The sequence below is a fragment of the Rhynchophorus ferrugineus genome, unplaced genomic scaffold, assembly GCF_030347505.1.
Source record: "Rhynchophorus ferrugineus isolate W39M unplaced genomic scaffold, kcgeb_rfMv2 rfM5, whole genome shotgun sequence".
In the NCBI taxonomy this organism is placed as follows: Eukaryota; Metazoa; Arthropoda; class Insecta; order Coleoptera; family Curculionidae; genus Rhynchophorus; species Rhynchophorus ferrugineus.
In genome coordinates, this window is record NW_027472584.1 from 21,536,057 (window position 1) to 22,097,407 (window position 561,351).

Below are 561,351 nucleotides of genomic sequence, written 5' to 3' on the forward strand. Positions count from 1 at the left end.
ATCTAGATTAAGATTTAATATCAAATATAATTATATAAAAACCTAAAAATATTTTTTACCTAAAAGATCATTTGGGTCATGTTTTATAACGTTCTGATAAAAAAAAATTAAAATCAATTGCCATCCGAGGCATTAATGTTGATATTTGATATAATGTGTTTTTTTCTTCTGACGTTCTTTCTGAGCGTCAGGAAAAACTTTAAATTAAATAATCTTTAGGGATAAAACCAAAACTGTCACTCCTTACTTTTTATGATAGAAAGTTTTCTTATTTTTCAAAGTTAACGCGTTAAACGCCTAAAGAACAGCCTATCAACATTTCCTACATATGTGTTGTAAATGAAAAAATAATAAAATCTCAAAAATATCTGTGTATTAAATCATATTTATTTTACAAATTAGTGTTGACAAAATGGCGAAGGTACTTTTATAAATTATAATCGTTTTATAAGTTTTATTGTTATATATTAATAATAAAACAAAAATAAACTATATACATTTTGTAACATCTTATCATAAAAGGTATTCATATCATTCATATAAAAAGTCTATATCATAGATCTATTTCTAAACAAAAGTTTTTTTGTATTTTTCTATTCAAGAAAACCCAATTATTTTAGAAAAACTTTTAATAACATTTCTTTTGTGTCGTAACTTCCAGTAAAGCTAATTCCAAGTTGTCATCATCGAGAAAACTTAAATTATCGATCTCTTTACTTTGTTTCCTATCCTTTCCAATCGTTGCGGTGCCAAAATTTCCAACTCAAAAGATTTATACCTAGAATGGTTATTTATTTTTGACATTGTTTTTGATTGTACTGTATTCTCATAATGAATATTTTAAAATTGAAAACGGAAACCTATGCCAACCATTTATGTATATTTATCAATGTCAAAAGTACGACACAAGCAAAATTATGTTTGTTTTAAAGTAATAATCTTGAAAAATGTGCTTAAACCCCCCTAGGATGATATTTGTACCCTGTTATTATTTTAGGACGTACATTTCTCAACTACAAAATATAAGACTTTAGGTAAACTTCATCGTTCACATATATTCCCATCCCTTTTTTGTAGTCCTTAAGATGAAAAATAAACAATCAAAATAATAGTTGCTGTTTTTTCTTACTTAAAAAAACTATTAGTCGCCAATAAAAAATAAAACAAAATGTGGAGTAATAAACTACTATATTTAATTATTTACCATAATTTTATTAATGCAAGTAATAGAAAAATGTAATTTTTAAATGCCAGGAAAACAGTATTAAATTGTACACATTGACAACAATGTATGCGCATGGAAAATGCATAAACTCTTCTCGAACGAAGAGGAGTATGCGCTACATATGCCTAAACTACAACGTTGTCAATTTTCTTAATTACAATTAAGATTATTGACCTCTTTTTAACAGGACATGTTTATTGCAATCAACATTTATAGTCGCAGAGGATAATATTAATATAATGAAGGTAATGCAAAAAGATTGAATCTTAGCGAGTTAAATAAATAAGTATCTGCATTACCCGTACATATTTATTGTATATATATAAATAATTTTTACAAATATACGTTTTTGCATATGTATGCAAATGAATGTACATAACTTTAAATAAAAAAAATTCTATGTACAATTACTCTATTAATCGACATTATAAAAGTTCGATTCTGAAATTCGATATTTCCCGCTCATTTCTAACTCGGACTATCGAAATCTGGCAGCACCGGTTTCGCTAAATTGACAATTTGCCCCGCGTTCCCCTTTCGCGGTTGTCGATGGGTGGTGCTCGGGAGAGAATAAGTTTGTGTTATTTTTTCTAGTTTCGCGAATTCTATTAGCTCATTTGTATTCAATCGCAAATCTCTAAACCAACAATGCCTTTTCGACGTAAAATATAACGATTATGAGTAAACCATTTTAAACTAACAGTTTTAGCTAGACTATTTGTCTAGGATGGGCAATGCTCTTGTTTATATTTTAGCCATTATTTGCGGTGTAGTATCAACACAGGAACATACTTTAAGTGAATTTACGACTATTGGGACAGAATATCTAGATTCTCGAAGGGACAATGACACACCTAATGTTGATATTTTAGCTCCAAGTAATCCTACAAATCTAAGAATTAACGATACTACCGACACTTCATTAACTTTACAATGGCACAGTCCCGAAAAGCCGAATGGAGAACTAATGGGATACCGAATATACTTTACACATGGTAATTTTACTGACATTAGAAAAGACACAACCAATCCAAAGGAATCTGTTAAGACTTATGTATTAAATGAACTAAGTAAGTTATTTTATATATATTCATTTAAATAATAGTGAGACAATCTGCCGTTTTCAGAACCAGATACCCAATATTCTATAACTGTAAAAGCATTCTCAGCAAAACATGAAGGAAATATCTCCGAGCCTATTGTAGGAAGAACTGATATCATGGGTCCAAGCCCACCTATAATACGGAATGTCTCATGTGAATACAACAACTCAATTACTGTTAAATTTGATAGACCTGAGAGAATTCCGGATACACTGGATATGTATTATATTGATACATATGAAAATGGCATAGCTTTAAACCAAACTGAAATGTCAGCGGAGAAACGTTATGAATCAATCACAGTAAGACATCATATAGTATTTTAAAATTTAAAATGTATTATTTATTGTAACTATTTTAGCATGTTATTAAAAATGTAACTCCTGATACCCATTATGATATTCAAGTTTATGCTGGTTCCAAAAGCAATAGAACCGGTCATTTAGTTATTGGTGAAAAGTCACAATTTGTACGTGTATTTGTGTCTGAAGGATGCTATGTGCCATCAGAACCACTAACAGAACTGTGGGCTGGAATTATCGCAGGCTTCATGTGTGCTATTGGTGTACTACTTTTGGGAGGTGGAGGATACTTAATATGGAAGTGAGTCAAATTGTTTGGGATATTTATTAATATATAGTCATAAATATTAAATATATTAGATAAAGATACAACTTTTCTATCTAGCTCATAATAGTAACAATCAAATGAGAGACCATAATTTTTTTAAAGTCAAGGTCTTAATTTTTCTTAGAAAACAATTATATATTTCATTTTAATGCAGGCTTCGTAATTCTTTGTGATCTTCAATTATCATAAATTATGCTGAAATATTAATATTCCTTATTTGTAGTAACCAATCAAGCAATACATTATTTATATTATGATATAGTAGTTTTATATTGTTATGATATTTATTAGTACAACTTATTTCCACTTTTAAACTGTTATCTTAAATGTTAACTTTATCAGACATCAAATGATACGACAAATGAGGATAATGTAAATAATAATAACTATATTTTTCAATCTTGAGTCTTATTTTTTCACCAAGTTGATATTAATATGTGTGATAATAGGTGAGTTATTAATATTATTTATGGTCTCTTGTTTTTATTGATAAATATCGAGTTTATTAAATGTTAAAGATGTTCAAGTTGACACAAATTTGATACGATATATATTTATTTTAATTGCGTTTTATGGTATATTTGTTATATTTATACAATTGTTTAAAAAGCGTCCTACTTGAACATTTTAACAACTTTTAATTCTTTAGCATTGTATATCAAGATTTTAATGAATTGCTAAAGAATTAATCTTTCTTAGGATAACCCATCTATAAATATAATAATCTATAACTATAAATTAATCTATACTAATTACTATAAACCACAAGATAAAACAGAATTAATCATAGAATGAGGTTTTTTAAACCTTTTGTTAAACTTTTTGTCAAGGATTTATTTCTATAATATAAACAACAGATTAATTATTTATCTACATTCAATTGTACTGTGTTTAATATCTTTCTTTTCTTTATCAAAATATAATTTTGGGAACATGATGCTAAGGTAATCTTTTACGTATTTTGAAATTATTAAGGAGTAATTCATATTTATTAATAAAATAACCTATTAATAATTGTATCCTAAGTGAATCACTTATATGAATACAAATTATCTTTCTATTCCAAGATGGGTTTACCTAACATGCTTTTATTTAAATATGATTTCGTTCAGACCTAACTCAGTTTTTTTCACACAGCAGGGCTTTCTGCAAATCCCGCCATAGAACTAGACAATATACAGGGTGTTCAATTAATGATAACACACACATTAATAATGTCGATCACTCATCGACTATTAATGAGGCTCAATTTAATAATGTGCATGCAAATCATGACCACATAACAGACATCCCTATCATAGTATAAGTCATCTAATTTGCCTGTGTGTATATATATATAAATCAGCTTTAAATAATATTGTTTAGCTTGATTAAATGATGTTTATCTTCGAATAATAATTTTTTGTGAATGTACAGTATACAAAAAAAACATATTTTGAAAGAAACTGAAAAGACTGATAAACAATTGAATTTATTTATGTAATTATATTTTTAAGTAGAATAAGAATACCCTGCATATTATTTAGGCTATAGGTTCGGGTAAGGAAAACACCCTGTTTATAAAAACGGGTAGGTACAAAACAACAATGGACAAACTCTATTATTCATGAACACATTTCACATAACTGTTACTTAGTTATTTTAGTTAATAGCTTCTCTAGATTCATAAAAGCAATAATATATTTTTAATTGCGCCATATTTTTTACATTAAACTATTTATCTATGAAGGAACACACACTGTAAACACGACCACACGTTTTACTTCATGTATTACTAAAATATATAACTTAGTTTTTCTATAATTCAGAAGTATGTAACAATATATAAACTGCCAAATATTAAAAAGTGATCCCATAGAGAAACATGGTTATATAAAACACTACTGGAGCAATCACTTTCCGTTTTTCAGTATATAAAGAATATAACGATGATATGCATATTACATTATTTATAAATTATTTCAATAAAATTGGAAAACCGAAAGTGGTATTTAAAACATCATCGGTTCTAAAAATTAATAATGTAAATTTTCATGTAATTCCTTCCAAAAATTTAATTCAAAATAAATTGAAATTCTTACGTTTTGGTTCGTACATTATTGTACTACACGTATAACGGTTTACCGTAGTAACCGTTAACAAGTTATTTCCAAACGCCATCTTTCCAGGAGATTCCTACAAGCACCATATTACTACCTGGATAATACACAGTGCACACCTGCGCCTTTAGACTGGAATAATAGACCGCCACTAAAAAATGAGCCTGATCCTGAAAATCCTGACGATGACAGAAGAAGAGATTACAGTGGTCCAATAGAAGTTGCCAGATTTCCGGAACATGTACAGAAACTGCATGCTGATGGTGATATCGGTTTTAGTAAAGAATATGATTCGATACAAAACGACCCTACTAACGAAGGAAATAGCTCTGAGAACTCTCAGCATCCAGAAAACAAACCTAAGAATCGATATCTCAACATTATTGCCTGTAAGTCCATTAACCTTAAGTTATCAAAAATAAATATCGTTTAGTATGACGAAACTAAAGACATACATATTCAGCGTTAGTTTCGAACATTATTAATATTCAACTAATGTTTCTATTTCTGCAGATGATCATTCTCGTGTACAGTTATTACCAATGCCAGGACAAAAGGTTTCCACTTACATAAATGCTAATTATATCGATGGATTTCAAGTAAATAGGGCATATATTGGCACTCAAGGGCCTTTACCATCGACATTTGATTGTTTTTGGCGAATGATATGGGAACAGAGAGTGACTATTATTGTTATGATTACCAATTTGGTTGAGAGAGGAAGGGTAAGGATCAGGTTATACTACATCACCTTTTATTAAGCAATCCCATTCTTTTGTTTTTAACAGGTTTCCAGAAATTTCAAAGCTCATTATTTCTAGGTAAATTTCGTAGGGCTTTTGTTTTTACTAATATGTTTATATATTTTTTTGTTTTCACTTTTTTGCACCTCTCTAACGACCCATCCTTCGTTCTTATTTAATTTTTGTTGAGTTTTCAGTTGTTAAACACTTACATTTTTTTTGGTGATTTTAGAGGAAATGTGATATGTACTGGCCAAAGGAAGGCTCTGAAATGTATGGCGTGATAGAAGTGAAACTAGTAAAGGAAGATGTCATGGCTACTTATACCATAAGGACCTTGGTGATCAGGCATACCAGGGTAAGCAAACCTGAAAATGTAAAATGCGATTGTTTCATATCGATTATTTTTCTCACTGGTTCTTATTGTAGGTTAAGAGGGTGAAAGATGCATCACTAATGGAAAAAACTGTTTACCAATATCATTACACTAACTGGCCAGATCATGGAACTCCAGATCATCCGTTACCGGTTATAAGTTTTGTTAAAAAGTCTTCGGCTGCTAATCCATCTGACAGTGGACCTATCGTAGTTCATTGCAGGTATGCTAATTGAAAATTTTTCTGTAGGAGGTATATTCAAAAAGTAATGGGAAATTTGAAATTTGGCGGGTTGTGTTCTTGTTGTGTTGGAAAACATTTTAATACTCTTGGTGTTTTTTTCATTTTTTGTTATGTTCCCGTTATTTTTTCGAGCCCACCTCTTACATAGTTGTTACAATGATAAACATATTTTTAGTGCTGGAGTGGGTAGAACTGGGACATATATTGTGTTGGATGCCATGTTAAAACAAATTAAAGCGCGTGGGGAAGTGAATATTTTCGGTTTCCTAAAACATATTAGGGCTCAAAGAAATTTCCTGGTTCAGACTGAAGAACAATATATATTTATCCATGATGCGTTGGTTGAAGCTATTGAGGGTGGTGAAACTGATATAGAGCGTGATCAATTTTCAAGATATGTTGAAGTTTTACAGAATCCAGATTGCCGAGCTGAAACTGAAAATGTTTGGAGACCTCTCATCGAACAATTCCAGGTTTGATATGACACCTTATTATTTATATATATCATATCAATGTTAATCAATTTGCAGCAAGTCGTAAAGTTTAAACCCCGAGACTTTAACTTGGTGTCTGCTAATAAACCAGTTAACCAAAAGAAAAATCGATGCGCTGTACTGGTCCCGATTGAGAGTTCGCGGGTACATTTAACACCTAGACCCGGTGAAGACGGTTCCGATTATATAAACGCCAGTTGGCTGCCCGGTTTCCATAGTTTACGGGAATTCATTGTTACCCAACATCCCTTGGTTCGCGAAGATTTCTGGAAAATGTGCTGGGACCATGCCTGTCAACTCATTGTAATGTTAAGTGTAATTGATGGTGAGGAATTTGATACTTTCTGGCCTGAAGGCGATGAGATTATTGAGACGGATGTCTATACGTGCAAGCAAATTAGCGTCACTAGATCTACATCCTTTACCGTGAGGGAATTCCTATTGAAATCGGTTCAAGACGATTATGAAATCAAAGTAAAGTTTGTTCAGAGTTTAAATTGGCCACATCAGGGAGTCTCGAGCATTAAAAATATGTATGATTTACCTAACTACATTTTTGGTTTACAAAGACAGGGACAAGGACCAATTTGTGTTATAGACAGGTAAATATACTGAAAGGTATTGCAAAAGAAAGTTTGTATTTAGCGGAACGCGAGGTTCTTTTAATCCAAGAACCTGTCACTTTAAATGAATTAAGTTATTTCTGATGTTTATATTTCGCATTCGTTGCACTCCAATGGCGGTAGTTTTTATTTGCGTCCATTAAGATAAAAATGAGCTTCATCCTATAAGCCACTATTCAAGTTTTCTACCATTTTTATTACTTAGATGGTACGAGCTTTCATTTTTTCAGTGACTCGTCAAATTTTTTGACCTAGCACGTGAGCTGAGAAGTCCCGGGCTTAACACATAGATGGCGGTAGTTTTATTGCATTTACCGCTTTTTCGCAATATTCTACTCATAAGTTTGTGAGTTAGTGCTAAAAATGACATCACTTTTATTATTTTCAAAACAATGAATCAATAATTTTACACTGCTTCTTAATGGGAAAAATTCCGTTCAAGCGAAACAATATCTTGAAAAGTGTTATAAAGGCTCCGCCCCATCAGAAACAAATCCACAAAATCGTATAGAATGATCGGAAAGTGAAGTTGCGAGAGTTAGCTAACGTCGTAAAGATATAAAAAGAACGTGCTGGCTTTATATTACATGACGATTTGACTATGAGAAAGCTCTGTTCAAAGTGGGTGCCGCATTCGTTCACTGTTGACCAAAAACATGAACGTGTTGATGATTCTGAGTAATGTTTGGTCATGTTTAACCGTAACAAATTTTTGAGACAGAGGATAAATCGTTCTACAAAAGTCGTATTGAAATATCACAGCGGCGCTCGAATCATTGTGTCGCTCTTGATGGAGATTATGTTGTTGAATAAAGTCAAGCTTTGTTATGCCCGGGACTTTTCAGCCCATGTGTTATTTTGAAAGAAGAGTATCATTTCAGTGGCAGGTCGCCTAGCTCACGCCTTTTGTAAAATTCGTGGTACGCTTTGTGGCAACTGGATTTAACAAAAACTAGGTTATCAATTGACATGCCCTCGTATTCATTGCGTTGACACAATAAAGTAAAGAAATATAAACTTTCTCTTTGTGCGCCTTAGATTTTTTTATTTATTTATCTTTATCTTTCGCAGATTTGGTGGTACTGAAGCAGCTACATTCTGTACTCTATTAACAGTGAAAAAACATTTGGCATATGAACACAAGGCTGACATATACATGTATGCTAAATTGTATCACAACAAAAGACCGGGTTTATGGCTATCAGTAGATGATTACATGAAGTTACATCTTTGCGTCGAGACGATTTGCTCTGAGGTGGAAACATATATGGATGACGTCCCTCCTGATATGTATACCATTAGCCTGCTAGCAAATGGTATATCGAAAAATCGTATTTCCGGCTCTAATTGTTCAGCGAAACTATCCAATTGTTCCGAATCACAACCGAGCTGCTCTAGATCACCAGACGGATTCCCTTGCGTCGAAGAACCCAACGCTGAAAGACCGACGGTATCAGAACCGGTACTTCCCATTCCGGCGCTACACGAAACGAAAAACGAGTTCGAGAGAGTCCCACCTGAAGGTATGGAATCTGAGGGTGCAGTTATATGAACTCTTTCATTAACATCACTATAATAATTTACACAAACTATTTTGCCTATCTAAAAGTAATATTTAGAGATATTAATTTAAACAATGGAAATCGAAGTAGCTTGTGTAAATTAAATGGATATGTCAATTTAAATCTATGTGTTTCTTGTACTGAATGATATGTGTAATGCCACCAACGGGCTTGATGTCATTTATGTGTAGCAAATATGTTTAATCTTTTATCTTTTTACGGGATCAGTTTGGCCTAAATATACGATTTTATGCATTTGAGGAAAATGCTTACTCACAACGAAATGTTTAGGTAATTAACATCGAATTGTTAGTATTGACGGTGAGTTCCTAAGAAAAGCCAAAAAATCGATTAATAATGAGTTTATTTAGTTCCTCGTGATACGGTCAAAGCGTTAAATCGTATATTGGTTTTTTGTCCCACATGTCTTACAACCTGCAAAATAACCAACGTTATTTACATTGATGAATTGTTAATGTTAAGCTGCCTGATGCTTGACAAAGAATGTATTGTCACTAAAAAAAGAGCAGCTTGATAACAGTTTGAATTATGTGTATTAACTTGTGCTATGTAAGATTTAACTCATTTAAGCTGGTGTTACACGGGCATGCAAATCGCATTGTTTTCATAAACTATAAATCAACCTTCCGAGTTTATGCACAGGCTTGTCATTTTCGGTGAATGGTGGAGAAATATATTTCTGTTTGCTTTTCTTTGTTTTGAAAGTGTTGTAAATACAATTTTATCATTGAGAATCTCCTGTTTGGTCTTAAGTTACGGACATATTGTTGATATAATCTCGAATAAATGGAAAAGGGCGTAACAAGAAATTTGCATCTGTGTACCATTTGCTTCAAGCGTGTATTTTAGATTTGATAATCGGAACTGCCCTCTATGTTGTTCTTTGCTCGTCAAATCTACAATCGCACGCCCCTTATAGCATTTAAAGAATAATTGTTACTGTAGAATAGATAGAAAGTATAATCTCCACTATTGGTTTACTATTTATTCGGTTTATTATGTCCCTTGTAGCTATTGAAACCTTTTTATTGTGTTTGGAAAATTATTTCATTGGGTTCTCTTACTAGCTTTTGCAATTATGATATTTTATTGGGTCACAATTTTTGTGTATATGTATGAGCTTGGAATTACTATAAAATCCTTTACTGTTATATTTTAATTTTATTTTTCAGCTGTACCATTATTAGAAAATCTGAGGGGTATATTATAAGTATTTTTGTGATTATCATTAATGTAGTAAATAATTCCACATTGGATTTCGACAGAAGACAGATGGTTGCTTATTAATCGTAATAATATCTTCATACAAAGCATATTTTAAATATGTCGTCCTTTGCCCAAGAAAATAACACGTTATATATATTCTTTTCTTTTTTTAACCAGTAGAGGTGCTATATTTATTATTATTTAATATATGGGTGCTTTTTGCATATTAACTTCTAATATTTAAAATATGCTTTGGACTTTCTTTTATTTCTTTTAGACTGCGTATTTTTAATAGTTTTAAACATATTTGTGTCAAATCATAGTGTTAACTTTTAGCTAGAATTTTAAAATATTCTGTAATCTGTTGTATCAACAGAAAATACGTTGCATTTAAACTGAGACGTTGCAACAAACAAGTGGTCTCGTACGGTGTATATTTTTAGTGTTGTGTATATATTTTCATTATCAAAACAAAATTGCTGCAAAATGCTAGTCATGGAAACATTACTTTGCCTTGAATTTTTGATCACCGCTTGCGGCATAGTTTAGTTTTATGCTTAGCATGGAACTTTCAGTAATAAACTGTAGACTCTATGCAGGGTGTTTAATTTAACGTTATTTTGGTCATTTATGATGAATACAGGGTACCACATACACTCTGATGTTGCTATTGTTTCTTAAAGCTTTTCGATTTCCCTTTTGCGTAAATTTATTTTAATGACATACATTGAATTAAAAATTAGTCTTTTAATACCAAAAGACACACACCAACAATTAACTCCTTTATTTTTCCAGTAGGTCTTAAGTACTTCACAGTAAACTTGACTGTATATAAACAAGGACAAGGCTTACTTTATGTAGCAATAGTAACTTAGATTGAATAAATACTAATATCATTTTTCGTATCATCAGTTCATTATACAATGGTATCGACTTTAAAGGTAATATAAGACAATCAGAGACCAAACTGATATTCAGAATTCATTCAAACATCTTAGGCCAATTTCGAAAAATGAATCATTAGTATTTATATGAAAGTATGCCGGAACATTAGAAATTATAAATGTTTAGATTAGACGAGTTTCAATGTTTAACTGAGGCCAATGCAGATATATATTACACTTTATAGAAACACTACACATTCGTAATATAACTGCGCCTCTTCACTAATAGAGTTAATTTCAGCATACCTTTATTTATACTAAGGTAACATCACAGACATTCGGTTAATTTTTTGCATTTTATTCACTGCTTTAAAAATCATGTCGTTTTTATACGGATTTTAAAGCGATATGACATATAGACACAGTAATGGTGTTATAGTTATAAATACCTAAACTCTTATATACAGGGCGATTGAAATAAACCTTTTTTAAGAGGGAATGTTGCAAAGTTTAATAGAAAATTTATATGATATTGTGTAGAGAGGTTTATTTATATGATGTTAATAAATTATGAAAGGTTGTTTTAAGAGTTCTGTATTATCACAGTTTAGCTAACCAACTTTTAGAAATTAGAATATTTGAAAAAATATATCTGTATAGTAATGTAAGACTTTCCGATAATTTATTTATATACTAAGTTAAAATTTACAATTGCAATTTTTATATATATAATTATAGATGTTATTCGGACCAAAAATTTAGTTTGCGTATGTATTTTGCTCACCATAATATTCCGGGCAAAATACTTAGATATTCGCTATAAGTAGTCCCACACTATAGTTTCAAATTCAGTGTCTCAAGCTATCGCGATTAAATTTATTTTACATCATCGATTTTAGATCCGTCCAGTGATTTTTAAAATATTCAGTATTCTGCCCGCAATAATATTTATCTGTTACGTTTCTTGTACTACTGGGACTTATTCTTTATCTTTATGTTCAAAAAATTTCAAATCAGTATGTTGAAATCGGATCGTATTTAAAAAGGCTGAAAGTTGAATCTCAAAAATCTTCTTCCCACCACCATTCAAGTAACATATTTGAGTGATTGCGAGAAACAGATTTTTTTATTTATTTTAGAACACAGGCAACTCATTGATTGATTTTTAACTTTTATGAAATTGTATGTGTATATATATAAATATATATGAATAGTTCTAATTGTATGAACTTGTGAAATTCAAATAAATGTATTCAAAATACAAATAAAGTGAATAAACAAATATATAAACAGTAATAATATAATTGGTTTTTATCTTAACCCCAAAAACATTTAAGGAACACACAACGTGCAAGTTTTGCAAATAAACCACAAATATTTTTGGAAACATGTTTATTTTTTCATCTTAATATAAAAAATTTCCTTCATGTTTGATTCCTTTGTTTTTATTGTTTTCAAAAATGCTGGTACATTTAGTAAACGTCGGCGATATTTCCTTGTGGTGAATGTATATAAAATAGGATTCAATGACGAATTTATAGGTAAAATAAACACAGCTAACCACCCATAGACATGGTCTATAATTTAAAACAACTAGAATGTAAAATGTGACTCCTATATATTATAAATACCTGTGATCTCCACTTCGAAATAAACAACTATTTTTGCAATTATTATTGGTAACCAACACATAATATTCGTCAAAATAATAAGAAAAAATCTAACTGCAAATTCAGAACTTTTTAGTGGCATTGATGTATTATTACGAGTAGTTTTAATACTCTTGAACATTATACAATAGCATATGATGATAATAATTAAACTAGGAGCGTTTATTCCAAAGAATATTATGGCCGAATATTCCCATCCTATGAAATAGGGGTCATCAATAAATAAGGGCAAACATAAACTATTTACACCATAAAACCGAGTCGTCGATAAAAGAGCTATAACTGTAGAAAAACATTAAAAACATCCCATTTATAAAAATGTGTAATTACCTGGTGTAGCAGAAAGGATTATTCCAAAACACCATATAGAGAAAATAACTTTCCATGTATCTTTCACATTCAATATTCTATCTTTCTTCAGGGAAGATGTTATAACAAATAGTCTATCAAGGGACATAAATACTAAAAGCAACACCGTAACTTCTTGAGATATCATCGCTAACATTCCTGTAAGAGTACATCTCCAAGAAGATACCCATTCCAAATGAATGGAATTATAATTATCACGAAATATCAAATCATGGTAACCAATTATTATAAGATAAATACCCATAAGACCATCACTAACTAAAAAAAAGTCCAAACTTACGTATATTAATTTTATGATAGTGATTTTACCTGCAAGATTTTTCAGAGCTATACTAAGAGTTTTATTTTTGTCTCTGAATAAATGTCTACTAAACAAAACTAATGTATTTCCTGTTAAAGAGAAAAAACACATAATCCAATTGGAGTATCTAAAAATTGGTTTGAAAAGTAGTCGATCGTTAGATGAAATACCTGCAAAATACCGGTTAATTAAATATTGTTAAATAATTAATTTCATGATGAAGAAATATCTGAAGTAGATATGAGAAAGTAGAAAACCCATAAATATTATCACATAAATCACCAATAACAAGGACGGAAATAAATATATTATAGGCAATATCATAGAAAAAGGCAATATTAATATTAAGAAATATATATATATATATATTTGTATATATATATATATGAATTTTTAAAATTATTGGTGAAGTTGATTGGTTCAAGAAGGCATAATCAGTACGCATGTACATTACACTTGACAGAAAAGCAGCTGTTTTAAGAATTTGTAGAATAGATAACCAAAAAGTTTAATGAGGTTATTTCTTGTAAAAATTTATAGTTTTTAAATATATTCTCATTTATCACTGATAAACACTATAAAATGGCAAAATAACGACAAACTGCATCATATTAAAGACAGTACATCTAATGGAAATTAGGAAAATTTCAGCAAGGTCTAGTAAGAATATAATTGTCAAAGAAAAACATATATGTGAATGTGTTAAATTAGTGCAATAAATAATAAGGAAATAAACGAGATATTCATGAAAATGATCGAGGGTAAGTGCTTATTATATCATTAACATATGTACCATCTGAAGGTGGTTTACATATTGTAACCCAAGGTATAAAACGGCAATATCTGTAATACATAAAATAAACTATCTCCAAATTTAACAAGTTTTCAAACATAGCATTGTTAATATTTGGGATTTCTACATCTTCCAAGTTCCTAAAAAAAATTATAAAAACATTAATATATATGTGGCATTTATAAAGACTTACAATATTTGTAACTGATGCATGTTCTTAAACAGAGAATTTTGTATATTTTCAAGCGGGTTTTTACCCAAGAACATATTTATTAAATGTCTCTGATTACTGAACAAATTGGCATCCAAAACTATTATCTGATTCCCATATAAATCACTAAAATTTGTAAACTTAATAACATATAATTACAAGTGAAGGCGATAACTTACAGCTGTCTTAATTTACCCAAATATGTGAATGATCCTTCTTCTATTTCTTTTATATTATTATATCTTAAATTTCTAAAAGTCAACAGTGTTAATTAATCAACAATTTTTTATTTACTCAAATAATTTAATAAATACTTACAATAAATTTAGATTCATAAGATTAGAAAATGTGTAATTCTTTATAATTGTAATTCTGTTGTTATTCAAAAACCTAAAATAAATAAATTATTTACAAGATATGTACATTTTATTATTTTACGAACAATTCCAACAGACTAGGTAGATAAGGAAATTTTCCTGTGCCATAATACTCAATGTCGTTATTAGATAAATCCCTAAAAATATAAATATATATAAACATATACGCGGTAATATTAAAATATTATACAGCCATTTAATTTCAATTAAAGTCGTGAATTCTGCCAAATTGATTCTGGATAAGCTGTTGTAATTTAAATGCAACCATCTTAAATTTCTTAACCCATTAAATACACCAGATTCCAGTGTTGTTAATCGATTTCTTAATAAGAACCTTTAAAAAAATATATTAATCATTTTTGCATTAGTAAACGTTGGACCAACATACAAGACTGACAAATATTCTTGTTGTTTGAAGGTATTAGGTTCTATGTGAGAAATTGTATTCATACCAAGAAATCTAAAAACAGAGAACATATTAATATGTTCTTAATATAATATTGATTCACCCACAGCATGTTTAAATTGTAGTTGCTTAATGATTGATTTGTTAATATGGATATGTTTTTATTTTGAAGACACCTAAAAATTTAAAAAGAGTAAATAAAAGTTAAATATTTCTTGGGAAAATACGTACAGTGACGTAACATTCCCAGGGATATTTTGTGGATTGTCAAAGAAAGTTCTGTCTTCACATGATTTGGTACAATATCCATAATAACAATCATGATCATTTTGCTGTATATCTACAAAACTTGATTAAAGAAAGAGCGATAGTAAATATCTATATCCATTTAGCTTACCACATTCAGTTTCATTTTTTTGAAGACTTGTTCCATTGTTTAAAATACCATCTATCAAATATTTGTTATTATATAAGTAAGCTAAAATCAATTATGTGATTTTGGAATTATATGACAAAAAATGTACTTACCGCATAAAACTACCCCATTTGTGTAGTATGATGAAATATTAACGTAACATGTATCTACTATAGTTGGGCAAATTTCATGGTAACAGCAATCCTTATTGCCTGTAATATCTTTAAAATATATTTAACTATTATATTCATGATATACAATAATATATATAACATTTTTATTGTTAATAATAGCAATGTTTAATATATCTCACAAAGCATGAACTATAGGAGTAATTTAGTATTTATATCAAATAATTTTACATAAGAACACCTGGTAATATTAGAAATATATGTAATTTATAAGCTCTTTATCCTGTCATTTGAACAACAAAGGTATTTTATGAACCTTTTTATTAAAATAGTAATAATTTATAAACAATAACCGTTATTTGTTTGTATGTGTCCAAGTCATAAATAAAAAATAATTCTTACCGATACTATAAATAAATACAATTGCGGAAAAAATAATAGCACTAACAATCACTATTACTATAACACCATTATCTTTCCATTTAGACATGTTCAGTCTTTTTCAGGCCCAATTTCAGATTAAATGTATTGTATATAACTACTCTACTATATATATAGCTGTGCGATATCTGATTTTATAGCATCATAAATGAAAATATATTTAGTTAGTTTTCTTTGATTTCACCCCTCTTAATTAGAATTAGAATATTGAAACATACACAGCATCCTTTCACACACTTTTTAGCGTGTAGTAGATTTTTAGTGTAGTAGCGCTTAATCGATCGTTTCGATTGAACTTTTATAGTTCATATGTATCATAATAGGCATGTCTTGTTAACAAAATGTGTTTTTAATATCTCTAAGATATTATTTTTAGGATAATAAAAACGTTCTTATAAGGAAATTTAATGTTTTATTTAAAAAGAGGTATATTAAAAAAAAGATATATATGTAATATTAATTTATCAATTTCTACTCGTTATTATTTAAAAAAAGTTGAAAAAGTGATTTAATTAAAAATTATTTTGATTTTAAAAGTTATAAAAACCGTTATTTTAAATTTTACATTATTATATTTAACTACAAATTAAATTATAATATAATACTACCCTTACAAATAAAGCAATTTTATTGGTCCGCAGAATTCCCGCGCCCTCGCTGCTTTGTAAAAGAGTGGGGAGACTATCAAACCCTATAAAAGCGAAACATGCGCAGTACGTCGTCCTATTTTCGCGTTTCGTGTGGGTGAGTTAATTAGCATACAAGTATGTATGTCCTTTTATTTTAAACCGCTTCTTTTTGTGTGATCACCATCTTGTTTTTTTTAGATAAATTTTCTGATAAAAATTATCTGTTACAACAGAATATTATCCAATACTTCAACAATGGAGAGAAAAGAAGAGCAGTGAGTATTTATTTTTCTTAAAAATTATTAAATAACAAATATATGTAAATTTAATTTAGGATCGAGAAAATGACCAAGATGGGGGCAGTTCCTAAAAGGGTAAGTAGGATATTTTTTCATTCTTTAAAACTTAACCTAACAATTTTATAAATATTTTTTATATTAATAACTTTTAAAAATTAGTAGCGAAATACATGATTACATTTTCGAAAATGTAATGACTAATTACCCAGATAAGTTTTTTAAATTACTATTTCAAAATATTGTATTCAAATTGATTTGGTTTCGGATGATTTTTTATTTTTATTTCAGAATTTGCGACAATTTATCAAAGAGAAGCGTGAAGCAAAAGCGTCAAAAACTGAACCCGATAAAATACAAGGGACTGCTTTAGAAGACCCGTATAAACCCACTTATGATTTTCAAATGGTTTTTAAGAAATCTACTGCTTATGGATATATTCCCAGCATGGAACATTTCTCTCCATGGGACCCAAACTTCCCAGAAAACTCTGTAAGAGCAGTGGCTATTCACGACGCGTAAGTTTTTTTAACAACATATATTTATTTGTATATTATTTTTTTCTATATATTTTCTATGTATCAGAATTCAACCAATAATAGGCAGATTGGATATTATCGATGAGTCCCACTTCATTGATATCGATGATGATGAATTGCTTTCTCTTGCTCATCATCGATATGGTATTGAGCTAGTTAGAAGACTATGTGCTAATGCTAATGAAAATGAAGCTCAAATGTATGATAGTATTTATTATAATGGAGAGGTAATATTCAGACTTGAAATACTGATATGTATCTCTAAAGCTTGAACTTATATTTCAGGAATCATTTGAATGTGCTGTTAACGCTGCCAAAATGGCGGTAACTATGTCCAAGTTCATTGCTGAAGGTGTATTCCAGAATGGTTTCGCCAATATCCGTCCTCCGGGCCACCACGCATTACCAGACAATCCAAATGGATATTGTCTATTTAACAATGTTGCAATTGCAGCTAATTATCTTCTGAAGTATAACTTAGCTGAGAAGATACTCATCGTTGACTATGATGTTCATCATGGACAGGGCACCCAACATATGTTTTATGAATCAGACCGGTAATAATACAAGGTAAATTTTTTTGATAATTTTTGTTATTAAATAATTTTTATTCCAGGGTATTGTACTTTTCTATCCATCGTTATGAGCATGGAACATTTTGGCCTAATTTAAAGGAAAGCAATTTTGATTGTATCGGTGATAATGAAGGAACAGGTTACAATGTTAATGTTCCGCTTAATGACGTAAGACTTCGTGACTATGATTATTTAGCTATTATTACCAACATACTATTACCTTTAGCGTATGAGGTGAGTTTTTATATTTTGTGTTAATAGTCTTTGTTAATATATGGTGTGTTGTCTATTTTAGTATAATCCATCCATTATTCTTGTATCTGCAGGATATGATGGCTGTATGGGCTGTCCAGAGGTAATAATTTTTGTCTTTTTTTTTCTAGTTCAATCCTGACATAATTTTGGTCTCTTCTGGCTTTGACAGCTGTATGGGGGACCAAAAGGTATGAAATATTTGAAATGAATTTATTCATTTGCATATAATTCATATCCATAGGTCATTTATTTCATCGTTTCATTCATTCATTCATTTGCTTTTTTATACCATATAATTATAAAAGTACATTGTAGGGTAACATGTACGTTACACCAGCTTTTTATGGACACGTCATCACTGCTTTAAGTGGTGTTGCCGGAGGAAAGATCTGTGTCATCTTAGAGGGTGGTTATTGCATAACCAGCTTGGCTGATGCTGGTCTGCGAACTGTGAGGGCCCTTTTAGGAGATCCTCCTCATCCACTAGAATATACAACTCATATCAATCCGGCTGTAATTTCAACCATAAATGACGTGAAATTTGTTTTACGTCCTTATTGGAAATGTTTCCAATTGGATCCTTTGCTCCCAATTGATAACATCCACGCATTCGATAGGTTGTATTTTAATTCTTACCTATTTTGGGTGTATAAGTCTAAAATATTTTGTTACAGATATAATCAGCATCTTGTCGTTAAAAGGTATATTGGTGTCCGAGAGCGACCGCCATTCCCGACAAAAGGATACTATTCATGTTTGAATTTCAGTCAGCAAAAGTTGGTTGATGCCTGCATCAGGTACTTTAAAGAAGGTTCGAAATAATTTGCTTTGTAGAAACGTTTTATTTGAACTTCGTTTTGTTACAGATCGTTACAATCTGAATGAAACTGTAATTGGTTACATGGTTAATGAAGAGTCGCCTCTTCATCAACCCATTGTAACTTGCCCCACGCAGGAAGTCCAAGGTCGTTTGGATGATATCTTGAAGAAATTCAGAGACTTCGACTTGCTTGATCGGATGTGTCATTTTGAGTTACCGGTAAGTGATGATATATACTTTAAAGATATTTATAGAGATAAAGACACTGATTTAATTTATTTTGAAACTATTATTATATTTTAACAGGAAAATGGGATATTATTCGATTTCTTACTCTAATTAAAACGAAAACCTTATAAACACGTCAGTCCTCACATGTTAAACCAGTCATTAATAATTTCTTTGATCCAGTGGACAGGCTGCTTTCAGTTTTAATAACATAATTTGTGAGTATCGGTTATACCTTAATCGGCTAAAATCTAGCCTTTGATGATTTTCTGAATTGCGATGTTTCTGCTAAAATTCAAGAATCGGAATATTTCAAGTAATTTTAATTCGTCTCTAGTAGTTTAATTTCCAAATTCGAATAGTTTCTGCACGATTTCCGATGAAACGTCAACATTTTTTTAAATTTGTTCGATTTCGATAAAAATACGTAGGGTACTTATTTTAAAAGTAGTGACTTGTTGAATCAACGGTATTATATAAACAAAATAGTAACACTAAGATAACAATAGTAACAAAATAATAAATAGCCAATGTACGTCATAGATAACCTCGAATACATTACCAATTGCAGTTTATAGAAAGGTAAAATTGCTTAAAAATTCGGAGGGCTCATTTTATCGTAGTTAAAAAGAGACAGAATGCTCTCTGATGCGTCGGAATATGTAGCCACACCAATCTATAAAATTCAATTTGTGATAGCACTGATTGGCCCTGTTGTCAAATGTCTACAAAACTCTTCACAACATTAGTGAATATGTTAATAATTAGTGATACAAACCGTTAAACGTTGTAAACCACAATTTTAAGTTAATGCTGCAATATTGAGAGGTCATAAATTTTTATGACATGCATTAGCTGTTTTATTGGATGGGACTGTATTTTATATTTGATTATTACCAAAGTTTAATTTATTTTAGTTAAAAAATAATCGCCCGACTATATGGTATGAGGTGGAAGGTCATATATTGCAAGTACATGATAGTAGTTACTTACTGGACATAGATTATGATAATTTACCAAAGAAACCTGATATCTATGTTTGCTTGAGTTCGAGAGATGTTTGCCGGTACTCTATTTGTACCATATGTTATTTAGCTCAAAAGATTAACTTAAATGAGATTACTCATGGCATCGCTATTATTAGACCTCCGGGTCACCACGCTAAAGAAGGTGAAGCTGGAGGATTTTGTTTGATAAATAATGTTGTAGTAGCAACTAGTTTCATAGCGAAGAACTGTCACTATAAAAAGTAGGTGTTATAAAACACAAATCGTAGTGGTCTCTAAAATATTTTACTTTTCAGGATCCTCATTGTAGATTTCGATGTCCACCATGGAGATGGTACCCAAGAACTAACTTACAAGAGTAAAAATGTAATGTATATATCTATGCATCGTTATGACGATGGTAAATATTTCCCAAAAGATAAAACAGGCAATTATACATACATTGGATCTGGTCCTGGTTACGGATACAATATTAACATACCTTTTAACAACGTAAGTTTTTGTTTTTAATTAATTTGCTTGGGTAAATAATTTTTGCTCTGTGTCAGTTTATTGAAGAACGTATAAAGTTTTCGCTTCTTTAAGATGGTGCCCAATTTTCATAACTTTACATATCATATCAAATCTAATCAATATATTGTAGAAATATTTTTTTATTTTCTTGATTACTCTGTGTGTGGTCCCGAGACTTTGACAGTGTTATGGTGGGTATAGATCTAAGATTTGGTTCGAGCTGAATGGGCACATTGATAAAAATAAAGGGAAAATGTAACCGAATTAGCCTGTCACCCATGGTTTTGGTGGATGCGCCGCGTCAACTTGAACCGAATACTGTAACGAATCTGTACCCGTCATTACGGTCTGATGTCTGTGAGCTTAAAGTATTTCAAGCACGACACGCGATGCAAGGTTTGCGTATTAATATGAAACAGGCAACTAGCAACTACAAATTAACTTACTAAAATTGTTTCAAAATTTAGGATAAGATGGGTAATTCTGACTACCTGTTTACGTGGATGAAGCTTGTTCTACCATTAAGCTATTCGTACAATCCTGAACTCATCATAGTTTCGGCTGGATTTGATGCCGGCATAAACGATCCATTAGGTATTATTTTAATGTTTTTTTTTTGTTATATCTATATTTACTTCAATTTTCCTAATAGGAAATTACAAGGTATCCCCTGAAACTTTCGGGCATATGGTCAACATGTTGAAACCCGTTGCGCCAATGATTCTTGCTTTAGAAGGAGGATACAATTTTGAAACCACCTCCTTGTCGATGGTGAATTGTGCACGGGCACTGTTAGGCCATCCCTTACCCATGCCTGTGTTAGAAGATGTGAGCGAAGAAACTAAAAAGACTATCCAGAACGTACTCAGCAGGGCTAAACCACTTTGGGGCATACTCGAAGTAAATAAATCCTGCGACCCAACTATGCGCGATATATCTGACCTAGAGGATATCGTCAAGAGTATTGATGATATGACTGTATAAATATTTTCAGTATTAATATAACTCGTTATGTTGTTCGTTACTGATAAAAATTAACCGTACTTAATTAATAGGCTAGTTGTTTCGTACAAATTATGTCTTAACTTCCTACTAAAGCTGTGATACTAGTTATCATTTGCTTAATACTAATACCAAAGACGATGTGAAGGCATTTTTTACTTTTATATTAAGGAATTATGTTTTTCCTAGTATGTTGCTGTTTTTTTTAAATAGTTTTATTTTATTACTTAAGGGCAGCTGTTCATAAAGTACTCATAGTATATTTCACTTCTAGTGATAATCTATTTTTTTAACGTAGACATTCCTTATTCAGTGATATTCTTTTATTAATAAAATGTTCTAAAAATGTGTGTTCTATCAAATATGTTTTATTTAACTATTATCAGAATCCCTTCAAAATCAATGTGTATGTCTGTACCTACCTCTATAGACCACTGGGGAGAATTATTTTGCGTGTTTGAGCGAATCATCGCGCCAAAGATCGAATTTTTCACGGGCAGATGTGGGATTCCCACTCAACAATCTGGGAAAGTTTCCAGGCTTGAAACATATAATTGACTGATCCGCTGGTAGCTAATACTACTCCTCATTCAACAAACTACTGTTTATTTTGACTCTGACACGTTCTTCGACTGTCTGTTAAATGCCACATTTTCATTTCTGCCATACTGCGTCGCTGTAGTTTACGGCGATTAAGTTTACTCAAAGTTGAGGAACTAGTTCTAATCATTTTGGTATAGTGGTCGCAAAAATGTAATGTGTATATTTAGGATCCCAATAGTGGTGAAAGTGGCAGATGTACATCAATCAACCCCAAATTTTAGATTTAATAGGAAATAACTTACAAACACAGCTTACTTTAAAATACATATTTTACTAATATAAAATTAAAACATGGTACAAAAAGGTAAAAAAAATGGAATGTAAATTGAAATACTGGTACTACATTACAAATAGTTAATGGTACTGAGATTCACAAATCTAGAAGAGTGTAAAGATATTGGTAATGGGCAGTATAATTTTTGTGTTAAAAATAGCTTACCAAACAAGTGAAATACAGAAAACTAAAATACCGGTCGAACTGACAACTCCATGTCTGGATAAAACTGTTCATACTGAAAATTAGAATAGATGTTGAAACTTAACATTTGTATTGAAGTACATTGTCCTTTAAAATTATTTAATATATCTACTAGATCTTCAAACTTTGGTCTTTCATCTGGTACTAACTGCCAACAGTCCAGCATTATTTGGTATAACTCATCATTAATGTATCTCAGCTGAGGCAATCGTATACCTTTGTTTAGTTGATCAGGTATTTCATTATTACTAGAAATATTTCCATAAGGTGTACCCCCTTAAAAAAAGCACTGGTTGAAATGAATTGATAAATGGAAGGGAGAAGAAATACCTAAAGCTATAATCTCCCAAAGCAAACAAGCAAATGACCAAGTATCGCTTTTTGGGATATGCTGATGACTTTTGAAGACCTCTAAAGCGGTCCATCTGGTATAATCTGGAATTTTGTTATGGCTAAAATGTTGGGCTAAGCCATAATTTGCTACTTTTGGTACAAAATCATTTGATATCAAAACGCTTCTAGCACAAAGCTGTTTATGCAAAATCTGAAATACGTACATGAAAAATGTAAGTAAAATGTGTTTGCAAAATATCTGAAACAAAATTACGTACATTTGCATTGTGTAAATGTGCAATTCCCCTACATATACCAATCGCAATTTCAAACGCCTGATACTCAGTCATGTTTTTTTTTAACGTAAACATTCCTTATTCAGTGATATTCTTTTATTAATAAAATGTTCTAAAAATGTGTGTTCTATAAAATATGTTTTATTTAACCATTATCAGAATCCCTTCAAAACCAATGTGTATGTCTGTACCTACCTCCATAGACCATTGGGGAGAATTACTTTGCGTGTTTGAGCGAATCATCGCGCCAAAGATCGAATTTTTCACGGGCAGATGTGGGATTCCCACTCAACAATCTGGGAAAGTTTCCAGACTTGAAACATATAATTGACCGATCCGCTGGTAGCTATTACTACTCCTCATTCAACAAACTACTGTTTATTTTGACTTTGACACGTTCTTCGACTGTCTGTTAAATGCCATATTTTAATTTCTGCCATACTGCGTCGCTGTAGTTTACGGCGATTAAGTTTACTCAAAGTTGAGGAACTAGTTCTAATCATTTTGGTATAGTGGTCGCAAAAATGTAATGTGTATATTTAGGATCCCAATAGTGGTGAAAGTGGCAGATGAACATCAATCAACCCCAAATTTTAGATTTAATAGGAAATAACTTACAAACACAGCTTACTTTAAAATATATATTTTACTAATATAAAATTAAAACATGGTACAAAAAGGTAAAAAAAATGGAATGTAAATTGAAATACTGGTACTACATTACAAATAGTTAATGGTACTGAGATTCACAAATCTAGAAGAGTGTAAAGATATTGGTAATGGGCAGTATAATTTTTGTGTTAAAAATAGCTTACCAAACAAGTAATATACAGAAAACTAAAATACCGGTCGAACTGATAACTCCATGTCTGGATAAAACTGTTCATACTGAAAATTAGAATAGATGTTGAAACTTAACATTTGTATTGAAGTACATTGTCCTTTAAAATTATTTAATATATCTACTAGATCTTCAAACTTTGGTCTTTCATCTGGTACTAACTGCCAACAGTCCAGCATTATTTGGTATAACTCATCATTAATGTATCTCAGCTGAGGCAATCGTATACCTTTGTTTAGTTGATCAGGTATTTCATTATTACTAGAAATATTTCCATAAGGTGTACCCCCTTAAAAAAGCACTGGTTGAAATAAATTGATAAATGGAAAAGAGAAGAAATACCTAAAGCTATAATCTCCCAAAGTAAACAAGCAAATGACCAAGTATCGCTTCTTGGGATATGCTGATGACCTTTGAAGACCTCTAAAGCGGTCCATCTGGTATAATCTGGAATTTTGTTATGGCTAAAATATTGTGCTAAGCCATAATTTGCTACTTTTGGTACAAAATCATTTGATATCAAAACGCTTCTAGCACAAAGCTGTTTATGCAAAATCTGAAATACGTACATGAAAAATGTAAGTAAAATGTGTATGCAAAATATCTGAAACAAAATTACGTACATTTGCATTGTGTAAATGTGCAATTCCCCTACATATACCAATCGCAATTTCAAACGCCTGATACTCAGTCATGTTTTTTTTTAACGTAAACATTCCTTATTCAGTGATATTCTTTTATTAATAAAATGTTCTAAAAATGTGTGTTCTATAAAATATGTTTTATTTAACCATTATCAGAATCCCTTCAAAACCAATGTGTATGTCTGTACCTACCTCCATAGACCATTGGGGAGAATTACTTTGCGTGTTTGAGCGAATCATCGCGCCAAAGATCGAATTTTTCACGGGCAGATGTGGGATTCCCACTCAACAATCTGGGAAAGTTTCCAGACTTGAAACATATAATTGACCGATCCGCTGGTAGCTATTACTACTCCTCATTCAACAAACTACTGTTTATTTTGACTTTGACACGTTCTTCGACTGTCTGTTAAATGCCATATTTTAATTTCTGCCATACTGCGTCGCTGTAGTTTACGGCGATTAAGTTTACTCAAAGTTGAGGAACTAGTTCTAATCATTTTGGTATAGTGGTCGCAAAAATGTAATGTGTATATTTAGGATCCCAATAGTGGTGAAAGTGGCAGATGAACATCAATCAACCCCAAATTTTAGATTTAATAGGAAATAACTTACAAACACAGCTTACTTTAAAATACATATTTTACTAATATAAAATTAAAACATGGTACAAAAAGGTAAAAAAAATGGAATGTAAATTGAAATACTGGTACTACATTACAAATAGTTAATGGTACTGAGATTCACAAATCTAGAAGAGTGTAAAGATATTGGTAATGGGCAGTATAATTTTTGTGTTAAAAATAGCTTACCAAACAAGTGAAATACAGAAAACTAAAATACCGGTCGAACTGACAACTCCATGTCTGGATAAAACTGTTCATACTGAAAATTAGAATAGATGTTGAAACTTAACATTTGTATTGAAGTACATTGTCCTTTAAAATTATTTAATATATCTACTAGATCTTCAAACGTTGGTCTTTCATCTGGTACTAACTGCCAACAGTCCAGCATTATTTGGTATAACTCATCATTAATGTATCTCAGCTGAGGCAATCGTATACCTTTGTTTAGTTGATCAGGTATTTCATTATTACTAGAAATATTTCCATAAGGTGTACCCCCTTAAAAAAAGCACTGGTTGAAATGAATTGATAAATGGAAGGGAGAAGAAATACCTAAAGCTATAATCTCCCAAAGCAAACAAGCAAATGACCAAGTATCGCTTTTTGGGATATGCTGATGACTTTTGAAGACCTCTAAAGCGGTCCATATGGTATAATCTGGAATTTTGTTATGGCTAAAATGTTGGGCTAAGCCATAATTTGCTACTTTTGGTACAAAATCATTTGATATCAAAACGCTTCTAGCACAAAGCTGTTTATGCAAAATCTGAAATACGTACATGAAAAATGTAAGTAAAATGTGTTTGCAAAATATCTGAAACAAAATTACGTACATTTGCATTGTGTAAATGTGCAATTCCCCTACATATACCAATCGCAATTTCAAACGCCTGATACTCAGTCATGTTTTTTTTTAACGTAAACATTCCTTATTCAGTGATATTCTTTTATTAATAAAATGTTCTAAAAATGTGTGTTCTATAAAATATGTTTTATTTAACCATTATCAGAATCCCTTCAAAACCAATGTGTATGTCTGTACCTACCTCCATAGACCATTGGGGAGAATTACTTTGCGTGTTTGAGCGAATCATCGCGCCAAAGATCGAATTTTTCACGGGCAGATGTGGGATTCCCACTCAACAATCTGGGAAAGTTTCCAGACATATAATTAACATATAATTGACCGATCCGCTGGTAGCTATTACTACTCCTCATTCAACAAACTACTGTTTATTTTGACTTTGACACGTTCTTCGACTGTCTGTTAAATGCCATATTTTAATTTCTGCCATACTGCGTCGCTGTAGTTTACGGCGATTAAGTTTACTCAAAGTTGAGGAACTAGTTCTAATCATTTTGGTATAGTGGTCGCAAAAATGTAATGTGTATATTTAGGATCCCAATAGTGGTGAAAGTGGCAGATGAACATCAATCAACCCCAAATTTTAGATTTAATAGGAAATAACTTACAAACACAGCTTACTTTAAAATATATATTTTACTAATATAAAATTAAAACATGGTACAAAAAGGTAAAAAAAATGGAATGTAAATTGAAATACTGGTACTACATTACAAATAGTTAATGGTACTGAGATTCACAAATCTAGAAGAGTGTAAAGATATTGGTAATGGGCAGTATAATTTTTGTGTTAAAAATAGCTTACTTAAAACAAGTAATATACAGAAAACTAAAATACCGGTCGAACTGATAACTCCATGTCTGGATAAAACTGTTCATACTGAAAATTAGAATAGATGTTGAAACTTAACATTTGTATTGAAGTACATTGTCCTTTAAAATTATTTAATATATCTACTAGATCTTCAAACTTTGGTCTTTCATCTGGTACAAACTGCCAACAGTCCAGCATTATTTGGTATAACTCATCATTAATGTATCTCAGCTGAGGCAATCGTATACCTTTGTTTAGTTGATCAGGTATTTCATTATTACTAGAAATATTTCCATAAGGTGTACCCCCTTAAAAAAGCACTGGTTGAAATAAATTGATAAATGGAAAAGAGAAGAAATACCTAAAGCTATAATCTCCCAAAGTAAACAAGCAAATGACCAAGTATCGCTTCTTGGGATATGCTGATGACCTTTGAAGACCTCTAAAGCGGTCCATCTGGTATAATCTGGAATTTTGTTATGGCTAAAATATTGTGCTAAGCCATAATTTGCTACTTTTGGTACAAAATCATTTGATATCAAAACGCTTCTAGCACAAAGCTGTTTATGCAAAATCTGAAATACGTACATGAAAAATGTAAGTAAAATGTGTATGCAAAATATCTGAAACAAAATTACGTACATTTGCATTGTGTAAATGTGCAATTCCCCTACATATACCAATCGCAATTTCAAACGCCTGATACTCAGTCATGTTTTTTTTTAACGTAAACATTCCTTATTCAGTGATATTCTTTTATTAATAAAATGTTCTAAAAATGTGTGTTCTATAAAATATGTTTTATTTAACCATTATCAGAATCCCTTCAAAACCAATGTGTATGTCTGTACCTACCTCCATAGACCATTGGGGAGAATTACTTTGCGTGTTTGAGCGAATCATCGCGCCAAAGATCGAATTTTTCACGGGCAGATGTGGGATTCCCACTCAACAATCTGGGAAAGTTTCCAGACTTGAAACATATAATTGACCGATCCGCTGGTAGCTATTACTACTCCTCATTCAACAAACTACTGTTTATTTTGACTTTGACACGTTCTTCGACTGTCTGTTAAATGCCATATTTTAATTTCTGCCATACTGCGTCGCTGTAGTTTACGGCGATTAAGTTTACTCAAAGTTGAGGAACTAGTTCTAATCATTTTGGTATAGTGGTCGCAAAAATGTAATGTGTATATTTAGGATCCCAATAGTGGTGAAAGTGGCAGATGAACATCAATCAACCCCAAATTTTAGATTTAATAGGAAATAACTTACAAACACAGCTTAGTTTAAAATACATATTTTACTAATATAAAATTAAAACATGGTACAAAAAGGTAAAAAAAATGGAATGTAAATTGAAATACTGGTACTACATTACAAATAGTTAATGGTACTGAGATTCACAAATCTAGAAGAGTGTAAAGATATTGGTAATGGGCAGTATAATTTTTGTGTTAAAAATAGCTTACCAAACAAGTGAAATACAGAAAACTAAAATACCGGTCGAACTGACAACTCCATGTCTGGATAAAACTGTTCATACTGAAAATTAGAATAGATGTTGAAACTTAACATTTGTATTGAAGTACATTGTCCTTTAAAATTATTTAATATATCTACTAGATCTTCAAACGTTGGTCTTTCATCTGGTACTAACTGCCAACAGTCCAGCATTATTTGGTATAACTCATCATTAATGTATCTCAGCTGAGGCAATCGTATACCTTTGTTTAGTTGATCAGGTATTTCATTATTACTAGAAATATTTCCATAAGGTGTACCCCCTTAAAAAAAGCACTGGTTGAAATGAATTGATAAATGGAAGGGAGAAGAAATACCTAAAGCTATAATCTCCCAAAGCAAACAAGCAAATGACCAAGTATCGCTTTTTGGGATATGCTGATGACTTTTGAAGACCTCTAAAGCGGTCCATATGGTATAATCTGGAATTTTGTTATGGCTAAAATGTTGGGCTAAGCCATAATTTGCTACTTTTGGTACAAAATCATTTGATATCAAAACGCTTCTAGCACAAAGCTGTTTATGCAAAATCTGAAATACGTACATGAAAAATGTAAGTAAAATGTGTTTGCAAAATATCTGAAACAAAATTACGTACATTTGCATTGTGTAAATGTGCAATTCCCCTACATATACCAATCGCAATTTCAAACGCCTGATACTCAGTCATGTTTTTTTTTAACGTAAACATTCCTTATTCAGTGATATTCTTTTATTAATAAAATGTTCTAAAAATGTGTGTTCTATAAAATATGTTTTATTTAACCATTATCAGAATCCCTTCAAAACCAATGTGTATGTCTGTACCTACCTCCATAGACCATTGGGGAGAATTACTTTGCGTGTTTGAGCGAATCATCGCGCCAAAGATCGAATTTTTCACGGGCAGATGTGGGATTCCCACTCAACAATCTGGGAAAGTTTCCAGACTTGAAACATATAATTGACCGATCCGCTGGTAGCTATTACTACTCCTCATTCAACAAACTACTGTTTATTTTGACTTTGACACGTTCTTCGACTGTCTGTTAAATGCCATATTTTAATTTCTGCCATACTGCGTCGCTGTAGTTTACGGCGATTAAGTTTACTCAAAGTTGAGGAACTAGTTCTAATCATTTTGGTATAGTGGTCGCAAAAATGTAATGTGTATATTTAGGATCCCAATAGTGGTGAAAGTGGCAGATGAACATCAATCAACCCCAAATTTTAGATTTAATAGGAAATAACTTACAAACACAGCTTACTTTAAAATATATATTTTACTAATATAAAATTAAAACATGGTACAAAAAGGTAAAAAAAATGGAATGTAAATTGAAATACTGGTACTACATTACAAATAGTTAATGGTACTGAGATTCACAAATCTAGAAGAGTGTAAAGATATTGGTAATGGGCAGTATAATTTTTGTGTTAAAAATAGCTTACCAAACAAGTAATATACAGAAAACTAAAATACCGGTCGAACTGATAACTCCATGTCTGGATAAAACTGTTCATACTGAAAATTAGAATAGATGTTGAAACTTAACATTTGTATTGAAGTACATTGTCCTTTAAAATTATTTAATATATCTACTAGATCTTCAAACTTTGGTCTTTCATCTGGTACTAACTGCCAACAGTCCAGCATTATTTGGTATAACTCATCATTAATGTATCTCAGCTGAGGCAATCGTATACCTTTGTTTAGTTGATCAGGTATTTCATTATTACTAGAAATATTTCCATAAGGTGTACCCCCTTAAAAAAGCACTGGTTGAAATAAATTGATAAATGGAAAAGAGAAGAAATACCTAAAGCTATAATCTCCCAAAGTAAACAAGCAAATGACCAAGTATCGCTTCTTGGGATATGCTGATGACCTTTGAAGACCTCTAAAGCGGTCCATCTGGTATAATCTGGAATTTTGTTATGGCTAAAATATTGTGCTAAGCCATAATTTGCTACTTTTGGTACAAAATCATTTGATATCAAAACGCTTCTAGCACAAAGCTGTTTATGCAAAATCTGAAATACGTACATGAAAAATGTAAGTAAAATGTGTATGCAAAATATCTGAAATAAAATTACGTACATTTGCATTGTGTAAATGTGCAATTCCCCTACATATACCAATCGCAATTTCAAACGCCTGATACTCAGTCATGTTTTTTTTTAACGTAAACATTCCTTATTCAGTGATATTCTTTTATTAATAAAATGTTCTAAAAATGTGTGTTCTATAAAATATGTTTTATTTAACCATTATCAGAATCCCTTCAAAACCAATGTGTATGTCTGTACCTACCTCCATAGACCATTGGGGAGAATTACTTTGCGTGTTTGAGCGAATCATCGCGCCAAAGATCGAATTTTTCACGGGCAGATGTGGGATTCCCACTCAACAATCTGGGAAAGTTTCCAGACTTGAAACATATAATTGACCGATCCGCTGGTAGCTATTACTACTCCTCATTCAACAAACTACTGTTTATTTTGACTTTGACACGTTCTTCGACTGTCTGTTAAATGCCATATTTTAATTTCTGCCATACTGCGTCGCTGTAGTTTACGGCGATTAAGTTTACTCAAAGTTGAGGAACTAGTTCTAATCATTTTGGTATAGTGGTCGCAAAAATGTAATGTGTATATTTAGGATCCCAATAGTGGTGAAAGTGGCAGATGAACATCAATCAACCCCAAATTTTAGATTTAATAGGAAATAACTTACAAACACAGCTTACTTTAAAATATATATTTTACTAATATAAAATTAAAACATGGTACAAAAAGGTAAAAAAAATGGAATGTAAATTGAAATACTGGTACTACATTACAAATAGTTAATGGTACTGAGATTCACAAATCTAGAAGAGTGTAAAGATATTGGTAATGGGCAGTATAATTTTTGTGTTAAAAATAGCTTACCAAACAAGTAATATACAGAAAACTAAAATACCGGTCGAACTGATAACTCCATGTCTGGATAAAACTGTTCATACTGAAAATTAGAATAGATGTTGAAACTTAACATTTGTATTGAAGTACATTGTCCTTTAAAATTATTTAATATATCTACTAGATCTTCAAACTTTGGTCTTTCATCTGGTACTAACTGCCAACAGTCCAGCATTATTTGGTATAACTCATCATTAATGTATCTCAGCTGAGGCAATCGTATACCTTTGTTTAGTTGATCAGGTATTTCATTATTACTAGAAATATTTCCATAAGGTGTACCCCCTTAAAAAAGCACTGGTTGAAATAAATTGATAAATGGAAAAGAGAAGAAATACCTAAAGCTATAATCTCCCAAAGTAAACAAGCAAATGACCAAGTATCGCTTCTTGGGATATGCTGATGACCTTTGAAGACCTCTAAAGCGGTCCATCTGGTATAATCTGGAATTTTGTTATGGCTAAAATATTGTGCTAAGCCATAATTTGCTACTTTTGGTACAAAATCATTTGATATCAAAACGCTTCTAGCACAAAGCTGTTTATGCAAAATCTGAAATACGTACATGAAAAATGTAAGTAAAATGTGTTTGCAAAATATCTGAAACAAAATTACGTACATTTGCATTGTGTAAATGTGCAATTCCCCTACATATACCAATCGCAATTTCAAACGCCTGATACTCAGTCATGTTTTTTTTTAACGTAAACATTCCTTATTCAGTGATATTCTTTTATTAATAAAATGTTCTAAAAATGTGTGTTCTATAAAATATGTTTTATTAACCATTATCAGAATCCCTTCAAAACCAATGTGTATGTCTGTACCTACCTCCATAGACCATTGGGGAGAATTACTTTGCGTGTTTGAGCGAATCATCGCGCCAAAGATCGAATTTTTCACGGGCAGATGTGGGATTCCCACTCAACAATCTGGGAAAGTTTCCAGACTTGAAACATATAATTGACCGATCCGCTGGTAGCTATTACTACTCCTCATTCAACAAACTACTGTTTATTTTGACTTTGACACGTTCTTCGACTGTCTGTTAAATGCCATATTTTAATTTCTGCCATACTGCGTCGCTGTAGTTTACGGCGATTAAGTTTACTCAAAGTTGAGGAACTAGTTCTAATCATTTTGGTATAGTGGTCGCAAAAATGTAATGTGTATATTTAGGATCCCAATAGTGGTGAAAGTGGCAGATGAACATCAATCAACCCCAAATTTTAGATTTAATAGGAAATAACTTACAAACACAGCTTACTTTAAAATATATATTTTACTAATATAAAATTAAAACATGGTACAAAAAGGTAAAAAAAATGGAATGTAAATTGAAATACTGGTACTACATTACAAATAGTTAATGGTACTGAGATTCACAAATCTAGAAGAGTGTAAAGATATTGGTAATGGGCAGTATAATTTTTGTGTTAAAAATAGCTTACCAAACAAGTAATATACAGAAAACTAAAATACCGGTCGAACTGATAACTCCATGTCTGGATAAAACTGTTCATACTGAAAATTAGAATAGATGTTGAAACTTAACATTTGTATTGAAGTACATTGTCCTTTAAAATTATTTAATATATCTACTAGATCTTCAAACTTTGGTCTTTCATCTGGTACTAACTGCCAACAGTCCAGCATTATTTGGTATAACTCATCATTAATGTATCTCAGCTGAGGCAATCGTATACCTTTGTTTAGTTGATCAGGTATTTCATTATTACTAGAAATATTTCCATAAGGTGTACCCCCTTAAAAAAAGCACTGGTTGAAATGAATTGATAAATGGAAGGGAGAAGAAATACCTAAAGCTATAATCTCCCAAAGTAAACAAGCAAATGACCAAGTATCGCTTTTTGGGATATGCTGATGACCTTTGAAGACCTCTAAAGCGGTCCATCTGGTATAATCTGGAATTTTGTTATGGCTAAAATATTGGGCTAAGCCATAATTTGCTACTTTTGGTACAAAATCATTTGATATCAAAACGCTTCTAGCACAAAGCTGTTTATGCAAAATCTGAAATACGTACATAAAAAATGTAAGTAAAATGTGTTAGCAAAATATCTGAAACAAAATTACGTACATTTGCATTGTGTAAATGTGCCATTCCCCTACATATACCAATCGCAATTTCAAACGCCTGATACTCAGTCATGTTACTGAATTTTCCATTCAAGTGATCTCGACTTCCTAAAAGAAAGTCTTTCAAATTCATGGAGGCATATTCCATGACTACAACAACCATCTCCCTTGTTTCTGAAGTACCGATCAAATTTAATATATTTTCGTTTTTCCCGGTTTTAATTAATAAATCTAACTCTTGCAACATACCTAAAAACAAATATTAATTCAGTTGAAGACGAGATTACATTTACATTACATACTCTTTTTTGTATCTTGATTCATTTTTTTATCATATATACTGTAACATGTTACAGTTGTAAGTGTATCATTTTCATGTAAAGTTCCACTATTTACTTTGCCAAATTTACCAACACCAAGTAAATTCGTTGGTTCAATTTTTAATTGATTAGATGACAATGTCCGTACTTTTTGCTTAAGGTTTCTGTAATGATTTACTGGAATATGGTCTTCTTCGTGGATGTATCCATTATTTTCCTAAATATTATTATATAAAGAAAACATTATAATGTAATTTATACAGAAAAGAATTACCACTTCAATCATGGGGCCCTGTAGGGTTAATTCTTGATTTTCAGAAAGCCTCTGCCTTCTGTTAACTATCCTACTCTTTAAAATCAGGAACCCAACAATTCCAGTTATGAACATAAATGTCAAAAGGCCTATGGCAATTGATAAGCCTATTATTACCCCTGGAGAATCTCCTAGGACAATATGAATATATTTTAATCCAAGCAGATACTTTATATGAAAGCACTAAAATTACCTTGATCACTATCATCATAAACATTTAATATAGAGATACCATTGTGATACCCACTTGCCTGGCTATATACTATTTTAGTTTCACCATTATAATAACTTACTAAGCCAAGTAAAATATTATAGTTTGTTTTTGGATCTAAACGAGCATTATAAAAAGGCCCATACCTTTTTCCATCGCCAACTGTAAATTCTTTATTGATATCCTGTAAATATATATTTTAAAAATTATAGATATTTATCTAAAACAAAAGCATACTTCTGGTTTAATCTCAGCTGCCACATAATAACTTAAACCATTTCTTTGTGCTTCAGTATATGACAAAACACTATCTTTTTGGAAAGCCTGATTATCATCAGATTTGACAACTATAATCCTATAAGCACTGACAGGCCCATTATTATTTGTTGTTGATGCAAGTTTTATTTTCATTTTATAACCATCACTACTTAATATAACTGGTTGCTGTGGTAAGGTATCCGGATCTAATATAAATATTTAATTATTTTTATGAGAAAATAAGAGCAAAAAGACAATACCTGCTAATTTAGTTGTTATTATTTGATAAACACTAGCTCCATTTCCCTCATTTGATATTGAATGTACACTTATATTGTACCTTGTAGCTGATAAAAGTGTAGAGATTTCATTTTGAAAAGTACTATTGCCAAATGTCCATTCCAATGTATTAGATGGATATGTAGAAAAAGTCTGTGTTGGTACTGCTCTGACAACATAACCAATTATATTAATATATGATTCTGGCTCTCTCCAATATACTCTACAGCTGCTACTTGTAATATTAGCAATACTTAAATTACGTGGTGGGCCAGGTACTATAAAAATAAATTGAAGCCATGTATTCAGTATTTAAAAAATAAAAAAAAATGTATTTATAATAATACCTAAGTTCCCAGTTGGATACACATTTGTAATTTGTGTGAGTCCATCACACTGGTTATCAAGACAATATGAATCACAAGTAGAATTGGTTACTTGTTCTCCAAGAAAGTTGCTACATGCACAATGCCCCTTATAAAAACTAAAGTATCTACAATATAATACAATTAAACATGTAAGTATGAATTGTACATAAAAATTATGAATGTTTAATATTATTCAATACCTGTAATAGATCCCATTACAACTTTTTATACAATGGTCATCCCCTTGAATATTTGCCAAATAAACACTACTATTTTTAGGCATATTCTTAAAGCATCCAATCAAATCACTTTCAAATCCATTAACATTACAAAAATAAAATATAACCATAAATAGCAGCATTTTCATTTTAAATTTAGAATATCATTAGTCAGTCTTCATAAAATAAGTAATAAATAATGATTCACCATAACATTTTCTCCGCAACCTCTATAGTTTTAATAGTGAAATATTTCACCATTAAATATACAAACTGCACTAAAATAATAAATATATTTTATTATGTTATTATTTTTGTTTAGTCGATTTTTATCGCTTACCTGCAAAATTGCATCGATGCATTAGTTTGTTTTCCTTAACGGCTTTTTAGGTTATGGTCTGACGCATGGCACACACCCACTATACAAATTTAAATAAAAGACTGACATCTATGGTTTTATGGTAGTCTATGAACTTGTTATTTAAAATAAACGTTATTATCTAAACCTTTTCCTAAATCTAAACCTTAACCTAAATTTATTTAATTTGTGATATATTAATTTATTTAATTTGTGATCACAAATTAAATAAATTAACTAATGCTCGTTATGAAAGTTTATTTTTATAGATACAGTAATTATTAAGATAATACTGGCATAAAGCAAATAATTAATTTTATAAGTATACTGTATAAAAATAGCAATATATTCATAATTAAAGCTATTTGATAAACTTAGCACCAATCATTATCTTTTTTTTTTCTACATTTAATTTATTTAAAATTATATTAACAATATTTTATTTAAGTATTATTAGTTGCCTATTTTCAAATAACTATTTCAGTGTATACTAGAAAAAATATAAATTTATTGTTTAAGAATTTGTTGTGAAGCTGTAACTCATTGTTAATTCTCGTAGAAGCGAATTGTTACAACGTGGATAATATACATTAGTATTTGAAAAAGTAGTGTTTATTTAAACTAAAATATTTTAGCAATTTTAAAAATGGGTATCAGTCAATAATACCATTAACACCTTTTTGTTTGTTTAAAATTTCTCCATGAAGATGAATAAATAATGAAATCCACATTTAGAAAAAAAAAACGACAAGCAAAGGCATTGGCATATACCAAGATGGTAAAATGTATTTCAGGTTATTCAAGGGCATTGCCTTTTTAATCCCATCTTCACCTCATAATTTTATAATTAGTTTAGACTTCTTTCATTTACTTCGATATTATCAGTTTTACTTAAAGTTATTAATAATACAGGTGGTCATCACTAACTTATATTTAAAATATAAATTGAACGTAACTAGTAAGTGAATGAACTATTTATTACGTCGAAAGTACCGTTAATGTTTTTCAAATAGCGCATTTCTCCGAATGAAATATAATTAATTTATAAAGAAAACTGTTATTCAGATATAATACTATAAATAAATTATATAGTTAAAAATTAAATTGCATTTTTTCTAATTATAAGATATTTTTGAAATTTAATTAAAACATCTATATAAATAAAAACTGCAGATATTGACTTAGTTTAACAGAACTTGTTAAATGTCCCAGATAATTTTGTTGCAAACTAAAGTTTGAAGTACCGGTATATTACCATATATAAACGAAGTATGAAGAAAGGAGCCTTAAAAATATAGAAACATGCGAGTGGTTTACATCTTTTTCTTCTTACCATGCTTGGTTGTATCTCAAATTCCAAGTTTCGGGTTTTGTCCTGATTATTTACCAATGTCAAACTTTGATCTAGAACAATTTTTAGGGAAATGGTATGAATCTGAACGATATTTTCAATTTTCCGAAGTAGCAGCAAGATGTGTCGTGACCGATTATGCTGTAGCTCCTAATGGAAAAATTTATGTTTCCAATGAAGTCACAAACAGATTGTAAGTATTTATTCTGGCATTAATGAAGAATATTTTATCAAAAGTATTTTAGTACAGGAGTTAAAAGAACCATAAGCGGAAATGTCGATGTACCTACTCACGTATCAGAAGGTAAAATGGTAGTGAAATATGACACAACTCCTTCTACAACATCAACCCTTACTATCTTGGATACCGATTATGATAATTTTGCCGTTATATGGAGTTGCAGCGGCTTGGGCCCTATTAATACACGTAAGATTTATTTCCATTTTACTAGAATCGGTATATTTTCATATTAACAAATACAGCTGGAGGTATTTTAAATAATTAACAGAAACAATCTCTTGTATTTTTTCGATTATACTAGTAATACTATTATGTATAACACAACAACTTTTTAGGCAACCAAATAAACATATTTTTTTTAAATAAAAGCTCCCTTAAATATTTTATTTTCTTTACAGAAAGTGCCTGGTTAATGACAAGAGAAAGAATTCCTGACGCCACAACGTTGCAAAAAGCTTATGGAGTTTTAGATCAATTTAAAATTAACAGGACATTCTTTGTAAAAACTGATCAGGAAGGATGTGCGATAGCTGCATCCGATTTGAACGCAGCTTTAGGAATTGCATCGACTTCAACACACGTAGAACAAAATGCAGGGGTATCCAAACGTACTGAAAATATGGAAAATTCACTGAAATCGGTGTTAAATGATGAAGAGATAAACATGGAAGAAAACACAACCCCAAATGAAAATTAACAATTATCTAGCAACTATTTATAAATTTATTATATATGCTCCTTCAGATTTGGATTATTTAGTTGTAATGATTAGTTTTTAAGATGTTTACATAATAAATTAGTTGAAAATATATAACAAAAAAGTTGTTTTTAAAATTGGTACTCTTAAGGTAATGCTAATGTACGATAAAAAATGAGCTCCATTCGGTTACCGTTCGTGAATGATCGGATATCATTTTGTTAGCGCACATGTAGATATGCGGGCGTTGTTTAGTTAGTTGCCTTGTCTACGAATATGTCTAACATCAACATAGCAAGCAATGACTATATTACATCCCAAAAGTGACGTTTTAAAACGGTTTTGATGTGTATATTATTAAATCTTTTGCAATGGGACATCCAAAAATATTATTCATAACCTTAGTTCAAGTGATATACTGTTTAAGATATTCTAGTGCCTCCTTTAATTTATATCTAAGCCCTCAGGAATTACAAAGACTTTTAGGTAATGTAAAGTTAATAAAACGGTTTCATTTAAATATATGTTTATAATCTACATATTATATACTGATTGGTCCAGATTTTTTAAATTTAAAATTGTGATAATTAACTGTAACTCTAGTGGTATTATTTTGTTTATTTATGTGTTGAATCCGACTTTACCTGTGTTGTCTGTTCCTAACACTACCGCCTTAAGACTACCACTTGAAAACTAATTTTAGCTATTTATCGTAGGATTACAAGCAGAACTTAACTATGTTCGAGATGGTCAAATTAACGACTATGCATTAAATTTTACTTTACCCTTGTCATCAAAATTAAATAAACTCTATTTTACATGGGAAAATACTGGCAGTCAAAAAGTAAGTTAGGTTTATTTGTAATTACATTTATGGTATCAATGTTTGGTTTATTTAATTATCTTGATTTAATTTTTGTATGTATTATGTTTTCAGTTGCCATATTCTATTAAGATAGATATATCTAATAAAATTGCTATTCCACATCCCAAATTGAATATATCTGCAACTGGTTTTGTCCCATCATCAACACAAATATTTGCTGTATCATTACCATGTAGTGAAACAGTTGATGCTGAAGTTAATATATCAATTAAAATTAGTATTACATTTAGTGACAAAAATATTACTACCCTTGATTTTAAAAGAAAAAAGACATGCATAAATGAAAGTATTAAAAATGATGTATCAAAGAATTCTTTAACATTTGCTGATTCCTCTAGTGTATTTTATATAGCAGTTTGCTGTGCGATCTTGTTAGTTTTAATATTGGGAATACTAATAACAATTTATTATGTTACTGATAAAAAAGGTAGAGGTACAAAAACAAATGGTAATGGGCCAGGTACAACTACAACTACCACATTTTTGGCTACTTTACCAAGAAACAGTGTGAATGTTTCATCCTATGCAAGCTTTAGAAGAATGCCTAGTTATTCTTTGTTAGATGAGAGGTCAAAGGATCTACAGGAAAGAATAACAGAGTTAAGTGTTCAAAGGTAATATAGTTAACGTTCTTGTACAGATGATTATATATGTTTTGATAATTTAGGTGTAGAGTTCGTTTAAGCAGTATTATATTGGAAGGAACCTTTGGAAGGGTTTATCAAGGATCTTATACTAATGAAGAAGGAAATGAAGAGACTGTTATAATAAAAACTGTTGCTGATCATGCAAGTCAAGTACAAATTTCACTGTTATTACAAGAAGGAATGGCAATGTGTTCATTAAATCACAAGAATATTCTAAGTATTCTGCGTGTATCAATAGAAGATCATAGCACACCATTTTTGTTATATCCTTTTAACAATTACAAAAATTTAAAAATATTTTTGCAGAAATGTAAATTATCGTCTGAAGGAGTACATCATACTTTAACTACTCAAGAAGTTGTACGTATGGCTTTACAGATTATTAAAGCCATGCAATATCTCCATAAAAGGCATTTACTGCATAAGGATTTAGCAGCTAGAAATTGTGTGTTAGTATTCTTTATCACATATGAATACTTTAATATTTAACATTTATTGTTCAGCTTCTTAATTAATTTATTGTCTTTTAGGGTTAATGATAAATTAAATATCCAAGTTGCAGATAATGCCTTATCTAGAGATTTGTTTCCATCAGATTATCATTGTTTAGGAGACAATGAAAATAGACCTGTGAAATGGTTAGCACTTGAAAGTTTATTACATAAAACATTTTCACCTGCGTCTGATGTCTGGTCATTTGGAGTACTTCTTTGGGAACTCACAACTCTAGCTCAACAACCTTATATTGAGATAGATCCTTTTGAAATGGCAGCGTATTTAAAGGATGGTTACAGACTGGCTCAACCTATAAATTGTCCAGATGAATTGTATGTAAAAAAATATGTATCAAATATTTTTTATAATTTAGCTTAATATGCTATATTAGGTTTTAATTGAATTCTGTTTTACATGAATGTTGATTCCCTAGTTACTATTTTTTTTTACAGATTTGCTGTTATGGCTTATTGTTGGGCTATGAGTGCCGAAGAAAGACCTACCTTTACACAACTCCATGTCTGTCTACAAGATTTTTTTACACAATTAACCAAATATGTTTGACACTCAATAACTTTGCAAAAGTTTTATTTTGCTATTTTTATGTTCCTTTGACTCTTAAGTGCCAAACTTAATAAAATGATTTTGCCAAATAAGTAAATTATTCAAAGAAAACCGTATTGTATATACAATATTTTATTTATGAAAAGTGTACTTAACTTTGTATTTTTAAACAATATATAGATCTGTATTTGTAACAAATAAATGTCTTAAACCTTTTTTTGGATGCATTATTTGTAATTAAACAGAAAATTTACATAATTTTAAGATTACATTTCAAATTTCCCTCAAAGTTGTCATATGTCCTTGTTTTTCACGTAGGTCTATCCTTGTTTTAAATGTCATTATCCAAACAGACAGATGAGAAGAAATGTCACTTTTGACAAATGACATTAAATATTTACAAATATACTTTCTGTAGAAATATTACATTAGATCTGTTTTAATTAAATTTGGACGTTAAAAATTATATAATTTATGACTTCATTAACCAAAAAAGTAATATGGCACAGCAACCAACTTCCCAACCATTTGAGAATCCAATGTTTAGAGAAATTCATAAAAATACATGGCTAAAGAAAATTTCACCCAGCAGCCCTAAAAAGGTAAGTGAATTAATTTTAACTTTATTTTATTTAATAGAAGTTATTACAGAAACGTGAAAAGCTTTGGGTTGTATTTTGTATTCACGATGATACTGATGCATACCTTGAAACTTACACAGATAATAAATTGGCTGTTTTTCATAAACCAGATTGGTTTGTATGTTTGAACAATATCCAACACATATCTCCCACAATATGTGCCCAAGATCAAGAATATGAATTTGTATTAACTTTAACTACAGAGGTAATCAGACTTGCTGCCCCTAGTTGGGAGCAAATGTTAGATTGGGTTGAAGGGCTTAAAACAAAATTATTTGAACTAAGAATATTAAGCCCAAAAGAAAATGTTTATACAAAACTCCCAGATAAACCTAATTTACCACTATTACCTACACGAGATCCAACTTCACCATTGCCTCCACCACCAGAATCTCCTCCAGAAGTTTTACCAGGCATAGAAAGTGAAGTGACTTCTCAAAGAGAAAGAGTAAACTTAATTTCATATGAAAGACAAAGATCTGAATCACAGAGTAGCATAATGCCTAGAAGAATGGATAGTGTTAATGAGCCTCAAAGTGCAGGTGCTAGTTGGCACCATGTTTTTAATTTTGATCAGTTAAATTATGTATTGGGAGCTGCTAATTCATTATCATCATCTAATGTACATTATGAACATCTGTTTCAAATTCAACCAGGTAATTTATGATTATAGTACAATCAATTTCATGCCTTTCTTTATGATTGTGAATTACATGTATGTACTATATTTAATCATCAAGAAATTGGAAACAATAATGTTGATTTCTACAGGTCCGTCCAATAGAAATGATGAATTTCGTCAACCAATAAGAGAACCATCTGTATCAAACAGAATACTGGAGAGATCAGCTAGTTGCTCTCCTAGAATATTACAATCTGCACCAAGACCTTATAAAACATTAAGGGAACAACAAGTCCTGATGCTAGAAAAAGAAATGAAACATCCCACTGGTGTTAGAGTGCAACTTAGAAAAAAAGACTGTATCAGTTCTATTGGCTTTGTTGATGCTTTTAATGCTGTGTGGTAAGATTGCCGAAAATGTTGGTATGATTTACGATTTCATTAATATAAATGTATTTCAGGATATGTGGCTGGAAGCAAAAGGAGCATCCAATGTTATACAATGCTCTCCATATTGGTGATCGTCTGTTAAATATTGAAGGAATTACTGTGAAGTCAGCAGCAGATGCTCAAAAAATATTGCAATCTCATTACTGTGGTTTATATGTAAGTCTAAGAGTGTGTGTATATTTTTATATCCATTAATTCATTAATATCTTTTGAAATAGGTTAATATAGTAATCAAAAGAGTTCCATATGGAAGAGTCTTTGTTATACACAAAGAAACAGAAGGGCAGCCTTTAGGTATCGTTCAAGAGAATAACACAGCTATCATTGAAACAGTACAGACAAATAGTTTGGCTGCTAGACACGGTTTAACAGCTAAAACAAAATCTTGTGATGGCACCAGTTTTACAAATTGGGTACTTACTGAAATTAATGGAAGGCCGCTAAACTTATTTTTTAAAAAGAACCAGGTACGAGACAGGCTTAATTCAGTTGGTAGAGACATATCAATTTTGGTGCAGCCTTTAGATTTAATAAAACAACTGAAAAAACAAATGAAATCTTTAAAAAACTATAAAGATTACATTTTACAGTAGGTTTTTTATTGAGAAATCAGTGATTTTATTAGTACTAGTCTCTGATGCGTACTTGTTATGCGTTTGAAATAGTGAAAAATATAATCATAGTAAATGTTTGGTATTGTTATATTTAAAAATGCGCTGATGGTTTGTTTGGAGATATATATTTTTTTAATGGACACCATAAATTATTCTCTCTACTTAATTATATATAATATGAACAAACCAGATGCTAGTGTTTCTCAATTATAATTCACACACAAAGTCCCAGTGAAACAAAGTGATAAAACTGCTAAAATAAATCTATTATTAAAAGTATTGATTAGAGAGCTTTAGTTTAACAAATGGCAGCTTTTTTAGGTAGTTTATACATTTCAGAGAAAACTTGATACATTTGTCTACTACAGTGAATGAGTTATCAATTTTGCAGTTAAAGGTAGATTTTTAAAAGATATTAGATTTATGTGAGAGTGTTTTGTGTGTGAATTGAATGTCCATTACAATTTAACTGTAAAATTTGATAGTGCTATGCAATACATTTTTAGTATAATCTCACACTAAAATTCCTAATTATATATGATATTTTGTATATATGATGTGTCCGAATTTTACTTTTGAAATTGTGCAATAATATACACCCTTTTTATACACTGTCTGATACATATTGATAAAACAAAACTGTGATTATTTTTATACAGTTTACCAATAAAATTGTGAAAATGTAGTAATCCCAATTTTATTTGAATACCTTTATTATTTTCTTGAATAATTAAGAATATTAGTGTCTTTTATTCCAGTTATTTATTGATATTTTTAATCTATTGAGGTCAATAATATTAGTTTTAAAAAGAACAGCGGAAAGCTATATCTAACTTAATTTAATAAATTGAGAGTTGATGTAAGGCCCGCATAAATAAATAAATTCGGAATGAAATGCTCTGCGGCTATTTAGAATTTTTTCTGTGAGTGCCCATTTCTGCGCATCGAACAGACCTTTTTTTGTCATAGTAGCACTTTATATTTGAATTGATATACAATTATTTATGCCTAATTACAGTTGACATTTCATCTCTTTTCTGTTTCCGTTATTCTGTTCATCCGGTGCGTCCAAATGACATATGCAGATTTTAAATAACAATACTCATATATAAATACAACAAATCATAGAGAAGAAATTTGAATGTATGCAATCTGTTTTCTAAAATTTTCATTAAAAATATTGATCGCACTATTTAATAATATTAATAGCGCTCTTCAAGCAAAAAAACTTATTGAATATTCTATGACGGTTTCTGAAATTTATAGTTTATTTATGTAACCTTCATTATAAAAATTAGTTTCACCCGAAAAGATGATTTTGCGTTAAAGTCAATGTCAAGCACGGTGTTTTTGTCAATGTCAAAATAACAGGCAACTTAAAAAATTAATTGATGCCTAACTTTATATTATACTGACAATTAAATAACGCGTCATGAAAAAAATGTTTATTAAAAGAACAAAAGGAACAAATACAATAACGTATTAAGAAATAATTAGGATGTATATCAAATTCCTATCTAAGAGTTTGTGGATTACTCACTCTGCCAGCGAATATTACGGTTCCGCTGGTTTTGTGAACAATGAAGTATAGGAAAGGTCTATTGGCTAAGAAGTTCGGTGGAGGTATTCTGTTCAATATAACGGCTCCTGTAACATTTTTACCAATTAGAATTTCATATTATAGCAAGATTGTGTCGTTTTACCTCCAGCTGCTGTCGCTACTGTCCCCTCTTCATCAACTTCAATTTCTGCTTTTTGAATAATCCTCGATACATATACGTAATGATTGAAAATTCCTAATAAATTCGCTCGTTGAGAATCGAACATATCTTTGATGCCCATCTGAACCAAATATTTTTATTTAATTTTGGTTTATTATATTGTTTTAATATTTATTTACCTCATATAAAGGCGTATCCATATTGAAATCAGATGTTATTTTAAACTTTGGTAAAGAAACATTGATGTTGTCATCAAACTTTTGATGATTTCTGTTAAGAAGGGCTAAAATATCCGTAATGGATTCCCCTTTTAATGCGTTCAATATATTTTGTGTTGTTTGAGCTCCTCTAGGTAGAAGAATCAGCATGGAAAATTGATCATCCTAGGAGAAAAAACGTTTAAAAAATCAAATATATTACTTCATAGATAACACTTACAAATCCGTAGGGAAGTTCTAAAGCGAATGCTTTTAGTTTATCAAGGCGGCCGTACGGATATGGATAAGATTGATACATCATATCAACTGTTCCTATTTTGTTTTTGTTTTCATTAAAGAAATCAGCAGGCCGTGTTGCAGTTTGATTAAATGGTACTTGCCACTGCCCTTTGAAATACATAGTTGTTGTTAAGAAAAGTTTGGCGTTCACAACATCATCTAAAAAAATATTCGTATGTAATTTTTGACATATTTTCGAATAAATTTGTTTCTTACGTGGGTTAATTAAATTTGGAATTCTATTTTTAGTAGCACTAGAAACATATTTGTTTATAGTACTAGCAGCAGAATTGGCATCATTGTAATTCATTGATTGTATGGAACTGTTATAGAACTGTTTGATAACACTCCGAAATTTTTCTTTTATTTTATATTCTTCGCTTGGGAAAATACCAGTCGATGTTTCAAATTCAGCTCCATCAGATTTCATCCCTAGAGAGGATCCTAATCGTTGGTACGTATCGCGAACAGAATTTTTATTTTGTGGCTGTCTTAATGCTTTGTTTAATTGGTCGGCTGTACTATCATAGGAACCTTCAGCAATAATGCTAAGTAAAGTCCAAATTGTGAACGGAGACAAAGCGATGTTGGTAACATCGTTAGCCTGACTCGCAGTAGCCTTAAATATGATTGACATAAAATTATTAATGATTATAACGAAACGATTTAAAATTTTATATTATATATTTTTCTTATCGAAAAAGTATACATATAACAAAAGCATATCAGGATTTATTTATTACTCATTTTTAATATTTATTACAGATTTTTTCCATAAAATTATTATATCATATAATGCACTCTCTAGACTTGCATATTTTAATGTGAATGCGCCAGAGAATACTCAGAAATCAATTACTACATTATGGAAAAAACCCTGTATTCACAACTATTCGTCAAGTTTGACTAGACGTCAATATTTTTCATAATTAAAATAGGAATTATCATTTTTCTGATACATCTTTTTGTTGAATATTTATATTTTATATCTCCGTTACTATTAATTATTAATTACCATGACATAGGAGTGAAGACTTATAATTTGTATAGTTATTATTATATATACTACTCCGTTGTTATTGGTATTTTATTAATAATTATATAACTATGTAAAATGCGTGTTTTTTTTAACGGAAAGTATTGTTGGACCTTATTTAGGAAATATTTATTAAAACTAATGATACTTACATGTAAAAGATCTATGGAAAATTTGTTAATGGATTCTGCAATATTGAATTTTTCTTGCGTATATATAATTCCAGCATAGAACAGTATTGTTCCCCATGGTATATCTGTGGAAACAATAACATTTATATCTAGCAAAGGAATGTTGACGTTTTATAACTTGTTATAATACAATATCGTTTGATTTACAGAAAAAAAGGGACAATAATAATTTTATAACGTCTTCAAACATATTTAAAAATAATTCAACTAATGTATAATTATTTGGTACTTACAAGGTTTTAATATCATTGTGATATATAAATAAATCGATTATTTGATAAATTTCACAAACAGTTCACAGCCAATGACACTTAAATATGGTCTACCAAAACCAGTTTACTTAATATAGTACACTGTATAACAACTACTTAAACAACAATAACAATATACATCACATACAACGTTATGAACTGTACACGGGAGACGTTTTGTTTCGAAAGCAACCCATGCGTTTCTACGTCGAATTAAGGAATGAAACCCGACTAAAAACGTTTTATAAATTTTTTTTTAAAGCAGCAGATTAATAATATATTCGTGACTAAACTGAAGTCATAAAAGATTACCGGAACAAAACTGACTTTAAAATTTAATGTTTTCAGAACCACGATGGAAAACCCAAGTCTGACCCCGAAGGTTGTTCGCCATTATAATAAATAACGATTCGATATCGAGTTAAGATTGTTTTTACTCCGCAAAATAAATCAACTATTACTTATAAAGTAAGGATAGATTAAAATTGTTGTTCTGTTCCTAAATTTCAGAGGCGTAGTTTAGTTGTATAATTAAAATATTCTAAGTGACCTAAATATTAATTGAGTACAATTTCTTTTTTTACGAGAATCAATTTTTACCATGTATAACTCCCTAAACGTAATTTGACAATTTTTTTATCCTACATAGACTTTGCAAAATTAAACAAAAATGACAACATAGTATGCTTTTATTTTATTATGTATTCATAGAAAGCTGTAAAATGCGGTGAAATGATTTCCTTCTGCAACTTTCGTTTTGCAATTAACCTACTTTTACAGATGCATTTAATTATTCAGTGTAACATGCAATTTCTTAAAATTAACCGCACTGTCCTACAAAATGTAAAACACTATTACGCATGAATGAATAATTATAAATAACCATATCAACTTGTGTATAATGTCATTCTTAATCATCGGTTAGCTATGTCTACCCGTAACATTTTTCACACAAGAGAAGAGAATAATCGTAATTCCCGATTAATAATCTAAAGTTCGCTGTATTCTTAGAATAAAAGAACAATATTTTTTAACCGCTCGTTAGTATTTACTTAATAAATATCCCATTTAGAGTTACTAATGTCAAATATTCCATTGACGACGTTTACAGCTAATAATATATATTGAAATATCGAACAGTCATTGCCAATATTAAATAATATATTTTGTCTGTTATTAAATTATGAAACTGGCTTTCTCGCAAGTAACAAATAAAATATCGAATACAAGTTCTCTTTTATTTTTATACTCGTTATTTAACAAATTAGATATTATTCCTAAATAAAATTAACTTTCTAAGAATTTATTGACCCGAGCAAATGAATATCATGATTAATGACTAGATTAAACATTAATAACCTCACTATTTGTTAAAATGGACAGTATAATTTTGTGACAGTTCTATATTCGTTTCTATACAAAAATGCTGCAATAGATTTTAAGATAAAAAACACTAATATTTCCTGAAATGGATTTTTATTTTGCCACTTATGGTTATATACAGCATTAACTGATATCGTTGATTGAATCACTAGATGATCCTTTTAATCTAATACAAAGATGGCATTAGAACACAAGTTTGCCTTTTCTCTAAAATACCATTAATATCAACCGCAATTCAATTAATATCTAATACTAAGTGTTATTATAAATCTTAAAAGGGTGCCAACTTCAATTTAAATTTGTAATAGTAATTACAAAATTGAAAATATGTGAAGTCCACATTCTCAGAAATTCATTATTTATAAAAGACAGTGTTTATCCCAAACCTTTGTTATGGCTTAAATATATGTGGTTATAATAAAATGTAACAACGATCACAAATCTCCAGATCAAAATAGTTAACTGACAATTTATAATAAAATAATCTTTATCTCGAGGGATTTATTATCTAAACTTTCACTTAAAAGCGGAAAATTTATAACCAGTAATTAACATTCAAATTATACTAAAAGCACAGATATATAAATGGAATTCCATTAATAAGTAATAATTAAGAAAATTGGATTATTATCATTATTTTTATAAGCAGTATGCAAATAAAACTTGAATAATATATTTTTAATAAAAAGAAACTACAGAGCAGAAAATCCAATGTCCTTAATTAATGTTTGTTTATTACCCCTATCCAATTGGCAAGAAGATATATTTTAAAAATTATAAATTCCCACCAAAATGATAAAATGCTGAAAACTATGAAAATACAAAATGGTACTTGTCCTTTTAAAATTATTATTACATATATGAACAAAAATTCTATTGGAAGAACATTTACCTAAATAACGAAATAAGAAAAAAATCTGTGTTAACCAAATCACAGTAACCATCATATATAGTAAAAAATAAGACTAAAACTAAACTAACAATAAATAAAATATATATCAATTAACAAGTCACAAAACATCATTGATAACTCAACGTAAATCAGGGTTATCATTGAGTTGTTTTTTAATTCTAAGTAAAATTGTGGTGTACCACTGATCTAGGCGAGAAATGGAATCATATTCCTTTACAGCATCAGTATAGCCATCTACATTCTGTTCCTCGATGTGTTCAATTAGGGTTTTAACAAGTTTATATTCTCGAGAGTCTTGGAAAGCAGGATATTGTTGAATATATCTTTCTAAAGCATGTTGTGCATTTAAAACATCAACACAAAGGTGACATAGTGCTGCTCTAAATAAGTATTCTTTTGCACTATATTTTAGTAAAGAACTTTCTAAAGCTGAAGTGGCAACCTCTTGATAAATTTGTATTGCTTTATCATAATTTTCTAACTGAGCAGCATACTGAGCTACTTTTAATAAGCATTTATTAGCAGATGCGTTACTTTCTTCTCCTCTAAAATAATCGGCAGCTTGCTCATAGTGTTGGACTGCTCTTTCTAAATCTGCTGATTCACTTTCATACATTTCTGCAATACTTTGATGATGCTTTGCAGCCATAGTAAATTTCCCCATATCTGTGTAAATTTCAATAGCCTTTAATAAACAATTAACAGCCTCTGTAATTAATAATACAATTATTAGAAACAATCCTGAAACCTAATTTGATAAGGTTGTTTTTAAGAAACTAACCGTTTATATCCGATTTTTTATAACAGTTGGCAGCATCAACATAGTTTGTAGCAGCTTCGTGTCTAGACCCACTCCTAAGATGCAAGTTAGCTGCCTCGCAGAAGGCACTACCAGCTGATGACCAATTTTTCGCCATTTTAAATAAATTTGCGGCGCGTTGATAACAATCCTCTGCATCTTCCAGGCGATTAGAGCTACTAATAAATAAAATATATAATAAAATTTATGTAGATTAACATTAACAATGAACACGTACCCGAAGAGGGATCCAAAAAATCCGCGTGGCCCTAATTTCTTTTCTGCTTCAGCAATTAATTGCTGAGCTTTTTGCTCGTTCGCTGACATCGTAAGAACTATATTACAAATTTATTTACAAAGACTATTTGCAACAAAATGTATTGACAAATTAGTGCAACGAATATTGATAGCTGGCGTTACTGCCTTCTTGACAGCTGTTAGTACCAACCGAATCTACCAATCAATACTAAAACAATAACTAAACAAAATTGTTTTAAACTCAAGATAAATATTTTGTGACTGATGCTATCTAGATCTGACGAAAACTATTTTAATATGCTATGATATATATAGGCATTCTGAATTCTTGGCTGCCTACACCCCAGGAACTTCAATACAAAACTACCTCTAAGTTTCTGGGTTTCTTGTGTAGACAATAATTCAAAGCTAGCCAGCTATTTTATATGTTGACTTCTATTTTTTGGCTAGATAAGCTTATTCACGAGGATTATGATTCGGATTTTATATTAAACAGTAAACCCAATAAAAAAAAAATTAAATAGAACGACTCTAAAATGTTACAAAAAATTTATTCTCTGATAACGTGAGGTGATTCAGAAAAATGTATTTGATATAGATCAACTGAAATAGGTATATCAACTACTGATACAGAAGGATCACTGTTTTGCCTTTGCTTTTCTTAGATAATTCCTGCCAAAAATTGTAGAAGCACTTTCCTAAATCTGAAATGTTAATTGCCTGAATGGATATTTTTTATCTTGATCTTCATAAGTCCGGTGGTCAAGACCAAGGACGAACACCAACAGCCAATAAAGAAACTAGTTTGTTTAGCCAAAGAAAATATAAATTAAAACAATTTTATTTACAACCATATAAAAATTCATAACTTCAATGAGTACAAAATGTAACAAAAATAATACTAAAATTAACTATTTTTGAACAACGTATATCTAAACTTTTTGGTATATTCTTTAATACATATTAAAATACTATCTGTAAGAAACGCAGATACAGACATACAGCTTATATATAATATTATAAAAACAAAAATAAGGAACAAAACAAACTTGACCTGTCACTATCACTATCACAATTTCCCATCGTATTTAAAGCGTGTAAGGCATCAAAAAGCTTTTCAGCATCAGATATTACTTATTCATTCATCTTCTTGGGGTACTTCTGTTTCGGTTTCTAAGTCAGTCTGAAGGTAATCAATAACTTTAATCCACTGCTTGACCTAAAAGGAAAATAATTCAATTAAAAAGAATTGAATAGGTTAACAAATGGAAGGACTAACTTTCTTCCCTAGCAATAACCTCCTATTTGATTTCCGTTCATGTTTTAGAAGAGGTAACAGGGATTGCACTGACTGGTGGAACATACTTAAAGCTTTCGTTTTATTTCCATGTCTTAAATACAGCTCTGCGTTGTATCCTATGTCGAAAGCTTCTAGCAATTTTGGAGTGGAGGCCAAGTAATTTCTAAATTGTTCAATGGTACAGTTTCTGGGGCAGGAATATCTTGAACTAAATTCAATAAAAGCCTGCTGAAGTTTTATTAGGTAAGGTTCACATTCTCTGAGTTTCTCTCTATATTCTTTTTGTCTATCTCCCATATCAGTGATGTTATGGAAAATTTTTAATTGATATACGCCTCTATAGGCTTCGGCCAGTGCTTCCCCAAGGTCGTCTTTTGTGAATGTCTCGAAAGACTTCTTTAGAATAGCATCGCCATCTAATAGAAACCTCTCCGAGCTTTCAACAACAGGTGTAAACCTCACGAAGGGATGCATCGGTAACTCAATACTCTTAATGCGCCTATTCATATCGAATTGCAAAAGGTACATTAGGAGATTTGAACATTCGTAAGAATATTTAACACAACCTGAGAACTAAAAATATCAAAATTAAGAAAGCATTATTTTTTTAAATATAAATACTTACATCTAATGGAGCACTATGTGTAATTAAGTGCATGAACTTCTGTTTTTGTCTGTCTGACACATCATAAATTTTTCTATTAAACATCAATTTATACATAACAACACCAGTTGACCATAAATCTGACCTGGTATCAACTAGCTGCCTTTTATGATTTTCTGGTGCCATATAAAAAAATGAACCTCCTCCGTATTTAATTAAGTTCTTTCCTTTTAATATTATATGGCTTAAACTAAAAATAATTTATGAAATATTTATGTTAATAAAACAATAATAATGTTACCCAAAATCACTGAGTTTAATGGTCGGGCCATAATTAGTTACAGCAAAGCATAAAATATTTGCAGGTTTGATGTCCCCATGTAAGATACCATATCCATGGATATAGCACAATGCGGAACAAAGCTGGGTCATGATGTATTTGACCTCAACCTCAGTCAATGGTCCCCTAACTTGGTCCTGATATCTTTTTAAAGAGTTGTAACGAGCAAATTCTGTTCCAATATATGTGAAACTAAAACTTAAAAATTCATACCGTGCTTATTAAAGTGTTTCTACTAATTTAATTAAATGCTCAGGTCTCTAGAGAAATCAATTTACCAATGAAATATAGTATTCACAAACATATTAGAGAATTAGTTACCTCTTATTAATTTCATAAAACTTTAACGTAAGAACATTAGGATGTCGAAGGACTTTTAAAACAGCAATCTCATTTGCAACCTCGTCACAATCACTAGCCGTCACTATAAAGTTCCTCATACATTTAACAGCTACATATTCGTTATTTTCCTTAAACAAAATAATGATAATAAACAACAGAGAAACTCATCAATTATGAATTAAAACATACAGTAAATTTAGCCTTGTAAACAGATGAAAAGGATCCGAACCCCAACGTTTCAAGTAAGCGTATTTTAAAACGAGGAGATATCATTTCCTGAAAAGTTACCATATTTTCGACATGGTATTGTCTGGATGTCATCTAAAAAAGTTTATTATAAAAATAGGAGAATCATAATTACCATCATTTAGATACCAACTAATATTTGATAATATAATTCTAAGAATAAGTTAGCTAATTATAGAATGATACTTATTTCAACCTAAACAAATATAAATGCAATTTCCTGTATAGTCATATTAAATATATTTTTTTAGACAATAAACAAAATTGAACTTATTTTTATAATCAAACCAGACTAGGTTACAGCATAATTGCGCTTGCGCGGATATTCTTCTTCCCTATATTTATTTTATATTAAAAAAAATGTATTCCGCTTTTAATAACATTGGCATAATATTACAAAAGTTTGAGTTTATTTGTAAATACGGAAATATAGATATATTCTGTTATTAAATTAAATAAAAACTTACCTTTACAGGTACATCAAATTATGTTATTAAATTAACAAATATATTTTAAATTACACAAAATATTTTGTCAAATATTTAAGATCAGATTAAAATTAACTTCAAAAATATTAAATTTACTACGACTATAATTAGAAATGAAATAAACCCTAATATACGGACTAAGGGAAGATGGATACAACCCAAAAAACGCTTAAAAATATTGGGTTATGTTATATATGCGCTTGCGTATTAGTTAAATTAAAATAATATAAAGGTATTAATTAATTGTAAGTTTTGTAGATAATATAATAAATATTTTTATTAACAAGCATTATTATAAATAATAATAAATTACCTTAGCTAAGATTCTCAAAATAACGTAACACAATAATTGAAGAACACTTAATGACTAAACAAGTGAAAAATGTTTCCTACAGCCCTAAGTAACTAGATCATCTCAATTTCTGTCCAATGAGAAACAACCTTTCAGACATCTTTCATTTATTTATGATTTTGATAAAAAAGATATCTGCTAATTCGTTAAAAAAATCGTTTACTATATTATTATTTTATATTTATTAGATTATATAAAATTAGCGCCTGGGATATGATTAAATATGTTTTCATTTGTATATATTAAATACAAATTTTAATAATCAATAGATTAATTAGAAATTAAAAAAATATATATGCAAATAAAGATTTAGAAACAACTGTACTACTATAATGTACATTGTAAATAAGTAATTAAATAAATAAAAATAAGCGATAGAAATATTAATTACGTTATACATACGTAGAAAATATAAAATTATTGTTTATGAGATTTAAAAAAGGAAATATATAATTATTTCTTTCTCTATGTAATAAAAGTTGATTTAATTGAATTACGTTAAACAAAAACCAATTTGCTAACAAAAGGCTATAATTAAAAGCAATAAATTGCAAGTTACAATGAACAACAATAAAAATGTATAAATTTATTTTATAAATTATTTATACTAAAGTAAATTAATAAGAAAAATATAATATGTATTTATTAAGGATGCAATGTTAAAAATTGTAACATATATAACAACACAGTAATAGTGCTGAATTTGAAAATGAAAATTAGAGATTTTTAGATTAATTTTTAAGAATTAATTTTCAATTTAGTATTTTACATTTTACGCCATACAAATGGAATTGGAATTGTCCCTAAACCACTTGTACAGTGAAACATGATTGGTTTTTCCCTATGGTGACGAGGCGGTTTAGTTGTCGGTCAGTCTTCTGCGTTCTTCCACAATATAACAGTCGTCACGGTAACATTGCAATCATTCACAACTTGTCTTTCCTATTGAACGGGCATAATTTGCATTACATTGTCATTTAAGTTTTTCATCAAACTTTTCAGTTTTTACAAATTATATTCCCCAAAAATGGTAAGTTTGTTAAACATGTTACACCTACATATATTAATATATTTTTTATTTATACAAAAAAATATTGCATATAAAAATCATTCAGTCCGAATCAAAATTAATAGTTAATCTTTTGACCTTTTCTTAATAAACAAGTTTATGTAATTGCAAATCATTTTTATTATGTTATGGCTTATATATCTTTCAAATTAAAAAAAATTTATTCCTAAAACTATCTGGGAAAAATAAAATATGTCATGTTAAAATAAAATCTATAACATATCTTTGACTGACCACATCTCTATTTTTACCAGTCTTATCAGTTGTTCAATTTCATTACATTGTAATAATATAAAACAGTTCAGTTATGTGTAAAGGTAAACATACTAGTTTATAAGATTGTTATTAATAATCCATGCACAAAATGCCTACAAATAATGCAACTGTGATGTCAATTAAATTATAATCGTTTCGACTGAAATTACAAAGCAAAAAATCCATTGTTCTATTCTTTTGATTCTGATTTTTATCGTGTTATTTATTTCATTACAGAGAGAATTAGTTATCGTGGCATCATTAATAGCAATAACAATGGCACAGCGGCCGTCATATGCCGGAAGTAGTCCAAAAGGTTACCCAGAATTAGCTAGTCGTTTCCGAGATGATGACACCGTAAACATTAATAACAGGGTTGGAGAGACCACTCCTGAAGTCAATCCGAATCTACCTACTGACGCCCGAGGTGATGCCGACTTAGTAAAACGTGTTAGTGAATGGCCACGAGAAAATCAGCCTTTTTGGTTTATTAACGCTCAACACATCGAACAACACCGAAGACCAAATGAAAATGTGATTGGACAGCGCGGTATTCAAAGCAGCACTACAAGCACTATTACCAATCAGCAAAATAGTGCTAGCGGGTTACAAGCAACTAACTTTCAATCCAGATTTGGAGGATCAGAAAATACTGAAACAAGAACAGTCAAACCCCTAAGTCAAAGAGGGTCGTTTGCCGGTAGCGGTAGGAGAAATTAATTAATCCAATCACACTACTTAATTTTATAATGTATTTCAAGTAATAATTTGTTCTAAAATTATTAAAAGACTGCTTCAAAATTTCTTTAAGAATAAACGCTCTCTATTTTGTATAAACGCTTGATTTTGTTAAGATTAACATGTCTGATAAAATAATTGGTGAATAATAAACATTAAAATGAGTATTTAAAAACAATCAGTTGTTTAATTAGGTTTCCATTGATTTATCATTTGGTTCAAACAAAAATTACGGAGAAGAAAAAGTAATTCCTTTTAGTAACAGACTAACGGTATCTCGTACCACCAGACCAAATAGTTTAACATTTAAAATAACATTAAACCCAGTATCAGTTATGTACAAAGTCTGAATATAACTATCGTTTCGACTTCGAAATATTTTTCTAAAAATTTCAGGAATAGATAAACTAATATTTATTGCTTTATATTCCACTATATAGATTGTATACCTATAATCTTAAGATTGTTAAAAAGCCATTATAATGTAATTTTCTAGACAGTAACAGGTAGCTAAACATTTATTAGAGGGTACTTAAAATCTTTTGAAATAAATATATCACACAGTCGAATCGTATGAAATTTAATAATTGGTGTTGGTATTTAATGAATATTATTTAGTGCGAGCTGAAATATGGTGATCAAAAAACACATTACACAGAATATAAAATTTTATTTTTATCAACACAACTATAATACTAATATATTAAAATGAATAAGAAATAATTAAATAGCAATTTGACAAATTGCCAAACAATACCAAAAAAAAAACATACATTATCACAGGAACTTAGAATTCCGCTTATTTCAAACAGTTAGTCCAAAACATATGACAGTATTATAATATTGAAACATATGCTCAGGTACTCTTATAATTGGAAAAAAATAACCTATCGTCGGAATTATTCACTCAATCACTGGGGTTTCTTAAGATTACTTTGAACATCTTTTGGAAGTACTGGACAATTTGGAGGGAGATTCAATTGTGCTCTAAGATAATTGCCTTCTTCTTTCCTCAATATAGCGAGCGCTTTCATGTGCTTGTATTTTTCATTTAAGTCGCATTCAGCCTGAAATCACGAAATGAATAAATATCAACAAACCGATGACCGGCATATTAAAAAAACTGACCTGAGTTTGCTTATCAGCAACACTAAGAGGAGATTTACGAATTTTGCATTGCAGCTCCGATATTTTCGTCCTCAGATCTCTTTCTATGCTTTCGTGTTTGTGACCGGATTGCAAAATATCGCATTCTAAATCAACGATCTTATCTTTACAGCCACTTATTATTTTTTCCTTCTTTAGTAATTCACTTTCTAATTCTAAAAAAATAGATATTAGTCTGATTCATCTTAACGAGGGTGTAACATTTCAATATATTAGATAGAACCTTGATTATTAAATAATTAAACTGGTAGAGTGAGTTTATGATTGCTTGTTGTCAAGGTGAAGAAGATATTTATAAAATATATAAAGGATGATTATTAGTATGAAGATTAGTTTTTTTTACCTTCTTTTTTTCGTAACAGGTCAGCTTGATTTGTTTTCTTTCCATCATCTGAACCTAAAAAGTGGTATAATAAAAAAAAGTACAAATAACAATAACCTTCAAAATTTTATACATAAATATTAATTAATAAAGATGGAATAATTAAATAATTACCTATATAACTTTGTAATTCCTCAAACAACTCATATTGTTTCAGTTCTAATTCTCTAATTACTTTCAACATATCTTCATTTTCCTCGTCTAAAGCAACATTTTTCTCCGTAACACTGTTTAATTCTTTAGATAGCATTTCTTTCTCCTCTCTAATTTTATCCACAAGACATTGAAGAGTCTTACAATAAACGCATTCTACAAAATATATTTATACAGTTTGATTTCAAACAAGAATATAAGATTCAACAAAGTTTAAAATCAAATAGTTTCAAATAAATTTAAAACATTTGCTTCAATACCTACACATATTATAATTTTTATACCTTTTGATTTACTTCGATCTCGATCTTGATCATTTACTGACGATGGTCTAACATCATCTTCCGAGAAGGCACAATCTAATTAAAAAAATATAATACTGATTAAGTTTTAATAATACATGATTAATCTTACCTGAATTAGCATATTCTAACGATTCTGATGATGAAAAATCTAAGCCTCTCCGTTGATCATGTAGTGATTGCCTCTTAATTCTTCTTATCTCATTTGGTGATAGTGGCCTACTTTCATCTGATAAACGAGCTATATGCTTCTCTTTAAGAACATTATCTGCAATATTCTTTCTCAAACTATCATCAGATCCGATATTTTTGGGCTTTTTATCAAAATCGTTTTCTAAATTCTTAGAACGATTCTCTTTTTCTTCCAAATTTTGTTCGAGCTTCTCAAACCCAGTTAACAAGCGATTTTGTTCGTCAACTTTTAATTCCAAAGCAGTTTCTTCATTTTGAATCTTTTTAAAATAATCTTGATTCTTTTTGCTCTTTTCTTGCAGGCTTGAATATTCCTTTAACAAGTGATTATATTGTGCTTCTAAATCTGTCTTTTCCTTTATAATCTTATCTACTTCTGCTTTCAAGTTCGCTATTGCAACATTTTTATCTATTAACTGTTTTGTATTTTTACCTAATAGTTTATTAAGCTGCTTCTGATCCGTTTCTAAACTTCTAATTTGATTTTGTAGATCGTGTATTAATTTTTCCTTTTTGCCACACTCTACACTTGTTGATGATTTTTCTGCTGCAGATAATCTTAACCATTCTTTATTCTTATACTCATAATCACTGTACTTTTTAAGTTCAGTGTTAAGACATAGAATTTCAAGATCCTTGTTTTGAATAAGGTTAGTGTAATCCTTATCTTGTAATGCAAGAGATTCCTCTAATTTGGAAATTATATTCTGCTTAGTTGAAATTATCTTATTTAACTCATTTGTCTTAGACTCATAATGATTTGTCAGGTTACTTGATTGTTCTGTTAGTTTTAAAACTTCTTTATTTTTAACGTCAATCAGTTCACTAAACTCTAGAGTTTTTAATCTTATTGCTTCTTCCAAATCATCAACTTTACATTGCAACATTAAGGCTTTATCATTTAAACTCTTTACTCTTGACTCATAGTCATCTGTTAAAGTCTTAATTTGTTGGGTCAGTTCCACTATTTGCATATCTTTAGAGTCGGATGACTGGAGGACATTATTAAGCTTCTCATTTTGTTCTCTTAACTTGAACATTTCTGTAGTTTCTACTTTGAGGCTTTTGTTAAGTTTAGAGATTTCCTCATTATATTTTATGATTTCACTATCTCTTTCATCGATATCGTTTTGTAATTTTAATAATCTTTCCAGCATTCCAGCCTTTTCTTCTTCCAGCTCCTTGTACGACTGTTCAAGTTTCAATTTCTCCTCTTCCATAGTTAATAAAGATTCCTTTAACATAGTGTTTTCTGTTGATTTCATATCAGATGCATCGGCAGCATTAACAAGTTCTGTTATTTCTGCCTTTAAAGAATTTACTTCATAATGTAAACTTGAATTCTGGTCTTTTAATTCCATATTTTCAACTTTTAAATCATTTGTTGTAGATACAACACTATTGAGCTCTTCAGTTTTGTTATTATAGTCATTATTAATAGCGTCATACTTTTGTGTTAATTCTATAAGTTCCAACTTTAGTTTGTCGTTGTCCTTGGATAAAATTTGCAGTTCATTACTTTGTTCTTCTAGTTTAGTAACTTTTTCAGTAATTTCCCCTTCTAAACATTTGTTCAATTCTTGTACAGCTTCCTTTTGTTCTTCTAAACTCTTAATTGATGCTTGTAAAGATTTATAATCATTATTAAGTTGTGTTAAATGATCTTTCGTTATTTTAAGTTCACTAGAATCACTTTTCATAATCGATATTTGAACTTGAAGTTCTGATAGTTGACCTCTTAGCTGCAAATTCTCTATAGACAGGATATTAAAATCTGCAGTAATTGAATCCAAACATTCTTTCAAGCTATTTTCCTTCTGCAAACAAGATTCTTTCCAGCTATTTTCCTTCTGCAAACGTAGAGTTTCATCATTGAGCTGTATATCAAACATATGTTGATCCTCTCTGGCCTTTTGATTTGTTGTTTCAATAATTTCTGTTAGCACTTTAAAATCTCTAAATAAATTGCATTCCTGTTGATCTAAGCTTAACTTCAAATCTTCAATTTTTTTTAATTTATCCTTCGCCAATGATATATTATTTAAGGCTTCATCTAACTCGACCTCCAAATTGTTAAGATTAAGATCACAGGTTTCATCAGTCATACTTGAAACCTTCAAATTGTTAATATCACAGGTTTCATCAGTCATACTTGAAACCTTACAAAGAAGTTGCGATACTTTGTCCAGATCTTTATTTAATTCTGAATATTCATCGCATTCATCATTTTTAGTTGCTAATATTTGGTCTAATTTTTTATTTTCTTCTAAAAGACCTAACTCTATTAATTTATCTTGAAATTGTTGAACATCATTAATTTCTTCATTTTCTTCAATTAATCGATAATTTTCTTTTTCAATATTATCTTTTTCCATGTTAATTTTTTCTAATTCTGCCTTTGATTCAGTTAAATCACTTGTCAAGTTCTGCAATTTATTGGTCAGTTCTGACAATTGATTTTGTAAATCTTTATTGGACTCAATATAAAATTTACAATCAGTATCAGCTTTAGAAAAATTATCCTTTACCATTTTAATTTCATCATAAAGATCCGTAATTTCGTTTTTGACTTTATCATACTCTTGTTTTCGGAGTTCAATATTTTTCTTTTCTTCCAAAATATTTCTGTTTTGGTCTTCCAGAGCAGTGTTCAACTCTTGGATTTCCTCAAGCTTTTCTCTTAACAAAATTATTGTAGATTTTGAGGTTTCCACTTCTTCTGTCATGGCTGCTATTTGCTGATTTAAATTAGAATTTTGCTCCTCTAAACCTTTGATTTTTTCATTCAGATTTATCAACCTTTGTTCGTTTAAGCTCTCAAGTGAGGACATTTTATTTTCTAACCTTATCACATTTTGTTTATAACATTTTTCTTTTTGCTCAAATTCAAGCGCAAATTCCTTCATGTTATTTAATTCCTGAAGAAGATTCAAGTTCTCTTGATTTTTATTATCCTTTAATGTCTTCATTTCAATAAAATCTTTATTGAGGTTTTCCTTTTCATTTTCCAGATTATGATATTTTTCTTGAATTTCCTGTTTTTCACTTAAAATGCTTTCTAGAGATTTAAGCAAATTGTCGTGTTCAATCGTTTTCTTATTTAAACATTCCTTAACATTTTTAAGCTCTATGGCATCTTCTTTCAAGTTAGTTATTTCGGTTACATATTCTGACATTTTAGCTTGTAACTCCAAATTTAAAGATTGCTGATTACAGAAGTTTGTTGTGGATACTGTTATGTTTTCTTTTAATTTATTCATTCCTTTATGCAGCTCGTCAATCATTATCTTATAATTATTGTTTTGAACTTTCATATCCTCGAAATCAGAAATAATGTTTTCGTGCAAGGCTAATTTTGACTGTAAAGTGCTATTTTCAGCTGCGGCTTCTTCTAATTGTTTTAACAATTCACTGTTCCTTTGATCTATAATATGTTGATTTTGTTGCATTTCCGAGTATTCAGATTTGAGTTTCAATAATTCATCTTCATAAGATACTGCAGCTTCAGCTTCTGTTTTTACAACCTGTTTTAGATCAGAAATTTCTTTTTTAGCTTCATCAAGCAACTCAGAATTAAGTTTTAATGTTTCGACTTGAATCTCTAAATCTTTGTGCATCTCTTGTATTTTATTAATTTGCATCAAATGAGATTGATTTAATTCCTGTAATATTTTATATTCTTTTTCTAAATCATTATGTTTCATTTGTAACTCAACATGTTGAAAGTTTATAAGATCATATTCTTTTTTATCAACACATTTTTCATTTTCTACTTGAATTTCGGACAGTTTTTTGTGCATTTCCTCTTTGTAGTCGCACAATTTTTTTAACCTATTATTAAGAATGTCTAATTCCACTTCTTTGGTATCTTTCTCTTGTTTAATAGATAATTTCAAGGACTCTATGCAAGAGTCTTTTTCCTGGATTTGTTTTTCAAGCGAAGACAATTTACTGTTAAGGTGAGCTTCAATGAGTTCTTTTTCATTTAATTTATTATGGATTGCTTCAATCTGACTTTTTAATTTTGCATTGTCTTCCATTATAGCTACACGTTCACCTTCATCTTTTATAACAATATCTTCAGTTCTTGAAATTATCTTATCTTCTGTTATTCCCCTTAACCAATCTTGAACTTCAGTAACTTCCGATGTATCACCAAATATATCTAACTGCTCTTCCTCTATAATTGTCTGTAATGATTTTCTAGGAGTGCCTTTGGGTGTATTTCCTTCAAGAACAGATTTAAGAAAAATTAAATTTTCATAAATATCACGATGACTTTCCATTGATTTAATTTTCATTTCTCGTTCTTTAATAATATGTTGATTGAGGCTGATGTTTTCTTCTCTTAAACGATTGGCCAAATCTCTTAATTCTTTAATTTCATCACACTCACTTAAGAATTGTTTTTCATAATTTGTAAAGCATTTTAAACTTTCATAAGATTCCTCCAATAATTCTTTTTGTACTCTAAGGGTCTTTGATGGTGTAGTTTCCTGTTTATGAGAATCATCTTCATCACTGCTTTCATCCAGTGTATATGAAACCCCACTTGAAACTTTAAGGGAACTGGATTTTAAGGGCCTATAATGTCCCATAGTATGCCTTCTAGGCAATGCTTTGTTGATTTTCAGATCTTTTTCCAAAGTAACAGCCGAAAATAGCTCAATATTATGTATTTTGTCTCTCAACGTATTAATAGTCTTTTCTTTTTCAAGCCGTTCTAGACTTAATTGATCAATCTGCAGTTTATAATCTTGGCAGAGACGAGCATACTGTTTCAATTGATCTTTATCAGTAACTTTTTCATTGATAACTGGACGATTTTTTACATATTTAGCTCTTTGAGCAAATTCCAATGTTGATTTCGTTTCGTCAAGAGCAGCTGGTGTAATAGTACAAATAATAAGTGTCCTGGAATTTCCCCCTAAGGAATGTTGCAAGAGTCTAGTCAATTTTGAATCTCTGTAGTTTATAAACTGTTCATTTTCACTAAGTTTCCGAATTACCAAACCAAGTGTTGTAAGCGATTTATTAATCAAAACACCTTCAGCCTGTCGTTCACCTTTGAGATTCATTTGACCAACTCGTTCTGAGCCAGCAAGATCAACTAAACTTAATGATGATTCTGTATAAGACCCTTCAGAATCCTTACTTTGTGCTTGAATTATCTAAGAAGTTATTTCTAGTTATATAAAACAACAAATTAAACAGAAACTTACCAATTTAAAGATGGTATGCGATCTGCTCGATCTTTCATTCATATCTGTGCAACCAATCTTTCTTATTTTCATACCCTTTTTCATTAAAATAAATAGTTCTTCCTTTTCTCTAATCACCTCTTCTTTCACAGCGACATGGACTCCTTGATAACAATCTTCCCTGATTTTTATATCTTTTGCATCAACGTCTAGCAAATCATTAATTTTTTCATTATATATTTCAAGATATGAGCACCTAAAATATATTTTCAATATTTTATTAAAGATACTATAAAATATGTTTATATACGATTCTACCTCAACAAAAAATTTTTTGTTAAATTTTCTTCAATATATTTAAATATATCTTCAATGGCATAATTAATAATTCCTGGATTATTTTTGCTACCTAAGATAGTATGCGTTTTCCCAGAAGATGTTTGACCATATGCAAAAATTGTCGAATTTATACCATGAAGGCAAGAAATCACTAGTGGATTTACTACATTGTCATAAACATCCTTATTGGTTTTATGTTGATCAAAAATATGATCTGCAATATGGTAATGATTAACATTTCCTTATTATACTATAACACACACTTACCAAAACTGTAACAATTTTGTACATAATCAACCTGAACAACGCTATTTTCCTGAATTTCCCACAAAGCTTCTGTTTTTTCCTTCAACTCTCTTTCAATTAGAGGTCGAATTTTAACAGCAATTTGAATATTTGTAGCACTCATATTTAAAACGCCCTTATTTAAATTTTATGCCGCCAAATCTATACTAATATCTACAAACTTTTAATCTGAAAAGTAACAGAAATAAAATTTCAACGAAGCACTTTAATAGTTCACCTAATCAGATATATCTGATACTATTACATACCCAAAAATACCACATTTATATACAAAAAACATTTGAATAACTTTTAAGGCATAACGATCACTACGATATTTTAACATTAAAAATGGTTTTCAAAAGTCGTCGATAACTCCCTAACCTCTAAACTATTTTAAAAAACACCAATCAGGAAGGAGTTTAACTGTCACATATATGGACTTGCGCGTTGAGTGCAAAATTATTATTAATAATTACTAATTTTGAACTAAAAATTAAAAGAAAAATTTAAAATCATTTAAGCTATATGTGAATATTTTAAAATTAAATTTATATGAATGGTTACCAAAATAACCTTTGGACTACAGAATAAAATTATCTCGAATATTTATTATTAACATCACTCCTACATATTTAATAAGCAAACTTTAGTAAACTGATTGAAAATAGAATAGATTCTCAAAAGTTATATTTATTTTCTAAATATTCTTTTTCGCTCAAATTATTCTACCTGTCATTTCTTTTCAATGCATTGAGAGAGAAAGATAGGAATATTCAATTCTAAAATTACAATAAATATAACTTAACAGTAGAGCTTCTAGTAGAAAATTAATGTGATTAATGTTGGAATAAATAGGGTTATGACTTGTATTTTGATTTTTCTTTCCTTAAAATTATGTTTTTTTGTAAATTATGACAATGGAAAGAAAAATTAAACTAAGAACATTAAATAGTTATATTACATGCAAAATTTGTAGGGGTTATTTAATTGATGCAACTACTGTAACAGAATGTTTACATACATGTAAGTAATACCTTCATATGTGTTATTTTGGACCTAATAAGTGTGTTTTAGTTTGTAAAAGTTGCTTAGTAAAGCATCTTGAAGAAAATAACACTTGTCCAACATGTGAAATAGTAATCCATCAGTCACATCCACTACAATATATTAGTTTTGATCGAACAATGCAAGATATTGTTTATAAACTAGTACCAAATTTACAGAAAGGTAAATACATATAGCTTCATTTATTTCAAATATTCTGTATAATCAAATTGTTGTAGCTGAAATTAATAGGGAAAAAGAATTTTATCAAATTAGGGGTCTTCCAAATCCTAAAGATATACCTCTAACTAATGGAGAAACAAATGGAGATCATGATGCAGATCCACATGCAGAGGCAGATTATCACAGACAAGATGAACAAGTTAATGTATGTTTAGAATGCATTAGCTCTAATCTCAAGACCCTTAAAAGAAGATTTATTAGATGTTCAGCACAAGCTACTATATTGCATCTGAAAAAATTTGTAGCAATGAAAGTGTTAAATGGTATGGAAAAGTATCGCGATATAGATATTCTTTGTAATGATGAATTGTTAGGAAAAGATCATACTTTAAAATTTGTTTATGTAACGAGATGGAGATTTCAAAATCCACCCTTAACTTTGCAGTATCGTCCAAAAATTGACATTTAATTAGATAATAAACTAATCCAAAATTAGATAATATTTGGGAAAAATGCCTTCAATAATTTAAAAAATATATATATTTTCGTACTATATTGAGAGGCAAAATACTTTAGCTTGTAATAATTTAACAAGACTACGAGTAATAGGATGGAATTTGAAATTTTTTGAATACTCAAAGTTAATGATATATTTTCGAAATATAATGGGGTTTGACAGGGTCCGACTGTAGAAATTGCTGTTCTTGTAGATAACTTACAAATCGATGTATATCAATTGAACTTTTGTTATGTATATTTAGATTAATTATTTTTAGTTGTATATAATGCTTAGCAGTTATTATACAGAACAAAACACAAGTTGAACATATAATTTATTAATTTAAGCTAATAAGAGAACAGCTAATTTATTTATCAACTATTCATAAAATGTTGGGTCCATCCAGGTATTTGCAATTAATATAATTGTTAAAAAAAAGAGAATTTATATTATATATAAAACATATTGCAATCTAAACATCCTTGTGATATAATTATTGAATAAATATCTAATTTTGTAAATTTTGAAAGATTATGTAAATATGCTCTTCAAATGTGTATAAAGTAATTCAAAGAACATTATCACTGAAAATATGTATATTTCTGTATTTTATACGAATATATACATGTGTATTTTATGTTATTTATGGTTCTTTTGTTTTCCTATAATTACCCATTTTGATTAATTCATTGATCTGTCCGAAAAGAAATAATATTCCTAACACGTAACAAATCATTTCATTGAAAATTAGGCCAGAGCGGTAAATTACGTTGTAGTCTGGCCTTCAATCAGGTCAGATATATCATTAATAACAACGTTTAGACAATTAATTATTTCCCATGTACTGAGAATAATTTTAACAAGGGTATTCTCCATGATATATTTTGCTTAATCATTAAAGTGTTCATTAATCCTTAAAACTTATATAATGTTTGAATATATTTATTTCATTATAGTTACAATTGTATATATATATTAATCATTAAATAACATTTTATAAATCATATGAAACAATTAAAAAAACTTAAAACAATATAGATTACTTGGTCACATTTATTTTACTTTTGGAATTGGTACATTTTCCTTTAAATATCATGTATTACTTTAAACTGGCACCAGATCAGTTTTAGAGTCTTTCGTAAGCAATTGCAGCAAACTGCCATTAGCTGGTTTTCCTTCTCCTTTGGTCCATTTTAGAAATAAACTACAACAATTATATATATTATAATTAGGACATATTCGCCAGATGGTGTAAAGTACCTACTCAGCTATAAAGTCTAAAGGTGTCCAAGTGGAATGATCCGCATCAGGCATCCACTTTCTATTCATTGGAGTATCTAAAGTTACCGGTAATATAGCAACAACTGTAGTATTTTGAGGTAATCCACTGTTATCAGAAGCTAGAGATTTTGTCAACTGATGCACAGCAGCTTTTGCTACTCCATACCCAAGCATGCCTGGTGTAGGGTCCAATGCTGCTTTAGCTCCTGTGAACTGAACTATAGCATTTTCCTTCAAATATTTAGTAGCTAATGTTGCAGCTACCAAAGAGCTGCATACACTTTGTTTCCACATTAGTTCACTATTTTTTGCTAAATCTATAACAAATATACTAAAAAATATAATTATAAAAATTAATTTATTGTACTCTTTTTAGCGTTTCCTCCAATCCATCCACCAGCAACACAGAAGATTCCATCCAGTTTCTCTCCTTTCAAACCTTCTTGCAATGCAGAAGCAATAAAAGCTTCCTGTAAATAATAATATTAATAATATGAATAATCAATAATAAATATTATGAGATAAATACCTGTTGCACAAAACTCTCATCTTTATTTACTATTATGCTATAATGAGCTTCAGAATTTTCAGACAAATCAACACTTCCAACCCACTGCAATTAAGTATTATTTAAAAACAGAAAATATGAATGAAAATTTTGTGTAGTTCCTCATAAAACTTACAAAGTTATTTGCCTTGAAATGCGAAATGCATTTTAGTCCCAATGCTCCACGGCCACCATATATGAGAACACGTCCAGCATAGGACATTATGGCAAAAATTCAAAAAATAACTTTTACCTATAATTAGTTTCTTTCAATAAAATTGCAATCTCCTATGTATAGTACAGCAACAAATAGTAGGGTTATCTTCAAGCAAGATAGGTATCATACCTCTGCGCATAAGTTATCGAAAAATTATTCTGTTATTAAGTTTTTGTATAATTGTTACTATTAATTAGCATTCAAAACAAATATCACAAATTCAGATATTACAACTATGAAACTAAAATTTTGACACTTCCTTTTATGACTATCGATACTTTGAAAAAATAAGTTTTTATCGATAGATCGAATATAATATGCATTGACATTCCTAGTGTTTATGTCATTTGTCTTACTTCAAAATTTATTATTTATCAACAATTTTTAATATTTGTATTTAATACGGTTTATTAAATAAAATAGAGATTTTACAGTGATAGATATCAATTTAAATGATATGGCTGCCCCACAACATCATTTCATGCAAAATTTAAATAGTAATACTCAAAGTGGTCTTCGAAATTGCTTCGGTCCAGGTATGAGCATAACACAATTTTATTATTTAATATGTGATATATATTTAATAAGGTCCCATGCAAAATACTATGGGAGCTGGAGCAATGCAGAATGCTATGCAAAATCCAATGGGAGGACAGTTACCTCAATTAGGTAATCCAATAATGAGCCAGATTAATAGCCCAATGAATGGAGCAATGAATTCTATGAATTCACAAATGAATGGTATTTTTTAAATATTTATAATATTTTTGATCTAAAGTCCTGTATATTTTAGGACCCATGCAAAATGCATTGGCAGCAAGCATGCAAAACTCTTTACCGAATCAAATGGGAGCTCAAATTCCTCAATTAGCTGCACCTATGATGGGTCAAATGAGCAATCCAATGAATGGTGCTATGAGTCCCATCAATGCGCAGATGAATGGTATGTATTTATTTTAAAATTCTGGTTTTTCTTTACCACTATTGACATTATTATAATATTGACCACTATTTATTTTAAAGAATTTAATCCTGGTTTAAATCATCATGAGATGCCTCAATCTCAAACACCAGGTGTGGCACCTACACCACCATCATCTCATACTCCTCAACAGCAACAACAATCTAAAGAATTTAACACAGCCTCATTATGCAGATTGGGTCAAGAAACTGTTCAAGATATTGTCAGTAGAACACAAGAAGTATTTCAAACATTAAAAACTATCCAGGTCTTTATTTTAGCTTAATGTTGCTATATTTTACTTATTACAGTTTTTTTTTATTTAGCCTCCAGCTGGTACTACTCAATCATCAACAGCGAGTAATGAAAAAAAGGCCAAAGTCCAAGAATTGCTACGCACAATAAGAGTTTTATTTAAAAGACTGAGATTAATTTACGAAAAGTGCAATGAAAATTGTCAGATACAAGGAATGGAGTATGCACACATTGAAAGCTTAATACCTTTTAAAGATGAATTGGATCCAAAACATGAAGAAAAAAAGAATTCTGAAGCTTACAGATTAGCTTGTGAAGAGAGTAAAGAAGTTATGGAGCAAGTTGTGCTTAAAAACAAACAGTTGAAAGAAATTATAGATCATTTAAGGCGAATTGTTTGGGAAATTAATACAATGTTAACAATGAGAAAGTCCTAGCATTTTTGATAGTCATTCATAAAATTGTATTTAAATTTGGTATTTAATTTAATAGTTGTTTTCTAAATAGTTATATAAATAACGTTTCAATTGATATTTTTATTTGTTAGTTAAGTTAGTTGTGTATTTGTAAATTAAATGTTAACAATTAGCAGTGTTTTATTTTAATGAAAATCAAATCAGAATGATTAGACGGATGCCATTCAATTCTGTGAATATAATCTGTAGTTATATTAAAAATTATATTATAAAACTTCTAAAAGCTATTTATAGTAATATTGTGTTACAAGGACAAATCATAGAAAACCGAGTTTACTTTATATTTTATGGCTTTAGTTTAAAATGATTTCATTATTGAAGTACGTTCTTAAAAATGATATTTCTGAACGTGCTATTTTTTAAATCAAGTTAGCCATATTTTAAATTTTGACATATTGGCCGTTGACATTAATATTTTATTTGAAAATTTTATTTAGCTTTCTTGGCCCTTATAATTTTTTGATTTTATAAGTTAAACTGTATTAAAAGATGTCCAGTGGAGAATCGTCTAAGCGTTTACAGCGTGCTAAATCAGCTGTAACTCACCGGAGAACGTCAGCCGATTCTATAAAAACTGATATTCGTAACGTGTGTATTTTAATGTTTCTTTATAATAATACAATTTTGAATTGAATGTATATTTCTGTTTAATGCTATTGATCGATATTATAAAAATCTATTCATTTACAGAAATTTATTGAACGTTTAAGAAAATCTCGAAGTAAAAGTGTCGATCGTGTTAGAGCTGCCTTAAAAGATGATAGAGAATATGAATCATTAGATGAAATCCGCAATGCACTCTTAGCTGATAAAGAAGCTGCAGATTTGATTAATTCTGAGGAAATAACCGATATAATGAGGCAACTTCATGAGGAAATGGAGCAGTTAAGGTATGTATTTTGTACAATGTAAACAATATAATTTATATATTATTATTTATTATATATATATATATATATATATATATATATATATATATAATTTTCATTAAAGTTTACAGAACGAAGCTGACAGCTATATGATGCATAATGAGTCGGAAGCAAATGAAACTGCAGAGAGACTTATGACTCAATGTCCAATATGTCAGGGATTATCTGTTCATGCTGTTTGTGAAAAATGTAATTTCCAGTTGAATTCTGAGTTCAGAGAGTAATTTATATAAATCAAATAATTCGTTACATTTTATTATATCAGATTTGATAGTTTTAAGTTATTGAAACTGGTATTTGTTTGTTTGAATATTTTGTAAATTTAAATGATGTATATTTTACAGTTTAATGTGTGGCATAGGGATGTTAATATGAATGCTATAATTCTGCATTAAAATAATAACTTAATATCTTTAACAATGACTATTGGGTTGAGAAACTCACTTAAGAAGAAATATAGCTTTCGTGTAAATTTTGTGATATTTGAATAAAGCCAAAGATTGAATGTTTTGTGGGCTCAAGCTCAGTAGTGAGCTTAAATACTGTATAATAAGGCTGAAATAGTAATAAAGGAAATAACAGTTAATATTTATAAGTGAAGTATTTATTTATATCTCATAAATTAAAAGATAGATATTTTATTATAGATATTAAAAATGTGATATCGTAACAAAAATATTCTTTAACATTAGGCTAATATACTAGATTACTAAGAGATTGCCACACATTTTTTATTATTAAGTTTCTTGTACTTAGTACCTGCAAAGGTATACAGGGTGTGAAAGTTTCCTATTAGAAAATTCTGACATTTGTTTATTTTTTTAAATAAAATTGTTATAAATATTGCTATTAGTCTTTTTAATTATCCATCAGTTATAGGTATTTATTATTTAGGAAATAAATATAACATGTATCTCTAGTAATTTTTGTTCCATTATAATATTAATATAACTTTATTTTTAGAGTTAAGATTTACGGCTTAGTAATATCTGTATTGTGCTCTTATTAAGAATTTTTCCTTATAAGGGAAGACGTTACAGATGCTTTATAGATCTTAGAAGATACCAACATATAGACAACATTCTATCAGTTAAAATCAAGATATTAGGCCCTTCACAAGGTTCTGTAAAATAGCTCCGATCTAGAAGCGAAGAAATTATTTTAATTTATTAAACAATAAAATTGGTGATTTTACAAATATTTGAACGATGAGAGTTGGAAAAGGAACGAAATAAAATGAAAAGTTATTATGACTTTGAATAATATTTATTGCAAAATTGGATATAATATTTAACTATATAACCCATATAAGGAATCAAAAGCAAATTCTAACATTCTTTATTAAGTTATTGAACAACAAATTCTATAGATGATCACTGCTTTAAACTATTTTAGGTAAAATAAGCATAGTACTTATATTTTGATTTATAAATATTATACAAGAACTATCACCACCTAAAAAATGACTAACTGCATACATATATTTTCCTTTTTACATTCTAAATAAATGGTTTACATTGGTTTAAGAGAAATAATACTTAATATTATATGAAAATTAATACACTTAAATGTGCTTTGAGACAATTATACAAAGAATTAACTTATAATTATTTCATACAGATAATTTGGAGAATGTAACACTGATGCAAATCAGAATAATATAAGTATGATTATTTCAGAGATAAAAGAATTTCACAGCCACACTAAAAATGATACATTCATACCAACAAGTAGTTCTGATCACAGTATTTTACTAATTGTATTACAAATAGCAAGGCAAATCTGGAAACTTCAATCTATTAATAATATATATATCCTTATCTTGCCCTTAAAATACTGAAGAATGCTTAGTCTATATCACATACACATGTGATGTTAAAATAATATTCTTCAGACTATCATATACAAAATATACATAGCATCAGTAACTCTTTCATTTGATGTTTTAATGCATAAACATATCACACTTATCAGAATATTTAAAATTAAAAAGCTGCTCTCTATCAAATCCATGACGTTAACAAAACTCCAGAATAACTGGATATGTATCACTCGCATGAATATTTTCCAGATTTGCCTACTTACCTGGATTTTAAACTCAATTTTATAATCTAAAAGGCACTGGCCGTCAGTTGGTCTCATAGCTAGTGAGCAGAGCAGCATCTACAGGCTCCATACAGCTAGGACAAGTGAGGCTGCGCATGAGCCAATCATCAATGCACGTCATGTGATAGGTATGCATACAGGGAAGATATCGCAGGGCATCTCCTATCTATATAAACACTTTCAACAATATAAGTATCTATCTATAAAAATATATTACCATAAACTCTCCCATGCATATTACACATTCTCTAATTTTTTTACATCCATCATAGTTTCCAGTTGGAAGATGTTGAATCAGTCCAATACGTTTAGCAATTTTAATTTGTTCTTCTTCAGTCAGCTGTGTTACAGATCTTGTAACACTAGGAGAAGGATGATATAGTGGCGGAGCAGCTTGTACAGAGAAAGCTTCCTTTATTGAAACAAATAGTTTTTAATCTTTTTTGTTCTGGTTAGCTATACATTTACCTGGTAACTTGGTGGTCCAACAGGATCTGAAGATGCCTCTCTAACACTGTCAGTTCCTCTTAAAAGGGATATATCATCTGTTGTAGATCTTTTTAAACAGTTACCCATCTTTTTTTGTTATATTTACTTTGTGTTTCTTCTGTTGCTTATCCTGCATTTATTTACAAATGATTTTAACTACCTCCATCATGATTTTGTAATGGTAAATCCCTTGAAACCCATTTTAGATATTATCTTAATAATTTTCGTATACTGATATATCATTTAGTTTTTAGCAGACAAACATTTGGCTAAACTTTCTAATAATATTAATTATCTCTAAGAACAAAAAATGACAATGAATGCTGCATTGACTGTTTTGACAGACCATATGACTTTGACAGCTATAGGAAAACAAAGGGAAACCCTTTCAATTGGAAGGCGGTTAAAATATTGGTGGTATTTTTCTCCTATGACGTCAGAAAACATCGGTTGCAATTTCCGGTTACTTTAGAGTATAAACAGGTCTTGTAATTATATAAGTTTTATCAAAAATATGCTCTTGCTACCTACAAAATACACATTGTATATTATAATGGTAGTAATTTTAAAGATAAAAAAATGAACGATTAGAATTAAACAAAATTTATTTTTTTGTTCTTAAAACGCTAATACTGTTTAAAAGTACAAAAAAACTATGGGAGAGTTTTCCGAAAAGTAAATTAAACTGAGTATTATACGTATATATAACAATTCATAGATATAAAACAATACATTTGATTATTTAACACAATAAACAATTAAAAATTATATAAACAAATATCAGTTCGGTGACTATCAAAACCAACAACCACTTGCAACTCTGATGGCGAATAAATTTTAAACAAAGAGAGGGAAATAGTGCGGAAATAATTCATACAAATACATTTACTAAAAGAAAAAAAACTTCAAAAATTTAAATCTACGAACACACTATAAGTTATAAAATCCAAAGTTATCATACAAATACAGTAATAATTAGTAATTCAATTTTACTTAGCTTAAAAATTTGAAATGTATTCTTCTTTAATTTGGTTCGTATTTTGTAGATCTTCAAGAACTACAAATTGAAACGCAAGGTATTCAGAAAAATGCGAAAATATAATGTTTTTTGTTTTATCAATCGAGAAGTGACTGACATAGTTTTTGCACTCTACAAACCCTGTATTTTGTTTAAAAAAAAATAATATAAAAAGTGTCGTAACTTATTGTCTATATATTACGATCGCCTAGTCAAGAATTAGAAAAATTGTTTTAACACCAATAGCACATTCTCCCAAAAATTACAATTTTTTCCCTATTATATGAGAACTATAATAAATAATAGAGAAAATAATATCATATTAAGTTACAAATTTTTACGTATATCATTATTATTTACAAGCTACGAGGAAATACACTTCATCAATCAATTCAATCCCATATCATCCAAATACCTTGAGTTTTATTGGTCAAATCACTATTTCCATCTCTCTTACATCCCAATATGAGATGTGTAATCGTTTTTAGTGCAAAGATATGTAGGACACATACGTCGGAGAGGACCAGGAATAGGGGAAAATATGTTCTTTTTTAAAGATCAAATGTTTATTTAAAATAATGACATTAATGAGCTGCAGCTATATGATGGGATCACACAGCCCTGGACATTACACTTGGAGATTAATAGTAAAAATTTCTGTCCGAACAAAACCATTTTCTTTCCTTACGACAAATTATTTATATTGAATGTATACATCAGATAATTTTTTTTTCGATACTAAGTTCTTTTCTCTTGCAGTACCTTATGCTCATAAAAAGCATATTTTAAAAGCACCATATATTAAGAACTTTTAGTGAGTATATACATACATTATATATATATAGTCACTTTGCTGCTATTCTACATTTAATGAGACTAGATTAAATGGACTAGATTTCGTCCAAATAAATAAATTAAATAAATAAATAAATAAACAAAAATAATTTTCTAATAAGCATTTAACGGTTATAAACAACTGGCCAATAAAAATACTAACAAACCTATATTAAATATATAATATACAAACTAAACATAGATGCCTTAATATATTGCAGCGCTCAAATAGATAAGAAGAAAACTAAAAAACAATGGATTTATTTTAGTTTCTTTGTGTGTTATGTAAAACTCACCAGGAGTTTCAAAAAAGCATCATATTGGAACTAAAACATGCCCTAAAGTAATGCAAATAAGGCTTGAGCTCTACCGTATATTAATGAACTACTTAAAATACAAATTTAGCTTGCAGTTGAAAAAAAAGCCACTAGTTTCTCATTCTACAAGCCAAACGGAACATTCATTATGTAAAAATCACAGTCAAAATTTGAACGTAACTTTTTCCTGAATTGCACGGCCCGATTTTCTTTATAATAATAATATAAATAAAATCGCTTGTTCTGATGTAAATATTCAATACACTCGTTTAAAGTGTGTATAAGTCCAGTGCCAAACATTCAAATAACACACATGCAATCGACTTGAGATCCGAATGTAGATTAATGCACAAACCCTCGGCCTAACTAACATCCAAAGTTTAGAGAAAATACTTATGACAAAAAAATATCACCATTTACCCTGTGCAAGTCTCTGGTTTCATAATGCAAGTGACCATCGTTTAATATGGGAAACTTTACATTGAAAGTAGAACATTTACAGAGAGAATATGTCTGAAAAGTGATGAAGCAAAAATTTTACGCATTACTTTCAAACGAGTTAACCAGGCAATACTTGATTAAGCAACAATGATATGTTAACAGAAACCGTTAGAAAATGCAATAAAATGGAAATAGTGAACCTGAGAAAAAAACAAATTAGCTTAAAACTACATTTCCTATCTACATTGTCTAAGTCTCCCATTTGTTTTTCTTGAAACAACTGAATAGAAATGATGTGCGTCGGAAAATACCTGCATGAATAACCAGTATTTAGAAAGAAACAAGACAAGCGACTTCAAGAAATACAAACAGCAAAATATGGGTTATTTAATACTTCTGCGTTAACGAAAATACAACGTGAATAATGTGAAACATTTCTGGAAATCACTTTTCACGCATAAAAAAGTCACTTAAATTTCCCATACTATGTACTGAAGCGGACAGACTTGCTAGGTACTAGCCGAACATATGTTACAGGTACACAACATGAAAACACAGCGACAGAAACCGATCAAAATCCTCCTAAGTAAGGAGGGTAGCCCGGAGGATGTGGTGGAGTGGGTTGAGGATAACTGTAATAAGGATAGTTAGGATTGGGTACGTGAATTCCCGGCCCGTAACTTTGGGCATACGGAATTTGTGGGTAACCTAGCGGCATAGGCTCGTAATGTCCACTCCAGGTTGGCGTTGGATACAACGGATATCCAGATGACGGTGGGTAGTTATATGATACTGGGCTAGCTCTCGAAGATGATACAGGGTAGCTGTTCATCTGACCGGAATACTGATCAGGTGTCTCACCTAATGGAGCTTCTCCGTCAGTTATACTTGGGATTTGATCTACAAGTGATTCTAAGCCAGACAAACTTTTCGATGTGATATCTTGACTTTTTTGATTTTGATACTGCGTTTCCTGTGCTGGCGGATCCATATTATACGATTGATAATGATAGTGATGAGGTTGTTCACCGTTGGTCGATGGAGCGGGACTCATGTGATAATGATGTGGATTTTCGCTGTTCGTTGATGGTGCCGGACTTAGACGACATTCAGCGTCTTCGGCCATACTGGTCGGCGGCTCGAAATCGGGTGGACCGATCGGTGATGCTGGCGAGCCTAGTTGCTCCGAACTGATGGCGGCACTGATTTCCGAGCTGAGATCTGAATGTGTGAATGGTTGAGAATGCGGTCGCGGAGACTGACTCCCGTATGGGGGGCGAGGAGAATTGCTATACTGGGGCCTGGGAGACTGATTGTAGGTCTGACGTGGTGATTGGCTGTATGCTGGCCTAGGAGATTGGCTGTAGGCAGGTCGTGGAGACTGACTGTAAGCGGGTCTTGGCGATTGGCTGTAGGCAGGTCGAGGGCTTTGACTATACGGGGGCCTTGGAGATTGATTATAACCCGGAGGTTGAGCTGGATACATGCTAACCGGATTATTTGGTGGAGTTATAGCAGAACCCATAGGATAAAAACTGTTAGGAGATTGTATGGGTGATGGATTCGAGAAACATGGCGTCATATTGGCAGGAGCATTATTTTCAATTCGGGGACCATCCACACTATCCATTTTCACTTTTTTAGGCCGACCTCTTTTTTTCTTAGGAAAATCACAATTGTTACCGTTTTGTGGAGGTGGCGGCTTCCTCACCACCGGTTTTGGCGGAGGCTCCTCCCCTTCTACTTTTATTTTCTTCGGTCTACCCCGTTTCTTTTTACAGGGTACAATTGTACCGTCTTCATTTTTAATCACAGCATTGCTAATATCGGTTAATTCCGTCGGATACAGGTCAGCTTTTGGTTCCGCTTCATAACACGATTTTACTTTTGGTTCGCTAAACACCATTTCGTTTTCATCGATCTCAGGAATGAGACCATTTAAGTAATCCCTAAATTTCTTCAACGCGGCGTAAAATGGAACCTTATCCGCTGCTCTGGGAAGTTGAGCGCATCTCGCACTAGATGACGGCATTACCCACATATGCTGAAAATATTGATTAACATAAGTACATTAAAAAGGTAAAAAATATCATATTATAATTTACTGTTTATAAACTATCACGTAACTACATTTACAATTGAATTAGATGAAGTTAACTGAAAATTCCCTCCTTCAGGAGGTATTTAGACAACCATTATTTTAACTTAATTATTAATTACTATCACATATTATAAAAGGTGTACTTGTTAATTTTTAAAAATATCGAAAGTTAATTAAACAATCCTAGAAATTAAAGAATATTTTTTCAGAATGCATAAAAAATAGTTTAGGCGTAATCTGTTGATACAGTACCACTATAGTGCATACTATATACTAAATATGTATTCAATTAACAGCAATAAATTTAAAATACCAGTCATTAGAAGATATTCCGATGAATATCTATAAAATTTAAATCTTAACTACTGAACTATGATATATTATATAAGGTATGCTTTCTTCTTTCAAAAACTTGTAGAAAGGTAAATAAAAAATAGGAGATAATTTTTTAACACTGCACAAAAAAGCATAATATGTTGATATTGTAACTATAAATAATATAAGAAACGGTTTAGTATATAACCTAAATTATGTAATAAGTACAATTTATCATAAATATTACATAAATTCTGAAGTTTTATGCTCATGACTTTTTATTAATAATAATAAAATTACCACTTAGAATTTAGTTTAATAGCATACAAAATAATTAAAACAAATTTGATATGAATCAACATAACCTAACAAGAGATAATGGCAAAAGTTCTTTTACTTGACTATACATTTTTATATTAAAAATATAGATGTAAAATTAGTACTTACTGTATTAGTTCCTTCAACCAAATCTGGTTGTCTACCAAATTTAAAGTCCTTTTTCCCAGAAAAAACTTCGTAAATTAACTTGCCATTAAACACAGCAATCTTAGGCCTAAATTTTCTTAATTTTTCTAAAAGAATTTGGCTACCCTCTTTAATTTCTTTTCGAGTCAAATCTGCACTACCTTTTGTGGCACGCTGAACCATATTTGTAAACCCAATGCCAACCTAAAAATTAAAATAATGTATACAAATAGACATGCATCAAAATACAACAATTTTAGTACCTGAAGTAACTTATAATCTTCATCAGCTGACATTTGTTGTGGTGTTAATCCAGATAAATATAAGCACTTCCAAAAATGATTTCCTGGGCCAGCATAATGATGACCTTTGTAAGCTGCAAACAAGCCTGGATTTATACCAATCTAAAATATTAAAAATAATCATACATATACATAACAGTAGGAGCATGCAATATTTTCGTACAATAATAATATCTAAATTTTCAGTAAGATGATCTGGTAGAGTTCGTTTTGAAACTTCTTCCTCAGGCATACCATTAAACCTATCATGTTTCTTTCGTTCTTTTATAGGCCTAGGAATACCCCCATTAAGATCTTGATTAAATTCCCCTGGTCTATAACAAATTATAAGGGTATGACATAACAGCTAATAACAAAAATAGCTGTATAGCTCACTCAGGCTTAATTTTCTTTTTTCTTCCTCTTTTCTTAGGTCCAGGTAAAATTTGATTATTAAGAGGTGGTAAAGGATGCATCATGTGTGGGGGTCCTTGAACTGATGGAAGCATTGGAATGGGATCATCATCAATAAAACTGTATGGGTCATCCATTTTCTCTCTTTTAACATCATGATTATGGTTTAAATTAGCCGGATTTAACAACATATCTGCACTTGTTTCATAACCATCATCATGAGGTTCTAATTTCATATTACTGAAAAAAAATTATAAAAATTTCAACTCAAAAACTAAAAAAACGAAGACTGTATAAAATACAAGTACTTCAAATGTGTTACAATTACAGTCCATATGATTATAAATATCCACATAGTATTTTAAAATGTATCATTATTAAAATTATATTTAACATTGTATTAAATATCACAATTATTGTATTAAAAAGGGAGGAAACAAAAAAATGTATTTATAGTTTAAAAACAACGTTGTATATTAAGAATAGTTTTCATATAAATAATTATTTTCAAAATTTACATTGGAAGACGTATGATATTGTAATGTTTACATGCCATTTTTATAAACCCAAAGTAGTTACAATTATGTTAAAATTGTACTCACAGTTTATATTTATTGGGAAAGTTCACCGGGTGGTTATAGTTGTCATAAGATAATGGTCCAGGACCCGTATCTGATGGTGCTCCTCCTCCACCCGATTCCATAGTCTCTCCCAGCAAGGTGGTAGACTCACGAAAAAGCGTAGCCACCTGCATCAGCCGATCCCGCGAGCTTTCGCTCGCTAAAGATATATACACAAACTATCACTTCACATTTAGACAATTTGCACTAGCTTAGAAAAACCAGACGACAACCTCACCCTTTAAAAATAGTTCAACTCTGATTGGTTCAACAAACGTTTTGAAAAATCAATATAATGTTATCAGCCTCGGCCTGTATTTTTGTGGAAGCCCTGCTCAGAAATCATTGGTGATGTCTCCACCAGCGTCGCTTCCTTCGACGCCTGACGTCGTTTTTTTTCGCAGCGCATTCTATCAAAAAATTTACCAAACTAAATTGGAAAAAAAGTTTGGCAACTTTAGAATACTGTGCTACTTTATGTTGAAGTATTAATACTTAAGATGGCGCTGCTAAGCCGAAATAATATATAAGTATATTTATGTTTAAAAACATAAATTGCTTATTTTAATATAAATTGCTATTAGAATTATCACAATTATAGATATTTAAAAAAAAATACATTTTAAATAGGAAGTGATTTGAAACTTAACGGTTGTTTTTGAATACTAGGCACAAAATAATACACGACTTACGTTCGAAATACAATATATATGTAGTTTAATCAGATTGAATTGTTTTTTTGCTAACATTTATTTGAATAATCATTTATTATTATAACTATCGTTGGCATAGTTATTTAAAATGAAATAAATAAAAAATACTGTTGTTACTGTGTTGTAACTGTTTATATTTCGAGCTCAGACATACGAGCCTTATTTTGAAAAATGAGCAAAATAGAAAAGGTTGTGACAACAGGTGTCAAGGTATATATTTGAATAATTTAAAAAAATTTAAAGTGTATTGAACCATAAAAATGATCATTCTTAAATAATTTAATAGTATTATACCATTTTGGAGTTTATATTCAACCAGAATTAAACAGTACTATTTTAAGTAACAGCAGTTACTATACCTGATGGAAAGGAATTTAATACAGTTAATCTTAGTAATATGAGCAATTAAAGTAGAGCATTTAAGAATGTGTAGGTAGTTGTAATTGAAAACATTTATTAATTGTATCTGAAGAATTACCATGGGCGTGACATAATTGTAATATAAAAATGACCGAAAATATAACCTCCACGGTCAATGGATGTTTCCCTAAAGTGACTGATACATGGAGAAGTTTTTTTGGGCCATTTAACAAGGTAAACCAAGTGTCTCCAGGTGACCCTTTACCTTCAAAAGAGTATAAGTTTATTGTTATTGATTCCAAAGTGAAAATAAGAGTGGTCCACTTAAATCCAGAAAAAGTTAGGCACTCTATGTACAATAATGATGAAATTTCATCTAAGAGAAGTTCACTAACAGGAGAATACTGGTTTGAAAAAAATAGACCAATGAGAAATACACATTGTAGTTGTTCATTCAGAAGATCCAGAATTTCTATTACATCTAGTTGTATAACATCACAAAGGGATATTAAGTCAAATATGTGAGTTTTAAAGTAAAGTGTATCTTATTCTATTTTCTCTCAAAATATAACTATAAATTGTCTTTTTAGTCCTGAACTAGTTCCACATTTATTTCACAGTGTTGAAACATTCATAGAAAATTTGATCAAAGAAACATTAACTGAAGCATTTCAAGAGTATTCAAAGAAACATAATCAAGAAGGTGGTGTGGATAACTATGCCTATGAAACTTCCGAAGATGATGTTGAATGTATAATGAGAAAAAAAGGAAAATGTGATGAAAGTTATAATAGGATATTTCTACAATCTAGTCTTAACATTTCTCATAAAAATTGTGTTCATAAAAAACATGTATATTATACTCTGTTAATATTGCTTTAATATTTAACTAATATTGATGCATTTTAGAAGCCTTTAATTATGTTTATTCATGGTCTAGGCTCATCTGCTGAAGTGTGGAGTATATTAATGCATAGTTTCTCGATGAAAGGCTTTGAGGTTGTTGCCCCTGATATTATAGGTCATGGATTTAGCTCAGCTCCTACAAAAGCTGGTTGTTATCAATTTAAAAACTTGTTACTTCAATTAATAACAGTTTTTGATTATTTTATGGAGAAAGAAGAAAAGAGAAAATGTGTTTTGATCGGCCATTCTTACGGGTATTTGAGTATCTCTATGAGTTTATTTTTTTTACATTTGTTTATTTATAGATGTAGTTTAATAACAGCATTATATCCTCATAAAGCAACCAAAATAGCACAGTTGGTGTTAATAAGTGGAGGAGGACCAACACCTTTAGCACCACCAGCAGATATTAACAATATATCACCATATGGTTGTGCTTCATTTTTTTGTTATCCATTTTTATATTGTGGAGTAAAGAGAAGTTTTTTTTATTCATCAAGAGGGAAACACTTGAGACCCTGTGAAGATGAAACCACAGTTCCACCTCAAATCATGGATTTTTTAATTCAGGGGCAATGTTGGCCTGAAGGTGATGCTGCATTCCACAGGAGAATCATGGCTCCAACATTACTTGTTCATGGTTTACAAGATAAAAATGTAACACTAGTCCAAGAATGTGAGATGGAGAGGGTATGTTACTTATATAACATTATGATTTTTTTTCATGTTAATTTCTTCATAGACAATTCCAAGGGCATATTTGGAGTTACTCCCTAATGCCAGTCATATGTCTATGATAGAAGCACCGGAACCTTTAATACATATGATCATGTGTTTTTTGGATATGTGGAGTTCAAATTAGAGTTACAGCAATTAATTTAATTATAATATTAACAAATTCAAAACCAGTGATATTTTATATTTTCAATCATATATTGTTACCTGCACTAAACTAGTACTATAGAGAAAATATATATTGTATTTTTATATTGACCTGTATTTTTTCACTTAGTATAATTATAAAATCATTTATGTAATTTTAAAAATAAGAGTGATATATTTCCGTCCATAGTCACAGTTGTTAAGGTTGTTGTAAGAAATAAATGGTTTAAAATGAAATACAATGAATTTTATTATAAAATAACCATAATTTGTGGACAAAATAAAAATGGCCCAGTTATTTATCTATATTTATTTATTAATTTTTTTACGTATACTTTAAAGTCTCCTTTTACCAACTAGGGATTTATCTGGACTGGACCTACAGTTTAACGTGGACTCCGAACCACCGTTTTTTTTTTTTTGGCCTGGAACCGGGTAGGGGAATCCTGTTACGGATACCTGGTCGGGAAGACCCGCAAGAATAAGCGAGTTGGACTGGTTATGTGGAGGCTGCCTCTGGGCTACCCACTAACTGATACTTCTTACTGTTGTAAGGAGGGTGCCCGTAACCGGTAACACCGTTAAGAGGCACAAGGGCCAGGCAAGGACGTGGCGTCGTTATCACACCACGCAGATTGCGGTACATGAGTTAATCGCTCGCCGGAGAAGGTCGAGACAATTAGGAGTTAGAGCACGACGGGGTAGTGTCGGCTATGATAGAATGAGGCTACGAAGAGCCGAATGAGTTATTGGCCTGAAATCCGAACCACCGTTCTCGGCATTAAGCTTACCGAATGGTGAATGACCAACTTTAGAAATCATCCCAGAAGACATCCGGTCTAACCGAGCCTGGTTAATGGCGTGACTGGGATCATTTTCCCTGTCGGATTTTACACTCTTGCCTAGGACAATCACAAACATAAATATACGACCATGCCTCAGTAGGATTCGAACTCGCGGCTATCGCAACAATAGGAGGTCGCCGTCCTGTCGCCTTTACCACTGCGTCATCAAGGCGGCTATATTTATTTTATTCTTTTTACAAATTTCATCGTTGACTGATAGATTACCGCGATTACCTTCAACTACTTTTTTGAATCTTCATGGTGTTAATCATCCGAAGTAATGGAAATTAAGTTATGTACATAAGACGATATCACGAGAAGATTCAGATGCCTTTGGGGGCATTCGCTACTGAAATTGTTTGGCGAGGTGGAAAGAGTTTGGAGTGGACATACTACGTCAATCAAAAAAAAAGTTCTACAAAATGTTGATTCAATCCATCATGAGAATGATACATTAGATAACAATTTAGTCCCAAGCATTTTTTCTGCATCAGAGCAAGTTGACTCGTAAACTTACTGAAACTATTATTTAAACATGATATAAAAAAAGACGAATGCTCAGACAGCGGTTTTAAAACTTCATAAACGTCAAACATGGCGCATTTTAAATTTCGACGTTTTTTTTATATATTATCGAAATACATTGCAGGCTGAACTGAATTTAAAATAGCCAGATTACATCAGTTAATGACTTGTTTACAAATCTTTTAGGCACAAACTCCTTAGGAGATTAAATCTGAAAGTGTACACAACGTAGATATACGAATTTAAATAAACAATTATTATAAATAAAATATTTTTATTGAAAATTTTATAACAGATATGTATATATATTACTTGTTACATAACAGATTATAACTTCTGAGTCATTTCTGGAACTGCTTTAAACAAATCTTCTACAAGACCATAATCAGCAACTTGGAAAATTGGTTCATCAGGATTATTATTAATTGCAACAATCAGCTTACTGTCTTTCATTCCAGCTAAATGTTGGATTGCACCAGAAATCCCAACAGCAATGTACAAATCCTGGAATTATCAAAATTATTTTTAACAGTCTGATCAGTAGAAGTGCTTGGAAAAAACTACTGGGCTACTTACTGGGCACACAATTTTGCCAGTCTGGCCCACTTGCAAATCATTTGGTACATATCCTGCATCAACAGCAGCTCTAGAGGCACCAACAGCTGCATTTAATTTATCAGCTAGATCATATAGCAACTTAAAGTTATCACCAGATTTTAAGCCTCTTCCTAAAATAATAGTTCCACCATTTTATGATGATTAAATATTCAATAACTGATAACTTACCTCCACTAACTACTACTTTTGCACTAGTTAGTTCTGGTCTGTCTGATTTACTTAATTCTTGACTAACAAAAGCAGTTAGTTTAGTATCAAAACCATCAGTAGGCACTTTTTCAATAGCAGCTGAACCTGATCCTAATGTTGCTGGTTCAAAACTGGTTCCTCTGACACTAAGAACTTTTATTGGGTCAATGGCTTGAATAGTTTGAATGGCATTGCCAGCATATACACTGCGAACAAAGGTATCTGCAGATTTAATTCCAATAACATCTGATATGGGGGACACATCTAACTTGGCTGCTAATCTTGGAATTAAGGACTTGCCCAAAGAAGAGGCACCAGCAACAATATGAGTGTATTTATTTTGATTTTGAGTGGCAACAATTAAGGCAGCTAAATTTTCACTTGTAAATCCTTTGAAAGCTTCACTTTCAGCTACCAGAACCTTAGAAAGACCTTCTGCTTTTGCCAATGCTTCTGCTGCCTAAAAATTGATATTATAATTTTTTCTAATTATTAAAGGCCAATGGTCATACTGGTCCACATTTTGTTCCTGCTACAAGAACTGTTAGTTCACCACCCAATTTTTTAGCTGCCGTTAATGTATTTTGAGTTATTGGCGACAAAGTTTCATTATTATGTTCTGCTATAACTAATGTACTTTGAAACCTTCTAAGTTGGCCAGAAAACTAAAAATGTTATTTTTTATAAACTTAACCCCAAATACTTATTTTTTTCTAACTTACCTGGCGTGTAAGGTGTCTTGGAAACATTATTATTAACAAATAAACCTCAGATTTGAAACCTACTTCGAATATCACCAGAATTCGAAGTTGACTGGAATTCTAGTCCAAAGTACAAAATATGCAGCCTTAATCAGATACAAATTACCGAATTAAAAATACTATCAACAAAAATGTTTCAACACATCTTACACATATTCTGTAATATTGGTTGTCTACTAAGGAACTATCAAATATATTAAATTGTAAAATTTAACAGCTTGTATACTGATCGAATTGATTTTTCGTTTATTTATATTAGCAGGAAATAGCATCATAATAACAATATACCAAGAGTGAAATTTAAAAAAGTTACAAGTGAAATAAAACAAAAAGTATGTGTGTAATATCTTTTTTTTATTTCCGTGATAAATGATTTATTCTAAATACGATGTACAAATACTACTAAAAGTGATTTATTTACAAACTATTTTAAATGTGCACTAATGAAGAGATCATGTAAAATGCTATAGCTGTAATAGCACACCGATTGGTAGCAAATATATAACAAATTAAAAACAAACATAACTTAAAAATAATTAGCAATTGATATAAACACAACCGTAAACGTATAAGAGGTATAATATTATGTTAAAAGCTCAAAAGTTAACAGTTTGACGTTTTTTTTTTCAATATTTCTAAAAGTTTGTTTTAACTAAAAATAAGCAAAAATTTAATATTAAAACAAGTTATTGCAGAAGAATATTGTTTATCACAAGCATTTTCAATATACACATGAACACTCTTACATAAAAGTAATATGTAACATTATTACGAATGGACAACATTTTGGCGTATTGTGCGTAATATAAGTTACACACATTCAGTTTTTTAAAAAATTACTTTGACATAAGAGCCTTCTAATAATTTGCAAGATGTGACACTATTATTGCACAATATGTTTGAATGATCTAATAAATTATATTAGACTACTGTCAGTGGCACAATTTTTATATTTCACTAAATTAGTTTAATAAACTAAGAGCACCGATAAATAAGAAGTAATACAGCTAAAAAACAGAATGAATGGTTATTTTACTTTATGCTTTAAAACAAACAGGAACGGAAATATATCTCCGAACGATGGTATTGCTTTTTCACAAAAAAAAAACAACAACAAAATAGCATTCAATTTTTTTTCGAACTAAATTATTAATAAATATTGCACGTTGTTTATGATAAAAACATATTTTAGTCATAATTTAAAAATATATAGTTTTTGTTAATTTGTTTTAAAGCTCTATCATTTTTCTTTTGTGTAAAAAAAATAATTATAAATAATTTCTAAATATAATCCACAAAAGAAGTTTTAATTTTCAAATTAAGTGTCAAAATAGTATTATTTTATTTATTTAATTCAGGGTTACAGGTACTTAAATTACCTCAATTACCAATATTTAGGTCCTAGGAGGCCTGTTAATACTATTAACTGATTAAGTTGCTATCACACCATCAAAACTACTTTAACAAAGGCAAATCAAATAGAAAATAATATATAACAAATATGATAATATTCCATAGTATCTTATAGAAATAATAGTTTGGATAATTTTTAATTGAATATTCAAGTTTTAGTTGATGCTGTATGAATAATTTTTAAGGCACTTTCAAACATAATCCATGAAATATTTAAAATTTAATGTCAGCACAGAAAATATTTCAAATATTCAAAATACTTAAATTTAAAATTTTAATTGAATATTTGGAAATATTCCGAAACTCAATTAATGTTGGTTTATGTACGTATATCAACATACATACGTTTATATATACATATATAAATATGTAAATTGTAATCATTAACGATTTTAATTACTTTTGAAAAATAAATTAGAATAAATTAAAATTACGTAAATATATATACGTAAAGGGAGAAGCAAGAAAATCTGCTCTTGATGGTGGGAGTACAACTTAAGGCGCTCTAAATACTAAAATGATTTTATCTACGCCTGTTGTATTCCTAAGAGATGTATCATAACCGCTATATATTACTTTCCACAAATTGCAAATACGTCATTTATTTAAACTGATCTAGCCCTAATGGGTAGTCAACATTTTGTAATAATTCAAAAAAGGGCTGGTGGAAAGAACCCGGAAAAGGAAGACATAATGCCCTCGTATGAGAAGGCCGGCTAGCTATTCGAAGACACCCGTAAAGGCTCTTGAGGACCAGCCGATGACGGTCCTTGAGTTGGACCTGTACCAGGCGTTCCAGGAGTTAGATTTGACTGAGCCATCATTTTTTGACGCACTTCTCGTATCTGAAAGGAAAATGTCACGAAATAAAATAAAATTGGGTATTATACCACCCGTTATTTCCAATACAATTATGTTAATACCAAAACTAATAATAGTCATATAAACATATAAACTCCTATAATGTCTTAAGTTATCTCGTAATGTAAATTATTAGACTCATAAAATTACAGTTAGTTAAAACATTTTCGATCAACTCTGCAATTTCAATTTGTAGCCAATACCTTATCAATATCATATAAATATATAAATATTAGATGCGTGCAAAAGTAACCCATATATTTTTTAAATTATACTTTGTTGGAATATATTTTTACACTCAAATCAATTTTTTGATATCTATTGATCTAATTGTAGTATGCCATGAAAAATAAATTGAAACTTTGATCGGAAATATTAAAAATTATTAATGTAAATTATTAGAATCATAAAATTTTCCATCAACTCTGCAATTTCAATTTATAGCCAATACCTTATCAATATCATATAAATATATAAATATTAGATGCGTGCAAAAGTAACCCATATATTTTTTAAATTATACTTTGTTGGAATACATTTCTACACTTAAATCAATTTTTTGATATCTATTGATCCAACTGTAGTATGCCATGAAAAATAACTTGAAACTTTGATCGGAAATATTAATAATTTTATGTGTAAATAAATTATAAATTGTTATAATTGAAAAAAATTGGGAGATCATTTCTCAAGTTTAAAGAAAATAAAAACATCCCGCAATTTGAATCATGGTTATCAGGTCTGAGGTGAAATGGTATTAAGGTTAAGGGAGCCGCAAACATTTAATTATGGTTTCTTTTAAGATTTTTTAGTAATATAAAAGTGATTAGAAGTGCTATAAAATCATTATAGTATATCAGTAAATCATTATTGATGTAATATTGATTAATTTTTTAGTACTTTGGTGGATGACCATTTCGAGTCTGATTCCAACAGTCTCAGATATCAATATTAATATGAAAAATACTTGATAAACTATGATTAAAAGTTGTTTCTATATAGAAGATAATTTATTTTGTTCTTCCCACTTAGGCACTAAACTGAATATTTCGATATTTTATTTTTGTTTTGTGTAACTTTTTGGCAAATTCATAAATAAAGATACACTTATCGTTATTATTTTGTTTGAAGAAATATTATGATATATAATATAAAAAATGAAATGAATAAAATGAAAGAAAAAACTTACTTTTAATTGCAAACTTGACCTGGTAGGGAACAGGTCAGAATGTTCATTCTGAAAGGTCGTAGTTGCTTGTGAGGTTGGGAAAAGTGAGTGTTCATTAAAAAGCTGTATAACAAGTTGTCGACGTTGTTCTAGCGTTCGCCGATGACCTTTGTCGGGATCTTTGGTACCGGGCGTGCGAGGAGTTCTTGGTGAAGGTGATTCTCCTTCTTCTGCTTCTTGCATTTCGCGTGCGGTTTCCAGCGAAAAATCAGGCCCGAAAAAATGTGTACCTGCTAGAGGACGAGCTGACGGCGTGGAAAGAGGAGCACCCGAGCTCGGTTCTGAACCATCTTGTGAACCCCTCGCTGTCAAGGGAGGGCGCCGGCGACAAGTGAAGAACGCAGGACCGGGCGATATTGCACTAGGCGATTGGCCTTCGTTAGGTTGAAATCGTGGAAGTGATGAAAATTTTTCTTCGAAGTTAACGGCATCTAACACTCTAAAGTGACATTATTTATTAGTGACAGTAAACGTTTATATTAATAACATACTTATCCATTCCATCCTCAATATTACGTTTGAAAAAACTCCTTTTAGTACATGGAGACTGTACTTCAGAGTTACCATCGGAAGAATTAGATGTCGTAACAGCCATGGATTGTCGCCTTTGTAGAGGGGCTCTTCCTAATTGCGCTGGAGTTGGTGCTAACTTAAATTCGTTCCCATTTTCTTCCCTACATCCATCTTCATCCGGTGAACTGACGTCCGACTTTTGTTTCGAGAAAGAAGGTGCTGAAAATAATACAGTATAATGAAATTATACTTTCATAATAAAGTCATACTTACTTTGATTATTCGGAGTTGTTGGTGGAGGATCTTCCGAAGATGGAATTCGTGGTTGCTGGCTAACAATTACAGAATGAGCGGAAGCGATGCTAGATTTTGGAAATAGCTGTAATGATAAACCTCGAGGCGAATCGTATGATTGTGGTACGTAGACACATTGAAGTGGCAATTCAGAAGCTGATGATGATACTTGAACCACGAATTGTTGTCTCTCTGGCGTAGTTTCAGCCAAACATAAAGCCGGAGTATTACTACCGATTAGTACAAGTGGTGAATGAAAATTTTCGGACGTTCCTTTGGCAGGGTTAGTTGATTTTAAAATTGTAAGTGCCGGTGCACTACCCACTGGAACAGAAAGATATACCTAGTATAATAACAACAATTTAATGCAAAGCTACAATACCCTATTTTAAATATTGTGAAATCATAATTGCTCACCTGTTGAGAATGCAGTTGTTGGCGTTGAAGGTGATGTTTTGGAACGGAATGAAATGTCAGAAGTTGGTGTACCTAATGGATCCTCCATTTTAGCGGGCTGCGGCGAAGGTGGTATATTCTTTACAGACATATTACGGAATGAATAACCTCCATGAAATGGAGCAGCGGCAGGACTAAAACCGGCCGATTGGAGTCCAACGTCAACATCGCAATGAGATTCTGAATCTGAATCAGTGACCTTCTCTTTACATTTTAAATCTATTTCCTGACTGTAATTATCTGCGATAACTAAATGATCATCGTCCTCATCTTCGGTAGGACGTTCCGTAGGGCCTGGACTAGCTGGAATGTCACCCTCACCCGTTGAGCTTAATTTACTTCGACCGGAACCCGTAGAAGATTTTCGTCGATCTTTATTACACCTACAAAATATATAATTCCTATAATATAATATTCTAGTTTATATAGAGCAAAATTAACCATTTCCATTCCGGATGTGCCTTAAAATGCGCTTCTTTAACTTCAGTTGCAAGTTCGTGATATTTCTTCTTTTCTGCTGGCCCTAAAGCATACCACCATTCTCCTAATATTTTCGAAACAGTACGGTTATCTTGATTTGGATGCCGTTGGTGTACTAAGCCGCGATGTCGTTTTGAAAATATCATAAAAGCATTCATAGGTCTTCTAATGCGATCTTTGTTATTCTGATCGAAATTTTAAACAAATAGAAACAATTATTTTGATAATTTTAATTACATGAATGTATTACCTTAGTTTCTTTAGTATGAAGCGCACTAAGTGATTGAGAACGTCGTTGAGGCGGACACGATATTCTTCCTGGTTCTGTATTATCTCCATTTTCTGGTTCAAATACATCATCGTCGTCTTCTGCTGGAGGCGGTAAGGCGTCTGTTTCGGGTGTTTCGTCATCGGCCATGTCAGTTGTGGGAGACGCCGAGCCAGTTCCACCACTCCCTAGCAATGGTATAACTGCATGCCATGGAACTGCAAACGCCGAAGCAGGACTTCCCACCTGTGGAACTTGAGCTGGAGGTTGTAAAATTGTATTTGGTTGAGCCATAGACTCTGCAGTTTGCTCTGGAGTCACGATAACTCCAGCAGGTGCTGCTCTAGGTTGTGCGGCAGGTAGTACCGGTAATAATTGAGTAGGACGTACTATTACTGCGGGTTGTGTGCGTAGGTGTTCACTTTGAATTACCTATGAATGTTATTGCGTGTAAATGGTTTATGCCTAGACATCACATTTTAACCAACCTGACGTTGAAATGGTTTTGGTTCTTCCATTTTATTATTCAGCACATCATTCTTGATTACTAATAAATTTTTATCCTGAGATTGTGGTAAAAGATACAGACCTTGACCTAAACAAAACCACTGCCAAAATGTCGTCAAAAAAACATTTAAATACTTTACCTGCAGAAAGGTTGGCTGACGTGCGATCATCATTCGACGGACCATGTTGTAAAACTACTTGCGATGTCTCTAATGGTCCCACTTGATGCCATTGTCTGGGTCTAGGAGATACTCTAATAACACTTGGGGCTGCTTGAACGGGGCGTACTAATTCTGGTCGAATGACAGGTTGGTGGAAAGGCGTAAAGGCGGGAGCACCACCTCCAATAGGATGAAACAGATTTTGTCGAGAACCGACTGTTACTGGTGATGGTGCTCCAAGACGCCCAACAGGAGATCCTGTAGCACCAGGGGAAAAAGCCGCCGGAGTTGCCGAACGAGAACTTCCCATTGAAACTAACAACAAAATTATTACTAATAATATACAAAAATTTCATGTTCAAGTTTAATAGTGACTCAAAGCAATATAAATATTTATAAATATGTAAGCGTTGTCTAATTAATTTGTTAAATTTACCTAACATATTTGCAACATCTGTTTCATCTTGATCAAATCGACCAGCTATACGACGATCTTGGGCACTGGGAGATGTCTCAGAATCTCTTGAAGTATCTTCACCTTCTTGTTTACTACCTGCCCTTGGAAATGGTGCTCCCCTAAGTCCATTACCTCCTTTAAGGCTAAGGTGACGGGAGCAATAACCTCTTCTCTGGCTTTCCTTATTGCAACCATCCTTTGAACATAAACGTCGCCACTGTTTACCATTAAACTTTTTCCTTATACCATTGGGATTAGAAACAACATCTCCTTTCTTATATTTGTGAGGTGTAGCTGGTTGAGTTACACTACTTGAAGAAGATCCTCTGCTATGTACACTACTCCTTTTACTACCACCAGATAATTTTGCTTCTTCTGTGAAAGCCTCTGGACGTAATTCATCTTCACTTTCACCATATTCATCATATGTACGTCCATTTGAGATTGGTGTACAAGTGCTAACAGGAGTATTTAGCATGGCTGGAGATGTTCTACAATATTCTGGAAATTGTGGATTTGCCAAGTCCATATGTTCTAACTCATCCCACCAAGGCGGTCTTAAAAGCCTAAGATCTGCTCTTTTTACTGTTAACTCATAAGTTTTTTCTCCTAGTAAGTTCAATTAGTATTAAAAACTTAAAGAATGGTCTATTTAGAGCGTTACTTACCAATAACTGCCACGACAAATCTAGCGGGCTGAACTTCCAGAATTCTACATACTACTCCTTCTACAAACATGTTCTGGTTGTCTCTCACACATACCCTAATACCCAAACTAATTTGATTAACTGATGGACTGGCATCACTAATAATATTATAACATTGGTTATCAAATACATTTTCATAAGTTATCTTTTCTAATTTTCCATCAAGTTCTACTGTAATCTATAAAAAAACACTACCTCATTTTCATTCTAAAACTAAGCATATTTATTTTGTTTTCTTTAAAAAAATTAGGTTAATTATATTTAATAATTACAACTTACTGTATTTAGCCCAGCTTCTTTTATTACTCCAGGATAATACCAATCCTCTTTCTTTGCAAGAACTCTATGATTACACCATTCACTTAAATCCACAGGTGGAGGAGGTGGCTGAGGTGGTGCTCTTGGTCCATAAGAATAATCAACAGCAGTAACAGGTGTAACTGCTGGAACAGTTTGTACAACAGAAACTGGAATACACGAGCCTGTTTGGCCACTTTCATCCAATTCAGATGGATCAAATTTTCTCTTTTTAGGTAATTTGCGGACCCCCATTTCCATTTTGTATCTTCGTACTGGGCAGTCAAAAAAAATTGGACTTTAAGAATATGTATGAATTGGATTCCTAATGGTATGAACCATCTTTACCATTCGATCTCTTAACACCAGCTTTTTGGATATCAAAATTAAATTAATTAACAATTTATATGCTATCACATTAAAAATTACATTTAATGTACTTGTTAATTCGAATAATTATAACAAATAAGCCAGTAAGAGTTTATGAATGAATTGTTGTTATAGTATTAAATAGTAAATAAACAGCTTCTGTTTCGCATTGGCTAATGGAGGTACTTGAGGTATACGGGATATCTGATGTAAATATGCAGTTCACTATTTCTACAAGGCTCGTTTGCTTGTGTAAAATCACTATTATTTAAAACTAACACGCTTTTTTAACACCCACAAAACAAGGATCGTATATTTTCCTTGAATTAACAATTGTCGATTGCAAATCGACATTGCCAAATTGTCACTTTAAGTCAAATGATAACATAATTCTTTGTTATTGGTGTTTTCTTTCTTCTAAATTTATTAAAGAGTTGAGGTATAGATAAAGATGAATATAACTATCAATATTACTCTCATTTTAGTTTATCCATTTCAAATTAATTTTCTTTTGACGAAATTGTAATGTATAAATATCAATTAAGCCAAAATATACAATTGTCATGTTTAACTTATTTTAAGTGAAAATATGGCAACGCTGGTCATCTCGGTAGTGAAAAAGCTTTCCAGTGGAATCATGAGTATTTTGGTCTTACTAAAAGTATATTAGTCATAAATTAAATAAAGAATTATGAAATAAATTATTACCAAAGCAACAGAGTAATAGATACTCTATCATATAATTAATAATATTATTTGTTAATTATGTTGATATCTCTTTACGTCAAAGCTAACCGAGAACTTTCAACCAGATATTCAATCGAAAGTGCCTAATAAATCTTATTAACAAACAACGACCTAGACATACGTCTCCAGAGTTTTACGTAGAATAAAAAGAAATAGTAATAAAAGTGGGACTAAGTCAATTTGTTTCTAAAATTTAATGGCGATGGCATGTTGTTTGATATGTTAATTTTTATATAAAATTAGGAATGTTTATCTTTCTAAAAAGTTTGTGTTTAGTTTCACGTTTCTCTATATCAAATCAGTGTTCTAGTCCAAGCCTATTCCTTTAAAGAAATATATCAGTCACATTACTAGATCAGGATAACCCATCTATTTCTGGTCAAGAAAAAAAAAGGACGTATAAATAATATAGAAAAATGGGTGATACAACAAATCGGCGACCAAATTTTTCCAATGTACCTCAAAATCTAATAAATAGAAATATAAATGTTCTAAGTATAAAACCCACAACTGCAAAGAAATTGGTGATTAAAAATCTTAAAAGTAAGAATTAAGTTTCTATTTTAAAGTGTCTGAAAAAAGTGTATCAGTTCAGCTTTCATTCATTTCATTAATTTACTTATAAATTGGAATATTTTAGGTGAACCTAAATTACCAGAAGATTATATAGAACAAACTTGGAAGAAACTCAAAAGTGCAGTACTGGCAATTCAGCAGTCGAAACCAAATCAGTATTCATTAGAAGAACTTTATCAGGCTGTTGAAAATTTGTGCAATCATAAAATGGCTCCATTACTGTACCAGAAATTACACAATTTAACTGAACAACACGTAGCTCATAATATTGAACAGTTTTTAGCTGAATCGATGGACAGATATTTATTTTTGAAAAAAATGAATGAAACTTGGTTAGCTCATTGCAATCAAATGATTATGGTTCGTAGTATATTTTTATATTTGGATCGCACTTACATTTTACAAAACCATGTCTCTTCTATTTGGGATGTTGGTTTGGAATTATTTGGAAAATATATTTTATTAAATGCATTAGTTCAAACAAGAGTTGTGGAAGGTTTGCTAATGCTTATAGAAAAAGAACGTCAAGGTGACCAGGTAAGTTTTAACTTTTCAAATTATTTTCTTTCAATTACTTGTTTGGGTGTATATTTCTTATTAAGAAATTAAATTTATATTGTGTGATCACCGATAAAAATTAATATTAGTAATAATAGTATCGGAAACTCGGAATGATAATAATATTGCATATATATTTTGTACTATATTATTTTCAATATTTTTAAAAGTTTAAAAAAAGCTATTTCTACATTAGGTTGATCGGTCTCTACTCAAATCGCTCTTGAGAATGCTAACAGATCTGCAAATTTATCGCAAAGCTTTTGAGGCGAAATTTTTGCAAGCTACAGAACGTTTATATGCAGCAGAGGGTCAAAGACTTATGCAAGAATTAGAAGTGCCTGATTATTTGACCCATGTTGATAAAAGAATTGCAGAAGAGAATGAGCGAATTTTACATTACTTAGATCCCGCAACTAAATATCAGCTTATACATACAGTTGAAAAACAATTATTGCGAGAGCATGTATCTCAAATCTTACAAAAAGGCTTAGACCAACTTCTAACTGAATTTAGGTTAAATGATTTGACTTTGCTTTATGACTTATTAAGTCGCGTAAAGAATGGTTTAGCCCAGCTATGTTCGTCATTTAATGCTTATATTAAGAAAAGAGGTAGAACTATAGTAATTGATCCAGAAAAGGATAAAACTATGGTGCAGGAATTGCTGGATTTTAAAGATGCCATGGATAATGTAGTTTCAACTTGCTTCCATAAAAATGAAAGATTTAGTAATTCCTTAAAAGAAGCATTCGAACATTTTATTAATCAACGAACTAATAAACCTGCTGAATTAATAGGTGAGTTTATTGCACTATTCTATTAAGAAACAATTGATGTTTAAAATTATTTTAGCGAAATTTGTTGATTCAAAGTTAAGAGCTGGCAATAAAGAAGCTACTGAAGAGGAACTTGAGAGATTACTTGATAAAATTATGGTGCTTTTCAGATTTATACATGGTAAAGATGTATTTGAAGCATTTTATAAAAAGGTATTTTGTGTTGTTTTAATGCTACTCTTGTTTACATAAGTATTGATTTTTTCATCAGGATTTGGCAAAAAGACTATTGGTGGGTAAATCGGCTAGTGTTGACGCTGAGAAAAGCATGCTTAGCAAATTGAAACAAGAATGTGGTGGTGGTTTCACATCTAAGTTGGAAGGGATGTTTAAAGACATGGAATTGAGTAAAGACATTAATCAGGCGTTTAAGCAACATGTTATTGTGTATAATCGAGATTTACCTCAAATAGAAATTACCGTTAGTATATTAACTATGGGTTATTGGCCTACTTATCAGCCAATGGAAGTAACCTTGCCAGATCAGATGGTTCGTCTTCAGGATGTTTTCAAGGTATAATTAATAACCATTATTTTCTGGATATTGTTGATGATATTCTGTTGTTATAGGACTTTTATCTAAGTAAACACAGCGGAAGAAAATTGCAATGGCAACCCACCCTAGGCCATTGCGTTCTTAAGGCATCTTTTAGAGCTGGCTTAAAGGAACTGGTTGTATCCTTATTTCAGACTTTAGTGTTACTGTTGTTTAATGACTCTAATGAATTAGCTTTTGATTATATCAAAGAAGTAAGGAATCTATTTCATATTTTAATTCGAGTTGAACTTATGATTTATTTAGGTAACTAATATAGAAGACGGTGAGTTAAGAAGAACTTTGCAGTCACTGGCATGTGGAAAAGTAACAATATTAAATTACTCTTTTAAACAATATTTAAAACTATCGTCTTATAGGCAAGAGTATTAGTTAAAATACCCAAAGGCAGAGATATTCAGGATGATGATCGGTTTCGTTTTAATGCTGATTTTACTAATAAGCTGTTCCGAATTAAAATTAACCAAATTCAGATGAAAGAAACAGTAAGATCTTTTTTTTTGATATATTGTACTAAGATATTTTATATCATATAAATTGAATGTTATAGACTGAAGAACAAAAGGCAACTGAAGAACGTGTGTTCCAAGATAGACAATACCAAATAGATGCAGCCATTGTGAGAATTATGAAAATGAGAAAAACACTTAGCCATAACCTTCTAATTAGTGAATTGTATAATCAGCTAAAGTTCCCCGTTAAGGTATTTATGATATTTCTTTGATTTTGGTACTTTGGGAATTGACATTATTTAAAATTGTAGCCTGCTGACTTGAAGAAGCGCATTGAGTCCTTAATTGATAGAGACTATATGGAAAGGGATAAGGATAATCCCAACCAGTACAATTATGTAGCATAATTTTGTTAAGAAGTTGGAATGAGGTGTATTAGAAATAATATGTTATACTTATACTTACACTCTATTTGATTTGAATTTGTTTTGTTCATTTTACTGTCTAGTTTCTATAAAAGCTACTTGAATATTTTGTAAATTGATCTATACATATTAGCAAAAATGTATTCTTGTAAATTTATCGTGATTACTCGTACACATAGAGTCCTAATTTAATTTATTGATTGGATTTTATTGTTCGTACAAGTTTTGTAATAAATAATACTTTTCTTTAAATTGTCTTTATAATTTTTCCTTGAAATTGAATATGTTTGATCGTTATGAGAAAAATAGATGTTGTAGCCTGTGCAATTTTCTTACGTGTGGTTGTGTGTTTTTGTCCCACACAAATGTCATATAAAGCAGCGTTACTCGACAGCTGTACAGAATAGTTCCATATTTTTAAAATGACTGAATAACACAAGGTTTAAAATGTTTAATATAGTCAGCTTAATATATAACTATGTATGTATAGTTGCATACAGTGTCATTATATTAGTTTACTGACTTGTAATTTAAAGGAATTCATAACGATGAAAACTTTATAAGTGTTATTGGAATTATAAATAGATAATATAGACCATTATGTTATAATGTTATTTCTACAGGATATGATATGGCTTGAAGTAAGATCCTAATAAAATATATACAAATTTGCGTACTTCAAAATTGACAGCTCGGTGCCAAGGGTAATTTGCTTGGTTTTGTAAAAAAGGGTAGTTGCTTATAATAGAAAATTGTTAATAGCTGGCTTTAACAATTGATGTACAAAATGTCCGACGATGACTTTATGTGTGATGATGAAGAAGATTATGGCTTAGTGAGTATATTATGCAAAATAAATCTTCATACCTAACCTCACTTTTATTGGCAGCAAAATATTTTATAAATAAAATTGAATGTAAGATTGTTTATTCAATGTTTCTTACAGGAATATTCTGAGGACAGTAATTCGGAACCAGATGTAGATTTGGAAAATCAGTACTATAATAGCAAAGCCCTTAAGGAAGAAGAGCCTAGATCAGCTCTATCTTCCTTTCAGAAGGTATTAGATTTGGAAGGAGGAGAGAAAGGAGAATGGGGATTTAAAGCTCTGAAACAGATGATTAAAATTAATTTTCGGTTATCTAATTATGAAGAAATGATGGTTAGATATAAGCAATTGCTGACATATATAAAAAGTGCCGTAACACGAAATCATAGTGAGAAATCCATTAATTCTATTTTAGATTACATTTCAACATCTCGGAATGTAAGTAAATATGACAATTGGGAGTATAAAATACTACAGAATTAAATTTTAGATGGAGTTATTGCAAAATTTTTATGAAACTACTCTTGAAGCTTTGAAGGATGCGAAAAATGATAGACTTTGGTTTAAGACTAATACAAAGCTAGGTAAACTTTACTATGACAGAGGGGATTTTAATAAATTAGCAAAAATACTTAAACAATTACATCAGTCTTGTCAAACAGATGATGGAGAGGATGATTTAAAAAAGGGGACACAACTTTTGGAAATTTACGCGTTGGAGATTCAGATGTACACAGCACAGAAAAATAACAAAAAATTAAAAACATTGTATGAGCAATCTCTACACATCAAGTCAGCTATACCGCATCCCTTAATTATGGGGGTTATTAGGGGTAAGTAGAGTAAGATATATTTTAATTTGATATAAATAGTGGTAAATTATTTTAGAATGTGGAGGTAAAATGCATCTCCGAGAAGGAGAATTCGAAAAGGCACACACAGATTTTTTTGAAGCTTTTAAAAATTATGATGAATCAGGAAGTCCTAGAAGAACCACTTGCTTAAAATATTTGGTATTGGCTAATATGTGAGTAAAGCCCTATCTATATTATTGTCAAGACATTGTTTTGTTATTGTTCAAGGCTTATGAAATCCGGTATAAATCCATTTGATTCTCAAGAAGCTAAACCATACAAGAATGACCCAGAAATATTAGCTATGACAAACTTGGTTAATGCTTACCAAAATAATGATATTAATGAATTTGAATACATTTTAAAGCAAAATAGACAAAATATAATGGATGATCCATTTATTAGGGAACATATTGAGGGTATGGGAGAATAAATATGAAAATATAATTAGATGTAAGTTGAATGATTTCTGTTGTATAAATAGATTTGCTGAGGAATATAAGAACCCAAGTGCTAATAAAACTTATTAAACCATATACCAGAATACAAATTCCCTTTATTTCTACGGAATTAAATATAGATGTTCAGGAAGTAGAAAGCTTACTGGTCGCTTGCATATTAGATAAGTATGTTAATTTTTATATATTTGCATCGAGTTTTATTATCACCAAATTCACTGTTTCAGTACTATTCAAGGTCGTATAGATCAAGTAAATCAAGTCCTATTTTTGGAAAGAACAACACTTAATACTGCGAGGTCAGTATAAAATTTAATCATGTATTCAATCTAAAGATTAATATAAAATTGATTTATTTCAGGTATAATGCTTTAGATAGATGGGCAAATCAACTTAGTACCCTTCACTCATCTATTGTGAATAAAATGGCTTGATATCCTGGACTAATAAAACAAAATCTGGATGAAGTGATAGCGCATAGCGCCTTTTTTGTTTTCTCATATACATAATTTTTCTAAATTTTGTTTTAAAACGGTATATTTGATTTCGGTCTTGTCTGATTTTTAATTATCAATAGATTTTTGAATCACCACTGCTTTAATGTGAACTTACCACTTCGACAACTGAATTAAAGCTAATAACAGTATGAATTAGTGTTCTGTGAAGACATATTTGGAATTATACTTTATTGTGTATTAATTAATCATTTTTGCATGTTTGTATATCAATATATGTCTCTTCTACTTGTTACAGGTTGCTGAATTGATCATTAATTTATTTTGTCTTTTTTAAGAAATGTCAGTGCTTTACTGATGTTTTCGTTTACTTTGTCTCATATTGTTAAGATTTTCTAATAAATAGAAATTTATTACTTCTATTAATTTTATTGCCTATGTTACTTCTGTTAATTCCCTCTGAATCTAATCTTTTTAAATAGTTAGATCTCTTGTCTTGAGGGTGTATTAGGAATATTAATCATACTGTTATTAATACGAATATTATATTTTTGATGTTTTTCGTCAAATACAAAATTTAGTTATGTTTATTGTTTATAAAATAGATACATATATAATAACCTCGACTTATTTTATTTAATTCTTTCAAATTAATCAATTATTTAATCAATAATTGTAGAATCTTTTGAAGTTGTCTATTTGAAAACTTATTGTTTAAATGGTATATATATTAGTAAGTTGTTTTATTGTACAGATGGCATGATATTTTAGGCAACTAAAAAAACCTATTGATAATTTACAGTTAACATCGATGGTAAAGATTACTGTACACTTATATTATATTATTAGGTAGTATTTAGGTATGTATGCGTTTATCAAAATATAAAGATATATTTTCTATATTTTGCGTTTAATATCACACCAAATTCTTGAATTTGAATTTTTCTGAGTAGTTAACTGTAATTTGTATCATATTGTCGCTAACAATACTGGTTTCTTTAATAGCCGGTAAAATGTTACAGTTATCTGTAATGATGTTAGTGGTTATAGGATTTTAGGAGACTGCATACAGATCACTGTACTGCTACCTGGGTTAGGTACGGTTTTACAGCTATAGATGGAGCGACCAGCTATAAATGTAAATTTATTTTAAATTGGAAATAAACTGTGGTATTGGATCGAAATTCCAATTATCTTAAATATTGTTTAGTAACTCCTTGACATAACAGAAGTACATTTTGGAATAAGAGTATACTTTTTTTATTTATTTCAGGAAGGTAGGAATAAATAATTACACACATATCTGTTTAACAAATCTTTACTATATTTTTTAAAACTCAGTGTCGTAGGAGACATTTAGAAAATAGCTTAAATAATTCTATGTACATATAAGGTGCATTGATTAAAGAAAATTATTTGTTGAAACACTGTAATTTTATATTTTAATATTACACATAAAATAGTATACTTATATAAATGGATTAATATATGTATATATTTACAAAGAGTACTCATTATTCTTTAATAGTCTACAGCATAATTTTCTTTTAAAATGCACCAAACATATTTTGGAAATAGATAGTAGAACCTGTCAACTTGAAATCTATTCTGTAAATGAATAAACATATAAGATATTTCAAGTTTTATCATCGAAAAATTTGCATAATCTACTTCATTTTCATGAAAGCCTTATATAATTTAGTAAGACTTTTAAGGATGGAAAGTGTTCTAATCGTGCACTTGTATCGTATCACTAAATTCTAATTACGCAGATTTTCCACGATAATGAAACTTTGTCCTCTCTATTTTACTTCACTCAGGCGTAGATACTGATAAAATTTACTAAATGGCCATATTCCTTTAGAATATTAGGGTGTTATGATGCGTGACATCTGCATGAAATGTTGCATACTTTCTGACACTTTCACAAACAAACGGGAGGAATATTTTATTTGAAAGTTCTTTTAGGTGTAATTATTTATTATTTAATAATAAAGTGTATTTCTTTTTTGACATTTGTATGTCTTTTTATTTGCAGCAAAAATATTAATAATAGAATATATTTGATGGGTACACTTGAAATATCGCTTTTCTCAATAATCTTAGAAGATTTACTACATTTCTATTTCCATAACAGAGCCAATGTCTCAAGATTAATGTTCTTTTAAACAATATATGAGGTTTAGTTGTTTGAAATGTTGTGTATTTGAGGTAGTGTCATGAAATATCCAACGTTCATATTAGGTACTTCTTAACATTTCCTCGTATACAATTTTTGCCAACTGCAAACTCACATTCAAATCCTTTATATCAATACATGACTAGAAAAACAATCTTTAAATACTTTTGGTCAATTATTTATGTTCAGCCAAAACTGTACAGCTTTATTTACAACAACTATAGTAATTTTGATTTAGCTAATAAATTAAAAACATGCTGGTACATCAACAGAAATCTATTAGTCTATAGTGTATAACAGGCAATAAGTAGGTTAATTATTTCGTATATTCTATTTTATATTATATATACATAATATAAATATGAAAATAAATGTAATAAGTTTAATTTATAAAAAATATTTATGTCTACAACAGTGAAAACGAAAACAACTAATAGAATATTCTTAATATAATTAAGGACTTAAAATTAGTATCCCTGTACAATATTTGAATCTTGGCACTAAGGAAATAATACGTAAAGTAAATTTACCTTATACTACACTAAATATAATGCACATATTAAAACAATATATATTCACTACATATTCCTGCTTCCCTGTTTATTGTTCCTTGTTTTAGTACACCTCGATTCTTTTAGAACTTAGAGATAACTTTAGTTAAATCATTTCAACACTTATAACTAATGTTATAAAACGAAATAATACTGTAATATTTTCGTATATACATTCAGTAAAAATAATAATCTATATTGAATCATTATCATGTGAATAAATTTGTTTATAATTATATTCTAATAGGAAACATTGGATATAAATACATCGGGGGAGTTTTAGCAAAAACAACGTTTGCGTTACGGTCAGGGTTATTTTAGGAAAAACTCCCCCATAATGAGAATATATTTTAGAATATTACATTTATCCATTTGATGGAAACGATCTTTAAATTGTGTTGGTAAAGATAACATATCTAAGCTATACCCATTTTAACAAAACAATATAGTATAATCATTTTATTAAGTGAACAATGTTATGTAAAAGATATATTTATGTTGTTAGCTACTTTTAAAAATGTTATTTAACCATTAACATTGTTAAAATTAGATTGTGTGTTATACGAAAAGAATGGTGGTACATTCAGGTTTTGATTTTTACATTTTTAAAAGTGAACTATAATCTTGTTAGTCTAACGCCTAATAATACACATATCATGTTTTTTTATTTACTTTTTTATACTATTACAGTCTTGTGTTTATATTTGGTCCATGCACATCATTTTTTTTTGATATGATATCACTTATATGGTGTCATAATCCACCAAGCACTCGACTACATTGTCTCTAACTAGAGCACCTCATTTAGCCACCTAACTTTTCACGTTCAAAACTCTAATCACCTTAACAGAGAACAGAAAGTAAATATCACTAGGAGAAGGGTGGAGTTGGATGACTTGAAATGTACCCCTGCTGTTTGGACTGCAGCCGGTAGTTCTCCTATATCAAAACAAGCGGTTATTAAAAATAAATTCCACAACGTATAAAAATTCTTTTAAAATTACAGAGATATGCTCGAGAAAATTTACGTTAGCGTAATTAAATAAGCTTCACGTTTTTTGTTGCTATTTTTGTCCACTTCAATATAATAGAAATTTAAGCTTACCATCATTCGAAACTAGACCGAAATGTTACAGTTTGAATATCAAGTTAAAATTTAAAAAAATTTCAACGTCATAAGATTTTTCAATATTTCATACCAATATGAAATCCATTTTTCAGAAAGTATTCGATTATTTTTAAATACCACGTCTTGTGTTGCTATTTCCTTACTGTAATATGATATAAATTTAAGCTTACCATTATTCCAAACTAGACAGAGATGTTACAACTTCGATATCAACTTATAAAGTAGCTTTTCAACGTCATAAGTTTCTTCGAATTATCTTTAATAATACAAAGTGACAAAATGTATAATTGACATTCCAAATAAATGACAAGTGTCAAAAAATGGCATGGGAAGGGCTTCAATAATGGATTAAGAAAATATCTTTTTAGATTACCAATATGAAATCCATTTTTCAGAAACTATTCGATTATTTTTAAATACCACGTCTTGTGTTGTTATTTTTTACTGTAATATAATATAAATTTAAGCTTACCATTTTTCCAAACTAGACAGAGATGTTACAACTTCGATATCAACTTATAAAGTAGCTTTCCAACGTCATAAGTTTCTTCGAATTATCTTTAATAATACAAAGTGACAAAATGTATAAATGACATTCCAAATGAATGACAAGTGTCAAAAAATGGCATGGGAAGGGCCTCAATAATGGATTAAGAAAATATCTTTTTAGATTACCAATATGAAATCCGTTTTTCAGAAACTATTGGATTATTTTTAAATACCACGTCTTGTGTTGTTATTTTTTACTGTAATATAATATAAATTTAAGCTTACCATTTTTCCAAACTAGACAGAGATGTTACAACTTCGATATCAACTTATAAAGTAGCTTTCCAACGTCATAAGTTTCTTCGAATTATCTTTAATAATACAAAGTGACAAAATGTATAAATGACATTCCAAATGAATGACAAGTGTCAAAAAATGGCATGGGAAGGGCCTCAATAATGGATTAAGAAAATATCTTTTTAGATTACCAATATGAAATCCGTTTTTCAGAAACTATTGGATTATTTTTAAATACCACGTCTTGTGTTGTTATTTTTTACTGTAATATAATATAAATTTAAGCTAACCATTATTCCAAACTAGACAGAGATGTTACAACTTCGATATCAACATATAAAGTAGTTTTCCAACGTCATAAGTTTCTTCGAATTTTCTTTAATAATACAAAGTGACAAAATGCATAATTGACATTCCAAATGAATGACAAGTGTCAAAAAATGACATGGGAAGGACCTCAATAATGGATTAAGAAAATATCTTTTTAGATTACCAATATGAAATCCGTTTTTCAGAAACTATTGGATTATTTTTAAATACCACGTCTTGTGTTGTTATTTTTTACTGTAATATAATATAAATTTAAGCTTACCATTATTCCAAACTAGAGAGAGATGTTACCACTTCGATATCAACTTATAAAATAACTTTCCAACGTCATAAGTTTCTTCGAATTATCTCTAATAATACAAAGTGACAAAATGTATAAATGACATTCCAAATTAATAACAAGTGTCAAAAAATGACGGGAAGAGCCCCAATGATGGATTAATAAAATACCTTTTTAAATTAACAATAATCCATTTTCAGAAAGTATTCGATGATTTTTAAATATAAATATATAACTAAATTTAACATATGTCTGACAGTTAACATAACTGTCGGTTAATAAGATTGAAATATTTCAATTCAAACTTACCTGCCCATATATCTGAACCAGCAAATATGACAGAAGCAACATTAAGTCAATCTAATGCAAATATCACTGTGCTGTATTTTTTAAAAGATATATTTTAATAAAAAATATTAGCTTTTAATTTATATAATGTTACCGAATGGTTTGATTAAATATAATATTAAGATATACAAACTCTACGATGATTGATTTCATTTTCGATCGAGTCAACGACATTGACAGAATCAAGAACGATATAAAGGCGAACTATCATTTTCTTTTGTTTCTGTTTGAACGCTTGAGAAAATATTACTAGTCATCTTTCGTCCTTTTCAGGATAACTTTATGTCAGGACATTGTTAATATTCTTATCACGCTGTAAACAATATGTAACCTGTTCCATTTTTTTATTGAGTATCTGTCAGCCGAACATATTTAATTGAGTCTTTTTTTTATTATAGCACTTTAAGCCATATCTGAATTATTCTCGACAAAATATTCTTATTATATATTCAGGTAAAAGTTCTGCAATATAACGTAAACTATTCTGCAGCAGGAAAAGCTAAATCATGCCAACAATGTGTGTCTAAAGAGGCGTAAAATTTGAAGAAGGTGCTTCTTTGTCGCGAATGTTTGTCCTTTATCTTTTATCGTTCTGCAGCTCTATTCATTTACTTAAATGGGACCTCTTTAATATGATATAAAAGAAAATACATGCAGACAATTTGCTGGAAAACCTACGAATATTCATTCTTATTTAAATACTGCTATGTCATAAAATGTTATACAAAAAGCAAATATCAATTTTGAAGATTATCTATAAGTATAAAGATATATATTTATTGTGAACTAATATTGAAAGATTTACCCTAGAAAATATATGTTTATTAACAATAAACTAAATAAAGCTTAAAGATGAAGTAAAAAAATGATCATCATTTATATATTAGTCTATCACTAATTTTTTTTCTGTCATTAAGTTGACATAACCCTCGCATACAGTAACAGGTCAATTGAAAAGTCCTGCCATTGTCGGCCTGACCATAGATCGCGCTACTAGAATTAAATCAATATGTTTTTTAGTTGAGCCCTAACCCTCAAAAGATGCGTGTATAAATTTGACAGCTGTGGGATCCTGACAATGGATGAAACATGGGTCCATCATTTCACTCCGAAGTCCGACAGTCATCCGAATGGACTGCACACGTTGAACTTCGCTCCAAAGCGTGGGAAAACGCAACAGTCGTCTGTCAAGGTTATGGCACCTGTATTTTGGGATACGCATGGAATAATTTTTAATGTTCCAACAATTCTTTCAGTCCAACAGTGACTATTACATAGCAGTATTGGACCGTTTCAAGGACGAAATCGGCGAAAAACGGCCGACATCATTATGGCATCTGTATTTTGGGATACGCATGGAATAATTTTTAATGTTCCAACAATTCTTTCAGTCCAACAGTGACTATTACATAGCAGTATTGGACCGTTTCAAGGACGAAATCGGCGAAAAACGGCCGACATCATTATGGCATCTGTATTTTGGGATACGCATGGAATAATTTTTAATGTTCCAACAATTCTTTCAGTCCAACAGTGACTATTACATAGCAGTATTGGACCGTTTCAATGACGAAATCGGCGAAAAACGGCCGACATCATTATGGCATCTGTATTTTGGGATGCGCATGGAATAATTTTCAATCTTCCAATAATTATTTCAGTCCAACAGTGACTATTACATAGCAGTATTGGACCGTTTCAATGACGAAATCGGCGAAAAACGGCCGACATCATTATGGCATCTGTATTTTGGGATACGCATGGAATAATTTTTAATGTTCCAACAATTCTTTCAGTCCAACAGTGACTATTACATAGCAGTATTGGACCGTTTCAATGACGAAATCGGCGAAAAACGGCCGACATCATTATGGCATCTGTATTTTGGGATGCGCATGGAATAATTTTCAATCTTCCAATAATTATTTCAGTCCAACAGTGACTATTACATAGCAGTATTGGACCGTTTCAATGACGAAATCGGCGAAAAACGGCCGACATCATTATGGCATCTGTATTTTGGGATACGCATGGAATAATTTTTAATGTTCCAACAATTCTTTTAGTCCAACAGTGACTATTACATAGCAGTATTGGACCGTTTCAATGACGAAATCGGCGAAAAACGGCCGACATCATTATGGCATCTGTATTTTGGGATGCGCATGGAATAATTTTCAATCTTCCAATAATTATTTCAGTCCAACAGTGACTATTACATAGCAGTATTGGACCGTTTCAATGACGAAATCGGCGAAAAACGGCCGACATCATTATGGCATCTGTATTTTGGGATGCGCATGGAATAATTTTCAATCTTCCAATAATTATTTCAGTCCAACAGTGACTATTACATAGCAGTATTGGACCGTTTCAATGACGAAATCGGCGAAAAACGGCCGACATCATTATGGCATCTGTATTTTGGGATGCGCATGGAATAATTTTCAATCTTCCAATAATTATTTCAGTCCAACAGTGACTATTACATAGCAGTATTGGACCGTTTCAATGACGAAATCGGCGAAAAACGGCCGACATCATTATGGCATCTGTATTTTGGGATACGCATGGAATAATTTTTAATGTTCCAACAATTCTTTCAGTCCAACAGTGACTATTACATAGCAGTATTGGACCGTTTCAATGACGAAATCGGCGAAAAACGGCCGACATCATTATGGCATCTGTATATTGGGATGCGCATGGAATAATTTTCAATCTTCCAATAATTATTTCAGTCCAACAGTGACTATTACATAGCAGTATTGGACCGTTTCAATGACGAAATCGGCGAAAAACGGCCGACATCATTATGGCATCTGTATATTGGGATGCGCATGGAATAATTTTCAATCTTCCAATAATTATTTCAGTCCAACAGTGACTATTACATAGCAGTATTGGACCGTTTCAATGACGAAATCGGCGAAAAACGGCCGACATCATTATGGCATCTGTATATTGGGATGCGCATGGAATAATTTTCAATCTTCCAATAATTATTTCAGTCCAACAGTGACTATTACATAGCAGTATTGGACCGTTTCAATGACGAAATCGGCGAAAAACGGCCGACATCATTATGGCATCTGTATATTGGGATGCGCATGGAATAATTTTCAATCTTCCAATAATTATTTCAGTCCAACAGTGACTATTACATAGCAGTATTGGACCGTTTCAATGACGAAATCGGCGAAAAACGGCCGACATCATTATGGCATCTGTATATTGGGATGCGCATGGAATAATTTTCAATCTTCCAATAATTATTTCAGTCCAACAGTGACTATTACATAGCAGTATTGGACCGTTTCAATGACGAAATCGGCGAAAAACGGCCGACATCATTATGGCATCTGTATATTGGGATGCGCATGGAATAATTTTCAATCTTCCAATAATTATTTCAGTCCAACAGTGACTATTACATAGCAGTATTGGACCGTTTCAATGACGAAATCGGCGAAAAACGGCCGACATCATTATGGCATCTGTATATTGGGATGCGCATGGAATAATTTTCAATCTTCCAATAATTATTTCAGTCCAACAGTGACTATTACATAGCAGTATTGGACCGTTTCAATGACGAAATCGGCGAAAAACGGACGACATCATTATGGCATCTGTATATTGGGATGCGCATGGAATAATTTTCAATCTTCCAATAATTATTTCAGTCCAACAGTGACTATTACATAGCAGTATTGGACCGTTTCAATGACGAAATCGGCGAAAAACGGCCGACATCATTATGGCATCTGTATATTGGGATGCGCATGGAATAATTTTCAATCTTCCAATAATTATTTCAGTCCAACAGTGACTATTACATAGCAGTATTGGACCGTTTCAATGACGAAATCGGCGAAAAACGGCCGACATCATTATGGCATCTGTATATTGGGATGCGCATGGAATAATTTTCAATCTTCCAATAATTATTTCAGTCCAACAGTGACTATTACATAGCAGTATTGGACCGTTTCAATGACGAAATCGGCGAAAAACGGCCGACATCATTATGGCATCTGTATTTTGGGATACGCATGGAATAATTTTTAATGTTCCAACAATTCTTTCAGTCCAACAGTGACTATTACATAGCAGTATTGGACCGTTTCAATGACGAAATCGGCGAAAAACGGCCGACATCATTATGGCATCTGTATATTGGGATGCGCATGGAATAATTTTCAATCTTCCAATAATTATTTCAGTCCAACAGTGACTATTACATAGCAGTATTGGACCGTTTCAATGACGAAATCGGCGAAAAACGGCCGACATCATTATGGCATCTGTATATTGGGATGCGCATGGAATAATTTTCAATCTTCCAATAATTATTTCAGTCCAACAGTGACTATTACATAGCAGTATTGGACCGTTTCAATGACGAAATCGGCGAAAAACGGCCGACATCATTATGGCATCTGTATATTGGGATGCGCATGGAATAATTTTCAATCTTCCAATAATTATTTCAGTCCAACAGTGACTATTACATAGCAGTATTGGACCGTTTCAATGACGAAATCGGCGAAAAACGGCCGACATCATTATGGCATCTGTATATTGGGATGCGCATGGAATAATTTTCAATCTTCCAATAATTATTTCAGTCCAACAGTGACTATTACATAGCAGTATTGGACCGTTTCAATGACGAAATCGGCGAAAAACGGCCGACATCATTATGGCATCTGTATATTGGGATGCGCATGGAATAATTTTCAATCTTCCAATAATTATTTCAGTCCAACAGTGACTATTACATAGCAGTATTGGACCGTTTCAATGACGAAATCGGCGAAAAACGGCCGACATCATTATGGCATCTGTATATTGGGATGCGCATGGAATAATTTTCAATCTTCCAATAATTATTTCAGTCCAACAGTGACTATTACATAGCAGTATTGGACCGTTTCAATGACGAAATCGGCGAAAAACGGCCGACATCATTATGGCATCTGTATATTGGGATGCGCATGGAATAATTTTCAATCTTCCAATAATTATTTCAGTCCAACAGTGACTATTACATAGCAGTATTGGACCGTTTCAATGACGAAATCGGCGAAAAACGGCCGACATCATTATGGCATCTGTATATTGGGATGCGCATGGAATAATTTTCAATCTTCCAATAATTATTTCAGTCCAACAGTGACTATTACATAGCAGTATTGGACCGTTTCAATGACGAAATCGGCGAAAAACGGCCGACATCATTATGGCATCTGTATATTGGGATGCGCATGGAATAATTTTCAATCTTCCAATAATTATTTCAGTCCAACAGTGACTATTACATAGCAGTATTGGACCGTTTCAATGACGAAATCGGCGAAAAACGGCCGACATCATTATGGCATCTGTATATTGGGATGCGCATGGAATAATTTTCAATCTTCCAATAATTATTTCAGTCCAACAGTGACTATTACATAGCAGTATTGGACCGTTTCAATGACGAAATCGGCGAAAAACGGCCGACATCATTATGGCATCTGTATATTGGGATGCGCATGGAATAATTTTCAATCTTCCAATAATTATTTCAGTCCAACAGTGACTATTACATAGCAGTATTGGACCGTTTCAATGACGAAATCGGCGAAAAACGGCCGACATCATTATGGCATCTGTATATTGGGATGCGCATGGAATAATTTTCAATCTTCCAATAATTATTTCAGTCCAACAGTGACTATTACATAGCAGTATTGGACCGTTTCAATGACGAAATCGGCGAAAAACGGCCGACATCATTATGGCATCTGTATATTGGGATGCGCATGGAATAATTTTCAATCTTCCAATAATTATTTCAGTCCAACAGTGACTATTACATAGCAGTATTGGACCGTTTCAATGACGAAATCGGCGAAAAACGGCCGACATCATTATGGCATCTGTATTTTGGGATGCGCATGGAATAATTTTCAATCTTCCAATAATTATTTCAGTCCAACAGTGACTATTACATAGAATTATTGGACCGTTTGAAGGACGAAATCGCCGAAAAACGGCCGTATTTCAAGAAATAGAAAGTGCTGCTTCACCAAGACAATGCACCGTGTCACAAGTTAGTGAAAACGGTGGCAAAAATCCATGAATTGGCCTTCGAATTGCTTCCTCATCTACCGTATTTTCCATATCTGGCCGCCAGCGACTATTTCCTGTTCTCAGATCTCAAAAGAATACTCGCTGGGGAGAAATTTTCGTCGAATGAAGAAGTGATCGCCGAAACTGAGGCCTATTTCGAAGCAAAGGACAAATCATACTACCAAAATGGTGTCGAAAAGTTGGAGGGTCGCTATAATCCGTGTGTCACCCTTGAACGGAATTATGCTGAATTTTTTTATTCAACTAATTTTGCCAAAGAAATGTGTTTTACTATGGTAGGCCGGGGACTTTTCAAATGACCTGTTAATTTTGAAATGTCATCTACCATTTAGTTTATTTATAGTTAAAATTTGACTTTTTGATAGATACATTATATCATAATGGAAATGGGAAATCCTACCCCATCGGTCATATTCACCAGATTTTGCTCTCATTATTATTTATTTAGATTAATTACAAATATTCTGATTGGACAGTAAGGGAAAACAGTAATAATAATTTACACAATTTTTCATAGTTGAAATCTGGATTTACAAAAAAACATTGACAAAATTAATTGGCCAATAGATACGTGTGCCAAAATTTAGTTGGACACTTGTAGTTAGTCCATTAACAATGCCCATTCGTTAAATATCGAACCAACATGTCACTCATTTGTTCGAATTTAAAAATTCGTTTTAACAAAACTGGAATTTTAGTTCTTGCACTATTTTCATTTTCCAGCTTGTCAAATCAAATTTATTCAAAATAATAAAAACTTTTCTGCTTTAGTTCATTTTCCTTTTACGATGTTGTAATATCATGGAATGAACGAGGACAAAAAAACCTTGTTATCAACATGGTGGGAAGGGAATTTATCGTCTACAAATTTCAAACAGTGCTGGAAACATTATTACAAGCACTCTGAACGTTAAAGTATCAAGCTTTTAACTGTAAAACTTTGTATTCTCCTGTGTACTGCAGTTAAAAGTAATTCACGTGTACAAGAATGAGAAGGATCTATAATCATAAAAAGGTTTATTGATATAAATATGCACCTTTAGTGTTTTTGATGAAAAGAAAAACAAAATTTACTTGAAAATTCGATATTCTCCTTGTCTGATGACTCATCAGTCATAAGTTAATAATGGTTTAGATTTTATCTGTCTTAAGCTTGCACCCCATAAATCAGTAAGGGTGCTTTAATAAGATTACGTTTTCAGTTGAATTCTAAGAGTTAACACAAACATACTCGATTTTATTTACGTTATATAATTCGGAAAACAATAGAAAACTTTAATTAATCCTGAACATCCAGTCGGTTTAAGTCAAAACAATTTTCTGGTAATGTCAGATATCTCTTATATAAAAAGGATACTATTTAAGGATAGTTCTTTTGTTTTAAAGGTACAGAATCGAACCTTCTATCTGATTGTGTTCGAGAAAACACATTTATCAATAGATTGCGTGTCAGACCTTTGATACACATTTTTCAATTTAAACACTTATATATTTTTTCTATCGGCATTCTTTTAGTCTTAACCCAAGTCAAATGGATTTTGGCTTCATCTTATTTTATGTTTTCTACATTTTTATTTACAATACTATTTTTAAATAATAGTTACTAGTGGTCGTCCTTATATCGACCACAAATTGTTGAGTTAATCATGTTTCCCCCATAATATAGTAAAGAGAATAATTTAAAAATGATACGTTACTAAAATTTGTTTTCACGGTATTTTCAATATAAATTCAGAAATGTATGGGATATATAACACTAATTAAAATAATAAATATCTGTATATTAAAACAATATATCAAAATATATAAATAAAAGTAAATAAAATCTAAATCTAAATTCCATTAAAATCCAAAAATCAACAAAGTATTGACAAGTATAACAACTTTCAGTATCAAATGTATGAATATCCGATCTTTCTTAAAATTTATGTTATTAACGTAAATATAGAAAAATAAATGAAGTAATACATGTGTGTACATGAATTAGGTAATTTATTTTTACAATTTAGAAACGTACTTTAATGGAATATACTTATCATAATTAAATAACTAGTGAATATTCAAAACTTAGGCCTATAAAGTAAATAATCAAAATAATTGATACAAAGTTCAAACAATCAAATATCATATAGTCATGTATCTATCTATAATATAATCTATAATATAAAATATATCTATAATATATTTATCAATGCCTCAAAATGTTCACAAATTTATTGTTAATAATTCATAATTTTTTTATTAGTCTTGTATTCCATCTATGCAAATTATGTAATTAGTTTCATTTTAACTGTTTATATTTCTAACTGTTTATATATGCATATTTTCATGACTTCATTTATGTATTCATATAGTCTTTATGTTTTATCCATTCACTTCTCCTATATTGTATGAAATACTCTTCAAACCTTTTCCACTTTTGAAGTATTTTTTAACATACTTTTTAACATAATCTTCTAAATCGGCTCTGTCACTGAATATTACATAATTTAGTCTATGCTGTCTAGGAAAAACTTGCAATATTCTTTTTGTGTAGATTTTTCTTGAAACAAAATCATAGTCTTTTAAACCTAATATGCTTTGATTTAGCAAATACATTTGACAACTGAAGTCACACGTCGGTTACGAATATTCCTACTGGATACCCTGTAAGTTACGATACTGTATACAACATATCTGTATACGATATGACTGTATACGTGTTCAAAATCATATATTCGTATATATATTCTCTTGTGATATTATGATATATTCTCTTGTGAGTTGTTAAAATTTGGTAACGCTATGTCAGTTGGTATTTATAAACAACAATCCATGAATCGAAAGCGTTAAAATATTAGGTAATTTATTGGATATGATAAGTTAATTTTTGTTCTCGAGTGACAATAAATTCATTACAACTTTTAAAATAGAAATCAAAACCAGTTCATATATTCAATTGAACCTAATAATCTGTGATGTTGAATATGCGTCATATATGCGATAATAATAGAGCACGTTTCTAATAACAAATGGGGCCAAATGAACGATTTACGACCGTTGAACATGCACCAAAACTTTTAATTACGTTTAATTAAAGTACCTGTACTTAATATTTAAAATTCAATTAGCCAGTTCTACGTTTGGAAGATATAACGTACACTTTTGAACTGTATTATTTTGTATGAGAACATGTACACCAAAATTCGTTTAAAAATGATAATTATATTAGCATCACTCTAAGCTGATTTAATATTTTAAGCAAGGAACATGACTTGGGTTTTAATAAGGCTTGTTTCAATTTTGAAAAATATGCAGGGTAGGTAGCAGAAATGCTTGTAATTTAATTTATTTTATAAATTGCTTTCCTGTATAGGGTTGTTCCGAAAGTAACGAAAGAAAATACGAATCATATTTTCACATGCATATACAATGAAACTCTTTCCACTATTATTTTATGCTTCATTTTTATAAAACGGGATTCTTCGCCCTTGCTTAAGTTCAAATTTAATTATACGGGAGGTTTAGTTTATTAAATTCCTTTAAAAATAACATTTTCTTGTTTATAAATATAATGCGTTCTTATTTCAGTTCAAACTCATTATACATTCATTTTTTTAATTAACTTCAACATACAATCTGATGAGTTTTGTTTCTGAGACATTGATAGCCTCGATCTTCATATGGATCAGCAATCTTTATTCATTGCTTTGTTTTGGAAATGCTGGATCACTTGTGATGTTCTTACTGGTACAACCCCAGAGTTGAATGCCGTAAGTCTAAATAGATTTCACCAACCTCCTAGATCCTTGCTGAGTTAGCAAAAATTATCAGGGTATCCTTTTTTCTAAATGGTAAGTACTGTCTCTGTTATGTCTTACTTTCGATTGATTTCTGCCAAGTTTTAGTCTATATCTATTAATGGAGGTTTGCAATTTCTAAGCTATCTCTTCCTGATTCTTTCTTATGGCTATAAAAGTAATATCGTCAGCAAAAATTGCGACTGTTTCATATTCGTGTTTTGAGATATCTTTGGTATATATTCGATGGAGTATCGGCCCTAGTACACTGCCTTGTGGTACCCCTTCTCTGATATCTTTAATTTCAAAACAAATATGTCCTTGCTTAATTCTAAAATATATTTCTGATAAACAGGATTGTAAAATTTGGGCATACTATTGTGGAAAACTTAGGTTCCCTTAGGTTAAAGACAACACAGTGGAGCAGATTTATCTTTCATTTGGTGATTTTTCATTATGTTAATTCCATTTTATCAAATTCGTTATATGATATTTTACAGCTGCCTTTAGTATCTAGTGATACAATATAATCACAGGGTACCAAATCTGGCGAATTTGATGGATGTGGGAACAATATGCATTTTGAACCTTAACATTTTGGCGTGGTGAATTTCAAGATTTTTTAATTTTTAAACCATAGTTTGTTAAAAAAAATTAGTTCCATAGCTATTATCTGATAAATTTGAGAAACATCTGCCGATGAGATTAAAATTAATTGTAGAGGGGAAACATAATGCCTGCATAACAATTTGGTTTTATAAATAAACATTCAACAACTGAGTAAGTTCGTAGAAGCCCAAATTGCAAATTTACATAGACATCATTTAAAAACCACCTGTGCAGCTAAATCATTAGATATTGCTTAAGCCTTGACAAGGTTTGACAAGATAAGTTCATCCAAAGGCTCCAGAAAATGTTATCGAAGCAATACATTGAACTCTATGAATACATGAGTTTTATATGATGGCATATACAAGTAAACGCGCTTTAAACGATTTTTATGTAAATGCGGGCTTATAATAAGACTGGATTTTGATAGTAATTCAAGAAATTAATAAGAAGATCATGAGGAGTGACTCAACTCTCATGCTAATTGATCAGTTGTCATAATAGTAAACAGTTGATTAGGACACATTCTATAAGAAAATCCAATAATTTGATATTGATTAATTTTTTGTTAAATATAGAGAATGAAAAAAAAACTATTAAAAATCATTAATTGTCATACCTAGTACTTACGAAAAGCATTTAAAATTAACCATAATATATAACAATGCTTCGACAATGTAAAATGTTATAATGTAGTTAGAGTAGAATTGGTTTTTAATAGTAAACTATATTTTAAAATGTTTGAAAAGATACTTACCATTGATTACATGAACTGCCACTGTTCTTGCCGCTAGATTACCAACGTTGCAGGTATAATTTCCTGAATGGCGTTTTTCTAATGGGGTAATGGTCAAAACGGAGACAGCAGAGTCGGAATCCTTTGTTACATTTAAACTGGAAAACAGATAAAAAAGAAGGCGAACGTAAACAAAAATGATTTATAATGTTTAAAACATGAAATTTTTCAGTCACAAAGTTACAAAATAAGCGCGCGCCTGCTTCTATATTATAAAAAGATAATTTGATAGAAGTGTTGTCGCTAGCAAGTTAAATTCCGCGTAGAATAAAGTTTTTTACTTCTTATTAAAAATATTCGCCGGCTTTTATTATTTATAGATCGAGCGTAATTTAAAAATATGAGCGCGTAAAAGCAAGGGAAATTTAAGTAAAAAAATCCCTGCTAAAAAAAGATCATATTGGAGATGTGTTAAGAAGATTCCAGAAGAAAAAGGGAAAAAAATTGAAAACCAACATTTTGCCCTTTTAGACGCACCAAGATGTATTATTCTTTTTACCAGAAACATCAGGACAAAAAAATAACGCTTTACACATAAGGGAAACCTCAAACAAGAAATTAGATAAACAGAAAAGGAAAAGGACTAACCGTATTTGCACGCAAGAAACTTTTGTTAAGCTTGAATTTTAGGCTTACATACGATACTAATGTGTCGGTTGGTTAGTAATGGTTTGGTAGAAGAAAAAACAAAGTTTTTATGCAATAAAGGGTTGACTAGTTTAAGGTTATTTGCTAACATGTCCACAGTTAAGATAATTGAACTTTAAACCAATTTATAGAAAATCCTTTCTGGATTATATAACTAAGTAACATCTTATTGACAAGGAACTATTTTTCACATAATTAACATAATTAATAGTTATATGATTGTCATTTCATATTTTAATTTTATTTTGACAATAAATAATCATTCTGTTAGAAAATTTGTTTGATATAATGTTTCAAAAGCGTTAAAACCTATCAGCCAACTACGTAAAAACCCTACATTTTTTAAAATGATTTTGAATAATTAATGGTTAAATGATTGTTATTTAATTTTTCAATTATACTATTATAGAAAATAATAGATTTATTTGATTGAATAAATGGATTTGATATAATATGTTAAAATTATTAACATCGATTTTATCATCAGCCAATGATGTAAATTTTTTAAAAATATTTTGCATAATTAACATTTTTACATTTTTACATTAACAATTTACATTTTTTAAAAATATTTTGCATAATTAACATTTATATGATTGTCACTTCATTTTAAAATTATATTGTAACAGTAAATAATAAATCTATTATTTTGCATAAATAAATTTTGATATTATATATATATATATATATATATATATATATATATATATATATATATATATATATATATATATATATATATATATAAATTTGATATAATATTTTAAAAGTATTAACACATATTTTATCATAATTAGATAGAGTAATATGTAGAGACAATTTCAAATTAGTTTTTAAAATTTAAGTCGTCTTTAACTTTATCCTGAATAAGTACCGCCATCTGTATAAATTGTAATCGCTTTTATGGTTTCAAACTTGTATAAGCTTAAACGTACTTAAAATGAATAATTGTTTAATTCCTTTTTATAGCCTTTTCAAAATGGTATAAAACTTTAAAAAACATTAACATTTAATTAGTAGTCCCGATTAGCACTACTTCTAAAATGTTTGTCCCAAGATGGAATTGCTAAATTAGAATTTTTTTCGAACTGCTGTAGGAAGTTTCGGGATAGCAACAGAAGAGATCTATTTTTTTCATATACGGTTTATATTTGCTATATTGATACAAACTTCTTGAACTCAAAAGACGTAAAGTTTCTGAAACTTTTTACCAGTAGGGATTTTTTTCAATACACTCCAATGGCTGGAACTTAAAATGACTTTTTTCTTTCATATAATTTTAGTTAGATGGGATATCCTTATTACGTTTGACGTATCCGGATGAGAATGTTATTGATATTATAAATTTAAAGATTTTTTAAACACTATAACATAATATCGTTTTTATTATACATACAATTAAATATATAACTAATATTTTGTGGTATATACTACGAGGTACATTATATTTTTCTCACAAATTTTAATGTTTTTTTCACTTCTTACCAACTTCGAGTTTAGAAGAACGAATATGATATCGACATTTTTTTATTAACTTTACAAATAATAATTACATATATAAAACAATAGTATTGCGAAAGCAGGTTGAAATACCAAACAAAAGTGATCATTTTAGAGCCATGATTATCATTCCAGGCTCGTACGTATCGTTGCTTGTAAAGGGAAGTTAATTATACAAAATATTATTGTGGAAAATAGAGGCGTATTGTGATGCAGATAAAATTGATATATAGCTATTGTATTTTAGGAGAAATCAATGTATTTTAATTGCATTCTGTATATATTATTAACGGATGTCAAATTAAAAGGAATACATTTTCATGATAACGTTAACAGTATGGGAAAATATAGAATACATTACACGTACTTGCTTCATACATATTCATAAATAATATATTTATTATTACTTTACAACGTAAAAAAAAACTTTCAAAGCTCTATTAATAGTTGACATTTTTCTCAGCAATTACTAAAAAAACATATTACAGTTGATATGAAATATATTCATTGTTTTATTTATGGAACAAACAATGTTTGTTGTTGCTTATTTGGGTTAAAGTATCTCCCAGAAGAAGTCATTTTATTGCTGATTTATATTGTCAAAGATGTTTACCCGTTGTTTATACGTGAAAGATAATTATACAAAGTATTACATTCCAGGAAAATGGGGTCGTATTCTCATACAAATAAATTAAAATTGGAATATAACCTCGATATAAATCAATATATTTTAATTATATCTTTTACTGTGTATTTAATTTGATTGTTGAGCAACCAAATAAAGAATACAAAATAAATAATTGAACGTGAAATTATTTTCTTTGTTTAGATAAAAAATGGGTTTCATTTCGTAGGTTATAATGCTGATTCTATACTTTTTTTGATTTTATCCTAGTGATAATTACTCCTAGTAACTATTATCACTATTATGAAAATATTGTATTGAATGAAGTTGATATTTCCCATTAATAAGTAATAGTTAATAAGTTCCATGATATCAAAGATATAAAATAATATAGAACGGCAATATATCATAATATGTTATCATTGTATATGTTTTCAATAGCACCAAAACTTCATAATTGTGAGTTAAGGCGTGGATATAAAATTTACGATGTGGAAGACGTAAGATATTATTCTACGTTTTAATGTGTCTTTTGTTAGGTGTCGACGAAACATTGTAGTCAAACGGATAATCGTAGATGTGTGTTTGTATTTCATAGCAGTGATATTTTATCGGAACTGTAAATTGTCGACGGGAAAATTAAATTATAGCGACGCTACAATAAAGACGTCCTTCAGATTTTAGAACGGAAGTTGCTACGAAAACAAGGGGAAATCTTACAATTCTCACACATGCAATAAGGATGTTATTTTTACAACTTTGTCTTTATAAGTCCGCATGTGTCTTGAGAAAGCCGCACACAAATACCGAACTTTTGTGCATACACGAAAAATCGAAATCGTTTTGTTTTATTAGACATTCAATAAATATGACAAATTATCTTAAATTTAATTACTACAAAATTGCAATAGAAATAATGTAAATATAACACCTAGATTCATTTTACTTACTTTTTAGACTGATTTATGAAATGTATTTCTCATAATTTTATAAACTACTAAACTTTCAACTAAAAATTAGCATATTGTAGTTTTTAAAAAATGCAATGCAAAGATAATACCTAGATTCATTTTACTTACTTTTTAAGATTTATTTACGAAAGATAATTGTCATAATTTTATAAATTCAGATGTACATTTTATCATTGAAATAAAATTATCATATATCATGTAGTTTCTTAAAAAATATTAGTTTAAATTAAATTGCTACAGAACTGTAATAGAAATAGTGCAAATATAATACCCGGGTTCATTTTATTTGTCATTTTTTTAGAATTATTTATGAATAATATTTTGTCATAATTTTATAAACTATTATCCACCTTTTATCTTTTAACTAGAATTAAACATATTAGAGTTTCCTTAAAAAATTACAAACAATGTTTCATCATATGGACATGTTATGTAGTACCATCGGTCCTAGGTAATATTCTCAAGTATGTCTCATTTAATTTAATAAAATATTTTTTTAAGCTCTGTATTGATGCTTGATATAAAATTGGTACTCATATAACATTACTTTGTAAACAGTTACTTATTTTACTTAATTGCAGTTAAACTCTAATTAATTTAATTAAAAAATATTGAAATTACAATTTATAATAATTATATATTCTTAATATATTGCTATAATTTATTGTTATTTAGTGTTATAACGTTATAATCTTTATATCCAAACAAAATAACGATTTACTGTTGTTTGATTGGCACATTTCACTTATATTTTCTAATTTCCTTGGGGAAAAACTTTCCATAATGTTGTTTATAACGTGTATGATTAAGGAAAAGTAAATTAAAGCAATTGTATCAAGTTTGGTGATGACAACGCCGCCTACGTTAATGTCGCGAAAACTAAATCTGATTGCATTGCATGAAGTTTCAGACAAGAAGTATATGTATAGATTTTATGAAACTGACAGAATTCACTAAAGATTAATGATGTTGCTATTTAATGGAATTTGTTACTTCCGCTCGGTATTAGAATGACGCGAGTTTCCTGGTTTCTTATATAGTTTGATTGAAGTTGCTTTTATTGATTTTATTATGTAAAATCAAAGGTTTAAAATTATGTTTGATATTGTATGTCCAAGTATTATGCATTCCAGTCCATTTTTAGGATGAAAAAATGCTGCTTACACTTTACCTAAGTGACACATTATTAAATTAAAAATGATAAATATAGTTTCCTTGGGGAGAATTAATAGTTAAATATGATTAGTAAATAATGAATGGTTAGTTAAGTGTGAACCAATTCATATATAGTTTATCCAAAGTAGCAGTGAACTAATGTTATCTCAATTTTTGACGTCAAAATCGTGCAACGTTGACGCATTTTAGTTTATTTTAGCTTGCATATAAAACAACATTTTAGTATAAATAAAATAATGAAACAAAAATGTTATAAAATATAATTTTTATAACGTTGTGCTACATCTAATACATTATCGAAGAACTCAAACTAAATTCTAAATAAAAACTAAGTAATCTATAAAAACTAAATCTAATCAAAACTACGGTCATGTATATATATAAAAGAATATTTCAACATGATTTGTTAACCTATTTTACATATAAAAGGTTGTTTTAATTACAAACGGACACACGACTGAGACATTTAATTAAAATTGACAAATCCATAAGCCCTGAAGGAGGAATTTAAAGTTTAATACTATCTGTGTATATGCTAAGTTTCAGCTTATTTAAAACTTGCACTGCACTCTAATGCGATAAAATCTTGTCTTAGTGGTATTAACATGAGGGTATATATCGTAAACTTTCATTAATTAAATTAGTATTATTTATGTCTGACATCTCAACTTCTGTTATCAATAGATTAACCCCGAAATGTGTAACAATTTACTGTAAGTTTTTATAATTACTTCACTAAATCATATAGAGTGGTGTATTTGGCAAGGAATTGCTCATGTTTTATCCAAGTTTTTGTTGAACTTATCTACGAGATAAGAAAACGTAAATATTTCCACTAGATTTCAAGCACGTACTTTGGGATACAGTTTTACTAGGTTTATGATCCACAATATTTTACTAAAAGCTTGTATCGTATATTCTTCCAAAAATCTTTTTGTGAAAGCATTCACTCGATTACCATGATAATTTATAAACAAGATTTTAAAATGTCTGAGAAGATTTGTCTTGAATATGGAAGTGGATTTGTTTATATTACGGGTAATATATATATGTAATCTCATCAAAATAACCTTAATATATAATGCGTCTTTTATTGCATGTTGCTAGGAATATTTGATATAATCCAGTTACGAAGTATGTCAATATATCTGCAATAAGATACTCTTTTTCCATAGTATTTTTTATATAACGAGTTGTATATAAAGTATATACTATTTAATCAATGAACGGAAACATTCTTATCAATTTATTTATTAATATATTTACAAGCAGTCTTTGCCAAATGTATTTAAAAAGACCATCTTTATCTGGTAAAATTATCTTTCCTTAAATGTACTTTTTGCATTTTGATCGACGTTTGACATGGAAAAAAAATAATGACGAAACGCAAACAGCTTGGGCTTAAACAAACCCAAATGAATGGCTAATAGGGCGTAAATTTAAATTATCATTAGATAATAAGGTTTTGCTGCATAAGTCAATACTCGGGCCCATTTGGACCTATGATATTGAACTGTGGGGTACAACTAGCAAATCTATCATAGCCATCCTCCAGAGGTTCCAAAATAAAGTGTTGCGAGTCATCGTCGATGCCATCGTTACTCGTCGTTATTATTACGTCTCCAACAAATTGATTCAGCGCGATATCCCCTTAGAACCCATAACGAGTGTGATTCGAAGTAATAGTGCGAGGTACTCTGAAAGACTATTAGTGGATCCCAATACACTCGCCAAATAGTTAAATGTGCGCGATGACAGTGAAGTGCGTAGGTTCAAATGCAAACTACCATACGAACTGATTAATAGACACATACAGTGATATTTAATAATCTCTAGAATAAGTTTTTATAATAAGTTTAGTAAATAGTTTATAATAAGTTATAATAAGTTTATAATATTTATAATAAGTTTAAATAGTTTTTAGAATAAGTTAGGATATACTTTAATAGTATCTAGAATGAGATTTTGATTATAAGTTGTACAGCAGATCACATACTGAAGCGGCTTTTTGTGAGGATAGTTATATTATATAATGGAATTCATATGAGAATACTTATTGTTGATTAGACGATTGTCGAAGTTGTAAAAGATTAATAAAAAGTTACTTAAGCTGTATATTAAGCTATATTTAATTGTGTCAGTCCAAATATATTCTAGTAGGTAATGAGAAGAATTAAAGTATGTTAGAAAATGAAAAATCTTCACAGAATGCCGTTGCCTCGGAAGAGCATTCTACTTAAAAGAATAGAAAACTGAAAAATCATGTACATAAATCAAAAACTGTGACCGTATATTCAAATAAAACTAGTTAAGGGAGAACGAATTTTAGAAAGTGAAATATTTCATACAATTTGGCCGCCTTATTACGACATCTTTTGGAAAATTTAAGAAGGAGAATGCGAACGAGAGTAATGTAATTTTAATGTATTCGAAAGAAATATGCATGTGTTCCACATAAATATTAGAACTAGAACGTTTTCCACCATCTAAATGCGAATTTACTATCTTATAAATTGCAGCAAACAGTTTTTATTAGAAAATTACGCCTTGTTGTAAGTATAAAATTAGTTCACGGTAGAATTTGGCGAACTCAACAGCGAAATACGAAAATAAATGGAAAAATAATTTCTGGGCATTTTCATTGCATTCAAGTTAAAAATATTCTAAATATTTTACTAATTTATTTACTAATTACTTACCGAAGTATTCGGTAATACTTCTATTCGATTTTATTATTTCTTGACCTTTGGAAAATTGTTTTTTATATATCCAATTGAAAAAAGTGTGTAACAAATGAGCTGAAAAGTTCCAGGCGTAACATATAGATGGCATGATATTCTACTTATAAGATTGTGAATTACTGTGCGATGAGTGACACTATTTTTATTATTTTCAAGACAATGGATCAAAAACAATTTCGTGTTTTAATTTCACACCGCTTCTTGACAGAAAAAAACACCGTTCAAGCGAAGGAATGGCTTGAAAAGTATTATAAGGACTCCGCTTCATCAGAAAAAAATTTGGTTTGCTGACTTCAAACGTGGTCGTAGATGCATGACGCAGAGCGCAGTGGACATTCAAACGAGATGGTAAAAACATAAAAAATCACCAAAATCATTTTGAATGATCGAAAAGTGAAGTTTCGTGAGTTATCTAACATCGTAATGATATTAAAAGGACGTGTTCGCTTTATATTGCATGAGCATTAACTATAAGAAAGTTCTTTTCAAAGTGGGTGCCGTATTTGCCCACTGTTGACCAAAAAGAAGAACGTGTTAATGATTTTGGTAGAGTTTGGCCGTGTTTAAACGTAACAGAGTGGAATTTTTGCATCGATATGAGACAATGGACAAAACGAGCGTCATCTGAGTAGACAGCAACTGATAACAAACCCATTTCAAGGCAAGAGATTTTCTGGGGGGTCGCTGGAATGATTATGTCATTATGTCATTATGTCGTGAAGTTTATATAAATAAATTATTTCTAGATATCACTTAACTATCAGATCAAATTTGGTATTAATGTTTTGTTTTAAGAAGGTTCTTCATTACCTTAAAGGAAACATAGTTGAAGACGAGTTCAGTAGGCTTATAATTGAGCTAGATGAACTGATATCAATGGGTTTCTTACGAAAATAAAAATAATAAAACCGTTGAAACTTATGTGGTCAGATTATAGAGAATCGATAAGAGAAAATATAGTAGAAAACCGTTATGATAAAAGATATTAAAACTAAATAATGTATTAAAATTGTTATATTTCTAAAGCTATAAAATATTATAATGTGTTACGATACTATAATCTGTGCTTTACTGGAGCTATGAGACTTAAATAAAGTTTATGTTTATGACTGAAATACTAAATAAATTCATTTCGTAAGAAAATCTACTATATATTGTAAACACATTTACGTCCTTGGGGTGGCCATTAAAATGCTTTTAAATATCAATTTCGATCTAAAATTCCTTTCAATAAAACTTTCTTGGGTCATTGGAGGGAATCTTTGATATTACTATTCGGTTTTGCATCGTATGCATAAATGACAATCTCAGAGTAGCACTCTTATTCTTCAAGACATATTCTGGAAAAATTCATATTTCAAACCATATCGTCTTTAATGAAATATGCATGTAACAGAGTTACATTTTATGTATTGTGACACTATATTTTCCACATTAACGTTCGTATCACCATCAATATCAGTAAAATAGTTCATCTGTTTTTATATATCGATCGATTCTTACAGTGCCTATGTTTTATTTAATATAAACGTATATTTCTGGTTATCTGCCATACTTTTATTTATATAATTACAGCTTATATTATATCTAACTAGCGTTGAGAACTATCGACTGAAAACGACTATCGATTGTTTAGTAATTGACTACTTTTTACTATCAACTGTTTCAGTCGCTATTTTAGGTTCGACTGATTTTACTACTTTTTACCAGTGACTGTTTCAATCGCTAATTTCGGTCCGACTGATTTTGTTACTATTTACTATCGACTATTTCAGTCGTACTTTTAGTTACTATTTTTGGTTCTACTAGTTTCATTCGAATGATTTTTAACGTTCTGGTTCTGTCGTCGTAGCCGCGACCTTGACAAAAATGTATCCAATTTATGCGTACATCAATTTATATATAATATAACTAATATATATATATATATATATATATATATATATATATATATATATATATATATATATATATATATATATATATATATATATATATATATATATATATATATATATATATATATAGTTTTATGATCTTTTTGGTAGTTTGCTTGTAAATAACAATATATTGTATATTAATATAACAACATTTTGGAACGATATTTTTCAAGATTGTTAATGTAATAGGGCAAAAAGATGTTTTTATCGCAATAATAGGTAATATTTCGATTATTCTCTCGATTTTTGTTTAAAATATTCCTGTTCTATAATAAATAAGGCACTTACTTTATTTAAAAAACTCTAGTAGTTATTGTGCGATCATTTTTAAATATGTCATGGATTAGTTTTTTTTCTATGATTAGGCATACGTTTAATTTTTATTTAGTATTTATGGTTATTGTACATCTTTCGTTTTAATTAGTATTATTATTTAGTATTTAGATTAGAAGTTCTATTGTATTGTCTATATTTATTATAGTATACTATTTAAAAATACCAATTATCATTTAAAAAAACGATAAAACATTTGTGGGGTATTATTCAATTCCATAGAACAATTCCATTCCTTTTTACAGATCCACGGAACATACAAATATAAAAGTTATTCTACTTCGTTTAAAATGAAATTATTAATTGCATGTTAATAGTATTCAATAATTTTTTTTTCTTTTTTAAAGTTAGTACGTGAAGGAATATGTACATCTTCGTCACGCTTATATTTGGAAAATATAAGTACATCTAAAATTCACTGCTCCAAGCAATTATTTCCTTCCTTTTCTCTCTCACAATTTATACAGGTAAGGGTTCGTACATCTTCGTCTGACATCGCGAATTGAAAAAACAGCCGAAGTGTACATTTGACTAAAAATAGTAATTACTATTTTCAGTCGCTAGATTTTTGACTATCAACTGTTTTGTGACTATCGACCGTTTCGACTATTTTCAGGCGATAGTTTCCAATACTACATATAACATATTTTTAAATGTCTAGCTTATAGCTTAATGTTAATTCGAATTATTTCTATGAGACATCTTAATTATTAATTAAATACTTGACATTAATATAAAAAACGTATCATAAACAAATAAATTATGATTACCTATTGATATAAAATATTATGTTTGATGGTTAGAAATTTTGGGTCAAGTATATCTGGCATCGTATAAATTCCTTGTTGAAATTTCAACAGAGACAGCTGAGATAAATTTTGCATATTAAATGGTAAACAACGAGATCCTTATAAGAGCAAGTTGTGGAAGCTTCTAGTTCATAATTACAAAGGCACGTCTGAATAGTCTTTCCGTGCATATACTACACAGAGAACTGAAAACAGTCAAAACAAATAAGATAAAAATACATATGTAGTAATGAAATTTTGTTTTAGAATTTCCAGTGGAGTTTTATATTAAGTTAGCAACTAATAATTGATGCAATACGAGTTTTAGCTGTATTAATATACATATCGGATTTAATACAGCATGAATATTCCAAGATATGGCCTTATGTATGATTTATATTGTTTTAGTAAATACAGTTAGAATGTTTTTTAAATTACATATTGTGATTAGTGAATTAGTGATAAAATAATATTGTTAATTTTAATAATTCATAAAACGGGAGTATATTTTTATAATTTACATGAAAAAACCATGATATTTATTTTCGTGTTATTTTGCGTTATGGTACTTGTCCATGTCTTGTTAATTCCATTAAAGATTCATTCAAAATGCTAATAGAGTAACAGCGGTTCTTGAAAAGGCATTCGAAGAAAAGAAATATTGCTCTGCAATATTCCTGGCCGTCTCACGAGATTTTGACCGGCTATGACATTTGGGATTAATCTACAAAATGAGCAAATTTTTCCCGTGGAATTACTGTCGACAACTGGAATCATATCCTTTCGAAAGAAAATTGGGAGGTTCGCATGAAGGAGTATTCTTAACACTTAAATCTATTTCGGCTGGAGTTCCATAGGGTAGTGTCTTGGGACCATCTGCTGTATACTGCTGATATTGCAACAATAAAAGAAACAGTACTTGGAACATTTACCGACGACACAGTTATCATGACAAAAGATGTATCTCTGTCTATGGAAAGAAAGACTGTAGAAGAAGTACAAGTAGCAGTTAACAGGATCTTCAAATGCACTAGAGACTGGAAAATAGTGCTAAATAGTTCCAAATCTGTCCATGTTAATTTTGTGTTGCAACGAAATGACAGAAATCTAATAATATCACTTGACGGATGCCCTATTTCTCAAGCAGAATCAGCTAAATACCTTGGAATACATCTCGATGGTACGGTAAATTGGAAACATCATGTTAGATAAAAAGCAGAGCAGATTAGACTCAAAGTCAAACAACTATACTGGTTAGTCGGAAGATATTTGGACCCATGGTGTGCAAATATGGGGTTGCACTAAAACATCAAACCAACTAGTAGTCCAACGCACCCAAAACAAAATTTTATGATTAATTACCAATGCTTATGGCCACGTAACCAACGAAGAGCGGCATTATGATCTCGAAATCAAATGGATATACGAAGTCATCCAAGATTTTGCCTTAAAACATGAAATAAGGTTGCTAAATCACAGCAACGTGAAAGCAATACAACCACTTCACAACATGTAGGAAATTAGAGGCGAACCAAACCACATGAACTTGTGTTGAATATTTGTTGATAGTAAAACAGACTTAATTTAGTAGAAAATAATATATAAAGGAGTAATAATATAATTATAAGCCGGCTTGGTGGAGCAGTAGTAAAGGCGATGGAACGGTCCTCCTACTGTTGCGATAGCCACGGGTTCGAATCCTGCTGGGGCATGGTCGTAAATTTATGTTTGTGATTGTTTAAAATTTGCGAATATTCTAGGCAAGAGTGTAAAATCCGACAACGAAAATGATCCCAGTCACGCCAGTAACCAGGCTGGGTAAGACCGGATGTCTTCTGGGATGATTTCTAAAGTTGGTCACTCGCCGCTCGGTAGGCTTAATGCTGAGGATCGTGGTTCGGAGCCCACGTTAAACTTTAGGCCCAGTAGAGATAAACCGATAGTTGGTAAAAGAAGACTTTAAAATATATTTAAAAAATATATATAATTATATTTTAAATATAATTTGTTAATGATTGATTGATTCATATTTTGACCTAATTTACAATAGATTTTTTGTGGTTAGCTTGAAGAAATAAAAAATCGTATAAAAATAAACTTACCAACGATGTCATTACTTTAACACGAAAAAAAAAACATATTTTACAAAAATTACCAACTCATTAATCGTTATTTAACTGACATCCATTGTAACTCCAATATTAAGAAATACATTAGAAATAAAAAAAATGTATGGAAAGGAAGTATATATCAACCGAATTCAATGCCTTTGGTATACCTTTGGTATACAAATTAAATTCTGTTTGTGAAAAATGGGAAAAAAGTAAGTGAAACGTCACCGTAAATGAAATATTCTGTCATGCATAAAGAAAAATGGAATATAAAATATGTGGAAATGAATAGATTAAGTAATAAATACAGTTAGTTAGGATATACAGTATGATTGTTAACAAAAAGATATTGAAACACAATACTGAATAAAAAGTACACAAAAAGATAAATAAATATTGATATATTAAAAGTAAATTCAATATATTGTCGTAAGAAAAAGTAGTATCGACCCAATATATCTTCAACAGGTACAGAAAAAACCTTTTATGATCTACTAGAGTGGTTAACCTTATATACTCGAATTAAATACATTTCTATGTATCTTCAGATATTTTTATATACCTATACCTACCGCAAAGGGAGCACCCTTTTTATATTTCAGATATTCAGACCTTTAATCCCACACTAATTTCCAACCGAAAACCTTCACCCAACTCTTTAAATGATTCTGTAGTAACGTTTTCTTTTAGTTATATTTAAAAAAAGTAGTAAATATCACTTTCATTTTGCTATGTTATTATTATAACATTATAAAAATCGGATAAATGAAAACAGAGGTAATTCAAAGTTTCGAGGCAGATATTGTAAATCTAGAAGACACATTTTATGTTATTAACAAAGTAGCAGATGTTAGTAGTTGAACACAGGACAGAGTAATTATATTATAAAGAGTATTTATCAGCGTAGCATAATATAGAGCGTTTTGATATCAATATTTTATGTTCATTGAATAAAAATGTTAAAACATAATAGCTGTCATATATGTAAAATAATAGTTAGCTTATTTCAACAATGTTAAATGTAATTTTGGAAATATACACTTTGAAATTTATTGATAGCATTCTTGTCTTTATTCTGATATTAAAGAGAAAAAAACATAATACCAACACTCCAGTTTGAGTTTATTAACAAGCACTCAACAATTGACCAGGTTCACAGAATAACAGATGTTATTGAAAAAGCCTACGAAAGTCAAAAAGTATGCTCAGCTATATTCTTAGATGTAGCACAAGCCTTCGATAAGGTTTGGCATGAAGGCCTTGTTCATAAATTAGAGAAAATGCTACAAAAACAACACACCGAACTATTAAAATCATACATTACAACCAGAATGTTTAGAGTCAAACAAGAAAAAGCTTACTCTACCATAAAAGAAGCTAAAGCAGGTGTACCACAAATGGAAAATATCACGATGGCTACATTTGCTGATGATACTGCGATTATATCTGTGGGAGACTACAGTGAAGAAGCCTCACGAAAATTACAACAGGCAAGTGACAATATAAATAATTGGACACAAGCTTGGAAAATAAGAATTAATGAAAGTAAATCTGTAAATGTGCAGTTCATCTATAAACAGACCGTACAAGCACCAATAACATTAAATAATACTATCATTCCATATAGCAACAACGCTAAATATCTCGGAATTAATCTCGATGCAAAACTTCGCATAAAGAAGAAAAGAAAAGAATTAGAATTATAATATATATAGGAAAATGTACTGGCTAATTGGAAGAAAATCACAATTATCAGTACATAATAAATTGCTATTATATAAGCAAATATTGAAACCTATATGAACATACGGAGTTCAATTATGGGGCTGTTTTGCAAAGAATACAACATAAACAAAATAAATTTTTTTCAGAACAAAGTCCTGAGAGGTATTGTGACCTTCAGATACCCATAGTCAGTCAAGAAATTAAGAAAATTGCAAGGGGTTATGAGGAAAGACTCCATTCTCATACAAATATTGAAATATTGCAACTTTTGGATACCACCAGAACAGGACACAGACTCAAAAGAATCAAACCCTCTGATCTCGTGTAGTGTTGTGTAGTGAGGTGCATATATTAAAAAATTCAGCAGTGATATGTATAAACATTATTTCACCAGACTGAGCTGGGCCGATGGGTTTTCCTAGTTATATAACCTATAAGACAAATTGTAGGTTAGACGGAAAGGACTAATAAGAATCTAATAATTAAATAATGAAAAAAAATTCTGATATTGATATTAATTTTAAAAAATTAGCAAAGACAAAAACAAAAACAGAAGGCTTGCCTAATTATGGATTAATGGAACAGACGAAAATAATTCTGTTTTGTTTTAAAAGAAAAATAAGATGAAAGAAAGCGATATCATAAAAAGGGCAAAATATTGTCGGAAGTTATGAGGGGATTAGGTGAAACAGTATCAAGACAAGGCATTAGGGGAGATAAAGAGCTCTGTTTATGAACTTTCACTGGTTGGGCCTTATGTGACAAAATTAAACAGATTTTTAAAAATTCTTACGTACCTGTTTCTTTCCTTGAATTTTTTATATATTTAAAAAAATTAAACTCTGCATATGGTAAAACTGATTTTTTTTGGCTTAGTATAAGTACAAGATAAATTTTATCACGAACAGCAATTTTATTGTTGTAGGAAAACTTTATAACTTGAACAAAAGACAAAAGAATAAATAATGTTGTCGTTTACATAGTACAAACTTCGGTAGAACTTTGAAATCTCCTGAGAATATTCCTGACTAACCTTAACTGCATGAAAAGTTCCTTATAAAATTTTAATTATTTTTTATCCGAAAGCTATTATACATATACAAATAATCAATAACACTGCTCTACACAAAAATGTTTCGGTATTCTTAAGTGTTTTGGTGGTTTATAAGTTGGGATTGATGAAGCAATTTTTAAATCAATTTTCCAAAGATGGAGATTACTTTAAATATATAGTTTCAATTTTAATAAATATATATTATTCTTAACTGCATGAAAAGTTATCAGGCCTTTCAGAAGCGAAGATTTTTTTTGATGACATCTAATCAATCATGACAAATTAATTTATTGCTACTTTTCATTTGTACTTGGATTAATTCATAAGCAAGACGAGTGAGAGATAAATATATCAATATGTATTCCTCAATTATAAAATTATAATAATTTAAGCTATAGTTTACACTAAAGGTATACACTTTAAATAACTTCGTATGGTTTGGTTCGCTTCAGTCTTCTGATATCCTGCGCGTTGTCCATTAGTTGTATTGCTTCCACGTTAGTATAATTTAGTAATCTTCTTTCGTGTTTTAAGGATAATCTTGGACAACTTCGCAGATCTATATTATTTCCAGGTCATCCTGCAGTTATTTGTCGGTTAAGTAGAGATAGGCATTGGTAATTAATCAAAGAATTTTGTTTTGACAGTGTTGGATGACTGGAACAGCGAAATAGGCTTGTAAGAATCGACTTGTTCTGCAGGTTAGTCAGGCTGTTTGAGAATAATTATTTGTGCCACCTTAAAGCATTCCGGAACATGCTTCAGGCTTACAAAGACATTAAATATATATGTCAACATGATGCTTTTCGTGACAGATCTTTCAATAATCCAGGTGAAATGTCATCTATTCCAGGTGCCTTTTTAGGATTGAGGTTATCAATTTCAGTAGCAACTTCCAATGGAGAAATTAAATTTAGATCTACATCGGGTTGATAAACAGGAGATGTATCCCTTACAGATTCTATATCATTAGGTTGAAATATGTGATTCAGCTTTTTAATCGTTGCGTCGAACCCATTCATTTTGATAATTTTTAATTAGTGGTACTTGAATTATTGGTCTTTTAAGTCTTATTATATATATTATATGTTTTTGAAAGCAATTCTGTTTATATTATTTGATCTTTTGATTCGTCTGATTACTGATTCTATTAAAAGTAGTTTTGTCTGCAGTATTTCTGGTTCTGTGCCATACTCTTCTAGCTTTTCGCCTTTTCTAAATAATTTCTCTAATTTCGAGGGGGTAAATTACTTCATATTCTGATTTATTTCTTGTTATTAGATATGATAAGCATCTTTTGCAGCTGACCGAATTTGTTCAATTATATTTTTGGTTTGTTATTCAAGATCATCTATACTTTCAAGTGTTACTTTTAAACTGATTTGTTCCTACAGTATTAATCTGCTTTTTTCCCAGTCAGTATATTTGTTGGTAAGATTAGGTTTAGTTGCTTTTCTTAGGATTGTCGCCCCCAGTGTTAACAATAGTGGAGTGTAATCATATGTTAGATCACACAAGCTTTCTGTACTAATTTGATTTAATGAGATGCCTTTTGAAATGTATAAATCCAGCAGGTCTGGGACTTTATGAGACCCTAATTATAAAAAAATCGTTAAGAGAATGCTAAAAAAATTGAAGCCTCAGGTTGATGAGCCTAATGAGCCTGAAAGTGCATTTTGTTCATTTCTATTTCGATAATTTTCAGGAAAATTGGGAGATATGAGTAAGGTGGGGCAAGGTGACTGATTTCCTATTATTAAAAACATTGTCTAGATATAGTTGTTTAACACGTTACGTTCCCTAGTAATAGTGCGAATACTATTTACGCTTAAAAGCTGTAATACTCCAAAGTAGCAATCGATACCCTTCTATACCTATTGAATATTCAGTAATTAAAAAAAAAACGTATAAAAACACGAAACTAATTTTAGACTTTATCAAATATAAAGAAGACAACTGGAATATTTGTACTGATCTAAAAGCTGTTAATATATTGCGTGGACTACAGGAAGATATCACAAAAAATTCTTGTTTTACATATAAAACTGTGTCAAGGCCATAGATAAAAATAGTAAAGAATTTTTGTATTTGAAAATTATTTTCTCTTAATTAAGCGATGCTAAATTAAAAGAAGGTATTTGTTGGTTCATAAATAAGAAAACTTATAAAAAACAATGAATTCGATCAAAAACTTGCAGTAAAACTTGCAGTGGTTTGGTTAACTTTAAAGAAAGTAACTAAGTGATTTTTAGGCAATCTTAAAGCTGAAAATGGTGAGTTTTTTGTGAAAGATTTGTTACAAAAATGTAAAACGATGGGGTGCAGAATTCTTTTAAAATACATTTCTTGCATTCTCATTTCGATTTTTCCCCATTAATTGTGAATACTGAACAAGGTGAATGCTTTCACCAGGATATAAAACACACTGATGGTTTGTAATGAAAGATTATTTTACCTTTTACAAGAGGAAAAGTTAATATTTCGTAGTTTATGTGAATATATGGCTCATTTTTTCTATTGACCACTTAAATCTGAGGTATTTTGATTTATTGTCTATTTGTAAATATATATTACTATTTTATTATAAATCTAATAATGTATACAAATATTATGTATATTATATTATATATATGTTTAAAATTTATGTATGTTTTTATTGATAAAAATTTTATTTAATTTAATATTTCAGATATGATGTAGAATGAAATCCCCAAGATTTACGATATTTCTTTTTATTTAGCTTGTTTCCAACTCCCTGTTTATTATATATTACTTAGGAATTATATTTTCATATGTATAAGAAATTTACAATATATGAAATTGAAAATGTAATTGAAATATGTTCCTTTTCCGCTTTCTTTTTCCGATTATATAAACATTTAATCAAAAAACTTTAGTTTGTTCGCGGAACTTTTCAAATTTCGTCTCAAATATTTTTGAAACCATCGGTTTTGGTTAGGCCATGTTTGCCAAGGTATAAATTTACATTTTTTGTGTCTCAAAGAGAAATGGATTAAGAAATTCGAGACGGTTTTTTGGTTTTGCCAGCGTCAACTTTAATTATATTTTCAACGTTCGTCCTTTTCGACCTGAGGGGCTTTAGACCGTCTTTCTACTAATTAGAATAGAAAACAAGGGTTGAAATATTATTTGAAATTCATCGATTTATCGTTATCGTCAAGCTGTCAAGCATACGTTTCCATGGAATTATTGTTAGGCGAGGATAAATATACTTTGATCTGGCTACTTTCATAATTCTACTACAAGTGAATACATAAAATACCTCGAAATAGTCTCTAGAATCTATTAAATTCTTGTACATATTTCTTCTCCTTATATGAAAAATAGCACTGTGTGACAATTTTATTTTGTTTTATTGTTAATATTAAATATAACGGCTTTTTTATGAAATTGTATCCGCTGAACACAAAAACTTAAACGGATTTTTTACAACACGTACCATTTTAAGGATATGGTAAATTAAAATACTATAAATAAATAAAGACACTATGAAAATTTTAAATAGTATTTATTTATTTACATTATTAATTTAATGTAAAAAAAATGTAATATATATTTACAAATAGACAATGAATCAAACTAGCTCAGGTTTAAGTAGTCAATAGAAAACATGAGCCATATATTCTGAAAGAAATTGAAGAACTATTAACTTTTTCTCTTGTGAATAGTTGAATCCTCTTTCATTATAAACCAGTAGTAATCTGCTAATATTTTAGTATTTTATCTATCTTGATAACGTTATTCTATCTGTTTTATTTTCTGGTGAATGTATTCATCTTGTTCGTCACCCACCATTCCAAGATTAGGGGGGAAAACAGAAATGGGTGTGCAAGAAATGTATTTTTAAAGACAATCTACACCACATCATTTTAACAAGTTTTTGCAAATACTATAGGACTGATTACCTACATCGAGACCTTCAGACACCCACAGTCAGTCAAGAAACTAAGAGAATTGCAAGGGGGCATGAGGAAATACTCCATTCTCATGAGAATATTGAAGTATGGTAGCTTTTGGATACCACCAGAATAGGATACAGACTCAAATCATCTGATCTTGTGTTACTACTTTACAATACTTTGTGTAGTGAGGTGATAAACATTATTTCACCAGAGACTAAGCTGGGGCCGATAGGTCCTCCTAGTTATATACCTAGATTTAAGTCATCATAAAGACAAATCGTAGGTTAGTCGGAAACGACTAGTAACAATTTAATAATTAAATAATAAAAAATATTTTCATACGTTTCTTTTAAAATCACATTTAAGCATAAATAGTGTTCACACTTTTACTAGGGAACGCGACGTGTTTGATAATCATATAAGTAAACAGTATTTTTAACAATGGAACAAGGAATTCAAAACACGTAATCTTGTATATGCTAGAGAAATTGTTTCACACAGTGTGTGAGGTGATAAACATTATTTCACCAGAGACTAAGCTGGGGCCGATAGATCCTCGTAGTTACATACCTAGATGTAAGTCATCATAAAGACAAATTGTAGGTTAGTCGGAAACGACTAGTAACAATTTAATAATTAAATAATAAAAAATATTTTCATACGTTTCTTTTAAAATCACATTTAAGCGTAAATAGTGTTCACAATATTACTAGGGAACGCGACGTGTTTGATAATCATATCAGTAAACAATATTTTTAACAATGGAACAAGGAATTCAAAACACGTATTCTTGTATATGCTAGAGAAATTGTGTCACACAGTGTAATGAAATCATATTTCTTATCACTAAATGCGAGTTTGGTTTGACACCTACTATTTCAGAAAAGTCAGTATTAAAAAAAACATTAATAAACATGTAATGTAATTATTTTGTTTATATTCTAAACACGAAATAAATATAAAAACATTAATTCTTAAAATAAATTAATCAACTTATTTACGAAAATATTCGCCTCCGTTAAGATTTCGTGTGTTCCGTATTAAAAACAAGGGTGGCTTTGTTTTTATGCGTCAAAATGGTAAGTTCCTCCTGTTTGACTTTCACAGGCGTTTTAAGCTCATTACTACAAACAAACTTGGGAACTGACTATCGCATTTAGGTTTCGGGTCATGTCTCCTTATTGAAATTGCATTTAAATCAATAGCGGAGAAACATCAAAGTAATCGAGCAAAGTTATTTCGGGCATTCGTATTTCTCTCTTGAACAAAATCATTGAAATAAAAGACAATAGCAAGGTAATGATTTTGTACAGAAAAAATAAACATTAACTTTATCTCTGTACTAAAAGCCATTTTCATTGAAATTCAAATTGTTATGTTTGAATTTGGTCGTGTTGTAACATCAAAGATAAAACGAATATACTAAAAGAAAACAGTTTAAAATAGTTATTCCAAGAAAATATTAATACAAAAAACAACACTTTTTGTTGCTTTAGTTTTTCTGTTTAATTTAAAATAATTTGTTACTGAAGTTTTTCGAATAGTGTTGATATTAGTCCTATGGGGTTTAGTTTAAACGCTTTAAACTGAAATAAATCACTCAAAATTATTCATTCATCAAGTTAGCTATGTAGTAATTTTAATCTAATATTCAAAGAATATATGAGATTAAAAAAGCAGAAACAACACAAAGTTATTTTACAACATGCAATACCAATATATGTCTAAAGTTGTGTTATATATAGTCTGTTCAAAACAGTAATGACGCACGCCATCAATATATGTCTGTCGAAAGTTATAAATTCGTTTTATAGTCAGACAATATTTTCCTTCTCATTTTATTCTAATTAAAAGAGATAGAATGCTGTTTGAGACGTTCGAACATGTCACCGAATGAGCCTGCAAAAGTTCTCCTTTTGTCAAACGTCTGCAATAGTCTTTAAAATATTATAATTACAGGTTATAAACCGGCAAACATTGTTTTAATAAATTTGAAATCGCCGCGGTTTTTATTGAAAATATTTTTTGGGCATTACAGCTGCACTGAATATTAGTACGGTCTCTAAAAGTATCTCAAATAATAAAAAACAATATAACCTTAAATTCATGAAAAGGAAGTCGTATTTATGAGCAACAGGTGACGAATCAAGATCAGCTTGATGTTAGCTGTATCAGTGTTCAGATATACGAAATGTATAAAAACAGTATTATTTAATTATTTCAGAGAAAATGGTTAGCATGGAAAGTATCCATAAAAAGCTGAAAGATATGCATCTATTTGAGGGTTGTAGAACATTGATTGAAGCGGTGTAAAGATAATCCACAAAGGGGTTTATTGGAACTTCCAGATATTGCTTTTAAAATAATACAATTTTTAAAAACATACAACAAAATCAAGGAAGAATTATTATATCAATTTGTATATTTAGATGAGACATGCATATCTCAGAATGGCACATTGGGTCACTCATGGCAAGATATATTTATATATTTATATATTATATTTAGACATCAAAAGTTGATGGAAAAATGTAAAGATTGGAATAGCCATCGACTAGATTTTGTTAGTCAGAACATTTATTAATAATTCATTGCATACATATAGTTCTTCATGCTGGAAACAGGAATGGTTTAATTTTTGGTGTAGAATTGGTGTTTTCCTCTAAGTTCAAGAGTGACTATCATGGAGAAATGAACCATAACTTGTTTTTGCAGTGGCTCGAAAATAAGCTTTTAAAGAACTTGGAGGAACCATCAGTTATTGTTATGGATAATGCACCATATACATAGTACACTAGTGGAGCAGATGCCAACAAGTGCACCAACAAAAGCTGCAATTAAGTAATTTCATTAATCATTTTATGTAATTTATTTTTTTAGAAATAAGCTTGAGAAAAGATACATGGTAGATCAGATTGCTGAACGTTACAGCCACAGAGTATTACGTCTTCCTCTCTATCACTGCATATTTAATCCAATTGAGTTTATATGGGGTATTGCAAAGAATTATTACAATAGATATTCAGGTAGAGGAGGATATTCAAACCAGAACTGTCTGGATTTATGGAAAGAGACATTGTCGAAAATAATACCTTTGGTTTAGATGAGCTCAATTAGACGCATTGAAGAAGAAATTGACAAGTAGTAGAATCGTGAGCAACTTTTTGATAGATTTGAAATAAACAGCTTAGTTATTTACTTGATTAGTGTTTCTGAAAGTGATAGTGATTGAATAAAACTTTATGAATGTTGGTTTATGATTCAATGCTGATAATTATCAAGATAGGGTGATGAAAGTGGAAAGAACTAAAGGTCAGTATATAATTAATATACATTAACTCTAGGATATTGTATTATAGAGCGTGAAAATTTTTGAGCATGTGTATTATTGCTCAGAATATACATGAACGTTACAATTATGAGAAGAGAAATAATACTAACTGTTTTGCAGATATGACAAATGCATTAAGGAGAATGCAGTGATTAAATGTAGTTTTATCAAGAAAAATGTGTACAGGTAGTAACATAACAAACTAAGGAGAAATATAGTAATATCAAAATGAGTTTTCAAGAAAATATTGGATTGAAGGAGACAAGAACTATACGTAAATGGTAAATATTCTCTTTAATGAATATAGTAAAATACATTACTCAGATATCAATTGTTAATCAGGTGGATTAGGTCTTCGGGGGATACTACATAAGAAACGTGTGGAAAAAAGTTCTATGTAAATATAATAAAACAACTGTAACCTATAAATTAATGTTGCTGTATAATTAATTATAGTTAAATTATATTAGTTTAATTATTTTATTTAGTAATTATTTATTATTTTATTTAGTGTTTTTTTTAATTATTCAATTTTTTTATTTTTTTTATGTCAAACTGAAAATGTTCACTGCTGTTTGGATTGATTATATTTTACTGTATGCACATTATATTGAAATAAACTTTCTTCTTTATGTAAAGTAAAGTTTGTTGTTGTTTCTGTAGTTGAAACCGGTCTAAAATCTGTTTATTTGTCTCTAACCGACATTTTAAGCTTATTACTAAGAACAAACAGGGAACTGGATATTGCATTTCACTTGCAGTCCGTATATTCTTATTGGAATCGACTTTAAATCAATAACATCCGAAGAAAACTATTTGCAGGTATCCGGATTCCCGTTAAAAACAATAGCAATATAATGAACCGAGCTCAATTTAGCTTAAAACAGCTTCGTCAAGTCTTTTTTCCGTCTTTATTGTTAGTCCACTTGATCAATAATCACGTTTTAATTAAGATTTTTAAAATGTTCTCAGTCTGTAAGTGAAACTCGAGAAGATCGCTAGTACCTCTCGCTCTCTTACTGTCTGTATCCTCGCTCTTTTTCTATTTTAGAGCGAACGTTTTATATAGATAATTAAAAAAGTTTTATTATCTAGATTATCTTTACGTCATAAAAGCTGGATAAAGGAAAACAAGGCAACTAACTTGGCAAGAGTTACGACGTTTTAACAAAATTAACTAATTCAGTTAAGTCATTCTGTTAAATTCTCATGCGAAAAGTTAAATTTTCTATATTGATCAATAAAATCGTCATGTTTGACATTTATGTTCAAAACAAACTGCTTTCTTATACAGGGCGATCCATCTAATTATGGTACGTGTTATTTCCGTATATTGATGACATTGCTTCCGGTGGCTTCTCTTGCGAGTCTGTCCGCGGTTACCATTTCCTTCGTTGTTATTCTCCGGCACCATATTAGCGATATTTCACTGCCGCTTTTCTGCAAATCTAGCAAGGTTGTTTTGAATTGCATTATGTCTTTGTTTCGTGTGTTTGTGTACTCGGCCCACCATATGGACATCCTACTGTCCGTTCGAATGGTAATTGGTCCCGGGAGGCATCTGTCCCGTACCAGCTCTATGGCTTTCTGTACCGCCACGAATTCTGCCGCTCTGGAGCTCGATTCGTCTTTTATTCTAAGACTTATCTCTTCCTGGGCGTCTGTTCCTGTCTGTATCACTATTCCTATGCCTGCTTTTCCTTCTTTGGCACTAGCGTCTGTCCATATCTTGGTGTTTTCGACGCTGTTTGTCCGATTTTCCCACGGTTCCTCCCACTGTCATGGCATTTTCTTCGGTTCTAATCCTTTTTGCCCATTGGGGTATCTGTATTTTTCCGCAGCCCACCGCTGGATCCTACAAACTATTGTGGCTGTTTAGTTAACGGTAATACAAATTGCATTGACACACATTGGGCTGTTAATAATAAGTTAATAAGTTAATAAGTTAAGTCAGCCATACCAAGAATTTAAAGCTAAGGTACGATATTATTTTGTAAATATTAATACTGAAATAGACTGGTTTATATGTATATGTTTTATGTAAAAAAAATGTTCCACATAACGATTTTTCTACTGGAATACAATATTTTTATGAAGATACCAATTAATTAAATATTTTATTATACTGTGAATTAATTTCGAGGGTTTACGAACAACACTGTTTCGGCTAAAGAAATGGTCTGAAATGTATGTGATGATGAATAACAATATTTTATCTCATTTGCCATGCAAACATTTAATTAAAATTGTTTTTTTTATAAATAATTGACAATCATACTACCATGGATTACATTAATTTAAAATATTTTCGGGATATAATATCAAGGTGAAATCAACAAATTAACCATTCTATAGCACGTTTAATGTTTAAGTATCAAAGATGACATTTTATCAAAATTATTAGGATTTAATTTATATGCCCTTTCCTTTTACATACCTAGAAAATCCTAAAGATTTACAGCCTTTTTATATAACGTTTTCCTTTTTTCTCTTACATAGCTTGGTCCTGATATCGTAATAAATTTCGACCAAGGCCTTTAACATGCAATATATCCAAGACAGGATTTTGTCGCTGAAATTTTTTCTGCATGTGTTTTTTTATTGTATACTTGACGTATGCTCTTTATAACTTAATTTGCATGAAATTTCTTTTTTGTTGGTTTTCTCAGATTTGAAACGATTAAAATGTGGCTTTTACAGCTTAATATTGAAAATATTTTTTATACTGCATGTATTTTTCTTAAATAAATATACAGGCTTTATTATGAATTAAATAATTTTTTTTTCTTTATTAAAAATAACCATTTTCTAATATCGGATTGTGATTTTTATTCATTTATCACTTTTCTGACTCTTCTTTTTATATTTTTTACAGTATCCAACGAGGATTTATCTGGACTGTATCTACTTGTTTTAGCGTAGGCTCCGACCACGATCCTCGGCTTTAAGCCTACCGACTGGCGAGTGACCAGCTTAGACATCAACTCAGAAGATATTCGGTCTTACCCAGCCTGATTACTGGCGTCAGTGGGATCATTTTTCTTGCCTAGGTCGATCATATATACTAAACAATCACAAACATACATTTATGACCATACCCCAGCAGGATTCGAACCCGCGACTATCGCAGCAGTAGATGGACCGTCCTGTCGCTTTTATTACTACACCAAGAAATGGTCTGAAATGTATGTGATGATGAATCACAATATTTTATCTCATTTGCCATGCAAACATTTAATTAAAATTGTTTTTTTTATAAATAATTGACAATCATACTACCATGGATTACATTAATTTAAAATATTTTCGGGATATAATATCAAGGTGAAATCAACAAATTAACCATTCTATAGCACGTTTAATGTTTAAGTATCAAAGTTGACATTTTATCAAAATTATTAGGATTTAATTTATATGCCCTTTCCTTTTACATACCTAGAAAATCCTAAAGATTTACAGCCTTTTCATATAACGTTTTCCTTTTTTCTCTTACATAGCTTGGTCCTAATATCGTAATAAATTTCGACCAAGGCCTTTAACATGCAATATATCCAAGACAGGATTTTGTCGCTGAAATTTTTTCTGCATGTGTTTTTTTATTGTATACTTGACGTATGCTCTTTATAACTTAATTTGCATGAGATTTCTTTTTTGTTGGTTTTCTCAGATTTGAAACGATTAAAATGTGGCTTTTACAGCTTAATATTGAAAATATTTTTTATACTGCATGTATTTTTCTTAAATAAATATACAGGCTTTATTATGAATTAAATAATTTTTTTTTCTTTATTAAAAATAACCATTTTCTAATATCGGATTGTGATTTTTATTCATTTATCATTTTTCTGACTCTTCTTTTTATATTTTTTAAAGAAAGTCTCCAACGAGGATTTATCTGGACTGTACCTACTTGTTTTAGCGTGGGCTCTGACCACGATCCTCGGCTTTAAGCCTACCGACTGGCGAGTGACCAGCTTAGACATCAACTCAGAAGATATTCGGTCTTACCCAGCCTGATTACTGGCGTCAGTGGGATCATTTTTCTTGCCTAGGTCGATCATATATACTAAACAATCACAAACATAAATTTATAACCATACCACAGCAGGATTCGTTTTTTTTTGTTCTGGCCTAAAAACCAGGCGGTGGAATGCATGACGCATACCTGGTCGCGGAGACTTGCCCTGGAGTGACAAGTTGGACCGGGTTATGTGGGACTGCCTCTGGGCTTACCAATACACTAAACCGAAACCGCCTCACAGTTGACCCCTGTGGATCACTACTGCTACTGCATTAAATTTGGGATATGGCACCCGCTGATCGGGCAGCCGTTATTGGGCACGAGGGCCCGGCAAAAAAAAACAGATTCTATTGATTCGCGAACCTGAGTTAACACACAACTGGGTACTGTTGTATGGGGGCAAAAGTTATGACTGTAGCGACGGATGAGGTCGTTTCAGCCTGGAAAAGGGGGAGAGCTTAGCGGTGACGCGGTGCTAAGCTCCCAGCATGTCGACCAGCTCGCGAACAAGCGCGTTTTCAGAAGAACTTGAGCTGAGTTGTTGTTTGTGGAATGATTGAGATATGAAGTGCTTGATTTCTGGAGTGTCAGTTTCCCTATGAATTTGATTATTTCTGACAAACCATGGAGCGTTTAATATTCTCCTGAGGAGCTTATTTTGGAAAACTTGAAGCCGTTTGACCTGGTTGGGTGTAACAAACTTGAAGTGGACATTAGATCCATAGAGGAGTACGGACCGAATTAACATCTTGTAAAATAAGCATTTGATGGAGATGGGAAGTCTGCGAGAAGAAGATAGCAGGTTTGCTATCCCCTAACCTTTTTGGATTGCTTTCTGGATTTGGGAATGCCAGCCGAACCGCCGGTCGAAGTGAAGACCTAGGTACGTGACGTTATCCAGTCATGGAATTATTGCGGTGTCGATTTTAAGTTGCGAGACGCGCAGTGCGTAACGCTTCTTGTGGAAAATGATGGCCTGGGTTTTCAGGGGGTTGAATTGCAACCTCCAGAATTTGAACCACTTGACCGCATGATCGAGCTGCTTCTGTAAACGTTCATGAATTGTAACTTCGAACCTGGCGGCCGTGAAGAAAGCAGTGTCGTCAGCGTAAAAGGCGACGTCAATATGCTCTTTTCTCGGCATATCTGAAATAAAGAGATTAAATAAGGCTGGGGCCAGCGGGGAACCTTGAGGTACGCCAGCATCGATTTGTTTACGACTGGAAAGTGACGCCCTGATCTTGACCTGGAAAGATCTGTCCGAGAGATAGGACTTGATGAGAGCGGTTAGGTCTTCTGGGAGGCCTAGCCGCACGCACTTTGCGAACAATCCGTCGTGCCAGACCTTGTCGAAGGCTTTGGTTAGGTCCAGAAGAACTGCTCCAAGCTTTTTACGTTGGTCAAGAGCATGATGGATGTGTGCAGCCAGACGGGAAGCTTGATGGACGGATGAGTGGTGAGCGCGAAAGCCGAATTGTTCATCTGGAATGATGTTGTTTTCCTTTGTGAAAGAGTTGAGAGCGTAGAGTATTGCCCTCTCGGCAAGCTTCGAAATGGCGCTGAGAAGGATGATAGGCCTGTAATCAGATGGAGATGATTTTGCTCCTTTCTTGGGTATAACCGCTATATGTGCGTGTTTCCAAGACGCCGGGAAGTGTTGCAGTCTCATGATGGAGTTAATGATGTTTGCCAGTTCTGCGAGCTGCTTATTTGGAAGCTTTTTAGCAGGATTCGAACCCGCGACTATCGCAGCAGTAGATGGACCGTCCTGTCGCCTTTATTACTACACCAACCAAGCCGGCTTCTCTGACTCTTATTTAACAATTTTCTTATGATTTAATATTTTATTTAAATTATTCTGTGAGAATATAGTTGAGAGTCCAGTAACATCAATATCTCTACAACGTATTCTCACGAAAGATTTTCACTTTTGTGGTTATAAAGCTTGGTTAACTAATGCACTGAAACTTGGGTACTATGATATAGAGTCCCTTAAATGGTTTATAAAGCGTCAATGCAGTTGTGGATTTAATGAAAAGAAAAAAGAAAAGAAAGAAAACTGTGATATCTACATTAGTTGAATGTTCAGATATTTATTTTTTTGTTATTTGACATTTTGACGAATGATATTGAGCTGTATATTAAAGAAATTCAGTTATATTTTGTAATGATCATTGAAAATTATAACAAAAATGTGTATATTTATAATTAGAGCTCTGGAGGCTACTCTTTTGGTAACGTATACATAACCTAACACTATACTGACTATTTTATGTACAAAAGAACAAGAGAAAATATGAAAAAAACAAAGAAATTTATTTATTAGCTGTTTTAATACTTTAAACATGCCAGTATAGTGACGTTATGTTAAATTATGCTGTATTATATATATTATACTGTATAGATTCTTAGTTAGTTTTGAGATAAATTAACGGAAATCTAAAATAATTTAAGTTTAAATGAAATATCGTGTAAAGTGAAGCCAAAACATCGACTTCGTTGTTACATAGTTTTCCAAAACTTCATTTTTTCCCTTTCGTAAACCGTTAAGCATGATAATAAATTAATTTAATCGACAAAAATAAATAGTTCCCGGGAAGCATCTCAAATATTTGGTTTAAGCTGGGAGCGAGCTTTTATCTATGAGACTTCATCCACTTATGGCGCCATGATGGCGGATCTGCGAGAAACTCAAAGGGGGAGTGGAGATCAGATTAAAATAAGAATTCTTGTAATTTATAGACTTTCAGCTTATTATATGAGAGAATGTGATATCTTTGATTTGCTTTGTAGGCGGAGCGAAAGGGATCCTTTATTTTCGATTTTTTTTATTGATATTGGTCATGTTATTTAGTGATAAATTAGTGTACGGACATTTTATTTTATAGCCATTGGTAGGTACTGGTCAGATGTAAAAAAGAATGTAGTTTTTCTTGTAAAAATAATATCAAAATTTGGAGAAACTACTAGAAGAATATTTTCACATATTTTTTGTACTGATGTTTTATTGATAGTTCCATATTGTATCTACATGTCTGTGAAAAATGTATGTCAGAGTGAAATAAAATCATATCAACACAAGGTTCAATATTTCATACCTTTTTTTATAAACTAATTGAAACATAACTCCACTCTTGTAGTTATAGCAAGATATTGTATTGAATAAATGTCTATCGGTAGCTTTTAAAACGGAAATAAGTTACACGAGGTCACAAATCAGGTGAGTATTGCATTTTTGTTTCTTGCACGTCTTAACGAAGCCGAAACATTTATAAATAAAATATGTGTTAATCCTTTGAGTCAAGTTATTTAGTATTCATATAGATATTCTCCACTAGCAGATTCATATTTTTGTCATATGTAATCATACACTTCCAATATAACACTTCTAGGATATCTATGGATACTTTATATCAACAGTGTCTCTTGCCTTGTACTCTATACCTTTCAGTAAATCATCACATTGTCTTTTGAAATATTTTATTGTCATACCTTTGTAATAGAGAAGAGTGTTTGAAGCACAATATTTAATCTCAATCTTTAATAATATATACTTTGTAAACAGAACTGTTTTTACTATGATATATTATTGATATATCAATTTTAGATTATTTGCTTAAAACATTTTTCAAATGTTTTTTCATAAACGCCTGTTAAAAAGGTTAAGACCAATTATCGATAGAAAAAATCTAGTGCATTCACATCAGTTTGGTTTAATGAGCCAGCATTCCTGGTCAATTGTAACCAGGTATATAGAATCACAGAAATTATTGATAAAGTCTATGCGGAGAGACGTTTACTTATAATCACAGAAATTATTGATAAAATCTATGCGGAGAGACGTTTACTTAGTTATTTTCTTGGACGTAGTGCAAGATTTCGATAAAGTCTGACATAAGGGACTTATGTATAAGTTCCATAATATGTTACTGAAGCACTATGTCGAACTCTTAAACCCCCACATCTCAGTCAGGATGTTTAGAGTTAATAACTGACTCAACAATGAAATAACAAAAGCAGGTGTACCACAGGCAGTGTTCTGGGTTCTATTATCCACTCTACATATGTGATACCCCAGAGACAATATTACAATGGCTATATTATCTGGTGATTTTGTGACCAACAATGTTCTGACTACAAAATATGTTTTTACATATATTTTGGCAATAGGTTGATAAGGTATTTTGACTTTTTGAAGTATTTTCATGAATTATTTGGTATACAATACTAGGATATTAACCTTGAATTAGTTCTCGTTGTTTTTGAATGCAATGCAGATTTATACCAAGTAATGCATTTTCTGTGGTGTTACTACACTTATTACCAAAATAGTAATCATAAAACTGCAACACGCAAATAATAATATAAATAAGTAGACTCAGATATGGAAAATACAACAAGAGTAAATCAGTGCATATTGAATTTACCTATAACCAAACAATATTAAGTACCTTGGGATAAAACTTGACGTAAAACTATAAATACGGAAAAAAAAGAAAAGTACTCAGTTTTATGTTACTGTACATATAATATATTAATAAATAATAATAAAAAATTGTTTTTTTCATTTTAACATTCTCATCTTGATTCTAACTCAATAACTATACACATAAAATATGTGTATTTTCCGTTAAAAATTGGTTTTTAACCTGTAACTTGTGTTCGATATTTCAAGATGATAAACAAGCCACTTTAATCGTCTAGAGTAGAATCTTGAAGAGGCAACAAGACAAAAAAAAACAAATGTCATGCAAATTAAGTTATAAAGAACATCCGTCAACTACAAAATAAAAAAAAAATACACAAAAAAATATCAGCGACAAAATCCTGCCTTGAAAATATTACTTGTTAAAAGCTCTTGGTTCAAAATTTATTATAATATTTGGGATCTCGCGATGCAAAAGGGAAATAAGAGATATTACTTAAAATTGTAAATCTTTAAGAACATCGGTTCCATTTTGTTTTAAGCGTGTTTGTTTGGGCGTATAAATATTAGAATGGGTAAATGAAGCTTCAAGAGAACCTATATTTTATGTTAATACTTTATATGTATTTGGTTTTGTTATTAGAATAGTGTTTTTTAAAAAGTTTTGTTAAATAGATACGCTGTTGTGTCATTTCTGTTAAGAAAAAAGTAAAAAGTCCTATTCTGCCTTAGAAAACTATAAATTCTAGACTGAACGGTTTTTCTATAAACAAGTCCAATCCATTCGAAACTTACCTGCTGCCTTGGCTGAGAATTCTGGCGCCGTGTTTCCAGGAAATAATATTTTTATCCGGTTCGTTTTCCAAGAAGCCTACACTTGTGGCTAGGCAGGTCAAAAGCAGAGAACTGCCTTGTCGATAATGCCTCTCGTGCACCACACGTCCTGATTCGTCCACAATCTCAACTTCGGGAGCTGGAAAAGACGAAAGTCCATTTTAGAAATGCTAATTTTGCTACAATATTGAACACAATATGCTTAAAGTTATAATCATAAACTTATGTGCATTTAAAAGCCTATATTTCACCAAAAAGTTTCGGGAGTTGTTAACTAACTTCTTCTTTATATCAACACTTTATGAAACACACATCTCAGGAGTTTTGTCAGCTTTTTAATTACATTTTATATGTATTTCCCGGGTATAAGTTTCAATTTTCTTCACGAATGCTATCTTATAGCTTCAACTAAATTGAAAATGATGCTTCAGTGTGAAAAACATAATCTTCAAGGAAGGCACACGATGCTAGATCTGTCGAATATGATGACTGCGTTTTGTGGCACAGTGTTTAATACCAAAATTTTATAATAGAAATTATTGAAATTCTTGTAACTATAATATACTATAATAACTTATTGAATCAATAACTCTTTGTTTAATAATTTTATTTATATTATAAAAATCATTATTATTGCTTTTAAACTAATATATTTGAATGGATAGTAGTGGATTAAATCGTAAATTGACAAGTGTAATAGTTACTGCAATTAGACAAATTGAAGCAATTTATTTTCGAACTATTTATGAAATGTACAGTTTAAAATTAAGCAATTTCAGTTCGATATAAATTGCGGAAAAGGTTTAATAAAAATTTCCTGTTACTCTAGTTGATGTGTCGCACTAAAATTAAATATACCAATTAATGTTTATATGCAATTAAATATAAACGTCCATCACAATATTGCAAGTATAGTTATCCATTTTGTAATAACGCAATCAATATATTAATTATAATATTGACTTATAAAACCATTTAATTATATTTTTATAAATGTAGGTCATAATTCATTTAATTAAATTATCACGCAAGCTGAATACCGCTATCTTAAATACATATAGAATTGTATTAAATATATAATAAAAATTGGAAAATCATTTTTGTTTTATTCGTGAAATTTGGAGTTGAATATTTTCCGAATTTTAATTTGACATAAAAGAACAAATTGCTACAATATTTAAATAAAAATTACCGGTGTAATACTAGTTGTTACATTTTAATGTATCGCAGTAAAATTAAACATACCAATTAATGTTTATATGCAATTAGATATAAACGTCCATCACAATATTGCAAGTATAGTTATCCATTTTATATTAACACAATCAATATATTAATCATAATATTGACTTATAAAACCATTTAATTATACTTTTATGAATGTAGGTCATAATTTATTTAAATTATCACGCAAGCTGAATATCGCTATCTTAAATATATATAGAATTGTATTAAATATATAATAAAAATTGGAAAATCATTTTTGTTTTATTCGTGAAATTTGGAGTTGAATATTTTCCGAATTTTAATTTGACATAAAAGAACAAATTGCGGCAATATTTAAATAAAAATTACCGGTGTAATACTAGTTGTTACATTTTAATGTATCGCAGTAAAATTAAACATACCAATTAATGTTTATTAGCAATTAAATATAAATGCATATCGTTGTATTATTAGTTGCACTATTTGAACTGATACATTAATGTAATTACTATATTTAAAATATTAAAACTATATCAGTATATATTCGTCGATGTAATTTAATATACTTATAATGAAATTGCTTTAGTTTAGTTTTAAAATGCAATAAAACCAATTAACCAGGATAGTCTTAAGAGTATCTTTTACGCAGATGTTTCTCTTTGATCTCAAGGAATAATAGAACGTAGTTACTTAAAGGCCTTTGTAGTCATGTGCAGTTTATTGTTTTTTTCACCAACGTTTCGGTATAATGTCTTGTGCTTGTGTATTTTTTGTTAATAACGATACAGGGGGTACTATTTGTATTTGAAATTGTTTCAGAACGAAATGATGTTAATTTTATTACAAAAAGGGAAAGAATTATTTCTACCTTTTATTATAAACTCTCATTATTTGCCACTGCACATAAAAACTGATAAAGCAAGATCGATATTTAACATATTGTCAGATTGACACAGCCACTGTGGATTGGATTATTTAATGAGAAAACACGTATAAATTTAACGCAATATTATAAAACCTTGATGGTATTTAATAATTAAAATTCTAAAATAATAAAGTAATATTGATTAGTAAAATATTTTCTCTAGGAATTCTGTCACAACTTTCTAGGAAATTCCTAGAATTTAATATGACAGTTTACTGTTTCATAGCGCATATTTCCATTAGAATAATGCGAATGGTTAATTGAAATTTGATAATTAATGTTTTCTAAAAGCTTCAGCGATGCATTAATATAAAGCAAATGTAGTTTGCTTAATTTTACGGCGGTCTTTTGTTGTAATATTTGTTTTAACGGTTTTCTATAGGAACGTTCGTTGAAACTAAAATACCAGGTTTGACTTAAGGTAAATGTTTCCATTTTAATATTCTAAGTGGCGCTTATAAATTATATCGTATTGCGCCCCTTCCTCTAACTTTTCGTATAAACAAAAATATATCGTAAAGATGCGATTGCTACAAATTAATATTCATAAGGTAATTGTGTCTCATTTAGCTATATGTATCAATTAGTTACGTTTGACACTATTGATAACCTGAGTAGGGTGTTACATAACAATAATCGGACAAATATTAATTATATATTTTGTAATCAATGCAGAAGAGCACTTAAAAATTACACGTGTGAGTTTAATTGATCTATAATTACGATCTTCCTAATAATTGTTGGTCTTTATTAAATTGAAACTGCAATAAAATATTGTCCATCTTTAAAAACCTTTACTAATATTAGAAATTTGATTTTATATAACAACTAAATAGATAAATGAGTAATTATAAGTATGAATTTCAATATTACAGTGACTAAAAACTAACTCTTGATTGACGCCACTTTGTATTATCAATATTTACTTCTCAGGAAGACACTTAGACGGCATTTTAGTTTTTCCCAGTTTGGTTATGGACACGACTAAGTGGCAATATCTTGTTTGACTCGAATTTCGTATCTAGTGACCTCTGGTGGCCTTTTTGATGTCACTGCCAGCAATAACAAAAAACAAATTCCTCTCATACTAGCTACTCTTTGATCCCTATCTGTCGTAGCCCACTTATTTAGTTTTTTGTAGATCTAGTAATAAAATATATATATACGAATAGTTCCAATTAATTAATAAAATACGTTTTTGATGAGCTATTTTGGTTAATAAGAAAACGTGTATCATAATTTATAAAATTATGACAATTTTTTTCATAGATATTTTATATATACCGAAATTTAAAAATAAGTAGTGCAAATTGAACTATTTAAATTAAATTGATTAGTCTGTTGTGACTTTAGAGGAAAAATTGCCAAGAGAAATTTATTTGTAAAATGGAAAAGTTATATTTTACCAGTTTCGCTCTTTTTACAAACCCGAAAAATTATTCGGTTTTAAATATCTCCGCTCTCAGAAGAAACGGACGGGAAATAATTATTTCCTTAACTTACAGTGGAAATTTGCATTTAAAAATTTCAACCGAATCATATTTAAATGAAATTTAATTCAGTCACAAAACATTCCGAATTATAATAGATGCTAAATGAATTCTGTTGTCAGTATAGGTCATTCTTAAATATACAGTTTATTTAACTTTATTATAACTAATGATTAAGCCTAATTAAGAATTGTTATAATTATATTTTTAGAAAAATTATTGCTTAAATTATCATTAATAATAATTAATTTGTAGTTAGTAATTATATTTTTATTGCATTAAAAAAAAATTAAATTCGAAGGAGCTAAATCAGCCAAATAGGCTGTAGAATGAAATAATTTGATTTTTTATGAAAATGTTCCGAAGAACGAATTCTGTTTAGGAATATATACGTCATGGTTCTTCAGATGAATAACTTGACCCAACAATTGTTTTCAAAATGTATGTTATATATATGCGTACATATATACAATATATAATCATAGTGGTATATATATTAAAATTCTACGTTTAAATTATTTTTGAAGGTATTTAAATAAACAGAATAAAAGTTAGGAGTTATATAAAATGTATATTTCCAACCATTCCGCTGTTTTTCTTGACTGTAATAAAGTGAACAGTAACTTTCTCTATAATTTGAGTAAACGTAAAGGGGCTTCAGCTAGTTTACTTATACATTTACATCCAGGATAATACAATTACGCTTGAGTAGCTTTAATTTTATTCTCTATGCTAGTAAACAGAAAAGTTTACTAGCTGAGATCAAGTCTGTTACATTATCTGAGCTCCTTGAAAATCCGGATATTCGATGTCGAAGGTTTTTCTATCTGAAGCAAATGCAGCGTAAAATCACTGCAACAGGTTTAATAGCTTTTACAGAAAAATAACTCTCATTTTCATTCCGTTTATATATAAATTTAAAACTGTTTCACGCCTTCGCCTTTTGTTTTTCACTATTAATTCGCAACTTAATATAAATTAAAGAACAACACGCCATATAATTAATGAAGTAGGGAAGTTTGAATTTGTAATATAATATAGCAAGTTTTTTTATATAGCTATTAATTTATTACGATACGAGGTTATTAAAATTGTTGGAATAAATTTAATAATATATGTCATAATAATAACGCCAACGTTGTTAATATATATTTTACAAAATACCAATTGTTAATATTTAGATTCTGCTAACACTGTTTATATATAAACAGATCGTTAAAATATAATCTTTATAACATCGTTGAACAATATTTGGCTTAAAACAATTGTGATATAATTTAAGTTGAATGTTTTAATATAAATGATTTTTTCACATTATACATACGTTTTTTTATCTATAGATAATGTGAAACTTAAAATAAATACGTTTCCTAATTTAGTTAATATTGTTTCCTATATGAATTAGAGACATTCGGTATTCAAGGTATTTATTAATTTAACTTCAGGGTATATAAGTATGAAGATTGACATTTTGAATTATAGATAAAGTTACGGTGGGTAGTGTGTAGAGCCTAGAGTAACAGATACTAAGTTATGCTAAATTAGGGCCTACAGTCTTCTAAAAATAGAATAAATAATAGTTGAGTAATATAAACTTCGAAGAATATATAGCTAATAATGAAGTATAATCATATATAACTAAATATTTAATAATATAATGGATGTTCTAATATGCGAATTATTAACGAGAAAATCATATTTAATTCAATTTTTTTTATATAAGAAATATACCACAAACTTTTCGACACAATTTACTAAAAACCACGATTTGAATTGAAAACGTTTTTATTTATTAAAATGGTATTTGTTCGAAACTCCATACGGGAGAAACATTTTTTCTCATAAGGACTTATTAAATTACCTGAATATCAGGTTGTTGAAAAAGAAAAGAAGTTAAATTTAAAGTGGCGTTTTAGCCTGTTTCGTTTCTTATATTTGAGCGTTTGTATATTTCGGGGCACATACCGTATTTTCCGTAACAAGACTGAATATTCTTTTGTGTGGCCGAAAATACCTTTTTTGGGTTACAAAAATCGTAATATAACTTCTTGTTTTTTTGCTTTGATGCGAATTTCCTTCTCAAAACTAGACATCTATTGGGTATTTTTTTATCTGTAACACTGGATGATTGCTGCTGATATTGATTTTAAATATATTTGTAGAATATTGTAGTTTTGGTTAAAACTGAAATAAATGACTATATTGCTAAATAGGTTTATTATTAGTTATTTTAGAAAATATGTTTCAACTGTTTTTTGTAGCTAATTATAAATTTATACCATGTCATTGTGACCAATGTGACAAGGCCAAATCGTTTTGGTAGTAAGGCAATCTTTTGTATTTGGTGGGACCAGAGCGGCGTAGTGTATAACGGATTTTGCTCATAAAGCAAAAACGGACAAAGAAGCGTTGAATACTTGGATGTGAGATTTTGTGGCAATCTTTGTACTCTCCAGAACTTATCTCGCCCGACTATCAACTTTTGTCATCAAATAGGATACGTGTTTGCAGAGCAGAACTTCGCCAATTTCGGTAGGAAATGAAAGGAAGAAATTATGAATGAATAATGAAATAATAAAAAATGAAGAAGAATGGAAATTTCGAAAGAAAATTGTCCGATAAATGGTTTTGCTCAAAAGACAAATAGTTTTTCTTGGATTGCTTCCACAAATTGCCTGAGAGATGTGTAAGATATATAGACACATACCGTATTTTCCGTAACAAGACTGAATATTCTTTTGTGTGGCCGAAAATACCTTTTTTGGGTTACAAAAATCGTAATATAACATCTTGTTTTTTGTTTTGATGCGAATTTCCTTCTCAAAACTAGACATCTATTGGGTATTTTTTATCTGTAAAACTGGATGATTGCTGTTGATATTGATTTTAAATATATTTGTAGAATATTTCAGTTTTGGTTAAAACTGAAATAAACGACTCTATTGCTAAATATGTTTATTATTAGTTATTAGAAAATATGTTTCAACTGTTTTTTGTAGCTAATTATAAATTTATACCATGTCATTGTGACTAATGTGACAAGGCCAAATCGTTTTGGTAGCAAGGCAATCTTTTGTATTTGGTGGGACCACAGACCTTAGTGTATAACGGACAATTAAAATATGGTGTAACAGTTAATACTGTTCGCTACCAACAACAGTGACCAATTCGAATCACGCATTGATCGAAAAACATTCAGAATGGGCCCGAAGACACAGTAAAGTTATTTTACAGCATAATTACGCGCCGTCTCATAAAGCAAAAACGGGCAAAGAAGCATTGAATACTTAGATGTGATATTTTGTGGCAATCTTTGTACTCTCCAGAACTTATTCCGTCCGACTATCAACTTTTGGCATTAAATAGGATACGTGCTTGCAGAGCAGAACTTCGCCAATTTCGGTAGGAAATGAAAGGAAGAAATTATGAATGAATAATGAAATAATAAAAAATGAAGAAGAATGGAAATTTCGGAAGAAAATTGCCCGATAAATGGTTTTGCTCAAAAGACAAATAGTTTTTCTTGGATTGCTTCCACAAATTGCCTAAGTGATGTGTAAGATATATAGAATTAAAAGGCCAATAGTTTGAATAAATAAATTTTACCATTTTCTTAAAAATCATATTTTTTTCCGAAAAAAACCGGCAATAACTCCGGTACACCTGCCATGTATATTATTATTTCCATTATATCAAATTTTAGAACATTTGATTCTATAACAAGTATTGGATTTATTATTCCAAATATTTTGAATGTTTTATGGTTAAATTTTGGCTACTGTAAAACCTTTTAGGTATGCGTATAATAAGGGAATGTAAAAAGTTCGAAAACAGGCCAATTATAGCTATTTTGAAAGTGATTGTTTGCTAACATGAAGCCCTTGTTTCTTTCGAGTTATTATTCCATGTCTGCGTTGCAGCGCTAGCGTAATTATTCTTTGTTAGAAAGTCTTGTTTCAAAAAGGTTACAGTATAATGAAACTTGTGAACTATAATACAAAGTCTCCATTGAAAAATGGAGACTTCGTACATTTTCGTGCTTCATGAGAAATCATCATTACTCACTGCAGCAACAAACACATAAAAGAATGATATCAAATACATATTTAACCAACAATTAATTATCATTGTAAAATAAATTATCATTATATTTTTCGAAAATATAGTTTAATTTAACTTATATAACAAAAAGTTGTGAGTGAGTTGTATATAGCCCTTAATTATTATCAATTTTTTTATACAAGTTTTTATGCATAAAATATGATATAGAATACAAATGAGGAATTCTTTTAATCGTGGTATAAGTCACAGTTGGCATTATGACGTGTTGTTATAAAACCGTTGGATTTTAGTTCGAAAATTATGTGATGTGGTTGCTTTTTTTAGGTTAGGTAAAATACTCTATACTACGAGGGTCACTATTTATATTTCGGGAATTTGTAACACTGTTGTTATATGAGTCCATCTGACGGTTCCATCGTAAAGTTTGACATTTTTGACGATATACGTACTCAGAATATTTTGTCGCACGGATGCTATTTGTTTATTTTATATTTAGTTGAATGTTTCGTATCGGCAACAAATGGAACTCAATCCGTGAATATTTTCGTGCGATGATTTTTTATGATTTTTAACGTGCATCATCGCAACAAGAGTGCATCAACAATCAACTTAATTTGACTTTTGGCAATGAAGCTCTATAAGCTCAAAAATCACCGTGTACTGCTGGTTTAGTGAATTCAATCGTGGTCGTAGTTCGCTGTCCGACGACTTTCGTGAAGATCGTCTAAAATCGGCTGTTGTGCCAGAAAACATTGATGATGCGTGCGAAATGATTAAGCGAGATCGTGATGTTACCTATTTTGAGTTTGAGGCATCCCTAAGCATTAGTTCTACCATTATATATGCGATTTTCCATGAACACTTAGCTGTGCGAAAGTTACGTTCGCGTTGGATCCCATAAAATTTGACAATCGCTCAAAAAAGGCTCGTGTCGATTGGTGCAAAGAAATGCTTGCGAAATTCAATCGCGGTACTTTGAAGGACGTTTATAAAATCGTGACGGGTGATGAATCATAGATATATTCGTATGAGGCCGAAAGTAAGCAGCAATCGACTGTATGGGTGTTCCAAGATGAACCAAACCCAACAAATGTTGTTCGCGCACGAAGCACTTCCAAGAAAATTGTGGCCTGCTTCTTCGGGAAAACCGGTCATATTGCAACAGTACCTCTAGAGGATCGTATAATAGTAAATTTTGATTAGTACACAACCATTTGTTTGATAGAAGTCTTCGGACAAACAAGAGACGCCGGATTATTATTCATCATGACAATGCGAGCTCTCACACCGTTCCACACAGCGTTCAAAAATCATGTTTTGAAGATACCTCATTCGGAATGGAATAAAAGCTTTGAAAATTGGTTTAAGCGTATGCAAAACTGTATCAATCGTCGTGGCGAGTATTTTGAAAAACAATAAAAATATATTCGTAGCTTAACTATTTGTTGCATTAATTTAAGAAAATGGATGCTCGACCACTAATATTACACAATAAAAGTCATAAATCATATTTGTATGTTAATCCCATTCGAAAAGCTTATAATGTTTAATGATTTTCTGGTTATGAGTCCATTTATTGTTAATGAGTATTAGAGATCCGCCAATGCTCATTAGTATATAACAATTCAATATAAAAGGATTATCCTGGCAAGATTAACATCGACAATGCAATATATCGAACATCAAAAACAGACAAACTAATTTAATATCAATTATATTCTCTATGATTTTAAACAATTATCTAAGGATTTTTCTATTATTAATTCTGCTTTATATTAGGAAACATCAAAAGTTAAAAAATTGTTGTTCGGAATGGGAAATGTAGTCAAGTAAAAGAACAGAAATTTAATATAGTTTCTTGTCAACTGAATATATACATCCACGGATATATTCGTATACTGTGAATATACAATATTTTACCGCAAATGCATTACTAATTTTTTGCTAGTGTGCCATATATAATATTGCAGGAGCAAAATTTTATTTTGTTTGTTTCTATATATTTCTAGTTGACTATTTGTAAAAGCTCTAACCCATCTACTATATAATTTATAACACTACGCTGGTTTCTCCGCGTTCTACATCAAATATTAAATCTTTCAATTGTAAAATGCTGTAAATATGAAAGAAACCACTGAGAACAATTTAATTTACATTCGATAATATTGCAGCTTTTTGGATAATAATAACACGATCGTTTTAATGTAAAACTTGCTACTTCTGTTCTCGAATAATGATTATGTTTCTATTTTACAACGTTTATGTAAAAGTTTTGTCATTAGACTTTTTTTTTAACCATTACAAGTAGCGTTGGGAACTATCGACTGAAAACAGATGAAACAGTCGATAGTCAAAAAACTAGCGACTGAAAATAGTAATTAGTATTTTTAGTCAAATCCACGGTTGGACTGTATTTTTAATTCGTGATATCAGACGAAGATGCACGAACCCTTTCCTGTATAAATTGTGAGAGTATAAAGGACGGAGATAATTTCTTGGAGCAGTTAGTTTTATATGTGTTCAAGTATTAACATTTAAAAAGAAAAGGAAAAAAAATACTGAATACTATTAACATGCAATTAATAATTTTATTTTAAACGAAGTAGAATTACTTTTATATTATCTTATGTGGATCTGTAAAAAGAAAAGAATTTTTGTGTGGAATATATTAATACCCCGCAAATGTTTTATCGAATTTTAATATGTTAATTCCTGTTGTTAAATAAAATACTATAATAAATATAGACAATACAATAGAGCTTAAAAATAACATAAAAACCCAAGATGCAATAGCCGTACTAAATAAAAATTAAACATATACCTAATCATAGAAAAAAAATCCATGACAATTAAGAATGATCGCACAATAACTACTAGAACTTTTTTAAATAAAGTAAATGATTTATTTAATATTGAACGGAAATATTTTTAAAAAAATCGAGAGAGTAATCTAAATATTACCTATTGCAGCCATAAAAACAGTCAAAAGTATTTTATTAACAATCTTGAAAAATATCGTTCCAATATGCTGTTATATTAATATACAATATGTTGTTATTTACAAGCAAACTACCAAAAAATCATAATAAAACTATATATATTACATACAAATCTATGTAAGCATAAATTGGGTACATTTCTGTCAAGGTCGCGGCTAGGACGACAGAGCTAGAATGTTAAAAATCAGTCGAATGAAGCTAGTAGAACCAAAAATATAAATAGTCGATAGTAAATAGTAACAAAATCAATCGGACCGAAAATAGTGACTGAAAATAGTGAACTGAAACAGTCACTGGTAAAAAGTAGTTAAATCTGTCGAACCAGAAATAGCGACTGAAATAGTTCATAGTAAAAAGTAGTGAATTACTAGACTAGAATTATTGATAGTCGATTTCAGTCGATAGTTCTCAACACTAATTACAATCAATTCTGGGGAACTACCAGGTGTACTGGAATGTAATCAGGCGTTTTTTAACAGATGTCAGTAGGATTCAGTAAATAATTTTTATGATTTGATACAAATGTTATTTTATTCTATTAACGTCAAGCTTCAAAGCTATACATATTATATTTTGCGAAAGTAACACAAACAAAATTTTGTGTCTGAAAACTTGCATTTGCGGCACTCATTACTTTTTTATTTAATCAAAAGAAAGAAGCCACTGAAAGACATCGTTTGCTGGTAGATACTTATTGTGAGCATGCTTTAACTTTCAAAATTTGATGTGATTTCGATCTGCAAAGCAAAGAACGTTCTGGTAGCCCGAAAAGGTTGAAGATAGGAAACTGCAAGAGATATTGTATGAAGCCCCAACTCACTCTCAAAAACAATTGGCAGAAGCGTAAAATGCGACTCAAGAAGGGATGGTAAGAAGGGTGCCACATCCAACAAATAATTAACTTGAACTATATATTTATTAAAAAACATCCAGATTGGCACAGATAAAGCGCAGTTTCATAAAGCAAAACCGGTTAAGGAAACGTGGAAATAACTTGGATGGGGTATATAATCGTACACGTCGTATTCTCCAGACCTTGTCCCGTCCGACCATCAACTTCCCGCATCAATGGGACATGCGCTTCCAGAGCAGCACTTCGTTAATTTTGAAAAAGTTAGAAATTGTTTCGATTAATTTTTTTGGGATGGCATCCATAAATTGCCCGAAGGATGGGCAAGATGTATAGAATCAAACGGCCAATAATTTGAATAAATAAATATTTTTATTTTATTGCAAATTGTGTAGTTTTTTTCCGAAAAAATCGGTAACGACTTTCCTGTATGCCTGGTATAAGTAACCTCAGTTTAGAAGATATTGGGCAAAATGCTTTTACAAAAAGTTGTTAAAAACAACGAAGGTCGGCAAGTACTTTTAGATACTCACAGTGGAAATTAAAATGGGAATCTATCACATTTATCATATTGACCAGATATAGCCACTTTTGATTATAATTTTTTCCAATATCTCGTATTATAACTACTGTTTATTAGTGAAGTTATCTAACTATTGAATTACCTTAATATATGTCATTTTGAGGACATAATATTTAAACTTATGATGATTAAAAATTGAAATAAAACCGAAATTAATTTCAACAGAAAAATATAAATGACTGATGTACTTACCAGTAATAGTTAAATGTATTCTTTTAACTTTGGGAGGATAAGTAGCTACTTGACAAGCGTACATGCCTTCATCTCTCTTAGTAACATATGAAATCTGAAGCCTGTAGTTGTTAGGATATCTGAACGCTAAATGTATGCGTTCGTCCTTGCTGTGGGTATTCTTACCAACCGTCAAGAGATTAATGTTTTGATTTTTGACCTGAGTCCAGGTTACCTGAAACAAATTAGAAATCATCACAAGGATAATCCTTCAAAATTTATTCGAACTATAAATATGAAATCACGAGTTCTCTTCGCACAAACAAAAACAAAACGAAAAATAAGATTTGTAAGCTAGGAATCGGATATTTAATCTAAGTATCGTTATAATGAAATATAGCCAGGTTTTTTCAAGTATAGAATAAAAGCCAATTTCTTGGCAGCCTTTTCTGGCTTTTTTCCCATGTCTTTATTCCAAAATGACAATGGGATTTCATGAAAATGTGGATTATTAATTATAGATAAGAAGTAAGATCATTTATATTTTTTATATAAAGAAAGTATTTTCTTTATGTTGGCACCAGCGTATAGGATAATTAATAATGCTTATGCAATTTTACTGACGAGATAAATGGTGATATGGTAAGGGTAACATCTTGTAGGAGTTATTATAGAAAAAATATTATTTAAAATATATTTAGTGAATAAATCATTTGTTTTATTACAATTTTCAACTTATTCTCATGTCTTGGACAGTCTATGAATATTATCCTAAAACGCTTCTCACTCTCTAGTCTAGGAATTTTTGATCCCTTAAAATGACGTAAAGCGCATTTCAAAAAAGGCATTCTGCTTCGTTGAAAATAGGTCGTATTCAGAGGGAACTAGATATGAACCATATAGCCGGAGGACTTAAAGTTTGAATTTACTATTTTCAAAAGAGCTTTTAGATGGTTGTGATATTTTAATGATATTGAAATATTTGATAATATTTTGCAATAGTTTTCTTTATAATAAAATAATAATGGAATAAAATTCAATTCTTCAAAACTTTTTATAATTCCACAACAACAAAAGAAATTACTTGAAACATTTACCGACGACACAGTTATCATGGCAAAAGATGTATTTCTGTCTAAGGCTGCTGAAAAAGTGCAAGTAGCGGTCAATAAGATCTACAAATGGACTAGAGACTGGAAAATACAGCTTAATAGCTCCAAAATCTATCTATGTTAATTTTGCGTTGCGATGAAATAATAAAAACCTAATTATATCACTTGACGGACTCTATTTCTCAATGTATTCCGAGGACCAAATATCTAGGAATATATCTAGATGGTAGAATACATTGGAAACATCATGTTAGATTAAAAGCAAAGCACTCATAGCCGACGCAACGTCAAAGCAATTGTACAGGTTGACCTAAAATTAAACAGATTGGTTTATTAGTCAATCATATCAAGCCAATTTGAACCTATGGGTGGAAATATGGGGTTGCACTAAAACATTAAACCGACTGGTAATCCAACTCACCTAAAAATCAAGTTCTATGGTTAATTACCAATGTTAATTGCTATGTAACCAACGAAGAACTGCACGATGACCTCAAAATCAAATGGTTGCTAAATCATAATAACATGGAAGCACCACAGCTACTGGACCACAGCCAGGAAATCAAAAGTTTGAAGCAAACCAAACTACACGAACTTGTGTAGTGTAAAAGTATATTCTTAGCTTTAGCTTAAATAGATTAATTTTATTTTATTTAGGGAACTTATTACTCGCCTTCCTTGTGTATTAATACAAGTACAACAGAACAGTAGTAATAAATTAATTTGTAAATTGAAATCATATTAAGATATTGAATACATATTGAATCATATCTAATGTAAGATAAAATTAATAAAAAAAACATTTTATAGCCAAACATTATCATTTTTGATGATATTGAAATAATCTTGGCTATATATTGTGAAAATTTTATTTAAAAAGATTAAATTATTATTAGGAACAACTTATTACAAATGATTTGTGGTCAAACATCGAGAACTTACTATGTTTTGTGATATAAAGTAGATAAACATAGACTAAAACTCGGTCGATATATTTGTATTGATAAAATGTCTCATGACCTAAAGCGATATAATAAATGTAAATGATATTTTGTAGAAAATATTACAGGCTCTGCCGCTTCTTTCTTCAACTTTAACATTCTTTTTTATTCGACCAAATAATTTAGGATAATAAAATTTTATATACCAACCATAATTTTTATCTTTACGATATTTTCTTTTGTAGTTGGTGCTGATTGTTCTGAGGGAATGTTGATAGAACATACAGTATTTTTAAAAACGGATGCTATATGGAGTTTGTCGAAACGAAACGTTAATTATAAAGCAGTGGTTAATTCGATTTTTAATTAACCAGCACTAGCAGTTGATTCAAAACCTTTTGGGAAATAACGATTTTTTAATCGAACAATCATTTTCGACGCAAAATATAAAAGATTTTAATGAATTGTGCGCATTGTTCGACAATAAAAATCCCATAAAAATTTATATATACTTGACCGACTGAGGACATAAACGGAATAGTGAAGGAAATTGAACCGTTTGGCTTTGATGCTTTTTCCCTTTTTTTTTATAAATCGATTTTCTATTTCATTCTATTCAAATAACTTAAAAAAAATTAGGTATCATCATATCTAAAATATTGCTTGTCAAGTTTTTGATATTCTTTTTGTTGCTATTGGTTGAGGAATTTCTTTGTAAATATGTTTTGAAAACTGCAGACATTATTATTAATAAATTTATTAAATAGGTAGCTATTAATAACATATATTTATAAATTCTGATCAACTTTTCTATTCAAACAGAGAGTCAGACATTATTTGGATCTTGTTTCTGTGCTGTGATTATGATTCGGAGCTGGTTTTTATGCAGATACAAAGTTGCAAAATCGATTCAAAGTGTTTTTTGTCACTTTTCTGGATGTTATATGCCCGATAAGCACAGAAAAATTATAACAAATACACTAAAGGATGTATATTTGCAGTACTTTAGTTTTGCTGTAGTAAATACTGACAATTCATGGGTAACATTTAAGGAAGCAGCAGATCGTTTCAAAGTGTTGTTCACAAATTTCACGGTAACCACAAATCATTGGATTACAAGAATGTAGTCGACAAAATATTGTGGTTGCAAAATACCACAACGTTGGAGCTCAAATGTCTCTCATTATACATTTTCCGCATTCAGATCTTGATTTTTTCCCATAAAAACAGATGCTAAGACTTGAGCTAAAGCAAGATTGAGCGAAAATTGAAAGGCGATATACCAAGGATTTTGAGACGAAGGAATGGGGGGCGATTACTGTTGGACCCTAACACGTGAAAAAGTTTCCAAGCAGTATAAAGTATTAAGTCCATTTTTCATTTATACCTTTTAATTCACTAAATAGCCATTAATGGTCAAAAATTGTAATATAATGAACTTATTGAATATTTCGAAAACTATAACCAAAAAAAAAAAAGGTTGCTGATTTGGATTGAATCGTCCAATTTACATTATAAACAGCTTTAGGTTGCTTAGGTCCGAAACTGTTTATACTTGTATAATTTGTTACTATTGCTCCATTTTCTCTCCGTATGAATAATTAACTTTCATTGTCAACAAACAGTCCTCAGCTTCCGTTTTCGATATTAAGCCTACCGACTGGAGAGTGTCCAACTTAGCAATCATCCCAGAAGGCATCCGGTCTTACCCAGCCTGGTTAGTAAGTCCACTTTCCTCTCGAGCAATCACAAATTTTAAACAATGACAAATATAAATTTACGACCGTGCCCCAACAGGATTCGAACCCGCGACTCTCGCTAGAGCAGGTGGACCGTCCTGTCGTCTTTACCACTGCGCCAACCAAGCCGGCGGTATTTGAATATGGTTCTTATATTAGTTGTATTAATATTAATAGTTAAATTAAAAGTATTAATATTATTAATAATTACACTTTTGTAAAGTTATTTTTGTTTTTAAATATACCGTGTTATATACTTTTGATATTATTAAACATGTTCACATATGTTCCAATAGAAGAGTACTTGAGGAAATATTTCGTTTAAAAATGATAGCTTTTGTTGAAGCTTATGGTGGCTATCAATAACAAATATTGGTAATCAATTGTAAAATATTACAATTTGGAAGTCTTCATAGTAAATGAAAAGGATTGGATGTGGTAATTGGTGAAGTTCGCCGAAGAAAAAGTAGTAGAATTTTCTAAAATATTTTAGTTATAATAGGTTATAATATTTTAGTTATAATACGTCTCAAAACCAAATATCTGAAATGAAATGCTTTGAATCAAATATCTAATCACATTTCATAATGATCCCGTCGTTTCAATTGCGATTGGTCATAGTTCGTTCTTTTATTTTACAAAAGCGAAGGTTTAGTTCGGTTCGTAGTTACATTTCAATGGCCTGACAACAAAAGACACTAAAAAAGTCCGCGTCTCAGCTTCCGTTTTCTTTCTACCAAATTTAAAGTTGGCGGATGTTTAATTTTATTTCATTCCCTAAATTAACTTTAAAAATTAGCCAGGCGGTTGTTGAGGAATTTTCAGTCTAAATTATTTTATTTCGTCCCTCTTTCGCTTGGGTTATACAATAATGTACAGAGGTCATGTTTAGCGTTAAAGCCTTGCTATAATTCCCTTTTTAATTAGAATTTTAATATTCCTTCATAACATGTGGGCGTATGATACCCACCTTCTTTAAAAACGTTGTAAACGTGCAAAAAAACCTATTTTAATAAAATTATAATTAAATAGACCGTATTTCGGTTTATTGCGCAATGATTTTCATTATTAATTTTATTTACGAATGGGGGATTTATTTTTCTTTCGTAAAGGATCACGATTCTTCGATAATCTATTTATATCAGTTTCAGTCAATTGAAACCCTTGTTAGGATAGTTGTATACTCTGATTTCGAAGAAATATAGTTTATAAAGCTAAGTTAATTTCTATATTGACGGGAAAACAGACTAGACTATTCTTAAATTCATTACAGAGGGAGAGGTAGGAATACAAATGTGCCACACTGAAACCTTAGAGCAAAATTGCATCGACCTAGAAAAGAATAAAGCGCTCGGTTTTTACCGTACTGAAATAAATTAAAATCGGTTTATCCCTGTATAGAAGAACCACCAATTTTGTACAGGTAATACATCTAGTTTAAAAATTTCAAAAAATAGATATTTTTTCACATTTTCAAAGCCTATATATTTACTTTTGAGAGGATTTTTCAAAATTTAAATTATTTTCAGAGATTAGTATCTATATTAGACTATATTTTAAACGCGTTTTTCACGAAACTAATTTTTTCGAGACATTTGACCTTATATCTCAAGTTCTACCAAGCTGATTTGCTTGGAATAATGTATGAACCTTTTCTATACATTCTTCTATAGTAATAAAGTAAAACTATAATAAAATTAGAGTTTCTAGTTCAAAATAACTTGGAAATGTGAAAAAATGGTAAATAAATTTCGTTGTTTTCGAAAAACCGTAGTTTGACAAAAATAGTTGTTTGGCTTTTGTACGATAGCAACACAAATTTTTCTTTTGGTTTCAGATTACTGGAAAAGTTGCAATCATGTTAAAAAGGGCGGGTTAGATTTTTGAGACCCTTGATCATTTTATAATTTTGTAATTTTTTGGAATTAAGGTTGTTTTAACTTTTTTGTTTTACTCGTACGTTGAATTTTTGCAGTATTTGATATTTAATAAATATTTACTAAAAATTGATAATAAAAATATTGTTTTATTAATTCCTTGAAAAAATATCTAAAATTCATACATATAGACTAGAATATTCCTTAAATATATTATTTTATGTAAATATTTTCCAAAAAACTCTAAATTATTGGATTTGAATATTTTTTTTACATATTTTAAAATTTCCTTTTTACCAAGGAGGGTTTTTCTGGACTGGATCTACTGCTTAATCTGGGCTCCGAACCACGGTCTTCGGCATTAAGCTTACCGACTGGAGAGTGTCCAACTTAGCAATCATCTCAGAAGGCATCCGGTCTTACCCAGCCTGGTTAGTAAGTCCACTTTTCTCTCGAGCAATCACAAATTTTAAACAATCACAAATATAAATTTACGACCGTGCTCCAGCAGGATTCGAACCCGCGACTATCGCTAGAGCAGGTGGACCGTCTTGTCGTCTTTACCACTGCGTCAACCAAGCCGGCGGTATTTGAATACGGTTGTTATATTAGTTGTATTAATATTAATAGTTAAATTAACAACATTAATATTATTAATAATTATACTTTTGTAAAGTTATTTTTGTTTTTAAATATACCGTGTTATATACTTTTTATATTATTACACATGTTCAAATATATTCCAAAAGAAGACCACTTGAGGAAATATTTCATTTAAAAATGACAGCTTTTATTGAAGCTTTTGGTGGCTATCAATAACCAATAACGGTAATCAATTGTAAAATATTACAATTTGGAAGTCTTCATAGTAAATGAAGAGGATTAGATGTGGTAATTGGTGAAGTTCGCCGAAGAAAAAGTAGTAGAAAATAATTTACAATATTTTAGTTATAATAGGTTATAGTTATAATACATATTAAGCTATAATATCTTAATAAGTATATGATGGAATTGTACTAAAATGATCTATAAGAACTGATAGCTCCTTAACTAGATTATGTTAAGTTTAATATAAAAAATACTGCTGGCATCACATATAATTTCTTTTGAAAATTATCAAAATTGTTCAGCCATTTTCGTTCAACCTAATTTTTCGGTGTAAGCAATAAACATTTGAATAAAAATAGATACGTATGTTCAGCATTTTACCGGATTTATTTAATATATTTCCATATTCCGCAAATAGTTTTCCGGATTTAGTTTTATAAAAATGTTCGGAAAGAATATCAGAAACAGGAATATCGGCTGCATTCAAAACCAAATGGAGGGTGAGAATGAAACCATCGAAATTAAAAACTTTTGTTTCCCGACCAAACTTTTCAAATGCGACTGCTAAAAGTTTATTCCATTTGCGTTTTTAATATTATCATGTCGTTCCCAAACTTTTATCTCTTCGTATGCAAACTTTTTCTCTTTCCTAACATAATCCTGCATTAATAGATAAAAACTATTGTGTTGCTCCATCGCTGGGAGTTTAAACAGAAATATTTGACTGGCTATAGGCTGAAATTGGTTTTTTTGTGCTTAATATTATGATTTTTGAATTTCCTGATGTTCGTTTATTAAAGAATTGTTATATTACATTCTGAATTCTACTTTATTGTAAAAGTATATTTCATTACAAAAAGAAAACAGTTTCATAAAATATATAGTGGAGACACTGTTTATTTTTCCATATTTGATTTTGCATTAGACTAATTTTGTACTAGAACTTTCACATAACCGTAAAATATGCCGAGAAAATATAGAAAATCGATTTCATCAAAAATAATAGAATAATATTGCGCGATTTTATTAGATCAAAAACATTATTTATACCATATAAAACCACTGATTATTAACCTTTAATATTAATTTAAATTTTGACGTACTAGTAAATGAAAATATTGTCAATTATTTTTCGCAAATTGGAGGTTATAATTAAAATTTGGTTTACAACTGGAAATCGTTATTGGTTACAGTATTTATTATTATTATTTTGTCGATTTTATTAACCTTTTTTATATATATGTCGAGCAGTTATAAATAAATAAGCGTATCGATGATGATGAAATAATTTAAAACCTAAGGATTCAATTAAAGAGGCTTTTTCTGTTGACCATTGTTTGGAAGCGAACGAAGAAATAAAATTGATACAGTAATTGGTTGACTGTTTCATGGTTTTTACGGTTCATTAACTTAGTGACAAGTAATTTAGCTGTTGGAGCTTTTTGTGTCGGAAAATAAAACTTATTACGAAGGCTACAGTTATCATTTAGTGCTCAATTAAAAGAAATCAATTTTAGATGGCTTTGTTGATATAAAATAATATATATTACAACAATTTTGCGACCTTAATAATTTTTTAATTTTGATAGTGTAACTATTTTCAAACATCTGTATTATTTTATCACCTAATTTGATTTAAACCTCCTTTGTTAAAAATGTCATAAATGTCACATATAATAAGCCAACGATGAAAAAAAAACTCGCTCTGGTTTCAAATAAAAAAATCATACAATGATAAACTGTTTCCAAATTTGACATTTAAGCCCTGGTATTATATTTCCTCGATTTTTTGCCACTGTTGTGATTAAAATTTCGAATTCATATTCAATAGGATATTAGCAAAATTTATTGAAGGATTTAATACGTAAATCTCTACCGTCAAATATATACGTGCAGATTGTTTTATTGCTTGTTATATTTTTAAGTAAATTACCATACAATTATTAAAAAGTATTTTTTATATTAATCTATATTTTATATACACGAACTGACTGATAGCTTATTGACTTTATGGATCATTAATTTAACGTCAATCCTGGACATCATTTAGAATACTACTCATATATATATATATATATATATATATATATATATATCTTTTTTCGGATATCATACTTCATATTTGTTTATTAAATGAAATGAACTGTATCTGTTGGGAGACTTTTATTTTCGCTTTTTTTTTGTCCCAAATAGACTTATGACTCTGAAATTATACGATGCTTTAACCATTTTAGGTCCTCTGGATTATATCTGACCCTAACGTCAAAAAATCCTGGCGTTTCATAGAATATTACTTTTTAAAATGATAAATTGGCCTGTCATTTTTCGGTGACCTAATTTGCGAAACAATGTGAAAGTCCTTAGATACTTTAAAATTCTCTGAATAAACCTATCGTCTTGAAACTGATATGTCAATGCTTCCCAATGTTATTTATACACAGACCCATTTGAAAAATAAAACACGAAGCCTTGCCATTAAGACCAGAATAAATTTAAAAGCTTTCAAAATAATCTAGGAAGTTAATCAAGTGTAAGGTAGATAAATCCGGGTAAAATTTATGGGTTTTTGGTGAATATGGATACTATTAGTGATTCTTGTGTAGTGGTCAGTTATTATGTATATTTATTATTATAAAGACTCCTGAAATAGTTATATTAAGACATAAAATTAGTTTTAATGCAGTTTAAGGTTTTTCATAATTTATGGGCTTCTGATGATCACTTATTTATTATATAGTGTAATTTTGTTCTTAAAGCCGTTTTATATTCTGGTACCTATATTTCAATAAATATTATTTACAGTTATTTTTTTTTAAATTAGGATTGTGCTACCTTACATAATGATGATTATTAATGTTATAAATAATGTAACTTAGCTTAATTGTGAAATATAGCGAAATTAGTGTCGTCAAAGTCAGAACATTTAAATAATTGAAATTGCTCTCAGGCTAAATGAAATACGCATTGGCGATGAACAAAACGGCAGGTAAAATAATCCATCAAATTTCGCATCGTGCTGCTATCAAAGTATTCGATAAAACAATGAAATAATGGAGTCAAAAAGCAACGTCTAAATGAAGTTAATAAAGGTGCTTTAGCTTCTTCAACTTTATCAAAAAATAACGTTGTTATGCTAACAATTTCGAATCTCAAGAGAAATATTTACGATTTAAATTAGTCTGTATTTCTGGCTATTGCTACTTTTCGTGATTAAATCATTTTTGTTAAGACGTTTATTATATTAAGTTTATGATCAAATTGTTTTAAAACAACCCTTTCACTCGAATTTATGGTCTTCAGTGTGCTATTTAATATTCATTCGAATGTATTTGTGAGAGTACAATGATCTTTGAACTCAGAAATTATACGGAATTTATATATTATCAATGGGAGGTATTTCTTGCAATAATGGACCGGTTGAAATTTAACTTTCCTTACTAATATATTCTGAGTCTTACTTCGTTATACTAAGCTTTATTATTATGCAATTGTTTATTTATATTATTTATAGATCGAAAAAAGTTGGAGAGTAAATCAATGTTTTTTAAAATAAAAAATTGATTTAATTAAAAAGAAATCATAATTTATAGGTGTATGATTGACACTTTAGGGTATGCACTTTAAATTTAGGGTATTTTGATAGATATTATTTTGTTATACTACGAGGTTTTTGAGTTAAACAGAGCATATTTTAAAAACGAGTAATAAAAAAATACTTTTGAAGTTTAAGACACTTAAAATGTTTCATAATTTGTAGATTCATTATGGTCACCTATTTGTTATGCAGTTTATAGAGTTTGAATTGATATTATTTTGTTATACGACAAAGTTTAGGAGCCAAATTTAATAATATTCCTTGCAACGAAAAAATCGGTTGAATGTTTTTCATAATTTAGGGGTTCATGAAGGTCACTTATTTATTATATAACTTAGGGTATTTTAATTGGTATTATTTTGTTATATGATAAGTTTAAGAGTTAAGTTGGGCATATTTTTAGAAACGAATTATGAAAAAATAGTGCTTATTTGTTATGCAGTTGATATTATTTTGTTATACGACAAAGTTTCTAAGTCATATTTAGTAATATTTTTTATTCATGGTGCATACATTTCCGTTATTTCAATGAAACTAGTTTTTCTATGAATATGAATTAGTTTAATAACTTCGCAATAAATTATGCCATCCTATACCCACGTAATATGTTAAAAGACTAGAGAGAAAGGATTTCTTCTGGTTTTTATTCAATACTCAGTGCGGTGAAACTAATTGATTATCAACATCAGCTGGACGAAATCTTCTAACCTGATAATCTTTCTATTTTCTATAATTTTCTCTCCTGTTTTTCTAATTTTTTTTCCAACGCCAACACTTTTCGGGTTTTAATTAAAAATTAAGACTGGGATCCGCTTCGATACGGTTGTGGTATTGATTGGGATCTACATTATTAGACTATAATAAAAATAAACCGATTCTCATTAACTTCAGAATGAATGTAAATTCTGGAAAAAAAATGAAATTCAACTTTCGATCAGTCGAACGTTATTTCGTTTAATTGCTTTTACCCTTTGCGGAGGATTGAGGAAATATTTGTGTTAGTTTCGAGGCAGAAATATATATAAATTATAAAGAATTTCATGTTAGAACATACATCATTAAAAAGCAAATTAGTTTATATCAAAAAGGTATATTAACGTTATCCCATTGGCGTGAGTAAATTGTAAATATTTGCTATAAATTTCAAGTTACTAAAGTATTCTAGGGTCAATTATGTTTTCTATTGTTAAATTTAACAAAGGCATGAATTTCATTTAATACGATATCCCTTATTTGCTTTGCTTGTATTTTATAATTTTATACTGGAGATTTTTATTATACGATAAAAAACAAATAAAATCTTCAATTTTATGTCATAAAATTTAAAATATTGAAGCAACATTTAAATATCTCTTAAATACGAGTTTCATTCGGACTGACCTTCGGGTAATTATTTTTGCGGAAATATTAGTGAAAAAAGAACCTTTAACGTTTGCTTTTCGATAAGGCAGTAACTCAATTACTATGTTCACGAAGGTGAGAGCGGGAAACTCGTTTAATTTGTTTATTTTGAAGGAATATTTTCTTTCTAGTGTTATGTTTGGTTAGAAAGGGCCATTAACGAAGTAAACATTCGAGCACAAATAAGATACCAAGCGATTAAAAAAACAATAAAAATATTTGTTTTACATAAGTACGACCTTAATTATTAATCTATTTCTGTTTTTTCGGTTCACTTTTTTTATTTATAATGGCTGAATTGATCTTATTTTATACCAAATAAAAAGGTAGTCAGCCCAACTTAACAAAAATCGTGTTGCTTTAAAAATAAAAATGAATTGGTAATATCAGTAAAATTTTTCTTTAATTTTATTTTTCATCTCACTATGTTATATAAATAGTTAGTTTACTTAACTTTATGTTTAATATTATTTTTATTCTATATGGTCTTATCGTAAATTCAATTATGTTGAATAAAATAGATGAAAAATGGACATGTCCATAATATTTGTGATAAAGTGGGCGATGAAAGGTAAGGTTTCATAAATAAATGTTTCATGGTGGACCAGAATATTGTATTACAAGATACAGATAAAAACACGACTTCGGATTTTACTACCTATAAAACTCGCAATAAAATGAGACAGTAGTGTATTTCTTTATTGGAAAATTAGTAAAGGCAGAAACCATAATTTTATAAAAAGAGGAAAAATATACTAGTTTCGCACAATCTAAATTCAATTAATTTAATTTGTTCAGTTGTTATCAACTGTTTTAACCTCTAGATATTTTTATCCAACCACTTTAACAAAGGTACGTGTAGATATCCCATTTTATTTGTTTGTTTAGTCGAAGATTTCTTCTATTTTGTTTGGGTAGGTAGAACCATTAGCAAAATAAATATACAAGTTCCAGTGGGGATATCAAGCAAATAAACAGAACTATAAAAAAGGAAACGTTTTTTCAATATAAACGTGATGTTAATTACAGCAGTCCTGCTGTTTCGTTCTTAATGTATGTTTGTGTTTCAGTCACTGGTATTCTTTTCTAGTATTACATTGCCATTCCGTGTGTCATAGGCAAAGAAATAACATTAGTTCTATTACATCTAAATTATATTTATTGAACCTTTATTGCTTTTTTTTATTCTATCGATTTTAATTTTTTTTTATACTGAGATAATTTTTGTCTGACTTGTTTTTACATTATCAAATATTACTCAACTTATGTTAGCCTTTCATAAATTCTATAAACTAGCAGTAGTCTCTTATATTTAATCGAATTTTTATCCGAGAGTACAATCATTTTTGAAGTCAGAAATTATTCAGAATTATATTATAAGAGGGAGATACTTGTTGCAATAATGGACTTGTTGAAATTCAACTTCTTTTATTAAATTTTAATCCTAACCTTTATTATTATGTAATTGTTTAGTTTTTGTTTATGCCTTGAAAATATTGTGAAGTAAATCAATATTTCGTATTGTAAAATAAACAGTCTTAAATTTCTCATAATTCAGAGATTCATGATGGTCACTTATTTATTATACAGTTTAGATTAACTTAATTGATATTATTTTGTTATACAACAAAGTTTCTAAGTCAAAATTAAGAATATTATGAATGAAAAATAATATTTCGTTGCGGTCAAGGCGATAGGACGGTGTTCCTACTGTTGTGGTAGTCGCGGGTTTGAATCTTGCTGGGACATATATGTACTTTATGTTTGAGATTGTAATTGTAAATATTTTTATAGGCAACATTAGAAAATATCACAAGGAATAACCATCCTGGTCACCCTAATAACCAGGGTGAGTAAGACCGGATATTTTCTGGAATAGTCTCTAAGTTGGTCACTGGTCAGTCGGTAGGCTTAATGCCGAAGATCGTGATTTGGAGTCCACGTTAAACAATAGGTCTACTCCAGATAAACTCTTGTTGGTAAAAGGAGACTTTAAGATATACAAAAAAAACAGTTCCTTCTATCGAAAAATACGGTTTTGACTTTTTCATAATTTATAACATCTTCTTGATGGATGGTCCTTATTTATTACACAATTTAAGGTGTTATTATTGTTATTCGTGTGTTTTATGACAAAGTATCTGAGACAAATTTGGTATTGCTTTTTCACAATGTATAGATTTATTGTACATATATTTCCATTTTGCACCTTCTTTGCCAAATATTGTTTATTTTATACCAGTCCAGTCATAATAAACTCTTTGTTACGCAGAAATTACCTTAATCAATTTAATTATTTACTGGGTGAGGTCTATTGGGTTACCGAAATTACCACTCGTATATAACCGCTTTATAAATATTTACAATAAATTCGAACTCTCCGAAATATTCTTACCACAATTATTTTAGCAGCTCGGAAAATTTGTTAAAAGCGCGAATTTGGTTTAAAATCATCTTTATTTCATTAATATTAATATACATTTCAATTATAAATATGGCTATTGATCGACAAAACCACATTATCAACATAACACATTATAATTTTATTTTAAATAGTATATATTGTTTTACGTTTTAGTATCGATTGTGTAGAATTATTGATATATGAATAAAATTAAATATAATATAATATTAACTAAAAAATTAAAAAGCCTCATCATATTTTGTCTATATGTGTGTGTGCAAATGTTTCTTTGATAATAATTAATTAATACCTAAAATTAACTGATAGCAAACATAAAATAATGGATTCACGAATTTAATCTGGTTCAATGGTAAAACTAATTCTAAATATATAAGGTATATTGGCATGGGGTTATATCAATATTTTCTATTTCTCTGTGTGTAGATGTTTCCTTATATATAATAAATATTCAATAAACGTTCTCTTAAAAACACTTATTCTGGAATATATTCATATAGATCAATCAATATGTACTTATACGACAATTTACATCATACGAAAAAATTCATATAAAAAGTTTTAGGTCGTTTTTTTCGAACTTTGAAGAAAAATGTCAAATGTAGACTTAAATTTTAAGCGGAAATAAGGGTCATGTATTAGTTACCTGCGGTAACAGTTTAGGAACTCATCAAATCAAAATATTTATTTTTATGTTGTTTTATGTTTAGATTACTTTTGTTGTCGTAAACATAGTGCTTTGGCATTGGTTTTTTTTAGTAGTGTCATCTGGCATGGTTCTTATAGGAACCTTTAATATCTCGACGACGTTTATTCACTATGATTAGTATCTTCAGCTCTTGCTTTCTTTCGCTTTACTTTTCGCTACACGAGTTGTACTAAATTGAATATATAATATGTATAAATGAATGAATGATGAAAACTGCAGCATCATATTTTAATAATATAGAACTTTTTTAACGATTTAAGACTATTAAAATTGATGTTATGATCATTTCGTGTACCATTTTATTAGTATGATCGTAGTAGTGTATAGTGTGTACCTTTAATTTACAGTTTAAATAATAAATATATTTGTCTACTTCTAAAGTTCAGTTCTTAAAAATATGTTTTCCTGAATTAAATATTACTAAAATGCGTTTTAGTCTTAAACCAGTTAATCTTAATATTTCCAATAATGGATTGTATAACTGAACAATTTAAGCATAAAAGACTAGAATTTAAGCTTTAAAATGGTTTAAAAAGTGACATATTATTCAAAGACCTCTATTATAAAATTTCTCTGATAGCATTCAAATAAATTATGCCTTTATGCAATTTGTTGGAAACAGAGTCAGGTGCAGGGCAATGCGAGGAAGGTTTAAAATTAAAAAAAAGTAAAGTAGGAACGTTTTCAGATTTACGTACGGTTTTGTCGCCAAGAAGTCCGATGCGACAGTCAAGATTTATGGTTGATCCGACTCGAGCTGTGACGTGAGTCAGTTCCGATCCTTCTTCAAAAAAAGGACCTTTTAGCCGGGAATTTGGCGAAGGCAGAATAGGCCTGTGTTTGTTTGGATTCTCATCACTAGAAAAAAGAAATAATGCAAAACAATTAATTTTATATGTTGTTTTTCTATGGAGACCAGAGAAGCTTGAAAACAGTTTAACGTTTCGAAATTCCGACTTAAATAGTTCTCCTTTTTTTTTCGGTTTGAATAATGCAAAAGCTATTTTGAATCTTCTCCATATATTTCATATGTTTGTTGTAATATTGTATATTTTATTGATTGAAATTGTTAATACATTAAGATTTGTAGATGTGGATATGTTAGTACGACACTGAGTATATGTTTCAAAATTATATTAAGGTCAGTGTAATAATGTCAACAATATGATGATAAATACTAGACAATGTAAAACATGATTCTCCCCACCTCTTTCACTCTAAACTGATATCTATCTGTATGTTAATTTCTAGAGTTTTATTTTAATGAAAATTTATGTAACATGTGGGGCAAAAGTCCCGCTACCCTTTTAATAGTGCTCCATCTCGGTTATGTGACGTTTAGCTCAGTTTTGCTTTAACCATTGTATTGTGTAGACGTCATGCAATGCAATCCTAAGGCTGTCTGGTGAAATTCAAATTTTTTTGTCTAACTTGATAATAAGCGATTAAGCCCATTTTCTACACAGTGACCACGCCAATAAAGAGAACAGTCGGTTTTGGGGACCACAAAGTCCTCAAATAATTCAAATGAAACATCATTGCATCCACTAAAAACAACTCTATGGTGTGGTATTCATGCTGGAAAGATCATTGGTCCCTATTTTTTTTTTAAATGACCAAGGTGTTGCAGTTACTCTTATTTCTGAACGGTACCAAGACATGATTCGAAATTTTCTTGTGGCTGAAATGGACAAACAAGCACTAGAAGACATGTGGTTTCAGTAAGATGAGGCCACAGCGCACACAGCTTGTCCAACAATTCAAATATTGAATGAGGATTTTCTACGAAGACTAATTTCGCGAGGTGGCTAATTAGCATGGCCAGCCAGATCTCCTTATTTAAGAGCACCAGACTTTTTCCTATGGATTTTTTTAAAATCAAAATTTTATGTGAATAAGTCCCAAACGAACAACACCTTAAAGACAATATTCGTCACGAAATTGAAGAAATTCAACATCATATCTTGCAGGATGTCATCAAAAATGCCTTAATAAGAGCCGAAAGTTGCATAGCGAATTGCTGTCACCATTTGGCCGATAAAATTTTTCAATCATAACGAAAAAAATGTAAAGACAAAGTAAACATTTTTAGAAAACCAAACTTACATATCTTTTCTTTGAGCAAGGTTATAGGCACTCAAAATGGTAGCGGGACTTTTGCCCCACGTTGTATATTGGTATATATTTCTTTGGTGGAACTGGATTTTTCTTCACATGAAATTTGGAAATCTTTACGAATTACTTTTATATATTAAATACTCGCGATTGTTGAAAAATTGCAATCTAATTTAAATGACTCTAAATCATGAACTAAACTAGTAAATTTTTTGACAGTGTGGCATTTCTGCTCTAAAAGGTTGTATTTAGGAAAAGTAACTATTTAAAACTTATTTCTATCTTAGATTAATTAGAACTAAAATCTAATAATAAAGCGCCTATTTATAGAAACCCAAAATAGCTTCTGCAACTACCATTGGATTTGTCGTTTTTCTTTTTGTTATCTATTTTCAAACTACAACCCTGACTGAATAAAGTTCACATTTCGTTTTTTTTGTCAAAGTATGACGTGTCACTGTGATTGATTACGTATATAAAAGCATTACCGTCATATTGGTCTGATATGAAATGTTCTGTCTAAAAGAATTTCCACTATTCCGGTATGTTGTTTGTAAAACGTATATTTAGATATCGCATTTGGTGTTTTGTTTTTGTTTAGATGCAAATTTATGTTGTTATTTTATGTGTATCAAAAAGTAATTCAAACTACAAATAACAACAAAGTCATTTTGTATCAACTATGATGTTTTACATCTAAACGATAAAAATAAGAATTTGATTTCTAGTATTATACAACTCTATTTGATTTTAAAACTTACTCATAATTTTGAGTTATATTGGTGGCTCCAAGTTCTATTTTGGTCTCATATTTTGGCGATGGTAAAACTGCTTCTATCTGTCTTGGTACTGGCATGGTAGAGGAAGGTACGGTTACAATTCCTTGAGCTTGTGTTGGTGGGATCTGAGCAACTGTCGGAACATGTATTGATTCTGAAATAACATAATAATATTTAATAGAGGTGACAAATGAACTATATAAGATAAAAAGTAATTTTGATCAATAATATTGATGATTAAACTAGTTAATTACATGTATAGTTCTCGTTTTATTACCGATCTCTTGATCTCATTTTCTTAATTATTATTTTCACTTCAAGTTGTAAAAATAATGTGTAAAAATTATTGATGATACAAATCAAATACTTAAGAAATCTATAATAAAATAATATTAAACTACATTAATATGAAGTGCGAATCATTCTTAGCAGTATTATGATGTGACTTAAATTTTTTGTGATTGAGGAAGATTTTAAGGAGAACCGTTATTACAGGTTATTTTATAATATAGAAATTGTATAATTTACATTAAGTTATTATTTGAATAATAAAATAACCCATAATTTATAATAAAATTAAATTAAGTAATATATTTATAATGTGCGAATCCTTATTAGGTATTATGATTTGACAATTAAAAAAAAATTCTTATATTTCTTACAATATAACGATATTTTATCGATAGATCGATGTTGGTTTTGTGGCTATAGTAATTCATTTTGCAGCGATGTTTCACAGAAAGTGCGAATTATAATTAATGTTATTACCAGTTAAACGAATTTTTAATAAAAATTTTGAAAGAAATTTTTCATTAAAATCGTAATGATCTAAAAATCCAATGATCTGAGCAACTGTCAGAACATGTATTTATTCTGAAATAACATAATAATATTGAGTAGAGGTGACAAATGAACTATATAAGATAAAAAGTAATTTTGGTTAATAATATTGATGATTAAACCAGTTAATTACATGTATAGTTCTCGTTTTATTACCGATCTCTTGATCTCATTTTCTTAATTATTATTTTCACTTCAAGTTGTAAAAATAATGTGTAAAAATTATTGATGATACAAATCAAATACTTAAGAAATCTATAATAAAATAAAATTAAACTATATTAATATGAAGTGTGAATTATTCTTAGCAGTATTATGACGTGACTTAAATTTTTTGTTATTGAGGAACGTTTTAAGGAGAACCGTTATTACAGGTTATTTTATAATATAGAAATTGCATAATTTACATTAAGTTATTGTTTGAATAATAAAATAATCAATAACTTATAATAAAATTAAATTAAGTAATATATTTATAATGTGCGAATCCTTCTTAGGTATGATGATTCGACAATTAAAAAAATTTCTTATATTTCTCACAATATAACGATATTTTATCGATAGATCGATGTTGGTTTTTGTGGCCATAGTAATTCATTTTGCAGCAATGTTTCACAGAAAGTGCGAATTATAATTAATGTTATTACCAATTAAACGAATTTTTAATAAACATTTTAAAAGTAATTTTTCATTAAAATCGTAATGATCTAAAAACTCAATGATCTGAGCAACTGTCGGAACATGTATTTATTCTGAAATAACATAATAATATTGAGTAGAGGTGACAAATGAACTATATAAGATAAAAAGTAATTTTGGTTAATAATATTGATGATTAAACCAGTTAATTACATATATAGTTCTCGTTTTATTACCAAGATTTCATAACTATCTCGTAGCGCCTTTTTATCGATAATTTAAATATCGTCGAAAATGAACTAATCGGTTAATAATTTCCAATTATCTCTTTATCTCATTTTCTTATATAATGGCTTAATTGCTGCTATTTTTATGTCATCTGGTAAAATTCCAAACCGAAATTAATTGCTTAATGGAAATTTCTCCCAGGGATCTTTTTATATATTAAAATTTTGGTCAATAGAATTCGTGTTTTTTTTTGGTCATTTTATTTTTGTTTTACTACAGACAAACCAGCAGCGTAATTAATTTTAATCTGCGGAATTATTTAAAGCGTTTTAATTATGGTTATTCAAAACAGTATACACATTACAGATTTTGTTTAATATCTTTTCAATTTAGAGCTTTATTAATTAAACTGATATTTAAAAATTGAATCAGTTATTGAATCTATATATAATTCTGATAAAATTACCGTGATTAATTTTGAGTTTATATTGAAATAAAAAATAATAACGAGAACTTCAGTTTGTTAAAATTTATATAGGAAAATTAATTTCGTTTCATTGCCTTGGAGGTATGGAACAAAGACTAAGAATAATTGATTAAAATGACAAGGTGTTAGGGAGGAATTGGAGTGAAAAGGATAAACAGACGTCCTCCTGAAATATTTTTCCAATAAATCTGAAAATCGGAGGGTTATTAAATTGATGTAAACTTTCGCAAGCATTTGCACTGTCAGCGCCATGTTAGAATGGCGTCAACGTGATTGATGTAGTGTACTACCAAAATAATGGAGTTGAACTAGGTACCCACAGCGATATGTACAAAACCGCATATATGATTTATGAATATAAGAGTAATTTCTGACGTGAGACTAAGAATATCCCAGTTTCGAAAATTTTTATTATCGCTGTTTGCGCACAGCTACACTTCTTCTATTCAAGTAATTTTAAGGATTGTTATAATATTAGATACGGTAATACAATTATTTCAATTCTTAATACTAAAAATGAAAAATAAGTTTGTTTTTTAAGAAAAAAAAAGTCAAATACATGTCAAAATAATTTGTCAAATCCTTAATTTTGTAGCGCCGAAATATAATTAAAAAAACTGCCTCGAAATTATCTCATTTTTATTCATGCAAATCATTTTGGTTGGAATATGAAATCAGGGCAAACTTGAGCCCACATCAGAGAAAACAGTATTTAAAAATTCACAGCCAGGCAACGAGGACAATTTATCTGGAACAAATATCTTGGATGTTTTTTATTCATTCAGTGGTAAATCCCCAAAAAAATATAACGTTTGAGTTAAAACCCGGATATCTAAAGGAAGACCGATCTCACCGCAATTTATAACATCCATAAATATTGAAAGAGTTGGCATGTACTATTTTATTTATATGTAACCATCAAAACTAAAACATTTATTTTTATATATTTTTTATATAGTAACCTTTTGGTTTTACATATTTGAAAAAAATGCTTTTTATTTTTACTAATAACATTGTTTCGTTTATTCCCAGTTGGAAATAAATTGTCGGTATATATACATGTTAAATATACTTCAATGTTTTAAAATATTTTGTAGCTATATTTTACGAAGTTGTTTAAAACAGGGAAATAACATAATTAATATAATTACTTTGCACCATAACAGCACTTCTCTAGATTAAGAATTTTCTTTTTACTTGGCTTCAGATTACAAAGAAGGTTGCAATCCTGTCAATGAGGGTGTGTTATTTTTTTGAGCATCGTACTTCATCAACCTGTAACTTTTTGGATCTTTAATTTTTTTCACTTTTTTTCTTAGTAAAAATATTTGTTGTTATTTTTATTTCATGTTGTAAAAATGTAAATTATTGATGTTAGAAATAAAACACTTAAGAAATCTGTAATAAAATAAAATTAAACTATATTAATATAAAGTGTGAATCATTCTTAGCAGTATTATGACTTAAGTTTTTTGTGATTGAGGAAGGTGTTAAATTGAGGTTGACTGAGGAGGAAGGCAATCTTGTCAATGAGGGTGCGTTATTTTTTTGAGTTCCCCACTTCATCAACCTGTAACTTCTTGGATCTTTAATTTTCTTAATAGAAATATTTTTTATTATTTTTATTTCAAGTTGTAAAAATGTAAATTATTGATGATACAAATCAAATACTTAAGAAATCTATAATAAAATAAAATTATACTATATTAATATAAAGTGCGAATCATTTTTAGCAGTATTATGATCTGATTTTTTTTTTGTGATTGAGAAAGATTTTAAGGAGAAACGTTATTACAGGTTATTTTATAATATAGAAATTGTATAATTTACATTAAGTTATGTTTGAAAAATAAAATAACCCATAACTTATAATAAAATTAAATTAAGTAATATATTTATAACGTGCGAATCCTTCTCAGAAGTATTATGATTCGATAATTTTTTTGCAATATTTCTTATATTTCTTACAATATAACGATATTTTATCGATAGATCGATGTGGATTTTGTGGCTACAGTAATTTATTTAGCAGCGATGTTTCACAGAAAGTGCGAATTATAATTAATGTTATTACCAAATAAAATAATTTTTAATAAAAATTTTAAAAGTTATTTTTCATAAAAATCGTATATGACTATTAGCGCATTCCAACGTATTAAAATTCAAAACATGGAGAAATTTAGGGTTATAACCATATTAGAATTAATTGAATCAAATAATTTTGCAACCTGCTTTATACGAGATATTTCGGTACGGCCATCCTATCTTCCACTGCTAATTATTTTTAGTTTAAATCCTGTTAAAATTCCGGAGCATTCAATTTGTAATAAAGTTATAAATTCCATTATTATGTCTTGCATTATATTTGTTCTCACCCCACAGAATTGTATTTCGCTTCACTTCCCCAGTAATCCTTGCTTTCCGCAAGATTTAATGCAGGAGCGGGAAAGGTCAATCTTGATTTTGCCTTGTGAAATGTTTCAAATGTTTAACGGTTTAAATATCTAGATTTTCCTATTTTTAACTATTGAGATGGTCTCACTAACCCAATTAGTTTTCTGGTTTAACAATACCTAAATCTCCATAAGTTATAACAAGATGTAATAAAACTTAAGAAACATAATTTTAAAAACTATAGTCTATTCAAAATAACACAGAGCTCACGTCATAAATATGTTTAATGTACTGTCTGCCGTAATTTGTAAATTCGTTTTATCAAGGTCGTAAAATCAAACAATATTTTCCTTCTTATCCTTCTTAAGTCCAAAAAAGTTGCCAAACGTCTATGTAACGTTGTTTTAAGGCTTTGCTTGTTTTGATATATTTCAAATCGATACTTATTATTACTCTCATTGAAAATGCCGAAGCCAGACAGAACAGATTGCGTCTCTAATCAGTTACTCTTTTTGTTAGTAAAATGCGTTAGAGAAGTAATCATTTTTACTATAAAATACTAAGTTTCTGCTAAGATTTTTATGGGATGAACATATTTTTGAATATATTTTTAGCGTGTTGCAGCAACACTGAATATTAGTGTGATGCGGGCACTAAAATATCTAAAAAAAATGAAAAATTACGAATCAAGAAAACGAAATTAAGATCAGGTTGATGTTAGCTTTATCAGAGATCAAATATATGAAATGTATAAAAACAGTGAATAGTTTTTTAAATATATACATAATTTAATATAAATATTTCAGTAGAAACTGACAGTCTGGAAAGAGTTCGTAGAAAGCTTAGAGATATGCAGCTCTTTGAGGGTTGTAGAAAATCCCACGGTATTCTGTATAGGATTTAAATGGTTTTAAGATGATCTACGAAGAGGTTTAATGAAACTTCCACATATTCCTTTTAAAATAATACAATTTTTAAAAGCATATAATAAAAATTGTCTCGATATGTAGGAAGAAACATTGTTCACAACAATATCTTCAGGTTAGATGATCTCACTTAGACATATTGAGGAAAAATGACAAATACTGCAATAGTAAACAAGTGTTAGATAGAATGGAAATTACTAGTTTATTTATTTACGTGAATAGTCATTCCGAAAGTAATAGTGATTGATGAATTAGGATTCAATGCTGACAATTAACAAGGCGAGATAATGAGAGTGGAAACAACTAAAGGTTAGTATATAATTAATATACGATAACTGTAGGAAATCATATTGTAGAGTGTGAAAGATTTCTGTGCATAGATATGTGTGTATTTACTTAGAATATACATAAGCATTAGGTTAAAATATATGAGGAGATAAATAATATTAACTGTTTTGCAGATGTGGTAAATGCATTAGGAACGAGGCAGTGACTAAATCTAATTTTATTAAAAAAGATGTATACAGGGAGTAACAGAACAAATTGATGAGAAATATAGTGATATCAAAATGACTTTACAATTAAACACTCAATAATATATGCATTAGATGTACCTATAATGTTAAAATAATTGATATTCGATAACATTTTTGTTTCATTATTTCATTTAGATTAGAATTTTGTTGTCAGAGCCAAAATAAACTAAAAATTAGGATTAATGGGTTAGTAGTTTATGTGGTTAACATTGCGACGTTTTGACATCATCAGCTTAGATGACGTGAGTCCACTGTTTTATTGAACGGACTATAGATAACATTTATATTATTTTAATTAATAGACTATTAGTGTAATTTGATATGTTTAAGTATAATTATTACACTTAGTAGTACAATGATAATTAATATTTTAATGAAGCTTTATTTTCGTTCTAGCAATACAAGTTAAAAGATTACAAGTTTTTCAGTTACATATCTCTTACACTTATAAAGCCCGAATTAGAATAATAACTATTCTAATTTTGGAGAAGAGGAAACTAACGTAAAATTAACGTGAAATATACAAACCTGCAGCTTGTGAGCAAACCATTATTTCATACAAAACCAGCAGCGTCGGGAAAGCTTTTTTAACACGATAAATCATTTTCATTATGATTCTCTAATTACTTGGGAAGTATCCCTTGATATCTATCCATCCTGAAACAATAAAATTTAATTAGTGCGGTACGTATACATAGCAATTTTACTTTTTAATTGAAATCGCCCTTAAAAGCTGTCGGAAATTTTCAAATGTTTTGTTTCCAACATCTGATGTAGTACCATTTAATACGAATCAAATATTTCTTTAATTTTTCCATTAATGAACGTCAATAGCGTAGGTAAAATGTTTCTATTGTAATAACAATGGAGCATCATTTGAAATTCTTGTACTATTTTATTTAATTATGTCGTAATTTAAATAAGTCCTGCCATATTTTTTGAAGAATCTATTAGTTGTGAATAGTGGTGATAGTTTTGGTGGTGAAGCACAATATTAAAATAATATAATGTCTGTATAAACTAATTATACTCAATCTTTTCAGAACTCTAAAGAAAAGAAATAAAGGATTAAAATATTTTTAAATGAAATGGCCTATCAATGCCTAATAGTTATATCATGACAAATTGTAAACACATATAGTCCTTTCAACTTCTTCTACAGACAAAATAAATTTTAAAAGGTTAAGAATTGCCAAACTGTATCTTAGACAAGAACATTCGAATTTAATCTATTACTAATAGGTACTCATTAATAGTTTTGTATACAAAATGCGTATCATGTTACACTAGGTTATGATTATCCAAAATGTTGCTCTAAAAATATATATATTTTTGATATAATATATAATCTTTTAAGTGAAAATTTCAAATAAGGGAAAACTATAAACTCTGTTGGTATATAAGATTTGTTACCTTTCAAAATATACAATTGGCTTTTGCTGTGTACTTCAGGAAATATAATTTATTCCTGACCATTTAACTAATATAAATATTGACTTGTACTTAGCTCCTTATAATATCAGTCCGAAGATATTTTTAGCATAGGTTGATGAACCTGTTAGGATAATAATAATAATAATAATAATAATAATAAAATACATTTCTATACCGTTATAAATAATAAATTAATTTAGAGTCTGTTATAAAGTAATTATACCGAACCTTCAGAACTGTAAAAAGGAATAAAAATATTAAAGTATTTAAAAATGGAACTGCCTATCAATGCGTAGTAATTATTTCATGACAAAGTCTAAACACAGAGAGTTTTTCCAAAGAATATTTTGAAGTTTTTTTGTAAAAGACACTTAAGCTTCTGCACTTCCTCTACAGATAAAATGATTTTTTAAAGGCTAAGAATTGCCAAACTGTATTTTAGACGAGAAAATTCGAATCTAATGAAGATAAATTTAAAATAAAAACGAAATAGGTTAGTGAAGGTAGTAAATCTTTTTGTACCTTGGCAGAGGCACGAGAATGTATTTAAAACCTAGATAAGGTTGGTGATATATTTCTACACTTTAAAAGAGACCGTGAATTTGATTTCGTCCTGTATGAATCATTTCGCTCTTTAGCAAATATATGTTTTAGTGTGAATATAAATGTACTTTATGTGTGTAATTTACGAAATGTCATTAATACCTAACTTAACTTTAACTTAATATTTAGGGGTAAATTAGAAATATTAATTTCTTATTATTTAACGTTGTTTTATTAAAGTTAATCAGATCAACTTCTTAATTAATGGCACCTCAAATCTTCGGATAAATGGCAACAATGAATAAAATTAAATTTTAATGTTAAAACCTGTAGGGAGTTAAAAATGTCTGACGAAAAGTTGTTCTTGGCGTTTGCGGTTCTCTCGCAACGCAATTTGTAAACATTTTAACAACATATACATTTTAATGGATGATACGACCTATGTTAAATAGGATATATACAGCTCACCGGTATTATATTACACTTATAAGTTGAATGTGTAAAATTGTCGTGTAAAAAATATTATAAAAAAGTGAACATGAGTTTAGCAAATATTTTTATGCTTAATAATACATAATTTTAAATATAAGACAGAAATGCTTTCCCATATATCAATTTGTGGACAACGAGTGGCAAAAAGTACTACTAAATTTTTTATTCAGTACAAAATATATACTACATAACCCCGATTATTCTTCAGTAATTGGTTTAAATGTATACATTTCAATCGAAAATAACACTCTCATTTTTAGCTTAAAATGTCTCATCTCAACATTTTTGATCAAACGTCAATTAATAGTACTTACTTATTAATAGGTTTAGCGAAAATTTTGTCTCTCTTTTTTGAGGAAAACGGGGACACCTGGAGAGGTCAAATTTAGTTGTACGTAAGAAATTACGGACGCATACTCCTTAAAATCAAAATCTGGCAACGTTGTACGGCAAAATGTAGGCAAGCAATTTTGAATGTAAAGATTACCGCCTAAATTTGATATTTTAAACCATAATAAAATGGAAAGTAAATGAGTGAAAATATTATTAAACAAATTTATTTAATTTTAAACAGTGTTGTTTTTGATTTTGTGTTAAAAACCATTAAATGTATTTTCATTGATTACGTAAAATTATTTATAATTTTTGTGGAAAGAACAAATTAATTATAATTAAAACTAAATTAATTAATCTAAAAAATTAAGATTAAATTAAACAGATTACATCTCTAATCAGCTACTTCGAACAAGAACGATATAATGGAGGCACCCTATCGCCAGTAAACTGCGTTAGAGAGGTAAGAACTTTTACTAGGATATTTTTTACGATATTTTATAATGGGAACTTGAATTACTCATGATATAATGACAACATGGTTAAAATAATGTTGATTTGTGACAACAAAAGTTGATGGAAGAGGGTAAACGTTGGAACCTTAACTGATTCTGCTTTGTTAGTCATAACATTTATTAATAATTCATTGCAAATATATTGTTCCTCATGTTGGAAATAGGAATGGAACTGATTTTCTTGATTTTAGACGTTAAAGTTGTAAAAATATTCTTACTTAAGATACTTTTTTATAATGTTCAGTAGTGTAGTAAATTAATCTTTACCAGAAATTTTCATTAAGTAAAATAAGAAAAACTTATGCTTTATGTATTGATTTTTCTAAAATGAATGCACAGACCTTATAAATAAAGTGAAAATTGTAATTGAAATAATATTTTCAGAATTGATTTATATATAAATAGCATATAGTCACCATATAGTAATGAATTGTATGTAAAATATTATAAAAGTACTAATTAATAGTTTTATAGACAAAATACATATGATATTACCTTGTTATAATTATCCAAAATGTTGCTCTAAAAATATATAGATTTTTGTTTTAATAATATATTTTTCAGTGGAAATAACAAATAAAAAAATGTGTTGATGTATAAGATTTTTTTACATTTAAATGTATACAATTGGCTTTTGTTGTGTACTTCAGGAAATATAATCTATTCTTGACTGTTAACTATTATTAATATTGAGTTGTACTTGGCTCCTATTAATATCAGCCTGAATATATTTTTAGCATAGATTGATGAACTTGTCAGAATGAAAATAACAATAAAATAAATGCATAGGAACACGCGATGTTATTGAAGTGAGATGACAGACCGAGAAATATGTCCAAAAGGGTCGGTGATCGCACTTGGGAGGTCTATATTACCAATTCAGGTAGTGGAAAACTTCGCTTCACCTTACCCTAAAAGATACTTACAGATAGGGGTCTTAGATTGGTCTGGGATTGCATTTTTTATTCAGTATGGGTCTTTTGATTCATGATCGATGTGAGCAACGATAAAAAATATACCCGAATAACAGATATATCTTAAGATACTTTTTTTCTACATGGAAATTTATATGGAGAGATTTTTTCACTTCTATTTCTTAAATACCTTTTTATACTTCAGCTAAAATTAAAAGAAGAAATATCTGTTGAGCATGTAAAACATTTTATTGGTAACTTAATATCGTTCTCGCAGAGGAACATTTAATATTGAAGCGAAAAAATTTTGATTTATCTTCTTGTAATCATTATACTAAACTCATTGAGGCAAGGGTACAGTTAGCACGTTTATCGCCCATTAAAACAAATACTAACCGTATAAAAAAACGGAAAATGCTTGAAAACCTTTTGTCTAACGTTTTAACCCTCTATATCCGAAAGCTGCGGTATTCAAAAACATTTTAAAATGTGGGTTGAAAGTAAAAAGTTATCTCTGCATACAACTAAAGTTAAATGGTCGTCAGAGTTTTTGCTATGCTCCGAACTTAACCATTATTTACAATGATCGATCAATATTTAAGACATCTAAACGATTTTCATATAGTTTTGTCGCGCTAAGGCGTATACGGTAGATTGAAATTCAGATAAGGTATTGGAAATGGGTAAATTTGTGTACTAATTTCTACATCTCTACGTTATCTCTACATTTCTACGTCTAGTCGATGTTACAATTGCCTCGTTACTGTCTCCACTCGACCAAGATTGCCACTGGGGCAATAAATGTTTAAGATGAGGTTACAATCGGACTTACAATAGTGTTTTCGTAGTTTTATTGGAATTTAAGTCAGCAACACCTAATATGTGTCAATATATGTTAATCGCTTAAGTAAGTTGGTGTATTTATATCCTTATGTTTTCGTATATAACCAAGAATCATTGTTAAATATTAATTGTAAATTCAACAGGATAATGTTAACTAAATTCATGTGGATTAAACTTTTAAATAATTATATTAGGGCTTAAAATTTCTCATGAAAAACGTGATTGTTAAGTCGATTTAAAGATTACGCATACTTAGAATTTGTTGCATCTACTAAAACGTCCTACAGCGTACTAAAATTAACGAAAATCTTCTATTATAATCCCGCTTTAAACTCTCTAAAATTTTATGTTATATCCGGTCTTCCTTCGTATATTTTACTCACCGTTAATCAGTTTATATCAAGTAGTTGTTGATGTTTAATTGTTAATTATAGCATTTAAGATATTATTAAAAAGTAATTGTTATTATATTAGTTGTAATTTATATATATATATATATATATATATATATATATATATATATATTGCGTAGTAGTAGAATATTGTGTGGTACTCCCAAACAAATAATTTATTTAATTAAAGCAATGTTTCTTTGAGAACAAGTTTCCTTACGCTTAATTAAGTTTGAACACAAGTAAAATATCAGATGAGCTAGAAATAAGGCGGAAAACGAAAAGGGGTTTGAATTTTGATCGTTTCCAGTTAATCTGAATGTAAAAATGATGTCATAATTTCGCCATTTAAATTCATTAACCATCATGCTTTATTGCCACCAAATGCAAGATAATCTGGTATTAATTCAAGTTGAGAAGAAATATTTAACGAAATTCCCGCATTGTATGTAATTGTATAGGTTCGGATGAAAGATTTATTTATATTCGCCAGCAAATCAAATAATTAACGATTAAAACTACCCCAAAGTTCCATTTTAAAGCAGCCGTGTTTCAGTTTGTTGTTTACATCCGCTAAAATGTGGAAAGCCAATTAATCTTTGCCGTTAGAACTTCTAAATCACACAGATAATTAAAAATGTCACAGAAATAAATAGATAAATTACAGTTTTATAATGCAGTTTGCTTGTAGCTAGCTTGTTATGTGTTTTCTGTTCGGTGATGATTCAATAAAATATTACATCTTTGTCTCTAAGAAGGATGTATAGGTGCTTTGATAGCATAGTGATAATACTCTTTGAATATACTAATAAATATTATTTTTCATTTTACACCATGAAGTACATTGTTATATTTTGAAGTATTTATATTCCGTGTTCGAAAACAGACATATATTTTTGGTAGTATTTATAAAAATGATTAACTAACCATATATTATATTAACCAGAACAAATGTCCATCTAAAAAACAATTTTTAGATACGGTGAATACCATTGGACTTTCCATTTTAACTCAGGCAGTTTGTGTATTAAAGTACAAAGCACTGGGTTATCTTTGAATTAAATAAAAAAATATGTACAAGCAAAATGATACATACAATATAGTATAAGTTATTCCAACATAATATTAAAATTAATTCATATTACAAAAAAACTATTAGTAGTTAAACACCATTTATTATTGTAATGGCCCCGTATTTAAAAGAAAGAATAATAGATTAATAATGGGCAAATAAACATTTGCATCATCCTTTACTATGAGCACCTTTTTTCTATGAAATCGTAAACATCTTAAATGTAAGCTATAATATATATATATATATATATATATATATATATATATATATATATCAATTTTAGACAAAGAATCGCAAAAGAACCAGTTTAAATTAATTATTTTCAATATATAACAACATTTTCATAATATCTTTATATTTATCGTCATTTTAATTACTCATCATTTTTGGTTAATTCACTTTTTTATTAATTAAAATGATATTAAACTTTTTTTACCCATATCTAAAAATACTATTGTATGATCTTCACCAGTTCTTCGATTAAGTTAAACAACAAAAGTTTATGCTGTTTCGTTGAATCGTAAGTTACTTAAAATTAATTCACAGTATTTATATTCAATGCAGTAAGTGAAAATTCTACTTAATTTTATTTCATTTGATTGATTTGATCTAAATGTAAATAGGATGTAGACAAAAACATGCACCATATAGGACCATATATGGACCGTATATAAAATGTCACAAAAAAATTAATGATTTCGTATATAAAGTGGGAATCATATTACGTTATGTTATGACTTTTCAAATTGTGGCTTTCAAAATGTAGATACATTTAACATAATGTATATTTTAAATGGAAATTACAGATTATAGAAAACTGTTGGTAGATAAGATTTTTATATTTCAAAATACAAAACTCTAATAGACATGTATCTAAAACAACAGCTAATATATTAGTTAGTAATTACAAATGCTACAACATATTGTATGAGGACCTTTTTCATTAAATTTTATTAAACTTTCACACAAATTATTATGATTTTTTCTCATAGGTTGTATTTGCCAGAATTACCACCGCTAAACTTACATCGCGTTCCAAATCATAATGTTATTATTTTAAAATTTTTATTAGAATTTCTGCATCATATAATTTTTTGACTTATATTTTCTACTTCATTAACTCATTGAATATGAAGCCATAATGAATTAATTAATTCATATTAGATATTATTAGTAGCGAGAATAAAGTATCTTTCAACACATTTAATAATTTAAATCGTTTAGTTCTAACCTAATAATGTTGCTGAACCAATCGAGACTAAAGAAAATTGAGAGATAAAGCCGACAAAGTACAGATATCTCATTAAATAGAATGTCTTAAAAGCTGCATTGTTTGCATAAAGACTTGGAGGAAATTTAAAATAGCTCAAGTCTTACTTGAACGGAGTGGCGGTAGAACGAATGTAATTCGAGAGAAACTGGAACCCACCAACTTTAAAAGTGGACTTCTCGTATATTATTTTTCGGGTTTTCCAGTTGGAAATTTTCATTTTGCTGAAATTGATGTTTACATTCTTCATGCCAACGCAATACTTTGACATTAAACGTAATTTTAAATTAGTATTTATGTCTCCAGAGGTGTATTACAATTATATAACATGTCGAATATATATTTTAATAGTTATTATTAATATTAATAATAGTGCAAATATTGCTAGGGAACGAAGGAAAATGAAACGTTTTTTTTTGGTATTATTTTTATTGTTATTGATTCTCTTAATAAACATTCTATTACCTATTACGTTCAAAATAATATAATGGAAATGTACAATTAAATACTGGATTTTTGATAAATCTTTTTCTAACTTGTTGACATCCATTCGGGCATATTGCTTTAATGCTTTTCCGAATGTTAATCATTAACTGGTATATATTATTAGATCCCGTATGTTCGAGATAACACAGAGGGAGATAGCAGGAAGAAGTTAAGAGCTGCTATATCGGCTGATCTTAATGGTTCGATCATGTCTCTAAATCGGGAAATTAACCTCTTGGAAATATTTCTCTCAAAATGTTTATTGCGTCTTGATCTCCGTGATAGGTTGGTCTTGAACTAAAGCAATTACTCCGTTACGGTCTATTTAAAACAAAACAATGTATTTTGCTCTGTTGACGTTAGGCAACCGCTTTTACATCCTACGTTATAAAATATTCAAACACTTATTTATAAGGATTTTTGGATATTCTGATATATTTCTTCATAATTCTGATTTGGTGTGAAAAGCGTGGATGAAAATCATGGAAATTTTATAGAAGTTTAAATCAATCAAGTGTTAAATTATGTAAGAGTATTATTGCTATTAGCTGAACGTTTTATATATAAATTTCAAAAACAATGGAAATGTTAACAAGACCATTATGAATAAAGGTTATTAAATTATTATATATATTTTTTTTATTGAAATAAGTTATCTAATATCTTATTACATAAACCTTAAAATAAATTCGAACCGTCAAATGATTTCTTGACCTCAAATTCGGTTCAGACTTTTATTTGGTTGAACGAATCCTCATTCGTTATGTGATAGGAGAAAACTCCGACATTTCAAATACTGTTTGTATTGAATTGGCGTCAAATGTTCAGAATAAGAAGTAGACGCTTGTTTTTCCTAGTTTTATAAGACAAAAGATGATTTACTTAGAGAAACGGGTGTTATACTGAAAAGTTTTCTCACTTCCTTTGTTTATTTTGTTAGAGCCTTTTTACCCCAAAGGCATCGTATCCGAAAAGCTTATATATGCTAAATAATGAAAAGCTCCCATTGTTCTTTTCGACAAAAATTATTTGTTTTCAATTGTTATATAGAAAATGTGAATCATAATTCTATATATTATGATTATTTGCAATCATAAAAACATATTTAAAATAATAAAGTGTTTTTAAATTTTTTATATGTATATAAGAAATATTAATTTTATATAAAATGAAACAATACGATTTTTAGAGTTATGTGAATATATTATTTGAAGTAATGTATCAAAATATATATACGAAAAACAGCCATATTGGTAATATTAAGAATAACTTTATTTATTATATAATATCGCAATATATTAAATGAATTTGACAAATAAAAGGCCTCTATTTAACCCGGGTAGAGCTTATTTAATGATAAATATACTTTTTAATCATGAAACTTACATGTATCTGTCTGCCTTAAAAAAGTTCTTACCGTAGAAAAATCTGAAAGCCCTATAAAATTTCTGCAGAAGTTATTATGGTAAAACTTTTACAGTGAACTCTCTCATAGCTATAACTGTTTACGATTTAAAATTCTTCCCACATGTCTACCTAAGACATTTCAAAGAAGAAAAAACAAGGGTTTATGGAAAATATTTACTCTAAAGATAAAATACACATTCTGTTTGTATAGTTAACGCGGGGGCATCTTATTTGACTAAGGTCTCCCAGAAAAAGTATTACTTTTTATTCACACGTTGTCAGTGACATTGCTGACGTTTATATTTGATTCTTAGAAAAAAATATTTAGTTATTTTTAGAAACAAACGATGAATATTTAAGATAGGGAAAGCAATTAACATTTTTCGGTTTCAATAAAATACATTGATATGTAGCTCGTAGCCATTTCTGCGGAGCAACTAAATTGATTTGTTGCACGCAAATGCCCGATGTTTCTTTTATTTGAAACAACAAATAATCCTACTGTCAGTATCAAGCAATAAATCGAACATTAATATTTGCAACCTGTTATATCGCAATGTTGGTCAGTTTAGAACTAACAATACATTGGCCGTCTAACAATACATCCATTATCTTGCATTGGAAAATATTTCTGTTGTACTTTTTGGTACTCAGTCTATTTTCTATTAAATGGTGAGATATAAGCTATTTATTTTAGTTATATGTAGCTATACATGGTCATAAAAGTTACGTAATATTTATTTTTCTACATTTCAATTTTCATAATTTATGCATATATGATATGCCATTGTTTAAATTAATAAAATATATCAATGGTACTATACAATATACAATGTATATTAATGTACAGGAATGGAAATATTTGTTTTTATTTTTGTTATATATAATTTTGTTAAATGTATTTGAAGCTTCTTTTGTTCTGCCCTAAAGCCAAGCGGTGGAATGCATGATGCATATTTGGTCGCGGAGACTTGCCCTGGAGATACAAGTTGGACCGGATTATGTGGGACAGCTTCTGGGCTTACCAATACACTAAACCGAAACCGCCTCACAGTTGACCCCTGTGGGTCGCTACTGCTACTGCATTAAATTTGAGGATATGGCACCAGTTAATCGGGCAGCCGTTGTTACAGACACAACAGATAGTGAAACTAACTATTGATTTGGGACCTTGAATTAACACATGACTGTATATTGTCGTGTGGGCAAAAGTTATGACTGCAGCGACGGATGAGGTCGTTTCAGCCTGAAAAAGGGGGAGGTTAGCGGTGACGCGGTGTTGAAGCTCCTATTAGATGAGCATGTCGACCAGTTCGCGAACAAGCGCGTTTTCAGAAGAACTTGAGCTGAGTTGTTGTTTTTGGAATGACTGAGATATGAAGTGCTTCATTTCTGGAGTGTCAGTTTGCTTATGGATTTGATTATCTCTGACAAACCATGGAACCTTTAAGATTCCCCTGAGGTGCTTATTTTGGAAAATTTATCCGGCCATGGAATTGTTGCAGTGTCGAAGTTAAGTTGCGAGACGCGCAATGCGTAACGGTTCTTATGGAAAATGATGGCCTTGGTTTTCAGGGGGTTGGTTTAACAATTTGAACCTCCAGAATTTGAACTACTGGACCGTATGATCGAGCTGCTTCTGTAAACGTTCTACAATTGTAACCTCGAACCTGGAGGTCAGGAAGAAAACAGCGTAAAACCCGACGTCAATGTGCTCTTTTATCGGCAGATCTGAAATAAAGAGGTAAATAAGGCCGGGGTCAGGGGGGAACCTTGAGGTAGGCCAGCGATTTGTTTTCGATTGGAAATTGTTTTCCTGATCTTGACCTGGAAAAATTTCTAGGGATGAAGGGCTTAAAGGTCTTCTGGGAGACCTAACCGTTCGCATTTTGCGATCAAACTGTTCTGCCATACCTTGTCGAACGCTCTGATTATGTCCAGAAGAACTGGTCCAAGCTTTTTATGTTGGTCAAAACCGTGATGGATGTGTGTGGCCAGACGGGTGACCTGATGGACGGATGAATGGTGAGCGCGAAAGCCGAATTGTGTGTCAGGAATGATGTAGTCTTCCTTTGCTCGGCAAGCTTCGCAATGGCACTGAGAAGACTGATGGTCCTGTAGTCAGATGGAGCTGATTTTGTGCGTTTTTCTAATACGCCGGAAAATGTTGCAGCCTCATGATGAAGTTAATCATGTTTGCCAGTTCCGCGAGCTGCTTATGTGGGAGCTTCTTTAATTGGATAATCGATATTCTGTCGAGTATTTGAAGCAATTATATTTTTAGCCATCGATATAATTAATTAATTGATTTAATTGAAATGATTTTATAATCATAATCGATAGTTGTACTTAATTTAAAAGTTAATTCAATTCAATGTTATATTTAAAATCAATTTAAAATCAATTTTATAAATGCGGATGTGTATGTGTGCAATGACTAATTTACGATAATTCGATTCAGAGATTATGCCGAATTTAGGAGACAGAAAATGCCAAATAAAGTTCCTTTTTTATGCGCATTTTAAACAACGCCTGTCTACATACGTGGTTATTTTGTGCAAAGCAAATAAAGTGATTTGCTGCATGAAATCGTATATACTTTCCATTGTTCGTCGTATGAAACAGTCTATTTGTCAAAATAGCGATAACGTCAGTGAAAAACCAAACAAAATACATTCAATATATGAAAGTCGTTTTAATTTATTATAGATTCTCAAAAAAGTGCTTAATAAAAATATAATGTTATAAAAAAACTCATTAAAAAGATTCTGAAAGGAAAAAAATCTGGAGCTTAACTAAATTACTGGATAAGGTATCGTGGTTGAGTTTTCCCAAAATTCTTTTAGACTAATAACTGTTAAATAATAAAAGTCTTTTGATGTATTTACTAAGTCGGGTATTATAAACAAATATAATATAAAGTTTTAATAAGTTTGGCTTAAAATGTTCGTCAGGTTTCTTTATTAAAAGAAGATATATAGGTAGAAATGTAAATAGTAACAAATTGTAAAGAAGGACAAAGTGAATTTACGTAAATTCACTATATATTTCGATGTAAAATAAAAATAAATTTCCATGTGCTACGAACAGATATTTGCAAAAGTTTCGTGATGCTGTGGATAGTGGTTTCTATAGTAACTCGCATTTCACACGGAAAATCTCCTACCCAGTTGCTGTTCTGGTGAAAACTATAGCAAAAACTTGAGTTAATGACTGATTTTGAGGCAGTGTTAGATTTTATCGCTTTTTATCGGGAAATGGCCAATACAAAATTGGATGTTTAATAAGTCGGTAGCAATAGTTATTTTAAATGTATGAGTACATTTAGAAGTCAAAATTTTTAAGTAATATATTAATAAGTAGGGCTTTTCATATTTTTATAAGCTATATATTAATCAGCTTAGCGATTTTATCTCATATGCGAAGATTTCATCCTAATATAGATTAACAAAATTCTAGAATAACAAGAATCGTCTATGTTCTGCTTCTTCAGTCGCTTTTTCAGATTCTTAATATAAATGCGAATTAATTAAGTTTTAAGAATTATTTTGATATCTGGTGAACTCAGAACAGTTAAGAAAAATTGTTCTTGCTTAAGAATTGGTAGTAATTGATAATGTTTGGTTCTGGAGATATAGCATATTATTGTATTAGAGGTAATTGTAAAATTTATTACGATATTTCTGTAAATTTTACTGCTATTAACTTGTAATCCATTTTAGGATTCATTAGTAAATGTATTTTGTAGCGAATCAGTAACCAAACATTGCAGGTCACATAAATACATTAATTTGTGCATTGAGAGTTAAAATGAATATTTCTATTTCTTATTTGTTGTTGAGTTTTTAGCCCTCATGTGGATAAAAGGCAAAGTACAAAGCAGTAAATTAACGAAAGCCATAGAAGACAATTCTATCGACGATCTATCTGTAATTGTGAGATTCCAGAATATTACATAAATAGTTAGCTTTAAAGATTGAATAATGGAATAAATACATAAAGAAAAAAGCAATTTTATTTTAAAATGTAGGTAAAGATATTGTTTATTGTTTTACAACAAATATTTTAAGTGAAAAAAACGTGTTAAAGTTAAAAATTATATTAATATATATATATATATATATATATATATATATACATAAAGTGAAATTAATTACATAATTTGCCTAGATGGAACACATGTGACAAATAGATAAAATTAACAGCAATTTGTTAATTATTTTAAACCGCTGATAAATATTAAATGTTTAACGATTAATGCTATAAAATTTGTAACTATATGACATTAATTCTTTGAACCTTTTATTAATTATTTTAATTATTTACTTTATAGACCTAAGTTTTGAGAATTCAATAGTTCATTTTATGATTATAAATATATCACTTTAATATACATTCTATATTGTAAAAAATATAGTGCCTAATTATATTCGTTATTGTTTTAATTAATATACAAATATGCATTACTTCATTTAAAATTCCATGTTAGTGATTATAACATATATACCATATATTTCTCATTTTATATTGAAAATATTGGCAAAACAAGTTTTAGTAATATTAAACTATAATTTTTAAGTAATTTGCTTTAGTCTATTATAAGAGAAAGATGATTAACTTTATAAATTGTGGTCGAATTTCGACCTCAGGGCGAGTACTAATATTGATTAAATGAAGGTGTACGTTTTTTTCATGTGCCCACTTTAATTTTTATAACAGTTAATACATGTATTTTAGTAAAACATTCTTAAATAATACTGTATAATACTGAAGCCATTCCTTTAATTTAACTCTGCAAATAATTCGCTTGTCAGCAGTGAGCAATAAATTGAATAGTATTATTTGCACTCCTTTATATCGCTATACTGGCCAGTTTAGAATTAACAATACATTTTCCAATACACAATGCGCCCATTATGGTATTTATTTGCATCGGTCTTTTTGATACTAAATGTATAAACATATCATCAGCGAATATGACCGATATGAAATTACCCTAAAAGGTTAAATTAAAACATGTTGCTGTCTATATACAAACTGATATGTTTTATGTTCGCATATTTAAAAAATGTTTATTAAAGTATTCGTTTGTTAAATACAAACATTTTTTTTTGCTTTTTTTCATGCAATATATTATAGTTGTTTAAACTTTACCTATTGAGCTTAATTTTGATATATTTTAGAATAAGATAAATATTGTGTTCTGTTAGTTTGGTTGATATGATTTTAAATTATCCTCTCACTTCTAATATTAAAATTTATACAATTTAAACTTTATTTTTTATATCATGTATCAGGACCAAAGCTGCTTAAATATTTGAATAGGCCTTGCTTCCTTATAACCCATATATAATAAAATATCAAAGAATCTATCAACTATCTTACTCTTACTATCTATCTAACAAATATTGTAGGAATTTTTAAAACTAATTCACGTAAGTTGGTAAAAATATTATGTTGATTTTATATTTACTGTTGATTGCCTTGTAGTCGAAATTCTACATTTTATTAAAATAATCATGTTTCACTCATAATAGAGTAAAGATAATAATTTAAAAATGATAAAGCACGAACCTAACGCCCTAAACATTCTTCCTTCGTATAAGTTTTAATCGTGTCAAATCTCAACTCTTTCGGTACTTCCGTTTTCTTAAAAAAGCGAGACAAAAATTTTCGCTAAGTCGATTAATATACAGATAACAGGTCAACTGAAAAGTCCCCGGCCTACATAGTAAAACACATTTTTTGGCAAAATTAGTTTTTTAATTAAACATAATTCCCTTCAAGGTTGATACATTGATTATAACGACCTTCGAACTTCTCGATACCATTTTTGTAGTACGATTTTTCCTTTGCTTCAAAATAGGCTTCAGTCTCGTCGATCACCTCTTCATTCGACGAAAATTTCTTCCCAGCGAGCATTCTTTTGAGATATGAGAACAGGAAATAGTCGCCGGGGGCCCGATCTGGGGAATACGGTAGATGAGGAAGCAATTCGAAGCCCAATTCATGGATTTTTGCCATCGTTTTCACTGACTTGTGAAACGGCGCATTGCACTTTCTTTTTCTTCAAATGCGGCCATTTTTCGGCGATTTCGTCCTTTAAATGGCCCAATAACGCTATTTAATAGTCGCTGTTGATAGTCCTTCCTTTATTCAAGGTAGTCAATGAAGATTATTCCATGCGCATTCTAAAATACAGACGCCATAACCTTGTCAGCCGACTGTTGCGTTTTCCCACGCTTTAGAGCGGGTTCATCGTGTACAGTCCACTCGGATGACTGTCGATTGGATTTCGGTGTGAAATTGTCATGCCAAATATTGACGCAAAAACTTGGGTTTATTACGCTTGATCATCTTCAAACACTGCTCCAATTCATCAAATTGTCGTTGTTTTTGGTCAAAAGTAAGCTCGCGCGGCACCCACTTTGTACAGAGCTTTCTCATACCCAAATATTCGTGAATGATATGATGTACACGTTCTGTTGATATCTTTAGAGTGTCTGCTATTTCATTCAGTTTCAATTTACAGCCATTCAAAATCATTTTGTGGATTTTTTAATGTTTTCGTCGGTAAAAACTTTTTTTGAGCGTCCGCTGCGTTCACCGTCTTTGGTGCTCATTTCACCACGTCTAAACTTAGCATACCAATCCTTGATGGTTGATTTTCCTGGGGCAGTGTTCAGAAACTCGGCATCAAGCCAAGTTTTTGCTTCAACTGTATTTTTCCATTCAAAAAGCAATATTTTATCAACACGCGAAATTCCTTTTTATCCATTTTTTTCACAATAACAAAAGTTGCTTCACTCAAACTGCTATAATTCACAAACTAATTATCCGATAGCTGTCAAATTTATATACGCATCTTTTGGGGGTTAGAGCTAACTAAATAACATATGGACGTAATTCTAGCAGCGCCATCTATGTATCAGGCCGGGGACTTTGCAAGTAATCTGTTATTTTGGTGATTATTGGTATACGTATTGTATTGCCAAAGTTGTTTATATTTATTTGATGTTCATAATCCATTGAATTTAGGTCTCAGAACACTATTTTTAGAAGTTACGATACTATTATATTCGAATTTTAGGGCGGGCATTGAGAAGTGAACAAGTTTGAGTGAGAGGAAATTGCAGAAGAATATTATCATAAAAAAAGTATACGGTTTCTAGAAATATTTTCTATTGTATGTCTATTTAGAGAATATCAAATATAAAATATTAGCAAAATTAATAATGGAAATCTGAAAGCATATAGCGTACTAAAGCATAAATATGTAAATATTTTTATTTCGGTGGTGGTTTATCCCATGGGAAAACAAAAAAAGGTCAAGGAAGCATCACCGTTTAGGCCTAAACTGATTGTCGGGAAGATGAATTATTTATAAATGAAATACAGTGAAATCTTCTAATAAGAACTATAGGATTTCCCGTGCTATAAATCTAACAACGGGAAATCGAACGTCTATGGCTGTTTTGGATTATTTGTTTATCTCCACAAAATAAAAGAAATATACCTCTACGATATAAAAAAATAAAAGTTCACGTCGAATACAAACCAAAAAAAAATCCAACTTGCCTTTTTTCCTAACCAGGGAAACGTTTTAAAGTTGGACTGTAGAGGAAAAGCGCAATTTTATTGAAAAGTTTCGGTGAACTCTTTTCTTGCTAACTTTCTGAATTTACTACTCGTTTATATTTTAAGGTAAAATTTCAGCTATTAATCAAGAGAGTGTTTAAGATGTGCTCGCTAATTAAAAATGATCATTCAAAATGTTTTGTAATTACTAGCATACTTCTTAATATCCATTAGATGGGAAAAACTACGGAAATAACTTTACTAATTTATAAATTCGTCTCAAATTTATGTAGTTAATTCTGACTCAGTTTATTTGTTACGTTATTTTTGTTACTGCTATTTCCATTTGATTAAAATTATTCTGGATAATTTGATTAGTGACTTTATACATGCAGCAAATAGAGGATGACCTTTTTGTAGACTTGATTTCGATTAATTTTATGTTTATTTGTTAACATTACTGTGTCTACAATACAGAAGACTGCCTCATTTAACTGGGCATTCAAATAAGCAATTGGTATTGATTTTAAGCTCGGTTATCTATCTGAAATAAACGTTATTACATCCCATTGCATAACGTAATGCCAGAAAACGTTTGTTCATATAATATTAATTAATAATTTCTAGTGAAAATGATTGCATTTTCGAAAAAAAAAAAATATAATTTTCCTGAAAGCTGCGAAATAATAAACCAATTTGAAATGGAACATTGACAAAGATGCCTACGTGACTGAATCCTAAAGAAGAATTCTGATAATTTCCAGTTATTTTTCGATATTCTCTTCCAAAAATGGCCGTTCAAAATAGTGTCGGTTAGAAGGTCCATAAGACTCTATATAAAAAAAATTGAAATTTTATTCATAGAAAAAATATTTTAGTTATTGATATTGTTATATTATTGAATATTTACTGCTAAATTATTTTATATACCTAGGTTGTGTTAAGAAGTAAATAGGTAGTTAATAGATTTATATTAATTTATTTATAATGCAAATAAAGTTTGAAAGTAGCCTGGCTATTAGCAATTATTTTACTAGGTGTATTGGAAAGCCATTACCGTTTTTTCGAAAAAAAAAACTATATAATTTTCAAAAAAATGGAAAATATGGTTTAGTCAAAGTATTGGCCGTTTGTTTCGATACATATTGCCTATGTTTGCCTATGTTTCAGACAATTTATGGATACCATTCCTAAAAAACTGTTTGTCCTTTGAGCAAAAATATTCATCGATTTATTATCTAACTTTTTCGTGTAAGTGCTGTTCTGTAAGCGCGTCTCTTATTGATGCCAAAAGTTGATAGTCGGACAGGAAAAGGTCGGGAGAATACGTGCGATAATATATCCCATCCAGCTGCTTTCAACACTTCCTTGATCGGTTTTGTTTTATGTGATGTCACATTATCCTGCTGCAAAATTACTTTACCGTGTCTTCCGTCCCATTATGGACTATTTTCGATCAATATATTGTTCAAATTTATTATTTGATATCCGTAGCGATAACTATTAATGGTTTCACCACACAGAGCTTTGTCTTGCGACCAAAACGATTTAGCCTTGGGGTCAATGGGCCGACCTCGCCAGGAGATAACTATGATTTTGTGTTCTTAGAGTTATTAAAATAAGTCCACTTTTCCTCATCCGTCACTATTCGATATAGAAATGACTTCCAATACCTTTGAAGCAGCATTTCATAGATGATATTTCAAATTTCCATTTGCCTGTCGTTCAATTAACGTGGTATATCCTTTCATCTTTTGGATTTTCCACAGTGTGCGTAATCGGTCGCTAATCATTTTTGAGTCACATTTAACGCTTCTGCTAATTGTTTTTAGTTTGGGTCGCGTCTTCATCTAATAACTCTGGTAATTTCGCATCTTCAAACTTGCACGGTCTACCAGAACTTTTTTTGTGTTGCACATCGAAATCACTACTTTTGGATTTTCGAAATCACGCCCCACATATTTTTAAGGTTAGAGTATGCTTACCGTAAGTGTCTACCAGCAAACGACAGCTTCAGTGGCTATTTCCTATAGATTAAATAATAAAAGTAATGCGTACTGAAAATGCACGTTTTCAGACATGAAACTAAAAAATTTCAAATAGGTATAAATATATAACGGTGTTACTTTCGCGAATTATAGCACGCATAACTTTGAAGCTCGATATCAGTAGATTAAAACAACATATGTCTCAAATCATCACATTGCATACTAAAACCTAGCAATATCTGTTCGAAAAACTTATAATAATTTTCCTCTAAACCAGATATATGAATAGTAACTTTAAAACCATAAATTATATTATCTTTTATTCCTAAGTATTTGAGATGTATGTGTTAAATTATCGAGAAACCTTTAATTATACCGTTGTAACAAATTCTAGTGATTTAAAGACAAGGGAGGATTTAAAATTGATGTTCATAGTACAGAGAACGAGGTCATTATTCTATTTGTACTATTTAACCCTTGTGGCCTCTCCGAAGAACCCTACCTGATCATGTCTTCGAAAACCGTAACACTGTTACGCTGCTTTACCCTAATCTTCTTGAAAGTTCATCGATTAATAATCCTGCTTCATGCATGCCTGCAATTCGGCCCCTTTCAAAAGACCCTAATTGGTCGAATGGCACGTTTTGTCGTATGCGAAGCATTAATAACTTTTAAATGAATGTGGTCCAGCCACTATATAAAATAAGAGTGCAACTGGACATTCGGTTACACGTTATTTGCGTTGTTTTTGATTTATTTTTTATGTCAAAGAGAGTAAGTTTTCAAAAGTATTTTCATATTTACATTATAGGCTAAAATAATTGGTTATTAACTTGATTTTTGGCAATCCTTGTCGATATATTGGTGTTTATGTATAATTATATTAATAAGAACTTTTCGTTCCTATAAATAATATTGGTTTGTAACATATACATATTTTTCTTTGTGTAAAAACATTTATTTTAAAATTAAATGTGGGATTAGTAAGATTTTACCAGAAATAAAAGCAAAATTTTTAAAATTCGCCATGTTAAATCAAACTTCAGTCAGAAGGGCTATGAAACATTGACGTCACTTACCGATTCTCAACCGTCATATCTGCATTCAAACGTTTGAACTAGGGAGTATCGATTTTATTCAAAGTTTTGAAAGAACCAAAATTTGTTTAAATTTTGTTACTCAAATAATAACAATCTGTATTGAAAAATTAAATTGAAAAATAAAATAAAATTAATGTTTAGTTAAGATATTTAAGCATTTTTGAAATCAGCCTGAATCAAACTAATTTTTGATACTTCAATATTTATTTTGTGTGAATAAGTTTAACATGAATATTAAATACTTTATATTGAGGTAGTAAAGTTTATTTTCGACAAACTGATAAGATTCAAGTAACTAATTCTTATTAAGAAACTGTTTAAACATTATATATAACGATTTATTGAAAAAAAATCTTTATAATATCATGAAAGTAACTCTTAAACACTTGTAAAACAAACCTAATAATATCCGGACCAATCCATAATATAGCAGGAACAGCTTTCAAATTGCCGTGGCACCAAAACTAGAGAAAAAAAAACCGTGTCATATGAAAAAACATTTCTCCTTCCCAGAGGGTATAAGCGTGAACTCGCAAAAAAAATCCCTTTCTAGTTTATTTTCAGTTTGGTCCCTGGCGGTTTTCAATCACATTTAATCCTTCGGGAATAAAAATGATAATTTTGGTCTTTGGGAAACACATAACTAAAGTAGGATTTTTACCTATTTTTTTCTACCTACGTTCAGTTCTGTAATTCTTCCAATAAAAATAACGTGAAATTATGGGACACGTTATTTCCTCTTCTTTCTTTATCTTTATAATGTTTATATATCTATAAGGAATGTGAATTAGTTTTGAGTGATAACTATACGTGACTGGTTTTATGTTCAGGCTCATATTTGTAGTTTGACTAGTATAATCGTAATTATGCCATCTAGTAATAAAGACTAAAATGAATTTGAACAATAATTTGTGAACTTTGTGGTTATCTGTATTTATGTTATATCTCTGAACTTTTACTAGAATCATTTATTTTGGCGATAAACCCTTCGTCATTTTTTATATTACAGCATTATATCATATTTTAAAACTTACTTTAAAGGGACATAATTAATATCAAACATATTATATACAGAGTTATTTAAATTTCAAACAAAACCTTGTTTGACTTTACCCTTTTCGTAAACAAAACTTCTTATTTATTTTCCATTGTTAAGCAGGATTAAAAAAGTTTTGGGTTGGTTTGGTTTTAGAGTCTGATACTTATCTGATGAAGAAACTACGCCGCGGTTACGTAAAATGTTTTGAAACGTGAAAGCTATGCCGAAAATTTGATAAAACCATCCATAATTTCTACGAAAACGGTTTACCAAAACACCAAAGCGCTTATATTTTCTTTTTTTCGCAACACAGCCTAGCGTGGCTAAATATTAAAGGAATATTTTTGATTATCATACGAAAACATCCTTTGATATCGAACGATATTTTTATGATGTCAAAGTATATACAAATGAAATTTTCATTGAGTCATTGAATGTTATATATTGAAAAAAACACCTTCTAGAATATGTAAACTTAGTAAGTGTACTGCATTATAAGATAAAATTGAAATAAAAAAAGAATATTGCAACATTCTTGCAATTATATTTAAAAAAATCTTAGTAAAATAATCCTAATAAGCAGTAAGCAGTTAAAAAGGCACAAAGAAGGAATACTTATAGTACGATTAAGCTTAATAAATGTCTTGTCTATATATAACATCTGGACTGACTTTATTATAGTGTAAAACAAGAAACATAAAAATATCTTCACGATAAGTCTAACTATATAGACAATATAAATGTTAACCAAAAATGAATCTAGATTTATTGCGGGGAAAAGTTTCCCAGATATAAAACACTACAGAACAACGCGCTGTTGCTAAAAGAAAATCCGTTTTGTGACGAAAAAAGACAATCTCCAAAAATTGCTGCAATACCGTCTCATACAGCGATATTGGGCACTTTATAAACCCAAACATAAAAAGCGAAGAAGACCTTCCAGAGATATGACGTGTTTTTAAAAGATCTCCTGGAAAGTTTCTAAAGAGGCGCCACAAAAAGTAGGAAAAAATACTTAAAAGCCAAAGGGAACTTCTATAAGCATAAGGAAAAAAGGTTCTTATCTTTTATACTGCAATATTCCGTCTTATATTTTTTTATTCATTATAAATGCATCCACATAACTACAAAGGCGACATTCAATAATAGGAAATCACTTTGTAAACTGTTTAAACATTTGCTCTCAGTTTTCATACAACAGGTAAATTAAGTACTGTGTATTATTTAGATATATTGTTCTTAAATTAAATCTTCTGCAATAAATAAGCTGTTTAAAAATGTAAATAAATAATTCCAATATCTAATACATATATTGATTTTAATTAAAGCATTTATAATGATGTCAGATATAGTTGTGTATCACTCTAAGAAATATTATTATGGTTTTAGTAAAAGGACAATCATACTAAGAAACATTATGACTGTTAGATTTTCTTCCCTGTTAATTATAATAAATTAAATGAGCATAAATCAATGATCTATAAGTTATATATATATATATATATATATATATATATATATATATATGTATATAGATAAAGTCATAATCAGTTTTTGGTGACGTACATTTAAGTCGTTTATTTGCAGATGAAAGTGCTATAGACACAATCCTGTAACACAGAAGTTGTAAGTTCGTGAATTCAGGATACGTAAACGTGATAAGTCGTAACCCTCGGAGTTTTGTAAAGAAGAGCCGATAAGCTAGATAAGTTATGGTTCTGGGCATCTATATCAAAGTTTGCCCATTGCAGAAGCGTTAGATTCAAGGGAAAAATGTCCTGCCGTATGCCTTTATGGATGTATTTAGGAAATCTATGGTGTAGTAAAATAATCGAATAAAGATTTTTATTAAAACTTTGCACATTAAATAGTAACGCCATCCTAATAAAACATACCAACAAAATAACATTATTTTGTTTTAAAACTTGTTTATATACGGGTAGGTTTTCCATTTCCATTTCGTTTCCTTTATATTTTCCTACATTTAATTTAACTTGTATAATACGAATAGTGAGCTGGATAATAATGTTCTCATGTTATAAATCTTTAAAGGCTGTACTAAAAGCATAAAAAAGCGTAACATGTAATGTCATAAAGTACATTCAGATTTAGTTATATGTCTCGTATTTGTACCTGTAACATAAATTGAATTTTGTTTCAAGTATTATATGACAAGATACTTCCTGGTTTATTTGATTTCAAATGTAATATATTACATAAATAAATAAATATTAGTTTTGTACCAACACTGACTAATTGCTGGTTAGAAAAATCATCAAAAAATATACTATGAGATGTTATAAGATAAAAGAGAGTTTGTTTTAACTATGATATAATGATTAGAGTTAAGTTGTATATGGTGTATATTTTGGGAGGAAATAAGCAACTACTTTCAATTTAATACTAATAAATACAAGTCTACGATATCCAGTTCTAAATATTAAAAAAAAGAATAGTGTGTTACTTATACATATTACAATATTTTTTAGATATATATTTATGAATTATTGATACTACAAGAGTATTTTTGTGATCTAAATTGGATGTTATTAATACTAAAAACAAGAACAGAGTTACGTAGGTTTTCTATAGGTTGAACTTTTAAAAATACCGTATGATCAGAAAATGGACAGATTTCTCACAAAAGTTTGTTAACTAAGATATATTTTATTTGTTTTTGAATATTGATATATTAAATTGTCACTTGTATAGAAAATAATAAATCTTTTCAATATGGAGCTTGTGTAGAAAAAATATAAACTACATATTACAATAAAATATAGATATATAGTCATGAATGATTGATACCAGAAGGGTATCGTACACAACGCATTCACCTCAAGTCAGACTGTAATTTGAGCTTAAAAATGGAAAAGAATCTCCGTGCCTAGAGTACTAAGCGATGTGCCAAAATAAGGTCTGAAAAAGTCTTTTGAAATTCTCATTACCCGACGGAATGTTGAAAGGGGAGCTTATGTCGATTAGAAAACCACGTTTAATGTTTTTGTTATTATTGCGTGGATTCTACGATTGAAGGGAAACATTGTCTGGAACACGATATGTTTATATATAATTCTCGTTGGAAATTTAAGATCACATATTCCCAAGCATTGTTACCATTTACTATGTAATAATATCGTATAACATTTGTGCTTTAATATAAATCTCATATAAATTGTTAATATATTAATAATATTATTTCGAACTTTATTTAATAAACTAAATAGATACTTTAAATATATTTAATATATTATTATATATTTTAAAGTCTCCTTTTTAGCAACGAGAATTTATCTGGACTGGACCTACTCTTTAGCTTAGGCTCCGAACCACAGTCCTCGGCATTAAGCCTACCGACTGGCTAGTGACGAACTTAGAAATCATCCCAGAAGACATCCGGTCTTACCCAGCTTTGTTACTGGAGTGAATGGGATAATTTCACCCTGTTAGATTTTACACACTTGCTTAGGATAATAACTAATATTAAACAATCACAAACCTAAATTTACGACCATGTCCTAGCAGGATTCGGACCCGCGACAATCACAATAGTAGGTGAACCGTGATGTAGCCTTTACCACTGCGCCAACCAAGCCGGTTTTTTTATTCAATATTGTCATTGAGTCAACTAAAATAAAAACCCATAGGATTTTCTCCATTAATGTCAATTAACAAACGTTATAGCCATTTTCATAATATGCCAACGAAAAATAAACAACGGTGCATCATGTTACCAAAAATTGTGTAATAATCGAAAAGGGTAGTGAAAAATGACTATTATGTCTCTATGGCGATGACTAACATATATTAATTATCATATCTAACAGTAACCGTATATAAATTCTGAAAAGATCAAAAAACTAATGATTTGGAATATATTTTAAGGCTCTTTTTTTAATCCATATTATTTGGTGACGCTACAAAATATTAATTTTATTAAAGTACTCTTAAATTGATAAAAACTGTATATCATAATATAATTTTGTCGTTATTAATCTCTTATAGGTTCGTAAATATTTGCATTGAGCTAAGACTAAAAAAATATTCCGCTATAATATCATAATTCTCAGTATTTTTATTTGGTTTGACAAATAAGGCACGACAAACGAACCGCTCAATATTACACTTTGGAAAAACCCATGTAGGAGTTATTCCCTGTCTTTTGTATCTTTTTTATGGTACATAAACATTTATAAAAGCTCATAGGAGTAACATTTAAGGTTTCGACAATTTTTTTCACCGTCTGAATGGAGTTTTCATAAAATAAGTCCACATAAGTACCCGCATGTGCTATTACGTTGCGTTTCATTGCTACACAAATTGTTTAATACTTTTAATATTTTAACATCACATATTTAATTTTTTTTATTTTTATATAATAATGTTTTTATGAAGAAAAGAGTTTATGAATATGTTTATTATATACGTTTAACGGTTTATTTTATGGAAAACTTTTAAGTTTTAAATGCGGCAACGTAGCGAAGGAAACTTTAAACAAAAGTAATTGTACAACAATATAGGGGGCTTTAATTACGGATGTCGTTAGGAAAAATAATCATACAGGAGCCTGAATAAAGGTCTCGAACGAATATTTAAACATTAATTTTCATGAATATGTGTCTGATATTCTGAAAAGATCGTTTCTTTTGTATAATAACATTTTTAATAGCATACAAACATCATTTTCTAAGCAATGAAACCCGGCAAAGTGTCAGGTTAACGTAATTTTCTGGATTAAGGAATGTGCGTGCCATATTTTGCGTTTACGCCCCATTCTATCCGGTATTATAAATTTACTTTCGGGACGTTTTTAATTTGCCAGTATCATCCACGTGAAAAACGTTTTCCCATTTCCCGTATATTATTTCAAAAAAAAGGCGCTATATCGCAAGAATAAACAGTCATATTTTAGAATTTACCACGGATAATACATATTCCTCTATATTCCTGTTTAAGTTTTTAGTACCTAATGAATACTATAACGGTTATTAATATCACGCTACTCATGACAATGTTTTACGAGCTATGTGGAGGGGTGGAAATGGCGTTCGTATTCTAATATATATTATGAAGGGGGGCGTGTCAAAATAAAATCGAGATAATATAGAGTAGACCGTTCGTAAGTTTCCTTTTGATAATCCTTAAAATATAATCCTACTTAAATATCTTAAAAGTTTTTAAATCAATCGGCTTAAATTTGGGGAAAAGTCCGACGGGGCTAAATCAGGCGAATATGGTGCTTACAGAAAATATTTTTGATGAAAACTGAAAAAAATTCGGTGTGTGAGAAGGCGTACTATCGGATAATGTAAGATGACAGAAACCAAGCTTTATAGGCCCGTACTATTCATAGTATGAAATAACTATCTTACCACAAATGACGTATGTATCCGAAGTGATATTCCGTTTCCATAGATTCTCAGAATAGATGGAATTCATAATTTGCAATACTACGATTCACACTTCCTTTCTTTCACACTTTTTCTTTAACATTTTATTTTATTCATGGTGGTGTTTAATTTACAAATACTTAGATTGATATTTTGTGGATTATTGAAATAATATATTTCCATAAAATTATTCAACAGCTCTAAATTTCATATCTAAAACGGTTAATGACAGTTAAGAGATCAGAGAAAAGAAAGTAAAATAACTAGCTTTCATTTCTTGTTCTCGAACACTTGTACTCTAAGTGAGTGTCGTTCAGACATGTAGCAAGGATTTATAGGCCCATAATAGTAATCAATAATCTTGAAATATTACTAATTAATAATATTCCTTATTACTAATTAATTAATTACTAACTAGATGGAAGTTCACACTTTTTTACCTTCTTTCAAAACTTGTATTAGTTAGAGTGATATTCTGTGGACTGTTGGAGATATATTGCTTTTTAATATACCTCTATAAAATTATTCAACAACTTCAAATTGCGTGTCTAAAGCGGTTAATGACAGCCAAAAGATCAAGGTAAAGAATGTGGCATGACTAGCCATTTAGCATGACTAGCATAGCATGAATTTATTGTTCTCTAACCTCTGTCTTTACTTTAATTGAATGTCGTTTAGGCTTGCAATTTTTAATACTTTTAATGCTTTTAATACTTTTTATTTGGATTTACAATCACTGCAATGTTTTTGCCTTATTTAATATCTATTATAATGATACTCTGTATAATATATAGTACATTTAGTACATAGTACCTAATAGGGTTGTTTAGACTGCAATAAGCTTTTCTACACTTAAATCAATTTGTCTTTTTAGATGCTTTTAGATGCTTGACCTAAGTTGTATTAAGTAGTAATCTATTAATAATTATTTTATAGCTGTACTTATTTGTAACTAAACATACCTACAATTGTATATGAAACATATACTTTTTATATTAAATATAAATTCAAGTTAAAACTAAATCATTATAAGTGTGGTAAGCACATATATATATATACGAATATTATATTTTGAATAACTAACCGTAAATGAAATGAAAAATATGAAATGGTTCAAGTTATTCAAGAGTAAATTATATCTTCCCAGTACCTCGCCCCATTAACAAACCTAAAAGGCTATCGTAAAATTTTCAAGAGGGTTTTCCCATTTAATAAAATATTTGGAACAAAGCAGCTGAAATATGACACGTTCTTAAAGGATATAACATATAAAATACTAAATATTTCAAACCTGACCAACCACCAGCATATAGTCATTAGAAGATCATGGAATAGGATTATGATGGTTCGCTAGATGTAGAAGGGTACCAGGAACGAAGTGCAGTGATATATATATGAAAATGGGTTCATGTTCGAAATCTATGTAATTCAAAGTTACGGTGCATTCTGTATTTATTTATTCTAATGCATAGAAAAGCTTATATAAACGCACAAAGAGTTCTACTATATTTAGCAGTAATTTTTCAATAGTGGAGGTTCCATACTGACATATCTTTCAACTCGAAGTGTATAAATAGCAAGTACTTTAAAGGTAAATATTGATATCTCTGTAAGTCATCTTATATAAGGATTGGTTTATATTAACTTTGTAAAAATGGTGAAAAATCTCAAAGAGAAAATGAAGTTCTTACTGTCGAGGAATAATATATTGAATTTGGATGACGGATAGTCAATTTTTTTATTATGTTTGCAATAATATACTTTATATAGGGGAATAATATTCGGTCATGACAGCGCCTAGAAAATAAATTTATTGTTCGTGTCAGAGGGTAACAAGGATCAAAACCAGAAATCTCATAATTCAAAAACTAGTTGTGAACGTCACATATGTTGCGGTTAAGGCTTTTTTTTTCATCACGGCTGTGGTAATTCCGGATATATTTATGGTCTTTTAGTTCGTCCTTTTCGATTAGATTTTTCATACCTAGTTGCTCTATAATATTACTCTTAATAACACTGATAATTATAATTACTAGTGATCGTCCTGTGGTCAAAATTTGAAAAAATAAAATAATACATGCTTGTATATTAAAACAGGCAATATATGAATAAACTAATATTTGGCTTCAGCATATATATATATTGAAATAATAACGAATACAATTGGGTCGTTTATTTTTTACGATTTATCAATGTATATTAAAGGAATATATTTACAATCAATAAATTAATTATTGATTTTTCAAAATACCATGAAAATATCTTATTTTATTAGCCCTTAAATACCTTTATATTTATTAATACTTTAAAATGTTTTGTTTGTTCTATGTGCTTTATCTATGAAAATTATGTGTTTCTTAAATGTTAAAACTATTTCACCTACATTTTTAAATAGAATTGCATTGTTCTTTGCTTATTTTTCAGCATATAAAATCTTCGTTTGAACTGTTTAACTGTTGTCTGTTGTCTTATTGTTGTTTAAAATAAAAGATATAATTTTTGTCTTGTATGTAAATTTATTCATTTCAAGCTATTATTTTATGTTTTTATGTTAATTTTTATTTTTAATTTGCCTTCTTTGGCTTTAGTTAGTCTACTACTTTCTGATTTGTCTTATGTACCACGTGTGAATTAACAACTCACCGATAAATATAGAATTCCAACTCATGAACCATATCAATTACTATTAGTATTTTAGCAAAAACAATTTCTCTTTATTGTTCTCTGTTTATTAGACATTTAAATAAAAAATTAAGGACAGTCGATTCTTGTTATTCTCGACTTTTATTAATCTATGTCCGGATAAAATTTTTGCATATGTCGGGTTTTTCTTTCACAGCTGTGAATATACCTTCCGATAAAGCAGACCCATCAATTTGTTTTCTCTGCTAAAAATGTAAGATATATAGAGCCATACCTTTCTTAATCGTTTTTTATCTAAACTTGTCATAACTCTTCAATACATTCAACAATACTAGAATAATCCAAAATAATAGAAAATTTGAAACTTAAATCTTAAATATTATTATGATTAATTAAATCTTAAAACTTAAATTTTGTGTCTCTAATATCATTTCAAATATTAAATTTAGGCATTTGGCTCCCGATTCAAAATTTCTGGCCGGTATTTTACGCTGCAACGTTGCCAGAATTTGATTTTAAAAATTACGCGTTCATAGTTAATTTACGCACAACAGAAACGAGGAATAATCTACCATATAAAAGTTTGAACTATAATATAGATTTATTTATTATATCTAAATTGAATGCTTAACTGTTACTTATAAATGCCCCACAATGACAAAATTTAAGTAATAAAATGTTTTAAATTATATAATATAGGGTTAAAACTAAATTGCCTATTTTAGAGAGCGTCAGATTGTGTTAATATAACATTTTCTGAGGAAGTTTGGACCTGTTTCCCCAAGATCTTTGATTTAGTTTTCTTCTGTCATAACAAATTGCTTTGTTTGTCATTTGCGTTCCCAAGAGGAAGGAGAGATTTGATTTATTTGTTAGGGAGTTGCGTTACAAATTGATTTTAGTTAATGGTGGGCTTTCATCACGTCACATTATATTCGAGGTCATTTTAAATGTATATATTATGAAAGGGCGTTTCCTTAATCTGTTTTCCACGAAATTCGTTTTTAATTTAGTATAAAATTAAGTAAAGAGTATTGTTAGTAACAAGATAGCGTTAAAAAATTCCAAAATATATTTTATTTTCTATAATAACTTGAAGTTTTTAGTAATTTCACTATAGTATTATTGTACTGAACATTTTCTAGAATACATTTTATATAGTATTGTGTGGTCCAGTAGTTTATTTTTTGTTAAGGTGGTGCCAACTATAATAGACCTCAAACATAAACAAATAAATTATTATTACTTCTAGAAATTAATAATAATTTGTGTTGTCTCAAAATTACTAACTGCCTCCAAAGCACTTTCATCCAGAATTTACAACAATTTGCAATATATTTTTTAAATTGGAGCTTAGAAATATTTGTGTAAAGCAAATCTAAATAATTTTGAAACAAATATTTGGCTTTAGCATATAACAAGACAATTGAAAAGTCCCCGGCCTACTATAATGAAACATATTTTTCTGGCAAAATTAGTTTTTTTTATTCAACATACTTTCCTTCAACGGTTATATACTGATTATATTTCAACTTTTCGATACTATTTTTGTAGTACGATTTGTGCTTTGCTTCAAAATAGGCCCCAGTTTCGGCGATCACCTCTTCATTCGACGATAATTTCTTCCCAGCGAGCATTCTTTTGAGATCTCTGAATAGGAAATAGTCGCTGGGGGCCAGATCTGGAGAATACGGTAGATGAGGAAGCAATTCGAAGCCTAATTCATGGATTTTTGATACGGTGCATTATCTTGGTGAAGCAGAACATTCTTTTTCTTCAAGTGCGGCCGTTTTTCGGCGATTTCGTCTTTCGGACGATCTAATAACGCTATGTAATAGTCGCTGTTGATGATCCTTCATTTTCAGCTTATACCATACGCATCCTAAAATACAGACGACATAATCTTGCCGACTGTTGCATTTTCCCACGCTTTGGAGTCGGTCCATCGTGGGCAGTCCACTCGGATGACTGTCGAGTGGACATCGGAATGAAATGATGGAGCCATGTTTAATCTATTGTCACATATCGATGCAAAAAACCTGGGTTTATTACCCTTGATCATCTTCAAACACTGCTCTGAATCATCAACTCTTCATTGTTTTTGATCACAAGAGAGCTCGCGCGGCACCTACTTTGCACAGAGCTTTCTCATACCCAAATATTCGTGAATGATATGATCTACACGTTCAGTTGGTATCTTTAGAGTGTCTGCTATCTCATTCAATTTCAATTTACGGTCATTCAAAATCATTTTGTTGATTTTTTAAATGTTTTCGTCAGTAACAACCTCTTTTGGTCGTCCACTGCGTTCACCGTCTTCGGTGCTCATTTCACCACGTCTAAACTTAGCATACCAATCCTTGATAGTTGATTTTGTTGGGGTAGTGTCCGGAAACTCGGTATCAAGCCAAGTTTTTGTTTCAACCGTATGTTTTCCTTTCAAAAAGCAATATTTTATCAACACGCGAAATTCCTTTTTATCAATTTTTTTTCACAATAACAAAAGTTGCTTAACTCAAAATATTATAATTTACAAACTAATAATCTGACAGCTGAAATTTATACAAGCATCTTTTGAGGGTTAGGGCTAACTAACAAAAATATGGATTTAATTCTACTAGCGCCATCAATATGTCAGGCCGGGAACTTTTGAATTGACGTGTTATATTAAAATAATAACGAATTCAATTTGGTCGTTTTACAATTTAGATTTTTTTTTACAATGTAGGAGTGTATATTAAAGGAATATATTTACAATCAAAATATCCTACTACCTTAACCGTTAAACACCTTAATATTTATTAAAGTTTTAAAATGTTTACAAATTACTCTTAATAATTCACAATGTTTTCTATTTGTTCTACGTGTTCCATCTATGCAACTTATGTATTTCTTAAATGTTAGAACTATTTCACCTACATTTTTAATTAAAATTGTATTGTTCTTTGCTTATTTATTCAGTAAACAAAATCTTCGTATGATTGGTTTAATTCTTGTCTTATTGTCGTTTAAAACAATAGATATAATTTTTGTCTTGCGAGTAGATTTATTTTTTAATAATTAGACCCCTAATATTGTAATTATTATCTGCCTCTAAAGAATTTGCATCCAGAGTTTAAGACAATGTGGAATACATTTTTTTAAATTGGAGCTAAGAAATATTTGGGCAAAGCAATTTTATCTAAATAAACCAAATGGCATACCCTGTGAAAATAACACATTCGAATATTTGTCAACCATCTATACGAAATAAACGTTGAATTCTTTATGTTGATAGTATTTACGAAAAAAAATTAAATTTGAAGGAAAAGATTGAGATTAATATGAAACAGGCGCCTTCAAATTAGCTTTCTGTGAATTTAAAATTCAGTTTATGAAAAATATCCAATCCGTATGAATTAATGTTTGAACGTATAAAATATGTATAGTTTTCTGTTTTACTCTCAGCATCCTTGGTGAATACCGTTTAGTAATTTATCAAACTCAATATCGTAGGTTCTGAAATTATCCATGCTGAAGCTTATGGGTTATTAGTTACATCTTAGAGTAAAAGGTCTTGTTACTTTGAGATGTTAAGAACTAATTAATATTATAATAACAAAAAAATGACTGGAGCTTTTTGTGATTTCCAATTCAACGCTATTTTAGGATATTTTCTGAGGTTAGAAATATTTTATATACGATTACTCGATCATCCTTCACTCAGTAATATATTAATTGGGTCCTATTAAACACCAATAATGCTCCATCATTAATTTTAAATTACTTTGACCACTAAAACTTACCTTTTAATCAAATCGATAAGAAAATCTCATTGTTACACCTGAAACAAATAATTGTTTTAATAAAAATCAAATATTGTCTTAGAAGTAAGTAAGTTTATTATAAAATTTGTTGAATCGTCGATATTTTTCGAATTATGATACTTGAAATTTGTCGATTTAAAAGAGTTAAATCAGGAGAAAATTTTAATCCTATATTTCAGCCAGAATTGCTCACTTCTTTATTGGAATTTTAGGATAACTGAAGATTTTTCCGACTTCAGATCTGAATTGAAATGTTCACTTTACTTCTAGGGGTTTTCAGTTTATTTAAATAGATTTTGAAGTCAAATGTGCTCAAAAAATATTTGTAAATTTGCCGTGTAATTATAGTCCAAGAAATTGGTCTGAGATTTTCTCACATGAATTATAACTAAATACTGCAAAAATGATGGGGCGAAATTATTAACCCTTAGTTAATACAACAATATATTAATTTAGATAAATAAGGCAATGATGGTGTGAATACGTGTTGTGATCACCATGCGGTACCTTCACAACAAAGATAATAAATAAAGGAATAAGGAATAGCTAGCGGAAGAGCAAAGCAAAAACGTCGAAAAAAGACGAATAAAACCACGAAATAGAGGATAAGAGTCAAGAATTTTGAAAATTGGATGTTAGGACACAAAAAATAGAGAGGAATGCAATAAATGTTTTAGGTTAATGTTAATAACTATAATAATAATAAAGTTAATATTAAGTTAAAATTTCAGGAATATTTTGACAAACAGACTAGAGCCATAAGAAAATAATTAATTTTAGATAAAATCTGATAGAAGGAAAGTGACATATAAATAAAGAAATAATAGTTGATAAAACTAATAGAAAATGTCGCAAATTGAATACAGTGATAGGATAAACAAGAAGAAAACAAGGAAGAATAAGAATAATATGATAGGAAATAAGTACCAAAAAACATAGAAAGTAAAGACGAAATAAAATATATTAAAATAATCAAAGCGAAAATTCGAAAAATATCGAATTGATTCAAAAGAAAAGTAATGAAAAGATAAAAGGATAAAAATTCATAGAAGAATAAAATGAGATTGCCAAAAATATGAAAATGGTGATAAAATCAAAACAAAAGGTAAAAGATTAATATGGAAGAAAAAAAGGCGACAGAAAGTACTGATATACTTTAAAGGAACTATAAGGAAAATGTACTTAAATGTAATATGCTATAAATTTTAAAAACTAATAACATATTCTGTAAATTTGAATAAATGAATAAAACTATTGAAAATTTGTGTAGTCACTTTCATTTTAACTGCTGCAAATTTTCATTACTTCATTTATATATTTATATAGTCTTTAGCATTTATCCATAATTCTCACCAATGTATATATATATATATATATATATATATATATATATATATATATATATATATTTTTTTTTTATTATTTTTTTATTTATATATTTATATATATTGAAAAAATAATAAATGATCCAGGCTAATTAAAATAATAATTTCTTTACGCATATTTTTAAATAAAATTGCATTGCCCTTTGCTTATTTATTCAACATACTCTCCGATGTCTCTCTCCTCTATACTCTATCCCAGTTAATAGATTTATTTATTTCAAACTCTTATTTTATATATTTTATATATCTGGAATTTTGCGTCTTTAATTTGCATTCTATAGATTTCGTTAATCTACTGTTTCCTACTTTGTCTTGATAACTAACAAATCAGGAACAAAACAGGAGTTCTTAATATTTGTTGCCAAATTTATTTTAACTGTTGATGTACAAATTAACGTATTTTCTGCTTGCAATATTTGGCTAGAGCTTTGATAAAAATGAAAAAATTATAAAATACTCTGTAAATTTAATAACAGTTTTATAATATTTTTTTAAATAATATTTTTACTGGGATTGAACAATCGATATCTTGCGTTAAATATAACAGGTAATTTTTGTTGATATGATGCAACCTGTAAATTTCTGGCGATCCTTGTTTTTATTTTATTCTTTTAAAATCAATACCAGTTAAATATCTTTAAAACTTGAAATTTAGCAGAATTTAGCTCGCATTTTTCAAGCTTCATGCGACTTTTGGCAAATGCGCCGAATAACCTGAATTCACCTATCTAGTTGTTTTGTTGACAGCCCAACGGATTGAGAAAATATATGTATGGGATTTGGATAGCGAAATGAATAGCAGATTATTTGATGTCTGTTACTGATAAGGCTTATCGTCGATTTTACTGGTGATATATTTGTATCGAGAATTAACATAATTGGTCATTTGGATGCTCTCGGCTTCTTTTTGCGCGCTTAATGGAATTCGCTTTTTTTTTCTTCAACGCTAAAACGAGTTCAGAATCGCTAGAATTTCTAAAAAACGTGACTGTTTTAGCAATTAATTTAAAGCTAATGTTGTGTTATACAGATTAAATTGAGCGAATAAACATATTCGATAAATTTATAGATCATTTTACATTTACATCTATTTAAACTTGTTTTGGTTATAAGATTATTTACTTTTCCTCCAGCAAATCGTATTGAAAATACATAGATTATCTGTGAGTTATCTGTGAGTTAAGATTATTTGTCTTCTCTCCACCAAGTCACATTTAAAATCAATAGATTATGCATGAGTTATGTGTTACTTTTTTTTCGTAAAGGCTAATTTTTATATTAATTGATCATTATTGTTGATAAATAATTTTGATAATATATAGAAATATTTTTTCCATATTTAAATAAATATATATAGGAAAAATAAATATCAAAAAATCTATTAGGTATAATTTGCATTCTTAACTATATTCAAGAAATGTATAGATCAGGTTATAGTTATAGTTATACAAAAATACTTTTTGAAAGAACAATTTATTGATATTTTCATATAGAACTTGTTATGATTATAGGATCATTTGTCTTCTCTCCTGCAAGACACATTGAAAATCCATAGATTATGCATGAGTTATGTGTTACTTTTTTTTGTAAAGGCTAATTTATATATTAATTGATCATTATTGTTGATAAAGAATTTTGATAATGTAATATAGAAATATTATTTCTATATTTAAATAAATATATTTAGGAAAAATTGATATAAAAAGATTGATTCGGTATAATTTGCATTCTTAACTATATTCTAGAAATGTATAGATTAGGTTATAGTTATGGTTATCTAATACTAGTACTATCTAGAACTCTTCTTAAAGACAATTTCTTGATATTTTTATATAGGACGTATAAAAAGCTAAAGTACAAAACGTGAAATATGACTATTCCTTTATTGAAAATTATAATCTTATAAAATCATAATTTATGGTAAGTTGAAAGCCAATGAGGCAAATTTCATAAAAAATTATATTGTAATATTTCATTCGGATTCTAAAATGGGACGAAGAAGTTCTCTGAAGCCTTTTTACGCTTTTTTTATTCCCGTATTTGCTTCAAGCTTAAAGCTATGACTTTTATGCATTATCCTGTGTGATTTATCACGCCTATATTTCAAAGCCAATATTAAGACTGTCCAAAGGTGTAGATATTTTTTGATAAGGATGTGGATATAATGAAGTGGGTTGTTATTTATGGCACGGTAATTTATAATAATTAGCACTTGAACATTATTTGGCTTTTAAAATTCGAAAGTTGCTAGGCGAGTTTGATATAAGGCGAGTTGTATGTGAATTAATAGTAACGACTGCTATTATTTAAGAAAATTGCTATTGTTAAGTGGAACTCTCTATAATTATATAAGTTCTCGGCCTAGATAACATAATTCCTTCCTGTAACAATTGACAATGCGAGCTTGATTGATTTATGGTAAATTTTCCTGAAACTCGCACCTTAATAATTCATTTGGAATGGTTTACTAAGGCTCTTGATTGATTACCATCACAAGAGATAATTTCCTTTCATATAGATTTAAACAATGCTGCATACATTTTAATATGAAACATTATTTTGTTTCCTAACGTATTCATTATGTGACCACTGACACTTGCCGATTTAACCGTATATATATATATATATATATATATATATATATATATATATATAGGAAAAATAAATTTAAAAATCTATTTGGTATAATTTGCATTCTTAAAATATATATAATAATTTAATATAGGTGTTGAGAATGGCTGGTTATTTTCTCTATATTTTTTCTAAGAACTCATACATACTTATATAATTTACAGGTTGGTTATTATTTTTTTCATATCTCGTTATTAGATACTAACTTTGAAGTCGTGAAAGTAAATTATAACAATATATCAACTCAGCAAACATTCGTATGTATTTATTTTATCTACAACTTGACAAGTAGGTAAATAACCGAAGCTTAAATGATTTAAACTTACATTACATCGGTTATTGTGTAAGTTTCGAAAATCTGAATTCCTTTAACCAATGTTCAGATATCATAGTAATTATTTAATAAGCTAATTTAACTTTTTTTTTTCACTTTATACTTGAGTTGTGGAAGTTTAATTACTTTTTTTAGTTAGTAATTTTGTTATATTTATATTTATTTAAGTTTGTATATCGTTGCTGGAATCTAAACAAGTAATTTAATGAAACTGGAAGCGTAGAGTAAAATTAATTATATATATTTTATTGTATTATTTTATAACAGTCATGAATCATATAAATTAGTGATAGTATTGAATATATATAATTGAATACAAATAGAATGCTTTATATACCACTTATAAATATATTCGGGTATTTTAAAAACACACATATCGGTTTTATTTTAATTTAAATTCGGTTATTCGACTAATAAACAGCACTTGGAAAAAGCAGTTAAAAATATTATTTATGCAATAATTAAAAGTTATTCATCATTTTAATGATGGTGTTTGTTACGTACGTAGGGAATTGATAAATAACTATATGTTATTTTAATTTTTCACGTTATTTAAGGGTTTTTATAATCCCACGATGCGAAAACACGTTGTACAACTGGCAGAAAAAATAATTTAGGAAATATTCCCTTATGAAAATTATTTTCTTTAAATTTACATAAAAATGTTTACGTTTTCTTTGCACCGTCTGATATATATTTGCTTTTTTTATATGCACGTTTTTACTGCAGGCTTTTTAAAACAAAGCGCCCTCTATTGTTTTTTTTTCTTTTTGTTTAGGGGCATTTTGAATAATGTCTGTATGTAACCCTTTCTAGATATTATACGTTTGGTAAAATAACGTTTTCATATTTTATTTTTTTCAAGTAGTGCTGTATTAGATACGTGAGTAATTCACATTTTTTTAAATTACGAATTAAATTACTATGAAAGAAAATTGAAAAATTGGTTATAGTATACATGCTTGTGAGCATCATTTTATATGTATCAGTTTAAATGAGGCAGAAGTAACATATCCCAGTATATTTTCAAAAGCTGAGGTATGGAGATTTGTTCTAGTATAGTTTTAGTTATTCGTCTAATTTTTCTAATAGATGTCGCTGGATTTAAGTATGTAATGTTATGATTTGACGCAGGACTTGATCCACACGAAATTGTACATGTTATGCTTTGCGAAAGTAATATCGCCATAATGCGAACCTGCAGGAGTTATTAGATGAAGACCGAACTCAAACTCAAAAACGATCGGCGCTCATTGTGACTCAAAAACGATTAGCGACCAATTATGAGCAATGGGACAAAGGCCAAAAGATAAGAAGATGGATTCCATTTCAATTGAATGACCGTCAAATGCTGCTTCAAAGGTGTGATCGGAAGTCATTTCTGCATTGAATAGTAACGGGCGATGAAAAGTGGATTATTTTGAAAACCTGGCGAAGCTGGCTGGTCGACTCCAAGGCCAAATCGTTTTGGTCGCAAGACAGTGCTTTGTGTTTGGTGGGACCAGAGTGGTGTGGTGTGTTTCGGACTGTCGAAACCGGGTGATGTAGTTAATAGCCAACACTACCGACAACAAATGTTTAATTTTAACCATTCATTGATCGAAAAACTTCCAGAATGGGCCCTAAAATACGGTAAAGTTATTTTGCAGCACGATAACTACCGTCTCATAAATTAAAACTAACCAAGGAAGCGTTAAAGGCATTTGGATGGGACATATTATCGTACTCGCCGTACTTTCCTGATCTTACCCCATCTGACTATCAACTTTTGGCATCAATAGGATACGCGCTTGAGGAGCAGCACTTCCACAATTTGGAAAATGTTAGAAAATGGCTCGAATAATAGTTTTGCTCAAATGACAAACATTTATTTTTAGACGGAATCATATGGCCAATACCTTGAATAAACTAATTTTTCCATTTTCTTGAATATTATGTAGTACTTAGCATTGCTTATGTAATATTTGAATATAAAGAAATATACATATTTGATTATTTTTAAAATTATTCATAAATAACCGAATATCCTTTGTATAGTGTAAAATATTAACGAATTATTTTAAAGCAACGTATAAAAGGGCAACAAAAATAAAGGTCAGAGCTGGGCTTAAAACGTCACACCTCAATCCATTCTAATTTATATAGATTTCTTTTTTGTGTGTTTATCCTCGGAAGGCATTTTTTTCTTCGTCTTGTCAAAAAAGTTTGTACAGATTTGCATTCGTCCTTTAATACTGTCATTTTGATTTATTTCGAGGCAATATTGTTAGTGTCTGCGTGAGATGTGATTCGAAAATATTTATAAGCTTTACAAAATATGTAAAAGTTAGCACAAGTGCATTTTATGGCATGCTTATGTATGTATTCAGGTGGGTGAAGGTCCTTTGCTGATATTGAGATATTGTCTCTATGCAAAACTTGAGAGAAGAGGAGAAGTGAATAAATTTGTTGAATAAGCGATAGGTCGAATATTAAGAAAAGGTAAATCGAAGACGCATCCATTATGAGAATCGCAGATTCCGTCATTTTAGATAGTAATCGTTGACTGGTATATACACAAAGAGTCAAAATAATGTATTCAGTATATATCTAGAGCGAAAGAAAGAAACGGTTAGTGGAAATCTTTTGTCAAATAGATATTTGGCCTAATATTTAAAATTGAATTCCTTTTCTGCCGATTTAATTTTACGGTCTAGGATTCAGAGAATACATTAGAATCTATAAAGAGAGCATTTTCTATCCATTGTAGCAAAGCTAAAGTAAGCCAATTTAATCAATTTCAAGGTTTAGAAAAATAGACGTTTTTTTTTGTTCTGTCATAAAATGTTACCGATCTGCTTTAAAAACAAACAAATTTATATGCGATTGTCTGTATTTATGTTGATTAAAATGTTGTTTTTTGGATAAGATATTTTTGACAAATCCCGAGATTTATTGCTGTTACTGTATCATTTATATATTCGCTTCTGAAACCATAATATATTTTATTTTAATAACATAATGTTTAAACGGTTCTATAATAAATTAATTTTCTTTTTGTTATGTTATACTTTATTTTTTATATATTAACAAATATACTCGAATTATTTATTTAATTGTTATTCCTCTTTATTATTTATCAATTACTTCCTTCAATAGATGCTTTTGTGTTATATTTTTAAGAGTTTCTTTTTTGTGGGCAATGGTTTATATGAGCTGAAACTACTGCTTAATATAGGTTCCAGAGCTAGTTTTAGCGAGTGACCAACTTAGAAATCATGCCAAAAGATATCCAGACTTTTCCTTAAAGATAGTGTTATGTAATATAAAGGAATGTGTTTTTTAAATTATACCGAGAATGTTTCTAATAATGAGATATGTCCTGAATTACTATGTTAATGGGAACTATCGATTGAATATAATAAAAACAGTCGATAGTCGCAAAACAGTCGAACTAGTCGATAGTAAATAAACTAGCGACTGAAAAAAGTAATTACTATTTCAGTTAAAAGCACATTTTCCGTATTTTTCTATTTGTGATAACAGACGGAGATATACAAATTTCTTCCCGTACTAATATTGAGAGAGGAAAGGATAGAGATAATTCTGTGATACTCTGTGCTGTACAGATCAGTTCATTTTAAATAACTTTAAATTGGCAAGTGTCAGTGTGATAAAAGGAATGGAATAATTATCCCAAATATATTTAATAATATTTTAATACTCGGAAAGTAACAATGATACCATATAAAAAAAGTAATTAGTTGATTTTTCTTTTATTCCAATATGTGCATTATTTGTTATGAACTTTCTTAGGAATAGATGTGGAAATAGATAATTGCGGTAATTTATTAACTTTAAAATACCACTAAATATTTATATCCTATTTTCTCAATCAATATTTATTAACCACTTAACCACCGCACTCTTTTTAAATAGAATAATAATTTTATATTTATCGTTCATGAGAAATATTTTATTATCAAGAATGTTATTATTATTTGAAACTTGAATGATTGATGTTTTAACATTCAAAGGACTTGAACAAACATCGAGAGACTTAGAAAATCGAAAATAAAAGTCAATAAAAAATACTCAATAGTTGCTAAGATAATGTAACAGCAGTCACAATTATTTTTATATTTATCACTCAAAATGTTGTTCTTTTTACCTTATTACATTAATAAATAATCTTGAAAAATAGAGTTCGAAAATCTACATGAATATACAATATATTGTTATTTACAATCATACTACAAACAAAACATAAAACCATATGTATTATATATAAATCTATGTAAGCATAACTCCAGCATACTATTTTCAAGGTCGCGACTAGAACGGTAAAGCCAGAACGTCAGTCTAAAATCAGTCGAATGTAACTAGTAGGTCCGAAAGTAGTAACTGAAAGTACATGACTGAAATAGTCGATAGTAAAATGTAGTCAATTACTAAATAGTCGATAATCGTTTTCAGTCGATAGTTTCCAACGCTAGATATAACTAAACTAATTATGAGTCTTTTTCATAAAATTAGCATAAACATATGTATTTTTATGTTTTAAATTTTTAAATGCAGAACATTGAACAATTACTTGTTAGGTTAGGCAACGTAAAGTACAGGAAAAAGATACTATTCTAAGATATTTGAATGAATGATGAATTAAACTAGTAGGTCCGAAAATAGTGACTGAAAGTACACGATTAAAACAGTCGACAGTAAAATGTAGTCAATTACTAAATAGTCGATAATCGTTTTCAGTCGATAGTTTCCAATGCTATATATAATTAAAGTAATTATGAGTCTTTTTTCATAAAATTAGCATAAAAATATGTATTTTTATGTTTTAAATATTTAAATGCAAAACAGTAAACAATTATTTGTTAGGTTGGGCAACGTAAGGTACAGGAAATGACACTATTCTAAGATATTTCTTATAGGAATAGAGTGTTTCCCAAGGGACAAACGTGTAAAATTTTCCCATACGATATGAAGGGGAAAAAGGTACGAGAAACAGGTCTTATCAGAAATAGATGTAATTTTTTTGTCACTTCTGCGTCTTGCCCAGCTTGAGGGTAACGGTTTCATGAGAGCTAAATCTATTTTTTCTTTCACTGACCGGATACTGTACTTTGTAAAACGCCCATATATTTTGCCACTCCCATTTTTTTCTAACGCAGTGGCAAATTATAATAAATCTTACCTTCTTTTTTTAATATGATAACCAAACATAACTATCGATTTATGGATCTTAATATTCCGAGTAGGTGTAATCTGGTTTGATGCTTTTATGCAAAAATGAATTTTTATCGAAGTGTACGGAATGAAATACAGTGAAAAAAAAAACTTGAATAGAATAATATAAATACATTGACAGCAATTTCGTAACAAATTGCTGTTGTTGTAGGAAAATCACTAGAAAAAGTAAATCAAATGTTCGACTTTAACAAAAGGCTTCTTTTCGTAAGGGGAGGATTCTTTGAATGTGCTTGTCTCGTAAGTAAAATGGCATTTTCTATAAACACTGACAAAAAATCTCTTTAAATAACTTTGAATAATTCAAACAGAAAAAAGCTGTGACACGTTTCTTCTTCCACCTTTACGTTTCCGGCTGGTAAATTTCAACGGATTTATTCATTGCTTTCATTTCTGTGGACTTTTTGTATTTTCCATTAGAAATCGAAATAACTTCCTGGGAACCTCTCTGTGCCGAGTTTTATCTGTTTTCTTTTGTTGACCACTTTCACACATCCCTTTCCAGTTTTATTGAGATGAGATTCTATTTTGTCGCCCCTTTTAGTTCTTCTATTCACTTCGGTTGTTTATAAAAATTTTAAAATGTTCAACTTTCTACTTTTTTCATTTTTTATTTCTCCTTCCTCTTGAAACTGATGTCAGGTATGGTACTCAATAATATATTATTTCTATTTTTATGTATTCCTTTTTAGTTTTGCAGTGTTAGATTTTAGTATTAGGTTATAGTTCATTCCTAGCGTATTTTTTAATATAAAAACTGATTTAAAATATTCATTAATGATATGGCAAGTATAGCCGTTCTGGCTTTATTTTATAATGTCTTCCTTACCATTGTGACTATAGGCAAATTCTGATATATTTTTTAATATATAAATTATCAGTATATTGTCCAGAACATTATTACTAATTAATATTAATGCCTAATAGCTATAGATATATACAAATTATTTATTATACATAATAAGTAAAATAACATCTTGTACCATTCTATAAAATACTTAAATTTTTTTTTTCAATATTTCCTATTATTTTAAATCTGAACTGTTAACATTACGTATGACAAAATTTTATGACCACTCTATTATTATGATCAATTATATTCCAAAGAAAAATGTGCTTTTTATGCAAAAAAAAAAACAAAAAATATCTTCTTTAATTACCGGACAAAATTATGTTATAAACATCATAATTACAATATGAAAAACCGCACTGTTATTTGATGATAAAGCGTTATTATATCGATAAAAATGAAAATGTCTTGGGTATCTTAAAATCGAATGGCAAAAAAACATCAAACTGAATACGACAGAAGTTAAAACTTTTTAAATTGTTAAACTTGTACGTTTTGGGCCTTTCAAGTTTTAAAGACGTTTATATGATACTTCGGCAAGATAGAGCAGTTAATGTGTTGTAATTGCCTATGAAGTTAATCAAAACGGATGCTACGGCGTAATTTTCACTGCTAAATTGCCATGATGTAAGCCTGTTTGCTTTCCTTCAAAGTTCGAGAAAAATAATTACTTTATCTAATTTAATTTAATTAGTGCTTTGATGGTTCCCTTAATTTGATTAATTTTGAAGCGGGTTAAATTGTTAAGTAAGCGACTTGCGCGTTTAAAAAATTCGTCCTCAAGTTTAAATCGTTTTACTATAGGGTGGCACATCTGTTAACTTGATTTAGCGGTATAGAAGTCCAGTAAATGTGAAATCTCCACTATATGAAATTAACAGAATTGAATTAAAAAATATATTAATTAATTTACATTTATTTAATTTTAATGTATTAGAATAGTATCTCCTTAATTTTCGATGTTATGATTAGATGAGGAGTTGTAAAACTGGACTAAAAGAATACAAAATCGCCTATATTTTCCATAAATAAATAATACCATTTTGTCCAAATAAAGAATCATATAACATTTTTTATGGTTGTATTTTTAATATTATTATCAAAAATAAGTTAATAGACAGCTTACTCTTTCTTATATTCATGCCGACTTGGTTGGCGTAGTGGCAAAGGGGAGAGGACGGTCAACCTACTGTAAAGATAGTCGCGGGTTCGAATTCTGTTGGGGCATGGTCGTAAATTTATGCTTGTGATTGTCCTAGGTAAGATTGTAAAATCCGATAAGGAAAATAATCCTAGTCACGCCGGTAACCAGGCTGGGGAAAACCGGATGTCTTCTGTCAGTCCGGAGTCCACGTTAAACAGTAGGTCCAGTCCAGTTAAATCCTCGTTGGAAATAATGATACTTTAATATGTATAATGGAATGATTATTTTCAATAAATATTGTCACTATTTCTGCTCTTTATTGTAGTGTATATATACTCATAATAAAATTTGAACTTCCACACAGCACAATGGCGAAAGCGAAACTGAGCTATACGTCACATAAGCGTAGCGGGATTTTTGCCTCATCCATTATACATTTCTTATATTCATCAAATTTTATAGAAAATATTATTTTATTGATTATAGTGTTTTGATATTTAATATTTTATTTTTGATGTTACCCAATATGAATATTCCAAAATTGAGCCCTAAATTTATTTAATTAATTACATTAAATAATTTAGATTATCTGAAGTAATAAAACCAGATATTTCTAGTTTTTAAATAAAATATGTATTATATATACAGTTTATAGATACTTTTTTGGCATGCTATTTAACTATTAGTAGTTATTGTAATATTTTGCACAAGCCTGAATACTCCATGAGTTATCCACACAATGCTTCGCAATTTAACAACAATAGGAATGTGATGTTCCAGAAACACAACGACAAATCGAAATCGAATTTTGGTTGAAGGTAGGTCACAGCAAGTGACGGCAATTTAACGTCGAATTTATTTTTTTTCTGCACAGTTCGTACAGGATGTTTATCACAATTACGTTTTTTTATAACAAACCAATAAAAACTCGTATAACATTAAATCTTTAATTAATATAATGTAAAGATATACGACTCGACAGATTAATTCTAACACTTTTCCAATTATTTTAAATCGCAGCAAGCTATTGTTCGGTTTATTGCTTGAAATCGAAGTGGTCATAAAATAAGTTTTTATTTTTCGAAGTATAAAAGAGCAATAATGCGATATATTTAGAATCCTTTTTAAATGAGGTTATAAAGATCACCGAGCTAAATGAGAATTAATGTTAATTATGTGAAGTAATTTAAATAATTAAAATAATAAGCACAAAATTTGTATTGTTTTATTATATATAGCATATAAGTCCATATATTTTTCATTGTGCTGAATATTTAGTATGGAGTTTATGCTTATAGACAATAATGAAAAAAATGTTTATGTTTTCCATGTACTGTTACTGTCGTGAAATAATAAAAATTCAAATTTTTAGATAAATCCTTGAGTGACAAATGGTTCTAATGTATTATAAAAATGAAGACGTTCAATCGTATGTTGCTAAATTCGTAATAATCTTAGAAATGTCAATACAGCGTCAATAATCTGCCCGTAGGCAGTAAGTATTATTATATGAAATTGGTTATATAATATATAGTTTTTCTTAGTCTCTTAATATATAATTTTTCGAATAGTTTAGAAATCACAAGATTTGTAGGTCTGTATAATATACAATATAGTGCGGTAGAATCTTTGTAAATATGTAAGTGTTCTGAAATATGTTACAAATTCTTTAGTAACGTAGTATTTTTAGATATATAAGTTTTTATAGGGGGAAAGAACCGAAGAAATATAAAACATGTCACTGTGAACTCCATCCTGCAAGATTATTATATATATATATTCCCAAATACACGTATGTTAAACGAGATTATAAAAATTCTCAACGTTTTTGTTTATATCACAAAAAATTCTTTTACGGCAAGTTGCATGATCTCCGTTAGAAGGCATACCTTAGATAATATACCGTGAAATTCTAAAAATGGTCGGAGATATTATTCCAGATAGGAAAAAAATCTTGAAAGGAATTCCCGTTAAAAGTTTTAATTGAAACAGCTGCATTCTTTTCGAATTATGCCTCGAGAACATTTTCATAATAGCTCTTGTCCTATTAATAATACTCTTTTTATTTTGTATAATTAATTTTTGTTAGCTAGGCATGGAATATTTTTAGTTAGTTAGTTTTTTACAAAAAAATTTAATAGAATATGTAATTAAATACAGAAGACTCCAAATTATTTGGCTTTTCCTTGAAAAATTTATTATACATAAAATACAGTATTTTCATTATCGGTAAAGTAAAAGTGACATTATAGCAAAATATCTGAAAATGGTCCAAAACCGCAATTTTTCCTGAGTTGCGATTTAGCTAAAATTTAGCTGTATTATGTATTTTATACTGAAAAAAATAAATATGTTATGCGTTTGCCAATTTTCTATCATGGTTTTGAAATAATACTTAAATTATGTAGAATATACAATTTTATAAAAAAAAACAATTTTCGATATATCTTTCTATAACTTCTGAAATATTAACAACATCTTAATGACTAAAACATATGCTGATTTAGCATTAAATTATGTATAAATATTGATATTTTCATATTATTACTGCTTGTATTAAAATTACTTTACCTTTTATAAATAATATTAACTATTTTGTTCAGGATAACTTTCGAGAAATTTAACAATCCTATCATAATTATTAAGAATATGTTAGAAATAACACTGTATTCACCATAAAATTATACATAAATTCCGATATTCTAATAGTATATTTAAAATTTTAAATGGGCACAACTGCAAAATAATAAAAAAATATCAACAATTTTTTTTTGACCAAATGAATTAAAATAAGATCTATTATTAACAGAAAAAATACTATAAAATCATATATTTTGAGATAAAATGTCAAAAAGCAGCGAAGTTAACGAAGACATAATGAAAGCTTAAAAAAAATAATGTAAAGAATATATTACAATAAAATTTCTTTTTATTAACACACATTACTTATATAAACTTGTTTTGGTTAAATAGTTACCATACACATCAGTATTCTGCCCAAAGACCACATACAATTGGTTGAAATTATTGTTCCAATTTTAGAAACGTAGAAGACGTGAACATAGCCAATGTCACATGTGCAATTATTTGTAACTAAGTAGAGGTTATTCTAACTAATTAAAGATAACTACAGGTTCGAAAAAATATTAGTTTGGACAAATATTTTGTTAGTATTAATTTTCTAGCTATGAAACTATTTTTAATGCTTTTAGAAAGCCGAAATTTAGTGTGTCTATTTGAAATAAATAATCAAGTTAAATCGATCTCGCTAGTAGAAATAAGTAAAAATTGAATGTTTACCCTGCTGGTCTAACTACTCTTTAGTGAGCCTGCATAATGTCGTCTGGTTTTTAATCGGTTTCCTGTTAGTCCGCGTATAAATAACCATTCTATCGTGAAAATTAAATGCTCTTGGATTCCAACAGCGAAAACAAATCAAATAAATCCTGGCTAATGTAACATTTAACTTTCCAAAACACCCATTCAAAGAATTACCTCATTCACTGAAAACTACCTTGATTCATTGAAAATAAATTAATGGTTTTACGCATGTAAACATTTCGTTTAACGATTATCTGTCCTAATCTGTCTGAATAGCATTCACTTCATTTGTTTTGCACCTTGTTTAGTTCAGTAAAACTGTCTATCGACAAATCGATTAAATAATTCCTTTAAATTGTCTTTTTCTGTTTAGAACAAAATGTATTGGTATTGTATTGGAACACTTTTGTTCTTTAGATTTTGCTATGTTAATCAAGTTATGTTAACCATTGTGAGTGATTGTCTATAGATATTATATTTGGTGACATATAACTGTATTTCAGTTTAATTTCATAGGTAATTGCTTACATGTACTATGTCATAGGGGCCGTCATGAAATCAGAATACAAATTGAGTGGAAAATAGTGCCTTGTGGTTAGATTGCCTATCTTGTTTTATGGTAGCAATTCTAATGATGCTTGATGTTTCTCAGTAATTCTGTCCTGCAACTTTGTATACGTTTATATTAGATTGGTAACATTTGTGTACATTATAACTATAAGGGTTCTAGGATTTTTAAAATTTTTAAACAATTTTAGATTATAAAAACATATCAGAACAAACAAAATGTTCAGACAGAACCTAACTATAATTTTTGAGAAAATACTCTATATTGTTTCTTGTTTATGAGACTGATAAGACTTTGCTTGAGCTACGGTAATTTTACGATTGAGATTTAAAATTTAAGAAAATAAAAAAAAATTATTGGGTTAAATTCTTCTCCTGATTAATGTTATTACGAAAACTTTAAATTTTACACAAGGTTCCAAATTAATAGAGCGTAGGTCATAATGATTTTCCAATATTAATTACGTTATGATAAAATATAATCATTAAAGACGATTTTCGAACAATTAAGATGTTGAGGAAACGCCGAAAGTCTGATTTGAGATAGGTCTTTGAAAGTCTAAATTTGATATAAACCGCCCCTTATCTGAAGCCCACAATTTATAATTTTCTGGCTTGTTTACTATAAGCCTTTCAAGCAATTTAGACCCAAAAAGTCGGTGATATAGCTGGTGGTGGTGTTGAAAGGGTTGTTTCCCTCTAAACGGAATAAAAAATCCGTATCCAACGCTGTGAAGTGAAAGCAATACATTTTTATTTATTTATAAGTGTAATATTTCCGCAAATTAAAAAATATGCCCTCTTTAGCTTTTCAGCCGCGGGCTGTATCATTTAATTTCAATTTTCCACGTAACAAATAACATCCTATACGAAAATTCAGAAGAAATATGAAGCGGCTTTTCGTAATTAAACAAATTGTGATACACTGTTTGTAATATTTATTTGGTTTAATTAGTAATTTCAATTTATACGTGTAATTGTTTGCAGAGATAAATAAATAAAAGTGATATTGATATTGTTATTTATATTGTTAATATGAATATTGGTTCCGAGGGGACCAATGTTTCTTATGGTATCCCAACTTCATGCTTTTTGATATAATATTCTCGCCTTGATATTAGATAATATTTAAATAATGTTATTTTAACTAATTATTTTATAACATTTATTATAATTTAGATGTACTTATTTATTAATGTAATATCTATAATACAAATAATAAATAAATAAAATATTTAATTTATTTGTACGGGTAATATATGACCACGTGTTCTAAAATTGCGTTGCATTACTCGTAAACTTTTAAATAATACTCTGTTACCGAGTTTTGACCGCTTAATAATATTTATAATAGAGTACTTGAAAATTATATTTCCGATTGCATTTCATTTAAATGCTTACTTTTATTTAAGTGGAAAAACAGCGAAAGGGAAATAATTCCAGTTAAATTAAGTTAAGTTAATTAAGTTTTAAACAATTCTCATTTTTCACTTTTTGTTCAGCTAGCATTAATAGGCAAATAATCTATACTTATAGGTATGTTCGCCCTCAAAACTTTGATCAGACATTGTTTAGTTCATATTTTTTTGAAGATACAAATATATAGCGGTTATCATATACTGATATATTATGAAAATTTGTCAAATTATTTCATTGTATATCAGAATAAAATTTAATAAATTTATTTTCATATCGTTATAATGTATGAGTATATGATAACAGTTATATATATATATATATATATATATATATATATATATATATATATATATATATATATATATATATATATTTATATATAAACCGTTTCTATTTAAAACAGAATTTTAAAATATTAGTACAATTTATATATTAATTATTAATAGATTGAGATTTTCGCTACTTTAATTTTGATATTGTTAAAGTGTAAAAGTTGCGAAAGAGAAATAATTGCGAAGTTTTGAGTCGGTATTTGGTTGTTCACTTTTTAGTTCAGGCGCTCGGTTTTGTTAGAGGTCACTTCATCATGAGTCTGCTAAGTAAATTTTCTCGCTATATAACTTAACTGAATTATGATTAATTATAAGGATATTAAGGTTGTAATATTAAAGTAAATTGATTACTGTCCAGGTAAAAAGCTTCTACAGCTTTGACAAAGACAACTTTTTCGTGCAGATAATTAATGACAGGAGAACGTATATTTTTAACCCCCAGGTTTACCTTTGGATTAATATTTCAAAGCTCAGAGTTTATTCAGATATTCGATCCGAAAGAGACAGCGAAAGCTTATTTCGGCGTTTTCTTTTGTTTGTTCCAATTATTTATTCATGAAACAGTCGTCTTTTAATTAGGGTCGAGATTTTCATCCAATTTAAATTGCAACAAATAAAATCTACTTTATTTGCTCTTTCTCTTTGAACAATTAATTTGTTATCACTGAATTTATTACTATTGAAGAAATATTCTGCACCGCTTTTATACCTACAGACACCTTTTAAGGTACTTTGAGCAAAACGGGGTGAGAAATACTATAATATTTAACAGATTTTTGTTAGTATCTAAACATCGTAGCAGTTAAGTTCACGGTCAGATGGTAGCATCCTCATTATTTTATTGTATACCTTGTAAAAATATAACTTAAGGATAAATTAAACTAATTCAATTAAACAACTAAAACAGTTCTATATAGTCTATTCAAAATAACAGTGAGTTCATATCAAGATGTTTAATGTATCGCCCGAAACAATTTATAAATTTGTTTTAGAATAAGACAATATTTTTTCTTCTCGTGTTATTCTAGTTAAAAAGATAAATAATGCTGTCTGTTATTTTAACGCTTTGCTTATTTTGATAAATTTGAAATCGCTACTTATTATTACTCTGATTGAAAATGCTGAAGGAGATAATGGGGGCTTCTGTCTTGCCAATAAAATTCGTTAGAAAGATAAGCATACTTACAGTTAAATATTAAGTTACTGCAGTTTTTATTGAACGGAATATTAGAATGGGCACTGTCACCGAAATATGTTGAAAAATTAATGTTAGATCAGCTTAATGTTAACTCTATCAGAGATCGAATATATAAAATGCATAAAAACAGTGGATAACTTTTTCAATATAAACATAATTCAATAAAAGTATTTCAGAGGAAACTGTTCAGAGTCTAGAAAGTATCCATAGAAAGCTTAGAGATAAGCAGCTCTTTGATGAATGAAGGTATCACTTCCCACACTATTGGTTAATATAGGAGTTAAGCGATGTAAAGATAACCTACGAAGAGGTCTAATGGAATTACCAGACACAGAATTAAAAATAATACAGTTTTTGAAAGCATATAATAAAATTAAGGAGGACTTATTATTTCAATTTGTGTATTTAGATGAGATATAGATATTTCAGAGTGGGACCAATATTACCAATCGTCACTCGTGACAGGATGATAATAAAAGTCATTACTTCACAAAAAGTTACTACTTTAGAAGTCTTAATAATTTAAGACAGCAAAAGTTGATGGAAAAAGCAAAGGTGGGAATAACAATTGATTAGATCTTATTAGTTATAACATTTATTAATAATTCATTGCAGATATATTGTTCTTCATACTGGAAACAGATGGATGAGATACATTGAAAAAGAAATTGACAAAAGATCGAATTGTTCAGAATATACATGAGCATTTGTTTAAAATGTGTGAGTAGAGAAATAATATTAACCGTTTTTCAGATATGACAAAAATGCATTGATTAAATCTAGTTTTATCAAGAAATACTTATACAGATAGTAGCAGAATATTCTAAGGGAAATAGGGTAAAATTAATTGTATTTTTAAATCGTTCGATAATATATGCATTAAATGAAAATTTTATTATAACGTTAAAATAAATTATATTTGATAATATTATTTTTGTTTAATTATTTTATTTAGATTACTTATTATTAATTTTGTTGTATGTCAAAACCGAAATGATGTCATCAATTCAGCTGGCGTGAGTTCACTGTTTTTGGACAGTGAACTCAACGGAATATAGCTATAAAGTCATGCACCTATACAAGATCAAGCTGAGGTCAGAAAAGCGAAATCTAAACTAAAGCTAACTTTCAATAAACCCACACACAACTGATTAGAAATTAGCATAATATAAATAAACTTTTATAACATGTATATATTTCTACAAACACATAAAACGCAGAGCTGTGTAGCTTCTGTATATACCAATTTCGATTCAGGATTATTTGGGGTGTTAAGGGAAATGGATTTCCAAATGATTAGGAATGTTAAGAATGGGAAACAATAAAGACGTATAAATAGTCAATGGTAGAACTGATTTCCACATAATAGCGAGAGGAGAATAATAAAATTGGCCTTAAATCGTAAAATGTACATAAAAGTGCTTGTTAAGATTTGAAATGCAGCACTAAATATTATTTCTATTTCAAATGTTATGTTTATATTGATTATTTTACGACTGAAATAAGAGTCTGCATTGAAATTACTTAAATTTAATGTTTATTTATCAGAATTATATTATACAGGGCTTTAAACCTGTTCTTTATTGATAGTATGTGAATTAATTTACTTAAAATGTATAATAGGTTGTATCAATTATTGCTAAGTTTCATTCTTCCAAGTAAAATGTTGCACCGCTTCTTTTTCATCAGTAAATAAAAAAAGCTTTTCTAATTATACATATATTCAAGGTGTGTCTAAACACAAAATCATTTCTCTAAATATGTGAAATTATATTTGTATAGATAATAGTGTGAGGACACAAAATAAAAATAATATTTTTGGATTAAATTAAATCGCATTGTAAGAGAAGTGGGCTAATAGAAATGTAACTAATGGTGTCTAGATGGAAAACAAAGTTAGTTAACAAGTGATTCAATATTTCATTTAGTTTGGAACAGTTGCAAACATATTACACATAAAATAACTGGCCATTCTAGTTGGTTTTAGTATTTTATTTATGTTTTTGCTGTCGCCGTGTTCTGTTTTTAGTTATAATGTATTTAGCAGATTACAATTTAACAGAAACTAATTCGATTCACAATATACAATGTAGTTTTTATGAAGAATCGGGCCAGGTTTGAGGTTTTTACGACACCAACTATCGATTTCCCACTAAGCGAACCGCCACAATAGGCAAAAAAAATATTTGACTTTTCCAAGCACATTTTATTACACTTAAATAAAAACGTTCGTTATGACTCGGTATAGAATGAGGTGAATAAGAGGAGGTACTGCTGAAGCTAGTGTAGAAGGAAGATATAAACTCCAAGATTTTACGAACAATAAAAGAATAATACTTTTAATAAACAGCGAAATTACTTTGTGTTATTTTTTCTTCTTGTTGTTTTTTATGTATACTATTTGCGACCATGTCTCCTTGAACAGATTCCCGAACTATTATGAAACTATTATATTATAATACTAAGCATGGAACATAAACTATACGACCAATTTTGTATTGAGAAAGTTTACAATTTTCTGAAATAAAAAGTAAAAAAAAAGTCATAAAACAGACTTGACCAATTCGATACAGTATAAATGCCTTTACAGTCAATGAAATCCAGACTAAAGAAAAAAGCAAAACTATTTGGAACCTTTCGTATTGATGTTCATCTTTTCTCTTAAGGGTCCATTGGCTCGAGCACCCATTACACAGAGCACAAAACGTAAAAATCGCTGGTAAGAGCTATAGCAAGGAAGTGCTATTAACTTTTCCACTGAAGTCAAAATTGGGACAAAAATAAATCTTATTTTAAGTAATTAATAAGATAATATTGAAACGTTCCGACTAAAATTTATAGTTTTTTTAATTAAATCACATTTAAAATGAATATCTAAAAGACGAATAATGAATATCAATTATTTTAAGTTAAATTCGTTATTATTTATGTCATTTATTGTGAATAAAGTTTCTATCTAACCGAAATTGCCCTCCCAAGAATAAACTTAAAACTTGAAATATAATTTTAAAAAGAAATTTAAATAATGTTTATCTTTCGTACCTAGGAAGTTTGTTAAAAACAGAGGACTTCCATGTTACATAAACTTTGGATTTATGAACTTTGAACGTCCAGATTTAAATTCTATGACGTTAAATAAACTAGTTACTAAAAAAATATAGAAATATTTTTGAAACAAATGTCCGACGAAATAAATAGTTACCTATTAAAAGTTTGGCAATAGATGAAGTTTTATAAAGTTAGGGAATATATCACGGAACTGTCATGGACTACGATTCTGTTTCTCTAGAGCGATGTTATTGAAAGATCGTGTATTTATTTATTTAGTTTTAAACATATTTACATAATACCATAGATTACAAATCAATGAGAATATACAGTAGATACAAATACAACTAAATTTATTACAACTATTATTACTTCAAATACATTATTTCTCATGTATTTCTTTTGACAATATTTATGATAGAATTTTAAAGATATCTTGAAAAATAGTGCTGTTTAGTTAAATTATGCAGTCTCAATCAGAGTACAGCTTCGTATTTGACAGTTTTTTGACATATTTTAGTGAATGAGTGTGTTATGATCAGTATTCAGCCCAAACTCAATTGCAATGGACTAGCCCTAGTACAGTTTCTACTGACTCTGACTGAGATCATTCGTCTTGTTATTTTAACTACTAGTTTATTTAAACTACTATTTTAAAATGGTCTTCATATAGCAATATATTATGACAATATACATTCTAATTATATTGTAATGTGAAATGAATTAATTTGACAAGTACTTATAACAAAAATAAAAATTATTATGTCAAATATTTCCAACAGAGTAATTGTAACTTGTACCACTTTCAGTTTATTTTTATTAAACTGTAAAAAATTGTTCAAATGTATTTCATTAATATTTACTTGATAAAGACCTATATTTAGGTGTTTTACCTTTATTTCTATTTTTGTGAAAAACATAATACTTTTGAAAACATAGTAGAACTTTTAGACCAAGGAATGCTCATTTCATATTTTATCGAAGACATAAATATAAAACGGATATAATGTACCATTATATTATGAGGGCATGAAAATATATATCTTAAACTGCATTCTGGTGTAAAATGAAGTGTTTTGACAAATATTTAACACAAAATCCAAACATATCAATACAATTTATATTGTTAAGGTCCTGCAGTATCAGGCTTTTTGGATCACAATTAGACATACTTTATTAGCCCCGGTTATTGATTCATGATGATGATGACCCCAGTAATATATGTAAGTCTGTATTTATAGTAAAAAATAAAGTTCTGTAGTAAAACTTATGGAGATTAATGTTGTTAGAGAAATATCTAACGCTGTAACAGTTATACCTTCAATTGTAAACCCATCAAAACTATTTCACATTACTGGCATAAAACAGTCTGCAATATAATGGAGAGAAACTCAACAGAAAACTGTAATAAGCATAAAAATAAAGCTTCGGTTAATTACTAAATGGGATATCAAAAAGGAAAATGACTAGAATGCATTATATCTCGAGGGATTTTGAATATTTGAAACCGTAATATTTTGAATGTTCCACTGAAAGTTTTTAAAATAGGATTAAACCTGAATATTTTAGAATATTGTTTTTGTTATTTTTATTTATTTTATTTTGTTTATTTCATGTATAACGAATTATGATTAGTAATTTTAAATGGAAGCTACAACTAATATATTTTTTAAGCGTTAATAATAATAAATGTGAATGAGTGTGGTTTGATCAGTATTCAGCCCAAACTCAATTGCAATGGACTAGCCCTAGTACAGTTTCTACTGACTCTGACTGAGATCATTCGTCTTGTTGGATTTTACATTCCTGCCTATATCCTGTTATTTTAACTACTAGTTTATTTAAACTACTATTTTAAAATGGTCTTCATATAGCAATATATTATGACAATATACATTCTAATTATATTGTAATGTGAAATGAATTAATTTGACAAGTACTTATAACAAAAATAAAAATTATTATGTCAAATATTTCCAACAGAGTAATTATAACTTGTACCACTTTCAGTTTATTTTTATTAAACTGTAAAAAATTGTTCAAATGTATTTCATTAATATTTACTTGATAAAGACCTATATGTAGGTGTTTTACCTTTATTTCTATTTTTGTGAAAAACATAATACTTTTGAAAACATAGTAGAACTTTTAGACCAAGGAATGCTCATTTCATATTTTATCGAAGACATAAATATAAAACGGATATAATGTACCATTATATTATGAGGGCATGAAAATATATATCTTAAACTGCATTCTGGTGTAAAATGAAGTGTTTTGACAAATATTTAACACAAAATCCAAACATATCAATACAATTTATATTGTTAAGGTCCTGCAGTATCAGGCTTTTTGGATCACAATTAGACATACTTTATTAGCCCCGGTTATTGATTCATGATGATGATGACCTGTAGTAAAACTTATGGAGATTAATGTTGTTAGAGAAATATCTAACGCTGTAACAGTTATACCTTCAATTGTAAACCCATCAAAACTATTTCACATTACTGGCATAAAACAGTCTGCAATATAATGGAGAGAAACTCAACAGAAAACTGTAATAAGCATAAAAATAAAGCTTCGGTTAATTACTAAATGGGATATCAAAAAGGAAAATGACTAGAATGCATTATATCTCGAGGGATTTTGAATATTTGAAACCGTAATATTTTGAATGTTCCACTGAAAGTTTTTAAAATAGGATTAAACCTGAATATTTTAGAATATTGTTTTTGTTATTTTTATTTATTTTATTTTGTTTATTTCATGTATAACGAATTATGATTAGTAATTTTAAATGAAAGCAACAACTAATATATTTTTTAGCGTTAATAATAATAAATGCAAAGAATGGATCACAAGTTTTCCTTTTTTACACAAACATACCTCTTTCACATTTATAGGTAATAAAACAAACTATATACAAAAATAATATGAAAAAAACCAGATAATTACATTTTGAAACAAACCTTAGTTAAATAAAATGTTATGTTTTACATTAATAAAATGTTATTATTAACGTTTTCTTTTTTTGTTCGTATTAACATAACCTCAAAATAACCCACGAAGAAAAATAATTGTGGTAATAACACTGTAAAATATCACAAAACCGCAGTAATACATAAACGATAATAGTCACCATATGTCAATAGAAATAAAGCACAAGAAAATATTTGATACTGCATGAAGTTCGAGGTTGCTGGAGTAAAAAGCAACAGCTCGGTTTTTGAGGAAACAAATGTCTCAGTTATAGAGGTCAAATCTGTAAAAGTCCTAATAAAATTCGTTCGATGTGCTCTTTAACGTTGGTAGATATTTGCTTGAATAATAGAAGATGCATGTTTTGTACACTCTTATTTAAATTTGCAAGTACTAATTTTATATTATTATTATTTAATTTATGATGTAGTTTAAGATATATATAATTTTATGTTACTAATAATTATTAAGTTAGAATAAAATAAAATTTGGGAAATAACGGAAATAATGTCTTGCTCAAAATATTACTACTACTTCTCTTTATATTTTAGGAGTATATTTTTCTCTTACTGACCTAATTTGAGATGCTTTTTAAAGAATTTATAGTAGTAGTAGTAGGCATTTACCAGTAATACATAATAATCCCAAATAACAAGATATAGTTAATTCAAAACAGCAGTGACGCAAGTGTCAATATGTGTCTGTATAAAGTTGTAAATTAATTTTACACTCAGACAATATTATCCTTATCATTTCATTCTATTTAAAAAGAGATAGAATGCTGTTAGAAAAGTTCGAACATGTAACAGAATGAACCAGCAAAAGTTGTCCGTTTGCCAAATGTCTGAAAATTCTTCAAAATATTATAATTATGGGTTATAAATCGACAAACGCTGTTTTAACTCTTTGTTTTAACACATTTGAAATCGCGGCAGTGTTTATTGAACATATTTTTTTGCGCCTTGCCGTTGCACTATATATCGATACGGACACAGTCACTAAAATGTCTCAAAAAATAAAAAACAAGATTCACAAGTTTCAGAAGATCAGCTTGATATTTCAGAGATAAAATATACGAAATGTATAAAACAATAAGTAGTTTTTTTCAATTGAAACATAACTTAATACAATTATTTGAGAGAAAATTGTTATAATAATAAAAATCCAAAATATATACAGCTATTTGAGAGATATAGAACATCCGTTCAAACATTTACCTTTGAAGGGGTTTAATGTAACTTCAATCTCTGTAACACTATAATACTTTTAAAAGAATACAATTTTAAAATTATTATTATATTTAAATTGTTATTGTTATGTACAATGCACCATATATATATATATATATATATATATATATATATTTATATATAGTACACTGGTGGAGAAAATACCAACAAGTTCATCAACAAAGGCTGCAATTAAGAAATGGCTTAAAGTACATAAAATAAGTTTCGAGGAAATCATGTGAAAGAATGAACTATTTAAATGGTTAATTGGTAAACATAAATGAAATATTTAATTGCATTTAATTGCATATTTTGTAATTAGCTTGTTTAGAAATAAGCTTGAAGATTACTGAATGTTATGGCTATAGAGTATTACATCTTCCTTCCTATCAATGCATTTTTAATCCAATTGAGTTGATATGGGGTATTGCAAAAAATTATTACAATAGATATTCAGGTCAAGGAGGATATTCAAACCATAACTGTCTTGATTTATGGAAAGAGGTATTGTTGAAAATAGCACCTTCAATTTGTGTGAGCTCGATCAGACACATTAAAGAAGAAATAGATAAATGGTAGAACTTTGATCAAATTTTTGATAGATTGGAAATAAACAACTTAGTTATTCACTTGATTAGTGTTTCTGAAAGTGACAGTGATTGAATAAAACCTTATGAATCTTGGTTTATGATTCAATGCTGACCAGTACCAAGACAGTTTGATCACTAAAGGTCAGTATACAATTAATATACTTTAGTTACAGGGAATTGTATTATAGAGTGTGACAGCTTTATGAGCATGTGTGTTATTGTTCAGAATATACATGATCGTTTGGTTAACATGTACGAGGAGAGAAATAACACTAACTGTTTTGCAGATATGGCAAATGCATTAAGGAGAATGCAGTGGTTAAATGTAGTTTTATCAAAAAGATGTATACATATAGTAATAGGACAAACTAAAGAGAAATATAGTAATATCATAATGACTTTACAAAGATACATTGCATCGAAAGAAACAAGAACTAAGGGTAAAACATAAATATGCTCTCTAATGAAAGTGAAATACATTACTCAGATACACAATTGTTAATTATGTGGATTAAGCCTTCGGGGGAAACCATTACATACAAAAACGTGCCTAGGACCCTACCAATACTAGTGTGGAAAAGAATCAATAAATATATAATAAAACAATTCTATCTTATAAATTATTGCGGCTGTAAAATTAATTGTAGTTTAAAGTTCTTCGATAATAAATGCATTTGATGTACTATAATGTTAAAATAAATTATATTTAATAGAAAATTATGTTTCTGTTATATGTCATAGCCAAAATGTACTAAAACACAGAGTTGCTGCGGCAACATTGCGACGTTTTGACAGTTCTCCCGTGTCACTGCTATTTTGAATTGACTATATATACTTTTGGATGTAATTGTAAAAATTGTAAAATCACTAATATTCTAAGGCCATGCTGTTGACAAATTGCTATAATATGATGGTGTTTTATAATAGACAATGTTAACACTTTCCTATACTTCTATGCGTGATATAATTAGTTCAGTTTCTATATTGATATATAGTGGGAATTTTAAGAAAGCCGTATTTATGGTAAATTTAATATTTTCCGTTATTCCCTCAAATTGGATTATTGCTTTCTTGACGCAACAAATTTAGTCTTTCAAACTTTGTTAATTAGTATGCGTGATGGTTGGTAACTTCATATTGTAACTACGTAACCTTCTTGTGGAGTTCCAAGTTGTTACTTAAAATTTTCTTAATATATGACAACGGTAGTGGAAAGACAAAACGTAATAACTAATAATACAGTTAGTGGTGTCTTTTGTGACAGTAGCTGTTTAATTAAATTTATAATCCTCTTTTGACGTCATTTGTTTCAGAAAGGAAATTTATACAGAACATTAATGCGCATCCTGAATAGTGACATATATCGGGCCACCAAGACACCTTATACGAATTACTGCTGATAAACCAAGAATTTTAAGTTTCAGGTTAGCCAGAAGCACATCTTAAACGGACATTATTATTCCATGTAGAATGTGCTTTTCCTTTTGGCGTTCCTTTAAGAAATTCACAAAGCCTTTTCAATTCTCCTTCTGATATAAGTCGGTATATATTTATTTCTCAATTCTAACGTTCTTTTATTATTTATGAAAGTTAAATATGGCGTAATAATGTTGAAAAATGTATGTATACTGGATATGAGGATAATATTGCATCTTTCAACTTTTATAAGATTAAATAAGAACATACATCTTGTTATTTATTTTAATTATAATTTTGACTATATAATAATATTTTTAAAATACCTTTATATTATTTCTTTAGGTGTATCAGATATTTTGTTTAATTTGAAACTAATATGTAAAGCGCGTCAGTCGTTAATTATACTTTTACATATCTTTAAAAAAACAATTAAGTTATTCGTAAAATAGCGACACAAAAAATTGATATACTTTTCCATAATTGATTTAGGAGAAATACATTTAGGAATTATTTGGTATACATTTAATTAAAATCATAAAACTCATTTTAAAATTATGTTTAATTGATTATACTTTTTGTTCTATTTCATAACTCTGTATCATATGATGCATTGGTTATTTTCTATGAAAATATTGAATATATTTGTTTGTTCTTTATTTTTATTTATTTCTTCACATTAAGTTTTGTATTTTTAACGTTGTTTTGTATTTTTTTGTCGTTAATTGAGTTATAAACTCTGGTTTGTATTTTTAAACAGTCTACAAAAATACCTAGTGGGTTTAGTTTTAGAGAAGATTAATTTTAGTTGAAGAATGTTTAATCCTTTTGAGTAAGGGCATAATTATTTAAAAATTGAAAAGATGATCCACCATATAGAGTTATAAGTCAACATACTGAAGAAAAAATTAACAGATTTTATAACTACTAGTTTTACTGTAATAAATTTGATTTTTTATTTTTGAATTGAATTATATTTACAATTTCAATATACTCCTGAAAATTGCCAATTCATTTATTGATTTTAATGAAATAATCGTTCATTATTGAATCCATTATTTTGTTTTATTGTTTTAACTTATATATTATTAATTTCATGCATTTTGTATTATTTTCAGTCAAGTAATTTACAGTCATTAATAATGTTTTTGTGATACAATTTACTCTTTTATACATATATGTTACGACTAATTTATTACTATACATTTACGATAATATTCAGTATAGTATGTTATGGTATTACACTTTTTTGGAATATTAATTTAACGTTGTTAGGCTCGAACATGTCTAGACTCTCGTCTTTAGATGCTATTCTTTACGATCAAATATAGTGTTATAGTGAGTATATTTGACAGTAATCATTAACATAAATGCTTGATTGTTTGATGTGGTTTGACGTCAACGTCTTTGTTTCTTATGTATTAATTGTGAATATTATTTTACTAACATAATCTAATATTTGGTAATGTAAATTTAATATTAGTTTATATGTAGATATTGAAAAAGTTTAAATTCGAATTTCAGTTGTAATTGCAATAACAGTATTAAATAGATAGCGCTTTTAGAATTTTGCACAAAATCATTTGCGTTTTTTTGATGGTATCAGCCTTTGTGTCGGTCTAACTAATTTTGTTGAATGCGTGTTTGATACCTATATATATTTTGCCGATTTTGGTAACAGATAGTTTATTGGCTATTTTCGTTTATTTTTTGCAATCAGATAATGAATTTACTTTGTGCCAGCCAGTATGTCATAGGGTTTAATCCAGATTAATCTTCTATTGTGGTTTCGATGTATTTATTCCATTGTTTTACGCGATGTTACCGAGAAGTATTTTCCGTTTATCCCAAATTGGTATTACAACATAAACAAAATAAAAATATTACATTATTATAATAAGAAAAATATATCAAATTAAATTTCGGGTCGAAAACAAAATAATACTGTCGGTAAATTCCTTACAGATTTTGTTTCCTGATATAAAGTTGCTTGAAGGCACAAAACACATAAGCCGCATTTAAAGTTAATAACTGAGTGAACCGTTACTTCTAAAGCTGCAAACAGAGAATAAAAAATTATCAAATGGTGTGACAGTGTTTTTTTTTCGTGTCTTTCCAATGCCAACCTAATTAGAATTTTCAGACCGAAAATTTGTTTCAAACAAAGTTTTAACTCAGATTTTTGGTAAAAGTGAAATAAGAGCTTATGAAAAAGCTGTTGGAAAGCTATTAATTACATAATTACAGATTCAGGATTAACGTATTTGTTAGCCTTCGTTAAAGTTCAAATAATAAATCAAAAATTTCGGTAAATAATTTTTTTTGAAGTTGGTGAATCTTCTAATATTGATGATTGGTTCTATATTAACACGAAAATTAAGTAAAAATATAACTTTGAATGATATGAGAATATTTTTTTACTCGTAATTCATAATGAATTCCTTCTAATTTTAAGACCATTAATGAAACTCAAGAGATCATATAGTTAATATATTATTATTATAGTTATATCAGCGTTTGTGAATTATTGCTATTGAAATTGTTGAATATATTTATTTATTTGTAATTTATTTTTATTTATTCTTTGTTAATTTTTTGGTTTCTATTGCATATATATATGTACAGAAACAGACATAGCAGGTTAATATATTATTAATAATTATAATAGTTAAAATATTAATTTAAGTTCAAGGTGAGAAAATGCCTTTCCATACCATTAAACAACACCAAGGTTTACCTAAATATAAAAATTATTCAGATAATATTTTTTAGGAAGGATTTATCTTATTGAGAAGAAAGTGGCAATCATACCCTACAGCATTATGGATAACATTACTATGTTTTAATACAATCCCGAAATATAAAAAACAACCGTTATGTCCTATAACTCCATGAAGACAATCATATGTATTTTATCTAATTACATTACAATTATCTATATACAATTTAGATTCTCAATTAAATTTTCGGTGACAATTTTATTAATAATGCTGTCAGTGGAAACATATAAATGGGCCATTTAATTAAATATTTTTACTTGATAAGAGTATAATGAAGTAATATCGATTATCTAGTCAAAATAATAATTATGATATCCTACATAAAGCGTCGCTAGTTTGATGTAAGTAATTAAATTTTAACGCCGAATAATGGTTCTTATTTGATGCTGACAATATTTATTCGGACATAAAATATTCATTTGCAAGATGAAAGAGACAATAATGAGACACGTGTAGAACCGCAGCGCTCATTTAAGTGAAAACACAAAACAAGTAGACTTTTATTGTTTCAGCTATTTAGATTGTTTCTTAATTATTCAAAATATGTATTACTTAATGAATATATAATGGAAGGGTGCTATCATGCACTGACTAATTAATTAATATTTAATTATAAACACCAATTATTAATGTTGGAGAAATGGTGGAGGATCCAAGATACTAATGGCGAAGGAGCCTTAGTTATGTTTGAGAAAGATCGATTGAAATGAAATTGATTAACTCAAGTAGATTAGATAAAAATAGAGGAATAAAATATACGGTCTACTGAAGTCTTAATTTGACTGTAAAAAAGCATACTAATTAATTTTGTGTTACAGAATCCACGCAAATTACCCCAATTACCTGGGCACAGTCAGGTTAATGCTGCTATTTTTAACGAGGAAAAAAATTAGGTCTAATATACCGAATAAGGTTACCACTAATTACATAGCATCACATTTTGGTAATAAAATTATAATGCAAACTAAGCATCGTGAGGATTTAAAATGGACCAATGGCTAAACCAATAAACATAAAACACTTTTATGATTTTATTTTGCGCCAAAAAATCTATATTAGGGATTATTAATATATACAAAAATTTTAAAAAATTAAAATGGTTTCGCTCTTTTAACAGTTTACCAAGAATTTTTTTGGGGCTTAAATAAAATATTCATTTACAAGTTCGACAAAAAAAACGGTATAATAAAAAGACACGTGTAGAATTTCCGCAAGCCATTCTAATTGAACGCTTTCGACAAAAAATTGTATTTATATTCCGGAGAAAGATCTGGATTTTTTGTAGCTATAAACCAAAAATGAAACATTTTTTATGTAGTTGGTAACCACAAATCAGTTATTATTGACGTGATAAATGAGAAAATTTAGTTTAAAACAAAATATTTCTAAACAAATATATGAGAAATCTACTTCTTTAAGAAAACGAGACGAGAATATTCTGTAAGAGAAAAATAATTAAACTGGGCTAAAATTCCTTGAATAAATCGTGTATTTTTAATTAAAATCTACCTAATAGACTCTGGTATTTGAATAGAAATACTGGTAGTTAAAAGTCAAGAGGGTTTTTCACCTTCATTACGTTTTATTTCAGATATTTATTAATTAAGTTTTTATTTAACTATGTTTTTGTGATATTCTTAGTGAAAACGGAGATAAGCTTGTGAGAAAATATACTTAAAACATTGGACATTAATTTTGTTGAAAAAGAAATATGTTTGAAGTTGTTCAAATAAATGCAAAGCCTAGTTAAAAAAGGAATACAAAATAGGAAAGAAATATTGTGTTTGGTACGCGGTATATTTTAACTAGGATACGCGGCATTACAGTACGAGTTGTGAATTTATATTCCTTACAAATTAGGGTGCTTTAGAATTAATTGTTCTATTTAAACGTAGAAGATCTTTTGAAAAATGTCGTAAAGCTATTAGCTGTTATCTACAAAAAGTTACGTTAAATATATTTCTGATTCTATCCAAGAAATTGATTAAATTACAACACGAAAACAATACTAAACTAGAAATCAGGATAAGTTCGTAAATCCTGTATATTTTTAATGAAAATCTAGTCTCTCGTAACGCAGTTTTTGAATAGGATAGCGAGGAAGTTATTAGTTAAAAGCTTCTTTTATCTCGATGCTTTTAAAAGATGTTTTACTGTAATTGTGTTCCGTAATTTAAAAATTATTATTTACAGAAACTTTCATGTTGCTAAATTATACGTTTCGTTACTTATATTGCGCTTAATAAACTTTAAGTTTGGGTAGTTTGTTTCAATCGCGCTTCTGATGTATGTCATTATAAAATTTCTAAAGCCTGTTACACAGTTAGGCTATTAACGTCGTAGCTTATTGGGGCGACAAAAAGTCATTTCTCTTATTCTGGAGCGTATACTATAAGCAGCCTTAATGCACTGTTAATGGTTGTACGCGATTTCTGTTAGGGGATAACTTAGTTTCAGAATTACACGTTTATATATGACATATTAATGTTACATAACAATATATGTTTAAAAATATTATCGTATTATATAACTTAACAGTGATATTTAAAATATAATAAATAAAACACCAATAAACATTAAGTTTGGTTTTATATGTACTTCGTTATTCTCTAAATGAGCATTACCTATATCATATTGCAATTTAATCAGACTAGAGAGGTTTTACTGATGTATTATGTTATAATTATGATTACAAACTCAATATAATGTTATTGTCGTAAAGCAATATCTATTATCTAAGTAAATATATTGAATATATGAGACTTGTTTCTAAAATTACTGATACCTTGAATAATTTTTCCGTAACTGTAAATAATTTTCAAAATCGGACTATTACAGAAATCCTACAATATTCAAAATCTTATTAATTGCGTGACAAAACTTATTATCAACAAATTTAATATCCAGTAACTATCAATATCCGAATAGTCTTTAGGAGATTTGAAAATTAACTCAAAATTAAAGGAAAGAAAAAGAGTTTCATGTCACGAATTATGAATATATATATATATATATATATATATATATATATATATATACATATATATATAAATATATATATATATATATACATATATATATATATATATATATATATATATATATATATATATATATATATATACATATATATATATATAAATATATATAAATGTGTAAGTTAGATGGAAGTAATTTGGGAACTAGCAAAATATTTGTAGCAGTATAGAATATTGCTTGAAGTTCTATTTTTAATCTTTTATCTATGACGAAAATGTCTCTTTTTCTACAAGTCCGTGTATAAAAAGGAGATGAAACTGTAAAAGGCACCTCAAAGAATAATTAATAATATGATAATGCCTGAATACCTCAATATATGTCAAGGTAAATGTTTTGAATGATCATATTCAATTACTAAATTGGTGTTACCGAACTGGCTAAATATACCTTGGAAAATTTTCTGAAATGACCTACTGTCATACTCACCTGATTTTATAAATAATGTTAAAAATAAATTATACTATAATAAAATAGTAATTTAGTAACATAAGACTAATGTTAAAAAGTAACTTTAATTATAAGTTTCACTTTTCCATCTCGACATCCCTACAAAAATGAGCAAAAACAACAGAAACAAACTTCTAACCTTTTATCGAAGTGGACGACATTTTTTACATCCAGGTAATTTATAATTTAAGACAGATATGTCACTGCAATCCTCAACGCTTTATCGGTCTTAAGGTTCTCGTCTTATTTGGATTGTTTCGAGTGACAATGTTAGGGGAAATTCATTTTATTCAGGGACGTTTTCAATGACCGACAGAAAACAGTCTCCCTCGTGATGATATTACACTATCTAGTTCTCGACGCAAATAGACACATTTGAGGTTGTTGGAGAAACAACTTTTATTTTTCTTTTATCTCACAAATAAATAAAATGTTCCGTGGGATATAGTTTATTGTAAATCATTATATTATTATTTTTAAGAACAATATAAAGCAAAGAACGTAATAAAATGACACGTTAATGACCTATTATAAACATATAGTTTATGACTTATAATAACTGAATTATTGACTTTATTGTTTAATATATTTTACGAACTGAAAATAGTTTTATGAAATGAAATGAATTTTCAAGTAATTTTATCAATTTTATAATAGTTACAAGTCACAATAACTGACAAATTGGGTTTGGATCGCTTAATTTGAAATAGTGAATTATTCCACCACTATTTTTAGTAAATATTTTTGCTGTTAATGATTAGAAACTTTAAAACAGATATATTTAGTGAACTCTAGTATAACAGATTATCCAGCCAAATCGTACTTATTGAGTTATTACTGTGAATTCCACGTTAGTGTTAGATACTCTTTTTTGAGATTAGTTAAGTTCTTAGCAGTTAGTTTACATGACATATACTGAAACAAGTGAATTGGACAGGTCATACATTTTTTTCAGTTTAAAGTTTAAAAGATCAAATTGTTGATATACAGTGTCAAGGGACTTTTAATATGGCATGGTAAATTAAGCTTTACTCTAAGCCTTCTTAAATAAGCTATTTGGTACCCCTCATAATTCTTTATCATATTATAGTTTCAATTAAATGTTATAGTTCATATTATAGTTTCAATTAAATTAAGAACAATTAAATGTTTTATTATGATAATATTAAATAAATAATAATTAATTATGATAAATGAACTTAGTAAAAAAAAGTTGTGAAAAGTTTTTATGTATTATATAAATACGAATTACGAATTTGTCTGGTGTATGAGTTATAGCACCTAGTAAACTAAACTCTTAAATATATATATATATATATATATATATATATATATATATATATATATATATATGATAGGAAACAAAAGATAAGATTTCGATCTAAGAATAAAAGATTTCTGAAATAACTTCATATGAGTTTATTTGGTTCGAAATAAAATTCTATAACGTCATCATGATGGAAACAACTTTGTGACGATCATTGAAAATGTCCCAAAACAAAAAGAATGTCTCCTGGAATTGCCACTCAAAGTGATCGAAATAAGACAAAGGCTTTTACAGCTGATAAAGCGTTGAAGATTGCACCGATATACCTTTTTTAAAATTATAAATTGAATAGGCCTTATAAAAAGTTCGTCCACTTTAGAAAATTGTTCGAGAATTGGTCCTGCCGACATTTCATCGAGGATTCGAATCAATAATAAGGTGAATAAATAGTTCAAGTGCTTGATCATGCACAATAAATAAATAATATTTCGTTCTTTACTTATTTTGTATTAATTTCCTTAAAAAATACGGAAAAATAAATTAAATTAATATTCACCTGCGTATTTTCTCTTCTTTTTTTTAGTGATCGTTTTTAAAAATTATTGTTTAACTGGGGAAACCTTTTTGTGGTCTGTCATTTCCGGTATTTGCCTTTTCGGGGTTAGTGCCTTTTTCCAGCCAAATGATATAATCTTTGCGGCTACTATCATATCTTGTTCCTTCCACTGAGCTACCCTCTACCCTTTCTACTTAGATTACCCCTTTTATGTTTATCTTTCTGCAATATATTCCCCTTCTGATTATTTTCTTGTTGATCCTTTATATCGTTTCACTATATGTTAAATCTATGATGTCCAATAAACGCTATATATGTATATTTCGGTTCTATGTTTACCCATTAACTTCAATACGAATACTCCTTTGTTAAATTTCGTGAATTACATTTATAGTTATGAGTTGGTTATATTGTATCTTAAAACGGAATAGTTTCCAATATTTTTAATGATCCAATTTACCTAAGTAAAAGTAAAAAGTAACAGTTTATTGATTGTACTAAAGATAATTCTAAAGTGTTTTCTTTTGATTAATTTCAGGTTTCTTTAGCAAGTGTTTTTTTTACAAAGGACCAACAAAATATAGCAAGTAACAAATATGTTAATTTGTGAATCAAGAGTTAAAATGAATTCTCTCGATTGTTTCCTGGAACAGAAGTTCAACCATCCTCTCGTTACCGACTCACTGTCAATCATCCGTACCCTCTATCTAAAGGGCTTCAGGACAAGTTTACTGTGGATCCCCCTTGGTATATCTGGAAGTGAACGCGCGGTAGTGCGACTAAATGCCCTCTCTCCCCCCATCACAAATATTTATATCCATACTGACCTTATCCCATTCGTTTCTTGTTTCACCAAGAACGAGGTACAATGTCGTTGGGCCTAGGAGGCCAATCACAACAGACTTTTTAAGACTGAAGTTGATTTTTTCTTCTCTCTTCGCGTTCCTTGTTTCCTTCAGCATGCCGTAGCTTTGGATCGACTGAGATTGGGTCACTGTCGTTTCTCTCACTGTCCCATTCCCGTATTTCATTCTGAATTATATACTGAAGGACTGTCCATGGCTCACCCAGATTAGAGCAAAATTTTAGAAATACCATAACATGAGAAAATACAGACATACTCCTCGGATTTCGACTAAAAATCTATTTTTCTCCATAGAATATAGGCTATGCTAAGTTAAGTGCTACTGACCAAATCAAAAGACCAAAAGTGAAATATCCACTTCGGCCATGGGTGCTAATGTGTGCTGTCTAGATAGAACCTCTACTTCGTTATGATTGTGTTTGTAGTCCTGTATTTAGTTAAAAGTTTTGTTAGATGAGTTAAAATGAATGTTGCAAAAATATGATCAATTATAAAATAGCTTCATATAATTTTAATTCTTCATTTATTGGTGAATTGTTAGTTCCCACATGGGATATAAGATGAGAGATTAAACGAAAGCCGTAGAAGGTAAATTAAAGATGAGCCACCTGCAAAGGTAAGATTGCAGGGTGGTATAAAAACGATGCAATTTTATTTAAAAATGTAGATAAAGATATTACTAAATAGTATATTTATTGTCTCTGCAATATATATATATATATATATATATATATATATATATATATATATATATATATATATATATATATATATATATATATATATATATATATATATATATATATATATATATATATATATATATATATTGTTCCAAACTATTTTGTTCCTTAAGTATCTATAAAATAGTTTAAAAGAAACTCTACACAATAAAAATTAAAAATGAAAATACTAAAACCATGATTGTCTTCATTTTATTATAAATTATGAGGCAGTCATATTAAACAGCTCGAATCTTGTCCCTAAATTAAAATGGCGCCTTAGAGTTTCCTCGTGAAAAATTTACGTAATAATTTTTAACTATCGGTTTCATCAACGTATCAGAAAAATCGATTATTATGAAGTCGTTTCTGTTTTATAGTTTCCACGAATTTTAATAAAACTCCCGCGAGTCTGTGTCTCGAAAGTGATATTTGGTTAAGGAGCCTGTGGAGATGGTTTATTGAGCCTTGATTACCCTTTAAAAGGACCTTTTTCTTCGAGAGAAGTCAGTCGGTTCGGTGTCCTCGATTTTTGTTGCATTTTTTTCGATAAAAGTATTTATATATATTTCCTTATTCCATTTTCCATATTGATAAAAACACTTGGGTTATTTTAAACCCATAAAGTTGCTGTAATAGATTATTCCTAATTTACTTAGAGACCGATATGTTTACGTGGTTAAATATGGTTAGCCATAATTCCAGTAATTATGATTCTCCTGTCTATTTGGTTGTATCAAAAGCAAACCAATCGAGTTATATATGTGATGCGTTTTATCAATAAGAGATATAGGCAACGCCCTATTCGTTATGATTCCAATCAAGGTTACAGTTTAAAGAGATAGAGCATATGTAATAATTATTCCTGTTGAGTAATGAAAATCGGTGTGGAGTTTAAACATCTACCTGTTTGAGACTAATAAGCATGTTGAATCGTTCAATCGTATTTCTTGCTTTCGACGTTATCGTTGCATCTGCAGGTGCTATGTTTGAATTGAAATGTGCTGTTTTGATCGCACGATATCCATAATTATATCCATTCGCCTAGAGATACTGTTACCGCAGAATCGCAACACAGTTTCAACGGGTTTAATTGATTTTCGTTGAATATATTTATTTTTGTACCATAATTTCTGGTCTGTTGCCGGATATTTTAGCTTATTTCCTTTTGCTGATGTCAAGTTTAATAAATAACGGACTCATACGGTAGAGGTTCGACATTTAAATTCAGACAATTTAATTTTTTTTATAACACCTTTATTAGATACGCTTAGTACAATATTAATTTACAATTAATTTATTACTACTTTTTCTATATACTTGGATTAATTAACAAGCAAGACGAGTGCGAGAAAATACATCAATATGTATTCCTCAATTATAATATTATAATAACTTATAGCTATATTTTACACTATGGTTTTGTTCGCTTCAATCTCCTGACATCCTGCGCGCTGTCCAGCAGTTTCATTGCTTCCACGTTAGTATGATTTGGTCACCTTCTTTCGCGTTTCAAGGCGAAATCTTGTATAACTTCACAAACCCCTTTGATTTCCAGGTCATTGTACAGTTCTTCGTTGGTTACATAGCGATAGGCATTGGTAATCAATCGAAGAACCTTGTTTTGACAGCGTTGTATAACTAGTTGATTTGAATTTTTAGTGCAATCCCATAATTGCACCCCATAGGTCCAAATTGGCTTTATAATTGTATTATAGATCAACCTCTTTGATTTTAGATCAAGTTCAGAGTATCTTCCAACTAACCAGTATAGTTGTTTTATTTTGGCTCTAATGTGTTTTGGTTTTTGTTTAACGTGATGTTTCCAATTTAATCTACCGTCAAGATGGATTCCAAGGTATTTAGCTGATTTTGCTAGAGGAATTGGGCATCCATTGAGTGATATAATTAAGTTTTTATTATTTCGCCGCAATGTAAATTTGAAAAAATAGAGTTAATTAGTTAACATTGTATTTTTTCCAGGTACTTTATATATAATTATATATATGGCTGCTATTTATATATTCTGTAAAAATTGCTATTAAACAAACTGTATGCCAAATTTAACTCTATGAATCAAAATTCAGACCAGCATTTTTCATTCAGTCAGTTTGGCATCCATAATGAGCTTTCTCGGTGATTTTTAGAATATGTGTAGAACTTCAAGATAGTAGCTTTAAACTTATAGTAGCTTCATCTTTGTTTTTAATGAAAAAGGGCTCGAATAAAACTCTAACAATATCGTTTCTCCATAAAAAGGAAGGTTTAATCAGTTTACTGTCATTTTTATATATTGTCTTGAAAGTAACACCATTTGTTTCATTCGAATTTGGTTTTACCACTACAATTTTTAAACTAAAGGTTAGATGACATTTTGACAGATTTCGTTTGAAAGTAAAAATGTTTCGTCATCTATACGTCAGACTCGAAACTCAAATTTTTGTGATGTATTGTCTAATTGTCATAAAGGCCATCAACTGAAAGCCAAATTAAGTTAGTGCAAACAATTACTACTAAATAGTTTATTATAATTCTTCTGTACTACAAGATTTACAAAACACCTCGAGAAAATATTTTAATCCCGTGGATGACGTTAAATCATTACCTTACACCATTGTGAAGGAAAATATGAAAATTCTATTTGTCACTTTGATCGAGGTTAAGAAAGAAATAAAAAATAGTATTTGCGGGGAAACGCGCTCCTGGTTTTGACCTTATTATCAGGAAAATAATAAACGAACTTAAAAGAAAATCAACTAATAACCTAACTAACCTAATAAATGCTTCATTCAAACTAGAATATGTACCAAAACTGCGGAAGGTGGCCGAACTAATTATGATTCCTAAACAGGAAATCATGAAGCTCATGAAAGACTCAATCATCATATCAGTCAATATCACTATTCCGGCAATATCAAAATTCTTTGAAAAGCTTCTTTTGAACAGGATAAAACCAATCATTGTGGAAAATGATATCTTGCCAGATTACCAGTTTGGTTTCAGGAAACAACATTCCAGGATTGATCAGGTTCACAGAATCACCAAAGTCATAAAACATCACTAGAAGAAAATTAACAACATAGAATCAACAATCAACACAAAGTTACAAACAACTATTGTCGAAATACATTGCTGGAGAGAAAAATGGCATTTCAAAATGAATCAAAATAAATAAACGTATATTGATTTCACCAACAACAAATCAAGTATAAGTCAATATATGTAAACCAGCAAGTAGTTCCCTATTGAAATACAGCCAAATGACTTCGCATAACCCCTGATGCTAAATTTAATCGAAATACAAAAAATGTACTGGTTATTGGGTAGATAGTCAGTCATGCCAGTATATAAAAACCTTTTGTGTTAGCAACAAGTCTTGAAAACAATTAAGATTGTCAAGTCTGAGGTTTAGCAGCCAAATCAATAGAAATATCACGCAAATATTCTTAATTAATAACAACAATCTGCATAACGATCTGAAGAGAGGCTCAATCAGAACTTCAATGTTGAGGTTCTCCAGCTTCTAGAGGATGATAGCTTAATCAGAAGATTAAAGACATTAAAACCATTTGATCTAATTCAGTGCAGTTATAAGTAAAATTCAGTGATTAACTGAGGTAAAACTATTACATTAAAAACAATGACATGTATGTTAAGTCCAAAGTATCTATCGTAGAATAGGTACTTCGTAATATTAATACCGTAGAAAATTAGGATAGAAACAAACAACTTATTAGAGTTAATTTACTAGATTGTTATAATAAATAATAATTAAAAGGAAACAATTTTTGTGAACAAAATATTTCTGCAATTTTTTTTGCGTAACAAAATCAATGCAAAAAAAGAAAAAAGTTTTCTAAAAATGTACCTTTAATGCCGTCAAATATTCAAGAAAATGATAAATCCAGCTTCAGAATTTGCTAATGATTAATATTCATAGAGATACGTATAATACGAGGTCTTCAGCAATAATAAATTATCTTTGAACAAAGTTACAATTTAAGTTGGACGTCATTGAGAACGGGCAAAGATGGAATGAACCGCGCAAGTTATTCAAAAAGGTTTAAGGCCCTCCAATAATAATGTTTCAAAATATACACTGCTAAACATATCTGCTTTTGAAATAATGTCAGTGTAAAGGGAAAGGGATTATCATACTATATCAGAGATGGTTGTTAAAATAAATTTAATTCCATTTTGTAGGCTTGCAAAATTTATCAACGGGTATTAGACAGGCCTTAAAATAAATACCAATTAATTTTAAAAAGCTTATTAATTAAGTACAATTAATTGGCTCCCAAAAAGCAATTAATTATATTGAGGTGAAGCTGTTAATAAGCAGTTTATGTTGATAATAATTATGTACATTGTTTGACGGCTATATATATATATATATATATATATATATATATATATATATATATTTATATATATATTGAAAAAATAATAACTAAACCAGACTAAAATAATTTCTTTACGTATATATTTAAATAAAATTGCATTGCTCTTTGCTTATTTATTCAACATACTCTCTGATGTTATATATAATATAAAGAAATTACTAAATAGTATATTTATTGTCCTTATAATATATATATATATATATATATATATATATATATATATATATATATATATATATTATAGGCGTAAAAAAGTAATCCGTGTTCTTTAATTTATATTTTATCGAAATTATTAATTAGGTTTTTACGTTAAAAATGTCATATTAAAAGTACAATATTTTCATACTTATTACCATTAGATCGATTTGAAAAAACATTAATGGACATATTTGACTGCTTTGTTTAATATTAACATATAAAAACATATTTTTCTCGATGCAGTTTTACTTTTATACATCTGGCTGCCATATATCTAACATATAACTTAAGATATTACTCAATATCTCTAGTATAACAACTGAGCAGGCAGAAACCTAGACCTAGAAAGTTCATAATTTAATTAAACTCAATTTGTTCAGTGAAAACAAATGTTGTCACTGTCCACATTGAATGAGGGTGTACAGGTAGATTAATAGTGGGGCTCGACAAGGTTACAATAATTGTTTAATTTGGAAGTTTTATGGTTATATAAGTTAAATAATTAGTGATTCTATTTTGCGCAAACCATATATAAAAACATGTTTTTGATATGGAATATTCATACCTGTACATAATACATGTACATAGTACATGTGTTAATATTTAATTGGATTTTAATTCCCTTGCACAGGCGTGCTTTATTCCCAATTTCTTGTATTATATAGGGTAGGTAATCTTTGATAATAAGTACTTTGTGATAATATTAGTCAAAATTATATGTGAAAATAATTTAAATGTTTGTAGAATTTAGTGCTGATGGTATCACGCTTTAAAAATCAACGCATGGACTACCCTATAATTTATCGGATGCTTTGTATCTGATTTTATTGTAGATCAAATGAAATACTTATATTTAGCCGCCTTGGTGGCGCAGTGGTAAAGGTGATAGGACCGTCCTCCTACTGTTGCGATAGCCGCGGGTTCGAATCCTGCTGGGGCATGGTCGTAAATGTATGTTTGTGATTGTTTATAATTTGTGAATGCCCTAGGCAAGATTGTAAAATCCGACAAGGAAAATGATCCCAGTCACGCCAGTAACCAGGCTGGGTAAGACCGGATGTTTTCTTGGATGATTTCTAAAGTTGGTCACTCGCCAGTCGGTAGGATTTAATGCTGAGGACCGTGGTTCGGAGCCCACGTTATATTGTTGGTTCAGTCCAGATAAACCCATAGTTGGTAAAAGGAGACTTTAATATATATACAAAAAAAATACATATATTTATATATTTATTTACAAATTTGAAGGAAAATGCTATCTACAAATTTGAAATCGAATAATGCTATAAATAAACAAAGAACAATGTAAGTTTATTTAAAAATGAATATAAATAAATTGCTTTTTTAAACAGCTTGATGTATTTGTTCTTTTTCACTATATATTTTAGGTAAGAAATTTAGATAAATCATAAATATTACGTGAATATATAAATGAAGTATGAAGATATGCAGGAGTTAAAATGAAACTAAGTACATAATTTCTATAGATTGCATACATAGGACAACTAGAATAAATTATGAATTATTAAGGGTAAATTTGTAAATATTTTAAAACTTTGATAAATATTAAGGTACTTTACGATTTATATTATACGATATGCGACTACATGACATTTTATTATTTGAACTTTTTTATCAATTATTTTGATTATTTACTTTATAGACCTAAGTTTTCAAAATCACTATTTAACTCAATGATTATAAATACATTCCTTTAATAAGAATTGCTAAATTGTATCAAATAAATTACCTAATTGTATTCATTATTGTTTTAATATACATGCCAAAGTCGAGTATCATTTTTGAAATTGTTTTATTCATATATTAGTTGTTTTAAAATATATTAAAATAATAAAAAATAATTTAAAAAATATTATAATATATTCCATATTTACGTTTATAAGATAAAAGTAAAGAATGACCATATATATATTGCTCCAAAGTTGTTAGAGTTCTGAAAATATTCTTACTTATGATACTTTGTTATAATGTTCAGTGGTCTAATATATTTAAATTTAACAATACTTCTATTGTCGATCACTGAAACTTAATGGATATTAGATAAAATAAAATGTCATTTAAAGTTTAGCATATGTTAATACAGACATTTATTATTTTAATTAATGTTATATATCAGGTTTTAGGAACATATATCATTTTTAAATTATCTCTTTATATTATATTTTTTTATAAACATGATTAACTTAATATATTGTTGTAGAATATTAACCACACGACGATTACGAGTTTAAAAAAAGCTAGGATTACTTAAAATAATTTTGTAATTATTTTGTGATACATAAATAAAAGTTGAGAACAACTACAATCAACAAATTATTTTAAAGTGTATAAATATCATATATAAGACATAATTTGACGATAAAGATTTAAAAGTTCAACCGGAAAACTTTGGCACTCTTTAACAGCAGAAAATCAAGTTTGTCGGCCCAACAAGGGTATCGATTTTGCGGTTATATTTCTTTAATGGTGCTATAGTTTTTTATCTACATTATATCCGGGAAAACGACCAAAACAAGAAAAGATAGTTGGAGATGATTTCGCTGTCAATATTCCTTTTTTATTTCAGTTTAGGCTGACAGGTCAAGTTACAGCCTCACTTTTATTTTCGAGAACTTTTTTTAACAAAAACAAGAAGTTTCCGAACAGTTTTTAAGCCTTTGCAATTGGTAAAACTTATGGGATTATTTGTCACGACAGTTATATGATCAATTATGTCCATTCAAACGCTTTACTAACCTTTAGACCTAAGAAAAAGCTCACACATCATATTTTTACTATAAATGTAAACGCAGAATGCTTAGATTTTAGTCTCGCTAAATCCTTGTATTGTAACGTAACAGTTGTTGTTAAAGTGTAAAGCTCTTCATTATTATTTTTGAAATAAAGTTTGTTTTTTAAGGACATTCCAAGTTTCAAACCTAATTCGATGGATTTTTTTTCCTCGAGATAGAGGGATTTTTTTTCTATCCTACCTGTAAACAGTATTGCTGGCTTTTTCATTTTCTGGAAAATATAAATCTTGCGCTGCTGACTTTCGATATGTGCAACAATAAAAAATAATCCTCCGCCTTTAAATATAAAAGTTTCACGATTTTTTCGTGCTGTGTGTTTTTTTTAGAGTTAGTACTAAACAGTAATAAATCTCCACCGTTTGCTTGAGTTTGTATTGAGCATCGTTTTATTTCCACTGTCATAAAAAGCACATGCATGCTTAAAAACCGTTTTATTTGTCTTGGTTTATATGTAATAACACGTTTACGGCCGATTGATCATTAAATTTTGTCAAATTTTACATTTTGCATAAACGAAACACATAAGTACACATAAAATATTATATTTTTATTTGTTTAAAATGTAAAATAACACATATTTTTATTTGTTTAATTTATGCTGGTATTTTTTTCATTATTTATTAGACATGATGTTTAATAACTTTTGATTTTGTTAACATGTGGCGCTAAAAACAAGTATTAGTTGACACTATTCAATTTAATGCAATTTTGTTGCTGTTACATATTATCTTCAACGCCATTGGTATTTAAATTATCACATTGAATGCAACTATCATAAGAAATAACTATAACTAAGTTAATAATGTCATAAAAGTAATTATATAAGTCAAGAACTACTAATTTGTAGTTTCATCATAACGATACAAAACCACAAGCTGCAAAATTCATAAAAACTACATAAACTTGGTTAAAAGGAAGTCATATTCACCAGATTTAGTTTCATATGACTTATTGATACTAATTTTGTATATGAGATATACATGAATAATTGGTAGATAGATAGAATATATTTCTTATAAATTAAGTTTTTTTTTATAAGAAATTACAAATTATTATTACAAGAAACCCAATAACTGTAATTAATAAACAAATATTTTTGTCTATATATGTAGCAAAGTAGTTTTTCGCGCTGTGTGTTTTTTCTTAGAGTTAGTACTAAACAGTAATAAATCTCCACCGTTTGCTTGAGTTTGCATTGAGCATCGTTTTATTTCCACTATCATAAAAAGCACATGCATGCTTAAAAACTGTTTTATTTGTATTTGGTTATATGTAATTATACGTTTACGGCTGATTGATCATTAAATTTTGTCAAATTTTACATTTAACATAAACGAAACACATAAGTACACATAAAATATTATATTTTTATTTGTTTAAAACATAAAATAACACATATTTTTATTTGTTTAATTTATGCTGGTATTTTTTTCATTATTTATTAGACATGATGTTTAATAACTTTTGATTTTGTTAACAGGTGGCGCTAAAAACAAGTATTAGTTGACAGTATTCAATTTAATGCAATTTTGTTGCTGTTACATATTATCTCCAACGCCATTGGTATTTAAATTATCACATTGAATGCAACTATCATAAGAAATAACTGTAACTAAGTTAATAAAGTCATAAAAAGTAATTATATAAGTCAGGAACTACCAATTTGTAGTTTCATCATAACGATATAAAACCATAAGCTGCAAAATATATAAAAACTACATGAACTTGGTTAAAAGGAAGTCATATTCACCAGATTTAGTTTCATGTGACTTATAGATACTACTTTTGTATATGAGATATACATCACGAATTGGTAGATAGATAGAATATATTTCTTATAAATTTAGTTGTTTTATAAGAAAGTACAAATTATTATTACAAGAAACTTAATAACTGTAATTAATAAACAAATGTTTTTGTCTATATATGTAGCAAACTGGAATTATTATCTGCTTTCAATATCGTTGTCATATAATTAAATAATCAGTTACAGTGGAGTTCGGATTTAATAGTGCGAAAACCATTCTCGAAAATTAAATAAATTTTCCCTGAAGTTTAGTAAATTAGGCTATATATTTTCATGTAATTTTTGCCTCTGAGTAAATGACTAATTGGGTTCAAGAAATTACCTTTTTTTTCCATTTTGAGATTCGTTTTTCTTTTTGCACATAAATCATGACAAGTGGGTTTTAGTAATCGTTCGGCTCATGGCGTTACGAATACCTAAATTTCGGTATACCCTGATGGAATTCGAAATGTGTATAACAGATTAGAAATGGAACACGTTTTACAACTGATGGACAAATGAAAATTGTTTTTGTTAGTTTTTATATATATCTGTTTATTATTTTAAAAGTTCAAATTCACCCAATAAGTGATTTTTATCGAAATCATAGATTTTTAGTAAGTTAGTTATACAGTGTGTGTATTGGGAAATCTCAAATTTAAAAGTGTCTTAATTTAAACTGTACTATGGAATATGGAATATTTTATCTTCGATGTCTCTAAATGAAAAAAGGGCTTTGTAATGAAGGACAAATATATTTATACTGAGAATATCAAAGCCCTATGGTCGGAGATGGAAAAGCTAGGGTAGTGTCTTAAAATATATTTTTCTGATAGACAAAACAGAATCAAAAACACTATCATAAACTTTATTGGCTCCTACTATCTCAATTTTTAACTGGAAAAAAATTAATAATAAAAATATTGATCTACAATACTCATATAAATGTATAAACATGAGTTTGTACCATAAACTCTATTATCCCAGAATATATAATGTACTATATTGTGTATAATAAAATCTAAAAAAAGCACCATATAAAATATAAATGATACTTATTATTCATAAAATTTTGTTTGATATATATTTAAATATAAATGAACTAAAGTCAAAATGTTTATTGATTGATTCTCCATCTTGTAAGATTATCCGATATATCAACCTCAGCTTGTGAGAAGCTCCCCAATCACTGAAAAATGAGACTGTCAATTTGTAGTTTCAGTAAAAAGTGGTATGTTTTTATATTATATTGTCGGAATAATATATATTGTTCGAAGCCAAACGTTCTAATGTATGAGTCTAGTCTAATGTCCATGGTATAAATCGATAACAGAATTACTTACTAGTTGTGTCCGGAGAATTATAAAGAAAAACTCTTTCTAAAAATACATAGTAAAGGCGGACTCTCACTAGTCGATTTACTTGATGTGTGTCATCGAATCAATGGCTCTGAAAAACAAATGGAAAGCGAAATGTTGTCGCATATTTCCTCGGAGTTGTCTTAATCGTCGCCAGTAAGTTATAATTTATCAATTCCAAACCATTTGTAGCTTTAAATCATATTTTTATAGAAGAAATCTGGGACATTTTTTTAATCAAGTTATGAAGTCTATAATATTAACCAGATCAATAATGTACAACGTCAGAACATGTGAATATCACAAGCTGTAATGTGCAAATTGGTGAATATTGCGGGTGGCGTAGCACATTGTCTTTAGACACGTTTTTTTCTAATTTATATTGATAATAGATCATTATATTTTTTAAAATATTCTATGGATTCTACATCACCATGTGGTTTACTGATACATTTCTTTATAAGTATATGTTTTGAAAATCCAGTCGGGCTTCAGTTTTGATGATGATGATCCACCGTATAGCCCGGGTCTTGTCTTATCTGACATTTGTTGTGGTTTCTGAATAATTCTCTTAATGGTGTAAATCTGACCTCAAACCTGAAGTTATGAAGTCAATTATAAACTAGACCAATAATGTACAACGTCAGAATATGCGAATATCACAAGCTGTAATGTGCAAATTGGCGAATATTGCGGGTGGCGTAGCACATTGTCTTTAGACACATTTTTATCTAATTTATATTGATAATAGGTCATTATATTTTCTAAAATATTCTATGGATTTTACATCACCATCTGGTATACTGATACATTTCTTTATAAATATATGTTTTGAAAATCCAGTCGGACTTCAGTTATGATGATGATGATCCACCGTATAGCCCGGGTCTTGTCCTATCTGACATTTGTTGTGGTTTCTGAATAATTCTCTTAATGATGTAAATCTGACCTCGAACCTGAAGTTATGAAGTCAATTATAAACTAGACCAATAATGTACAACGTCAGAATATGCGAATATCACAAGCTGTAATGTACAAATTGGCGAATATTGCGGGTGGCGTAGCACATTATCTTTAGACACATTTTTTTCTAATTTATATTGTTAATAGGTCATTATATTTTCTAAAATATTCTATGGATTTTACATCACCATCTGGTTTACTTATACATTTCTTTAAAAATATATATTTTGAAAATCCAGTCGGGCTTCAGTTATGATGATGATGGTCCACCGTATAGCCCGGGTCTTGTCCGATCTGACATTTCTTGTTGTTTCTGAATAATTCTCTTACTGGTGTAAATCTAATTTCAAACCTAAAGTTATGAAGTCAATTATAAACTAGACCAATAATGTACAACGTCAGAATATGCGAATATCACAAGCTGTAATGTGCAAATTGGTGAATATTGCGGGTGGCGTAGCACATTGTCTTTAGACACATTTTTTTCTAATTTATATTGTTAATAGGTCATTATATTTTCTAAAATATTATATGAATTTTACATCACCATCTGGTTTACTGATACATTTCTTTATAAATATATGTTTTGAAAATCCAGTCGGGCTTCAGTTTTGATGATGATGATCCACCGTATAGCCCGGGTCTTGTCCTATCTGACATTTGTTGTTGTTTCTGAATAATTCTCTTACTGGTGTAAATCTGACCTCAAACCTGAAGTTATGAAGTCAATTATAAACTAGACCAATAATGTACAACGTCAGAATATGCGAATATCACAAGCTGTAATGTGCAAATTGGCGAATATTGCGGGTGGCGTAGCACATTGTCTTTAGACACATTTTTTTCTAATTTATATTGATAATAGGTCATTATATTTTCTAAAATATTCTATGGATTTTACATCACCATCTGGTTTACTGATACATTTCTTTATAAATATATGTTTTGAAAATCCAGTCGGGCTTCAGTTATGATGATGATGGTCCACCGTATAGCCCGGGTCTTGTCCTATCTGACATTTGTTGTGGTTTCTGAATAATTCTCTTAATGATGTAAATCTGACCTCAAACCTGAAGTTATGAAGTCAATTATAAACTAGACCAATAATGTACAACGTCAGAATATGCGAATATCACAAGCTGTAATGTGTAAATTGGTGAATATTGCGGGTGGCGTAGCACATTGTCTTTAGACACATTTTTTTCTAATTTATATTGATAATAGGTCATTATATTTTCTAAAATATTCTATGGATTTTACATCACCATCTGGTTTACTGATACATTTCTTTATAAATATATGTTTTGAAAATCCACTCGGGCTTCAGTTATGATGATGATGGTCCACCGTATAGCCCGGGTCTTGTCCTATCTGACATTTGTTGTGGTTTCTGAATAATTCTCTTAATGGTGTAAATCTGACCTTAAACCTGAAGTTATGAAGTCAATTATAAACTAGACCAATAATGTACAACGTCAGACTATGCGAATATCACAAGGTATAATATTGGTGAATATTGTGCGTGGCACAGAATGTTTTCTTTACATACATTAGTTTTCTAATATATGGTAATAATTAAATTTTTCAATATATTTTATGGATTTTACATCACCATGTGACTGATACATTGCTTTATAAATATATGTTTTGAAAATATGTAATTTACACACCACTGAATATTATAATGAAGTACTATAAGTAAGATTATTTTCAGAACTGTAACAACTTCAGAGCGTCAAATATAAGTATACACGATCTTTCTTTACTTATTTATTTTATAAACTATAGAATAAATGTGGAATAATAAATGAATTAATACATCTTGGTATATGAAAACAGAGAATATATGAAAAAACAACTTTGAAATTGATATTTGAGACATTAAAATCATTAAATGTCGGAATTTTGCGTTAAAACAGTGACATATAGTATATTAATATTAAGTAACTTTGTTACAAATTGCAACTATTAATCTTGCATGTGCAACTAAAAATAAGCATTCATAATATGTTAGAGACCTTTTGTACTGAACCCATTTGTTACAAAGTTCAATGTATTAATTTTTTCCCCTTCTCCTCTATCTCTCTCTCCTCTCCCAGTTTCTACATACTTCATAACTGGTCGGCATCTCAATCTAAATTATTCGTCGTTTTTCTTTGGCTAGATTTATGATCAATCTTGTAAGGGCAGTTCTTATTTGCAGGAATATAAAAGTGTGGTGAGGCTTGTATTTACAAGAGGTTGAACTGCATAGAAATCGACTTGTTTAAATCAGAAAGCGTATGCCATCGAAAAGTTTTCGTTCTGTATTTTTACATCTCTTTGATTTTATTCGCAAAAATCTTTCGATTTATCATTGCGTCATATATACATAAATTGTGTTCCGTATGTCTCGCTTTTTATTATTTTATGTTTAAATAATATTGGAAATACGTCTAAAACAACTATGTTTAACATAATATACATTCAAGCACATATTTTCGAAATCAAACTATTTTAAAATGATAAAAACCCACGAATTATCGGTATAATGCCCCTGATGTATCTCAAAGCTAAAGCCAAATTCGTCAGATTTAGCTCCCGTTGACTTTTGCAGTGTTTTCTCGCAACTCATATACATAATAATTAATAGGCTAGATGACTATTTTTGGAAAATAGTAAGTAATGATAATTCTACGTATTTGCTTTACCTGGAATAAAAGTTATTTCTGCAAAAAAATCGATTCGAAAGAAATATTTTTGTTTGAAATGTTGAAATATTAAATGCGCGCTATAACACCCGGAATATACACGTGACGTAGTTGTTTTGGTCGAAATGAACGATTTGTATGCGCACAGGTCTTATTTGTACATTATTTTAATAATTTTGTTTATTAATTAGGCATTCTAACATATTTTGGTTCATCTGGTTTACTGATACATTTCTTTATAAATATATGTTTTGAAAATCCAGTCGGGCTTCAGTTTTGATGATGATGATCCACCGTATAGCCCGGGTCTTGTCCTATCTGACATTTGTTGTTGTTTCTGAATAATTCTCTTACTGGTGTAAATCTGACCTCAAACCTGAAGTTATGAAGTCAATTATAAACTAGACCAATAATGTACAACGTCAGAATATGCGAATATCACAAGCTGTAATGTGCAAATTGGCGAATATTGCGGGTGGCGTAGCACATTGTCTTTAGACACATTTTTTTCTAATTTATATTGATAATAGGTCATTATATTTTCTAAAATATTCTATGGATTTTACATCACCATCTGGTTTACTGATACATTTCTTTATAAATATATGTTTTGAAAATCCAGTCGGGCTTCAGTTATGATGATGATGGTCCACCGTATAGCCCGGGTCTTGTCCTATCTGACATTTGTTGTGGTTTCTGAATAATTCTCTTAATGATGTAAATCTGACCTCAAACCTGAAGTTATGAAGTCAATTATAAACTAGACCAATAATGTACAACGTCAGAATATGCGAATATCACAAGCTGTAATGTGTAAATTGGTGAATATTGCGGGTGGCGTAGCACATTGTCTTTAGGCACGTTTTTTTCTAATTTATATTGATAATAGGTCATTATATTTTCGAAAATATTCTATGGATTTTACATCACCATCTCGTTTACTGATACATTTCTTTATAAATATATGTTTTGAAAATCCACTCGGGCTTCAGTTATGATGATGATGGTCCACCGTATAGCCCGGGTCTTGTCCTATCTGACATTTGTTGTGGTTTCTGAATAATTCTCTTAATGGTGTAAATCTGACCTTAAACCTGAAGTTATGAAGTCAATTATAAACTAGACCAATAATGTACAACGTCAGACTATGCGAATATCACAAGGTATAATATTGGTGAATATTGTGCGTGGCACAGAATGTTTTCTTTACATACATTAGTTTTCTAATATATGGTAATAATTAAATTTTTCAATATATTTTATGGATTTTACATCACCATGTGACTGATACATTGCTTTATAAATATATGTTTTGAAAATATATAATTTACACACCACTGAATATTATAATGAAATACTATAAGTAAGATTATTTTCAGAACTGTAACAACTTCAGAGCGTCAAATATAAGTATACACGATCTTTCTTTACTTATTTATGTTATAAACTATAGAATAAATGTGGAATAATAAATGAATTAATACATCTTGGTATATGAAAACAGAGAATATATGAAAAAACAACTTTGAAATTGATATTTGAGACATTAAAATCATTAAATGATGGAATTTTAACATTAACATATATTATATTAATATTAAGTAACTTTGTTACAAATTGCAACTATTAATCTTGCATGTGCAACTAAAAATAAGCATTCATAATATGTTAGAGACCTTTTGTACTGAACCCATTTGTTACAAAGTTCAATGTATTAATTTTTTCCCCTTCTCCTCTATCTCTCTCTCCTCTCCCAGTTTCTACATACTTCATAACTGGTCGGCATCTCAATCTAAATTATTCGTCGTTTTTCTTTGGCTAGATTTATGATCAATCTTGTAAGGGCAGTTCTTATTTGCAGGAATATAAAAGTGTGGTGAGGCTTGTATTTACAAGAGGTTGAACTGCATAGAAATCGACTTGTTTAAATCAGAAAGCGTATGCCATCGAAAAGTTTTCGTTCTGTATTTTTACATCTCTTTGATTTTATTCGCAAAAATCTTTCGATTTATCATTGCGTCATATATACATAAATTGTGTTCCGTATGTCTCGCTTTTTATTATTTTATGTTTAAATAATATTGGAAATACGTCTAAAACAACTATGTTTAACATAATATACATTCAAGCACATATTTTCGAAATCAAACTATTTTAAAATGATAAAAACCCACGAATTATCGGTATAATATAACACCCGGAATATACGCGTGACGTAGTTGTTTTGGTCGAAATGAACGATTTGTATGCGCACAGGTCTTATTTGTACATTATTTTAATAATTTTTTTTATTAATTAGGCATTCTAACATATTTTGATGGTGTCAGGTCCCCTAATGTAATTATACATCATTAAAATCCGTATCAAAAACTACTATGAAGTTAAAGTTTGGCCAAAAAGAACTGACTTTATTTGTGGTAAATCAAACGTTAAGTATGAACTTTTTATTTCACAAGAAAATGTGATTCTTCCACCATTACATACAAATCTTGATTTTGTGAACAATTTTGTCAAGCCTGTGAATAAAAATGGTAAAGGATTTTTGTATTTAAAAACTGTTTTCTCCAAGTTAAATGATGCTAAATTAAAAACTTATAGAAAATTATGAATTTTGATGATAAAAATCTTACCGCGAAAGAGTTAGCGGCTTGATTATCTCCAAAGAAAGTAATTCATGGATTTTTAGGCAATCTTAAAGCTAAATCGCCGAATTTTTCATAAATGACTTGTTACAAAAATGTAAAGCTACGGGGTGCAAAATGTCTTTAAAAGTCCACATTTCTTAGATTCGCATTTCGATTTTCTCTTCTAATCTGAAAATAGTAGGTGACGAACAAGGTGAAGGCTTTCATCAGGATATAAAACAGATAGAAGAGCGTTATCAAGGAAGATGGAATGCTAAAATGTTAGCAGTTTACTGCTGGATTGTATTGAAAGAGTATTATACTGTTCACAAGAGTATAAAGTTAATTTTTCTTCATTTTCTTTCAGAATATATAAGTTTTTCTATTATAATTATTTTCTATTATTTTCTGTTAATGAAATCTAAGCTATTTTGATTCATTACATTTTTAATATTTTCATATTATCTTTATTTAATTTATCATAATTTATGTTCAGCGGATACAATTTGACAGAAAAGCCGTTTTATTTAATGTTATAAAACAAAAAGACATATTACATGGTGTAATCTCTCTTCAGTATGTTATTATTATACATCAATATTTTTTGTTTCTTTGATAACTGTATCTCGCCTACTGTAATGATGCGAACTATTTATGATGAGAACTATAAAAAAGTTCTAGATTTAATAGATGACAGTGGCTCTATTGGTGATACTACAGCTGTCAAATCTACTAGTTATATGACATTTTATGAAGCAATTATTCATGGGAAGTTGCAGTGCACAGCTAAATTGACCCTCAGTACGGGCCAAATTTGCTCGTATTTTTTATAAAACGAAGCTGGCGTCACCATAACTGTCACCGGCAAAAAGATACGACCCTCAAAGATATGTGTTTCCATCAAGAGGGCTTTGTTTATTTTCAGTGCGTTAAACAATGAACTATGGAAGAAGTTCAGCGCTTTTAATTGGAATATTGACAATGTTAATAACGAATTTATGATTCTATGTTTTTTTTTTCGTGACTATTTCGAATATATCGACAAGAAGGAATTAAAAGCGCCGATGCTAAATATATACAATTTCGAAGTCAATATTTCTTGTCGCGTTTTGAGGCTTATAGTAGTACACGGCTTGAAAATATGTTTATTTTACTTTTATTTTCATCCCTACGTACACAATAAGCCGATTATCTCTTACTCGACTTCCTGAAAAATGAACACTGGAACTCTAATTCTGACAGGTTTGAAAAGTGTCGTTTTTTTTTCGCTTTTAAATCCTGCAGCGTCGGATTCAAGCGAGTCGAAAAAAAAATGATCTCGTCGGTGTATCGATATTATGTTACATCTCGTTTATTATGTTACGCTAGTTAATTATATTCTTTTTTTAGTTTTCGGTATTAATTAAAAACTGTTTTCAGCTACATGATGATATAGTTTTTTCTCATTTAATTGATAGTAAGAGGTATCATTCTGTCAGGCTATAATACCAATAGGAAAAATAATAATCGAATGGTGCAAAGTCTGGTGAGTACGACCGGTGAGTAAAAAAAATTGAGAAATGATTTTAGTTGAAACAAGGATCCATATTGTCACTATAAATGTTAACTGTTAACAGAGAATGAATAACACGAGATTTCTTTTATAAACTTTCCTAATTTGTTGAGAATAATGACGTTTTGTGCCATTTATACCGTTCCGAGCTATTGTCGTCTAATTGATAATTATTTCCAGATGAATTGAAACGCCTTTTACTGTTTTATAGTAGCCTTTCTTTCTTATTTTAAAATTATTAATAAAATTCTCTAGTTAAATCTATGTCATATACATGTGACCGGGTAATGGACAATGGCTGTTTTAGTTAGGTCTAATAAACATCAATTGAGGTTTTGCTTCATTTCAGACCCGGTTTAGTATATTATAATATATTAATTACATTAAGAATCTGTCAGTATCCTATATATTAGTGCTATAAAGATGACAATTATTGGAAATGAAAATTGAAAAACTAAACTCATAATATGTATAATAAAATAAATTTGTGTATATACCAATTATGTTGTTAAAATTTACTTATGTTTTACTAAATATCTTGAAATAACATAAATAAACGTTTTTAACTGAAAAATTGAAAACATTAATGAAAACGAAAAAAAAAGCAAAACAAAGTTTCGACATTAACTATATACTGAAATGTACCATTTGACATCAACTACTTTTTAGTGATTTATTTAGTGAAGAATAAGTATATTTGAACAATATAATAATTATCTATACAAGTCTGATTTTATTTAGAATTCAGTCTTTCAACTTTAGTTTCATTAATTTTTCTAAAATATTGGTAATTATAATCGCATTATGATGAATTATTTTAGAAAAAGAGAAGCAATATCCGTAGCTAAATTTACTTCTCAACAAAATACGAGTATGTCAATAATAAAAGCATAAAACAAAAATAAACTAAATTGAATTGTTATTTATTTTGAGTCATAAGTATATGTTATGCAACATAATTTTCAAACGATAAACGATAGAAATTTCTGCCATTCCAAGTAAATATTGTTGTTTTTAAAATTTTAATAAGCATTGAAACAAAATAACATGGTCTATCCAAAGTAGCAGTGAACTTACGTCATCAAAATATATAATGTATGACCTATTGCTGTTTGTAAATTCGTTTTAACACCAGATAATATATTCCTTCTCATTTTATTCCAGTTAAAAAGAGATCCGATGTTGTCTGATAAGAAAGAGTCGTGGGAGTAAATGGCTGCAATATTCTTCAAAATATTAGTTGTCAGATTTTATAAAGGAGGCCCATTCCTACCAATCAAATGCGTTAGACGTAAGTGTTAATAATATTAAATATTAAATTGCTAGCGATTCTGTTGGAACTATTTTTATTGTGTTGTAACTTGAATTAATATTATTATATTTACTATAACTAAAATATACCAAATTAAATAGAAACAATATAACTTTATATTCACTGAAAAGAAAATATCTACAAACCTTGATGTTAGCTCTATTCAATATTAAATTTATGAAATGTAATTAATAAGGCTGTAATTAAGCATTGACTTACAAAACATAAATTATGCTTTGAAAAGACTATCTTAAAGAAAGAGGTATTTCAAATTGTTAGTTGGTAAATATATAACAAATATTTAATTGTATTTTATGTAATTTACTTTTTTAGAAATAGACCTAAACAAGATACACACTAGATCAGATAGATGAATAACATGGCAACAGAGATTAATGTCTTCCTCTCTATCACTGCATTTTCAATCAAATCGAGTTGTTATGGAATGTGATAAAGAATTACTACAGTGGATATGCAGTTCGTGAATAATATACCAGCAAAAGCTGTTTGGATATGTGGAAAGGATTTTCTGCAATAAGACCCTCCGTTTTGCATGAACTCAACTAGACCCACAAAAGAAGAAATTGACAAATGGTGGAATTGTGAACTAGTGTTAGATTGGAAATTAACAGCTTAGTTATTGAATTGAATATTTGCTCAGAATGTGACAGTAAGTGATACTGAAGTGAACTTTCTAGATGTGGGATTATGATTCAAAGCTGATAATACCAAGAGAGGGCGACGAGAGTGGAAATAACTAAAGGTGAGTATATAATTAATATAGGATAACTGTAGAAAATCCTATTTTAGAGTGTGAAAGATTTATATACCAATTCACATGTGTGTAATTATTCAAAATATATATGATCATTTGGTTAAAATGTACGAGGAGAAAATTATTACCAAATGATTTCCAGATATGGCAAATTCATTAATGAGGATGCAATAATAAACTAAGAAGAAATACAGCGATATCAGAATGATGTGACAAGAAAACAGAGTAACGAAGGAAACAAGAACTTAACATACACAGGTAAATTTGTTCTCTAATGAAAATAAAATACATAACTTGGGTATACAATTGTTAATTAGATGGATTAAACCATCATGGTATACAATAGGAGGTTCAGAAAAGAATTCAATATAAATGTAATAACCTATAATAACCTACAAACCATTGTGTCTCTTTTATTAGGTGAAAGATAAAAGAGAGGAATATGCAAGGCATGAATGTGCGTATAGACATAGTAGTAGTCCGAGAGAATCCAATATCACTATGAAGTCAAATACAATTTTGTTTCCTCCAGGGTGGTATAGGAATGTTTCAAATAAGCCCGGTGGGAGTCGAAGATTTTCGAAAAGTCTGAAAATGGCCAAAAATCGCGATTTTTTCTGAGTATATAAGGAAAAAATACCGAAAATTTTTAGATCTCCAAATGAACTGACATCTTCATAGTTTATGAATATTATGGCGAGAAAAACATAAAAACCGTTATTTTTTGTGTAGGGCAAGTAGGTTTTGAGATACGACTGAAAATCTGTTTTAAACAATTTTCAGCAAAAAAGCCATTTAAGCCGTATTTCCTAAAACTTTCAAAGTTACCACAAAAATAACCACACTACCTTATTAAGCATCTAATTTTACATAAGTCTTGATGTTTTAATTGATTAATCTTCATATAAACTAGAGTTATAATAAAAAGTATGAAAATGGACAAAAATCGCGATTTTTCCTGAATATATATAAGGAAAAAATACCGAAAATTTTTAGATCTCCAAATGGACTGAAATTCTCATATTTTATGAATATTGTGGTGAGAAAAACATAGAAACCATTATTTTTTGTGTAAGGCAAGTAGGTTCTGAGATACGACTGAAAATCCGTTTTAAACAATTTTCAGCAAAAAAGCCATTTAAGCCGTATTTCCTAAAACTTTCAAAGTTACCACAAAAATAACAACACCACCTTATTAAGCATCTAATTTTACATAAGTCTTGATGTTTTAATTAATAAATCTTCATATAAACCAGAGTTATAATAAAAAGTATGAAAATGGACAAAAATCGCGATTTTTCCTGAATATATATAAGGAAAAAATACCGAAAATTTTTAGATCTCCAAATGGACTGAAATTCTCATATTTTATGAATATTGTGGTGAGAAAAACATAGAAACCATTATTTTTTGTGTAAGGCAAGTAGGTTTTGAGATACGACTGAAAATCCGTTTTAAACAATTTTCAGCAAAAAAGCCATTTAAACCGTATTTCCTAAAACTTTCAAAGTTACCATAAAATGAACCACACCACCTTATTAAGCATCTAATTTTACATAAGTCTTGATGTTTTAATTAATAAATCTTCATATAAACCAGAGTTATAATAAAAAGCCTGAAAATGGACAAAAATCGCAATTTTTCCTGAATATATATAAGGAAAAAATACCGAAATTTTTTAGATTTCCAAATGGACGGAAATCCTCATATTTTATGAATATTGTGGTGAGAAAAACATAGAAACTATTATTTTTTGTGTAAGGCAAGTAGGTTTTGAGATACGACTGAAAATCCGTTTTAAACAATTTTCAGCAAAAAAGCCATTTAAGCCGTATATCCTAAAACTTTCAAAGTTACCATAAAATGAACCACACCACCTTATTAAGCATCTAATTTTACATAAGTCTTGATGTTTTAATTAATAAATCTTCATATAAACCAGAGTTATAATAAAAAGCCTGAAAATGGACAAAAATCGCCATTTTTCCTGAATATAAGGAAATATATAAATATATAAGGAAAAAATACCGAAATTTTTTAAATTTCCAAATGGACTGAAATCCTCATATTTTATGAATATTGTGGTGAGAAAAACATAGAAACTATTATTTTTTGTGTAAGGCAAGTAGGTTTTGAGATACGACTGAAAATCCGTTTTAAACAATTTTCAGCAAAAAAGCCATTTAAGCCGTATATCCTAAAACTTTCAAAGTTACCATAAAATGAACCACACCACCTTATTAAGCATCTAATTTTACATAAGTCTTGATGTTTTAATTAATAAATCTTCATATAAACCAGAGTTATAATAAAAAGTATGAGAATGGACAAAAATCGCGATTTTTCCTGAATATATATAAGGAAAAAATACCGAAAATTTTTAGATCTCCAAATGGACTGAAATTCTCATATTTTATGAATATTGTGGTGAGAAAAACATAGAAACCATTATTTTTTGTGTAAGGCAAGTAGGTTTTGAGATACGACTAAAAATCCGTTTTAAACAATTTTCAGCAAAAAAGCCATTTAAGCCGTATATCCTAAAACTTTCAAAGTTACCACAAAAATAACAACACCACCTTATTAAGCATCTAATTTTACATAAGTCTTGATGTTTTAATTAACAAATCTTCATATAAGCCAGACTTGTAATGAAAATTCTGAAAATGGTCAAATATCGCTATTTTTCCTGAGTATTCGATATTAAAATAATATTTTTTAATTAACTTTGTGAAAGATAAAACAGAGGAAAATGAAAAAAAACAAGGTATGAATGTGCGTATAGACGTAGTAGTAGTCCGAGAGAGTCCAATATCACTACGAAATCAAATACAATTTTGTTTCCTCCAGGGTGGTGTAGGAAAGTTTCAAATAAGCCCGGTGGGAGTCGAAGATTTTTGTGGGTCTTTGAAAGCGGCATTGGACGTTGGCGTCGGTCAGACTACGGTTCGGCTGTAGCCTGTGCCAAAAACCGGGATAACGATTCGATATCGCCGGAATATATCTAGCAAAGCGTGACGCGCTTTTTGCCATTCTATTCGCACTAAAAAATATAATTCAATTTGAGCTAGAACATTGCCATATACAGTGCGTATGATTTTTTTTGTCGAGACCCCAAGATTATTGCCATGGAATTTATTACGACTTTTGCGGAAATATATTAGGGATTTGGCGCTAGAAAAAAATGTTGTCGGGAATCCGCTCCCTCTGACTACTAAATATGACAAAACGAATGTTTTCTCGTCCTTTTCAAAATATGTAAGTAATAACACCCTTTTATTCGTTTATTTCTATTTTAATGTCATTTTCTTCACAAATAAACAAGCATTTATGTGAAATAAATAATATATCATAACAAGTTTAATAAAAAAACGTAGCAATCATTTCGATAACTATTATTTTTTAAAATCAGTTATAAATTTTTTCAGTAGTTAAAAAACAGTGAGACGAAAAACACCGTGTAGTAGAGGTTGTATAGGTGTGTTATTTTTATTGTCTATTCTCTGTTTATCCACGAATAAAAGTTTTCTTTTTTTTCTGTCTCTGCTTGGTCTTTTTACTTTGGGGGTTTTCTCTATTCTGAAGTACTTCTGTGATAAATACATCCGAGCTTCTCATAGGTTACCCTCTGATTTTTGTAACTGCCACTTTAGTTTTTCTTGCCATTTCCATTTTATTAGTGCATTTAGTATTGAATTTCTGCAAACCTATAAAGTATTGTGGATCTTTTATTGACTGAAGTTTATATCCTTGGATAATATATGCGTTAGATGAACAAAAATGTTAAAATAAATTGTATTTTATAACATTTTTATTTCTTTATTTGATTTATATTAGAATGTTGTTATATATCGAATTTATAAATAAACTAAAATATGTAAAATGTCAACGTTAAATGCTGCAATATTGCATAGTTTTCACAACATTGATACTTTGCAGTTTATTACTACTTTTTTTCTGAGAAAAATGCCCTCTAAATATATTTTAAACAAATTATTTCAAAAAAACACAAATTTTAAAACTGCAAATTACTTTTTTATTTATCGAATACTTTTAATGGAAGACGGTATTAAAATAATATTTTTTAATTAACTTTGTGAAACATAAGAGAAAGGAAAATGAGGAAAAAGTAAGGCATGAATCTGAGTATAGACCTAGTAGTAGTCCGAGAGAGTCCAATATCACTACGAAATCAAATACAATTTTGTTTCCTCTAGGGTGGTAATAAATCTTCATATAAACCAGAGTTATAATGAAAAGTCTGAAAATGGTCAAAAATCGCGATTTTTCCTGCGTATATATAAAGAAAAAATATCGAAAATTTTCAGATCTCCAAATGGATTGACATCGTCATATTTTATGAATATTGTGGTGAGGAAAACATAGAAACCGTTATTTTTTGTGTAGGGTAAGTAGGATTTAAGATGCGACTGAAAATCCGTTTTAAACAATTTTCAACAAAAAAGCCATTTAAGCCGTATTTCCTAAAATTTTCAAAGTTACCACAAAAATAACACCACCTTATTCAGCATATTATTTTACATAAGTCTTGATAATTTCATTAATAAATCTTCATATAAACCAGAGTTATAATGAAAAGTCGGAAAATGATTAAAAATTGCGATTTTTCCTGAATTTACAGATCTCAAAATGGACTGAAATTTTCATGTTTTATGGATATTGTGATGAGAAAAATATAGAAACCGTTATTTTTTGTGTAGGTCAAATACATTTTGAGATATGATTAAAAATGCGATATGAACAATTTCATTCAGCTAAATTCAGCTAAAAACAATTTTAAATCGTACTTCTTTCAACTAAAATTTCAAAAATACATCAAACATAACATGACCATATTATTGAGCAATCTAATTTTCATTAATATATCCTGGTTTACATTGGAGTTGAAGGAAAAATGTCTAAGAATGTTGAATTTTCCTGAGTATGTTTATATGAAAAATATGCCAAAAAATTCCAAAAGTCCAAGCCAGCAGAAATATTTATATTTTATGAATATTATGACGAGAGAAACATATATATCGCTATTTTTGTGTAGAACAAATAGTTGTTGGCCTTGTAAAAATTTTTTTCCCATGGTATATATGTATACCATCTGGAAATGTAGTTAATTGAACTATTAAGCCATATATTTTGTGGGCTATGAGTGTTTGAGCTAGGATTTCATCTAATGGGACTTGCAATTCATTGTCTTGTAACTTCTTTTCAAAATCAGTAGTGAAATCGGTGAAACCAAAATGGAAATTAAGATTGACAGAGAGGCATCACCATATACTCCATAATAATAAACCGAAAACTGTAATTTTATATAAAAGCATGTCAACATTATTGAATTTAATAATTAATGTTATGAAATAAAAATATTTTATCCATTTAAATAATTAATATTTTTACGAGTTTTATCATCGAAAGTTACAGTTAATAGCTCGTATAAATAAAAACAGACTAAAGCATTTTAATACATGAAAATACTTTCCAGATAGTCATAAAATATGTTTGGCAGTTGATACTTTTCATCCATTATAGCCGACTTTAATAAAATTAATATGCTAGCTAGGCATTATTCATCATAACATTATATTGCGTCCTCGCTATAATAAAAAGTGTCCATTTGTTATTTTTCGACGTAAGCGCGTGTGCGTATAAATTTTACAGAAGTAAGTTACTTCAAAAACAAATTACAGCTTGGGAATGAATGAATAAATACCCACGCAGAGGAACAAAATGGTTTTTCTGTTACAGAATTGTAAAATGCTAAAATACGTAATTATATTTATAGTCTGACAGTCATAGCATCATTTAATACAATACATCATACAATATTACTCCGTTGTAACACAGATAGCACACTGTTGACAAACTTATGGTATATGATCTTTTGAAAAAAAATTATTAACTTCAATAGAATGGATAAGCATATAAGGTGTCTCAAGAGGAAGCTTATATCTGTTTGGTTTCACTTATATCAATCGGTAGTTTGGCTCCTTGGAAGGATTTTATCAATTAAGAATGAATGAATACCCACGCAGGGGAACAAAATGGATTTTTTGTTACAGAATCGTGAAATGGTGAAATATGTAATTACATTTATATTCTGACAGTGATAGCATCATTTAAAATAACACATCATTCAATATTACTCCATTGTAACACAGATAGCACACTGTTAACAAACTTATGGTATATAATCTTTTGAAAAAAAATTATTAACTTCAATAGAATGGACAAACATATAAGGTGTCTCAGAAGGAAGCTTATATCTGTTTGGTTTGACTTATATCAATCGGTAGTTTGGCTCCTTGGAAGGATTTTATCAATTAAGAATGAATGAATACCCACGCAGGGGAACAAAATGGATTTTTTGTTACAGAATCGTGAAATGGTGAAATACGCAATTATATTTATATTCTGACAGTGATAGCATCATTTAAAATAACACATCATTCAATATTACTCCATTGTAACACAGATAGCACACTGTTAACAAACTTATGGTATATAATCTTTTGAAAAAAAATTATTAACTTCAATAGAATGGACAAACATATAAGGTGTCTCAGAAGGAAGCTTATATCTGTTTGGTTTGACTTATATCAATCGGTAGTTTGGCTCTTTGGAAGGATTTTATCAATTAAGAATGAATGAATACCCACGCAGGGGAACAAAATGGATTTTTTGTTACAGAATCGTGAAATGGTGAAATACGCAATTATATTTATATTCTGACAGTGATAGCATCATTTAAAATAATACATCATTCAATATTACTCCGTTGTAACACAGATAGCACACTGTTGACAAACTTATGGTATATGATCTTTTGAAAAAAAATTATTAACTTCAATAGAATGGATGAGCATATAAGGTGTCTCAGGAGGAAGCTTATATCTGTTTGGTTTGACTTAAATCAATCGGTAGTTTCGCTCTTTGGAAGGATTTTATCAATTAAGAATTTCAAACAGTTTTAACTAATTACTGATTTAACTTAAAGTTAGATCTAATGTTTATCGATTGATATGTCCCATTAATATTACAATTATTGATCACAATTAATTACTACGCTAAATGTTGATAACAAATATTTCAACAGTTATCCTAATATTAATCTTATAACGGAAAATTAGTCTGTGCTCTCGAGTTAATATCTAATCGCTTGATCAAAGTCAAACTAATCAAGACCATTATTTAATTAAGGATATATATATATAAAATGGTTGTTAAACAAAGCTTAGGTTTTCGGGTAGATTATTGACCTGGACAGTCTTGAATTTATTTGGTAGATTCCATTTACGGTTTTGCGGGTGTTGCGGGTTACATAATCGTAAATACCTGACTAGAAATTATGCGAATTTCGTTTTTATTTCGATGTAAATTATTGATTTTGCAATGGAACTGTTCTAGTTACATATAATCATGGATGATTTAATTATGTAGCGTTAATACCTCTAAAGCGTACATGAAATTATGGAAATAGTGCTTTCGTCTGTGTTTTAGGTGCTATTCATTACATTTCGAATCATAATTGACGTATTATCTATAATATAAACGTAAGTTTATTGATTTATAGAGCATTATCATTCATTATCAATTATATCATTCATAATTCGATTTTTTTAAATATAGGTTCTAGTTTGACGTACTTTTTTGGTCATGATTGAGTTACCTTATTTTCGCATAAGTTCTATTCGGTAGGATGATGAATTTCCAAATAATTTTAGTACTTTGAAGAGTCTATATCGTTTCCCAGTAGATTAAAACCCAGCCATTAACAAATAATATAAAAATATAAAAATTTCTGTATCTGTCATTTCCTTTACTAGTAAAAGGTGTTTGAATCACTTTACTTAAAACAATTTGTAAAAAATATAGAAGCAATTATAAAAGAAATATGGAAATAAGAGAATATATTCACAAATTTAATATATAAGCTTTGAATTAGAGTAAATTATGAGATAGAAAAATACATATAGCTTTGATACTGGTGACAAGAACGATTTTTGTGAAGTCAGTTTTTTGTTGTTTACTGTGAGCTCTTCAAAATAGACAATGTCATCATGGAAACTCGTTATATATAGCAAATCATTCAGTTCTCAGTTATTCTAATTAATATAAGTGTTTTATTAGTTAATTTATTTAATATTATTGGGGTTAATTAATTACTATGGTATTAATAAATTTATATATATATATATATATATATATATATATATATATATATATATATATATGCCTCCATTGGACAAAGGTATGTTTTTAATAATGTAAATAAATCAGTTCAATTTTAGATTCTGTGAATAAATTCATGTTGTTCATATTTTTCTATATAAATATCCATATAAAAGTTATTTGTATTTGCTACTAAATAATTTAAATTTTCATTTATATTTTGATTAAAAATACACAGTCAATATTTCGTATATGGAACATTGTCTATCTATATCAATATCAACAAATGAATTCATAATAATAGACACATAAAACAATCAAATAAACTATTATTAATAATTTACAAAATATATATTTTTCGTTTCGAATAAAAAGTTGTTGATTTTTATTTCAGTTGTTCCCTTTGTGCGAGTGTAGACGTATTAGTCTGGTGCCTATTTTTTGTCTTGTCTGGAAAAGTGATAATAAAGCACCGAATTGCCGTGAAATTTTATATGGAACTTGAATAAGCGGCTAACGAAATTTAATATTTATAGAAATATGTGGCAATGAATGTTTATCACGTGCATTGGGTTTTTGGGTAGTTTAAGTGTTTCCAGGATGCTCCAAAGGAGTCGAAATTTTGCTTTGTACAAAATGTTGTGTTATGTTATCTAATTTGATATAACCATTTTAAAATAATCACATCTGGTCAAATATAACATAAGACTGCCCTATTTTCCTTACTTGGTGTCCCATAACTTTGATAATTTTAAAAGCTGTGAAAGAAAAAGCAACTCTATAATATATATATATATATATATATATATATATATATATATATATATATATATATATTATAGAGGACAATAACTAAGTTATAAAGTTTTGCAGCACAAGCCCCATGATTTTGTATTCACATCTCGTTTATTTTAGTGCCAATCAGCATAGTTGTCGTTACCTTAAATTTTGAACTACTTAAAAGTGATCGGATCTTTTTATTTGCTTGAACCTCCGATTCAAGATGGAATTCCGAAAGTTTTTTAAACGAAAATGATCTTTTCTGATTTAGTTCTCATCTCAAATCTACATCTCTTCCGCAAGTGTTGGGAATAGTTTTAATTCTTCTTCTGTAACGCTTAACTCGATTTGTCTGTTAATTTAAAGGTAGTTTTCTCGTTTTCATCTCTGTGAATAATTATGTGGTCAGAACGTCTTCATTAACTTTTTAATTATCAATATTTTATAAGGACTGTGAATTAATTATGAATGATTTTCTTGTTGATGTAATACTTGTAAGTAATAATACTGTGTGACAATTTTTTTTGTTCTTTAATATACAATATATTATTATATTTATATACAATATATATTTTTTGTCTTATTTTATCAGATGAACTCAAGAACTTATGGAACGGATTTTCTATATACGTAACATTTTAAAGTTATAATAAATTAAAGTACTATAGATAAATACAGACATTATTAAATGTTTACACGATGTTGATGATTACAGATGTTGAACACGGGCGGGGTGCCAGCAGCGCCAACAAGAATCCCGAGACGTTTATCTGGGACGTTATTGAAGGATATTTCGATTCATTCAGTGCTCAACCATCGTTTGGTTTAGCGTCCCACCATCGACTGCCCAAGCCTCGTCTCCAGGTAACACCGCTGCCATCCGTTTTATTATTTGTAATTTCCACATTTGTTTTATATTGCCATTAAGTAACGGTCACATAATGTAAACACCACTGTTTCATTGCGTTTTACCTCCATTCACCGAGCCACATCATTTACCCTAAAGTGGTGACCCCGACTATATATATATATATATATATATATATATATATATATATATATATATATAGTGTAGCGACCTTGAGGCGAAATTTCTACCGACGCTCGAATTTTATATCGTGGAATAACGGTCTACAAAATACCCAGAAATGGCGACAACCCCGAGACGTTTATCTGGGATGTTATTGAAGGGTATTTCGATTCATTCAGAGCTCACCTATCGTTTGGTTTAGACGTGCCACCATCGACTGCCCAAGCCTCGTCTCCAGGTAACACCGCTGCCATCCGTTTTACCTCCGTTCACCGAGCGACATCATTTACCCTAATTTATCTCTCTGTAGTCCAAACAATATATCAACAACTTTTAAATCAGCGAAAACTATCAAGTTGTATTCTTTGTACTTAATTAAGTCTAAAATTAATTTCATGTTTTCATTTGCATCTTTTAAAATCACTGTATATGTAATAGGTATGGAAGTAATACAGTTTTTAAACGTAAATAGTATTCACATTATTTCTGAGGAACCTGACGTGTTAGACAACCATATCAATAGACGATGTTTGCAACAGTGGAATAAGGAATTCAAAACAAGTAATCTTATATTTATTTTAGAAAAATTTTATCACACAGTATAATATATTAATAACAAACTTATTTCTGTATTGCATTTGCTTGATAATTAGTAGTTTCTTTTGTTTTTGTAGCGGTTGTTTACTAGATAATTCGCTTCATTACGTTTTTAATTTAAATAAAAGTTACATAAACAATTTCTAATTAATTAATAATATTTTTGGATAATATACTGCGAAATTAAACTCGGATGGAATGGCACAAAGAGAACCAATTATGGATCCTATCGTTTGCAGGCATGTAAGTAATTTTATCTGCAAGAAACAAAAGGCTAAATATTAATATAGCGTTGTAACTTTATAAGAGAATAAGTCGAGGAAAAACGCATTTGATATTCAATTATAGGATTGACATAAATTAATAAAGCATTTTCTTTTTACATTACAGTTAAAAATTAATTTATAACGTCATATGAACAGTTTTTTTGTTATCGTAATATATGATGCCTATCAAAATGCCCCCTACTTTTTTAAATAAAAAATGTGGCTTTATTCCAATATCAAGAATAAATATTTATGTTCTTTACATTTATTCCAGCCTAGAAATTATCCGGGCAAATTTTAATTTTTTCAATCTAGTAAGCCTGATGCATTTTACATCGATTGAAACCAGTAACCAGTAGCCAGAAGATACCAGTTCTGGGTGATAAGGTGAGTGGAGTAGAAATTCTCTAATTTATAGAGATTCATTTTGTATTTGGCATAACTACTTATCCAATAGTGCCTTTATATGTGCTTACTGTAGAATTGGACTTTTTTGAACTTTTGTTCGATGGAGTAAAATTGCTTCCAAATACATTTTCTCGAGAAAAAATAGACATTTTTAATACTTCCAGATGAGCTATTTATTAGAAAAAGAGTCCTGTATTATAAAACATTTGTATATTTATTAATAAAATTAATATCAAGATCTATGTTACAGAAAAGAACATCCCTGTCTGAACAAAATAAAAGAGGGATAGTAATATATATATATATATATATATATATATATATATATATATATATATATATATATATATATATATATATATATAGTGTAGCGACCTTGAGGCGAAATTTCTACCGAACCTCGAATTTTATATCGTGGAATAACGGTCTACAAAATACCCAGAAATGGCGACAACTCCGAGACGTTTATCTGGGATGTTATTGAAGGGTATTTCGATTCATTCAGTGCTCACCTGTCGTTTGGTTTAGACGTGCCACCATCGACTGCCCAAGCCTCGTCTCCAGGTAACACCGCTGCCATCCGTTTTACCTCCGTTCACCGAGCGACATCATTTACCCTAATTTATCTCTCTGTAGTCCAAACAATATATCAACAACTTTTAAATCAGCGAAAACTATCAAGTTGTGTTCTTTGTACTTAATTAAGTCTAAAATTAATTTCATGTTTTCATTTGCATCTTTTAAAATCATTGTATATGTAATAGGTATGGAAGTAATACAGCTTTTAAACGTAAATAGTATTCACATTATTTCTGAGGAACCTGACGTGTTAGACAACCATATCAATAGACGATGTTTGCAACAGTGGAATAAGGAATTCAAAACAAGTAATCTTATACTTATTTTAGAAAAATTGTGTCACACAGTATAATAAGTTAATAACAAACTTATTTCTGTATTAAATTTGCTTGATAATTAGTAGTTTCTTTTGTTTTTGTAGCGGTTGTTTACTAGATATTTCGCTTCATTCCGTTATTAATTTAAATAAAAGTTACATAAACAATTTCTAATTAATTAATAATATTTTTGGATAATATACTGCGAAATTAAACTCGGATGGAATGGCACAAAGAGAACCAATTATGGATCCTATCGTTTGCAGGCATGTAAGTAATTTTATCTGCAAGAAACAAAAGGCTAAATATTAATATAGCGTTGTAACTTTATAAGAGAATAAGTCGAGGAAAAACGCACTTGATATTCAATTATAGGATTGACATAAATTAATAAAGCATTTTCTTTTTACATTACAGTTAAAAATTAATTTATAACGTCATATGAACAGTTTTTTTGTTATCGTAATATATGATGCCTATCAAAATGCCCCCTACTTTTTTAAATAAAAAATGTGGCTTTATTCCAATATCAAGAATAAATATTTATGTTCTTTACATTTATTCCAGCCTAGAAATTATCCGGGCAAATTTTAATTTTTTCAATCTAATAAGCCTGATTCATTTTACATCGATTGAAACCAGTAACCAGTAGCCAGAAGATACCAGTTCTGGGTTATAAGGTGAGTGGAGTAGAAATTCTCTAATATTTATAGAGATTCATTTTGTATTTGACAAAACTACTTATCCAATAGTGCCTTTATATGTGGTTACTGTAGAATTGGACATTTTTGAACTTTTGTTCGATGGAGTAAAATTGCTTCCAAATACATCTTCTCAAGAAAAAAAATAGACATTTTTAATACTGCCAGATCAGCTATTTATTAGAAAAGGAGTCCTGTATTATAAAACATTTGTATATTTATTAATAAAATTAATATCAAGTTCTATATTACAGAAAAGAACATCCCTATCTGAACAACATAAAAGAGGGATAGTAATAATCAGTTATATCATGAGTTTTTTTTGTTTAGTACCACACGGAATCTTCGTTTTGGTAATATAACTAAAATATTATTACGTGGACAGAAAAGTTCTACTAAGATCTTAACGAAAAGAACAGCGTAAGTTTGCAAACTCTATTGGGCAAGATATCGCTTATCGGTGAACTTAATAATGTTATTTGGGAATTATCTAACGGTTTCGTTTAGTTTAAAATGTAGTTAGAAAACTACATTACATTTTATACCAGATATAATTAAATTACTGTTTATATACTACCATAACAATTATTTCTAAATATTACTTTATTATTATTATATTCAACTTAATTTTTATCGGACTAATATATAACTGAATAATACAATTATGTTATTTAAATGCAAGAAATAAAATCTGAAGGTTTAGATGTTTGACATTGAGATATTTATCAACGTCAATCATGATAGTGTTACCATTATCAAAACAATTACCCTTTGCCCCCTTTCCCACCATCAGATCCTGACTTGGTTCTAATGAGGCCACTTCGGTAGTGCACTTGTTCGAATAAAAAAAGAATTTTGAAAATTGGTCCACAATTGGCCAAGAAATCGGTGAACATACATGAAAATATATACATACAGTGGAACATAGAACCTCCTCCTTTTTGATGTCGGTTAACAAATAAATATATGGGCTTCTATATAGTTTAAAATGCCAAAATCTTTTGTTCTGAGCATCTATTGAATCAAACCTTTCTTATAATCTACATTATCTGTACAAAGTAAACCCAATAAATCTGAAATGTTTCCGAAGTAAACCTGAAAATCATAAAGCATTAAATTACAATATCGACGTTATGGGCCTTATCCGTCTAAAACTGTGTTTGTATGAAATAATTAGTCGGTGTATTATAAAACATGGCTGATATTAGTTGAGGGAAATATACTAAAGCTGAATATCCGATGTAAAGTAAATAGTAAAATGCAGCATCTACACGATGATAATATATCATCATTCCCCTCTAAAATATTGTTAGACGTGCTAGACTATCTAGTACATGCTAATATATTTTACAGTACCCAATTTATCAATTAAAAGCATTAAGTAAATTGAACAGGCATTAGATGAAGATAAATTACTATTTTATTTATACGATATTGGTTTTTTAGTTGTCTGTGATAAGTTACATAATATATAGTTTTTTAGAAATGATTTTATTGATTTAAACTTTGGTCGATGGAATGCAGGTGTCTGTTATAAGTTTTAATTTGTGATTAATTATTTTGAACAGCAATATCTTTAATACATTTAATTATGTTTCACAAAGTAACACTTTTTTCAAGAGTTAATAAAAATACGTTTAAACACATCTTGAACATTATTAGTTGTTGGTTGATTTTTCTAAAGTAAATAAGATTACGTATATTCTATTGTTAAAAACATCGTATATGATATGGTTGTCAAACACTAATAACAGGTTAATAGAAAAATCCATATGTTTTTTAGTTAGCCCTAGCCCTCAATAGATGCGTGTATATATTTGACAGCTGTCGGATCATTAGTTTGTGAATTATAACATTTTGAGTGAAGCAACTTTGTTATTGTGAAAAAAATGGATAAAAAGGAAATTCGCGTATTGATAAAATATTGCTTTTTAAAGGAAAAACATACAGTTGAAGCAAAAACTTGACATAATGGCGAGTTTCCGGACACTGCTTTAGGAAAATCAACCATCAAGGATTGGTATGCTAAGTTTAGACGTGGTAAAATGAGCACCGAAGACGATGAATGCAGTGGATGCCCAAAAGAGATTGTTACCGACGAAAACATTTAAAAGATCCACAAATTGATTTTGAATGACCCTAAATTGAAATTGAATAAAAAGCAGATTCTCTAAAGATATCAAGTGAACGTGTACATCATATCATTCACGAATATTTCGGTATGAGAAAGTTCTGTGCAAAGTGGGCGCCGCGTGAGTTCTCTTTTGACCAAAAACAACGACGCGATCAAGCGCAATAAACCCGAGTTTTTGCTTCGATATGTGACAATGAATGAAACATGGCTCCATCATTTCGCTCCAAAGTCCAATCGACAGTCATTCGAGTGGACAGCACACGATGAACCCGCTCCAAAACGTGGGAAACGCAACAGTCGGCTGGCAAGATTATGGCGTCTGTATTTATAGTACTTTAATTTATCATAACTTTAAAATGGTATGGTAATTCTTTTTATTTGAAATTATAGAATAAAAAAAATGTCACACAGTGTTATTAGACGCAATTTTTCTAAATAATAATTACTTATATTGAAATTGGTCATTAAACTACAGGAAGGGTACACAAACGTAGCCTTATCGTCATATTCACCAAACATCGTTCTTTGTGATATCTTTTATTTTCGCAGATACAGAGTATTAGTAAAATACTTTCAGTATCAAAATCACCATTTTCAAATTTCACACCTGATATCATGGATAAAATAAATAATGTATTGAGTGTAAGGGTAGATATGGATTTGGTTTGTAATATATCATTACCATTCTTTTAACAAAAACTTTTCTTATTATTTTTCGGTGCCACAATACTCACGCTTCATTTCTTGGAAAGATTAATGTTTTAACATGTCAAGTTGTTTAACTTAAGAAAGAAACCACAAATCCAAAATGTATTAACTTACGAGTTGGGCCCGTACGCCTTCTATATGGTCATTGAATATTTGGAAGTAAATTTTTGACGTTCCATTTGTAACTGTAATATAAAACGAGATGAAATATGAAACTTACCTACAGAAAATTAAGTTCGCACCAAATAATATTTCTTTTGGTTAGAAATGCCTTTCACCGGTATATTGATTTTTCAAAATAGTTCAGTAGAAAATACCTACTGTTTTAGTTTCCACAAATGTTATATACGACACAAGTTAAATTTTATCAAAAATCTTCAAAAGTTCGAAGAGCTTTTCACTGCTATATCTTTTATCTGATATTTAAGATGCCTTACCGCGTCTTTAATAGCATTAATGGCCCCCTATTAAACGTTAGATTTAAGATTAATATTAAATTGTCTGGAAAGTTGTGAACGTTTTCGATATAAATATATTTAAGCAAGAATCCATAGACCTACTTTTAATATAAAACGTGAATTAATTTATTTGAAATTTATACCAAGTAAACTTTAGATAAATTAGATAACATATTATTCAATAAGTTTCCGGTTCCAATAATTCGATTTTGTTCATTTTTATACCCTTTATCGACCATTTCAGATGTTTCTCTACATTTTCTACCAATTTACATCCATTCAGTTCTTGATGTTTTTAATTAAGGTTTAAATATTTTCATGTTTCATATATAATCATTTTATGATGTAGGACATCCTGGAGTTTCAATCAGCACTCTGGATCAGTAATGTGTTGTCGAAAGTTTGGTAAGACTACTTGTTGCAATGTTTTAGCACATTGTTGTGATTCTGCTTGTGTAATGAGCATTTTCTTTTAATTTTTGTATGTTTAAGGCAATAGTTTTAGTATTTAATTATTTAAGTGTTGATAACTTTCATCAATAGAGCTATTCATAGGTGGTATCGCTCGCTGAATATATTTAAGATAAATTTGGTTGAGTACTAATGGCATCTACAATATCTATCACATGGCATTTTGTTCAAAAATGTGATAAATTTATTATGGTAGAAGTTTTTTAATAAAATTTATTATTAGATAGGGGATTATGATAAAGAAAATACGCTGTAAATAAATGTAGACTATAAAGGAATAATTTATTGAATTATAAAGAAACGAATATCTTATAACCCCTAGGTTGAAATTTTGATGTTTATTGGTATAAAACAGTTTTGGAATTCGGGTAACGTCAAATAATACTAAAGTTTAGAAGCGAAGTTAGTATTAAAAATATATGAGGAACTTCTAAAAAATCAATTACATTATCGTAGGAGACTATGTTAAGTCGTTCAAATATAAAATATTTAGAAATTCCTTTTCGATGCGAAAACAAACGATTTTTGGCATGAGCCCCAAGGACTTTTCGGATTATTATTACGGACGGTGGAAAATGGAATTTCGTATAAATTTCACAATTAGTTTCCATTATGCTCAGCCAGCTAAGAGAGCAAATCTGTCACGGACTTAAATAAATTTTCGACCATTTTTTCATTATTGTTTACATTCTTCAAAAGGGGGAAGTCTTAATGTTTACTTTAATAGGATTTCTTAAATTGTCAGATAAATAAAAGTTAGCCTTATTTGGAAAAATATGATAAGTCGCTCTAAATTATTTCATCTTACGATATCAATGTCTCTTCCATTCTTTAACTTCGTCTTTGCATTCATATTGAGGATATTAAAGTCGGATTTGTCAATTCAAAAAAAATCGGTCCAAACACTTCATCATTAAAGTCATTTGAAACAGGAGAGGAAAGATGGCGTTTAAGACAGGGCTTATTACAATCAAGACTAAAATAAGGCTTTTCCGAAAGCTTACTTTACCATTCCTTTTGCAGGCTTGGATACTGCTAAAATATAATCAAACTGGAGATCACGTTTGACATGAAGATCTCCGGAATTAAATGAACGTTACCATATTTAAACACATCATTTTGACGGAGCATCAGGACTGTGTAGTATTTATAAGAAGCTTTTTTAATAAATTCACTAATTTTAATGTATTTATGTATTTAATATTGTTGAAATATGTTACAAATAGCATCGTAGTAATGTAGATTTGATTCTTGAAGCAAATTATGTATGTATACAATATAGATTATCGAACTTGCTTCATTATTAACAATGATATTTGAAGTTTTATTGGGGTTAATCTTATATATACTTAAAACAAATTAATGCATGTGGTCTTAAGAAAAGTATTAAGACATAAACATTAGTATTAACAAAATATGAGTGCAGATAATCTGGTAAAAAGCTTACATGTGTTGAAGCTATACACAGAAGAATGGGGACACCAAGAACGAAGAGGTAGGTTCAAGAGGAGGTTTCAATATCTTGTCTCAGCGACTGTTGGGTATCAAAAACTTCGCCGTCTTAGAAGTGATGATGATTATAATTCAAGTCTTAGCTGCGCATGAGGAAATTCAAAGACAACTTTATTTAAAATTTAAGTATTTAATATTGTATGCTGAAGATAAATAACATTCTGGAGACATAACTAAAACATCTTTCACTATTTCAAACACTAGAAGACTACTTACTGCACCTGGTTTATAACTGACACTGCATTAGTGTAATTTATAGGGTGAATATGACAAAGGAAATACGCTGTATATATTTATATTTTTTCAATTTATTTTTCTCAAAGAAAACGACTCACCATTACGTATTTAATATTATTGAGTTATGTTATAAATAGTGTCATAGGATTGTAGATTTAGTTCTTGAAGCATATTATGTATGTTTGTAATATAGACTATCGAACTTATTTGATCAAAAACAATGACATTTGAAGTTTTTTTGGATTAATATAATATATATCTAAAACAAATTGATGTAAGACATATTAGATGCTATGTGCAGATAAATAGAGATGTCAAGAAAGAAAAGGGTGGAGAATTATAATACCTTGACTCAACAACTGTTGGAAATCAAAAATTTCGCGGTCTTAGAAGTGATGATGATTATAATTCAAGTCTTAGCTGCATATGAGGAAATTCAAAGACAACTTTATTTAAAATTTAAGTATTTAATGTTGTATGCTGAAGATAAATAACATTCTGGAGACATAACTAAAACATCTTTTACTATCTCAAACACTAGAAGACTACTTACTGCACCTGGTTTATAACTGACACTGCAATAGTGTAATTTAGAGGGTGAATATGACAAAGGAAATACGCTGTAAATATTTATATATTTTCAATTTATTTTTCTCAAACAAAACGACTCACCATTATGTATTTAATATTATTGAGTTATGTTATAAATAGTGTCATCGGATTGTAGATTTAGTTCTTGAAGCAAATTATGTATGTTTGTAATATAGACTATCGAAATTATTTGATCAAAAACAATGATATTTGAAGTTTATTTTGGGTTAATCTAATATATATCTAAAACAAATTGATGTAGGATATATTACAAGCTATCCACAGACAAATGGAGATGCCAAGAAAGAAGAGGGAGGAGCTTTATGATACCTTGACTCAACAATCGTTGAGCATCAAAAATTTCGCGGGCTTAGAAGTGATGATTATAATTCAAGTCTTAGCTGCACATGAGGAAATACAACGACAATTTTATTTAAAATTTAAGTATTTAATGTTGTATGCTGAAGATAAAAAACATTCTGGAGACATAACCAAAACATCTTTTACTATCTCAAAAACTAGAAGATTACTGCACCTGGTTTATAATTGATACTGTAACACTGTAATTTATAGGGAAATATGACAAAGGAAATACGGTGTAAATATTTATACATTTTCAATTTATTTTAAAATAACTGATCATTATATATTTAATATTGTTGAAATATGTTATAAATAGTATTATAGTATTGTAGATATGATTCTTGAAACAAATTGTGCAAGTTTGCAATGTAGATCAAATTTTTTGATCAAAAACAATGATATTTGAAGTTTATTTTGGGTTAATCTAATATATATCTAAAACAAATTGATGTAGGATATATCACAAGCTATCTACAGACAAATGGAGATGCCAAGAGAGAAGAGGGAGGAGCTTTATGATACCTTGACTCAACAACCGTTGAGCATCAAAAATTTCGCGGGCTTAGAAATGATTATTATAATTCCAGTCTTAGCTGCACATGAGGAAATACAAAGACAATTTTATTTAAAATTTAAGTATTTAATGTTGTATGCTGAAGATAAAAAACATTCTGGAGACATAACCAAAACATCTTTTACTATCTCAAAAACTAGAAGATTACTGCACCTGGTTTATAATTGATACTGTAACACTGTAACTTATAGGGAAATATGACAAAGGAAATACGGTGTAAATATTTATACATTTTCAATTTATTTTAAAATAACTGATCATTATATATTTAATATTGTTGAAATATGTTATAAATAGTATTCTAGTATTGTAGATATGATTCTTGAAACAAATTGTGCAAGTTTGCAATGTAGATCAAATTTTTTGATCAAAAACAATGATATTTGAAGTTTATTTTGGGTTAATCTAATATATATCTAAAACAAATTAATGTAGGATATATCACAAGCTATCTACAGACAAATGGAGATGCCAAGAGAGAAGAGGGAGGAGTTTTATGATACCTTGACTCAACAACCGTTGAGCATCAAAAATTTCGCGGGCTTAGAAGTGATGATGATTATAATTCCAGTCTTAGCTGCACATGAGGAAATACAAAGACAATTTTATTTAAAATTTAAGTATTTAATGTTGTATGCTGAAGATAAATAATATTCTGGAGACATAACCAAAACATCTTTTATTATCTCAAACATTAGAATACTACTGTGACAGTGTAATTACAATAGAACATACAATTCTTAGTCATATATTTAATATTAAATTATAATTTATTTGATGTAGATTTGTAAAGAAATTAAATCTAGTCTAGAATAGTTCACACGTTGTTAACGTTAGTTTACGTATCATATCGGTTTTACGTCTCATTGGAAAAATTAAATCAATGTTCCATTAATACCCAGTGATCCGATATGTCTGCCAAGTAAGTTCCATTTAATATTCCATTGTATTCAAATGTAACGCGCAGCAGCAAACTTTTCAGTTTTATAACGGGTAGTTTTCTATGCGTTCGTTTTGTTTCTGCTGGTGACAATTCCGTTTCACAATAAACTTCTTTACGTTATGTTCAGAAAATAATTTATCTTTTAATTGTCAACACGAAACGGATATGTTCATACGAGGCATCTAGCTTCACGTTTAAAGGAGATTTACATCGAAATGTAATCCTTATTTATTTGTTTATGGTCTATTTTAATTCAATAATAACAGGGGTTGTTTTTTAAATTCCGGGATTGTAATTAAATAGTATCTCCATGTGGCAAATAACCAGTTTTGTCGTAAAGTTTGATATTTTCGACTCTTTGACATATAAGCGATATTCACACACACACACACAAATGACGATCAGGACGATTGTTGGGATAGTCGCGGGTTCGAATCCTCTTGAGGCATGGTCGTAAATTTATGTTTGTGATTGTTTAAAATTTGTGAATGTTCTAGGCAAGAGTGTAACATCCGACAAGGAAAATGATCCTAGTCACGCCAGTAACTATACTGGGTAAGACCGGATGCATTCTGGGATTAGAAATCATCCCAAGTTGGTCACTCGCCAGTCGGTAGGCTTAATGCTGAGGACCGTGGTTCGGAGCCCACGTTAAACTTTAGGCCCAGTCCAGATAAACCCATAGTTGGTTAAAGGAAACTTTAAAATATATCACAAAAAAATTAACATAGGTTATTAAAATAAAATTCAAGGACATTTAATGAGAATTTCATAAATTACATTTTGTTGCATTGAAAGCAATGCAATTTACTTAATTAATATATAAATAAAAACGATAAAATTAACTTGAAACAGATGCAGTAAATATGTATTCCTTGAAATGAAACACGCAAATTTTTAATTATTAATCGCCAGTATTCTTGCTGATGCTCATTTTTGTTTTTCCTTTAAATTAATCCCTTTATAACAAAAGCAGCTTACTTGATTAGCATACTAAATACGAGTAAGTTAGGTTTCTTTAATTGGAAATACTACCTTTTGATAAATACTGGATATTTTCTGCAAATAGACACATTTGCATTAGTCTCGTCTTCCAAATTTTATAGATTCTGAATTTATATTGGGTGATTTGCTCGATTTATTCATTCTGTATTTTTAGTTGCTATCTGTTCTTAATGAAATTACTGAAACATTTTAATGGCTATAATTATTTATTAGTATTTGTATTAAATTGGTTTTTCTATATTTGATTAAAAAATTATATTTGTTTTATACAATAACAGTGTTGTAAATTTAACATAGGTTATTAAAATATAATTGAAAAAACATTTAATGAGCATTTAATAAATTTTGCTTTATTGAAAGCAATGCAATTTAGAGTTATTATACGATAATTGTCCAATACTCATGAACAAAATTATAACCCGTAGGGGATCATCACCAAGGCGTAGTGCGCGACGTTTTGAGATAAAAACTAAAGATAAAAAATTGAAGAGTTTAAAGTTTAAAACAGAAATGTGTAATAGCGGAAAACGATCAATATAACTTTGAGTTTGAAGAATAAAAATCCATCTTAAATCTGACTGGAAAGCATTTTAATGTATTTGTTTCATTTTAAGCCAAAGTAATTTAAAAGAAATACTATTAGAAGTGCCACGAGTCTTTAGTTTAATTGCTAAAAAGGAATAAAAAAGTGAGAAAATCTGGAAGATTTAATGAAATTTGCCTGTAATTTTCGTTTTTAAATTTAGGATTAGATGACTTTTTTAAGATAATCAACTTGATAGTATACTTGGCTTTGGAAAATAATTTGTAGGTCTTTATAAAATTAATGTTTTCCGAAAAAGAATAAGGGGACATAATAAAACAAGAGGGTTAACGGTATGAATTTTTTGTGACTTGGTTTCCTTCCTAATAAATTATACCCCGTACATTTTATCCCCGGAAGATTTGTTTCCATGGAATTCGATAAGAAATTAGCTGTGAATTATTTAGATGAATACTGGAACGATTAAAACAATCTCCATAATTTAAGACATTCGATTTATCGAGTTAGATCAATTGTCAGAGCGATAATGAATATCGAACTTAATACAATATTTAATTCTGGTAAAATCAAATAGAAAAACGAAAGGCGAATAGATTTAATATTTAACATATTTCATATTTATTTCAATCTCGGTGTTATTAGAGCGTTGACATTTGGCCTTTTAAAATCTTATGTGGCATCACGGTTTCACTTCCTTTCCTGCTGTTATGTTCAGGATGGGAACAGCAAAAGGGAATATTAGATTTTCACGCACTTCGTGTTTCATCTGAAGAAAATGCTACTGATATCCATACAAAGATATCTCCCCTACAGGGTGTTTTACAGCAATACGTTTTTGTATATATCTAAAAAATATTCTAGAAAGGTTATCAAGCCAAATTTTAAGACCATATCAAGGTAAATATTATATTGAAATATATTTTACTATTTATATCATTTAAACAAGTCAAATATTTAATAATTTATTAAGGGGGTATATCTTTTTTGAGAAAATGCTTATAATAATGTTTAATTTAACACTTTATATTAAAATATATTTTACTATTCGGATCATTCAAACAAGTTAAATATTTCATTCAAGAATACCTTCCTCCCTAAATAATATCCTTATAATGATATTTAACACGTTTCAAAAAAATGTGTAATAAGACTGTGAATGTAGTAGTTCGCTATTAAAACTTTTTCCCCTGGGGCAAATGAATTTTTTGGCAAAATCGATTTAAGCTCGTGATTTACCATTAAATTGTTATTCTATTAAAGTTCGAGAGCGTTAAACAGCTTTTAAAAGTTAAAACACAAAAAGGTTATACATTAACCCATATATTTTGAAAGTTTTAAATGAATACGGACGTCTATAAGGAAATAGGTGTTACTTGGAACATTTTTATAAGCATTTAGGTTAAACGCCACGTATTGAAAACTTTTTATTTAAATTGATCACATATAGTTGGCAAACTGGTGGAAAGCCCGATATCCTATTGGATGATTTATTTCATTTTCGTGATTGTTTTCCTGAATAACATTTCTGACAGTGTTAAGCGGTTAACTTTATGTAAGAAACTTTTTCTTTGGAGAAGTTTGGCTGATTTTCTTACCTTGTTTAAATTGTGTGAAATTTTTTGTATCCTATTTTTAAACACATCTCAGTTGTAGTCAGTTGGTAGTTAAAATAATATTGTATAAATAGGTTTAGGTAGGTATTAAGCTAAATTGTATATGTATAGTTGAATATAAAATATGTGTAGTAAATAGGTTAAATAAAGTTTTTGATTACTTTTTCTTTAATTTATTTATTTAGTTCTTGCAACGATTATTATGTAAATATTTTATTCTAAAATGTTTTTTTACGTTAAAGTTCTAAGTTTGATCATTATTTAATTTTTAGTGAGTTCCTTATTTATTTCAATTTCTTATTTATTTCAATGAAGTCTTTGTTGAAGTTAATATTGCGATAGGTAGGCCAAATAAAGGTGCAGTACGCATGACGAAAAATAGGAATATATAAACAATTATTGAAAATAAGAAGCTCTTTAGGTCCGTGGTCTGCTAATTAGCCTAGGTGATTTAACAAATGTTCCAACTAAACAACAGCAAACATTTATTGTCCCCGTCGGGTTTTAGGTTTTCCTTCATAGAGTTTTTTTGTATAAATACAATGATGAACATTGGACATATTGTAGCTGCTATATTAGTGAAGTTAGAGGTGGCAAATATTAAACAAAATATGTTTGGTGACTCTATTAATTATTTAATGAATGGATATGTTAGTAAACAAATTGGAAAACTTGAATACGTACTGAGGAAAACTTTTTATATATTGTTTATTACAAAAATATTTCTAGTTAAATTAACGTGTTAAAACGGTAATGTTATCTATTGTCTAGCACAATATTCAGAAATCAATATCTCATTAATTACAACATGGTTATAATTAATAGGTAATATAGTTTCTATTTTAAACTGAATTTCAAACAAAATTGACATTTTCGGCACATTATTTGTGGTTAAAAATATTAGTTATTTAATTAATATATAAATAAAAACGATAATATTAACTTAAAACAGATGCAGTAAATATATATTCCTTGAAATAAAACATGCAAATTTTTAATTATTAATCGCCAGTATTCTTGCTGATGCTCATTTTTGTTTTTCCTTTAAATTAATCCATTTATAACGAAAGCAGCTTACTTGATTAGCATACTAAATACGAGTAAGTCACGTTTCTTTAATTGGAAATACTACCTTTTGATAAATACTGGAAATTTTCTGCCAAATAGACACATTTGTATTAGTCTCGTCTTCGAAATTTTATAGATTCTGAATTTGTATTGGGTCATTTGCTCGATTTATTCATTCTGTATTTTTAGTTGCAATCTGATCTTAATGAAATTACTAAAACATTTGAATGGCTATAATTATTTATTAGTATTTGTACAAAAATTGGTTTTTCTATGTTTAATTATAAAAAATTATGTTTTGTACAATAACAGTGTTGATTATGTATATTTAGTTTAAAAAAATTATCAGGAAATTGTACTTTTAAATCAACGAAAGGACACAAATGATAATGACGGAAAAGTGAACACGATAAAAGTTAAAAACAGCGCTTAAAGTACCCATTAAATACATTGGATAGATATATACTGAACTTAATCAGGAGGTACAGAAACTGGGTCTTAAATAAACTTGAAATTATCTAACAATGTAGATGCCGGGATATTTTGATAATAACCGCAGTAACTTGGAGACTGTTAACGTTGCTGTGGAAAACAAGGTGCCCCAATCACACAGGCATGCCTAAATGCAAATCTAGTCGCGCTCCCGAATTCTACTGTTAACCATAACAATGTCTGAAATGTAAAATGCTGAGATTTGTTCAAACACACAAAATATTTCCCTTTTGAGGATTATTTGGAGGGATTTATGGAAATAGCTCGCCCTATTTCGTAATAATACACACCTAAATGATTATATATTTAAGTTTTGATTTATATAGTGATGAAAACGTACTTATTTATTGTTTACTACAACAATTTTGTTTCAAGAATAAGAAGTGGTAGCATGTTGGATCCCACAAAGTCCCAACAATTTTGGAGATCTCTTTATATTTTAATCTAAACGAAATCTTAAAATATATACACTTGCCAATACTTATAATACCAAATATAATCGAACTACCAATATGTAACAGTTATAGTTTGATCATTGACATTATATCACTTTTACTATTAAAGGTGGACAGGTACAAACAAACTGAATGAGTAGTTATGGGTTTGCTGGTCTCCCCAATAATGGCGATCTTATTGATGAAAAACTTAACAGCAGGACGGAAAGCAGATTTGGACACGAGATATTTGATATTTTTTGATTTGATTCATAGGGAAGGAGAACAAAAAATATTATAGAAACATCAAATGATTAAATTAAAAATAGCCTATATAACAGGTCAATTGGAAAGTCCCCCGCCTGACACATATATGGCGCTACTAGAATTAAATCCATATGTGTTTTAGTTAGCCCTGACCCTCAAAAGATGCGTGTATACATTTGACAGTTGTCGGATGATTAGTTTATGAATTATAGCATTTTGAGTGAAGTAACTTTTGTTATTGTGAAAAAAAAATGGATTAAAAGAATTCAGCGTGTTGATAAAATATTGCTTTTTGAAGGGATAAAATACAGTTGAAGCAAAAACTTAGGTGCTGAGTTTCCGGACACTGCCCCAGGAAAACTAAACATCAAGGATTGATATGCTAAGTTCAGACGTGGCGAAATAAGCGCCGAAGACGGTGAACGCAGTGAACGCCCAAAAGAGGTTGTTCCTGACGAAAAAATTTAAAAAAACCGTAAACTGAAATTGAATGAAATCGCAGATACTCTAAAGATATCAACTGAACGTGTACATTATATTATTTACGAATATTTGGGTAGGAGAAAGCTTTGTGCTTGGGTGCCGCGCGAGCTCACTATTGACCAAAAACAACAACTCGATGATTCGGAGCAGTGTCTGAAGATAATCAAGGGTAATAAATCCAAGTTTTGCATCGATACGTGACAATGGATGAAACATGGTTCCATCATTTCACTTCAAAGTCCAAACGACAGTCATCTGAGTGGACTGCACACGATGAACCCGCTCCAAAGCGTGGGAAAACGCAACAGTCAGCTGGCAAGTTTATGGTGTCTGTATTTTGAGATGCTCATGGAATAATTTTCATTGACTACCTTGAAAAAGGAAGGACCATTAACAGCGACTCTTACATAGGGTGATTGGAGCGTTGGAAGAAACAGAAGGTGCTACTTCACCAAGACAATGCGCTGTGTCACAAGTCAGTGAAAACGATGACAAAAATCCACGAATTGGGCTTGGAATTGCTTGACTATTTCCTGTTCTCAGATCTCAAATGAATGCCCGCTGGGAAGAAATTTTCGTCGAATGAAGAGGTGATCGCCGAAACTGAGGCGTATTTTGAAGCAAAGGACAAATCGTACAAAAAAATGGTATCGAAAATTTGGAGGGTCGCTATAATCAGTGTATCACCCTGATCACAGTTTCAATAAAGCATAACTGTAGAAAATCGTATTGGAATCGATTGGATTCATTAAGGAGAATGCAGTGATTAAATCTAATTTTATCAAGAAAGTTGTACACAGGTAGTGATACCCTAAAGAGATATACAGTGATATCTGAATAATTTGACAAGAAATCTCAGCAACGAAGGAAACAAAAACCAAACATAAAAGGTAAATATGTTCTCTAATGAAAATAAAATACATCAGCAAAGAGTTCAATGTAAATACAATAAAATAACTCTAACCTAAAAACTAGTGGCTGTTTAATTAACTGCAGTTTAAGTCCTTCGATAAATAAGCATTAGATGTACTATAACGTAATATATTATATTTTACGAAATTTTTGTTCCATTATTTTATCTACTATCTCTGTGAACTACAATGGGTAAAATGTCAACATTATTTGAGGCAACATTGCAACGTTTTGGCGTCATAAAATGAGATGACGTAAGTTTACTGCTACTTTGGATTGACTGTATATCGAATCAATTAATACATAAATTAAAATAAGTTAAGTAAAAATGTATTTTTTAATTATCGATCATCATACTATATTTACAGAACATATAATAGGGTCAAATTTTATTTTTGCTTAAATTATGCAATTTTTTCAAAATTAAACATACAATTTTTCGAATTGTTCGATATAACGATACAATAAATGTGACTATTAATTAAATATACGCTGTCAAAACAAGGTTCTTCGATTGATTATCAATGCCAATCGCTATGTAACTAACGAAGAACTGCCCGATGACCTGGAAATCAAATGGATTTACGAAGTTATCCAAGATTTCGCCTTGAAACACGAAAGATTACTAAATCATACTAACGTGGAAGCAATACAACTGCTGGACAGCGCGCAGGATGTCAGAAGATTGAGGAACTTATTTAAAGTGTATACGTTTGATGTAAACTACAGCTATAAGTTAATAATTAATAAATAATTATAATTATATAATTGAGGAATACATACTGATACATATTTTCTCGCACTCGTCTTGCTTGTTAATTAATCCAAGTACATAGGAAAAGTAGTAATAAATTAATTGTAAATTAAGATTGTACTAAGCGTATCTAATAAAGATGTTATAAAAGAAATTAATTAAAAATAGAACTTATTATAATATATAATATACTTATTATAATGGAAAATAAATGTATATAATTAGTTAATTTTTACTGTATTAAGCCGAGAGGATCTAATTCACTAATTTGGGAGCTTGTTGAAATCACGCTTTATGTTAGAGTAGGTCAATATATTTTCTTTCTCTGTTAAGGGATATTTTAATGACAGAGGCCATTAGCATCAGACGAAACAATTTGCAAATACCTGAACGCGGAATGTTGAGGCTTATCCCCTTGTTTTTTTACTGAACCCCGATTAGGCTTGTTGCTGTATAGTCAATTTTTCTTTAAAGCCTTTTCGGGTCTACGAGAGAACAAGAGGATCCAAACTCGCACAAAAAAAAACAAATAAGGTTTCATCTTCTTGCCTTCGGAGACCATTTAAGGCTATTTTTTCCTGACATTAAATTTAAAAACCTATATCACCATAGAAACAATTTTGCAGTAATACTTTGATGCTGACCAAAATCCTTCTACGTTTCAGTTTTATGTTAAAAACAGTCAGTTTATATTATCCCTTGTTTCAATATAGGTGATCGGACGTATATCCACATATACTACTTAAAGGTGAACGTATTTTATACCTTTCCGCACTTTTAATATCAGAAAATCAATAAAATATGATTATATATAAATTATCTGACATGATTGTTCAATATTTTTAATAAGATTGAGTTAATCTCTATAAAAATGTTAACAAATTAAACCCAGCTAATTTTTTGAAGATACTGTATGCTTGAAAATATCGTGATTATCATGTTACTGCCAATTAGGGCATCATAAAAATACTATATTTTTCTACTGTTGAAATCATTATTGAGCGATGATTTTCTATACCATTTCTATTCAAATAACCACAGTTTAATGAAAATCACAGGAATTTTAAGGAATTTTACGTTGAATCGAATGGTAGTGCAATAATTTTTATTTATCCTTCAGTTTTTACAATAAAGGTGTATTTTCCAAAAATGAGTGAATATATGTTTATGTCACGTATCTTCAAAATCATCAATTGTACAGTAATTTAACATGGATTTTCATTTCTTGCACTCCAAATATATATTTTTTAAGAGTAATAACTTCATTCGTAAGATAACAATTTTGGCACTTTTTTCATGTCATTGGCACTTGAACTTTGTCAAACTACAAAACAGTTTTTTTATAGTTTTATAAATCCACAGCACTTTTACATATATTTTCGTTTATTTTAACCCAAAATACAGATATCTGAAGAGTTTTATCTTTATCTGAGAGGTAAAAAAATTAGCCACTTTTCCATATATCGTGTCGTGAAAAATTGCGATTTTTGCCATTTTTAATATGTTTGCTGCCATTTTCGTTTAAATAATCGCAGGTCAGTGAAAATTACACAGACTATAAGGAATTCTACGCTAAATCGAATGGAATTAACGTAATTTTTATATAAACTTTAGTTTTTATGTTATAAAATGAAAGTGTATTTAGAAAAAAATTGTGGACTTCCGATTATATCACATATCTTAGAAACTATTGAATCCACAGCAATTTAACATAGATTTTCGTTTATTTCAACTCAAAATACATACATTTCTTTATCGGAGAGGTAAAAAAATTTGCCACTTTTTCCATATATATAGTCATGAGAAATTGTGATTTTTTGCCATTTTTATATTTTTTTTTGCTGCCGTTGCCGTTGCCGTTAGTCAAAGGTGAATGAAATATACATAGATTATAAAGAATTCTATGTTGAATCGAATGGTAGTATAATATTTTTTTTTAATTTAGTTTTTATCTTATACGCTGAAAAGTGTAATTTGAAAGAAAATATGGTATTTCCGTTTATGTAAAAAATCTTAAAAACTATTAATTCAACAGCAATTTAACATAGATTTTCGTTTATTTCAACTCAAAATACATATATTTGAAGAGTTTTATCTTTATCGCAGAGGTAAGAAATTTTGCCACTTTTTCCATATATATAGTCGTGAAAAATGGCGATTTTTGTCATTTTCAATTTTTTTGATGCCATTTTCATTTATGTTATCCCAAGTCAATGAAACATACAGATATTATAAAGAATTTGACGCTGAAGCGAATGGTATTATAATAATTTTTGTTCAGCTTTCAGTTTTTAAGTTATACAATGGAAAGTGAATTTTCAAAAAAATTGAATATATGTTCATGTCACATATCGTCAAAGTGATAAATTGAACAGTAATTTAACATGGATTTTCGTCTCTTGCACTACAAAATACATTTATTTTAAGAGCTTTAACTTCATTCGTAAGATAACATTTTTGGCACTTTTTTCATATCATGAACATTTGATATTTCTCAAACTGCAAAACAGTTTTTTATAATTTGGCGAAATTATTGACATTGATGATACTTTCAGTCATACTTATATATGCGTTATAAACTACAGGTATGTCTCAATAATGTTATTTATCAAAAAATAAGGAAAACTCATTCAAAATCCCAATATTATTTAAAGGCAGAAACTTCTTGTACCTCCTCTGAAATTTACTGGTTAATTTCCAAATAAATCTAATGAATTTTCTGATTGATGCAATAAAAAGTCAAACTTTTGGCAGACATGAAACTTTTTATAATTGCCGAAGTTTTTGTGTTGTAAATAAATGAAATTTGCCGGGGAAAAAATTAACGGAAGGATCTTTACCGTTTTCAAGTAAAAGCGCTTAAATTTACCTTCCCGATATTAAAGAAATATTTCAGCTCTCCTTCCTGTATTTGTCAATATATAATTGATAATTATACTGTGTGGCACATTTTTGTAACATCAATAAGATTATGTATTTTGAATATCTTATTCCATTGTTAAAAAACATATATATACGTATATTGATATGTTTATCTAACATGTCGTATTTCTTAGTAATAGTGTGAATACTATTTTGGGCTTAAAAACTGTATTACTCGACAACGGCGAAATATTGTTGTTTTCTCTATTTGTAGGACTGTAGAGACACCTAAAACAACTAGGAAGTTAAAAATTGACCCAAAATAACTCACGTTCTTTGTGATAAATCAATCGTTAAATATAAACCTCTTATTCCATAAGGAAATGTGACTATTCCATCCTTACATATAAAACTTGGTTTAATGAAACATTTGATCAAGGCCATGGATAAAAATGGTAAACGATTTTTGCTTTTTAAAACTGCTTTCTTTGAATGAAGTGGAGCTAAATTAAAGTAAGGCGTTTTTGTTGGCCTATATATAAGAAAAGTTATAAAAACAATTAATTCGGGGAAAATCTTACCGCGAAAGAGTTAGCGTCTTGGTTATGTCTAAAGAAACTAATTCATGGATTTTTAGACAATTTTAAAAAGTGAAAATGCCGAATTTTAGTGATTACCTTGTTACAAAAATTTAGAACGAGCCGGTGCAGTGTCTTTACAAATAAATTTCTTATTTGTTCCATTTCCATTTTTCTCTCTTAATCTTGGAATGGGTGTGTGACGAACAAGGTGAACGCTTTCACCAGTATACACAGAACACAGATAGAATGTTATCAAGGAAGATGGAACGCTAAAATGCTAGTAGATTACTGCTGGTTTGTAATGAAAGTGGATTCTACTGTTCATTAGACGAAAAGAGAATATTTCGTTATTTTCGTTCAGAAAGTATGGCTATTTTTTTTAGTTTACCACTTAAACCTGAGCTATTTTCATTTTAAAATTAAAACTTACTCATACTGTCTTTATTTGTTTATTGTAATTTAATTTATTATAACTTTCAAATGACACCTGTTCCACCACAAAAATCGCCGTAAATATGACAAAAAAAGCCGTTTTATTTAATGTTATAGAACAAAAAAATAGTCACACAGTGTTTTTTATTTTCACTTGTAGATGGATAAATGAATCTTATTAATTTTTGTGTGATGAGATTTCTGTGACATGGTATTGGTTAACAAAAGGGTATGTTTATGTTAAGGTGATATGTGTGATGAGTGAGACGTCTAGACATAGAAGTTTTATTTTTTTACATTTCGTAACTTATGTACATGTATTTGTTGTTATAATATCTCATATATCACTGCATGATGTTCGCACCTGTTAAGATAAAATTGAAATGTCCCGCCTTGTATATATAGGTTAAGCCCTGAGAGTTTCCATTAGATTACCTAATTTTTGAACTTTCTTAATAAAAAGTTCCAATAATGCCATGCCAGTAACCTTTTGAAAACATTAAAATGTCCCGCCTTGTATATATTGGCTAAGCCGTGAGAATTTCCATTAGATTACCTAATTTTTGAACTTTCTTAATAAAAAGTTCCAATAATGCCATGCCAGTAACCTTTTGAAATGAAATTATAAAACGCGTTAAGTAGGCAGGCTCCGAAAATATCGTTATTTAATGAAACGACTGAATATCTCCTACAAAAGAAAAGTCTCTAATAAAAATCCATTTAATTTAATTTCCACTTTTATAAATCATTGGGTCTTTCATTGATAAATTCATCCCAACTTCGATAACCCCTAGTTTTGCACTGATGCGAAGTTGAGGAATGGTAAAACTCGAATTGGAATCGATATAAATCTCTGGGTCAAATAGGAGATAATAACTGTGGACTGTACCATGGTTGATATGGCCAATAGTCACTTTTTAATATTATGACTTACGTAAATATTAATTTGTACGGTATATATGCACACGGATGCCCTTAACTACGAAAAACTAAATTTAGAAGAGTATATTGGCTATTTGGAGGAATGTATAGCAATCTGGACATCATTCAGCTATTTCTGAAGACCATATTGAGAATTGCTGTTAATTACTGAGATATTATTTAACAATAATGAAAAAATTATCCTTAAGTTACGATATTTATTGTTATTGTTATTTGTTTTTCTAGAACTTAAACAGTGTGGTATAACAATATGTTTTTGTAGTTTCGAGCATTACTAATTAATCAAAAGCGATTGTTCGTATTCTCGAAGTTTGTTATGTTTTAAACAAATATGTATTTTGGAGTTAACCAGTATGAGAACGTCCAAACAAAATGTTTGCTAGTCGAATAGCAGATAGTGTTCACTTCCTTTTGCATTCAATTGCAAAATTGTTGGTAAACAATGTCTTTGTATATTAATACAAAATCTACGTATCTATTATATAGTAAATGATAACGTGTTTTAATATAATCAGGCAATCAAAAATAAAATATTCAATCACGAACTTTGGTTATTTGTACGTTGGTTATCAGAAACATGTCTGACAGCGAACCATTGTATTGTTGTTATGCCAGTTTATAATGCAAGTAATGGTAAATATATTTGAATGCTAGTCTTTGTATTGGCGAGTATTTTTATACTATGATGATAACGTTTCGAAGAAAAAATATTAAATTCATTTATATCTACATCATATATGTGAAGAGGTGTGCTGGAAATATATTTAAATAATGTAAATGTTTTTTGCAAACTATATGTATTAGTAAATTAATGTTTATATTGGTTAATTTGATTTAATCTATTATCAATTAGTTAAAATTAGTTCATATTTCTATTGGTTCATATTTATTGTGTGTTTTTACTTCAAGAAAAGAATATACATTATTTGTATATGAAAATCATTTCCAAATAAACGTATTTTAAAAAATGCCTGGGAATTGTTGAAATATGACAAATTACTAGGCATTTTTCGATTGATTTGTGCATATTAATTATTATTTTAATTAAACTATTATATATTATTTTATGGTTCAGTGAAAAGTAGAAAAAGATATCAATTAAAAAGCTTTTTTACAGAAGCAGTCGTATTTAACGCTTATATTAGCCCATTTGATTTAATCTATTATAAGTTCGTTGAAATGGGTTCATATTTCTATTGGTTTTTTTTGTGTACTTTGTAGGAATAATTATGTGACAAATAGAAAAATGATAACTAAAAGACATATTTTAGGGAAAAAGTTGCATTACATCACAAAGAAATTTAAATATTCTACTAAAGTTTTAAAAAGTCCCAGAAAGTGTTAACATAATTAAAGTTTATTTTATGAAAAAAATATTGTTGTAAAAATCTAGGAGAAAATATTTCACAGAAAAAGATTTGTATTTTAAAAATATGTTTAATAAATGCTCAGAATGTGTTGAATGGATTGTTGTAAACTGTATATATTAGTAAATTAATGTTTATATTGGTTAAATTGATTTAATCTATTGCAAATCAGTTAAAATGAATTAATATTTTTATTGGTTTATTTTTTGGGTACTTTGTAAGTATAATACTGTAAAAACTGGAAAAATGATAAAATAAAAGACATATTTTAAGGAAAAAGGTGATTTATATTATAAGAAAATTTAAAAATTCTACAAATATATTTAAAAATTACCAGAAATTGTTGACACAATTAATGGTTTTTTAATTAAAATTTATTTTTATGTCTAAATATTCAATTGATATTTTTGTGGTTTAATTTTTCTTTATATAATTTACTTATCATTATATAATTTTGTAGAAGGCCATGAGAAAATATTTTAGAGGAAAATATTTATTTTCTAAAAATATGTTTATAAAATTTATAAAACAAAATTGTTGACATAATTAATAGTTTTTTGATTAAAATAAATTTTTATGCCTAAATATTCAATTGATATTTTAAATGGTTTAATGGTAAGCTGTGGTAATTTATTTATTATTATATAATTTTGTAAAAAGTCAGAATCAGATTAGATCAGAATATATATTATTTATAGTTGTCTGTATCAAATATAAATAATTATTAAAATAAACTTAGGAATTTTCGATTGATGATATGTCGAAATTGATTAATTCTATTATATTAAAATTACATTAATAGATGTATTATCATGAATATGTACGTAGGAAATGACATCGATAAAAAAAATTAAAAATGTATAAAGATTATGTAATGCAAATGAAAAAGATAAATATGGTGGGTCATTTATTCTCCAGGATTTCAGGACTCATGCATGATAAATCATGACAAAAACCGATCTTTTGTAAGGGACAGACTGTAAAAAGTACTGCGCTTAAGCAAAAGTTTTATGAATAGATAAAATATGCTATTTAATTATAGATAAAACCTTACTTCCGTTTCATTTTTTTTAAAATTTAGTTTGTTTAGTTTTACGAGAACCATTAAAATACGACGGCCGAAATTATTATTGCGAAAATACTTACGCGAAAATAACAAATAATACGAAAAAAGCACCAACTGTAATTTGAACGCCCTAATGAAAATTTAATTCGAACCATGTCGAGTTTAGTTTTCGTATAATCATCCTCTAGACATAATTTAATCTATGGGTTATGCAAGAAAAATTGGAGACCTCCAGCTAAAATCATCTCCCTTAAACTAAATTTGATCTATACTTTTATCGCATGAATATGAATAACCCATAAGAATTCATTGGGGATATCTTTTACGTATCATCTATCCGAAGACAATTTCCATTTTAAAATAAATTAAATTTTCGTGTGACATATTTTCCTTTCTTTCTGTATAAATTAAATATAAAAATGGCTTAAGTTCATCTGAGGACTAATAACGGAGGTTAGTTTCAACATAAGGGAGGTTATCATATACCCAAATATACAGTTTCCAAGCATTTTCTCTCTGTGGGATTTCTTGTAATATTTTGTCTCTTTTTGTATCAATTATTTATATAAATCATTTTAAATTTATAATTATAAATAATTATTTATATTAAATCATTTTTAACATCAAAATGATTTGAATTAGTAGTAACCAGGGGGTTTTATGTCTGGTGAGTACATGCGACAGAATTTTCCATTCGAACTGTCACAACTCTCTGTCTTTCCATCATGTGGTAGAACGCCAGAGGATATATATTTCTGTTCTTTTTTTGGCAATAATACGTAGTTAAATTTGTTTATTTTACTTGGTAGATATCTACAGTAATAGTTTAATGCTTTCCCATCATATGCAGAGAAAATCTTTATGGCCCCTTTGGTGGATTATGCCGGACTAACCTATGATTTTTAGTTAGAATTATCGTGGAAGATTCAATTTTTATCGTCTGTCATAATAGGTCACAGAAAATTGTTCTTTTTTCTGTCTTACAAGCAATGAAACTGTTGGAAATGTCATATACATGTCTTTCTTTGCAAACTTTTTCATTGCATGCAAATGTCTGGTAACAGTTCATTTATCAATTGCTAAACTGTCAGGAAGTTCTTTGGGTATGAGATCGGTTGCCATTCAACAAATATTGCAATTCAATGTCTTCAAATTATTTTGAAATGAATTTTTAAATCATTGACAATTGGGATCTGTGGCAGCAGTATAAACTATAAGTTTCAAAAATTGTTTGATAGGTTTCAGCCATGGGCAATATGTTAATATCACAGCAATTAAACTACAACGTGGGGCAAACGTCTTGCTACCATTTTGATTGCCTATAACTTTGTTCAAAGAAAAGACACGTAAGTCTGGTTTTCATAGAAAGTTTATTTGACTTTTACGTCTATTTTTCTTTATGAATGAAAAATTATATCGGCTAAATGGTGACCGCGATTGGTTATGCAACATTCGGCTCTTTTAAAGGCATTTTTCTTGACATCCTGCAACATCTGAATTTCTTGATGAATATTGTCTTTAAGATCGTTTGGCGCTTAATTACATACATTTTTAGTTTAAAGAAACCCATAAGAAAAAGTCTGCTTATAGGTCGTTCAATAATTTAATTGTTGAATGAGCTGTATCTTGCTGAAACCATATGTCCTCTAGTCCTTGCTCTTGCATTTCAGGCATAAGAAAATTTCGAATCATGTCTTGGTACCATTCAGCAGCAACAGTAACTGCAACACCTTGGTCATTTAAAAAAAAAGAGACAAATGATGTTTCCAGCATGAATACCACACCATACAGTTGTTTTTATTGGATGCAATGATGCATGAGTTAATGGAGGATTCTTTGTTCCCCAAAACCGATTGTTCTGTTTATTGACGGGACCACTGAGAAGAAAATCATGGTGATAATGGGCTTCATCGCTCATTAGACAAAAAACTTCAATTTCACCTGGAATTGTCTAACTGGGAACCACGTCTCCGAATTGATGTTTTTGGAGACTCTGCAACACTACCGTGCACCAGAGCCACATTTTCATCATTACGAGACATGCGTTGTACTTCAGAGCGAGGCCTGTCTGCAGTCATACATTTGCATTTAAACGATAAATTGTGGTTTTGTGAGGCACCGGACGATTCTATATTTTTGACTCAATTTCCTCTGAGTGGCAATAATGGAACGATTATTTTTAATAACAATTGTCACTATTTTTTCTCGTTCTTTTGGTGTATACTTATCCACAATAAAATTTGGACGTCTACACAACACAATGGTTAAAGCAAAATTGAACTAAACGTCACATAATCAAGATGGCCTTCAATCAATATGTTAACGGAACTTTTGCCCTGTTCGTTACCTGTTTAAGTTAAAAATAAGGAGCTTTGGTAAGATGTTTTACACCACCTGTATTCACTATACATTGTACCTTTCAACTATACCTTTTTTAGTTCAGGCCATTTAATCAGTACTCAATCAATACTTAATCTCTACAAAACTATTAATTCTGTGAAAGAGAAGTTAAAAATTAGATTGTTTCTAATAAATTTAGGCATATATTGAATTAGAAACAAAATTCCTTTTGTAATTATACAAATATCCTTTAAACAAAATAATATCCTTTAAATATCTAACCTAATAGTTTTTGAAGTTTTACCAAAACTACTGACTATAAAGATTTGGATTAAACGCAATAAAATTATGACAAAGATAAACAAAGTAACATTTTCGCTTGTTTATTCGTTTGTTAATTGAATATTCTCTATTTTTCTCGTAAATTATAAACAGTTATATTACGCGATAGTAGATTGTAATAATTATTTGCACTTAATTTTAATTATCCATTATAACGAGATTTTCAAGAGAATAACCGTGAAATATACTTTGCTTGATAAACGAATATATCTTTTAAGTGTTTACTTAGTTTATAGTGATGTTTGATGGTGTATTTTAATAAATATGAAATGCAAATGATATAGCACGTAAAGTGTCATTACCTCGCGAGTCAACATTAATTTATTTGTATTTTCTGTTGGTGTTTTTATTTTTCAGATAAGTTTTCCCTTGAAACGCAACAAAAACATCAAGCACTCTTGTTGCGAGCCTCTAATAGCAGCCCGCCATCTTTATCTCTGGTGCCTGTTTTTCATCTCTTTGTGTGCCGCTAATACGTTTTGCTTGTCTTATTTTTTCCTTCTCACGATTTAGAGCCATTTTCCTGGTAACTATCGGGCGTGCTACCGGGAAATGGTTTTCTGATTTTTACCCATTTTTCAAACAGTAAAATTCCAATATTAATGAGACACCAAGGCATGTGACAAATCGCTTTAACGATTTCTTTACAGTGTATTTAATTATTTATTTTGTAAACATACTGTATTTATAATATATTTATAATATATATTTTAAAGTCTTTTTTTACTAACGAGGGTTTTTCTGGACTGGAACTACTGTTTAAAGTGGGCCCCAAACCACGGTCCTTGGCATTAAGCCTACCGACTGGCCAGTGACCAACTTAGAGACCATTCCAGAAAACATCCGGTCTTACCCGGCCTGGTTACTGGCGTGGCTAGAATGATTTTTGCTTGTCGAATTTTCCACTGTCGCCTATAACGACTTTTGGAATTACAATGCCCCAGCAGGATTCGAACCTGCGACTATCGCAACATTAGGAGGACCGTCCTGTGGGGAAGGGAGAAATTAGCAATACAAACAACAAAAAGCTGATGCATTTACCGATTATTTAGAACAAATCATCTGAAACTGAGTTTGAACACAATTTACTAATCAGCAAGTGCGAATCTTACGAATATTTTATTTTCTTATTTACTCATTTAAGACCCCTCAGACTCTTGGACATTTGGGATAGTTTTGTAGTATATATAATTCAATAATAACATTAATAAATAAAGCTTATCTATATAAAGGAGTCAAAACTATAGTAGTACGTACAATTCCAGGTAACATATATAACTAGAAATGTATAATGACAATAAATACTTTTACACAAAACAAATAATACTTTGCTTGCGATTAATCTTGTTACACCAAAAAAGGGTCCCCAATATTATAAAATGTGACATCAATCCAAAAATACAACGATACACAAGTGCTGAAAAAACTACCAAGAAAGATAATCACAAAACACAACAATTTTGTTAATGGAGCATTAAGATTGGATCATATCTAGGATGTTTGGAAAATAACTGCAGTTATTATAATTCCGAAACCTGAAAATCCACCAAAATGATGTAAAACTTATCGATCAATTTCACAGTAATATCTAAAGTATTTGAAACCTTCTGCTACAAACGTTTAAAGCAATAATAAGAATCTAATAGCCGACTTGGTTGGCGCAGTGGTAAAGGCGACAGGACGGTCATCCCACTGTTGAGATAGTCTATAGGGGGGATAGGGTCATGGTCGTAAATTTATGTTTGTTATTGTTTAACATTTATGATTGTCCTTAGGCAAGAGTGCAAAATCTCACGCCAGTAACCAGGCTGGGTAAGACCGGATGTCTTCTGGGATGATTACCAAAGTTGGTCACTCGCCAGTCGGTCATCTTAAAGCCTAGGACCGTGGTTTGGAGCCTGTAGATCTATAAATAATAATAATATAAATCATTCAACATTCAACAATTGACGAAATATTTGTAATACGCAAGTAATAGTATAAATAAGTACCCAAATATTACGAATAAAACTCAACGAAAGTAAGTCATTACAAATTCAACTCACCTACAATTAAACTCTTCATATACTAATAATATGAATAATATGTTATTTTCCCATAGAGTACCTTGAGATGAATCTTGATACAAAACTTCATTGGAAAAACTTCAAAGAAAATAAACTAAAATACAAAAGAATGTATTGGTTATTTGGATGAAGTGTAACAATGAGTTTGTTATAGTGCAAGCAAATACTAAAACCTCTATAGATCTATGACACACGCTCGAGAGAATAAAACCCTGTGATATTGTGTAGCGAAGTCTACTAAATGACAAAAACACTAAACTAACTTTTATTTATTATAGACTAAGTAAGGCCCAATAGTTTTTCCTAGATAAGTACCTAATTTTAAGTCACCGTAAAGACAAATTGTAAGTTAGTCGGCAACAACAAGTACCGATATGTTAATAAATTATAAAAAAATATTATATTTCATTAAAATTCAGAGACAGAGAGAAAGAGGCAGAAGCGGAAAAAAATGTCAAAGGATTTAAACCGACGTACTTTTACTACACAACACTCTGAAAGGATATTTTAAAGCCCAAATAAACCCCCGAGATAACCAGGGCTAATATAAAACGCAAGTACCTCGGGATAATTTAACATCCTCTAAGGCCAAAAATTACCTACAGTCAAAAATACCAGAGGAAAGGATATTTTCGTATTTTTTTTGGTTATAATTTTATCATCCATGTCACGCGTGTCTATATAAAGAAATAAAAAATGTAATATGAATATAAAAAGTGATTCATTATATCAGTTTAGTTAATTTATTCGTCAAAACTTTTATTTTAATTAATATAAAACTATATTAGATTATAATAGTTGACATTTTTCGACAGTATTATTGTAAATCAATTTGAAATTGAATAGACGGAATCCAAATTTGAAAAAGCCGCACTGAAAAATTACTAGAGGGAATACTAAAGCGTTCTGATTTGTGGAAGCAACACTAGCGCGGTTTGTGAGTGTGGTCAATTGAATTTAGTCATTTGCAACAAGGGACCGTTATTTTTCGATGATCCTAAATAAAGCAGACAAAATGCACTCGAAACATGAAGCTCTATACCCCGTAAAACAACAAAACGAATGCGACATTTTTATTATTCCAATTTGAGTCATCTAGTTTTTAATATTTAAGAGTTTATAGAGTCTAGAATATTGATTAAATGTTTTTGTTTCGTTGGGATACAAAGTTTTGTTAATAGATAAAAGAAACAGCTTATTTTACTAGTTTTCGAAATGTTTTTTAAGTCGTGGGTGTTAAAACATATTTTTCTCATGTAAATTGGTTGCTTTTTAGGTTTTGCTGGTCTAATAAGTTATGCTATTTTAACTGAATAATAATTAATCCTTTAATATTTTCAAAAACCTTATGGCAAGCTATTTGTTTCATTGATCTTTTCTAAAATAAATAATATAAATTTGGTGAAATGATTACAGTAGCAATTAATTTAGTTAAAAATGCACTCAAGAGTTTTGCTAAGATGTTTTACACCACTTCTTGTATTCACTAAACATTGTACCTTCCAACTATAGCTTATTTAATTAAAAAATTTTATTCTTGTAAAGGAGACGTTAAAAATTAGATAATTTGTAAGATATTTAGTCGTATTATTTAATTATTTATTAGCAGTTGAATTATATTTGGAAATATAAGAAAGGGAAGTAAATCCATTAAATAACTAACTTCAAAGGTTTCGAAGCATTACTAAGACTGTTAACTATACAGAGTTCAGTCTAAAATTTTGTTTAAATCTATTTTTGTTGTTTGGATAACAAGTTTTCTTATTTAATAAGACAAGCAGGATATCACGCGGTTTGAAATAGATTTTATTATTCAATATATTCCTGCTATATTTTACTTACTTTTGTGATTTTTTTTTGATCTGTGAGTGAGGAAAAATTTCTTGTATGTAAATTGGCTTTTTCCCACTATTCTAACATCTAAATGGTCTAACATGTTAAAATAGCAATCCGAATTATAATTAATCGTTTTACATTTTAAAAAAGACCTGATGATACGCTTTGTCTCATAACTCTTGCACATTTCTAGACTTTTTATTATATTCTCATCTTATCTAAAATCTTCCCAACATTGTTGAATTCGTATTTTGTTAGTCGAATCCTTTTTGTATCCTACTAGAAATTTTGTTCAATTTTTGGCTGCCCTTGTTTAAAGTTAGGATATTCGTAGTATACCCATTTTTCATCTCTAAATTACACATAACCAAGTCTTTTTTGTCTATAAACAAAATACTGAATGGAATATTAAAACCATCGAATTTAACAGTCAGGTTAGATTTTTTAGCAGTTGTTTGCATGATCTAAATACATGCAATAGTCTGATACCTTCCCACTTCACGAAAAGTATTTTTCATGAATCAAATTTGTGAGTTTTGAAGAATAAGAAATCAGAGGGAGCAAGGTTAGGACAATAAACTGCATGTAATTTTTTTCTTAAAAATATCGCTGATTTAAATATATGTAAGCACTTAATATAACACTGATAAACTGGATTTGCGTTATATATAGTGGGAGTGTTACAACATCCGTGGTATAATTTAAGGAATGTTATTTTATAGATGAACAACGATAACAGCAAGTATAACTGTTAGAAACAGATAAAGCAAACAACAGGGGTTGTTGTATTCAAGTGGAAAGTCCATTTGGCTGGCAGATAGCCGATTATAACGTATAATTGGATGATTTATAGGATTAACGTTGTCCGTCGTGGTACGTTTTCTGGGGTTGACAGTTTTTTCCGAACAGTTTTTTCACATTACATATGATGCAATTATTTAAATCAAGCCTAGCTGCGTTATATGGGGTGCCATCGCTTCAATATAAATCCTCCACCATTCTTACTGGTGATTTTACCCCCTCACAAACATCCAGATATATAAAATTCACCCCAATTTATTTTGATTATATTTCCTCTGTTATAATCTCGCGATCATTTTGTTTTTGTTTATTTTACATTATTAGTTTTATTTTTTACGTATACATAACATATCACAAACTAACTGAAAATTGTTTTATAAGTTTGATTGTGTAATTACACAGTGTATTAATTTTTTGGTTTTGTTCTATAACATTAAATAAAACGGATTTTTTGTCAAATTGTACCTGCTGGGCACAAAAACTTAAACGGATTTTTTATAACACGTACCATTTTAAAGTTTTCATAAATTAAAGTACAATGAATAAATAAAGACAGCATGAAAATTTTAATTCATATTTATTTATTTTTATTATAAATTTTATGTAATACAGCTTTTAAGAAGCGTAAGAGTATTCATACTATTGCTAAGGAACATGACGTGTTGGACAACCATATCAATAGACAATGCTTTTAACAATAGAAAAAAAAAACTATAAAAAGGGAGTTCTAATATTTTGTTTTTTAAATATTTGTCAAATTAATAAAATAAGAACTATGAAACTTTATCTAAAAAGCACAAATATATTTACTTAAAATAATATTATAAATATAGTTATAATAACACAATGAGTTTTCTTGTTTACAACATAGTGAGAGTGTTTTATGGATAAATATGTCAACATCATAAAAACATTCATACAAAGGCAAGCTACATCTTGTCGTCAGGATATAATTGACAAATGGTTTGCCCCATTCACTGGCAAAATTGATGTGGTCAATATAATCGCTATCGGACTCATCTTCATCGATGTTGTCAGAGAGAAGGCGAAGGCTTCGATAGTTTCGATAAGTAGGGTTCATCTTGTCTGAATTTCTTTTTTGGACGCTTTTATGAAGAAATATACTCTAAATGATTTTTAAAACTCACTTTTAAGTGATTGGCTACAAAAAATGTTACTTAAAATAGTTGTTTAGAGAGGAAATACAAACAAAATAACAGTTAACCATATGATATAAACAGGGAAATATATTCTTTATTAATTTCTTAATTGATTGGAGTTAATATTTTGTGTAATTATATTTCTTAGCAAATCATATATGGCCAAAATTAATATTATTAATAATATATTTCAATTCCTATATTTAATGGCTTAATCAATATAATTGCTTTAGTATTAATTAGGAAACAGGAATTAGGACCTTTATTTCAGATTTTTTCTTTTTTGTCTATAAATAATTAGACTCATCAGAAGTATACCATCAAATAAAATACAAAACTGGACGTACAATAATATGTTTTAATTAACAAATAGTTATACCTACAATGTATTTAGACACTAAATTCTGTGTATGTAAGGGTTATACTTAACACTTCAGATACATCACTGGTGGTAGCAATGACGTATACAACCACAAGAACTGCAACCAATATAACTGATATAAGCAGGACTTAGGTACAATAGCAGGAATACGTGCATCCGATGAAATAGTCCATCTGACATTGAAGTGAAAAATCGATTTTTTGGAAATTTTCTATATCTTTTTACACTTTGACTGGATATGATTAGACAATTCAAACCGAATTATCTGTGTTATAACGTAAGGTGTTATTTTTTACATGTAAACCCCGCACTTTTTATGGAATTGTTAGATGTTGGATCATAAAAAGGAACAAATAAGATATAGCTCTAATTTTATCTGTTAAAAAACTACATTATACATACATAAAATCAATTTAACGTGATATATTTTATGAGATGCTGACTCATTTTATAGGAATCTGGTTTAGTGAAGTACGAAAAGAAGAATATGCAGATTCGTTTAAAATTGAATGACATTTATAACGTTATTACTGATGTAAAACTTATTAATTTAAATTAATGAACTAATTACTGAAGGTAAGGTTAAGGTTTAAAAAAATAGAGTACTGGTATAAAGTTATTTATTCAAAAATATGTGTTATATCATAACTATATAATATATGGTATATGGTAAAAATATAGTATTGTAATAATGAAATTATAGTCTTTGTCCGATTCGTTGCAATTGAGAACGTAGAAAAGGGGAATATGCCTTCGTAAATTCCATCTGAAATACCCCACTGATAGCGGCGAAGATGAAGAAAGCGATGATTAGCAGGATCGAAAGCAATAGCAGTCCAGATGGGCCGCAGCGTCCTCCAGATCGTCCTCTCCTTGCTGCTAGTGAAATTTTGATTTTTCGAACAACCCACCGTCTACGTTGATGTACCAGGCGACATGTGCTAACAACTTTGGACATCTTGCACAATTTTTTTTTGCACAAACAATACACTTTTATAAACAGTACTTAGATACGCTTGCTTGAAGAAAAGTGAGCATAGAAATAGGGCGTTGAAAGTTTAACATAGACAGGATCCCCACCAAATATATGACGTAACTTGTCCCCCACCAAATCCAAATAAAATATATATGATTTTATGATGTATGATTTAGGTTCTATATATATGATTCATATATTTTTTTAATCATTAATCTTTTTGTATTTTAAGCAAATTAATGTTAATGATTGAATTTAACAAATTAATTTTCTGAAACACTGAATGTTTTATACATATTTTTAAAGCAAAGATAACATATTACAGATTCGAATGATTTTTAAGCTACGATATCGTATTCTACTAAAAGTTATTTAGGGATAAAAGTCGAATGAAAAATGGAACTGATATTGAATTTATATATCTTGATTAACATTTTTTTTAATATAAAACTTTAAAACTAATTCTTTGTAAATGTATCTTTGAATAAAACTGAAATCTAATATATCTTTATTGTTAATATAATTTGTATGTATGCAAATATTTCTGTGTCAACTTATTTTGGATTTTTAGATTTTAATAAAACAGTTTTATATATTTTAAACATTTATTGGAGCACTACTGATTGTATAAACATTGTTGTGATATTTTTAATAACAGAGTGATAAAAGAGTTATCATATTAACTTGCAAGTTATTGTTGAGCTGCGATGGGTGGGTGCAGACTCTATATTCCCTTGAAGAGACTGTATACGAAGACGGCGATGGTACTTGTTAACAATAGTACCACAAATGGCGTGACGTAGATCAATCCATAAGTTAGTAGTATTTCAAAATCTCGGTCTCTATGGTTGATTTCGTTTCTTAGCGCCAGTGGATGGTAAAATCTAGGCTGATGTGGTGGAATTCTATGTATCAGGTTCAACATCATGGTAAATTTTAAAAACTGTCGTACACTTTGAAAGGTAAGAAGGCTAAAGCTGGACTGACTCTGCATGGCAACGGATGTCGTTTGGTTCCCCACCACTTCCCCCACAACTACGTATGATATTCTAAAATGGACTTAAAGGTGTCCTTGAAGTTATATATATCGTTTTTTATAATAATTTTCGAAATTATTTTGTATCAATGTTTATAATAATGTTAATACATTAAAATAAAGGAAAAACATGAACTAACTTGATTGGAAAAACACTAATGTAAACACTAAGATGTAATAATGCTGATGGAATATTACTTAAAAAATCCGGATCTTTGGTCCTTTCTCTTGATTATGAAATAAATTATGGCGACAATGATGATGAAAATCACCAGCAAATGCACGCAGACTCTACGACACAGGCGTTGCTCTGGTGGAAACTGCACTCGGGCTACAATCCAGCGATTTCTTCGTCTAATTGGTCTATGTCTGTAGTGAATGTTGTTCATTTTTTCCGGACTTTTGTGATAATATGCTTCAAAACTTTAAAACACGACAGATTCAACTGCTTCCCGACTCACAATGGCACTGAGCTTTAGGGGTACTAAGGTGTAAATCTACACCATGTTAGATTACTTCAACTCAGCATTTGACTACGTTTGTTCAGTTTGTCGATTTCCAATCAATATAATATTACTAACATTTACTATTTTACCGTGGATTTTTAGTCTTAAGGTTATATATAACACTAAAAACACCGTATAATAAATTTCTGAAATGTAGCCCCCCCTTTCAAATCGATATATTATTACCTGTTTTTTATCATTTTTTTTTCTTCGTAACTCTCAATATTTCTCCCGGTTTCACCGAGATTATCACGGTCTTTGTTAAAGATTAGTTAGAAGACGTGACTCCCACTGTTATACCGAAAAGGATTCTGAATTCTTAGACCCAATTTTCTTACGCTACGAGATGTGAGTACTGTATTTTAGTCTGGAGTCTATAAAAGCAAACACACAATGGATACGTTGCCAATTTCTATTTCCGCGAAAAGGGAAATCAACTTTTTCCCGGGGTAAAAATGTTTTCGAACTTATCTAAATTAAAAACTTCATTTCGAACAAAAACAGTTTTTGTTTTTGTTTCGCGAGGTAATTGTGTAATAAAAATAATAACCAAAATATATTTAAATTGAATTTTTGTTTCTAAAATCACGGAAACAATGCTAGTTTTATATAAGTAAATAAGGAGTGATACAAAAAGGAACAAATAAATTCTTTGTTCTCCATTTATTTGCGAGGGCTGATCTGTAAAATCTTATATTTTAGAAATTAAACAGTTTGTTGATGATTATCTATTTTGTTAGTGGTTTTTCTTATAGTGTTAAACCCTTTTAAACAAGTTATTAATTATATATTAGGTATGTACCTTAAGTAAATATTCACTTATAATAAAAAATATTAAGTTTATTTTTATTGAATTTTTTTAAAATCACATCTTACATGTATGTTTAGTACAATTTTAATTTACAATTTTATTAAAATAAATTTTAAAATCTCCTTTTACCAACTATGGGTTTATCTGAACTGGACCTACAGTTTAACGTGGTATCCGAACCACGGTCCTCAGCATTAAGCCTACCGACTGGCAAATGTCCAACTTTAGAGATCATCTCAGAAGACATCCGGTCTTACCCAGCTTGGTTGCTGGCGTGACTGGGATCATTTTACTTGTCGGATTTTGCACTCTTGCCTAGGATAATCACAAATTTTAAAGAATCATAAATTTACGACTATGCCCCAGCAGGATTCGAACCCGCGGATATCGCAACAATAGGAGAACCGTCCTATTGTCTTTACCACTGCGCCTTCAAGCCGGCTACAAATTAATTTAGTACTACTGTGCTGTTTTATTTGCATTAATACACAAGCGAGGTGCGTCCGGGACTAATACATCAGTATGCATTTCCAAAATTAAAATAAAACTACACTACTTAGGCTAAAGTTAAGAATATACTTTTACATTAAGCAAGTTCGTGTGGTTTGGTTCGCTTCTATCTTATGGTTCCCTGCCTGTTGTCTAGTAGCTGCTTTGCTTGCACGTTGCGGCGATTTAGCAACCTTATTTCAAGTTTTAGTGTCAAATTTTGGATTACTTCCTATATGCATTTGATTTGGAGGTCATCGTGCAGCTCTTCGTTGGTTACGCAGCGATAAGCATTGATAATTAATCGTAGAACTTTGTTTAGGGGGCAATGGATTACCAGTTGGTTTAATGTTTTAGTGCGATTCCTTATTTGCACCCTATAGGTCCAAATTTGATTTTAGATTACTCAAATGTTGTCATTGAAACAAACTAAAGTAAAAGAAACTGAGCAGAGTTCAAGTTTAAAAATTCATAGCAGAATTTAATGTCTTAAAACATATTTAAACACATACTTTGTAAAAGTACTTGACGAAGCATTGCAGTTGAATGTGCTTTTATAAATATTTAAAATTATTGTTTAAATAAACTTGATAAATCCCTATTATATATTTTTGTTTATCTTTTTTCACTATTAGTAACACAAAACTGACATTTCAATTGTGAAATATAAGTTAAATAATCCAAACAAACATAAGTTAAATAATCAAAACAAATAAAAAATCAAACGTTGAATGCGAAAATGATGGTTAGAAAAATTTTAATAACGTCAATATATCGTAACGCTTGTGATCGGTGCTTTACTTAATATGGCAAGATTTTAAATTGTATGCTGATAAACGTTTTTGTGATTTTATATTACTGTTATTATGTCTACTAATAAGAATTAGCGCATTTTTGTTACAAGAATATTTACAATCTCACAAATAGTGTTCAAATTTAATCTACTAGTTTTACGTGAATTATATAATGTTTAACAATATTGAACAAACAATCATACAGAATTACATTTTATTCGAAAACAATGCTGGAATATCACCATACACCATATACGATTGATGGATTTTTTAAAATAAGTGGAAGATATAAAACAATTCTCAATTTTTGGTTATGAAGTATACTGATAAAGTTGTTAAATGTAAATTTATTAGTATACAATTAATTTTATTATGAACTACGTTTTTTTTAGAATCTATGTCACATGTATATGTTAACACAGTTAATAATGGAGGACAAGAGTGTCAATAATTATACAGATTAATGTGTTTCGCTTTGCCAACAAATAATATTTACTATTGGGACCTGGCATTTGTAGTCTCCAACTAAAATTCGATGTTTTCATCTCCGCCCATGTTGTACAAATTCTAATCAATTCGGGGCATTCAGCTAACCTAGAATCGATGTAAATTTGATTAAAATCTGTCGTTGCTTTTTGAGCTATACGACGCTGAATTAACCTCACAAGTGTATTTACTAGTCGCATAAAATCGAGTTATTTTCCAATACTTTTAACCTTTCGTAAATTTAGATGTTGAAACTCGTTAAGTCGAAAACGGTTTTATATACTCGCGGAAAACTCAATTTTCTCTATATCGAATAAACTATGTCGTTTTACTTCTAGTTCTATTTTAACAAACTTTTCTTATTTGGTATGCTAGCGATTTTCATATAGTTAAAGAGAAATCAACGTTTTGAGTCCCAACATTTAAATGCCGTAAAGGTCTCAAGTTAAATTAGTCTTAAAAAAGTAACTTTTCTTTTTTTTAGACCCATTTATAAAAAATAGTTTGGTGTATTTATTGAACATAAGAACAAATACTGTTGAGAACAAACAGTGGCTCCATAAGTATTATAAAGCTTATATATCTGGAAAATCAACTATTATCGACTGATTATTCCGTTTGTTTCTATCTCTGCTGAGTCGCCTTGCTTCTTCCATTCTTTTGAAGTATTTCTCCGATACATTTATGCCAGGTCTCTGAATTTCTCTTTTCCGTCCTTGCTTCCTATATTGTCTTTACCTGTTTTTCATCCTACTCTTTCACTCATTCAAGATTGATATTCGTTCTCATTTTGCCCATTTTTGTTATATCCTTGACTTTTCTGAGCTATTTTATTTCTGCTGATTGTATCTTACTTTATCTCTACTTGACAGAACTCATAATCTCATACTTCTATTTTAGTTTTGCTTGATATTTTATTTTTACTGCTTCTTGGTTTTTCCAATTCAGACATTTATTTCCAGCTGCTGGTTTCCATTGCTTTCGATTTCTACATCTAATTACTTATGTACAATTTGGATATGTATTACTTCTAGTTCTCCTATCATCATTAATTTCACTTTTCTATTATTAATTATCGTCCTGTATGTTATTAGTATCATATTCCAACTATTTAATATTTATGTAAATATTATGGCCTATTAGTATTTATTATTACGTCATCATTAGCTGCTATTCTGAATTTACCCGTCTAAAATTGGCATTTTGTTAAAAAAAGACAAATTGTTCTACTACAAACTTCAGAAATATATTAAAGAATAAAGAAATATTTTCTTATTATTAAAATTGAGTTTTTTTTCGCAATTTAATATCTTCTCTAGTTAGAGACAAGTTATTCGAAAATTTACCGACGTTTTAGTTTATATAACAATTTTCGTAACATTATTTAGGGCAGACATATTGCTAATTGGCAGCTATTCCATTTTATACATCTTCATTGAACATGGTAAGAATATATATTCGGTACTTTGCTTTAAATTAAAGTTTCTTTAATCACACGTAGATTAGACCTGAATTCAACGATTCCTCAATTAACCTACATAGTTGTTTAGGGATTACGTGATTTGTTCAGCTAAAATATGCCAAATCTTTGAAATAGTTTAGTTACTTTTTATATATTCGAAGGTACTTAGGATAAAATTAATTATAAATTGTAGATAATCGATTGCTTTCGAGTTCAAAGTAATCAAAACATATATGTAATCATGAAAAATAAAATTAAGGGGAATTAGGTGAAATTATTTTTCCAATCTTAATAACGATAGCTGAAGTAAACCTATTTAAATCGAAACCCGCCGATATTTTACTTTGCAAACGAAGCGTTCAATAAAATAATATTGCCATTGTATTTCTGTGGCGAGTCGATACTGTTTTATCTAAATCACATACCGGAAAGGAAAAATCAAGAATGGAAATATACCGAAACCCAATAACTGATAATGACGAAAATGCGATATTTTTCATACGTTGAGATATTTTCTCTAGGTTATTGGAAAATCGAATAGGGCTTGAAATACATTTAAAAAAGACAAATTATTCTAGGAGATTCTATGTTCGGCTGCATATTTTTCTTAAATGTATTGATTAAGCACCAGTTTTCAAAATTCTTTTTTTATTTGAAAGAATGCACTTTGGAGGTGGTTCCATTGGAAGCAAGTCAGAATCAGGTGAGGTTGGGGGAGGAGAAAATCAAGGGAAAACCTCAAATTTTCAAGGCATGTATAAAGTTCTCACATATTTTTTGTCTAAAATAATCAGACATTTGCGTATAATGTTACTGCTGAATAGATGTGACGGAATATAGGAAGTAGTTCAGTGTACGTAAGTTTGCTTTCTAAACACTAGCTATATCATATGAAAAGGCGTAGAAATACCGCAGGTAACTGCTTCTATGGTGTAATGGGTAGAGCGTTCAGCTCACATGCACTAAAAACCCACTTTAAAAATAAAAAATAATAATATAAATTTGTGACATTGCTGGGCATCCACATGATGATGAGTGATCAGTTGGTAGTAGTTAAAATAATATTGCAAACAGATATATAGGTTTTGGTAAGTATTAAGCTAAGATTTTAGATTACTCAAATGGTGTCATTGAAACTAAGTAAAGTAAAAGGAACTGAGCACAGGTCGAGTTAAAAACGTATAGCAGAATTTAATGTTTTAAAACATATCTAAACATATATTTTGTAAAGTACTTGATGAAGCATTGCAGGTGAATGCTTTTATAAATATTTAAAGTTATTGTTAAAATAAACGTGATAAATGCCTAGTATATATTTTTGTTTATCTTTTTTCACTGTTGGTATAACAAAACCGACATTTTAATTGTGAAATATAAGTTAAATAATCCAAATAAAACCGCGCCAAATAACTAGCCAAATCATATGAAAAGGCGTAGAAATATCGCAGGTAACTGCTTCTGTGGTGTAATGGGTAGAGCGTTCAGCTAACATGCAGACAACACTAAAAGAGAAAAATAAAATATTTTTAACAAAAAATTTAAACCGCCTTTAAATATAAAAAATAATAATATAAATTTGTGACATTGCTGGGCATCCATATGATGATGAGTGATCAGTTGGTAGTAGTTATTAGCAGTATTAAGCAAAATTTGGTGTATATAGTAGAATATAAAATACTTGTAGTAGATAGGTGAAATAAGGTTTGTTTATTTATCTATGACAACGCTTATGATGCACATATTTGGTTTTAAAATGTTGTCCATTTGTATTGGAAATCTAAGATTGATTATATTTTACATTTTAGCGAGTTCCTTATTTATATTTTTAAGTCGGTTCAATTTTTTCCTTAAAAATATTTTTCGATATGTTTTTGATATTTATTAAAATCAAGTACTATCATTCGAAGATCCTATAGAATCTAAGTTTCAAATCTGGCAAAAATCTTGATTGATCTTTTAATGGTAACTTATTATTTTTACCTTTGGTCAATATTATGCGATATTTTAATAGATATAATATATATATATATATATATATATATATATATATATATATATATATATATATATATATATATATATATATATATATATATATATATATATATATGAGATACCTTACAGCATTGTCATAGTATTGGTAACAAATTTTACGTATATGTTGATATCTTCATCAATGTATCTATTCCTGTACCAAAGTAGAACCTATTTTTGATATTTAAATTAATTAATACTTTTATATTTTGGCCAAAAAGCATTAAGAATAAAGTACAAACGCTTTGTTACAATTTTTTTTAAGACGTGGGTAAAAATATAGTGTATCTAATTTAAAAATCTCCTAAAATACAAGTATTTCTCGAAAACAAACATCATCGTCGTATTCGGTATATCATTTTACGTATATCTTGATATTTTCAGCAATATATCTTTTGTTGAGTCAGTGCTATAATGTTATATTTCAAAACGATAAAAAATCGAGAATTTTATTGATTATATGTGTGTTAAAAAAAAGGAAAAATTTTGTTGATCCATAAATAAATTCATACTCTCATATTTTACTCAAGATTAATAAAAGAAAAACTATAAAAACTCCATTTTAGAGCCTTAACTAATTATTTTTGAGATATCGGTCGAAATAAAGAGTATAAAAATTAAGATGTAGCCGGTATCAATTTAAAAACAGGAAGACTAGGAGAGGGATTAGAAGGATTAATTATCAAAATGCTTTTAAACATTAATTAAAATCTTTACAAGCTCCTGACAATTAAACCTTTACCGTGAGCCAATTCTATTTGCAGCACCCCTAAAGCCATTCAAATCTCCAGAGATTTACAGACTTTTTGATTAAATGAAATGTTTATATAAACAGAAAACACATTATTTATCAAATTTTTCGTATGATAAATTATCGATAGATCCATCAATAACAACATTAACTTTTTAATAGATATTGGGTTTTAATATAATTAATTACTAATGTATATTGTTTCCTATATTTAACAATTTTTTTATTGTGTTCGCCAATTTCTTGTGAGTGTGGATGGATATGTACAGGATTAATTTGCAGGAAATATCGAGGCTGAAGCATGAAAAACCTTGACGTAATTTTTTTCTTTTCAAAGCTTTGTTAAACGGTTCTTTTGTGCCAAAAAGTAATGTGAATAAAGTGATTTAAAATTTTAAAAAACGGCTTCGGTCACTCTGGAAAAGTTTCTTATTGGTGCAGAGTTGGCTTTGTGACAGCGAATAAAAGCAAAGGTAACAGGTCGGGAAAAGTCCTGCTACCATTTTGATTGCGCGCCATCTTAGTTATGTGACTTCTTTCCAGGTCAAGATCAGGGGATCACTTTCCAGTCGTAAGCAAATCGATGCTGGCGTACCTCAAGGTTCCCCGCTGGCCCCAGCCTTATTTAACCTCTTTATTTCAGATCTGCCGAAAAAAGAGCACATTCACGTCGCGTTTTACGCTGACGACACTGATTTCTTCATTTTTCTTGTGCCTGAAATGGAATTTAGTGATTTGTGTGAATGTGAATTTAGCTCGTTCAATAATTCAATTTTTGAATGACGTTTTTCCACGAAGACTAATTTCGCGAAGTGGCGATTTAGCATGACCAGCTAAATCTCCGGATTTAACAGCACCAGACTTTTTATTATGGGGTTCTTTAATATCAAAAGTGTACGTGAATAAGCCCCAAACATTTCAACATTTTAAAGACAATATTCGTCACGAAATTGAAGAAATTCATCCTCAAATGCTGCAGGATGTCATGAAAAATGGCTTAAAAATAGCCGAAAGTTGCATAGCGAATCGCGGTCACCATTTAACCAATATAATTTTTCACTCATAACAAAAAAAAACGTAAAGACCAAATAAACTTTTTATGAAAACCAAACTTACTTATCTTTTCTTTGAGCAGAGTTATAGACAATCAAAATGAGAGCAGGCTTTAGCCCCACGTTGTACTTATACAAATGTTTTGATTCAATTTTTCCACCAAAATTTTAAAAAATTTTAAAAAAAGTTGGAATGAAAACTTTATCATAATTGTGGCAAAAGGTCATAGAACAAAACGGCACATATATTATTGGTTAATGACATTTACGAAGCATTATAGAAGCATTAAATTTTAGTATTTTCAGAATTTTATCTGCCTTAAAGCCAAAATATCTGGTGAAATATTTGAAAATGGTTTCCGAGGACAAAGTGGAAAAAAAGATCTACAATATTTTTGTTGGTAACAGAGTTGTGTTAAATCATATCAGAATATAAAAAAAGACTTGACAGATTGAACTTATCATAATATATGATCAATATTAGAACAACACTAGAAAATCACTAGTTTTGACAGCTATTTTATTGTTTTACCAGATTGATCTTCAAAATGGCAAATTTTCTTGATTATATACAGGAACAAACATATAAAAGGAAATCAAGGACTTTTTTAACGTCTGAGTAACTAAGAAACATTTATAATTTGAATTTTTTACGGGTTTATCCAATCATTTTCTGTTTTCTGTCGAGTTTATTTAGTCTGCTTGTACCATGGAGAAGGAACAAAAAAGGGAAATAAATATAATTACGTCTCTATAAATATTTTATTCTTGAAGCTTCATTGAATACATGTCCTAATTTCGGCACCATTCACGGAAAATTACCTTCTGATTTAGCGTCGAATAAAATATCTTAGGCAGTTGATTTATTTTTCGAAAACACATTCTAATTTTCGATCGTGTAATTCGGTTATTAAAGAAGAATATTACGGTTGATGTAGCCTGATGGCTGAAGCTTTTTATAAATAATGTTTCTAATCTAGTTAAATGAAATCACTAGTGTCGTTAATGTGTATATATTATAATGACGATTTAAGGATTACTTTTAAAGCAGAAAATGTGACACAATTTTTTTCGGATATTTCCTAAATGAAAGCAACACAGTAATTTTTTAAATCTCCATCTAATCAATTATAATTTTTTATATTGTGCTAAAATTATAATACCGCATTTATTTGTCCTGTCTGTAACTTTAACAACCTCCCTCTCACTCAAAAAAAAATGTGAGAGAATAAATGTAATTACATTTACCGCAAATATTTTATATTTAAAATTTCTATGAACAAAAACCGTATAAATTTTTATCACCTTTTAAGAAAATTACTATGTTTCGTATTTAATGTGAAATGAAAATGCTCCGTGCAGAATTTAATTCCATTTAACAATTTGAATTGGAGCTCTTGCCTTTCCGCAAAAAGATAATTTTTGTTAAAATGTGATTTCTTACGGTTTCTTGAGAAATATCGGTGGATCTAGCAAATATTTTGTCTTGTCTCGAATTCTTAAACTTTTAATGTCGAGAAAAATCACTTTTCCCTCGAAGTTAAAGTTTTATATTTCACTGAAATGGGGAGTATTAAATTGTTATTTGTTTACGGTTAATTTTTTTTGTTTAAAGTACGTCTTTTAAATTAATAAATACTAGTTTTTTTCAACCGGTTTATATTATATTAAGCCTATAAATTAATTTTCAAGGATTTAACAGATAGTGTTAGTGTGTATTGGGTATATTTTGTAATCGGCTTGATGTTGAAGCCTTACTTAAGTGCAATTTCTTCGAGGTGTGAACAAAACATTTTTTCGGTGCGGAAATGTATGAATTTGTATCGAGTAAATCGCATTTGCGGGAAGTTTTACTTTTTTACTTTAATTTAAATATATCATATCTTTTCGGAACAGTCTCTCATTCAGGGGCATTCTCAACACTTAAATTTATTTTGACTACAATTCCACAAGGTAGTGTCTTGGGACCACTTTTATATCTGTTCTATACAGCTGATATCCCAACAACAAAAGAAACAGTAATTGGAACATTTGCCAACGACATAGTTATCATGGTAAAAGATGTATATCTATCTAATGCTGTAGAAAAATACAAGTAGAGGCTAATAAATAGGAGGTACAAAAAGGCTACAGAGGGGAATATACAGTTTAATAGCTCCAAATCTGCCTGTGTAATTTTGCGTTGCGGTGTAGTGATAAGAACCTAATTATATCACTTGACGGATGCCCGATTCATAATAATCAGCTAAATACATTGGAATATATATCGATGGTAGGTTAAACTGGAAACATCATGTTAGATAAGAGCAAATCAGATTAGGCTCAAAGTCAAGCAACTGTACCGGTTAGTCGGATTATTCTCTCAACTTGACCTAAAATCAAAGAGATTGGTTTATCAGTCGATCTTAAAGCGAATTTGGACCAATGGGGTGCAAATATGGGCTAATGCTAAGAAATCAAATCGACTAGTAACCCAGCGTATATCCAAAACAAAGTTCTACGATTGATTACCAATATGTAACGCTGGGTAACCAAACAGCACGATGACCTCGAAATCAAATGAATACGCGAAGTAATCCAAGGTCTAACCTTAAAACATGAAACAAGGTTGCTAAATTACAGCAACGTGGAAGCAATACAGCTACTGGACAACACGCAGGAAACCAGAAGATTGAAGCGAACCAAATCACATGATTGTTTAGCGTGTAGTTGTATTCTTAACTTCAGTTTAAATAGTTTAGTTTTATTTTAATTTGCGAAATACATACTAATGTATTAATCCACTAGAATAAGCATATCGAATGTAAGATATAATTAATTAAAAAAGAATAGGAGTACAAAGGCGGCTAAAGGTCATTAAATGTTATGTTAAACTTGGAAACCATGCTCCATCCACTTTAACATGTCAGTTTGCACGTTTTAAAAGTGGCGGTTTTTACAACGAAAGACAAAAATAGACAAGGATTTGAAAGGATTACTCGATAATGATTCGAACATGGGGTTGATACAAAAAGCTAAGATACATTGAAAAGTGTTTGGCCGTATTGTTATTGGTGATGGAAAGCAGGCCCCCTACGATAATCTAAAGCAAACGAAAGACATGAGGACCATCTGGTCATGCATCAACATCAACGGCAAAGCCGAATATCCATGTCTCAAAGCTCATTCTCTGTATTTGATGGGATTAACTTCGAGTGATATACTACGAGCTTATAAAATCAAATTGAGCCATCAATGGGGATTACTACATACCGGCTAAAGTATATTTGGAAACATCAAAATGGGATGTGCTACCCAACTTGTCCTATTCTCCATACCTTGCTCCTTCTGATTACTTATTCTAACATATGAGTCGTGATATGTCTGAGCAGCGCGTCATTTCTTATGAAGATACTAAAAAATGGATCCATTCGTGAATAGCCTCAAAGATACGCGGTTGTTTCGAGACGGAATCCGTAAATTGCCTGAAAAATGGGAAAAGTCGGACCTATCGATATATAATATTTTTCGCAATAAAACTTGAAATTCAAAAAAAATCCTTTAAAACGAATTCATAGGCCAATACAAGATGACTGTTGAAGCAAAGAACATTAACATAGGTTGGATTGAAAAATGTCCATTTGCAGTTCTTCTTTGCACAATTTAATCCCAAGAAGTGAGTTAATATCTCTGTAATAGCACATCCCTTCCCATACACTTATTACACTATGTTAGTGAAAGTGTTTCTGATGTTTATATTTCGTATTTGTGAAGATGAAAATGTGCTTCATCTGAAAACAGGGTGTTGGTAAATGTTGAAAATTGCAGCGTTGTCTGGTTTACTAAGACAAGCCTCTCCTGTTGCTTTAATTTATACATTAACTGTATTTATACATACTGCTGTAGATATTCGTGAAAAAATAATGTGTATGATGATCCATGCACAATCAAAGCACTATCCAACTATTCTAGTATTGGTGCTCTTTTAAATTGAATTTTGGGTTCTCATAGTGTTATACAGTGTTTTTTTAGATTTTAGGATAATTTAAGTGATGAAAACATCGAATATTCAATCTCGAGTAATCGTGTTTCATAATTTGCCAATATCTGTTACACTTTACAGTTGATTGACTCTTTATTCTCATGCTAAAAAATAAATATACACATTTTCAGAATGCCTTGTATTCGATTTTTTTTAAAGAAATAAAAGCTGACTTTAGAAGATATATAACTTTTGCATATAAATTGAAAACACGCAAAAAAGTTGTATGTTTTTTTAAGCACGAGTTTATTTAGGTCATCTCTAATAAATCGTAGTTTTTTTTTGCATAGGGCAGTAATATTTTAACGCAGTCATCAATCTCTTGTTTATTATTTTCCTTTGAAATGAGATTTCGATGTCATTTGAACTGACTTATCACCTTTGTTGCATAATCTATTGCATTGAACGGTTCTGTAATAAATCCATTTTTCATCACTAAATCATTTATCAATCGTTAGTTTTCTATTTTGGGACGATGTAGCATAAGTTAGAAGCTCACAAATCAATATATGTACGTGGCTCAACAGGAAAAAATAATAACAGTAATTTTAAAATAATAACATATAGTTTTTGAGTATGACAAGTTATGTTTTGATTTGAATTAAAATAATGATAAGGTGACATGGTAGCGCAGTAAGCAAAGGGACAATATGTCCCACCTACTGCTTTGCATAATTTTCAGTGAACTTGCACTGTATTTTTTTCCTTTTTGGGAGCAAAAAAGCAAAACAGAATGAAAATCATCCTCTGGAATCAATCAAAATATTTTCTATTGTATAAATTGCTACCGTTTAAACGAACTTCATTGAATCAACTAGATATTTGCGCTTTTAAGGCCCTATGAATACCCTTTTACCCAACCTTATATACAAATAATGATAATGTTATTATATATACTTTTTACTGTAGCTTTTTTTATTGTTTCATTCTAAAATACTTTCTATGGCTTGGCGATGTGTCTTTGAATAAACCTGGTTGATATATTTTGAACAGCATTGTTAGGAACTTTATAATATATTGTTGTGCATAAAAAAAATAAAATTAATAGTATTTTTAGTAGATGGTTATTTTCCAATATACTTTATAGCATAAAACTTCCCCTGTTTTAAAGCATTTAGGGGAGAATGGGTCGCAGGAGACAAGATTAATCACGCATTTCCAAGTGTGTGCTTCCATTATGTGGGTGGTTTCTTAAAATGAACCTTATGTTGCTAGTCTTGGAATTTAACACCTACTGATGCTTAAGGGAGGGCGATGTAAATGTAATGTATTTTTTATCACCAGTTTTTTCGAGTATATGCTCCATAATCAAACATTAATCAGTATTAATAGCTTTGGCGCGACGTAACATTTGATTCTTTTAACATAAATCCCATTCAAAGTGTTTTAATCATCATTTTGTTAAAAGTTTTTGTTACTCTGATGACCCAACCTTTCCTCACCCATTAAAATTTAGTACGCGTTGCTATAGCAACACGATTTACTTTTGTCTGCAGGAAATATTCAAGCCAATACCCTTTCGCTGTATAGACTGTAGATTCATATTTTAAGGTCATTCTTGGGTTATCTACCCATTTTCACTTTAGAATGTTAATTTTTTATTTAAATTCATTCAACTCGAATTCATCAAATGTCTATTAATTTTTTTTCTTTCTGGAATATTTAAATTATGAGAAGTGAATGAAAGTAAATACACTTAAATAAATCTTTTGATTCAATTTTTCTAACAGAAATTTCATAAGTTTTACAGATATATAATAAAAGCTTTACCAGAATTGTCGCTAAAGTTTATCTAGCGAAAAAACACATATAACATTTGTTAATGAAATTTATATAGATAAATTCGCTTTAGAAAATATAAAAACTGAAACAACTTTTTCGGCAAACTGATGTTTATAGAAATCTTAAATGTTAATATTTTCGGCGTTTTATCTATCTTTAACAAAATTTGTGGTAAAATATTTGAAAATGGATTCAGAGGAGAGAGAGAGGAAAAAATATCCACAATATTTTTACGGGTAGTAAAGTTGTGATAAGTAAGTTCTGAATATAAAAAATAAACTTGACAGATTCAACTTGTTACAATATATTATCAATATTAGAACAATAATTAGAAAACATTCAAGCCAATATCCTTACGCTATATAGACTGTAAGTTCATACTTTAAGGTCATTCTTGGGTAATCTGTCCAGTTTCACTTTAGAATGTTCATCTTTATTAAAATTCATTGAATTCGAATTCATCAAATACCCATTAATTTTTAAATATCTGGAATATTTAAATATATTCGAAACTATTTCATACTCTCTTAACATCATAGGGAAAAAAGCTTATCAAGTAACGCAGGATTTTACTCTTTTCTCTGTTGGAAGCTTACTGATATCTTGAGAGGTTTCAAGCATCCCTTATAGGCTTGAGTTGTGTGGTTTTACTTCAAAAGTTCCATTTTCTAGGGATTCCAGGATAATATAGTTTTATGTCTACATCGAAGAAAAATAAAAGTAATTCTTTATTTAAATAACTTATTTAGAAAAAGCCATTACCCCTTCCTATCAGTTTGAGGCTGAGTAGTTTGTGCTAAGAATGTTATATAAAAGAAACTTTCCATAAATATGAATAAGGTTCATATATATATAATAAAAAATGGAAACTGTTGACAATAAAAGAAGGGTTCGAATTTTAATAAGGCTTTGGTTTGGAGGAGACAATGATGTTTTTCGAAAGCTCAAGGTTCGTTAATATCTAACTTTTTGCTGTTCTTATTTTCAGTGTCGTATAATTTTTACATCAATCACGAAAGTATTGTATTTTTGTCTGAATAAATTAATAAACTATCCAAAAATTATATATCGACGTAACTTCTTTAAGATCGTCAACAGCAAATAATTCGATAGAACAAAAATTGATGCAATTATGTTTAAATTACATTTTTATTATAAAATGTAGTTTTATAGTCAGTGTTTAATGAAATATAGAAAAAGCGTAATATATTTTGTCTAAAAGCTGTAATTATTTTTCGCAAAAAAACTATAAATATATAATATAATTATTTTCACAAAAATTAATTATAGTCTGTTAAAATTAAAAAAAAGAAAGGTGCTGTAAAAATAATTATTTCCATTGTGAAGCTATAAATTATATTTTTATGGTAGACTGTGTAATTGTTGAAATATGGTTTCTAAAAGTGTACTCTTTTGTTATAAAAGATAATCATAATCAGTTAAAAGAAGGAGCTGATGCAAATAAGAAAGGGATTATCATTCTGGTTTCTATTGAGAAACTATAAATTATGTTTTTATTATGGGATAGGATTTCAAATTCATAAAATAAAGATTTAAGAAGCGTATTCTTTGCAATTAAAGATAATGACGAACATTTACTTTAGATAATAAGAAACTGATGCAAATAAGTGACGGAATGCCAAAACGTTTTCCATCGTAGAATTATAAATTCTGATTTTATTATAGAATATGGCTTGCAGTGCCGTCCATAGCTCCCTTAACAACAATTGATGCTGCCGTATATTTCCAGGCCTTTCGATGCTTTTGACAGGGTATTCAAACCAAACCGAGGGAAATATTGACAAGTGATATCCATTTATTTATTTGTGTCTGAAAAACAGCTTTTCTTAAATTCACATCAGAATTAAAAGCTTCTAAATGTGTGTAAAGTGAAAACAGGTATACTCCCATCGATATCTACTATTTCAGCGATAAAAAGATTGAAAATATATCCATTTTATGTTAAAATGAATGGAAAATTTTTGACGGTATGTATATTGGGTGTTCTAAAATTCGTAAGTGATTTTAAGAACTTTCTTAATAAAATTTATAATTCAAGGAAAACTTAGCTGTGTAGTAGTAGTTTCATGAGCTAAGTTAAGTTTTCAGTCATGATGTTATCTAGAGAGAATATCATATAGATACTTTTTTTAGAAACTAAAACTAAAGTAAGATTCTTTATAAATTGTATTACTCTCATCAACCTGAGATTATTAGAACAGAAATAGCGGCAATATAATCGAAAATGACGAAAATTCGTAAATTTTCACGACTATATGCATGGAAAAAGGTCCAAGTATGTATATTGGGTGTTTTAAAATTCGTAGGTGATTTTAAGAACTTTCTTAATAAAATTTATAATTCAAAGAAAACTTAGCTGTGTAGTAGTAGTTTCACGAGATAAGTTAAGGTTTCAATCATGATGGGATCTAGAGAGAATGTCATATAGATACTTTTTTTTTAGAAACTAAGACTAAAGTAAGATTCTTTATAAGTTGTATTACTCTCATCAACCTGAGATTATTAGAACACAAATGGCGGCAATATAATCGAGAATGGCGAAAATTCGTAAATTTTCACGACTATATACATGGAAAAAGGTCCAAGTATGTATATTGAGTGTTTTAAAATTCGTAAGTGATTTTAAGAACTTTCTTAATAAAATTTATAATTCAAAAAAAACTTAGCTGTGTAGTAGTAGTTTCACGAGCTAAGTTAGGGTTTCAGTCATGATGGGATCTAGAGAGAATGTCATATAGATACTCTTTTTTAGAAACTAAGAGTAAAGTAAGATTCTTTATAAACTGTTTTATTCTCATCAGCCTGAGATTATTAGAACAGAAATGGCGGCAATATAATTGAAAATGGCGAAAAATCGTAAATTTTCACGACTATATACATGAAAAAAGCTCCAAGTATGTATATTGTGTGTTTTAAAATTCGTATGTGATTTTAAGAACTTTCTTAATAATATTTATAATTCAAAGAAAACTTAGCTGTGTAGTAGTAGTTTCACGAGCTAAGTTAAGTTTTCAGTCATGAAGGGATCTAGAGAAAATGTCATTTTTTGTCATGTCACTTTTTAGACCTACTTCTTCTATAACCATGATACCATAAATAAACGGGATTTTTAACTTGACAGCACTATATCGCATAACTTACATGTTTTGTACTTGTTAGAAGTGATATAATTGTAATTCTATATATATAAAAGAAGTTTTTATTTATTAATATTAGGTTATAGACTATTTCGTTAACGATCAGCGAAAATATATGAGCTTGTTCAACAAAAGGCTGAGATTTATTTGTCGGGTTTAGTCTGAAGAAAGAACTGAAACCGATAATGGAGGCAAATTGATATAAAAGACTACAGTAATCAATTTTAGATTCTAGTTTAAGATACAATACTTACTTTGTTTACTTGGAAATTTTCTAAGGTTTCTGATAATAAATTGTATAAGAATTCTGTTAGATTGAATGATTTATATATTCATAAGTTCCCTATATTTGAAAACATAATAGGTCTGTTTTTGTTCTAGGAAAAGGTCTGAAATTATTATTAACTTTAGAAAACTATAATCGTATTTTTAGATATATTGATTTATTGTTATTGATAGATATGGTATAGTTTTTATTTGATTTTTTATGATGGTCTTTATCTTAAGTATGTAATATATAATAAATTAATCATAAAAATAAGAAACATTATGTCAAATTCTTGACTTATATTTGTTTTTCTGCTTTAGTGTTTTTTTTAACAAAGTAGTATAATATGTAGAATATACATGATGATAAATGCAATTAAAATTTTTTATAGTTATTAAGGGATAATATTATTTAGTAACAATGTCAAACTTTTCCTCTATTTATTAATATTAATACCATCGGATCTTTGAAGGCGGAGGCCCTATTGAGTTTAGGTTCCTCATCAGAGAAAAACAAGGAAATATAAGGAAGCTTACTTGTCCCGCTTAAAAGGCAAATGAGCAATAGGACTAAAGAAAAATATGGACGAAGAAAACAGATTATGCAATGTAGTTATTTAAGAATTGGCTGTGAAGATAGAATATGAATAGGTACAGAAGTACTAGTAAAATCCACTAGAATATTGAGAGATATGACCTGTCTGAGACGGAAAAGATAAGAAAAAAACAACTATCATTATAACTATCATGAATAATAAAATAAACTAGTTAAACTAAACGAAAAAATATATACACGAGAAAATCAAGGAATAGCATATAATAAAAAAGAAATAAAGTGAAGGAAGGGAGTCGTATATAAATAATTTAAACACTTCTCTTAATTGAATTTGTTTCTTAGCAGTTATTTTAGTACTATATCGAAATTAACACTGCAATATTTGTTTAATCTTCTGAATTGTTTGCCAAAATTAGCAAGTATTTGTTAAAAAAATATTATATAAACATAAAAGGGTAGAAAAGGCTTATTTCTTGTGTACTCAAAATATAAATCAAATATCTAAAATGGACGGACTGGATATATTCCTGTATTTTATGGAAATGAAGTTAGAGGGAAACCTTTTCTATATATATATATATATATATATATATATATATATATATATATATATATATATATATATATATATATATCTATGTATATCAGTTTTCTTGTTATTTTAATAGATGTTTGCATAAAAGGGCTTAGAAAACATTATTAGTTCGTTCATGTAAATTTTCCAATCAGTTTTGAAATTTGCCGTTGTTGCAAATGATGAGGGTAAAGTGAAATAATCTCCAATATTATCTCCTCGATGTGTAATGACGCTTAAGGAAAATCTGCCATTATGTCTCCTTGGGTTTCATATTTATAGCACGACCATTTTTTGTTGTTTATCTCAACGATGCTAGGTTATCTCAATTCAGTTTCTCCTCGTCATTATAGTTTTGTTTGTCAATTTGATGTTTGTGTCTGACCCATTTTCTTGTCATGTGATTAATGTTTTCCACTTTTTACGATGGATGGCATAACTTATGCTACATCGCAGTAGATATTTCTATAAATATATTCATGTCAATGTTTTGTTATTGGACTGATCATTTTGTTGTGGACATATATTTTAGGTTTTAATATGGCCAATTAAATATTTTTGTTGAATTCAAAGAGACATTTTGTCGGTATCGAAGTATTTGATATGGTGGTTTCAATCAGCTTAATAAAAAGACCTACTAAACCGAGAAAGAGGGAAATTAGATTTGAAAATTGATTGTAATTGATGCCTTTGTATATAAATATAGATAAATATAGAGTAAATATAGAGGAAAAGGTCATGATATAAGTAGAAATGTTACAAAACTACTTAAAAACTTCTATATATATATATATATATATATATATATATATATATATATAAAATAAAACGGCGGTAAACTATTGAAAACGGCAGAAAATCGCAAGTTTTCACGACTATATACAAGATGAAGCAACCAAATTATATGTATTTTCAGGCGATAAAATCGAAAAACCATGTTAAATTGCTATAAATTTTCTAGTTTTTAAGATATTCGACATAAACAGGTACCCGTTACTTTTTTAAAACGATAAATGTCATTGAATAACTAAAAAACTAAAAATTGTATAACAATTATCAAAATACCGTTCGATTCAGCGTTCGTTTATAAATTGTGTTACTCTCATCAACCTGAGATTATTAGAATATAAATGGCGGCAATATAATGAAAAATGGCGAAAAATCATAAATTTTCACGTCTATATACATGGAAAAGTTTCCAAATATATTTATCTTTCGGACAAAGGTAAAACACACCAAATATATGTATTTTTGGACGAAATAAATGAAAAATCACATTAAATTACTATATAGCTTCTAGGTTTTAAGATAAGCGTCATAATCAAAAATTCATAAATATTTTGAAAAGGTACATTTCATTATATAACTTAAAAACTAAAGTCTGTATGAAAATTATTATAATACCATTAGATTTAGCGTAAATGTATTTATGAACATTGTAATTCTGATCAACTTGGTATTGTTTAAAAGAAAATGGCGGCAAACTATTGAAAACGGCATAAAATCGCAAATTTTCACGACTATATACATGGAAAAATGTCCAAAAGTTCTCTCGATTAAAGGTAAAATACACAGAATAAATGCATTTTGGGGTGAAAGAAACGAAAATTTACGTTAAATTACTATAAAGTTTCGAGTGTATAAGATATTTGACATAAACAGAAATTTATTACTTTTTTGAAAAGATATATTTCATATGATAACTTAAAATCTAAAAACTATAAAACAGTTGTCCTAATAGCATTTGCTTCAAACAAAAAAGGCATCAAAAAAGCTCTCAAAGAATGTGTGTTATCAAGTAAAATAAATGAAAATCCATGTTAAAATGTTACAGAATTTATAATACTTAAGATATGTGAATTAAGATGTTACTTAAAAGTTAATCGTTATTATAAGGGTACTTTATAATTAACATGTTATTGTTGGATAGGTCATTTTTTATTGGTAAGTTTTACTAGAGCTAACAACGAGTGGTTGTAATCTTCCTAATCTTGGATATTCTAAAGTTTGGACTTTCAAATGCAGGAACGTTATAATAATTTTAATCCAGGTCTTTTTTGAGGCTCATTATATGGCTCTAAAATGTGTTGTGAAGAATCTCTGAAGCTTCAATATTGATCAGTTCATGATGATTTTTATACAATGGCATCCATTATTAACATAATAAATCACAAATAATATAACCAAAGCCAATCACAAAATAGTATATTACTTAAATATTAGAAATAATTGGCAGTTTTATATGCTATTTGTTTTTTTTTGTGAAAAATCGTAAATTTTCAAGACTATATACATGAAAAAAGGTCCAAGTATGTATATTGGGTGTTTTAAAATTCGTATGTGATTTTAAGAACTTTCTTAATAAAATTTATAATTCAAAGAAAATTTAGCTGTGTAGTAGTAGTTTCACGAGCTAAGTTAAGGTTTCAGTCATGATGGGATCTAGAGAGAATGTCATATAGATACTCTTTTCTAGAAACTAAGACTAAAGTGAGATTCTTTACAAACTGTTTTATTCTCATCAGCCTGAGATTATTAGAACAGAAATGGCTACAATATAATCGAAAATGGCGAAAAATCGTAAATTTTCACGACTATATACATGAAAAAAGGTCCAAGTATGTATATTGGGTGTTTTAAAATTCGTATGTGATTTTAAGAACTTTCTTAATAAAATTTATAATTCAAAGAAAATTTAAGTAGTTTCCCGAGCTAAGTTAAGTTTTCAGTCATGAAGGGATCTAGAGAAAATGTCATATAGATACTTTTTAGACCTACTTCTTCTATAACCATGATACCATAAATAAACGGGATTTTTAACTTGACAGCACTATATCGCATAACTTACATGTTTTGTACTTGTTAGAAGTGATATAATTATAATTCTATATATATATAAAAGAAGTTTTTTATTTATTAATATTAGGTTATAGACTATTTCGTTAACGATCAACGAAAATATATGAGCTTGTTCAACAAAAGACTGAGATTTATCACACAATCACAAAATAGTATACTACTTAAATATTAGAAATAATTGGCAGTTTTATATGATATTTGTTTTTTTTTTCTATATAAGAGTTTATTTCAAAAGCGTAGTATCTTGATAAAGTCTGTATTTATACACATCGGACAGGATATAGATTGTAGTAGTTTTCCTAGAGTCTCGTAGTTGATATGGAAGTATTCGATATTTATCGATTTGTATCTGGGTCGCTCTTAACAGAAAAAAAAAATTGAGAATAATTTATCGGCCTAGTTTCCTATGAACTCCACGTTTTTCAACTTAAAAGGTCTTTGAAAAGGCCCTCCTTTCTCACAAGGTTATAAAGAGCATCCTGTTTAATATTTATCTTGAAACTGTTTATGGGAAGAAATCCGATACAACGATTTTTGTAGGTCTGTAATAAAAACGTGTAAATGTATGTACGGCTCTCATAGCCGCCGTAAAGGCAAAACACCACAGAATATTATTCGTTTATATATCATCAATAAAAACTTTTATTTTTTGGCGATAAGAAAATTTATCAGAAATTTTTATTTCACTAAACAGGACGATTCTGTTTTCACGCGGATATCTAATGAAGAACAATGCTGTTTCTTTTTTCGGTAGTATTTTTTTATATTGTCGCAATATGCATTTTCATTTTTTATATGAAGTCTAAATAAAATCATCAGAGAAAATACCTCTAGAGTAAGGAAAATCTAGGAATAACAGGTTAATTGAAAAGTTTTGGCAAAATTAGTTTCTCTTTTTTCAACATAATTCCCTTCAACTTTTCGATACCGTTTTTGTAGTACGATTTGTCCTTTGCTTCAAAATAGGCTTCAGTTTCGGCGATCACTTTTTCATTCGACGAAAATTTCTTACTATCGAGTATTCCTTTGAAACCTGAGAACAGGAAATAGGTCTCTGGGAGCCAGATTTGGAGAATACAGTGGATGATGAAGCAATTCGAAGCCCAATTCATGGATTTTTGGTTTTACCTTATTAAAAACAAGTTGAATGAAGTCGTAGATTGTAATAGTTAGGACATGTCGAATTCCTCATAGATTTTAGTGGCGAAATCGACCTTCTGGATCGAAGACACAGTGAACAGTTTCGGACAAGATATGAATCAAAATCATCAAAAACGATCTGATAGATAGAAGCCTGATTTTGTCTGAAGCTTGAACAGTGTATGTGAAGTGGTTAAAGAATTTTCGAAATCCTATAACACCAGCAACAATTTAATTACCATGAATTTAAAGATTATGTATGAAAATTTGCTTATTAAAAGAGAAATTATAGTTAAATTATTTCTATGTGAGTTATACAACGTGGGAAAGAATACCGCGACCATTTTGATTGTATATAACTTTATATAAACGATATACTTTTGGATACAACGAAAAGAAAGTATCTACATACCTTGATGTTGTTGTCTACTCAAGAGCAAATTTAGAAAATGTATAAGAACGTGTAATGTATGATAATAAATAATAACTCTTTCGTAGATATGACAAATTTATTAGGGAGAATGCAGTGATTATATATGATTTGATCAAGAAAAATTTACGCAGATAGTATCCAAAGAAGCTTAGGAGAAATAGAATGATGCCAGAATTATTTTTTTATTATTTAATTATTACATTGTTACTAGTTGTTCCCGACTAACCAATTTGTATATTTTATAATTTGTATAATGGTACAATTTGTATTTATGATAACTTAAATCTAGGTATATAACTAGGAGGCCCTATCTCAGTCTCTGGTGAAATAATATTTATAAATGTCACGGCTGTACTTTTTTTAATATGCATCTCACTACCAAACACTACACAAGATCAGATGGTTTGATTCTTTTGAGTCTGTGCCCTGCTCTGGTGGTATCCAAAAGTTGCAATACTTCAATATTCTTATGACAATGGAATTCCTGTGGATTCTTCACTATTGACCCCGACAGCTATAATCGCAGTGAGCAAATATAGCCATCGTAATATTCTCTATTTCTGGTATATCACAAGCGTAGAGTAGATAACACTTCCTTGTGGTACACCCCCTTTAGCTTCTTTTATTCTAGAATAATATTCTTCTTGTTTAACTCTAAACATTCTGGCTGTAATGTACGATTTTAGTATTGCGGTGTGTTGTTTTGGCAAACTTTTATGTAGTTTATGAACAAGGTCTTCATGCCAAACCTTATCGAAGGCTTGTGATTCATCCAATAATATAGTTGAGCATACTTTTTACTTTCCTAAGCTTATTCAATAACACCTGTTTATCTGTGGACCTGGTCAACTGTTGAATGCTTGTTAATAAACCCAAACTGGTGTATTGATATTAGGATTCTCTCTCTCTATATATACACATTCTGGCTGTAATGTACAATTTTAGTATTTCGGTGTGTTGTTTTGGCAACCTTTTCTGTAGTTTATAAACAAGGTCTTCATGCCAAGCCGTAACGAAGGCTTGTGATTCATCCAAGAATATAGCTGAGCATACTTTTTACTTCCGTAGGCTTATTCAATAACATCTGTTTATGTGTGGACCTAGTCAACTGTTGAATCCTTGTTAATAAACCCAAACTGGTGTATTGATATTAGAATTCTCTCTATGGTATCACATAGAAATGACAAGAAAACACAGCAACGAAGGAAACAAGAACTAAACATAAAAGGGCAAATATGCTCTCTAATGAATCTCCAGAATATTCTTAACTGTTTAAACATTTTTAGATATAAGAACATACAACAAAATCATTAATTGAATATTATTTTGAAGAAGAATATATAAAAAAATACATAAAATTAATACTAAATCAGGGTGCTTATACATAAAGTTTATAAAATAACAGTTTAATTTTCGTAGAATTTAACGAATTAATCTGTTAAAACTGTTCTAATAAATTTGCTGTAAATTTCACTCAGGTTCGTAGTAATTGAACCGATTTCATTAAGTTTAGGTCAACTCCCAGTATAACTAGAACTATTAGAAGACGCCCATTATTTTATCAGCTGGAGATTAGCAACTTAAATTGCTTTATGAAATATTCCGCGAACACATTGTGATTCTGTGTTGCATCAAACAGAACATTTAATAAGGATTTCGTTTCGTAAAACGACTGAATTCATTCAAATTACTCGAAAATGGTTTATTAAAAAGTTCGATCGGCAATTGTTTTGCGCTTTTTTACGATCGGTTATTTACAATACTCGATTGAATATGGAAAGCATACATTGAATGGGCGCAATATTATTTTCTCGACTGGTTTTATTTATGTTTTTCATGTGTAAAATTAAAATGCATATTGCGGCAGTATAACAAAATATATACGATTGAAAAAATGACGTTGTTTCTCGTTAAGAATTCTACAGGAAACAGTATGATTTCATTTAGAGATATAAAAATGTCGTATAGCCAAATATAACACTTTTTATTCACCAAATATAAACGAATAATATTCCATGGTGTTTTGTCATTACTCTTTTATGTCCCAATGGCGAAAAATCGTTATTAAACAAAGTGATTTTGCAACATTCCCTCACAGCTTCACATTACCTCTCTGTAAAATGTTTATGTAATGTTAATGTCTCTGTAAATACATGGTATATCAAAAATATTGTTAATGCTTACATGATAATAATGAAAAAACAAATATAGACGTGCGATCACGATAGAAACACATTGGTAACCTATAAGCCCTTAAAATTGATTTTCACTCTATAATAAATTTTTGTACCAGTAATTATTATTAAATATATATAAAATATATTATTTAAACTGATATTAGTTGAGTTATTCATCGTCTCATCATGTAAGCATATAAAAATATTTTTATGTTCATCGACAAGACAAAAGTTCGAAGTTAACTTGTTATCGGTACGGCCGACACGATAAATTCCCAGTTTATTTTATCAAGGCCAACGTATTGCCACCATAGAAAAGATAATACAAAAAATTATCCATATAGCGATAAACCATACCAAGCAGTGTCTTCCACATTTTTTTCTCTCTAAGTTAAGCATTGATTTTCTTATAAAATATTTTCTTTTTTGATGGTATCAAAATTATTCGTGAATTGGTTTTATATTCTCGTTCAGTTCTTTTTTTCAATTTAATTAAAGATACTGTTCAAGAATTAAATTTTATTTTGATTAATCATTGATTTTCTTAAAATAATAGCATCAATATGCTGAATAAATGCTATGAAACATAATATAATAGTAAAATTCTTTCTTAAAATTGTACAACAATAAATCATCAATCAGTTAAACAGTTAGTACACCAATCAACAGTACTAAAAACTTATGAATTAAATAACGGAAAATATCAGAGTTTTGGGGAATCGAATGTATTTTTACTATTAAATATTTGAAGAATATTCTCTTCCGAAATTCTTTGAGCTACTTGAAGATGACTGAGCTACTAAATGACTCTACTGCAAAAAACTAATGCAGTGGCGTTTATATATATATATATATATATATATATATATATATATATATATATATATATATATATATATGTATATATATATATATATCAACAGAAAATAAATTGTTTTCCATCAGCACAATGCTAGATCATAAACATCTTTGGTGATTTTGGGCAAACATTGAAAGAGATTGGTTAATGCCTTCGCCGCAGAGCTTAGTCTGATTACCTTTTGCTTTTATTATTTAAAACTGAAGCCAGAGAGGCTTTTGAGTACCATTTTAATTCAATTTTTTACCTAGAAAACTTCCACAGCGAAAGGAAAATCCCGAAAATATTTTTCACCAATCCATTATATTTTATGAGTACCCTGCGCTGTGAAAAAATGCAACTGCTTAATATAGTAACAGCCTGAATAATAGAATATTAGTTAAAATTAGTATACGGTTTATAAATTTAAACTAAAAGAGCGTTTAATTTAAAAGAACTTGGACGATTTTAAACAGCCGAATGATATCAATTTTATTTGACATATTTAATGCACATTTTCATGTAACAAATTGTCTATTATTACCGCAGCTGAGTCGAATTATGTTTATCTATATAAAGCTAAAATTTATTATTTTGGGCTGTCCATTGTCACATTAAATAATAATCTCTCTCTCTCTCTCTCGAATTTATTCGAATTTAAATTTACCAATATAAAAATACTTCAAATACATTACGTTTTCGAGTCTCATCAAACTAATAGTTTCACAGATAATATTTTGTGGCTGTAAATTTGTGAAAATCCACCGTTTTTATATTATTCTATTTTAACAGTATATTGTCACGCATTTATGGAATAGACCTGCCTCTATATTGACTTTCTACACACATGGAATATTTTCGTCATTTTCACTCTATAATAAATTTTCGTACCAGTAATTATTATTAAATATATATAAAATATATTATTTAAACTGATATTAGTTGAGTTATTCATCGTCTCATCATGTAAGCATATAAAAATATTTTTATGTTCATCGACAAGACAAAAGTTCGAAGTTAACTTGTTATCGGTACGGCCGACACGATAAATTCCCAGTTTATTTTATCAAGGCCAACGTATTGCCACCATAGAAAAGATAATACAAAAAATTATCCATATAGCGATAAACCATACCAAGCAGTGTCTTCCACATTTTTTTCTCTCTAAGTCAAGCATTGATTTTCTTATAAAATATTTTCTTTTTTGATGGTATCAAAATTATTCTTGAATTGGTTTTATTTACTCGTTCAGTTCTTTTTTTCAATATAATTAAAGATACTGTTCAAGAATTAAATTTTATTTTGATTAATCATTGATTTTCTTAAAATAATAGCATCAATATGCTGAATAAATGCTATGAAACAGAATATAATAGTAAAATTCTTTCTTAAAATTGTACAACAATAAATCAACAATCAGTTAAACAGTTAGTACACCAATCAACAGTACTAAAAACTTATGAATTAAATAACGGAAAATATCAGAGTTTTGGGGAATCGAATGTATTTTCACTATTAAATATTTGAAGAATATTCTCTTCCGAAATTCTTTGAGCTACTTGAAGATGACTGAGCTGCTTAATGACTCTGCTGCAAAAAACTAATGCAGTGGCGTTTATATATATATATATATATATATATATATATATATATCAACAGAAAATATATTGTTTTCCATCAGCACAATGCTAGATCATACACATCTTTGGTGATTTTGGGCAAACATTGAAAGAGATTGGTTAATGCCTTCGCCGCACAGTTTAGTCTGATTACCTTTTGCTTTTATTATTTTAAACTGAAGCCAGAGAGGCTTTTGAGTATCATTTTAATTCAATTTTTTACCTAGAAAACTTCCACAGCGAAAGGGCAAACCCGAAAATATTTTTCAATCCATTATATTTTATGAGTACCCTGCGCTGTGAAAAAATGCAACTGCCTAATATAGTAACAGTCTGAATAATAGAATATTAGTTAAAATTAGTATACGGTTTATAAATGTAAACTAAAAGAGAGTTTAATTTAAAAGAACTTGAACGATTTTAAACAGCCGAATGATATCAATTTTATTTGACATATTTAATGCACATTTTCATGTAACAAATTGTCTATTATTACCGCAGCTGAGTCGAATTATGTTTATCTATATAAAGCTAAAATTTATTATTTTGGGCTGTCCATTGTCACATTAAATAATAATCTCTCTCTCTCTCGAATTTATTCGAATTTAAATTTACCAATATAAAAATACTTCAAATACATTACGTTTTCGAGTCTCATCAAACTAATAGTTTCACAGATAATATTTTGTGGCTGTAAATTTGTGAAAATCAACCGTTTTTATATTATTCTATTTTTACAGTATATTGTCACGCATTTATGGAATAGACCTGCCTCTATATTGACTTTCTACACACATGGAATATTTTCGTGATCGTATTATATGAATTTAATTCAATAAAGACATCCTGCTATCAGAAGTCCGATGTTATTCAAAAATATTTTTAATATAGCGGATATGTACAGAGACGTACGTTAGACATTTTATTCTACGAAATAGTATTACAAAATAAAAAGTGCATCAAATTGAAATAAATATATCGAAAGTAGCAGTGAAGTTACGTCATCAAGATGTAGTTATAATTTATTGCCTATTGTAGTTTGTAAATTAGTGATTATAAAATATTATGAACCCGCAACCGTTATTTTGGCGCTTTGCTTGTTTTGATAAATTTCAAATAGCTGCTTAATGTAGTTTTCGTAAAATGCATTGGAGAGGTAAGTATTGATATCATTAAAGTGTTAAGTGCCGCGGTTTTTATTGGAATTATTTTTATTGTGTTGCAGTTTTACTGAGTATTAGTATGGTCATTAAAATTAAAATTCCCCAAATTTTCTCAATAAAATTACTTTACTACTTAATTAATAATAGTGCCTTGATGCTAGCGATTTCAAGAATAAATTTATGAAATGTATAAAAACGGTGAGTAGTTTTTTAATATAAAAATAATTTAATACAATTATTTCAGAGATAACTGTGTGGCGATCGCCACGACCCTTTAGGCCACCACGAATACATCAACAAGTACAAAGGTTGGCAACGCCGGTGAATTGATACCATGCGGTTCTAGGGTATAAAAGACCATCACGACGACGTCTCGCTCTCTTTTCTTCTCTCCGTCCCCTTGTAATAGTACGACTTCCACAGCGCTACCGTACTTCCTCGACCTAACCTAATATCCTGTCAATTCTCCCGTCGACCACATGTATTAATCGTAAGTTAAAATAAACAACTTTGATTCAACCAGTGTTTTTAGTTCCCGTGCAAATTCCTTCCAAAAATAGTAGTGAGTGTTGTGACAAATAATCTCAGCGGCAGCCACACATTTCGACCGACTGACCGACCCGACGAACATTCTCACAATTGGTGACCCCGACGTGATCAAAGTGCCTAACAGGTAAATCAGTTGAACATAAGCCACTCGACAGGTGCTTGACACGTGCATGGAAGGATCGCACGATGAACGGAACCCATCAACATCACGTGGTCGACGACATTCCACGAGACTAGCCTGATGGACGAAAACCACAGAAGCCCATCATGTATACCAGCAACACATGAACACCCTCGCATCACGAAACGGGACACGTAACATAGGTACCCTCAAACAAAGCTAAACGCCCCAAGACGGACGACGTCCTGCTACAACTCGGATAGCAGCTGATCCCGTAAAACTCCTCGCTCAGGTTGGGATCCCCATCTCATCAGCAGTCCCCAGGCGTTTGTTTGCGTGATTGCAGGTGCACTCCGGAACTTGCACCACATAGAGGTACGTTCCACGGCAGTTCCACTAGGAAGGGAGTTATGTGGCGATCGCCACGACCCTTTAGGCCACCACGAATACATCAACAAGTACAAAGGTTGGCAACGCCGGTGAATTAGTACCATGCGGTTCCAGGGTATAAAAGACCATCACGACGACGTCTCGCTTTCTTTTCTTTTTTCCGTCCCCTTGTAATAGTACCACTTCCACAGCGCTACCGTACTTCCTCGACCTAACCTAATATCCTGTCAATTCTCCCGTCGACCACATGTATTAATCGTTAGTTAAAATAAGCAACTTTGATTCAACCAGTGTTTTTAGTTCCCGTGCAAATTCCTTCCAAAAATAGTAGTGAGTGTTCTGACAAATAATCTCAGCGGCAGCCACACATTTCGACCGACCGATCGTCCCGACGAACATTCCTACAACTGTTAGTATGAAAAACCTGGGGATATGCAGCTCTTTGAGAGATATAAGTCATCACTTATGTGGAGATATAGCTAGTTCAAAATGTAATCAAATAACTCCAACCTATAAACTATTGTATCTGTTTAATTAACTGTGGTGTAAGTTCTTCAATAATATATGCATTAGACGTACCGTAATGTTAAAATAAATTATATTTTATAATATTTTTGTGTCATTATTTTATTTATATTTGAATGTTGTTATATATTGAAGCAAAATAAAACTAAAATGGGTTAAATGTTAACTATAAATGCGGCAAAATTTTACCGGTTTGATGTCATAAATTGATATGACATGGATTCACTGCTACTTTGGATAGACTATACGTGTTCTTTGTGAACACTGATGAAGAGATGGAGAGCCAGACAATCTATTGAAATGTTATTAGAAAAGCGGTTTAACATTCTATCCTGGAACAAAGTTATTTTCATTTTAAACATCTGAAGACCAAACTACGCCAAATTAGATGGCGTTACTATTAAATTATATTCAGTTCTTATGTTCGAAAATTATACCACTCTGAAATATGTGTTAAGTTTCGAAGTTCCCGCCCTTCTTTAACATTTCGCCAACAATTTTTTTGCAAAGTTTAAAAGTTTTGGCAGTTTATAAAGCGTAATTTACCGAAATGTATAGTTTAAAATCCCCCTTTTGATAAAACTTGAACTTTACTAACTAAGCAAGCACTATCGGAAAAATATTAAAAGAAATTTCCCTAGTTTCTTAGCGGAGAATACTGGCGAAAAATAGAAGAATAAAACGGACCTCGTGGAATACTGTTTTTTCTCCTGAAAATTCTCTTTAGTTTTTATTGTTTATCTGAATCTGAGCAACACACTAACTAAATCACCAATAAATATTATGATATAGATACTATTAATCAAAACAATAGCAACTTTCATTGAATGTTATTGATTTCATGTTGATTATTGTGTAATTTTCTGCTAATTAAAAACAAACTTTTTCTTTGCTACAAACGTATTAAAAGAATAGCTATTACGATACATTCAGTGGTAATTTTTGTTTCTTCATATCCCAACAATGAATGAGAATTTGAGGTAGAATCATTATAAGTTGACAAACGAATTCCTTCTTTTTGAAACATGTTAAATGATATATGACATACATTCTACGCCTTACTCCTGTATTTTATATTTATATTTATTACCACATTTTGTTTATTTACTTATTTATTTTACTATTTTCATTTATTTTTTCTTAATCTATTTTTTATACTCTAAAATCTCTTTTTACCAACAAGGGTTTATCTGGACAGGACTTGACGTCCACAAAAGTCACGTCAACCTGTTGGATTTTTTAGTAACTGGACTTACAGCTTAACGTTAGCTCCGAACTATGGTCCTCGGCATTAAAGACTGGCGAGTGACCAACTTAAAAATCAGAAGACACCCGGTCTTACCCAGCCTGGTTACTGGCGTGATTGGGATCATTTTCATTGTCGGATTTTAGACCCAATTTTTTTAACAATCACAAAAATTAATTTACGACCATGCCCCTGCAGGATTCGAACCCGCGACTATCGCAACTGTCGGACCGCCCAGTCGCCTTTACCACTACGCCAAACAAGCCTGTTTATTATTTTTATTTGATTTTATTACTTATATTAATATATTATTACTTGTATTATTGCCTCAACATTTCTAGCGACTTAACACATAGTGGGTAAAAACAAAACGTACATAGAATAACAATTCAATACATAAAATGACATTTAAATTATGGATTAATACCATACATTTTAAAATAATTAAAGTACAAAATACATAAATAAATGACAAGACATAAAATACTGTATTAGTAAACATTATTAGAAGCAAATATAAAGAATATAAACTCTAAACTTAATTAACAGATAAAACAGGTAAATTGAAAAGTCCCCAGCCTGACACATAGATGGCGCTACTAGAATTATATCCATATGTATTTTAGTTAACCTTAACCTTCAAAAGATGCATTTAACAGCTGATGGATCAGTTGTTAAATTATCTGATGGATCAGTTAGTTAATATATATATATATATATATATATATATATATATATATATATATATATATGTATGTATTTGTGGATGATAGCATTTTGAGTGAAGTAACTCTTGTTATTCCGAAAAAAAATTAATAAAAAGGAATTTCGGGTGTTGAGTTTAGACGTGGTGAAATGAGCGCCGAAGACGGTGAACGCAGTGGACGCCCAAAAGAGGTTGTTACCGACGGAAACATTTTAAAAGTTTACAAAATGATTTTGAATGATCGTAAATTGAAATTGAATGAAATAGCAGACACAAAATATCAACTGAACGTGTATATCATATCATTCATGAGTATTTGGGTATGAGAAAGCTCTGTGCAAAGTGGGTGCCGCGCGAGCTAACTTTTAACCAAAAATAACAGTTTTTGCATAGATATGTGATAATGGATGAAACATGGCTCCACCATTTTACTCCGAAGTCCAATCGACTTTCATCTGAGTGGACTGTACACGATGAATTCGCTCCAAAGCGCGGGAAAAGGCAACAGTCGGATGGCAAGGTTATGGCGTCTATATTATGAGATGCGCATGGAATAATTTTCATTCACTACCTTGAAAAAGGAAGGACCATCAACAGCGACTATTACATAGCATTATTGGACCGTTTGAAGGACGAAGTCGCCGAAAAACGGCCGCATTTGGAGAAAAAGATAGTACTGCTTCGCCAAGACAATGTACCGTGTCACAAGTCATTGAAAACGATGGCAAATATCCATGAATTGGGCTTCGAATTGCTTCCTCATCCACAGTATTCTCCAGATCTGACTCCCAGCGTCTATTTTCTGTTCTCAGATATCAAAAGAATGCTCGCTGGGAATAAATTTTCGTCGAATGAAGAGGGGATCGCCGAAACTGAGGCCTATTTTGAAGGAAAGGACAAATCGCACTAGAAAAATGGTATTGAAAAGTTCGAGGGTCGCGACAATCAGTGTATCACCCTTGATAGGAATTATGTTGAACAAAAAAACATTATTTTTCCAAAGTAAAAGTATTTTACTATGATAGGCCGAGATCTTTTCAATTGTTTTTATATAAAATGGAATATGAACATTATTATTATAAAAGCAGATATAAGATAACAATACGAAGTATTCATTTTAACTTAGTTGTTTTTTATTAGTTATTTATGTTTATATCATATATCATTATTATAATTATTATTGTTTTTGAATATTTATATTTGTTTCGTATTTTCAGTTGCATCTTGTTCTATATTTACTATGATATGAGAATAAATTTGTATATCTGAATTTGTGTTAGCAGCCATAATTGTTCTTTTGATTCATTTATAAATAATTAATTTATGTTTTAAGTTTATAGTCTATTTAACACTTTAAGTATTTAAGTATATATTCTATAGTCGGTTTCAGTAGATAGTTCCAAACTGCAATTAACATTAATACCCTATCGAATGTCGAATGTTTATATACTCGAATATACATATATACATAAATATATATATATATATATATATATATATATATATATATGTATATGTATATATATATATATATATATATATATATATGTATATGTATATATATATATATATATATATATATATATGTATATGTATATATATATATATATATATATATATATATATATATATATATATATATATATATATATATATATATGTATATGTATATATATATATATATATATATATATATATATATATATATATATATAGTATATTCAAAGTTATTTTGTATATACGTCATCTAAATGTGTGACGTAAAAACGTCGCAACGTTGCCGCATCAACTCTGAGTTTTAGTTCAATTTGGCTCTAATTCTAAATAATTGAACAATAATGTTATCAAACCTAATTTATTTGAACATTATGGTTGATCTAAAAGTTACAGGTAATTATACAGCCACAATAGTTTATTGGTTAGAGTTATGATTTCTTATCACTATTGCCTCCACGAATTTTGTATACGTCTGACAACCGGACGACTTTAACAGGCTCATTCGTTTACGCGTTCGAACTAATCAGGCATCATTGTGTCTCTTTTTAACTAAAATAAAATGAGATGGAAAATATTATGTGATTCTGAAACGAATTTTTAGCGACAGGCAATATATTAAACATCTTGATGACGTACGTACAAAAAACTTTGAATAGACTACGTATATATAAATACATACATATTATTTTAATTTTTTTCGAAAAAATAATAAAATGAAAATATTTTTGAAGTTAACATCAAAACTAGATAAAAAAAACTGAACCAGTTTCAGTATACTCCTTTATGTAGTTGGTAACCTAATAAGCTTAATTTTAGGTAAATTGTATTGATAAGAAGGAAACTTGCTTTGCATAATCAATTCAAAAACGAACGATTTTAAACGGTTTAGAGCTTTCGGAATAATTTTATGCAAATTTTATAATAAATGTAAATCCGTATAAGCCATTTATTAAATTAATAGCGAGTCGAGCCACTCAAATTTTTTTTCCACCAAGAGCCGTTCTTCGTTTCTCAAAATGTTTTTAAAATATTAAAAATATTTTAATGTCAGATTTATCAAAAAAATGTGGTAAAAGTATAATAAATTGAGCTGTTGTTACGGTTGTATTTTAACAGGTATTATCATGTATGTCTTAGTTAAAGCAATATAATGCTAATTATACTTGAACCTTTTCATTCTGGTATAGTGGAAGCTCGATGGCTATGGTTGAGGATTAAACAGAGCTTTTTGAAAGCAATTCAAAAGCGCTCCAACTACATTTGGACGAGTATTATTTAAATATAACGAGGAGATCTTACAAACTCTGGCTAGAAAGAATAAAATGCAATGGGTTATTTTTGAAATCTAAAATATATAACGCCACAGCGCTAGAACAGATTCAATTATACAAACTTTAGAGTTTTTAATGTCTTTAATAAATGTTAAAATTAATAGGAATTAAAGGGCTTTAATATTTACCAGGAGTGCTCATTAATTTTGATTCGTTTATAGTAAGCTAAATCAACACTTTTTTGTTATATTTAGTATAGTATGCTCCAATAATAAAATTAATAACAATAAATATAATTAATATAATATAATAAATAATAAATATGGAAACTGGTTGTGATGTTTTTGAAGTAGAAATATTGATACAACTAACAATACATGAAAACTGTTTAATTGAAGATGACAAATTGAATGATAAAATTGAAGGGATCTATCACAGAAGATGATCGATGAAATTATAAACCAATCATTGTACTAAAAACAGTTTATGCATAAATAAAAACATCAGAAATAATTCTGACGAGTAAGTTGAAAATATATACTAATAACATCTTCAAATACTTCTTTGGAAGTATTTTGTTGAGTTGATATCTCAATTCTTTTTGCCATATTTTATAGAAAACCTTGAGCATTTTCGTTTGACCTCCAAAGAAAGTTCAATAGTTCACCAAATCAAACCACTATTTTGGTTTGACTTATATTAACTCGTTTTATTATTCGCCTCAGTCAGTTTCTTGGGTGATATGTTCTTAAAAATGTCTTATATGTCATAGTCTTTTTTCTCTCCAGAGTATGTATTAGTACCTTTTACATGAGAGCTGCGATAGATAAAAGTTATTCTTGGCTTTTCTTGATTAGTTTTTAATTCATCGCTCTTGTGTTTTTGTTACTAGTAGTCAATCTGAAAGCTTTCGAAAAAGTTTGCTGCATAGTGATTTGTTGAAACAGAATGTACAGAAAAAGCTCACATCAAATTTCAAATAAATCTGTTAAAAAGAAAGTGCATCAATAAAATAGCTATATCTCCGAAAATAATTTAAGTTTTTAAAATCCTTTCAAGGGTATATTCCTATTAAAGGGTTATATCTCAAGAGTGTGAAAAATCGTTATATTTTTCAAAATCCTAGATTAAGTGCCGGCTTGGTGGCGCAGTGGTAAAGGCGATGGGGCGGTCCTCCTACTGTTGCGATAGCTGCGGGTTCAAATCCTGCTGGGGCGTAGTCGTAAATTTATGTTTGTGATTGTTTAAAATTTATGATTGTCCTAGGCAAGAGTGTAAAATCCGACAAGAAAAATGATCCCAGTCACGCCAGTAACCAGGCTGGGTAAGACCGGCCAGAAGATACTGGGATGATTTCTAAAGTTTGGTCACTCGCCAGTCGGTAGGCTTAATGCTGAGGACCGTGGTTCGGAGCCCACGTTAAACTTTAGGCCCAGTCCAGATAAACCTATAATTGGTAAAAGAAGACTTTAAAATATATAAAAAAATCCTAGATTGGAATACTAATTGCGATACGGTTTATTTATTTCCGGGTTAGTATATACAAGCTAAAATTGATTTAATATTAAAGTAACCGTACTAAACGGTGGTAAAACTATCAATAAAGTCTCTGCTAGAAATTTAGAGTATAAAATCTTTCTCAAGAGGACTATTTTCCTGGCTATAACCCATTATTGAAATAGAATACAAAAGCAACTTTATACCGGAGAAAAAAAATGTACTTTTACCTCTTATGGAAAATAATGTTAAAAGTAATTTTATTTTTTATAGCTCATTTAGACCAATTTACGGTGTATATAAACATATACATAAAGTATGAGTAAATATGGCTGTGTTAATGTTATATGGAAAAATCTTAAAGAGAGGAATATCCTTTAAAGGCATAAATAAATCAGATTAAAATATCTATCATAAAATAAGTCGTCCAAGTTTTATGTTTAATAAAATATTTTGTTTTTTATTCGACATAAAAAATAGATTCTTCTCTTTATGAATAAACAATCACTTTTCAGGAATAGTAATTTTTCCGTTGGTTCGTTTTTTCCTATGTCCAAATATTCGTAAGATAGGGAAAAAGAGGTGAGGAATAAATATTTTGGTGAATATAAATAAATTAATTCGACTTATGTAAATGATGCCAAATAATATTAAAGAAATAAAAAATCTGACGTGCGTCATACATATTATAAATCAATTTGACATGTACTTTTGATTTTCATTCCGGAATATATTTATTTTGAGGGTTTATATTTACATAAGAGCTAAAACATTCAAAAAAATTTTTTACTGCTATTTTTGTTCAAACAATCTAAAATATAACAAAAATACAATGAAATGAAGTATAAAAATAACAAAATTATAAAGATTTTTGTGCTTAATCTGATGGTATTATAACATTTTTTTGTAAAATTTTTAGTTTTTAAGTTATATAACGAAAAATGTATTTTCAAAAAATTGATGGATATCAGTTTATGCCACATATCCTAAAACTTATCAATTTTTCAGTAATTTGACAGGATTTGTGTTCTTTTCATACAAAAATAAATGTATTTTGAGAGTTTTATCTTTATCCGAGAGGTGAAATTTTAGTAAAATTTCCATGTATATAGTCGTGAAAATTTTTAATATTTCTGCCGCCATTTTCATTTTAATGGTCACAGGTTAATCAAAATTACAGGATTTATAAAGAATTTTACGTCGAGTCGAATTGTGTTATGATAGCTTGTGTACAGGCTTTAATTTTTCATTTATACACTGAAAAGTCTATTTTCAATATATATATATGAACATCTGTTTATGTCACATATCCTAAAAATTATATCGTTGGATACGTGGATTTTCGTTTTCATTATCTCAAAAGATATATATTTTGATATTTATATCTTAATCTAAGAAGCAAAAAAAATGGCACTCTTTTCATATATATAGTCGTGAAAATTTGCGATTCTTTGCAAATTTTCAACTTTTTTGGGTGTCATTTCCATTTAAATATTCACAGGTTGATGAAAATTACAGGGTTTATAAATAATTTTAGTCTGAATTCTGATTTTTGTTTATGTTCCTTATCTTAAAACCTATTAAATCTAGAGCAACTTAATATGGATTTTGGCAATTTTCATAATTAAATACATGTATTGTGGGGCTTTTAACTTAATTCGAAATATAGGAAATACATCTAGGTTTCAACATATATAGTTAAGAGAACTTGGGACCTAACATAGATGCTTTTGTCAGATTCTTAGAGGTCAAGTTTAGAGGTTGGTGCTAATAAGTAGAATGTGATAGAAGCCCCTCAAAATTATTTAACGGTTTTAATATCTCGTAATTGAAACGAAGAATTTTGCTACAACTAATTTAGTTGTAGCGATGAAAAGATGTCTTGAACGTCACAATCAAACAAACTAAAATTTCTTTCGAGTTAAAATCAAAAATAGCCTAAAGTTTCGCCACCCCTATCAAGAAAGGAAGATATATCGGGGGTGAAAAAAAAGGAAAATGCCAAAACTTTACGGTTCGACTAACTTGGTAATCCGAGGCACGTCAAGATAAAAATTGTGTTATGCACTTAAAATTTATCCCGGTGTCTTTAACAGGTCTCCGTTGACGACGAGTAAACTAAAAACAATCCAAACCTTTTTCTTTCTAACTTTTCAGAAGGTCAAATTGAGTTATCTAAGTCGCACTGCCCAAATATCCTTTAAAGATTGTTCCTCAATATCGACAACATGCGGATAGAGTGTGTAATTTTATTGATTCTGATTCTATCGAAATCAATTTTAAAGCCGAGCTCCGAACAATTTGTAATGTCAGACCCCAGTATTTATTTAAACGCTTCAAAAGATTCATTAGTTATGGAAAGAGCAACTTATATATAATAATGATTTTTAAAGTTATTTTTACAGCGAATTTATTATGCTTAACATTGATCAAAGTATATGACTGACTGATTGATTTTATTGGTTTAGTTTGGCTCTTTTTTGAGTTTTTTGAGGTACGAATTTCATCCCCTATTAATTTTGAGAGAGGAGGGGACCACTAAATACTTGTATCGTATTTTCTCAATTAATCTTTATTAAGTGTCGGCTTGGTTGGTGCAGTGATAAAGGCGACAGGATGGTCCTCCTACTGTTGCGATAGTCGCGGGTTCGAATCCTGGTCGTAAATTTAGGTGTTATTGTATAACATTTGTGATTGTCCTTAGGCATGAGTGCAAAATCTGTCAAGGAATATTATCCCAGTCACGCCAGTAACCAGGCTGGGTAAGACCGGTGTTTTTATCTTTTTACATTAAGAAATAATCTTGAAAAATAAGAGTTCCAAAATGCTGTTATATTTTTTAAATTAATCTCTTGGAACGTCAACAATTTGCCCTTGGTCAATAAGTATTATTGTTTGATTTCTATGATATAATATAACCATCCTAACATGTAGAAGAGCACTTCAGTAAGTGATCTGCTGTACAATTTATAATCTAAATCTTATTCTAGATACTATTGTAACTTATTTTAAAGTCTATCCTAACTTATTCTAAAAACTATTCTAGCTTATTCTAGAGATTATTAAATCTCACTGTATGTGTCTATTAATTGGTTCGTATGGTAGTTTGCGTTTGAACCTATGCACTACACTGTCATCGCGCACATTTAACTATTTGGCGAGTGCATTAGGATGCATTAATAGTCATTCAGAGCACTAACATTTTGGAATCAGTTTATTGGAGACGTACGGAGCCTCGTATGGAGCATCGATGATAACTCACAACACTTTGTTCTGGAACCTTTCTAACTGGAACTATTCTAACTTATTTTAAAGTCTATCTTAACTTATTCTAGAAATTATGAAATTTTACTCTATGCGTCTATTAATCTGTTCGTATGATAGTGTTTGTTTGAGCCTACGTACTTCACTGTCATCGCGCACATTTAACTATTTGGCGAGTGCATTAGGATGCACTAATAGTCTTTCAAAGTACTTCGCACTAGCACTTTGAATCACACTCTATATATAGATATCTATGTTAGATTTGCTAGTAGTTCCCCACATTTCAATACCATGGGTCCAGATGGACCTAAGTGTTGACTTATACAGCAAAACCTTATTATCTAATGATAATTTAGATTTACGCCCTATCAGCCAATATATTAGATTTAGTTTAAGCCCAAGCTGTTTGCGTTTTGACACTATATGTTTTTTCTAAGTCAGACGTCGATCAAAATGCCCCAGATATTTAATGTTGTCTGCTTACGGAAGTCCATGATTGTTCAATTTTACTGAGGGATATGTTCTTCTGCAAAGGGTGAATGCCATATGGGTAGATTTTGTCTCATTTGCTTTGATACGCCACGTTTTCAACAACAATTCGACTTTGTTAAGATGAAGTTGCAGGTTTTTTGGGGCTGTTATTGCTGTTATATTTATGTACAGTATATTGTTATTTATAATAAGAATCATATTTCAAACAAAACATAGAACCATATTTATTACATATAAATCTATGTAAGCATAAATTAGACACAATATTTTCAAGGTCGCGGTTAGAATAGCGAAGCCAGAACGTCAAAAATCAGTTGAATGACACTAGTAACGTAGATCTGAAAATAGTAACTGAAGGTATAAAATTCAGCCGGACCGAAAATAGCGACTGAAGCAGTCAACAGTAAAAACTAATAAATCACTATACATTCGATAGTTGTTTTCAGTCGATAGTTCCAAACTGTAATTAACACCAATACCCTAACTTACTCAATAATTAAATATCGAATAATATATATAGGCTGAAATAGTATATATTATTGAAAAATAATTATAAATAACATTATAAAAATGTTATCACAAACTTGGGTATAATATTACATTATGTTAATACATTCATAATATACGTATTTTACTGAAAGACACGTTATATGTATTATATCCATGAAATTTCTGTTATCTAACATTTCTAATAAATTGCTTTTAAAAGAAAAATAACCTGGTTTAAAATTTAATATACAGGTGATATATCAGCACATGTCTTAAAGTTAGTGCTATTTGTGAAATAATTTTAAACTATATAAATAATATTGGATCAAAATAGAACAAAAGAAACATAATAATGATGAATTTTAAGGGATGAAGGTTAATTAGGGAGGCCAAGATAGGAAACACTGACAATGCCACTACGCCATAATTTACAAGATATTTCTGTATAAATTACCTAAATAAATTAAACTAAATTATCTCATCTGAATTTCAGATGGATCAATATTATAAGCTCCTCAATCCATTCCTATTTCATCGAAATAGGATATTTTGATTTACATCCTCTAACGTTCTGCCTTTTGTAGAGAAATGGTTTACATTATATGAAATCGAAGTTATCAAACTTTAAAATCAAAAATATTTTAAAAACTATGATAGTTTGCTAGGCTTTATCTCATATTTCGTGTTAATATAGTTGAAATATTAGTAACAATAAACAGCATTGTTTATTGATGAATATTGTATATGTTTCAATACATATGTTTTCAATGTGTTTTCTCAGATCAACGTTAGTTTGTACCAATGACGATCTAATGCTTATTATAACAATTAGATTAACTGCATTTTAGTACAACAAAGTTCTTTATATTATAGTTTCATGTTTTTTTTTCGAATTTTTTTTTGAAATGAAAATGTGTGCTGTTTTTTCTATGTAAAATTTTCTATTTCAATAACCGAAAATAGCGAAAGAAATGGCTCTCCTGAGGACAATATTGTATTGTACACCTGATGAGGTTTTATATCTCGCTCTACCTTTTTTGATTATAAACAGTGTCTGTTTTTAGATTTGTGAAATATTGGTTGATTCCTATTGGGTCTATAATTGTAATTTTTAGACAAACATTGGTATTAAACCAGACAAACTGCATCAATTTACTTCGTGGAAATTATAATGCAAACACTGTTGTATAATTAATGAAGGAATTAAGCACGTGTTTCATAAATTTAGTAAACTAGATCATTGTGTATGGCATAGCAATTAAATCAATTTTAATTAAGTCCCAATATATACCATATTTGTGTTAGTAATTAACATTAAAGCTCTTATACATATCTAAACTTTATTTTTACAAGCTATGTAGTGTATTATAAAGCGAAAAAAATGCAACAGCTAAAATAACTTATTTTTGTTAGTTTCCTCTAGAGTATAGGACTTTATTGATGGTTTGGGTACTGTTCCTTATTTTCTATTAACCATTACTCCTAACTTTGGTGAATAAATCTAACGGTATTATAAAGTTAGCTTCTTACGTGGCCACAAATAATGTATAAGCTGGTAAGTTAAGTTTAATATATCTTGAAGTTCTTGAATGCAAAATCCTAACAAGTTCCATGCTCTTTCTAGAATACAGTTCTGATTATTTTCATTTTAAATTAATTCTAGAACACACATCAAGAGATAAAATAAAAAGGCGTATAAGGAATGAGACGACAATGTTTTCACATTAAATTATATGAATTTTAGTCCACAAAGATGAAATACGAAACTTGGCTTCAAAGTTTTCTCATAGAATGAATAAACAATTTAAACATTTAGTTTTCAAGTTTCATCCGAAGGCATACTTTATATTATTTTGATATCATAATAGTTATTGAGTTTGCGAATAATTAATAATAATTATCCTTTGAAATTAATTCACATTCTTTAATTTTCGATAAACTACTAGTATTTTAAAAAAGATTATTCTTTCTTGTGTAATTTCATTGAAACATTTCATTCATTTCTACACTATCAATTTTAATATTATCTTCTTTTCCCAATAATTATAGTAAATGTATATCGATTACATCTACAGTTTATCCATTTGTATGAATGTGGGATACAATTAACTAAAGGAAAAGATAATTGATAAAATTTAGGAACAACATTAAGTTAATTGGAAAGAACTGTCATTCAAAATTTGTATTTTTCGATTTAGATAATTACTGAAACACCAAATTTACTCCAAAAAAAAAACTGTAACGATAAAAACTCCTCATATAGGGCAGTTGTTTTTGGTTGTTGTTTTGAAATACAAAGATTACATTTACAGTTTATTTTTTTGGGATAGCAATGGTTTATTTTAGACTTAATTAAATCCCTGTTCTTTTTTCGATTTTATTTGCATTAACGAGTAAAAAATTAGGGTTAGAGCATTTTAATTACTTTTATTTTGTGTCCTGTTTTAATGGATAGATGACCGACAACATTGCCCGTATAAACGATGGAAATTTGTGGCTTTCCATTAACATTATAATTATTAAGTATTTGATTTTTGAATATAACTGACTTTTAATTGATTCGAATCAAAATTTCATGTCACTGTTACTTCATAAAATAAAGTCGTTTTACTGAATTTATTTAAATATAATGGATAAAAGGAATGATTCCTAAACGCCAACCTTGCTTATTAACAATATATATATATATATATATATATATATATATATATATATATATATATATATATATTAAAATATAATATATATTTTTAATTTAAAAATATATTTTTTGTATAACTCAAAATCAAAAGGTTGTCTGTCTTTTAATTGATTCGAATCAAAATTTTATGTCACTATTACTTCAGAAAATAAAGTCGTTTTAGTGAATTTATTTCAAAATAATGGATAAAAAGAATGTATCCTAAACGCCAACCATGCTTATTAAATCAAAAATTGATGATTGTAAAAACATTATTACACTATTAATGAATTCGGAGTAAAATTCATTATAACAATCATAATTTTCATTAACTTGCTATTAATTTAATGTAAATAACTGCAAAAAACTTGCCAATATACATAGAAAAAGTGCCAATATTCAAAAACAAAAGGTTGTATAAAAAATATTATACTACTATTAAATTTAGTATAAAATTCTCAATAAATATAGTAATTTTCATTGACGTAGGATTATGTGAACAGAAATAACAGCAATAAATTTGAAAATGGCAAAAAACGCAAATTTTCACCACAATATACATGGAAAAATTGCCAAAACTTTAAATCTTTGAGATAAAGATAAAACTCTCAAAAAAAAAAGTATATGCATTTTGGAGCAAGAGTAATGAAAATTCATGTTAAATTTATATAAAATGTATAGTTTTTATGATATTTAACATAAGAACAAATCGTAAACTTTCAGTAAAAAAAAATCAGTAAAATGTATCAAAATCTCTCAAACTACATGCATTTTAGGGTGAAAGAAACGAAAAATCATGTTAATTTTAGCTAAAATTTATAGTTCTTAATTTATCTAATATGACAAATTCGTTAGTTTTTGAAAATATACTTTTTAATTATATTGCTGAAAAAATAAATTTTCTAAAAAATTATTATATATGGGGGGGCAATAGTCCCGCTACCTTTTTGTTATTTTACGTTTAGCTCAGGTTTGCTGTAACCATTGGATTGTGTAGACGTCCAAATTTTATTATGGATAAATATACGCGACAAGAACGAACAGAAATGATATAATACTGACTTTTAATTGATTCGAATCAATATTTCATGTCAGTGCCACTATTAGTTCTGAAAATAAAGTCATTTTAGTGAATTTATTTCAAAATAATGGATTAAAAGATTGGATCCTAATAGTGGTTGGATAGTTATCAACGCAAATGATGATGAACGTTATGCTAACACAAAATGGGCAACTGTTGACATATTAAAAATATTAGAGAGGAATATGTTTTGAATCCCATACATCTGAATTATGAAGAGTAAAATGCCTAAAGGATTATCTTATATATAAAATTCTCATGTCACAATCTTCGCTCCCATACCCCGCCGAACCGGCTTGACGGATCCTAATGCAATTTTTTATGCACATGCAGTAAGTCTGAGAATCGGCTACTATCTATTTTTCAAACCCCTAAGTGATAAGGGATGCCCACCACAATTTTTTTTAATTTGTTATTATGTGGCATTAACAATAGGCACAACCCTAAATTTTTACTTTTCTATCAGCAACCCTTGCTTTGAAATAGCCATTTTAATAATTTTATTATTTTTTATCCCGCTCGATAACATTAATTATTATCACTTAGTAACTTGGTAGCAAAACTGGACGCGTAAAATTACCGACTGATTTGTGCACAATCATTGAATCGCAAGATATTCTTATTGAGCAAATATTTCCCGATGTACATACGAATTACCTAAATCTCGAGTGGCTTGCAGAAAGAGCAATTTTAGCGGGAAAAAATGCGGACGTTAACATTTTGAATCTGAAGATACAACAGTTATTGTCAGGGGACTTGGTATCATGTAAATCAATTGATACAGTTTGCGATGCCAATGAAGCTGTAAATTTTCCAACAAAGTTTTTGAACTCACTGGATTTGCCAGGCATGCCACCGCATAACTTACAATTGAAGGTTGGATCTCCAATTATTTTGCTTCGTAATTTAAACCCGCCACGGCTGTGTAACGGTACGCGATTAGTTATTAAAAAATTAATGAAAAACTTTATTGAAGCCACCATTTTAAATGGCAAGTTTCATTTCATGTCATTTTAATTGGCCTACAATTATTTGACTGGAAATGGCCGCAAAAAACTTGAAAATGGTAAAAAATCATAAATATTCACGATTAATATTTATGTGGAAACTGTATCAAAATCTCTCAAACTATATGTATTTTAGGGTGAAAGAAACGAAAATTCCTGTTAATTTTAGGTAAAATTTATAGTTCTTAAGTTATCTGATATGACAAATCCGTTAGTTTTTGAAAACATACTTTTTAATTTTATTACTGAGAAACTAAATTTTCTAAAAAAAAATATTATATAGAGTTGGGTAAAAGTCCCGCTACCATTTTGATTACGTGTCATCTTGATTATGTCACCTTTAGCTCAGTTTAGCTTTAATCGTTGTGTTGTGTAGACGTCCAAATTTTATTGTGGATAAATATAAGCCACGAGAACGAGCAGAAATAGTGACAATATTTATTGAAAATATTCGTTCAACTATCAGCCACTCAGCGGAAATTGTTTCATTGGTAGCGGGACTTTTGCTCCACGTTGTACTAAGATTCTATTCAATATAAAAATATAGCCGGTTTGGTGGCGTAGTGGTAAATGACAAGTTTCGAGGTGAAAATATATTAATACCACGAATACCTATTATACCCACAGAAGTACCAATTCAATTTAAGCGTATTCAATTTCCGATTACATTGGCATTTGCAACGACTATTGATAAATCCCAAGGCCAAACAAATTATAATAAATAAATAAAAAATTTGGTGTTTTGTTATTTTTATATTCCTTCATCGTTCACAGGGCTCCATGCCTTTTCACTCATATGCCACATGCTTGCACCCTTCCAATAAGTTAGTTTTTTTATCTATACTAGAAAAACTCTAGAAATTATTTACATGGCAAAACAACATTTGCCGGGTCAGCTTGTTTAAATATAATTATGTTAAATAGATGTTACTAAAGAACTTAAAAATGCATATAATTTCTGTTAAGATTTCATACATGGTCTTATATTGATCAAGAACCAAGTAAATAATAAATATTTTAAACTAAAAACAATTCGAGAGCGGTGAAGAAGTCCTAGGTCGTGTATTTTATTGCCTCTAGCGTTTAATACAAAAAGTTTAACGCGTTTATTAAATAACAAATCCCTTGGAAATGAGAGAATGGCAGATTTGCGCCGAATTCGAATACTTGTAAACAGCAAAAATTCTCGGGGATTTTTTTTCAACGTAGCGTCCCACACACAGAGACAATTTCGATAAGAAATATTTCAAGTTCAGTGGTAACAAATGGGTTCTTTGTGACTTTCGAGCGTTTGTAAAACTGTTATAAAAACAAACGTCATTAGTTTTTTCTTTAATATGGAATATAGAGTGTACAGAGGAAAGTGGAAAACTTTTATACAGTTTTATATTCAATGAATATTTAATATTCAACCCAGTACATTGCGTTGTGTTTTCATATAAAATTTGTGTATCAAAAAATTAAATTTTGAGGTCAGATTAAAGCACAGAAGTTTATATAACACACTTGCTTTTAATTACTGTTTTCAAATAAAATATAATATAATATTTGGAGTTGTATTTTCGTTGTTGTTTATCCAACTTTTCGTTAAATAGCTTTAAAATGAGTCTCGTTTGAGCTTTTTTTGGACAATACTATGTAGGAGGACAAAGTAATAAGAGATAGAGTTGCTTTATACCTCGGTAATACGTTTTATGTTAGCTTTTACTCAGGTGCAAGTGTGTTTCCCATGTTATTGGGGTTAAAAATCATAAAAAAGTATGAGCATTAAAACAAAACTACAGATATTATATAAAAGTTTACATGCATTTCTCCTGCACTGTATTTATATTACATGTCTAAAATAAGAGTAAAGCTAAAACAAAACATTGCCGGCTTGGTGACGCAGTGGTAAAGGCGGTAGGACGATCCTCCTACTGTTGCAATAGCTGCGGGTTCGAATCCTACTTGGGCATGGCCGTAAATTTATGTTTGTGATTGTTTAATAATTGTACTTGTCCTAGGCAAGAGTGTAAAATCCGACAACAAAAATGATCCCAGTCGCGCCAATAACCAGGCTGGGTAAGGACGGATGTCTTCTGGGATGATATCTAGAGTTGGTCACCCGCCAGGGCTTAATGACGAGGACCGTGGTTAGGAGCCCATGTTAAACTGTAGGTCCAGTCCAGATAAACTCCTAGTTGGTAAAAGGAGACGTTAAAATACCAAAGAAAAAAACATCCTAAGAATGAAGAACTAGGGTTGTCTTTTATAGTTCGAGTTTCGATATCTAAATATTTAGTGACTCATCTTTAAATATAAGTGGTTGAGTTAACATTTCTATTTTCAGTGCTTATTATTAGCACTGTGTCTCTTGTCAAAACGTCTAAAAAAGTCAATTACGTCATGTAAAAATTGTTTCATACCCTTCATTTCCCGAAGTATAAAAGACAACCCTTGTATTAATAGCAACATAAAACTCATCAAACAGCTACTATTTAATTTAAAATATTATCGATTATATTGGATTTAAAAAAATATATAATTAAAATCCTTTCCAAATAAAAGAAAATGCCAATAAAAAGTCAGCCTTCATTTAAATTTAGTAGATTCCATCGACTACCAAAACAATTCTGTTGCTTTTATTTAGCCTAGCACATTATTCAATTTCGGAATAGTTGATTTAAAAAAAAAACCTTTTTAAATCTACATATTGTGAGTTTTTTCCTATCCAATTAGCTCCAGTTTTTTTAATCAATGTGTTAATGTATTTTTTGTAATTACAAACTATTTTCTAGATTAGTTAATATATTGTGGACATTTTGTTATTTTGGGAGATTTATCGAGAAAAATTGTTATAATATATTTTAAGCCGGCGAAGTTATGTTGCATCGATCTGAATAAGTGGTAATCGGAAGGTGCTAAGTCTGGTGAGTATACTGGGTACAGCAGTACTGCAACAGTGTATCTTTCATTGTATTCGAACATTTTCGGTGCTCGATGTCATTCTAGCAATTGGGATATGATGGATCAGCATTACCATATGTCTGCGAAAGTGTTTGATGAAGTTCAGCAGCAGATTTCATCAAATTAAACCACAAAAAAATGAATGTTCCATAACAGCGTCTGTATAAACTAAATAAGTCAGTAATACTAACTGAAAATATGTTATTTTACTTATATAAACGTCAAATTATCAAATTTACAGCAGGAATTTATATTAACATATTGCCTTTTCACTTATATATATCGTTGATCAAAATATATCTAAAAATGTCTGAATTTCCTGTGAAATCAATCCTTAAAAAATCCAAAGAATCCTCATAAATTCACTCTATTGTGTGTCCTTTATGTACTGTAAGTTATTATCTGTTCTTGTTTATATGAAAATAAGTCAAATTGAATCCGAAACTCAAGGTTTCAAAATATAAACGCTGTAAGATTATTTTGTATAACAGATAAATATATGATTTGGCTTCGGAACTAACAGATATTCTGTTTCAGTTGTTATGGATTAAAATAAAATAATAAGACGCCCTTCTGGAAATCCCATCCTGATGTGTATATCTTAAGCTGCCTTCTTCTTTTAATATAACAGGAACGTATATTAAAGTCAGATCTTGTAGAGTAAAAAAAGGAATTCTATATTAAAGATTTACGTGAAATTCGAATACTCCTAAACGCAAGGAATGCAAGACATTTTTTTAAAAGTTATACATAAAGAAAATCTTGAAACGAAATGAAATAACTTCGTCGTATATAAGGTACTGTATATATGATTCTAGTATGAGATTTATATTTCTGCGATTTTTCGGGTTTGAATTAACATTGAGGTAAAATACAATCTTGTTAAAGTTGTATTTTGAAGATATGTGACATAAATAGAAAGGTAAACACAAGATTTAACTTAAAAATTGAAGATTGCGTAAACATTATCATACTATTACTCAACTTAGAGTAAAATTCTTCATAATAATCATAATTTTCATTAACTTCCTATTATTTCAATGTAAATAATAGCAAAAAACTTGCCAATACACATAGAAAAAGTGGCAAAAAATGTATATCTTTGATGAAGATAAAACCCTCAAAATATATGTATTTTGGTGCGAAAAGAACTAAAATCCATGTTTAAGTGTTTTCAAATTTATGATTTTTAAGATATGTGAGATAAACAGATATCAACTGTTTTGTTGAAAATACATTTTTCACTACATAATTCAAAAACAAAAGGTTGCATAAAAATTATTATACTACCATTAAGTTTAGTATAAAATTCTCTATAAATGTGGTAATTTTCATTGACGTACGATTATTCAGACAGAAGTAACAGCAATAAACTTAAAAATGGCAAAAACGTAAATTTTCACGACTATATACATGGAAAAAGTGCCAAAAATGTAAATCACTCGGATAAAGATAAAACTCTCAAAATATATGTATTTTGGGCCAAAAATAATGAAAATCCATGTTAAATTATTGTAAAAGGGATAGTTTTTAAGATATATAGCGTACGCACAAGCCTAATATTTTTTTAAAAACATACTTTTCATTGCACAACTCAAAAACAAAAGGGTGTATAAAATAATTATATTACCATCCGATTCAGAGTAAAATTCTATATAATTCATGTCATTTTAATTGGCCTACAATTATTTGACTGGGAATGGCCGCAAAAAACTTGAAAATGATAAAAAATCATAAATATTCACGATTAATATTTATGTGGAAACTGTATCAAAATCTCTCAAACTATATGCATTTTAGAGTGAAAGAAACGAAAATTCCTGTTAATTTTAGCTAAAATTTATTCTTCTTATGTTATCTGATATGACAAATCCGTTACTTTTTGAAAATATACTTTTTAATTTTATTACTGAAAAACTAAATTTTCTATAAAAAATATTATATAGGTTTGGGCAAAAGTTCCGCTACTATTATGTGATCTTTAGCTCAGTTTTGCTTTAACCGTTGTGTTGTGTAGGTGTCCAAATTTTATTATGGATAAATATACGCTACGAGAACGATCAGAAATAATGACAATATTTATTGAAAATATTCGTTCAACTATTGCCACTCAGCGGAAATTGCTTCAGTGGTAGCGGGACTTTTGCTCCATGTTGTACTAAGATTCTATTCAATATAAATATATACCCGGTTTGGTGGCGCAATGGTAAAGGCGATAGGACGGTCCTCCTACTGTTGCGATCGCCGCGAGTTCGAATCCTGCTGGGGCATGGTCGTAAATTTATGTGTGTGACTTTTTAAAAATTGTGATTGTTCTAGGCAAGAGTGTAAAATCCGACAAGGAAAATGATCCCAGTCACGCCAGTAACCAGGCTGTGTAAGACCGGAAGTCTTCTGGGGTGATTTCTAAAGCTGGTCACTCGCTAGTCGGTAGGCTTAATGCTGAGGACCGTATTTCGGAGCCCACGTTAAATTTAGGTCCAGTCCAGATAAACCTATTGTTGGTAAAAGAAGACTTAGAAGAATAAGAAGGTTAAAATATATATAAAAAATATATAAAAATATAATAATAATTATTTAACTTATATATACAAACAGTTAGTGGTTTGCCTGTTTTGTGTTTAAATGTGAAATAGAAAAATATTTATTACAGTATAGCAAGAAGTGAACAACCAAAGATTGTGTAAAATATGATTATACATATTACATTTTATATGATTTTATGGATTAATAGGTAGTTTTGCTCTAGGCCATATTTTAGTTATTGAAAATATCTTCTATTAATTAGAATAAAATGGCTTCTACAACTGTTTTAGTGATATGTATGAAATATATCATAAAAATAATAATTTCTTCTTATTGTTGAATTTTTTCCAACAATCTGCTTTATATCATTATCTTATCATTTTGTATCCAATTATATCAGTAATTATGGACTTCCATTTCTACTCTCACAATGTTTGTTAAATATAGACTGAAAAAATAATTATATTTGTTTAAATGAAACCGCGAGATTAGACCCTATCAAAAAAGTTGACACCCTGTAGAAATCGATGATTGGGGGTGCGATTTCACTTTGGGAGCTGTCAATTTGTTAGCACAGGGGCAATATGATTGACACAGACTTGGTATAATTATTTTCGGACTCAACCATGTCGTTATGAAATTTTATGAAAAAAAAAACAAGATTTTCCGGATTAAAGGGAAGCCAGATTCCCCGTGGGTTCGGAAATTTTTGATAAACCGGGAAATATTTCAAGGATGCCGAAAGAGTTCTTTTCTTTTGCAATAATCGGTAATTTGTCTGGTTCAGAATTAATCCCAGGTCAATATTTTACTATTATTGTGTTATAGACATCTTGATCAAACATCTGTGACATAGTTTGGCCCCTAAACCTTCTCTATTGTAGCGTTAAGAAACCGGAGAAGATATTCTTTATTTTTAAGAACAGAAAACACAAAATCGAAACAATATTTAATAGATAGCACTATTCCCAGCATTTCCTAGAACCAAGATCGAGCTGAAGGAACAAACAATATGACAAACCAGTAGAAGAATAAGTTTCCAAACCAAAAAAGAAAAACACACTAAAATATTAAAAACAGCTTTAAAAGTAACAATTATACCGCAAAGATCAAAAATAATTATTCAGGAAGTAATGAAGACCGAAAAACATCTTCAAAACTTTAACACAACCAACAAAACGCTTATTATGATTCACTTACAGCCCTAAGAGAAAGAGGACCAACCAACCAACCATGAAGACCATACTTCAGAAATTATGAACGACATAAACTCAATGAATTACTATTGCTAGTAGGGATGTTGGCCATCGAAAATAATAACGATATTTCGATGTATCGATATTTTTTTAATTCGATAACGAAACGTTAGCCTAAAAAACATATTTAAAATTAGGTACCTATATTAGTTTCAGAAAATAGTACAGATATATGTATATATATATATATATATACATATATATATATATATATATATATATATATATATATATATATATATATATATATATAAAAGAAAAACACACTAAAATATTAAAAACAGCTTTAAAAGTAACAATTATACCGCAAAGATCAAAAATAATTATTCAGGAAATAATGAAGATCGAAAAACATCTTCAAAACCTTAACACAACAAACAAAACGCTTATTATGATTCATTACAGCCCTAAGAGAAAAAGGACCAACCAACCAACCAAGAAGACCATACTTCAGAAATTATGCACTACATAAACTCAATCAAATACTATAGCTAGTAGGGATGTTGGCCATCGAAAATAATAACGATATTTCGATGTATCGATATTTTTCTTAATTCGATAGCGAAACATTAGCGATAACAACAACGATAACAACATTATATCTTATATATATATATATATATATATATATATATATATATATATATATATATATATATATATAAGAAAAACACACATTAAAATATTAAAAACAGCTTTAAAAGTAACAATTATACCGCAAAGATCAAAAATAATTATTCAGGAAGTAATGAAGATCGAAAAACATCTTCAAAACTTTAACACAACCAACAAAACGCTTATTATGATTCACTTACAGCCCTAAGAGAAAGAGGACCAACCAACCAACCATGAAGACCATACTTCAGAAATTATGAACGACATAAACTCAATCAAATACTATAGCTAGTAGGGATGTTGGCCATCGAAAATAATAACGATATTTCGATGTATCGATATTTTTCTTAATTCGATAGCGAAACATTAGCGATAATAACAACGATAACAACATTATTTCTTATATATATATATATATATATATATATATATATATATATATATATATATATATATATATATATATATATATATATATATATATATATATATATATATAAGAAAAACACACATTAAAATATTAAAAACAGCTTTAAAAGTAACAATTATACCGCAAAGATCAAAAATAATTATTCAGGAAGTAATGAAGATCGAAAAACATCTTCAAAACCTTAACGCAACCAACAAAACGCTTATTATGATTCACTTACAGCCTTAAGAGAAAGAGGACCAACCAACCAACCATGAAGACCATACTTCAGAAATTAAGCACGACATAAACTCAATCAAATACTATTGCTAGACTATTGCTAGTAGGGATGTTGGCCATCGAAAAAAATAACGATATTACGATGTATCGATATTTTTCTTAATTCGATAGCGAAACATTAGCGATAACAACAACGATAACAACATTATATCTTATATATATATATATATATATATATATATATATATATATATATATATATATATATAAGAAAAACACACTAAAATATTAAAAACAGCTTTAAAAGTAACAATTAAACCGCAAAGATCAAAAATAATTATTCAGGAAATAATGAAGATCGAAAAACATCTTCAAAACCTTAACACAACCAACAAAACGCTTATTATGATTCACTTACAGCCCTAAGAGAAAGAGGACCAACCAACCAACCATGAAGACCATACTTCAGAAATTATGAACGACATAAACTCAATGAATTACTATTGCTAGTAGGGATGTTGGCCATCGAAAATAATAACCATATTTCGATGTATCGATATTTTTCTTAATTCGATAGCGAAACATTAGCGATAACAACAACGATAACAACATTATTTCTTATATATATATATATATATATATATATATAAGAAAAACACACATTAAAATATTAAAAACAGCTTTAAAAGTAACAATTATACCGCAAAGATGAAAAATAATTATTCAGGAAGTAATGAAGATCGAAAAACATCTTCAAAACCTTAACGCAACCAACAAAACGCTTATTATGATTCACTTACAGCCTTAAGAGAAAGAGGACCAACCAACCAACCATGAAGACCATACTTCAGAAATTAAGCACGACATAAACTCAATCAAATACTATTGCTAGACTATTGCTAGTAGGGATGTTGGCCATCGAAAAAAATAACGATATTACGATGTATCGATATTTTTTTAATTCGATAGCGAAACATTAGCCTAAAAACATATTTAAAATTTTTTCAGAAAATATCGATATATAGATGTTTTTTCTGCATCCCTAATAGTACAGAAAATAGTACAGAAATATATATATATACATATATATATATATATATATATATATATATATATATATATATATATATATATATATATATATATATATATATATATATATATATATATATATATATATATAAGAAAAACACACTAAAATATTAAAAACAGCTTTAAAAGTAACAATTATACCGCAAAGATCAAAAATAATTATTCAGGAAATAATGAAGATCGAAAAACATCTTCAAAACCTAAACACAACAAACAAAACGCTTATTATGATTCATTACAGCCCTAAGAGAAAGAGGACCAATCAACCAAGAAGACCATACTTCAGAAATTAAGCACGACATCAACTCAATCAAATACTATTGCTAGTAGGGATGTTGGCCATCGAAAAAAATAACGATATTTCGATGTATCGATATTTTTTTAATTCGATAGCGAAACGTTAGCCTAAAAAACATATTTAAAATTAGGTACCTATATTTTTTTCAGAAAATATCGATGTATAGATGTTTTTTCTGCATCCCTAATAGTACAGAAAATAGTACAGAAATATATATATATATATATATATATATATATATATATATATATATATATATATATTTCTTATATATATATATATATATATATATATATATATATATATATATATATATATATATATATATAAGAAAAACACACTAAAATATTAAAAACAGCTTTAAAAGTAACAATTATACCGCAAAGATCAAAAATAATTATTCAGGAAGTAATGAAGATCGAAAAACATCCTCAAAACCTTAACACAACAAACAAAACGCTTATTATGATTCATTACAGCCCTAAGAGAAAAAGGACCAACCAACCAGCCAAGAAGACCATACTTCAGAAATTATGCACGACATCAACTCAATCAATTACTATTGCTAGTAGGGATGTTGGCCATCGAAAATAATAACGATATTTCGATGTATCGATATTTTTTTAATTCGATAGCGAAACGTTAGCCTAAAAAACATATTTAAAATTAGGTACCTATATTTTTTTCAGAAAATATCGATGTATAGATGTTTTTTCTGCATCCCTAATAGTACAGAAAATAGTACAGAAATATATATATATATATATATATATATATATATATATATATATATGTATATATATATATATATATATATATATATATATATATATATATGTATATATATATATATATATATATATATATATATATATATATATATATATGTATATATATATATAACAGAAAAACACACTAAAATATTAAAAACAGCTTTAAAAGTAACAATTATACCGCAAAGATCAAAAATAATTATTCAGGAAGTAATGAAGATCGAAAAACATCTTCAAAATCTTAACACAACCAACAAAACGCTTATTATGATTCACTTACAGCCCTAAGAGAAAAAGGACCAACCAACCAACCAAGAAGACCATACTTCAGAAATTATGCACGACATCAACTCAATCAATTACTATTGCTAGTAGGGATGTTGGCCATCGAAAAAAATAACGATAACATTAGCCTAAAAAACATATTTAAAATTAGATACCTATATTTTTTTCAGAAAATATCGATATATAGATGTTTTTTCTGCATCCCTAATACTACAGAAAATAGTACAGAAATATATATATATATATATATATATATATATATATATATATATATATACATATATATATATATATATATATATACATATATATATATATATATATATATATATATATATATATATATATATATGTATATATATATACATATATATATATATATATATATATATATATATATATATATATATATATATATATATATATATATATATGTATGTATATAAAAGAAAAACACACTAAAATATTAAAAACAGCTTTAAAAGTAACAATTATACCGCAAAGATCAAAAATAATTATTCAGGAAGTAATAATGATCGAAAAACATCTTCAAAACCTTAACTCAACAAACAAAACGCTTATTATGATTCACTTACAGCCCCAAGAGAAAGAGGACCAACCAACCAACCAAGAAGACCATACTTCAGAAATTATGCACGACATAAACTCAATCAAATACTATTGCTAGTAGGGATGTTGGCCATCGAAAATAATAACGATATTTTGATGTATCGATATTTTTTTAAATTCGATATGCTTAAAAAAATATCGATATATCGGGGGAAAAATATATATATATATATTTTTTTTGCAATAAGTATTAAAAATATTGATATTTCATAAAAGAATATATCGATATTTTTATGAAAAATGAAAATAGAGAAATTTTAGCCTAAAAACATATTTAAAATTAGGTACCTATATTTTTTTCAGAAAATATCGATATATAGATGTTTTTTCTGCATCCCTAATAGTACAGAAAATAGTACAGAAATATATATATATATATATATATATATATATATAAGAAAAACACACTAAAATATTAAAAACAGCTTTAAAAGTAATAATTATACAACCCTAAGAGAAAGAGGACCAACCAACCAACCAAGAAGACTATACTTCAGAAATTATGCACGACATAAACTCAATTAAATACTATTGGTAGTAGGGGTGTTGGCCACCGAAAAAAATAATGATATTTCGATGTATCGATATTTTTTTTAATTCGATATGTTTAAAAAAATATCGATATATCGGAGGAAAAATATATATATATATATTTTTTTTTGCAATAAGTATAAAAAATATTGATATTTCATAAAATAATATATCGATATTTTTATGAAAAATAAAAATAGAGAAATTTTAGCCTAAAAACATATTTAATATTAGGTATTTTTTTCAGAAAATATCGATTTATAGATATTTTTTCTGCATCCCTAATAGTACAGAAAAGCAGAAGCAGCCAAGAAAACAAGCAAATATATATATATATATATACTAGCTGACCCGACAGACTTCGTCCTGTCAAAAAGATTTGTAATGTGGCAGTTTTTGTGCCTACGTATTTTAAAAAATTCTCCTGAACAGAACCATCACCCTGGTGATAGGGCGTTGTGAATAAAAAATAATTAAATAAAACATATATAAGGATTGAAAAGTAAGTAATCGCTTTATTGTTAATCATGTGAATCATAATTATTATTATTATTATCATTATATTGCTTTGTGGTATACGATGTTTTTTGTTTGATTACCTGGCGCATAGATAAACAAATCTGATGGTTTTCCAACACGGGAACAGGCAACATACAATTGACCATGTGAGAAACATGGGTTTTCTAGATTAATACCACAAACACTTAATGATTGCCCCTGGGACTTGTTTATAGTCATAGCAAAAGCAAGCCGTCAACATGTCTATAGGAAATTTACCATTACCAATGTCAATGAGTTGTTTAGAGAATATGTTTCCAGATTGGTCATTTTGCAACTCGACACGCATATTCTTGCTTAAATGAAGTACTTTAACATGTTTCCACAAATTGGAGGACTTTAGACATGCATTGAGTTCATCAGCTGGCGTTGATCGTGGAATCACTGGCAATGTTTGACGAAAATCTCCTGCTAATAAAATCATTGCACCACCAAATCGGTTATTATTGCTACGTAGATCTTTTAAGGTTCTGTCTAAAGCCTCCAAAGATTTTTTATGTGCCATCGTGCATTCATCCCAAACAATCAATTTACATTGCTGCAAAACCTTTGCCATTGCAGAGTTCTTCGAAACGTTGCAGGTTGGAGTTTCATTGCTTTGCATATTTAATGGCAATTTTAGTGCTGAATGGGCTGTTCGACCACCTTCAAGCAAAGTTGCTGCGATTCCCGACGAAGCGAGTGCAAGTGCAATTTTATTTTGTGAGCGAATTGTTGCTAATATTAATGAAATAAAAAAAGTTTTTCCTGTACCACCAGGTGCATCTAAGAAATAAATCCCTCCAGTTTCATCATTTGTTACTTTCATAAGAGTTTCAAATACATACTTCTGTTGTTCATTTAACAGTGGAAGATTTGTTTGAATTTATTCTTTCAAAGCGTTGAGATCATACAGTCTTTCTCGATGCAACTCTTGGTTAAAAGCGTCATGCATTGGACGATTGGGCGCGGTCAGGCCTAATTGAATTAATAGTTTGTTTGACATTATCAAGCACATGTCCTCAATTGAAATCAATGCTTCATTGTAAATTTCTTCACTGATTTGTATATTTGGATTTCCCATTCTATTCCGTATTTGATACAAAATATCATCACACATATAATATTTGTACTTCATCCACAAATCAATTGGGTTTGATGGGAAGCATGTAGATATGATTATAGAAAACAATGTTCGTATTTGATGAGTGTGTGATGATATTACAGCATCATTGAGAGTTTGATCCCAATGAGCGTCATTTTCAAGCAATTGCAAACGTTGACAGGCTTCTCTGTAGGATCCACACAATTCACCATCAACAGTTCGTAACTGTTGGAATGATGTTGGGCCACGTACATTGACTAATAGCAGTCGTAAATAAAAACATTCATCATTGCTTGGATGTACTGAATAAATCCGGCCAATCGCATCGGTGGAATATACATCTGTATATCCTGGAACTGGTTTTCCTTGTTTCCGTCGTATAAATCTCCTTGAGGATTGATTCCAGGTATAATATTTTGGCATTTCAGAATATAGCAATGTTTGTGCGAAATCATCGTTTTGGCATGTCTCAAAAGAACTGGTTAATGTAGTAGATGGTGGCTGAGCAGCTCTTTGTACTGCGTTCTGTGCTGTAAAATACACTCTTTGTCCATTTTCTAAATGCACAGCTAAGTGAACAACAGAAGGGTGTCTCTCATGAATAGGAAAAGAAAATATTCGCCAAACTGCTTCATTACTACTGACATAGCGGCCCATTTGGTATTGGGTAACTTCATCATTAGAATTCTCTGCACCAATTCCAATCACAGCCATATCACTCCCTTTGGTTACATATTTGCAAATGTATTTAATCGATTTCACTGAATGGCAAGATTCAACGTTGATGTGTGCTTTGAATGTCTTTGATAAAATGGGTGAATATGGAACAATCCAACGATTATCTATTTCAATATCTTGTTAATTTAATTTGACAATTGTTGATTTTCCATTGTCTGCTGTCGATCTGCGACGATACAATGGATAACCGTCATTACCAGTAATTGTTTCCGATATTAATGTCCGTGGATATCGTTTTGAACATTTACCATCCATCATACACGGTGAATTTTGATTAAGAGTTCCACAGGGACCATGTATCATGTTTTTGATAACTACCTCATGCAATCCAGGATCTACTTGTACATTAGGGATTTCAGCTGATATCACTGCATCAACTTCATTTGGCCTTATCTTTTCAACCAACCAAACCAAAATGTGTGCATGTGGCAATCCTCGTTTCTGCCACTGCACAGAATACATCCAGCAGCGTGTCTCACCAAACACATTATGTTTTACGATGAAATTCATTAAAGATTTCAACTTTTGTCTAAAGACTCTGGCTGTAATATCATGACGATCAATGGATGATTTCCCAGGTAATAACTCCTGCTTAATTTGTATCCATTGCGGATTGCATGTAAATGTGATGAACAAATCTGCTGTACCATAATGACGAACATACGACATGGCATCTTGAGCATATTCGTGCATATGCCGAGGGCTTCCGATGTATGTTGCTGGAAGAATAGTCATCCGACCGACATTCTGTGCATTTCCATCAGTATTAATCGCATCTCGAAGGTGAATATACTCTTCAGATCGGAGTTTGGTTTGATTCAACCTGATGAATGTTAATCTCTCCGTTTCAATTTTAACATACATGTCATCAACATATTTGTGATATAATCGCCGACATTTCAATATGTGATTATCTGCATTTTCCCGAATCATTAGGCGGTATGAATAATAGTTCATTGAACTGACTTTTTTGTTGGTTTCAGAACCTGTAAACAGATTTTGTTTTAATAACATTCAAATATAAAATTAAAATACATAATATAGTGACTGAGATATTATCGCCATAGCTAAACTAATATTTTAGTTACCTGTAATGGGATTTATCATTTTTATTGATAAATCGTAGCCATCTTCACCTTGCCAAAATATAATGGGATATTGCAGTGCATCATATGAGCGGTGTGTTTCCTTTATAGGTTGTAATTGAAAATTCCGACGATGTAAAAAATATCACGGGATTCCAAGTTTTCTCCAACTACAACGATAGCAACTTCATCAATAGTTGGTGCATTAAAACGTCATGTATGTTGACCTGCAGGTGTTTTATCAGCTCTGATTACAATTTTGTGATTATCGGATGGCATCAGATCCAGGGCAGTTTTAAACAATATAATCAATTGATTGTGTTGATGAAATAAAGTTTGTAATTGTTCTACAATAGACCTTTTTACTAAATTGTTATGTGCACAACGCAGATCAATTTCTTGTGGTGAATTGCCCATAAAATAAATTTGCAGGAATTTGTTGTCGCTATCTGACACTGGTAACAGTGAACCTGCTCTGTGATATATTTGCCCTTGTATCTGTAAATAAAAAAAATATTATGGTGTGGTATAAATTAATGGATTGTCAATGATCAAACTTAAATAATATTTGATCTTAAAAAGTATATATTTAGTTTTAACTAATATCTATCAAATATAAAATATAATAAAAGTGTCACTGAAACTGAATCACCATATAATATGATGACTAAGTGATATATTTCGTAATTATTAAGAAATTGAAGATTAGTAACACATCTTAACTTTGGTGACAGAAAATTTTGTTCGCTAAAATAATTATGAGTAACTGCTATAATACATACCTTGAAAGTTGGCATAAAATTTTCCCGAACTGCATTTGTTGCCCCAAATGAAGTCATTTGAAAGCAATTGTTATATTGTTGAATATGTGTCAAAAAGTGTATAGAATCTGTTCCTATTCCTGAAACCAATGAGTACAATGGTTCTGGTGGTGGATCCAATTGTATCAATTTCACTTTACCATTTGCGCAACACAATCCATTGGCTTCGTTTTTGTATTTTAATGCCTTACAGTGTGAGCAAACCAAGTTCATAGAACCAATAACAACACATTGGTAGTTACTGTAGTCAATTGACACATCGTAACTGAAAGCAGCTGGATTCAAACTTGCGCGATTATTAGTTGAATGTCGCGCTCGCGCTTCACGCGTTTGTGATATCCGAATTCTTTCACGTTCATTTCCGTCGTCACGTTCTTGTGCAGTACGATTAGATCGGTAATTAGCTTGGTTTATAGCATTTCTGGTTCTTCTACCTAAATTGCTTCGTCTTATAGGAGGCATATCAAATATAAATTATTTTTTCACTAATCACGAACTAAACAAACACTAACTAACTAAACACTCTGCACAAAACACGATATACGAATTTGTTTCGTGTATCACTTGACAATTCATCTGTCATCTGTCAAAAGTCATCTGTAACAGACAACTTTTTTTTTAAATTTGATATGACTTGAACTCAAATCCTTTTAAGCCGTACGAATTGTTTTATTTATTTAAAATTTGAATTAAATTTTAAACAAATAAAAAATTTTAAATAAATAAAACAATTCGTACGGATTAAAAGGATTTGAGTTCAAGTCATATCAAATTTAAAAAAAAAAAGTTGTCTGTTACAGATGACTTTTGACAGATGACAGATGAATTGTCAACTGATACACGAAACAAATTCAAACAAAAAGGGCTATTTTTAGGGTTTTTCCAGCAATAATTCTAATTTTTCTCGCCGTAAAAACCATCCCTGAACTTCAACGAACATTTTAAAAAAAGATTTGGCCAAATTGGTCCAGGCGTTGTTGAGTTATGCGCTTAGGAACATATTTTGCGATTCATTTTTATATATAAGATATATATATATATATATATATATATATATATATATATATATATATATATATATATTATTACGATTAAAATAATTCAATTGAATTAAACATAGAATATTTTGCAACCTGTATATTGGTAATTTAAAGTGATATTATTTCTATTTACCTAGAGCAATTTTACGTCGAAATGGAAGCACTAACAGAGAATACTACACAATACAAGAGCTGTGTGATAATACAAATCTATAGCGGTTTTTATCTTGTTTCCAGGTTTAACATGGAACTGAGTTTCCTTTATCTCCGGACATGAGTACTTTTATCTTCTCGCGGAATGTATATATGCAAGATTTCCAAATATGTTACGACTACGTTTATGGCTCGGCTGATATTATTAAAGGACCTCAGATTTCTGTTTGCGAGCGATATTAGTTAGGTACATGGTTATAAATTCTTTCAAGATATAAAACAGAAAAAAAAAAGTCAGGACACATTTTCAACACCTTCTAATCTCTTTAAAATAACGTACAAGATTAGAAGCTATGTAGTTCAACTTTTTTTTTGTAATCCTTTAGGGTTTTATGCTGAAGATAAGAATATTTGATTCTGCCTTAATATACCAGGTCTGTTCAAAAAATATAGAATATTTTTTGGAATAATTTATATAATAGTTTAGGTTATATAAGAAATATGACTGGGTGAATGGAAGTAAAACGAAATGAAATAGTGGTGTTTACATTATGTGACCGTTATATATTGACGATATTAAATATTAAGGGAATACAAATAAATGAAAGGTATGTGTGCTGGGCGTACCTGTTGACGAGGCTTGGGCAGTCGATGATGGCACGTCTAAACCAAACGATGGTTGGTTACTGAATGATAGAAAGTACCCTTCCATAACATCCCAGATAAACATCTCGGAGTTGCCAGATAATCGTTATCATTTCATAGTTGGCGCTACTAGCACCCCGTCCGTGTTCACCTCTGGGATTATATTTCTGGGTATTTTGTAGACAGTTATTCCACGATATAAAATTCCACATGCCTCAAGGTCGCTACAGTAGAATAGTAAGTAAGTAAGTGCACAACACAGTACACAGTTGAAAATAAAGAAATTAAATCTAGAAATAGATCAACAATAAATACATGGTAAGAAAATAAAGACAATATTAAGCAATGACTAAGCAATAATATAACTTAGAATTGTTATAGGTAAATTGGAATAATCCGTGAATACAAGAGAGAGAAACAAGAGAGAAAGTATAGATTACCTCAGAATAAAAAGTGTAAAATACTGAGAGGTAATAACCATCTTAATCACGCTAGTAACCTGGCTGGGTAAGACCGGATATACTCTGGTCTAGTCTCAGTCAGTTGACACTTTTAACTGATTGAGCAATATGTCCAGTTAACATAGAACATAGTCCATAAAAATTAAGTTAAAAATTAACATGTAAAATAATTAATAACACAAGAAACTTAGTTTAAAATGTGCATAAATGACGTATTATTGATGTTACAAATATTTAGCTAAATCAGTCAGTAATATTTCGTGATTTTAGGAGAAATTCATACAATATTATAGGTAATATTTTAACTGTCTATATACTGTAGAGTCAACAAATTATCGCCCTTATTGACATATTAACATCAATAAAAAGTTAATGGAACATAACACGAACAGGAACCTTTTGGAGTAGATGAAGAGAAAATATCGAAAATATCCGAATGAATTTTATATAACTCTGTAATATATTTAGCCAATATTCATGGAAATAATAGTTGAGCATCAATGGACCTTATACTAATTATAATGACCAGGATAACACTGTGTGACATATTTTTTCTGTTCTATAACATTAAATAAAATTGCTTTTTTGTTATACTGAAGACAATAACTTAAACAGATTTTTTGTAATACGTACCATATTAAAGTTATGATACATTAAGTTACTATAAATAAATAAAGACAGTATGAAGATTTGTATCATTTTATTTATTCATATTATTAATTTCAGTATCACGTTAGACAAAAAGCAAAACACATTAGATCTAAAATAAAACAACTATACTGGTTAGTCGGAAGATACCCTCAATTTGATCTAAATTCAAAGAGGTTGATCTATAATACAATGATAAAACCAATTTGGACCTATGGGGTTGCACTAAAAATTCAAATCAACTATTTATTAGTTCTTCGATTGATTAACAATGCTTATCGCTATGTAGCCGGCGACGAACTGCATGATGACCTGGAAATCAAATGGCTTTGCGAAGTTATCCAAGATTTCGCCTTGAAACACGAAAGATGATTACTAAATCATACTAACGCGAAAGCAATACAACTGCTGGACAGCGCACAGGATGTCAGGAGATTGAAGCGAACAAAACCATACGAACTTATATAAAGTGTATACATTTAGTGTAAACTATAGCTATAAATTAATATTTAGTAAATAATTATAATTTTATAATTGAGGAATACATATTGATATATTTTTCGCACTCGTCTTGCTTGTTAATTAATCCAAGTACATAAGAAAAGTAGTAATAAATTAATTGTAAATTAAGATAGTACAAAGCGTATCTATAAAGAGGTTATAAAAAAATATTACTATCAAAATAGCTTAGGTTTAAGTGGATAATAGAAAAATATAAGCCACATAGTCTGGAAGAAAATGACGAAATATTAGCTTTTCGTCTTGTGAACAGTAGAATCCTCTTTCATTACAAACCAGCAGTAATCTGCTAATATTTTAGCATTCTATCTTCCTTGATCGCTGTTCCATCTATTTTATATCGGGGTTCAACCTGTATCCACTCACTATCCCAAAATTAGGGGGGGAAAATTTAAATGCAAATGCAAGAAATGTATTTTTAAATACATTCCCTATCGTTTTAAATTGTTCTAACAAGCCATTCACTAAAAACTCACCATATTCAGCTTTAACATTGCCTAAAAATCAACGAATTACTTTCTCTAGATATTATTTAACCGCTAACTCTTTCGTGGTAAGATTTTCATCCAATTCATTGTTTTCTATACATTTCCTTACTTGTCGGTCAGCAAAAATTTTTTGTCTTTTAATTTAGCATCACTTAATTTAGAGAAAGCAGTTTTCAAATACAAAAAATCCGTTACTATTTTTACCCATGGCTTTGACAAAAAAATGTATTAAACGAAGTTTTATATGTAAGTCTGGAAGAAACACATTTTCTTCTGAAATAACAGGTTCATATTTAACGTTTGATTTCCCACAAATAAAGTCAGTTCTTTTTGGCGAATTTTTAACTTCCTGGTGGTTTTACGTGTCTCTACAGTTCCACAAATAGAGAAAACAACAATATTTCGTAAAACATCCCAGTAGTCCAATAGCAATATAGCAACAACTTTTAAATAAGCACAAGCTTTCGAGTTCTGTTCTTTGTATTTGATTAAACCTAAAATGAGTTTCATATTTCTTTTAAATGGAATTAATATGCAATAAGTATAGAAGGATAGCGACTGTCATTATTTAGCTCCAACCATATAAATGTTTTTAACAATAGAATAAGGAACTCGAAACACGTCTTCTTATGTATGTTCTTATGTAAATTGTGCTACACAATGTAATCAAAGTTTAAAATAAAGAATGGCTTAGTCAGTATCAATGTTGATTATCATTTTTTAACTATTAAAGACGAAAGAAGAAAAACTTTATATATGAACAAAATAATACTATGTCCTGAACTTAAAATAAATTTTTAAATGGTGCAGAAATGTTTGTTTTAATGAACATTTTCATGTATTTCACACATAGCGTATAAATCCCCAGCGGTACACGTTGTATTTTTGAGCAAGTCCGTTTCAAAAAAAAACTATCTTTCCGAAATGAAAAGAATGTGGGGCTGCGTTTTTTTCGTCCTCAAAGCTGTTCGAAATAATTTCACTTCTAACCCATTTAATGGCAGTAAATTTGAAACTTTCCTTTCCAAATTTACTGTTATGAGCAGGAAAATGTCAAAATATACGTAGTGCCATCAATGTCCTCGCTTTTTATTATAATACGCATCGAAAAAGGGTGGCTCACTGGCTTCTGGCTTTAAATATTCCATGAAGCCGAAAAAATATTTCTATTGACCTGATGGTTTCAAAATAATTTTAAGTATATATATATATATATATATATATATATCTGTCGAGGGATATAAGTCATTTAACGTGAATTATTGTCATGCGGGATATGTTATTTCGAAACTTTTGAACATCTTTTTCGAGGGTGGTTTATTATAATTCATAAAACATTATGTTGATGTCGAGGCTGTTAAAATAACAGCCAAACTTGGATGAAATTATTCCCAGAGAACCGATTACTATCTACAACATTTTTTAAAACTTTCTGTCTGATTTTACGTAGCTCTAGATCATTTTAACTTCATTCCGTTTTGACCTTCAATACTACGGGGGAATAGAATTATATTTTTCTAGTTATTGTTCATTTGCTGTCATTATTTGTAGTCATTTAAATTTAATAATATTTGAGATGTTGCAATATATTTATGGCAGTGACGAATTTTAAATATGGAAACTATAAAATATTTTTTTTCTAGTTACAAACTGAGTACTGGCAGATGTATCATAAGTAACAGAAATAAAGAACTGGCAACACTGTGGCTATTTGGTCTTATTACGACTTTTTTTGTTAAAAATTTGTAATGGCGTTTGATCAATTTCATAACCTTCCTTGAATCCTAGTACTGATCATATTTTCCAGCGTTTTATTATGCCCCTCTCTGTTGTATGAGATGAAGTAGTTTTGTTAAAGGAGTGGCTCAAGTGGCTAAAGAAATTGCATTAACATAAACATTAAGAAAAGAAATTATTTAGCTTTGCTGTCGTAAAAGAGCAAGAGCTACCATTGAGTAGAAGTAGACTAATAAGTAATCTAGGTTATAACAGAAAGATCGTGTAATCAAAGCAGATACAAGAGTACAAAGGTTATGTACATGTGTTCAATGTTTCAACTCTGCTGTGTGACAATTTTGATTTTTCTCCCTAAATTTTTATTCTTGGGGGACATCGGAACATTTGATTGAGATGGTTCCAACCTTACGGCATCTGACCAATACAGTAAGTTGTTATTTCCCCTGAGGTAATTCCCCAAAATAATTCTTATGGCATTTTTCTAGGCCACTATATAAGACCCAGATGGGTTAGTTATTAAAAAAAGAGCTCTTGATAAAAGGAAACTTTCAGGAAATTTGATCCGAGAAGAATAGAGAAAATCATAGTAAATATCCAACAACAAAACAAATTCCCTTTCTCAGAGAGCACAGCAAAGAATATTTTAATGGCGTTTTTATGTTAAGTTAGAGAATCTACATTTTGATCATAAAGTCTCTGAAAATATATTAATATGGGTTTGATGTAACAATAAAGGTTTGTGATAATAATATACAATAATTTATTTAGATATTACGATTAGGATCAGTTTTAATTGTTTAGGGTGATAAATTTGAAAATTAGAAATAAATGGTCTTAAAGGCAATAGTGGGAAAGAAGAGAATGGTGAAGTTGATGAAGAACAGCTAAGACTAGGTCTGCTAATTTTGCATTAGACTAGTGAACAAGTGGTTTGGTTTAGTGTTGGTGTTTTTTGACAGTGTGACTATTGTTTTGACTATATTTTATATACATATATATATATATATATATATATATATATATATAAATGGAATTTAATATAAATCAAAGTTGAACATTTATTTTCATATACTAGACAATATTTTCATATGGGGAAAAGATAAAAGTTTACCTTAGTAAAATATATGCCTATGAATAACTCATAGTTTATTCGTATTGCGATGAAAATTTTCTGTTTCATATTTCACGTTTTTTCTTCTTCTAAACATGTAGGAATTTTTTCTCTTTGTATTCATCCGAGGCAATCGTATATCTCCCCGAAAAAAATATTTCTTTCTTTTCGCCTGTTTATCATTTTGTATGTAATACAATTCAAAAGCTTGATTACTATAAGAATTAATGATGAGTGGTGAATGGAGGGAAAAAGGGCCAAAGCAGTAATTGTATAAAAGTTGCTCCAAGGAAAAGAATTAATGATGTGTTCGGAGCTTATACACCGAAAATAGCTGCGAAATAATATTATATACCGAAAGAGGTTTTGTACATCTCACGTTTCTATCTTGGATATTACTGTATCAATAAAATTACAATTAAATAAATGGTTTGTGTTGTTGTTTGTGTCTAGTGTTTTCCTCGTTCCTTCTTTTGTTGAAAATGGATCCTCAAAATGTATTTTTCTCGTGATTCAAAGAACTTCTTTTACAAACTTTCTCTACTCTACTGTTTAAGTTCACAATAAGAGTAAAATAGCATGTTCATATTTCAATTTTATGGCGTGGCTTGACTTATGGAGTGGAGAACTCCTGTCTCATAGTCATCAAATGACGCTAGTTCTTCTCAAATATTTTTGTTAAAGTTTTTGTTAACAGTAGTTACGAATGATCAATTATCAACTTTTGTTGTGAAATATGAGGGTAATTAAATGATGTTATGATAAACATGATATTTTTTAATGATACAGTGATTACATTTAGTGTGCTTCTTTAGCTGTAGCAATGAAATGAAAGTATCTATTCGTTCCAGTTAATTTTATAAAACAATATTTATCTTATGAACAAACATAGTAAATTTTAATCCGAATTTGTATTAAATATTGTTTATTTCGAGATCAAAAATCGGTTAAACGATGATTAAATTAATTTGGCAGCTAGGCGTCGCGCGAAATATTGCAAATTGTTAAATCGCCAATAAAAAAATGCTCAAACCGTATCAATACATCATTTTCTAGCAATTAAAAATTATAGAACAATACGACGGCAAATATCGCCTGTATCGAGGATCTTTTTTTGGTATAAAAAGGTTAAATGTCATGTTGTATCAATGTTTATTTTTGGCTTTAATTAAATAATCGCTCTGTAGGAATTTATTTATACAGCGAAAAGGATGAGTTGCATGAACGTTAATTTATTATCCATGTGGTTTCCTTTATATTTTTCCGTTCAAAATAAATAATATAATACATTTTAATTATTTTTGTGTTTGTATTTGATTTTATATGTGAATTTATTACAATAAAGGTACGACTAATTATGCAATATTTATAAAATTGTCATCAATTACTTTCACCAATTATTAATAACAAATAATTTTCAGTTTTAAATATATAAAATTATTATAAATTATTTAATACAAATGAACTAATAATATCTGATATTATTTCGTCATTACTGATAACTTCAGAAGCATTTCCAAATTTTTTTTATTGATTGAACTTGATTGAGAATGAAAACTGTACATAAAATTTAGGCAAATTTTGGAGAATTGTTCTACTACTACTAAAATAAAAAGACTATTAAAATGAATATAAAAAGACATTAGACTGTATCACATACATATCACTGTATCTACAAAGAAGTATATTAATAATTCTTCCAAACCCCTGGGAATAATGACTTCTTAATGACTATTAGTGGTAAACAAACATATCGAGGATCATTATAAGATAATTTAGATAAGTTAGATATATAAATGTTAAAAATAAATTTATACTAGATAAAAAACTCTTATTAATTTATAATGTATATTATGTATTATTTATATCAGTAGTTTAAATATACAAATAATCTGGTAATCTTTGATATTAATAGCGATCTTCTAATTCTAAGTGAAATCAGCTTGAGTTCTGAAGAATACATCGTTGTTAGATGGAGCAAGGTCCGGTCTGTATAGTTCGAAACATTCCAGTCAATCTATCCAGTCCAGACTTTTTTTTGGTATTTCGTTATCCAGTCCTTTATAATTGGTGCCAGCTAGGGTTAAAGGATTTAGATTATCTAGATTTTATTTCACTTTTTCATGTAATTTCTTTTCATTCTCATAATGTGACAAGCGGCAAACACCTTAAACGCTTAAACTAAACGAAATATATTGGCGAGTAAATCTAAATTATCATTAAATAACAAATATAACATAGCTGTCCTCCAGAGGTTCCAGAATGAAGTGTTGCGAGTCATCGTCGATGCCCCATGTTACGTCTCCAACAAACTGAATCAGCACATTATCCCCTTAGAACCTATTAGGAGCGTGATTCGAAGTGTTAGTGCGAAGTACTCTGAAAGGTCCCAATGTACTCACCAAACAGTTAAATGTGCGCGGTGACAGTGTAGTGCATAGGCTCAAACGCAAATTACCATAGGAACTCATTAATAGACACATAGAGTAAGATTTAATAATCTCTAGAATAAGCAGATTGTTGAAGTTCTACGAAATTAATTTTTTAAACATTTTCATAGTAAGAATGAGTTTTTTTTTGGACGAACAACTAAAACAAGAGATATTCGCAATCCTCGTTGGAAACTACACTTGGAGAATTAAGGGAGCTTAACGGACACTTAGAGAAATAGATTTTCACACGGACCAAGGTCCGGACTATAAGGTGGATGTATCTAAACTTCCCAGTCAATATTATTTTCCGAGCTTTTTGGTAATGGCGAACAAATCCTTTCTTAATGATCTATTCTTTTCTCTTTTTAATCGTCTTAGACAATAAGGAATCGGGTTAATGGTTCGATCATGATGAACAATTCTCTTCCAATACCATGAAATATTAGCATTACATTTTGTAATATTAACTGATGAAGAATCATTCATCCAATTATGTTTGAAATGTTATTGTAATTTTGATATATATGTCGTTTTCTTAAATCTAGTTAAAGAAGCGAGAATAATATAACGAAGATTGAATTGGAAATAATATACAGCAGCAGCGACCCCATTGCAACGCTATTTTATCCTATCCGCTGACATACTAAAAGTCGGAAAAACCTATTTTGTTAACGTATATGTATGTATGTATATGTATGCGGAATTCAAAGCAAAATATAATGTCATGCGGAACACATATTTCTGTGGACATCATCCCGTTGTAATGAACTGATAAGGACGGAAACTGTGCAACATCCCCAGCCACAGGATATTTGAGACGTACCGTAACTAAAATCATTGCTTGTGCAAAGGCTGTAACTATGCAACGGCAATTATTATTTGGATTTATCGCTATAATTAGGCTTTTAAAGCAACTACAGGTTAATTTCTCGCCGTTTAATGTCGCCACTTGAAATTTAAATATTTATTTTAGTTACTATTAAGACTTCGCTCGGTCGAGGTTGATAATACTGGATTTAGATAGGAATTTGCACTAATTTTGTCCCACTTTCCAACAGTTTTGGCTGAGTATCGTTTTAAATGCTTCCGTTTTAAAATATCCCAAGATGTGTCAGACAATAATCGCAAGCAGATTTGTGTTCAAAGGAAAAATTAAAGTTTGGCACACATTTGAGTGATAAAACTAAAATGTATATATAATAACACAAGCAACCTGTCATACCGCTAATTCTGTTTCTATTCCATAAACGATTTAAATCATTTTGAAACAATGCTGTTTAATTCAACATTGTTCAAGCTTTTGTAGTGGCGAATATGTAGATGTAATTAACAGAATAGAAAAACAAGAATAATCGTAGTATTCTTCATAGTGTCTATAATTTTTATTAGTTTGTAGTTAATTTGAACGGAAATGGCAGCTAAAATAATGAAAATGACAAAAAATCGCACATTTTCACGACTATATATATGGAAAATATGCTAAAATATTTAACCTCTCGGATAAGGATAAAAATCTTAAAATACATGTATTTTGCGGTGACATAAACGAAAATCCATATTAAAATGATGTAGTATTTATATTTTTTGAGATATGTGATATAAACAGAAATTCACTAACTTTTAAAAAATATATTTTTCATGGTGAAACTTAAAATCTAAAGGTGATACACTAATTATTATACTACCATTCGATTCAGCGTAAAATTCTTCATAACGTTGTAATTTTTATTAATTTGTAGTTAATTGAACGGAAATGGCAGCTAAAATATTGAAAATGACAAAAAATCGCAAATTTTCACGACTATATATATGGAAAATATGCTAAAATATTTAACCTCTCGGATAAGGATAAAAATCTCAAAATACATGTATTTTGGAGTGAAATAAACGAAAATCCATATTAAAATGATGTAGTATTTATATTTTTCGAGATATGTGACATAAACAGAAATCCAATAACTTTTCAAAAATATATTTTTCATTATGTAACATAAAAACTAAAGCTGATATACTAATTATTATACCACCATTCGATTCAGCGTAAAATTCTTCATAGTGTCTGTAATTTTTATTAATTTGTAGTTAATTTAACGGAAATGGCAGCTAAAATATTGAAAATGACAAAAAATCGCAAATTTTCACGACTACATATATGGAAAATATGCTAAAATATTTCACCTTGCGGATGAAGATAAAAATCTCAAAATACATGTATTTTGCGGTGAAATAAACGAAAATCCATATTAAAATGATGTAGTATTTATATTTTTTGAGATATGTGATATAAACTGAAATTCACTAACTTCTCAAAAATATATTTTTCATGGTGAAACTTAAAATCTAAAGGTGATACACTAATTATTATACTACCATTCGATTCAGCGTAAAATTCTTCATAACGTCTGTAATTTTTATTAATTTGTAGTTAATTGAACGGAAATGGCAGCTAAAATATTGAAAATGACAAAAAATCGCAAATTTTCACGACTATATATATGGAAAATATGCTAAAATATTTAACCTCTCGGATAAGGATAAAAATCTCAAAATACATGTATTTTGGAGTGAAATAAACGAAAATCAATATTGAAATGATGTAGTATTTATATTTTTCGAGATATGTGACATAAACAGAAATCCACTAACTTTTCAAAAATATATTTTTCATTATGTAACATAAAAACTAAAGCTGATATACCAATTATTATACCACCATTCGATTCAGCGTAAAATTCTTCATAGTGTCTGTAATTTTTATTAATTTGTAGTTAATTTAACGGAAATGGCAGCTAAAATATTGAAAATGACAAAAAATCGCAAATTTTCACGACTATATATATGGAAAATATGCTAAAATATTTCACCTTGCGGATGGAGATAAAAATCTCAAAATACATGTATTTTGCGGTGAAATAAACGAAAATCCATATTAAAATGATGTAGTATTTATATTTTTTGAGATATGTGATATAAACAGAAATTCACTAACTTTTCAAAAATATACTTTTCATTGTGAAACTTAAAATCTAAAGGTGATACACTAATTATTATACTACCATTCGATTCAGCGTAAAATTCTTCATAACGTCTGTAATTTTTATTAATTTGTAGTTAATTGAACGGAAATGGCAGCTAAAATATTGAAAATGACAAAAAATCGCAAATTTTCACGACTATATATATGGAAAATATGCTAAAATATTTCACCTCGCGGATGAAGATGAAAATCTCAAAATACATGTATTTTGCGGTGAAATCAACGAAAATCCATATTAAAATGATGTAGTATTTATATTTTTTGAGACATGTGACATAAACAGAAATCCACTAACTTTTCAAAAATATATTTTTAATGGTGTATCTTAAAATCTAAAGGAGATATACTAATTATTATACCACCATTAGCGTAAAATTCTTCATAATGCCTGCAATTTTCATTGGGTTGTGATTATTTGAACAGAAATGGCAATGGTAATATTGAAAATGACAAAAAATCGCAAATTTTCACGACTATATGGAAAATATGCCAAAATATTTCACCTCTCAATGAAATTCAGCACCTTTTTCAGATTCATAATATAAATATTAAATAATCCAACCTTCATTTTCGGACATTTTTCTAATGTTACACCTGGATAACGCAGAACAGTAGAACAAAATATATTATTGTTGAAGAAATTATCTTATTTTAGAGGATTTTTCTGTAAATTTTCGTTTTCATAAATAAATTCAGAAACCACCAAAATAAATCTTGAATGAAAACAAAACACATATGTATTCAATAATAACGTTAAAAACAATAACCAACAAAAAAATATACAAAACAATACAAATATGTCTGTTTCCTTAAATTGTTAATTTGATAATACATATCAATAAAGGAAATTAAGACATTTTTTTTGAAAAATATATGTAACTATTATTACACTTTTAGAAAAAAGCTTCTTAAAAGGCTCCCTTCTCTTAAATATATCTTCGTAACATGTTGGAAACTTTTTAAACGTACAATCAATAGCTAGATCTTTAAAACGACAAGAGCAAAGCTGGTTAAATACTGTGTAAAAAATCAATAGTGTATTTAAGAAGCATTATTTCTGCGGTATCATCGAATATTTTATTGATATAGTCTAAACAAAATTGAGTTTATTTAGTTAATACTTGTATTTCTGGTTGCATAGCAATATTTTTATGTTATAACTTTAAAGTTTTAATAAAAGCTGGCATCAAATTTCAAAAAAAAATTCTTCGCGGAATTGCTTCATAACATTAATTAAACATTTTCCCCGTAGTAGATTTTTTTTCTGGAGTATCCCGTTTTTATAACTCCGAAATGGAAGATAATTAGATAAGACAAAATTAGGATAAAATAATAAAATTTAGGGTAATCTTATCGATTTTTGTTTATATAGGCTAGCAGTTATCTTACGTGGGCGAAAGGGTCAAATGTTATTTTTGCTCTTTATCCAAAGATAAAAGATATAAACTGAAAACATTGTTTTTTCAGTTCATCCCTGAAAGAAAGGATAAACTGGGAGAAAGGTTATTGAATGTTCTTAAAAGACTTCCTACTAACCTCAATATCAAACATATTATATTATAAATAGGATATTGATTTAAAACAATTTTTTTTAGTTTTTCTTGGTCTTACGTCATCTATAACACATTCATTCTCCCCATTTTCGAGATTATTTAGTTGTTTGGATAAAAGCTGTAATTTGCTGTTAAATAATATGTTTTTGGATCTCTAACTTATTTCTTAATTTGTCCGCTAAATTTAGAATGATAAACAGATACCTTTTTAACAGAAACAAGCGTTAGTTATGAGAAATCGATTTTCTAATAACTTTCTAAAGACTTTTTTGCGTGTATTTATTTTCACCAATCTTAGGACTATTTTGTTCAATTTTGATATTGGTGTTCAATTGAAAACCTATCGCAATAAACAGCATATAAATTTCAATGAATCTGTGATCTTTGATTGTTTAATATTTGATGATTATGTCCTAGGTAAGAGTGTAAAATCCGACAAGGAAAATGATCCCAGTCACGCCAGTAACTAGGGGGTAAGACCGTATGTCTTCTGGGATGATTTCTAAGTTGGTCACTCGCCAGTCGGTAGGCTAGATGCAGATGACCATAGTTCAGAGCCCACGTTAAGCTGTAAGTCCAGTTACTAAAAAATTCAACAGGTTGACGGAATTGAAAGGAATATAACACTTAACATTTTTATTCAATTGAGCTATAGGATTGCTTCATTGTATTAATATACGACTTTGAAGTCATGTAATAGAAATTATATTTTACATACTATCATATATATATTTGGGTAATTACAGTGAGGGAGTATTTGGCTTATACGGGAAAGAGTATAGAGGAAGGAAATGAAAAATATTGCACACCATTTTGAGTATATGAATTCTGTTAAAGCATCATCCTCATATACACGGAATATCTTTTTATGAGCCTTTTAGGCTTTTTTTGAAATAATAAAGCAGAATATGGCGATAATGCACGTTATTTCGTTCCATCTTCTACGCAAACATAAGACATAAAAAGCAGAACAGCAAATCGAAGTGAGCCACTAACGAAAAACAAACCGAACGAAATTTATTTACCTACCGAATTTATTCTTCAATCTCTAAGGCATATTTCGAAAATTAATGCTTTTATTTATCATGTTTGACATTCAACTGGATGTGTTTATGCCTGAAGGATAAATCATAACGGCCAAGATTTAGTTTATATGCAATAAAAACGTTATTGCCGGTAGGCATTTGATAATATCGCCCCATTTATTTGTCCTATTTTGTTTTAACGGGATTATAACCTTTTATCTTAACAATAATAGAAACACGACAATGATTTTAAAGTTATATTTTATATAGTTAGATGTATAAGTAAACTTTTTATATCTTTCATAAAATAACATCAACATTTCTACGTTATAACGTAAAGATATTTTGTTAGGACGTTACAAATAGTTAGTCAAATTAATTTTGTTATAACTTATTATAATTTTATTTGGTTTTCATAGATTTTTGACGTAGGAAATCATTATAGAAAGATATCTTTAAAACAATATATCATCTAAATCGTCTAAATCCTTAAACTAGTATTACATTCTGTATAAAGTCGAGTCATAATCCTAAATAAAAAGTTTTTTTTGTGCAAATCAAAATTTAATTTGCCGATTTGGTTGGCGAAGTGGTAAAGGCGACAGGACGGTCCTCCTACTACTGTTGATCGCAGGTTCGAACACAGCTTTGGCATGGTCATAAATTTATGTTTGTGATTATTTAACATTTGTGATTGTCCTTAGGCAAGACTGCAAAATCCGACAAGGAAAGTAATCTCAGCCACGCCAGTAACCAAGCTGGGTAAAACCGAATGTCTTCTGAGGTGATTTCTAAGTTGATAACTCGCCAGTTGGTAGCCTTAATGCCGAGGATCGTGGTTCATAGTTGTAAACTGTACGTTCAGTCTAGCTAAACCCTCATTGGTAAAAGGAAACTACAAAATATAAGAAAAAGAAAAAAAAAGTTGATTTATTTATTTATTTATGATTAAAACTGGTCTCTATAAACAACCCTTAATATATTGCTAACAATTACTATTACAACGACACTATAGTCTAGCCAGCGACAATCTATAGTTCCTTTCTCAATTCTTACACCCCTCCACTCATGCAATACCACAGAAGTTCTCAGAGTATCCACAGAGTGTCATTCATTCGGTGGCTGAAGCCTGGGTATAGCCTCACAGCTTTATACCATATAGCCATGAACACTTCATTATAGATCATCATCAGTATATTGTAGATTTTCTTTCAAGGAGCCAATATATCTATATTTTAATTTGAGTTTGTCCAATTTATTTTTAATATGCTCTTTTTATTTTAATTTGACATATAGTCCTGATGTTTAGTAAAGATATTTTAGCACTACTTACAAATGGTACTAGAGAACCATTCAATTTCAAGACTGCTGGGTTGTTTGGCCTCTTGTTTGTAAAATTCATACGAACAGATTTTAGCTCTTTTAATTATATTCTCTATTGCTTGGTTCAAAATTTTATTAACATAATTAATATTGTGGCTAATTGTTGTAGTTTGTGACTTATACATTAACGACGAAAAGGAATTTTCTTACTGGCGCTTATAACTATTTAGCTAGCCTATTTACCAAAACCTTCAACAAGTAATCTATGACGCTCAACCATACTTCTTCTAATTAAATGTCAACAAAAAGATTCTATGTATTCGGAAACTGATTTTATGGAGGTATATCCAGGTACTAAAGAGTCGTGATTTAGCTGTATCAAACTTTCCTTTTTGGAGATACCTTCAAAATGCATTACATGGAAAACACTGCCGCAACTGAAGCTGAACATTCACCAATAAATCAGGAAAAAATCATCAGAAGCGTTATTTTATGTGAAGTAGTTTTGTCTTATCAATGTTTGAAAGTATTCCTTTCTGAACTTTGCTCTATAAAAGGAAAAGGGTTGATTGATATCATTAGTTTAGAGTTAAGTAAAGGAAAATTTAGATGTTAATATAGACCCTTAAGACAAGAAAACATCTAATAGCTAATACATTTCTGCATTTTATTCGAATATAGAAGACGTATATTTGTCAGTATCACAATTGGAACACAGATGACTGTCAGTTTGGTCTGTTAGGAAGAAGTAAATATTTGGAATGAGTAAATATCATAAAACGATTAATAAGGAGCCTGTTTAAATTTTATATATATCTCTCCTTTCTAAAGAGATTGCAGGAGAAAGGAAGCCACCTAAGCTGCACCAATTTGTCTAACTTGTGCTCTACAAATTGGAAAAAAATTTAGGAATAAAGGGGTTCTTGCTAATTTTTTTTCATTCTTAAATTACTTTTAAATTCGTAACCCGAAGTGAAACTAAAACTAGTTCGAATATTTATTAAATCAAGCTGATTACGAGAGTGTATCATCACTAATTTTATGTTAATGATAATTAACATTATTTGATTGACATGAGGCCATTATTTTGGTTTATTTTGGCATATTTAAAGGAACGGTATTTTTTCTTTACAAGTAGCTCCATATATAAAAAAAAACCTACCTTACTGTAGTGTCAGCAATGTAAACATCCGAACTATTTGAAATGAAATTTTTTATCCTAGGTAAGAATAATTCGTTGGGAGACGTGTATTTCAAATTGATCTCTTTATTTCAGCGGATCGAGACAAATGCCGGCAAATCAATCAGGTTAAATTTTTGGCCACAGCAAACCTTTAATAAAGAATATTGCCGAACAAGAAAACTGAACAAATTGGTCAGTCTACAAGGGCCGTGATCCATAGCAATTTAGGTCTGTTCAAAGGGTCCAAATTTTAGACATACATTTTTTATTATAAGGAATCCTTACACATTTTTTAAGTAATGGGTCTATTGTCAACTATACACGGTGACGATTAGCTTTCACTCTTCTTTATATAACTTGGCCAACAAAATTATCCTTAATAAACCGATTTTCTGTAAAAACAGAACAATCCTTAAAATAATTTTTTAAAAATATTTTAAAATATTTTTAGCTAAAATATAACTAAATTTAAGCGAAACAGGTGGAAGTTTTAACAACATTATCTACATTCGAATAATCTTTTTATTCGATGGCTTAAATTGGTTTTTAAATAGGTTTCCACCCCTAAATATCTACCGTATTAGATTTAAGAAAGGTCTTTGATCATTTCAGCAGAAAATTAGAAACCTATAGTACATAATGAGTTATAAGAATACTCGCTAAGTAAGGGGCAAAAAAAATTTTTCTTTGCTTGGTTCATTCAAACCAATTTCTTCCAGACAAGGTAAAAAGAGATAATTCCTATAAAAGCCGATAACGCTTATTTTTAAGCTGATAATTTCGCCTCTAACCTCAAAAATATCGGAGTGTTTAGCCATTATTAAAGAAAATTATATGTAATTTAGGTTATTTCCGCACCATTGGAAATCCTGACAGTTTCTGATTTATTTTAGTTATTTAGGTTAAGGAGGGGATAGGAATAAGCTATTATATTAATGGATACATTTATATATATATATATGTATATATATATATATATATATATATATATATATATATATATATATATATATATATATATATATATATATATATATATATATGTAGTGAATTAATTTTAAGGGAGTTTCTTTTGTAAATTAATTTTAGGTATTGCATTACTGTATATAATAACCTGAAAATAAAACTAGTGTTAGTCAGAAGGGTTAAAGTTTGGCCAATATGTTGGGTAGATTGGGAGTTCCGTACTAAGCGCTTTTATATATATGTAAGGATATTCCAACATGTTTCTTTCTAACATTTCAAAGTTATTTTGTCATAATTCTACTTCTATAATTTTGCTATCTTGGATATAACACTTTTTAATCCATGTGGAGCTCTCATGAATGTTTTCTTCGGTGTAAACCTCCAATAATTTTGTGTTCTTGCAGTTCAGCATTTAAACAGATATTTTTCCAGTGGGATTATTGATCTCGCTATAGTTCCATGACTTCCAAAAGCTACATATCTCATCCACTCTTTTATGAAGTTTCAAGAAGAATTATTTTATTGATCTGGCTGAAAGCCACATTATATAAAATACTGATTAAATTAGTATAACTTTGAGGTAGATACTTACAGAACTATATCAGGTAGGAGTAGAGATGGTTTACCCTTAAGCTATCCTTAAAATACTTGAAATAATTAAACATTTTTTTGAATAACAAAGGTCTCAAATGTTCTAAACAAATTCAAATGTCTCAAACACCTCATCTCGCATCCATATTTGTATAGGCTCTTTGGCACTAACCTTCCGAGTCCACATAATTTAAAGGGGCTTTTTATATGGGTCCTTGGATATGTATCAAAACTTTTTCCATCCTTTGGTTAAAAGATTTGGCTTGGCTTGGTTTCTCTCAAATTATATTTTTCAAGTCTTCGAAAGGACACAATTGCTTTGTGAAACAGCTGTTGTGTAAAAAAATTGAAAAACGAGATTATCACCTATACCTGTATTTATTACAATTGTCGAAACCTTTCAAAAAATATTATCCAACAGAATAAGTCCAATAATAAAACAAACCAACCTAATTCCGGGTCACCAGTTTGGGTCCCGACAAAAATATTGAATTATACCTTAAATATATTATATTTTAATATATACAAATACATTTGAGGATGATACAGCACTGTTAGCAGTGGGGAAAAAGTCAAGGAGCATCCATAAAGAGACTATAGGCAGCTAGCGATAAACAAATAAACTGGACCAAATAATAAAGACTATAATTAAATGAGCTAAAATATGTTCCTATTAATTTTGCCGACAAGAAACTAAACTACCCGTCTTGAAATTGAATGGTGTTATATTAGCGATGTCAAAAGTAAACTAACCGAACTCAAAATAAAATATAAACAGCTATATTGGTTCCTTGAGATAAAATGCCAATTTTCAACAAGATACTGATCTACAAGGTGTTCAAACCAATATTGGGCTATGCGCGCGGTAACAATGTAAATAAGTTTGAAGTATAAGAGAATGACACAGTGGGTATACCTTGGTATGTATATAATGAAGATATGCACCATGAACTAGAAATTCCTACAGTTAAGGACGAAGTCAGGAGGTTCGCTGGGAAATATAAAACCAGGCTACGCCTCCACGAAAACCCAGAGGCGCTTCAGCTACTGCATGGACGATTCTCTGTTCACAGACTAAAGAGGACTAAACCCTGTTGAATGTTGGTCAGATAACATAAAAATAATTGCTGTATTAGCTGAAATAATTCATATACCAAGTATACCGGAAAGTTATTATCGGTTTTTCTTACAGATGTCGCTAGGCTTAAGTATGCAATTTAATGATTTGGTCATTTTATTCTACTGGCATTAAGCTTCAAAGCTATACATGTTATATGTTAGATTATTACCTATACTTGTATTATTTACAATTTTCGAAATCTTTCAAAAAAATATTATACAAGAGAGTAAGTCCAACAATAAAACAAACCAACCTAATTCCGGGCCACCATGTGGCTTGGAATAGCTTGTGGAAACCCATGATGAAACTATTTTTACGTAAGAGGTTTGGGAGTTTTGATCTAAAGGGTCTAAAGAATCAATGATTTTGACTTTAAGATGAATATGTAGAATATAAACATTTAATTTGCATCAAATGGTTGAATGTTGGTCAGATAATATAAAAATAATTGCTGTATTAGCTGAAATAATTCATATACCAAGTATACCGGAAAGCTATTATCGGTTTTTCTTACAGATGTCGCTAGGCTTAAGTATGAAACTTAATGATTTGGTAATTTTATTCTACTGGCATCAAGCTTCAAAGCTATACATGTTATATATTAGATTATCACTTATAATTGTATTTATTACATAATCTTTCAAAAAAATATTATCCAAGAGAGTAAGTTCAACAATAAAATAAACCAACCTAATTCCGGGCCTCCATGTGGCTTGGAATAGCTTGTGGAAACCCATGATGAAACTATTTTTACGTAAGAGGTTTGGGAGTTTTGATCTAAAGGGTCTAAAGAATCAATGATTTTGACTTTAAGATGAATATGTAGAATATAAACATTTAATTTGCAGCAAATGGTTGAATGATGGTAAGATAATATAAAAATAATTGCTGTATTAGCTGAAATAATTCATATACCAAGTATACCGGAAAGCTATTATCAGTTTTTCTTACAGATGTCGCTAGGCTTAAGTATGAAATGTAATGATTTGGTCATTTTATTCTACTGGCATCAAGCTTCGAAGCTATATATGTTATATATTAGATTATCACCTATACCTGTGAGACCTTGCGTGATTGAAGTGAGTGAAGGGTTGTAAGAATTGAAAAAAGAACTATGGATTGTTGCTGCAAATTGTAATAATAATAATTGGCAGTAAATTAATAGGTATTATATAAAACCAGTTTGATTAATCAGTACAAAAATTATAATGCTGTTATCGGGACAAAACAAAAATAATGAACAGCCGGCCTAGTTATAATTAATTGAAGTAAACGGTGCCTTAGTAATGTAATTAAAACAAAACTCAACAATTTTTAATATCGATAGCTTAAGGCGGGCAAAAATAAACTTCTAGCCGAGAGCCAGAGTGAGACGGAGACCGAGAGAGACAGAGAGAGACATAGCGAACAATTTTCCGGCTAATTAAAATATAGAATTTCATTTCCAGAATTCGTGTTTTCGAAGATACATAGTTGTTTTATCACGTAAGAATTCTATAATTAATAGTAGTTAGTAAGAATGTTTTAATGACCAACACTAAAAACTTTTTAATGAACGTATTCTTAAACTTCTCGTCTTGTATCTTGTTTCGTATTGGAAAGGCGAACCTATCCCAGTCAGCGCGGTAAGCAGTAAAAAACTATCCGACTAGCATTGGATAATTTAACTAATTAGATTGGCTTAGCTAAAGCGAGAAACGAATTAGGTTAGAGTTGAATTAGTTGTTGGCCATGAAGTACTAAGTATACTTAAATTGATGAAACATAAAACAGAAGTCAACATGTAAAACACTTAATGTGCTTTGATCGGGCAAATAGTCGTGTCCGTTTTATGTGTAGTGAAATCTCTCTCTCCTGATCTTTGACAAAGGCTTCTTGTATAGGCCTTAGTTGATCGTTTTAGTTTAGCTCCATATAAGAGCTTAGGTCCTTTAACTGTTGTTTTTACGGCAATCTTAATTGTTTCCCTTTATTTTCTTATAAGGACAAGATTTTTATATTGGGTGAAGCGGTTTGTAATTAGTGGTCTATTATTTAATGTATTTTGTTGCTGTTTCTAATATTACATAAAATTTGCATGGTGCAGAGATTTTTTGCTGCAACCAAATAAAAAATAAGAATAACAGTCATCATATCACTTGTGGGAACCCATGATGAAACTATTTTTACGTAAGGGGTTCGGGGGTTTTGATCTAAAGGGTTTAGAATCAATGATTTTGACTTTAAAGATGAATATGTAGAATATAAACATTTAATTTGCAGCAAATGGTTGAATGTTGGTCAGATAATATAAAAATAATTGCTGTATTAGCTGAAATAATTCATATACCAAGTATACCGGAAAGCTATTATCGGTTTTTCTTACAGATGTCGCTAGGCTTAAGTATGAAATTTAATGATTTGGTGATTTTATTCTACTGGCATCAAGCTTCAAAGCTATATATGCTATATTTTGTGAAAGTAACATCGTCATAGATTTATACCTCTTTGAAAGCGTCAAGTTTGGTGCTTGAAAACGTGAATTTGCCATACTCATTATTTTTCTTATTTGATAGAGAAAATAATAACAGTCATCATATCACTTGTGGAAACCCATGATGAAACTATTTTTACGTAAGGGGTTCGGGAGTTTTGATCTAAAGGGTTGAGTATCAATGTTGAGTATCAATGTATAAACATTTAATTTGCATCAAATGGTTGAATGTTGGTCAGATAATATAAAAATAATTGCTGTATTAGCTGAAATAATTCATATACCAAGTATACCGGAAAGCTATTATCGGTTTTTCTTACAGATGTCGCTAGGCTTAAGTATGAAACTTAATGATTTGGTAATTTTATTCTACTGGCATCAAGCTTCAAAGCTATACATGTTATATATTAGATTATCACTTATAATTGTATTTATTACATAATCTTTCAAAAAAATATTATCCAAGAGAGTAAGTTCAACAATAAAATAAACCAACCTAATTCCGGGCCTCCATGTGGCTTGGAATAGCTTGTGGAAACCCATGATGAAACTATTTTTACGTAAGAGGTTTGGGAGTTTTGATCTAAAGGGTCTAAAGAATCAATGATTTTGACTTTAAGATGAATATGTAGAATATAAACATTTAATTTGCAGCAAATGGTTGAATGATGGTAAGATAATATAAAAATAATTGCTGTATTAGCTGAAATAATTCATATACCAAGTATACCGGAAAGCTATTATCAGTTTTTCTTACAGATGTCGCTAGGCTTAAGTATGAAATGTAATGATTTGGTCATTTTATTCTACTGGCATCAAGCTTCGAAGCTATATATGTTATATATTAGATTATCACCTATACCTGTGAGACCTTGCGTGATTGAAGTGAGTGAAGGGTTGTAAGAATTGAAAAAAGAACTATGGATTGTTGCTGCAAATTGTAATAATAATAATTGGCAGTAAATTAATAGGTATTATATAAAACCAGTTTGATTAATCAGTACAAAAATTATAATGCTGTTATCGGGACAAAACAAAAATAATGAACAGCCGGCCTAGTTATAATTAATTGAAGTAAACGGTGCCTTAGTAATGTAATTAAAACAAAACTCAACAATTTTTAATATCGATAGCTTAAGGCGGGCAAAAATAAACTTCTAGCCGAGAGCCAGAGTGAGACGGAGACCGAGAGAGACAGAGAGAGACATAGCGAACAATTTTCCGGCTAATTAAAATATAGAATTTCATTTCCAGAATTCGTGTTTTCGAAGATACATAGTTGTTTTATCACGTAAGAATTCTATAATTAATAGTAGTTAGTAAGAATGTTTTAATGACCAACACTAAAAACTTTTTAATGAACGTATTCTTAAACTTCTCGTCTTGTATCTTGTTTCGTATTGGAAAGGCGAACCTATCCCAGTCAGCGCGGTAAGCAGTAAAAAACTATCCGACTAGCATTGGATAATTTAACTAATTAGATTGGCTTAGCTAAAGCGAGAAACGAATTAGGTTAGAGTTGAATTAGTTGTTGGCCATGAAGTACTAAGTATACTTAAATTGATGAAACATAAAACAGAAGTCAACATGTAAAACACTTAATGTGCTTTGATCGGGCAAATAGTCGTGTCCGTTTTATGTGTAGTGAAATCTCTCTCTCCTGATCTTTGACAAAGGCTTCTTGTATAGGCCTTAGTTGATCGTTTTAGTTTAGCTCCATATAAGAGCTTAGGTCCTTTAACTGTTGTTTTTACGGCAATCTTAATTGTTTCCCTTTATTTTCTTATAAGGACAAGATTTTTATATTGGGTGAAGCGGTTTGTAATTAGTGGTCTATTATTTAATGTATTTTGTTGCTGTTTCTAATATTACATAAAATTTGCATGGTGCAGAGATTTTTTGCTGCAACCAAATAAAAAATAAGAATAACAGTCATCATATCACTTGTGGGAACCCATGATGAAACTATTTTTACGTAAGGGGTTCGGGGGTTTTGATCTAAAGGGTTTAGAATCAATGATTTTGACTTTAAAGATGAATATGTAGAATATAAACATTTAATTTGCAGCAAATGGTTGAATGTTGGTCAGATAATATAAAAATAATTGCTGTATTAGCTGAAATAATTCATATACCAAGTATACCGGAAAGCTATTATCGGTTTTTCTTACAGATGTCGCTAGGCTTAAGTATGAAATTTAATGATTTGGTGATTTTATTCTACTGGCATCAAGCTTCAAAGCTATATATGCTATATTTTGTGAAAGTAACATCGTCATAGATTTATACCTCTTTGAAAGCGTCAAGTTTGGTGCTTGAAAACGTGAATTTGCCATACTCATTATTTTTCTTATTTGATAGAGAAAATAATAACAGTCATCATATCACTTGTGGAAACCCATGATGAAACTATTTTTACGTAAGGGGTTCGGGAGTTTTGATCTAAAGGGTTGAGTATCAATGATTTTGACTTTAAGATGAATATGTAGAATATAAACATTTAATTTGCAGCAAATGGTTGAATGTTGGTCAGATAATATAAAAATAATTGCTGTATTAGCTGAAATAATTCATATACCAAGTATACAGGAAAGTTATTATCGGTTTTTCTTACAGATGTCGCTAGGCTTAAGTATGAAATTTAATAATTTGGTGATTTTATTCTACTAGCATCAAGCTTCAAAGGTATACATGTTATATTTTGTGAAAGTAATATCGTCATAGATTTATACCTCTTTGAAAGCGTCAAGTTTGGTGCTTGAAAACGTGAATTTGCCATACTCATTATTTTTCTTATTTAATAGAGAAAAGAATAACAGTCATCATATCACTTGTGGAAACCCATGATGAAACTATTTTTACGTAAGGGGTTGGGGAGTTTTGATCTAAAGGGTTTAGAATTAATGATTTTGACTTTAAGATGAATATGTAGAATATAAACATTTAATTTGCAGCAAATGATTGAATGTTGGTCATATAATATAAAAATAATTGCTGTATTAGCTGAAATAATTCATATACCAAGTATACAGGAAAGTTATTATCGGTTTTTCTTACAGATGTCGCTAGGCTTAAGTATGAAATTTAATAATTTGGTGATTTTATTCTACTGGCATCAAGCTTCAAAGCTATACATGCTATATTTTGTGAAAGTAACATCGTCATAGATTTATACCTCTTTGAAAGCGTCAAGTTTGGTGCTTGAAAACGTGAATTTGCCATACTCATTATTTTTCTTATTTGATAGAGAAAATAATAACAGTCATCATATCACTTGTGGAAACCCATGATGAAACTATTTTTACGTAAGGGGTTCGGGAGTTTTGGTCTAAAGGGTTGAGTATCAATGATTTTGACTTTAAGATGAATATGTAGAATATAAACATTTAATTTGCAGCAAATGGTTGAATGTTGGTCAGATAATATAAAAATAATTGCTGTATTAGCTGAAATAATTCATATACCAAGTATACCGGAAAGTTATTATCGGTTTTTCTTACAGATGTCGCTAGGCTTAAGTATGAAATTTAATAATTTGGTGATTTTATTCTACTGGCATCAAGCTTCAAAGGTATACATGTTATATTTTGTGAAAGTAACATCGTCATAGATTTATACCTCTTTGAAAGTGTCAAGTTTGGTGCTTGAAAACGTGAATTTGCCATACTCATTATTTTTCTTATTTAATAGAGAAAAGAATAACAGTCATCATATCACTTGTGGAAACCCATGATGAAACTATTTTTACGTAAGGGGTTCGGGAGTTTTGATCTAAAGGGTTTAGAATTAATGATTTTGACTTTAAGATGAATATGTAGAATATAAACATTTAATTTGCAGCAAATGATTGAATGTTGGTAAGATAACATAAAAATAATTGCTGTATTAGCTGAAATAATTCATATACCAAGTATAACGGAAAGGTATTATCGGTTTTTCTTACAGATGTCGCTAGGCTTAAGTATGTAATTTAATGATTTGGTGATTTTATTCTACTGGCATCAAGCTTCAAAGGTATACATGTTATATTTTGTGAAAGTAACATCGTCATAGATTTATACATCTTTGAAAGCGTCAAGTTTGGTGCTTGAAAACGTGAATTTGCCATACTCATTATTTTTCTTATTTAATTGAGAAAAGAATAACAGTCATCATATCACCTGTGGGAACCTATGATGAAACTATTTTTACGTAATAGGTTTGGGAGTTTTAATCTAAAGGGTTTAGAATCAACGATTTTGACTTTAAGATGAATATGTAGAATATAAATATTTAATTTGCAGCAAATGGTTGAATGTTGGTCAGATAATATAAAAATAATTGCTGTATTAGCTGAAATAATTCATATACCAATTATACCGGAAAGTTATTATCGGTTTTTCTTACAGATGTCGCTAGGCTTAAGTATGAAATTTAATGATTTGGTGATTTTATTCTACTGGCATCAAGCTTCAAAGCTACACATGTTATATTTTGTGAAAGTAACATCGTCATAGATTTATACCTCTTTGAAAGCCTCAAGTTTGGTGCTTGAAAACGTGAATTTGCCATACTCATTATTTTTCTTATTTAATTGAGAAAAGAATAACAGTCATCATATCACTTGTGGAAACCCATGATGAAACACTTTTTAAGTAATAGGTTTGGGAGTTTTAATCTAAAAGGTTTAGAATCAATGATTTTGACTTTAAGATGAATATGTAGAATATAAACATTTAATTTGCAGCAAATGTTTGAATGTTGGTCAGATAATATAAAAATAATTGCTGTATTAGCTGAAATAATTCATATACCAAGTATACCGGAAAGTTATTATCGGTTTTTCTTACAGATGTCGCTAGGCTTAAGTATAAAACTTAATGATTTGGTGATTTTATCCTACTGGCATCAAGCTTCAAAGCTATACATGTTATATTTTGTGAAAGTAACATCGTCATAGATTTATACCTCTTTGAAAGCGTCAAGTTTGGTGCTTGAAAACGTGAATTTGCCATACTCATTATTTTTCTTATTTAATTGAGAAAAGAATAACAGCCATCATATCACTTGTGGAAACCCATGATGAAACACTTTTTACGTAATAGGTTTGGGAGTTTTAATCTAAAGGGTTTAGAATCAATGATTTTGACTTTAAGATGAATATGTAGAATATAAACATTTAATTTGCAGCAAATGTTTGAATGTTGGTCAGATAATATAAAAATAATTGCTGTATTAGCTGAAATAATTCATATACCAAGTATACCGGAAAGTTATTATCGGTTTTTCTTACAGATGTCGCTAGGCTTAAGTATAAAACTTAATGATTTGGTGATTTTATCCTACTGGCATCAAGCTTCAAAGCTATACATGTTATATTTTGTGAAAGTAACATCGTCATAGATTTATACCTCTTTGAAAGCGTCAAGTTTGGTGCTTGAAAACGTGAATTTGCCATACTCATTATTTTTCTTATTTAATTGAGAAAAGAATAACAGTCATCATATCACCTGTGGGAACCTATGATGAAACTATTTTTACGTAATAGGTTTGGGAGTTTTAATCTAAAGGGTTTAGAATCAATGATTTTGACTTTAAGATGAATATGTAGAATATAAATATTTAATTTGCAGCAAATGGTTGAATGTTGGTCAGATAATATAAAAATAATTGCTGTATTAGCTGAAATAATTCATATACCAATTATACCGGAAAGTTATTATCGGTTTTTCTTACAGATGTCGCTAGGCTTAAGTATGAAATTTAATGATTTGGTGATTTTATTCTACTGGCATCAAGCTTCAAAGCTATATATGCTATATTTTGTGAAAGTAACATCGTCATAGATTTATACCTCTTTGAAAGCGTCAAGTTTGGTGCTTGAAAACGTGAATTTGCCATACTCATTATTTTTCTTATTTGATAGAGAAAATAATAACAGTCATCATATCACTTGTGGAAACCCATGATGAAACTATTTTTACGTAAGGGGTTCGGGAGTTTTGATCTAAAGGGTTGAGTATCAATGATTTTGACTTTAAGATGAATATGTAGAATATAAACATTTAATTTGCAGCAAATGGTTGAATGTTGGTCAGATAATATAAAAATAATTGCTGTATTAGCTGAAATAATTCATATACCAAGTATACAGGAAAGTTATTATCGGTTTTTCTTACAGATGTCGCTAGGCTTAAGTATGAAATTTAATAATTTGGTGATTTTATTCTACTAGCATCAAGCTTCAAAGGTATACATGTTATATTTTGTGAAAGTAATATCGTCATAGATTTATACCTCTTTGAAAGCGTCAAGTTTGGTGCTTGAAAACGTGAATTTGCCATACTCATTATTTTTCTTATTTAATAGAGAAAAGAATAACAGTCATCATATCACTTGTGGAAACCCATGATGAAACTATTTTTACGTAAGGGGTTGGGGAGTTTTGATCTAAAGGGTTTAGAATTAATGATTTTGACTTTAAGATGAATATGTAGAATATAAACATTTAATTTGCAGCAAATGATTGAATGTTGGTCATATAATATAAAAATAATTGCTGTATTAGCTGAAATAATTCATATACCAAGTATACAGGAAAGTTATTATCGGTTTTTCTTACAGATGTCGCTAGGCTTAAGTATGAAATTTAATAATTTGGTGATTTTATTCTACTGGCATCAAGCTTCAAAGCTATACATGCTATATTTTGTGAAAGTAACATCGTCATAGATTTATACCTCTTTGAAAGCGTCAAGTTTGGTGCTTGAAAACGTGAATTTGCCATACTCATTATTTTTCTTATTTGATAGAGAAAATAATAACAGTCATCATATCACTTGTGGAAACCCATGATGAAACTATTTTTACGTAAGGGGTTCGGGAGTTTTGGTCTAAAGGGTTGAGTATCAATGATTTTGACTTTAAGATGAATATGTAGAATATAAACATTTAATTTGCAGCAAATGGTTGAATGTTGGTCAGATAATATAAAAATAATTGCTGTATTAGCTGAAATAATTCATATACCAAGTATACCGGAAAGTTATTATCGGTTTTTCTTACAGATGTCGCTAGGCTTAAGTATGAAATTTAATAATTTGGTGATTTTATTCTACTGGCATCAAGCTTCAAAGGTATACATGTTATATTTTGTGAAAGTAACATCGTCATAGATTTATACCTCTTTGAAAGTGTCAAGTTTGGTGCTTGAAAACGTGAATTTGCCATACTCATTATTTTTCTTATTTAATAGAGAAAAGAATAACAGTCATCATATCACTTGTGGAAACCCATGATGAAACTATTTTTACGTAAGGGGTTCGGGAGTTTTGATCTAAAGGGTTTAGAATTAATGATTTTGACTTTAAGATGAATATGTAGAATATAAACATTTAATTTGCAGCAAATGATTGAATGTTGGTAAGATAACATAAAAATAATTGCTGTATTAGCTGAAATAATTCATATACCAAGTATAACGGAAAGGTATTATCGGTTTTTCTTACAGATGTCGCTAGGCTTAAGTATGTAATTTAATGATTTGGTGATTTTATTCTACTGGCATCAAGCTTCAAAGGTATACATGTTATATTTTGTGAAAGTAACATCGTCATAGATTTATACATCTTTGAAAGCGTCAAGTTTGGTGCTTGAAAACGTGAATTTGCCATACTCATTATTTTTCTTATTTAATTGAGAAAAGAATAACAGTCATCATATCACCTGTGGGAACCTATGATGAAACTATTTTTACGTAATAGGTTTGGGAGTTTTAATCTAAAGGGTTTAGAATCAATGATTTTGACTTTAAGATGAATATGTAGAATATAAATATTTAATTTGCAGCAAATGGTTGAATGTTGGTCAGATAATATAAAAATAATTGCTGTATTAGCTGAAATAATTCATATACCAATTATACCGGAAAGTTATTATCGGTTTTTCTTACAGATGTCGCTAGGCTTAAGTATGAAATTTAATGATTTGGTGATTTTATTCTACTGGCATCAAGCTTCAAAGCTACACATGTTATATTTTGTGAAAGTAACATCGTCATAGATTTATACCTCTTTGAAAGCCTCAAGTTTGGTGCTTGAAAACGTGAATTTGCCATACTCATTATTTTTCTTATTTAATTGAGAAAAGAATAACAGTCATCATATCACTTGTGGAAACCCATGATGAAACACTTTTTAAGTAATAGGTTTGGGAGTTTTAATCTAAAGGGTTTAGAATCAATGATTTTGACTTTAAGATGAATATGTAGAATATAAACATTTAATTTGCAGCAAATGTTTGAATGTTGGTCAGATAATATAAAAATAATTGCTGTATTAGCTGAAATAATTCATATACCAAGTATACCGGAAAGTTATTATCGGTTTTTCTTACAGATGTCGCTAGGCTTAAGTATAAAACTTAATGATTTGGTGATTTTATCCTACTGGCATCAAGCTTCAAAGCTATACATGTTATATTTTGTGAAAGTAACATCGTCATAGATTTATACCTCTTTGAAAGCGTCAAGTTTGGTGCTTGAAAACGTGAATTTGCCATACTCATTATTTTTCTTATTTAATTGAGAAAAGAATAACAGTCATCATATCACTTGTGGAAACCCATGATGAAACACTTTTTACGTAATAGGTTTGGGAGTTTTAATCTAAAGGGTTTAGAATCAATGATTTTGACTTTAAGATGAATATGTAGAATATAAACATTTAATTTGCAGCAAATGTTTGAATGTTGGTCAGATAATATAAAAATAATTGCTGTATTAGCTGAAATAATTCATATACCAAGTATACCGGAAAGTTATTATCGGTTTTTCTTACAGATGTCGCTAGGCTTAAGTATAAAACTTAATGATTTGGTGATTTTATCCTACTGGCATCAAGCTTCAAAGCTATACATGTTATATTTTGTGAAAGTAACATCGTCATAGATTTATACCTCTTTGAAAGCGTCAAGTTTGGTGCTTGAAAACGTGAATTTGCCATACTCATTATTTTTCTTATTTAATTGAGAAAAGAATAACAGTCATCATATCACCTGTGGGAACCTATGATGAAACTATTTTTACGTAATAGGTTTGGGAGTTTTAATCTAAAGGGTTTAGAATCAATGATTTTGACTTTAAGATGAATATGTAGAATATAAATATTTAATTTGCAGCAAATGGTTGAATGTTGGTCAGATAATATAAAAATAATTGCTGTATTAGCTGAAATAATTCATATACCAATTATACCGGAAAGTTATTATCGGTTTTTCTTACAGATGTCGCTAGGCTTAAGTATGGAATTTAATGATTTGGTGATTTTATTCTACTGGCATCAAGCTTCAAAGCTACACATGTTATATTTTGTGAAAGTAACATCGTCATAGATTTATACCTCTTTGAAAGCCTCAAGTTTGGTGCTTGAAAACGTGAATTTGCCATACTCATTATTTTTCTTATTTAATTGAGAAAAGAATAACAGTCATCATATCACTTGTGGAAACCCATGATGAAACACTTTTTACGTAATAGGTTTGGGAGTTTTAATCTAAAGGGTTTAGAATCAATGATTTTGACTTTAAGATGAATATGTAGAATATAAACATTTAATTTGCAGCAAATGTTTGAATGTTGGTCAGATAATATAAAAATAATTGCTGTATTAGCTGAAATAATTCATATACCAAGTATACCGGAAAGTTATTATCGGTTTTTCTTACAGATGTCGCTAGGCTTAAGTATAAAACTTAATGATTTGGTGATTTTATCCTACTGGCATCAAGCTTCAAAGCTATACATGTTATATTTTGTGAAAGTAACATCGTCATAGATTTATACCTCTTTGAAAGCGTCAAGTTTGGTGCTTGAAAACGTGAATTTGCCATACTCATTATTTTTCTTATTTAATTGAGAAAAGAATAACAGTCATCATATCACCTGTGGGAACCTATGATGAAACTATTTTTACGTAATAGGTTTGGGAGTTTTAATCTAAAGGGTTTAGAATCAATGATTTTGACTTTAAGATGAATATGTAGAATATAAATATTTAATTTGCAGCAAATGGTTGAATGTTGGTCAGATAATATAAAAATAATTGCTGTATTAGCTGAAATAATTCATATACCAATTATACCGGAAAGTTATTATCGGTTTTTCTTACAGATGTCGCTAGGCTTAAGTATGAAATTTAATGATTTGGTGATTTTATTCTACTGGCATCAAGCTTCAAAGCTACACATGTTATATTTTGTGAAAGTAACATCGTCATAGATTTATACCTCTTTGAAAGCCTCAAGTTTGGTGCTTGAAAACGTGAATTTGCCATACTCATTATTTTTCTTATTTAATTGAGAAAAGAATAACAGTCATCATATCACTTGTGGAAACCCATGATGAAACACTTTTTACGTAATAGGTTTGGGAGTTTTAATCTAAAGGGTTTAGAATCAATGATTTTGACTTTAAGATGAATATGTAGAATATAAATATTTAATTTGCAGCAAATGGTTGAATGTTGGTCAGATAATATAAAAATAATTGCTGTATTAGCTGAAATAATTCATATACCAAGTATACCGGAAAGTTATTATCGGTTTTTCTTACAGATGTCGCTAGGCTTAAGTATGAAATTTAATGATTTGGTGATTTTATTCTACTGGCATCAAGCTTCAAAGCTACACATGTTATATTTTGTGAAAGTAACATCGTCATAGATTTATACCTCTTTGAAAGCGTCAAGTTTGGTGCTTGAAAACGTGAATTTGCCATACTCATTATTTTTCTTATTTAATTGAGAAAAGAATAACAGTCATCATATCACCTGTGGGAACCTATGATGAAACTATTTTTACGTAATAGGTTTGGGAGTTTTAATCTAAAGGGTTTAGAATCAATGATTTTGACTTTAAGATGAATATGTAGAATATAAATATTTAATTTGCAGCAAATGGTTGAATGTTGGTCATATAATATAAAAATAATTGCTGTATTAGCTGAAATAATTCATATACCAAGTATACCGGAAAGTTATTATCGGTTTTTCTTGCAGATGTCGCTAGGCTTAAGTATGAAATTTAATGATTTGGTGATTTTATTCTACTGGCATCAAGCTTTAAAGCTACACATGTTTTATTTTGTGAAAGTAACATCGTCATAGATTTATACCTCTTTGAAAGCCTCAAGTTTGGTGCTTGAAAACGTGAATTTACCATACTCATTATTTCACAAAACAGTGAAAAGTTATTTTGCATCATATTCGTATTTGGCTTAGAACTTTTGTCTCACCCTCAACACCTACCCGTCTTAGCTCCATTCGACTATTATTTATTTCTGTGTTTTCTTTCTATAATTTTCATGAAGCACTTATAGGAAAAATATTCCTGAGAAAAAGTAAGAAAACTATACCAAATATTGACAAGACTTTAGTGAAAAATGAAGTTGAAAGAGAGAATAAAAAAAAAAGATACGGCAATTTGAATTTTAATTTACCCTAGATTCAAACAATATCCTTATCTCAGCTACCAGCGCTACAGGTTTAATATGTATGCCTTTCTCGTGGTTTTATACAAAATTAAATAAAATAAGAGGCTGAAATTCTCAGAAATTGTTTTATGTAAGGAAATAATCCCTTTTGAACGGGATGCAAGCTCAAAATCGTCGTTTTTATACGACGATATCTCCTTCGAGACGAAAAGAAAAAACCTTTTCACCTTTCTTACAGTGTACTTTTCTTTATACATTTTTTATAACTCGCATGATTATATAATGCTGCAAATGATAATAGGTCCGCAGAGATAACTCAGAGGATGAAATATAGGGATTTTTGTTTTATATTTAGATATATTCTTTTAAATAATACCTAACACATGGGCTGAAAAGTCCCGGGCGTAACAAGGAAAATACGTTTTGTTTAAAATTGAAGGAAATTCATCCGAACCATGATCGTAATTTCCATCAAGAGCCACACAATCATTCCAGCACCACTCTAATATTTCAATACCACTTTTGTGGAACGCCTTTTGTGCCTCAAAACTTCTTACTTTTTTTTTCTTTGCGAAATTTCTCACCTCTGAGAATTTTTTTTGAGGTTCGGGTATAGCCAATAGTTGCAGGTAGCCAAATCTGGTGAATAAGTTGGATGTGGGAGCAATTGGAAGTTCAATTCTTGTAATTTTGAGTCGTGTCGAAGAGAAGCGTTAGAAATGGCCCAAGAAACTATTAGCGACTAATTACGAGCAACGGGGAAAATCCAAAAGACGAGAAAATGGGCGATATACAATTGAATGACAGGCAAATGGAAAATCGAAAAATCGTTTGTAAAATGTTGCTTTAAATGTATGATCGGAAGTCATTTTTCCATCGAATAGTGACGGGTGATGAAAGATTGATTTATTTAGAAAGCTTTAAGCGCAAACAATCATGGATATCATCGGGCGAAGCCGGATGATCGACTGCAATGTCAAATAATTTTGGTCGCGTGTCGTGGTATATTACAAATTGCGAATATTGAAGCTTTCAATTTATGGAAATAACTCTCAAAGTTACCATTACTCTCAGTATCATTTTATCATTAACTTTAAACAGAAAGTTATTCATAAAAACAACAGACTTAATGACAAAGCGCAATAAACAATATTATTGATTAATTAGATTAAAACAATTGAACAATTTCCACCAGGAAACTAATAAAAAGTATTTATTTCGTTTTATTATCTCGTAGTATACGAAAATAAGAAAACTAGTGACGTAAATATATTATAACAGTAATAAATAAACGGGGAAAGTTTTTCTAACTCCCAAAGGATTATACAGGAAGTAATTACACATACACACAAAAAATTAATGGAAGTTTTCTGTCAACGGGAGAGTCATGTTGAAATTGTTTCTGCGGCTTTTTTTTCTAGACGGGGCATTTATGAAATACTTAGAAAGGAAAATTATAAAAAGCGGTTTTCATAGTCACAATATTGACACAGTAAGGTAAAGTAAAAGTCGAGAATAAATCTCTAAAATGAACGTGCCTATAAATAGAAGTTACAGATAAAACGACGTACTTGCCCTTGAAGTCTTTAATGACGAACCAGGAAAATTATTTTCGAAATACCTTCGGAAAGTTTTTGACTCTACTGTTTAGTATTCCTTTTATCATTATATTTTACATAATTACTTTAACATTATTATTATCATAATTAATGAAGCTATATAACAAATAATATACAAATGTTTAAGAATCCTATTGAAATATTCTTTCAATTAACTAAATGGTACTAAATCAGGCTTTTTTTATATATTAGGCATATTTTAACTTTTTTTCTGTATTCGTTTTTATTTCAAATAACTACAGTTTACTGAAAATACCGATATTAGATAGAATACATGCCGAATTGCATTATTGGATTATGGAATACTAATTATTATATAATCTTTAGTTTTAAAATTATATAACAATCTTAAAAACCATAAATTATTGAGCAATTTAATATGGATTCTCATTTTTACCATCCCAAAATACATATATAGTGAGATATATTTCGTTATCCGACAGAAAAACATTTTTGATACATTTTCTATATTGTGCGATTTTTTCACCATTTTAAGGCTTGTTAATGCCATTTCTGGTAAAGTAATTGCAAGGCAATGAAATTTACAAGGATTATAAAAAAAATTACGCTGAATCGAATAGTGCTAAAGTGATTTTTGTAAAGCCACCATTTTTTAAGTAATTCAATGAAAAATTGTTTTTAGAAAAATGAGTGGATTTTAATTTATGTCACTTATTTTAAAAACTATATACCATAGAGCAATTTAACATGGATTTTTATTTTTACCGTCCCAAGATATATATGTTCTGAAAGTTTTATCTTCATGCGAAATATAAAAATATTGACACTTTTTACATACATATAGTCGCGAAAATATGCGATATTTGACGATTTTAAGGCTTTTTAATGCTATTTCTTGTGAAGTAACTGCAAGGCAATGAAAGTTACAGGAATTATAAAGAATTTTACGCTGAATCGAACAGCGGTAAAGTGATTTTTATAAATTTGCCAGTTTTTAAGTTATACAATGAAAAATATATTTTAGATCATCGAGTGGATTTTGGTTTATGTCACATAGTTTAAAAACTATATATAACAGAGCAATTTAACATGGATTTTCGTTTTTACCGTCACAAGATACATATATTTTGACAGTTTTATCTTAATCCGAGAGATAAAAATTATTAACACTTTTTCCATACATATAGTCGTGAAAATATGCGATTTTTCACCATTTTAACGCTTTTTAATGCTATTTCTAGTGAAGTAATTGCTAGGCAATGAAAGTTACAGGAATTATAAAGAATTTTACGCTGAATCAAATAGTGGTAAAGTAATTTTTATCAAGCCACCAATATTTAAGTACTACGATGAAAAATGCATTTTAGAAGAATTAGTGTATTTTTATTTATATCACATATTTTTAAAACTATATAACACAAAGCAATTTAGCATGAATTTTCATTTTTACCGTCACAAAATAGATATATTTTGAGAGTTTTATGTTAATTCGAAAAATAAAAAATATTGGCACATTTTCTATTGTGGATATTTGTGATTTTTTGTTTCTTTCAAGTTTTTTTCCTATTATTTCCATCCAAATAGTCACAAGTTAATTGAAAATACAGAAATTAAAAAAAATTCCACTCTTAATGTGTTAAAAAATTTTCATACAACCTTTTCACTATCGGTTTGTCATATTATTACAGAATATTAAATTTCATGGTAATTTAAGAGGGATTTTCGATTTTATTTAAAAGTTTTGCCTATAATTTAATTGAAAATAAATATATATTTATTAAACAGTCGATATTAAATGTATTCTGCGTGCTTAGTTGAAACATTTTATAAGATACATGGAATAATCACAGCAAGAAGTACTAAAAAATAGTATAAAGGCAATAAAACATTTCTTTATTTAAAATTTATGTTCCGGAATTTAGAATGGGTGAAAAGGCAGAAGCATGCATTTTTAAAAACATTAAAATAACTGAAAGAGGTTTGTTAATTATGCAAATGCAAAGAGACAAAAGATTTAATGGGAATAGCATCGTGGGGAAGCCATTGTCTTTATGCGGCTTTTATAGGAATTTAACTACTGATTTCAGACCTTTTGTGCAACCAACATGTATTGTACCCTATTAATAAACGACGCTCCCTTATAGAACAATTAATTCAACTAATTTCGTTTTTATCTCATCACCTTACTATTTCCGTGAGAAAATTGCGCGTCAATTTATATCTGGGGAATTTCTAGCTGATAATGATCGAAAACGGATGAGCTAGTACGGTAAAACAATATTTTGCCTATAACAGTGGAATAAAATTAATCGCATTTGTGGGAAGTTTTATTTTTTTACTTCAATATGAAGAAAAACAGCGGATAAAGGAATCGTTGAAGTTCAATAGTCTGCGAAGCTTTTGGAAACCATATTCCATCGATTTCAAAATGTTAATACTGATTTAGGCGTTTTAAAAATGGTAATTTTGACAGCATTACTCAATGGTGATCCATGTAAAACACAAAAAGAATATGCAGAATTATTGGGAGTATTGTAAAATCCATTCCCAATTGTTTGAAGAACATGGGAATGATCTTGTATATTCTTTGCTGTATGAATTTAAATCAAGCGACCCTGAAAGACGTTTGGTCATATATGAAATAGATTTCTTGCATCGTCTTGTTACTGGTGACGAAACGTAAATTCATTACGATATTCCAACGTGAAGACATCATGATCATGCCTCAACATCACTAACAAAATATCCATGGTTCCTAGCTCTATATTTGATAGGACCATTTATTATTATTATTATTAATTAAAGACCCGTCACCCCCTTGGACTTTTTAGTATTATTGTTAGATGTTTTCTGGTACATAAATGAGTCAAAATTATAGTAGTATTTATAATTCCAAATAACATTGTTTTTATTATTTAATTATTAAATTGTAACTGGTCGTTTCCGACTAACCTACAATTTGTCTTTATGATAACTTAAATCTATATATGTAAATTAGAGGACCCATCGGCCCATTTCATCTTTGGTGTCTCTGGTGAAATAATATTTATACATTTCACTGCTGTATTTTTTATTATATGCACCTCATTAAACAATACTACACAGAATCCGATGGTTTGATTCTTTTGAGTCTGTGTCCCGCTCTGGTGATACACAGATGTTGCAATACTTCAATATTTTCATGAGAATGGAGTCTTTCTTCATACCCCCTTGCAATTGTCTTGATTTCTTGACTAACTGTTGGTATTTGAAGGTCTCAATGTAGATAGTCAGTCTTATAGTATTTGGGTGCGCCCACAATATTTCTCAAGACTTTGTTCTGAACTATCTGTGTTTTGTTTATGTTGCTCTTTGCAGAACATCCCCATAATTGAACTCCGTATATCCATATAGGTTTCAGTATTTGCTTATATAATAGCAATTTATTGGGTACTGATAATTGTAATTTTCTTCCAACCAGCCAATACATTTTCCTATATTTCAATCCAGTTCTTTTCTTCTTTATATATTCCTTCCAGCGAAGTTTTGCATCAAGATTCATTCCGAGATATTTAGCATTGTTGCGATATGGAATTATTAATTATGTAATAGTATTATTTAATGTTATTGGTGCTTTTACGGTCTGATTGTAGGTGAACTGCACATGCCCATATTTACTTTCGTTAATTTTTATTTTCCAAGCTTGTGTCCAATTATTTGTATTGTCACTTCCCTGTTATAATTTTCGCGTGGCTTCATCACTATTGTCTCCGACAGATATAATCGATGATGATGTCAGTTTATGCTTGACTGTGATTGTTGAGTCACATATAGTGAATGTTAAGAAATGTTAAGAATAGGGAACGTTCGTTTTTTATGAGGAAACTATGTATCAGACTATGGTAAACTATCTTTAGCGGGGAGAATACAGGAAATTTACTTTTTAAAATATCCATTATTGTTTGATGTTAATAATATATACTTCTGATTTCAGAAAAGTGTGTTGTGCAAACCACATAAAGGTTATGGACTTGTCTTTTAGGGTCTTAATTTTGTTGATGATGACCTTGATCAGTGGATGTGTAGGACAATATAACATGAAGGAAGCTCATAGAGTCTGTGGCGATTACATAATTGTTGTGCCTCCAAAGGTAACTAGAAGCTATTCTCCTGTTCCAGGTTTGTGTAAGCAGTTTTCAGTAAGCAGCAATAAGCTTTTTTCTCCGACTGTATATATAAATTGATAGTTTTTCAATGCGGATGCTTTGTGGGTTTATTTATTTTATAGAAAATTTGTTCATAGATAATTTGATGTTTATGGCTACTTGATCATGTGAAATCAGATTGTCGTTTGCAATAAAATCAGTTACATCGGTTAAATTCAATCTGCTTTTTAACTTCGAGAATCGATGGTAGGATAATTTTTTGTGGCATTATACTTCAGGAAGAATGTTTTATGTTGATTCAAACCTCTCCTGGACCTGAGTTTACATATTTTAATAATAGTATGTCTTTTTTTTTCTAGAGAGGTTATTTCTACTTCACATCTGATGGGATTAGCTTGATGTGGTACAGCATGAGTTGGTCAAATCTAATAAAACCGGTTAAAACATACACTAAAATTGAAAGTGCTACTTCACCTATCGCATCCACCGAAACTTGTTTTGGGTAGCGCTTTAGCTCTTGTGAAGATACCACCAAACAAATGGGTTGATTCCTGGTTAGACTCAAGAGCTACATCGTTCTTTCGAGATAGAGTCCGTAAATTATCTCAAACATAAGACAAAGTAGCGACTATAAATGAACAATACTTTGAATAAAATATATCCTATCGATTTGTTACAATAAAGTCTCAAATTATAAAAGGAATTAAAACTATCTCTCGACATTATTATTTCCGTGAGAAAATCTCACATCAATTTATAGCTTGGGAATTTCGACATGGAAACGACTTGATAGAGATCGAAAACAGTTCGGCTAGTAAGTTAAACCGTTCTCATTTCCTTCAATTCTCAAAGCGAGTTCTTTTTTAAAATTTACTAACTCTTCGGGCCAGTCCGAGATCTTACGAAAAGGGAATGGATCACCTTAAAACGCTTGACCAACGTGAACGTGTGTTATATAGATTTAGATCAAAGCTCGGCGGTATCTTCATTTTTTTTGTCAGACGTCAGATTTAAATTGCCTCAGCGATTTTTCCGCTAACTTATTGCTTGTCTGCTGATCTCTTACGATGCGCCAGTCGTTGTTCGGGTAATCGCTTGATTTAAAACTATATAGTTCTGTTTTCGATCTCCGATTTCTCCTCTGGATATACGTACCGAATTTTAAATCGTTACTCTTTTTATTCAGCCCTACACACGCAAAAAACAATCTAATTTATATAACGACCAAAGTACAGGTGATATTAGCTATTAATGGGCATTCATAATACCAGGAATACCGGAAATTCATTACCGGCTTTTCTAACCGATGCCGCTAGGTATATATATTATTTTATTCCATTCACATCAAGCCTCCAAACTACACATGTCATATTTTGAGCGAAAGTAACACCGCCAAAGATTTATACGCCTTTGAAAATGTCAAGTTTCATGCCTGAAAACATGTATTTGCGGACGCATTACTTTTATTATTTATTCAAAAGCAAAATGCCGCTAAAAGTCATAGTTTTCTGGCAGAAAATTACGATGAGAATGCTTTAACTTTAAAAATATGTGAAGTGTAGCAGAGAAAATTCAAAAGTGGTGAGTTCAATGTGTAAGACAAAGACGTTATGGCAGAGAGAAAAGGGTGGAAGATGGGAAACTACAAGTGTTATTGTATAAATACCCATCTCAAGCTGAAAAACAACTGACAGATGGCTTAAAAGTGTTTCCAAGAAGCGATTAGCAACCGATTAATAGCAATAGGAAAAAATCAAAAGATAGGAGATGATGAAAATCGAAAAATCCTCTGTGGAATGCCTTTTCAAATATATGGTTGAAACCCATTTCTGCATTTAATAGTGACGGGTGATGAAAAATGGATTACTTTTTACTTTGATAACACTTAGATGGGATATGTTATCGCACCCGTTGTACTCTCCAAGCCTTGCCCGTCCAACTTTCACCTTTTCGCATCAATGGGACGCATGCTTGCAGAGCAGCGCTTCGTCAATTTTGGAGGAAGTTAGAAAATGGCTCAATAAATTATTTTACTCAAAGGAAAAACGATTTTCTTAAGATGGCGCCCATAAGATGGGCTAGATGTATAGAATCAAGTGTAATACCTTGAATAAATACGTTCTTCCATTTTCTTTAAGATTATGTGGTTTTTCCGAAAAAAACGGTAAAGATTTTCAGGTACATCTGGTAATATTGTAATATATGATAGGTATACTCTAAAAAAATACTCTAGGTACTATACTAATAGAGATAAAAGCAGAAAATTTAAAAATTTGCTCTATTAAGTAAATCACCAGACAGAAGCGTTAAAAACACTGATGTCTGTGACCGTTTCCTAATCATCATTTACCCATACCAACGCTTGAACATTTTAGCGCTCTTCGATATTATTTATATAATTTATCTTATGTTTCACAGTTAAAACATTAGTTTTGAGCTACCATCAAATGATCAATAACCATGAAATGTTATACAATATTGAAAAAAAATCAGGTAAAAGTACTATCAGTATAATACAAGACAAGAAAATTAATAAATGCAGATAATAAATCTACCAAATAATAGCACAATCGCCAGTTGGGAACTGTAAGAATAGTGTTATTGAAATAAAGTGCTTTTACTAAGACAAATTAAAACTCTATTGATGGCAAAACCTATTGAAAAGCTTCATGATGATAATTTGAAGATACAGATGAAAATACGTTTGACAGGGCTACCAAAATGTAGCTGATACAAAACAGAAAACAAAAAAAGGTTTAAATAATATAATTTTCATGATGGATGATTGATTAACTTAAACTTTTAGCAGCTTTGTGGAACTTCCTCAAATACAAATTATCTATTTAGACATGCTTTAACATATTAAGTTCTCCTAGGAAATCTTAAACTATATCTCTGCTTAGTAATGTTTACTTTACTTGACTTCAGTGATAACATTTGAGGTCATACATCATCTATACGTCTGTTCGAAATGTTTGAAACTTCTGTTTGTTATAATACACGCATACCAGGGTGAAAAAACTTGGTAAAATACATTGTTCAATATATATGTATCAGTTACCTGGTGAAGTTATAGCCCATGGAACGATATGATGTAGTAGAAACCAGATATTTAATTTTGTAATCTAACAATAAAGGAGTTTGATTGAAACCTGTCGAAGGCTTAAATTTTTATGTTATTTTTCTTTGTATTTTGAGAATATATGGTCGTTCAATAGTGAACATTTTTTCCCACACACAAAATAGGACTTCATTTATAAAAACAAAATATGTGTGATATTAGCTGTTAATAATTATCAAAATCAAATACAACATCGGTTTCATACGAATTAATATTCGTTGTTAATTAATATCTGCGCGTGTTAATTACTACGACATTCTAGTTTTCATTAAATATACAGTGGAAAAAGTATGGAAATATAATCACTAGACTATTAAAATTGTTGTAATTTATAATTGAAACGAAAATAACATTCCAATTTATGTATTGGGGTGACAATTTAATTTTGTTTTAATTCTAAATTGCATTGAATAGTAAATAACAAAAAAGTAAATAATATTTAATGAAATTGATTATATTATTAAATTAAATACATAATTTTATATTAATTGACTTTCAATAAGCACACCCTAATTTTTATAGAGTTATAGGATTTAATTTTCATCAGTGCTAGAATATTAACAACTATAAAAAAGCTTCACAAATCTGTTAATAATTCGAATTATTATCAGTACATCTTAAGACACTGATGAATATTAAGGTGTTTTAATCTAATAAAATATGTGACTATATGATATTTTATTGTTTGTTGTATCAATTATTTGGATTATTTACTTTTTAGACCTACGTTTTGAAAAATCAATAGTTAATTTAATGACTGAAAATGCATTCATATATATAATATACATTTCAACATTCTAAAAAATAAATTACTTAATTTTTTTCGTTATTGTTTTAAAGTTTTTGTTTTAATGATGAAGCCGGATATCGATTTTAATATTGTTTTAACATGTATCACTTTATTTATTATTCTACAATTATGTTTATAACATAAAAGTAAAGAAATATCATGTATACTTATATACATGATGCTCTGAAGTTGTTACAGTTCTGAAAATAATCTTACTTATGATACTTTGTTATAATGTTCAGTGATGTAATACTTGAAACTTGTCAATACTTTGTTCATTCTTGAAATATGATGGAAGTTAGATAATAATTACACGCCATTTAAAAAAGGTTAGTGAGTATTATAGTGAGTTTTGAGAAAAATAGTTGTTTTAATATGTTTTAGTATACAAACATTTATTATTATATTTAATGTTATTTCTTATTTCTTATCTTATACTGAAAATATTGTGAAAACAAGTTTTAGTAATATTTATTTTTTATTGTTAACTCTACTCTGTTATGACAGAAATATGATCAACTTAACAAATGGAGGAAGAATGTCACTATTAAATAATATCAGTTGAATAGTATTAATTAATCATATTTAACATAGCAGTATTACCATTTTACGGTGCAATAGACGTATTATTTTTGCCCCTGTATTGATGGAGAAAGGTTTCCTTAGGACAAAACTCAAATTGTGGATTTTTGTCTCCAGAAACAACAGCAGCTCTTAAAAGCAACAATACTGTTGGAAAATTATTCCCTTACTAGCAGCTGCACTTAATCTAACCTAACTGGATTACTTAAAACTTGGGGTTTGGTGTAGTGCAAAATTTCTAGCAAAGTTTATTATCGAAATATAGGACACAATATGTTTTACTATTAGATCATATTAAAATTTAACATTTCTTATTTTATATTACATTAATACTGGATGTTTTTTTATTCGATTTTTTATTTAATTCCATCTTAGGTACAGTAAGTGTCCAAATTATGGACAGTACTCGTATTTATGTAATTTATAATTTATTATATTTGTTTGAATAATTTATGTTATATTTAAAGGGTTATTTTATCTTAAATAGGTACTGGTATCACTATTGTGGTTTTCTGATTTGGCAACACAGTATTCATCGTTTCAGCGTCAATGAGCGTCATTTGTCAATGGTGCGACGTTTCTTCACATTTAGTAATTGTCCGTTAAAACGCGCGCTTTGCAGTTTTATTGTTGCATATTATAACTTCAAAACAATCAAAAGATAAGTAATTCTCTGTATAATGATACTTTTGCTGTGTTTTGTCTGCTCCACGCGATTGATTTTCAAGATTTCAATATGGCCAACGCTTTAGACTTATCCATACTTTAGACTTATAATGTAGAAAGAGACAAACGTTATTACTACACTCCAAACATTCCCAGATAGAGATATACTAGCTAATACTGGAGTTTCAAAGTCTATCGTCAATCTAAATCGCTTGAAGCTAATCATATTGGCAAATGTGTCAGAAAAAAAGTCACCACACCTCGTACACTTTCGTTAATTCCTATTTTGTGTCCAATTATTTATAGTGTAACTTGCCGGTTATAATTTTCGTGTGGCTTCTTCATTATTGTTTAAGACAACTATAATCGCAGTATCATCAGCAAATGTAACAATCGTAATATTCTCCATTTGTGGAATATCACAAGTGGTGCATGTGGTACACCTGCTTTAGCTTTTTTATTTTAGAGTAAGGTTTTTCCTGTTTAAGTCTAAACATTCTGGCTATGATGTACGATTTTAGTAGTTCGGTGTGTTGTTTTGGTAACATTTTCTGTAGTTTGTGAACAAGGTCTTCATGCCTAAGCTTATCGACGGCTTGTGCTACATCTAGGAATATAGCTGACCATACTTTTTTATTTTCGTAGGCTTTTTCAATAACATCTGTTATTCTATGGACCTGGTCAATTGTTGAATGCTTGTTAATAAACCCAAACTGGTGTGTTGATATTAGGTATTTTCTCTCTATGATCGGCTTTATTCTTCTCAACAGGAGTTTCTCAATAATAAATAAATTTCTATATATGATTGGGCACCGTGTCACAAAGCTAGAAGTGTTGCATATTTGGCGAAACAAAACACTCCTTTGAGTTAGCCAGAAAATTCACCAGGCATGAATCCAATAGAAAAGATCTGGGAACTCACCAGATATGTGATTGCAAAAGAAGTGATTACCACCAAGCAGCAGATAAATGAAACTCTCAGCAAAGAATGGCATCACAACTCCAAACTCGAGGAATACCGAAAACATGTATTGAGAGCATGCCCCGACGCATAGAGGCTCTTCTTGTAGCAAAAGGTGGCATTACTAAATATTAAAATTAATTATATTATTTTCTAATAATATTAAAATTGTTAAAACATTGATTATAAAACTGTTTTGTATATTTTTTGTATTTTTATGATTCCAATAGTTTACAGATACAAATAAAAATGAATAAAGACCAACAGCTAATTCTTTGCTACAGAAATCCACTTAAACTGGAACTTAAGGTTTTAATATACTAATTATTACAATGTTAACTAATGTTATTATAAGAAAAATGTTATTTTTGAGGACTGTATGAATAAATGAAATAAATTTAGTTAATTAGAAAGTGATTTGTGGTGGAATTATTCAGACACAAGGGTTGAGTTGAGCAACGTTGGAATAATTTTGAGAGTTTCGCATGGAGGGTGGTTTGATTATAATTTGAGAGTTCTCATATTTAGGGATAATGTATTCCGTCAACAACAATAACCATTCACTACAATGTCTATACTTCAAAAATACGAAATCTAGCATTGTTAGGTAACCTGATTTTCTTATCCGATTTAGTTAATAGGATGTATCGTTCAGTATTGTTAAGGGGGGCATACAAATAAGATTTATACGATACGTACATATGATGTCGAGATATTTATTTCTGTATAATATGGTAAAAATAGTTTAAATTTTTTTTCCGTGTTTCATTGCATAGTGATGGTAGGTGTTCCTTTATTTTTCTGTTTCTGGTTAGTTTCTTTGCTTTGGTCGGGTTTTTAAGTATATCCCTGACATATTCAGTTTCTCCTCAAACTAAGTTACCAGAGATATCTTAAATTCGTTATCGTTTTTTTCAGAAAAAACTACATAATTTTCAAGAAAACAGAAAAATGTATTTATTCAAAGTACTGGTCACTTGATTCTATGCATCTAGTCAATCTTTCAGGTAATTGGTGGATGCCATGCAAAAAACGTGTTGGCCTTCGAGCAAAACCATTCGTAGAGCAATTTTCTGACTTCTTCGACATTGGCTATGTGCTGACATGCAAGCGCGTGTCCTATTAATGCGAAAATTTCAAAATCGGGCGAGGCAAGGTCTGGAGAGTACACGGATGTGAAAGTATGTCCCATTCAAGTGCTTCCAACGATTCTTTCAGTGGTTTCGCTTTATGAGACGGCGCGCTCTCGTTCTGTAAGATGACTACCGTATCATCCGACACATTCTGGACGCTTTTCGATCAATTCATAGTTTAAATCGATTTTTTAAAATTCACTTTCTGTCTGTAGTTATCACTATTAACTATTAACGGATTTACCAAGTTTAAACAGTTCGAAATACACCACGACAGTCTGGTCTCACCAGAGACCAAATGCCGGCTTCGCCAGGAGTTAACCATGAGTTTTTGCGCTTAGGGTTTTCAAAATAAATCCAGTTTTCATCACCCGTCACCCTATTCGATGAGTCACCCTTGAAATGGCTTCCGATCACATCTCTGGGGCAGTATTATACAGACGATTTTTCGATTTTCCATTGGCTTGTCATTCAGTTGATGTGGATGAATTGATCTTCCCATCTTTTGGATTTACCCCATAGCTAGTAATCGGTCGCAAATCGTTTCTTGGGTCACATTTAATAGTTGTGCCAATTGTTTTAAACTTTGGGTTGGGTCTTTATCCAAAAACTCTTGCCGTTTCACATCTTTAAACTTAAACAGGTTAGAGTATGTTCCCGGTAAGTTTCTACCAATTAACGATGAGTTTTAGCGGCTTTTCTTAATTTAATAAAAAAAGTAATGCGTACCATAAATAAACATTTTCAGTTACGAGACTTGACATTTTCGAGAAGGTATAAACCTATGACGGAGTTATTTTCGCAAAATATAACATGCACAGCTCTGAAGCTTGATGTTTTATATGCCCTGCTTGGGTTTTGAAGGCTGTTTATTTAGTATTCTCTCTAAGAGCTTTATTGGTATCGATTTTGTATATTTCTTGAATTAATCTTAATAGCTTTTATTCACACCTCTTTATAATAAGATATTATATAAATTCTCATTTAGTTTGAACCTTCTTATCCAATTAATAGTGAAAGATATTAACAAGTTCACAGCTTATAAATAGGAAATATAAAACATTATAGAGAGGGAACTGAAAACAAAATTCAGTTATAAAAGCACTTCCAAATAGTGATCAGAAAACTTTTCAGCCGATTGGTATCAGATTTAGTATTTGTTGAAGAATTTCCACTGCCCTAATAAAAGAGCATGTTTAATATTAATTAACTCTATTGCTTTTAAATTGTAAGAGACGAATTTTAAGTATAAAATTCTGAAACAGAGCCATTTTCTCGTTTTCAAATCCAACGAAAAAATTATAGAAGATCACTATCAATTGCAATTTGATACGATATAGTTTACCAGTGAGAAAACCAGTTCGTTCCTTATACAAGTCTTGTTCCATCTAACATACTAATCAGATTTTGATCGTTTTCTTTGAAATTCTCTCTCTTCGGATAGGCTAAAATGTATATATATATATATATATATATATATATATATATATATATATATAATGTTTAGAGTTAAGCAAGAAATCGCTTAATCTACAATAAAAGAAGCTAAAGCAGGTGTACCACAAGAAAGTGTACTGGAGCCAATGCTTTACCTACTCTACACTTGTGATATACCATAAATAGAGAATATTACGATGACTACATTTGCTGATGGTACTGCGATAGCTGTCGGAGGCAATACAGAAGAAGCCACACAAAAGTTACAACAATCAAGTGACAATATAAATAATTGGATACAAGCTTCACCTACAATTAGACCGTACAAGCACCAATAACATTAAGTAATACTATCATTCCATATAGCAACAACGTTAAATATCTCGAAATGAATCTTGAAGCAAAATTTCACTGGACGGAACGTAAAGAAGAAAAGAAAAGAACTGGAATTGGAAATATAGGAAATATGTATTGGCTAATTTTAAGAAAATCACAATTATGAGTACATAATAAATTGCTATTATATAAGCAGATACTGAAACCTATATGGACATATGGAGTTAAATTATGGGGATGTTCAGCAAAGAGTAACATGAAAAAATACAAATTTTTCAGAACACAGTCCTGAGAAATATTGTGGGCTCACCCAAATACTACAAGACTGACTAGCTACATCGAGACCTTCAGATACCCACAATCAGTCAAGAAATCAAGAGAATTGCAAGGGGGCATGAGGAAAGACTACATTTTGATGAGTATACTCAAGTATTGCAACTTTCGGATACCATCAGAGCAGGACACAGACTCAAAAGAATCAAACCATCTGATCTTGTGTAGTACTGTGTAATGACATCTATAAACATTATTTCACTAAAGATTGAGATAGGGCCAATGGGTCCTACTAGTTATATATCTAGTTTTAAGGTATCATAAAGACAAATTGTAGGTTAGTCGGAAACAACCAGTAACAGACTAATAATTAAATAATAAAAAAATGTATTATTGTAATGAAATATAGAAAGAATATTATGTTACGTCCCTAAGATAACATTATTTTCGTGTTATTGACAAAAATTTCATTAACTCAGTTTATCGAATGTAATAATCATAGTGTTTAATGTCATCAGGTAGAGAGCAAATATGGCACGTCAGATTTAATTAATTATAAGGGTTGTCTGGTTATCTGAGCATACAATGGTGTGTCATATCAAAACCCTTTTTCATGAAACTTTAACATAAAACAGCAGTGAGGTCTCCCGGAGAATACATTTTACACGTCTATATTTAGATCATAAAATATTTAAAAGTACTTAGTCACTTGTCAGGGGTGGTTCAAAAAAAATCTACATTTGAATTTTTCACATACACACCAGAGGAAAGGAAGAGAATGTAATGCGAATGCGAAAGCGAAAAAAGAACCATGATATTTCCGAGATTGCCACTAAGCGATTTTTACTGTCGCTTTCACTCCTCCAGCCAAGTTCAACTAAATTTAGTTTCCTGATAATTGAGTCCATCATTTTTTACCGACCCAGTGGAGTGAGAAGCGAGGTTGTCGATGAATTTAAGGACAGTGTCAGGAAAAAGCCCCAGAAACTGAAGCCCTAATTGTTTTCCGGACCCTTAACTTCAATCAGTGGGTTCTTGTAATACGAAATCAATAGAAACATCTTGATAACATAGCAATCAATCTAATTCCTACATTTATTATTAATTTAATCAATAATTATTGGCTTGATTTTATAATGTTTAATTTATTTTTAATCAAACATTTTTTTTTATAACATCTTTATTAGATACGCTTAGTACAATCTTAATTTACAATTAATTTATTACTACTTTTCCTATGTACTTGGATTAATTAACAAGCAAGACGAATACGAGAAAATACATCACTATGAATTCCTCAATTATAAAATTATAATTATTTTTCAATTATTAACCTATAGCTATAGTTTACACTAATAATACACACTAAATGTTCACACAAGTTCGTATGGTTTTGTTCGTTTCAATCTCCTGACATCCTATGCGCCATCCAGCAATTGTATTGCTTCCATGTTAGAATGATTTAGTAATCTTCTTTCGTGTTTCAAGGCGAAATCCTGCACAACTTCGCAAATCCATTTGATTTCCAGGTCATCGTGCAGTTCTTCATTGGTTACATAGCGATAGGCATTGGTAATCAATCGAAGAATCTTGTTTTGACAGCGCTGTATGACTAACTGATTTGAATTTTTAGTGCAACCCCATATTTGCACCCCATAGGTCCAAATTGCCTTTATAATTGTATTATAATTCAACCTCTTTGATTTTAGATCAAGTTGAGAGTATCTTCCGACTAACCAGTATAGTTGTTTTATTTTGGTTCTAATGTGTTTTGCTTTTTGTCTAACGTGATGCTTCCAATTTAATCTATCGTCAAGATGGATTCCAAGGTATTTAGCTGATTTTGCTTGAGGAATCGGGCATCCATTGAGTGATATAATTAAGTTTTTATTATTTCGCCTTAATGCAAAATTAACGTGGACAGATTTGGAGCTATTAAGTTGAATTTTCCAATCTTTCGTCCATTTGTAGATTTTGTTGACTGCTACTTGCACTTTTTCTATTGCCCTAGGCAGAGATATATCTTTTGCCATAATAACTGTGTCGCCAGCAAAGGTTCCAAGAAGTGTTTCTTTTGTTGTTGGAATGTCAGCAGTGTAGAGCAGATACAAGAGAGGTCCTAAGACGCTACCTTGTGGAATTTAATCAAATATAAATAGTCGATTATCGCATATAATTGTCTTAAAATCATTTTTATTTTTGAAGCATAACTAGACAAAGCAACATCATTTAAAACTAGATGAATTCCAAGCATCAAATTTTTGTTGTTTTTCTATTTGCAAATTCTAAGAGGAGTAAATTTAACATAACATAACAAAATATGTTTCTCATGTTTTATATAATGATAAGAAATGTAAACTCAGTAGACTATATCAACACTAGAAGGAAATAACTGAATGAACTGGAAATACAGACAATAGTGACAGAGTTGGTATGTATTGATGTATTAAAAAATGATAAAAATATACCGAAACTTATTTTAGTACTCACAATTAAGTACTTTTTTGATATTTTTTGAATAATGTTCTTTGAAACATTCTTGAAAAGCATAGAGGTTTATTTCGAAAATATAAACAGCAATACACTAATATAGATTAACGATATTTCCATTGATAGAGAACATTGTGTCAAATTACTGTTGAGTTTTATTTGAAAACTCTTCCAGTTATCAGAAGAAATTTTCATTAATTTTTCCTAGAAATCGAGGATAAGTGACAAAGTTTGATAAATATGTGAATGAGCTAGATTAAACAAATATATAAAATGCTATATAGAACATCCAATACACGTCATATATGACGTCCAATAAATTGCCAAATTCAGTTTCTAAAAATGTAAAGCTCGCTTGGTTGGCCCAGTGGTAAAGGACGGATCACCTACTGTTGCGATAATCACAGGTTCAAATCCTTCATGGCATCGGGGCATGGTCGTAAATTTATGTTTGTGATTGTTCAATATTTGTGATTGTTTCAGTCACGCCAGTAACCAGGCTGGGTAAGACCGGATGTCTTCTGGGATTATTTCTAAGTGGGTCACTCGCCAAATCGGCTTAATGCTGAGGACCGTGGTTCGGAGCCCACGTTAAACTGTAGGTCCAGTCCAGATAAAGCCTCAGTAAAAAAGAGACTTTAAAATATATAGAAAAATATGCCTTGATGTGTATATTGGATGAAATATTTAATATAGACATATTTTATTTTAAAATTTGTATTATTACCTTCATGGATTGGAATTCCACACAGAACATGTATTTTATAAATATATTTTATGATTATTTGTAATTATTGTAGTAATTTGTATTAAGTAACAGCCATTCTCGATGGGATATTTTCTAAAATAGTCTCTAAGACAATAATATATAGCAACAAATTTGTCTTTAACATTTCTGCATTTCTATTAACTGCATATATTGTTATAAACTATTAAGTGTTTCATAATGATTCTTGTTATTAAATATTTTGTTAAAGCATCATCTTGATTGATAGAATAGAATATAAAGAAAGAGTTATATTGGTTGACAGTGTTGCCAAATGACTGTAAAATTCTTCAAAGCATTAATATTAATAATTAGAGGTTACAAACCGACACATGTTGTAAACCAAAATTCAAAAGTTAACGCGGCAACATTGCGACGTGTTGGCGTCATAAATTTTGATGACTGTTGAAAACATAAATCGTAATTTTATCATAAAATTATTATATAGTGTGAATATTAAACCGTAAAACATGTAAAATCAATATTTTGCAAATTCCATTTCCATCAAATTACGACTTATGCTAATATTTAATATGGAGATTGCTTATATAACGGCATATATATGTAGAGAAATGTTAACTCACAAAGAATAAGACGGGGTATTGCCGGCGTCATTTCGAAAGAGAAGTTCTGAATGCACATACACATACTACACTAAAACTTAAATAAAAATTCCTCTTGTTGTCATCAAATTTTATAGTTCGGAGTCGAATGACATTATACTGGATATAAGGAATTTCTCGATTTATTTCCTTTATTTAGAAAACAACAACAATATTTCTTATAGCTTACCGGTTTTTTGTCTGGCGATTTTATTTACTTCTGCGTTTTATTTGCCTTCGAGGATATATATGGTATTTTCATTCCTATGTATTTTAGTTATTAGACAGGCCGGCATTTAATTTTAATATAATATTAGGGATTATAACCGAAATGAGTAGATTTTACCACTGAAAATATTAGTTTTAATACGCCAACAGAGCCGGCATTGTTGGCGCAGTGGCAAAGGTGACAGAACGATCCTCCTACTACTGCAATAGTCGCGGGTTCGAATCCTGCTGGGACATGATCGTAAATTTATGTTTGTTATTGTTTAACATTCGTGATTATCCTTAGGGCGATAGCGCAAAATCTGACGAGGAAAATGATCCCAGTCACGCCAGTAACCAGGCTGGGTAAGACCGGATGTCTTCTTCTAAGTTGGTCACTAGCCAGTCGGTAGGCTTAATACCGAAGGCCGTGGTTCTGAACCCACGTTAAACTCTAGGTCCAGTCCAGATAAACCATCGTTGGTAAAATGGAGAATATGCCTTGATGTATATATTGGATAAAATATTTTATGTAGAAGTACTTTATTTTAAAATTTGTATTATTATATTTATGGGTTGGAATTATACATTTATTTTATGATTATTTGTAATTATTGTAGTAATTTGTACCCGACAGAGACAGTAAAATTTAGCAACAAATTTGTCTGTAACATTTCTGTATTTCTATTAACTGCATATATTATGTGCTTCATAATGATTGATAATGCAATATTTCGTTAAAACATTAGCCTGGTTAATAAAATACAAGGTTGTTATAGTTAAACTAATTGCAAGATGGTAATTTAACATTATTTTTAACTGCAATGTAGATATATTTGCACTATCTGCATTTTCCTCTAGCACTTATATCAGCTTGCATCATCCAGTATATTTGGTAAAATATGTGTTTACTTGTTGCTAAATTTGACTTTATTGGATTATCCTATGCAGTGGATCACTCTCTGTCTGGTTCCTATTTTATGTTCTTTCAAATCTTCTCTATCGTTCTCTTATTCTCTGATTGTTAATTAAATTGTTCTCATATTTTATTAATTTTTGTGAGTTTACTTTTTTTTTGTTCTTCACATTTTTACTAGTAATGCTCCATTCGTAATTTTTATGAATTTTCAAATTATTTTGGTGAGAGTGTACTTAGAATCATACAGCATTTTTTTAATTTTTTACTCTTTTTTACTTTTTATCTTCTCCTTGTTCTTCCTTATGCTCTCTATTCTTTTTTTTTGAATTTAAGTCTATTTCTCTCTCCACTATTTTTGTGTAGACTTTCTAGAATTTTTATATGAATTCCTTTTACATTTTTCTTGTTTTTCAGTAATTCTATTTTTGTTTACTTTTGTGGTTGGTGCTAAATTACTACTCCATCCTTTTTAATGGTATTTCCTGTTGTTTATACCATACATATTTTGTTCTTGTCATATCTACCACCCATTTGTTTTATGATTTCCACAATTTTCTCTCTATAGCGCTTTCTCTCCTTTCTTATGGTCTATTTATTACTTGTTTAATTTCATCTAAATAAATATTTTGTTTCATGTGTTAATGGTTTACATTATCGATCTGTCAATGCTATAAACTCTTATTTTTTTCTAATCTTCTCAATTTCTCTTTCTATATTTGTTTCCTGATTTTTATTTTTTATTTCATCACGTCTGACTCGAAACACATATTGGTTCTGTCCTTGGTTCTTGTCCATTCTTCTGGCTTGTTAACACCACTTCAAAGGTTTGGCCTGTGTCTAGTTCTAATTTCTTTCTTTAACTTTCATATTTCGTTTGGTATGTCTTGCCGAATATCTTTCATGCCTTCTTTTTGAATTTTTTTCATAATTGAACATAAATTTCCAGTTCTAATACGGTTTTGGATATTTTCCGATATTGTTTGAGTTGATACATAAAGTCAGTAGTCAGTAAAATCTCTCAATACTGACATCCTGAAAATATATTGCTGTAATCTGGGATACCCAATATATCCACTGTATGGTGGAATGTTCTCTTCAATTATTTGGGGATGCAGCGTGGCTTTAATTAGGATTCTCTTAGGATGATGAAATTACATTTATATCATTTACAATATAAATCAACTCTGCTATATGATCCTGTATATAAAAAAATATTTAAATATAAAATGAATAATAATTGATAATATTGCGGTATTAGAGCCTATATTCCTTCACGAGGAATACAGTAAAGTAAGCTAAAAGGCTCAAGGGTAGAATGTCTAATTGTTTTCAAATCTTCTTTACTCCAAGGAATGCCTTAATATTAAATCAATATTCTCCCCTTCAGCCTTTGAATGGTTCACTTTATTTCAGAGGCTGACTTATCACATACGCACACATACTTTACCGCCTTTACTGGCATAATTACGTTTGACTTTGGGAGCGCCTTAATGACTAAAAAGTGCTTGGGCATGCATCCAAGAGAGGATAAAAAAAGAAACTTTTAAAACGATCCGATTCGAGATAAACATGTTACCGATGCCACTTTTGGTTAAACTGGAAGAGGAAACACTTTCGATGGGTACGATTTTAACCCAGATAATGTCGAAATAGCGCTTTTTTTTACTTCTGATGCCATTACTACTCCACCCTTTTTATCTTCCATATGTTCCCTTGTGATTCTCGATTTTTACTTCTGTTTTAATTTATTTTTTCGATGCTTTCTCAATATTTATAAACTGACAATAAATCTCTTAGTAATTACATATTTCATTATGTATATAGACTGAAAAAAATTGTTTTACTCCTCATGTCATTGTTACTCCAACCTTTTTATCTTCGACATGTTTCCTTGTGATTGGAATTTTATTCAAATATTTTCTCAATTTTTAGAAGTTCTCAATATCAGGCGATTGTTAAAAGTGTTCTCGGGAAAAGGAAAGGGGTTATTAAATATGAAATTGGCAATTTTAACGGCATTATTCAAGCAATTAAATATTTTATTCTATATACAAACTGCAAAATAAGTGGCAATGTGCGGGTTGAATGCCTGGGGATTACAGAAGGTGTGGCAAAACGTAATATTTTAATTAGTTCAACTGAGGGTCAGGTGAACGGAGGTATTGCAGTGTTATTTAATAAACGGGATTGTCTTCTGTTGATTAGGGAAAGGTTTCAAGATAAAAGGTAAACAATTCGAAAAATGTCAACCGAATTATATTTGAATGTAAAATTAATATAATGACATCTTAATTAATAAATTTTATAGGTCATTGGTATATTTGTGTAGTCTTACAGCTCTTATTTTATTCGATAACTTGTAGCTATAATAAATGCATCTAAAACAGTTCATAACAGGTCAATTGAAAAGTCCCCGATCTGACACATCGATGGCGCTACTAGAATTAAATCCATATGTTTTTAGTTAGCCCTAACCCTCAAAACATGCGTGTATAAATTTTACAGCTGTCGAATCATTTCTTTGTAAATTATAGCATTTTGAGTGAAACAACTTTTGTTATTGTGAAAAAATGGATGAAAAGGAATTTTGCGTGTTGATAAAATAGTGCTTTTTTAAGGGAAAAATACAGTTGAAGCAAAAACTTGGCTTTATGCCGAATCTCTGGACACTGCCCCAGAAAAATCAACCATCAAGGGTTGGTATGCTAAGTTTGTTCGCCCAAAAGAGGTTGTTGCCGAGGAAAACATTTAAAAAATCCACAAAATAATCTTGAATGACCATGAACTAAAATGCAATGATATCTTCAGAGTATCTGCTATACTCTGAAGATATTGAAGATATCAACTGAACGTGTACATCATATTATTCACGAATATTTGGGTATGAGAATGCTCTGTTCAATGTGGGTGTCGCGCGAGCTCACTTTTGATCAAAAAAAAACGACGAGTTGATGATTGGGAGCAGTGTTTGAAGATAATCAAGCGTAGTAAACCCCAGTTTTCCATCCATCATTTCACTCCGAAGTCCAACCGACAGTTATCCGAGTGGACAGCAGACGACTAACCAGCTCCAAAGCGTGGGAAAAAGCAACAGTCGGCTGCAAGGTTATGGCGTCTGTATCTGTTATTCGCCGTTTAAAGGACGGAATCTTCGAAAAACGGCCGCATTTGAAGAAAAACAAAGTGTTTCTTCACCAAAACAATGCACCGTGTCACAAGTCGGTGAAATCGATGGCCAAAATCCATCCATCCACCGTATTCTCCTTCCTAGTAGTTCTCAGATCTCCAAAGAATGCTCGCTGCGAACAAATTTTCGTCGAATGAAGAGGTGATCGCCGAATTTGAGGCATATTTTGAATCAAAGGACAAATCGTACTACAAAAATAGTATCGAAAAACTTGAGGGTCGCTATAATCAGTGTGTTACCCTTGAAAGGAATTATGTTGAATAAAAATAAATAATTTCGCCAAAAAATGTGTTTTACAATAGTAGGCCGCCGACTTTTCAATTGACCTGTTACAATAACTTTATAATTTGTATATGAAATCTTGTTTCAGTTATAATTTACGAGTTATCACAGGAACTATCTCATGTTTTGCTGTAAAGGGTTTAAGAGTTATTCTGTGCTTTGTCGTAATGTAAATGTTACACCTGCTTGGGTTTCTTTGATTGTATTGTAGGCTTACTCTAGTTTGACTTTATATATTCTGGCCCTAATGTAAGATTTTAATAGCTGCCTTGTTTCGGTAATATTTTCTGTAGCTTATATAAAAGGCTGTGATGCAATACCTTATCGAGGTCCTACCTTGTCATTCATATAAGAATATAGCTAAACATACCTTTTTGCCTTCATAGGCTACTGTTATTCTATTCACCTGGTCAATAATGAAATGGTTGTTTATAATCTCAATTTTGTATGTAAATATTAGGTTTTTTCTCTCTAATCGATTTCATTGTTGTCAAGAGAAGTTTTTCAAATACCTTGAATATTACTGGTAGCAGTTATATAGGTCTATAGGTTTTTATTTCATAAGAAATAAAGTACTATCCTTTTTCGTAGTTCTCAGATTTCCAAAGAATGCTCGCTGCGAACAAATTTTCGTCGAATGAAGAGGTGATCGCCGAAACTGAGGCATATTTTGAATCAAAGGACAAATCGTACTACAAAAATAGTATCGAAAAACTTGAGGGTTGCTATAATCAGTGTATCACCCTTGAAAGGAATTATATTGAATAAAAACAAATAATTTCGCCAAAAAATGTGTTGTACAATGGTAGGCCGCCGACTTTTCAATTGACCTGTTACAATAACATTATAATTTGTATATGAAAGTTTGTTTCAGTTATAATTTACGAGTTATCACAGGAACTATCTCATGTTTTGCTGTAAAGGGTTTAAGAGTTATTCTGTGCTTTGTCGTAATGTAAATGTTTATTAAAGTTATTAAAGTTATAAAATATTATATGAGTTTTAAAACTGTAACTACATGGTACAAAATGGCTTTTTATTTTCAATTATTTGATGAAACAAATTTTAGTAATATTTAATTTCTTATTACCGGGCTGTGAATTAATATAGAGATATATACGAGAAAGATAAAGATAATATATGTTATATTACGTTTTGCGGAACATCCCCATAATTGAATTCCGTATATCCATATAGGTTTCAATACTTGCTTGTGAAATAGCAATTTTTTATGTACTGATAATTGTAATTTTGTTTCAATTAAAGAACACATTTTCTTATATTTGAATTTCAGTTCTCTCCTTTTCTTTTTTAGAGATTATTTCCAGCGAAATTTTGCTTCAAGATTAATTCTGAGTACTTAACGTTGTTGCTATATGGAATGATAGTATTATTTATTGATATTGGTGCTTGTGCAGTTTGAATATACGAGAATTGCACATGCACATATTTACTTTCGTTAATTTTTATTGCAAGTTGTCAAATTCGTATGAAAGTCATCGTAAGTAGTCATATTTTTTATTTGTATTATATTACATGTGTAGAGTACCTAAAGAATTGGACACAACACATTTCTTATGTTACACTTACTTGGGCTTCTTTGATTGTATTTTAGGCTTACTCTTGTTTGACTTTATATATTCTAGCCGTAATGTAAGATTTTAATAGCTGTCTTGTTTCGGTAATATTTTCTGCAGCTTATATAAAAGGCTGTGATGCCATACTTATCGAAGTCCTACCTTGTCCTACATCTAAGAATATAGTTAAACATACCTTTTTACATTCATAGGCTACTGTTATTCTATTCACCTGGTCAATATTGAAATGGTTGTTTATAATCTCAATTTTGTATGTAAATATTAGGTTTTTTTTCTCTCTAATCGATTTCATTGTTGTCAATAGAAGTTTTTCAAATACCTTGAATATTACTTGTGGCAGTTATATAGGTCTATAGGTTTTTATTTCATAAGAAATAACATGATCATATACAAAATTGAAAGTATATGTCGAATTAAACCAATGTTTGTATCAAGCTAAAGTAAAGTGGTCATTATTCAGGGACATTATGTTTTACCATGACAATGCTTGACCACATGTTAAAATATCCTACAATATGGCGGGTAGTTTTGCCTCCTCAGATTATTATTTGTATGAGTGCATAAGATGATCTGACTTATCGAAAATAGCAACATATCCAAAATAACAAATGTCGAGTATTACGCTGCCTCAAAAGATGTACAATTTAACTGTTGGTTGAGATAAAACATAATATTAGGGTGGGTAAGAAGTATTTTCGCCAGTGTGCTTGTTTTCGTTCTATAAATTTCAATGTTGAAGATGAATTTCGCACTGGGCGGTCAATAGTTGAAAAACCGGATGAAATTCTTAAAAAGATCTAGATAGGCTCATGAGGCTTTACGAGATAGGATCATTCTCATAAGATTTGATATCAAAAATAGATATCATAAATAATCACATTTAAAGATACTTTTTTTTTCTCAGCAAACAATATGAAGGCTATACAAGATTGATTGAAAATCAATTCGTAAACCAAAACAAAATAGTTATAGCGGCAGGGAAAAAAGTTCGCAAAACATCTTTACAAATAAATAATGAAAGCTCCAAAAGTAATCCCATAATAAGTTATATAAATATTGATGATAAACTCGTTTTTTTCCTAACGTTGTTTCCGTATTTCGGGTGGTTTTCAATAAAGACTATTCCGCCCCTGAATATGTTTAGTTTTCGGTGGTGGTATTTTTTCAGAACGATAGAATATTTACTCCAGTCTCGCAAACTGTTTTTATCCTCTTTTATATTCGCCGACCTATTTGCACATAAAAAGAGAAATGAAAACAACGTCTAAATTTTAAAAGTTTTCCCGTGCCCACAGCAAAAATCCGAAAAAGCGTGATGCGAACGCAATAAGCATATTTATATGGAATAAGCTAGGAGGTGATGAATTGGGCATTAGTTTCGGCTAGTTTTAGAGGGAAACTTTTAAAATATCTATTAAACTTAGAGCGAGTCAACAGATCCCGACACAATTGTTATTTTTCAATTATAGTAGACAAACTTGGACAAAATAAGACCGGTTTCTTACTCCAATTTCAATTAGTTAAAATAACATACTTATTTTGAGAAAAAAACAAGTAAATCTTCGTTCTATTTTATATAGTTAATATTAAAAATTACAAAATTTGTTGGTGTAGTGATAAAAGGGATAAAAGAAAAAGTCTTTTCGGTTTTTTTCCATTTCTTTACAGCTAAATTATGTGAATATCAAATACTAATACTTCACTGGTCTCCTAGACCAATCATTAATTTACTGATAACAATTAATATTACAATTTCTACACATAATCTATCCAGCGGCAATCTATAGTTCCGTTTCCCAGTGTGTAGTCCTGTTTAGTCTGCGAACAGTGTCGTTCTTGGAGTGATTGAAGCGCTTTTAGGCTTTCATGGAGGTACAGCCTGGCTTCCTGTTTCCTAGCGAACCTTCTAATTTCTCTCTTGACTGTAGGAAATTCTAGGACACGATGCAAATCGTCATTGCGTACATACCAAGGTATGTTTATTGCGTTACGCATCATATATCCAATATAACTGTCTATATTTAAATTTTTGACATGCTCCATCCATTTTCATTTAACACCTGCTGCCATGCCTAAATATTTAACACTATTTGCATATGGTACTATAGCATCATTCAATTTCAGGACTGGTGAGTTGTTTAGATTTTTGCTAGTAAACTTAATAAAAACAAATTTTAGATCATTTAGTTATATTGTTTGGTGAAGTCAATTATTTTATGGACGGTTCTTGGTTTTTGCCAACTACTAATAGTGCTTTATCATCGGCAAATCGTAATGTAGTAATTCCTCGAGTTTTGGTATGTCAGCAGTATTAACAGATATAAATTAGGACTCTAAGGCACTCCTGCTTGTATTTCTTTTAGTTCAGAATATTATACTTATTGTTCCATTCTGAAGAATCTATCGGAGATATGTGCTATTAATACCTTTACATATTGCTTTGGCAGCATTTTATTTCATTTATATATCAAATCCTAGTTCAAAACTTTATCGAAGGCTTGACGAAACTATGATCTAAGCCAGCTATTTTGATTCAAGAGGACGGAAGAAATGGTGTGGTCGCACGGAGCAAGGTCTGTTATATATGATGGATGTATGTCTAGTATTATCGTCCTATCCTATTTAATAATCCTGATCGTTTATTTACACTGTTTGCTCGAAGTGCAGTAGTTGTTGTTAACAGTAGAGTGTCGAATGAATGGTTTTATCATAGTGGTGCAGCTAGTAATGAAGTAATTCTATTCAAACTGCCAAACACATCAAAAACCTGCATCGTTTCCCTTGACCTCGATTTCTGACATTTCTGCAGGCCTCTACAGCCATTTTCTTCATACAAAATGGTTGTATATGATACATTTTTCATCACCAGTAATCATTTCTTTCAAAACTGGCTCGATGTGGCTTAGGTCCAATTGCGATCCATAAAAGGAAATTCACAATATTCAGTTTTCAGTCTTAATACATGTTGAATCGAATAATCAAGTTCAATTTTAATATTTGCATCATTAAAATCAGTTTAACTCAATGTTTCCAACAAAATATTCACAGATTCGTCTTTTTTTATATGTTATCTAATTTGTTAGACTTGTTTGTATGTCGCTATGTTAATTTTTGACGACGTTTCGACAGAATCTCATCAGCCAATTTCAGGTCTGATTGTTGTTGTTTTAGTTCTGCTTATCGTAATAGGATCTAAACAATCCAAAGGTACTCCTGAGAACTGAACATGAATCAAATTCCGGAAAAATAGTGCAACAACAGCAGCTTAACCGCTTAAAAGTCTGAAAACAATAAGGTAATTAAGAAAATTGACAATAAAACAGATTAGTATGATTTATTATCCTGAAATCTAAATCAAACATATTATATATAATTTAACCAAAGGTGGATAAATTATATTTAGAACAAATTTGAATAATTACAATTTTTTTGTTAAAATTGAACTTTTGTTTTTTTTTTGCTTTTTAATTTTATTCTTAAACCCCCCAAATTTTACTTATTCTTTTTATTAATTTATGAAACATTATTAACATACATACACATAACTCTCAGAAGTTAGAAAACAATAAGGTAATTAAAAACATCAGCAATAAAACAGTTTTGTTGCTTTAATAGACATATATAGTTACATTTATTACAAATCGTAATCAAACCTTAAATATAATTCATTTCAAGTTGTTATTTAGTATACATTTTCTTTTTATCTTCATATACCTTGAATATTACTGGTAGCAGTTATATAGGTCTATATATTTTTATTTCATCAGAAATAACATGATAATATACAAAATTGAAAGCATAAGTCAAATTAAACCAATGTTTGGATCAAGTCGAAGTAAAGTGGTTGTTATTCAAGTCCAATATGTTTTACAACAATGATAATGCTTGACCACATGTTAAAATATCCTACACTATAGCATGTAGTTCTAAAGCATTGCCTCCTTACATTATTATTTGTTTGGTTGGATATAAGATGATCTGATTTATCGAAAACAGTAATATATCCAAAATAATAAATGTCGAGTATTACACAGCTTCAAAAGATGTACAATTCAACTGTTGGTTGAAATAAAACATAATATTGGGTTGGGGAAGAAGTATTTTCGCCAGTGTTCTTGTTTTCGTTCTATGAGTTTCAATGTTTAAGATGAATTTCGCAATGGGCTACTCTCTTCTAACAAAAATATCTCTTTTCATATTACGTGATGTATATATAATATCCTTTTACGGAGCTTTTAAGTTTTGAACGATAATCAAGCCACTGAGATTTACGACAGCCAGAAGAAAAATACCAGAAAAATAAAAATATCACAAAGATCCCTTTTGATCTATTTTTTTCATAACTAATTGTAGTAACAATCTGTAAAAGTGCCTTGAACAACGTTGAAAATTATTGAAAAGTGAGTGTTTTCTTAGTAGAATCTAATTTTCATTTTAGAGGTTCATCAAATGAACAAACGCTCAAATTTCAAAGGCACGTAGAAATTTTTTACATATTTTTTTGTCTATTTGGGTATAATTGTGTTTTATGTTTGGGTATAATGTTATGGCCGAGCTGATGTGATGGAAAATCGGAAGTCGTTCAGTGCAAAAGCCATTCAGTTTGTTTTTTAAGCACTAACTATAGCATATAAGACCTCGTAGAAATATTGTAGACATCTGCTTCTATAGTGGAATGGTTAAAGCGTTTAGCTCCCAAACAGAGGTCGCGGGTTCGTTTTCCGGTGGGAACGAGAACCTTTTGTTGTTGTTTAGTAAAAACCTTTGTCAAATCACCTAGACTAAATTAGCGAACCCCGGTGCGTGAAGCGCTCCTAATTTTCAATCATTATATCTGTATTCCTATTTTTCCTCATACTGGTTACACCTTTACTTGGTCTACCCTTTACAATATTAAATAATATAACTGCGAAATTTATTGAGTATATATCTAACACTAAGAAGACAAAATAAAATATAAAAAAAACAGAATCGACTTCAAAAAATAAATAAGGAACTCACTAAAAATTTAAAAAAAAATATAACTAAAGTTTTAAACACAAAAAAACATTTTAATTATGTGCATAATAATCGTTATAAAAACTAAATAAAAATTAACAAATATATATATATATATATATATATATATATATATATATATATATATATATATATATATATATATATATATTAGAGAATCAATACAGGATAATCCTGCATTATAGAATCATTTATCATTTTATTTATGAGTCCATATATTGAATAAAAAAAATCCTCTACTCAGTAAATCAAAAATAGTAAACCGGGCATTTTTTTGAAATCAAAACCGGACCTCTGCCAATATTTCTCACTACCTTTTCCGGAGCTTTTAAGTTTTGAACGATAATCAAGCCACTGAGATTTACGACTTCAGCCGGAAGAAAAATAACAGAAAAATAAAAATATCTGGGTCATATTAACACGGATATGAGCTTTTTTTTGTCCCTACACATACGTACGTATACACGTTCACTACAAATCTCCAACTCAGATACCAGTAAAAGTCAGGATCATTAATAAATTATTTCTATTGTTCGGCACGTTTTAATTTTGTTGTAGTTTTCTTGAAACGCGTCATTATAAACGGGCATTTCTTCTCTTTTCACCAGTAATTTTTTATTCTATCGAAAGAGGAAAGACAGTTTCAAAATAAAATTATACCAACATAAAATATAACGTATTAAGTATTTTTATTTAAAACATTGTACTATAAATTATATATGTTATAAATTATATATATTATATATATATATATATATATATATATATATATATATATATATATATATATATATATATATATTTTTTTATGGCTTTTGTTTATTTTTATTTAGTTTTTATAATCATTATTATGCACATAATTAAAATGCTTTTTTGTGTTAAAATTTTACTAATTTTTAGTGAGTTCCTTATTTATATTTTATTTTGTCTTCTTAGTGTTAGATATTTACTCAATAATTTCGCTGTTATATTATTTAATATTATAAAGGGTAGATCAAGTAAAGGTGTAACCCGTATGAGGAAAAATAGGAATACGGAAATAATGATTGTAAATAAGGAGCACTTCACGCCCCGGGGTTCGCTAATTTAGTCTAGGTGATTTGACAAATGTTTTTACTAAACAACAACAAAAGGTTCTCGCTTCCGCCGGGAAACGAACCCACGACCTCTGGGAGCTAAATGCTTTAACCATTCCACCATAGAAGCAGATGTCTACAATATTTCTACGAAGTCTTATATGCTATAGTTAGTGCTTAAATAGCAAACTGAATGGCTTTTGCATTGAGCGACTTCCGATTTTCCGTCACATCAGCTCGGCAATAACATTATACCCAAATAGACAAAAAATATGTAAAAACTTTCTACGTGCCTTGGAAATTTGAGCGTTTGGTTTGTTTATGAACCTCCAAAATGAAAATTAACTTCTACTAAGAAAACACTCACTTTTCAATACTTTTCAACGTTGTTCAAAGTACTTTTACAGATTGTTATTACAATTAGTCAGGAAAAAATAGACCAAAAAGGGATCCTTGTGGATCTTTGGCAAGCATTTGTTCTTCTTTTGGGTCTTGCTTTTTATTTTGGAATACAGTTTAGTTTTTTGCCAAAAAATGTACAATCAGCGCAGAAAAAAATCACATAATTAATTTATCTTCTGTCAATGACTGTCGAACATGAACTAAATGGTGGAACTTGCCCAAAATCTTACAATAGCCTGTCAATAGTTGACGTCGGGGTTAGCGGTGATGCTGAAATCATTGACTTATAAAACTTCCTTCGCATAAAACGAAAGGAAAGAAGTTTAGCACCATTCAGAAGTGGTCATTGCAAACTGACACCCCTGACGTGTATCGTTCGTTTTTTTGGCCAGAGAACATGCATTGATTGAGTGTGGTTATCTTCTTCCGTTGACATTTTAACATTTCAAATAATGTTTTATACACAAGGGCATATATACCAGGAATAATGTAAACTATGGCCAATATATTTCGCTGTTGCCCAATTTGCTGAACAAACTGTACCAAAATAACGTCATAATTTTTTATAATTATGGGGGTTATTAAACAGATTTTTACGAAGAACTACGCGAAGAATTCTAAAATATCGGCCATTAACAATCAATATAAAACAAACATTTGTTTTCGTATAAGCTTTAGGGCAAATCAAATCCATTTAAATTAAGTTCGAAATTTGTAAGAGGGATAAGTTCGCGATTAAAAAAAAGCTTATCGCGTATTTTGTTTATTTTTAATTAACATTTGGAAAGGTATTATCGATATCGGCTTTTACATAAACATTGGAAACTCTTATATAAACATGGGCTTTATTCACTGATAAAATTCTTGAAAGAAATTTGAATACGTTAATGGTATTTTATATTTTTTTAATGGAATAATTCCACAGTTTGTTTGCTAATATATTTTTTATTCTTTCCAGCCAGGATACTTTAAATTATGAATAATTAATTATCAGGGCGGTGGGTAATGATTCCTGTTAGTAGAGACATATATCTCATTCCCAAAAATCACCTAATTTTGTTTGTTATTGTTTTAATATACGAGTCATATGGTGATTTATAAATTGTTTTATTTATACATTCTCTATTTTAGTGTAATAATATACATTAGTTCATTTATTATTCCATATTTATGATTGTAACGTAAAACTAAAGAAAGATGATGTATACTTATATTTGATACTCTGAAGTTGTAACTATTCTTATAATAAATTTATTTATGATACTTTGTTCTGATGGTCAGTAGTGTAGTCATTTAAACTTATCAATATTTTATTGATTATTGAAGAACTTAATGGAAATTAGATTTAATTAAATACCGTTTAAAAAGTTAATGTTGTATAGTCTATTTAAAGTTTTTGTTGTAATGCGTCATGGATATTTGTGACGTCGAAACATTGCAATGTTGCCGCATCAACTCTGAGTTTGAGTTCAGTTTGACTTTGACTTACAAGAAAATTATAATCTAAATAAAATAATTAACAAAAATTTACAACTACAATAAAACTACAATTAAGAACACAGGTATAATAGTTTGTAGGTTAGATTTGTTTTTGTATACATTGAACTCTTTTCCATACCACCCATAAGATAGAGTTTCTGTGCGTCTTTTTTTTATATAGTGGTATCCCCCTGGAGGCCTAATCTACCTAATTAACAATTGTATTTTTGAGAAACGTTTAAAACCCAAGTTAAGCAGACTATTTTAAAGACAGTGTTATTATCTCATATTTAATTTATTTAATCAGATAAATCAAAATAATCTTATAATTTATCTTTATCATAGTTTATTTAATATTTAATATATTTTTAAATTATTATTTTATATCTGCTTTTATATTATAACTTTGATACTTTGTCCATTTTTTATATTTTATCTGATTCGATATATTTATTAGTGGCTGGTTTTTTTACATAATTGATTATTGTATCGTATATTTAGTTTATATATATTTACTTTGTCCTATTTAACACAAAGGTGTTGAAGCGACTGTAATATTAAAAAATATATATTTTAAAAGATGTTGACCTTTATCTGTCCCAGAACTATCTTTTCCATACATACTGATGAGCCTTCACGTCTAACTATTAAATGGGATCCCTTTTTGGGTCTTATTGAACGAGATGAATTAAAACAGACAACATTTGATCGTCTTAATTGGTTCACGGTTTTCCAGAACCTTTCACGCTTAATTTCCGATTTATATTAAATTGCTGTTAGTTGATGTCATCCATTCAATGTGTTCAATATTTTCCCAGCTTATCAGGGTCTAACCAAAAGGGACAGATAATTACTATGTCAAATTATTTTTAATACATCCATCGGATCTATCCACTGGGTCTTTAATACCTTTAATATAACGTTTTTTTCGGATCAACTACATTGTGTTATTTTATATTTTGATAAGTAGAATTTCTTTTAAAATAAGGAAATGTTGTGAACATTCTCTATTTTATCCAGAAAATCCTCTAAAATATGGAAATAAATCTTAACCAGTCGTTTCCATATACGTGACATAATTTTGTATCGCTTATTTTTAAAATTACAAAACCTATTTGGTTGTTAAATTTCTTTTATTCATTCTACTACTGGTATCTTCATTGTTTAGAAAAATATTAACTATCAACAACATGTTTATAATTTATTTGTTATAGTATTTGTTCGTTAGTAATTCTTTATTAATTATAGTGTCTATTGAAACTATTTGTGGATATGCGATGTTGCCGATTTGGCCTATTTTTAATGATACTTGTTTTTCTTGTCTTATTTATTTTACAAGTAATTAAGAGAGATCACATCTAATATTCAGTTCATTATATGGGGATGTGGTAATACTATGTTAATGTAAGCAACTTTTTGATATATATAAGGCGACAATATTAATTTTTAATTAAAATATGGGTTTTCAATGACAAAAATGGGAAATTGCGTTATTCTCAAGATATTAATAGCTTTACTTACACCACCAAGTATATCTCTTAAATTTAGCAACATTGCGGGCTAAAATCTAATCTTTTCCTCCTGGTCAGAAATCTGATAGTAAAAAAGGTTATTTGAGTATTCTGCCGCTTTTGTATGAAATTATTCGTTCAATTTGTCACCAAATAGTTTTTTTTTCAATATAACACAATATTGGTTCTTCCTATAGAAATAGTTTCTATTAAAAATGTCCTTTGAGGAACAAATTTTAAGTTAATTTAGGAGACCCTCAGCACAAAAAATTCTTTGTAGATCTCATTTTGAGTAATTTGAGGATATTAAAACTAAATCTAAGATGATGGTCATTCTAGAGACTGTAATGAATGTAATGATTCTTTCGAGTATTGGTCATAAATACATTTTATACAGAGGGATGACATTGAAGGGGTGGAAATAAATTTGTAAAAATAAATAAGCCGGATTTCGTTCAATTTTTTAATCAACTATTGTAGGTTCCTTATTACCGCTGATATAAAAAACTGGTTTAAATATATAAAAACAGTCTAAGTCGCTCTATTAAAATACTCCCGCAAAGATAAAGGACCGTGTTGGAATTTTAATGAAATTTAATTTACACAAAACGAACGTTTCAAATTCAGGCTGGAATTTTTTTTTGATTTTAAATTGTTCAGGGTAGGTTCAATGTACTATTAGAATTCATAATATATTCAGGATTTCCAACGTAAAAATTTACAGACTTTTTTCGTGTTCACCACTCATTTTGTGGGTTTTCCACTTTTGAATTTTTATCCTGGCGAATTATATTGTGTTAGCCTTGTCATCACTATGTAAAATTAATATGGTTTCGACACCAAAAATAATCATATCCCCTGTATGTATTTTTATTTCAAATATACTGGATATGAGCAAGTGAAAAATGGTATAGTTCAATAAAACATAAATGGGTTCGCCACCTTTTTGTAAAAATCCAACATTTATTTTTTGATACGAATATTATTTTAGTGATAAGGGCCTTGATGTAAAATATATGTAAATTGCTATATTTTTCATATTTTGTAGTCTAGATACAGCATTCTTTGATATATTACGTCTTGGCTTAAAGAAAGCCTCGTTTTATAGACGGCTATACTTATATATAAAAATTTTATATATTATAACAAGATAATGATTAATATATCAAAGATGATAAGAGGAAAAATGCTTTAAATATTTGGTCCTCTATTTCAATCTTATTGTAACAATTCTAATTTATAGTTCAATACAATATACATTACAATTCTTTAATAAAGTTTCTACTTAAATAATGACCGTGAATTAATTTAAAAGGATTAATTTATTGCATTTCGACTTGATTAATAAATATTTTTCTGTTAAACGCACAAATTAGACATGTTGACGAGATTTTGCGATGATTTTATCGAGTTAATGTTTGTAAATTAACACCGTGCCTTTCTATCATCACTTTCAGTAGAAATTAATTGTTGTACTACTCAGAAAAACTAAACCTTTCGGTAAATAATTGTCAATTTCAAAACCAGTCCTTTGAGAGAGAATTTAAGAGTAGACAGTGTTTAGATCTTTCATTATGCTCTTATTCCAATTTTTGTTTTGATGCTTTCATTATTATTTTTGTATTTTCTGTGAACAATTAAACAAAACTTGACAAACCACTCGAACCTATATCTTTGAGCTAGACATTGATAAGCTAAGGAGTTTATTTTAAGGGCTATTTTAAATGGGTGGATTTCTTTGAGTTTGCGGATGTCAGTAGATGTATCTAAGCTTGGAGTCACACAGAAGAATAATTACAAAAGCTTGAAAACATTTTGGCCTTGATATAATTGTTAATTGGTTTAGGTTTATTTACGGTTTGCTATTTGCTATTGCCATAACTGGAGCTATAATATAAACTGAATACTCAAAACCTAAAAATATATACGACTAAATATGACGCCAATATTTAACACTTATAATATAAAAGACCTATAATTTAATACCTATAAAGAGTTTGTGTCATCATAATCGACACAACTAGTGTTTTGTTCACTTGTTATTACATACATTAGTAAATCGCTGCATTTATCGATATATGTCAAACCTTCGACAACGTGTGGCTGGACTGCATGTTAAATTGAAAAAGCCTTTGCCCCATACACGCTTTCGACTATTCAAATCATAACTCACATACAGACATATTATAGTGAAACAGGTTGAAAACACACTGACCTCTATATAATATATTCAGATGTTCCGCAGGGTAGTGTTCTTGGTCCACTGTTATACCTATTATACAGTTATATCTATTGTATAGAGCTGACACAGGTTTTATTAGCACCCAAGGGTTCAATATCAGCTACAAGAAACCTCCAAATTTATATTAACAAAGTCGAATTGTGGTTGAAAACATGGCGTATCAGAGCAAATGAGACAAAATATATCCATATGATATTCACCCTTTGTAAAAGAACTTGTCCCTCAGTAAAAACATAGAATTACAAATTCCCGCAAGCAGACAATGTTAAATATCTGGGAATGCATTTTGATCGGCGTTTAACATAGAAAAAAAATATACTAACAAAACGCAAGCATATTGGCTTTAAATTAACCCAAATTTATTGGCGTAAATCTAAATTATCCTTAGATAACAAGTTACTTACTATACTTTTTTGGCCATTTGGACCTGGACTACCAAATCTAACATAGATATCCTCCAGAGGTTCCAGAATAAAGTATTGTGAGTCATCGTCGATGCCCCATATTACGTATCCAACAAACTAATTTAGCGCGATATCTCCTTAGAACCCATAACGAGTGTGATTCGAAGTGTTAGTGCAAAGTGCTCTGAAAGACTGTTAGTGAATCCCAATGCACTCGCCCAATGTGCGTGATGACAGTGAAGCGAGTGGGCTCAAACGTAAACTACCATACGAACTGATTAAAAGCACATAGAGTGATATATAATAATCTCTAGAATAAGTTAGAATAGTATTTAGAATAAGTTAGGATAGAATTTAAAATAAGTTAGAATAGTATCTAGAATAAGATTCATATTATAAGTTTGTACACTAGATCACTTACTGAAGTGATATTCTACCTGTCAGTAGAGTTGTATTGTAAAACGGAAATCATATTATAATACTTATTTCCACGGGCAGATTGTTGAAGTTCTAAGAGATTAATTTTTTTATAATTATTTAATTATTACATTGTTACTAGTCGTTTCCAACTAACCTAGAATTAGTTTTTGTGATAACTTAAATCTAGGTATACCTATAACCTAGTAGGACCCATCGGCCCATTCTCAGTTTCTGGTGAAATAATGTTTATACATGTCACTGCTGTATTTTTATTATACGCACCTCACTACACAACACTACACTAGATCAGATGGTTTGATTCTTTTGAGTCTGTGTCCTGTACTGGTGGTATCCAGTAGTTGCAATATTTCAATATTCGTATGAGAATGGAGTCTTTCCTCATGACCCCTTGCAATCCTCTTGATTTCTTGACTGATTGTGGGTATCTGAACGTCTCGATATAGGTAATCAGTCCTATAGTATTTGGGTGCACCATACCTCTCAAGACTTTGTCCCGAAAATTTTGTATTTTGTTTATGTTATTATTTGCAAAACATCCCCATAATTGAACTTCGTATGTCCATATAGCTTTCAATATTTGCTTATATAATAGCAATTTATTATGTACTGATAATTGTGATTTTCTTTCAGTTAGCCAGTACATTTTCCTATATTTCAATTTCAGTTCTTTTCTTTTCTTCTTTATTTGTCCATTCCAGCGAAGTTTTGCATCAAGATTCATTCCGAGATATTTAGCGTTGTTGCTATATGGAATGAAAATTTTATTTACAAAATGCACAGATCTTCTTTCATTAATTTGTATTTTCCAAGCTTGTGTCCAATTATCTATACTTGTCACTGCTGTATTTTTTATTATATACACCTCACTACACAACCCTACACAAGATCAGATGGTTTGATTGTTCTGAGTTTGTGTCATGTTTTGGCGGTATCCAAAAGCTGCAATACTTCAATATTCTCATGAGAATAGGGTCTTTCCCCACGCCCCCTTGCAATTCTCTTAATTTCTTGACTGACTGTGGGTATCTAAAGGTATCGATGTAGGTAATCAGTCCTATAGTATTTGGGTTTGCCCACAATACCTCAAAGGACTTTGTTCTGAAAATGTGTATTTTCCTTATGTTACTCTTTGCAGAACATCCCCATAATTGAACTCCGTATGTCTCCATAGATTTCAGTATTTGCTTATATAATAGCGATTTATTATGTACTGATAATTCCAGATCTTTTTTCTTTCTTCTTTATATGTTCCTTCCAGCGAAGTTTTGCATCAAGATTTACCCTGAGATATTTGGCGTTGTTGCTATATGGAATGATGTTATTATTTAATGTTATTTCTGTTTGTACGGTCTGATTGTAGGTTAAGTGCACATGCACAGATTTTCTTTCGTTAATTTTTATTTTCCAAGGTTGTGTAAAATTATATGTGTTATCTTGCCTGTTGTAATTTTCGTGATTTTTCATCACCATTGTTCTGAGAGATTATAATAAAAAATTATTAGTAAATGAACGCACAATGAGAAGTAAAACTCATATTAACCTATATATTGTTAGTTCCTCAAAATGTTTGTATTCGTTATCTTGGTTTTATTAAAAAAAAAAAAATTAAGCACTCAATTGATTTCTGACACTTTATCACATATTAAACATTTTACAGAAACAATTTCCGCTGATGCTTTCAAAAATATAACAAAAAAAATTAACAAAGTTCGAGATTTTCTATTATTCTCCATTAAAGGAAACGAATTGTTTTCATCATACTTGTTTATTTTGATTCCGCACTGATAGAAACGGTATTGTCGGAAAATAGGTATTGATTTAAGGTGCACACTAAAACTTTTACCATGCAGTATCAGCGATAGAAAAATATTTGTTGAATGAGGAGATATTTCATTTTTCGTAACTGTTGAAAACATTATTTAAAACCTTACGGTCAAAGATTTATGTCGGGTATAATACACGTTTATTATATTATTAAAATATTGATAGACACATAATTTATATCGTAAAATCAATTTCTGAATATAAAACGGTATTTTTATAACGTCAGACATATAATTATTTATGGGATTAATATCGATTTCATAAAATTCTAGTTGATATTGTCTCATTTTATGTTGTTTTCAATCATAGTACAGTTGTATATCCAACAAAATTGTACACATTAGATTAGTTTGTACAATATTGGTAATATTTTATTTTTATGTAACCTAGAAATGGTGAAAGCATTGCTGGAAATTGTAAAATCTTGATTTGAGTTACTTAATGATAATTTTTTGAACATTCAGCTTCACTCAATGTGTAGAAACTAGCTATCAACTTGGATCTTCATTTGACTGTCTCTTTATTGTATTATTAAAATATGGACAGACACATAATTTATATCGTAAAATCAATTTCTGAATATAAAACGGTATTTTTATAACGTCAGACATATAATTATTTATGGGATTAATATCGGTTTCATAAAATTCTAGTTGATATTGTCTCATTTTATGTTGTTTTCAATCATAGTACAGTTGTATATCCAACAAAATTGTACACATTAGATTAGTTTGTACAATATTGGTAATATTTTATTTTTATGTAACCTAGAAATGGAGAAAGCATTGCTGGGAATTGTAAAAATCTTGATTTGAGTTACTTAAAGATAATTATTTTAACATTCAGCTTCACTCAATGTGTAGAAACTAGCTAGTAACTTCGATCTTCAATTGACTGTCTCTTTATTATACTATTAAAATATGGATAGATACATAATTTATATCGTAAAATCAATTTCTGAATATAAAACGGTATTTTTATAACATCAGACATATAATTATTTATGGGATTAATATCGGTTTCATAAAATTCTAGTTGATATTGTCTCATTTTATGTTGTTTTTAATCATAGTACAGTTGTATATCCAACAAAATTGAACACATTAGATTAGTTTGTACAATATTGGTAATATTTTATTTTTATGTAACCTAGAAATGGAGAAAGCATTGCTGGGAATTGTAAAAATCTTGATTTGAGTTACTTAAAGATTATTATTTTAACATTCAGCTTCACTCAATGTGTAGAAACTAGCTAGTAACTTCGATCTTCAATTGACTGTCTCTTTATTATACTATTAAAATATGGATAGATACATAATTTATATCGTAAAATCAATTTCTGAATATAAAACGGTATTTTTATAACATCAGACATATAATTATTTATGGGATTAATATCGGTTTCATAAAATTCTAGTTGATATTGTCTCATTTTATGTTGTTTTTAATCATAGTACAGTTGTATATCCAACAAAATTGTACACATTAGATTAATTTGTGCAATATTGATAATATTTTATTTTCATGTAACCTAGAAATGGAGAAAACATTGCCGGAAATTGTAAAAATCTTGATTTGAGTTACTTAAAGATACTTTTTTAACATTCAGCTTCACTCAATATGTAGAAATTAGCTATCAATTTGGATCTTCAGTTGACTGTCTCCTTCGGTTCATTTAATCTGATCTACATCATCGATCTGCAACTAGTATTATTTAGAAAATTACATAAAAACAATGTTACAATGTTAAAAAATACATAGATAAATATATTAAATCCACTGATTCATAACCACCGTATAGACTGGATATTGTTATGTTTGACTACCATTTGTTTTGGTTTCGGCAAAACTTTATTAATGCCACAAAATAGACTTCGAAAGAGGCTTCTGGAAATAACTAGACATAGAGAAATATGGCAACAATTTGTCGATCAAAATGATACATATATCATTGACTGGTGTTTCAAATTATATGTGTAAAATAATAACCATTTCTGTGTTAAAATTATTAATAAACTTGCTTAATTTAATTGTAATATTGTATAAATGTTAAAACTTTCCTGAAATAAGATCGCTACCGTACGTTTCAATAAATTTGTTGGGAAGTTTCTATAGAAAGTTCCAGCAGAATTTTCGTGTACAAATATAATATAAAATAATAAAAAATATGTAACATGTAATTTGCTGTCTAAGATTTATCGTCAAACAGTTTGGAACTAATATTTTTGTGTATATTGATGCAGCAACCTAAATCTAAAGTTTGTATGAAGCTTAAAAGCCCGGGGTAATTTGGTGGAACTTTTGTTGTAATATAAAATACAAAAGAAACACGATTTTAGATACGATTTTCATAAAATATAGATTTAAGTATCCAGTGTAAAACGTGATTTATAGCTAGTTTTCACAATCTAAATATTTCAGAAGCAAAAATAATAAAAATACTTCAATGCTGAACCTGAGATATTGTACTGATAAGACTTCGTCTATATCAACATACTATTAAACCAGCTTACTATAATGCTAACCCAGTTTCTGCATAGAAAATACCTTTTTGCCACTATTATATGACAAATTTATTTTTTTTAAACAAGAGCTTAGTGTATTTAAACCAGTAGTGTGAGCGTTGGACATGTCGACATAAACTGCTTAGGGAATATTAGAATTTTTTTTATGATTTAGTGTATGATCTGAATCAATTTGTTCCGTTGTGGCATTGGGTATTTTCATTATAAAACAAACATATATTTAACTATTTGTTTTTATTAGTCAACAGTTTTAAATATATTTATAAAATTAGGAATATATCTTTTTTAGAATATATAAATTTAGAATAAATAAATTAGAAATATAAGGACTTGAAGGAATATATTTTAATGATTTTATATCATATTTCTTTCAATTTTCATATCTCAGCATATGATTTGCAATATATATATATATATATATATATATATATATATATATATATATATATATATATATATATATAGTTTGGGAATTTTCTATAGAAGGTTCCAGCAGAATTTTCATGTACAAATATAATATAAAATGGTCAAAAATATGTAACATGTAATTTGCTGTCTAAGATTTATCGTCAAACAGTTTGGAACTAATATTTTTGTGTATATTGATGCAGCAACCTAAATCTAAAGTTTGTATGAAGCTTAAAAGCCCTGGGTAATTTGGTGGAACTTTTGTTGTAATATAAAATACAAAAGAAACACGATTTTAGATACGATTTTCATAAAATATAGATTTAAGTATCCAGTGTAAAACGTGATTTATAGCTAGTTTTCACAATCTAGATATTTCAGAAGCAAAAATAATAAAAATACTGCAATGCTGAACCTGAGATATTGTACTGATAAGACTTCGTCTATATCAACATACTATTAAACCAGCTTACTATAATGCTAACCCAGTTTTTGCATAGAAAATACCTTTTTGCCACTATTACATGACAAATTTATTTTTTTTAAACAAGAGCTTAGTGTATTTAAACCAGTAGTGTGAGCGTTGGACATGTCGGCATAAACTGCTTAGGGATTATTTGAATTTTTTTTATGATTTAGTGTATAATCTGAATCAATTTGTTCCGTTGTGGCATTTGGTATTTTCATTATAAAACAAACGTATATTTAACTATTTGTTTTTTATTAGTCAACAGTTTTAAATATATTTATAAAATTAGGAATATATCTTTTTTAGAATATATAAATTTAGAATAAATAAATTAGAAATATAACGACTTGAATGAATATATTTTAATGATTTTATACCATATTTCTTTCAATTTTCATATCTCAGCATGTGATTTGCAATATATAGATTTATCGTCAAACAGTTTGGAACTAATATTTTTGGGTATATTGATGCAGCAACCTAAATCTAAAGTTTGTATGAAGCTTAAAAGCCCGGGGTAATTTGGTGGAACTTTTGTTGTAATATAAAATACAAAAGAAACACGATTTTAGATACGATTTTCATAAAATATAGATTTAAGTATCCAGTGTAAAACGTGCTTTATAGCTAGTTTTCACATTCTAGATATTTCAGAAGCAAACATAATAAAAATACTGCTATGCTGAACCTGAGATATTGAACTGATAAGACTTCGTCTATATCAACATACTATTAAACCAGCTTACTATAATGTTAACCCAGTTTCTGACAAGAAAATACCTTTTTACCGCTATTACATGACAAATTTTATTGAAAATATACTATATTAGGAACAATTAAAAAGAACTTTTATAATTCGAAATATAGTTTAATAGCTAGAGTGAATTTAATGGAGTAAATTACATTTTCAGTTAATAAAAATGATATTTTTATATAACCGGGCGTACAGAAAAAGAAAATATGTCTTGTGCAGTTTATAAAATCTTGCAATAAAATTTTATGTGTCTTCCTATTCAGTTGAAGGTGTGAACTATAAAAGTCAAAACTTGAAATTTATGAACTTACATAAATCCGTTTATTTATTTTAAGTGGACTTTTACTGTCCCAAAAAGCGGTTTTTTTACATTAGGATGTTATTTAAATGGCTTATAAAAAGTGAATAAACAATTAAAAACCATTTTAAAGGAATTTTACGTTTCTGTTTAATATATCCGACATAAAAGAAGGGCTGTATTAAAAACTCGATGAGATGTAAATAGAAAAGTACAAAGGACGATAAACATTCTATGATTTTCAACAGAAATGAACCTGATAGCTATTAAGAGTAGGCGGAAAAATTAATATCGGTTTTCGCTCATATGAAGTCATACTTACATACAAAGCATATCTCTAGTAATGCGTATTCAATACAGTCTCTGTTAGGGGTTATCGCGAAGGTCATCTTCAGCATAATTAGCTGTTTTACTTCCAAAAAGGAAAAAAATCTATATGAACATATTCTAGTATGTGTTTGAAATGGTTTGCTTATTTTCATTGTGTACATTTCAAAAAGGAATTTTGAAATGTGTAGCGACCTTGAGGCATGTCGAACTTTACATAGTGGAATAACGGTCTACAAAATATCAAGAAATATAATCCCAGATGTTGAATACGAGCGGGGTGCCAGCAGCGCCAACTAGAACCCGATAGCGAATAGCTGGCGGCAACCCCGAGACGTTTATTTGGGAAGTTATTGTAGGGTATTTCTATTCATTCTGTAGTCGACCATCGTTTGGTTTAGACGTGCCACCATCGCCCGAGCCTCGTCTCCAGGTAACACACATTTCACATTTTTATATAGCCAATAAAAAACGGTCGCATAATGTTAACACCACTGTTTGAACAATTCTATTGAATAGTTAGAAAAACATCAGTAGAAATATGTGAATGTTTATGGAGGGTATGTTAATCACTAAGGCCAATTTCTAAAAAGAACTATTTTTCTTGGATCGAACATTTATTCAGTAGCGTATTACGTCATTCCTTTTGTTTCAGCTCTTGGTTTTCATAATTAAACATAAATAATTTAATATCTCTTTATTGTTCATAGAAATAATGAGTTAAAAATAAAGATCGTTTGCCCGATCGTATTCCTTCGGTCTAGACGAGAAGTTTTAATTAAATTTTAAAGTTTTTTCACGTAGATTATTTATTTTAAAAGGTTCCCCGATCGAAGTAAGTTTCAGGTTGAAATTACGATACCGACGATTTTTCCCATTAAAATGATTGGGACTAAAAATAACAGATCTTGAGAGAACAAAAAAGAGAAAAAATGTATAATGTACAGCACGGTCCAATTTAAGCTCAAAGCTTAATGGTGGAACGGTTGTTGTTGACTGTAGGAAAAATACGGTACCAATATATGAGCAAAAGTTTAAGTGTGGCGTAAAAATGCTGCTTTATTTTTCAGCAGCAAACCTGCCAATTTTAAAACACAAAATCCCTAATGCAGTTTTCACGTATGACTGCACCATTTAGCTTATTCAGGAAATATAAAACGTCAGCCTCAAATTCTTTTGCGACCGGTTTTTTTCGGCTACAGAGTAAATGGAATGTATTACGAAAAATGTACGCTGTATGGTGTCAATGTAATTAGACAATTACTGCTAATGACGTGCTTGTTGACAAGAAAGTCCACTACAGTGTTTTAAATTATTATTTGGTTTTACGTATAATACATGGCTCGATTAGATTTTAAATTGACTTTTTATTTCGATATTCTCCATACAACCTCAAAAGCAATCAACAGATTTATTTCACTTCAATTAAATCGTTTACTCTGTCCAACAAAAAAATTAAATTGGGTATCTACTTCATTTCATATATAAATTCTTACTAATTATATGTAAATAAGAATATTATTGACATTTATATTCCAAATTCTGCAAGAAATACCTACCGGGGATCTAGAAATATTCAATTGACTGCTCATGAGGTAGCAGTCAAAATTTTATTCGGAATGGGCCTGACTGAATGTGGGTATTTCATATCGAATAGTAGATGGAAGATCAAGATTTTTTTATTTGCAATGTCGCTTTCATATACGAAAATTAAACAATAAAAAGTGGTAATCATTTTTAATTCTTTTATCCATTCTTATAATTTAACGGACCATGATTCGCATTTTATAATTATTGTCCATGAAATGTATAACAAGAATGATAATTTGAGGGACAAAGTTGTAATATTGTGAATAAAATACAGAAATATAATATTCTAAAAATATATAAAAGTATCAGGATTTATTTATCTTTAAATCGCAGAATAAAAATGTGTTGTCTATCTACAGGTATTTTAAATTTTTTTAAATTAATTACATCCTACACTAGTTATACTTAGTACAATATTAATTTACAGATTAATTTATTACTACTGTTCTGTTGTATTTGTATAAAAACGCAAACAAGGCGACATAACGCATCAGTATATATTTACCAAATATACTTAAATAAGGATCATTATAATACAATAATATAAATATATAGAACATATTGAATATGAGACACAAGAACTAATTCTACTACTATTTTCTAATTTTTCCACAGACCACCTTGCTATAGTCACAATAAAATCCATTAATTGTTTTAAAAATGCTTCTGTTTTCATAATTTAACTGAGTATGTAATATAAATGTGTGTGTGTAAAATATAATAGTATAATATTCTAAAAATATAACAATATTTCATAATTTAACTATTTTTAACTCGCAGATAATTCTAAATATTATAATAAGATGAAATCCTTAGTTCACAATTTTCCGCTGATATTTACTCATAAAAAACTTATATATATCTGCTTAAAAATAGTGAGATTTTATTCATGATTTGTCTTATTATAGATGAACAAAATGTTTATTAATCGCTTTATGTATCTATACTAAGTGAAAGCAACTAGATCCATTTCATAATATCACATAGAGGTGAGGATAAGATCTAATAATATTTAATACCACGGAACAGTATATCGTATTTAGAATAATTACAAAGAGATATATATCCTTGAGATGTTATTAAATTTGGATTAGTGTTCCAGATTAGTATTGTATAACGTTAAACAATGTTGTTCTAGTAGGTACGAAAAATCGTTAACGTCAAAATAGAATAAATATTGTTCAAATTAATTAGTGTGTATATTTACATCAAAACATTGGTTCAAATGTTAATATAGATTAGTTTGTTTTAGGTGGAATTTAAAATACAAAAACCGTAATGTAGTTTTCGCGTATAAATGTATAATTTCAGCTCATTCAGAAAACCAGAAATGGCAGTTTAACATTCTTTTGCAGCGGCCTTTTTTTAGGGTACACAGTAAATGGAATGTATTTTTTTTTAAACAAGAGTTTAGTGTAATTAAACCAGTAGTGTGAGCGTTGGACAGGTCGACATAAACTGCTAAGGGAATATTTGATTTTTTTTTATGATTTAGTGTATAATCTGAATCAATTTGTTCCGTTGTGACATGGAGTATTTTTATTCTATAACAAATGTATATTTAACTATTTGCTTTTTATTAGTCAACAGTTTTAAATACAATTATAAAATTAGGAATATATCTAAACCTATTTACCAATAAATACAAGGACTTGAATGAATATAATTTAATGATTTTATACCATATTTCTTTCAGTTTTCATATCTGAGCATATGTTTTGCAATATATATATGTCATTACCTTTAATCATGAACTCATATTTTTGAAACATTCTAATTCTAATTGGAAACACAAGACTAAAAAAAATTTACTCAGCTTCTTTGTCATATTATTTTAACGATTTAATATATGTTTATTTTTTCTATATGTTTACCAGAAAGCTTACAAATATAGCAGCATAGGTATATTTATGAAATAATGTAGTGAAATATATAAACGTCATGAAATAGAACATACTTGAAAAATTATTTTATATTCAACACCATTATTTATCTTTATTTTACATTTTTGACATAAAGTGCTTATAATAGATGATCTTTGCTTACTAAGTGTATTTTTTTATATATAGGTTTTATTATATTTGATAAATAGTTATGCGAAACATTGCTTTCTATTGGAATTTATTATAACGAATTATTGATAAATATTTTTTTGCTATAGCTATTATTACAAGACGACCTCGATCATTTTAAAGAACAATGGGACATGACCAAAAAAAGCTGAACTCTTTGAAAAATCATTATGGTAGAGCTTTGCCAATTCCTTTTTGAACCCTTGTCAGTGTTGTGTTTGTTTCCCAGTCCTACTTTTTCCTCTTCCTTTGATCACGTTTAACTAGTTCGAATTCTAGGAAAAACATAAAATAGAAACTGGCAAATGTAAACGCAAACTGAAATGACCTTTTAGGAGCTTGTAACTTAAACCAGACCATAACGATATTTGCTTTTGATCTGAACTAAACTTTTATTGGGAACGTCTTACTCTAGAAGTTGGTAAGTGTTTTGAATTATATTAAATCGTTAAAAAAACAGAATGCAACTAATAAAAATTTCTATATTTTACAATAATTTTCTTTTTTGATCTCTGTTAATACAAATAGACAAACGAAACAAGACGCGACTATATTTTGAGTTTTTTTATAAAGTCATAAATTGGAAAATACTTTCATTCCTTAGTGATTCCTTAGTTTTTTCTATCTACGTTCAAAAATTGTGGATTTTTGTTTATCTCACATATCTCCCAAATTATAAATTCTAAAGCAGTTTATAATACAATTCCTTTTTTTTGTTACTTCAAAATGTATGTATTCTAAAGGTTTATTTTACATTTTTTTTGCAATATTTTCATATGTATAGTGAAATTGTGGGATATTTTGCAATTTTAAGATTTTTTGTTGTCATTTCTGTTCAGGCAATTGCAAGTCAGTGAAAGTTGCAGAAATTATAAAGAATTTTATGTTGAATCGAATGGTGGTATAATCATATTTATACAATCCTTAGTTTTTAGGTTTTATAGTGCAAAATATATTTTTAGAAAATGCTAGAATTTTTCAGTTTCAGTCAGATATCGTACGGATTATGGATTCTACAGTATGTTAGCTTATATTTTTATTTTATTCAAGCCAAAATACATACATTTTAAGAATTTACCTTGCCTGAGAGGTGAGATTTTTTTTCACTTTTTCCATATATATATATATATATATATATATATATATATATATATATATATATATATATATATATATATATAATCGTGATAATTTGCGATTTTTTGCCATTTTAAAATTTTCAGTTATCAATGCAGGAATTTGAATGTATGAATTTGCAATGAAGAATTTTATGCTGAATCGAATGAAGTTTTGCTTTTAGATTATATAGCGTAAAGTGTATTTTCAGAAACTGTTTAATTTATGTCAAGTAGCTTACAAATTATAGATTCTAAAGCAATTTGTCATAAATTCTCGTTTGTTTCACCCCAGTATAAATATGTTTTAAGAGACCAGATATCTGCACAGATTTTAGGTTCCAAGGAAATTTTGTATAATTTTTATGTTATATTTATTGTTACTTTAAGATATTTTAGTGCTGTTTTTCGGTATATAGACTTAAATATTGCACATTAGTTTAATTTTCTGTCAAATTTAATTTTAAAATTGAAAATTAATTTACAATATATAACCATTAAAATAAACCAAAGATTCATATAAAATTCAGTAAAATAAACAACGAAAATGTAAATAATATAATAAAAATAAAACTGGAGAAACCTTTCGAAACAACAAATAAAATACTATGTCCATTCGTTCTAGCTGTTACAGTTTTTAAATGAAAAATGTTGAACACTTTTAAACCGTGGTTTTTTCATATTTTGATTGTAAACATAAAATGAAATCTATAAAAGTTCAAAACAAAACCCTATACAAATTTTAGTATATAAGCCTTGTTATTTGTTCAGAAGACTTATAAAATAAATTCAGATGCAAAGAGGATATATTTTAATACTATTAAAGGTATATAGTAACGCAAAAAGAGGATTTTAATTATGAATATATTTTATAAAATATTGTTATAAATTACTAATAAGTTTTGTAAAATGACTTTAAATATGCATGGTATAAATCTGGCTAATAAAATAATTCATAAGCTCGTAGCGATAAAGTTTATATGAATTTTCTATGTAGAAAAATTTCTGTTGACAGAATATTGTTCCCTGAAAATATAAGAAAACAGAATCCATTTGTTTGCTTTCAATTTATCTTTTGTCAACTCTGCTATTTCGAATAGTTTGTCCTTTTAATAAAAACTATACTCCATAAGTTTCTTGTTTGTGTAGATATAAAACATACTAAATTTAAAGAATTTGTTCTATTAGAGGCTATATTACACTTATTTGTACCAAAAAAAGGATTATAACCCTCACGAAAAAAAATAAACAAAAAATATTATTCTAAGAAAAAAATCTGTTTGCTTTTAGGGCGATAACTTAAAAAAATATTTTTATGTTAGGCTTTTTGTTTTTATTGGTTACATAAACCATCTAAAAATAGAATAGCATTGTGAAACGTACTAATATAAACACCTAGAAAATTAGTTCACCTATATTTGGCCTCTACATTTTGCCTTTAAGATTAAATGAACATGTTTATCGTTATTTCCTCAAAGAATAGGCGTTACAGCTCTAAGCCACGGTTGTTAGTGAATGTCCCACTGCAGTTAGGAAACCAGAGACACTTAAACTTTATTATAGTCCCAACAATTATTTCACTTTTGTTATTAAACTTTATTTGGTCAGTATTTTAGCGTGACACAGACTTAGTTACGGATTAATTCAATAAAAAAATGTGTTAAAGAACGCAGATTATGTTTTGTTTCAATTAATTTTGGGGGATATATATACGGTAATGAGATATTATAGTCGAAATGTATTTTTTTCAGTTCCGAAACTATTGTCAAATAATAAAAGAAATATTATGTTTCCCAGCATAGCAGTGATTTCTAAGAGAATCAGAGTATTCTACCACACCCAGCGATCCATTTTTCTGATGATAATCAAATATTAATTCAAATTATGGCGAAAAATGAAAACCTCATCGAAGTTGACACAAAGTTATTTGAAATTTAAATATATTTGAACATGCTCATTGTTTAAGTAACTTATAATGATATTAATACGATAAAAATAATATTAATTCTAAATAGAAACATTTTAGATGAGCTGTTTTACTGAATTTAGTGAGATTCTACTAAATTTACATTACCTTCTTAGTTAGTATAGTTCCCACAGAATTCCAATTTAGATTATAACACTCTTATCTGTAGGTACCTTCAAGATGTTTGAAATCTTCTTAAGACTTAACACTAAACACAAAACCACTTGTTTTATTTTTTTTTCAATTCACATATATTCACACTTTCGACATATGGGTATAAAATACATCGAGCAAGGCAATAATAAATTATAAATTGATATTAATTGAATGAAGTTTCCAGAACGAGCATGTTCAAACAATTTGTCCGGAAATGTTTTTTATTGCCTACAAAAATTCCCTATATATAAGAGAAATGCAAGAAGAATTTTCCAATACATATTGAGTTAGTAAAAGAATTTGCCTCCGGCAAAATATAACCTTTTCCTACCTCTTTATAATTCAATAAAAATAGGTTTATTCTAAAATTGGGGTTTCTGTCATATACGTTGAAATCTAAGAAACGAGTATATTTTCTGCATATAAATGTATTAAAATGAACCGTCGCATATAATATAAATTTAGAATTGATGTAGTATTAGTTAATTAGTGACAGCAATTTATATTAAACAAACAAAAACGAAAATAAATTAAAATGGATTTATATGTTATTTAAACTTTTTATTTCGTTGGAAATCAGGATTTCGTACGAAAACAGGAGAAAGCCTGGGTAATTTTAAGTTTGATGACTATATCAAAAACAAAAATACGGTCACATAAAAATTATTTATTTGCTACATTCGACTCTAGATGATGTTTTGTGAAACCATCATCGTTTGTGGAGGGGCGAGGGTCGAGAGGGGGTGTCGAAATGCTTTTTTATGTTGATATCGATATCCCCTACAGAAATACCATCTTTTATCGGGAAAATATTATTCCAAACTGCATAAAAAACTCATTCTCGATATAAGAGAGATTGTAATTTTTTGAGTTCCACCCAGGGTCATTAAGATTTTGTTTTTGTTGTGTTTATTTTGTTATTATACATTATCTATTATTATTATAGGCTTATATTATAGTTTATATATTTAACAGAAATAATTATATAATATAGATAATATTTTGTAAGAATCTAATTAATATATTTTTTGATGTGTGTTTTTTTTGACGGAAGTATTAAAATTTAGTGTCAATCAAAAGCCGGTCGTGATTAATTAAAGTGTTGTTGTTGAAGCGTTAATTAAAACAAGAGATGTCGACATCCGGTGCAAAGAAAAAAAATGTACAGATGCCAATGAATTTTGAAGAGTCTTTCAATTATCTGAACCGCAACTCCTAATTATAAAGGAAAATACTCAGCGCTTACCCTAGACTTGTCGGGGACATGCATGGGAAACAACTAATTAAAAAAAGTCAAAGTTTAAAGGGGATGGAAGCGAGAGAAACGAAAAATAAAACCGCCACACAAAAATCGAGTTCGGTAACACTACTCGCAAATATCTTGCGTCGGTTGAAAAACGGTCGCAAAATTTGAATGAGCGAAGCGTTATAGCGCACACGCAAGGCTCTCCACTTGGAGAGAAGTCACGAGAACGGTTCGGGAGATCGTTCTCTACGGCGCGACGCGATGCTGTGTCGGCAATGCCACTGGCGTTCGATGGATGTTTGGAGAAGTGGAATTAGAATTTTTTGGAAAGGCCGGACAGATACTGGTCGCGCACGCGCTCACTACGAGACCTACGCCTAACGCGCTCCAGGAAACGCTAAGCAGCCGTTCCGGACTCCAAATTGTTGTGGTGGACCAGGACAGCGGATGCGGATTTGCAACCTATTCGCTTGTTTTGTAATGCTCATGCTTACTCGCAAATCCCGATCTTTCTCTTTCTACACTTTTCAAAATTGGCGTCTCTTCATTTATATTTTATCTCAATTTTGTTTCGCGTCTCATCGTTACATCAACTTATATTTAGACTTTTACGTAACAGTAAACTTTAATTCATTTATAATACTTCAAATGGTTTTTAATAAAATCCAATTGGAAAATATTTTGTCCACTTTTTTAATGGAAAAAAATATCCATTAATTTTTTTCATTTCAATAATGTAGATTTCAATGGAAAAAAATCAAATTAATTGAATATTCTAATGGAAAATATTTTTCCATTAAATTATTAAATAGACAGTATTTTCCATTGAATGTTTCAATAGAAATATATGGAATGTGGTCTTAAATAATAGGGATTTTAATGGAAACTATTTTTTCCATTATATTTTTTAACCAAGGAAATAACAATTTTCATTAATTTTTCTGATTAAAAATGTATGGAATATGCATTTCAATAATATGGACTTTAATGGAAAAAATCAATGGAAAATATTTTTCCATTAATTTTTATAATTTAAATATATAGAATACTAATTGCAATATGTATTTCAATAATATAGTTTTTAGTGGAAAACATCAATAGAATCAGTAGAAAATATTCTTCCATTGCATTTTGTAGTGAAGATATATGGAATATGGTTTTAAATACTATTTAATTAATTAATTATTTATTTAATAATTTTTCAACCAATAAATTAAAATTTGCTTACCTTTTTGCGCTTTATTTGCACCTATTCCATTTTTCTTTTATGGTTATTCAACGGTTTGCCAATTTTCGAGTATTTATAAAAAATATGGAAATACTACTCAAGGGGGCCATGTAGAAACAATCAAAACAAGTTCCAACCAAAAGAGGACATGTGTAATAAATATGACAGTCTTTTCAAATATTTATTATTCATTGAAAAACCAGATTATTTAGTGACAATTGTATAAAAAGTACTAGTAGGTTAAAAGTTACGAAAATGTATAATTGCGCTTCAACAAAATAAAACTCCAAGTTGTTTTGATGGGCTAAAATAGCGGAAGCAGATTTACAACCTGTTTGTTTGTATTTTAATGCTCATCCATACTCGCAAATCGCGATCCTTCTCTACACTTTTTAAAATTGGCATCTTTTCATTTATATTTTATCTCAGTTTTGCTTCGGAACTTATGATTACATCAACAAATATTTACATTTTTTATTTAACATTGAAATTAAACTGAATTTTAATTCATTTATAGTACCATAAGTTGGTTTCTCAAGCTTCAATTATAAAGGATGCCAATTAATTTCATAAAAAAATTATCTTCATCAGAGCTTCCTAGAAAATTCAATGGAAAATATTTTTTCCATTAATTTTTTAATGTAAATATATGAAATATGCATTTCAACGGAAAATATTTTTCATTGCAGTTTCAATGCAAATATATGGAATATGGTTTCATTATCTTGGATTCAATGGAGAATAATTTTCTCTTAAATATTACATCAATAAACATTACAATGTATTTTGTTGGCTGCGTTTTTTAAAATACTTATACTCACTATTATTTTGGGATTATTCAACACCCAACAATATGGAAACAATCAAAATGAATTCCAATCAGGAGTCCATATCTAATAAATGAGACAGTTTGTTCAGCTCATTTATTTGCGCTTTCCTTTATATATAATATTTTCAATATTTTTCATTGCATTTCTTTCTTTTTTTTGAGATGAGTGCATCGTTATCTATTTTTTAATGGGGCTAAAATTAAACCGAACTAAAAAATTTTCATGGAAAATAATTAAATTTATTGGAAATATATGAAACATGCATTTCAATATAGGTTCCAATAATATGTATTTAAGTGAAAAAAAAATGGAAAATATGTTTCCATTGAAAATCTCTAATATATGGTAAATATATTTATGCCATTAAATTTTTCAGCCGAATAAATAAAAGTTAATTTCCTTTCTACATTTTTTTTAATACTTATTTATCTAGAATAGGATTTTCTAGAATGCTAGAATATAATTTACAATCAAAATCTAAGTCTAAAGAGCAATATAAAGCCTGCATTATAGGAATGCTGGTAAAACCATGAATCTCCTTATCATAGTTGTTAAAATATGATAATCTCTGGTAGTTTATTTATTTATCATCTTTATCTTGTTTGTGTTTGTCCGTTTTTTATTATATGTTTGTTATTTCCTTAATTTTATATTTCTTTATTTCTTTAATTATTGTATGCTTATTTTTCAAATTATCTTTTGATACTCCTTGAAATTACCGAACAGCTTTGTAGTTTTCGAAGTATTCACTTTAATATCTAATTCTAGTAATTTAAAAACGGAGAAGAACGCTTCATAAAGAAAATACCGAACTCTGTTTCTGTTTCGGTTAATTTAAGCAACGGAAATGTTTGCTGAAGTTGTTAAGTTGTTAATTTAATTAAATTGACTCAATGATTTTACATTTCTATTCTTAGATAAATCAATAGTTTTGTAATTAAAGTAGATCCCTTTTAAGTAATAAGCATTTCAGTTTCAAACTAACTTTACAATTATAATCATCAAACATCGTTGTTTAATTATGGATTAATCCTGTTTAATGCAACATAATCAAATGTTATTTTGTGTCTAACAATATTTGTAACAGAAATGCAAAATGGTGCCCAATAATTGTACTGGTTTAATATGGCGTATAACGTATTCTTGGTTGAAGAAAACAACTATTACATGGTTTTGTATAGAATTGTAATTTATTTGGTTTAAATAATTATATTTCATTGAAAATATTATGATGTATTGTAGACTATTATTAACTATGTTAATATTTAAATTAAAACAATATTCAATCTATCTATTACATATTAGTCTCCAAAGGCCAATCTATTTAAAGCATATATATCCTCGATTATAACAGGACCCTTGATAAATCCTTCATAATAATATTCAGAAACAATCGATAAAATCTTAAATGTGACCGGCAATATTGGGAAAAGATAAAAGGTGAAAAGCTATAAATTACTAAGCTCTTAAGATAAAAAGATTTCCAATTAATGCGTCTAACAGAAAGATCCATGAAGTTCAATTTAAGTATATCACTTGGCAAAAGTAAGAATAATTTGATATTCTTATCTGCTACAACTTTAAATATCCCCCCTGCATTCCTAAATTAATTAAGTCCCGATTTTTTCGTTAAAGAAAATATCTGAAAATGATCAAGAAAATATCGGAAAATATTTCACGTAATCACTATAATTTGTTTAAATTTCATTTAAAATTAAGATGAAAAAAGTCTGGAATCATATATTTTATTCTAAATCAATTTCCTGTAGAATAATTAATAATTAATAATAAATATTTCCTTTCGGATATCTTGTATCAAAAAAGTTTGTTGGGAAAATAAGTTTCCTTGATTCCGCAGAAAAAATTAAAATAAGAAATAGCTTTGCCGCCTGTCAAACTTGGGGAAAAAAAGAAAAAGAAAAGTATTTGGTTAACGGGAATCATTACTAACCGATAATTTCCTCAAAGGAAATAGAATTACTGAAAAGAGAGTTTAGGTTGAATGGAGGGGGGCAATACGAACAAATTTCAACTAAATACGAAATTTATCTAAAAGTTTGAACTTCGAAACGCTGCTGCTGCTGGTATGAGCTGGCTCCAGCTGCAACTTTGAACTACACCAGATATTTAAACTAGTTTTTAACTTGTGGTTACAAAAAATGTGTTGTGTCTTAAAGTAAATAACACAAAATATAAAACATCTCTACTTAAATTTACCATATAATTAGCTAAAGGAAATTCAATTCAATTTTTATACAACTCGGGATAGAATTTCTTGTTTCATCGTATATTTATTGAAATAAGCATTGGCTGAAGGTTTACCGCATTGGTACGTAGCCTATATCCATATTTATTCCCTGGGGCAATTTAAAACAAATTAAATTGTAAACCTCAAACGGTGAGAAAATTGAGAAAGGTTCAATTAACTTAAAGGGAAATCAATTAAACGCTAAATTGTCTGGGCCAGCAGCTAGCTTCGAATAAGATCAGACTAAAAATTACGCTCGTATCTCCCAGTCCACCAAACTAAAATTAATCGTAACTCTAAATTAATTAATAATCAATTAACCGATAAGCTAAGGCTTTGTTATCCATGAAACAACTTGAAGAAACTATAGAATAACTTTATAAAGTCCCTTTTGCATTGTCTTGTATTTCTTGACTTATTATATATTTTTAACAAAAAAAATCAAAATCGGCATTTTTTTAGGAAATTTTCTGAATATTAATTGTAACTTCGTATCAAATAATGATATATTAACGAAAGTACTAAAGTATAGGTAAAATTTGATGTTAAATAATATTGTTATTCATTTTATTTTATTTTTTTGGTAAATTAAGATTTAAGTGACTAAGTATATTTAGCTAAAAACATCATATACACCATTAAAATGACTTCAAATAAGATACTCAATAAGTTCGTAGAGCACCATCTAGTTGTCAATCTTTAATATTTCAGAAAATCGCCGAACTGTTATTAAAAATTATTAAAGTATTTAATTATTTAAGTATTTTATTCGAAAATTTTAAAGAAAGATCTAACTGTGTGTTAGTACAGCAACAATTTAATTCTACTTTCACTAAATCTTGTATTTCTTATTTCTTGTCTTGTATTTCTTTACTTATTATATATTTTCCACAAAAAAAATCAAAATCGGCATTTTCTTAGGAAATATTCTGAATATTAATTATAACTTCGTATCAAATAATGATATATTAACGAAAGTACTAAAGTATAGGTAAAAATTGATGTAAAATAATATTGTTATTATTTTTTTTTTTGGTAAATTAAGATTTAAGTGACTAAGTATATTTAGTTAAAAACATCATATACACCATTAAAATGACTTCAAATAAAATACTCAATAAGTTCGTAGAGCACCATCTAGTTGTCAATCTTTAATATTTCAGAAAATCGCCGAACTGTTATTAAAAATTATTAAAGTATTTAATTATTTAAGTATTTTATTCGAAAATTTTAAAGAAAGATCTAACTGTGTGTTAGTACAGCAACAATTTAATTCTACTTTCACTAAATCTTGTATTTCTTATTTCTTGTCTTGCATTTCTTTACTTATTATATATTTTCCACAAAAAAAATCAAAATCGGCATTTTCTTAGGAAATATTCTGAATATTAATTGTAACTTCGTATCAAATAATGATATATTAACGAAAGTACTAAAGTATAGGTAAAATTTGATGTTAAATAATATTGTTATTCATTTTATTTTATTTTTTTGGTAAATTAAGATTTAAGTGACTAAGTATATTTAGTTAAAAACATCATATACACCATTAAAATGACTTCAAATAAGATACTCAATAAGTTCGTAGAGCACCATCTAGTTGTCAATCTTTAATATTTCAGAAAATCACCGAACTCTTATTAAACATTATTAAAGTATTTAATTATTTAAGTATTTTATTCGAAAATTTTAAAGAAAGATCTAATTGTGTGTTAGTACTGCAACAATTTAATTCTACTTTCACTAAAAATATAAGGAAAACATATTGGAGTATTGTTTTTATTATATTATAAATCAGACTAGGGTTCACCAAAATGATCGTCAATTTAAGCAAGAAGAAATGATGGGAACTTAATTCTTAGGTTTTAAGGAAAATTTGTATTCAGAAACAATTCAAGGAATTTCTAGGGCCAGTTTTTGTGGGATGTTAAAGGAGTTCTGTTTGTAGGATATCCTTAAATTGCCATGAAGCACCTAAACTCATAGAAGAATACGAATTTTGCCAAAATCCAGCGCGTTCTCCAGATTTAGTCCTCTCTGACATCTGACTCTTTTCACATTTCAAACACTAACTGTTATAGTGGGTTAATTTTTTGGTAAAGTGAAGTCGAAGGAAATTATCTTGAATAATTAAGTAAGTTTTACAATTACAAGTAATTTTTAGAAACCACCGTTTTATATCTTATTGAACTTATTGAACAAGATATTCTTTTAGTTCATACTTCCATAGATGTTTGACGATTTGTTAACCTATTACATGATGATATAAATTATGATTCCCTTGCTTTACTCTTATTAATATTGATGCATTGCCATATTGTTACTTTATTCAGAGATTCTGTGATAGAAGTGATTAATTTGATATCAAAAGATGGTAATAATTCTCTTTCTTTCTCTCTTATTTAGGTAGACACTCGAAATGGCTTTCTTCATAACCGGATACTGTCCCGACGTAATACGCAATAGACTCCAAGTACAACTGAACCAAGCGATAGCGTGGTACAAAGTCTGGCGGCTTCAGATTAACCCGAGAAAAACTCAGGCTATTCTGTTCCACCACAAGAAGAAGTTTCGGAATCTCACAACTCTCAACAACTAAGTCTCATAACTCGGTTTCCACTTCGACCGCAGACTTCATTGGTATGCCCAAATCCAGCACGCCATTTGCAAAGGAAATTGCGTGTCCAGTGTATTACTTACTCTACTATGCAAAAAAAGCAAACTCCCAATCCCACAGAAAGCGAATCTGTATAAAATGCTGGTCCGCCCAATCTGCCTCAATGGAGCACAGGTGTGTTACAGGTATGTCTCGGAGAAACAACTTGAACTACTCTAAGGGTTCCATTCCAAAAAAGTCCATGCGTTACTCAGAGCCTCATGGTTTATGAGGAACGTCAACACACACCCCGAATCAGGCACCCCGTTTGTAAAAAATTTCACAAACATGCTCAGTATGAGGTTCTCCATAGGAACCTTAGCACACGATAACACCTTTATAAAATCTCTACCCGTCTACAAACCCCGGTAGTAACCAAACTACGGCAGTCCCAGTCGTAACCCAGGGTTTCTGTCGCCCGCAGAATAATCATATCCCGCACCTGAAGCGACGTCAGCCGAAGACCATTTGGTTCTAGCTGGTCAATCTGGAAAACGAAAAAAAAAAAACACTCAAAATGTGTAGGAATATAGATATATATAGATCTGAAGAAAAAAATTAAAAAATATATTGGTATTTAAATTATATGCAATACTAGCGACCCGCCCCGGCTTCGCCCGGGTGCAATGCTGATACTAAATTAAATACACTACAGAAAAAATATGAACGTTGTATATAAAAACATAGCGGCCCGCTCCGACTTTGCACGGGCATAAAATATATATGCCTATGTCACTCAATGAAAACATGATTAAAATCGATCCAGTATTTTTGGTTCATTCATTACTGCCCTTGGCCTGCACGCATTAAATTTGGAGTAAAACAATTCCTCTTCCCCTATACTTACTATGAAGATTTCCTGCTATCTTTGGAATATCTAAATTCATACAATTTTTATTACATTACACATTTTTAAACGCAAATTTTAAATTTGTAATATCTCCGAAAATATTTGTTTAATTTACATGCTGTAAGGAACCATATTGATCTATATTAATTGCACACTGTATTTAAGGTACTTAATTCGATAAGGATTAATGCCGTATTGCTTAAAATAGCTTCGTAAATTAGCCATTTTCTCACGTAAAAAGTAAACAATAAAAATGGTTAATGTGGGTTATCCCTAAAACATAAACATATACCATCGTGGACTTTTTTGTAGACCTTTTTATGGTGTACAATACTGTAGTACATTAATTTGATCTAACTCGTAGGGTTAGGCAGCGTTTTTGCTAATTGCTAAATAAGCCTAAAAAAATAGGTTAATTTACGACATCACATTAGAAACCTCTAAATGTATATACATGTATTATACATATAAACCTTCCTCTTGAATCACTCTATCTATTAAAAAAAACCGCATCAAAATCCGTTGCGTAGTTTTAAAGATTTAAGCGCACATAGGGATATAGGGACAGCAAAGGCGACTTTGTTTTATACTATGTAGTGATATCTAATCTGATTTAGAAATAATTTCATAAATTATGTACATAGAGTAACAAGAATTGCCATATTGAGATCAGCATATTTAATGTTGATATTAACACTAGAAATTGTATATTAAAACTTTATATAGTTTGTTTGAAGGTTGTAGCTATACCATTTGAATAATCTGAAAGTTATATTTTCGACGCTAGGATTTATTTAAGAACATTTATATTCAGCTGCGATAATATTGAAGCTTTTATTTCGCAATTTCAATAGTTAGTAAAATTTTCAGTTACATATAATATTCCGTTTTGGGATAATAAATTCACATAAAGGATTCATTCAAAATCAGCCTGAAGATTACAGGCTATTAAATTTGTGGGGCCGACCTATTTTCGAATAATCTAGCAGAACATTATTAACATATTACCCTAGTTTAAAACTGGATATAGAAAGGTTTATTAAATTTTTAAGCAAAAGGATATATTCTGCATTATTGACATAAATCATGTAGTTTTGACTTGCAAATTATGAAGTGAATCGATGTGTGAAATATGTTAATTGCTGGAACACCGCATTAAAGGGCCGTCACTAACCAAACTTGGCTTTGATAGGCTCGCCTAAAGATTTTCTCACATTTATGTTACAAACCGTAAATTCTATACACATAAAATAATAGCAAAACGTAATATTTAGTTAATTAATTTAACCGCTTTAATATAAATTAATTATTTAGGTGTTGTGAGTTAATTTTCAAAGATTTTTACGAGAAATTACCTGTTCCAGCTTTTACACATGGTTCACATTAGATTATTATTGATATTTATTATATAAATTGAAGTATATCGTGCTGCTTTTTGTACCCAGAAGATGAAGAAACGTTACTTCTTTAGTAGATTATTTTACATGATACAGCACCTTTTCATTGTCTCCTTGTATAACTATAAATAATTCAAAATAACGGGAATCATCATCAACAATAAATAATCACCAATCAGTTAGTGTGGCAAGATTTATTAGTCTCCTACGTTGTAGATCTCTGTTTATGATTTTGATTGTTGATTGTATTTGATTAATTGAAGTTGCGTATTGCCTCTTCCATCCAAAAGTTGGATTTCACCACAGAAACCTTCGAAGAATTTATTCACTTTTTATTTTCATTTCTTCCTCAACTATGTACTGTTTGTTGCATATAAATAAAATAAAGACTTAATGCTCATAAATTTCAGATTATATCAGTGTCCAAGTCTTGAAGCTATAAGAAGCAGGTCGAAGTAAGCTTCCAAAGAGCTGTATTTTAATATTGATTGTAACATTCTGCCTCCTTCTCATGCGCCATCTTGGAGAAGCGTGAAGCTCGGCAGATTCTGCCATTAATCCAGCGGTGCGTGTCATCAAGAATGCTCGAAGTCTCAACATCTATATTAGAAAATATATAGAGCTATCAACGACGATTAGATTGGTAAAGTTTGTAGCATCATTTTATCCGCAATTATGTTGAAAGGAAGTGGAGAGGTAACAGTTCTTTTAGCTTTTCGTTTTGTATTTCAGTTTTTAACAGTTAGTAAGCCATTTTTATATTAATCAGAGCCAAGAAACTTGAAGAAGAACCTCGATAAAATAAGATGCCAAAAAAAACAAAACATTTTATACCGAACATCTTCTTGTCAATAAATATATTTCAAAATCACGAAACAACCAACTAATTATGCTTAAACGTTAGTACCTAATCGAACATCCATTATACAACAATGCATAAGGTAATTTAATATCAGTGATGTACGTGAAAACATATTTTATTTGTTGCTACAATAATACGAAAGTCCGATGTTATTGTATTAATACACAATATATTATTTTACGTCTATATATAATGAATAATTTCCCTATTATAAAGATAATAGGATGTGTGTTTTTATACAGGATATAATACGAGAGCAAAACCGAAATAATTTCTATTAGTTGAACCCAATTTTAGTGTTTATTTTAGCATAGTCAATACTAATATACTAATTTAAGGTGTAATTGATATATAACAAGTTTATCAGTGGTAGGTATAAAGTTTTTTTACAACAACCATATGGTGCATTATTTTTAATAAAATTTATTTTACCTTATAATTATATATGTTATGATACTACATTTCTCTTTTTATTCATTCACTAGCGACCCGCCCCGGCTTCGCACGGGTGCAATGCTGATACTAAATTAAATACACTACAGAAAAAATATGAACGTTGTATATAAAAACATAGCGGCCCGCTCCGACTTTGCACGGGCATAAAATATATATGCCTATGTCACTCAATGAAAACATGATTAAAATCGATCCAGTATTTTTGGTTCATTCATTACTGCCCTTGGCCTGCACGCATTAAATTTGGAGTAAAACAATTCCTCTTCCCCTATACTTATTATGAAGATTTCCTGCTATCTTTGGAATATCTAAATTCATACAATTTTTATTATATTACACATTTTTAAACGCAAATTTTAAATTTGTAATATCTCCGAAAATATTTGTTTAATTTACATGCTGTAAGGAACCATATTGATCTATATTAATTGCACACTGTATTTAAGGTACTTAATTCGATAAGGATTAATGCCGTATTGCTTAAAATAGCTTCGTAAATAAGCCATTTTCTCACGTAAAAAGTAAACAATAAAAATGGTTAATGTGGGTTATCCCTAAAAGATAAACATATACCATTGCGGACTTTTTTGTAGACCTTTTTATGGTGTACAATACTGTAGTACATTAATTTGATCTATCTCGTAGGGTTAGGCAGCGTTTTTGCTAATTGCTAAATAAGCCTAAAAAAATAGGTTAATTTACGACATCACGTTAGAAACCTGTAAAATTAGCAATGTTGCCTTACTATATTATGCATGTATTATACATATAAACCTTCCTCTTGAATCACTCTATCTATTGAAAAAATCCGCATCAAAATCCGTTGCGTAGTTTTAAAGATTTAAGCGCACATAGGGATATAGGGACAGAAAAGGCGACTTTGTTTTATACTATGTAGTGAAGTTGCCTGCATGTGTTTCAATCTATTATATAATAACTAAAACGTAGAATGGAACTATATTTCATGAATAATTAAATGATAAACTAAAGGTTAATATTTTGTTGCTTAAATTAACAACAAATATTGAATATTATGCGAGAAAGGGTTTATTTAACGCTATTGACATAAATCGTTAAATTTCGACTTGCAAATTAATAAGGGAATCGATGTGTGAAATATTTTAATTGCTGGAACACCGTATTAAAGGGCCGTCACTAACCAAACTTGGCTTTGATAGACTTGTCTAAAGGTTTTCCCGCATCCGTATTGTCGGATATCGAATAATTCGACCCTAGTAGCCGCAACATGAGGGAAATATAAAGTTTGATCTTTTGTAACTACTGATTTAGGTCTTCCGATTATATTCCACCAATCAATATGTAAATTAATTACATAAATAGAAATCGAAATCGGAATATATAATTTTTCATATTTTAACATAAAATTTAACCCTTATGAAATTATCTTGAAATCCTTTGCCCCGTTTAAACCAATTATATCCCACCAGAATATTACATTTTTTTTGTATAAAATCTTTTTTTTTTCTTATATTACATTAGTTCTTTCTGAGTTTATTTAATTATATTATTTTCTGGTATATATGTAAAGTATTTAAGTATTAAATGTAAATGTTTAAGTATGCTAAGAAGTAATATGTTGTTTTGCATTTATCAATAAAAGTAACATGAAAAGCAAAACCTAACCTAAATGATAAATTTAAATGAATTCACTGTATTGCAAATCAACTCAATGCAACGTCCTGAGTCATGGGTTACTTCTTTTTTCGAAATATTTTAAGAGCTCCTAGATATTGCAGATTTTAATTTGTTGTCTAATTGAATAAACAAAAGAATAAAAAAAATAATAATTTCTGGAGATAACTCATACGCAGATAATCTAACTTCGACAGCTGGAATAAGAAATATGCTGAAAATAACGGAAAAATAACTATTAAGAGAGACATGCCTGTATTCAAAATATAGAAAGATATATCAACAATAGTAATAACATGCTATACTGCCACATAGAAAACCATAAAAGTCATTAAACTAAGACCATTTTAGCACTAATAGTAATCTAACAACTAACACTAAAGTAACAGCTAAGCTAAGTCAGGAGAAAGAGAATATAAAGTAATATGTTAAGGACTATAGCAATATTATTTAGAATTGAAGAGGCTGAAGACAAAATAAAAACAAAATAAAAAATACAGTAGGAAAGCATAAACAGAATACAGCATAAATGAAGTCAAAGACAAGAATTAATTAAGAGAAGTTCAATTACAAATATTGCGATGGGACGGTCCTCCTACTGTTGCGATAGCCGCGGGTTCGAATCCTGCCCCACCAGGTCGTAAATTTATATTTGTGATTGTTTAATATTTGTGAATGTTCTAGGCAAGAGTGTAAAATCCGACAAGGAAAATGATCCCAGTCACGCCAGTAACCAGGCTGGGTAAGCCAGATGTCTTCTGGAATGAATTCTAAATTTGATCACTCGCCACGCCCACGTTAAACTTTAGGCCCAGTCTAGATAAACACATAGCTGGTAAAAGGAGACTTTAATATATATATATATATATATATATATATATATATATATATATATATATATAGAAATCGGAATCGGAATATATAATTTTTCATTTCAACCCTTATGAACTTATCTTGAACTGCTTCCTATTTACAATTTACCATATCGTCATTCCAATTAATTTTTTTAACAAGAATATTACATTTAAATAAAATGTATATGAGAAGCAAACATGTAGAGTTGCGTCTTCAAAATTAAAATGAAATATAGTTGAAATCTGTGTCTCGCTGACTATTTTAGAGTGATCATGTAACGATCCCCATAAAGTTACATAACAGAATAATTTGAGATACTTGTATCTCGAAATAACACTATATCGCGTAACAGAGATTGCCAACAAACTCCTAGATTAATATAAATTTGTCTGCTTTCAACTGTTTGCTGTCTTGTGCGGCCATTCTAGATTAGATTCAATTGTCGTGTATAAGCTGAATAAATTTGTTTTGCTCATTAACAAATTGCCTGTCGCGCATAAAATTCTAACAACTAAGTTTCCATCTTAACGATTCTCCCATTTTTATAGTTTCATTACTTTAATATCAGTTAACACAGTTCCGGATTAGATAGTTCTATCTTTTTAACACTCGTTTTCTCTCGTTTTATAGATTAAAAACTAATCCATTCAGTTGAATATTTAATCATTCATAAAATATTTATTTTTGTTCTACATTTTAGGATTTTTATATCGAATATATACACTTAAGGCAATGTAAAATTAAAAATAATATATACAATTTTTTTAATAATCTCTTAGAGCTTCAAAAATCTGCCAAATCAGTATTATAATATGATTTCCGTTATATAATATAATTCTACTGATATGTAGAAGATCGCTTCAGTAAATAATCTGCTGTCCAAATCTTATTCCAGATACTATTTTAACATATTCTAAAGTCTATTCTAACTTGTTCTAAAGACTATTTTAACTTATTCTAGGGATTACTGTATCTCACTCTATGTGACTGTTAATCAGTTTGTATAGTAGTTTACATTTAAGCCCACGCAATTCCATGCACTAACAGTCTTTCAGAGTATTTCGCACTAACACTTTGAATCACACTCGTTATGGGTTCTAAGGGGATATTGGGCCAATTAGTTTGTTGGAGACGTAATATCGGGCATCGACGATGACTCGCAACACTTTATTCTGGAACCTCTGGGAGTTATCTATGTTAGATTTGCTAGTAGTATCCCACAGTTGAATACCATAAATCCAAATGGGCCTAAGTATTAACTTATACAAGAAAACCTTATTATCTATGGATATTTTAGATTTATGCCCTATCAGCCAATACATTTGATTTAGTATAAGCCCAAGATCTTTGCATTTTGTCACTATATTTCTTTTTGTGTTAAACATCGACCAAAAAAATACATTCCCAGATATTTAACGTTGTCTGCTTGCGGGAGTTTATAAAATTATTTATTTTTACTGGGGGATAAGTTCTTCTATAAAGGGTGAATGTCACATCGTATACAAATGAAGCAAAATATTTAGAAGCATTTTCAACTTATCTGAATTCGAATAGAATATAGTGTTAAATATATTAGTGGTAATCATAACCAATGAAATTATGAAGAAATAGTTTTCAGATGAATCAAAACAATTTATATAAAAGTACGTTGAATTAAGTTATACACTTGATATTTAAATCATTCATATACGTAACTTAAAAATTATATCTAAAAAACGAATCATTTCCTGATTTTGTAAAGTCGAACATAAATAAAGGGCTAAAAGGGTGCAGAAAATATGGTATTTGGATTCCAACAGCAAGAAGCTACTTTAAAACGTAAAAGAACTGTCAACATAAAGACAAACATTAACTGTTTTATCAGTGTTAAATGTGATAATTAAGTTTAAAGTTGGAGTTAAGTTCGTATGTGTATATAAGACAGAAGCTTTATACGTACAGCTTTATTTATATTTGAAAAGGCGGAATAAATTCCGTTTTAAATTAAAACTTTTAAGATTAATTGGATTAAATAAGACATCGGTTATGTTTTAATTGTTGATCTTGATGAAATTATACATAATTTTTCCATTTATCATTAATTGCTATGTAATATAAAATTAATCAAATATGCAATCATTGAATTAAAAGTCCTATTCTAAATTTATTTAGTGCCTTTTTTTGTTTTATTGTTTAATAGTTGATATGTATTGCTTCACAATTACTTCTACATATAGCTACCTCTAAATTGAAAAACCTATGTGATAATTTTAACTGTATCTCTATGATTTCCAACAAAATCAATTTCTTTTATGTTTGTTAGTTGTTCGAAGTAAAGAGCTGTACCTTTTATAGAGGCAGTAATCTTTTTTACCAAACGAAATGACCAAACCGAACAGAGGTTTAGGTTCAAGGACTTTGTCAAATGAACACAAAATGTCTCGATGTAATGTCCTAATTTGTCTTCTGTAAATGTTATCTTGCAATTAAGGTATTTACGTGGATCTGATGGAAACACCGAAGACGACTGAAGAAACGTCGACGTACTGAACTATAATACGTTCCTGATAATTGACCACTTGTCTATCCTAATAAATTCAATTAATTAAAGCGTTAATGCAGGTAAACACATTAATATTTTATTATATAGATTTTTAAGAAACATTATGTGCAATTAAAATGAACCAATTTCAGTTTTAATGTCGTTACCTCGACGACAAATTATCTTTTTATGATTCTGTTTTTCATTTCAGAGTCTCCGTTTCTTTTTTCCCGACCAGAATTATTTAATCCCCTTTTTTTTCATAAACAACGTAAACAGAGAGCTCTATGAATATAAAATAGGTGGAAAATTATTAACTTTTATAAATCCTTTGCCCCGTTTAAACCAATTATATCCTATCAGAATATTACATTTTTTTGTATAAAATCATTTTTTTTTCTTATATTACATTCGTTCTTTCTGAGTTTATTTAATTATATTGTTTTCTGGTATATATGTAAAGTATTTAAGTATTAAATGTAAATGTTTAAGTATGCTAAGAAGTAATATGTTGTTTTGCATTTATCAATAAAAGAAACATGAAAAGCAAAACCTAACCTAAATGATAAATTTCAATGAATTCACTGTATTGCAAATCAACTCAATGCAACGTCCTGAGTCATGGGTTACTTCTTTTTTCGTAATATTTTAAGAGCTCCTAGATATTGCAGATTTTAGTTTGTTGTCATATTGAATAAACAAAAGATTAAAAAAAAAATAATTTCAAGATGAAGATAACTGTTACTCATACGCAGATAATCTAACTTCGACAGCTGGAATAAGAAATATGCTGAGAATAACGGAAAAATAACTATTAAGAGAGACATGCCTGTATTCAAAATATAGAAAGATATAACAACAATTATAATAACATGCTATACTGCCACATAGAAAACCATAAAAGTCATTAAACTAAGACCATTTTAGCACTAATATTAATCTAACAACTAACACTAAAGTAACAGTAAAGCTAAGTCAGGAGAAAGTGAATATAAAGTAATATGTTAAGGACTATAGCAATATTATTTATAATTGAAGAGGCTGAAGACAAAATAAAAATAAAATACAAAATATAGTAGAAAAGACATAAATGAAGGCAAAGACAAGAATTAATTAAGAGAAGTTCAATTACAAATATTGCGATGGGACGGTCCTCCTACTGTTGCGATAGCCGCGGGTTCGAATCCTGCCCCACCTGGTCGTAAATTTATATTTGTGATTGTTTAATATTTGTGAATGTTTTAGACAAGAGTGTAAAATCCGACAAGGAAAATGATCCCAGTCATGCCAGTAACCAGGCTGGGTAAGACCAGATGTCTTCTGGGATGATTTCTAAAGTTGGTCACTCGCCAGTCAGTAGGCTTAATGCTGAGGACCGTGGTTCTTAGCCCACGTTAAACTATAGGCCCAATATATATATATATATATATATATATATATATATATATATATATATATTAGGAAAAATGGAAAAAAGCTGGCTCTGTTGGCACAGGGTCCTGGGTTATGGTCGTAAATGTATAAAGGAAGAATGTAACTAGAAGCCCATTTTAAATAGTAGATTCAGTGCAGATGATCTGTAAATAATATACTCTAGAATGTAACAAGAAAATAGAACAATGCTATGGTTTTTGGATGAAGTAAATCACGTTTTATTATATCGGATAAGAACAAGAAAGCTGATGATATGAAATGATATGAATATGAGAAAATAGTTCCTCTAGGGTACATAGTACCCCTCCATATTTTGTTAAACCACTCAATGATTCTGTAACATTAATTATTTAAATTCCTTTTGAATATTAACAATTTTTTATGTATACTTGTAAGCCTCTTTATACATTTAATTCAAGATAAGTCAAATCTAAACGTTCTGTGATAGCCCTATCCGGAAAAAATCAGTATTAAATCATTTATTTATTATGTATAGCATAGACGGAACTAAAAATGATTTTTAAAAAAATTTCCACGATGTCGTTGTAAACTTATACAAGTGAAACAAGCCAATTTGTTTTTTTAATGGTTTCCCTCTGAGGACGATTTATCTTTTTATGTTCCTGTTTTCCATGATTCTCTGGGATTTTTTTAGCCCGGAATAATTCATTCCCCTTTTAATAAACAACATAATTTGAAGTCCACAGCATAAATACCAAACAGCTTGAAATGTATAAACTTATTCGCCCTAATGAAGTTTATTCACTGAAATATCCTCTTCCTTGGGGGGATGAACTGTCATATATTTTCGTATTTTACGTGGTTATAGAAAACAAGTAATAAATGTTAAGTGGGTGAAAAAGAACCTCGTCTTTTCCCACTGTTTTTTTTTTTAATATTATGATGGAATTAGATGACATCTTCTCTTCAGAACGTCCTCATTAAGTATAATTCATATGTATTGTCTATTGTAAACTATAAATTTGTTTTAATACCAGACAATGTTTTCCTCCTCTTTTTATTCTAGTTAAAAAGACATACAATTCTATGTGATATGTTAGAACATGTAACCGAATGAGACTCTAAAAGTCATTCAGTTGCCAAATGTCTGCAAAATTCTTCAAAATATTGGTGAAAACAATAAAACAAAAGGAAACACACAAACAGGTGTAATGTACTGTATGTACTGAATAGTATATGTAACTGTCATATATATTCGTATTTTACGTGGTTATAGAAAACAAGTAATAAATGTTAAGTGGGTGAAAAAGAAACTCGTCTTTTCCCATTGTTTTTTTAATATTATGATGGAATTAGATGACATCTTCTATTCAGAACGTCCTCATTATGTATAATTCATATGTATTGCCTATTGCAAACTATAAATTTATTTTAATACCAGACAATGTTTTCCTCCTCATTTTATTCTAGTTTAAAAGACATACAGTTATATCTGATACGTTAGAACATTTAACCGAATGAGACCTTAAAAGTCATTCGGTTGCCAAATGTCTGCAAAATTCTTCAAAATATTGGTGAAAACAATAAAACAAAAGGAAACACACAAATAGGTGTAATGTACTGTATGTACTGTATGTACTGTATGGTGTATGTAACTGTCATATATTTTCGTATTTTACGAGGTTATAGAAAACAAGTAATAAATGTTAAGTGGTTGAAAAAGAAACTCGTCTTTTCCCATTGTTTCTTTAATATTATGATGGAATTAGATGACATCTTCTCTTCAGAACGTCCTCATTTTGTATAATTCATATGTATTGCCTATTGCAAAATATAAATTTGTTTTAATACCAGACAATATTTTCCTCCTCATTTTATTCTAGTTTAAAAGACATACAGTTATATCTGATACGTTAGAACATTTAACCAAATGAGACTGTAAAAGTCATTGCGTTGCCAAATGTCTACAAAATTCTTCAAAATATTGGTGAAAACAATAATACAAAAGGAAAGCCACAAACAGGCGTAATGTAACTTCCAGTCACTGCGTTTAAAATATTGCGATTTTCAAGAGCATTTAATAAAGTTAAAAGAGATTTGAAATTTCAGTTTGTTTACAGACATAGGTATTTCAAAATGGAATATTAGGCCACTCTTGGCAAGACGCTAATAAAATGTGTAAAGACAACAAAAGTTGATGGAAAAAGTAATAGTTAGAATGACATCGGATTCAATTTTGTAAATCATAATAGTTTTTACTAATTCATTTCAGATATATTATTCTTCATGCTAGAAATAGGAATCCGACAAAAAGATCCCAACAAGTGGTCGGCAAAGATATTTGAAATTACCATGTTAAAAAGTGCAGCATTTCAAATTTTTACTTTGTAAATATAAAAAAAATGTTCAATTATGTAATTTACTTTTTTAGTAATAGGACTGAAAAAAGATACATAGTAATTCAGATGTTTGAACAATATGGTCGCAGTCTGATGGTATTACCCTGCCATCAGGCACCTAGAAGAAGAGATGGACAAATGATGGAACTGTGAACTAATGTAGATATGGTGAATGCATTAGGAAGAATGTAGTGATGTGTGTGACCTATGTACATTTTTGTGTTTAATATTTTAGTAAACTAGTACAAAATAAACTCAGGAGAAATATAACAAGAAAAGAGAAAGGAGGAGGAGGAAATAAAAATAGGAGAAAACATAAAACGGTAAATATGCTCTCTAATGAAACTATAATAAATTAATTAACTGTGCAATTATTAATCAGGTAGATTAAACCTCCAGGGGATACCTTGGGTCGTTTAGAAAAGACTTCAATATAAATATAATAATATCAACTACAAATTATCGTGGCTGCTTAATAATACATATAAATAATATACAGATAACGTATGCATTAAATTAACTGTAATGTTAAAATAAATTTTGTGGAATTTTTGTGTCATTATATTAATAATAATCTTAATGTCTATGTTAAATGCGGTAATTGCTGCTTTTTGACGTCATAAATTGAGACGACTTCTGAATAGAATAATATAACCAACATATCAGTATTGCATTAAAAGAGGACTATATTCTTCTAACAAAATTACATGAAAAATTGTGTATATTGGGTCGAAGGAAAATATTCACCATATAGTCCCGACCTTTCTCCTAGTGATTTATCGATTATTTTTTAAGCAAACCTAATGCGTTCGTTAATTTCACCTTTATAATTGTTAGTATATAAAATTATTTTTATTAAATAATAATAATCTAATAATATTGTCAATAATAACGTTAAATTCATTAATGTTTCTAATTGGTACGTCTCGTGAGATCGATTTTTTTATGGCATCATTTCGCACGATTCTCTGGGATTTTTTTGTGGGTGAGAATTATTTATCCCCCCGTTCATAAACAACATAATTTGAAGCCCACCGCATAAATACGGAACAACTTGAAATTTATAAAGTTGCTTCTTGTAATGAGCTTTGTTTTCCACCGAAGCATATTTTCTTGTCTGGCGAGATGGACTGTTATATGTTTCGTATCATCTTCGTTGTAATCTATACGGTTATATTTTAAAATACATTCATTTTTAAAAGAGAAAAAACGATAATGCGTTTTCTATTTCTGTTTTATCATTTTATTAGATTTTGTCAGATTTACGGTATAAATATTAAGCAATTTTTCATTAGTTTAAATGTATTTCCACCGTTTTTATTAATAATTTTTACGGCTTGGTATATCACAGAATTTCGAAGAGCAATGTTCTATAAAAAGAACATAACACTTAAAGAGAAAGTTTGTTGATTGTTTTGCCGATGAAAAAAACTATATTTGCCAGATTTAGTACCCTTCGATTTTTGACCCTTTCATGTAATGTACAAAATTTATTAAACTAAACAACTTTATGGACAATCCGCATCGCCTTTATTATTTTCGTCTTTACAAAAAGCTTAAATAGTGAAAATTCGACGGTATTATTTAACATTTTAACCACAATGTAAATAAGATCGGGATTTACGATCTCTCAGTCAATTAAAATTTTTAATATAATAAGTGGTAACCCGGTTCAAAAATGTTATTCTGTACTCAAAATTATACGACATTATTGCGGATAAAGTATCAGTTCATAAAGTGCAATAAGTTTATTGTTTAGGTAATACTGCTTGACGGGGAAATTCTTAGCTTAACGCTTTTCAACCACTTTATGTGTTCTACTTCGGTTAAGGTACACGTTTTCAACCTATTGCAACATTATAAAAGATTGTAAAGGCGAAAATTATGTTTAAATCTTTATATTTCCTTCCTTAGATCAATTAAACCCTTTATGTATATTTCTAAATATATTTTATTAAAAGAACTGTCAGAATACTTGTTTCGGCAACTTGAATTTTAATGTAGCTTACGATATTTTCTTATAGTAAATGTAATAATAATATAAACCCTAGATCTAGAGAACAATATACCACGACATTCTAATTCTAATCTCGGCTACATTTATTCCAATCTTTGAATGTTACCGTTAATATAACTATTAAAATTAACAAATATTTTAAAACGTTGTGACTATATCAATTCACTAAGTCTGTAAAAACATGATATATCGGATAATGATATAATAGAACTCTCAAAATATATGTAATTTAGGGTGAGATTATCTAAAGAACATATTCAGGTTCTTAAAATAATAATGTTGCTTAATGTGTTTATTTTAGTGTTGGGAACTATCGACTGAAATCGGCTATCGACTGTTTAGTAATTGATTTTTTATTATCGACTTTTTCAGTGGCTATTTTTGGTTCGACTGATTTTACTACTTTTTACCAGTGACTGTTTCAGTCGACCGTTTTCAGTCGCTATTTACGGTCCGACTGATTATGTTACTACTTACTATCTACTCTTTCAGTCGTGTATTTTTAGTTACAATTTTTAGTTCTACTAGTTTCATTTGACTGATTTTTAACATTCTGGCTCTGTCGTCCTAGCGGTCGCGACCTTGACAAAAATGTACCCAATTTATGCTTACATAGTGTTATATGTAAGAAATATATAGTTTTATGATTTTTTTATGTCGTTTGCTTGTAAATAACAATATATTGTAAACTAATACAGCAGTATTTTGGAACGATATTTTTCAAGATTGTTAATGTAATAGGGTAAAAAGATTAAAATTGTGAATGATAAATAAAGAAAGGATATCTCGGATAATGATATGATAGAACTCTCAAAATATATGTAATTTAGGGTGAGATTATCGAAAGAACAAATTCCCGTATTTTAAAATATATGATTTTTTAATATGTGATGTAAAGAGAAATCCATTAATTTTTTGAAAATACAATTTTTGTATAGTTTCAAAACTAATTTTTTTATAAAAATTATTATCCTATTATTCTATTCAGCATCAACTTCTTTATAGCGCATGTAGTTTTCATGAAACCTGAATTATTTGAGATTATTTTTAATATAGAGATAGAATAGAGAAAGAGTGCGAATATTTATTGCCTCTTAGATTAAGGTAAAACTATCAAAATATGTGTATTTTGAGACGAAAGAAACATAAATCTATGTTTCTTTTTAGAGTTAATTTTTTTTATATATATTTTAAAGTCTCCCTTTACCAACTATGGGTTTATCTGGACTGAGCCTAAAGTTTAACGTGGGCTCCGAACCACGGTTCTCAGCATTGAGCCTACCGTTTGGCGAGTGACCAACTGTAGAAATCATCCCAGAAGGCACCCGGTTTTACCCAGCCTGGTTACCGGCGTGACTGGGATCATTTTCCTTGTCGGATTTTACAATCTTGCCTAGAACATCTACAAATTTTAAACAATCACAAACATAAATTTACGACCATGTCCCAGCAGGATTCGAACCCGCGGCTATCGCAACAGTAGGGCGACCGTCCCATCGCCTTTACCACTGCGTCACCAAACCGGCTAGAATTAAATTATAATTTATTTAGAATTTATAATTTTTAAGATATCCAACATTAACTGAAACTCGTTGATTTTTCGAAAATATATTGTTCATTGTACAGCTTAAAAACTAAAGGCTGCATAAAAATTATTATGGTACCACTCAATTCAATATAAAATTCTTTATAATCCCTGTTATATTCATTATTTTAACCGAAATGGGACTAATAAGCTTGAAAATGGCAAAAATAATATGGAAAATGTGTCAAAATCCTATATCTCTCGTATATAGACAAAACTATCAAAATGCATCTATTTTGGGGAGAAAGAAGTGAAAATTCATGCTAAAATATTTTAGCTTTTCTGTAATCTACATTAACTTACAAATATTTAATCGGAAATTACAACAAAAAACTTTAAGCTACTGCTAGTAGTGCAAGAACTTTATTATAAAAACAATTTCTAACTAGTTTGTTTTGGCCAGATCAAAAAATTGCCTATTTATTAATTTATCTATAATAATTTATAGGAATAACATATAAATTTCCATATAGTTAAAAAGTGAAACCATAACTTGGATTATACAATGCATTTTTGCATTGCTCCAAATTACAAAGATTGATTTTAAATAAAATGTTTAATATTCCGATATCAAGGATGTATAGTAAAAATTAATAAAAACATATGTCTAATGCAATAAGATTTGGTGACTTAAAAGAGACGTCAGACTTTCCAAATGGAAAATATGTAATGTAGCCTTTCTAAAATTCCCTATAAACATTTTATAGATACGGTGTAGACTGTTTTACCTTTACAACTGATGTATCTGGGACTTTTCCTCGGATTTCACCTTCTGTTTAGTAAACTAGATTTATGTAGATCCGTTCGTTTTACAAGTTTGTTTTATTAGGTCAATGCGTCGGCAATGTCTTCTTACAATGAACACAGGATTATTACCTTAACATATGCCAGCCAGATTCGTAAAGATTTTTACTTCTCTATAAAGATGGAGTAACCAACTTTTATCTCCCCTTCCAACACAGCACCACCGCCACCCTTTCGAAAAAAAAAAAACTTTTTCACGTCTCTTTTCTATTCTCTTTTGTTTACATTTGGGGTTGTTTTTTTTTATCTCAAGCAAATATTGCAACGTATTCGTAATGCTATATGATCGCAAAACAAAAAAACTTGTCTAGAAGTCTTCGGAATTTATTTTATTTTCGATCATACCGACGAATATTGAAAATATAAATTTATACAAACCCTAAGGTATACTAAAGAACTTCTTTTTTTGATCTGGTACAAGTGCCGAAGCTTTTATTCTTCTTGACTTAGTTTCGAATACACATATATATGAAATAACGTATCGGAATATCGTTTATTCGGATTTGATCTAATTTATTGGTCCGTCAAGAAAGTTATTTCGGTTTTGTAGTTGGAAATAAAATATATTTATATATTTGAGTATGTAATAAACTTTATTTTGACGAAGAAATGTTGCATATTTTAGTTAAATGATCATCATATAGTTTAAGAGTTAAGGTCTTGTAAAGATGTGGCAATTCAACAATAGTTTTGTGTTAATTTTTATACGAAAAATTAGAGGGAACCTAATACGTGCACATAAGTTTGGATTTATTAACAAATATTCGGAAGAAGCCTATAAAGGTAAGAAGGTACGTTCAGCTATATTCTTAGCTATTTTATAGTTCACTGAACTATTACAATCTTACATTACAGCCAGAATGTTATTCAATATGTATGCTTTCAATGCTATATACAGTTAAACAAGAAGACTTATTGTAACGCTACAATAAAAGATGCTAAAGTAGGTGTACCACAAGAAAGTGTGTTGGGACTTATTCAATTCATTTTTATTTTGATATTCATAATCATTATATTTACTCGACTACTAGTAGTAAGCGCTAAGCATAAAATAGTTCGGCGTTTCAGATAAAAATACATACTGTATAGCATGATATACAATATGGAATGAATATCGTTGGTTATTTCTCCAAATATCACTGAATATTCAAAGAAAGTTACTTATTAAGAAAAGAAACAGTTTTATTTTAGCTGTTCAATCATTGTGTTAGTTATATAAAATGGTCCAAATGAACTCTTACCAATTATATTTCAATTTAGTCAGAAGCATTGAAATTCAGATTATTAGGCCACCAAAGGCAACTTAAAGTTACTTAAAGTAATCTTAGATACATTTTGTAAGAATTTGGATTCTTGAAATTGTAAATTCGGAAGATGAGGAAATACCACTTACCGCAGAATACTAGAAATTAAACAGAGTCGCATCAATTGAAGGCAGGCCGAAGTTGTTTGAAGTACATTTACATTAGACTATTTAAATTTTGCAATACATGAAAATTAGGATACAAATATTCTCAGATAAAAATATAAGTCATAACAGCTTCTAAAATATAGTTAACTTTATTCGTACAGGTCTTTATAATCATTATATACGATATTTTAAGTTGCATGCATTCGTCTTCAAGTTGTTTTATAGCAATTTTTAAGATGTCCGGAAAGGTTTGGATATCCTGTTCTATCAAAATAATTCTCCATAAGGACTAACTAGAAAATGTATTGCACATACCTTGGGAAATTCTATCTATCATAATTATAGTACAAAGGACATGAACACAATGGTTTTGGGGTTTACATAATCTCTCTCTTTCTCTCTCCCTCCTTCTCTCTACATATGGATACCGAAGCCGTCGCTTTCACTAGCAGCAAATTCTGCATGTTTTGAAGTATTAACGGTTAAGTTATGATATAATGATTAATTTTAGATAAACCATAACGTGTATTTATTATTACCCTAGTTCAATGTACGAAGAACAATGGGAAATAATGTGTTGTTTAATAAATCAAAACTTACAAATAATAATGTTGTTTAATGGGTTTATATTAGTGTTGAGAACTATCGACTGAAATCGACTATCGACTGTTTAGTAATTGACTACTTTTTATTATCGACTGTTTCAGTCGCTATTTTTGGTTCTACTTATTATGTTACTATTTACTATCGACTGTTTCAGTCGTGTACCTTTAGTTACTATTTTTGGTTCTACTAGTTTCATTCGACTGATTTTTAACGTTCTGGCTCTGTAGTCCCAGCCGCGACGTTGACAAAAAGTTATAGTAGTTAGGTAGTTCGCTTGTAAATAACAATATATTGTATATTAATACAGCAGTATTTTGGAACGATATTTTTCAAGATTGTTAATGTAATAGGGTAAAAAGTTTAAAATTGTGAATGATAAATAGTAAAATACTCTGTACTTTTTTTATGGCAATAATAGGTAATATTTCGATTATTATCTCGATTTTTGGTTCTTTTGTTCTATCACTAGGTAAATGTTTAATTTTTATTTAGTATTAATAATTATTGTACATCTTAGTTTTTAGGTTTTGTTTATGTTCTATTGTATTGTCTATATTTATTATAGTATATTATCTAAAAATAGCAGTTAATATACTAAAGTACGATAAAATATTTGTGGGGTATTATTCCATTCCATAGAAAATTTACATTCTTTTTCCAGATCCACAGAACATTTAAATATAAAAGTAATTCTAATTCCTTTAAAATGAAATTATTAATTGCATGTTAATAGTATTCGGTAATTATTTTTTTCCCTTTCTTTATTAAGGTTAGTACGTGAAGAAATATGTACTTCATCATCTCGCTTATATTACCGTTAGAAAATATAATCACAAATAAAATTAACTGCTCCAAGGAATTATCTCCGTCCTTTCCTCTCACACAATTTATACATGAAATGGTTCGTACATCTTCGTCTGACCTCACGAATTGAAATAAACAGTCGAACCGTGCATTTGACTGATAAAATTTAATTACTATGATAAATAGTAATTACTATTTTCAGTCGCTAGTTTCATTGATTGATTGTTTCGACTGTTTTGCGACTATCGACTGTTTCGACTGTTTTGCGACTATCGACTCTTTCGACTGTTTTCAGTCGATAGTTCCCAACGCTAGTTTATATCAAGCATTAAAAGTTATGAAGAAGAGAAAACAATTAATTTTTGTAACTAATTATTATGTTTATTAAAAGGAATTTATTTAATGCCTTTTCTAATGAAAAAATATTGAATTTAATAATTAAAATTGCTCAATATTTCATTAAAAATACAATATAAATACATTTGACATATTATAAAAAAATAAATACTACACAATAAATAAATGATATAAAATATATACAGTAATGATAATACTATTTTATACTCCGCTTTTATATGTTCTAAAATGTTTTGAGCGAATATTAATCTAAAACGAAAGAGGAGCGACCTTTGGATTGTGGCCAACGAACCAATATTTATACAAAGAATCTTTAGCTATGACCTTCGTTGACCCCGCCAGTAACATTCGAAAAATATCCCTAAAGAAGGAATTTTATACGTCTGGTATTCTCACTCTTCGATAGTCTTCTTAATTTCCGTTACTTGATCATAAACATCGGAATCCAGTTGAGATGTAGGCGTCGTTGTGAGTGAAGGGGGAAGTGGTCCTGTATCGCCCGGTTTTATGAAAGCCAAACCATCATTTCCCATTCGCATACAGTCGAAATGCAGGACCAGTATTGTTGCCTTCTCGATTCTTGTCTCGAAATCGAAACACATGTGCAAGTTTTGGCCGGGCGTATGGATGTCGTATAACTTTGCGCATGTTTCTACTTGTAAAGGGACGTACGGGATTGCTACCGGTATACATAATGGTGGAGGATTTCTGGCTGCAAAAAATAGAAAATAGATTATACATTTATTATTTCTTTTAATCTTATCTTAACAGAAATTGTTTTAATAAAATGATAAATAATTATTGTAAAATCGTTATTTTCTTTCTAGCAAAACCCCCATTACTCAATAATATAATCGTAATATCGAAATAAAGATCAACGTAAAATAATGTCTGGATAAAAGCTATAAAAACCAGAAATTTGCTAAAAAATAATATCAAAAAACGCAAGAGAATAGGTCGATTATAAATAATGAATTAGAAACGAAATAAGTTATTTCCGGCTTCTCTTGCTAAATATCACAATAAGCAATAACCAAATCATAATACTGAAACAAAAATATATATTCATATATATCTGGATATAGTCATAAAAATTAGAAAATTTCTAAAATAATATAAAAAAAGGAGGAAAAGGCGAATCATGCGATTGAAAATTATGAATAAATATGAATTATGAATAAAAAAAGTTATTTCCGCACCTCTTTAGCAAAATATGATACTCTATAATCAAATCGCAATATCAACATTAAAATAATCTGAAAATGAAAAATATCTAGGTAAAACTATAAAAATCAAAAAATTATTAATATAATATCAAACACGCTCAAGAGAAAAGAGAAACCATAGAAATTAAGGTTAGAAATGAAGATGGTTGAAAATTTAAAAAATATGTGGAGGAAAATTAGGAAATTCAGGAAATCTATGAAAAATTTAAGATAAAATAAAGAGAAGTGATAAATCGATAAACAAAGAAATGAAAACAAATTACTAAAATTTCCCTTTCAATTAAATTAAGAATTCCGTTTTCCTTTCTATGCTAATACGTAATAAAAAGTAACCACTAGGTACTAAACCCGTTAAATATTATGCAACAGCGAATCGGATTTTAATTACTGATCTTTTTCTATTAAAAAATACTTTTTTAGTTTATTCAGTAGATATGAATGCAGTGTTTTGATGCAAAACATGTTTTGTCCCAAACGCTGATGTATTTCGTTTATAGCTCAGTTTAAATGTTCCAAATAGTTAGCATAAAATTATCCATTAATTGTTTTAATCTTATTCGAGGTAATCTACGTAAATTACACTACATATATCCCAAGACATTGTAACAATGAGTTTACTCTGCGTTAAAGTGGTCCTGAGAAAATCCATTGTTAGGTTTTGGCAAACTAACGTTCTTTTAAACTAAAGTGTCAAGTATCTTGTGATGGAGATGCAGAGTCCTGATCGGTTATTCTGAACTTCATAAATATTGTAGTGAAATCACCATTTTCAATCATAATTTTAATCACAATCATAATATGTTATTGATTTAGAAAATAGCAATACTCTCTTAGTACTAGACCAGGTAATTATATCACATCGTGCCACAGCTTATATCGTTCCATAATTTTTTGATTTATAAATAAAATATAATAAGAATTAATGCAAATTTCTTTGTTTCCTATGTCTAATGAAACTTACTCTCTATTTAGTACAAAATTCATTACATAACTGGTGTTACTAGTGTATTTATTATTGATTTAAAGCTGTTTTTTTCTACTTCACTGAAAAAAAAATCTATTGATAAAAATATCTAATTTTATTTCTGATATATATCCATTCAATTTGAAATGGTTTTAAAACCTGGACATCTGTGAAATATATTTTATTGAAGGAAACACGATTTCGACCGGAATGGCTTCGAAAATTAGTTTATAATGCTTTGAAATAAATTTTTGGTGATAAAATACGTTGATGCCGAGCAGGAATTTTGGGCTTTGTTGCGAATTTTATTTTCAGTAGGGATGTTTGGGAGTCTATCAAGAATCCGTAACGTTAATTGTTACGCACTAGTTGTTTGCCACAAAGCCTTCTGTAAAGGTTGCTTTTAGATCTTTACTAAATGCAACATTGTACTGTCTACCTCCTGGAAAATTTTGTTCCAACAAACTACTATTATAACGTTACATATTTATTCTGAGTTTCAACAACTCAAAGGATGAAGCTTGTTAGTGTTTAATGTTTAGGTTTCTATATGTTATCCGTTAGTCCATATAATGTATAATATAAAGTTTTTTAATGTATCCAACTTAACATATTACTATTCGAATGAAAATTAAAACAAATATTGAAAATTCAAAAAATCGCATATTTTTAACATTTTTATTTTTTAACATTATTGTAACATTTTTCACCTTTTAAATAAAAATAAAACGCTGCAAGTATATACTTTTTTGTGAGAAATAACCCAAAATACATATTAAATTGCTCAAGAATTTGTAATTTTTCAGATATGTGATATAAACTGAAATTAAACCATTTTTTAAAAGTCCATCCGAAGTCATAACTTAACAGGTAAAACTGTATAGAAATTTTAATAATACCAGTTGATTGAGAGTAAAATCATTTAAAATCTCTCTAATTTTCAGCAACTATATATATATATATACATATATATATATACATATATATATATATATATATATATATATATATATATATATATATATATATATATATATATATATATACATATATATATATATATATATATATATATATATATATATATATATACTTTGGGAATTATCACATTTATTGGTTTGTTTGTTTCTTGGTCTTCACAACTGACAATTCATCTCCTGTAGCTACACTGCCATTTTGTTTAATTTTGTCTAATTTTTATTTTTAAAAATTACCTGTGAAATAAAATTATATACATTTCTTCCACATCAATACCTTAAACAATATCAAATATGGAATATCAAATATCAAATATTGATTCATATACCACCGATACATCAGCAATGAGCGCATATATTTTATGATTTAAGTAATGCATTATTTATTTCAGCCGGGTTATTTCTTTTCCTTTAGAAACAAATTTTATTTCCACTGTTTTATATGTATAACGTGATTATATATACGTGTATTTATATTCATCATTGTCCTCATAATGTATAAGGTAGAAAAAAAGATACATTCAATAAATACATTTACGGTGGTCCGGTATAATTTGAGGGATTTCTTTAGAGACCAATAACAATGTAGTTCCAATGTTGAACAAGGAAACGAAAATAGGATTAATTACTCACAACCATTTTCTAGACGACAAACAACAAGGAAAGGGAACTACCTCTGGAGTAATGTCCGACATTAAATAATTAAATAAGATGAACGGTAGGATAATAAACAACTTTGTTGTTTTTTCAATATTCGGGCAGGTTTTTTTTCGGTTAAATAATTCAGGCATTATTGATTGATAACATTAATTATAGTTTGAAAATTATGGAATTTGACTGAGATTAAAATTTTCTTTTTATGTCTATTTGACAACGCTGCCCAACAAAAGTAAAATAAAATTCAGTGTTTTCTTTACTTTATATTGATGAAGAAATGAAGAATCTATTAGTAGCTTGCATGCTTTATGGTCATTTATTTGTCATCACTCTAAGAAGGCATTTAATGCTTTAATATATTTTTATTAAATGTTATTCATTTTAATTAAGTTTTAAATCTAATATATCCATCATTCAACGGTTCCAAAATAAGGTGTTGCGTGCCATTGTTGATGCTCGGTACTATATTTCAAATAAAGTGATACAACGCGATATTCCTCTAGAACATATAACGAGTGTAATCCAACGTGTTTGTGTGAAGTACTTCGAAAGAGTGTCAGTGCATCCCAATGTACTCGCTAATCAGCTAAATATGCGACGTGATAGTGAAGTGCGTAGACTAAAACGTTTAACACCACCTGATCTGATTACTGGACATATGTAGAGTTTAGAACAAGCATTAGAATAAGACCAATTAATTAAGATAATATTTTATACAGAAGATTGCTTAATGAAGTGATTTTCTACATGCCATATATATATAATATAAACAGAAGAAATACTTATTGCCAATAGGGCAGATTGTGGACTCACGAAGAGTAATAAAAAAAAATTTAATTAAGTTTTGCCACATTATTTTTCGCGTAAATCATAGTTTTTAAGTGTAGTTTAATTTTAAGTTTCTTATACTATAATCTGATAACATATTATATTGTTAAACAATTTCAATCAATAAGTTTTTTGGAATAAAAGGATGGGATAATGTCTTGAGAATCTCTCGTGATAACTGAGAATAGCTGAAAAGTAACATTCTGCTTACTTTTCAACAAAATAACATAAAATACCGGGGGCGCCGGAAAGCCATTATCGGTTTTTCTAACAGATATCGCTAATATAAGAATAATTTAAGACATATGTTATTTTATTCTACTGAGATCTAGCTTCAAAAGAAATAGATGTTATATTTTGCGAAATCAACACAGCCATAGATTTATATCTCACGAATTTCGTGACTGAAAACGTGCGCACTGACGTGAAAACGCATTACATTTCTTATATAATCAAAAGAAAAAAACCACTGAAGGTCATTGTTTGCTGGTAACATTCTCTAATCTTAGAAACATGTGAGCCGTGGTTTCGAAAATTCAAAAGTGGTGATTTCGATGTCTAAAGTAAAGAACATTTTGTTAGATCGAAAGAGTATGAAGATCCCTTAAATAACAAGCTAATAGAAAGTTAAAAAATAGTCTACAAAATTCTGCTTCAAAGGTATTACGGGAAGTCATTTCCGCATCTAATAGTGAATTATAGTGATAAAAAGAGGATCTATTTGGAAAAACCTAAGCGCAAAAATCATGGTTATAAACTGGTGAAGCCGGCCGATCGACTCCAAGGCCGAATTGTTGTGGTCAATCTCTATATTTGGTGGGACCAGAGTTGTGTGGTGTATTGCGAAGTGTTGAAATCGTTATCGGCAACAAATGATCAACTTGAACAAAGCATTGTTTGAAAAACGTCCAAAATGGGTCAGGAGATATGGTAAAGTGGTTGTATAGCCCGATAACGTGCCGTCTCAGAAAGCAACGCCAGTCAAGGAAGCGTTGAAAGCATTTAGATGGGGCCTACTATCGCACTCACCGTACTCTCCACACATTGTCCCATCTGACTATGAACTTTTCACAATAATGGGAGACGCGATTGCAGAGAAAATTGCTTGATCAATGTTTTGTTCGAAGGAAAAACAGGTTTTTTGTGATGGCATACGTAAATTGCCTGAGAGATGGGCAGGATATCTATAATTGCCAATATTTTAAATAAATACAATTTTCCATATTCTCGAATTAAAGTTAAAAAACCGGTAATGACTTTACGGTAGACCTGGTAAAACATAAAATCTAATTTTTAACGCTTGAGATGGTATTTAAGATACCTAAAAATAAATTTACAGTAATAATAAATAAGTAATAACATTTTCGACTATAAAATATTTATTTACCTGAAAACGTGTATGAAAACACGGAATTTCCATCAAATATCATATCCATGGTGACTGCAAACTTCAGAGGAGCATATGTGAAGTTCATGCAACCTGAAACACGAAAATCATTGAATATCGGGTGTAAAAATCGGCCCAGTTAAATTCCCCTTAGCCGATTTCAATATCAGCATTGCTTTAATATTACTAAAACAATGAGAGATGCTCGAAAAAGAATCGGTTACTTTTCGTAGAAATAAAATCCGTTAGAAATCTTTCTGGGCTTAAAGGGAACGTTCAAATACGTTCAGAAAGTCGGGATTTAAATAGTATTACATTTAAATCAAGTATTTTTGCCAAGAAAAGCTTTATTCCGTACAACGTAGAGGCGATATAGGGTATTTTTGATACGTAAATATGAAAACGTAAGCTCGTTGAGTAAATATATTTATCCTCTAAGTTTAAAATATAAGATGCTTATTTTTAACATTTCTGAATTCTTTCTCTCGCAAAAGTTTCCTTGTTTTATTCAATAAAAGAGACACGCAGTTTTGAATCATTTATTCTACGAATATTGTAGTAAGATGTGGATATATTGCGTATACCGAAATACTTTCGGATATGGAATTTAATCTTCTTTTTTTATTTAATGTTATTTATGTTGATTTTACGTAAATCTTTTTTACTGCCTTTTCAGTAACTTATTAACTAATTATAATGGACAGAAAATTATTTTTCACTTAGTTTTCCATATTAATTCATATTTAGTTCTTTAGGGATGATCTATACATTTGATGATCATTTTCTGCTATGACAACACTATTTCAAACTTCACAGAAGTTCATAATCGAAATCAAATTGTCTTGGTCAATATAATTGATATTATTAATTGATATTAGTTATATTGATAACTTTTAATGCTAAAAGTAATTTATTATCTAATAAGATAAATATTATATCTTGTTATAAATTAGTGATTTTAATACAATACTCCATTAAGTATATTTGTTTTAATCTTAGACGTATTTAAAAATATATTTGCGTCAATTTTTCGATCCACAAGCCAAATATTTGTTTATCGTATATATAATTACGAAGCCTAAAGATTTTATATTCATATCGTTACGGATTTACCTCAAGATATAATACTATGACATGTTTTTGTTTGGGTTTGATGTTATCTCCTTTTCTAAGAACCAAGATCCTGATTAACTATACATATTCATGAATAGACAGTTAAGAAGCTCGTTGATGTACGGACGATGCAAGCGATTACCAACTTAGTATGACCTACTATATATTATTTAGCTCCGAATAGAGATATACGATAAAGCTATCTAAATTTGCCGTTATTGAGATGTATTTGTGTATCATTGCAATCTGTACAGGGGAGGTATTATATGTGGAATTTCGGATAAAACATACATGTGGCGTCAAAAATATTGTATTATTCTTTTCTTCCGTCTCGTAGATTATTATCAATAATATTTCGCCAATTTCTGTGGTTACTGCTAAAAAACTTAATCAAATAGTTTTTACAGGTGTCTTTTAAAAATTCTCTAGATATTGAAACAAAAGATAATCAGAAAATTCTATGTATGGGCTATACGGTGGATGCACCGAAAGGTCCTAATTAATATTTCGCTATATTATTTACTATGAGGTTTTAATTTATTTACCTATAATAAACTCAATTGATTTGGTAATAAACTTCTTCAATGAGTGTTAAGTCAAGGCGACAGGACGGCCCTCCTACTGTTACGATAGCCGCGGGTTCGAATCTTGCTGAGGCATGGATGTACTTTATGTGCGTGATTGTAATTGTAAATGTCTTTAGATAACAGTGGAAAATCCAACAAAGAATATTCTAGTAACCAGGTAACTGGGTTAGACCGGATGTCTTGTGGGATATACTCTAAATTGGTCACTGGCCAGTCGGTAGGTTTAATGCCGAAGACCGTGGTTCTGAGCACATGTGAAAATGTAGGTCAAGTCCAGATAAACCTTCCTTGGTAAAAAGGAGACTTTAAGATATTATAAAAAAATAAGTGGTAGCTACCGTATTTTAAAACAACACAGGTCATGAAAAAGAATATTTTAAAGTGCTTTTTAAACCAGTTCAAATAAATATTATGTATTTTTGGGTACTGAAACTGTATTTTGTATGACGTTTTTTATTCTCTGTGAAGTTACTTAATATCACTGTGTGGCACAATTTTTCTAATATAAATAATATTACGTGTTTTGAATTTTCTATTCCATTTTTTAAAAACTGTATCTATTAATATTATTGTCTAACACGTTACGTTCCTTATTAATAATGTGAATACTATTTAAGCTTAAAAGCTGTATTACTTCACAACAGCAGCCGATATCCTATTAATCCTATAATATCCTATTATATGAAATGTGTAAAACATGAAATTGGTTTTAGACTTAATCAAATTCAAAGAATACAACTGAAAAGTTTGTGCTGATTTAAACGTTGTTGCTATGTTGCTTACACACTATCGGGAGATATCACGAAATATTGTTGTTTTCCCTGTTTGTGGGACAGTAGAGTCACCAGGAATCGTTATGAAGTTAAAGATTGGCTAAAAAGAATTGACTTTGGTTGTGGTAAATCAAACGTTATATATGAACCTCTTTTTAAACAAGAAAACGTGATTCTGCCACCCTTACACAGAAATATATATACAACTTGGTTTAATGAAACATTTTGGCAAGGTTATCGATCAAAATGGTCAAGTATTTTTATATTTGAAAACTGCTTTCTCTAAATTAAGTAATGCTAATTTTTGTTGGCCCACAAATAATAAGACAAATAATAAAAAAAACAATGGATTCGATGAAAATCTTAGCTCGAAAAGGTTAGCGGTTTTAAGTAATCTTAAAGCTGAAAATACCAAGTTTTTAGAGAACGATCTGTCTTTAAAAATACATTTCTTGCATTGCCATTTCTATTCTCTCCCCCCTCCCCCTAATCTTGGAATGGTTGGTGACGAACAAGATGAACGCTTTCATCAAGATATAAAACAGATAGAAGAGCATTATCAAGGAAGAAGGAATACCAAAATGTTATCAGATTATTGCTGGATTGCTGGTTTGTAATGAAAGAGGATTCTACTGCTCATAACAGGAAAAGTTAATATTTCCTCATTTTCTTTCAGAATATATGGCTCATTTTTTCTATTGGCCACTTAAACCAGAGCTATTTTGATTGATTGTCTATTTGTAAATATATATTACTATTCTTATTATAAAATAAATAATATAAATGAATAAATATGATTTAAAATGTTCATACTGTCTTTACTCATTTATAGTATATTCATTTATCATAACTTTAAAAGGGTACTTGTTGCAAGAAATCCGTTTAAGTTTTTGTGTTCAGCAGATACAATTTCACAAAAAAGTCGTTTTATTTAATGTTATAGAACAAAAAAAATGTCAGACATTGTTATTAATACACTCAGTTGATTTGGTTTGGTTACCTCAACCGCAAAGTAAACACACTGTTGTTTTTAAGAATTTCCAATTTACATAACCAAATATATAAACCAATTTACATAAATATTATGTATTTTTAGGTACAGAAGTTCTATTTGATATCACATTTGTTATCTACTCTGAAGTCTCTATTCAAAATTATTGAAAACTAAAGAAGGATTGTACCATTTAATAATATATACAATTTATTGTTCTAAAAATTGTCCTCAAAATTAATTCATAGCACTATTATAATAAGGAATTATTTATTATATTTCATTAATTAGAGTTCAACGTACAACGTAGAGGCGATATAGGGTATTTTTGATACGTAGATATGAAAACGTAAGCTCGTTGAGTAAATATATTTATCCTCTAAGTTTAAAATATAAGATGCTTATTTTTAACATTTCTGAATTCTTTCTCTCGCAAAAGTTTCCTTGTTTTATTCAATAAAAGAGACACGCAGTTTTGAATCATTTATTCTACGAATATTGTAGTAAGATGTGGATATATTGCGTATACCGAAATACTTTCGGATATGGAATTTAATCTTCTTTTTTTATTTAATGTTATTTATGTTGATTTTACGTAAATCTTTTTTACTGCCTTTTCAGTAACTTATTAACTAATTATAATGGACAGAAAATTATTTTTCACTTAGTTTTCCATATTAATTCATATTTAGTTCTTTAGGGATGATCTATACATTTGATGATCATTTTCTGCTATGACAACACTATTTCAAACTTCACAGAAGTTCATAATCGAAATCAAATTGTCTTGGTCAATATAATTGATATTATTAATTGATATTAGTTATATTGATAACTTTTAATGCTAAAAGTAATTTATTATCTAATAAGATAAATATTATATCTTGTTATAAATTAGTGATTTTAATACAATACTCCATTAAGTATATTTGTTTTAATCTTAGACGTATTTAAAAATATATTTGCGTCAATTTTTCGATCCACAAGCCAAATATTTGTTTATCGTATATATAATTACGAAGCCTAAAGATTTTATATTCATATCGTTACGGATTTACCTCAAGATATAATACTATGACATGTTTTTGTTTGGGTTTGATGTTATCTCCTTTTCTAAGAACCAAGATCCTGATTAACTATACATATTCATGAATAGACAGTTAAGAAGCTCGTTGATGTACGGACGATGCAAGCGATTACCAACTTAGTATGACCTACTATATATTATTTAGCTCCGAATAGAGATATACGATAAAGCTATCTAAATTTGCCGTTATTGAGATGTATTTGTGTATCATTGCAATCTGTACAGGGGAGGTATTATATGTGGAATTTCGGATAAAACATACATGTGGCGTCAAAAATATTGTATTATTCTTTTCTTCCGTCTCGTAGATTATTATCAATAATATTTCGCCAATTTCTGTGGTTACTGCTAAAAAACTTAATCAAATAGTTTTTACAGGTGTCTTTTAAAAATTCTCTAGATATTGAAACAAAAGATAATCAGAAAATTCTATGTATGGGCTATACGGTGGATGCACCGAAAGGTCCTAATTAATATTTCGCTATATTATTTACTATGAGGTTTTAATTTATTTACCTATAATAAACTCAATTGATTTGGTAATAAACTTCTTCAATGAGTGTTAAGTCAAGGCGACAGGACGGCCCTCCTACTGTTACGATAGCCGCGGGTTCGAATCTTGCTGAGGCATGGATGTACTTTATGTGCGTGATTGTAATTGTAAATGTCTTTAGATAACAGTGGAAAATCCAACAAAGAATATTCTAGTAACCAGGTAACTGGGTTAGACCGGATGTCTTGTGGGATATACTCTAAATTGGTCACTGGCCAGTCGGTAGGTTTAATGCCGAAGACCGTGGTTCTGAGCACATGTGAAAATGTAGGTCAAGTCCAGATAAACCTTCCTTGGTAAAAAGGAGACTTTAAGATATTATAAAAAAATAAGTGGTAGCTACCGTATTTTAAAACAACACAGGTCATGAAAAAGAATATTTTAAAGTGCTTTTTAAACCAGTTCAAATAAATATTATGTATTTTTGGGTACTGAAACTGTATTTTGTATGACGTTTTTTATTCTCTGTGAAGTTACTTAATATCACTGTGTGGCACAATTTTTCTAATATAAATAATATTACGTGTTTTGAATTTTCTATTCCATTTTTTAAAAACTGTATCTATTAATATTATTGTCTAACACGTTACGTTCCTTATTAATAATGTGAATACTATTTAAGCTTAAAAGCTGTATTACTTCACAACAGCAGCCGATATCCTATTAATCCTATAATATCCTATTATATGAAATGTGTAAAACATGAAATTGGTTTTAGACTTAATCAAATTCAAAGAATACAACTGAAAAGTTTGTGCTGATTTAAACGTTGTTGCTATGTTGCTTACACACTATCGGGAGATATCACGAAATATTGTTGTTTTCCCTGTTTGTGGGACAGTAGAGTCACCAGGAATCGTTATGAAGTTAAAGATTGGCTAAAAAGAATTGACTTTGGTTGTGGTAAATCAAACGTTATATATGAACCTCTTTTTAAACAAGAAAACGTGATTCTGCCACCCTTACACAGAAATATATATACAACTTGGTTTAATGAAACATTTTGGCAAGGTTATCGATCAAAATGGTCAAGTATTTTTATATTTGAAAACTGCTTTCTCTAAATTAAGTAATGCTAATTTTTGTTGGCCCACAAATAATAAGACAAATAATAAAAAAAACAATGGATTCGATGAAAATCTTAGCTCGAAAAGGTTAGCGGTTTTAAGTAATCTTAAAGCTGAAAATACCAAGTTTTTAGAGAACGATCTGTCTTTAAAAATACATTTCTTGCATTGCCATTTCTATTCTCTCCCCCCTCCCCCTAATCTTGGAATGGTTGGTGACGAACAAGATGAACGCTTTCATCAAGATATAAAACAGATAGAAGAGCATTATCAAGGAAGAAGGAATACCAAAATGTTATCAGATTATTGCTGGATTGCTGGTTTGTAATGAAAGAGGATTCTACTGCTCATAACAGGAAAATTTAATATTTCCTCATTTTCTTTCAGAATATATGGCTCATTTTTTTTATTGGCCACTTTAACCAGAGCTATTTTGATTCATTGTCTGTTTGTAAATATATGTTACTATTCTTATTATAAAATAAATAATATAAATCAATAAATATGATTTAAAATGTTTATACTGTCTTTACTCATTTATAGTATATTCATTTATCATATCTTTAAAAGGGTACTTGTTACAAGAAATCCGTTTAAGTTTTTGTGTTCAGCAGATACAATTTCACAAAAAAGTCGTTTTATTTAATGTTATAGAACAAAAAAAAATGTCAGACATTGTTATTAATACACTCAGTTGATTTGGTTTGGTTACCTCAACCGCAAAGTAAACACACTGTTGTTTTTAAGAATTTCCAATTTACATAACCAAATATATAAACCAATTTTCATAAATATTATGTATTTTTAGGTATTGAAGTTCTATTTGATATCACATTTGTTATCTACTCTGAAGTCTCTATTCAAAATTATTGAAAACTAAAGAAGGATTGTACCATTTAATAATATATACAATTTATTGTTCTAAAAATTGTCCTCAAAATTAATTCATAGCACTAATATAATAAGGAATTCTTCATTATATTTCATTAATTAGAGTTCAACGTACAACGTAGAGGCGATATAGGGTATTTTTGATACGTAGATATGAAAACGTAAGCTCGTTGAGTAAATATATTTATCCTCTAAGTTTAAAATATAAGATGCTTATTTTTAACATTTCTGAATTCTTTCTCTCGCAAAAGTTTCCTTGTTTTATTCAATAAAAGAGACACGCAGTTTTGAATCATTTATTCTACGAATATTGTAGTAAGATGTGGATATATTGCGTATACCGAAATACTTTCGGATATGGAATTTAATCTTCTTTTTTTATTTAATGTTATTTATGTTGATTTTACGTAAATCTTTTTTACTGCCTTTTCAGTAACTTATTAACTAATTATAATGGACAGAAAATTATTTTTCACTTAGTTTTCCATATTAATTCATATTTAGTTCTTTAGGGATGATCTATACATTTGATGATCATTTTCTGCTATGACAACACTATTTCAAACTTCACAGAAGTTCATAATCGAAATCAAATTGTCTTGGTCAATATAATTGATATTATTAATTGATATTAGTTATATTGATAACTTTTAATGCTAAAAGTAATTTATTATCTAATAAGATAAATATTATATCTTGTTATAAATTAGTGATTTTAATACAATACTCCATTAAGTATATTTGTTTTAATCTTAGACGTATTTAAAAATATATTTGCGTCAATTTTTCGATCCACAAGCCAAATATTTGTTTATCGTATATATAATTACGAAGCCTAAAGATTTTATATTCATATCGTTACGGATTTACCTCAAGATATAATACTATGACATGTTTTTGTTTGGGTTTGATGTTATCTCCTTTTCTAAGAACCAAGATCCTGATTAACTATACATATTCATGAATAGACAGTTAAGAAGCTCGTTGATGTACGGACGATGCAAGCGATTACCAACTTAGTATGACCTACTATATATTATTTAGCTCCGAATAGAGATATACGATAAAGCTATCTAAATTTGCCGTTATTGAGATGTATTTGTGTATCATTGCAATCTGTACAGGGGAGGTATTATATGTGGAATTTCGGATAAAACATACATGTGGCGTCAAAAATATTGTATTATTCTTTTCTTCCGTCTCGTAGATTATTATCAATAATATTTCGCCAATTTCTGTGGTTACTGCTAAAAAACTTAATCAAATAGTTTTTACAGGTGTCTTTTAAAAATTCTCTAGATATTGAAACAAAAGATAATCAGAAAATTCTATGTATGGGCTATACGGTGGATGCACCGAAAGGTCCTAATTAATATTTCGCTATATTATTTACTATGAGGTTTTAATTTATTTACCTATAATAAACTCAATTGATTTGGTAATAAACTTCTTCAATGAGTGTTAAGTCAAGGCGACAGGACGGCCCTCCTACTGTTACGATAGCCGCGGGTTCGAATCTTGCTGAGGCATGGATGTACTTTATGTGCGTGATTGTAATTGTAAATGTCTTTAGATAACAGTGGAAAATCCAACAAAGAATATTCTAGTAACCAGGTAACTGGGTTAGACCGGATGTCTTGTGGGATATACTCTAAATTGGTCACTGGCCAGTCGGTAGGTTTAATGCCGAAGACCGTGGTTCTGAGCACATGTGAAAATGTAGGTCAAGTCCAGATAAACCTTCCTTGGTAAAAAGGAGACTTTAAGATATTATAAAAAAATAAGTGGTAGCTACCGTATTTTAAAACAACACAGGTCATGAAAAAGAATATTTTAAAGTGCTTTTTAAACCAGTTCAAATAAATATTATGTATTTTTGGGTACTGAAACTGTATTTTGTATGACGTTTTTTATTCTCTGTGAAGTTACTTAATATCACTGTGTGGCACAATTTTTCTAATATAAATAATATTACGTGTTTTGAATTTTCTATTCCATTTTTTAAAAACTGTATCTATTAATATTATTGTCTAACACGTTACGTTCCTTATTAATAATGTGAATACTATTTAAGCTTAAAAGCTGTATTACTTCACAACAGCAGCCGATATCCTATTAATCCTATAATATCCTATTATATGAAATGTGTAAAACATGAAATTGGTTTTAGACTTAATCAAATTCAAAGAATACAACTGAAAAGTTTGTGCTGATTTAAACGTTGTTGCTATGTTGCTTACACACTATCGGGAGATATCACGAAATATTGTTGTTTTCCCTGTTTGTGGGACAGTAGAGTCACCAGGAATCGTTATGAAGTTAAAGATTGGCTAAAAAGAATTGACTTTGGTTGTGGTAAATCAAACGTTATATATGAACCTCTTTTTAAACAAGAAAACGTGATTCTGCCACCCTTACACAGAAATATATATACAACTTGGTTTAATGAAACATTTTGGCAAGGTTATCGATCAAAATGGTCAAGTATTTTTATATTTGAAAACTGCTTTCTCTAAATTAAGTAATGCTAATTTTTGTTGGCCCACAAATAATAAGACAAATAATAAAAAAAACAATGGATTCGATGAAAATCTTAGCTCGAAAAGGTTAGCGGTTTTAAGTAATCTTAAAGCTGAAAATACCAAGTTTTTAGAGAACGATCTGTCTTTAAAAATACATTTCTTGCATTGCCATTTCTATTCTCTCCCCCCTCCCCCTAATCTTGGAATGGTTGGTGACGAACAAGATGAACGCTTCCATCAAGATATAAAACAGATATAAGAGCATTATCAAAGAAGAAGAAATACCAAAATGTTATCAGAATATTGACGGATTGCTAGTTTGTACTGAAACAGGATTCTACTGTTCACAACAGGAGCCATTTTGATTCATTGTCTATTTGTAAATACATATTACTATTCTTATTATAAAATAAATAATATATATGAATAAATATGATTTAAAATGTTTATACTGTCTTTACTCATTTATAGTACTTTCGTTTATCATAACCTTAAAATGGTACTTGTTACAAGAAATCCGTTTAAGTTTTTATGTTCAGCAGATACAATTTCTCAAAAAAGTCGTATTATTTAATGTTATAGAACAAAAAAAATAGTCAGTTATATTAATACACTCAGTTGATTTGGTTTGGTTACCTCCACCGCAAAGTAAACACACTGTTGTTTTTAAGAATTTTCAATTTACGTAATCAAATATATAAACCAATTTACATAAATATTATGTATTTTAAGGTACTGAAGTTCTATTTGATATCACATTTGTTATTCACTCTGAATTCTCTATTCAAAATTATTGAAAACTAAAGAAGGATTGGACCATTTAATAATATATACAATTTAATGTTCTAAAAAGTGTCCTCAAAATTAATTCATAGCACTAATATAACAAGGAATTCTTCATTATATTTCATTAATTAGGGTTCAGAGAGTTTCGAAATTATCTGATTAAATAAGACGATATTTATTATGGTTGAAATAAATCGCGATTCGAATTCTATTTAACTTGGAATTGTTTCAATATCAAACATTGTTTCCTTATCTTATCGATCGAATTATTACGTTATCATTCGTAAAGAATATCAAATCTAGAGTAAAGGAGATCTTTTCAGTTGACATTGGCTCTAAATGTAGTGCATCGGAATTGCTTACAAGCTGTTTGCATTGTAAAGATCCCTTTGTAAATAATTTATCTCTGTTTCTGCGCTGCATTATTTACCAAAGTTGGGACTTTGGCGATATCGTATCCTATTGCTCCAATAAACTTGTCGTTTTACACTTAGTTTAATACTGGTGTAATTTCGAATTTACATGTTCTATCTCAATTATTTCACGGTCGTTTTCTTTGTATCATGCAATTTTCTATTTAAAATCCCATTACCACTGGTGCTAGGAGACTAGTTAAATAATAACTCTCAAGTTTTACTATATAATTGATACTTGAGCGTAAAAATATTAGTTAATACCTTATTCTTTATATAATTGCACTGTATTTTTACGAATTACTGTTATTTAACGATAATCTCTTTTCAAAATAGGTTTATAGAAGGCAATCTCAATAATAATTAAAATTCTTTGAATATTATGGACAAATTGCGTATGATTTCGACATTTTATGTCATATTCTAATATAATTATTTGACACAAAAACAACCAATGCAGAACATTAGACTAAAATCACGTATATAGAACTTTGTGAAATTTGCTGATGATTGATTATGTTTCAGCTGATTTATCTTTAATTTAGTTAGTCATTTTATCAGGAGTGGACTGACTGTTGAACAACACTCGCAAATTATACAGATTTAGTTAACAAAGTATGACTAACTGTGGCCCTTTTATGGGCAATATGACAGTCCATCACAGCAATTCAATTTATTAACTTGTCGCGATCTCGAAGCATGTCGAATTTTACATTGTGGAATAACTGTCTACAAAATACCCAGAAATATAATCCCATATGTTGAACACGGGCGGGGTGCTAGCAGCAACAACTATGAAACGATAACGATTACCTGGCAACCTCTTGACGTTTATCTGGGATGTAATTGAAGGGTACTTTCGATCATTCAGTATCTGATCAGCGTGGAGTTCAGACGTGCCACTATCGACTGCCCAAGCCACATTTTCAGGTAACACCGCTGCCATCCGTTTTATCTATTTTCCACTTTGTATATAACCTCAATAAATAACGGTCACATACTGTAAACACCACTGTTTCATTTCATCTTACCTCCATTCACCGAGCCATATAACATACCCTAAAAACTTTACCAACTATTCGTATCATTTATTTACTCTAAATGAAAATATGAACCCATGGAAACGTCATTCAGAGCATACAGAATAAGTTATAAGTACTGTATTAAGGTGTCGTAGGTGGATAGAATATAGTATATCAGAAATGACACAATCATTCATCGTCCACATGTAAAATCAAAACCCTCAATGTTCATATTTCATCGTTCTTAAATAATCATGACATGTCGGTATAAAATATGATATTTTTATTTTCATATACCTAAAGAGCCCAAGATTTGACAGCATTCAGAAATGCTTTGAATATCTCAAAAATAATTACACCTGTGTTAATGGTAAAGTGTGCTTCGATATATAGAAAGAGATTAATAACAAATAACCGGAAATATTGTTTCTTTACAAAGACTAAATATATATATTAATACTTATTAATTAATTTTATTATATATTATTAATATATTGGTGAGTCAAAATTGTCATACATTTTCAGGTAACACCGCTGCCATCCGTTTTATCTATTTTGTATTTTCCACTTTTTATATAACCTCAATAAATAACGATCACATACTGTAAACACCACTGTTTCATTTCATCTTACCTCCATTCACCGAGCCATATAACATACCCTAAAAACTTTAGTAACTATTCGTATCATTTATTTACTCTAAATGAAAATATGAACCCATGGAAACGTCATTCAGAGCGTACAGAATAAGTTATAAGTGCTGTATTAAGGTGTCGTAGGTGCATAGAATATAGTATATCAGAAACGACACAATCATTGATCGTCCACAAGTAAAATCAAAACCCTCAATATTCATATTTCATCGTTCTTAAATAATAATGACATGTCGGTATAAAATATGATATTTGCATATACTTAGAGAGCCCAAGATTTGACAATATTCAGAAATGCTTTGAATGTCTCAAAAATAATTACACCTATATTAAAGGTAAATTGTGCTTCGATACATAGAAAGAGGTTAATAACAAATAACCGGAAATATTGTTTCTTTACAGAGACTATATATATATATATATATATATATATATATATATATATATATATATATATATATATATATATATATATATATATATATATATTAATACCGAAAATTAATTTTATTATATATTATTAATACATTGGTGAGTCAAAATTGCCATTCAAATCATCGACATCATCACTTTATGTCGTGAAAATACCTTTTAAATGTACCCTCACAGATACCGGATATCAATAAAATTGAAAATGATCCTACAACGAATATCGAGCTTGAAGGAAAAAAACATGAATGCCATTAAATAACTAATGGGCCAAGCCAGGAAATCATTATTTTTTTAATTCGCTATAAAATAAAAAATAAATTCATCCCACAGAGCTTGTAATTTTTGCGGAATCGTCGATAATTATTTTATGTTGGGATTGGGTCATTACATTGGTGACATGTCAAATGTCAGAAGTAAATAATGGAAATCGGGGGGAAGCTGTTTGATATTGGACGAGACAATTTGTCTTGTGCAAGTTGCTGTCAAATCAAATGTTACAGTCGAATTAAATGTTCTCCTAACGCGAACTATTTTCAGATGATTCACGCAAAAGGAAAAGTGTCAGAAAGCAAGAGGGCGTAACCGAAGTACATAAATTACTATAGATTTCTTAATAAAGCTTACCCAAGTGACTACAAACTGGAAGTGTTTTATGCATAACTGAAAATTCTCTTAGGACGAAACGAATTAATCAAGTTGAAATTTCTCGTAAAATAAAATTAATGCGTTTTCACTTGGTTAAAGATATTTTCGCTTTCTCGGCAGGGTTAAATTTGCATATTTCTTTCTCTAACTAATAATAAGTTTTAAAAAATTTCGATAAAATTCGATGAAACTTAATATTAATTTTGTACAATTTTAAGCAATATTATGGATATTATTTAGGTCTATGGTAATCCAGTTTGTTCGATTTTAAGCTTTAGATGTTTGCAAGTTCGAACTTCTAGGCTTGGTAAGACTGTTCGTTACTTAATGAATCGAATTTATCGCTTATAAACGTATAGTATGATTATCGCAGGTATCTAAACACCACTCACTGATTTTCAGTTGCACTTTTCACCATATTAAAAAAAAAAGTTCTCGCAAATAATAGCTCACTGGCTAATATCCCGAAATATTGACGTAACATAATGGGTTATGAAAGCATGGATGTGGTGCTATATGGCATAAAGAACAGTCCTGATATTTCACAAAATTTACCACATTGTCTTTAACTAATTAATTTTTTTATAAATTAAATATTTTTAAAATCATATTTGGTTACCGCCGATTAGATCTGATTTAAAAAACAATTCACGGAAAGACGTAAACTCAATTTTCTAAAACAACTAATTAATTAAACCGTATTTTTTCTACTATAACATAAATATTATTGTTATTGTGATAATATGTACGTTTTACATATGTTTCACCCTTAATCCTTAATGAATTTTAATAGGAACAGTGCCTTATTACAAGATGACTTTCTAAAACAATAGACTATGGACCATTGACCTTCAAACAAACCATTGTGTTAATAACAAGGGCTACGGAAATGGCCTATATGATTATGACGTCCTTACCGTATGATATACTTGCATTGAAGTTGACATTTGATTATCAATTTACGTATAAATAAAGTTGTCCAACCGTAACCGAACAATTATGGCGAACAAATTAATATACATTCATTAACACACACTAATTACTCGTAAAATATTTTCTTTATTAACATATTTTATACTAGGTGATCTTCCAACAAATATTCTACAAAAATAACATGAAAAAGTTTCATAATATTTAATTACACCAGATATGAAAACCTAAAAATGATTGAAAAAAAAACAACCGTTCTAGATTTCAGCAAACGTAGATAAAGGACATCAAATGTTTTAAGCCTAAGCCATTTGGCTCTCTAATAAACCCAAAAAACACACACACACAAAATATATGTTTTCCGTGTCTTTGGGCCACAGAAATTCGTACATCCATTGAAATAAGAAAAAAAAGAAACTGTGATAAAACATAAGTATATTGCGTTCTATCTTCTGATTCTTTTTTTCAAAAAATGATAGATCACTTTGTTAATTAATCTTAGATAATTAAGGTTACCGCAAGATTTTTCCCAATATAGAACTGAAATATCCAAAAATAAATAGGCTTTTAAATGAACAAACAAAAAATTATCTCATTAAATTCCGAAGTTACCTTTAAATTTAGGTATGTAAATAAGGTCATTTTATCACAAAATTAGAAATATTTTATTTTTAGCTTGCGGTAGTCAGTGTGGTTTTATCACAAGACAGCTGTGTAGCGGGTCGCTCTATTATTATAATAAAGACCATAAAAAGAAATGAACTAGTTTATTGTATTTTGTAATATAAGTTCAACATCCTGGTATACGCTAAGACATTTGATGTTGTTTTACGATTCTACACTAGACGCAGCTGCACTTATATACGATTTGTTTTAGATCTAACCATATAAACCAGCAGGTTAGAGAAGGCAGAGTTGATGAAAAGAATTAGATACAGTGTGTCCAGCGGGATAATATATGCATAAAGTTGTCGAAAAAGTAACTTGGTTTTGAACTCAATACATCAATATACACCATCGATAAGGCTATACTATAATTCCTGTTCAATATAACAGTCTAAAGAAGATTCTAGATATAAATTTAATGGTCAAAAATTAAGGAAGGTGAACTATTCGATTGAATTTGATATTACTTTTTCATCAGGAGTTTAAATAATGAACAATGAGCGAAAATAAGATCTTTCCCACTGAACATCCTGTATAATTTAATAAGGAAGTTTTAAGAGCATTTATAAACTCTTTTTTTAAATTAATAGAAGATCGTATACACATTAAACGATTTTATATGGTATCCAGAGCTATCGTGGTTTTAAGCCACTAGTCAAGATTCAACCCGACTAGACTGGTGCATTAGAATTTAAGCCATATGCATTAATTAACTAGTTATTGGATTTACACCCAAATAGAAATTCTGATAAAGTTGGATGGAAGTTTCGAATGCGCTTTAAAGTATATGAAAACTTGACGTAGAAGCAGTAGTAATCAAATCCTGTGAAATGGAAACTAAGTTTCCAAATATCTTACGTATAATTTAACATTCCTGCATATGTACATGTCTCATGGTTTCTAACTTTCTGTGATTTGATTAAAAATTTAATATCCGGGACTCAGCCATCCAGAAATATTCAATTCCATAACAGGCATGCTGTTTCTGGACTGCAGCTGCCATAAATTATTATATCAGTGGCCCGATTACTTTTTTCAAATATTATATAGCAAATTATTACGAATATTTGAAATTTTACTATATTAGTTATTTAAATATTCAGGCATCTAATAAGTTTAGTATGTTTTCTAATACAATGTAGGGGTAAAAGTCCCGCTACCATTTAAGTAAGTTTGGTTTTCATAAAAAGTTTATTTGGTCTGTTCATTTCATGTCATTTTTATTTCGTTATGATTGAAAAATTATATCGGCTAAATGGTAACCACGATTTGCTATGTAACTCTCGGCTCTTTTTAAGGCATTTCTCATAATATCCTGCAACATATCAGGCTGAATTTCTTCAATTTCGTGACAAATATTGTCCTTAAGATACTGAATTCTTTGGGGATTATTCACATAAACATTTGATTTTAAAAAGCCCCATAAGTAAATGTCTGGTGCTGCTAAATCCGGAGATCTGGCTGGCTATGCTAAATCGCCACTTCCCAAAATTAGTCTTCGTGGAAAAACGTCATTTAATAATTAAATTGTTTAACGAGCTGCGTGAGCAATCTTGCTCAAACTCCATGTCCCCTAGTCCTTTCTCTTCCATTTCGAATCATGTCTTGGTACCGTTCAGCAGTAACAATAACTGCAATACCTTGGTTATTTTCAAAAGACTAGGCACCAATGATGTTTGCAGCATGTACACCACACCATACAGTTGTTTTTAGTCGATGCAATGATATTTCATAAATTAATTGAGGATTCTGTGTTCCCCAAAACCGACTGTTCTATTTAGTGACGTGGGCACTGAGAAGAAAATAAGCTTCATCACTCATTATCAATTTAGACCGCCTTAGGATTGCATTACTATAACCAATTCATTGATCAGGATCTCTCGGTAGCAATTTTTGGACTAATTGAACTTTGTACGGGAACATCTTCAAATTAGTTTTCAAAATTCGCCTTAAACTGCGTACCGAAATGTATAACTGAGAGGTCCATTACCTTCCAGAACGAGGCCTGTCTGCGGTCGTACCGTAGTGACGAAAATGCGCATACAAAAGATGAATTGTGGTTTGTGAGGCACTGGATGATTAGGATATTTTTGAGGCAATTTCCGCTGAGTGGTAATAATTGAACGATTAATTTCAATAAAGAATGTCACTATTTCTACTTGTTCTTGTGGCGTATATTTAGACATGATAAAACACAATGGCTAAAGCGTAATTGAGCTAAACGTCACATAACTAAGATGGTAAATAAGATGGATGATCAAAATGGTAGCGGGACTTTTGGCGCACAAGTTATATAATATTACCAGGGCTGAACATATTTATAGTGCTTATTTCACATATCCATAGTTTTACTAAAATGAATGATGTGCACACAAAATTCTTGTTGAAGCTTACTATATAAATAAGATTTAAGGCAAAGGCAAATAAGAAGCTCTTACGGTCACTGTATTGCTAGTTATATAGAGAGAAATCTTTGTCAGAAACAACATGTAGAGATCTATTGAAATACGACGAAAAGAGAGATAAAGTACGATTTGGTCAATGACAAAAATTTGAACAGACCAAACGTTGTCAGAAACCAAAAATAAACATTCTTAGGTTAAAATAAAACGCGCTCTGATTCATAGAAAAGTCTTACGAACAAAGAAGGTTAAACATTAATTCTTACAGTGATTGTACTTACATATACCAAGACTTTTTAGAAAATATATTCAAAGATTTATTAAATGCCTCAAAAATAATTAATTTTATGTGAAATATAAAGTGCTCTGCGGTACATATAAAAAGCGTAAAGACAAAGAAATTAAGTATTTTTTTTACAGGCATTTTATTTAGTACTTACAGAAATCAAGCTTTTTTCTGGAAACATTATTCAAAAATTCATTGAATACATCAAAAAGATAAAGTGCGCTTCGATATATGGAAGGAGGTTAAGGAGAAAGAAGTGGAAGTACTCTACAGTGTTTTTTTATAAATTTAGTCTCCTTTTTACAAACGAGAGTTTATCTGGACCGGACCTACTGTTTAACGTGGGTTCGGACCACGGTCCTCGGCGACTGGCGAGTGACCTACCTAGGAAACATCTAAGAGGACATCCGGTCTTACCCAGCCTGGTTACTGGCGTGACTGAGAACATTTCCCTTGTCGGATTTTTCACTCTTGTCTAGGACAATCAAAAATGTTACACAATCACAAACATAAACTTACGACCATGCGATGGTTGGGGGTTAGAATCCTGCTGGGGATTCGAACGCTCAACCATCACAACGGTGGGTGGACCGTTCTGTCGCCTTTACCACTGCGCCAGCCAAACCGGCTCTTACAGTGACTATGTTTACAAATACTAATCCTTTTAAAAATCAACATCCAGTTATTTATTTTTCATCTTAAATATAATGTTTTACTGAACTGAAATTAAACCACTAGTTGTGATTTTTGCTAAGAATTCATATGTCAGGGCATTATAATACATTTGATGAATATTGAATAATTTTAATAAATATGATAAATATTTTGTCTATGATTTTTTATTTAAAGTTTTATTATGGTCAAATTCAGTTTTGTAAATAGACTCTTGTGGTAGCTATATTAGTTATCTTAATTTACCTTTGTCAGTTTAATTGAAATCTAATACCAAACCACCAAACAAAGTAAACAGCTATAAATTGCTTTCAATTAACGTCACTAAACGCATTCGGCTCGATATAACACCACTGTACGTAAACAAATACCGTTAAATTGACCAAGTTGAACGTTTGAGAAATCACGTTATTACAAATCCGAGAAGTTAACTACGCTTACCTGTTAACAAATATCCCCCCCACTTCGTGTCGACCACCGCCAACCACCTACCCCTCATCCCGCACTTTGACGGATCATTATTCCCATTTTAAGTGGCTGTAGCCTGACCTAAACTACCGAATTCGAAATCCTAATGTAAATCTTTAAGCTGGGGTTATTCTCATTGAAATGTCTGGTCGGTGTATGTTGTTATTTACAGTTCCATTTAGTGGAAATCAATTCGATACAGCTACAAGCTATTTATAACTAAGCCCTCTTTCGTTATGTGTTGTGTATTGATGCAATTAGTTGTTTGCTATGCAGTTATAATCGGAACTGACTTATTTATTCTACCAATTAGTACATATTTTTTCCTTTTCTTTTTGGTTTTATTTTTTAACGCCCCAAATTTATCATAAATAGAGAAGGTTAATTGATTCTAAATCTTCTATCTGTAAAATCTGTATACATATTTTTCGATTTTAAGTTAATCTTGGGTGTATGGTTTTTAACTGAAAAAATATTTTATGAACATATTGTTATTCATCACTTGGAACGTTTGTTTATTATAAATTAATTAATGTATATATATATATATATATATATATATATATATATATATATATATATATATATATATATATATAAATTCAAAAAAGATTGGGAAGATCGAAGAAGTAAATTAATAAAATGAAGAAACTAAATTGACAATTGTAGGTTTATTTCTCCCAGATGTTAAAGAGATTATCTCTGCAGTCAGATAATTGACTGTGGAAGCTCTGGAGGTCCTACACATAAGCAATATTTATCTGGGCGAGTTTGCTAAGTCCTCAGTTATTTTAGATTTTTTCATGAAGTTGATATGGTCTCTTTAGTTGTGGTCAGCTTCCTCCTTCCTACTGATTATTATACGACTGTGAATCCTGGTGATTAAAATCCCCTTGTTAAGCACTGAGTTGAGGAATATAGCTTCAATCACCCAAATAACCATCCAATCGGCAGATTTAGTCAGCTAAGCACACTCTCCCATTGGACCCTCTAGATAAGCGGTGAAGTTGATGTGAGTTGTGTAGCCTTGTTTACATGTTCTCCATATTAAGGGCTCAATGCCATTCACACCAACTCTTTTCAGTTTTCAAGATTTAGGAAAATCAGAATAGATTGGGTAGAAGAAGTTTGTATCCAGATTTCGTTTCGAATTAATCCAAAATGGAAAATAACTGCAGAATTGGGCCATGACATTGGGGTGTTTCAATTAAACACTGCTGCCAAAAATCAATAGGTATAACTAGAAAATTGCAGCAAGCGTACTTCAACAAGCAAAAATGTTTAAATACGATGGTCACTATTTTATTTCGGCAATTGTCAATGCTTTTATCATGTGAGTCCATTTAACGATTCCATCGTAAAGTTTGACATTTTTAACGATATACGTACTCAGAACATTTTGTCGCACTATTTCTTTATTTTATATTTATTTGAAAGTTTCATCTCGGCAAAAAATGGAACTGAATCGTGAACATTTTCGTGCGATGATTTATTACGTTTTTCGACCTGGATTATCACAACAAGAGTGCATCAAACTACTTAATTTGAATTTTGGCGATGAAGCTCCATCAAAAACCACCGTGTATCGCTGGTTTAGTAAATTCAATCGTGGTCGTAGTTCGCTGTTTTACATGAACACTTAGCTGTGCGAAAGTTATGTCCGAGTTGGATCCCACACAATTTGACAATCGCTGAAAAAAAGGCTCGTGTCGATTGGTGCAAAGAAGTGCTTAAGAAATTCAATCGCCGTGTCTTGAAAGGCGTTTATAAAATCACGAGAGGTGACGAATTATGGATATATTCGTATGAGCCCGAAAGTAAGCAGCAGTCGACTGTATGGGTGTTCAAAGATGAACCAAATCCAACAAAGTGTTTCTTCGGGAAAACTCGTCATATTGCAACAGTACCTCTAGAGGATCGTGGAACAGTAAATTCTGTTTGGTACTCAACCATTTGTTTGCCAGAAGTCTTCGGTGAAATAAGGAAAAAAAAAGTCACCGGATAGCTCTTCATCATGACAATGCCAGCTCTCACACCTCGGCTCAAGCAAGAGACTATTTGAGCACTCAAAACATCGAATTGATGGGTAATCCGCAGTACAGACCTGACTTGGCACCCAAGGATTTCTTTTTGTTCCCATCCGTGAAGAATAAACTGCGTGGTCAACGACTTTCATCGCCCGAAGAAACTATTGAAAAGTTTAAAAATCATGTTTTGAAGATACCTCATTCGGAATGGAATAAATACTTTGAAAATTGGTTTAAGAGTATGCAAAAATGTATCGATCATCGTGGCGAGTACGAGTACTAAAACAATAAAAATATGTTCGCAGCTTAATTATTTAACCCTCGTATTAACTATGATGTCTTAGAAATCTTGATTTTCACACATATGGCAAAATTGATTTGAAAAAGATGAAAAACTGGAATCCGAACGAATCCAACATGAAATATTGTTATGAATTGTAATACAAATTCAGTTTTAAAACAAAAACACATGATTATACAACAGTTCGAAATACCGAGCAGACAATTTCAGAGAACTTACCCTAGATACTGTATCCATCAGACTTTACTCCTTTCAATTAATTGCAACTCCTTTTAATTACTAATTAACTTATTCTAATCGATGTAATATAGTCTGTATTTGAGATTTAATTAATTTTAGATAGTTTATTATAAAGTCTGTGCATTTTTGATAGGTTACTCTTGGAACAATATGATTTTCGATTATCAGCTAATTCCATTGAATTTAAGCTATTATAAATTTAAAGCTAGATTACGGCTTTTGTGTTAGTAAAGTTATATTATCTCCAAGACTAAACATATACGGCTTCAAATTTGCTTTAGAAAGTGAATCACTATTTAAACCACCTCTATCATAAAGGTATTAATATTATCTCACAGTATTTATGTATATAAGTAGATTAAGTTAGTTATACTGAAGGAATAAAAAATATGAAAATATTTAGTTGCTGTAAAATGTATATAGTCGTCGTAAAATACTTGGAAAAACTTCTAGTCCCTCTTACAAAACAGTAAAGTGGTTTTATATATTTTTAAGGGGAACTTGTGTAAAAGTTATTCTATTTTACTATTGAATTTATGAATATGTAGTGGGAGTCTTACGAAACGCAAATGTATAACTTTTTCAGTTTTTGCCTAAGTTTAAAGGCATGAAGTATTCTTTTCAATTAGTTAACAGTAAAGACTTAAAAGGGTTGTTGTACGTGCTTTTCCACTACATTTTAGTTAGGAGGGTCTCTTAACCACAATTCCCGCAAAAACATCGACCAAATCGTTTTGAAATTCCGCAATGCGAAGTCAGACTTTGTATTAACTACAAGCTTACAGAAATCCCTTAAGAAACTTGACATAAGGGTCTTTAATTTTCATCTGTGTTAATCTTTTTGATAATTGACGTTCTTTACGGGTTTTTTTTTTCGATTGCATCTTCATAATATAGAACTATTACGAGAAATTGCGTTTAGAAAAAATTGAAATGAATAATTTATATAATTATAACAACTGTGAATTGATGTTAATTTTTTGCCGGAAGTATAAATCTTCAATTGTTAATATTCCCATCATAAAATCGTTTTATATTGGTATATATTACCAAGTAATAACCGCCAGAATAAAATTAATCACAGAGAACAGTGTCTGGTTAATATGTTGTCTGAGGTAGGACTTCCTATTGAAGTGCTTCTCATATCTCTATGTACCTTTCAATTAGTTTTTCTTTAAATTCTTTATGTTCTTCAGCTGATAAAGTCATTCTTCATCCATGTTTTATTTAATACGTTTTTTAGTTTTAATTAAAGAGGAATTATATACAAATATTTAGAATTATTTGTTAATTATTGTTGATATTTGAAGTACACGTACATTTCTTAAGACAAATGATCACAATATCCACCAGCGTTTTAATATAATAACACTCTATAAAAATAATAATGCTTAAGAGACTAGATCAATAAAAACAAGATAGATTTTCTTTAATAATTTACTGTCTTGACGTTCAAAATACTGAACAATATCCAAAATACACACAGGAATTATAGGGTGTATAGGGAATAACTAGCGTTATAGTGAAATACTACTAAACCATTATATGTCTGAATAAAATATGAAAGTTTTTCCTAAAATATTATTATAAGATTATTTTCTTAAGAATGTGTCTGTTATTTTGACAATTTTGACATTTTAAAAGCGTATTCTCGGTTTTATTTTCTTCTTTATCAGAAAAATATAACGAGTATATTATATAGGGTGAGTTATCCCTATATTAAAAGAAGTTAAAGTTATTTTTTCATTCCTAATTCTTTTCATGATAAGAAATTTATTGTAATTCAGTTACGTTCAAACATATTTCCAATTGTCGCAATATGTTTTTAAAATATTATTTCGTCACTATTTGTGAATAGGATTTGTTTCCTTGGCATATACATATTTTTAAAAATAAAACCTGAGTATTCTCAAACAAACTGAGCCAGCCATTTATAGATATATCAAATGTGTTTAAACAAAAGTGTATAGACGATTTTGAGAAGCCCTACTTCGCTGCCATCTGCGATATCAAACTTATTTGAGAAACTGCTGTTAAAACGTATTAAACAATTTATAGAAATACCAGATTTCCAGTTTGGATTTCGTAATAACAACCCAGCGGTAGATGAAAAGTCTCACAAGCTTTCGACCGGGTATGGCATTTGAGATTAATCTAAAAATTAGCAACTTGATATCGAGGAATTACTGTCAACTGTTGGAATCATATATTTTCGAAATAAAATATTCTTCAAACCTATTTCGGCTGCAGTTCCACAGGGCAATATTTTAAGACCATTCCTGTATCTGCTCTATACTGCTGATATCCCAATAGGAAAAGGAAACAGTACTTAGAATATTGTCCTACGACAAAAGGTAAAATATCCGCCTAAAGTTGTAGAAAAATGGCAAGTAGCAGTTAACAAGATCTACAAACGAACTGGAGACTGGAAAATACAGCTTGATAGTTCCAAATCTGTCCATGTTAATTTTGCGTTGCGGCAAAATGACAAAAATCTAATTATATTACTCGACGGATGCCCAATTTCTCAAGCAGTGTCAGCTAAATATTTCGGCATACCTCTCGATGGTAGTTTAACTTGGAAGCATCATGTTATATATAAAGCTGACCTAAAATAAAAGAGTTTTTCAAGATTTATTAGTCAACCATAAAGCCAATTTGGATCTATGGACTGTAAATATGGAGTTGCACTGAAAAATCAAACCAACTATTAATCCAACGCATCCAAAACCAAGTTCTATGATTAATTACCAAAGCTTATCCCTACATAAGACCTCTAAATCAAATGAATATACGAGGAGATCCAAGATTTCGGCCTAAAACATGAAATAAGGTTGCTAAAACACAGCTACTGAACAACACGCAAAAATTCAGAAGATTGAAGCCAACCAAACCAGTGTTCAGTGGTTTACTGTAGAAGTGTCTTAACTTTAACTTAAATAGTTTGGTTTTACTTTCATTACTTTTTAATTAAGTTCATTAGAACAATAGTAATAAACTAATTTGTAAATTATAATTGTACTAAACATATCTAATATGAGATGTAAATAATGAAGAATAATATAATGATATGTGTTGTAACGATGTTATTAAACTAACTGATGGCCCACCCTATATAATAAGATTTTCTGGGATTTTATAACGATTTTGATGATCTAAAAAGTCCATTATTATTTATTTATGCTTTATTGGGTCAATGTTACATAAAATCTAAATAAAAAATGAAAAAATTATACTTACCTTCTCTGTTGAACTGAAATTGATTGAGGTTGATGCCAAGGCAACAACCGCAGGTGAACCATTGGCATGTACATCCATTACTTCGATAAGCAACTCGTCGTAGGATAGGTGTATTGCTCAATATGCCGGCGCCAAGTTTTAGTCCGTTACTTTTGACGTAAGGTGACTGGTTTTCGGTTTCATTCATCTTCCCATTCACCAGCACGTTTTCAATGGACGACAATCGAAATGGAATTCCCGATTTTGGTTCATAATATATATTCGGCATAGGGGATGTATCGCTATCTGCAACACACGCAATGATTCAGCATTAAATCTAATCTAAATCAAATTACATTGCCATTTACGATGAGACTCACGTATTGATAGAAAAATTTTACATTATACCGGGTTTTAATACATTATACATTTCGTAAAACACTTATAATATAAACAATATTCAGAGATTTTATGTTTGTAATAGTAATTTCAACAAACTATTTAAGTCAATAAAAGTAAAACATTTAATATTTAGCGTACATTTGTTTATAATTCCGGTTTTTTAATTCATTACCATGTTGCTATAGAAACTGGAATGATAGCTAAAAGCTTCAAAAGGCTAAAATGGCTAAAAAGCTCATATTTTCACGACTATATATAAGAAAAAAGAGTCGAAAAAACCCCGAGAACCCTCAAAATATTTGTATTTTGGTGTGAAATAAACCGAAATTCACGTTAAATTGCTTTAAAATTTATGAAAGATACAATATCAAAATTTTCTCCAATTTTTATTGTCAAATAAATGGTACCTATTCATTATTAAAATTAGTTATTTAATTGAGTAATTTGTTCTATAAGACTCGAGATAACAGGTTAAAAAGAACAAAGTGTGAGAAGGGTCTAAAAGGTGATTGATTTTGCATTTAGTTCTTAGATTCTAGTAAGGGTCAACAAGCATTGAGGAAAGCTACAAAGTCTTTATAACGCATGTAATTTTCATTAACCTATAATTATTTTAATAGAAATGGCAGCAAAAAATTTGAAAACGGCCAAAAATCGGAAATCCTTACGACTATATATATGGAAAACCCTCAAAATATTTGTATTTTGGTGTGAAATAAACCGAAATTCAGGTTAAATTGCTTTAAAATTTATGAAAGATACAATATCAAAATTTTCTCCAATTTTTATTGTCAAATAAATGGTACCTATTAATTATTAAAATTAGTTATTTAATTGAGTAATTTGTTCTATAAGACTCGAGATAACAGGTTAAAAAGAACAAAGTGTGAGAAGGGTCTAAAAGGTGATTGATTTTGCATTTAGTTCGTAGATTCTAGTAAGGGTCAACAAGCGTTGAGGAAAGCTACAAAGTCTTTATAATGCATGTAATTTTCATTAACCTATAATTATTTTAATAGAAATGGCAGCAAAAATATTGAAAACGGCCAAAAATCGTAAATCCTTACGACTATATATATGGAAAACCCTCAAAATATTTGTATTTTGGTGTGAAATAAACCGAAATTCAGGTTAAATTGCTCTAGAATTTATGAAGGATACAATATCAAAATATTCTCCAATTTTTATTGTGAAATAAATGGTACCTATTGATTATTAAAATTAGTTATTTAATTGAGTAATTTGTTCTATAAGACTCGAGATAAAAGGTTAAAAAGAATAAAGTGCGAGAAGGGTCTAAAAGGTGATTGATTTTGCATTTAGTTCGTAGATTCCAGTAAGGGTCAACAAGCGTTGAGGAAAGCTACAAAGTCTTTATAATGCATGTAATTTTCATAAACCTATAATTATTTTAATAGAAATGGCAGCAAAAAATTTTAAAACGGCCAAAAATCGCAAATCCTTACGACTATATATATGAAAAACCCTCAAAATATTTGTATTTTGGTGTGAAATAAACTAAAATTCAGGTTAAATTGCTTTAGAATTTATGAAAGATACAATATCAAAATTTTCTTCAATTTTTATTGTCAAATAAATGGTACCTATTTATTATTAAAATTAGTTATTTAATTGAGTAATTTGTTCTATAAGACTCGAGATAAAAGGTTAAAAAGAATAAAGTGCGAGAATGGTCTAAAAGGTGATTGATTTTGCAATTAGTTCGTAGATTCTAGTAAGGGTCAACAAGCGTTGAGGAAAGGTATAAAGGGGACCAGTCTAGACAAAGGTAATAAAAGGATTACCGGATAATATTGAGTAAAATTCAGTACAAAGGCAGCATAACGAGATATTTATAAAAACTTTAATATAATTAATGGGTTTTATTGAGTTAATGTGAACAACATAGATGCAGTATCAATACGCAGCGTAATTCTTTGTTTTTTGACAAGTATGATAGGGGATAATACGTTTCTAGATCCGTAGTAATATTGAAAAATGATGTATTTAAATTTATTTAAAACAAACGACTGTTATGACAGGAAATTGAGGATGTTTCGAAATATAATACGGAACGTATCCTTTAGTTCCATACGGTATGCGTTTAGGTTTGACAGTGATACATTGGAGACTTTGATGAGCTGATTCACAAGTTGTTTTATTCGGATATGTGACGAGAATTTTCATGATTATCCTATTTTCTTGAGCATAAAAACTTGATATATGGGTACAGGTATGGTCCTTCCCTTTTTTTTTGCTGTGTTAGATAATTTAATAGTGTTCTTCTTGTCTTTAGAATTCCACTGCTTTATATAGATATAAGAGCCCTATTTATTGGTTATATAAAAAATATTGTCTACTAAAAATGGAAGTGATTTATTTTTAGTTAAATAAAAAAATATATGATAAGTATTGTATTCGATAAGATATTGCCTTTAATTTTTTCAATAGATTATCGAGAGTTTCAACTAATCAATCGAGTAAAATTTAGCAAAAACTCTCATTAAATAATAATAACATAAAAGCGAAATTTAAATCCCACTGACCTCTGGTTACTCTTATTTAAAAAAAAACGTATGGAAGGAAAATGATTTTTAACGGATTTAGGTGTTATTTTAAGTCATCCTAATTTTTAGTATAAAAATAGACTTATTAATTTAGAAAAGACACTATTTTATAGCTATTTATATATATATATATATATATATATATATATATATATATATATATATATATAGAGCTATGAAAACTATGCTACGGAAACTAATGAAATAAATAAAATTTTTATTTTTAAAAATCTAAATTATGATATAACCTGAGTGATATTTTATTTAATGTCATTTACTGTATGTGATACCACGAAAATCAAACACTCATTAGAAAATAAAGAGGTATATCATCAATTATCGTGTTATATTTCTCAAAGATACAAGTGCTGTGTCTCAAATAACTGCTACGATGGCCTTTCGCGTGAAATGACTTATATTTCTTTAATTTTATCTGAACTGGGAACAATTTCTGAGAATATCAGAAAATGTAATTTTTATATTAGTAAAAAATACCTGATACTTTTGTGTTTTAAAATAAATATACTCCACTAAAGATACAGAGTGATCAATAGTGTTCAGAAGTATTAGATAACACACAAAAATAATATAGTTTATTCATTAAAACAAACTTTACTCCAATTATAGCCACATTTTTTTTTAGATGTGATCTCCAACTCTGCTAGAAAACTATTTTTGTGGACTTTTATGGAAAATATCGCACGAACTAAACACATTTTTATTTGATTGTGTACTCAATAGTAACCAATAGTATAACAGGGTGAGATGACATCAACTTGCCAAATACAGTGCCGCCAACTTCTAGATAAAAATTTTCTTTTTATTTTCTATTCTTTTTTAAAAGCCTTCCGAATAACAAAATCCTAATTTCTCCTCACAGAATATAATCTTGTTCCCTAAAATGGTTGAGTACTCCAGCTGTTAAGATAATTTTCTCACTTAACCATAATGAATAAACGAATGTAAATATGGTAAATTCAACGCTGTATAAGTTTATAAATGGAAAGCTAATATACGCTGACCGTTGTAGGTCAAAGTTAAATTTATGTAGCACCCTTGCTCTTCTGAATATGCAGTTCTGAATAACAGTAAAATTATTATCCGTTGCCCTCTCCATTAGATTATTTCATTTCGCATACATTTTGTTTGAAAAGTTTTTATAACCTTTCCTAGCAAGAACGAAGTAAGTGGTATGGCTTAGTTTTCCATTTAATTGGGATTTAAATAAATATTAAGTTTCAATAAAATTTGTTTGATATTATTTTTAGATACATATGTATTTGATGTTCACTAAATTTTACTTATAACTTCAATGAACTAGATCAGCAATGGGTGTGCTCTCTTTATTCTGACTAAGCCATCATTATCTTAGAGCTGGAGAAACTCAACATTAATTTTACTGATTGAGGTTCCGTTCATGTCTTTGGACATATTTCTTGGTAACGTTATCGAGATTTTATACCTTCAGGTCCTTATGTAGATTGTCGTATGAATGTACCATTTGTATGATATCTCAATTATTTTGGCTGCTGCAACCCCAGAGTTGAACACCACATTATTTTAAAGACTTGTTGGCAAAGCTTATCGCCGACAGGGCTGAATATCTACCCATTAACTAGTACATTTCTTGTACTTCAGCTTGAGTTCTTCATATTTTCTCTTAACATGTGGCTTCCACCTAAGTTTAACATCAGTGGTCATACTTTGTCATATTTAGCTGTATTTCCACATGGGACTACTTGCTGAACAGGACAATTAAAGAGTCCCCGGCCTGACACAATCCATATGTTTTTTAGTTAGCCCTAACCCTCAAAAGATGCGTGTATAAATTTGTCGGATCATTAGTTTGTAAATTATAGCATTTTGAGTGAAGCAACTTGTAAAAAAAATGGATAAAAAAGAATTTCGCGTGTTGATAAAATAATGCTTTTTGAAATGAAAAAATACAATTGAAGCGAAAACTTGGCTTGATACCGAGTTTCCGGACACCAGGACAATCAACCATCAAGGATTGGTATGCTAAGTTTAGAGGTGATGAAATGAGCACCGAAGACGGTGAATGCAGTGGAGAAAAGAGGTTGTTAACGACGAAAACATTTAAAAAAATCCACAAAATGATTTTGAATAACAGTAAATTAAAACTTGGATGAAATAGAAGATACTCTAAAGATATCAACTGAATGTCTATATCATATCATTCACGAATATTTGCGTATGAGAAAGCTTTGTGCAAAGTGGGAGCCACGCGAGCTCACTTTTGACTAAATACAATGACGAGTTGATGATTCGGAGCAGTGTTTGAAGATGATTAAACATAATAAACCCGAGTTTTGCGTCGATATGTAACAGTGGATGAAACATGGCTCCATGATTTCACTCCAAAATCTAATCAGCAGTCATCCGAGTGTACTGTCCGGGTTCATCGTGCATGGCGTCTCTATTATATAAAGTTATTGGACCGTTTGAAGAACGAAATCGCCGAAAATCGATCGCATTTGAAGAAAACGAAAGTGCTGCTTCACCAAGATAATGCACCGTGTCAAAAATCCATCAATTGGGCTTATAATTGCTTCCTCACTCACAGTATTCTCAGGATCTGGCTCCCAGCAACTATTTCCTCTTCTCAGATCCCAAAAGAATGCTCGCTAGGAAGAATTTTTCGTCAAACGAAGAGGTGATCGTGAAGAGGTGAGGCCAATTTTGAAGCAAAGGACAAATCACTACAAAAATTGTATCGAAAAGTTGGAGGGTCCTATAATCAGTGTATCACCCTTGATACACATATTTTACTATGGTAGGCCGGGGACTTTTCAATTGAATGATTGTTACACAATGGCTTGCAGCAGCAACATTTTTATTGGATGAAGTCCTAGTGTATAGCAGATACATTACTGGTCCCAATACACCCTGTGGCACGACATGCGGTATAGTGATATAGTAATTTTAAATAAAAATAACCTACTTTTAATATATGGTAATAGATTAATACAACTGTTCCAAATACCTCTTAAATATTCCAACAAAAATGCTGATTTTTCCTTATTATATAACCAGTTATTCCACCAAAATGCTAAGCTAATAACCAACCGAAGAAAAATAATAAATATAAATCAAAGACTTAGAAAAAGTTAATCTCTGTTGCTACTCATCGGGTTGAGGAATAAACAGTTTCTCCATATGATAACCATGGACTGGTGATAATAAATATTAATATTAATTATAATAAAAGTTATGGAATTACAGCAGTAATATTTCATTGAAGTATGAAATATTTTTCTGCTAAGTGATAATAAGGAATCTAAAGAACGGGTTTAAAAAAAGGATAGATAAAACATAAAGAATGTCATATTTTTTCCATTTAAGAAGAGAAAATGTGGTCATGAACTTCGAGTTTATAAGACAGGGCTGTCGGACGATTAAGTCGGGATGCCGGGCAATTTTTGGCTTCAAACTAGAAGGCTTTATTAGTATTAAAATGTCCCAAGAATGTGTTTAATTAAGATCTTAGAACTTGTATTAGGCTAGTTAGGAAAACAGCGTGCCGGAAAGGCAAGCAAACAATCTGGAATGCCGTTTAAGATTTGGGTTACCTTGATTGAGGTAATTAAGAAGGCGTAAAAACATTGCATTAATTGTCCCATTAACATTGGCCCACAAAATTGTTATTTACTTAATTTACAATCGCAATTAAGATCGGATCGCATTATCTAAATCTAGCCAATTACGGATTTTATTATATAAAAAACGGTTTAATTATAATTAACACGGGGTGATTAACACAAATTACCTATTATATTTGAGCACGTTCATAAGTTCATTAAACATTTTATTTGATTTCAAGAAAATTTTTAGAAAGAAAAAAATTAGCTGGACATAAATCAAGAGTCACCTGAACTATGGCAAGTGGTCCCATCTTATTGAAATTAATTTTTTTTCCTGTAACCATTCGATAAAATCTATTAGAGTTGCCATTAACTGAATTAAATAGAGACCTTTAGTAAGTGAAGTAACTTTAACAAGTTCTTTGATTCTTTCAAGACCTGATTGTTTGATGATTTAATCCTGAATTTGCTTCCATCAATTTCCATGGCTTTTAGAAGATTGCCTATAGCTTACAATTTCTTGATATAATGTCTGATGAAACATTTACGGGATAATTTACAGTCACCAGTGATATTCTTCATCGGGAACTCTGACTATAATAGGTGACTAATATTTACTTATATTGTAATATCTGTATACTCAAGAAACTAGCCACCCAAAATAGTATTGCTTGAATCACCATCAACACCAGAATTGTTCAATGGGGTGTGCTAACCTTTTTCTACGTTTATATAACTCATTTTCACTTCTGTGAATTATTTGTGGTGATTTCCTCTTATGAATCTTACTGCCACGTACTTTTAATTCTATCTTGATTCGTGATTGTTAATTTAAATTTTACATTTTGTTCTGTCCTGTATTCCTTTCCTATCATTGTTTAATTTTGTTATATACCTCTTCTCTGTTCAAATTCGACAAATAAGAGATCCTTTTCGCATTTCCTCCTGGATATTCAGCTTCAATAGCTTCAAAATGTAACGTTACAATGTTTTCATAAAAAATATGCTGGACATAAATCAGAACTCCTAGGAGCCCAGTTTCGTTTCCCACGCGCACGCTTTCATCTGAATTGTGCAAGTAGTTCCATTTCGCTGAAATCAAATTTTTTTGCTGTAACCTTTTGATTTTGAAGCCACAATATCTATTAGAGATACCAGTAACTGCATTAAATAGGAACCTTTGGTAAGTGAAATAATTTGTGGTACTTTAGACGGAGATTATGCTTCACTCCAATACGACAAAGTTTGCTTATTCAGGAAACTTTTTATATAATCCTTATCTCCATTGAAGAGCATGATGTTAGTGAATCTTGGATGTATTTTTATATGGAGACGCAGATTAAGTCATTCCTAAATCAGAGGAAAATTTGAACACATTCTTCGATTTCTATGTAAAGATTCTGGAAGAAAGAACTTTTTAAATGCTTTCCGCCATGTTTGTAAATCCTTGAGCGCTTGTGTTATTTTGAATTTTTCAATCTACTTCTTAAATATCAGATCAGATATTGATGGTCAGATAGTCACTGATATACGGTAGTTCGAATTTTCGAAAAAAAAGGATTTTTTAACAAAATCGAAAGTCAGTTACTATGCGAATTAATAAAACTATGGTGGATGATAATGAGAAAATTAAGTAAATCTTGCGAATATCCAACTTTCTATCTAGTGCAGTATAAATTATGATAAATAATTAAAATTTTCTTAGAATCTAAACTTAATAATTCAAAATACGAAACAAATTCATAAAAATAAACAAAAAGGGACAAATAAGTCACAAAAGATCGATGATGGCTATACATTGATCTCACCCTGTATAATAAAATAACATAGACTAATGTATACATATTTTTTATTTATTTATATTAACATTTAGTTCAATATAATGAATCTATTTTATATGGAAATATAACATCGAACAACATAGGCCATATAGGTAGTAAAATCGACGTAAATTTCAATAAATCGCTGACATTATAAAGGTTTCAAAATGGTTACAATTTTTACTATAAACAGATTTATTACCGCAGAAGATTTGTCCCTTCACACCATCTCGTATCATTATCTTCCCGAAGCAATTCGAAAGCTTCTTAAAGGATTTCGTAAATTGTAAGACCTATTTTACGTCTATATTGTAATATGGTTTTGTATATATCGGCCTGTCACTTCTGATATGTTTGTTCTTTTATTTAGATCGAAGTAAAAATATATGCTTTATTTGGGCGTGTTGGTGAAATGTGTGCTTTTAAATTTAGCGCGGTTTGTTACACGTTACTTGGTAAAGAAAAAAAATTCTTCTAAAATTCCGGTTTTAAATTAAAAAGTTACTTAGTCAAAAATGACAACTTAAGATAGTTTTCAGATTGAAAATATTGAATACAGTCTCTACAAAATGCTACCTGTATCTCTAAAACCAGAAACAATGGTGATTTTATGATGATTTTTTAATTATGTAGATAACAAATTTTGAATAGATTATTTTTACTCTATAAACTGAAAACATGATAAACGAAACCTCTTGTTTGAAAACTATTATACGATGACTCGAATCAGTGTAAAATTATGTATAATTGTTGTAATTTACATTAACGTGAGATTATTCCAACGAAAATGAGAGCAAGAGACTGGAATGTATGGAAACAATGTACGGAAAAAGATAAAAGTCTCCCTAATAAACACAAAACTTTGAAAATATATGTATTTTGGATCCAAATAAAGGAAAGTCAGTGTTAAATTGTTTTAGAGTTTCTTAGAAGTTTATAGTTTTTGATATACGTGATATAAAGAGAATATAACTTAAAATATAAATAAAATATAAAATATAAAGTATGACTTAAAAACTGAACATTGTATAAAAACAATTATACCAGTATTTGATTCAGTAGAAAATTTATAGACTTCAATATTCTATAGATTCGATTATATAGATTCTATAGAAAATTCTAATTCTATAGATTTTAAAAACCTATAGAATTTTAATTAACTTCAAATTATTTCAATGACAATAAGAAGCAAGAGGAAGCTTGAAAATGACAAAAAATCGCAAATTTTCACGGTATAACATTTCTATCACACCGATAAGGACAAAATTCTCGTAATATATGTATTTTGGCGTAAGATAAACTAAAATTTATGTTATATTGCTGTAGAATTTATACTTTTTAAAATATGTGATATAAACCGAAATCCACTCATGTTTTTGAAAATACAGTCTTCATTATATATCCCAACAATCAAAGGTTGCATAAAATATGTTACACCGCTATTCGATTTAGCTTAAGATTCTTTATAATCTGTGTAACTTTCATTGACCTGCAATAATTTGAACAGAAGTGACAACAAAAAACCTTAAAATGTCAAAAAATAGCACATTTTCACGACTATGAAAAATATCGAAAAACTGCCAGGAATTTTTATCATGCGGATAAAGACAAAACTCTCGTAATATATGTGTGTTAGTGTGAGATAAAATAAAATTCATATTAAATTGTCTAGAGCAATTCATACATTTTAAGATATGTAACATAAACAGAAATCCACTCATTTTTTGAAAATACAGTTTTCGTTATATATCCCAACAATCAATGGTTGTATAAAATAAGTTATACCACCATTATATTCAGCTGAAAATTCTTTATAATCTACGTAACTTTCATTGACCTGCAAGAACTTGAACAGAAGTGACAACAAAAAATCTGAAAATGTCAAAAAATCGCAAATTTTCACGACTATATATATGGAAAAAGTGCCAGGAATGTTTATCACGCGGATAAGGACAAAACTCTCGTAATATATGTATTTTGGTGTGAGATAAACTAAAATTCATGTTAAATTGCTCTAGAATTTATACTTTCTAAGATATGTAACATAAACAGAAATCCACTCATTTTTTGAAAATACAGTTTTCGTTATATATCCCAACAATCAAGGGTTGTTTAAAATATGTTATACCACCATTAGATTCAGCTGAAAATTCTTTATAATCTACGTAACTTTCATTGACCTGCAAGAACTTGAACAGAAGTGACAACAAAAAAATCTGAAAATGTTAAAAAATCGCAAATTTTCACGACTATATATATGGAAAAAGTGCCAGGAATGTTTAACACGCGGATAAGGACAAAACTCTCGTAATATATGTGTTTTGGTGTGAGATAAACTAAAATTCATGTTAAATTGCTCTAGAATTTATACTTTTTAAGATATCTAACATAAACAGAAATCCACTCATTTTTTGAAAATACAGTTTTCGTTATATATCCCAACAATCAAGGGTTGTTTAAAATATGTTATACCACCATTAGATTCAGCTAAAAATTCTTTATAATCTACGTAACTTTCATTGACCTGCAAGAACTTGAACAGAAGTGACAACAAAAAAATCTGAAAATGTTAAAAAATCGCAAATTTTCACGACTATATATATGGAAAAAGTGCCAGGAATGTTTAACACGCGGATAAGGACAAAACTCTCGTAATATATGTGTTTTGGTGTGAGATAAACTAAAATTCATGTTAAATTGCTCTAGAATTTATACTTTTTAAGATATCTAACATAAACAGAAATCCACTCATTTTTTGAAAATACAGTTTTCGTTATATATCCCAACAATCAAGGGTTGTTTAAAATATGTTATACCACCATTAGATTCAGCTAAAAATTCTTTATAATCTACGTAACTTTCATTGACCTGCAAGAACTTGAACAGAAGTGACAACAAAAAAATCTGAAAATGTTAAAAAATCGCAAATTTTCACGACTATATATATGGAAAAAGTGCCAGGAATGTTTAACACGCGGATAAGGACAAAACTCTCGTAATATATGTGTTTTGGTGTGAGATAAACTAAAATTCATGTTAAATTGCTCTAGAATTTATACTTTTTAAGATATCTAACATAAACAGAAATCCACTCATTTTTTGAAAATACAGTTTTCGTTATATATCCCAACAATCAAGGGTTGTTTAAAATATGTTATACCACCATTAGATTCAGCTAAAAATTCTTTATAATCTACGTAACTTTCATTGACCTGCAAGAACTTGAACAGAAGTGACAACAAAAAAATCTGAAAATGTTAAAAAATCGCAAATTTTCACGACTATATATATGGAAAAAGTGCCAGGAATGTTTAACACGCGGATAAGGACAAAACTCTCGTAATATATGTGTTTTGGTGTGAGATAAACTAAAATTCATGTTAAATTGCTCTAGAATTTATACTTTTTAAGATATCTAACATAAACAGAAATCCACTCATTTTTTGAAAATACAGTTTTCGTTATATGTCCCAACAATCAAGGGTTGTTTAAAATATGTTATACCACCATTAGATTCAGCTAAAAATTCTTTATAATCTACGTAACTTTCATTGACCTGCAAGAACTTGAACAGAAGTGACAACAAAAAAATCTGAAAATGTTAAAAAATCGCAAATTTTCACGACTATATATATGGAAAAAGTGCCAGGAATGTTTATCACGCGGATAAGGACAAAACTCTCGTAATATATGTATTTTGGTGTGAGATAAACTAAAATTCATGTTAAATTGCTCTAGAATTTATACTTTCTAAGATATGTAACATAAACAGAAATCCACTCATTTTTTGAAAATACAGTTTTCGTTATATATCCCAACAATCAAGGGTTGTTTAAAATATGTTATACCACCATTAGATTCAGCTGAAAATTCTTTATAATCTACGTAACTTTCATTGACCTGCAAGAACTTGAACAGAAGTGACAACAAAAAAATCTGAAAATGTTAAAAAATCGCAAATTTTCACGACTATATATATGGAAAAAGTGCCAGGAATGTTTAACACGCGGATAAGGACAAAACTCTCGTAATATATGTGTTTTGGTGTGAGATAAACTAAAATTCATGTTAAATTGCTCTAGAATTTATACTTTTTAAGATATCTAACATAAACAGAAATCCACTCATTTTTTGAAAATACAGTTTTCGTTATATGTCCCAACAATCAAGGGTTGTTTAAAATATGTTATACCACCATTAGATTCAGCTAAAAATTCTTTATAATCTACGTAACTTTCATTGACCTGCAAGAACTTGAACAGAAGTGACAACAAAAAAATCTGAAAATGTTAAAAAATCGCAAATTTTCACGACTATATATATGGAAAAAGTGCCAGGAATGTTTAACACGCGGATAAGGACAAAACTCTCGTAATATATGTGTTTTGGTGTGAGATAAACTAAAATTCATGTTAAATTGCTCTAGAATTTATACTTTTTAAGATATCTAACATAAACAGAAATCCACTCATTTTTTGAAAATACAGTTTTCGTTATATGTCCCAACAATCAAGGGTTGTTTAAAATATGTTATACCACCATTAGATTCAGCTAAAAATTCTTTATAATCTACGTAACTTTCATTGACCTGCAAGAACTTGAACAGAAGTGACAACAAAAAAATCTGAAAATGTTAAAAAATCGCAAATTTTCACGACTATATATATGGAAAAAGTGCCAGGAATGTTTATCACGCGGATAAGGACAAAACTCTCGTAATATATGTATTTTGGTGTGAGATAAACTAAAATTCATGTTAAATTGCTCTAGAATTTATACTTTCTAAGATATGTAACATAAACAGAAATCCACTCATTTTTTGAAAATACAGTTTTCGTTATATATCCCAACAATCAAGGGTTGTTTAAAATATGTTATACCACCATTAGATTCAGCTGAAAATTCTTTATAATCTACGTAACTTTCATTGACCTGCAAGAACTTGAACAGAAGTGACAACAAAAAAATCTGAAAATGTTAAAAAATCGCAAATTTTCACGACTATATATATGGAAAAAGTGCCAGGAATGTTTAACACGCGGATAAGGACAAAACTCTCGTAATATATGTGTTTTGGTGTGAGATAAACTAAAATTCATGTTAAATTGCTCTAGAATTTATACTTTCTAAGATATGTAACATAAACAGAAATCCACTCATTTTTTGAAAATACAGTTTTCGTTATATATCCCAACAATCAAGGGTTGTTTAAAATATGTTATACCACCATTAGATTCAGCTGAAAATTCTTTATAATCTACGTAACTTTCATTGACCTGCAAGAACTTGAACAGAAGTGACAACAAAAAAATCTGAAAATGTTAAAAAATCGCAAATTTTCACGACTATATATATGGAAAAAGTGCCAGGAATGTTTAACACGCGGATAAAGACAAAACTCTCGTAATATATGTGTTTTGGTGTGAGATAAACTAAAATTCATGTTAAATTGCTCTAGAATTTATACTTTTTAAGATATCTAACATAAACAGAAATCCACTCATTTTTTGAAAATACAGTTTTCGTTATATGTCCCAACAATCAAGGGTTGTTTAAAATATGTTATACCACCATTAGATTCAGCTAAAAATTCTTTATAATCTACGTAACTTTCATTGACCTGCAAGAACTTGAACAGAAGTGACAACAAAAAATCTGAAAATGTTAAAAAATCGCAAATTTTCACGACTATATATATGGAAAAAGTGCCAGGAATGTTTATCACGCGGATAAGGACAAAACTCTCGTAATATATGTGTTTTGGTGTGAGATAAACTAAAATTCATGTTAAATTGCTCTAGAATTTATACTTTTTAAGATATGTAACATAAACAGAAATCCACTCATTTTTTGAAAATACAGTTTTCGTTATATGTCCCAACAATCAAGGGTTGTTTAAAATATGTTATACCACCATTAGATTCAGCTAAAAATTCTTTATAATCTACGTAACTTTCATTGACCTGCAAGAACTTGAACAGAAGTGACAACAAAAAATCTGAAAATGTTAAAAAATCGCAAATTTTCACGACTATATATATGGAAAAAGTGCCAGGAATGTTTAACACGCGGATAAGGACAAAACTCTCGTAATATATGTGTTTTGGTGTGAGATAAACTAAAATTCATGTTAAATTGCTCTAGAATTTATACTTTTTAAGATATCTAACATAAACAGAAATCCACTCATTTTTTGAAAATACAGTTTTCGTTATATGTCCCAACAATCAAGGGTTGTTTAAAATATGTTATACCACCATTAGATTTAGCTAAAAATTCTTTATAATCTACGTAACTTTCATTGACCTGCAAGAACTTGAACAGAAGTGACAACAAAAAATCTGAAAATGTTAAAAAATCGCAAATTTTCACGACTATATATATGGAAAAAGTGCCAGGAATGTTTATCACGCGGATAAGGACAAAACTCTCGTAATATATGTGTTTTGGTGTGAGATAAACTAAAATTCATGTTAAATTGCTCTAGAATTTATACTTTTTAAGATATGTAACATAAACAGAAATCCACTCATTTTTTGAAAATACAGTTTTCGTTATATATCCCAACAATCAAGGGTTGTTTAAAATATGTTATACCACCATTAGATTCAGCTGAAAATTCTTTATAATCTACGTAACTTTCATTGACCTGCAAGAACTTGAACAGAAGTGACAACAAAATAATCTGAAAATGTTAAAAAATCGCAAATTTTCACGACTATATATATGGAAAAAGTGCCAGGAATGTTTAACACGCGGATAAGGACAAAACTCTCGTAATATATGTGTTTTGGTGTGAGATAAACTAAAATTCATGTTAAATTGCTCTAGAATTTATACTTTTTAAGATATCTAACATAAACAGAAATCCACTCATTTTTTGAAAATACAGTTTTCGTTATATATCCCAACAATCAAGGGTTGTTTAAAATATGTTATACCACCATTAGATTCAGCTGAAAATTCTTTATAATCTACGTAACTTTCATTGACCTGCAAGAACTTGAACAGAAGTGACAACAAAAAAATCTGAAAATGTTAAAAAATCGCAAATTTTCACGACTATATATATGGAAAAAGTGCCAGGAATGTTTAACACGCGGATAAGGACAAAACTCTCGTAATATATGTGTTTTGGTGTGAGATAAACTAAAATTCATGTTAAATTGCTCTAGAATTTATACTTTTTAAGATATGTAACATAAACAGAAATCCACTCATTTTTTGAAAATACAGTTTTCGTTATATATCCCAACAATCAAGGGTTGTTTAAAATATGTTATACCACCATTAGATTCAGCTGAAAATTCTTTATAATCTACGTAACTTTCATTGACCTGCAAGAACTTGAAGAGAAGTGACAACAAAAAATCTGAAAATGTTAAAAAATCGCAAATTTTCACGACTATATATATGGAAAAAGTGCCAGGAATGTTTAACACGCGGATAAGGACAAAACTCTCGTAATATATGTGTTTTGGTGTGAGATAAACTAAAATTCATGTTAAATTGCTCTAGAATTTATACTTTTTAAGATATCTAACATAAACAGAAATCCACTCATTTTTTGAAAATACAGTTTTCGTTATATATCCCAACAATCAAGGGTTGTTTAAAATATGTTATACCACCATTAGATTCAGCTGAAAATTCTTTATAATCTACGTAACTTTCATTGACCTGCAAGAACTTGAACAGAAGTGACAACAAAAAATCTGAAAATGTTAAAAAATCGCAAATTTTCACGACTATATATATGGAAAAAGTGCCAGGAATGTTTAACACGCGGATAAGGACAAAACTCTCGTAATATATGTGTTTTGGTGTGAGATAAACTAAAATTCATGTTAAATTGCTCTAGAATTTATACTTTTTAAGATATCTAACATAAACAGAAATCCACTCATTTTTTGAAAATACAGTTTTCGTTATATATCCCAACAATCAAGGGTTGTTTAAAATATGTTATACCACCATTAGATTCAGCTGAAAATTCTTTATAATCTACGTAACTTTCATTGACCTGCAAGAACTTGAACAGAAGTGACAACAAAAAATCTGAAAATGTTAAAAAATCGCAAATTTTCACGACTATATATATGGAAAAAGTGCCAGGAATGTTTATCACGCGGATAAGGACAAAACTCTCGTAATATATGTGTTTTGGTGTGAGATAAACTAAAATTCATGTTAAATTGCTCTAGAATTTATACTTTTTAAGATATGTAACATAAACAGAAATCCACTCATTTTTTGAAAATACAGTTTTCGTTATATGTCCCAACAATCAAGGGTTGTTTAAAATATGTTATACCACCATTAGATTCAGCTGAAAATTCTTTATAATCTACGTAACTTTCATTGACCTGCAAGAACTTGAACAGAAGTGACAACAAAAAATCTGAAAATGTTAAAAAATCGCAAATTTTCACGACTATATATATGGAAAAAGTGCCAGGAATGTTTATCACGCGGATAAGGACAAAACTCTCGTAATATATGTGTTTTGGTGTGAGATAAACTAAAATTCATGTTAAATTGCTCTAGAATTTATACTTTTTAAGATATCTAACATAAACAGAAATCCACTCATTTTTTGAAAATACAGTTTTCGTTATATATCCCAACAATCAAGGGTTGTTTAAAATATGTTATACCACCATTAGATTCAGCTGAAAATTCTTTATAATCTACGTAACTTTCATTGACCTGCAAGAACTTGAACAGAAGTGACAACAAAAAAATCTGAAAATGTTAAAAAATCGCAAATTTTCACGACTATATATATGGAAAAAGTGCCAGGAATGTTTAACACGCGGATAAGGACAAAACTCTCGTAATATATGTGTTTTGGTGTGAGATAAACTAAAATTCATGTTAAATTGCTCTAGAATTTATACTTTTTAAGATATCTAACATAAACAGAAATCCACTCATTTTTTGAAAATACAGTTTTCGTTATATATCCCAACAATCAAGGGTTGTTTAAAATATGTTATACCACCATTAGATTCAGCTGAAAATTCTTTATAATCTACGTAACTTTCATTGACCTGCAAGAACTTGAACAGAAGTGACAACAAAAAATCTGAAAATGTTAAAAAATCGCAAATTTTCACGACTATATATATGGAAAAAGTGCCAGGAATGTTTATCACGCGGATAAGGACAAAACTCTCGTAATATATGTGTTTTGGTGTGAGATAAACTAAAATTCATGTTAAATTGCTCTAGAATTTATACTTTTTAAGATATGTAACATAAACAGAAATCCACTCATTTTTTGAAAATACAGTTTTCGTTATATATCCCAACAATCAAGGGTTGTTTAAAATATGTTATACCACCATTAGATTCAGCTGAAAATTCTTTATAATCTACGTAACTTTCATTGACCTGCAAGAACTTGAACAGAAGTGACAACAAAAAAATCTGAAAATGTTAAAAAATCGCAAATTTTCACGACTATATATATGGAAAAAGTGCCAGGAATGTTTAACACGCGGATAAGGACAAAACTCTCGTAATATATGTGTTTTGGTGTGAGATAAACTAAAATTCATGTTAAATTGCTCTAGAATTTATACTTTTTAAGATATCTAACATAAACAGAAATCCACTCATTTTTTGAAAATACAGTTTTCGTTATATATCCCAACAATCAAGGGTTGTTTAAAATATGTTATACCACCATTAGATTCAGCTGAAAATTCTTTATAATCTACGTAACTTTCATTGACCTGCAAGAACTTGAACAGAAGTGACAACAAAAAATCTGAAAATGTTAAAAAATCGCAAATTTTCACGACTATATATATGGAAAAAGTGCCAGGAATGTTTATCACGCGGATAAGGGCAAAACTCTCGTAATATATGTGTTTTGGTGTGAGATAAACTAAAATTCATGTTAAATTGCTCTAGAATTCATACTTTTTAAGATATCTAACATAAACAGAAATCCACTCATTTTTTGAAAATACAGTTTTCGTTATATATCCCAACAATCAAGGGTTGTTTAAAATATGTTATACCACCATTAGATTCAGCTGAAAATTCTTTATAATCTACGTAACTTTCATTGACCTGCAAGAACTTGAACAGAAGTGACAACAAAAAATCTGAAAATGTTAAAAAATCGCAAATTTTCACGACTATATATATGGAAAAAGTGCCAGGAATGTTTATCACGCGGATAAGGGCAAAACTCTCGTAATATATGTGTTTTGGTGTGAGATAAACTAAAATTCATGTTAAATTGCTCTAGAATTCATACTTTTTAAGATATCTAACATAAACAGAAATCCACTCATTTTTTGAAAATACAGTTTTCGTTATATATCCCAACAATCAAGGGTTGTTTAAAATATGTTATACCACCATTAGATTCAGCTGAAAATTCTTTATAATCTACGTAACTTTCATTGACCTGCAAGAACTTGAACAGAAGTGACAACAAAAAATCTGAAAATGTTAAAAAATCGCAAATTTTCACGACTATATATATGGAAAAAGTGCCAGGAATGTTTATCACGCGGATAAGGGCAAAACTCTCGTAATATATGTGTTTTGGTGTGAGATAAACTAAAATTCATGTTAAATTGCTCTAGAATTCATACTTTTTAAGATATCTAACATAAACAGAAATCCACTCATTTTTTGAAAATACAGTTTTCGTTATATATCCCAACAATCAAGGGTTGTTTAAAATATGTTATACCACCATTAGATTCAGCTGAAAATTCTTTATAATCTACGTAACTTTCATTGACCTGCAAGAACTTGAACAGAAGTGACAACAAAAAATCTGAAAATGTTAAAAAATCGCAAATTTTCACGACTATATATATGGAAAAAGTGCCAGGAATGTTTATCACGCGGATAAGGGCAAAACTCTCGTAATATATGTGTTTTGGTGTGAGATAAACTAAAATTCATGTTAAATTGCTCTAGAATTCATACTTTTTAAGATATCTAACATAAACAGAAATCCACTCATTTTTTGAAAATACAGTTTTCGTTATATATCCCAACAATCAAGGGTTGTTTAAAATATGTTATACCACCATTAGATTCAGCTGAAAATTCTTTATAATCTACGTAACTTTCATTGACCTGCAAGAACTTGAACAGAAGTGACAACAAAAAATCTGAAAATGTTAAAAAATCGCAAATTTTCACGACTATATATATGGAAAAAGTGCCAGGAATGTTTATCACGCGGATAAGGGCAAAACTCTCGTAATATATGTGTTTTGGTGTGAGATAAACTAAAATTCATGTTAAATTGCTCTAGAATTCATACTTTTTAAGATATCTAACATAAACAGAAATCCACTCATTTTTTGAAAATACAGTTTTCGTTATATATCCCAACAATCAAGGGTTGTTTAAAATATGTTATACCACCATTAGATTCAGCTGAAAATTCTTTATAATCTACGTAACTTTCATTGACCTGCAAGAACTTGAACAGAAGTGACAACAAAAAATCTGAAAATGTTAAAAAATCGCAAATTTTCACGACTATATATATGGAAAAGTGCCAGGAATGTTTATCACGCGGATAAGGGCAAAACTCTCGTAATATATGTGTTTTGGTGTGAGATAAACTAAAATTCATGTTAAATTGCTCTAGAATTCATACTTTTTAAGATATCTAACATAAACAGAAATCCACTCATTTTTTGAAAATACAGTTTTCGTTATATATCCCAACAATCAAGGGTTGTTTAAAATATGTTATACCACCATTAGATTCAGCTGAAAATTCTTTATAATCTACGTAACTTTCATTGACCTGCAAGAACTTGAACAGAAGTGACAACAAAAAATCTGAAAATGTTAAAAAATCGCAAATTTTCACGACTATATATATGGAAAAAGTGCCAGGAATGTTTATCACGCGGATAAGGGCAAAACTCTCGTAATATATGTGTTTTGGTGTGAGATAAACTAAAATTCATGTTAAATTGCTCTAGAATTCATACTTTTTAAGATATCTAACATAAACAGAAATCCACTCATTTTTTGAAAATACAGTTTTCGTTATATATCCCAACAATCAAGGGTTGTTTAAAATATGTTATACCACCATTAGATTCAGCTGAAAATTCTTTATAATCTACGTAACTTTCATTGACCTGCAAGAACTTGAACAGAAGTGACAACAAAAAATCTGAAAATGTTAAAAAATCGCAAATTTTCACGACTATATATATGGAAAAAGTGCCAGGAATGTTTATCACGCGGATAAGGACAAAACTCTCGTAATATATGTGTTTTGGTGTGAGATAAACTAAAATTCATGTTAAATTGCTCTAGAATTTATACTTTTTAAGATATGTAACATAAACAGAAATCCACTCATTTTTTGAAAATACAGTTTTCGTTATATATCCCAACAATCAAGGGTTGTTTAAAATATGTTATACCACCATTAGATTCAGCTGAAAATTCTTTATAATCTACGTAACTTTCATTGACCTGCAAGAACTTGAACAGAAGTGACAACAAAAAAATCTGAAAATGTTAAAAAATCGCAAATTTTCACGACTATATATATGGAAAAAGTGCCAGGAATGTTTAACACGCGGATAAGGACAAAACTCTCGTAATATATGTGTTTTGGTGTGAGATAAACTAAAATTCATGTTAAATTGCTCTAGAATTTATACTTTTTAAGATATCTAACATAAACAGAAATCCACTCATTTTTTGAAAATACAGTTTTCGTTATATATCCCAACAATCAAGGGTTGTTTAAAATATGTTATACCACCATTAGATTCAGCTGAAAATTCTTTATAATCTACGTAACTTTCATTGACCTGCAAGAACTTGAACAGAAGTGACAACAAAAAATCTGAAAATGTTAAAAAATCGCAAATTTTCACGACTATATATATGGAAAAAGTGCCAGGAATGTTTATCACGCGGATAAGGACAAAACTCTCGTAATATATGTGTTTTGGTGTGAGATAAACTAAAATTCATGTTAAATTGCTCTAGAATTTATACTTTTTAAGATATGTAACATAAACAGAAATCCACTCATTTTTTGAAAATACAGTTTTCGTTATATATCCCAACAATCAAGGGTTGTTTAAAATATGTTATACCACCATTAGATTCAGCTGAAAATTCTTTATAATCTACGTAACTTTCATTGACCTGCAAGAACTTGAACAGAAGTGACAACAAAAAAATCTGAAAATGTTAAAAAATCGCAAATTTTCACGACTATATATATGGAAAAAGTGCCAGGAATGTTTAACACGCGGATAAGGACAAAACTCTCGTAATATATGTGTTTTGGTGTGAGATAAACTAAAATTCATGTTAAATTGCTCTAGAATTTATACTTTTTAAGATATCTAACATAAACAGAAATCCACTCATTTTTTGAAAATACAGTTTTCGTTATATATCCCAACAATCAAGGGTTGTTTAAAATATGTTATACCACCATTAGATTCAGCTGAAAATTCTTTATAATCTACGTAACTTTCATTGACCTGCAAGAACTTGAACAGAAGTGACAACAAAAAATCTGAAAATGTTAAAAAATCGCAAATTTTCACGACTATATATATGGAAAAAGTGCCAGGAATGTTTAACACGCGGATAAGGACAAAACTCTCGTAATATATGTGTTTTGGTGTGAGATAAACTAAAATTCATGTTAAATTGCTCTAGAATTTATACTTTTTAAGATATCTAACATAAACAGAAATCCACTCATTTTTTGAAAATACAGTTTTCGTTATATATCCCAACAATCAAGGGTTGTTTAAAATATGTTATACCACCATTAGATTCAGCTGAAAATTCTTTATAATCTACGTAACTTTCATTGACCTGCAAGAACTTGAACAGAAGTGACAACAAAAAATCTGAAAATGTTAAAAAATCGCAAATTTTCACGACTATATATATGGAAAAAGTGCCAGGAATGTTTATCACGCGGATAAGGACAAAACTCTCGTAATATATGTGTTTTGGTGTGAGATAAACTAAAATTCATGTTAAATTGCTCTAGAATTTATACTTTTTAAGATATGTAACATAAACAGAAATCCACTCATTTTTTGAAAATACAGTTTTCGTTATATATCCCAACAATCAAGGGTTGTTTAAAATATGTTATACCACCATTAGATTCAGCTGAAAATTCTTTATAATCTACGTAACTTTCATTGACCTGCAAGAACTTGAACAGAAGTGACAACAAAAAAATCTGAAAATGTTAAAAAATCGCAAATTTTCACGACTATATATATGGAAAAAGTGCCAGGAATGTTTAACACGCGGATAAGGACAAAACTCTCGTAATATATGTGTTTTGGTGTGAGATAAACTAAAATTCATGTTAAATTGCTCTAGAATTTATACTTTTTAAGATATCTAACATAAACAGAAATCCACTCATTTTTTGAAAATACAGTTTTCGTTATATATCCCAACAATCAAGGGTTGTTTAAAATATGTTATACCACCATTAGATTCAGCTGAAAATTCTTTATAATCTACGTAACTTTCATTGACCTGCAAGAACTTGAACAGAAGTGACAACAAAAAATCTGAAAATGTTAAAAAATCGCAAATTTTCACGACTATATATATGGAAAAAGTGCCAGGAATGTTTAACACGCGGATAAGGACAAAACTCTCGTAATATATGTGTTTTGGTGTGAGATAAACTAAAATTCATGTTAAATTGCTCTAGAATTTATACTTTTTAAGATATCTAACATAAACAGAAATCCACTCATTTTTTGAAAATACAGTTTTCGTTATATATCCCAACAATCAAGGGTTGTTTAAAATATGTTATACCACCATTAGATTCAGCTGAAAATTCTTTATAATCTACGTAACTTTCATTGACCTGCAAGAACTTGAACAGAAGTGACAACAAAAAATCTGAAAATGTTAAAAAATCGCAAATTTTCACGACTATATATATGGAAAAAGTGCCAGGAATGTTTATCACGCGGATAAGGGCAAAACTCTCGTAATATATGTGTTTTGGTGTGAGATAAACTAAAATTCATGTTAAATTGCTCTAGAATTCATACTTTTTAAGATATGTAACATAAACAGAAATCCACTAATTTTTTGAAAATACAGTTTTCGTTATATATCCCAACACTCAAAGTCTGCATAAAATATGTTATACCACCTTTCGATTCAGCTAAAAATTCTGTATAAACCACGTAACTTTCACTGGCCTGCAATAACTTGAACAGAAGTTGCAACAAAAAGGCTTAAAAAAAGTTTAAAATTAAAAAAAATTTGAGCTCCCAGGAAAGATAAAACTCAAAATACATGCATTTTTCCGATAAAATAAGTTAATATTAAAATACAATAGAATAATATATTTTAAGGTAATTTAGAAGATACCAAACAACTTTAGCAAATAAACAAATTAAAGTACAAGCGAATGTAATAATTATTATCGTAAATAATCGTTTTAATAGCGAAATATATATAATGCAATATTTATCTCACCTTTATATCGATAACACTGCACATAGCTAATGGACAACATAAAAAAACACACAACTGATGCTTTCATGTCGATGAATATCAATAGTACTGGGTACCGTGGAGAATTTCACCAATCTTATTACCCGTATGAAACTGATCCAAATTAAAAGAAGAGGTATTTAGGGTAAAGAACGCATTATCAAAGACTGACAGGTTCACATCGCGCCATACTACATTCACGATCAATTTTGGAAGTCATTATTATAACGTGTTCCTCATATTTAACTACAAGCTTAACAGAACGGCAATTGGAACGTCACTAAACGTATTATTAAATGCTAATTCTATTAGACATCTTAACGGTTGTCGTTTTCTCTTTTCAGTGGCGGCTTTTAATCTATTTTACATCACTGTCTCTTTTACTTAAGTTGTTTTTTTTTCTATTATTGTATACGAGGTTCCTTTCAAAACTAGGTATGATATATATATATATATATATATATATATATATATATATATATATATATATATATATATATACGATTATGAATAATTATTTACGATAATAATTATTAAATTCCATTAAATATTTCCTATATTTCAGGCAATTTACTGATTCTGTCTCAAAAGGACGACGTATCTTTTGAAGCCGTCCACGAATCGATTCCCATTCACTTTCCTAGGTATCTTCATAAAAAGTGAAGCGGTGCTCTGATAGGTCATGACTCACATGCCTGAATAAGTAGTAAACAGAAGAAGCAAGATCTGGAGAATACGGCGTGTAGAATAGCATTTTCCATTTTAATGTGTCCAAGTATGTTATCACCGGGGTTTAGAATATATGGCCGATTGTTGTTATGCTGAAGAATATGTTTTGTGTGTATTTGCTCGTATTCTGGTCGTTTATTGCGCGGTTTTCACCTCAAGCACATCAATTGTATTCGATGGCGATTCCGTCTTAAATTTTTTTTGACTCTTCAGAACGCTCTTTATTTTCAGTGTCACAATCACTACTTTTAAACGTCGAAACCAGTATTGATATATTGATATCGATGGAGCATGATTGCCATAAGCCTCACGCAGCCTTCGATGATCTTGAGCAGATTTTACGACAAATTAAAGTAAGCATATAAAACCTCCGGCAAATGCGAACTGAAATATTGATAAATGAAGTCTGAACTTGATGTTTTAATATCAATCATTTGTTAAACTGAACCTTTCTGGCTAATAATGTATAGAAAATCAATATAGAACCCAGTTTTAGACTTAATATAATTGTCAGAGGGATCATTGTTTGGTAAATAGTGCGGCCGTAGTAAGACATATCCGTAAAATTGCTTTCTATTGGATATGCTTAGTGCGTCCGTATTTTAATGTAAATTGATGTAAAAACAAATTCTTTGATTGTTTCAAGACCTGATTGTTTGATGATTGAATTCTGAATCTACTTCCATCAACTTCCATGGCTTGTAGAAGAATGCCTATAGCTTGCGTTTTTTTTTTTGATATACTGTCTGATTAAACATTTACAGGATAATTCACAGTCACCACTGATATTCTTCAACAGGAAGTCTGGCTATAATAGGTGAATAATATTTACTTATATTGTCATATTTGTATACTCAAGAATCTAGCCACCCAAAAAAAATGTTTGAATCACCACCTACATCAGACTTTTTCAATAGGGTGTCTTGACTTTTTTCTACATTGGTATAACTCATTTTCACTTTTTCTGTGAATTATTTATGTGGTGATTTCCTCTTATGAATCTTATTACCGCGTACTTTTAATTCCATCTTGATCCATGATTGTTAATTTTAATTTTACACTTTGTTCTTCCATGTATCTCTTTCCTGCTATTGTTTTGTTTTATTATGTACCTCTTCTTTGTTGAATTTCGACAAATAAGCGATCTCTTTGCTTATGTCAAATCATGGAAGCAGTATTAAATTAACGTTCACCACAAATGTTATATTATTGGACATTTCTTAACTTAATATAGTCTTAGTTAATTTGTTTTTATTGATATATAATTACCAATTATATAAATTTTCAATATTGCGATGATTTGGTGAATGTACCGTTACATTCACCAAAACATAACTAAATATTAGTGACATAAATACTAATTAGTTTCAGTTTCTAATGAAAATACAATGAAACTATTCAAAAGAAATGAATATTAGTTGGTATCGCAACCCTTAAAACATTTAACAAATCGAGCAATTAGGACGCATTTCTGCATTGAATGACAGGAAAACGATAAATGGGACAAAATTTACAATCCAAGTTAGGTATTAAGATGTTACAGTGCTATTGTTATTCAAATTGCGGAACCCCAAACGGTTTTAATGTGTATTGGGTGTTTGCCTTTTATAGCGGGATATTTTCCGTTTTAAATCAAGCCAAAGGGCATCTTAGGACTGAAACGATTTAGCATCGTTTTATTTCAATGTAAATTTTCAATTGTACGCCAGCTAAATTGAACGGCAATTGGTCGAATTGGTTATCCGTTTATTTAATAGTTTTCCTGAATCGCTTTGTATTTAAATTAATTTATCAGCTATGCAATTACACCCTTAATTATTTTCTTGAATTACCTTAGCTCCCTTAAGAGTGAATTTTTTCTGAAATTTGGTTTTCAAAAAACTACCCAATAGATTTAAATAATGTTTTGAGACTTCTATGTGTATATTATAAAATACAGACATGTAGTTTTACATAAATTTATATTAGAAAAGGCTCTCATAATTTGGTGTAACTGGAACAGATTTTTTGAAGCAAAACATTGGAACATATCTTATTGAAGTATGTACCTCATCTGGATTTTTTTCTTAGTTTATATTATTTTTGGTGAAAATACAGTAGGCATTTTTTCATAGAGTATGTAGTAGTTTCAAAAAATTCAATTCTCAAGCTTAGAGCTATTTAAATATATTTTTGTTACTTTTGAACAAATGTCAACATTAAATTGTTTATATCAGGCATAATTACTTATCAATCTTCAGGATATTAACGAATGTAAATATGTACATGTGAAGTTCACGTATAATCAGACCACACAAGCGCCAATAACAGTAAAGTTTCATAAATAAATTAATTTATTGGCTATGCAATTATACTCATAATTATGTTCCTTTATTGCCTTAGTGCTCTGAAGAGTAATTTCTTTTGAGATTTATTTCTCGAAAACTACTTAATAGATTATAAGGCTTTAGTGAACATATTCTAAGGTACACATATATACTTTTCACATATATTTATATTAAAAAACGTCCTCATAACTTATTATTTTAAACAGTAACAGATTATTTTAAATCAAACCTTTTGATCTTGATAATGTAATGTAGTGAGATGCATTTAATAGAAAAACAGCAGTGGTAATAGTAGAGATTAAGATAAAGCCGATGGGTTCTCCTAGAAATATACCTAGATTTAAGTTAATGTAAAGATAATTATTAAGAATCTTAAGCGCTTGCACAGATAATTTTCCAAAGAAGCTGCAATTAAATTTTCAAGGTAATCTGTCATTTTAACAATGCCAGAAAAAAACGCAAAAATGAAGTATATCTGGATGTGAGTGGTAATAATTTAAATATGAAGCTCCAAACTCAGTGCTGCTATAACAATTTCATAACTATCTTTAAGAAAACAAGCTATAAGAGAATATAAAAGCATCATGTCAACAGCAACTTGCGTTTTTTCATAATCAGAATTCCAACATGCGAGGGGAAAAGTCTCAAGCTATTTACAGAATATGAGGAATTGAAGGGAAAAACTTTACATGCTCTTATTTGATATTCAAAGTGCGAAATACTACAGCGGCCAAGGTCAAATATCGTCAAACTTGTAACTTTCGTACCCATCCATTCGTAAAAAGGCTCTTTTATTTACAACTACCTTAAGGAATATCGTATTGAATATTGGATATATATAAAAAACGAGATGTTCTGTTTCTGCTGATGTAAAATTGCGAGTATGACAGTTGAAAGTTTCAACACAGTGTGTTAAAAAAAACTAGAAACTTTTTTAGGTTTTATACGTATAGAGAACAAATTGATTTATAAAGCTGTTCTTTTTCTCTCGCATACATATATATCACGACTGAAATTGTAGAAAATAAGTATAGAATTTTTTGTCGTCATTTTTCTGGTAAATTATTATTTTTTAACTGCTTTCTTTATTTTTTCTGATAGCAGAAATTCGGAGCAGTCAGATATAACATCAGTAGAAACAAGTGGTGATCAAGAAAAACAATGCCTGATAAATACTGTAGGCATGATTAAACTAACCATTTGTCTTGGTGTTCACTGTAGAGGTAAACATGTTTTTGTAAATAAGCCGAATAATAACAAAATATTCACTAAGATAATGGGATCGCTCTACACACAGTACGTAGGTCACAACGCAGAAATACTAGTTACAAATTGTCTTCTAATAGACTAATAGTAGAGAGAACAAATTTATTTACAACTAGCGACCCGCCCCGGCTTCGCACGGGTGCAATGCTGATACTAAATTAAATACACTACAGAAAAAATATGAACGTTGTATATAAAAACATAGCGGCCCGCTCCGACTTTGCACGGGCATAAAATATATATGCCTATGTCACTCAATGAAAACATGATTAAAATTGATGCAGTATTTTTGGTTCATTCATTACTGCCCTTGGCCTGCACGCATTAAATTTGGAGTAAAACAATTCCTCTTCCCCTATACTTATTATGAAGATTTCCTGTCATCTTTGGAATATCTAAATTCATACAATTTTTATTACATTACACATTTTTAAACGCAAATTTTAAATTTGTAATATCTCCGAAAATATTTGTTTAATTTACATGCTGTAAGAAACCATATTGATCTATATTAATTGCACACTGTATTTAAGGTATTTAATTCGATAAGGATTAATGCCGTATTGCTTAAAATAGCTTCGTAAATAAGCCATTTTCTCACGTAAAAAGTAAACAATAAAAATGGTTAATGTGGGTTATCCCTAAAAGATAAACATATACCATCGCAGACTTTTTTGTAGACCTTTTTATGGTGTACAATACTGAAGTACATTAATTTGATCTAACTCGTAGGGTTAGGCAGCGTTTTTGCTAATTGCTAAATAAGCCTAAAAAATAGGTTAATTTACGACATCATGTTAGAAACCTCTAAAATGAGCAATGTTGCCTTAGTATATTATGCATATATTATACATATAAACCTTCCTCTTGAATCACTCTATCTATTGAAAAAAACCGCATCAAAATCCGTTGCGTAGTTTTAAAGATTTAAGCACACATAGGGATATAGGGACAGAAAAGGCGACTTTGTTTTATACTATGTAGTGAAGTTGTTCTTACATCTAACATACATATATATCACGACCAAAATTTTTGAAAATAAATACAGAATCTTTTTTCATATATTTTCTCGTACATCATTATTCATATCACATCAGTACAAACAAGTGATGATCAAAAGAAACAATACTCAGCCCTGCTTAATTTTACATATTTTTGCAATAAGCCAAATAAAAACAAAATCTGTACTAAAACAACGATATTGTTCTACACACATTACATATAGCCTATCCAAAGTAGCAATGAACTCATATCATAAAGATGCATAACATATTGCCTATTCTAATTGATGTATTCTAATGGAAAGTATCCATGAAGAAGGGATATGCAACTCTTTGAGAGATATATGTTAAGTCATCGCTTCAAACACTGTTAGGAGACATAAAATTTAAATAGGACAAAGGTATTACCAACTAAGAGGTCCAATTCAACTTCCAGACATTGCCTTTAAAAGAATACTATTTTCAAAACCATATTTTGGATTTGTTTTCAGTTAGGATGAACTAGATAAAACAGACAGAATAATAAATTGGTAAATGGTGGAATTGTGATCTAGTGCTAGATTAGAAATCAACAGCTTAGTGTAGTCAATAGTTATTCTGTCTGGATATGAGATTCTGATTTAATGCTGACGATACTAAGACAGAGAAATATTTCAATCATGTTGCAGCTGTACTGAATATTAGTATGTACACTATGAATAAAGTCTCCCAAAAAAAAAGAGAAACAATATAATTTTCCGAAAATTAAATGTCTACACACCTTGATATTAGTTCTATTTGAGATTGAATTTACGAAATGTATAAAAACGGTGAGTAGTCTTTTACTATAATATAAACAGTTATAATTTCAGAGATAACTGTTAGTATGGAAAGTATCCATGAAGAACTTAGGTATATGCAGCTCTTTGAGAGATATATGTTAAGTAATCGCTTCAGAAATTGTTAGGACAGTGAATAGTGTCGCAGAATGAGACAGTGAATGAATGAAACTGTCTGGATATGAGATTTTGATTTTATGCTGACGATACTAAGGCAAAATGATGAGAGCGGAAAGAACTTATGGTGAATATATAATTAATATAGAATAACTGTAGAAAATCGTATTGTACAGTGTGAAAGATTTATGTAATTAGGTGCGTGTGTAGTTGTTAGGAATATATATGAACATTTGGTTAAGTATGTACAAGGAGAGAAAGTATACTAACTGTTTCGCATACATCACAAATGCATTAGGAAGAATGCAACATTAAATTTACTTTTTCAAGAAAAATGTACACAGGCAGTAGCAGAAGAAACTAAGCAGAAATACAGTGATATCATAATAACTTGACAAGAACTAAACAAAAAGTAAATATGTTCTGTAATGAAAATAAATTGCATTATTTGACTAACACTGTAAAACATTTTTGCAAATTATGTGTAAACCCTAACCCTAAAAGGTCTGGGAGGCTGTTGGGCCATTCACTAATAAAATAAATCAATAAACCATAAAAGAACCAGTAGTTGGATTGCTGAAGACTCTTATAATTTCTCTTATAAAAAACACTCTTTATAAAAAAAAATAATTGAGAGAATGAAGCAATTTCAGAAGCCATTTTATTAACACTATTAACTATAGTTATTAACACTATAAAACTATATAGGGTAAACTAGTCGTAATATATATGACATGTGTGAAAATCATTATTTTCTCTTTCTCCTCGTATGAAGGCAATTTATCCTTCAAAACTCAACTCAAGCACATCAAATTATATTAAAATTATCTAGTTTTGTTCGATTTGATCATCATCCATCGTTACTCGATGCTTTTTTAATAAATGTGAATGTTAAAAATTAAAAATGCAGTCGCAATGGTTGGATAAATTGAGGAAATAAAATCCTTTGAGCTTATCGCGTAGAATCGACGGCAGTCGTCGCAAACAAGAACTTTTTGCAAGTTTTGCTACAGAAATCAACGTGAGAGCGAAATCAAATAAGAAACGGGACGCCTCAGGCAACCCCTTAAATTAAAAGCTAACCAGAACATCCAAAAGTTAACAAACCGACTCAATATCTATATATTTTGAGGCTTTTTAAAACAATTTATTTGGGGCAAATATTTTTTCAGGGATAATCAATATTTATAACAAGGGTATTCGCAGGTTTTACCTAAACAAGAGCATATGTTTAATTTGTTAATACGTTGCGCACTAATATATTTACATTACCTTTAATGAAATGGGATCCTAATTAAATTAACCGGTATTGTAATTGGTTAGACATAATTAAATATTGTTCTACAGAAAACAAGGTTCGTCCATCGATCGATGGACGAACCTGAAAACAAATGGAAAACACAATACAGCAAGAGAAATCCTCCATAAAATTTAATGATAAAAAATATGCCTAAAAGTCTTCATTAATTTTATAAAATATCTAAAAGTACCTGCATAACACTGAATAAGTCACTCAATTTGCTTTAAAATATGCTCGAACTTAAACAATTACATCTTCATTTGAGTCAGAGCTCTCTCTTTGTAGAATTATTTTGCGATCAACAACGGTCAACAGTCAACTATAGAAAAGCAGACATCAATGAATATTACTTGGCTATTCAACAGTTTTTCTCTACATAAGCTTGCACAAGTTCTTAACACAATTTGACACAAAAACTTGCAATATAAACAAAATAAATCTAAAGCACTACGTAGGAATATTCAAATGTAAAATATCATATGGCATAAACAAGAAGACTCTAGATTAAAGGAAATATGGACAACAACATCCTAGGACA

The 561,351-nt window shown here is 29.6% G+C and overlaps 31 protein-coding genes and 1 long non-coding RNA gene across 54 annotated transcripts; 12 read left to right on the top strand and 20 right to left on the bottom strand.

The window, feature by feature from the left end:
- Window positions 1-1,746: 1,746 nt before the first annotated feature.
- Window positions 1,747-12,506, top strand: LOC143196876 (putative receptor-type tyrosine-protein phosphatase mosPTP-1). 2 transcript variants are annotated; one of them, XM_076404798.1, is made up of 11 exons: window positions 1,747-2,295; window positions 2,353-2,630; window positions 2,690-2,931; window positions 5,127-5,446; window positions 5,571-5,782; window positions 6,033-6,176; window positions 6,230-6,399; window positions 6,596-6,893; window positions 6,951-7,516; window positions 8,609-9,060; window positions 10,293-12,506. In XM_076404798.1, exons 1-11 carry the CDS (start codon window positions 1,953-1,955, stop codon window positions 10,328-10,330), a joined length of 3,063 nt encoding a protein of 1,020 aa, XP_076260913.1. In that variant the 5' UTR covers window positions 1,747-1,952; the 3' UTR covers window positions 10,331-12,506. The 2 variants fall into 2 exon arrangements, with proteins under 2 accessions (XP_076260913.1, XP_076260914.1); XM_076404799.1 differs by having other exon boundaries at window positions 1,752-2,295; window positions 6,033-6,158.
- An 81-nt stretch (window positions 12,507-12,587) lies between these two features.
- Window positions 12,588-16,601, bottom strand: Lgr4 (Leucine-rich repeat-containing G protein-coupled receptor 4). 7 transcript variants are annotated; one of them, XM_076404809.1, is made up of 16 exons: window positions 16,286-16,519; window positions 15,866-15,973; window positions 15,735-15,815; window positions 15,569-15,677; window positions 15,445-15,513; window positions 15,320-15,391; window positions 15,122-15,265; window positions 14,997-15,068; window positions 14,873-14,944; window positions 14,734-14,805; window positions 14,537-14,680; window positions 14,344-14,483; window positions 13,559-13,720; window positions 13,211-13,507; window positions 12,842-13,162; window positions 12,588-12,787 (listed from the first exon to the last, which is right to left on the bottom strand). In XM_076404809.1, the coding sequence occupies exons 1-16, from the start codon at window positions 16,371-16,373 to the stop codon at window positions 12,603-12,605; spliced, it is 2,136 nt and encodes a 711-aa protein (XP_076260924.1). In that variant the 5' UTR covers window positions 16,374-16,519; the 3' UTR covers window positions 12,588-12,602. The 7 variants fall into 7 exon arrangements, with proteins under 7 accessions (XP_076260924.1, XP_076260923.1, XP_076260921.1 ...); XM_076404808.1 differs by having other exon boundaries at window positions 13,211-13,720; window positions 15,735-15,785; window positions 16,286-16,601; XM_076404806.1 differs by having other exon boundaries at window positions 13,211-13,720.
- HDAC6 (Histone deacetylase 6) lies at window positions 14,012-22,550 on the top strand. 6 transcript variants are annotated; one of them, XM_076404800.1, is made up of 16 exons: window positions 14,012-14,311; window positions 16,966-17,068; window positions 17,152-17,228; window positions 17,288-17,327; window positions 17,541-17,767; window positions 17,835-18,015; window positions 18,074-18,345; window positions 18,405-18,597; window positions 18,747-18,806; window positions 18,934-19,235; window positions 19,293-19,429; window positions 19,485-19,657; window positions 20,584-20,915; window positions 20,970-21,165; window positions 21,654-21,780; window positions 21,839-22,550. In XM_076404800.1, exons 3-16 carry the CDS (start codon window positions 17,209-17,211, stop codon window positions 22,168-22,170), a joined length of 2,592 nt encoding a protein of 863 aa, XP_076260915.1. In that variant the 5' UTR covers window positions 14,012-14,311; window positions 16,966-17,068; window positions 17,152-17,208; the 3' UTR covers window positions 22,171-22,550. The 6 variants fall into 6 exon arrangements, with proteins under 6 accessions (XP_076260915.1, XP_076260916.1, XP_076260918.1 ...); XM_076404801.1 differs by lacking the exon at window positions 18,747-18,806 and adding an exon at window positions 18,659-18,718 and having other exon boundaries at window positions 14,015-14,311; XM_076404803.1 differs by lacking the exon at window positions 18,747-18,806 and adding an exon at window positions 18,659-18,718 and having other exon boundaries at window positions 14,031-14,311; window positions 16,966-17,092.
- Window positions 22,551-23,123: 573 nt separating this feature from the next.
- Window positions 23,124-23,967, bottom strand: LOC143196880 (tyrosine-protein kinase receptor Tie-1-like). Its single transcript, XM_076404816.1, has 3 exons — window positions 23,881-23,967; window positions 23,600-23,813; window positions 23,124-23,545 (listed from the first exon to the last, which is right to left on the bottom strand). The coding sequence occupies exons 1-3, from the start codon at window positions 23,950-23,952 to the stop codon at window positions 23,253-23,255; spliced, it is 579 nt and encodes a 192-aa protein (XP_076260931.1). The 5' UTR covers window positions 23,953-23,967; the 3' UTR covers window positions 23,124-23,252.
- Window positions 23,968-24,525: 558 nt separating this feature from the next.
- On the bottom strand, window positions 24,526-25,462 carry LOC143196879 (tyrosine-protein kinase receptor Tie-1-like). Of its 2 annotated transcripts, XM_076404815.1 has the most exons (4): window positions 25,363-25,462; window positions 25,082-25,295; window positions 24,714-25,028; window positions 24,526-24,652 (listed from the first exon to the last, which is right to left on the bottom strand). In XM_076404815.1, exons 1-3 carry the CDS (start codon window positions 25,453-25,455, stop codon window positions 24,736-24,738), a joined length of 600 nt encoding a protein of 199 aa, XP_076260930.1. In that variant the 5' UTR covers window positions 25,456-25,462; the 3' UTR covers window positions 24,526-24,652; window positions 24,714-24,735. The 2 variants fall into 2 exon arrangements, with proteins under 2 accessions (XP_076260930.1, XP_076260929.1); XM_076404814.1 differs by having other exon boundaries at window positions 24,526-25,028.
- A 2,032-nt stretch (window positions 25,463-27,494) lies between these two features.
- On the bottom strand, window positions 27,495-28,435 carry LOC143196895 (tyrosine-protein kinase receptor Tie-1-like). The gene is made up of 3 exons (XM_076404836.1): window positions 28,334-28,435; window positions 28,053-28,266; window positions 27,495-27,999 (listed from the first exon to the last, which is right to left on the bottom strand). Exons 1-3 carry the CDS (start codon window positions 28,424-28,426, stop codon window positions 27,707-27,709), a joined length of 600 nt encoding a protein of 199 aa, XP_076260951.1. The 5' UTR covers window positions 28,427-28,435; the 3' UTR covers window positions 27,495-27,706.
- Window positions 28,436-30,461: 2,026 nt separating this feature from the next.
- LOC143196894 (tyrosine-protein kinase receptor Tie-1-like) lies at window positions 30,462-31,399 on the bottom strand. Of its 2 annotated transcripts, XM_076404834.1 has the most exons (4): window positions 31,299-31,398; window positions 31,018-31,231; window positions 30,650-30,964; window positions 30,462-30,588 (listed from the first exon to the last, which is right to left on the bottom strand). In XM_076404834.1, exons 1-3 carry the CDS (start codon window positions 31,389-31,391, stop codon window positions 30,672-30,674), a joined length of 600 nt encoding a protein of 199 aa, XP_076260949.1. In that variant the 5' UTR covers window positions 31,392-31,398; the 3' UTR covers window positions 30,462-30,588; window positions 30,650-30,671. The 2 variants fall into 2 exon arrangements, with proteins under 2 accessions (XP_076260949.1, XP_076260950.1); XM_076404835.1 differs by having other exon boundaries at window positions 30,462-30,964; window positions 31,299-31,399.
- A 544-nt stretch (window positions 31,400-31,943) lies between these two features.
- Window positions 31,944-38,025, bottom strand: LOC143196883 (putative inactive tyrosine-protein kinase Wsck). 3 transcript variants are annotated; one of them, XM_076404818.1, is made up of 13 exons: window positions 37,920-38,024; window positions 36,569-36,647; window positions 36,211-36,506; window positions 35,990-36,135; window positions 35,624-35,920; window positions 35,343-35,569; window positions 35,088-35,289; window positions 34,856-35,025; window positions 34,564-34,798; window positions 34,263-34,510; window positions 32,500-32,713; window positions 32,132-32,446; window positions 31,944-32,070 (listed from the first exon to the last, which is right to left on the bottom strand). In XM_076404818.1, the coding sequence occupies exons 3-12, from the start codon at window positions 36,375-36,377 to the stop codon at window positions 32,154-32,156; spliced, it is 2,199 nt and encodes a 732-aa protein (XP_076260933.1). In that variant the 5' UTR covers window positions 36,378-36,506; window positions 36,569-36,647; window positions 37,920-38,024; the 3' UTR covers window positions 31,944-32,070; window positions 32,132-32,153. The 3 variants fall into 3 exon arrangements, with proteins under 3 accessions (XP_076260933.1, XP_076260934.1, XP_076260935.1); XM_076404819.1 differs by lacking the exons at window positions 31,944-32,070; window positions 32,132-32,446; window positions 32,500-32,713 and adding exons at window positions 33,425-33,551; window positions 33,613-33,927; window positions 33,982-34,195; XM_076404820.1 differs by lacking the exons at window positions 31,944-32,070; window positions 32,132-32,446; window positions 32,500-32,713 and adding exons at window positions 33,425-33,927; window positions 33,982-34,195 and having other exon boundaries at window positions 37,920-38,025.
- Window positions 37,831-38,999, top strand: LOC143196891 (apolipoprotein D). Its single transcript, XM_076404829.1, has 3 exons — window positions 37,831-38,130; window positions 38,183-38,364; window positions 38,577-38,999. Exons 1-3 carry the CDS (start codon window positions 37,889-37,891, stop codon window positions 38,873-38,875), a joined length of 723 nt encoding a protein of 240 aa, XP_076260944.1. The 5' UTR covers window positions 37,831-37,888; the 3' UTR covers window positions 38,876-38,999.
- A 63-nt stretch (window positions 39,000-39,062) lies between these two features.
- On the top strand, window positions 39,063-41,682 carry dnt (tyrosine-protein kinase Dnt). Its single transcript, XM_076404822.1, has 6 exons — window positions 39,063-39,361; window positions 39,592-39,719; window positions 39,813-40,375; window positions 40,429-40,857; window positions 40,939-41,235; window positions 41,356-41,682. The coding sequence occupies exons 1-6, from the start codon at window positions 39,247-39,249 to the stop codon at window positions 41,465-41,467; spliced, it is 1,644 nt and encodes a 547-aa protein (XP_076260937.1). The 5' UTR covers window positions 39,063-39,246; the 3' UTR covers window positions 41,468-41,682.
- Window positions 41,683-41,826: 144 nt separating this feature from the next.
- LOC143196885 (uncharacterized) lies at window positions 41,827-44,479 on the top strand. Its single transcript, XM_076404823.1, has 5 exons — window positions 41,827-42,069; window positions 42,119-42,764; window positions 42,880-43,132; window positions 43,192-43,336; window positions 43,399-44,479. Exons 1-5 carry the CDS (start codon window positions 41,968-41,970, stop codon window positions 43,771-43,773), a joined length of 1,521 nt encoding a protein of 506 aa, XP_076260938.1. The 5' UTR covers window positions 41,827-41,967; the 3' UTR covers window positions 43,774-44,479.
- A 745-nt stretch (window positions 44,480-45,224) lies between these two features.
- On the bottom strand, window positions 45,225-47,934 carry LOC143196887 (serine protease inhibitor 77Ba). Its single transcript, XM_076404825.1, has 7 exons — window positions 47,473-47,934; window positions 47,201-47,304; window positions 46,229-46,631; window positions 45,954-46,171; window positions 45,695-45,898; window positions 45,498-45,636; window positions 45,225-45,441 (listed from the first exon to the last, which is right to left on the bottom strand). The coding sequence occupies exons 1-7, from the start codon at window positions 47,486-47,488 to the stop codon at window positions 45,308-45,310; spliced, it is 1,218 nt and encodes a 405-aa protein (XP_076260940.1). The 5' UTR covers window positions 47,489-47,934; the 3' UTR covers window positions 45,225-45,307.
- A 227-nt stretch (window positions 47,935-48,161) lies between these two features.
- LOC143196898 (uncharacterized) lies at window positions 48,162-48,508 on the bottom strand. Its single transcript, XR_013005871.1, has 2 exons — window positions 48,374-48,508; window positions 48,162-48,324 (listed from the first exon to the last, which is right to left on the bottom strand). It is a non-coding gene; the product is annotated as an uncharacterized LOC143196898 (long non-coding RNA).
- A 441-nt stretch (window positions 48,509-48,949) lies between these two features.
- On the bottom strand, window positions 48,950-51,144 carry alphaSnap (Alpha-soluble NSF attachment protein). 2 transcript variants are annotated; one of them, XM_076404827.1, is made up of 3 exons: window positions 50,824-51,144; window positions 50,568-50,764; window positions 48,950-50,494 (listed from the first exon to the last, which is right to left on the bottom strand). In XM_076404827.1, the coding sequence occupies exons 1-3, from the start codon at window positions 50,910-50,912 to the stop codon at window positions 49,905-49,907; spliced, it is 876 nt and encodes a 291-aa protein (XP_076260942.1). In that variant the 5' UTR covers window positions 50,913-51,144; the 3' UTR covers window positions 48,950-49,904. The 2 variants fall into 2 exon arrangements, with proteins under 2 accessions (XP_076260942.1, XP_076260943.1); XM_076404828.1 differs by having other exon boundaries at window positions 50,568-50,761; window positions 50,824-51,136.
- A 524-nt stretch (window positions 51,145-51,668) lies between these two features.
- LOC143196886 (serine/threonine-protein kinase ULK3) lies at window positions 51,669-54,512 on the bottom strand. Its single transcript, XM_076404824.1, has 7 exons — window positions 54,477-54,512; window positions 53,619-53,750; window positions 53,409-53,557; window positions 53,049-53,285; window positions 52,769-52,997; window positions 52,123-52,716; window positions 51,669-52,062 (listed from the first exon to the last, which is right to left on the bottom strand). The coding sequence occupies exons 2-7, from the start codon at window positions 53,748-53,750 to the stop codon at window positions 51,982-51,984; spliced, it is 1,422 nt and encodes a 473-aa protein (XP_076260939.1). The 5' UTR covers window positions 54,477-54,512; the 3' UTR covers window positions 51,669-51,981.
- Window positions 54,513-55,383: 871 nt separating this feature from the next.
- On the top strand, window positions 55,384-56,755 carry LOC143196897 (uncharacterized). The gene is made up of 2 exons (XM_076404837.1): window positions 55,384-55,545; window positions 56,077-56,755. Exons 1-2 carry the CDS (start codon window positions 55,543-55,545, stop codon window positions 56,557-56,559), a joined length of 486 nt encoding a protein of 161 aa, XP_076260952.1. The 5' UTR covers window positions 55,384-55,542; the 3' UTR covers window positions 56,560-56,755.
- Window positions 56,756-57,232: 477 nt separating this feature from the next.
- LOC143196882 (uncharacterized) lies at window positions 57,233-65,145 on the bottom strand. Its single transcript, XM_076404817.1, has 10 exons — window positions 64,868-65,145; window positions 64,581-64,787; window positions 64,293-64,527; window positions 63,996-64,230; window positions 58,694-63,944; window positions 58,564-58,638; window positions 58,241-58,435; window positions 58,088-58,141; window positions 57,706-57,899; window positions 57,233-57,644 (listed from the first exon to the last, which is right to left on the bottom strand). Exons 2-10 carry the CDS (start codon window positions 64,720-64,722, stop codon window positions 57,489-57,491), a joined length of 6,537 nt encoding a protein of 2,178 aa, XP_076260932.1. The 5' UTR covers window positions 64,723-64,787; window positions 64,868-65,145; the 3' UTR covers window positions 57,233-57,488.
- A 257-nt stretch (window positions 65,146-65,402) lies between these two features.
- Window positions 65,403-66,969, top strand: l(3)73Ah (polycomb group ring finger 3-like lethal (3) 73Ah). The gene is made up of 3 exons (XM_076404833.1): window positions 65,403-65,624; window positions 65,676-65,828; window positions 65,885-66,969. Exons 1-3 carry the CDS (start codon window positions 65,513-65,515, stop codon window positions 66,295-66,297), a joined length of 678 nt encoding a protein of 225 aa, XP_076260948.1. The 5' UTR covers window positions 65,403-65,512; the 3' UTR covers window positions 66,298-66,969.
- A 284-nt stretch (window positions 66,970-67,253) lies between these two features.
- Window positions 67,254-68,637, bottom strand: LOC143196892 (dihydropteridine reductase). Of its 3 annotated transcripts, XM_076404831.1 has the most exons (6): window positions 68,502-68,637; window positions 68,292-68,408; window positions 68,138-68,221; window positions 67,976-68,078; window positions 67,592-67,925; window positions 67,254-67,531 (listed from the first exon to the last, which is right to left on the bottom strand). In XM_076404831.1, exons 2-6 carry the CDS (start codon window positions 68,376-68,378, stop codon window positions 67,432-67,434), a joined length of 708 nt encoding a protein of 235 aa, XP_076260946.1. In that variant the 5' UTR covers window positions 68,379-68,408; window positions 68,502-68,637; the 3' UTR covers window positions 67,254-67,431. The 3 variants fall into 3 exon arrangements, with proteins under 3 accessions (XP_076260946.1, XP_076260947.1, XP_076260945.1); XM_076404832.1 differs by lacking the exon at window positions 68,138-68,221; XM_076404830.1 differs by having other exon boundaries at window positions 68,292-68,516.
- On the top strand, window positions 68,617-70,176 carry MED30 (Mediator complex subunit 30). Its single transcript, XM_076404826.1, has 5 exons — window positions 68,617-68,908; window positions 68,961-69,113; window positions 69,166-69,315; window positions 69,396-69,601; window positions 69,660-70,176. The coding sequence occupies exons 1-5, from the start codon at window positions 68,830-68,832 to the stop codon at window positions 70,023-70,025; spliced, it is 954 nt and encodes a 317-aa protein (XP_076260941.1). The 5' UTR covers window positions 68,617-68,829; the 3' UTR covers window positions 70,026-70,176.
- Window positions 70,177-70,461: 285 nt separating this feature from the next.
- Window positions 70,462-71,366, top strand: LOC143196899 (uncharacterized). The gene is made up of 3 exons (XM_076404838.1): window positions 70,462-70,652; window positions 70,755-70,954; window positions 71,058-71,366. The coding sequence occupies exons 1-3, from the start codon at window positions 70,554-70,556 to the stop codon at window positions 71,215-71,217; spliced, it is 459 nt and encodes a 152-aa protein (XP_076260953.1). The 5' UTR covers window positions 70,462-70,553; the 3' UTR covers window positions 71,218-71,366.
- Window positions 71,367-72,240: 874 nt separating this feature from the next.
- Rnf11 (Ring finger protein 11) lies at window positions 72,241-73,940 on the bottom strand. The gene is made up of 3 exons (XM_076405465.1): window positions 73,568-73,940; window positions 73,317-73,511; window positions 72,241-73,265 (listed from the first exon to the last, which is right to left on the bottom strand). The coding sequence occupies exons 1-3, from the start codon at window positions 73,673-73,675 to the stop codon at window positions 73,122-73,124; spliced, it is 447 nt and encodes a 148-aa protein (XP_076261580.1). The 5' UTR covers window positions 73,676-73,940; the 3' UTR covers window positions 72,241-73,121.
- Window positions 73,941-74,175: 235 nt separating this feature from the next.
- On the bottom strand, window positions 74,176-80,778 carry Tdg (Thymine DNA glycosylase). Its single transcript, XM_076405464.1, has 6 exons — window positions 80,377-80,778; window positions 79,757-80,014; window positions 79,545-79,695; window positions 79,343-79,483; window positions 79,062-79,283; window positions 74,176-78,242 (listed from the first exon to the last, which is right to left on the bottom strand). Exons 1-6 carry the CDS (start codon window positions 80,526-80,528, stop codon window positions 76,770-76,772), a joined length of 2,397 nt encoding a protein of 798 aa, XP_076261579.1. The 5' UTR covers window positions 80,529-80,778; the 3' UTR covers window positions 74,176-76,769.
- A 487-nt stretch (window positions 80,779-81,265) lies between these two features.
- Window positions 81,266-83,492, top strand: LOC143197224 (protein ABHD8). Its single transcript, XM_076405466.1, has 5 exons — window positions 81,266-81,988; window positions 82,058-82,319; window positions 82,377-82,627; window positions 82,679-83,063; window positions 83,116-83,492. The coding sequence occupies exons 1-5, from the start codon at window positions 81,615-81,617 to the stop codon at window positions 83,233-83,235; spliced, it is 1,392 nt and encodes a 463-aa protein (XP_076261581.1). The 5' UTR covers window positions 81,266-81,614; the 3' UTR covers window positions 83,236-83,492.
- A 1,387-nt stretch (window positions 83,493-84,879) lies between these two features.
- On the bottom strand, window positions 84,880-86,313 carry wal (electron transfer flavoprotein subunit alpha wal). The gene is made up of 5 exons (XM_076405470.1): window positions 86,155-86,313; window positions 85,945-86,097; window positions 85,412-85,892; window positions 85,202-85,353; window positions 84,880-85,129 (listed from the first exon to the last, which is right to left on the bottom strand). The coding sequence occupies exons 1-5, from the start codon at window positions 86,179-86,181 to the stop codon at window positions 84,953-84,955; spliced, it is 990 nt and encodes a 329-aa protein (XP_076261585.1). The 5' UTR covers window positions 86,182-86,313; the 3' UTR covers window positions 84,880-84,952.
- A 215-nt stretch (window positions 86,314-86,528) lies between these two features.
- Window positions 86,529-94,558, bottom strand: cic (Putative transcription factor capicua). Of its 2 annotated transcripts, XM_076405467.1 has the most exons (12): window positions 93,818-94,558; window positions 93,500-93,716; window positions 92,811-93,440; window positions 92,354-92,689; window positions 92,195-92,301; window positions 91,689-92,138; window positions 91,400-91,623; window positions 90,920-91,341; window positions 90,482-90,826; window positions 90,187-90,427; window positions 89,657-90,134; window positions 86,529-88,451 (listed from the first exon to the last, which is right to left on the bottom strand). In XM_076405467.1, exons 1-12 carry the CDS (start codon window positions 94,094-94,096, stop codon window positions 88,323-88,325), a joined length of 3,858 nt encoding a protein of 1,285 aa, XP_076261582.1. In that variant the 5' UTR covers window positions 94,097-94,558; the 3' UTR covers window positions 86,529-88,322. The 2 variants fall into 2 exon arrangements, with proteins under 2 accessions (XP_076261582.1, XP_076261584.1); XM_076405469.1 differs by lacking the exon at window positions 93,818-94,558 and having other exon boundaries at window positions 92,811-93,437; window positions 93,496-93,626.
- Window positions 94,559-95,022: 464 nt separating this feature from the next.
- On the top strand, window positions 95,023-98,609 carry Cul4 (Cullin 4). The gene is made up of 10 exons (XM_076405471.1): window positions 95,023-95,494; window positions 95,592-96,064; window positions 96,282-96,885; window positions 96,941-97,077; window positions 97,136-97,438; window positions 97,495-97,674; window positions 97,727-97,786; window positions 97,840-97,965; window positions 98,031-98,183; window positions 98,244-98,609. The coding sequence occupies exons 1-10, from the start codon at window positions 95,368-95,370 to the stop codon at window positions 98,337-98,339; spliced, it is 2,259 nt and encodes a 752-aa protein (XP_076261586.1). The 5' UTR covers window positions 95,023-95,367; the 3' UTR covers window positions 98,340-98,609.
- A 238-nt stretch (window positions 98,610-98,847) lies between these two features.
- Window positions 98,848-101,373, top strand: alien (COP9 signalosome complex subunit 2 alien). 2 transcript variants are annotated; one of them, XM_076406080.1, is made up of 9 exons: window positions 98,875-99,061; window positions 99,120-99,192; window positions 99,304-99,624; window positions 99,677-100,019; window positions 100,075-100,213; window positions 100,269-100,459; window positions 100,525-100,666; window positions 100,726-100,797; window positions 100,860-101,373. In XM_076406080.1, exons 2-9 carry the CDS (start codon window positions 99,136-99,138, stop codon window positions 100,930-100,932), a joined length of 1,338 nt encoding a protein of 445 aa, XP_076262195.1. In that variant the 5' UTR covers window positions 98,875-99,061; window positions 99,120-99,135; the 3' UTR covers window positions 100,933-101,373. The 2 variants fall into 2 exon arrangements, with proteins under 2 accessions (XP_076262196.1, XP_076262195.1); XM_076406081.1 differs by having other exon boundaries at window positions 98,848-99,192.
- A 3,009-nt stretch (window positions 101,374-104,382) lies between these two features.
- LOC143196900 (neuronal growth regulator 1) lies at window positions 104,383-471,739 on the bottom strand. Of its 2 annotated transcripts, none has more exons than XM_076404839.1 (9): window positions 471,618-471,739; window positions 219,110-219,147; window positions 186,411-186,539; window positions 179,815-179,986; window positions 177,637-177,796; window positions 162,336-162,549; window positions 149,990-150,167; window positions 117,843-117,979; window positions 104,383-104,622 (listed from the first exon to the last, which is right to left on the bottom strand). In XM_076404839.1, exons 3-9 carry the CDS (start codon window positions 186,490-186,492, stop codon window positions 104,522-104,524), a joined length of 1,044 nt encoding a protein of 347 aa, XP_076260954.1. In that variant the 5' UTR covers window positions 186,493-186,539; window positions 219,110-219,147; window positions 471,618-471,739; the 3' UTR covers window positions 104,383-104,521. The 2 variants fall into 2 exon arrangements, with proteins under 2 accessions (XP_076260954.1, XP_076260955.1); XM_076404840.1 differs by lacking the exon at window positions 471,618-471,739 and adding an exon at window positions 386,420-386,483.
- On the bottom strand, window positions 379,870-384,605 carry LOC143197509 (uncharacterized). The gene is made up of 3 exons (XM_076406045.1): window positions 384,429-384,605; window positions 383,747-384,326; window positions 379,870-379,927 (listed from the first exon to the last, which is right to left on the bottom strand). Exons 1-3 carry the CDS (start codon window positions 384,445-384,447, stop codon window positions 379,870-379,872), a joined length of 657 nt encoding a protein of 218 aa, XP_076262160.1. The 5' UTR covers window positions 384,448-384,605.
- LOC143197510 (uncharacterized) lies at window positions 384,639-385,859 on the bottom strand. The gene is made up of 3 exons (XM_076406046.1): window positions 385,387-385,859; window positions 385,208-385,326; window positions 384,639-384,923 (listed from the first exon to the last, which is right to left on the bottom strand). Exons 1-3 carry the CDS (start codon window positions 385,706-385,708, stop codon window positions 384,639-384,641), a joined length of 726 nt encoding a protein of 241 aa, XP_076262161.1. The 5' UTR covers window positions 385,709-385,859.
- Window positions 471,740-498,653: 26,914 nt separating the features above from the next.
- Window positions 498,654-553,513, bottom strand: LOC143196979 (uncharacterized). The gene is made up of 4 exons (XM_076404973.1): window positions 553,238-553,513; window positions 529,358-529,642; window positions 504,591-504,683; window positions 498,654-499,263 (listed from the first exon to the last, which is right to left on the bottom strand). The coding sequence occupies exons 1-4, from the start codon at window positions 553,302-553,304 to the stop codon at window positions 498,944-498,946; spliced, it is 765 nt and encodes a 254-aa protein (XP_076261088.1). The 5' UTR covers window positions 553,305-553,513; the 3' UTR covers window positions 498,654-498,943.
- Between the last annotated feature and the right edge of the window lie 7,838 nt (window positions 553,514-561,351).

Bases quoted from the DNA above. Each gene is read 5' to 3' on its own strand.
- LOC143196885 (XM_076404823.1), top strand. From the start codon at position 41,968: ATGGCACAGCAACCAACTTCCCAACCATTTGAGAATCCAATGTTTAGA. The intron at 42,765-42,879 runs GTAATTTATGAT...TGATTTCTACAG, and splicing joins TCTGTTTCAAATTCAACCAG to GTCCGTCCAATAGAAATGAT. The intron at 43,133-43,191 runs GTAAGATTGCCG...AATGTATTTCAG, and splicing joins GATGCTTTTAATGCTGTGTG to GATATGTGGCTGGAAGCAAA.
- LOC143196892 (XM_076404831.1), bottom strand. From the start codon at position 68,378: ATGTCCTATGCTGGACGTGTTCTCATATATGGTGGCCGTGGAGCATTG. The intron at 68,222-68,291 runs GTAAGTTTTATG...ACTTAATTGCAG, and splicing joins ATTTCAAGGCAAATAACTTT to TGGGTTGGAAGTGTTGATTT. The intron at 68,079-68,137 runs GTATTTATCTCA...TATTATTTACAG, and splicing joins ATGAGAGTTTTGTGCAACAG to GAAGCTTTTATTGCTTCTGC.
- LOC143196876 (XM_076404798.1), top strand. From the start codon at position 1,953: ATGGGCAATGCTCTTGTTTATATTTTAGCCATTATTTGCGGTGTAGTA. The intron at 6,894-6,950 runs GTTTGATATGAC...ATCAATTTGCAG, and splicing joins CTCTCATCGAACAATTCCAG to CAAGTCGTAAAGTTTAAACC. The intron at 7,517-8,608 runs GTAAATATACTG...TATCTTTCGCAG, and splicing joins CCAATTTGTGTTATAGACAG to ATTTGGTGGTACTGAAGCAG.
- LOC143196900 (XM_076404839.1), bottom strand. From the start codon at position 186,492: ATGAAAATGATTTATCGTGTTAAAAAAGCTTTCCCGACGCTGCTGGTT. The intron at 177,797-179,814 runs GTAAGTTTTAAA...TCTTTTTTCTAG, and splicing joins AATATAACTCAAAATTATGA to TGATGAGAATCCAAACAAAC. The intron at 117,980-149,989 runs GTAAGTTTCGAA...TCTGTTTTCCAG, and splicing joins ATTCTCAGCCAAGGCAGCAG to TTTAAATGTAACAAAGGATT.
- wal (XM_076405470.1), bottom strand. From the start codon at position 86,181: ATGTTTCCAAGACACCTTACACGCCAG. The intron at 86,098-86,154 runs GTAAGTTAGAAA...TAACATTTTTAG, and splicing joins CAAGACACCTTACACGCCAG to TTTTCTGGCCAACTTAGAAG. The intron at 85,893-85,944 runs GTATGACCATTG...ATCAATTTTTAG, and splicing joins CAGGAACAAAATGTGGACCA to GCAGCAGAAGCATTGGCAAA.
- LOC143196882 (XM_076404817.1), bottom strand. From the start codon at position 64,722: ATGAGTGCTACAAATATTCAAATTGCTGTTAAAATTCGACCTCTAATT. The intron at 64,528-64,580 runs GTAAGTGTGTGT...ACCATATTGCAG, and splicing joins ACAAAATTGTTACAGTTTTG to ATCATATTTTTGATCAACAT. The intron at 63,945-63,995 runs GTAAGTTTCTGT...ATAACTTCTTAG, and splicing joins CGCATACCATCTTTAAATTG to ATAATTCAAGCACAAAGTAA.
- dnt (XM_076404822.1), top strand. From the start codon at position 39,247: ATGGGACATCCAAAAATATTATTCATAACCTTAGTTCAAGTGATATAC. The intron at 40,376-40,428 runs GTAATATAGTTA...TTGATAATTTAG, and splicing joins ACAGAGTTAAGTGTTCAAAG to GTGTAGAGTTCGTTTAAGCA. The intron at 41,236-41,355 runs GTATGTAAAAAA...TTTTTTTTACAG, and splicing joins ATAAATTGTCCAGATGAATT to ATTTGCTGTTATGGCTTATT.
- LOC143197509 (XM_076406045.1), bottom strand. The intron at 379,928-383,746 runs GTTGGTTGAAAA...TATGTTTTTTAG, and splicing joins CATGCACACATTTTGGTTTG to GCTAATGTTATCGTTATTTT.
- LOC143196979 (XM_076404973.1), bottom strand. From the start codon at position 553,304: ATGAAAGCATCAGTTGTGTGTTTTTTTATGTTGTCCATTAGCTATGTG. The intron at 529,643-553,237 runs GTGAGATAAATA...CGTGTGTTGCAG, and splicing joins GCAGTGTTATCGATATAAAG to ATAGCGATACATCCCCTATG. The intron at 499,264-504,590 runs GTAAATAAATAT...TATTTTTTGCAG, and splicing joins GTTTTCATACACGTTTTCAG to CCAGAAATCCTCCACCATTA.
- LOC143196899 (XM_076404838.1), top strand. From the start codon at position 70,554: ATGTCCAGTGGAGAATCGTCTAAGCGTTTACAGCGTGCTAAATCAGCT. The intron at 70,653-70,754 runs GTGTGTATTTTA...ATTCATTTACAG, and splicing joins TAAAAACTGATATTCGTAAC to AAATTTATTGAACGTTTAAG. The intron at 70,955-71,057 runs GTATGTATTTTG...TTTTCATTAAAG, and splicing joins GAGGAAATGGAGCAGTTAAG to TTTACAGAACGAAGCTGACA.
- LOC143197224 (XM_076405466.1), top strand. From the start codon at position 81,615: ATGACCGAAAATATAACCTCCACGGTCAATGGATGTTTCCCTAAAGTG. The intron at 82,320-82,376 runs GTATATTATACT...GATGCATTTTAG, and splicing joins ATTGTGTTCATAAAAAACAT to AAGCCTTTAATTATGTTTAT. The intron at 83,064-83,115 runs GTATGTTACTTA...ATTTCTTCATAG, and splicing joins AAGAATGTGAGATGGAGAGG to ACAATTCCAAGGGCATATTT.
- Rnf11 (XM_076405465.1), bottom strand. From the start codon at position 73,675: ATGGGTAACTGTTTAAAAAGATCTACAACAGATGATATATCCCTTTTA. The intron at 73,512-73,567 runs GTAAATGTATAG...GTTTCAATAAAG, and splicing joins TTGGACCACCAAGTTACCAG to GAAGCTTTCTCTGTACAAGC. The intron at 73,266-73,316 runs GTAATATATTTT...GTGTTTATATAG, and splicing joins TATGCATGGGAGAGTTTATG to ATAGGAGATGCCCTGCGATA.
- LOC143196891 (XM_076404829.1), top strand. From the start codon at position 37,889: ATGCGAGTGGTTTACATCTTTTTCTTCTTACCATGCTTGGTTGTATCT. The intron at 38,131-38,182 runs GTAAGTATTTAT...AAAGTATTTTAG, and splicing joins AATGAAGTCACAAACAGATT to TACAGGAGTTAAAAGAACCA. The intron at 38,365-38,576 runs GTAAGATTTATT...TTTTCTTTACAG, and splicing joins CTTGGGCCCTATTAATACAC to AAAGTGCCTGGTTAATGACA.
- MED30 (XM_076404826.1), top strand. From the start codon at position 68,830: ATGGCTGCCCCACAACATCATTTCATGCAAAATTTAAATAGTAATACT. The intron at 68,909-68,960 runs GTATGAGCATAA...ATATTTAATAAG, and splicing joins TCGAAATTGCTTCGGTCCAG to GTCCCATGCAAAATACTATG. The intron at 69,114-69,165 runs GTATTTTTTAAA...TGTATATTTTAG, and splicing joins TATGAATTCACAAATGAATG to GACCCATGCAAAATGCATTG.
- alphaSnap (XM_076404827.1), bottom strand. From the start codon at position 50,912: ATGTCAGCGAACGAGCAAAAAGCTCAGCAATTAATTGCTGAAGCAGAA. The intron at 50,765-50,823 runs GTACGTGTTCAT...TTTATTTATTAG, and splicing joins TTTTTTGGATCCCTCTTCGG to TAGCTCTAATCGCCTGGAAG. The intron at 50,495-50,567 runs GTTAGTTTCTTA...TATTAATTACAG, and splicing joins TAAAAAATCGGATATAAACG to AGGCTGTTAATTGTTTATTA.
- LOC143196880 (XM_076404816.1), bottom strand. From the start codon at position 23,952: ATGACTGAGTATCAGGCGTTTGAAATTGCGATTGGTATATGTAGGGGA. The intron at 23,814-23,880 runs GTACGTAATTTT...TACGTATTTCAG, and splicing joins CACATTTACACAATGCAAAT to ATTTTGCATAAACAGCTTTG. The intron at 23,546-23,599 runs GTATTTCTTCTC...GCTTTTTTTAAG, and splicing joins TTGGGAGATTATAGCTTTAG to GGGGTACACCTTATGGAAAT.
- LOC143196894 (XM_076404835.1), bottom strand. From the start codon at position 31,391: ATGTTTACGTTAAAAAAAAACATGACTGAGTATCAGGCGTTTGAAATT. The intron at 31,232-31,298 runs GTACGTAATTTT...TACGTATTTCAG, and splicing joins CACATTTACACAATGCAAAT to ATTTTGCATAAACAGCTTTG. The intron at 30,965-31,017 runs GTATTTCTTCTC...TGCTTTTTTAAG, and splicing joins TTGGGAGATTATAGCTTTAG to GGGGTACACCTTATGGAAAT.
- Cul4 (XM_076405471.1), top strand. From the start codon at position 95,368: ATGGGTGATACAACAAATCGGCGACCAAATTTTTCCAATGTACCTCAA. The intron at 95,495-95,591 runs GTAAGAATTAAG...GGAATATTTTAG, and splicing joins GGTGATTAAAAATCTTAAAA to GTGAACCTAAATTACCAGAA. The intron at 96,886-96,940 runs GTGAGTTTATTG...AAATTATTTTAG, and splicing joins TAAACCTGCTGAATTAATAG to CGAAATTTGTTGATTCAAAG.
- Tdg (XM_076405464.1), bottom strand. From the start codon at position 80,528: ATGCAGGTGGCTACGCTTTTTCGTGAGTCTACCACCTTGCTGGGAGAG. The intron at 80,015-80,376 runs GTGAGTACAATT...ATTTTTTTTCAG, and splicing joins TTTCCCAATAAATATAAACT to TAATATGAAATTAGAACCTC. The intron at 79,696-79,756 runs GTGAGCTATACA...AATTTGTTATAG, and splicing joins AAAAAGAAAATTAAGCCTGA to ACCAGGGGAATTTAATCAAG.
- HDAC6 (XM_076404800.1), top strand. From the start codon at position 17,209: ATGGAGAGAAAAGAAGAGCA. The intron at 20,916-20,969 runs GTAGGTGTTATA...TTTACTTTTCAG, and splicing joins AAGAACTGTCACTATAAAAA to GATCCTCATTGTAGATTTCG. The intron at 21,166-21,653 runs GTAAGTTTTTGT...TTCAAAATTTAG, and splicing joins TTAACATACCTTTTAACAAC to GATAAGATGGGTAATTCTGA.
- LOC143196886 (XM_076404824.1), bottom strand. From the start codon at position 53,750: ATGACATCCAGACAATACCATGTCGAAAATATGGTAACTTTTCAGGAA. The intron at 52,998-53,048 runs GTAACATTATTA...AATTATTTTTAG, and splicing joins ATTAAACTCAGTGATTTTGG to TTTAAGCCATATAATATTAA. The intron at 52,063-52,122 runs GTTAGTCCTTCC...TTTTCCTTTTAG, and splicing joins GGTTATTGCTAGGGAAGAAA to GTCAAGCAGTGGATTAAAGT.
- LOC143196895 (XM_076404836.1), bottom strand. From the start codon at position 28,426: ATGTTTACGTTAAAAAAAAACATGACTGAGTATCAGGCGTTTGAAATT. The intron at 28,267-28,333 runs GTACGTAATTTT...TACGTATTTCAG, and splicing joins CACATTTACACAATGCAAAT to ATTTTGCATAAACAGCTTTG. The intron at 28,000-28,052 runs GTATTTCTTCTC...TGCTTTTTTAAG, and splicing joins TTGGGAGATTATAGCTTTAG to GGGGTACACCTTATGGAAAT.
- LOC143196879 (XM_076404815.1), bottom strand. From the start codon at position 25,455: ATGTTTACGTTAAAAAAAAACATGACTGAGTATCAGGCGTTTGAAATT. The intron at 25,296-25,362 runs GTACGTAATTTT...TACGTATTTCAG, and splicing joins CACATTTACACAATGCAAAT to ATTTTGCATAAACAGCTTTG. The intron at 25,029-25,081 runs GTATTTCTTCTC...TGCTTTTTTAAG, and splicing joins TTGGGAGATTATAGCTTTAG to GGGGTACACCTTATGGAAAT.
- cic (XM_076405467.1), bottom strand. From the start codon at position 94,096: ATGGAAATGGGGGTCCGCAAATTACCTAAAAAGAGAAAATTTGATCCA. The intron at 93,717-93,817 runs GTAAGTTGTAAT...GTTTTTTTATAG, and splicing joins AAGAAGCTGGGCTAAATACA to ATTACAGTAGAACTTGATGG. The intron at 92,139-92,194 runs GTTGGTTAAAAT...TAACATTCATAG, and splicing joins CAAAACCATTTCAACGTCAG to GTAATTCAAAGTGAACACCT.
- alien (XM_076406081.1), top strand. From the start codon at position 99,136: ATGTACAAAATGTCCGACGATGACTTTATGTGTGATGATGAAGAAGAT. The intron at 99,625-99,676 runs GTAAGTAAATAT...ATTAAATTTTAG, and splicing joins ACATTTCAACATCTCGGAAT to ATGGAGTTATTGCAAAATTT. The intron at 100,020-100,074 runs GTAAGTAGAGTA...AAATTATTTTAG, and splicing joins AATTATGGGGGTTATTAGGG to AATGTGGAGGTAAAATGCAT.
- Lgr4 (XM_076404806.1), bottom strand. From the start codon at position 16,373: ATGTCTAAATGGAAAGATAATGGTGTTATAGTAATAGTGATTGTTAGT. The intron at 15,816-15,865 runs GTAAGTACATTT...AATTGATTTTAG, and splicing joins AAATGGGGTAGTTTTATGCG to CTTACTTATATAATAACAAA. The intron at 14,806-14,872 runs GTAAGTATTTAT...GTTGACTTTTAG, and splicing joins CTTATGAATCTAAATTTATT to AAATTTAAGATATAATAATA.
- LOC143196887 (XM_076404825.1), bottom strand. The intron at 45,637-45,694 runs GTAAATAAATAT...TATTTGGTTCAG, and splicing joins TGGATACGCCTTTATATGAG to ATGGGCATCAAAGATATGTT. The intron at 45,442-45,497 runs GTAAAACGACAC...AAAATGTTACAG, and splicing joins AGTAGCGACAGCAGCTGGAG to GAGCCGTTATATTGAACAGA.
- LOC143196883 (XM_076404818.1), bottom strand. From the start codon at position 36,377: ATGAAAATGCTGCTATTTATGGTTATATTTTATTTTTGTAATGTTAAT. The intron at 36,136-36,210 runs GTATTGAATAAT...ATTATATTGTAG, and splicing joins TGTAATGGGATCTATTACAG to ATACTTTAGTTTTTATAAGG. The intron at 35,570-35,623 runs GTATTGTCTTTT...TATTTATATTAG, and splicing joins AATAACAACTAAATTAGCAG to ATCCGGATACCTTACCACAG.
- LOC143197510 (XM_076406046.1), bottom strand. From the start codon at position 385,708: ATGCCTCCTATAAGACGAAGCAATTTAGGTAGAAGAACCAGAAATGCT. The intron at 385,327-385,386 runs GTAAAGTGAAAT...CATTGGTTTCAG, and splicing joins TGGATTGTGTTGCGCAAATG to GAATAGGAACAGATTCTATA. The intron at 384,924-385,207 runs GTATGTATTATA...TTTTATTTACAG, and splicing joins ATTTTATGCCAACTTTCAAG to ATACAAGGGCAAATATATCA.